At 40.3% G+C, this 487,587-nt stretch overlaps 1 protein-coding gene across 1 annotated transcript; it reads right to left on the bottom strand.

Moving 5' to 3' along the window:
* Positions 1-234,529: 234,529 nt before the first annotated feature.
* Positions 234,530-484,752, bottom strand: WDR72 (WD repeat domain 72). Its single transcript, XM_075531694.1, has 19 exons — positions 484,600-484,752; positions 481,173-481,279; positions 473,870-473,948; positions 472,560-472,734; positions 470,275-470,351; positions 468,943-469,062; positions 467,860-468,005; positions 467,355-467,451; positions 459,512-459,653; positions 457,001-457,246; positions 454,552-454,772; positions 451,480-451,675; positions 410,729-410,931; positions 354,058-354,875; positions 351,215-351,306; positions 344,088-344,167; positions 330,028-330,229; positions 240,474-240,578; positions 234,530-234,585 (listed from the first exon to the last, which is right to left on the bottom strand). Exons 1-19 carry the CDS (start codon positions 484,750-484,752, stop codon positions 234,530-234,532), a joined length of 3,315 nt encoding a protein of 1,104 aa, XP_075387809.1.
* Between the last annotated feature and the right edge of the window lie 2,835 nt (positions 484,753-487,587).

A 487,587-nucleotide genomic window follows, 5' to 3' on the forward strand; every position in this document is an offset into this window, starting at 1 on the left:
TTTGTTGTGAAATCAAGCAACATTAACTCATTAAGTCAATAATTCATGGACTCTTTTATCTAAAGTGGCAACATCACGCCATCAATTCACAAAACAGCCACTTCTCTGAAGTGTATGCGATGATAATAATGGATTTTCTAACAATACCCTCTCAAAGCAAGGTCACTGAGCCCAGATACTGTGGACACGCCGATCTGACCTAGGTCAGCAAAACAAGCTTTATTATTGAACCTAATTATGAACTATCAAGATAATGGTCTAGACTAAACTGTTTCCTAGGGGATTATTTAGAAACTAGTAAGCCATTGGAGTTTTACATCTACTGTACTTGGCAGTACCTGTGATTTGGTTGGAAATGTTTCTTGCTTAGTATTATGGACAGTAATGGGGCAATAATTTGGGATCGTGGCAAAACAATGACTCTATCAAATGCTCCACAGTTCTTATTTAAAGTTTTGGGCAGTTCTCTGTTTTATAAACATCATAGGTGAAAATAATGCACACGGAGACATCACTCAGATAAGCATATCTTGTGACAAAATATGGGTATTTTGAGTCAGTTCTGTAATGTGATAGATTCACGCATGTTTGCATCATCATTGCCCGACACTGGGTTTCCCTGTGTGTGAGAGTCAAGCTGGGGGATATGATTCTGAGAAACTGCATCCTCACGTTTACGGTAGCTTTTAGAGGAAAACCCTGGCTAAAAGTGTGCGTGGATTATAGGACAAAGCCCCAGCTCAGAAGTGTTCAAGTAAAGGAAAGAAACACACCATCTTGTTGTTTTGTTAGGTCCCAGTGAGTCCATTTGTGACTCACATTGACCCTATGTACCACAGAACAATACACCAAAGGTCGAGTGCCAGCTCACAATTCATCTTATGTTAGCGCCCCTTGGTGCACCCACTGTGTCAATCCATCTTATTGAAGGTCCTCTTTTTCTTTCTTTCTTTCACTTTTTCATACTTTACAAAACATGCTGTCCTTCTCCAGGGACTGGGTTCTCCTGCTAGCATGGTCAAAGTAAGTGAGACAAAGTTCCACCATCCTTACTTGTAAAGAGCATTCAGGTTGTGCTTCTCCCAAGACCGATTTGGTGGCTTTGGGGCAGTCCATGATACTTTCAGTAGTCTTCGCCAGTACCACAGCTCCACACGCATTGATGTTTCTTCCGTCTTCCTTTTACCACGTCCACTTTTCACATGCATGCGCGATAATTGCAAAATACCATCGGGGAATTGAGGAAATAAGATATATTTTATTTGACTGGTGACGACCTTGTAAAACCATTCACCTCTGAGGAATGAAGAAGTGCATTTTCAACTATACCTATTCTTTACTTATTGACTATATCATTTTCTATTTACTATAGTAAAAAAAAAATCTCTCAACTTGTTTTCCTCACTAATGGCATGTATCTGTCAGTAACAAAGGCCAAGATGCTGGGTGAGCGTCACCCCATGGTTAAGGTTATGGGTCCATTTGGCTGAGCCATGGTTTGGGAATTCTGTTGGGATGTAATTTGGCAGTTATGTCAGGGCGTAGGAGACTTCCTTTCATTTCGTAATCTGGTATGGTTATCCTCTATTTACAAATAGTGCTCATGTTCACACAATGACCTGGTCTTTGGAATCTGACTAAACTCAGTGAGGTATGAGTGCATAACAACGACACCGCAACCTAAGAGAGCAATGCTTGACGGCGTCAACTCCACCTCTTCACCAACTGCGTTAAGATATTTTGAGGTGATTTCATCATATTTGTAGGGACTTGCGATTGAGTAGCGGGTACAACTGCGTTAAGATATTTTGAGGTGATTTCATCATATTTGTAGGGACTTGCGATTGAGTAGCGGGTATATATCCTTCTTGAACACTGATCATTTTAAATGCCTACTTTAAAGGTAACCTGAGGAACAGGCTTTACAGATTCCTGCAATTTAAAGTAATATCAAACGATGGAGGCTCAACTTTGTAACATCGGCAGAGTTTTGCACGGATCTGCAATACGCTTTGTTGTTGTTGTGTCCAGCGAGTCAATTACAACCGACACAACCCCCTGTAGGACAGAGCAGAACTGCCTTCATAGGGTTTCCAAGGCCAACGAGGCTGTCAGGAGTGGGCACCGACTCAATGGCAGAGATTGTTTTGGAGGGATTGGGTGGTCATCTTTATGGAAATGTTGCTAAATATTTTATCTTTTGGAGCCTCTAGTGGGTTTGAAGCACTGCTGTAGCAGTGCTCTTTTTAATCTGTAAACCTCAGGAACCTCAGCTCTAAAATGGTGGGACTAATAGCCATATTTATAGTTTAGCTGGGAATAGAAAATAAGCCATATCCATGAGGCGTCCAGCCCATAGTAAGTGATCATTGTAAAGGATCATTCTTTAATGGTCCCGAATCACCAATTTACTGGGGTTTTCCTTGGACTGTCCTAAAAATGTTCTCTCTCGAAAATCGAGAAGTAGAATTCCCGGAGCATTTTCTCCCTTCACATGGAGCAGCTCACACTTTACGCAGCTGGGTTTCGATTAGCCTGCAGTGGTACTCTTCCCTGCTTTTGATCACTTCTCTTCCTGGCCAGCATGTTGTATAAGGAACGTGCTATTGAATAATTGGGGGTGGGATCAGAAAATAAAATTATCTATCCATGTGTACACACACATACACAGAGGCAATGCACATGCATGCAGTGGAAAAGGCTAACTTTTGCAATGATTCCAACACGGATGATTCTGCACAATTTGTTTGGAACTCTATCCAAGATAAGTAAGAAGACTAAGATATGAACAGGGCTCCATGTAGGAATTGTCTTTGTTCAACTATTAATTTGCAGGATGTATTTTTCCTATATTCTATCACTTGTTTCCTCATTGCTTATTATGTTAAACTTGACAGCAGTAAGTTGGATAAAGGAAATAAATGTTAATGGAACTTTTACAAGATTGAAATAATGACCCCAACTAATATATTCACCCCACTGAGATCATAATGAAATAGTTTTACATAATTAATGCATTTCTATACATGTTATCAACCACATAGGTTAGTTAAATTATACATTAACTGTACTAAGAAAGGAAAAGGATCACATTTAAGTAAAATAATTTCATTGATATTTTATTCCAATTTTAAAAGAATAAAATTAACCAGGGTCCAAAACTGTGAGCCAAGTTATTCCTCTTGATTTTAATCTAAAATAATGATGGGGTAGTCTTCATTTTATCTCATTATGTCTAACTTTTCAGTCCTAGTAATAAGAATGATAATTGCTTTTTAAAACGCCACTCTGCTTAATTGTTTGGAATTCTTCATTTAACTTAATGTAAGCTTCTTATGACCTAATTCATATAAAAGGTTCAGGAGATAATTCTTAAAATATGGGATTACCCCCAAAGAAACATATGTTTCTATTATAAGAACTAATCAACTTCCACCCTTAGGAGTTTATCAATTAATTTGAAAAGAGTTCCCGGGCCACGATTAACCTCTGGCTATGATGAGAGTGCGCCCTCATCGGTGGGTGTGTAGGGTTTGATTAGCCCCGCTTCACTGGGAAGATAGCTTCCAGGCTGCACTTTAACCACTAATCTGCAACATCTCTTGTGGCTTTGGTGGCGGCTGCACACATTTAAGGGCTTCGGGAGGGAAAAGATTAATTACTCAGACATGTAGTTCACTGGATTCTGGCCCCTGAAGCCTTGGTAACACGCCTGCATGAGATTGATTTGATACTGCTCTGGTAGTGAGGCGTGGACTTCCCTAGGGCCAGTGTCAGAGTGGAGTGATGAGATGAATCCAGAGAGGTGGAGAACCACATGGCTGCAGCTGACCACTGACCCACAGATGACCACTGACCCACAGATGACCACTGACCCACAGATGACCACTGACTCACAGATGACCACTGACCCACATATGACCACTGACCTACAGATGACCACTGACTCACAGATGACCACTGACTCACAGACAACCACTGACCCACATATGACCACTGACCTACAGACGGCCACTGACCCACAGACGACCACTGACCCACAGATGACCACTGACCTACAGATGACCACTGACCCACAGACGGCCGTGAGTCTTCAAGCACAGGGTCATTCACTGAATCTCCCTGTTCTTGCTTCTCATGCTTTGGGTGGAAACCCTGGCTTCTTTGTCTTCTGTGACTTGTGGGTCACTGCAGAAGGATTTCACATTTCACAGCCGCAAAAGGAGGAGGTGACCGGTTTAGAAAATCAATAATTAATAACCCCCTGTGGTTGGTGCCTAAGAGCACCAGGTAAAAACGAATTAATGGTTGAACGGATGGATTACATGTGTAGAGTGCTTTGCAGTTGGTACAGCGCTGTGACTTACACCTTGCTTGAGCCTTTTAGCTGATAAGTTTGGGATCAATGTCTTTACTTTGCAGGTGGGAAGACCGAGTGAGTTTCAGAGCAGTGAAATGACTTTTCAGACACTTGTCAATTGGATACAGCAGAAATCAAGGCCAGAACTCAGAAATCACAAATGCTTTCCTGGTGCATTTTCTATTCTGCCAGGGATGGGAAACTGGACAGAGAAGGTCAAGAATGAGGAAGAACAAAGAAGCTGAAGATCATGAGAAAGAAAATGGCAGGGGAAAACAAGATAAACACAATGAGTCAAGTATCTACTTGGCTCTGTACATAGTATGGACAATGACAATATAAGGAGACAGACTTGAGACCAGTCGCCGGAAGGCCCACATGCTAACATGTAGGCTTCTTTTTAGGGTAGTCATCGTCGGATGAAGGGTGGACCTGTGTTTCAGAGACATCGGCAGCTCCCATATCCCAAGGCATCTTGGCTGGGCTCACTCTGGAGCCTGCTCTGCAGCAGCTTCCAGCTTCCAGCTGACTGCTGAATTGCTGCCCCTGGACCATGGGCCGTCAAGGCATGTTGTCAGTTCTAGGACCCAACTTCAACCATTGAGTTAGTTGTCAGAATCTTCCTGACTAGGAAGAGTATTTCAACAAAACATTATTTCTTTCGTGTTCATGCCATCCTGCGCAGTATCTATTCTCTTTAATCCCATTTTATAGGACACACCATCAAGTTCAGAGCGCTTGAATGCACTGGCCTGAGATGACATGGCTAACAACAGGCAGAATGAGGGTCTCATTCAGTTAATGAAGATGTGTGGAGTCTCTGTTTTGGAAGATACAGTGGTGATGCAAACCAGTGAATGCCCTGTCCACGTGAAGTTCATATTTCAAATCTTTGATTAAAAATCTGGTGTTCCTTCCATGAACCATGCTGCCCAAGACTATGTGGACTGCAGTCTGGTACAGAAAACCCCTCTGTGTTCTGTCTTTATCTGGATATGTCTCAATTTTCAGTGAAGGGGAAGTCTTCTTCCACCTGAAGCTGTGGAGGATGAAGACTGCTTCCATTCTTTGTCTATCTAGTCCCTGACGGAAGTTGCTGCGTGAGGCACATCTCTGTGTGAAGATAACCACACAGAGCCCAGGTGTGACCCTCCCTGCTAACCAAGACCACCAACCACACCTGAAGTGCTCCTGGCTTCCTAGCACTGTGCTCAGCATGGGAATTGCCTCAACCCTGCCTCGCAGCCACTTCCTAAGGCAAGCACTTCATTTTCACCCCGAGACACCTACGTCCTCCACTATCGATCCCAAGTCAAATTTCCCTCCCAAGAGTGGGACTGGCACCCAGTGCTCTCTCTTCCTGGAGCTGGCCTTCGGTCATCATGCTATGCAATGTGGAGCTGACAGTCTCCTGCTAGCTCCACCGTCCAGCCGCTTTGCTAAGAGTGGCTTTCCAACTGGGAGGGTCCTCTGGGTCACCTCTTCAGGAGCTGTGGCACTCTTTACAAATTACTCTCAAGGGTTAATTGAAGTAGGTTTGGGAATATATGTCCTTTCTAGTTAATTGTCCATTTAAAAATTATATATATATGTATATATACAAGAATATATATGTATATATATACATATATATTCTTAAAAAATAAAACAATAAAGCATTTCCTCTACCTCTAGGTGTTGGGAGTCTTAAGAAAAAGCAGATTATATTATAAGGACTCACAAGATAATTGCATTTTCGGATGTACTTTATGTTGTCCTGACATGTAGAGGGGACCTAGAGCCCCTGATAGCATCATTTCCTTGGCATGCAAAGAGATCATAGGCTACAGAGGGCCAAAGAAAATTTCTGGAACATTTTGTTAAAAAGATGCTCATTTAATAGATGTAATGATACATTGGTCATCCAGTGGCCAATTGGAAAAATAGCTTTCAGAGGTACAGTATAGTGAGAGTTTTGGATATTCGGTGACAATATTTATTTCATCCCTATTCAAAGAAATGGAGTTGCAGGGCATAACAATATATTTATAGAATTTTGTATAGCTTTTTCTTGACTTTTTCTCTTAAGACCACACTGGAGTCCTATGACAAGTATTCTCTGGTTGAGGTTTATTAATGTGATTTTAGAAGCAAGGATGCTATGTAGAAGTTACTCTGAAGCAACATGGCTAAACTCTAAACAGATATTCCTACACTCTTATAGTGAGCGTTTCAGCTAATTATTATTACCCTTAGTTGCTGTCCAGCTATATTTCCCTTGTGGAAACTTTAGAAAGGAGTATATCATCAGGTCTCATTTCCTAGTCTGTCTTAGCCTGTAAACTCCATTGAAACCAATCTACCATGGGCATCCCTCCTGGTATTCGAAATACTAATGGTTTAGCTTCAGCACCATAACAACATAATTAGCCACAACACAACAAACTGGTGGTGGTTTAGCTAGTGACAGTATTTAATCTAAATTTCTTTCTGTGGTTCCTAATCTTTGGTACTGTAGCCACTGCTCACCCATCCCTCTCATTAAGAAGATTTCTTGATGCTTTCAGGTCCCCTGAATCAGTTCGACTCATAGTGAGTCCAATAAAACAAAACACTGACAGTTCTATGCCATCTTTACTTATTTCTATGTCAGAAATACATATGTATATATACAGAAACATGTATATATATATATATATATATTTTTTTTTTTCTGTAACATTCAGTCCATGGTATGGTCAATATCCTTGACCAACACTATGATTCGCCTGCAGACATTCTTCTGGACTTTCTCATTCATTGCCAAACTTTCACATGCATATGAGGCAATTGAAAAAAACCTAATTTGGTCCAGGGGCACTTTCCTCCTCCAAATGTCACCTTTGGCTTTTGACACATGGACCAGGTCTTTTGCAGCAGATTTTTCCAGTGCAATATACCATTTGATTCTTTGACTGCTGTCCCCGTGAGCATTGATTACGGATGCAGGGAACATGAAATCCTTGACAACTTCCATTTTTTTCTGTTTATCATGATATTGCTTGTTGGTCCAGTTGTGAGAATTTGTATTAGTTATGGTAATATTTTTCTAGTTCCAAGTGTGACTCTCTTTCTGGTCCTTGGCATTTATAGATAGGCAGCTTACTCTTTCTAGATAGATAGAGTGACTTACAGATTCTGTCTCATTTTTCCTAACATTTTTCATTATAGTGCAGGGCCTTTATTACTGCCCTGGTGATGCACTGGGTTCAGTGTTAGACTGCGAATTGAAAGGTCAGCAGTTCAAACCTAGGAACCTTTCTTCTAGAGAAAGATGAAGCAATTTGTTGACATAAAAATTTTTAGCCTTAAAAGTCTCTGAAACGACTCTACTCTGTTTGACGGGGTTGCTATGAATCAGAATCCAATCGACAACAGTCAGTCATAGGTGTTTGTTTTGTTTCGTTCTCGGTAGCTGTAAATCCCCCATGATATGTCTAACTACTGACGTTTACCCATTTTTCTTCTCTCTCCCCTTTTGTTCTTTGAATTCTTCCTCTCTGTGCACCATGTCAATCTATCAGGCAGACCTTTCTCTGTGGCTCTCTCTCAGGCTGAACTGTCGGCTTATCTGCTCATGGGGTTTCTCTTGTTCTGGCCACTTATTCTCTGTATCAATTAAGAAAAAGCAGACAACGATAATAGAACGCCTAACTAACAAAAGTTTAAAAAGGGAGAGGAGGATGTTGCCTTACATGCTTCGAACTCAGAGGTCACTGACACCTGTTGGTGTTGGCCCAGCACCTCACTGAGTTAGAGAAAGATGTTTCAGCAAATTTACTGGGCTTTTCTCCTAAGTTCAATTGGATGGCAGCAGCTCTATCCATCTTGTTTCCATTTCAGAAAATAATTGGGAAAGTGTCCATTCTATCTACTGTAGTAGAAAAGCAAACGTTTTATCCAAACCCATATGAGATTTCGTTCTGTTCTCATTGGTCAGAACTATGCACATGCTGTCTCCTAACATGTAAAGAAGACAAAAAAACATCTGCTACCTTCTCAAGCCAACTGCATCCCAAGCCATTGTAGACTCTACCTGACTATGGCAGCTGGCGACAGCCCAATAGGTACCTATGGTGTGGTACCATTTTAACCACACTCATTTGCTTATTAAAAATAAAAGCAGCAGTGTGAACCCACCAGCTACTGTGCTGGAATAAAATGGGGCAGTCTCTAGCATAAAGTTGTACATACAGTCTTGGAAACCCGATAGAGCAGTTCTATTCTGTCTTAGAGAGTTGTTATCAGTCAGATTCATTTCTCACGAGTTTGGTTTGGTTCCTACAGTGAAAGAAAACTGTCTTTTCTAGGTTTGGGGAGGGAAAAAGTAGTTAGTAGGAACCTTGTTAGCACTTCTCATCATTCAAGTCTAGGAATCAAAGAGCCAGTCCCTTGAAGAGTTTTCCTATTTCCCGATTTCAAACGCTCTCTAAGGAGAGAAAGAAAGGGGGACAAAGATGATGCTTGACAAGCTACTAACTCAAGTCCAAGGGTTGTCATCTTAAAGAAAACATGCTTTGGCATGTGTAATCTCCAAACTCCTACCTGCTGGTCATCTCCAGCTATTTTTACCATGATCCTAAAGTTCAGTGGCTCTCTCCTTCCAATTTGACCTCAGTTCCTTTGTTTCCCTTGAATCAAACCAGACAACATTTTAGGAGAAAAAATGATTTGTTATAGATTTATAAAATATAGTTTTCATTCATATATGAAAAAAATAAATGTGTCCATAACATATATATATGTATATATATATCATGGACACATATATATTTGTCATATATGAATGAAAACTATATTTTATAAATCGATAACAAATATATATATATATATATATATATCCATAACATTAGTTTATGGATAAGTTTGATCTTGTAAACCTGAGGAGTCAGTCAACTTTGCCTCCTGTCTTTCTTAGCCTTTCAAATTTCCCTCATCTCTCATTTTCCCTCAAGATTCTCAGCTTCCTTATGCTTTGCTGATCTACACTGCTTTAAAATACCATTGTCTTCAGGACAATTGCGGTCATTACAATTAAGGAAAGACTGAAACACTATCATAGAGCGGAGGAGGCTCAGGAGACATGACGACAACATATAAAATGGTATCCTCAATGAGATACAGGAGAAAACACTAGGGGAAAAGCCATTGAAGACCAAAGGAAGCATGAATTTCAATTAATAGTAATTTCACCCACCTTGGTGTTTTCGTGTGAGATGTTACATTACCTATCACAGTAATGTAAGATGGGAAGAAACTGGTTGGGGGCTATGAGAACTCTGAGTTTTCTCTTTGCAATTTTTATGTTACTCTCCAACTATTCTATAAGGAAACGTTTCCCCCCAAAAAATGTCTTTGGGAGCTGAAAGAGGGAAGGGGGGAAGCATTTAGCAGATTTCCTCCCACTCATGGTTCCCCAAGACTCTCTCAGTCTTTTTCTTAGCATTCAGCCCACTAAGTGCATCATGATAAAATGTTCATTGGCGAAATGTTTTAGACCTCCTTTTAAAAAAGCATAATCCATATGCATAATCTACACTGCAAAGCAGACCCACTTAAAAATCCTGAAATCAAGATTTCTTACGCCAACCCGATATTCTTTCTCCCACATATTTTGACCGCAAGAATGTTTTGTTTGCAGCAATACGTGTGACCTATGAAATGATGTTCTGTCCTGAGAAAGCTTGACCCCGAGAAAACCAACTTTAGCTCAAAAGCAATACTGGTGGCATTTTAAGGGCAACATTAAAACTCTGGGGGCAACACCTTCATGGTCATCCTGACCTGCCACTGTGACTCCCGAGGGACTGCTCACGCTACAGGAAAATCGCTAAGGTTTTATTATAGATACAAAGGACGCAAATTCTACTTAGAAACACACTATGGTCGGTCTCCTGACTCTGCTAATTGACTCCAACTTTAATGGTGCTAGGCTCAGCTCATTATTTCCCTTTTAGCAGTGTCCGACATCAGCATTTGGGAGCCTTTGAAACCATGTGCATCTTGAAGAGGCTGCAGTTTGATCATTTCAAGCAGCAGAGATCAATTGTCCAGCCTCGAGCTAGAAGGAGCCGGCAAACCAGAACACAGGCTGCCGGAGCCGCTTACTTCGGCTGCCTTCCAATTGATACCGATTGCTGCCCCCACATCAATCGGCCAGCGAGGCACATCAATTAAAGCCACTCAAAGACACGGGGAGAAGCTGTTTTCTCCAACTTCGCCTCAGAGATACAGGAGCAGCGAAGGGGAGGAGGGATGGGGTGGGCAACTCTAAGGGTTGACGGGATAACTCAAAAGGTGGAGGGTTCAAATGCACCAGCTGTTCCCTGGAAGAAAGAGAAGGCTGTGAGCTCCCGTAATGATTTACAGTCTCTGAAGCCCCTCAGAGCAGGTTTACCCTGCCGGTGTAGTGAGTCACACGTTGGGCTGCTATCTGCAGAGTCGGGAGTTTGAACCTAGCGGTTTCTCCGAGAGTGAGAGATGTGGTTGTCTCTTCCTGTAAAGATCTATAGCCTCAGAAACCCTGGTGAGCAGTTCTTCTCTGTCCCATAGAGTGACTATGAGGCAGAATTAAATTAGTAGTAGTTGTTTGGTTTGTATTTCTAAGGCGGCTATGAATCGGAATGACCTGGACCACGGTGGGATGTTGCAGGGGTTAAGTGCTCTGCTTCTAAGCCAGGAGGAGGATTTCTGATCCCCACCTCTGCTCCTTGGGGGGTAGCTGGGGACAGTGAGATTCCATCAAGAACGTTGGTGCCATGTTGAGTCGGTTTCAACTTCTAATAGCCCTAGGCACAACAGAAGCAAACACTGCCCGGTCCGGCCCCGCTCTCACCATTGTTTGAGCCCCAATATTTCAGGCACTGTGCCAGTGTCTCTCGGGGAGGGTCTTCTGCAGTCTCACTGACCCTCTACGTGAGCAAGAAGCATGTCCTTTCTAGAGACCGGTCTCTCCCAATGACCCGTCCAGAGCACATAAAGATTCCTGCTTTGGTGTCCCCAGGGGACAGTTCTATACACTGTCCTCTAAGGATGCTGTGTGTCGGAAGGGACGAGCCAGTAACAGTTGGGGCCTTTTCAGTAAAGGGGAAAGGCGGTCGTGTGACTTGCAATGAAATGCGACCATGCTGCTCCATCATCTGGTGGTACCATGACTAGGAAGAGGGTCCTAATGAGCCACTTAGCAGGCAAAGGCACGGATTTGGGTTGCTCAGTCCCCACCCCTTCATGCTTGCTTTCCTCGTAGCTCCTACCGTTGTCATTTGAAATGGAATTTGGAGTGATAAGCCAAGGGCTACTTCATGCTGTCAGGAGAGAACAGCCCCTGAAGCAGAACAGCATGCTTGACAAAGGAGTTGGACAGCAAAGAAGAGGACTGACCCAGTGGAGGGTGGCCCAGGACTGGGCGGTACTTTATTTTGTTGTACAGCGCCGCTACTCGTCAAACGGACTCCCTGGCACCTAACAACAACAATGATAATCATACCTCATGTGACCATGAGCTAATAAATAAAGCAATAACTGATTTAAAGACCTTCAGACTGAGTACCTTGTCTACTGAAGAGCCCTAGTGGTACGAGAGTACAGCACTCAGCTGCTAAGCACAAGGTTGATAGTTCAAAATCAACCAGTGACTATACAGGAGAAAAACTTGACCATCTGTTATACTGGTTTCCTACCTAAGGGGCAGTCTATTCTGCCCTACGGGGTTTCTACAAGTTCACATTGACTCCAAGCCACCCAACACCACCACCTTACTCTGTGTCTGACACTGTGCTATGGCCTAGCAATAAACAGAATGTGATCGTGGAAACTCCCAGGTTGGGAAGAATGACAGGCAAGAAGACTGAGCATTACCATGCAATATGAATCAAGCTTGGATGAGGGAAGTCTTGTGTTTTGGCCACGCCGAGAAGGAATTTGTTGCCTGCCCTGGAGCAGAGAAAGGGGAGAGGGAGCAATGGTCTGCCAGGGAACACTCGTTGAGAGACATGACATCAAATCTAACAAAATAGTATGTATTCTGTGTCAGGATATTCCTGATCCTCCAAATTTGGAGCTGTACTATACACCCAAAGCACATCTGGGGGGTGTGCACCTCCAAACTGAACAAAAGTTAGATGCCACGAGGAAACCCTAGTGTTTCTTTGATTAGCCATGAGATAGTCTTTCTTCTGGCCCGTATTTATCTCTGCTTCAGAGTTCGGATGCCACAAATATGAATAGCAAGTTCATTGGATTAGTACAACACCTGATGTCATCACAATACCAACATAGTTTTATTGTTTCTTCCTCCACTGCTCTATGGGAACATTATTCACTGTGAGTAACCTGCCCCTGGCCTCTAAAAACAGGACCTTACTTACCACTCCTTTTAGATGCCTTCCCCATTTGGTATGAGATAGTTAGAGTATTGTGCCACGCTGGCCAATAAACACATGTGGGGTTAATTGAAGGGCGGGGAGATAAATGGCTCTGTGAGCCTCGCCTTTCTAGTTCTCGGATCTCTTGCTTTGTGATGGTCGGACCAGGGTGCAGCTGCCTTAGCCAGTTCCCTGATTCAGCTGGCAAGGCCCACTTTCTGCAAGACATCCCTGAGAGAAGGTGCATGGACCTACCCCGATGCAGCCCTGGGTGCTAAGGCAGCTGTGTGGAGACCCCTACCAGCACTGAGATGTTTACATGTTCACTGACTCGGCTTTCCTCCTGCAGTCCACATCATAGTGTGTGTTTTGTGAGATGGAGGCGGATTTATGGATTGGTGTTGTGCATATGGGCTAACGTTGGACTTATGGGCTTGGGTAGCACTGGGTTGGGATATTTTCTTGATGTGCACTTAACCTTTATATAAAACTCTTATACATGAGTTTCTGTGGATTTGTTTCTTTACAGTACCCAGACTAACACAGGGATCTAGGTGACCCCCTATCAGCAACTCAGAGAGCTTCCAGAGTCTTTGCCCTGGTGAACAATGGGAGAGAAGCCCTATCCTAATGTTGTCACCCATCAGCCTTTCTCAAACCTTCTGTTTCTGGGGTGGGAGTCAGAGCCAGGTACATAGAGGCCTCCGCTTTTATTTGAGTCAGATGCCAGTTCCCTTCCCGTGAAGGATGCACTTTACACCTCTCCAAGTATTCCTGTGGAACCTTCTTTGGGGGGCAAAAGGTGAAGAGCTGGAAGTCCTAGGCTCCCAACACACATCCTTACAGTGGGGAGAGGGAAGCTAGGGCTTCCAGCCCAGTTTTCTCCAGAGACAACGTTTCCCCTAAATATCTTCTCTTCCTCCTCGTTCGTCTCTGCCCTGCCCCCCTCTCTCGCTACCTCGTGCCTTTTGCTTGTTTGTGCTTATAACCATTGATCTCTTGTGTAGTCGAAGAGTCTAGAAGCTTATGTCTGAAATTTCCTAGGAGAATCTGAATGTGAGATCTGGCTTCATATTTTGGTATCTGAAATTTATTGTATCAGTACCTCCATGGAACCATTTGGAAGAGTTCAATGGTGCCAGCCTGTCGTTCGGGTCAAGAAGATATGAGACACTTTTATCTCTATGATGTACAGTATATTGCAGAGAGAATTCCATATTGCCAGCTTCAGACATAAAACCAGTGGTTAATGCTGCAGCTAGTCTTAATAAAGGCTCTAGAACAAGAACACGAAAATAATGTTTTGAGATTTTTTTAAATCCTATGGCAGCAGAGAGGTGTTTAATTCAACTTTAGTAAATGACACAACCACTTTTATTAGTTGAAATTTTCTTTACCAAGGTCTTCAGGCTTTCAGTCAGTGGATTCCATGAATAAAACACTTCATGAGACCACTAAAATCATGCATAGAACAAGAAATATAATTCTCTTGAAGGGATCATTGTTTTTATCACTTAAGAATCCTTCAAAAAACTGCTCATTTGTACAGCCTTCATTTGGATTTACTGACTAAATCCACATAGATTTATTGAGTGCTTGTTACACGTGGGATACTCTGCCAGGTGCCAGAATTATAACAGTAAACAAAAGGAACCTGTATCCCACTGGAGTGGTGGTGGGTGGAGTGGAAAACCAGGCATTGCTCCACTCTCCAGGGTCCCTTAGTGGCTGGCTGACTGCAGCCCTGGAGGGAGTTAACAGTCCCTCAGTGAGGTGGCCTGTAGTGGGGTTGGCAAATTTTATCTGTGAAGGGTCAGATCATAAACACTGTAGGCGTTGTAGGTCCCATGGCCTTTCTTGTCACTCCTCAACTCTGCCCTTGTGGCAAAATCAGCCGAGCCATGTTCGAATAAAAATAAAAGTTTATTAACATATTTACAAAACAGGCAGAATATAACCCAACTTTGAAATAGGCCAGGGGTTTGACGAAACATTCCTCCAAAGATGGTATCGAAAGGATGGATGCACAAACGAAAAGCTGCCGGCCCTCATTAGTCACTGGGGAAATGCAGATCAAAACTACATGAGGCATCACTCCACAGTCTCAGAAAACCCACTGCTGTCAAGTCAAGTGAGAACTGCTTGCTACAGGGTTTTTAGAAGCTGATTTCCAGGAGTTTCTCCTAAGGAACTTCTGGGTAGGTTTGCACCACCAACCTTTCAGTTCATAGTCAAGTATTATTGTCGACACCATCCAATGTTGTCTACACCACATTGTGCTCATGCAAAACCTCTGCATGGACCGAGAGGTGGCTGGGAAAACGGAACAAGGAATAACTGCATGGATTAAAATCAGGCAAGCTGTGCATCAAGGTTGTATCCTCTCACCGTATTGATTCCATCTGTATGTTGAGCGAATCATCAGAGAAGCTGAATGCTGTGAAGAGGAATAGGCGTCATGGTTGGAGAAAGGCTTATGAACACCCTGAAACTGAGGAAGACTTGAAGTACTTGCTAATGAAGATCCAGGATTGCAGCCTTCCTTAAGGATTACAACTCAATGTAAAGAAACTCTAAAGCCTCACAACTGGACCAGTAAGTGATACTGTGGTGAATGGATCAATGATGGAAGTTGTTCAGAATTTTGTCTTGCTTGGATCCACAATAAATTCTCCAAAAGCAGCAGTCAAGAGATCAAAAGACATATTGCATTAGCTAAATCTACTGCACAGGACCTCTTTAGTGTTGAAAAGAAAGCAAGGACGTTACCTTGAGGGTTAAGGTGTTCTTGGCACAAGTCATGGTATTTTCAATTGCCTCATATGTATGTGAAAGTTGTACACTGAATAAGGAAGACTGAAGAAAATGGATACATTTGAATTATGGGGCTGATGAAGAATATTGACAATACCCTGGACTGCTAAAAGGATAAACAAGTCTGTCTTGGAAGAAGTACAGCCAGAGTGCTTTGTAGAGTCAAGGATGAAGAGAATTCATCTCTCCTACTTTGGACATGTTATCAGAAGAGACCAGTTTCTGTAAAAGGACATCATGCTTGATAAAGTAGCGGGAGAGCAAAAGAGAATGACCTTTGATCAGACGGATTGACACCATGGCTGCAACAATCGATCAAACATAAGAAACATTCTGAGACTGGCCCAGGTCCAGGTAGTGCTTTGTTCTGTTGTACATAAGGTAGCTGTGCATCAGAACCCAGTCAGACTTGCCACCACCATCCAAGGGCACCTTTCTACCCACTAGCACAACTATCATCCAAAAAGCCAGATAATTGGGTCTCTGCTCAAGTACTCCCTCAACACAAGAACACTTTGTTCCGATAACTTGGCATTTTGTGATGCTTACCTTCTCAGCATGATTGTTGAAGACAAAATGGGTGCATAAGCAAATGTGCCGAAGAACGCTGATGGTGCCCGGCTATTAAAAGATATAGTGTCTGGGGCTCTTAAAGGCTTGAAGTTAAACAAGTGGCCATCTAGCTCAGAAGCAACAGAGCCCACATGGAAGAAACACACCAGCCTGTGTGATGATGAGATGTTGAAGGGATCAGGTATCAGGCCTCAAAAGACTCAAAACAAACTGATTTAAGTGATAGGGGTCAGAGTGGAGACCCAAAGCCCATCTGTACACAATTGGACATTCCCTCACAGAAGGGTCACAGGAAAGAAGGAGACAGCCAGGGTGCAGCATACACCAATGGATCACACAACATTCCTCTGGTTCTTTAATGCTTCTTCTACCCAGTGACCCCAGTTCTACTCTACAAATCCGGCTCGACATGTGCACTGGTACAGATAAGAGCCCTCGTCACACCAAATTCAGGACAGATAAACCTCTCAGGAGTAGTAATGGGAGTAGTGATACAATGAGGGTAGGGGGAAAGGGGGGAAGAGAGGGGCAAAAATGAGGAACCTACTATAATGATTGACATATAAACATACCCCCAGGGGGGATGAACAGCAGGAATGTGGGCGAAGGATGGCAGTGATAGTGTAATACATGAAAATAATTATAATGATAATTTTCAGGGGTCCACGAGGGGGGCGGGATGTAAAAAAGAGGAGCTGATGCCAAGGGTTCAAGCAGAAAAAAAATGTTTTGAAAATGATGATGGCAACATATGCACAAATATGTTTGATACAATTGATGTATGGGTTGTTATAAGAGCTAAAAGAGTCCCCAATAAAATGATTTATTAATTAGAAACACACACATGCACAAAAGCCAGAGAACAGGAGAATGATGGCTTGGTGGTTTCATACATTGATGCTGGTAAGAATTAGCACAGTGCACCACTGTGGAAAATAATTTCGAGTTTCTTTACATATTAAACCTAGAGTTAACACACGAGCTGCCAATCACATTCCTAAGCACATACCCCAAAAGAACATATGCCTCGTAGTTTAAGAGGCTAGAAGTTCCAATGCCGGACACCAGCTCTAATTGTGAACGTCTCTCTCTCTCTCTCTCTCTCTCTCTCCCCCCTCTCAGGAAGACCTTTTCCTCTTTTCCGCAGCCATTTTGAGATTCCTTGGTCATTAAGTGGCATGCGTCTTCCTTTCCATTTGTGATTGCTTGCTTGTTTAATTTATCTCTTATATCTCCACTAATAATTCTTCATCAATATAACAAAGAAAACCTATTTCCCAGAGGGATTGTGACTCATAGCAACCTGTAGGATAGGATAGAATTGTCTGAGACTCTAAATGCTTACAGGAATTGACATCTCTTTTTCCTCCTGTGGAATAACTGGTGTTTTCAAACTGCTGGCCCTGGGGTTGGTAGCCCAAAGTGTAACTCAGTGAGTCCCCAGCTCTCCCAAACCACAGGGACCTAAAAAATATATATATATATATACAATTATATCAATAACAGTGACCTCCTATCCTACTCATTATCTTCAACAATTTTAGGAGAAACTATTTCTCCTGATTATTCCATTAATCTCTCTATTTCAATTAATTCCATTTACTCCTACCACATTCTGGGATTCTGCCATATTAAATTATATAGCAAGGGCCTCCTGGACTCCCAGCCTAGAGTCTTGTCCCTCTCCTCCATCCTCTTTACAGTTAGCCGAACAAAGAGTCCACACACAATGAAGATTTGTGTTGCCGGTGCAGTGCTCACCACATGTTGAATCCCACAGCTGTAGGATTCACGTCCACATTGATTTTAACAGGGGATTCTTCTGGGTTTTGCTCCTATTTATCCCTTTAACCCCACGTTCCCATCATCTCCTTTTATGCCCCCGCAGCATAAAATGAGGTCCAACTCTTCATACTGCCTCAGCCCTACTGCCTTCTCTGCCACAAACACCTTTCTTTTCAATCAATCATCGCTACAGCCAATCCTGCTAGTTCCTGGTCTCTATATTCCTATAAGTCACTGTACCATGAAAGCATCAATGCACAATCTGCATGGCAACAAAAATGGAGTTTAGGGCATGACATTCCACAACTTCTTAAGTGACACATTTGAAGGTAGGAACCAAATTAAGACAGTCACAGAGTTGTAGCCGTGTGAAATAGTTAAAGGACATAACGATAGCAATAAATCCACCCTTTTGTCCTGAAAAATACCTGCAAATTTCTTGTGGAAATGGACAGCAGAAGGCTGAAGCCTGTGCCTTATGGTGTAGTGGTGGTAAGAGGGTTATCTTTTTATGGAAAGCTCTCCCTCCGTTGTGGGTGTGCATAGCTCCTCACAGACACACACTAAGCTGAGGAAGTTGGCAGATGCGGGTAGTGTATTTCAATGTGTCCCTCCCTCTCCACCTCATTTGAGCAGGGCAAAGTTTTCTGTTCTCACCTCAGTGTTTTTCATGCATAAGAAAATCCTAAATTGGTATCATGAGCAATTAGTCCCTAATGTATCAGTCACGTTGACACAGATTTGTATTTCAACATGGCATTGTAGATGAACTGACTATACTTATCTTTCCAAAGATGGAAGTGGGGCAGGGAATTCCCCAACCTTTAGCGCTAGAAAATAAGCAAGTGTTCTCAAAGGGGAAAGAAAAAGAGGAAGGAAGGAGGAGTTGGAGGAAGGAAGGAAGGAAGAAAGAAAGGGAGAAAAAGAAGGAGGAGGATAAAATTAAAAGAAGGAAGAGAGAAAAGTAAAGCAGACTGATGAGGACATGCCGTAGCAATCGACTAAAAGAGTTCCTAATGGCCAAAGTGGGACCAATTTGAAAAATAAAATAATTAAAATTGCATTGGATTTTAACCCAATGGATAAAAGTCCATACTGACACACAAGTCTATACTTACACACACAACCCTCCCAGGAAGAAGAATTCAAATGCTGTATGCTTTTACTTTACCTTTAAAAAGGTGAAGATTAACTCCCCCCTCCTATGTGTAGGCTATGCATAATGTCTTGCTTCGAAAAGTAAAGCAAGAAAGGGGACTAAGGGGGAGATGAACTTCAGAGTAGAGAGATCTGGAAGCATGACCTCAGCCAGATTAACATCAATAGCGATACATTATATTGAAAGAATGTGCCTTAAATATGGTATGATGAAAACAGCACATTATCTCTGCGGTCTTTGTACCCATGTGTATAACTTTAATCTAATCCTGAGGAAAACATCAGACATCACAAGAGAGAGGCAGTCTACAAAACCTCTGAACAAGGACGTCAAAATCAAGGGAAGTCTAAGGAATCATGACAGCCAAGGAGGCATGGCAACTAGAAGTAATGTGAAATCCTGGATGTTATCTTGAAATAGAGAAATACATATTACATAAAACATAGGAAAATCTGAGTCAATTATGGTTAAAATAATGTGTCATTAATTGTAAAAATAATGTGTTAAAATAATGTGTCATTCATTTTAAACAAAGATGAGAGGGCTTGAAATATTTTTCTGGAAAACTTTATTTTCCTTTAATTCCATTTTGTCCACACCTTTTGTTTGTTTTTTTCTAGTGCTTTCATAGACCATACTAAGTTGTTGTTGTTTGATCTATATATAATCAAGTCTATACTGACTCAAAGTGATCAGATCCCGTGAGACAGAGTAGAGCTACCCCCTCACGGTTCCCAGGATGTAATCTGGATGGGGGCCAATCAGCAGGCTTTTCTTCTGTGGCACCGCTCTTTCGGTTAGCAGCTGCAAACCGGAAGTTTAGCCTCGGTGCCTCCGTAGCAATGCAAGAAGTTACTAACTGCAGAAACTAGCTTCAGAGAATAGGATGGCTGTCTTTTCTTTGAAATTCGCCCCCGCCCCCCGTACATGTAAGACTTTTGCGAAAAATAAAACTTACTTGAAAACAGAAAAATAAAATAAAACCCTTCCTGGGTTGCATCCAAGCGGAGTCAAGCAATGCTTTCCTGAGTTTAAAGAATGTTTATAATTCTACCACGTCTTCTCTTGTTCACCATCTCCTTAGGAGAAACGACAAGACTCTATGTATTTTTGTGTCCCCAGTATTTAGCACGGCTTGCATTTGTAACAATTACCCAGTATGTACACAGTATATGAAACTGAAACAAACTTAAGCATTTGTTGATTGTGTCTGCTTGGTGAGACTCCATTTCTCTCCTGTGGGAAATTAGGATGCCAAAGAGGCCCCTTTCTCTTTTTTTTTTGGCTTTTTCTTCTTTGACTCTTCCATCAGCTGAGACCTGAGAGGGAAATGAGCTCAAACAAGGGAGCAAAGTTTTCCCATCCTATGACCCCTCCGTCTTTTTGTGCCCACCGAGCAAATACATTTCTGATTTTAGCACTTCCACCTGCCGTTTCATCTGCATGCACTCCGTCTGCTGTAATAGAATGTCAATCTAAGAAATCAAAGTGGTTCTAAATAATCCATATGCCCAACATCTAAGCACTTCTGCCTTGAACTGATGGGCTTCATTTTCAAGTTCTCTTAGGCGAGCCTTCAGTCAGGGAGCTAGAGCAAATGATCGCTTTAGCTCCTTGATGGCCACAAGACACATCTCCTGGTTCATCTGTGTTGTTTATCCTTCATCCAAACTTCCCCCAGGACCTAGTGAGTTGACCAGTCCGTCTGACGGATGGGGGTCAGTGCTGGTGCAAACACCAGAGTCCACGTTCCCATCAAAAGCAGTTAATTTCAGGAAGAAAATATTGGCAGCAGGACACTTTTCATTTAAGAACTGCTGCCCCAAACAGGAAACCGTGTCAAGACAGGTAGATGGGAAGAAGATAGGGATTTTTCTCCTTTAAATGAAGAAATGGAAAACAGTCTGATGCGAACGTTTGGGCTTGGATGGCGGGCAGGGGATAAACAGCTAATCACGTGACAACATTGTGTTTGTATGAGATTTTGCGCTCTACAAAAAACATCAAATTATACTGGTGTCTATAAATGGGAGTAACCTCACGGGACAAGCAAATAAGGCACTTAATTACTCATGGGAACGTGGCAGGATGAGTCCACCCAGAGGTGCCCGGAAATAAAGGGCCGGCATTGTGCTCCTGAAGGCCAGCCATGGGAAGCACAAGTGGAGCAGTACTACTGAAGCCCCCCGCCTAGAGAGAGAGACCCCATCAGTTGCAGTGGTTTCGATGTGTTCTCCCCCCCCCCCCCCCCGCGCCCCCAACCATTTCAAGACTGGCTTATTTTCTCAGGAGGGTTTGTTAAAACCAGGTCTTTTCAATAACGGAAGGTATTTTAAGCAATAAAAGAAAACACCTGAAGGTGGAAATACAGTGTCCATGTAACTAAGGAGACACATAGACCTCAGGGATATCTCGCATTGAAGTTGCTGGCAACGTTTAGATTCTTACAGCTGGACAGGCCCCCAGAGAAGTGCTGGATTAATGGTTCAGCAAAACCACCAGCAGTTCAAAACCCCCGACCCCCTCCTCAGGAGAAAGTCAAGGCTTTCTACTCCTGTAAAGAGTTGTGGTCTCAGACACTCACAGGGGACATTCGACCTTCTCCGGTATGGTCACTACGAGTTGGAATTGACCCAGTAGCACTGAGTTTGTCTGCTTGTTTGTTTGTTTGTTTGTTTTTGCTTCTCCAGGTCCCCACCAGATAGTATCACAAAAGAGGGAGAGCTGCTTCTCATGTAGGGAGGGATTATATTTTGACGGGCTACGAAAGGGTTAAATAATTAACTAGATCATTTTAGCCTAACCTCAAAGACAGACACAGAGGTAATCCAAGCATCAGGAGAGAAATGGAATCCAATGATATTTCACAGAAATGTCTTTCAACTAGAGAAGACCTGATTGTAAGATTATATCATATTCTCCATAACATGCTGCAATCAGAATGTAATAACTGAGCCGATATTTGAGGCAAGGTCAGGAAAGTGTCATATTTTAATATGGAAACTGAGAAAGATAGAGCATATTGATAAGAATGGAAGAAAGGTTAGCTCCTGATAGGACCAATAACCAATACGTATCCTAGTTTATTTGAACCCACACCAAACCAACTTCCATTAAGTGGATTTTGACTTATAATTATCCTATAAAGGGTCTCTGAGAGTTTAAAACTTTATGGAAGCTGACAGTTTCATGTTTTTTCCCTCAGAGACTCTGGTAGGTTTGAACCACCAACCTTGGGGTTAGCAAGTCGGTGTCTAACCGACAGTGCCACTAGGGCTCTAAAATGTACAGAAGAGCATGATGTTAGGTGAACAATCCACCATCATGTCTCAGAGAGAAGTTTTTTGTCCTGCTTACTGGGCAGGTTTCTTTTTTCGTAGACTGTAGATGCATAAAATATGTACTTATTGTTATCAGGCCAGACACTATAGGGTTCCAATAATGTAGAATGCTTCAATGATGCTCAAATAGCCCTGGGGAAATTACCCAAGGATTCTGCTCGCTGGGAAGGTGGTCCAAATTGTAAGCAATTTGACATTTTGTAATGCGACCTTTTAAATCAGTCCCTTATGAGTTTGGTTAACATGACTCAGATCCATAGCATATGTTCACTTCTTGTGAATAGAGGACAACAAGTTTTTGAACTTGAAGAGCTGAGCTGGAACCTTGACTGCACGGCCACATTATAAAGAAGTCATTGTCACCTCTGTAGCTCAGCCTGGATTAGCAACCTGCCCACACAATTAGCTTCATTCTCAGGACTGTCATTTACTGAAATGGGATTTCTTTTAAACATGTCTGCATTTTCCTCAGGAATGGATTAGCATATTGGAGCACAGACCATTGGTTACAGTTTCAATTTATAGTGAAATGGCCTTCCATAATGCCTTTCATTATTCTTAAGAGAAAATGATATGATCCAGAGGACATTGGATTGAAATTTAAAAATGTACCCCTCTTAATACATAAATCTGTAACAGGAAAAGTCTTCCATCAGCCCACTTATGTATGCACATACATATGTGTGTATCTATCCACCAAGCATCTTCTCTATCTATTCATCGCTGTGTGTGTGTGTGTCTGTCTGCCTATCTGCCAAGCATCTCTTCTATCTATACATCGCTGTGTGTGTGAATACCTTCTTTACACATATTTCTTTTAGACTTCACAGACCTCAAATTATAGTTCAGAGGGTCTACTAGATCAATGACTAAGGCTAAGGATTCACCAGGCAGATATTATTTGGATAAAGGGATGTAGGTGTCTTGTCTTTCAGATCTGGGCCTATTACTCTGAATTCTTACACTTGCGACAGCATTGAACATTCTACAGAAGAAAAGAATAAATCCTAAACCCATGTGACATCACTCCTTGCCGACGTGCTCTTTATCTTTCTGTGTCTACATTATTCATCAAGGAAGAGGCTCTCTGAGGAGTCAATGCAGGGCTTTTGTGATGATCTGGACACTGTTCAGGAAAGAAAAATAATTTCCTTGTTGATTCCATCGAGGATGGATGAGTTGCTTTGATATATGCTTGTCTCGTACGACTAGTCATTTTCTTCAAAAATCCTTACCATCAATAAGAATTATAACCCCTGAAATGCTTTTCCCTAATGAAAAAGTATTTTCATTTTGATAATGTAGCCTGTGATTAAAAAGACTCTTTAATTGACTTACTTTCTGGTGTTTTTAAAATGGGTTTGAAATTTTCCTCAGAGAGAAGAGTTTCATTCCACAGAGTAAGCTTTCCTTTGACGATCTTCTGGCTGGAGTCCTACTATGTACCTTCTGCAGCTTGTGAGCAATTAGTATATTTCTTCCTAATTCCTGAGTATTCATTATGTCTAGGCATTGTGTAAAAACTCCATATGCATCACCTACCTCATTCTTCACAACCATAGGTGAGTGATGGCTCCATGTTCTAGGTGAGGAAATGAAATCTCAGCGAGGTCCAGTCGTTTTTGCACGGCCTTGCGCCTACCTAATGTTAGAACCAGAATTTTAATTGCAGTCAATCACAATCCAGAGTCTGTACTCTCTGCCAATGGGTTACACAACTTTCAGTCTGCCGCAGTGTAAGAGGAGGATTTGGGGGCATGGAAAACTTATTGTGCTTCCCTAAGAATTGGTATTTCTCCATCTCTGCCCATTTTCTCCCTCTAGGAAGAGGGCTTCGGTGTATCCAACTCAGCAGGACACTCTATTATTAAATTTGGCCTGTCCTAGGAAAAAGTGTATATCCTAGCCATGACATGTTCCTGAACAAACAAGAATTAATGTTTTGAATACTTTGAATATGATCATACTCATAAAAGATGCATTGGTGGTGAGATACACAGTTATTTTATGCCCCTCGGAAAGAGAAAAGACTGCCAATTAAAATGAATGGATATTTCCTTACCCCTTGGAACTTTTATTTTAAGCCTCTGAAAAATCTATTTGGACTCTACTAACCATCAGGTTTTAGAGTTTATTATCTATGCCTAGAGATGGGAATAAATATATATTTTTAAAGTTTATACTACTTCTAAAATATCCTCCCATTTTGAATCTTACTAATCTGAATTTCTATTTTTCCTCAGAGTCAGTTGGAGTCTTCTTTTCCACGCAGTGCCATCCTTTCTGCCCCTGAGAGCAATGTCGATACAGCATTTCTGAACGGGACACCTTCCGTGAACTCGAACTCAGTTGTTCGCGGCTTCAGCCTGGCTTTGGGATTTGGGACAGGTAGCCTCGCCTTGGGAATGTTGCTAGTCAAGTCCGATTCACCCCATTTCTGACTACTTTGCAGAACGATTTGTTTTTTAGTGGTTAACGGGGTGTTTCATTTCTCTCCCCTCTATTTCCTTTCGAGCCCCTAGTCCCCATTGTGGCGCGTTTGAAACTGACAGGTGTTTTAAGGATCCTTTGAGTACGTGGTCCAGTGGTTCTGAAACTCGAGTGTGAATCAGAATCACCTGCAGGCTTGTTAAAACACACCTTGTCCCATCTGCCTTTCTGATCCAGTAAGTGTGTGTGGGACCCACGACCGTGCACCTGTAACAAATGCCCGGATGTGGGAACTGTTGGGGTGGGGAAGTACACATGTAAAAAAATCATTTTATTAGGAGCTCATACAACTCTTGCCACAATCCATGCATACATCAATTGTGTCAAGCACATTTGTACATTTGTTGCCCTCATCATTCTCAAAGCATTTGCTTTCCATGTAAGACCCTGTCATCAGCTCCTCATTTTCCCCCTTCCTCCCTGCTCCCCCTCCCTCATGAACCCTTGATAATTTATAAATTATTATTATTTTTGTCATATCTTACACTGTCTGATGTCTCCCTTCACCCACTTTTCTGTTGTCCATTCCCCAAGGAGGAGGTTATATGTAGATCCTTGTAATCAGTTCCCCCTTTCCACCCCACCCTCCCTCCACCCTCCCGGTATCGCCACTCTCACCAGTGGTCCTGAGGGGATTATCCGTCCTGGATTCCCTGTTTAGAACCATCATGGATAGAAGCGATCTCTACCAAAGCAGTTCTGTTGCCCTGCTGAGAGCTAGTCTTCAGGCTTCGATGCTTTCTAAGAGGCATTCTGTTTCAGAGATATTAAAATGTTAAAAACAGAAGCAAACTTATCTTTGAATGATGAAATATGGTAAATCCCACTTTTTTCTCTAACTGCAGCTGCAATATCCCTTTCCTTTAATTGTCGGTTGACTTATATTGAGTCTATTTATTTATAGTAGTATGTTCTGCTTGTTCCGAAGAAACATTGAAATGGTGTCTGTGATTTTTGTGGATGCTTCTTCTTCCTGATGTTTTAGGTTAGAAATAGTCTATAAGTATCGGTCACTCTATCTTCATACCCGTGCCCATTAGAGGAACTGACCATCTGCCAAGCGTACAGCCTCTGGTGAATTCTCTCAGGGATTGCCTGCTTGGTGACCCCACCCTCTTCACCTCTGATTATTTTGAAGCGATACTTTATATAACCTGAAGGGGCAAGTAATCAGGCAACATTATGAGGTGATCTCACAAAAGACCCACGAGATACGTAAGCTCAATCGGATGTCACCGACTTCTCTCATTCTGAGAACATGGGGAGAAATCTTCCTATCCTGTGCTCATACTGGGCACAGGTAGGTTTCGCTTGAATCACTTTCTTGTATCCTCACGGGTAACTGTCCTTCTTTGTCTTCTTTGTAGCCCACCATATTTCCCTTTGTACTGTTGCTCTGTGGTAGCTCAGAGGTATTTTTGTCATCAGGTTGTATCAACTAGCTGCGTCAATCCATCAAATCGAGCGCATTCCCCTTTGACACTTCCATTTCACTTTACCAAGCACGATGCCCTCCAGTGACCGGACTCTCCTCATATCTCCAAAGTACGTGAGGTGAGGTCTCACCATCCTTGCTTGTAAGGAAAATCCTGAGTGTACTTCTTCCAAGACAGATCTGTTTGTCTTTTGACATCCCAAGGTACTTTCAGTATTCTTAGCCACCACCATGGCTCAAATACATCAAGTTGCCTGTGTTCTTCGCACTCAGTGTGAAGCTTTCTTATGCATATGAGGTGATGGAGAATGGCAGGGACTGAGTTAGGCATACCCTTCTTCTTAAAGTCAAATCCTTGATTTTCAGCACTTTATAAAGGTCTTGTGCCGCAGATTTCCCTAATTCCGTGTATCGTTTGATCTCTTGACTGATCGTTGATTGTGGATCAAATAAGATGCAATCCTTGACAATTTCAATCTTTTCTCTGCTTATTATGTTACCTAAATGTGAATGAAACTAAATAAATAATCCTACACATCTTCTGAAGAGACCAACGATAACAAGTGGTGACAATATGGAGTAATTGGTATGCGCTCTCATAACGGGGATCAATGCAAAATATGTACAGATACTTTACAAAAGCAGTTTTCAACGGAATAGACATTTAAGCACACTACATTATCCCAATCCCAGTATTCAAGAGAAATGAAGGTATACACTCACACAAACACATGTACATGGATGTCTGGTGTGGTCTTATTCCTAACATCTCCGAAAGTGCTGAATGGATTGTCATAGTGTGTGTGGCACGCTGATGCGATGGAATCCACAATAAAAAGAATAACTGAAGCACACCAAAGAAGCCAAGCACATAGTAGTTCATTTATTTGTGTGAAATTCTAGAAAAGACAATTCGTGACAGGAATCACATCAGTGGTTTCTATGGCTAGAGTTGAGGCAAAGTCACTGACAGTAGAGGGGCTTATCAACTTTCCAAACACCGTTGATATTAGAATTTCATTGTTACCAGTTACACAAGTGGGACATTTACTTTTAAGCGCTGACGATTATAACTGGTAGGAGCATTCGTTTTACTCAGAATAATTAATAGTAATGAAATGATAACAGCACATCTTTTCTGTAGACCAGCAGGCATTAGAATACAGTGAAACATGCATACCACATATATTTAATCTCCCAAGCATGCTTTTCTACATTTGGATCACATTAGTGTTCACATAGTAGTAACAGGTCAGGATGTACATTCTTTCATCTCCCAACTGAGCAATCATAGGTGATACCACAACAGAGATTGTGTTTTACATTTACAATGACCCAGATCTTAAATGGAAAGGGCCACGGTAGCCATCAGAGCCTGTCCTCCAGAAATCAGCACATGCGTCCATTTAAATGAATGGAGGAGAGGAGCCTTCTGGTGATGGATTGGCCGCTCAGATAAATGTGATGAGAGTGTAATGCAGCTCCAGGGACGCAGCCTCACACCTGAGGAAGACAAAGCTTCAGCCCTGGCCATCACAACAATGGTTAGAAGAAGCCATCGTGCCCCTCTTTGCCTCCTAGCAATCTTTGCATTCGTTTTTTGTTGACCGTTAGGAAAAGGGATGGGGGTAGGGGGTAGGGAATCAACTAAGACCATCTCCTTTGTTCACTTATTGGAGAGAAAAGTTGCTTAATTTAACAGAGCAATCGATACTGTTGAAAATGGAAACAATACTTATAACTGGCCAACACATTTCTTACAGAGGTAAAGAGATCCAATGAATGCATTCAGGGTTAGTTCAGGAGCCAAGGATGGCATTTATTTGTTCCTTTATTTGAGACCTCTGGGTTTGCTCTCACCACCAGGATGCAGATGAAGCTGAGGCAGGAGGACTATCTGTATTTAATTGAAGAACAAATAGGAACCTATAGCCTGATGTGCGAGAGGTGGCATTTGCCCTGTTCACTAGGGACCAACTCTTGAAAGGATCTGAAGAAATAGCTGCCAGCAGCCTTAATTTAATGTCTGTGCCAAACTACTTGGGAGCATTCAGATGCAGAGCCATCTGCGAGAAATAAAACCCAGCAAAGAAGGAGTCTAATGGCCACTCTGGCGAGCCCAGCCTTCCTGGGCTGTAGAGAAGGCAGTGTGCTCATCTTTCCTTTGTTTGTGGGGCCTATCAGCCTAATTACTCTGACACAGACCAGCAGATGCTTCCCCGATTTGAAAGTATCATCGGACATCATGTTCCCTCCTTCAAACTGTGGCTGTTTGTCAGATTATAGAAATGATTGGGGGGTGGGGTGGCGGTGAGAGAGTCTGTTTGTATATATAAATTCAAGAGGTACTGAAGTCTAATAATGAACTGAATTTTATCTTGATCACTTGTAATAATTGCACCTTTCTGTCTCCTCACTCTTTCACCCCAGGTCTCTCCCCAGCTATCGCTGTCAATGCTCCATTAGTCCCTGGATTCCAATTATGAACATACAAGGGACTTCCAAAAGTTGGTGGAAATTTTTCATTAGGTTTCCATCCTATATTTCCCCCCACAAGCTTTTAAAAGCCCCCTTGTGTATTTTTTGTTCTAAGATCAAGTCTAGCTATTCTCAAATCACTATTTTCTTTCTCACCATAGTTTCAACTTCAGGGCAAGTAAACAACAACTAAACAAAAATAGTGGAAATTAACTGCATACACATTGCAGGTATGCATACAATGTCAGAGGAGAGCTGAATTCCCAAACAGTGGACACCAAGATTTGAAAGGGCATCATGTTATTTACTCAGGGGCATCACAAATGCCTGCTCTATCAACTGTCTGCTCAAAGGCAACACTGTTTTCCTCAACAAACCAAGGCATACGGACAAAGGAATCACTCGGCAAATTGTCCTTTGCATCTTATGCATAATAGGAGATTATTTGAGGAGTTTTCTTTTGCACCCAAATAAAGTTAAATGTCTTCGGGCAGAAAGCATAATTTCAGAGTTTCTCTGTGAGTTGTCATCTTGGATTGGAAACGTTCAGGCTTTCCTAACAGACTCCAGAATACAAAACCATGATTTCTGTGGATTTGACTTCCCACAGGTAAGTTGTTAGGAGCAAGTATTGGCGGGAATGGGTGACGTTTGAACCAAAAAATAAACCAACCCCACTGTAACCATGATATTATAAGCAAACGCAGAGCCTGGGAGACCTGGAGAATTAAGTTCTAGTCCCGGCTCTGCTGCTGCTCCCTGCGACATTTCCAGCAGAGCTCTTCACTGCTCAGGGTTTCTGTATTTTCTTTTGCCAACGGGAAGGATTGGGGCCAGAGGAACAATCATGCCCTATCGGCTTTGACAGTCTACACTTCTGTGGAAGAGAAGCCATCCAATCAAAGCAGATAATGATCACACAAAGGCAGGAATCCCCCCTCATAGGATGAAACTGGAAATACAAGTAACTATAACCCCAGAGCAGTATCAGGGCCCTAGGGAAGTGCCCATCTCAACAGACAGACAGCTGGAATCTAGGGAGCCATCACTGTCTTTGGACAAGCAAATGAACTCAGAGAGGATATCTAATCCAACAGACGAGGCAGCTCAGTGTGTTCAGGCAGCTTGTGAGCATGTCAGGGTCAAAGAGGCAGCAGGTCTGTCCAAAGGAGCATATAAACACACGGATCAGGAAAGAAAAAGAGCAAGACCTAAGACAGGCTCTTCTTTAGAAGGCTCTGGTTTGAAAATAATTTTTGTTTTCTCAGCATCAGTGTAGTTTCCCCCTGCAATAATTAGAAAAGTTGTAGGATTTTTTTCTTCTTTCACCACCTGATCAGATCTAGGGACCTTATTTCAATTTTTTTTCTCTTTTGAAAAAGCAGCAACAGTTATAATACCTGTTTTGTTTTAATTCAACAGCTTTGAAAATGACCAAATGCTTGCTTCCCTTTTCTCAAAGACTCCATGGATGTCCCCCGCAACCCTGTAACCAGCATGAGTACCACCTTGCCCACTGATGGTGACAAATGGGATCACCCCACCCTTGATCTCCCACCATCTCCTGAGTCATCCTGGGATCAACATTTAGCAGAACGATGGACAAGTCCAACAGGTGAGCAACGACACCAGGAGGTACACACTCCTTAGTACAGTCAATCCCACCAGATTGTAAGGGCAGCACTTGCCCAGAGACAAAGTTCAGAAGGCAGGAAAGGGTGGGAAAGAAGGATGAATGGAAATGGGAAACGCCGCAGAAAGTAGGACCAGTGCTGTGACAGGAGGCGTATCAGTCACGAAACAAAATGTTGATGAATTGTTGAATGGAAAACAAATTAGTCATGTAAACTTTCACCAAAATCATAATAAAAGGTCAAAAAAATAAGTGTACACAAATACATCAAAAGCAACATCTGGGTGGTTAACAGGGATGAGGGGGGGATGATTTTCTAGATAGTAAATACTAATTAGTTTTGTTGAGGAGAAAGACAATATTTAACACGGTCAAATCTGTACGACTTGTTTAATGTAAACAAAATATTAAGAAGGACACAATAGGAAGGTATTGTTTTGGTAAATGCTATAGCATACGATTTTCCAACCACAATAAACGCCAAAACGATGTGTGTGGTTCTGGAGGTAGACATGTATGCTTGTAAAGTGATTTCAAAAAGTTTGTGGGAAATGGAATTAAAAGATAAGGAACAATTTACCCTGAATTGTTGAAGCCCTTTCATGTATATGTATAGTAAGGCTCCTTTGAGTATATGCATGTACATGTACAGGTAGGCATGTCTGTAGGCACAGACATACATACATATTATGGGTACATCACATAAGAGGCACAGTTATGGATACCAAATCCCACTGCCATCGAGTCAGTGCTGACTCAGCAACTTCCTATGGATTTCCGAGACTGTAACTTTATCGGAGTAGCAAGCCCAGTCTTTATCCCATGGGGATGCTGGTGGCTTTGAACTGTCAACTCTGAAGTTCGAAGTTCAACTCTTAGCCACTAGACCACTGCCTACATACAGCAAATATCTTTCAATATAGGTCTATTGGGTTTGAATATTTGGGCCCATTGACATAATATCAATGGTACTTGTAAATGGACACCAAAGACACAACTATTGATTGGTCTCTACTTACCTGGAACAAAAGAGAAGGAAGAAAACCAAAGACTCAAAGAGTGCACAAATCGGTAGGACTAAAATCCCATGTGAGCCACAGACTCATCTAGTCTGACACCAGAAAACACTAGATGGTGCCTGGGTACACAATGGAAGGTTCTGGATCAAAAGGGAGAAAAAAATATAGAGCAAAACTCAAATTTCTCCAAAAGGCTAGATTTATAAAACTGGAAGAGCCTTCTCAGATACATTTGAACCCAGAACTAAATCCACTCTTGGTTATCAACTTTAATCCAAATGATTAACTGGATTATAATATAAATACTACCATCCATGGATACTGCTCCTCTTGAAATAGTCACCTATGTAAGACCAGATAGTCAACAATTACCTTTCAACAAAGGAGTAGGAAAATGTGATTCATGGAAATAGACGTGCACGTGAAAAATACAGAGAATGTTGATGTTTTACAAAAAATATAAGCAATGTTGTGGAGCAAGTCGGGTAGTAGTTATTAAATGAGAATATAATTTGCAATGTAAACTTTCACCTTAACTATAATGAAATATTTTAACATTATACAGCAGTGAAAATTATTAACAATATCTATATACAATATGAATAAAACTCATATGATGTTGAAATTTTAAATGGTGAATGAAAAAAAGCAGGCATAAAAGAGCATGCTGTTAATTCATTTATACAAAGTTCAATAGGAGAACGACACTAATCTGTGGCGTGGATGTCAGAATAGTAATCATTTGGGGGAGAAGGGCTGGCTCTTGAGTGTGAGGGAACAAATTCACCCAAACCCATTGCTCTCAATTCGATTCTGACTCATAGTGATCCAGTAGGACCGAGCAGAACTGCTTCTTAGGGTTTCCAAGACAGCAAATCTTTGCAGATAATGAGTCTCATTTTTCTCCCTTGTGGTGTTTGGTGGGTTCAAACTGCTGACCCTGCGGTTAGTCCAAAGCATGACATGTTATGCCGCCAGAGTTCTTTGAGGTGGACACAATGAGAGTCCAAAATGTTTGAAATATTCTGCATCTTTATCTGAATGATGGTTATATAAAGGTGTTGATTAGTTAAAAATTCATTCAATTACACACGTTAGTGTTTATTGTGTTATGCTCAACCGCAATTTTTAGATATAGTTTTTAAATCATTGTTGTTGAGACTCTATACAGCTAAATCACAATTCCACCATTCCTACATGAACAATTTAGTGTCACTGATGATATTATTCAAATTCTGTGACCGTCACCCTCTTTTTCTAAGTCATTCCTTGTTCATTTGTATAAGCTTAATGCCCCTTAGGGTTCTTATCTAATCTTTTGAGTTTTTTTTTCATTTGCTCCCATACAGATAGATTTTAAAGGCAGACATTCTTTACTAGGTAAGCTAAACTTATTTTTTGGTAGTTCTTTTAATAGTTCTTTTCCCCCCAATCATTTTATTGAGGGCTTGTACAACTCTTATCACAATCCACTCATACATCCATTGTGTCAAGCACATTTGCACATTTGTTGCCATCGTCATTCTCAGAACATGTGCTTTCTGCTTGAGCCCTTGGTATCAGCGCCTCTTTTTCCCCCTCCTTCCCCACTTCCCCCTTCCCTCATGGGCCCTAGATAATTTATAAATTATTATTATTTTGTCATATCACACACAACTTATTTAGTTTTAAGAAGTCTTCAAGGCATATATTTGTTTAAGTGTTAAAGAATCTCTCAGAGCAATAGTTTCATGAGTACATTCAGTCTCCATGTTTCCATATATCGATTTCCTCCATAAATTCCTGGTGGTCCTTTTTCATGTTGCTCCAAGCACGTAGTGACTGTTATGCTTTGAATAGTCACTCGCAAGCTTTCAGGCAGTTGCAAACTTCTCAGACACTATGCAACCAACTAAGGCAGAATGGAAGCACTAAACACAATGTTAAGCTGATTGATTGGGATGCCCTCCACCACATTTTTTTAAATGGAGGAGCATGTACATTTTTCCCAGTCAGTGCATGCAAGCGAGCTTACCCTGTTACTTGTCAAGAGTTAGATAATAATAACGGGAATATTTTTAATGTGTGTTATCATATAATGCACGACTCTACTTCTAAATCCTTATAAATAACATTTAGAAGACCATACACATTGTACAGAAAATTTAGGGATGACTACAGTAGGACACATCAAAAACTGACTTACACACTACCTGGAATCTTCGCAAGTGACTGCACAGCATTGCATAATTATGAGCACATTTCTGTCACTTAACAAATGAAAGAAGAGTTATAGAACAGAAGAGCAACAGACACCATGTAATCAGATTAAGTATTTACTGTGACGGCAGCATTTCTTGGGGTTGGATTGATTGCCTCAAAGATGAGCGGGACAGGGTACAACCCTTATTTTCAAGGTACTTGATCTCTGTTGTTAGGAGGAAGTAGGCGTGCGTGGGCCAGAGGACAATTCCGGTAACTAGGATGAGAGCTAAGCGAGAAAGCTAAAATATTATAGAGCATAGCAAAGAAAATGAAGAAGGCTTCCATGAGGAAAAAGCCTTTCACCTGAGCCTCGAGGGGTCTGGGAAGGGATTTCACAGATAGAGTAGGAAATTGAAGGGGAGAAGGAGAACATGAAGACTATTTGATATGACCACCATATAGCTGTGCTCACTTTGAAAGAATTTCATTTCATGTTCTGGCTCTGACTGTACTGACTAGGGTTCTAGCCTGAACTTGAAGGTTCCCTCGCCCCGCCGCAGAAGCATCTGACATGTCTGCTTCTGCTCCAGATGTTGATATACGAGGAGTTTGAAACACAGGCAGACATGGGTGCCGTGGACTGTCACTTCAAGACCTACAACATATGAGGAAGAGGGAGGCCTTTAAACATGGGCCTCTGGCAACTCCGGGACACTTACGAGCTCTCCCTCTTCTGACTTGGAGATAACTTGCCCAAGGGCCACGCGTGGGATTAATTTATTGTCAAATTGGTTTAAAAGTGAGAACAAAATCAGGCTTTTACATGTGTTTTTCTAATTTACTATGAGGTTGGAGTCCATTTCTTGGCATAAGAAATCACTCTTGAAGACAACTGGGGTGAGAGGTTTACCTTCAGTGACATCTTAAGGGCTCAGAAGCCTAAGAATAAAATTAAGGTTTTCACCTTATCCTACTTGGGAAATATATATATTTAATCTTTTGTCAATCTCATCATGAAGTGGCTCTTAGTTTTTTATTCTCCTTTTTTTTTTTTTTGCCAAAAACATCATGAAACCTCCCCTGGGAAAAGGCTCTCCTATGAGTTATAGTTATGTCACCTACAGGGTAGGGTGCTAGAAACCCTTCTGATCGAATGTTCAAAGCTCTATTTAGATGAGATATCACATGCAGGCACAAAGTAGAACCCATGCTGGGCCAAGCAGGATGTATGAATGCCCTAAGTATATACAGAGATATCTTTTAGGAAACAATGGAAAATTTTAAACTGTGACAAAAAAAATGGTAGCCTTAGATTTAGAAATTACTCTTGGGACACTGCCATGTGGGAATGGGAACAGCCCAGTCTGATAGGTACCGTAGTTGTGTACAGTTATTGAAGAGGAGGAAGCAAGTTTCATATCTTATTATAGTCCACTGAAGACTTAGAATTTCATTTTCCATCCTGGGCAGTGTTTAGTATGTTCATGACTGTGAAATATGGGTGAGATGTTGGAGTTGTGATTTCTGGTGCTTTCCCTTTGATGCTAGGCAGAGATTTCATGTCCATCAGCACATTTCCCATCACCTTGAGGTCTAGTGGGGGAGGTGAACATGTGGAGCCACATCCACAATCGTTTTTTTCTAATACAAAATCTCACATTTAGATAAGTAAGCATGAGTGGTGACAGCATGTATATATGCGTATGTGCGTGTTTGTTTCTGAGCCCGTGGGTGCATGCATGAAGTCCATACAGTGAAATGGACTCCCAGACAGATTCCATGGATTCACTCACTGGTGGGCCATGGTAGAATCTGCATCTCCAAGAATTAGCGTCATTTCAGACTTCCCCTTCCTTTACGCATGGTCACTTTGGGAAATGGCCACAGAGAAGAATAAAGGAAATATACATAGCATAACTTGTTGGCAGTGCAATAGGCTACTTTTCTTCGTGTTAAGGCTTTGGGTCTTCATACTGTTCCAATTCTGGTAACTGGTCACTTTACTGTGGTAACTTGTCAGACTGCCTGTTAGGAGAACTAGAGCCTTGCCATTGATGCCAGGTTTTAGTTGTCTACTATCTATGTCAGTTCTAGGAACAATAGGATCAGCCAGCTAATGCTTGTTTTTTTTCTGTATAAAACTATTATGCTTATTGTTTGGGTTCTGTGGCTCAATGACTAAGGAAGATTGAAGAGGAATCGGCGTCTGACTGAGGGTGCCAGTGAAGAATGTTGTAGGTACCATAGAGTGCCCGGAGAACCCCACGATCTGTCCTGGAAGTACAGCCAGAAGGCTCCTTGGAACCAGTGTCGCAAAATTGTGCATGGAGAATAAGTTAAATTTGTTGTTTGTTTTGATATATATATATATATATATATATATATATTCTCAACAAAAACATAAATTATAAACAAAATTCCCAAGAGAGCCTATTGTTGCTGATATTATTGTCATCATGGCCATTTTCTATGTAGACATGTGGTAAAAGCAGAAAAGGTTTCTTGACGCACTTAAGAAGAAGTGAATTTTTCTTACTGAAAGGGAGAAGGATTTGAATCGCTTGCTGATGAAGAGCTAGAATTACATACAGCCTTCAGGATGCATTACAACTCAGTGTAAAACAGACAAAGCCTCCCTACTGGACCAATAGGTAACATCATGATAAATGGAGCCAAGATTGAAGTTGTCAAGGATTTCATCTTGTTTGCTCCACAGTCAATGCTCATGGAAGCAATGGTCAAGCTCTTAAATGGTACATCTGAAATGGTAACTCTGCTGCATAAGGATACTATACAATATTGAAAAGCAAGAAGGGAGAGGCAGAAAAAAAGAGGAAGGCCATTGATGAGATGGATTGACATGGTGGCTGCAACAATGGGTTCGAACATAGGAATAATTATGAGGGTGAGGCAGGACTGGGAGGTGTTTTTCTGTTGTTTATAGGGTTGATATGAGTTATAACCAATCTGGTGGCACCTAACTTCACTCCATAGACAATAACCCCCCCAAACCAAACCCACTGCCTGCTGGTCCCTTCTGATGCATACCTATTCCAACTTTAGGGTTTGTGAAGCTGTAAATTTTATAGACACAAACAGCCAGGATTTAGGATTGAGGATGGCGAGACTTTGCCTAATGTACTTTGGATAGGTTATCAAGAGAGACCAGTTCCGGGAAAAGGACATCATGCGTGGTAAAACAGAAGGGCAGTGAAAACGGAGACCCTCAGTGAGATGAAATGACATCGTGGCGGCAACATGAAGACAGTGGTGGAGATGACTTCGGACCAGTCAACGTTTCATTCTGTTGTACGTAGGGTCACTATGAGTTGGAACCAACGGCCCCTCACAACCACAATCACCTATGTTCTCCCATTTATCTTTGTTGCTCTCGAACATGCCAGACGTTTTCCTCAAATGTTTAGTAAATGTTGTGTGTATGCTCATACTTACAAGTCAGACGACAGAAATCTTATTGGGAATTTGTGTTTATTTTTTCTGGAGCTATTTAACTCTTGGGTTTCTTTTTAAGGATGATCAAATACGGAACTTGTCGCTCCAAGGGAGTCCTACCTGTGTATCTAAACCTCAGGGCTGCCTGGGGATTGTCTTAAGAATTTCTTAGGTAAGGAACCTTATTATTATCCACACTTAACAGATGAACAGATTGAGATACAGAGAGGTAAAGTTATATATTTGGGGCCTTTAGATTTGAAAACCTGTCATTCCAGCTCTCACCCATTGGTTGAAGGAGTACTTCCAGTTTCGGTTGCGAGGAAGTTTCTAATTGTCTGGGAGTATGCTGAAAGCAGGATTCTAGCTCATACGTGCATGGGCAGATTGCCAACAAAACATGTTTCAACATGTCTGTAATGGTGGATGGCAGCAGATATGTACTCTCAACAACACACTTGTCTTAAAAAGAAGTACAATCTAAACAGTGGGCATGAAGGTCAGTTACATTCAAGACAGATCAGCTCAGAAGGTTGTGTTGTTGGATATTGCAGAGGCAGTTCCAACCCATCATGACCCTATGTACATCTGTTTTGTTTGGCATAATTAATTTACTTATAATTTTTAAATGGTCTGAAGAAATATTAAGTGGGAGAGAGCCCCAGTTTCACTCCATCTTGTCAAAGGCCTTCTTCTTCTTCCCTGCCCCTCTCCTGGACTCAACACGATGCCCTTTGTATGGACTTCTCTTCTGATAACATGTCCAACGCATGTGAGACACAGTCTCACTACCCTTGCCCCTTAGGAGCATTCTGGTGGTACTTCTGCTAAGACAGATCCACTGGCTCTTTTAGGAGTCCACCGTACTTCTATCCTACACTAGCACCACAATTTTAATACACTGCTTCTTCTTCAGTCTTCCTGATTCAATAGCCAACTCTCACATACATAAAAGGCCACTGAAAAAAACCATCACTTGGGCCGGGAGCATCTTGATTTCAAAGTAACATCCTTGCTTTTCACTACTTCAATCCTCTAAAGCAGCGGTTCTCAACCTATGGGTCGTGACCCTGTTGGGAGGGGGTTGAACAACCCTAAGACCAGCGGAAAACACATTTTTCTGATGGTCTTAGGAACCAAGACACCACCCCTCTATACGTCTCCAGGTGGGACTTCCCACATGCAAATATACCCACATATGAGTACCTGGCATGAAGACTGTTACCCATACTACACCATGCTTTAAGACAAAATTTCATTTAGTTGTAATTAGAAATAAAATTTTCACAATGTATAATTACATATTGTTTTTGTGATGAATCACTATGCTTTAATTATGTTCAATTTATAACAATGAAAATACCTCCTGGCGATCAGATATTTACATGACAATTCATAATGGTAGCAAAATTACAGTTATGAAGTAGCAACGAAAATAATTTTATGGTTGGGGTTACCATAACATGAGGAACTGTATTAAAGAGTTGTGGAATTAGGAAGGTTGAGAACCACTGCTAAAGAGAGCTTGTGCAGCAGATTTATTTAATGTAATATGTTGGTTGATCTCTTGATTGCTACCTCCATGAGCATTGACTGTGGATCCAAGCAAGATGAAATCATTGACAAATTTGATCTTCTCTCCATTAATCATGGCGTTACCCACTGATCTGGTTGTGAGACGTCTTGTTTTCTTTACATTGAGACGTAATCCATACTGAAGCTTGCAATCCTTCATCAGGAAATCCTTCGTCTTCCTCACTTTTAGCAAGCACGATTGTGTCATTAAAAGGTTAATAGCCTTCTTCAATCCTGTTGCCTTGCTCTTCTTCAAATAATTCAACTTCTCTGATTGTTTGCTCAGAAACAGATTGAATAAGTATAGTTAGAGGTTATAACCCTGAAACACACATTTCCTGATTGTAGACCCTACAGCTTCCCCTAGTCTTTGTTAGTACATGGCTCTGGAGCCACGTACAGCTTCCCTGTGAGCACAAGGAAGTGTTCTGGAAGTCGCATTTCTCAAGGCTAGCCAACGTTTGTTGTGATCCTCACAGTTGAATGCCTTTGCATAGTCAATGAAACACAAGTGAACATCATTCCCGGATTCTCTGCTGTCAGCCCAAATCCATCTAACATCAGCATGCTGTCCCTTGTTCCACATCCTCTTCCGCACCCAGCATGAACTCCGGCAACTTCCTGTCAATGTACTGCTGCAAAGTTGTTGCAGGAACTTCAGCACTTTTTGTTTGTTTGTTTTCAGAAGGTCATGGCTACTATTTTTTCAAATTCCAAAGGGGCGATTGAGTGATTCTCTCAAGTGACAAAAGACAATCACAGGGGTTTGTAATAAAGAAGTTTTTAAGGAAATTGAAAACTGCATAGGTGAGAAAAAGGCCAGGGAATTATAATAAAGATTTTTTTTTCTCATCATGACTATCTACCTGCGTATTCTTTGTGAGTTGCAAGGGCTGGTCTATGAGAATTTCCTTGGGAAACTTGACTCCATCCACCCTACAGCCCTGATCTTGCCCTTCCAGCTTCATTTTGTTCCCCAAACTTAACAAGAAAGAGGAACATTGTTTGAGTCCTAGAGGGGGGTGAAATTACTGTAGTGTGGGGGTAGTTTTTAAAAATAATTTTATTGGGGGTTTGTGTAATTCTTATCATAATCAATGCATACATCCATTTTGTCAAGCACATTTGTACATTTGTTGCCATCATCATTCTAAAAACATTTGATTTCTACTTGAGCCCTTACTATAAGCTCCTTATTTTCCCCCATCCCTTCCTGCTCCCCGCTCCCTCGTTAAGCCTTGATAATTTATAAATTATTATTATTTTGTCATATCTTACACTGTCCGATGTCTCCCTTCAATCACTTTTATGTTGTCCATCGATGAAACATACAACTTTCCTCTAGTTCTTAAATGCTTCCTTCCCCCACCCCCACCACCACCACCACTAACATGATCCCAATTCTACCTTACAAATCTGGCTTGACCAGAGGATGTACACTGGTACGGATAGGAACTAGAAACACAGATTTGGGGTTAGTTTTAATGAAAGAGCACAGGATTATTCAGGCGAGTGACAGAGAGACACAAACATCACCTTCAGAAGTGTCCAGACCTAGATGGATCACACGCTGAGATGCAATGGCTTCCTATTTTTACATTGCTGTTTAATAAAAATTTCTATGACTTTGTAGTCATGTGTCCTGATGACTCAGACTCATCTTTCCTGTACTTTGGTTCCACAATGGTGAGCCACTTGCTGACCTCACAGAATGGATGGATTTGGATGGTAGATGTACACTGTATGCAAATCTCTAAGCGCCCAAATCATGATCAATAGAAGTTGTTCTAATATGTGAAATAGCTGTAAATGTATCTTTTTAAATTCAATTTGGGTTGGAGGATCTAACCTCAGAGGTTCTAAGTAACGAGGCATTAACTCCACTGCTATTTTTTCAAACTACCACAAAACATAAGTACACGTCAAAAAAATGAATCCGATAATGAAAGCTGTTTGATGAGTGGAATTTTTAATGTCATTATTGCATTGCTAACCCAAGCAAAATGAATTTGGTCATTTCAGCAAAATCCCCAGTGAGCAATAGTGTCGGTTAGAGGCAAGGTTCATCTTGACAGGTTTGTGAGGGACCCAAGGCTGTATGCCTTTTTCCACGCCCTGAGAGAGGCTCCTTTCTTTTTTTTTCCTCTTAACCCTAACCCTAACCCTAGAGAGGCTCCTTTCTTCTTGCTGTCCCGAGCAGTTAAAGGGTTGGGATGCTCACCAAAAGTTTGGAGGTTTGAACTCACCCAGAGACATCTTGAAATAAAATGTTGGTGATCCATTCCTGAAGTACAAGCCATCAATCCCGTGAAGCACAGGTCTGTTCTGATACTGCTGCTGGGACTTTGAATCCAGTTGATGATAGCTGGTTTGGTTTTTGTTTTGTTTTTCTTAAAGTGTCTGGCTTTACCCTTAGGTAAAGCTAAAGAGCCTGCCCTTGCTCCCCGGATGTTTCTCTCTTTTTTCTCTGGGAGAGCGGTGAGCCCTGTCAGCGTGAGAGTTAGCTCCTTGTAGCATCTGTTTTGATGTCATAGCTGGGCTCTCTCTTTCTTTATCCAGCCCTATGTATTATCGTTACCTGGTCTCCCACCCTGTGGCTGGTTCTGATCTTGCACTCCCTCGTGATCTAGCTCTCACTTAGTAACTGAGCTCCGTACCCTCTCACTAAAATTCCAGACAGCAGGCTGTCCAAGTTCAGCCTCAGCTCAGCAACCTTGCTTTGATGAGGTTCACGTGCACCCCCCACCCATACGCTTTTCATAAGAGGTTGGGGGTGGGGGTGTCAGACTGGAAGAACCCACTGCTTCTTTCTGGCCTGGCATTTAACCAGGACTTTCTTCCTTCCCCCTTATAAACCTGCTGCCTCCCGAACTACCATTTCCCATTAGGTCCACATGACAGTAAGGTGACCATTCTTAACCTTTTCATCACCAAGGAAACTATTGCTTCCCCCTCAATGGAGGCCATTAATATATATATATATATATATATATATATATATATATATATATATATATATATATATATATATATATATATATATATATAATTGTTTTGCCTACTGACCTTTATTATTAATTTACTCTCAGACTATTTTTTTTATTCATCAAATACATATTCAAATGCCAGTCAGATTACCAGGCTTACCCCACTGGCTTGAGATCATTTCAGTCCCTAAACAAAGACTCTTGGATGTTGGCTGTCTTTTGTAGCTTTATTGATATTTCTGCTGGGCTTCTTATGTTGGAATCTTTACATATAAGTTGCAGCTATTGATTATTGCTTCATCTTTCCAGGGAGTTCATCTGAACAGGAAAACAACAACAACAACAACAACTGCAGCTTTAGAGAGCAAAGCAAAGTCAAAGGGAGAACATCAGAAGGTAGCCAAGTAAAAACCTCTGGGGACATTTGGAACTTCCAAGGGTTCTGAAATGATTCCTACAGAGTTAGACCTCCAATGAGGCTGTGGGTTCAAAACAGTGCATCTAAGAAAAATCTACTAGGACAAGTTCAGGGAGATAACTGAATTTTTTTAATGTTAGCATTGGCCATAGTTGAGACAATGGAGCTATTAAAGCCAGTTGAACAAAACCTTGGTTAAAGAAAAGGGTGCCCATGAACTGAGATTCTGTTTGAATTGATCTGGGAGAGGGCCCTAATATATCCGTGGGTTCAGAAAACATCACATCTAATTGGTCTTTGAGATTTTAATGTACATCAGAATCGCCTGAGGGTTGTGCGCCTCCCACCCAGAGTTCCTAATTCAACAGATAATTCAACAGGTAAAGCTGAGATTTGCATTTCTAACAAGCTCCCAGGTAATTTAGATGCTGCTGATGTTAGGACCATGTGTTAAAACTTGAGAGTAGTTATTTACCTTTTCATTTCCCATGAGCCTTGGGAAAGACAGGAGGAGCCTATCTCGGTCAATTGGTAATACAATGTTGGGTATATATACAACATGTGCAAGACGCTATTTTGTGCTCTAGATTCATAAATGTAATTTCTAGTAGAAATCAATCATTTGTGAGCTCACTTATCCCACGATAGTATTAATCTGAAGTTTCCTGATCTGCAAGGCGATGGGGCCAGACCCTGAGCTGCCTGCCTGCTGTCCCACTCATGCACCATCTCTCAAGCGTCTGCGTCTGAAAACTCACCTGATTTCTTCACTTGTTCTCTCCTGATTTGGCACATGCACAATCTCTCCATTAGCGTTTTTTTTTGTAGCTACACACTTCAAGAAAATTATTAGCTTTATATGAATTTGTTGGAAAATGAGATTTTGCCAACATTTTTTATGTAGATGGAGAACAACTACCCAAGAGTTTTAAAAAGCAGAATCACAGCCTATAGGATGTCATAGAAACCTAGCTGCTTTCCTCCTCATCAAGTGTAATAGCACATTTTGGGGGAGTTGACGAAGTACCACGTGGGCTCCAGTTCGTACATGCGCAGTTTGTTCCCAACAAGACAGGGTGAAGCAAGCCTCAGCCATCAGGGGAGCGCTGCAGACACGTTCTCCCAGTAATACACCTGTCTGCATCTCTTTGGCAAACCTTCAAAGAAAAGGTTAGTCTCTGCTGGCCAGTTAAATTCAAGGCTGCGAGGTCAGCTCAGAGGGAGGTGGAGACTGGCCGTTGGGGTCTCAAAGAGATCATCTTGATAGAGTTTTTTTTTTTTAAGCAAAACACATGACAACCATGGTTTTTATTTTTCTTTAAAGTTTCTTTATTAATCATTTTACTGGAGGCTCTTACAAATCTGATAACAATCCATCATTCAATGGTATTAAGCACACTTGTACATATGTAGCCATCAACATTTCCAAAACATTCTCTTTCTACTTGAGCCCTCGGTATCAGCTCCTCATTTTTCCCCTCCCTCCCCTCGTGAATCCTCAATCGACTATATATTATGGTTGTTATTTCATGTCTTACACTGTCCGTTGTCTCCCTTCACCCACATTTCTGTTACTTGTGCCGCCATGGGGGGTTTTTTATGAAGAAGTTTTAAGAAAATTGAAAATTGTTGAGGTAAAGGTTTCAAATAGTGCCTTGAGAGGTTCCTCTCTTCTCCACCCCACCCCACCCCACCACCCCAACATGACAAGGAAGCTGCTTATTCTCTGAAAGTAGCCCAGGATGACCTATGAGCACTTCGTTGGACACCAATACCCCATGCACCCTACACCTTTGGCCTTGCCCTTTCAGACTTCTTTTGGGTCCCTGATCTCGGAGAATGTTTCAGAAGAACACATGTAGGTCCCCGAGGATGCCCAAACCACTGCTCTGCCAGGGCATACATGGAAGAGTGTGGAATTCTTCAGGGAAAGGCGAGAGAGATGGACATACCATGATCACAAGTTTCTGGAGGACATGCTGAGAGCACACAGCTTACCATTTTGATTATTTTTATTTAGCAGAGATTCCCATTTTTTTTGGTCGCACCCTTGTGACGGTAGCACATTCATGACTGAGCAAGAACCAGCTCTGGCCCTGGAATGCTCACAGGCTCTCCAGCCAGAGGTAGGCTGGCGGTGGCTGTTCAACAAGGTTGGTAATAAGGTAGGACAGTGGCCGAGTCAAGGTTCAAGATGGGGGAGGCGATGTACAATCCATTGAGAGAAGACATTGTAGGCCTTTTAGACCAAAGGCCCTTTGGACTTCTTTTTCAAAGTATCCCTTTCAATAAACTCACTTTATCTATTTAAACCTTTTAATTTATTTTTTAAAAGGCATTTTTACTCTTTAGGGCATGAATCCTTCTGAAGTTACTTCAACAAAGGAAAAAAATTATGATTTCATAGGACTGAGATGTTGACCAAATTCCATTGAAGAAACAGAGGGAACAAGCAGGCAGCTTGTGCATAAAAACTAAACTATTGCTCAGAGAGGACGAAGGAAAGGATACTGTGGAATCACCGCAACTGGGATTAGTCTGTCGGCGCCTGCATCCTGTTCCCCTGCCACGCCACCTCCCGCTCCATGCCCGCCCGCGGGTGCACGTGCACCGAATCTCCTCGTGCGATTTCTCAAGTGGGTCCTTTGTTTGCTCTGCTATATGTTCCAGCATCAACCTCTCTGCCTCCCCTGCAGACAGGATGGCTAAGGATGCAATCACACTCTTGGAAAAGCGCATTTGTGGACACTTTCCATGTCTATTCAAACCCTTTCCCCTAGCAAGTCTTGCCTTTGGCTGCCTTTAGATAGGACGGCCTGTTTAAAGCCACTGCGTGTGTGAGTCCGTGTGTGTGTGTGTGTGTGTGTGTGTGTACAGTTGTAGCTTCAGGAAGCAAGTTTGCATCGAAAACCCTTTCTTTGCCTTGTGTTAAAACAAATGAGTGTTATGAGAGTGGATCCTTAAGTGTGAGTTGCTATAAAATTTGTCAAACCTCCAAAATAGAACTGCGTAGATTTCCATAACTTACAAAGAACACACTCTCTTGTAAAACAGTTCTTCTGTTGCTTCACCTCATTGATTTTTAGATGGGTTTGTGGTTCGGGTGTGCGCATTGATTTCTATCCAGGGATACCTCGGGAGTTCTCTTTCGATGGGTCCGTTTGCCTTTCTTAATAACAGAGCTATGGGGAGATCATTTTAATCTAAACAGGATATTTTTACTTTCATATCGAACATGTTTTAGATGATATTGTTGTGAATTATTTGTAATCTCAAATAAAAAGAAGATGTTTGCTTCTATTCTTTTCTGGATCTCTAGACTCAACGTGATTTTTTTGTCACTTTTCTATCAGAAATGCCACTCAAGAGAAGCACATTATTTTTTCCTTTTTCTTCCTTCTTTGTGCTTGGGAAAATTTTTGACGGTTCTGTATGTATGTCTGATCTATCTAGATGCCTATTTTGCATTAGACTGTCAGTTTAAATGACCTATTCATTTCCTTTCATAACTAAACGACCTGGAAAATTAAAATGTTAATTCACCTCAGGAAGAAGGATTGGTGAGAAGAGAGCCGAGCAAAGAGGAACAGGGTGTCAGGAATTTTGTTTGGATGATGTAGAGGACTGTCTCTCTCCTTGTGGCTGGTTGTGGGCAGTAAATGAACACATGTCCGTGAAGCTGTGGTCAGAATGACCCCGACCTCTAAGTGCTCAGCCCCTCTTACCTGTCACTATCTCAAAACAAAACAGAACAGAACTAAGAACTCCTTTTCCACCTAGGATTTTGAGTGGAGGAATCCTGTCAAGGATTAGAAACACCCAATTTCAAGTTTATTCACAGTCACCCTCTCCCTTGCTTTTTAAGCCCCCACCATGCTAGATAGATTTTTCAATACATTTTTCCAGCTCTGTTGCTTGTCCACATGGGAAAGCATACAGCCTGCCCCCTCCCCAGGGTGGAGCCACTAAAAAATGGTGGCCCTGAGGACAACCCACGAAACGAATCAGAAAGAGTCCTTTGGCCAGTCTGCCTTGTTGTCACCTGACCAGAGCCTCAGCAGCCAGGAGGTCTGGGTTTGGGGCTAAGGCAGCAGTCCTGTCTCTGACAGAGCGGCTCAACACTAATTGGACCGAGAAGTTAATCTCTCTCAAACCGAACCCAGCTGAGTCTCAGAGAGCAAGGACGTCTTTCAAAGATCTCTGGCAGGCCAGGGTGGGTGGCACTAACCGGATTTAGCTCATTAGCAAATCCGCGAGACCCTGCTGGCACTGCACCCAGAAGAAAGCACCCGGGGCCAGCCAGGACCCTGTGTCCCTCTACAACAGGACCAGATCATCAAAAGGCATTTATGAATAATCTCATCGGTCACACGGTACAAAGGAGCGCAACAGAATGTCAAATGCTGCCATTTGTCTTGCCCAGAGAGGCGTACAGAACATGGGCGTAGCATGATTCGCCCTTGCAGAATGAATCCGGTGTCTGCGACTTATACATCGTATGCTTGTCTTGTTTCCGAATAGCGCCAAAACAGGACTCATGGGTGCTTAAAGCAAATTGAGCACAGTAGGCGGCTGGTGTGTGCACTTGGCTCAGATGGCCTATGTTGGTAAAATGGCAACGTCATCGACAGCAAAAAAGCAATTAGTGAATTTGGGAAGCCACGTGTCGATCATTAAAGAGAGGAGATGGAGAAGCAGAGTGGGAAAGAAGGCAGGATCGGGTTGTTATCCTCGCTCAGGGATTGAGTTCAGGTTAGTCCTTAAGCAAGTTTCCTAACCTTTCCGAAGCTCAGTTTGCACGTCTGTATCACTGGATACTGGAGATAGGAGTGCATCCCCTATGATACTTGGTGACAACACTCCTTACAGAGGTGAACACGTAAGAACTCAAAAAATCTTAACAATGACAAAAGCATTTGCCACCGTACATCCTTGATATGCAAAAGAAAAGGTATATTGGTGATGCATGCAAAACAGGAAATACACACTGTGACCTTTCGGCTTCCCGACTCCCGAAGGTTGTTTGCTTCTAGGCCTTTCAGGGCACCATCTCTTCTTGTGACTTAAGGACAGGACATAGAAGGAATACTGCAGCCGGAGGCAGAAAGGTTTGGGGAGGTTTATATAAGAACTGGAGCCACTGCCATGTGGTTCTAGACCCAGAAGGCTAACCCCACTGCCTACAGGGGCAGAGTGGGGGTGGGGGGCAAGGCAGGGGTGGGGGCGCGCTGCCCAGAAGTAACAGGGACTGTGGAGAACTGCGGGCCACTTATACCACTTCCACCCCACCCCCTTACATGAAGCTACTTTTAGCCATGGACAAACCCAAATTCAATATTCCCAATTATTCTATTTTCTTCAAGGGAGGCCAGACATACCCATGGTTATACAAAACATTCCGTTTAGAGAAGCATGTTAGGGTCACAACCTGCCCATAAGTCAGAGTTTGGACCAAGACAAGGCAAGGAAAGCTCGTATTTCAGTGCAAAATAGTAGAGGTGTCAAAGATTCCAGTAATCAAGAGAAATTTTTTTAATGAATTCCATAAACCCATGATGTGCAAAATACTGAAATCTTAAGCAATAGAGGATCCGGATGACTGATTTATTTTTTCTTCCCTTGGACCTCAAGCTTTATACGGCTCCCCACAACACTGCCTTTACTAGTAGTTTGCAGCCTTTGGTCTAGACTAGAACAAGATGCTGCTAGGCCCCTGGTCAGGCTGGAGGCAAGCATTGCATTAGGTCTGTCCAAGGGATAATCAGGGCATCTTCTAACACCATTAAATGGTTGGGTGAATTACCAATCAAGAGTTTAAAACCCAAAACCTACTGCCATCAAGCCAATTCTGACTCATAACAGTGCTGTCAAGAGTTAAGGATAGGGTAACTTCTATTTTTGGTGGCATGCTGGTTATGATTTGAAAGGTTTGTAGTTCAAAATCACCAGCCGCTCTGTGGGAGCATGATGGGATTTCTATTCCTGTAAAGAGTTATAGTCTCAGAAACCCACAAGACAGTTCTACTCTGTCCTATGGGGTCACCGTGAGTCAGAATCAACTCAACGGCAGTGAGTCTGGAGGTCAGAATTAATCTATTTGTAAATAAAAATGCTATATTGCTTTTTAAAACCAAAACTATCTTAAAAGAGAAAACCTGTTGCTAACAAATGGTTTCAGAAAAGTGATCTGCTTTTTGAAGGGGCAAAAATAACAAGATTAATACAGTGGCTGTGGGCAAGAGTTCATGCATGTAGATTACACTAGAATTCAAATGGAAATGTTGAGGATATGCCACACATGTCCATACATGTTATTAGATTTTTACAACCCAAGATTGTTCAGCGATCCAAAGGCCAGGAACTATTGCAAGGCAGAATGAAGAAGTAAAGTTTCATCAGATCTGGGTTTAAATATTAGCTGCTTCCTGCCATGAAACATGAGAGAGAGAGAGAGAGAGAGAGAGAGAGAGAGAGAGAGAGAGAGAGAGAGAGAGAGAGAGAGAGAGAGAGAGAGAGAGAAGAGCGCTAGCCAGCCATGGAATTGCTCTGGATTCATGCTGACTCTGTATCAGAGTAGAACTGTCTTCAGCGCTTTCAATGGCTAATTTTTCAGAGAGCTCGATGAGCAAGTTAATCATTTGATCTATCTGTTCAAAACCACCATCCACCCCATAAGAGACAGGTGAGGTGTTTCATTCTTATAAACAGGTACCCCCAGGGGCAGCCCTGGCCCATAGGGTTACTCTGAGTCAGAACAGACTTGCTGGCATGGGGTTTTGGATCACCCAGGTGGACTCAAACCTGGGTTGAGACAAACAATCACTTTCTACCTGCGTTGCCTTATTTGTACCATAGGATCATCCTGGAGGCTTATGGTGGGACCACAATAGACAGCACACTATGTCTAGGTATGAGCGCCACCCTGACTGGACAATAAGGTGCAGAGTGCATGCTGGTTCCTATTACCAGTGAGCAGCTTTCACAGCAAACCACCTGCTGGAGCTTAAAGATAGGCAGTTCCATGAAAGTCAGTTAAATATAAATTTATTTACACTATTAATTTTCTTTGTTCATATATTTTTCAAGAACAGTATAAAATTGAACTTCAGTTTTGACTGAGTTCTCTAATCCTGAATTTAATGGGCCCTGTATTAAGAGATCTGGTGGCGCAGTCTGTGGTACCACTGGGTGGTAGGGCCACTAAATGTCAAAATGACTCAAGGTTTTGTTTGTTTGCTTATTTAGGGGTTGCATGAAGAAGGTTTTAAACACTGAAAAAAGAAAGTTTAGCTATACTTGGATATAGTAACTTACACTTCCTCTTTAAGTTAAAAAAAACGAAGAAAAAGCTTTGAAGCAATCATCTCTATAAACAAGTATCTGCAGCCACATTGCTCGTTCTAATCTAAAGAGGAGAATGATCAGAGATGGTCACTCTAGACCAGTGGTGCTCGACCATCCTCAAGCCGTAACCCTTTCATACAGTTCCTCATGTGGTGGTGACTCCCCAGCCATAACATTTTCTTTTTTCCCCATAAAATTATTTTCATTACTATGTCATCACTGTGATTTTGCTACTGTTAAGAATCGGGCGACCACTGGGAAAGGGTCATTTAACCCCCAAAGGGGTCACGACCCACAGGTTGAGAACCACTGCTCAAAACCAGACTTTCACAGCCAGTTAGTCCATTCAGACTAAGAGAGACCCTGTAGCACAGAGTAACACTGCCCTCATAGAATTTTTAACACTCTAAATCTCTATGAATGCTAACTGCCTCCTTTTACTCCCGTGTAGCCAATAGTGGGTTCGAACCACTGGCTTTTCAGTGAGTAGCTGGGTTCTTAGCAACTATGCCACCAAGAACTATTGGTGACTCACCAATTCCACACACACCCTCGATGAGACTCCATAAAATTCAGTGTCGACAGCCAGATTTCCCTTTGTTTATTTGTGCAACAATGCTTCTTCATAATGTGGGTGCTCCATAACGAGCAACAGAATCATGCCCCAGCGGCTCTAATCCTTTCTCCACCACAAATTCGTGGAGTGACTCAGGGCAAGTTCAGGGAACCTCTCTGTGCCTTGGTTTCACCCATTGTGAATGATTTCACAGACAGCCTTCCCCTTAGCCCCGCCTTCTACACTTAAGAAAAACGTGAAGTTCACGGGGCCTGGCCACCCAGTGTAATACATCTTGGTTTTATGTTCCTTCTCCTCCCATCTGTCCTTCTGGAAATCAGTTGGAATTTCTCTTTTAATCAGAAGCCATTTTTTATCACCGGTGCAAGGGTAGAAATCCTATCAGTTAAAATTGGATCTTTATGTCAGGCTGGGCTGATTGGGACCTGACTCTATTTCCTTGATACAGAGAAATGTCATGCTTTTAACTAATGAACTGCATTCGTAATAGAGCTATATTTTCAGAGGGATATCATCAGAAGAAGCTGTATGCAAAATCCCCTGCGAGGGCATGCCACTTCTCACCAGCAATCTCTTGTCTCCCTGGGGATGCATCCTTGACTGGAGCGATCATTCTTATTTACTGGGGGAGCCAACGTTTCAATTCAGAAGAAAAGGAACAATTTCCACTGCTTCTCCATCTGGGGAGACTTTTCTTCTATGAGCTTCTCACTGGGGTGTATTGTAAGAAGGTCATAAACTTTTCATTTAAGATGCTTCATGGCGTGCATGACAATTTTGCATATGCCTGGGTAGGGGTGGGGGGGAGACATGGAGCAGAGGATTTATTAGAGCATTTGAAGTCAGTTCATTTTCAGGCCAGTCAGCCTTCAATAGCAGGTTCTCAGGTGCCTTTGCGTTGTTACCAAGCCCGCGGTGCAGAAATCCCGGAATGCAGGATTCAAGTCAGGTCAGGTAGACTCACCTATGCTTCTCAGCAACATCTTTAAGAAGACCGTGTAGAAGCAAATGGTAAGTAGGTCTAGTCTTCAAAAGGAGTCACTGAGCAGAACCTTAGTCTTGCAACACGGAGTGGGTTGGTTTATCAAAGGCACACCAAACACAGTGGCAAAGACTATGGAAGAAAGCCATGTCTCTAACTTTCCTTTTCACCCCCTCTTTCCTTTCTTCGCTCCCTCCTCTCCTCCTCTCTCCTTTACTGCCCCTTCTGCAAATTGTACTTTCACCCACCTATTCAAAATCAGTTATCCAGGATCCAGTATTGCCAAATGTAATATACACATACACACCACCACCACAACCACCACCACCACCAACAAAAATACAGCTACTGTCAAGTGAATTCTAACTCATGGAAACCCTGTGTGCCGAAGGCTGATCATTAAGAAGTAGATCACCACGCCTTGCTTCCCAGGCACCTCTGAGTGAACTCCAACTCTCAGCATTGTGGTTAGCAGTTGGGTGCTTTCGCCATTTGAATGACTCACTGACTACAAAAGTACAGTAGGAGGCTTGGGGGATATGAAAGGGAATGTGCTCAAGGATTTTCCAATTTCGTAAATCGTTGTCTACTCAATAACCATTAAAATGCCAGAGTCACTCTGCTGGGCCAGAGGTGGAAGGGGTTGCCTCTGACTTTGATGTGGATTGTGAAGGAGCAATCCTGATCTCACCAGTCCTCCAAGAGAGGGACAATAGTGCCACCATAGGAAGCGACAGGGGTAAAGGTATAGTGATGTGGCAGCATGAAGCAGGTAGCACTGTGCACTTGAACAACTTTCAGTGGGGGACATAGAGGTAACCTAACTTTCAGAGCTGGAGGAGTTCAAGTGAGGGAAATGAGTTAGTTCACGGTCAGATCAAGGGGGACCTACCTAGCAGATTCAGCTGATGCATTCGGAGGTCCCTGTTGACACAAAGTCATACATGCCCTTGGTTGCTAACCTAAAATGTGAAGGTTTACGTCCACCCAGGATATTTCAGAAGAAAGCTCGGTAACCTAATTCCAAAATCGTTGTCACTGAAAACTCTGGAGTCCAATTCTCCTCGGACACACGGGTTGCCACGAGTCAGCGTCAATTTGAGGATGATTGGTTAGGCTTTTTGGATTCATGTGATCAGACGTTACTCTGGGTACTTAGGAGATGCTCCCGTGAATTTCATATTATTTGGTGAAAATATAGGCAATTAAGAAGTAAACAAATACTGTCATCTGTCACATCTCTTAAAGCACTAAATGAAAGTTATAGGATAGAAAGCAATGGATGTATTCTTGGGGTAGAAAACACAAAAAAGTTCTCTGTAAGGAGGTAATAGGCAAATAAATATGTTCTCTTCAGATTTAAGGCTTTTGAGCTGAGGTCTAGACCTCTGCACTTTAAAAAGCATCCAAGATTCCAAAACGGAGCTGGATGGAGAAACCTTACTTAAGGCAGCAGGACCACGGGAACATTTTACTTAGGGAAGGGCAACTTGGATGTATAAGGAGCAGCACTAGAAACTATGTGGAATGCACTTTGGGGCTTTAGGATTGAGGCACGGGTACCTGTGAAGAGACTTGGAGGGCTGGGAGGAGGCAATCTATGCATAGTCATCTGACTGCAGGGGTAGAAAAGGCTTGAATAAACTGGCATCAAAAGAACTCAACAATCACGTATAAGAAAGATGGGGAGAAGGACCACCCATCCTTAGCTGTGATCATGTACTTTATGCCAGTTACCTGCCATGTTGGGCACTTTCCTGGAAAACCTTCAATCTAGCAGGAGGCAGGATCCATTTCAGTTTTGAATAAAGCTAAAATACTCTAATCCAGGGTTTAGCAAACTTTTCCTGTAAAAGCCAGGTGGTGAATATTTAAACTCTGAGAGTCCTCCATCTCCAAGACAACGTGGGAGTAGCCATAGACTTACGTAAACAAATGAGCATGTAAGTTCCAAAAAGGCTTATTTACAACAACATGGAACCTGCAGTACCGCTCCTCGCTGGCAATCTCCTCACCCCTGCTTTTATCTTTCCAGAGTTTTTTTTTTAAGGATTGTAATTCTGGAGTGGGATGGAAGGGTGATGAGGTAGATCAGCAGAGTAGAATGGATTTTACTGTGTTCAATTTATTAAGCAGCACATTTGTACTTTTTATTTCTAGGGCTGAACACTGATGATGAACATAATGTTTCCTGTGTTTAGTCTTTGTTTGGTTAACCACATCGTCATTGTATGCGTTTCATAGGACTGCCATAAAAAAATATCACAAAGCAAGTGACTTATAAAGGCACGTTTATGAACCCATAGCTCGAGAGGCTACACCTATGGGATCAAAGTGTCAGAATGTTGATTCCTTCTACGGCGTGTGGGAAATCTCTTCCATCGCTGCCTCTAGCTTCTAGTGATGGATGATGCTCCTTGGTTTAGAGGTCCAAATTCTAACTCCATCATCACTTGGTTGTCTCTATCCTTGGAGACTCCTCTTTTATTTATTTTTTAAATCATTTTATTGGGGGCTCATACAATTCTTATCACAATCCATCCCTCCATCCATCCATCGTGTCAAGCACATTTGTACATTCATTTCCCTCATCATCCTCAAAAGAAACTACTCTTTTATAATGAAATCTCTCATATCAGATTGGGTTCCATTCTACTCAGGTATGACTTCATCAAAGACTTCATTTCCAAACAAGATCATATTCACCAGAACCAGGGGAAAATGTGGCAAGAAAACGGTTCTCTCTATAGTAGTGATGCACAATAACCACATGGAACAAGCGACATAGCTCAGCATCTCCAAGGACATTGGAAAGCCCAGATTTAACTTCATCTAACTTCTTGCGTGGCTTTACCTATCAGAGCCTCAACTTCCTCTTTAATGGATTGAGTACAGGGGGCTAGATGATCTTTCAAGCCCCGTCTGTGTGCTTCTTACATTAGGTGGGATTTCAGCAACCTCTGATGAATATAGAGCCAAACAGAGGAAGCTGAAGTCATACCCATGAGAAATTATCCGGGGCAAGATGAGGGGTTGGCAACATGGATAGAGTTGATAGCACACCGGTGACAGATGTGCCCAGGATGATGCCAAGTACACTATTAAGGTTGAATGAGTGAGTGCGATTGTCAACGTGAATGGCAACTGGATGCATGTGGGTAGCACAGCCTTGAAGATGATCCTGAAGTCCTGAATCTGAAGGATGAAGGATTTTGCCATGCTCATGATGGATGCAGGCAGAGGGTAGATAGATGCAGACCATAAGATGGTGAGTTGGGAGTAAATATGAAAGATAGGCTGAAAGAGTCTGGCTGAAATCTCTTAAATGTGGCCAGATCCACTTCCTGAACTTGGCTTCTACGTATCCCTCCCATTTCTATCCAGTATGCCTTCTAGATAAACAGTCTCCTATAGCTTTTACCCTGCCATCGGCCAGTATTCTGTGGGAGCTATCTATGTCTTCTCTCCTTGTGCCATCATTTGAGATAATTAGAAACCAGTCTCAGCTGAACTTCTAAGTTCTATGTGTGCCTGAAACTTCTGCACTAACCCTATTCCCTGTACCCCTGGGCCTTAGTGACCCCTAAGCACATCTGAGCTTTTCCACCTCCGTGTCTACCTTGAGTCAGATGCACTCTTTCATTGGGTAATTTTTATGCTCTATACTTGAAACCCTCTGTATTTCAAGCGTCAGTGTTGTCCTAAAGCTTTCCTGGCACCAAGATTCAGTATCTTCATTATTTTCCCAAAGTCCCAGGGTTGTGGCAACCCATTTGGTATCTACCATGTCCTTCCCAGTGCACTTATCCCACACCTGCATCAAAATTCTAGACTGCTAACTGGAAAGGTTGGCAGCTTGAACCCATCCTATGGTTCAAAGGAAGAAAGACCTGGCACACTGCTTTGGAAATTAATAAAATTCAGAAAGTCCAATGTCACACAGGGTGACTTTGGTTTGGAATCCACCCAATGATACCTAAGAGCAAGAACATAGCCTAGGCAGATTCATGTAGCCTTTGGGCAATACTGAAAATTTCCATTCTAATGCTCATGTGGAATGGGAATTTCCATTTTAGATAGCCTAGGATTCATGAGTTTGGACATCCAATGACTGGAGAGAGTAGCTATCGACAGGCAAGACCTAGCCTTGATTCAGTGTCTGAAATCCTGATAGTACTTAATAGGACACATTAAGTACTATTTGAAAATCTTTGAAACATTATTTTATTTTTCACCAGCTCCATGAGGTAGGTTGTATAATCCCCACTTTTTAGGGGAAGCAACTAATTAAGTAAGATTAAATAACTTGTCCAGGATAGCAAAGTAACTGACAGACGGAGGTGGAGTAGGACTATGTAAGGCTGTTCTGACAACCAGGAATTTAACCAGGAAGAGAAAGAACAAAGCAAAGAACTTTGAATCGAGGCAGACCACATGTTATTCTGGAAATTAAAGCTGTATAACAGTGTCCAGCCCAGAGGACCCATAACCCATTGCCGATTCTAATTGATAGACGCACTACAGGACAGATTAGAACCTTGCTATAGGGCTTTCAAGGGTGTAAGTCATTATTGAAAAGGACACATCATTCTCCTGTGGAGAAGTTGGTGGGTTGAACTCCTGGCCTGTTGGCTAGCAGGCGAGTGCTTAACCACTGCACCACCAGGGCTCCTGACACCGAGTAGATGTTTAATAAATTGTGGTTATTATTATTGTTGAATCACAGTGAGAGGAATTAAGTTTTATTACTTCCTCTTGGAATATCTTATAGTACTTAGCAAATGCATTAAATTAATGCTTGTCATATAATTGACATAAGAGCTGTTTGGTCTACATTAGGTCAGTTCCTTGGTTTTACTACTTTTATCTTTTTATAAATTGAATGAACACTCTGTCTCCTGTTCATCCTCCCCTCAAGAAACCCCCAAAATAAAAAATCAGGGGTCCTAAAGTATGTGCCATCCCAAGTAATCTGTTTCTCAGTAAGTGCTGTGCCAATGTATCACTACCACTGCTAGCCCAATAAACATGTATTTATTGTGTTGGGTCATTGAATAAGTAAATGAATATTCATAGGAAGTGCCTTAGGAGCCCAACCATTACTTTGAATACAATTGTTCCTGTTCTGATTATTGTAGTTCATAAATCTAAATTTCATGCCAGTTGATGTTAAGCTGACTAATAATCAGAATGACTTGGAGAGCTTTTAACAATCAGAAATTGCTGTAACATACCCCAGAGAATCTGCCTTATTGACTGTAGGTGTTGAAAAAGCTCCCTTGAGAATTTTTCCCATGAGCCAAGTTGGGAGACACCACACATTTCGATGGTGAAGGTCAGCCTCAATCCTTATACTCTGACACACACACACACACACACACACACACACACTCATGCCATTTAGCTGGCAAGGCACTGAGTAACTGTACACCTCATTTCTGTGAGTCTGGCCAGCCACACATGATCAGATGCCTCTTGAAGATAATGCCCTTGAATAGGGTGTAATCATCATTGTCCACCTCTACTGTAGGTTAGAAGAACAAAGGAAAGGGAAGGCAGAGGGGAAAATGAAGAACCCAGGTGGATAGAGGCCATTCTCAACAAAACACAACAAAAACCCTTGGTATTGCTGAATGCTTGTCACAATTTGATCTAAGGCTGTAAAGACTGTTTTGGGGGATGGGGGTGGCCTAGGTAGGACTTACAGCATGCTGTGAAGATACTCTAAACCCCTCTTATGACAACTTGCTGTCTGCTACACTGTGACCTTATTCCTCTGTGTTGGAAGTTCTCTTAAATCTTCTTTCTACATCCCCGGCTCCAACTCCAAAGGAACCAGGTGTTTTTGTTTTTGTTTTTATCAAGCTAAAGATGGTGTACCTTGAAACAAAAGCAGGTCTGAGAGATGTCATAATTCCAAATGTTACCATTTATGAAACAATCGCATGTATTAGGATGGAAATAGAGAGGTCCATAGAATGGGGATTCCAGAGCCAGAGTTAGGACCCAGTCCAGGGCTCTAAGTCTGTAGTTCTGCTTTGCTTTATCCAAAGCCCAATAGCTGTAATTTCCAACATAAACTGCCCTAGCTCCTCATCAGGGCACACTCAAAGTCAACTTCTCTCACAGACCATAGGAAAAAAGAACCTCCATGAATTGAAAAGAAAGGAAGATAAAATATATGGTTTTAGAATATTTGAAATAAATAGCATTATAAAAATACATTCTTGGGACTACCAAGAAGATATGAAAGTCCTCTAAATATCTGTGAGAAAATTTAGACACACATTATCCTTATTTGACACACATACAAACATATTTTAATGAAAACATTTTAAATTATTGACATTTTCCCATTGTTAAGTTTTCCTATCCAGGAGCATGATGTGTGCGTGTGTGTGTTTTGTGTGTGTGGGGGGGGGTGTGTGTGTCCTTTAGTGGTCTCTTTTGATTTCTTGTAGTAGTGTTTTGTAGTTTTCTTTGTATTATTCTTTTGAATCTCCAGTTATATTTATTCTTAAGTATTTAATCTAATCTCTTGGGTGGCTAATGTAAATTGTTTTGTTTTCCTAATTATTGTTTCATTATTCTCTATGTTAATGTAGTAGATTTTTGAATGTTGATTTTTTATTTTTGTATGTTGATTTTCATTTATTGTATGCTGATTTTGATACTAAATGATTTTGGTGTGTTGATTTTTGTATTGTTGTATGTGAATTTTTATACCAAATGATTTTTGTATGTTGATCTTGTACCTGGGCACTTTAATGAACAGTTCTATGAGTTTCAGTAGTTTTTTAGTTGTATCTCTGAGGTTTTCTATGTATAGGACCACATTATTTGCAAATAGAGATCACTTTACTTCTTCTTTACCTATTTGGATACTTTTAAGTTCCCTTTCTTGTCTTATTGACTTGGCTAGGACTTCCTATATAATTTGAATGGGAGTGGTGATAAGGGGAACCTGAGTTTAGTTATTTGAAAGAGCAATGCTCTCAGTCCCCCTTCATTCAAAAAATGCCACTAGTTTTGTGTAAGTGCCTTAATTATGTTGAGAAATGTTTCTCCTATTTCTAGTCTGCTGAAGGTTTTTAATCAGGAAAGGATGTTGTTTTTCTCCAAGTGTGATTTTTTTCCTTTGTTTAATTTATGTGGAGGCAAAGGTATGAAAGCATTTTAGCCATAACCAAACACCATGTGGAAATGAGATGCTGAGTTTGGGGACTTAGGCTCAGAGTCTCTGGATACATTCAGGTTAGTTGGCAAACCCGGATCCACAGGGCAATGCTCTACATCCTACTTTGGTGAGTAATAATTGGTCAAATTTACTAAAAACTTGCAAGTTCCCATCTAAGATGCAACTATTGGTTTCTCTTTATCCAGAGCAAAGAAGAATGAATAAAATCAAAGGAATATGGAAAAGTGGGTGAGGGGCAATGGAGGATGACATAAGATATGAAAATAATGATCTATAACTCATGAAGGATTCGTGAAGGAGAGTGGATGGGGGGAGGAAGGGGAAGAAATGGGGAGTTGATATCAGGGGCTCAAGTGGGAAGAGAAAACTTTGAAAATGATGATGGAGGCATACGTGCAAATGTGCTTGACACACTGGATGAATGCATGGAATGTGATAAGAGATGTAAGAGCCCCCAAAGTGTGGGGAGGAAAAAGAAAGAAAATCAAAGGAATAAAATAATACAAAGAAGTGTTGGATCATGCAAAGCTCAGCTTCCAATCCGTTGGTTCCAGAAGAATGAGATGTTGACTGGCTACCCCTATCAGCCACTCTTATCAAGATAACAAATAGAAAGTTCTGGACAGAGTGGGAGAAAAACATGGAACTTAAATTCATACAAGATAAGATTTTCTGATCTGGTAAAGATTTGTGGAACCCCTGAAACTATAGCTCGTAGACTCCCATCAAATCTAGAATTGAACCCAGCTTGTAGATTAATTTTCAACAAAACAATGGACAGACCTAAAACATAAGCAATTGCATGGAAAGCATATTCTCCTTTAGCCATATGAAACCAGGAGGTCAGCATTTGCTCTGAAACAAAGCTCAGAGGGCAGGAAGAAGGACACGTTGAAGTTAGTAGGAAGTGGGAAGAGTTCTGGTACATTGAATGCATGAATTAATTTGTTCTTTAAAATTTCACACAAACCACAATAAAAATAACTATAGGAAGTAATAGAAATGATACATTTTTCTCTAAATCACTCACTCATTCACTGACATTGAGTCGATGCTGACTCATAGCGACCCTGGAGATAGACGAATACATTAACAAATGTCTTCTTCAGCAGCTGTTTTGTTTTGTTTTCATTACAACGTAATACTGAAGATTATGGACACATAGATACATTTACAAATTTTTAAATCATTTTCCTGGGGGCTCGTACAACTCATCACAATCCATATAGACATCCATGTGTCAAGCACATTTGTACCTTTGTTGCCCTCAACATTCTCAAAACATTTGCTTTCTACTTGAGCCCTTGGTACCAGCTCCTCATTTTTCCCCATCCCTCCCCATTCCCCCATCCCTCAGGAACCCTTGATAATTTATAAATTATTATTATTTTGTCATATCTTACACTGAAATTTTTATCTCTGAGTTTTACATATTCCTTTACTTACCTGACCCTTGTAATGCTCAAAGATATTCAGACATTTTAATGTCATGCAGATTTTTGACCATGTTGTGAGATCCTCAACATGGATCAGGGACTGTGCTCAGAGTTCAATGTTTTGTCTCTTCTTTTTGGAAGCAGTGACCTTCTTCTGAGGAAAGCACTACTTACTTTGCTGTACTTTCAAGATGAGGGACATAAGAGCTGCAGGAATTGGGTTACCTGTCCATCATCACACAGTGTGCAAAGTGCCCATCCTAAATTTTGGATTGCCTCACAGATTCTGACACTGAAAAAAAATGACTGAGTGAATAGAAGAAATGGAAATTAGCTGTATTTTATTATTTGCGTTCTATCTTCCCAAAGACCTTGCAGAACGGTTACAACCCAATATTCTAGGATAGGGTAGACTCGTCCTTACTTCCCTGTGTGTACGTGACTGAAGTCATGAAGTGCTATCCAGTGTGATGTGGTGTTACATCAAGAGCTCAGGCTATAATCCTGCTGCCTGAGTGAGAACTCTGGCTCACATCTGTCTAGCTACTGCTTCTCTGGTCTTCGGTTTTCGAATCTGTACAATGGGGATAAGGGCAGTACCTACCGCCTTGGCTTGCTGTGCTGATGAACTGAAGTGCATAAGACACTGTATTAAATTCTAAGTAGAGAATAGCTTTGATTCGTGTGCTGGTTAAATGATTAGTGAGCTCATTCTTCATACTAGGCTCAAGGCTAACCTGGTACACAGAAAGCAAGCATGCCCCCCAACCTGTCCTTCAAGAGCCAAATGAGCAACAAATTATTTTACAAAGAATATTGTAATGACGCCAGTGGAATCTTATGGGATGTCATGGAATCAGGAGGAAATGAGATTGATGAAGCAAGGACCACAGAAGGCCTCGTGGCCTTGATCCAAATAGACTTTACAGGGTGTATACTATTTGATCTATTCTAAAATAACTGTTTAATATAAAAATATTGGAAATACACATAAATTTTTAAACCTTCCCCTCCCACTGCCACTTCAGCTACCTTTATTCTCTTCAGCTAAGGTGTAAACAAGGAGCACTAACCTCTTCCCTTCCCCACAGAAAAGAGGAGGCAGAGCTTTGTGCTGATCAAGAAGAGCAACTAAGCACCCCCTCACACTCCCCATCATTCTTTGTCGTGTTCCTGTGCTAAAAAGAACTCATGCCAATCTTTGCATCCTGGAGAGAGGCTCCGTCTGAACTGCATCTGACATTCTGAGCGTTTCCTAAGTCAATATCACCATTGAATGGAAGCCATTGATCAACCAAGTGAAGCTGCTAAAAATGGATTCCAGCCTGGGAAAAATTCACCAGGGAAGCTGTAAATATGCCTGGTGTGTGCCTTGGCGTGACTGAGTTCTTTGTGATTCAACTACATGAAAATTGAAGGCTGCCTGACCAGACAAACCACCGGCCACGACAATCTGCCCATGTGGTACCTCCTGGTTCTAGGCACCCAGCACCTCCCTGGGGCAGAGGAGGAGGTAGGAGGAAGAAATGGGCCTGCCCACAGTCACCTGCACCAATCTGGGGTTTGCTGTGACTTGGTGACCACTCACACACCTACCCTAGCTAATTCCAGCCTCCCTAGAAGCGTGACTCGGTAGGGTAGCGTGACTGACTCTGTAATAAAGGGCTGGGCATGGCTTTGTAGCGTTTCTGCCCTCCTTTCTTGCTTAGTGGCTCCTCACACTTAGATGGAGCTGAACAATGGGGGGAGGGGCCAGGAGCCCACTGGGTTAGACAAAGAATAAGGCTGTGTCTTAGTCAGATCCACGCCAATTATGTTTGAATAAATGAACTCACGGTCCAAAATAAAGAACCATGCTTCCCACACCCCACCTCACCACATTGAAAAAAATGTTTTTCTTTTATCTTGGTCTGATAAGTTGGATCTATTCCCTGTACCCTACTGGTACCCAGATGGCCTGTTTGAGTAAGCAGTGGGGAAGAAGGTCAATAATACATCAGCATGCAGCGTCTCCGCTAAGGTCAGTCCTGCATAAAATATACCATGACAAGCCGAAGGCAAGTTGATGATCATACACCACAACAGGGATAGGCTATATGACTAGGCAGGCACAAAGGCCACCTTCCCACACATTGGTGTAAAAGTGACTCCTAGACCCCATGGATACCTTTGACATGAGTTTGGTATAGGTGATTTAGACAAAGTTTTCTTCAGAAAAATGAATGCTTACAATCCAAGTGGGGGAACTTCAAGAGAAGTAGTGGATTGCAAATTAGGTTACAAACCTCAAGGTCAACAGTTAGAAACCACTAGTCTCTCTCCATGGGAGAAAGATGAAGCTTTCTACTCCCATGAAGAGTTATAAACTCAGAAACCCACACGAACAGTTCGACTCTGTCCTATAGGATCACGCGAATTGACTAGATGGCAGTGAGGTTGGAGTTCTGGGATTTTCATTAAAATCTAAAGGAGGCTAAGCATCGGAGTAGTAGCCTAATAGCCTAGACATTGGACCGATAACCACAAGGTCGGCAGTTCAAACTATCAGCTGGTCTGCAGTAGAAAGTTGAGACGTTGTGAGTCTCTAAAGCTTTACAGCCTCAGAAACCCCACGGGGCAGTTCTATTTTGTGCTAGAGGCTCATGATGAGTCTGGATCAACTCAGTGGCAGTGAGTGAGTGAGTGAGTGAGTGAGTGAGTGAGTGTGTGTGTGTGTTTCAGTCATTTAAATACTCAGCTGCTGACCCAATGGTCAGTGGTTCAGAACCTCGCTCCGTGGGAGAAAAATGTGGCGGCCTGCTCTGTCCTATGGGATCTCTGGGAGTCAAAATGGCTTCAGTGGTAATGGGTTTCGGGGCATAAATGCCATTCCATAAATGCCTGTCATGTTGGGGCTTTATAAAAAAATTATCTGAGCCTAGTGTCCCTCACAGGAACACACAGCTAACAGTTATTTGTTGTTGTGAAATTGATTTTTGACTCCTGTTGACTAGAGGGTCACAAATTTTGAATCAACTCCATTTCCCCCCCCCCCAGATGTTTAAATAGGATTTGAGAATTGATCTAGGATGACGCACCTATGAGCTATTTCACGATGCATATTCTTGAGAGACACTTCTCACTTGTATTTAGATTTGACTATTTAATTAATTAAGATATAAAGATTCTATTTCTCACTTCCTTTTTTGGTTGTTGTTGTTGTTGTTTTTTTGTGTTTTATTTTTTAAGATCCGGGGAAACCAACAGCATCCTTCAATGTAGAAAATACAAAGAAATTCCTTTTCAATTTGGGAATGTATTCAAATTGAAGGCGAACACCGACACGCATATTCTTGAAGATTGATCCAGTTCGAAGCGTGTTGTGCATGGTTTTACTGCTCAACTTGCAAGTCATTTGTAAAGCTAGAGTCCGTCTTGACTATGAAACATTGTATCAGTGTGATTGGAATCAATAGTTCTTGCACTGTCATTTGTCACATATTTACAAGCTTGAAAAATAGTTCATTTTGTCCTCATCCCATAACTCAAAAGATTGAATCAGAACCCTGGAGGGATCTTCCAACAGAACCCATTCATTACTGCTCACCCGTCTTTGGTGAGACTAGAATCACAGTCGTGCTAAAAATAGAATATAAATAAAAATTAAAGCACTCCTCATTTGGTACACCCTTAAATAGCTGAGGCTACAAATATTTAAAAGTCTGCTGGGAGAATTCAATCACCTTGATGACCTATCTTTGTGACCCAAAAAGAAAATTTATTGATGCGGATTTTCTCTTCATGCACTCTCAATACATTCAAAGGCATCACATTTTTTTTATTATTAAATGAAGAAAAATCAAAATCTAGAATTAATGGTCCACAAACTTCATAAAGTATACTTCTTCCAGTCACCTCACATATAGTTCATAAATGATCTTTTATTCCCAGGAAAGATTTGTAGAACACATTAAAAGGTAATGCTTTCAATTTTAAGATAAAAGATTTATGGAGGGTACAACTTGTGTCTATGAAATCTCTAATCCCAACTCTCTAATATTTCAGCTAGAAAGCCCCATAAAGTGAAAAGACTGCCCATAAAGTTGTACAACACCTGCTGCCATCGTCAATCAGCGATGCAATTGCCAAGTGAATATTGAAGAAGCTGTGAGAGGTGTCGTTTTGGGTTACAATCATGCAGTAGATGTTCTCTCCACTCCACTGAAGTATCGATAGAGCATCCGTGGTAAAAGTATGGGGTGCCCAATTCGTGGTCTCTAAACTAGTCTCCAAATTATCAATAGAGGAGTACACAGTTCACTAAATTTAGTTGCTTTAGAATTTATAACTCTAGATGTTGACTGAATTTTCCAGACTGAATTCAGCAAAAGGAGATCAATCTATTTCTCAAGTCTTTGGCTTAAAACCTAAAAACTCCAAACTGACTCCCAAATGCTCAGTCGAGTGGGTCTGTGTGGATGGCCTGAAATTCCTTGAGCTGGAAAAAGGCCGAAAACTGATGTCTTGTATCAGTCATTTTCTCCCCAAAATCAGTTTTAGGAAGTGAACCCATTCTTTTTAGGAATTGAGCCCATCCCTTCCATCAATAGCTTCCCTGAGAATGATTCGATGTCATGCTGAGGTTGTTGTTGTGATCTGGTTTCCTGTTTGGGGAAATAGAGGGGAATGCAAGTCCTCTCTTAAATAGGGAGACCTGGTCTTGAATAGAAATGTACTAGATATAATGCATGGTTCCACCCATCCGGGCATCTTTGTGCCAAAGAAAGAGAATGAAAGATGGACCAGGAGAATGGGCTACTTCCCAAACAAGTGATGAGGAGTGGACCACTAATTCTGACACGTGCCTCCGTACACAAGTCAACGACCTAGAAGTGTGTGCCCTGGTCTTTAAACATAGTCTAGGAAATTAAATGCTCCCCTCAACAAGTTGAATAAAGGGATAGGGGGAGAGTTGCAATGGGGGGTTGTGCTGGAGGTAACAGGTTTAAGAGGGATATGGCTCAGGCAACCACTACTGGCGATGGACAAGAAGAGAAAGCTTATCCCAGAGATAAGCTGGAGGAACTATGGGGGAAGTGGGGGAAGAAACTGATTTTGAGAGCAGCCCAAGAGTTTATTTTTCTGGAGACACGGTTGTTCAGTTTGCCTGGATTTCGGTGACATCACTCTGGAAATGTGAGTCTCTTTCAAGCTGATTTCAGTGAACTATTTCTTGCAGCCTTAAAAAACAAAACAAGATGTCTCAAATTTTGCATCCAAATCTGCACTAACATATTGGGTAACAGGGCGCAGTTCACGCCACGTGGACTGATCTATTGGTCTGAGGATCAGAACCGAGGAAAAGTAAATGTTGGGACCTGTCTTTGTGACTCTTCCCTTCTGATAGGAGAGACAAGCTTTGGCACAAATAAGAGAAAAATGCTGGAAAAATAAATAATGATGAGATAGATTCGGAACTATGCTAAACATCCGGTAAATGAATTGGAAGCCTTAATCATCCTGTTGTTTAAAGTGCCTGACTTATTACTTGGGGGGCAGGTGAAAGGTGGGGAGGGATGACACAATCTAAAAGAACACATATGTTGGTAAGATTGAAGGGTGCTCAGCTTTAGCCCTTTAGGTAAAAGGCATAGTGTAGAGCCAACAAAATCTGAACTTGCATTTGGACTTTGCCATATGAAGTAAACTGTGTGATCTTGGAGAAGTTACTTGGTGTCAAGTGCATCCGTAAGACTGTGATAATTATAATTTTTCACATGGAATGCTGAGAAGTTTAAAGTATGGAAAAAGATAGTGAACTGTTATTTCTAATGTGCCCTTTTTATTGTTTGGGGACCGAAGGAGCAAGCTTCACGTCTTTATTATTAAAGATTATTTCCAAGTCAAAAGTCTATTACGAGGTTGAGTGTGCAAGCTATTTAAATGTTTTATGTTAGGAAACTAGATGAATTTAGTAAAAATCCTCTTTGGCTCACAAATCGCTTCTGAGAGCTGACTTTGTGGCAAATGTTAATACATCCATTTTACTGGTGAGGAAGGAGTTCTCCAGATAAATGAACTCCAAACCCAGATAGCGGTGACATGCTTGTCAATAAAACAATGGAGCATTTGGGGAGAACACGCTATACGTTCTGGAATTCATTGGGCTTGTTGAAAATGAGACTCACGGACAGAGCACTTCATTGTGCAGCTGGGGGATCGGTTACAGGAAATAGCTGCTGTTTGCATTTTGACAACGCATTCAAATGCTCAAACAATACACTTCCTACCGACTCCAAAGCAATCGTCATTATTGCTATTTTAAAGCTACACTCGTGTGTCTACTTAAAAAATCATTTATTTGTGATTATTCGTAATACCTCCAGCTTATCACAACCACCTCTGGCATTAATCTACATATGTACTGATTCCTCCTCTGCCACCCTTCGGAATTGAGTGCATCATTTAAATGTTCACCCACTTCATTTGTGAAGACAGGTGGAAAATTATTATTGGATAGGCATTGCTTTGTTCTCCGTATCCTAAATTTCTCCAGCATGCTTAAAGACCCTAGTTGCTCTTGGCATTTGTTTTCATGCACTTAAAATATTTCTACAAACAGTTACAAGAATGTATATGACAGGGTATTATTATTTATTATTCCTCTGCTCACTGTAGCTCACTGTAGCGTTCTTCTACAATCTGAGTCATTTTCCCTGTGCCCCAAAAGGAACAGAGCATTCACAAGAACAGAATCCCAAGAACATGAACTAAAGCAAGAACAAAAGAGGTTGTCCAGAGAGGACGCATTAATTTGTGCGAGGAGGGTTTTGATTTGCGGCAATCGTGAGGAAAAATGGAAAGACACTCCCTACAGCACCTCGGCCATGTGATGCAAAGCACCATCGACATATAATGGGCAGAGTCGGCTGTGTATGAAGGTGATCTATCCAAAGAAATAATTGGGAGATAAACGGATTAGAAAGCATCTTACTTAGTCCAGGGAACATTCATTAATCTCAGAAAGGTCAGACTAGAATGTGATTGAATAAGAAAACGATAGAACAATTGCAATTGACTGTTAACAGATCTTTAAAAAAGGGGGAGAAAAAAGAAGCTGTGGATCGGAGGGGAGTAGAAGTCTTGGAGGAGGATAGAAGTCTTAGGTACCCAAGACAGAAGAATCCAGTGATGAAGAAGGTCTCCCAGCATGTGATCAGCATGGCACCCTGGCCCCAAAGCGATCAGTTGGAAAACTTAACTTCATGAACTTCTTAAATGTATTCATCAAGTTTTATTGAAAACATACTCTGCCTGAAAAGAGTCCTGGTGGAACAGTGCTAAGTACTTGAGTCATGTCTCAAAAAAGAAACACTAAACTTGTTTCTGTAAATATCTATAAATGGCATATATATTCTGTAAATATGGAATATTCTGAAAATATTGTTTCCTAAAATTCCATGGGACGGTTTTACACTGTCATTCTGAGTTGAAAGTCGCCTAGTAGACACTCAACGATGTCTCTAGACGAGGCAATGTGCTAGCCCAATGCGCAGCACACAGATAGGAGAGTGTCCAGGTCTAGGCCTGTTCTTTGCTTTCTGTTTCTCTTTGGCACCTAGCATTCCACAGCCCAACAACGAAACCTTTGTTTCTTGGTGGCTTGATTTTTAGGCATGTTCCTGGGATCATTTGGGACAACTGATTCAGAAAATTGTATTGGAGAGATCGAATCTGCTGTGATTTCTTAGATATGGTATTCCCTTACAGTTGTAGCTATTATGTTATGCAGATTTATTTAAATATAAGAAAAATAGTTTTAAATATAAGAAAAATTTAGATCTGCAAATCACAGAATATGATAAGAAACATAGTTTTAGTTTGATATTGAAATTATGAAAAAGAATGTGATATTAATAATTGAAAAAGAATTTGATATTAAGGGACATCTTCGGGGGAAGCTAGCTGTATGTGGGAACATGGTGTCTTATTGGTTACACCACTGAGCTGCCAGGCATAAGGTCAAGGTCAGTGGTCTCCAGATTTTTCTCCTGCAGTCACTAGGTGGGTCTGAACCATCAAACTTTTGTTAGCAGCCAAATGCTTAACTGTGGCATGACTATGGGGCTTTTTAAATAAAGCTTATTTGCCCGTTTTTTGACCTTAGAATTAACTTCTAAGATGTGAATACAATGAATGAGAGCATGGGTGCCCTTATGGTTTGATACATCTTCAAATCACTGTAGAAATAGACAATTTATATTCTTAACACTCAAAAAGAATTCCCCATTTCTCCACATAACTAACACCTTTCATTTATTTTTTGAACGTCTGTTAATAAGAAGGAAAATATTTTATTTCATCTTTGTCTTGATTGATATATTTCATTGATTTTTCACAAAGTTAGGCTTATTTTATGACTATATGAGCCAATTATATGACTTGTTATAATTCTTTGCTCCTTTTTTCATTGTAGCAGAAAAACATTTTTAAGCACTTATTATTTATAATTGTTCTACAGTGGCCCATATTAGTAAGTGAAACATTAACCACAAACCAAGTCCTTTGCTGTGGAGCCTATCATAGTGGCAACTTTTTAGGGGTGAGTAGAACCATGCCAAAGGTTTTCCCACACTGCAATCTTTAAGAGAGCAAATTGCCACGTCTTTCTCAGATAGTGCGTTCGAACCATGAAACTTTCCCTGATCATCTGAACCACTACACCTCCAGAGTTCTGTAAATAAACTATAGAAGGTCTAAAAAGTATGGATTTTCTTTCAGAAAAAAATGGAAAGTATTAATATGTATTTATGTAAGAAAACAGTATTACGTTGGCCATTTAATTATTATAGTGTCTTTCTGAAGAATTATTGAATTACAATTTTAAATATCTTCTTAAATGAATCCAGTTGTGTTCATACAGTATCATAGTCACTTAATGGCAAGGTCATTGTCACCCTGAAGCAGGGTGGAGATGACTCTGGTCCTGTGCAGGATGGGACTGAGAGTCCATCATGGAAATGGAAATCATGGAAAGCACACAGGATACCATTCAGCCCCCACCCCCCTGAGGATTCTGATGTCAAGGACAGACTCATCACACTACCAAAAAAAATTGAAACATGCTGGGGAGTTGGCATGCTACCAGATAAGCCTACATTCTGGATGCCAGGGCAGACAAGGCCCCATCGCTCTGAAACTACTACTTACATCCAATCTGGCAGTAAACTCATTCATGCTGGTCCCATGTGGCTCTACATCTGGTATTGGTCGTCCCACCGGAAAACCCATAAGCCTGATGCTAAGTTGTCTCTCGTGTGTCACTTAGGGTCCTGTTGTTTGGCTTGGCCCGCCATCCTTCCTCTTCTGTCTTTAGAGGAACATATGGAGTGGCCCTCTGGAAGGGTATCACCAAACCCGAAGTATCCAAACAATATCAAAAGCTTGGTGTAAACCACACCAGCCTCTATCCACACACTTCTCTATAATGGAAGAGGAGAGACGGGCAGCAAACCCGTGCCGGAAGGACAGCAAGTTTCCATGCCATTAAAACTATCAATGAAGAAAACAGGGGAGATGGAACAATCCTCTTTTTGTCATGCCCCCTGCTCTATGTCTTCCCTCCCCTGTGTGCCTTAACCCTTCCCCCACCCCCAAAAAGGGCGCTCAGCCCTCACCTGGGACATGGCAGGGGAGGTCAGGTATTCATAACTTCTCCAAATGGTGCATTTTCAGACTTGACCACATGGATTCATGGACTTCTGAGGTGGAAACTGACTTGACCACACTGAAATTTTTTTAAAAAACTGCTCGTGGGAAGCTGACAGGATTTCTCTGATGCCTTCTATAGGCAGGGTGTGAAGTTTGGTGACTGTTTACGTGAAAGCCAAGAAATCACATCCCACCCAATTCCATCCCAGAATCTGGGAAACAGAAGCCTACTGGGTGAGAGAATTTCTTCACTTATGCATTTTCAGGTAGAAATGTATTTAGAAAAGGTTATAAATATGACCCTTTTCTCAAAATTATGTATATGACATGAAAAATATACTTAAAAGTTACATTTGGGGGTATAAAAGAGAGCACATTCCTGCTTACCTAGTACTTGTGTAATGAGTTAATAAAGCCAACTCAGAAGGCAGCTTCATTGTAGGCACTTAAGGTCCATTCGCTGTAGTTTTGATTCCACTTTCCTTGAGACAATAATGCTTTTTCGGCTTCCGTCTGTCATCATTTCAAGTCTGTCCAGGCATCTGTTCCAAAGCTATTATTAAAATTGCTGAAGATGTCCTCTCGCGTCCTCTTGCTTATTCAAAGAATCATTTCCCTTTCCGAAGACTCTGTTCCTTATTTGGAAGCACTCAATAATCAACAGAGCAGGAAGTGGTGAGCACAGGCCTCCTCTGAAATGGCTGAACAGTACTCAATCTAGTGGCATAAAAAAATAAATAAATAAAGTCGCAGAATGCTAGCTACGAGACATTATGTGTCCCCTCAGGACGTGGAGAAAGGCAGCGCTCTTAGGATAGCAAGGCACATGTTAATGTCTCTTTCCTTTCAAAAAGAAGGGATAGCTCTTCTGCGTCTCAAAGTGGGGGCATGTGGTCTGAAGATGTTACTTTTAATTTCACCTTTAGGATGGATTCTTTCTTTCTTTTCTAAATCATTTTATTGGGGGTCCCTACAACTCTTATACTCCATCCACCCATTGTGTAAAGCACATTTGTACATTCATTGCCCTCATCATTCTCAAAACATTTGCTCTCCATGTAAGCCCCTGGCATCAGCTCCTCATTTTCCCTCTTCCTCCCTGCTCCCCACTCCCTCATGAGCCCTTGATAATTTATAAATTATTATTTTGTCATGTCTTACATTGTCCAATGTCTCCTTTCACCCACTTTTCTGTTGTCTGTCCCCCAGGGAGGGGTTATATGTACATCCTTGTAATCGGTTCCCCTTTCCACCCCACCCTCCCTCCATCCTCCTGGTATGGCCACTCTCACCACTGGTCCTGAAGGGATCATTCCCCTTGGATTCCCTGTGTTTCTGGTTCCCATCTGTACCAGTGTACATAGGATGGATTCTTTCAGGATAAGTCATGCCCATCGAGTTGACTCCAACTCATAGCAAACCTCTAGGGCCAAACAGAACTGCCCTGTGAGTTTCTGAGATGGTAGCTCTTTACGGGAGTAGAAAAACCTCATCTTGCTCCTGTGGAGCGGCTGCTGGTTTCTAACTGCTGACCCTGAGGTTAGAAGCCCACAGAGTAACTCACCATGTCATCAGGGCTTCTCGGTAGGTGGTGGTAATCTGATAAATCTTTCAAACATCACTTCAGAAGATTGATTCTGGCCGAGACGGTGCTCAACACCTGTCCCCATCTTTGCCACACGTCTGGACTCACCCCTTCCTCTTTCTGGTTAAGCTCTACCTCTGACCAAACCCACCCTGGTGGTATCCAGATGTGGACAGAGTAAGTTTCAGAGCTAAAGAAAACCATGAGTCTCTCTATCGTGTGCTAGCGCTGTGGGCTCAGGAAATTAACATAAAGGTCCCAAATCTGTCAAATAGAAAGAAAAAAAAAAGAATAACCAATTCTCGGGGGTTTTAAGGGACTCAAATGATAACTATAAAAATGAAACAGAAAAAGCTGAATAATGAGTGCCTGTGAGTCTATTCATTCTATGAGTCTCTCATTGCATATTTTAGATGTTTCCATAATATTTTTAAAAGGATATATATGCTGAGTTTTTCAGCACATTTTAATGCAGTTTTTGCCATAAAATTAGGTGATATTTGGGTCGGCTGATACTCAAGTATATATGATATATACACAACATATATATGATATATACACAATTATATGATACATATACACACTATATATATTATTTGGTGCTAAGAGGCAGCTATAATCTGTAGCAACCCTGTGCACAATAGAAGGAAACACAGCTGGTTCAAAGCGAGGTATAACGTTTCAGCAGCTTCCTCCAAAGTGGGGGGCTTGGGCTGCTCTCAGTCTGGAAGCTCCGGTGAAACCTACTCACTTTGGATGGCCCTGCGGGCATTTGAAATACCAGTGACACAGCTTCCAGCATCACGGCCACACACATGCCGCCCCACTCGGGCCAACCCCATGTGTGCACAGTAGAAATGCCTGTAGGATTGTCAAGGCAGAGATTTTTTTTTTTAAAGCAGATTACCCAGGTTCCAAGGTGTTTCCCTGGGTGTGCTGAGTTTTAATTCCTCCTTTCCCTTACAATTCCAACCTTGACTGTCTTCCTCCTCTTTGGGAGGAGGTATCAATTCCTACTATGTATCTCATGTAAGGGATTGTTAAGGGATTTCTGAGAGTCTAGACCCACTGTATCCACCCCTGGACACTCCTTGAGGAGATGTAGCAGGAGAACAGGGTTAGACATCGAAGCCTCTACATTTAGAAGAGATTCTAAATCCAGGCCATAGCGCAGGTTCCTAATGAATAAGGACCCCAGTCCTTAAAGTGTCTGAAGAACTCCTTTCTCCAAGGCAAGACGCAGTCCTAGTAACCAGGGGAGTAACTTTCTAGATCTTTCTTTTGAGCCCATGTCTTAATTTTGTACCTTTAGATACTTTGACACTCGTAATGTGGAAAAAAGAAACTGCGCACAAGGAAGGAGGGACACGGGCACTTTCCCCCAAGGCCTAAAGCAAAATGAGTCAAAGCCTCTCATTCCCAGCTGTCACAGAGGCAGCGCCTCTGCAGTCAGGACAAGGCAGCCGTGGGAGCCACAGGGGCACAGAGAACTCTTCTGGAGATTTCTGAGATGCAGCCTCTCCCTGCCACCCTTTCTCTCTGGTTGCAACCCAGGAAATGTCCTTGTTTAGACACCCTCTTGTTTGACGGAGGCAGAACATGACGAGGTGGTGGTGAGAGGAGCTTTGAACACTTCCCAGAAAAAAAGGAAAAAAAGCAAGTTTAAAGGATACACCCACTTATTTGCTTTCTGGGAGAAGCCAGGAGAGGAAAGTGTCTGGGCGATACAATGAGAAGGAGCGGTGAGATGAGAAATGAGGTACAGTACATAATAAAGAGCCTGCTCCATTTCTCCTCCACAAGCAAACTGATGTTCCAAACCCAGCCATGCCCTCCTTTTTGGCTGGTGAAACATTCCAACCACCGGACCCCTGCCCATGTACCGAAACTCTCATCCCAGACCCACCTGCTCAGCATCATGAAAACCCAAGCCAGTTCTTTGCTTTCTTAAGACATTCTTGAACCAGTGTTGGAGGCCTGCCCTGCTCTTCCAAGACAGCCTCCTTCATCAAATAATATGAGTACAGCTTTCCAACCCTCTGGATGCATGCTTAGTATCATCAGCCTCAACAGCTGAATCCAGTTCTAGGTAAGGATCCGCCCTGTTTCTGCAGAAAGTCCACGGCTCATCTAAAAGGGAGGCACATCATCATTACCTCTTCTTAGGGGTGAGATACTAAGGGATTTGTACTTCTTTTTCTTTATCATTTATTTAGTCCAATGCAAGTGTGTTCGTCTGGGTACTTTAGAGAAGCAAATCCACAGAAACTCCTAGGTATAAGAGAGAGTTTTATATAAAGGGTAAGTGTGCATCAAAAAAACATCCCAACCCAGTGCTGCCCAAGCCCACAAGTCCAACATTAACCCATATGTCCGACACCAATCCACAAAGTCCTCCTCCATCTCACAAAACACATGCAATGATGCAGACTGCAGGACGAAAGCCGAATCAGTGAATGTGTAAGCATCTCAGCGCTGGCAGGGGTCTCCACATGGCTGCTCCAGTGCCCAGGGCTGCATTGGGGTAGGTCCATGCGGCTTCTCCTTGGGGATGTCTTGCAGGAGGCGAGCCTTGCCAGCAGAAGCAGGGAACTGCTGAGACGGCTGCACCCTTGTCCGACCATCAGAGAGCAAGAGACCCGACCACTAGAAAGGTGAGGCTCACGGAGTCATTTACCTGTCCACCCTTCAGTTAACCCCACATGTGTTTATCAACCAGGTTGGCACAATAAACTTAAACAATATCAGTCATAACTATTCAACCCTGCCTTTGTAGAGTGAAAGTAACCATACATAAACACACGAGTGTGGGTGTGCCACAATAAAATAATAGGTCCAGTGATGGGCTTGGTCCAGAAGTCAAAGTTTCCTAATCTCTGCTGTACTATGTCTATGCTGATTGTCTCTGGCATGCCTAATGAAGGGTATATGCATTTATAAAAGCAAGTTAAATTGGAATGCTCCAATAGTCTAGTTAGGACCTGTTGGTTGGCTTTTTCTGAGTGATAAGAGGAAAGAGAACTGTCCCTCTCCCCATCTGTAGCTGACTTATTTCTGGAGTGTGGAGGCTTAGTTGAGTTGGCTCCACAGTGGTCCCGACCTTGCCAAGATCAGTAATTGGCCAGCGTGACACCTTATCACCCAGAACTAGAATGCACACCGTAAAATAAACGGATGGTTCCCAGCCCCCCAGGAAGACCAGAATAGCTCTGAGTGAGGGGAAAAGTGTTCGATACATTCAACGTGGTGCCATTGAAAGACCCTCACTGGGTTCTCCTTCACGCTGCATGGGGGGCATCACTGCCTTGTTGCTGCTGCCAGGGCTGAGACCCCGTAGGGGCGTTCGACCGGTCAGGGCAGTCTGAGAGGATGCTGTGTTTGGCTCAGCAACTCTGGGATTCCTAGCAGAGCTTTCTGCTCACTGGGGGGACGATGGCAACCAGTCTTCCAAAATGCTGGCCCCATTCACAGGCCCTCGGTAGACTCGTCCAAAACGTACCACTGTCATCGGCAGGCTTGCTATGAAAGAAACAGCGAGGGCGGCCGGAATTGTCTGCCTGTCGGGAGAACAGTGGGAGAGCAGGTGCTTGAACGTGGGAATGCCAGCGCTCAGAGTGAAGGCAATTACTCTCCCCCACGTAGCGCAGCATGGAAGAGAAATTAGCAAGAGCAAGGCAGGCAGCTGCTGTCCCCGGGGCGTCTCGGGCAACTGCGATTAGAGGGGGCTGCACACCTGGGCACTTGCAGCCTGTGCCGGTCCCAGCAGGCCTTGTGGACCGGTGCCCAGAGTTCTGAGATATGCCGCAGAGTCTCATGCCAGGAAGGAACTCGAAGCAGATTGGTCAAGTCTCAGATTCCTGGCGGAAGCTGGAGGTGAGCCTGGGCGGACGGTGCTCAGGCATCGTCTGCAACCGGAACATTTTTCAAAATTAGAATTAACTTAGAGGAATCGCCTTCTCTCCCCTCCCCCTCTTGACATTCACCCATCCAGGTTCAATTTTCAGTCCAATCAAGTGACAGAACAAATACTGCCCCGTTCCACTTTCTGTTAGCCACGGTCAAAGGGTGGGTACCCCAAGCGGCCTCTCTAGGGAGAAGGGAAAGGATTTTAATAGAATGACCTTCATCCACACTCTCCTCCGTGAAGTGCAGGCTATTAATCCAGCAGCCCAGGAGCATACACCACAAACCCCAACTTCCCCTTGGTACCAGGAAGGGTCACATTGCTCTTGGAACATTTCTATGTGAGGATCCTTGTCTTGCTCTGCTCTTTTCAGTGAGTGGACAAGAGAAGGGTTAAAACAATCTCCCGGGGAACTGAGGAAAGAGGCACCCTACTGGCCTGTAGGAAATGGAGGTCACTTGTGTAGGCGCCTGCTACTTCTGTGGGACGACAGTGAGCAAACGTGCTGGATCTCAAGCACCCTGAGTGGCACATATAGCTAAGGACTAGGCAGCTCACCGAAAGATTGGCCACTGGAACGGGCCAGCTGTGCTGCAGAAGAAATACCTGGTGATCTGCCTCCTCCCGAAAATGATAGCCAACAATGTCCCATAGAGCTCAGTTTTACTTTGCAACATATGAGATCGCTAACACATGGGGTGATGAAAATTGCTTAATCTCAGATTTCCAGAACTCTAGTTTCAGAGGCAAAAATGAGAATGTCAGTGAGTTGCAGTTTATTGTGCCAACTTGGCCGATAAACACACGTGGGTTAATTGAAGGGCAGAGGGATAAATGGCTCGGTGAGCCTCGCCTTTCTAGTTCTCGGGTCTCTTGCTTTGTGATGGTCAGACCAGGGTGCAGCTGTCTTAGCCAGTTCCCTGCTTCAGCTGGCAAGGCTCACTTCCTGCAAGACATCCCTAAGAAGTCACATGGATCTACCCCGATGAAGTCCTGAGTGCTGGAGCAGCTGTGTGGAGACTCACTTTAGCCCTGAGATGCTTACACGTTTTACTGACTCGGCTTTCCTCCTGCAGTCGGCGTCATTGCGTGTGCTTTGTGAGATGGAGGAGGACTTTGTGGATTGGTGTCAGACATATGAGTTAATATTGGACTTATGGGCTTGGGCAGCACTGGGTTTGGATGTTCTCTTGATGTGCACCTACCCTTTATATAAAACTCTCTTATACCTATGAGTTTCTGTGGATTTCTTTCTCTAAAGTACCCAGACTAGCACAGTCAGTGAGCCTACAAAGGCTCTGTCCCTAATTATGTTAGTTACTGTATTTGTTATCTCAGCCCTGTCACAAGTGAGACTTCAAGTCTCAGCGGCTGATCACACACTGACCTCAAGTTGATTCTGATCCATAGCAACCTGAGACGACAGGAAAGAATGGCCCCTGTGGATTTCTGAGACTGTGAGTCTTCATGGGATTAGAGAGCCTCGTCTTTCTCCAGCAAAGTTGCTTCCCACTGCTGACTTGGTGGCTAGCAGCCCATAATATCATCACTATGACACCAGGGCTCCTCAGTGGCTGGTAGTAAAAGTTTTTTCAAACAGGGAAAGAGTCCAATGTGGATGTCCCTGACCAGTGAGTGGCTTTCTGCAGTCAGTCAGGGACCAGGCTCCCTTTACCTGTGACTCTTCTATCTCTCAGGATCTCATAGTCCATGCTAGTCATTGATAGAGGGGGACAGACTGGGAACAAAGCAAGAGGAAGGCATATCTGTGCTTCATGGCCACTTGGCCCCACAGTGGAGACTCATGCTTTCCAGTCGCATCCATGTCATGGAAATTAGTGGCCACGCATATATGTCAGGCAGCTGTGCCATGCAGCCCCCGACTGCCAGGTGCGAGACTGTGAAGAAGAAACACAAATCTAGGGTGGCTCTCTGACTATCTGCATACACACACCCCTTCAACTTCCTGCACACCTTCCTATCTTAATGAGGGTCAAGGCGCTGCTCTATTTGGCCCTAGCACATCCTAGAAGTACCTAATAATTTGTCCCTCAAATTGTATTTCTGTAAATAGTTAATTTTCAGCTAAAAACAAAAGAGAAGCTAGGCGAGAAACAGGGACTTTTAGGTTCAAAAGTCAAGCTGGTTATTTTGACGGACGTTGATGATGCCCAGAACCCTGGTGGCAGACTGGGTTGCACGTTGGGCTGATAACCACAAGGCCAGCAGTTGCAAACCACAAGCCACTCTGCCAGTGAAAGATGCGGCATTCTACTCCTGTGAAGAATGACAGTCTAGGGAACTCAACAGGCCGGTTGTGACCTGTCTGATAGACTTACTGTAAGTGGGGATTGACTCAATGGTAGTGAGTTTCTTGTTTGGTTTTGGAGAGAAGGTTTGGGTTGGTTCAAGGACTTGTGAAGTTGGAGGGAAAGAATCAGGGGTCGTCCCTGTCAGAGGTAGAATCTCAAAGTCAGAGGTAGTGCAAAGGGTCAACATTCTTGGCCACTAACCGGAGGGTTGGAGGCTCAAGCTCATCCAGAAGAGGTTAAGCAGAAAGGCCCAGCAATCTACTTCTGTCACACAAGGCCTTGGCAATCCTGTGGAGCCCAGGATTGCCAAGGCCTGTGACACACCTGGGGTCAAAGGCCACTGGAGATCCGTGGGAAGTGGGGCCTGAAAACATGAGGCATGGGACTGTCAACTGGGAGGAAGTTCTAATGGTCTGGTGCATAAAGTCTCTTCCAAGTTACTTCCAAGTCTCTTCCAAGTTACACTTGAGTAAGAAAGTAAACATTTAAAAAATAATTAAAACCTTGTGGAAATCTCATTCTAGATTTATGGGTGGGGGCAATTACTTTATAAAGCCCAGATAAGTCAAATCTCTACCCCCTTCTTTCTAATCCATTTTATTCCCAGCTTTTCTAAAAGCTTTGTATGTTAGGCTTTTTCATTTTAGAAAATTTGCATTTCTAGGGATTTTAAGATTGTTTCCAAGTGTTTTGTTTTATTGTTGTCGTTGTTTCCATGGATTCTCTTTTGTCCTCAGAAATCCTCCATGGGATAAGAAGCACACAGAGAGCTTGAAGGACATAGGACATCTGATCCCATGTAGTCAACTTCAAGCAAAACTAGGTCTAACACCCCAAAGTTCCTGACCCCCAGGATATGAATTTAACAAGTCAAGACTGCTTTTATCATTCTTCACTGTCTGTTCCATCCAGAGGAAAACTGTGCAAAGAACTTTTTAGATACCAAGCACTAGAACATTCATTCATCTCTAACCACATCCCCTCCTTACTCACCATTCACAGCAAAGGGTTGAAAAATCTTTCTTAAAAACAATTACATTAGAAAAACTCAGAACTGACCTAAGAATGCCTTTATTAATAGAGAGAGAGGAAGCATTTTTACATACCATCCTATCCAAAGTCTCCAACTCCAATTACTTCATAAATTAACTCAATGTCACACGGAGGATGGGAAGAGGTAGAACCTACTAAAGAGACCCAGACCCATTTGTGGAAAAGAATCACTGCTCATTACAAACCATACCCATCCAAAGACAAAGTTCTATCGCATACTTTCCTTAGGGAGTCAGGGGAGAATGTGTTCAACCATCTCAAACTCTGACCTTTGTTAGTTTCTTCCCTCTGGACTCTAGAGAGTTCAAGTCAGCATAGTTGAATAGATGGACCATGCAGCCCATCAGCCTGTCTTCAAACTCCTGTCTTGTACTCGCTGCATGATCTTGTAGAAAGTAGTTAACTTTCTGAGTCTCAATTTCTCATCTGTACAAAGGATATAAAAGCCTGTTTCATAGATTTGTTCTGAAGATGAAAGGTTGATGACACAAAGCACTTTGAACCATGATTGGCACATTATTAGTCTTGTGTAAGTGTTATGAATTGAACTGTGTTTCTGTAGTAGCTGTGAATTTGACCTTGTTTAGAAATGGAGTCCTTGAAGATGTTATCAGTCAATGTGAGCTCCTACTGCAGTAGGGTGAGTATTGATGGAATGAAACATGTCTTTGTAATAGACAAGATATCCCCAAGTAGACGGAAATGAAAGAAGATGGTCATGTGAAGACTGAAGCAGCTATTGGAATGATCTACCAGCCAAGGGACCAGAGCTGACCTCAGAAGCTAAAACAGAGGCATGGGACAAATTCTCCCTGAAAATTCTTAGAAAACATTAGCATGGCTGAGTCCCACATGTTTCAGAAAGATGCCAGGCTGGAAGGATTGTTGTTGTTAAATGTCCTACCGTCGGCTGGCGTTCCCACTTCCAGGACTGTGAGAAAATAAAATTGAGTTCTTAGTCATGGTACTTAGTTACAGCCTCCCGAGGAAGCTATTAGAATAAGCCTTTGTTATCTTGTAATGCATGCCATTTGCCAGACCTGTTCCCCTAATTGTGAGTGTTACATCAGCCATACTGTTAACGAATATTACTCCCCACCCTCTCACTCAGAACGCTCCTTAGAAGGGAGGATGGTAAGACTTCATCGCATGCACCTTGGACATGCTATCAGGAAGGACTAGTCCCTGGAGTAGTACATAATGCATAGCAAAGTAGAAGGTCAGAGGGAAAATGAATCCCCCCATGAATATGGACTGTGACTCTAATAACAAGATTAAACTAAATCAATTGCGAGAACGGTCCAGACTCGAGCAGTGTTTCCTTCTATTGTACCCAGGGTCATCTATGAATCAGAACCCACTAGAGGACTTCTAACAACGACAATCCTCCCGTCTTTCTGAGATGCATACCCCTTGTGGGGCTCACCTTAGTTTAATTTTCTTCAGGAGGAGCATTGCAACAAGAATAGAAACTGTGCTAGTACCGTGTTTCCCGAAAGTGAAACATCCCCTGAAAATAAAACCTACTTACAATTTTGCTTCTCATGGAAATATAAGGCACCCCCCAAAAATAAGACCTCCTCCAAAATAAGGGCTTCCCGAAGCTACCGTAACTCTGGACCATAGCGGCAGGTGCCTCTGCACAGCTCACTGTTGGCAGTAGCGCAGCCGGGGCAGACAGGAAGTGCACGGTCTCTTTTAATAAAACAATAAACAATAAATGTGCACCGTATTCTTCTTTATGGAAAAATAAGATAAATCCTGAAAATAAGACCTATTGCAGATTTGGGAGCAAATATTAATATGACACTGTCTTGCTTTCAGGGAAACAGGGTAGTTATTTCTGCCCCTGAAGAATGGTGGGCATGTTCTACTTCTGATTCCTTAGTTCCGGAATGGCCCCCCTTTTGACCAGAAAGGCCATATAATTTAATATTACTTTTGAGAATTCTAAAGCAGTAAGCCAAATAGGATACCAGGGCAGCTGTGAAAAATCAAGACTGCCTTAGGTAACCCTAGAGTTAAATGTGTGGTTACTCTAGTTCCTATTGATTTGATGCTCGATTATTTAGTCCTCTGCAGGTCAGGATAGTGACATCTTGTACAATACTTTATAGTATGCCCAGTATGCCAAGTGCTTGCAATGAGCTTGTGAGGTCAACAGTACTATTTTCCCCATTTACAGATGTTTAACTAAGGTTTATTGATGTGCTAAAATGACATCAATAATAAACATCAACACTAGAGTTTCCCACATTACTTCTGGCCCTTGTTCCTTCAGACCACCCCGTTTTCTTTAAAATGGAATACCTTTAACAATTTTGGGCAACAATTTGACCGGACTCTCTAGTTCTCATGCTTTTAAGATGCCTATTGCTCTTCTAGATTCTGCCTGGTGATATTGACATGACAAGGTATAAAGTGAAATTTTAAATCATTAAAATAAACAAGTCAAGTTATTTTTTGTGGCTTTCTGAGCCACAATATAGAAAAAATATGGGCTTGGGGAAGCAGCTAGCTTAAATTGTTGCTCTGCTGGTCACTATTTGTGAAACCTGGTGATAGGGCCTGTGGCAGTTACATAATTTCTTGTCAACTTAATAGATAGGTGCAGGGGTAGAGTCTAGCCTTTGAATAGAGTCACAGCCTGATGATGCCTCTTTGTAGGCATGGCCTTCTCAAGAGAACTCTGGGAACTCCCTCTCTCTGTCTTCCTCTTTCTGTTGGCAAGCTATGTGAAGACTTGCTGAGATCTGCGAGGAACCTCTCTCTCTGCTTCACCTTCCTGTTGAAGAGTCACACTCAGAGAGCTGGAGGAGCCATGTGGAGATCCGTGCTAGCACTGAAATGTTTCCACAGCTATTGGATCCACAAGACTTTGTACCCACCAGCCTGTGATCTTCCTGCATTTTGCATCACTGAGTAGCACTGCCTGAGTCTAAAGAAGGAATTTTGGACTCGGATTGGACTTATGGGCTAATATCGGACTTATGGACTTGATCTGGACTGGGCTGGGATGTTTTGTCAATATACAATTGCTCTTTGATACAATGCTCTCCCTTACACATATATAAGTGTCTCTCTCCTGATTTGTTTCTCTAGTCTACCTGGCCTAACATAGGGCCTTTCATTCTTTATGCCAGTTCTGTACTTGTGCTCCCGAAGTGATAAGCATTTCTTTCTTCTGTAAAATGGGACTAATAGCACCAATATAATTGTAAGGATTAATTAAGATACTGAAGGCAAAGAGCTTAGCAATTAATAAGTGCTAGAATCATCATTTTATCAGTATCATCATCATTTTCATCATTATACTAGACACAGCAGGATCATATTTGAGGCAGATGAATAAATAGATAAGCAAAAATCTTAGCAAGCAGGGAGCCCTAAAAAGTTACATGCATTCTAGTTCTCTTTATAATATATCTTATATGTGAGAAAGTACACAGTATGTAAATAGTTAATCATTTTGTGATTTATCAATGCTGAAAAAAGGATATTTTAACATTGGCTAATTTACCATGGCATCCCTACGTTATAAATTTTGTGTTGACTTGGCTGGTGCAGGGCCCTCAGGAGTTGGCAGTATGGTTTCCCCATAATATGACCTAACCTGACTTAAAACAACTTCAGGAAGGACTCTCTCCTATGTAACGTCAAGTCTGAGGTCTAATCCCTATTGAAAGTAATACGCTGTAAACCATTCATAGAGATGCTATTCATTCCATCAATCTCTGATGGATAGAGTGGATCACTTTGAATGGTATAACATAATTTCTATTTCCCCCCTCAATTTGGAATCTAGTAATTAGGGTTTTCATCGGGGGGCGGGGGGAGGGGACAAAAACAAAAGCTCACCAATAGCAATAACAACAGATTTTCATGCGTGTCCCGGGCTTCTCAAGTCCACAATTAGTTAGTGACCACTTGTTATGCCGACAAGGGAGCTTTCCAGTTCGCTATAGCCCCACTGGCCCTCTTCACTTATTGAAACGTTATGGCTAGCCCCCAACACTGTGGTTTATGACTCAGAACTGGAGTCATTCTTTAGAACTGATACAATGTTATTCACTGGGCATGCAGCTTTTATGATTTGCTGGGGGGAAACAGATCCAATAACTATAATTTCAGGGTGGCTAGGTTTCGTGCGACACACGTGCTCGTTATGACATTAAAATAATTGCCTACTTCTCATTAAAGTGACCGTTCCCTCGTGAGCAAGGATGGAGTCCAGCTCCTGTTTTCGATCAGTGGTGCAGCAGAAAGTGAATGTACAAGGAGAGCATTGTGAAGACAGAGTAGGGTTTTTCCCAGCGTTGGTGTTCAAAGAGATTTCAGAAAAACCTGACTTGAATGGTTTTCAAGCTTTGTTGTACCATCGTCGGGGCTTCCTTGAAGTATTTTGAGATCCTTGTAAGGCTTGGAGATAGAAATATGGGTCTCAGCAGATAAGGCTCCTCCACTGCGTTCAGGCAGAGAAACTTCATGATTATCAGCCTCACATTGGGTTTTACTTAACTTTCCTTTGAGGAAAGAGGTCAAGTGTTGTGTAAAGGGAACTTTGTCCATTCCTCTCATTGAAGAACTCAAAGCTCAAAAGTCCCACCATTATCACTAGTGACTGAAGGTCGTGCAATATGGTCTCAAGACTCTGGACTTGAATTCGAGGCCTCTATATTGGATGTGCTTAAGAAACCCCACTGAAGATGGAGACGATCCCAGCCAGGCCAGAGGAGCAAAACCAGGCTGCAGCTGGATCCCTCGTGATGGAGGGAAGACCTCAATCCCATCTTACTAGTCCTTCTAGGCTTCAGTACCAAAACCTGCAAGAAAAATAAATAGAAAAACATTCATAATTTATTCTTTTCCCTATTTAACCAAGGTGTTGTTTTCTCCCCCCACTTAAAGAAGGGCTCACTTGTTTCCTTTAAATCTACTTTGACAAAACCTAGATGTGATTGGCAGAAGACCTGTGATATGCAGCTCAGGTTTGATATGGGGATTTTCATTTGGTCACATCCAGTTTCAGCCACCAGCTTAATTTAATTACAATTAATGAATCACCATTTACCCGGAGGCAAAAGCAGGTTTGCTTGCTGAAGAGGTGTTTCAGGCCAAAGCATTCAAATTCATGACCTAGACCTCAAATTAACGGGCTGTCCATTAAGGATGGATGAGTGGCTTTGAAGACTGCATTTATTGGTTGTCAACAGTTGACAGTCTCTTGCAGTCCCTGGTGGTCCCTTTAGAAGATATGAACAGAATGGAATAGTATTGCTAAGTGAGTGTGCAGGGCTACTTTTTGCCCAATGGGGTTTTATTAAACAACAACGTTGCTCTCGTGGGGGTAGAGTTCATGAAGTTATATTTAGGGTTTTGTGCTTGTTTTTTTTTTTTTTTTCTTGTCTGGGTTCGTAGGCTCTGCCTAAGCATTAGGATTTTCTATATCCAGAATGAAGGAAGCCTGCTGAGAAACTGGATCTTTTTCACAATGGGGGATACTTCCATCCTGCATCTGTCCCCTAGGGTGCCATTGCTAGGAAAAAGCTAAAGGGGCACAAGAGACAAAGCACACCGGATCAGAAGGTCACCTTTTGTGAGCAATAAATCCCTAGAAAATTCAGAACCTCTGAGCTCTCAGACCCCTCTGATTTTTAAATCCAAACAGAAAGGATAAATCTCCGATAGCTGTCTCATTGAGTATTTGTTGAGCATCTAGTGGGTGCCTAGACTTTGAGACGTTTAGATAACTCTACGAGGGAGTGCAGTCTTAAGTATAAACATGAAGGGTATAGACACTCTTATATCGAGGTAGGAAGGCTTAGTTTATGGAATTGTCAGGCAACCCCTATCTGCAGAATTTGGTCTGTCTGATTAGCTAGCTGGGTTGGTGATTTTTTTTCCCCCTCCTTTTGCTCTCTAAGACCCAGAGGGCACCATGCCCTCACAGAAATGGGTCATTTTTAGGTAGAGGTTACGCAAGTGGTGACTAAGAGACTGGAGATGTGCATCAGGGATGGTTGCTCAGGAGGTGTAAACAGGACGCTGGAAGACAAGGACTGAGAGCCTCTCTAGCACTGATGTCAGCATGCACACCGGCTATTGCTCTTCCTGTGAGGACAACCTTTAGTTGGGAGATAGTAGCAATATTTGCTGGGAGACTCAGATTTTGAAGTATTGGTTGGGTCTATGGAAGGCTGTGTTTGTTTGTTTGTTTGTTTGTTTGTTTGTTTGTTCGTTTGTTTAGTGGGGCACGGTTCTTGACTCCCATTCAGTTGACATTTTAATCTCTGGTCACAATATTGGTAAGTCCTCACAAGTCTGACACCTTGTCAGGCTTGGCTCCCTAACCTATTCTGAATTTCCTTAAGAAGTGTCTACCACATCTTCCTCCAGAATTTTGTCTATCCGTCTAGCTGGATTGGGGTTCCAACATACCTTCTTTCAATTTCTACTTCTGTCTTTTACCTCTACTCCCTGTTTCAATCACTCCCTGATTGTCAAGCTACCCTGTTGCCTTTCTTTCCTTTGGAGAAATCCTAACTGGCCAATGATGCCTAAAGGTGACAAGGATGCCCTGTATAGCTAGGGGGAGATACACTAAGTTAAATTCATAATGGTTTGACTTAGCCCCTCCCCTCCTTCAAAGCATCCCTAATAACGCTAACCTACATCTTTCTTGTAATGGCTTATACTATTTTACAAGTTCAATCCCAATGTCACATTTTAAGATTTGATACATATGCATTCATTGTACAGGATAAGGCAAGGTCTAAGTGATCATGTTCAAGCACATGCCCTGGTTCTTACCCTCAGAGTTTATATGATCTTCTTGAAGAAACACACTTCTGAGATCTCTTAGAAGACAGAGTGAAAAAAGAAGTTGGTGTTCTTGACCTTAGGTAGGGCATAGGCTTGATGGAGTCAGATAGGCTGTGGGGTAGGTGGTTGGGAAAGGCTTTACATAAGGGAGGTAAGCTTCCTCTCAATAGAGGTGAAAATCAGATAAGCAAGATCTTATGGTTGTGTTATATGAAATATCATCTTCCCTATGTATTTCATGTGTTCCAGGGTTGTCTCTAATTGGATTGCAAGTTTTTAGTGTAGAGACCCTGCCTCATGTTCCTCCTGATCCTTCTTCCTGAGCCGCCCTCCCAGGGAAGAGCACACTGTTTCCAATGCGCTCGATACCACTGCTCGCGTGTCAACTGGCCAGACTCTGTTGGCATAAACGTTGCTGAGATGCTGAGAGCTATGCCACTGCTACTTCGAATACGACTTTCAGCAGAGCTTCCAGACGAAGGCAGACTGTGAAGATGGGCCTGGCAGTCTACTTCTCAACACATTCCCAGTGAACACTGTATGAATATCAGCAACACACTGTCTGAAGCAGAGCTGGGAGAGGAGCCTATCAGGTTGGAAGGCACCCAAAATATGACTGGGAAGAGCTGCCTCTTCAATGTAGACTTGACATTCCTGATGTCAATGGAGGGAAACTTTCAGGTCTTTTGATGGGATACAACTCAAAATGAGCAGTCTATTAATAATCAGAACATAGACTGTACTAAGTATGAATGAGAACATTTAGAAGTCATCAAACATAAAATGGAACAATAATGATTGATATCCCAAGCATTCGTGAGTTGAATTGAACAGGAATTGAGCATTTTCAATCAATCATATGGTCTATAATATGGGAAAGGCAAATTGAAGAGGAATGATGAAACATTCATGGCCAAAAATGTTTTCAAGAGTTATCCTGAAGTATAGTACTGTCAGTGATAAGATAATATTAATATCCATATGACTACAAGGCATGCTATTCAAATGTATGCACCAATTACTAACTGCAAAGATAAAGAAATGGAAGATTTCTATCCACTTCTACAGCCTGAAGCTGTTAAAGATGCATGGATAATTACCAGTGATTGGAATGTGAACAATGGAAATAAGAATCTGAAGTTGGAAAATATATTTTAATTATAGAAACAATACTAGAAAACAATCATGGTAGAATTTTGCAAGACTACTGACTTATCCTTTGCAGAAACAATGTATGGATCTCACTAGGTGGAAAGCTAATAGTAAAATTAAGTAAATTTATGGAAAGGGGTAATGGAGAAGCTCAATATCATCAGTCAGAAAAAGGCCAGGAACCAATGATAGAATAGGTCCTCACTTGTTCATGTTCAATTTGAAGCTGAAAATTAAAGCCCAATCTACAAGACCCCAAATATAACCTTGAGCTTACCCCACCTGAATGTAGAGACAATTTAAAGAAAAATTTTGACCCATTGAATACCAACAATTTAAGACTAGACAAGTTTGTGGATGATGTCAAGGACCACAGACAAAAAAAAAAGTAAAAGTTCATCAAAAAGCAAAGAAAGAAAAGACTCACATGGCTGCCAGTAGTGGCTCTGTCACTTGCTCTTGAGAGAGTGGCTAAAAGAATGGAGGACATGATGAAGTAATGGGGAAGAAAACTAAGCAGATTTCAAAGGGCAGCTCAAAAAGACAAAGGAAAGGTATTATAATGAAGTGGTGCATTGGAGTTAGTAAACTACAAGAGAGGGAACATCCGTTAGACATCTCTCAACCTAAAAGAACTGAAGAAACAGTCAAAGTCCAGCTGAATGATGAAGGGTTCTGTGGTCCATATAACAGATGAGAGAGGAGGCATCAAGGGAAGGAGAAAGGAATGTACAGTCATTGTACAAAAGAATGATTTCTTAATGTTTGACTGTTTCAGGAGGTAGCCTATGACTGAGAACTATGATAGTGTTAAAGGAACAAGTCCAAGTTATTCCATTGGTACTGATGCAAATCAAGGCTTGGGGGATTGAGAGAGTACCAATTTGGTGAACTGTTTCAACAAATTGATGAAATTCTGGAAGCATTCACTTGTGTATGGAAATTTGGAAGATAGCTATCTGGATAACAGACTAGAAAAGATATCCTATACAAAGAAAGGTAATCCAGTAGGTGGCAGGCATTATTAAACAATATCATTATAACACACAAGTAAAATTTTGCCGAAGATAATTTACAAATGATTGCAGCAGTACATTAACAGGTAACTACCAAAATTTCAGGGCAGGTTCAGAAGTAGTCATAGAATGAGAGAGACTATTGCTGATTCAGATGAATCTTGCCAGAAAACAGATAATGCCAGAATGATCATTACCTGTATTTTATTGACTATGTACAGACATTTTGATTGCATCATAATGAATTATGATTAACATTGGAGAGAATGGGAATTTCAAAACACTTGATTGTTCTCATGTGGAAGCACCAAATAGACCAAGAGGCCATGGTTTAAATCAAACAGGGGTTTAAAATGGCTTTAAATCGGGAGAGATGTGCACCAGAGCTGTATCCTTTCATGATGTTCATCAATCTCTATGCTAAGGAAACACTACAAGAAGCTGTACTGTATGGAGTACCTGGCGTCAGGAGTAGAGGATAGCTCATTAACGACCTGTGATGTGCACCTGACAAACCTTGCTCATTGAAAGTCAAGAACACTTGCAGCATTTACTGATGAAGGACAGACGATAGCTTTCACGATGGATCGCCCTTCAACCTAACCAAGCAAACAAAAAACGAAAATCCTTACCACGGAATCAATAACCATTATGGTGATAAATAAAGAAGATGTGGAAGTTTTCATGTGGATTTAACTTTATTTGGATATATAATCCACACCCATGGAACAGAAGTCCAGGAATCAAAGACTGTATGACATTGGGCAGATTTACCTCACAAGACCTCTTTCAGAGTGGTCAAAAGCAAAGATGTCACTTTGTGAATGAAAGTATGCCTGAGCCAAGCTATGATATTTTCAATCATCTCATATGTATGTGAAAGATGGAGAATAAGTAAGGAAAACTGAAGAAGAATGTATGTATTTGAGTCATGGTATTGGCAAGGAATGTTGGATGCGCCGTGGATTGCCAGAAGAACAAACAGTTTTGTTTTAGAAATAGTCAGAATGATTTGTAGAAGTGAGGGTGTGAGACTGTGTCATATACTTTGGACATGTTATCAGGAGGGACCAGACCCCCAAATAACCAAACTCACTGCCATTCAGTTGATTCCTCCTAATAATGACCCTACAGGACAGCTTAAAACTACTCCTGTGTGTTTCCAAGACTGTCACTATTCACAGGAGTAGAAAGCCCCAGTTTTCTTCCATGGAGTAGTTTCAAACTGCTGACCTTGCAGATCGCAACCCAGCATGAAACCGCCACCAGTGCTCCTCAGGAAGGACCGGTCCGTAGAAAAGTACATCATGCTTGGTAGAGGGCTGGTCAGAAAGAGGGAGACCCTCAACAAGATGTATAGACACAGAGGTTGCAACAGTGAGCTCAAAGGTAGCAATGGCTGTGAGGATGGGACAGAGCCAAGCGGGGTATCCTTTTGTTGTACTTGTGGTCACTAGGAGCTGGAACTGACAAGATTACATCTAACAACGCACACACACACACACATATCCTGTCACTGAGCTGCATTGAATTAAGTCACCCCTAGAAGCATGATGCTGGGCTTGTCCAAATATAAGACTGGAGATCTTGGGCAAACTTGAGCTGGAATCTTTAGATAGCACATGAGCCACCAAACACAGAAGATGCAAACCTACCTTTAACTGAAGCATGATCAGAAATGCTCCCCGAATGACCCACATGTTCCTAGTATAATTCTTAAAATATTATCATCTATTTACCTCTTTCCCTGGGGTAGAATTGCCATAAAGGTTAACACATCCTTGGTCTGCAGATACGTCTTTTAAGAGCCTATTTCTAGTCTATTAAAATTACTTCTCTTTTACGACCCCTTCAGATTGGTAGTTTCAGCTCCCCAAATATCTGACTCTGGCCCTGCAAGGCAACAGTCACTGATGAAATGTTTTTCCCATGGAAGCCACACAACAGTCTCACGAGGAAAAGTCTATATAATTTGGACTTTATCGAGAATCCCAGAGAGGTGAGCTGACTTGCTCAAGGTCACACAGCAAGTTCACCTAAGTTACAACTGCTGTAAATGAGCCTTAGAGGAGAGATGTTCTTATAAATTATCCAAGACCGAACACTGGAGACTTCATTTCCTCTTCCAGACAGTGAAAATGAGAACACGGCTCTGAGTAGCAGCATGTCTTTTCAAAGCTACCCTCGGATTGTAAGGTGAGAAGGCCTGGGATTGCCCATCCTAAGATAGCAGGGCCCACAGCAGCAGAAACCAAATGGAATTAGGTGGTTATTTATTACTGCTTAACGTCCACCACATCCTCCCAACTACAGCAGCAAAGGGCGAGGAAACAGCATTGGCAGAGCTCACTTAATTGAAAGACATGTCTGGGGCATCCAGTCTGTTTCTGGTTTCTCAGTCGCAGTTTGCTCTCTCTCTTTTGCTGCAGGAAGCCAATCACATGTCGTCGGCTGCTGCTCTCGCACCAGGGGAACATGTGCCGACATCCATTCACTCACGAATATAGTCACCCGCTCATACATTTCCTGAGCGTCTGCTGCAAACACGAGGATGAGGACTGTCCCCGACCTGGTGAGGAGTGCTACAGGGTCACAGTTATATGGGCAACTATATTTCACCTGCCAACTCCCTAGGTTCAGTCTGCTTAAACCAGACCCGTCAGAGGGCGAGGGATGGAAGGACTACCTGGAAGGACCGGTAGCCAAGGCCTCCAGGGTTCTCAAAGGTAGAGATGTCTGACTTCATCTTAAAATGAGTATTTAGAGATCTCATAATAGTAAGATAGAACAATGATACTCATAATATGAGGGTAACAAATGCACAAATGTGCTTTCCACAATGGATGTCGGTGTGGATTGTGATAAGAGTTGTATGAGCCCTCAATAAAATGATGAAAAAAAAATACATCCTTGATGGTGTGTCCCATTAGCAGGTGCCACAGCCTCCAGTGCACTATAAATTAATCCATTTTTTAAACACATCTTTCATTATCTTAGAAATCTCACAGCAATATATCAGGACAATGCAGGGTAGCATAAGGGTTCGTCTGTTACATTTAACTACTTGGCGTTTCCCTTGCTTTTGGTAACTCTATTCTTACATATCCTATTGTTAATGGCTCAGGAGTCCAGGTCTTTGAGAAGTCCTTAGGAGGCCCTGTAGCAGTCAGCCTACCTTGGTCCCCAAAGACTGCCCAACTCTCTTGTCCTTCTCCATACCACGCTCTTTCTCTCTCTCTCTGCCCACACCTTCATCGCTCTGATCCCTGCGTAATTCCTGTCACACAACACATTTCTTCTGGGCGCAGAGCCTGTGCCCAGGTGACTCCTACTGCCTTGCAGGCTGTCATGAAGCGGGTCCCATCTCTTCCTTTACATGATGGTTTAACACTCGTGTTATCTGAGGTTTTTCCAGATTAGATGTTCCACCAAGACCTGATGGCCTTCTGCTTGTTTTGCTTGTAACCCTAACCACAGTTATAATGGGATAGTTTCCTATGTAAAGCTCACTTATGTGGTGTGGATCTATGTTACCTCTGGAAGATGTGGTTAAACTTCTGTGTACATTCTAATTCCATACTTAATCCTGTTGTGTCTTTCCCTCCACATGGCTGCCCTGGGCAGACCAAAGTCCTTGTCCCCAGCATCTCCCCATATGTAAGAGAGTGCCTTTTCTCACCAAAGAAAATATTTCAAGACAAAACAAAAAATCGGTTGCTGTAGAGACCATTCTGATTCATGAAGACACACATGTCAGAGGAGAATGGGGCTCTATAGGACTTTCATGGCTGATTTTTTTTTGAGGTCGATTGGCAGATCTTTTCTCTTAGGTACCTCCAGATATTCAACACAAACTAGTGGCTGCTCAGTTACTAGCAGAGTGCTTAAGAGTTCACTACCCAGGGACTCCCACTACCCCTGAATAGCTCATAAATTTAGATCATATTAAATATTCTGAGAATCTTGGACAAGGAATTTTGAAGAGTCAGCAGACATGGTTCCTTATAATCTCTCTCTCTCTCTCTCTCTCTCTCTCTCTCTCTCTCTCTCTCTCTCTCTCTCTCTGTCACTTTAGTCTACAGTAGTCTACAATTTAAGCAATTTGGGATGGCAAGAGAATTCACCAATGCGTCTACAAAATTCAACCTCATTTAATTTACATACTCTATCTCCAGTGGGCATGTCAGTACATTTAGCTAAGGAAAACAAACGATCTCCAAGGGAGTCTGATCAATGCTGCCATCTCCATCATTATGTAGTTTGTTATTGCCTGTGTCCAGGAAAGCAAGGGCGACCACTATCTTGTTCACCACTAAAGCTCTAGTGCTCACCTAACATCAAGCATAAACACCCCTAACATTTTCATTGAATGAATGAAATCAAACCTCTAAGAGTTAACATAATAGAATATCAATAGCGATGTGCCTGGTGTTATGTTCGATGATTAACATAGATCATTGTATTTCTTAGGAATTTTATGGTTTGGGTGGTTAACTCTTACCCCCATTGTTCAATAGCATACATTCACGTGTGCAGAATCCACAGTGTTAATGGAACAGTTTCAACATATAGCAGTCTGATTCTAACAAAGGCTTTCACCTTCTGTTCTTTCGCCTCATCATCTTTTTACACAGAAAACAACAATGGCTGTGCTTATGATAAGAATACTGTATTTTTATAACTGTATTTTTATAACTGTATTTTTATAACAAAGGTCACCTTGTTTAATTAGGCTATGTTGCTGGGGAGGACAGTTACCCTCTTTTCCTTTCCATTTTACAGATGCGGTAGCTGAGGCGTAGAGGAACTCAGCTCCTGAGCTCTTTCAGTAATGGCGACTAGAAACCAACAGAGCTGTCAGATGGAGTTTGCCTGACTTAATTTTCCATGGCCAGATTTAAATTGTGAAGAATACCAAAAACCAAACTCACTGCCACTGACATATGACAGCCCTATAGGACAGGATAGAGTGGCCCCTGAGCGTTTCCGAGTCCGTGACTCTTTACAGGAGTAGAAAGACATTTCTAATAATATCCAAGGCAGCAGATTCACACCAGAAACCATCTCAGAGGGTGGTGCCCCCCCCCCACAAACCCCCCCCCTGCTTCTAGAGGCTTTGGGGTTCTTTCGCTAAATGATTGTTCAATTCTTTCAGCTGTGTAAACCAATCATTGGTGACTTCTCATGCAGTTGCTTCACTGGATGGTAAATCACCTCACTCTGCGTTCTCTGTCACTTGTAACTCTCCCAGGCTGGTGGTCAACACATGAAGCTGGGATCGTCTGTGCCCCAGCAGGACGAGTGGATGTCCTGGCATCACTGTAGTGAGGTACATGGTGAGTCATGAGTCCCACCAAACCTCTCCACCCAGCATTTCTGAGGGACAAGACCCATGAGTGCTGGAGGCCCCAGCACCCTAGAGTTATCAAAGACTCTGAGTTGACTGGGACAGACAGTGAAGGTGGACTGTATTTATTCCCCAGAACTTCCACAAGCAATAATCACACACCTAATGGCTTCAAACAACAACTGTATTCTCCAACAGTTCTGGAGGCCCAGTCTGAGGGGAAGGTGTCCACAGACCACTCTTCCTCTGAAGCATTAGGAGAGTGTCTTTCTGGTCTCGCCTATTGTCGAATGGCTCTGAACATTCCTCGTTGAGTGACAGGGCAACTTCAATCTCTGCCTGTATCTTCACATGCCTCCTTCTCATCTCTCGGTGTCTTTTCTTCGTCTCTCTCTTAAGGACACTTAGGTTGGATTTGGATATAATCCAGTTAATCCAAAAATCACATCTCAAACTCCTTAACTTAATGACATCTATCTTCAAAGACCTCTTTTCCAAATATAATTGCCTTCTCAGGTGCCAGGGGTTAAGACTTGGGCATACCTTTTGGGGACCTTCCAATTTATTACAAGAATCATGCAAATTTCTCTCTCTTGGCTAACGCCCGGTTTTAGCATGAGAGCGAGAAAAACTGAGAGATAAGTAACAAACAAACAAAACAAATCACTGTCATTTCTTGTGGATTCCAATTTATAGAGACCCAGTAAATGATCGAATGTCTCCATAGCAATTCTAAGGCTACAAATCTGCATAGAATAAGACTGCAACCTCTTTCTTTCACAGAGTGGTGGATGGTTGTCAATCATCTACTTTGGGGTTAGTAGCTCCATGCCTGACACACTGTGCCACCAAACCAAAACCAAACTCACTGCCATTAAGTCAGTGCTGACCGATTGCAACCCTACAAGACAGGGTAGAAATGCCCTGGTCTCCTTAACGTTGTACCAAACCAATCACAACAAAAGCCACTGCTATTGAGTTGATTCCAACCTATAGTGAACTAATGGTTGCACAACTGCCTCTAAATAGCGTGGCATGCATCAACACGAGGGGAGCTTTGGGACACTGGTCCAAGCAGAGCCTGGGCCAAGAGATCTTCAGTCTGTGAGGCTGGGGACAAAGCAGAGATGGGCTTGCAAACAGGGATGAGAAAAGGCACTGTTGAGGATAAAAGAACTGTATCCCTAAGGCCCCAAGCCTTTTTATCCTGGCGTACAACCTGTTAGCTTTCCTACTAAGACCCCACAATCATGTGTACTATCTGTGCATTCTGAGTGGCCATTGCAATGAATTGTCAAATCCAGCAGAGAAGTAGAGTGCTCTGGGAGGGAGGCTTTGTGTCAGAATGGGATGGAGGGCAATTGTGGGTAGAGGTGTGTCTGTCCTCTGGTTTGTAGCAGTCCGTCTTGGACTGGTGTGGAGATGGAGTGTCCTCCTTGCTTGAGGTCATCAGACTTCACCCCCATGACATCTTCAATTTATGTAGAGACCACGTGCGTTTGGCACCTGGAAGCAAGGAGGTTGTCCTATTCAAAGACAGACCCTCATGTTCTTAATGACTTTCCCTTGGAGTATATAAACTTTTATTACATCTATAGAGCAACTCTTGGGAAAGATTATATATTTATAGATTGGTGGACTCTCTTATGTTCTTGCCCTGTATATCCTTAGTCTTTCATTTTGTTTACCCTTGTCTTTCTTTTTCTTTTCTTTTATGAGTTGATGTCTTCTCCATATGGAAACCAAAGTTATTTTGATATTGTTAAACATCAATCGGATAGGAGAGAAAAAAGTATTACACTAAGAAATATTTTAAATTGCAAATTTATTGTAAACGCATAGCATATTGACCTCCTTCTAGACCCCTCTCTCTAGAAGAACCTCTAAGAGAGCTTTGACAGAAATCTTAAATTTGCTCTCTTTCCCCTCCCATCCAATTGACTACATTCCCTCACTCAGAGTGGTTATATGGCAAAGGGATAGAGAGGGAAGATGCACAATGAACCCCGTTGGCACATAGGGAGTCCTCGGGATTTAGCTCATGCATGATGATTGCATCAGTTCAATGGCCAATTCCTAAAGACAACCCCCCACACCCCCACCCCACACACACACGCACACGCACGCACGCACACGCACACGCGCACATGCGCGCACATCAGGAATTACACTAGACTCTGAGGATGCAAAGATAACTATCATCTAGGTAAATGGACTAACAAGGTAGACACTTGTGTGTCAGCAAAGGGAACAAATAAGTAGGAGAAACACTCGTTGCCTAGGTTACTACTGTAGATGCCACAAAACAATGGAACAATGGGTAATCTATAGAAGATGGGTGTCTGGAGACAGGTCCTATTTACACCGCAATCTAAGAGATGGAGAGAGAGCATTTCATATAGAGTACTGGTGTGTTAGTCTGGGTACTTTAAAGAAACAAATCCACAGAAACTCATGTATAAGAGAGAGTTTTATATAAAGGCTAAGTGCGCATCAAGAAAACATCCCAACCCAGTGCTGCCCAAGCCCACAAGTCCTACATTAGCCCATATGTCCAACATATGTCCTACATCAATCCACAAAGTCCTCCTCCATCTCACAAAATACACACAATGATGCTGACTGCAGGAGGAAAGTCATGTCAGTGAATGTGTAAGCATCTCAGCACTGGCAGGCGTCTCCATATGGCTGCTCCAGCACCCAGGGCTGCATCGGGGTAGGTCCATGTGTATTCTCCTCGGGGATGTCTTGCAGGAAGTGAGCCTTGCCAGCTAAAGCAAGGAACTGGCTAAGGCAGCAGTACCCTGCTCCGACCATCAGAAAGCAAGAGACCCTGAGAACTCGAAAGGTGAGGCTCACTGAGCCATTTATCCCTCCACCCTTCAATTACTCCCACATGTGTTTATCGGCCAGGTTGGCACAGTAAGTACCTCAACTGGTTAGATTGGTTAAGGTTAGAGGAGGGGGATAAACTCGGTGTTTGGTTTATGATTTCTTTGCCAATCCAGAAGCTATAGGTCATTGTTGCATCCTTGAAGAATTCTAACATTGGCTACAGTCAACCACACCTCCTTTACAGAAGTGTGTTACTAGAATTAAGGGTTATAATAGACCATGATTGCTTCCAATTAGCTGGCGTGTCCTCTAGTCAAGGCCTTGCTGCTGGGCTCTTTCCGCCTGAGAGAAATGCCACAGTAAATCTGTCATGCAGTGCCTCTGGCCACCACTCACCTCTTTCTTGGGGCATAACCTAGTATAAGTGTTTTTGGGAGTTTTGTTTTTCAAAAGGTATATTTGTTTAGCCCTTCCAATGGGGCTATTGCTGAAACCAGTTTATATACATTCTAAAAAGCTGTCCTTTTCCTTGTCAGAAGCTGCCGCAGCTATTTTTCAGACTCCACAGATCATGTCACAGATAGAAGAACATTTGTTCCATTACCAAAGGGAGCATTAAACATGGGAGAAGATATCGCAGAAGGCAGAAAGGATGGCTGCGACGTTCAAGGTGGCACCGACAGATAGTCATTGTCGAAAGGGCACCAAGAGGTAACAGGATTTCCGGACAGCACAGCTGACCTACAGTTGTAGGGTCCTGAGATAAATGTAGATTTCCTCTTTATATCCTGGGGTTCTCTTATCCCAATTTCTGGGGAGTCTAGAGTGGTTTTCTGAATAAATGGCCTTCTGACTGAGTGGGGGAGAGGGCTAAGTATTGGCATTTCAAGTGGCAGTCAGGGGAGGGTTCGCGTGTTGACAATAATTGCCTCTTATGTGCCACTTTAGGTCCCTCAGCACACCGCATGCCAGGCCCACATGTGCACAAATACCATCTGAGGGCATCATGCCTCTGCTCCGTGTGGTGCTCTTGCCTCTGCCCCAGGTCCCCTGCCTCGTGGATAAGCACTGTAACCCATTTCTGTGATTTTCATGTACAACCCAGAAAGGACAAACCTTTGCACTACATTTTTGGAATTCTTGCATCTTCACAAGTGTCAAATCACACTGTTAAAAACATTCTACTATAACTAGAACAAGGGTAACAATTGTGGATGGTATTGTGTCTCATATAGATATTGAAGTCCTAACTCCTTTTCCTGTAACATTATTAGAAAATATGTTTTTTTCTTTGATTGGGAAAGCTTTCTTCTATACTGTTTGGGTCTCAATTTTCTTCTATCCATCTACATCTTGCTCTATAGATGTTTTAAGTACCATCTATAGGCTTTGTGGCCCCACATTTATAGCTATAAACAACTTGCATATCCAAGATCCTAATTTATTATTCCACCCAAATCACCAATAAATACCTCTAGTTTTAAAATAGACAAACAGAATTCTTGACTTTTCCTCAAAACCTGTTTTGCTGTTCAGCCACGTCTCCCTCGCTTAATAAATGGCACTACTATAAAAACACCTTCTCTAGCTAAAAATATTTTTTGTACCCACTGCATCCCACTTACAAGCAAGTCTCTTTGGTTCTACTTCCCAAATACCTCTCAAATCCGTCTCACTTTTTCCTCATCCAAACATCACCTGCACTTACCTGACGGACTACATTATGTCTTATAAAAATCACAGAGGGATGACATCTGACCTCTTAAGCGGAAGGAGATCATTAAGATCATCGGCACCAGGAGGTGAAGCCACATTTCCGTTCTCCAACCTCTTCCCAAGTCAGTAGTCCCTCCCATGGAAGTCTCTACGGTTCTGCTGAATTCCAGTGGTTCCGTAGAACCCCCAGATCCTATGCACGTTGCTGGTGTTTATTAGGGAAGTAGCAGGCTACAATTCCATATCAGAAATGACTCCGACTATAGTTCTCCAATCAGAACAGCCTCTTTTCTGCCTACAAACTTGCCTCTCTCTGTCCCTCGGCCTCTCCTTGTAATTGCTGGCTTGTCTGGTCGAATGTTACGGAGCTCTTTTAACTTTGATGCTTCTGTGCCCGGAAGCATCCTACTCTGCCAATAAGCTTCTGACCTGTAGGGATCAGCTGTAACTCCAAGTCAGCAACTTGGCTCTACAATGTGCCTAGAAGTGCCTGTTACAAAGCTCGTTTAGCTTTGCTGAGTAAGTGCCCAGAGGCACTTTATTCTGCCACCAAGCCTCCTACACAAAGGCGTTCAGCTTTCTTGCTCTGTGGGCCCAGAAGTCCAGCACGCCCATAAGGACAAGATGCAAGGATACTATACACCTTATTTGAACTATTAGCGAGCGATCCAATCCCTTTGGTGGGACACAAGGAACTCACATTTGCATAGTCCTACCCAACCATCTGCTGGGAGTTTCAAAGACTGTAGCTAGAAGATCCATGTTTAATAATTCACTGCACGGCACCTCTGAAGAGCTTTGTGTCCCTAAATGCTTCTGCCATTCAACTACCAGAAGGATCTTTTAGAAGTGTAAATCAGATCATGTGATGCTTAAAATACCTTAATGATGTCCCATCGCACATTGTAAAACCTCCTAATTGTGTCCTTCCCCACCATGCCTCCTTCAATGGTTTTGTATTTTCCCACCTTCCCCCTTGCCTCAATGACCTTCGACATCTCACCAACACCATGCTGGTATCCCACTCAGAGTCTTGGCAATACTGTGCCCTCTACCTGGAACTTCTGCCTCTATACAGTTGCCTGGCTATTAAATTCTTATTTCTCAGGTCACAGTTTATGTCACATTTCCTTGGCCAACAAAACTAGCGTGCCCAATTATGCTGTCGTGCTACTTACAATTGCAACACCCTGTCTTGTTATTAGAGCTCATTAGTATTCAAAAGTATCTTATTTATTAATGGCTAACTCATTTCCAGCACAGATCTGTCATACCAAAAGTCTTTCATACACGCTCTTTGAACCTGTAGCACAGAAAATAAAACAGAATTTAGGATGGTAAGAATCACGCTATGTAATTATCCACAAACTGTGAAAGTAAATCTGATGTAAATATATACCTTCTTGTGTAATCAGACGATTCTGACTCAGCATTCCTGTGAGAGTACGATCCTATTAGTGTATCCAGGACACATCTCAGTATCCTACATTAAGCTTATAGCTCCGTATATATGCTCAATGGTTTTGTGATGAAAGAATCAATAAATAAAAATAAGCAAATTGGTAAATGCAAGAAAAAACAAGACATAATATCTATCCTCACTTGTGATCTCATAAAAGTCAGATTTTTGTGTAAAATGTCAAACAAAACTAAAAAAATTCACTGCCATGAAGTCAATCCTGACTTATAGCGACCCTATGGGACAACACAGAATGACCCCATGAGTTTCAGAGACTGTATATCTTTACAGGAATAGAAATCCTCATCTTTCTCCATTGTTTCTGGCTGGTAGTTTCCAAAACTGATCTTGTGGATAGCAGCCCAACATGTAATCTACCAATGTCAAACAAGGAAATATTACATTAATGTCTTTTCTATTTGTCAACATATGATTCTATCTCACAGAAGCAAACTCAGATATTTCACTATTCATAATTAAAATTGACCCTTTGTTCTCCATCACTGGGCTTTCAGTCTAAACGGTTACAAAGTCTGATAGAAATTCAAGCTGGGTATAGAAGAGGCTATGGAATTAGTGATATTACTGCAGGTGTCAAATTAGACTTAGTCTAAAGTGCATACTACCAAAAATATGTTTTCTTGGGTTTCATTGACTATGCAAAGATATTTCACTGCATGAGTCATAATAAATTACGGATAACGTTAAAAGATAGGAATTCCACAACATTTAATGGTACTCATTCAGAACTTGGACATAGACCAAGAACAGAAAAGGAACTATTGCATGGTCTAAACTCCGCAAAGGTGGGATATAGAGTTGTATCATTGTCCATAGGTTTTCATCTGTATGCCGAGAAAATAACTGGACAAGCTGGGATCTGTGAAGAAGAACATGGTATTGGTTTTAGAGAAAGGCTTATTAACCCCCTGTAATATGCAGATGGCCTAACCTGGCTTGCTGTAAGTGAGAGGGACTTGAAGCACTTGAAGATTAAAGCCTGCAGCTTTTTTTATGGCTTACAATTTAGTTTAAAAGAAAAAAAAATCCTCACAACTGAACCGATAAACAACATCCCTTATCGTGATACAGGAAGAAAGGACCAAAGCTATCCACAATTTCATTTGTATCAATAGTCAATGCTCATTGAAGTAGCAGTCAAAAGATCAAATGACAGATCGCAGTGGGTAAATCGACTTCAAAAGACCTCGTTAGAGTATGGAAAATCAAAGCTATCACCTTGAGGACTAAGGTGTGACTGACGTATGTCATGGTATTTTTAGTCTCTTCGTATACATGTAAAAGCTGGTCAACGAATAAGGAAGACTGGAGAAGAATTTGAATTTTGGCTTTGACCAAGAATATTGAATATACCATGGACTGCTTGAAGAACTAAAAAAACTTACGTGTTCCTTGAAAGTAAGAATGACAAGGCTTAGATTAATTTACTTTGGACATTCTACCAGGAGGGACCAGTCCCTGGAGAAGAACATTGCTCTTAGGTGCTACCCAGTTAGTTGCAAAAACAGAAGGAAACCTTGCATGCTCCTGGGCCATCCTCACAATTATTCTTAGGTTGGAGTCCAATGTGGCAATCACTGCACCAATCCATCTCATTGAGGGCTTTCCTCTTGTTCACTGCCCATCCACGTTACCAAGCTTGATGTCCTTCTCCATGGACTGCTCTCTCATGACAACATATTCAAAGGACATGAGACTAAGGCCATTCTTGCCGCTAAGGAGCACTCTGGCAGTACTTCTTCCAAGACAGATCTGTATATTCTTCCATGATACTTTCAATATTTTCCACCGACAACTAGTTCAAATGCATCAATTTTTCTTTTTGTCTTCCTTATTCTATGTCCAACTTTCACGTGCATATGAAGCAATTGAACATAATAGGGCTTGAGCTCAGGTGTACCTTAGGTCTCAAAGTAACCTCCTTGCTTTGGAACACTTTAAAGTGAGCGTGTGCATCAGAGTTTCCTAATGCAATTGTTTTTTTTGATTTCTAGTCTGCTGCTTCCATAAACGTTGATTGTGGATCCAAGCAAGATGAAATCCTTGACAACGGCAATCTTTAATCCATTTATTATGATCTTACACATCGGCCCAGTTTTGAGAATTTTGGTCTTTTTTACATTGTTTTAATCTATACTGGTGGCTGCAATCCTTGATCTTCATCAGCCAGTGTGTCAAGTCTTCCTTACGTTCATCAACCAAGATTGTATATTTCAGGTAGTTAATCAGCTTTCCTAAAATTCTAATGTCTCATGCGTTCTCATACTCAAGCTTCTCTGATGATTTGCTCAACATACAGACTGAATAAATATGGTGGGAGGCTATAATACTAACATAAACTTTTATTTCTGATTCTTATTTTTATTTATTAAACCATGCGATATTCCCTTTGTTCTGCCTCATGATCCATGTACAAGTTCTGCATGAGCACAATGAATTGTTCTGTAATTCCCATTCTTCTCAAGATTATTCATAATTTATTATTATGCACCCAGTTGAATAACTTGGCATAGTAAGAAAACACATATTCTCTGATATCCGCTAAGATTCATTTGATATCAGCAATAATATTCCTTGGTCCAGGTCATCTTCTAAATCCTGCCTGAACCTCTGGCAGCTCCCTGTCAATGTACTGCTGTAACCATTGTTGGATGATCTTCGACAAAATTTTAAATGCATGTCATATCAATGATATTCTTCTGTAATCTGAGCATTCTGTTGGGTCACCTTTCTTTGGAATGGGTATGAATTTGGATCTTTTCCAGTCAGCTGGTCAACTAGGTGTCTTCCAAATTTCTGGCAGAGATGAGTGCGTGTTACCAGGGATTCTTCAGCTTGTTGAAACATTTCAAATGTATTCCCATCAATTCCTGGATCCTTGTGTTTGACTACTACTTCCAATGCATCTTGGACTTCTTCCTTCAGTACCATTGGTTCTTACTCAATACTACCTCTTGGAAGGGTGGACTACTGGTTTGTTTGTTTGTTTGTTTGTTTGTTTAGCGATAGTGACTCTGTGATTTCTTTCCATCTTCTTTGGATGATTCCCGCATCATTCAATATTTTCCCCGTAGAATCTTTCACTAATGCAATTTGAATTTTTCTTCACTCCTTTCAGTTTAAGATGTGCTGAGCATGTTCTTCCTTTTTGGTTTTCTATCTCTAAGTCTTGGCTCAAGGGAAGAACCTCATGCTACATAAAATAGAGGATCCACCAAATAGAGGGAATCTCTCAATGAGCTCAGTTGACTCGGTGGTCTTAAACTTGGCAATAATTGTGAGGACCGTGCAGGACTCAGTAGCATTTCATTCTGTTGTACATGGAGTTAAACCAATGGGCTGACACCTAACACCAGAACAGTCGTTGACTTCAACTTTCTGTTAAGCCATTGATGTGGCTGTACTCTCTCCAGCTTCATGCAGGTTGACGTTTCCAAGGGCTTCATTCTCTTAGGTCAATCCTCTTGAGTTGTTCCACGGTAAAGATTTAAAGTTTGTCCACAAAGCCAAACCAAAAGGGCTCTTTTCCAGTTGACTTGGTTTTATCAGCTATAGGAACAGTCAGTCAATGTATGGACTCATGCATGGTTGATCCAGTTCAATTGCTAAGGTGCCTGAAATAACATCAATCCCATTGATTGCTTCACCACGAATGGTAATCAGCCCTGATGATGGAAAACAAAACCCAAACACAAATGTATATAATTGGGCAATTATCAATAGATTCATAATCATGCCATGTGACCCATGTTGATCCCAGGTGATCTATTCCTTCCTTAATTTACAAATATGAGTCTTCTAAATTGTGATTATAATGAGGAAATAGCTAGTGAGGGCCAGGGGGGGCATAAGAGTGGGCCACTGCAGAGCTGAATCCTTTAATCAGTGAGCACACATGCAATATCTTTTTTGATTAGGGTTCCTAATGAAAGACACTCTCTTTAATTTTGCCCTGTCACTGATCCTCCTAATTGCCATGAATGCAGTGATAGTCCCTTCACTCCTCACAGAGATCTACTAGCTCACAAAGTTGGCAATGACGTCTGGTCTAATCCATAAATTTAAAACTGGTATTGCATGAGCTAAGTTAAGGCAAAATAATGCCCACAATTAGACCCCTAACAAACAGAAACCACAAAACATATCTTTAGATAATATATTGTCCTTGCTTCTGCTTTTTTCCCCTCCATTTTGTTTCAAGTGGCAATTTTGAATCTATCATCCTGTCCATATATACATAAATATATACTCAAAATATCTTTTTCTCTGATTTGTGTTCATTTGCCTTCGCTTGACTAAAAATGAACCATTTTTGTCTACTAACCATTCATAAGAAGACAAAAATATTGCACACAAAATTTCCAAAATAGGCCTCATAGTATTTTTGGAAGCAGGTAGGAGATATATATATATTATAAAATGATTTGAAAATTTGTTATTACATTTAGACATTTCATTTCTGGCAAAATATTGTAAAATATCAAAATTGATATTTTACATGAAAAATATTTTCAAAACCATTTTATTGGGAGTTCATACAGAATTTTTAAATGGAAGAATATGTATATAAAAATGGAAATAAAAGCATGCAAAGTAGAACTAATTAAAAGCACTGGGATCAAAGCCATAAATCATTTCTCCACATGAAAACAGAAAATAATACATTATATCAGTAACATACACACTTAGGACAAAAATATGATTTTTTAATTTGGACTTTGGGACTATGGAAAGATTAATCCAATAAAACTGGGGTTTAGCAACATAAATAAAAAACTTTAAGTAATATATTGGATTGTGTGAGAGAGAGGAAAAGGGGTTCCTGGTGGGTAGAATGGGGGAGGGAGGAGATAAAGAGGAGCTGATATCAAGAAGTTCAAGAAGAAAGAATTGTTTTGAAGCTGATTGTGGTAGCAATGGTTCAAGACTAATTGATGTGATTGTGCTATGGAATGTTATGATATGTATAAGAACCCTCAATAAACCAATAGAGAGGTCTGAGGGTCTGGCCCCAATCCCAACTACGTGGACAGTCCCCCCACCCCAACTCCCACCTCCCAGCAGAAGAATTTGCTTCAGAGGACAGCACTGAAGCTATAGGTAAGGGAGAGGGACATGTCTGATCAGAGCACACAGGAGCAAATGAAGGAAGAAGAAGAGAGAGTGGAACACACCCTGGACCACACACCCTGGACCACCATATCCCTAATGATGATATGCCTGCTCAGAGCAGCCAAAGCAAGAGAGGATCATAGGGCCGGCCCCACCACGAGACACGGCGTCCCTCACTGACCCATAGCGCTATGAGGGACAACACTGGAGACACAATGCGGGAATTGTGCCCAATCTGACCCCACCACACTGAGGCGAAACACTAAGGGTGTGCAACAGAACAGTAAAAGGAACAAAGCAACAAAGTCCCCGGAGAATACCAAAAATAGACTTTGCGGACAGGGGTTGGCACCCCATCAAACTCAACTGGAAAACATTTGTAAAGGTCAACAAACAGACCTTGAACTATTTACAAGATATTTGGGGTTTTTTTTGTTGGTTTTTTGCTATTGGTGTTGTTTTCTTTTGTTGCTTTGCTTTCCTCTGTCTTGTTTTTTTGTGCATATTATTATCTCTGCAGGTCTATCCAGATAAGTTAGGTGGGATAAACAATCTGGAGAAGAAAACAGCAGGACTGATGGTTCTGGGGGGACATGGGAGAGGGGAAGGCAGGGGAAAGGAAGTGGGTGTTAACAAACCCAAGGGCAAGGGAACAACAAATAATCCAAAATCAATGGCAAGGAGAGTATAGGAAGCCTGGTAGGACTTGATCAAGGGCAATGTAACTGAAAGGAATTACTGAAACCCAAATGAAGGCTGAACATGATCATGGGACAAGGGGAAAATCAAAGGAAACAGAGGAAAGAGCTAGGAAGTAAAGAGCATTTATAGAGGTCTAAATACAGGCATGTACATATGTAAATGTATTTATACATGATGATAGGGAAATAGATCTATGTACATATATTTATAGGTTTAGTATTAAGGTAGCAGATGGACTTTGGGCCTCTACTCAAGTATTCCCTCAATACAAGAAGACTTTGTTCTAATAACCTGGCAATCCATTATGCTCACCTTCCCCACACAATCACTGAAGACAAAGCAAGTGCATAAGCAAATGCAGTGACAGAAGCTGATGGTGCTCAGCGATCAAAAGATATAGCATCTGGTGCCTTAAAGGCTTGAAGATAAACAAGCAGCCATCTAGCTGAGAAGCAACAAAGCCCACATAGAAGAAGCACACCGGCCTCTGTGATCAGGAGGTGTTGATAGGATCAGGTATCTGGCATCAAAGAACAAAAATCATATCATTGTTAATGAGGGGGAATGCAGAGTGGAGACCCAAAGTCCATCTGTAGACAACTGGACATCCCCTTACAGAAGGGTCACCAGGAGAAGATGAGTCAGTCAGGGTGTAGTGTAGCAATGATTAAACATAACTTTCCTCTACTTCTTTAATGTTTCCTCATAATTCTACCTTACAAATATGGCTAGCCAGAGGATGTACACTGGTACTGACAAGAACTGGAAACACAGGGAATCCAGGACAGATAAACCCCTCAGGACCAATAATGAGAGCAGTGATAGCAGGGTGGGAAGGGGACGGTGGAGTAGAAAGGGGAAAATGATCACAAGGATCTATATATAACCCCCTCCCTGGGAGACGAACAACACAAAAGTGGGTGAAGGGGGACGTTGCACAGTGTGAGACATGACAAAATAGTAATAATTTATCAATTATCAAGGGTTCATGAGGGAAGGGAGAGCGGGGAGGGTGGGGGAAAATGAGGAGCTGTTACCAAGGGCTCAAGTAGAAAGCAAATGTTTTGAGAATGATGATGGCAGCAAACGTACAAATGTGCTTGACACAATGGATGGATGGATGGATTGTGATGAGTTGGACGAGTCCCCGATAAAATGATTTGAAATAAATAAATAAACACAAAAAACAAAAAAGAACTCCCAATAAAATGATCAATTTATATATATGTGTATATATATATATATATATTTTTTAATCCTAGGTAATTTGTTGCTTTGGTCTTGACCCTTAAAGAACATGCCACTGATAAATCGAGGTGCAGGGCACCTCACTTCCCATCCTGGTGGGTTCTGTGCATGTCTTCCAATCCAGAGCAAGAGGAAATAAATTTCTTTTATCTCAGTGTTTGGATTATCTTTAATTGACAGAGGCACAAAAGTAGATACTATTAAGTTACTATTCAGGTCCCTTTTACCTTTTGAGTAGGATGAGAAGCTCTACTCTCTGCCCTGTTTTGTAGTCTAAAATCAGTTTGCTACACACTCTTCGGGACTAACTCCTATTGACGCCATGCACTACAGAACTAAACAGTTTGGTCCCACTCCATGCACACTATTGTTAGGCTGGAACCCTGTGCTGCAGCCTTTGTGTCCATCCATTTCATAGAGAGAGCCCTGTTTTTTGTTGGCCCTCTATTTGATTGAGCATGGTCAGGCCTCTCCTGATAACATGTCCACAATATATGAGAGGAAGACTCACAGCATTTACTTCCAAGAAGCAATTTGCTTTACTTCCTGCAAGAGAAACTTGTTGTTTCTGACAGTCCGTGGCACTTTCAAAATTGTTTGACAACAAAATAATTCAAAAGCATCCTTTTACTGTTTTCCTTATGTATTGTCCAGATTTCTCATTCATTGGAGGCGACGGAAAGCACCACAGCTTGAGTTAGGTGTACCTTTGTCCTCAGAGTGACGTCTTTGATTTTTAACACTTCAAATGCATTTCCTGAAGCAGATTTTCCCAATAAAATGTGTTGTTTGGTTTCTTGATTATTGCTTCCAGTAGCTAAGATAAACAAACAAGCAAACTCAATCAAATTCACACTGTCAAGTTAATTTTGTATTGAGCAATTCTGACTCATAATGACCCTATAAGACAGGGTAGAACTGCCCCGTGGATTTGTGAGACTGTCACTATATTTTATTTCATTACCATATTGAAGGACTTTTTATTTATTTTATTTTATTTTTTTGGAAGCTGGAACTCTCTATGGGAGTAGAAAGCCTCATACTTTCTCCTGTGGAGCAGCTGATGGTTTCAAACTTCTGGCCTTGCAGTTTTCAGCCCAATGTACAACCTCTTCACCAGCGGTTATGATGATCCAGTGCCAAATAAATTCAAGTAAATAGAACAGCACCAATGGTGCAAATCATACGGATGATCCAATAGACTTTATGATAAAAATTACGTGACATTACCTTTCACTTACACTTGACTCTGTTGAGTTAAACTTGACCACGGAAGTCAAACATAAACTTGAAGAGGTACCCTGGTGGAATAACAGCTTAGCTCTTTATTGGTAACCAAAAGCCTACTGATTTGACTCTACCCAGCTGCTTCCCAGGAGAAAGACCACATGCTCTTCTGTGAAAATTACAAACCTAGAAAACCCAGTCGACTTAATAGCACTCAATAATTTGAAGAAATGATAAGTATCATTTACAAGTGGTAACAAATGCTGGTACTTTCATCAAATTACATTTCTAGAAGGATAAAAAATAAATAAAGAAAAACCTTTATTTGACCAATTACCAAGTTTTCTTTTGAAAATGAAAACTAATATTTACAGTCTGTAGAATATAGACTGTTTATGTTTTTTAATTTAACTGTGACAAGTATTACAGTGTGCCCTGCAACTGTGAATAACGGACACTAGGACTCTTACGCTGTTGAAAGCATAGATTACAAGGAGTGGTCCTTCTGCAGAACAGTCAGTGGCTGAAGGAAGTTAGATCCATGTGGTTGTGTTTGTACCACTATTCCAGTAGCTATCCTTTTGACTCCAGCTAAAACCAACATCCCTTTCTTCTTTCCCTGTCTTGCCATTCAGCCTATACTGGCTATACGGTCTTGGGAAGAATAACTTACTTCCTCTTGAATTTCGTTTTCCCATCAAGAAAATGACAAGTGGAAGAAAGCCAGGATAACGAGGCTTTGACTCACATACATTGGATCCGTTATCAGGAGAGAGCGGTCCCCGCAGAAGGGTCTCCTGCTTGTTAAAGTGGAAGGTCACTGAACAAGAGGAAGACCTCAGGGAGATATAGCGACACAGTGGCTGGGACAACGGGCTCGAGCATAGCAACAATCATGAGAGTGACTCAAGTGCACGTTTTATTCTGTGACATGGGCTCTCTATCAGTGGAGCCAACTCTACGTCGCCTAACAGCGGCGGTTCAGTCCTTCATTCTGAGGTCATTTTCTTAATGGATGCCATTCACGCAAGCACTTTCCTTGGCGTGCCCAAATGAAACTCCAATTTAGAGAACTGTGCCAGTGCACCCATGGCTTTCCCTATGACGCTGAGTCTGTGACGGCTGTGGAGGAGGGAAAGTCCTAGCTAGAATCTACCTTCAGCGATCCAAGAACACTGTCACCATGCCGGTAGTGGAAAGCCAAGAGTTTGGGCCATGCTATCGGATGAGCTCTAATTTAAACATGTTCCCCAAGTAAAAAACCCACACCTCTGGTGCTTCGACAATTTCAGTTAGCCAATGCATACGTCCTGACGCAAAACTGTTTGGGAAGAAGACACGTTGTGTGGGACTCCAACAAGGATGGAGGGCCGCAGCAATGAGAATTAATAAATTATCACAGCATCAAATCAAGGTCTCACAGGCCCAGTATTGGCAAGAAGAAAGCAGATAGGAAAGAACAAATATGGTATGATGTTATTGACATAAGACTCAAAAACTAGGAAAAATTAATAGCCAATCGATTGATGGTTACTTTTCCTCTAAATGGGGTGGGTTTTGACTGGGAGAGCTTCTGACTGATAATGTTTTTTTGTTCCTTTGTTTTTCTTCGGGGTTGTAGAGACTTAGCAGTATTCGCCTTGTGGAACTTCACTAGACTGTGCACTCGTGATTTGAATAGTGTAGCTTCCTGTGAGGATGTGTGTGCATAAAAGGAATGCATAAATAAAAGATACACAGGGCCAGAGCTCTCGAAGACAGCCAGAATTACAACATCATCATCCCACAGTGCTTCCCACATGCCAGATCCCACTGAAAGATTCGTGCGTGTATCATCTCCCTTAATTCTCACAGCACTCAGGATGCTGTGCTTACCCCCAGCTCACACAGCAGGAAAACCACAGTCCAGAGAGATGCATTAACTTGCCCAAGGTCCATGGAAGTATCAAGTGAGGCGCTACTAAGACTGCATACACACAGCCTTTAAATGGCAGAGAGCAGGCACTGAACCTTGCAGGGAATAATGTTCCAGACCCCACCAAATCAGGCTATAACTCTGTTAATGTCCTGGAGCCTCCATAGTTTGCCCCTGTTAGCTCTCACATCCTAGTTCAATCTGGATCTTCGAACGGATGCACAACTCTTGCTGCCCTTCCTCTGAAAAGTCTCAGTGACAACCAATGGAGCTATTATCACACAGAAAGAACTTCAGCCTGGAGAAGCAGCCCAGAACCAGCTTTTGGGGACCCCTCTTCTTCCTTTTGGGTCAGTTGCTGCACATGCATAGACTGTCTGTTCTGCGGGAATGTTGCTGATGGTACTGTTTACAAGAATTCTGTAAACTTCACGTCACCATCTCTGCGCCCCAACAGGGATTGGTTTTCCTAAGTAGGACCGCACTAGGTTGCGGACGTGATTCGTTAAAATGGGGGCTTTCCCTGGGATAACACCTTGTGAGGATTGCATCCTCGCATTTGTGACAGCTCCTGGCAGAACAACCTGCTACGTGTGATGCCTCCTTCACGTGAAACGTTTTAGATTAATCAATAAGTAAATGGCAAAGAAATGGCATGCTCCCCCGGTCCAATAGAAATGAGCTCCAAGGAAGAAGCAGAAAGGGCAAGTTTGGCATTGTCCAACATGCCTGGAAAAGAGCGGTCTTCCACTGTGTCTACTGCGGTGAAAGAGCCACAGTAAACTATCTCATCTAGATATTTTGGAACATCTGGGTGTCTAGAGTCCCATGTCGGAGCACTTGGACTTCATTTTGAGCAAAGATATGATTGTTCTAAATCTCTCACCCAGAAGTGTGATCGTGGCTCTGGTGAGGTGTGCTCCTTTCCACGGCATACATGAAACAGGTCAGTCCCAGAGCATCTTGGGAAGAAACTGCCAAGGTCGGCCTGGCAAGAATTTTCCAAACACACCACAGACATGCTCCTCATATGGAATTCCATTTATTCCTCCCAATTCCTTCTGCTAATTTACTTCACTTATAGTTTTCTGATGAGTAATCTCCGAATGACTGAATTCTCTCTCTCTCAATCTCTCTTTTTAGGGAAAATTTTGTAGCCCAAAGACCTGATCTTTGTGCGTTTTCAAACTCTGCCCAAACGCCTGACAAATGAGGCCCCAAGGCCCTTCCATATTCTGTTTGGAGGTCTATTGGCTGAAGAATCCTTGGTCATCCCACCTGCCTGGCATCTAGGATCATGATGAATTGTCTCCAACTCTAGCCTCAGATTGTTTTTTAACATTTAATTTAGTTTCTTCCTGTGCTTGGATGAACATGGCCATGTTATAGATTTCTGCTCTAATGTACACCAGCAGGCTGGAAGAACAAGCCTCAGCAAGCTGTGGAAATTAGAGAGGCTGGATCAATAGGCAAGGTCATGACCCCCCGGCTCTGATTCTGTACACTGTCCTGAAACTCTCTCCCCTGAAAATCCTCCTGCTGCTTCTCATGTGAATCCGCGTGGGTGCCCAGAGAGAAATTCATGTAAACAAACCTACTGCAACCCCTCGCATCTAAGAAAGGGACCCCCGTCATCACAAACACTGAAAAATTTGTGTAAACAGCAGCCTAGGCAGATAAACGTCTAGGCGTTTGCTTTGTGTGCTGCTGGTTAACCCATTGTCCAAAGACCCTTTCAGAGCAGGGAAAAATAGATGACAAAGAGGTAGAGGAACTGCCCGTTCTGGAGCAAGCCTCTAAGAAATGATTCTGTGTCATACATACCTCACACAAGGCATATGATCTCCTGTACCTGTGCCTTGAAATGTTTATGAGACACAGAATTGTTAAAAACCAACCCCATTCAAATCCCCCCAAACAGCACTGTGTTCGGTGAGATAAGCTGAGCAGGAAATATTTGAAAATATTTTAAAAGAGAGATTCACGGGAAAATATCTTTGAAAGATAGCATAAGTTAGCATGTGCCAATCATCTACAAATCCAGATGTTGTCAATGTAAAGGATCTGCACTTCCCAACAACAAAGCAATATTCTTTCCAAACCCGTTTTCTGTCGGGAGATTTAAGACTGATTGTTGCTGTTCTGGCTTTTTTAAATGTGTGTGTGTGTGTGTGTGTGTGTGTGTGTGTGAGAGAGAGAGAGAGAGAGAGAGAGAGAGAGAGAGAGAGAGAGAGAGAGAGAGATTAGTTATAATTTTCCTGGGTGGAAATAACTAATACATCAAAAACTCCAAGTCCCTAAAGCAAACCTGAGACTGGTAATTTATCACATTCACTAATCACTAGCTCCAAAATGGCCTGGCTTCACTATGATCAATTCAGAAAAAAATATCTCAAAGATCTAAATGTCGTTTTTAGGGAGAAGGTTAAATTTGTGCAAAAAAGGGGGAGGGGAGTGGAGAAAAGGAAAAATGGCTAAGAAAGAAGAGAAGGCCCCAAGATCCCCCTTCATCTGAAATGTCGGCGCCATTTTTACTTTGTAAATCTGACCCCACATAGTCCTGAGATGTGGGCTTTGGGTTATTTGGAGAGTAAATCCTGAATATGATAAGACACAGCCTTATCTAAAGCCCTTATTAAGGAATGACAGGAACTTGCAGCAGAGCCCAGTAATTCTACAATGTTTGGTAACTGCACTTCATAATTTAGATAACTGGGTCATGTACATCCGAGTGACCTTCTGTTTCATTTTTGACAAGCCACTTAACCAACATCCTGCCTTTCTATTATATCAGGGATTCTGGCTAAACAACATCACACTTTCATTCGCCAGTTGGAAAATGAGCTTGCTAAGTCTATTGCTTTGTATCTGGAAATTTAGGTCTTCTCTAGAAAAAGATATTTGTAAGAACGCTAGCAAAATCTAGCCTGCTTTCTATGTGTTTCAGAACTCTGAGAAATATGTCAGAAGAAAACTGAGTGCAAAAAAGAAGAGGAAATCTTGTATTTTGAAGTATTGTGCTTTAGTAGAAAAATGCATAGGAGCTCCAAAAAGTGTGGAAAAATAGAATGAAAAAAATTGAAATTTCTCATGAACTTTCTGAAGCCCCCTTGTACACACAAAAACATGCTGTTTTCTTTGAAGATGCTGCAAAAATGTCCTTTTCTTTCATACCATAATCATCACCTGGGGTAAAATTTATATATGAGCATAGTATAGAATAAAGATTGCTTAGAAAGTAGTTTAAAGACACAAACACTGGGAAGGATGAGGAATTTTCTAGTACTCCAGGGAGAAGTCTTCCCGTTTGGAAATCATTTTCAACTTTGATCACAATGGCAGGTCACCACAGGATGAATAAGTGCCCATTTAGAATCATAAAAACTAGAGCAAGATTCAACCTAAGCTCAAGAGATTATCTGATAAAGTCTCCTTTCAGGTGAAGAAAACATCACCTCCATTTTTTCAGATGAGGAACCTAAATCCTGAAACATTTAGACATTTTACACCAGGTCCCCAGCAAACAGCACAAGAAGATTAGCTCTCTATGCTGCTGATACCGGGCTCTCCCCTCAGAGCATGCTAGACCAGGATTATGAAGCTCTGCCCATAATCATCCATCACTCTACTCAACCGTGAGCTGTCATTCTGCGGTAGTTTGCAAGTTGCTGTGAAACTGGAACTTAGGCCACTGGTATTTCAAATATCAGTAGGGCCACCCAGGGTGGACCACAACCAGCACGTGCAGATGATACAACCTTGCTTGCTGACAGCAAAGAGGACTTGAAGCACTTATTGATGAAGATCGATGACTACAGCCTTCAGTATAGTTTAAAGCTCAACATAAAGGAAACAAAAATCCTTACTAAAGGGCCAATAAACAACAGTATGATCAATGGAGAAAAGAGGGAGGTTGTCAAAGACTTCATTGTACTTCGGTTCATAATCAATGCCCCTGGAAGCAGCAATCAAGAAATCAAAGAATGTGCTGCATTAGGCAAATCTATTGCAAAGCGCTTCTTTTAAAGTGCCAAGCAAAAATGTCTCTTTGAGGGCTGAAGTGAGCTTACCCCAACCTATACATTTTAAACCACTTCCTATGCACCTGAAAGCTGAACAATGAAAGTGGATCTTACTTGAAGAAGACTGGAATGATGGTGTGGTGAAGAATATTAGTATATCATTCTCAGCCAGAAGAAAAAGGAAATCCGTCTTGAAAGAAGTACAGATGAAATGCTCCTTGGATGAGAGGATAACAAGGTGTTGTCTCACGTCCTTTGGACGTGTTATCAGGAAAAGTCCACATCTACAGGAGGACATCGTGCTTGGTACAGTCCAGGGTCAGTGAGAAAGAGGAGGCCTTTCAGTGAGATGGGTTGACACAGTGACAGAACTATGACAACGATTGTGAGGATGGCCCAAGACCAGACAGTGTGTCCTTGGGTGGTCTATGAGTTGTAACTATCTTCACCACACCTAACAATAGCAACCCCTAATCATGAAGACCTAATCTCACTCCCGGGTTTTTGAGTGGTGCCTATGGTTAATGCTGAGATTGGAGATTTGAGACCAGTCCAGAAGCACCTCAGGAAAAAAGGCCCCATAAATCAATCCTTGAGACCCCCCTGGAGCATGGGTCTCTGACACACGAGGGGTTACAGCGAGTTAGAGTCCATTTGGCTGTAACTGGTAATCTCTACCTTATTGTTTGCTCAGTCCCTTTCAACTCATTGGAACCGTGTGTATAATAGAAGGAAATACTTGCCTGGTCCAACAGCATCCTCACAATTGTTGCTGTTTTTGTGATCATTGTTGCAGCTACTGTGTCAATATTATCTCCTTGAAGGTCTTCTTTATGTATCTCAGGCTCTAGTTTACCAAGCATGGTGTTCTTTTCCCGAGATTGGTCTTTCCTGATAACATGTCCCAAGTACGTGAGACAAAAGTTGCCACACTTGCTTCTTTTATTTTTCCCCTAAGGAGCATCCTGGCTGTACTTCTTCTTAGGCAGGTTTATTTGTTTCATGGTACTTTCAATATTCGTCACCAACATCATAGTTCAAATGCGTTCATGCTTCTTCACTCTTTTTTATTCACTTATCCAACTTCCTCATGTTTTAATATTCCTATATACCTTAATATGTAGAGCTCTGGTCTTGGATCCCTCGCCTGCCCCCCACCCCCTCACCAACATACACACACAAATGAACAGGGAAAACACAGGGGATCCAGGACAGATAAACCCCTCAGGACCAATAATGAGAGTAGTGATGATAACAAGAGGGTAAGAGAAAGGTGGGCGAGAAAGGGGGAACCAATCACAATGATCTACATATAACCCCCTCCCTGGGGGACGGACAGCAGAAAAGTGGGTGAAGGGAGACATCAGACAGTGTAAGGCATGGAAAAAATAATAATAATTTATAAATTATCAAGGGTTTGTGGGGGAGGGAGGGTGGAAAATGAGGAGCTGATACCAAGGGCTCGAGTAGAAACCAAATGTGTTGGAATGATGAGGGCAGCAAATGCACAAATGTGCTGGACACGATGGATGGATGTATGGATTGTGATAAGAGCTGTACGAGCCCCCAATAAAATGATTTTTTTAAATAGAAGAAGAACAAGGCTTTACTTTTCTTTTGTTAATTTAATGATCCACGTTACTCTGAAAATTAGTGACTCAAAACAATCCAAAAACTAATTTCATCTAAAAATTGGCATTTGGGACAAAACTTGTAGTCAGTAGTTCATCTCTATTCCACTTGACATCAGTCTGGCATCTTGAATCACCCGGAGGCCCCGTTACTCACACACTTAGTGATGTCCGCTAATTACTAGTTAGAGCATCATTCTGTCTGTGGAGTCTCTCTGTGGGGGGTAATTTGGGATTCCTCACAGTATCATAACTAGTTTTCTTAGAGTGGATATCCCAGAGAGATCTAGACTTGGGTGTCAGGTTGTCCTGCTGTTTCACTCTGTTGGTTGAGACAGCTACAAACCTCTATTCATATTGAAGGGGAAGGAGCATTGACTTCATCTCTTGGCAAGTCAAAAAAAAAAATAGAGCCTTACAGTCCCACTGTAAGATGAATAAATTGAATGGGAGATATTTTTGCATTTTGAAACATACCATCTGCCATTGCTTGCCTTCTGGTGTCAACAAGTCACATCTCTCCCACGTGCAATAAAGCAGGAGGTACCCCTCATCAAAAACAAATGAACAAACAAACCAAAAATGGAAATTTTTTCTCCAAAGCTATATATTTAGACTTTTTTTTTTTTTTACAAACAACTATATCACCTTCAAAGTACTCTCCATTACACTTGAGACATTGTCAAATCAGAGATTCCTTTCTTGAAAACAGTTTGCAAGCTCATCTGTTTGGATGGCTGACAGCACCTCCCTTGTTTTCTTCTTCACCTCTTCTACAGTGTCAAATTGCTATCCTTTCATGTCCCTCTTCATTTGCTGAACAAAAAGAAGTCACATGGAGTGAGGTCAGGTGAGTAAGGTAGGTGGGGCAAGAGGCATGTTGGGTTTTTTTTTTTCTCCCCAAACTGGCACACTGAGATGACTGCGTGAGAGGTGCATTGTTGTAGTGGAAAAATCAGTCTCCGTCTACCACAAATTAGTCTATTTTGTCACACCCTCTTACCCAATCTTTTCAGAACCTCTAAATGGAAAGCTTAATTAACATTCTGACCTAGAGGAATGAACTCCAAATGCACTATCCCCATCACATCATGGGAACTTTTTTCCATTTTGTTGTGGTAGTGGTTGTTTGTTTGTTTGTTTGGGGGCGGAATCCCTTTGGATACTCAGCCCCTCCCTTCGAATCCTCAACTCAGCCCATTGAGGCATCATCTTGAAGTCAATGGTCTCAGGTGCAGTGGTGAATGAAGCTTCTCAGGTGCAGTTACTCATTTATGGATACGTGAACACTGTTCTTTAGATGAACACATGTGCACTGAAGGGGCAAGACTTCAGTAGTGAGATCACCCTTGCTTTCGTTGGGTAACAAATATGGTTGGTAGCTCTAAGACTGGGGGCTGGAACCATCTGAAGTGTCATTCACTCACCTGACTTCTAACTGACACTAGTACCTGGCTCGAAGCATCCTCTTCTATTCATGTGGGTCTTTACTTGGGATCTCTTTGTGTGGTTGGGCATCCTAGTAGCATGATAGCTAGTTTCCCCATAACGAGTACCCTAAAAAGAGTTAGTCAGAAGTTATAGCTTTTAAACATGGCTTATTTTATTTGGCGTTTGCAGGACATACAATTTAACAATTTCCACAGGTACAATTCAGTGACATCGGTTATAGTTTTTCAGTTGTGGAATCATTCTTATCCTCTAGTCTAGGTTGCTCATCCCCCATTAACACAAAATAGAACTTCAATCCAGTCCAATCCCTGATGAGAATTTGCATTTCCACCCCAAATGTACTGAAGGACAATCTACATTTTAACAATTCCCCATGTGATATTTATAGATTCTTATGTAGACATATTGTTCTTGACAGGATGAACCATCTGGAGATAAGAACCACCCGGAGACCTTATTAAAACATAGAATCGGATTCAGCACCTATATCCGAGGTGGAAATGCAAATCCCAGCAGGTTGTCTGGCCAGAAGGAATCAGTTCAGATTCCTGAAGTAAACTCTCTGCCCCTGAAATCACTTACAGTCTAATCTTGTGATCTGCTTCGTGTCCATTTAATCCCTCAACGCTAAAGGCAGACACTCTGTGCTAGTTAAACTAAACTATTGTTTGAATCTGAGAACTTCTCAAGAATATTTTTGGTTTCAGGCTCAAAGGTAATCTTCATGAAATAATTTTCAAAGTTCATCCAGCCCCCGTGGTTCTGGAAAATATAGACTCCATTAGGATTTCAAGCTCTGAATTTTTTCTTTGTTCAGGAACTTCTACATAACCTTCCATGAAAACATTCGGTAGCGATGGCTGGGTATCATCTAGTTCTGGACTTATCAGCTGTAGTCTTCTTATGAGCTGACCTGAGAAGTCACATAGCATCACCCTTCTGTTGACTGGAGCCGTAGAAAACTCCATCTCTGCGGGAGAAGCTTCACAGTCAGAATGAAAGGAAAACCTGTGAGATGGGAGAGAACATTGTGGTCATTCGGGAAGAGAAAATCTGGTGCAAGGCACTTCTTTGCAAAAATTCCTTTTCACTGGGGCCATTCACACTGAGACTTGATGACCAGCAGTCAGTGGACCTACACGGGGGAATTACTCCTATGGGTGGAGGGAGGTTGACTAAATGACCTCTGAAATCTCCTCTTAATCGCAGACTCTAGGAGGAAAGGAAAGGGGGGTGCAATCAAACTAAGGTGATCTAAAGATTTCAGGAAAGGTCAACTAAATTTCAGGCCCTAAAGATCTCAAGGAACTGAATTTGCATAGCCTTGTGGCAGAGAGAACAGATGGAAGGCACATGTGTCCTTGAACAAGAATGCCTTGTGGCTTAGTGATTATGCTTTGGGCTGCTAACCGCAAGGTCAGCAAGTCAAAGCCACCAGTCTGTTCCCGGGGGGGGGGGGGGGCGCTTTTCAATCCCGTGAAGAGTTACAGTCTGGGAAACTCACAGGGGCAGTTCTACCTTGTCCTATAAGGTCACTATGAATCCGAATGGACTCGTTGGCAGGGAGTTTGGTTTGGTGTCCTGGGGTACCGTCGCTGTGAGAGCCTGTACTCAAAGAGAGGACCCGATCTACTTAAAAACAAGAGCAGAGGCTCCTGCTCTTTGTCAGAGTCCACGTGCACACTGTCCAGGCTGCTGTGAAAGGTGGCAGTTTGTAGAGGAGTTGATATTAAAGACGAAAACCAGAGTAAACCCGCTGCACAAATAGAAAAGGTGGGAGATCCTCTCCTGGCTCAGAATATAGACACAAGACACGAGTGTCTGGAACAAAACAGGTTAAATGGGGTTGTGAGCTGTATCTGAAAGGGCTTTCTATACTGCAAAGAAATTTGCCAGTGTTGTTTTTCTGTTGGGATTTCCATTCAGGCAGCAGAGGCCTTTATAAACATAGCTGAATCCTCTCTTGCTCTCTGTCTGTCTCACATATGAATTGTTTACGTTTGGCCAGATCATCTGTGTTAGTCTGGGTACAGTAGAGAAAAAAATCCACAGAAATGCATGTATAAGAGAGAGTTTTATATAAAGGTTAAGTGCGCATCAAGAAAACATCCCAACCCGGTGTTGCCCAAGCCCACAAGTCCAACATGAATCCATTAACCCCTATGTCCGACACCAATCCACAAAGTCCTCCTCCATCTCACAAAACACAAACAATGATGCCGACTGCAGGAAGAAAGCCAAATCAGTGAGTGTGTAAGCATCTCAGCAGTGGCAGAGGTCTCCACACGGCTGCTCCAGCACCCAGGGCTACATCGGGGTAGGTCCATGTGGTTTCTCCTCAGGGATGTCTTGCAGGAAGTGAGCCTTGCCAGCTGAAGCAGGGAACTGGCTAAGGCAGCTGCTCTCTGGTCTGACCATCAGAAAGCAAGAAACCCAAGAACTCCAGCCATTTACGTCTCCATCCTTCAATTAACCCCACATGTGTTTATCGGTGAGGTTGGAACAATCAACTAACTCCCTCATGAACTGGGTTTGTCGGTGGGCATTTCCTGGGAGCCCCTTTCTGAGCATTCTTTGCCCATGAGTTTGGTTAAAATATTAGCCCATAACCAGTGGCAGGGGTTGTGTTAGTAGACACAGCCTTAAAGTGTCTCTCTCCGGGTCTGCTTGTTTTCTCCTATTAGATCCTCTTCTCCTCAGTTTTCAAAACCAGGCACTTTTTCTGCTGCCCTTCACTGGGCTGACTTCCAATTGTACCTTGCTCTGGGGCAAAATTGTACCAGCAAATGCATTATTCAGTGGTTTGTACTTTGCATCTATTAAACGTGGCACCAAATGCAGAAATGACACAATGGGGAGGCTTTTGCTTAGATAGTGTTTTTCCTGAGTGAAGCTTAACATTCAAACCAATTTATAGTTCCTTTGCATAGTAGATAAGTATCATAATAGTCTTTTAATAGATGACTCGGCGGAAACACATACATTATAAGGTCAATGTCATTGCAAATTATTACAAAAGGTACAATTAAAGGGTCCTAACTCTCCATACCTAACTTTTACTGCTAGATTATGCATAGTACATAGTAGGTATTTAAAAATATCCATTGAACTTTATTATTTTATCAATAGGCAATTAAATAAAATGCAACCTTAAAGCATTTCTTTTTTTATCCAGACCAACTTAAGACAGACTCATTCACCTGGTTTGGAAATCTGTCTTTAGGTAGTAACCATGTATGCTTTCATTGCATCAATGATGGCTCCCAGTTAAAGTCTCAACGAACTAAATATCTTATTTTCCTTGGATTTATGTCATTTTTACGGATCCGGTGGTGCTGGGGATCAGGTATAAGGCTGCTAATTCCAAAGTTGGTATTTAAAATCTGCCAGCTGCTCCATGGGAGAAAGATGAAGCTATCTGCTCCCATAAATATGCACAGTCCTGGAGACCACATGTAGGATTGCTCTGTGTTGGAATCACGCTATGCAGTAGATGGGATAGGTTATGCTAATTTGGGGCATAGAAAAATGTGGAACTGTGGCAAACCTTTATTTTCCATACCTCTTGACCTCTTCTTGCTAAATCCAGGGAATGACTTTTCCATACCAAACAAAGAATACTTCACAAATTGGAAATGTTTGTTATTTTACTCATTCATAGAAAAAAGGCTCCTACATCTATGTATATCTATGTATGTATATTTATATGTTAAGTATTAAGGTAGAAGATGGACATTGGGCCTCTACCCAAGTGCTCCATCAACGCAATAACACTTCATTCTAGAGTAAACCAGCATTCTGTGATGCCCGCTTTCCCAACACGATCAATAAAGACAAAATGGGTGCATAAGCAAATGTGGTAAAGAAAGCTGATGGCAGCCGGCTCGCAAAAGATATACTGTCTGGGGTCTTAGAGGCTTGAAGATAAACAAGCAGCCATCTAGCTGAGAAACAACAAAGCCCACATGGAAGAAGCACTCCAGCCTGTGTGATCATGAGATGTCGATGGGATCAGGTATCAGACATCAAAGACCCAGAGCAAAAAAAAATCATATGGATGTGAATGAGAAGAAGGGCGGAGTGGAGACCCAAAACCCATCTGTAGATAATTGGACATCCCTTCAAAGAAGCATCACAAGGAAGAGAAGAGCCAGTCAGGGTGGAATATAACACTGATAAAACATACAGCTCTTCTCTTGTTCTTTAATGCTTCCTCTCCCCCACTATCATGACTCTAATTCTACCTTACAAATCCTGCTAGTCCAGAGCATGTACACTGGTACAGACAAGAGCTCACAACACCAGGAATCCAGGACAGAAAACCCCCCTCAGGACCAATAATGAGAGTAGTGATACCAGGAGGATAGGGAATAGGTGGGGAGCGAAAGGGAGAACCGATTACAATGATGATATATAACACCCACCTCCAGGAGGGGACAGAAAACAGGGTTCAAGTGGAAAGAAAATGTTTTGAAAATGTTGATGGCAACATATGTACAAATGTGATTGACACATAGATGTCTGTATCGATTGATAAGTGCTGTAAGGGCCCCCGATAAAATGATTTAAAAAAAAGAAAAAGACTCCTAGCGGTTAGTATAAATATTATTTTTCCCAATTTAAAGATGAAGGCCAAATAGTTGTAAGCGGTTCATTTAAAATTCAAGCCTAGTCTAATTCTCTGTTATTTCTGTTTGATCCTACCTATACAATATGGATAATAACAATAACAGCAGCTATACATTAATCATTTGCTGTGTTCCTGGCCCTATAGGAAGTACTTTACTCACCTACCCTATCTCATTTCATCTTCACAACACCCCTTTCACCCTCTGATTACTGTCATTGAGTAGATGATTAAATTCAGACTCGGAGAGTTTTCGTAACTGTGGCAAAGTTATAGATTGTAAGAGATGGATTTTAAACCCAGGAAAAATTGCCGTGCCATTTCTCCTGTTACCTACCATAAAGAAAACTAGAACCAATTTTAAAAGGGGGTGTTGAATGGTAGGCATGTGTAGGCATTCACTTTTTGTTTTTCTAAAATAATATTATCAATTCTGACATTGAGATTCAACCATTATATGAAAGTAACTATTGTTCCTGTAACGTTAAAGCTGCCTCCCTTTATATATATATCCCCTTACATTGCTCAAAACCCCATAATGCTCAAAAAGGACGTGTGCTCTGGAGTAGATTCAACTTTGTGCTTGTTAGTTAACCACGCTTAGTGCTTCACCTTTCAATGAGCCCACCAGGGAGCCTCGAGTAGGCATTATTGATAGATACAAGGTGAGTACCTCAAACCAACCAACCGCTCCAAGGAAGAAAGTTGAGGCAGTAGGCTCTGGTCAATATTCACAGTCTCAGAAACTCCATATAATAGTTGCTATGAATTGGAATTAACTCCATGGCTGTGGATTTGATTTTATGAAATCGAGCCCAACTGTAGCCTTTAGACTCAACAAATACTTGTTAAAATAATAAATAAGTGTAACAGAAGCGTGGATCTCATGTTCACCCTTTCCTAAGTAGAGTGCTATAAGCTCCCAGTGGCTGCATGGTTCTCTCAATCCAGGTCTGTCATCATGGCTTCCAGGGACCATTGCTGTTTCCGTTTTGTGTTGGGAATCTGAAAAAAGCATGATTCTATCACTCGTCTGCTGGCCTATATCGGAGCTCTTTTGAAAGGATACTTAGTCTGGGTCTAAACGTCTTAGCCTCTTTAGATAGGTTCAACCTTCATTGGGGCATTATTGGCTCCTACAGTAAACAGAATAATGCCTCTCCAACTAAAGATGTCCACATCTCCATTTGGTAAACCATCCTGGAGTTTACATAAACTATCCAAAGAAATTGTTTCCATCTTTGGTTCTTGAGAATTAATCTTGACCATAGTATTTAAAGTATCTTTGATGAAATCACCATATCACACCTGATCAGAACAGACTATAGGGTGCCATGATAATAACTGAAGTAGGAGATGAATTGATTCAGTCTATCATGACTGGTTAATAAAAACCAATCAAGGCTCTGGACCTAGATGCTTCAAGGGCTTTCTGATTGGTGAAAGACATAATTGCACATGAGAAGATACATAGCATGTCCCTTTCTGTGATATGGAATATTTTCAGTGGGAGACTCAACACATCTCCTTCTTTGTATCCCTTTTCCTATAATAAAATTGTCATTGTTTTGTGGGGACTTTTGCTTTTATTTTTCTTGAGTAAATGCCTATGAATATGATGCCTGAATTATAGAATCAGTATATATTCAACATTTCAAGAAATGTCATTTTTCCCCTGAAGTATACTATTCTACATTTTTACCAGTATTGTAACATAGTTCTATTTCTCTATATCCTCCCCAAAAGTTAGTATGACAGTCTCCCCTTGTAGTTTTAATTTTTCTTTGCATTTTTATTTTTTTACTGATCGTTTTATTGGGAGCTCTTACACATATCAGAACATTGTATAATTCAAATGGATCAAGCATCATTGTACAATTGCTATTACAATCATTTTCAAAACATTTTCCTTCTTCTTGAACTCTTTGATATCAGCTCCCCTTTATCTCCTCCCTCCCCTCCCCTTCCCCCTAGGAACCCTTATTGTTGGGGTTATATTACTATTATATGTACATATACATATATACGTTACGCCATATCTTTCCCCATTCAATATATCCATTCACCTACAATTTTGTTATTTGCTCATCTTGAGTGGGATTATAAAGCCATCACTGTTATCAGTTTCCCCCACGCCCCTTCTTCCGGTATCCTCAGTGAATCCTTACTCCTTCGCTGTTTCTGAAGGGTCATCCATCCTGGAATTCCTGTGTCAAATGATCTTAATGATATAAATAAACACACATAAGTCTAACAATATTAATGTGGTAAAACATAAGCCTTAATTACAGAGGGAGGAAATATTACAGAACCAAGGGACAGTTATGTGTGTCATCAGTACTCTACCTTACCCTAGATTGGTTTGGGTCTTCACTAAATCCACACCCCTTCACATCAATATGGTTGCTTGTTTTTGATCTGCTATCTCTTCCCATCGACACTTCATGATCACACAGGCTGGTGTGCTTCTTCCATCTGGGCTTTGTTGCTTCCCTGCTAGATAGCCGTTTGTTTAACTACAAGTCTTTAAGACCCCAGATGCTCTACCATTTAATTGCCGGGGGCCATCAGCTTTCTTCACCACATTTGCTTATGCACCCATTTTGTGTTCGGCGCTCATGTTGGGAAGGTGAGTATCATATAGTGCCACATTATTAGAGCACACTGCTCTTGCACTAAGTAAGATTTCAGTAGAGGCCTAAAGTTCATCTGCTTCCTTGTTGTATTTGCATGTATGTACATGTATAGACAAATACACCTATGTTTATATATCTAATTTATACCTATATATATATATATATATATATATATATATCATTTTTACTAGTTTTCATTTTGCTTTCCTCCTGCCCCACTATGATGCCCACCCATCATTCACCTCTCAGATACCTTTCGATTGGTCAAACACAACCAGGTACTCTTCTCTCTCCTCATCATCAATTTTGTAGCCCTGCTGTTCCCCTGTTTCTTTAATTATTGATCACACTCACTTCCTCCTGCCTTATCCCCTCCCACCCACCCCCCACTCAACCATTGGTCTCATCGCTATCTCCATGGGATTGCTTATCCTGCCTTATATAGATAGACACCAATAAAAAGAAAAGAAAGAGAAAGACCATATAAACCAGTGGTTTTCAACCTTCCTAATGCGGTGACCCTTGAATACAGTTCCTCATGTTGTGGTGACCCCCCGAACCATGAAATTATTTTCATTGCTACTTCATCACTGTCATTTTGCAACTGTGATGAATTGTAGTGTAAATATCTGATACGCGGGATATATTTTCACTGTTACAAATTGAACATAATTAAAGCATAGTGACTCATCACAGAAACAATATGTAATTATATATTGTGAAATATTTATTTCTAGTTACAAATAAATGAAATTTTGTCTTGAAGCATGGTGCAACATGGGTAATAGTCTACGCGCCGGGTACTCGTATTTGGGCGTATCAACATGTGGGCGGACCCACCTGGAGACGGATAGAGGAGCAGGGTCTCAGTTCCTAAGAATATCGGAAATATTTGTTTTCCAGTGGTCTTAGGCAACCCCTGTGAAAGGGACGTTTAACCTCAAAGGGGTCGCGGCCCACAGATTGAGAACCGCTGATATAAATAGTTCTAAGTCTAGCTGGTATCCTGACCCAAAGTAGATGAATATCTCTTAAATAGGGAGCAATCCCCTTTTCATTCAGGGTTCTACATCCCAGGCCCCGCTTACTTAATGGCACTTATACCTTTTTAGTCTCAGCATTCATGTCTGACAGGCGTGTATCCTACATGTCTCCACTTCTCTTCCTGCAGTCGGGGATGGAGACGTCTAGTGCCCCCTCACACCCTGTTACACCTTTGGAATTTCAGTGTGGTCCCCTTGTGAGTAACTCCCAGCCAGTTCGGGTAAGGTGCCAAGTGCTGCCCGCAGAGTCAGAAGTGTGCACTCAGGATTCCTTAGGGACTTGGAGGCTTTGCTCCTAACGCTGGTCTGTTGCACTCTCTACTTGGTTTGTCCCCATGCATGTGGGTGGGACTGGCCTTCTTCCCTGAACTGCACCTTCAGGGAATTCCTCTCCAGGGCTGTCATCTAAGGAGGGGACTTCATGTGTCCAGGTGGGGCCAACCCTGCAGTCCTCTCTGGGAACAAGCTGCTCTGAGCAGGAACATTGCCCTCAAGGACTGGCACACTGGAATGAGGTCTGCTCTCTCTGTACTTTTCCTGCAGAGACATACACAATGTCCTCCCCTTAGATGAATTAGTGCACTGGTCCTCCATTGCAGTCTTTGTCTTCTCCCACCCCTGTGTGGGCCTTAAAGGCATATGAGAGGGGTGGGGGAGGGGTGCATTTTTCTAATGACTGATAAATTTGAGTATTTGTTCACCTAGTTTCTTGCCATTGCTTTACTTTCTTTGGTGAAGTATCCCAGTATTTTTCCTATTTTTTTTCATTGAGATACCTGTCTTCTTATGATTGAGACATAACATTTATATATTCTGAATACAAAGTATTTTATTGGATTTGGGGGGGTGTAATATTTTCTCCTAGTCTGTGACTTATCTTTTGAAAAGGGAAAATAGGAATAGAACTTGTCATTTACAGATGATCTTAATTAACTGTATTAGAAAATATTAGAAAATGTATGCTTCAGAAATGATTATTGAAAATGTAAGGGTGACCTTGTTAATTCCTAAGAAAAGGCAGGTTATGAGTAAAACAACAGCAGCAATGACAAAAGATGGAGCACCCATTAATATTTTAACACAATAAAAAATAACATGGAAATATTTAACACAAAAAATTGCCCAATTGTATTATCCAGGCCTCCTTACTGCCCACCCCACCCTAAAAGAGATACCTGCTCAGTAAATGACTGTACCAGCTACCCATGAGCCCAAGGATTAGATGTGGCATTATCTTTAACTGTGGTATGCCTCCTAATTAGCACACCTAGTCAATAATGTGCCCTGTTATGGTTACCTTCTATCTCTGAAGCTGTCCATTTCTTTCCATCCCTGCCACCACTACACTAACTAATCTATCATCTGGATGACTGTTAATCTCTACCTAGTTTTTCTATAAGTGGCCCTTCATTCATTCTCTCTCTCTCTCTTTGTCAGAGAGAGAGAGAGAGAGAGAGAGAGAGAGAGAGAGAGAGAGAGAGAGAGAGAGAGAGAGAAACAATTTCTTTCAGGTTCCAATAGATCTTTGTGAACTATGTTCATGTCAGGGATCATGCCACTTCTTCACTTAATTTCCTTTCAAACAGTTTCCAGTTGCCTGTGTCGCACAGTTCTGATTCATCATTGCATAGTGCACAGGGCCTTCACTTTACTTGGCATATCTGCCACCTGCCACCACTTCTCTCCCAGCGTCTCACACACACACACATCCTAAAGCTATACTGAACTACTTTCAGTTTTCCAAACTAATCTTGCTGCCATTGCCCCTCACCTCTAAGCTTTCTTACCTGCGGTTCTTTCAAGCAATAACTCTGTTTCGCACTTTCTTCCCTTATCTGATGACACAACATATCCTTCAGATCTTAGTAAACCTATGACTGCCTCTGTAGAGCTTTGCTTGATTTCCCATCCTGTCCACCTCCCCCACCTCATGATTGAGAACAGCTCCCCTTCTATGGACTGCCCTTTACTTACATCTATCCTTGTGCTTGTCATTGTAGTGTAAATGCTTCTTTAGTTATCCTTCCCCCATCAATTTATAAATTCTTTAGGTGCAAGAGCCACAGTTTGTTTTGTTGGTGCTATTTCAGTTTTGTAGCCCCTTGACATGGAATCCTTGGGCAGTGCAAATGGTTAGACTGCTCAGCTTTTAGACAAAAGGAAATAGGTTCAAGTCTAACCACAGGAATCTCAGAAGAATGTCTTCTTCATCAACTGAAATGCTTTGGGCAAAACAATTGGTATCTATTTGCCTGGAGCAAAGAGGAGGAAGGAGATTCAGGAATAGGAGGAGTAGATGGAATGTTTGACTAATTGGCTCCATGGATACCTGCCCTTTTGGCATGAGACCCAAAGAACTGGATGGCGCCTGTCTACAATCGCTAAACATTTTGATCAAAGACTCTGTACAAATACCCTAATCAAAAGGAAGGAAACGCAGAACAGAAATTTATGATCTCATGGACTCCAGATTTCCTGGTTAGAAGAACACGTGAAATGAATGATTTAAGATAATATTTAACACTTAAACTAAATATACCTTCTTTTTTTAATTTATTTTTTTTAATTTTAACAATTTATTAGGGGCTCATACAATTCTTATCACAGTTCATACATATACATACATCAATTGTATAAAGCACATCTGTACAGTCTTTGCCCTAATCATTTTTTCTCCTCTTTTCTTTTTTTACATTTTATTAGGGACTCATACAACTCTTATCACCATCCATACATATACATACATCAATTGTATAAAGCACATCCATACATTCCCTGCCCCAATCATTCTCAAGGCATTTGCTCTCCACTTAAGCCCCTTGCATCAGGTCCTCTTTTTTTTTCCCCTCCCTCCCTTTTCCCCCCTCCCTCATGTGCCCTTGGTAATTTATACCTCGTTATTTTGTCATATCTTGCCCTATCCGGAGTCTCCCTTCCCCCCTTCTCTGCTGTCCCTCTCCCAGGGAAGAGGTCACATGTGGATCCTTGTAATCAGTTCCCCCTTTCCAACCCACTCACCCTCCACTCTCCCAGCATCGTCCCTCACACCCTTGGTCCTGAATAAATATACCTTCTTAAAACTAAACAATTGTCTTAAAAAGGTGTGGGAAACAGAAAGATTTCCCAAGTTGTCTCCCCCAAATATTTGCCAAACTTAACTGCTGCTACACATAGCACATGACTATACACTTGGAAGTCAACAGAAGTAGGTTAGGGATTATTTTTCCTAAGGGTTATCGGCCATCCTGAACAAGCAGACACCACTGTTTATCCCACAATAAGGAGAGTCCACTCCCTTCTGATAACGATAGTAATAGATTGTTTCCTTGAAGGAGAGCCCAGGAGGGCAAGCCCACCCAATGGTGACCTGGGATCCGCCCTTCCTGTCACATGTAGTTCCTCCCCTTCCTATCATGTCTACACCCCTAGTTCATCCCCTTCCTGTTACGCCTATGCCAATTGTGTATAGCCCTACTATTGCTTATATTGCCTATTGTACAGCCCCTTCCTGTGACATGTGTGGTTACCTGTAATCATGCCCCATTAGTAGATATAAGCCTTGGTTAGCAATAAAGTTCGCTCCTGCCGGCTCTTTCTCCTGCCCTCCCCTGCCCTTTCAGCCCATGCTGTGTGCGGACCTGGCTGTTGAGTTCATGGCCTTCCAGGAGATGAACATGCTACTATGAAATGTATCTGACTTCTTTATTTTACTCTCTCTCCTATGCTCTATGACTTTATTGTAATCTTTATGTATCTCAGCCATACCATGGCACCTATCGAACCCACGATTAGTTGTGGGAGGCTGTCTTTCCCCCACACAATGGTCTGCTCTGAAAATGATGCTCTTTCCAGAACTATCTCTATGGAAACAAATTGACAAGAACAACTTGGCAATTTGAATAGAAACCTTAGGGGGGAAACGACTTATGTTAGTGGGGGAAGAACAACTCAGAAAAGGAGGGTAAGAATGGTTGCACAAACGGAAGCCTGTGATTGATTCCACTACATGGTACATGCAGAAACTGTTAGTGTACGTTGGTGTGCATTTCACTGTGTACATGCTTCACAACAACAAATTAAATAACATTAATAAAAAAGAAAATCCTATGGAGTACAGACCTCCGCTGATACACAATTCACTCAGTGGTAACTGGCAACCCAATCACTCAATGAGCAAAACAGACATTCAGTAATTTTGAATTAACGACTAGATTTATCATGGTTCATATGCTGTTGTTGTTTGCTATTGAGTTGGCATCATGACAGTAGAATTGAAACCATGTCATCCATAGAACTTGCAGAAGTAGCATGAGGCCCTTTGTCTTGTCGTAGTCTGGAAGCTCTTCTGAAACTGGTTCAGCATCATAGTAACATGAAAATCTCTACTGGCAGACAGGTGGTGATTGCCCTTGAAGTGCATTGGCCTGACATTAAACTCCAGCCTCTTGCAAGGAAAGCAGAGGTTCTACTGCTGAACCTCCACTGCCCCTCGTCCCTAAATGTGTCATCTCCTTTTTATTGCCCTTCCTAATTTGAAACTTCCTATAATCTATTTTTTTGGAGTCAAATTTTAACATTCAAATCAAATCATGCCCTGATTCAGATGAAAGAGAGGGCTTGTTTCTACTGCTCATATTAGTAGACATGCTTCTTTGCATGCCCTACAATGGGCCTGCACTGGTTTATGGGTAAGTTACCCTGATCCATTAACATGTGTATCTTAGCCCATCTTTAAGAAGCCCAAAGCTTTCTACTAACCCTGTGATGGCTTCAGCAACCCAAATGATACAGATGTGTTTTTGATTTCTAAAGAACCTTACTCCTACCATCACTAAGGACCCGACTTACTGGTGTGTTTCTTCTTCAGTTTGGAAGCCCAATCTGCCAGCAGAATGGCTGAAAATTATCTCTACAAGCCACTTCTTTAAGCTGTCAGCAAGGACTTGTTTTCCAACCACAAAGAGAAGGAGATTACCAAGAAGCTATGAGGGAACCATTCTGAGTTTATTCTAAGGAGAGAAATGTCAATTCCTCATACATAGAATAACCAATAGGACTTGATCAGTAGTCCCAAATATTTGTAAGTGAATCACTTTTTGCCTGCAAAAAAATGTCCCAGGCCCCCGCATGCTACATCTTCTTTGCTAAATGACAAGAAATCTCTGGTGGATTAATTGGTGATTGTTAAAATATATGCATTTTTCATCATAGAGGCAAGTAACATGTGCAACTTACATGCGATTTACATGCGTGCAGGTGCTCATGATCACTGCGGTGTCCCCTAGGATCCCTCTACCCACAATCTAAGAACAGCTTAGAAACACACTGAAGTCCCTCTGCCTCTAAAACTCTGCAAGCCTACGCATGCACGTACCTCCTCCTCATGTGTCAGATGAGAGATTCTCACCACCAATCCTTGTTGATTTCCCAAGGTTTTCATCCAGCCCCTACAATGCATATCACAGAATTCCAATTGTTGATGGAATAAAGTATTTCGGGTCCACTAGTTGCATTGAACATGATCCTCTTAGAGTTACTCAGCATATATAAACACACGAGAGGCTCTGAGAAGGACTGCAGCAAACCACATGTCACATATGTAACTCAGTGGCTCTATAATGTATTTGTCTGCAGAGCACTTTCTTGCCTCATTGAACACCTATGAACCTATTGGGGGGATAACAACAATGTGAACCAATCACTAATAGGCAAGCACTCTCATCTGGGTGTTGGGAGCCGATAGCCATTAAGACCCTGGCCTCAGACACGTAGCAGAAACTTGGCCGCTTTCTAACAGCAAGACTTTGTTTCCTGCCCAACTTCACCCCCACATTCCAAGCTATGTGCTCAGTAGCATGGGCAGTTGCGATAACTGACCTTATTGCCATTAGTCAAAGTACTGAGCACCCATTGAACTGCAGATATACCATATTAGGAACATAGTGATAAGTTCACCTGGTAAGCCTTGATTTGCATGCGGATGTCACCACGGACGTCTTTGAGCACTGTCGCGCACCCTTTGTACCTTATTGGGAACATGTGGCTGCTTGGTTGTTGTACAGTGTGCGGTAGTTACACAGTGTGCTTCATTGGAATATGTGCCTCCCACTTCCTTCTCTGTTGTGAATATATACCCAGAGTTTTGGCAAAAATAAAGGGGCTTGATCAGCACTTGTCTTGCCCCATATCTCTGTGTCTTTCTTCCATCCAGGTTCGTTGCCCCTCCGGGTCACTGCGTGAGGGTCTCGCTAGACGAGATCCTAACATCCAGGGAAACAGAAGACCTGAAAGGGCCGGTCCTTTGGGCGAGTACAGCATTAAGCATCCAGTCTTAGTGGAAGCTAAGGCTGAACAGATGAGCCTGACATAGTTTGGTTTCATCAGAAACTGTGGCTTCTCATACAAATCCCATACTCACTGGGGCAGTGCAAAGATCTTGACAAATTTGTCAACATCCCAAATTATAATTAACTTGATTCTACATCAGCAAAGAAGAGCCCAACTTCACAACTTTGCTGAGGAGGTGTGTTTTCGATGTGCTGTGATTTTCTAAATAAACGCCTGCAGTTCCCTTGCATTTCAGCGTGAATTAATCCACTGTGTGTGCTTGGATCCATGCCAAAAGGCTCGTTCAAGTTCCTGGTTGAGTACAGACATGCTCAGGATCCAAGGCAGGCTTATGCTGAGATGAGGAGTCTTCTGGGCGTAACCAGAAGGTCAACAAATTGGAAAAAGCCACAATTCACCCTTGGGAAGGATTAAATACGCTGACATCCTCCAAATTGATTTACCTATATCAGACCACATGTTAATGAGGCAGGCAAGTTACTCTAATTCATTGTTATTATTCGAAATGCAGGGACCTTTACACAAGAAAGAGGTGGGACCATGGATTCAAATGAGTGTCACTTCTTTATGGCTTGTCATTCATCTTGTTTGATTCTGGCTCCTCAGGGCCATTTATAATGGCTGTCCTCTAAAACACACCAAAAAGAGGTGGGCATGCTAAGAAGACAGCTCTCAAGAAATGCAGTGATTTTCCTTCCCTTATTACCAGAGGAATCTTGGTGGGGCAGTGGTTAAAACCTTCGCCACTAACAAATGGTCAGTAGTTGGACCCCATCGACTAAAACCCATCTGGAGAAAGATGTGGCAGTCCGTTTCTATAAAGATTATAGGTTTGGAAACTTTAAGGGCACGTCTACTCTGTCCTGTAGGGCTGCTATACATCAGAGTCGACTTGGGGGTTGCAGGTTTGGCTTGAGGGATGCTGTTTGGCTTCCCTGCCCTTGCTTTGGTAGGACTTGGACCTCTTGATCATCGAAACCAAACCCATTGCTGTCAAGTCAACTCTGACTCAGATTGATTCTATGTTTGGTTTTGGAGGCTTTATAGAGTGTTATGGCAGCAGACAGCCTCAATCTTTCTCATGTGGAGCTGTCAGTGGGTTTGAACAGGCAACCCTGCAGTAAGTATTCCAACACTTCTCCCTCAGCACCCCCAGGGCTCCTCAAAGAAACACACAGGCTCTTAGTGGGCAAAGTGTACACACTTAGATCTTCTTGGTGCAGACATTTTAAGTGCTGTGAGAGTTTCTATTTGAAGGGCCCCTTGAAAATATCTCACTCACTTTTCCAGTAACACTGACAAATGATTTATACCACAAATGCGAAGTTTCCGGGTCTAAAATTTGTCTAAATTTTGAGTTGGAAAGGGAAGATGTCTTGATGGCTTCCCACCTGTCCTTGGGCTTTATTCACCGCAAAGGTAACATTTATCGCTGCATACTAGAGATCTGGATGCATGTGGTGTATTTATCTGATAACTTCTACACAAAGTGCTTTGGGAGGATCATCTGACAATTTCCCCTACGGAGAAACTGACGAGTCCCTGGGTAGCGCAAAGGATTTGGTGCTCAACTACTAATGGAAAGGCTGCAGTTCTAACTCACCTAGCGGCATTTGGAAGATGAGCCAGGCGAGCTGCTTGCAGAAGATCACAGCCATGAAAACCCTGTGTAACATAGTTGGATTCGGGTGACATGAGTTAGAATCAACAGCAGCTGCTTGGAGGGACACGAATGCACAAAGTGGAGGGCTTAAACACAAATATAAAACCCACTGCCATCGAGTCAATTCGAACTCATAGAACCTATAGAACAGGGTAGAACTCTTTATGAGCATAGACAGCCTCATCTTTCTCCTGAGGAGAAGCTGGTGGCTTTCAACTGCTGACCCCGAGGGTAGCGACTCAATGCTGCTACCCACGATACCCCATCGTTATCTTCTTTGCCACCTGGGCTCTTGTAAGGAAGGAGAAATAGTAAGTATTATAGATTGCACTGATCATATAGTCACTGTTGTAACTACCTCAATCTGTGCTTGTGGTGTTAAAGCAACCAGGGGAAGAAGGTTCACGAATGGCCATGACTCTTCAAGGACATTTTATTCATGAATCCTGAAGGATGAATTTCATATCATTTTGATGGGCTATACGGTATTTTAGTCTTCTTTAATTTTTTCTCGCCAATTGCAAAAAAAAAAAAGGTTCTTAGCTCACAGGCCATGAGGTTGTACACTGGTACAGATAGGAACTGGAAACACAGGGAACCCAGGACAGATGATCCCTTCAGGACCAGTGGTGAGAGTGGCGATACCTGGAGGGTGGAGGGAAGGTGGGGTAGAGAGGGGGAACTGATTACAAGGATCTACGTATAACCTCCTCCCTGGGGGATGGACAACAGAAAAGGGGGTGAAGGGAGACTTTGGACAGTGTAAGATAGGCCAAAATAATAATCGTTTGTAAATTATCAAGGATTCATGAGGGAGGGGGGATCAGAGAGGGAGGGGCAAATGAGGAGCTGATATCAAGAACTCAAGGAGAAAGCAAATGTTTTGAGAATGATGATGGCAGCAAGTGTACAAATGTGCTTGACACAATGGATGTATGTGTGGATTGTGCTACAAGTTGTACAAACCCCCAATAAAATGATTTTTTTAAAAAAAGATAGCACGCTGCATTTGGCCCTTACCCAGGTGGTGCAATGGTTGAGCACTGAGCTGCTGAGAGGTTGGCGGGTCAAACCCACACAGTGCCATGCAGGAGGAGACCTGTCTATCTGTTTCTATAAGTTTACAGCCAAGGAAACCCTAATGGGCAGCTGTGCTCTGTCACAGACATTGAAAGCAGTTCAACAACACCCAACAATTACACTTTACCCAATAGCAACGGTTCTCAACCTGTAGGTTGTGAGCCCTTTGGGGGTCGAACGACCCTTTCACAGGGGTCACCCAATTCATAACAGTAGCAAAATGACAGCGATGAAGTAGCAATGAAAATAACTTTTTATGGTTGCGGGTCACCACATGAGGAACTGTATTAAAGGGTCAGGGCATTAGAAAAGTTGAGAACCACTGGCCAATAGTCTTGAGAATAAGACATATAGCCTTCTTGTTTTCATTTTATTTTCTAAGTCTTTATCAGCACGTGGAGCCCTGTAGTGATTGTGAGTTCGGCAGCAGGACGTGGAGAGTTGAAACCTACCAACCACTTGGCAGGAGGAAAATGTGGCTTTCTGCTTCCATACATTTATCAGCCTTGAAACCCCTATGAGGCAGTTCCACTCTGTCTGATAGAGTCATGATGAGTGGGAATTGGCTTTATGGCAATGTCTATCTGCATGAACTCACTTTATCTGATTTGATGAGAAAATGAGCTAGACCACCAAAGCAGATACAGAACCAACGGAACAAGCCTCTCATTGTACACACACCAGACATTTCAGGGTTTACCTGTGAAGACTTCAAAGGGCATTCTAGAAGGAAAAGAAGCAGACATCAAGACTGCTTTCTTCAAGGTACTGGACTTTTAAAAGATCACTGAAAGTATACTATTACTATTCTTGGAGTTAAATATTCCTCAGAGGAATGCATTCCCAGATACATATTAATTGTGAAGTTGGCTTTCTAACAAAAGAATATTCATCAGGCAAGGACGTTTTAACCATAAAATGCATTGTTTTTGCTGATGACCACAGTCGTGCTTGTTTATAGCAGACCACACGGAGAAATGCACCAGTGTACAGGTCACTGCGGGTCCAAGAGCGATTCCCACTTAACACGAGGGGACTGTTTTATCTCCTCTCCCGTGACCTCAGTCAATAGATACCACATTTTCCGGTGGTGAATCAAACACCAGATAAAACCCTTGGCTATTTGGTTGGAAAGTTTAGAGTTTAACCTGGGTGTAGATCTGGGGTGAAAGGTCTCTGATTCTAAATATTTGTTGGTAAATGTTGCCCCATCAGCTCCTTTGGAAGTCCATTTCAATCAGAGTGGGCAAAGCCTTTTTTTTTGGGGGGGGGGGGGGCGCAAAGCCTTTTAACCAAACAAATGCCGCAGTAGAGACTTCAGTCCAAAAACGGTTGCTGTTTTGTGTTGTTTTTCCCATACCCATGAGACTTTCATTTCTCTTTGGTCTTCCGCTTCTCCGCCAACCCTCATCCTCTTTAGCATAAAATGCCTCCGACTTTGGAAGTAACGTGGGCGGGTTATTCATATATTTCTTGACCAGCTCACTGTGAACTGGGTGCCCGCCCAGGTATTCCTTCTATGCGGAGGAGCCATCTGCCTGAGGGCAGCTCTTGTGAAGTCTCCTTGCTAGATGGCAGGTAGCTCAAGGCGACTTCCCTGTAGCTTCTGTCTATTGGAAATCCGAACACGTAGAGTGAATCCTTGGACTTACGGGGCATTCTTAAAGCAAATGCAGCGCTTTAAAGAAAAATAACCACACCGATTCTCTGCCCTGAAACCTCTCTCCTCCCTCCCTGCCCCCAGCCCGCACCCCCAAATCAGACAGGCCAGATGTTTATGAAAACGGCAGTTTCCGCAAGCAGAAGTACAACATTTACCATAGCTTTTATCAAAGATTTCAATTCCCCTCATCTTAAGGAAAATGACCCTTTTATTTTGTTGTGGACATCAAATTATGGCCCTGGGAAAATTGGAAGCATTTCTGTGGAGGGAAATCAATTTTCTCACTGCCATATATGATCAACATGTCACAGCCATCACCCAGATAATCACAGTAAAGTACAAGTAAAATGGTTGGTAATACTGACTTTAAAGGTAGAAAAAGATAGAAGCAAGATAACACCCTCCTCCTCCTCTTCCCTCCCCCCGCCCCCCATGAAGCGTGCTGGCCAAGGCAAAAGAAAAAGAAGAAAATCCTCTGAGGGTGGTTTTTGCTCTTTCATTTCCCTCCCACCCCACTTTCTTCTCTGGGCAAGTGCTTTCTCGAGTGTCCGTATTTTATTTGGTGCGCTAATCGGCCAAAGCATTAATGAAACTGTAGAAATATGTGTTCTTCCTGGAAAAGAGTAAGCACTTTATGTGTAAACCACTCGGGGTCCTTTTCAATCAGCCTGTTAATGGGTAGCTAATTGTCAAAAGATGCGACCCGGAGTGAGGTGACCCAAGGGTGTGTTTAGGGAGGAGGCAACTGGCGAAAGTACAGAAGCAGCTTCTTAATTTGCATCCTGCAAACAAAAGGAAACATCACGTCTGACCTCGCTGCTCCAGTGTTAATGGCTTTCCCCCCACGGCCCCCCCTGCCACTTAGCATCTTTTGTGCCCCACCCTGGGAAGCTTCCCGGCAGAAGTGCGCATTAGCAGAACTCTACAGTTACAAAATGCCGCTCTCTATGCACGAGGGGGGCAAACCTTCAGAGAGATTCAAGGGTCGTTGGACAAACCCATCCCTAGCCAGAAAATTGCCATTTTTATCTCAGGCAGACCCGCTCCGTGCTGACCCTGCTGTGGTCACCAGGACAGGGGCTTATTGCACACAGAAGGTCACACGAGTGCTCCCACTCTTTCCTTCCTGGGAACGTGGTCCCCACTCTGGATACGGTGCCGCGCGCTGCCTTCATCAGGCCAGGGAAATAGCAGACACGATTTTAGCCAAAGTTCAACTCTGTTTAATATTCAACCATTAGCAATAATAATAATAATGCTTGGAAATGAAAATGAGTGTGGGGATGACAAGAGAAATGAACCAAAGATACCAGACAGAGGTTTCCAGAAGATCCCGACTATAACAAACCTGCTATACACACAGATGATCCTGAAGAAGATAATTGCTAAATATTAGTTATTAGATTAAAAGCAGGTATTGCTTAAATACCGGGCAATACGGGGTGGAAAAGCATGAACTATAGCAAATAAAGCCGACAACATGTTATCGGGACGTGACTCCAGGTTACAAGCCTCTCCATGTCTTTCTTCTGGGACACCCTTCTGTGGATACACTCTTCCAAGCTACACAGCCGCGCCTGGTGGTCTTCTGCTGAAAAGCCAGCCACTGCCGGGAAGTAGATGCTGTGGGGGGAAGAGAAAAAGCCAATAATCCTAATAAGTCAAATGGAAAATGCATATGCCCAGGAAGACCCACCAAGAAGAAATACCCCGGAATACTAGCAATGGTTGTATTTGGATAATAGAGTTAAGAGTGAAACATGTTTTCCCTTCTATTCCAATTGTTAGTGATGTGGGTATTTTCAGGATTAAAATAAATAAATAGATAGATCGATTAATAGATAAATAAATTAAAAGGGTGGGCAGAACCAAGTCCCAGGAAGCCCTTTCTGGCAGATGAGACTGCCTGTCGAAAGGAGTTTGCCCTGACACCATCACCACCACCAGGTTTTATAAGGACTTTGTAAGACTTCGTTATGGTCACATTTCTCTGGTTCTTGCATGGCAAATTGGGATTCAAAGGACCCAGTGGGCTCATTCTATGCCAGCGGAGGTCATTTCATTTTGCTTCCCATAGCAGTAAGTCCAGGGTCCTCCCCACCCCCATTTTCCATAGAGAAAAAGCTAGAGACAAGGCCTAATTCTAAATGGTGTCTGAGTAGATAACCTTTGATCTCAGAGGGGGGAAAGAATGACTTTTAATTTCTCTTTCATTTGATACCCTTTGTTCCTCAAATATCTGCTTTTTTTGTACGCTGGGTAGATGCACCATTCACCTGCACATTTATTTCTAGTTAAATCTCTCTCCTTTTAAAGCCAAGAATGTACTCCAGTATTCCAACCCTACCTATTTCCTGTTCACACTTCCCCAAATAGATGGGTTATCTTTAGGTCAGGATGTAAGTCCCTCATGAGGAAAACTCCACATGTGGATGGAGGAGACGTGAGTCTCCATCCCCCCCAACCAGACCCCCTAATCTCTTCCACTTAGCACCGTGGCTGACGAGGCTTTCAGCTCGCCCCAGAGCAGGATGGGCCATGTGTTGGGAGCGATCAACCTCAGTGGCTCACTGGAGTGGAATGGTTAGGAGAGAGGTGGTCAAAGAACACTTCCTGTCAGTTAGTAAAAGCACATCAATAAAAATAGATCAATGCCCACTCGCTTTCTAGGAATCTGCTTCCTGTGCAGCGAAGGTTCATGTTGCGTTGCTGAGACCATCTAGAAAAGACGTCGTTTGAAGTGGGGTTAAAACGTCCCAAAGAAAGGCGTCATCGTGAGATCCTGAACCTCTCACTGAGGATCAAAATGTAAAGTGCGGATAAACTTGGTCATACACAGATGAGACTCTTCTGGGACATATTTGATGAGAAGTGGAGTGTGAAAAATTGCCTGGGGTCAAAGAATTGGGGTTCAATTCTTGACTTACTCACTCACTTTCTGTAGGCCTTTGGTTTTGATGAATTCACTTCCTCTGTTAGAGCCTGGGCCTGATCGTGGGAATCACGTACCTGTCGTATGCACCGCGACTCCCCTCTGCCCTACGTGCGACAGACATTTCAAATCAATTCCTGCCTGACACCGACCGAGAAACCTTCATTTGACAGTGTTCATAGCAGTCATTACTAATCAATAAGTTTAAACATAGAGATAGATTTCTCCTTATGGACCAAAAATTATTTTCTAGGTCTCTGACCCTCCATGACCCTGTAAGCTTTCCCCCACAGAATAGGGTTAAAGCTTTGATCAGATATGTGGACCCTAAAGTTCACTGACATTCTGTAGGTGCCAGATCAATTTCACTCCGAATTTACATCCTAGTAGTGCTACATTTCAAAATTCACTGTGCTAAAAGAACTAGGTAATCTGAACAGGATTTTCCTCTTCAGACACATGGTAGACAGTAAGTGTTTCTTTGTCTGGCGTGTGTCAGTAGGCAGTCACCAGAACTCTCCTGTATAGTAAAAGGACAGGCATTGGCAATTCCGTGGAATTGCAAGGTGTTTTTCATCCATTCATATTTTTTTAACATTGATGTACAATTATGTATGTCATTTGATTCTCTCCTCAAGCCCAAAATAAAATGGGGCAATATTGCCCTTTTCTGTAGAGCCAGCTGGCATGCTCAGAGTGATTAGTCCAAGGCTGCAGAAGCAGTGAATGGTCAAATGAGAGTGTGGCTGCTCCTGCTGCCAATCAAAAGTAACTCTTTCATTGCCCTAGCCTACTTTCCATTTTCACACGCAAAAATACATATAGGCATTTTATGAGCACTTTTACCTTAATCGAACTGACATTACTGAGGCTTATTTTAGTTCCTGTTTGCTTGAGTGATTTAAACTTCTTTCTTGGAATTAAAACCTAACCCAAAACATTATCAACTCTTCCCCTGTTGCTTCGTCATGAGTATTTTGGTGGCTCACACATGTAAAGGTGGGCCAGAAGGGTGTGCATCTTCATGCCCATTGTTTGCGGGGGGGGGGGGCTACCAAGGCTTGTGATAATCGAATGCCAATGGGTCTCCAGTGGTTTAAGAGGAGGGGGTTGTGAGGACAGTGAACTGCAGGGATAGAAAATAAGCAAATCACAAATATATTTCCCGTCGCTTTTCTAACCGGCTCTGCAGTGGCCTCACAGTCCATTCCACACAGAACTCTGGGCATCCACTGGCCATTGATCAAGGCTGGCTCTAGAGAGGACGCATATGTGACATCTTCAGGGCAGTGAGAAATGCATGGACTATAAAGTCAAAAAGACCTAGCTTCCAACCCTGACCATCCTACTGAGCATCTTTGGATTCTAAATTATGTAGCCTTCAGATCTTAAGTGGTATCTTCATTAAATGAAGATAATAATACTGTGAAACCAGGGAGAGCAAGAACTCAAAATGACTGCCTGATTCTTTTCCACTTTTGACACAACACAGTATAGCTTTTATTACTATTATTATTATTCTCTATTATTGGCGAAGATTTGAGTTTCCCTCTCTGACAGTTTCTGCCCTACAATGGAATGTTCTTATTTTTGCAACTTTTATTATAATACCTACTTCTGAGAGTTGTGAGAAATAAAATAAGGTGCTACATGGATAGCCCAGGACTTGAGTAGACATTAATTATCCTTGAAAATAAAACAAGAATCAGTGCCTCTTTTAACTCCCGTTTTTAATTGCGAAATCATCCAGTGAGTTAAAAGGGATGTAAAAAAGACCAATAGCCCTCCCCCTTTTTTGAGTTATGAGTTTAATCATGAAAAGTATTGAGTTAGCACAGATTTTTCTTCATTTTAAATGTGTGATCAATACATGGGGTTTGGAGTCAATCAGGCCCAGGATTGAATTACCATTCTGTTATTAGTTGGTAACCAAGAGTTAAACAGCTTAACTTCCTGGCGTACAGTCTTCTCGTCTATAAAATGGGAATTATAATACTGCAAGCACAATTGAGAGATTTAAAAAAAATGACAACAAAGTACATGGCATCACATAATTCATCAATCAGTCCATAAACATTGCTTGTCATCATCCCTGCGAGAGAGGGCTTCAAAAGAGCACCTTTGTCCATTTGATGAAAAGGAGGTGTCTGGTCATGACCTTGCACTTTGAGCTGGTGCTGTTTGGTTTAGCCATTGTGCCAGCCGCTATTTACCTAACGATGATGAAGTCACTTGGTTCTTGCCCTTGACTCCTTCCTTCCTGGAGCTTGTGCAATATCTCCTGCTTTAGGGCTAACTGGTCCCTGCAGATCTGTCACCTGGGAAAGCAAGAGTGGTTATGCTATAGCTCCCTCTGCACTCAGGGTTGCAAACTCCCAAGTAAAAAGAGACTGAGGGTCAGAGTTGACAGATATCAGGAATTCTGCTCTACCTGGTCTTTTGGATCCAATTCAATCCTTAAGGATGGCCTCCCATGTGCAGGCCCCTAGGATGTAACCATGACAGACCCCCTCCCTCAAAGAGCCCCAACCTGGTGCTGGGGTGGAAACTTATATAAAGTTACACAAAGACTAAGTTGGATAGAATCATAAATTTATTCAAGGAGTATACGTACGTGCACATGGGACCTTCAAGCAAAATAGAAGCATATTTACTCAAAAGAACATTTTGAAGGTGAAAGAAATAAAATATAACCCCCGTTAAAGAGGGCTAGAACTGAAAGCTACTAAGAACATAGACAGACATTTTAGATGTGTGTAATATAAATATTTATATTTTTTTCAAATGCATATATACCCAAAGTAAAAATGTTTATCAAATATATATCCAACCAGTTGCTGATTTCACTTCATGGAGACCGCATGTGCATCAGAGGAAAAGAGGGCTCCACGGGGTTTGTAAGAGACTTTTCTCTCAGGGCCCATCTGCGTGGACTCGAACTGTTGATTTTTAGTGAACAACCCAAACTTGTCAACCATTTACACATCTAGGAACTCCTTCAAGAAATATATGTGTATCTGTGCATATCATAACTGCATAGTGCAACTGACTTCTACAAATTGGAGGTACTTATGAAACCATTATGCTGATTTGGAAACAGACCTGTTTTCGCAGGAATGATTTACACTCAATATTTACCGAGTAATTTATGGATTAGGTGATGTCATGTGCCTTGTCTTCTATAATCTTACAACTGTGTAATGTTATTACGGCGGTTGAGGATTCCTATAGATGTTATTCCTAGGAATGTTACTCCTATAGATGACGATCTCAGCACAAAACCTCCATCATATCTCTTCTAAGCATTCTCTCCCAAGGTACCCAATCTCTTGTATTCTAATAGCATGGAATAATATAAGTTTCCTTGTATTTTGCATGGACAGAATCATACTTTATAGTAGGCAGATTTTTAAAACACTTTCCCATCCAATTTCACTTTATTATTCGATATTTTATTCGCTGGACAAAGCCCAATCCACTGCGAAACACAGGCTTGGAATGAAGCTTTCTAAGGCTTGTGTCAAACTTGCAAACTCTTTCTACACCGGACCACATCTTTGTGCCTGGATGTTGTGATCTCAGGGGTCGCACTTCAGAATGTGGATTCATTCATTGGAAAGTGCTTGTTTGATTAAGGGCCAGGTCCTCGCTTCCCGGCAACACAGCTTAAGTAAATGTCCGACTCAGACAGTCAACATCCCTGTCTCAAATATTATTCATTCTGACATATTATCACACATTTGTCATTAGGAAACCGCATACCCACATATGTCCATAAATATTTGGTCTTGGCAGACCTGTGTTGACCTGTTTGAGAATCAGAAGGAAAGAAAAAATCAAATCTTATCTCTGTCCTTGGAAAAAGTACAATTAAATGAATGGAAAGTTTGAATATAGCCTCTGAGAGACTTTGCTTCCCTAAACCAAGATCATTTTGCTTTAGTCAATCAATAACTTTACGTGGTGAATCTGAATCTTGGGCACAGAAAGAGGTTATCGGCCACAACATTTCTTAACACTTTCATAATGTTATCAGGAATTAAAAGGTAACATTTATCAAATATTTACAAGTTGCGTGGGACAGAGCGCAGTGTAAACATATGAAGCTGATAATATCCAAGCTGCAGTTTTAAAACAAATCCAAAAGAAATCTCAAAAATGTTTGCTCTTCAACGATGCATTCTCCATCGTGTAAAATTTTAACTATTGAGATTCGCCAGTGACGTGTGCTGTGGAATGGTTCACACAAGAAGGAATGTGTTTCAGGTGAAAGGTCAATATCCACACAGATAAAAGCGATTATCTCAGCCAGGTTATGCCAACCTGAAAGGACACACATTTTCTCAATGAACTTGGAAATATAGATATATACCGCATAATCGGAAAAGTGAGAAAATTGTTTATGTAGGTTGATGACATAGGAAAGGTAGGCATGGAAATATCTGATGACTCATTAATTTACCTTCCTGTGGGAGATTCCAATTTCCATGTTGGATACTCCTGGTGCTATTGCTTCAGATTCTGTGGAGGTGGATTTTATGTCATCAAGTCCATTCTGATTCATAGCAACACTAGAAGATGACAGAGTAGAACTGCCCCTGTGATTACCAGCCACAACATTTCTAACCACTGACTAGTGTGGATCTCTGTGGGGGTAGATGTCCAGGTGTCCAGGTCTTTCTGCCTCTGGACAGGTGGGTGGGTTCAAATTGCAGGCCTTTTACTTAGTGGTTAAGCGCTTAGTCGTTGCATAGGGTTCATCTTGTCAAAAGCGTTCATAGCCACTCCCTCATGGGGGTCCTTTGTTCTAGTAATTGGAGATGGGTCTGATTTAGAAGAAGAAGACAAAGCAAAGCATCATCTTGGAGGTAACAATCTTTAAGAAGAGAGAAGAAAGGTGTTGGGTGGAAAAGGGGAGTCACACATTCCCAACACCCTGGTCTTTACACTTCTCTCTTTTGGGTGAATTTGATGGCTAGGAAATGAGGGCTTAATCCTTATCTGCACCAAGAGCTGAGCTGTTTTGTCACCTGTTGCCTCTGGCCCCCTGTGAGATCCAGCCCTTGGGCAAATAGGTTTGACTGGAGGCTTAAGTGTGGCGGTACTGACTTGAGGAGCATGGGTGTGGCTCCAGGATAGAATTCTCACCTGCCCTGCGGACCCCTGGGTTGGATGACACCCCTTCCTCTCTCTGTGGAGGCTTGTGTGTTGCTGTAATGCTGGGCAGCTTTTAACAGAGCATCCAGGCAAAGCTGGACTAGGAAGAAAGGCCCGGCAACCTCCTTCCAAAACTCAGCCAGTGACCACTCTTGATTCCCAAGCCATCAGGGGGCTGATGTAAGGCCAGGGGTCTCATCCACTGTACGGGGACCTGGGGCTAACTCCGTGGTTGCTACTAAGAGTGCTTGGGATGGTTCAGACACAACAAAGTAGACCTCCCAAAGCTGACCATTTCTTAAACTCGATTTTGTTGGTCGCACACTTGTTTTGTTACTTTGAGGCCAAAGTGGCTGTAACACTAATTTTTTAGTTCTCAAATATGAGAAAGGGTTTAAGTCTGCAGTGATAGTGGATGACAGCTGGAAAGTGAAGTATTTAGGGGTAATTGTAATTATTAGTTACAAGCAGGCTTACAGAGATGGAGAAAAAGAGTTTTCTTCTTAAAATATATCTTGGGGAATATATATTGAAGGGTAAATAGAACAAAAACTTGCATAGGTGAGGCAATGCCCGTCCATATGTACATTTCTTACTTAAGCCCTTTGCTGCATGTCAAACCGTTCAAGTTGTAAAATATAATGGTTTTATTTTATTTACATGCATGGTAAGTTAATTAGACAAAGAATGTCATACGCTCTTAAAATTAGGTGCTACAGAGGCTATCAAATGTAAATCAGACATCAATTTGTTAAATTGGACTTTGACTAGATAGTCATGCTATATACATACAGGGGCCGGAAAGGAGATCCTTATAACTAATTGACTTCCTGCCCCAGGCACCCAAACATCTACTTGCAACTCTGGATTTGTTCCTCCAGTATACTACTGCCAAAATGATCAACGGAAGGTCCCCCAGTAACAATTTATTCTACCCACAGGACATTGTGCCCTCAGTCTCCTGGCCAGATGAATCGGCACAATTACATCCTTCTCTCTTGCTTCCTCCCTTCAGGATACCCTCGGTGTCAACGCTTTACATGTTGTGAAGCTTCCGAGCAAAATATCTGCTAAGAGGGAAGACAGGGCTACAAGCGTCTGCTTAGATTCTTAGGTCCAAACTGATGGAGCAAATCACAAATCCTCCATTGGTTTGTTTCTTTCAAAAGTTTGCTACCCCTCAGGCATGTCCACAGATCTAGAGCTAAATCTTACCCTGACTCCTGACAGAAATGTTTGACTTTAGGCAACCCCAGCCCCTGATTAGCCAATTTTAAATCCCCCTTCCTGCATGGCCGCCTTCCCCCCAAGAATTAGTGCCTTAGAAGCCATTGGGTAAATGCCAGTTTAATTTGCTGAGTTAAATTTCTCTCTCCGAGGCAACAGGTACAGAAGAAAAGATACATACATTTCCAGTAGGGAGCAAACCCCAAAATTCTAATCGATGTGGGTTCTTGATGATTACCTATTATTTGCTTCCTTGACTTAACTGTCTTCTCAATGCATTCCTTTTGATTGGGGTATTTTTAAAAATTATTCTCCCTATTTTTTTTTTCATGGAGCCAGATTCAGCAAACTCTGTGTGAACAAAATCGTTCATCAGGAAACTTCGTCATACTCCCCACGGATGCTTGGGTATAGGTGTGTGCCTATTGCTAACACCTTTCTCAAGGTGAATAACCTGGAGGTGAGCTCTTGCAAAGAGCTATGAAGGTCAAAGAAGCAGGTGACCCTTTCTGCAGACAAGGGTTCAATATCCTGTCTCCTGAGGCCCAGGGCTCTTGTGTTAGAATGAGGGACTCTAACTTGCTGCTAGCAAAAAATTACTCACCATCAGCCTTTAAGTATAGTTTTATAAAAGATAACGCCATTCCTTGAGGGGAAAGAGAGCACGCAGCAAACAAAATCACTCTCAGTGCAAAACCAGTATTTACATGAAGCGCTTCAGGAGCGCTTTAAGACCAAAGTCCTATTCCTAAAATTGTGCAGCAAAAACACAGACGCAGGCCCAATTTGTTCACGGCTTGTTTCATGCTCTGGCCACTTAGCAAGAAGGCTAGAGCTTCCTATTGAATTTTTTTTATGTAATAAGGAACAATTCATTTGAAGACATCACTTGCAATTCTCCATTTATTTCCATCCATATTCCTTGAAAGCGCCTATATGTTGTGTGTGGTGGCAGGTATTGAGTTGAGATACCACAGGGAGCCATAGTCAACACTTCTGTCTCTCCATGTAGATGAGAAAGCATACGTCAGTCAACAAATCACAAAATCATTATAAAGTTGCTAAGTCCACCAAGAAGGGGGCCAGGAGACAATTGTCCAAAAGGTCAGGAGATGTGTTCATGGAGCTTTCGTCTGAAGAAGGAGGGGTTCTTACTTAACCGAGGAGAATGAACAGTATCCGCACAGTAGGAAGCACACTGACACGGTCCTACAGGCAGACCTGAGGCACCAGGGAACTGAGAGCGTGGCTGGATTGGAGAGAGGAAGAGACTGACTCTGAGGTGAGATAAAATAGAAATAGACCTCGAAGGACAGGCGAGTGTGGCTCTCCTTAAAAGCTATCTTAAGGCATTAGCTTTGTCCCAAGATCCATAGAAAGGTATTGAAGAGTTTGACATAGAATGATGACTGATTGATATGATACCTGATATATGATATGACATACTATGGACATGAAATGCTCAGGTCAGATTTCCCTAGCTGTGTAATACCAGTCACAAGAACGGAAGTGCATGCAAGCTATCAAGAGACATGAGAGCTGATTTGAAGGTAGGATTTCATTCAGAAGTCACTACTTATGTTAGTCTGGGTGGACTAGAGAAACAAATCCAGGGACACACATATGTATATAAGAAAGAGGTTTATATACAAGAGCAATTGAACATTGAGAAAACATCCCAACCCAGTCCAGTCCAAGGCCATAAGTCTGATAGTAGCCCATATGTCCGATACCAATCTATAAAGTCCTCTTCAGACTCATGAAACACATGCAATAAAGCCAAATGCAGGATGATCACAAGCCAGTAGGTAGAAAGTCTTTGGGTCCAGTGGTGTTGTGAGCATCTCAGTGCTTGCAGGGGTCTCTTTGTGGCTTCTCCGGCTCACGAGATCTGGTTGCGCCTATGTGACTTGTCTTCTGCACTGTTTCCCAGGGAGTAGCAAAGAGAGAGAAGTGTCTTCCACCTCCAAGGAGGAAGTTCCAGATTTCCCAGAATTCTCAGGAGAAGCCCAAACCCACACAGAAGTGTCACTGGCAATCTCACCTGAACTCCACCCTTACACTCTTAATCCTTAAATTGATACCAGATTAGGTGACTGCCACACTACTTATTAATTAGAACCTAATATTTAAGAGATAAATTGGATCCTGTTTTTGTCTGACTCACCATAGAACTTGACCAAGGTAGCAGCATGGGGCTGCTCCACTTACTGTTTCAGACTCCCTGTGTAATATTGTGTTCCTTCCATCTATTCAACAATGTACAAGCCCAAATCACCTGGGCAATAAAGTCCCTGGATTTATCACCGTGAGAGGATCACTGCCACCTAGCTCTCTTTGGAGGAACAGTTTTTATAAGTATAACCTGAAATAATAGGTCTGAGAGTGCATTGCAAACTAGGTCATATATTCATATCATTTGGCAGTAATAAATTGACAGAAGGTTTGTTAGGCAGGGTTCTCTAGAGAAGCAAAACCATTGACACTTGAAGTATCTAGAAAGAGATTTATATCAAGAAATAGCTCACATCATTGTAGAGGTGGTTATAGGTGTAAGATGTTAGCAGAAGGCTTCTCCCTGCAAGGGCTGATGAACAGGGAGCAGGAAGACAAAGACAAAAGACTAGTGGATGCTTCACTGAATGCATCCAAGATCAGCCAAACGAATCCAAGGCCAGCAGTCCACGGATGGCTCCTGGGAGGGACAGGCAATACAACAGGAGGTCAGTGAACCAGATATAGGACGCAGATTCTGCATTATAAGTAAGCTAGCTTCCACACACTGCCACTTTGTACTAAGGAGAGTCCACTCCCTGAATGAAATCTCCCTCCATCGTATCAAGATTAAGAGATCTAGTATTCCCACAACTGCTAAGTTGCTTTGAAAAAGACCCCTGACACCACAGGAGAAGCCCACCCTACCCAAGTTGACATAAAATCTATCATACAAGGAAACACAGTCACTGAACCACAAAGGACTGGATGATGTTCAGCTATTTATTATCAAGGACTGGTGGCATTGATAGAAGATGTCCAAATTGCAGCGGAGGCACTATTGAAATTCCAGTAGTTTCAGGGATTGATGCAACAACAAACGGGTGGAACATGGAAGGGCTCACTTATCTATGCCAATAATTTTTAAAACACAGCTACCCAATGACTGGAAGATACATTAAAGATATTGTTTATTAATTTTGATGTCTCTTCAATAGTTTTTCTTTGAAATGGGCAAAAATAAGCATATCACACCCAAGCATAATTTTGCTGAAGATAATTCCAAAGGGTTGGAGTCAAAGAGTGACATGAAACTACTAGAATTTTATGCTAGATTCAGATGAGTACATAGAACAAGAAATATCATGTCTGAAGCCAGAGAAAGCTAGAAAAATGTTCACACGTCTTTTATTAACTATGCAAAGCCATTAGACCCTGTGGATTCTAACAAGTTATGGATATCATTGTGAAGAATGAGAATTCCATGAAAAATTAATTGTGCTCACGCACAATTACAAGTACATAGTAAATGGTTTAAAATCAGGAAGATGTGTGCCAGCATTGTATCTTTTCACATTACTTACTCAATCTGAATGCTGAGCAAATAATCCAAGAAACTGAACAACATGAAAAAGAATGTGGCATCAGGATCAATGGGAGATTCTTTAGTCACCTGAGATCTGCAACACCAAAGTCCTCATAACTGGACCAATAAGCAACATTATAATAAATTGGGAAAATTTTGAAATCATAGAAGATCACATTTTACTTGGATTTTCAATCAATGCCCGAAAACACATCAGTCAATAAATCAAAATGACATCATTGTATTGGATGGATGTGCAAATTTGCTGCAAAGGACATATTAAAGTTTTTTTTGTGATTTGGGTGAAGGTTTACAAAGCCTAGCCTCAATATCTGTTGAGCAATTCATACACATTTATTTTCATCTCATTCGTTGGAAACCCATGCAGCACCCATCCCTGTCCCCACTCCCAACCCCATGTTTCCCACCTGAACTGTGTCCTTGGGCAAAGGCTGCTCACCCTCCAAACTCAAATGTTTGCTTATTCTATGTTATGAATACTTCACTTGTATTATTGCTCCTCCTATAGACTTACCTGTTGTTTGACTGAAAATTGAACTGTGAGGTGTGTACAATTATAAACCTGAAGGGTACCAAAAGACTAGTCTCAGAGGTTCCACCAGTCTCCAGATGACCAGGAAGTTTGGTTTCTTTTATCATTTAGAGCTTTGTTACATCTTTTTCTTTCAATCTTCCCTGGACCTTCTAAAGTGGTCGCTCTTAGAGAAATTGGCAAAAGACTTTTCAAAAGTATTTAAAAGAACAGATATTATTTTGAGGACTAAGACGTGACTGACTCAAGCCATGGTGTTTCCAGTTGCCTCATATGCATGTGAAAGCTGGACAGTGCATAAGGAAGAACAAAGAGAATTGATGCGTTTGAATTATGACCTTGGCAAAAATTATTGCATGTATCAGGGACTGTCAGGCAAACAAAGGTCTATCTTGGAAGAAGCACAGCCAAAATCGTCCTTAGATGCAATAATGGCAACAATTCATCTCATGTACTTTGAACACTTTATCAGGAAGGACCAAGCCCTAGAGAAGAACATCATGTTTGGTAAATTTAGGGTCAATGGAAAAGGAGAACACACTGAACAAGATCCCGGAAACACCGCCTACAAGAATAGCCTCAAACAATGTGCTAAAGCAAGAGACTAGACAGGATTGCATTCTGCTGTACATAGGGTCACTATGAATATGGACTAACTTGATGCCACCTAGCAACCAAAAATTGGGTATTAAATCGCCCTGGTAGCTCAATAGTTAAATAGCTGACTACTAACTGCACAGCAGGGGATTTGAACACACCAACCACATCTTGCTAGAAAAGACCTGGCAAACTTCTTCCATACTGCAGCCCTGGTGGTAAAGTCGCGGCAAACTTCTTCCATACTGCAGCCCTGGTGGTAAAGTTGCTATGAGCTGGGCTGCTAACCATCACGTCAGCAGTTTGAAACCACCAGTTGCTCTGAAGGAGAAAGGTGAGGCTTCCTACTCTCAGAAAGACTTACCATCTCAGAAACCCACCTAGGGCAATGCTACCCTCTCTGCTAGGGTTACTCTGAATCAGAACTGACTTGATGGCAGTGAGAAGAATCCCTGGGGGGGGGGAGGGGCTGCTCATTATGAGCTGGAATCGACTTGCTGGCACACAACAACAACCACAACAATTTGGCATTGTTGAAATAATCCTAGTTCTATGGTGTTCAGCTTCTCTAGAAATTGACATAATTATTGGTATAGTGGCAGAGTAGTTGCAAGTTGGGTTACTAACTGAAAGATTGGCAATTTGAAATGATCAGCCACTCCATAGGAGAGTGATGAAGCTTTCTATTACCATAAAGAGTTGCCATCTCAGAAACCTGCAGGGGCAGCTTCACCCTGCCTTAGAGGGTCAGTATGAGTTAAAATCAACTCCATGGCAGTTCGTTTTACCTTTAAAAAAAATTTTGTATGAAAAATTCTTTAATTAGGATAATCATCTAATTAATATCCAAGACAATAACAGGAAAAAGACAGAGAACAAAAACAGAGGTTGAAAAGAAATTGTGCTTGCCTTCCACCTCCTACTTGTGGAAGTAGGTTCAGGATATGACCAAACAATCCTACTTTACTAGTTAAAGGGATGCTATAGGTAGCTGAAGGGACTTCATGCAAATTCTGGGTGAGAGGAGGTCATATTTTGCTGGGATCAGAATCACTCAGAGGTCTCTGGTTTTTGTCCTCTTACCTTCTCACTAAATGCTGATTTTTTTTCCTGATTGTAGTTTTATTTTCTTTTTCAAAAGTTTTATTGGCATATAATTCATATATCACACAAATTCAATAGTTTAACCACATCAAAAAGAGTTGTACAATCATCACCACAATCAGTCTTAAAATATGCTCATCATTCTTGTACTAATAATTATTGTAAAGTAGTCGAGAGGCACCAGAAACCCAATCAGCTGAATTTTTAGCACACAGACTTTATTAGGGAAAGAAAAAACCCACCTTAGCGGAGTCCCAGAGTCCGCAATGTCTGAGCAGGGGGAGTCCCGCCCCGGGCTACAGGAGTGACCCTTTTATTGCTGGGAGACACGTGGCTGGGCTGGCCGTGGGCCCATATCTAGTAAGGTGGTCAGGGATTGGAAGGCACCAGCACGTACGAGAAAGGCTGCTGGTGATTGGTGGATGCAAGTTCATCCACGCCCCTAGCCAGATGAGGGAGCGCTTCCTAATTCCTCGTAGAGCTCACATGTGGCTGAGTGCAAGGTCGGGAGAGAACTGCATCAGTCAACTCTGTACAGCTCCACCTAGGGTGGGGGTTTATTGATTTGGCCAGACATCCCCAACTCTTTGGTGATAGAGAAAAGGACTCTTGTAGCTACTTCCTGCAAATATGGGGCAAAGTGGGAAGGGCTTAAGGGCTGGGAATGTCTGGCTCCTGGGAGATGGGACTGTACGTGCGTAGAAGGAGTTCTAAGTGTGTAGAAGGAGCTGGTGAACAGTTAGGTTGGTAATGTCCCTTATCCGGCTTTGGAGGAATCTGTGCCAAGGAGGTAAGCTGTCGCTGTAAAGAGGTCAGAGACTCTGCAGTAGATTCTATAACCATCTGGAGCTTTTTGTTGAAGTTTTCTGTTTGGATGATGCTGTGCTCTAGAGCCCCGCTAGAAATTCCGACTGCTGCCAGGGAGGAGGCAAAACTGAGATCTATCAGAACAGGCAAAAATATGGCCCAGCGGTGTTCAGTAACGGAGCTGGTTTTTAGATTCCACTGCCATACAAATTCTGCTGGTCCATATACAGTAAGTTGTGGCACTATGGTGACTGGAAGACAGAGGTGTGGTGTAGAACTATTAATACACTTATTGAGGGTTTTGTTACACCAAAAGAACATACCTGAGGAGGCCTTGAGGGTCCTTGTGACATGGTGAGTAGAGCACATGCTGGGTCTCCTGGTACCTAGGGTGACTTATAGCATGCATAATAAGTGAAATTTTGTTCAGGGACGTACAAGGGGATGTTCAAAATGGGCGCTGGACAACCTACACTTTCATTAGAATGGGAGAAAGCATGCGAGGGCACGGCCGCCAACAATGGGTGTTGTAGGGAGACACAGAGGTAACAGGAAGAGCTGTTAATTGTTGATGCCTTAAGATGGGAAGCAGCCTCCTGGATTATTGTTATCCAGGTAAAGGGGTTGTCAGGGTACTTGGTTTGTACTGGGACCTCCATTACCGGTAGCTGGTTGATTAAGGATTGTTCACTGTTTAGGATTTTTTGTGTGACCTGGTTTAAGTTATCAAAGTTTTTTAGGAGGATTCTTATATACTGCCGGTAGATTCTAAGGGTGTCGGAGGGCTTATTAGTACACCGCTAAGGATATAGCTTTCCCGTAACTCCTGAGAGCCATCTGTCATCCCAGGGGTCTGCAATATTGAGGCGATATGTTCCACGTCCGTTTCCTACTAACATGCCTGTCCTGTCTAGGCTGACTTCTGCATTCCAGTCCAATTCTAGGTGCATGTTGCAGGAGGAGTATGGGCATCTGCCATAAGTGTCTGGCCACTGATAGCAGTATTTTTCTGTTTGATCAAAAAGAAAACACAAGACCGGCGTGGATGACCCGATAGATATTGATTTTAGGGTGCCCGGGGAAACATTTATAAAGACCTGTGACTGGCACCCCTTGATGGCACAGTATCTTTCCCCGCTACATGTGTTTTTTCCAATGCTGTCATCATAATAGGTTTCGTGGACTACAAATTCCCACACAAAAGAATTTACACGGGACTTTGAAGGGGGCTGTGAACCCACCTCTGTGGAAACCAACACCTGAATAGAAAGAAACAGGAACAAATGATGACATACCTGAGTCCCAAACAAACCTTTTCTCCCATGTTCCAGCTGGCTGGAGTGGTTGCCAGGAGACCGACCTCCAGAACATATAACAAAGTGGTGAAGGAAACTAAGAAGAGAAAACATGCTAAAGGCATTTAGGGGGAGATTCTTTTAGGCGCAGTGAGGTCGAACTGATGGGATTAGAAGTCCACGTGTCCTCAGTGGACTTGAGTTCCAAAGGCACTCGCTTGACACGGGTGAGATGATACCACCCTGTCAGTCCTCCCAGTTTAACTGCTGATGGGGTGGTGAATATTACGGTGTATGGTCCTTCCCACCGTGGCTGGGAAAAGTTCACCAGAACCTGATCCCCCAGAGACAGGTTAAGAGCTGGGCGTACTGAAGAGGTGTTTGAGGAGGTGTTTTCCATGTCCAGAAGGGGTTGGTCAGCATAGGAGCAAAGTAGGTTATGAAGCAAGGATAAAGTGGGTAAGTAGATGGAAAGTGGAGTTTCATTTTGGGGTAAGAAATAGTTTAGGATAAACAGGTGACTGTATAGTATTTCGAATGGACCGAGGCCCATGGGCTCTCTGGGGGAAGCTCAAAGATGGGTTAGGGCCACAGGAAGGAGGTATGGTCAGGAGAGGTGGACTTCCAAGGACAGTTTGGTTAGCTGGGACTTTATAAGTCTGTTAGCACACTCCACCTTTCCTGATGACTTTGGGTGGTAGGAAGTGTGTAGCTTCCAGTCCACTCCCAGGGTGGCTGAGACCTGTTGGGTTACCTGTGAAATGAAGACTGGACCATTGTTGGACTGGATAGACTGTGGAAGGCCAAACCTGGGAGTTACAGATTCCAGGAGAGTTCTAGAAACAACATCTGCTGTTTCACAACTGGCAGGGAATGCCTTGATCCACCCTGCCCTGAGAAGATGTCTACCAGAGTTAACAAATATTTAAGGTGTTTATGCCTAGACATGTGTGTAAAATCGATTGCCCAATCCTTCCCAGGGAGATGCCCACGAAATTGGTGGAGGTTTCTTGGGGGCTGAATATTGCTCTGAGAGTTAACGGCGGCAAAAACTGTGAAGGTTAACTGTACCTGTTCAATAGCCGTGTAGAGACCTACTGGGTCTATAAGAGGTTGCAAGAAATGGAACAAAGCTTTGGGACCTATATCAGGGTGTTATCAATTTCCCTGAGGACAGAATGTTTTGGGGCCTGTGGTAAGATAAGTCTGGTATTTAGATACATCCACCGGTCAGAAACTTTGATAGCCCCTTCCATAATGTGACTGCACTTCGACTCCAAATCCACCGGCTGTCATTTATTTAGTGGAGGAAGTGAGGGGCTGAGTGCCATAGCTTGGTGACAGGCTCCGTGTGAAATCCAGTGAGATGGGCTCTTTAGTGGTTTGATGACTTCTGCAGTGGATGATGGCCCCTTTAGATGGCAAGGGCAGAGCCTTTAGTAGCTGTTTAATGTGGGCACTATTTATTATCAGGGAACCATGAGTGGAAAGGAACCCACGCTCTTCCCAAATGGCTGAGTAGGAGTGAGCTATTAAGTATGTATATTTAGAATCCGTGTATGTATTAACGGTGTGCCCCTGGGCTAACTTTAGGGCTTGCATGAGCGCCACCAGCTCACCTTTTGGGATGTAGTTCTAGGGGGTAGAGGGGCGGCATCAACTACCCCAGTGGAGGAGACAACAGCATATGCTGCCCGTTTGACTCCCTGATCGTCCACTCTGGAACTGCCATCCATGAAAAGAGTTAACTGGGTATTGGGGAGAGGTTGAGACTGGAGGTCCTGGACTGGGTGGACGTAGGTGCCAATTATTTTGGAGCACCAATGCACAGTGAGTGCAGGATTATGAATAGGGAACAACGTGGCTGGGTTAAGGCGTGCACACATTTGAACAGCAATGTGAGGGTCGTTGAGAAATAGCGAATGGAACATTTGCATGCGAGAAGCTCCCAACAAAGACAAGGAACGGTGACCCAGAGGTCTGATAGCTGGTAGGGAGATGAAACAACCAGGGGCTGGGAATGGATGAGTTTGAGAGCTTGCTTGCTAAGCTCTGCTGCTGCCAGCACGCCCAGGCAGGGTTGCCAGCCTCTTACCGTAACATCCAGCTGTTTGGACAGGTAGGCTAGGACCCTAGGTGCTGTGCCATGCTGTTGACAGAGTACCCCCAGGGCTACACCCTGTCACTCATCAGTAAAGAGTTGAAGAGGAGTGTTTGCTGAGGGAAAGGCAAGAATGGGGCGGAAAGTAATAGGGTATGGAGTTTGGTGAACCCTTGACGGACAATTGCAGGGTTGGTTTGGGGCTCTTGTGGAATTTCTTTGGCTGCTTCATACAATGGTTTGGCGATGAGAGCGAAATTAGGAATCCAAAGATGGAAAAAAAAAAAAAACCTGAGAAACCTAAGAAAGACAGAATCTGTTCTGCATTTTCGGGAGGGAGTAAATCATTTTTGGCGTGAGTACGGCAGGTGGTTAAAGATCGGCCTTTGGGTGAGAGAGAAATTCCCAGGTAGATGACAGTTTGGGTACACAGCTGAGCCTTAGAGCAAGACACCTGATACCCATCAGCTCTCAGGAAGTTAACAGGGTGCTGGTGACTGCCTAGCAGTGAGACAGTGATGGGCTGCAAACTAACAGATCGTCTACATACTGCAGTATGGTTACTCAACTGAGGGTGATACTGGTATAGGTCAGCTGCTAATGCCTGCCCAAAGAAGGTAGGCGCATCTCTGAACCGCTGAGGGAGGACTCGCCAGGCCAGTTGCTGAGCGGGTCAGACCAAGTGAATGCAAAGAGAAAGTAGGAATCAGGGTGTAGTGGGATAGAGAAAAAAGCATCCTTCAGATCCAGGACAGTAAAGTATGTAGTCTTTGGTGCTATGTTGCTAAGTAAGGTGTAGGGGTTGGGGACCACTGGTTGGATAGGTACTACTGCAGCGCTACTAAAGGAGAAATCCTGAACGAGCCTGTATTGGCCATTGGGTTTCTGAACTGGGAGAATAGGAGTATTGCATGGGGAATTAATAGGGACCAAAATATTGTGTGCAAACAAGCAGTTGATGATAGGCTGGAGTCCAAACATGGCCTCTTTAGACAAGGGAAACTGTGGGTGTGATGGAAAATTGTCAGTTTTTTTCAGGCAGATTCTAATGGGTGAATGATGGAGGGATATTATGGGTGTGGATAAATCCCATACCTGAGGGTTTGCTTCGGATAGAAAAGTTGACAGAGAGGTAGGAGGACCGGCTGGCTCCAGGGTGGCTATATAAGCAAAAAGGAGCTGGGCAACGTGTGACTGCTGAGGTATTAAGGAGATGGAGGCTTTAAGGTGTTGTAAGATGTCACGCCCGAGCAACGGGAGTGGACATGAGGGGATTATTAGGAATGAATGGGAGTAAGGTATTGATTTAAAATACAAGGCAAGAGAGGGGTTATTCTGGGTGTTGAGGTGGTGTCATCAATTCCCACCACAGTGACTGTGGAAGGGAGACTACGCTGGGCATATGAAGGAAGGACTGAGTAGGTATCCCCTGTGTCCAATAAAAAAGAGGTGGACTCACCCGCTACCTGGATGGTGACCCTGGGTTTGACTAGAGTTGTTGGGGTATCAGAGTGCTGGCATTTTCAGTCTTCTTCAGCAAGCCCAAGCAGTTCACCAGCCGGGAAGGACTGTGTTTTGACCATGGCTGACCCCGGCTCTTGCGGAAGTCAGGGGAAGCCTGCAAGCAGACGGTCAGACTTCCAATGCCTGCCTTGGCAGCACAGTGGGCACGGCTTGGTGGGCGGTCAGGGGTTTGGGCATTGGCGAGCCCAATGTCCATCCTTACCGCACTTAAAACAAGCCCCCCCACCACGGCGGGGCTGCATCCTGTATTGTGCGAGGATCTTTAGCCCCACCCCCCTACCCCCCACTGCTGGCCTCAAGGCAGCTGCCAGAATCTGGGTCTGCAGCACCGCCTCTTGGTGTAACCTTGACTGGCGGGCTGAGTCAGCCACTTCCTCCCAGGCGTTAAAGACTTTAAAGGCCATTTTTACCTGATCTTGCAGTGGGATTTGTGGCCCATCCTTCACCTTCTTTAGTTTTTTTCCTTGTATCTGGGCCTGACTGAGAGATAAAATGAGAGACTGAAACCACTGCTCCGGCTGGGGTTTTGGGGTCTAGCTTGGTATATTGGGTGAGGGCTTCCTAGAAGTGATTTAGACAAATTGCAGGATTTTCATTCTTAGACTGCGTAACCTCTTTAAGCTTTTCAAAGTTGACTGCCCTACTAGATGCTGTTTACATCCCCTGCACTAGGCACCTTATTAAAAAATCCCTGCGGTTGTTACCCGTACTCCTGGCTGATGATTCCATCCCGGGTCCTCAGCAGGAACGGCGATTTGGCCTACCGGTCAGTATTATCCAACAGGTGGGTTTGATCTGCGTACTGTCTGGCCACAAGATAAACTCATTCCCTTTCATCAGGAATAAAGGTGGAAGCCAGGATAAAAGATATATAATGCCAGGAAAGATCATATGCCTGAGCCAAATAATGAAACTCCTTGATATAATTGCTAGAATTGGTGGAGAAGTAGCCCAGGTGCTTTTCAATTTGGGACAGAACCTAAAGGGAAAAAGGCACATGGACCCGAACCACCCCTTAGGCTTCCGCCACTTCCCTAGGGGCAAAAGGTGGGAGCGAGTGTGTGCCGATACCAGAGAAGAAATGGGAGAGTTGGAGGGTGGTGAAACGGGAGAGGCAGGATCAGAGGGTTGTGATGGCTGTGCAACCACATGGGGGTGATGGAGGCTGTAGAGGAAGCGGGGGGCGGGGGGCTTGGCATAAGGTGGCGGAGATTGGGAGGAAGGAGGATTAGGGTGTGAGAGAGGAAGGTGTCGAGGAGGAAGTCCAAGGGTGTCTGGTTCCTCAGTAAATGCCGAAGACAGGGGAGGGCAGAGTATAGAGAGTCTGGAGAGGGTTCAGATTTTTGCTTTGCTGCCCCACTTCTTTCAGTCGATATAGCTAAAAGAAGCTGCAAGAGAGAACACCAGGAACACAGGAATGGATGAGCGCGGAGGTCCCAAAAAGCCTGAACATACAAAACTTCAGACCATTTTTTGGAACGGTGCCCAAAGTTGTCTAAATCTGTTAGAACACCGAAATCAAAAGTACCCTCAGAGGGCCACCTGAATTGGTTATCCAAAGGATACTGAGGCCATTTGGTGGTACAAAAGAAAATGAGCTGCTTTTTGCGGAGGCTCTGTGAGAAATGCTATTTGGAAAAATTTTGGAGGAGGAAACCCAAAGGGGTTTTAGGATCAGTTTTGGACTTGGTATTGCCCATGGTGTCCCAATACTTCGGAGCGTTATTCCCCAAGACAAGGCATCCCCCGTATTAGAGAACTCTAGGATTAATGGAGGCAGTTTCCCGTAAGTGAGACGTAAGGGGTCCGTCAATGGGAGAAGAAAGCTGTCCCTGGTGCAGCCGCGACAAAGGACAGGAAGGGCTCGCACAGAGAAGCCACGGGGCAGGACTTACCAGAGTCCAGAACAGATCGCGCCTACTCAACTGCCAAGGCTCGGTAGTAGAAGAGTCCCTGGGGAGGGGTGGGGAGGGGGCGCTGGGCCCTGGCCACTGAGGAGGTCCTTTTCCTGGGGTTTTGGCACCAATATAAGGAAGTTGAGAGGCACCAGAAACCGAATCAGCCGAATTTTTAGCAAACAGATTTTACTAGGGGTTAGGGTTAGGGTTTTGGGGGGCATAGCAAAGGCATAGCAAAGGCAGTTATCAGAGGATGGCTGATAGCAATATATGCACACATGAAAAAGGAAGAGAGAGTTATGGTTGATATGCTGGAACAAAACTTACACCAATTAGAGCAGTGTCAACAGAACAATCCTACTAGTAGCAAAATGAAAGAAATATTAAAAATCAGAGCTGAGATACAGGAGAGGGAAAACTAGAAAATATGGGGGAAAGTGTGTAGCTAAATATTGGTTCTCTGAAAGGATTAACAGAATTGATAGAGTGCAGGCAAACCTAACCAAAGAAAGAAAGGAACAAACTTCAATAGCAAGGATGAAGAATGAAACACTAAAATGGACTCTAATGAAATCAAAGGATAATTACACAGAACTACAAAGGCCTGTACTCTAAAGAATTTAACAACTTGAAGGACATGGAAAATACTTGGAAAAACAATCCCTTCCTAGACTATCTCAGATGAACGTCAAGAACCTCAACAGACCCATATCAACAGAAGAAATACACAAGGGTACTAAGGGATTACCAATCCCCCCCCCCCCCCCCCGGCCAGATGGCTTCACAAGAGAATTCTACTTATCATTCAGGGAATAACTGACACCAATCCTACACAAACTCTTCCAGAACACAGAAAAAGACAGAAAACTCCCAAACTCTATGAAGCTAGTATAAGTCTGATACCTTAAACAGGCAAGGGTCCCACAAGAATTGAGAACAACAGACAAATATTCCTAATGAACATCAATGCAAAAATTCTTAACAAAATACTGACCAATGGAATACAAAAGCATACAAAAAATAATTCACCATGACCAAGTGGGATAAATACCGAGGATGCAGGAATGCTTCAACATAGTAAAGACCATTAATGTCATATGTCACATTGATATGAAAAATGATAAGACCCATATGAAAAAGCATTTGACAATATCCAACAACCATTCCTGTTTAAGACACTCAAGAAGATAGGGATAGGAATTGTATATTTACAAACTATATATGAAAAAACAGCAGCTAACATGGTAATCAACGTAGAAAAGTAAAAAAAAATCCTACTGAAAAAGGGAATCAGAAAAGGATGCCCCTTAGCTCCACTCTTACGTAACATCATCATACTGGAGGTTCTAGCTAACAAGAAAAGAAACGAAGACAAATCTAACAACAAAAGATAAAGTAGAGTGTTGGAAGTAATAGAGGAATATGCAAGTGTGGCAGGATACAAGATCAACAAATAGAAGTCTATCAGATTGCTATACACATTAGACAAGCTTATAGAAGAGGTAGTATAAAATATTGTATATATAAAAATATATACAATAGCCAAGCACAAATTGAAATATCTAAGGATATACCTGATTAAAAAACCCAAAATATTTATTTGTATGAGGAAAACTACAGAACATTATTATAAGAAACCAAGAGTGACCTCAACAAATGGAAGACTATCCCATGCTCAGGGATTGGAAGACTCAATATAGTAAAGGTGTCAGTTCTACCCAAGGTACTGTTTAAGTTTAATGCTATCCCAATATGAATACCATCATCCTGCTTGGCATGGGAAGAAGCCCAGAATTACCAGAGAACTCCTCAAGAAGAAGGACAAAGTAGAAGGGCTTGCTCTCAATGACTCTAGCACGTTTTATACAGTCACAGTGCTCAAAAAAGTGTGATACTGGTTTAATGACAGATATTCAGAACAATGGAAATGAGCTGAAGACCCAGAAATAAAAATGTCAGTGTACAGACAACTGATTTTTGATAAGGATCCAAAAAATATCAAATGGGAAATGGGTTCCCTCTTCAATAAGTGTTGCTGGAGAAAATATCTATTTACAGAAAAACAAATCAAGACCTTTGCCTCACTCCATGCACAAGAATAAACTCAAGGTAGATCACAGACCCTAAGGTAAAACCCTAAACTATTAGGGCTATTAATGGGGGAGTTGGGACCAACCTAAGAACCTTGGCACAGGGAATACTTAGGCTACCAGAAATAGGGAAGGATACGAATACAGAGGAGTCACAAACTGACAAGTGGGATATACTGAAGATAAATCACCCACGTACATTGAAATAATTCACCAAGAGAGTAATAAGAGAGTCCACAGACTGGGAAAACATCTTTAGCAATGACACATCAGACAAAGACCTTATTACTAAAATCTACAATACTTTGCAAGTTTACAATAAGAAAATAAAAACTAACTGCCCATTGAGGAGTTTGGCAAAGGACGTGAAGAGAAGTTTCACAGGGGCAGGAATCCGAATGGCCAATAAACAGATAAAAAAATGTTCCGAATCATTAGCCATAAGAGAAATGCAAATTAAAACAACTATGAGATGCCACCTAACAGCCTCAAATATAGTCCAATTCAAAAAATCATAACGTAACAAGTTTTGGAGGGACTGTGGGGATTGGAACTCTTGTCCACTGCTAGTGGACCTGTAGGAATGTACAGCCCTTATGGAAATTGATTTGGCAATATCTAAAACAGATGGAGATTGAGCTACTATATAACCCAGCAATCCCCCTACTGGGCATATACCCAGAAAAGGCAAGAAACAGACCACAGCCAGACATCTGTGCTCTAGTGTTTATTGCGGCACAGTTCACAATTGCAAGGAGTTGGAAACAACCCAAATTTCCATCAACAAACAAATGGATTAAAAAACTGTAGTACTCTACTGGGAGAGTAGAGGGTGAGTGGGTTGGAAAGGGGGAACCAATTACAAAGATCTACATGTGACCTCCTCCCTGGGAGACGGACAGCAGAGAAGGGGGTGAAGGGAGACTCCGGATGGGGCAAGATATGACCAAATAACAATCTATAAATTATCAAGAACTCATGAGGGAGGGGGGAGCGGGGAGGGAGGGGAAACAAAAGAGGACCTGATGCAAAGGGCTTAAGTGGAGAGCAAATGCTTTGAAAATGATTAGGGCAAAGAATGTCCAGATGTTCTTTATACAATTGATGTATGTATATGTATTGATTGTGTTAAGAGTTGTATGAGCCCCTAATACAATCTTAAAAAAACTGTGGTACATATATTCAATGGAGTACTATGCATCCCTAAAATGCAGTGTTGAATGCATGAAGCACATTGCCGCATGGGAATCACTGGAGGAAATCTTGTTAAGAGAAGTAAGTCAAGCACACAAGGACAAGTACAATATGAGAGCACTGAGGTACACGTTAAAAAAAACTACAACGGGGCTTAGGGGAAAAGCTGCTATATACATCCATTCCTGGAGAGATCCAGCAACTATAGCAGGGGCCAAACCCAATCCAGGGATACATATAGCAGTCAACCATATAAGAGGGGAAAAGAAAGGGAAAAAAAGAGATGAATAGGGGGATATCAGGGCACTAATCCACCCAAGGGGAGGGTATTGTTTATATCTCCACAGGAAAGGGAAAGAGAGACACTAGGCTTCACCCCAATGAGCCAAGATATGAATACAACATAACGGCATGTACCAGGGAAACAATAGAGAGGTTTGTGGGCCAGCCCCAATCCCAACTATGTGGACACCCCTCCATCCCCTCTGAAGAATTCACTTCAGAGGACAGCACTGGGCTACAGTTTGCGGAGAGGGACGTGTCAGATCAGAGCACAAAGGAGAAACGCTAAGGGATGGAGAGGGAGGAGACGACATCATGGCCAAGCAAGCCCAAAAGCTGATGGTCCAGCTCAGAGCAATGCCCAGTGTGTTAGAAAGGGTTCTCCAGAAAGACAAATCCAGATTGCTAATAATTTTATATATTTATTAATACAGATAGATTGATATATAACACAAGAAATAAACAGCTTATACAGATAGATATATAACACAAGAGTGGAGACCTTATGCTCGTTTGTAGCCAATTGGGCATCCCCTCACAGGGGTCATAGGGAGTAGATGAGCCAGTCAGGGTGCAATATAGCACTGATGAAACACACAAGTTTCCCCTAATTCGTTGGTACTTCCTTCACCCCACTATCATGACCTCAATTCTACCTTACAAATTTGATTAGACCTGACAGAGCATGCACGCTGCTACAGATAAGAATTTGAAACACAGGCAATCCAGGATTGATAAACCCCTCAGGACTAACAATGAGAGTAGAGATACCAGGAGGATTAAAGGAGGGTGGGGATAGAAAGAGGGAATTGATCACAAGGTTCAACCTAGAACCCCCTCCCTTGGGGATGAATAATGAAAAAGTGGATGAGGGGCCACAAAGGATGATGTAAAATATGGAATTAATAATCTATAACTTATCAAGTGTTCGTGAGCGGAGGCAGGTGGGAGAGGGAGGGGAAAGAAATGGGGAGCAGATATCAGGGGCTCAAGTGGGAAGAGAATGCTTTGAAAATGATGATGGCGGCCTATGTGCAAATATCCTTGACACACTGGATGAATATGTGGATTGTGATCAGATATGTAAGAGCCCCCAATAAAAATATTTAAAACAAAAAAATAGATGAAAGAAAGAGGGGCAGGAAGAAATAACAGTAGAAAAATTATTAACAAGGTGAAAGAAAAATAAACAGGGAAAGAGGGAGATGATGGAGGAAAGAATCTAAATCATGTATTAAAAGACAGTATCTTTTATTATGAGAGGTTTTGTTTTTTTATTTGAAGATAAACTTTTGTTTAAAGAAAAACCAGACAAACAAAAGACTACATAAAGAACTCATTTGTACTACAACCAGAAAAGATAAAGGTTCTAATGTTTCCATACCCCAGTGTTTGTTATTTCTCTGTTTTTCATTTGTTTGTTTTGGTTTGATTTTATCTTCACAGAAATCTCATTGGAATCTTAGTGTGGATTTGTGTGCCTTTCTTTGATGGCTAATGAGTGTACCTGGGGGAAGAGTGGTTTGCACTCGGCTGCTAGTTGAACGGTTGTCAGTTCAAAGCCACCAGCTGCTTCACAGAGGGAAGATGTGGCGGTTAGATTTGGTAATGATCCATAGCCTAGAAAATTCTGTTGGGCAATTCTACCCTGTGCTGAAAAGATCACTGTAAGCTGGAATCAACTCAGTGGCAGTAAGTTTGTTTTTTGTTTTGTTTTGAATGGCTAATGATGTTGACTATCTTTTCATGTGTTTGGTAATCATTTCAATGTCTTCTTTTGTCAAAAATAAGTTCAAGTCTTTGTCCATTTGAAAAAAAAGAATTAGGGAGTGTGATGAAAGCAAGAATGACAGCAGCAAATGCGGGCATTTATTTATTTACTTTTCAAATGCACTTCAATCACTTAAAATTATCCCTATTTTGCAAAAATGCCAGTTTGAATTCTGCAACATCTTGGCGATATTATGACATCTATATTCTGTTATGCAGACAAAAGTTATGTACTTCTGAGCCAGCTTCCTGAAGGTCAATAATAATAGTTCTTGGAGTCAGAGACAGGACAGAATCTATCTTTTGGAATCATCTGAGTAACTTTGATAGGGCCATTTTGATGGGATTTGAACTAGAAATGCATTTCTGAAGAATAGCATCATCCCCATACCAAACATTGGAATCCAGGTACTAGCAAGTCCATTTAAGAAGGGAGGGTAGCTGGAAAAGGGAACAACCATGTCCTCAGCCTCATGCCACTCAGCGGGAAGAACAAGTTTAGGTCATTTGATGCTAACCAGCTGTATGCCCTTTTTGTGTATTCTCTAAATCACTGTAAAAGAGATAAAAAGAGAGATAGGGAGAATAATGGATTTCATATTGCTCAAAATGATACCCACATCTGAAATCATCTTCCTCAGGCCCCATCTTAATATTTGATCAGAATATCTGCTTGCTTATCTAACTTCGTTTAACAAAAGATAATAACTAAAAGATTGATTTAATTGGAAAGAGGTAAAATGCTCCACTCCATAAAAATTAATTTGGCATTGGGTGCTGTGTGCCCTTTCCCTTCCTTTGAGTCCGCTCAATTCTTCCCTCTCCTTGCCTCCTTCACGTGATCAGGACACACAGCCTCATCTGAATGTGCCCCACTACCCACTTTCCAAAGAGAAATGGAAGGGTATTACTTGAGAGGGGAGCTTTTTACTTCTCTACAAGAACTTCCCTTTCTTAGTTTTAAAAAAAAATTATTGTTGTTGTTAAGATCCATGACTTGATTTTTTTTTTTTTTGGAAAGGGGACAGGGGAAGAGTGGCCATTGTAGTGGCCAAAAGAGTGGGGAGAGAAATAGTAACATGCTATTATTTTCAGTAGAAAAATACGTTTGGGATGTCAGCAACTGACGGGGGGAAACATACGGACGTCCGTGGCAAAAGACTTGATGGAAGCTTAGGGAACTCATCCTGATGCTTACTTTATTTTCTTTCTAATGGGATGTCAGTTCTGAAGAATAAACAGTTTTTCCTGAATCCACAGTTCTAAGCACTTATGTGTCTAGATAAAGTCCAGGAGAGAAAGACTGGGAGCTGCTGTCCATAAGTCATCATCAGGGCCCTTCAGGTAAACTACCGAGACTTTTTACTGTTCAACTCACTGGAACACAATTTGGTAAACTGAGAGTCAGCTGATCATGCCCATTGAAGCAGTCCAGAGCTGACACCCAAAAGGTTATCTTATTCTGAAATGACAACATCAGTTACTTACAAAAATGCCCTAACATTGATGCCCAAGAGAAGGGCAATGTGCCCCGAACTCTCCAAGAAAACCAACATTTTAGAGTGGATAAAATAGAAGTGTTCCTTTTTAAGTTGTACCTGCTAAAAAATGGAAAGCAGTGACTAAAGGTGGCGTCAAGTGCTAACTATGAATAACAATGTGCACCAAACACGATACCCCTTTTACCTGATCTCTTGTTCTAGCTTAATACCTAAAGCTCCCAATGTGCATTGCTTCCTTACAGCCCCTCATAAGTGTGTCTCTCCAACCCCCAATTGCCGGAAGAAAACCTCTTTGCTCCTCATTGTGATATCTGGACCTTTCTCAGACCTCATCAAGCGCTCCAACGGCCTGACCTGTCAATGGCATCTACAAAGCCACAGGTCACGTTCCCTACTTTCGTAGGAATTCCTTAACCTGGATCACAGCCATTCTCTCAAATACAATCATGTAATAATTGCTAGATATTTAGATGTCTGCCTAGGTCAGTGGCCCTTCTTGGTTTCTTGACCTCTTTTTAATAAGTTTGTCTTCATCCTATTTCAGGCAATGAGTCCCATGGGCACATCAGATGTGTCATTCCCAATAACCACATCCCCTGCATGATATAAATTTCCAGCAGACTTCATATTTTTTTAAAGCAAATTCCTCTAATATTCTAATTCCTACAACTTTTCAATGACATGACAGATTTCCATTTGATTTATTCTATCACCTTTACTTTATTCTGTCCTCTGCCCTCCCCCCCCAATCTCTTTTTACTTCATAACTTAAATTCTTGATCATTTTTTACAATAGCTTCTGCTTTCACCCTGAAAGTTCTTGTCCCACTCTCCCTTATTTTATTTCCTTAAAATCCCCAAGCCTGGTTACACCCAATGCACAGTTGGCTCTGTATACACGAAACTGGAACTTTTGATAAATAACAATCCTGGCTTCCTGATTTCACTTTAAATGCATGGCCTCCACCAACATTATGTAGGCTCTTCTAGAGCTTACCTGTGGGGTAATTAACATTGGGCTGTGATCTGCATGGTTGGCAGTTTGAAACCACCAGCTGCTGTGGGAGCAAGACAGGGTTTTCTACTCCAGCAAGGGGTTACAGTCTCAGAATGTCCCGGGGTGGGGTGTGTGTCACTGTGAGACCTCATCAACCTGATGGCAGTGTGTTTGGTTTTGGGGTTTGGTTTGGAGAGCTACCTCTGATCCTTCAGCAATTGCTCTTACTTTTCTACTTTTTCCTCTTCACTCAAAACTCCACAACCTTCTTTCTCTGACTTTCTCATGATAACCTGGCTTTCTATGCTACTGTAAGAGGAAAAGCAATCATAATAGAATGTCCATGTGTGCCCACCCCACATCTACCTTCTTTCCCATTAGTCTGCTTGAACTGCCCTTATTCCTAAGTCAAAACTCTCCATTCCTACACAGGATCTCATCCTCTCTGTCAACTCAGAGCTAAGGGTAACTAGCCCCTTGTTCTTCTGCATCATCAGTTTTTTTTCAAGATACTCACACTTATTGTCATCAATATATAAACACACTATTATGTCTTTTTTTCTGAAAAAAAAAAAAGAAAATAACAACAACAACAAAATGTCTTGGATTCTTGACACGCAACTTTCTCCATCTGTCACATAGTTTCTCTCTTCTGTTTTACTGGCTGCTTTTGAGTTTTTCCTCCATTCTATCTTGGATCCACTCCATTCAAATTTTGAGTTGAACGATTTGACTGAAAATAGGCTAGGCAGTGTCACATATGACCTCTATGTGGCTATATCTAATAGTCAAGTCTCAATCGTGTTACCTTGTTTCATCACTGACTTTCATAGATGTTCTTCAAAGATGGCTACTGATGCCCAAACCAAAATGCATATGCCATTTCCCCTCGATTTACATTAGTGAATCACTCTGATTTGCTTTGCCCAGTAGATTACATCAGAAGTTATGGTATGCCCGTTGAAAGCCTAACCCTGCATGATTTTCTCAATAACTATAGCTCTATTATTTTATAATTTATAAAATCCAGCACACTGCAGAATAGGCTCAGTAGTTAACCGATCATAAGTAAACAGAAGGTAAAATTTGAGGGGGATGTTGGAGAATGAATGCTAAACTAGGAGGAAAGAAGATGGGAAGGGGAAAGGTGACAGAGAAGTGTTAAAACTCATGCACTCCTGGGGAAATGCAAGCGGCCCCTTGTACCACAAAAGTTAGGCTGGGAAGAAGGTAGCGATGAAGTCTGGTGGGGCCACGTTTGAAACATGCATAAATTCCCTTGCTTTCTGTTTGAGCTTGAATTTTTTTCCTCAGTGGATTAAAGAACCTAGATGAGTTAATCTTCAAGATAGAACTTTGCAAGTCCATGCATAATGTCCTTCCACCGTGCCAAAATCTGCATTGGGCCTTCCTATTCCCTTTCTCCCCTTTAAGTACTTGTCCTTCCTTTCCAATTTTCTATCTTATTACAATGTAGTCTTCAACACTCAATTTGTTGGGATAGTTAAAGTTTAGTGTGCCAACCTGGCCTATAAGCACATGTAGGGCTAATTGAATTGCGGAGAGATAAATGGCTTGGTGAGCCTCGCCTTTCTAGTTTGGGGTCTCTTGCTTTCTGATGGTTAGACTGCCTTAGCCAGTTCCCTGCTTCAGCTGGCAAGGATCACTTCCTGCAAGACATCCCTTAGGAAAAACCATATGGATCTACCCCGATGCAGCCCTGGGTGCTGGAACAGCCATGTGGAGACTCCTGTAAGCCCTGAGATGCTTACACATTCATTGATTTGGCTTTCTTCCTGCAGTCGGCATCATTGTGTGTGCTTTGTGAGACAGAGGAGGACTTTGTAGATTGGTGTCAGACATCTGCACTAATGTTGGACTTGGGCCTTCGGCAGCATTGGGTTGGGATGTTTTCTTGATGTGCACTTACCTTTCATATAAAACTCTCACTTATACATATGCGTTTCTGTGGATTTGTTTCTCTAATGTACCTAGACTAACACATTTGTCATCTAGATAAACCAAACTGCTGATTAGACCATTAATGCTCTATGCTCATTCCAGACAGGTTTTGGTGATGCCACACTTCCACTTGTGATACTCTCACACCTTTGCTGCCCATGAAAATTCTATGTATTCTTCAAGATATTACTTTGTCCTCCAATAATTCAAGAGTCACTGCCCCCAAACCTCAGCTGTCATATTTCTCTCCATTCTCTGAAATCTTATTTAATGATAACTAATACAACATGATATGGCACTTGGTTATTCTCTGTGTATGCTATATATATATATATTCAGTTGTTGACCCTAACATGCCTGCGATTGAACGTTGGTGTGAGGATGAATGGCTGAGTGGAAGCCTAGTAATGTCAATGCTGCATGTGACTCATATGCAAGGAAGCTGCTCTTTTGTTATGAACCAAGAAAGAAAAGTTGCTGGAGAGGGTCCTTTAAGATCTTATCCTTCTTTGACCAATGGTCAAAGCTGAACATCAACTTAAACTCTGTACCAGGTACAATTGCTGAGGGGATGACGTAGACTTTTCTGCTCTTGGTATGAAAAGCCAATGATAAGTGTCAACTACCACAAAATATAATCAAAGAACTGAGAACAAGCAGATGATATAAAAATCATAATAACAAAAGAATAGTTAACATGGTTTGACAAACACCAGAACCCCACCACTGACTATGACATTATAATAAATATAATTCCAAAGGAAGTTCTTTTTTTGTGAAAAAGAGTTCACATAGTACCCAAGCTTGACTAAAACTAGAATAATAGAGAGACAATAACACTTGGACACCATTGCTGTTTGCTTGTTCATTAATATATTTGTAAAATTAACTCAACCTAAAGGTATAGGAAACTTATTTATGTGCTGGTTTGTATGTGAGCTTTAAAAAAGGCCTATACTTTCTAAACTCAGATCGTTGTTGTAGTTGAGTGCTATTGAGTTGATTTCAACTCATAGCAACCCCATGTTGCAGAGTAAAATTGCCCCATAAGGTTTTCTTGGCGGTAGTCTTGATAGAAGCAAATAGCCAGGTATTTATCCTGCGGAGCCGGCAGTAGATATGAAGTGCATAGCCATTGTGTTCCCAGGGCTAGTTAGAATGCAGATTACTCACATGTAACAATGGGACAGTGATTCTTATCCTGATGAAGCTGCCAGGTCTATAGAGAATCGGGTGAGAGTGTGTGAAAAGGAAGTGAACAAAATGTCTGACTTCTCTCTTTTATAGAAAGTGAATGTAAGTTAGAATCGCTTATCTAAATTGGGTCTAATGTGGTGATTTTCTTGGCACTGCTGCTGCAGAAACCATCTTTTGATTTTCTAAGCCAGTACTAAATGATGAAGAGCACTCAACCAACCATTCCAAGTGGTTCCAGGCCTCCATGTGTGGCTCATTTTTATTCAAAATCTGTCCAATATCCATTGGAATTACTTTGACTCCATTGATTCTCCTCACCCGGTTAAAAGAGAAAATATCAGATTCAGAATGAATCCCACGAGAAAAAGGGGAGATGTCGACAGGGTGAGAGTGAGGGGTGGTAGAAGCTTTGTTGTTCACAGCCTGGCTGAGATGGTGTAGGGAGAAGAGTAGTGAGCTGCAGCTTTGGGCAGGGACTATCTCTAGTCTTACAGAAAGCCCAGCCAATGAGTGTTCAGATAGTGTCAGAAGACACCTTTCACTGACGCCAGTGTCGAACATGTTTTACAAAGATTTTAGTTCCCTTCATGCAAAAGGGCTTGTTCCTAATATATATATATATAGTTATATATTGTTTTATGTATAATATATATACATATATATATATTGTTAGGTGGTTGTCAACTCAATCGCTAGAGTAGCCAGAATATTAGCGTAGCATCTTCATTTTTTTGACACCTCAGTGAAGGAGGAAGTTCTAGGGTGTTGCTCAAGGAATACATGGATTGAGGTGCACTTTTAGCATCCCTTTTTGTTTTTGGTTTTTCCAGCTCAGAATTTCAGGAGCCAACTCCTCTCTACACATAAATGGCCCATTCTGGAGATTAAAAAAAATGATATAGGGTAATATAAGCCGCCTATGTAAGGGTTTCCAGTGCCTTTAAGCCTGGTTCCTAGAGAGCCTATAAGATAGAGTGGAACAGTCTCATGGAACAGTCTCATCTTTAGAAGATGGCACCATCCCATTTCTCGTATGGCCCGGAGAGTTCAATCCACTGGTTCATAGCAGGTCACTTTAACCACTGGATCACCAGTGCACCTCCTATGAACACAATGCCAATTGGCTTGTTTTTAGTGTGAACTTAAGATTTGTAAACCTCTCAAAAGTCAGAGAAAACAAGCGTGTCTCAGTACCTGATGTGGGTGATAATCCATGATGTCACCAAACGAGATGTAGGTTCCTTCCTTGAAACAATGCCAGGAAAAGCTTCCCTGCATTTATCACTGTGTTCTTATTTTGTAGTCATAACTATGCCCCAATTTAGAGAAGAAGAACTATTTGTCCCACTTGAGCTTATGGAAATCCACCAAGAAATCCCAACTCATTACCACTTATTTATTGCTGGTATTTATCATCTCTTCACCGACCTGTACAGGGGAGCACTACATATCTAATATCTACATATCTAGATATGTCTATTAAGGTATATATACCATAAAATGTATCATCATATCCATTTTACAGTGTATGGCTAAGCAGAATAAATACATTCACAAGGTTCCCCAACTATCTTTTCTGTCTGCTTCCAGAACATTTTCATCATGGAAACCAGTACCCATTAAGCAGTTACTTCCTAATCCCCATGCCCCTGCTCTAGGATTAGCAATTGCTAATCTGTTTTCAGTCTCTCTGAATTCACCTATGAGATACTTAACGTTTATTGTGCCAACCTGGCCAATGAACACATGTGGGATTAATTAAAGGGCTGAGCGATAAATGGCTTGGCAAGCTCTGCCTCTCTTGTCTCTTGCTCTTTGATCATCGGACCAGTGTGCAGCTGCCTTAGCTTGCTCTCTGCCTCAATTTGCAAGCTACACTACCTGTGGGCCACCCAACCTGTGAACTGTGCCACTGTAATTTGAAGTTTCTTCAAGACCTGTTTCGCCACACTATTGGAACTTACATCTCTTGAGCTGGGGACTGTCGGACCCTGTCATCTGGCTGACTGTTGGTGACCTGCCTTGCTGTTTGCTGCCTGTGCCAGAATAACCTGAATTGCTCTACAGAGGACTACCCGGCGACCTTCAAGACTTGAAAAACAGCCAGTGTCTCACAGCTGTCTCATGGGAGTGAGTTTCACTTAGCCATTTGTACTGCTTTATAATTTAATTAACTGTTTATTTCTTATGTTATCTATCTATCTGTATAAATATATATAAAATTATTAGCATTCTGGTTTTGTTTCTCTAGAGAACCCTGCTTATCACAACCTATTCTGGATATTACACATAAATGGATCTTTTGATATCTGAGCTCTTGTTTCTGGCTCCTTTCATTTAACTTACAGGGGAGTACCTCCCTCCAAAACCAACGAACCAAACAAACAATAAACCAGAAAAAAAACTCCTCTGGGAGGAACTTTCATAGTATGCATTTTCTTTCTGGGTGAGCATCCACAACTCTTTCTGAGCTCGTGCACCCCGTGTCATCACCTGGGAAGGTTCTCTCTGAGCACAGTAATTTTTTGTAAAAGCAGTTTTTCTCAAATCTGTTTTTTTTTCTTTTCTTTTGTAATGGCCAATTTAAGAGAACAGTGTGCAGCTGTGAATTTTTGTTTCCTGTTGAGGAAAAAAAAAGCCACAGAAATGGTTGTGATGTTAAACGCAGCTTAAAAGAGTGGTTCTCAACCTTCCTAATGCTGTAACCCTTTAACACAGTTCCTCGTGTTGTATTGACCCCCCAACCATAAAATTACTTTTGTTCCTCCTTCATCACTGTGATGTTGCTACTGTTATGAAATGACCCTGTGAAAGGGTCGTTTACCCCCAAAAGGGGTCACGGCCCACAGATGGAGAACTGCTGGTTTAGAAGGATGGTGCTATAGGAAAAACTCAAGTGTGTGAGTGGTTTTCTTGTTTCAAAAAAAACGAAATGTCAGTTGATGACAAACCTCATTCTGGATGTTGTCAATGTCCCAAACAGTCGAAAACGTCAACAAAACTCATGCACTTGTGCTTGAAGACTGATGACAGACCATTGAAGAGATGGGGAAGTTATCTGGACTCTCTTGGAGTTAGGTTCAGGGAATTTTAATGGGAGATTTAGGAATGAGACAGGTCACTGCAAAATTTGTGCCTCCAATTCTGACTGACAAGGAAAAGGAGGGTCAAATGGAAACATACCCTTCTTTGAAAGAACAGCCCCAAAGTGACCCAGACTTTTTTCCTAGGTCATTATTGGTGACAAGACAGTGCTATTCTTATACCCTGAAAGCAAACATCAATCAAGACAGGGGAAGACACCTCATCACCTTGCCAAAAAAATATCACCAAGTGAAGTAAAAGATAAAGATGATGTTTATTTGTGTTTTTGAAATGAGAAGGATAGTGCATTTGGAGATTGTTCCACCAGGTCAGACTGTTAATCACGCTTTCTCTTTAGAAGTTCTACATCTCTAAAGATTGCATAACAGTGTGAGACAGAAAGGCCTGGTTTGCGAAAGATAGGGGACTGGTTTTGCCACCATGATAATCCGTCTGCTCATTCACCCATCTCAGTGCACCTGGTTTTGGCAAAACACAGTATGCTCCTCTTGCGCCATGCACCTTACCTCGCTCTGTGCTACTTCATTTTTGTTTCCGGGAATGAATAGGGACATGAAAGTGATTTGATGACACAGAAGAGATGAAGAGAAAAACGAAGGGAGTGTAGTCAGCCATTCAAACAGATAAATTTGAAAACTGTTTCCATGAATGGAATCACAACTTGACAAATGTATCAAGTATAGGTGAGAGTACTTTGAAAGTGAGAAGGTTGTTGTGATAGTTGGGTTTATTGTCCAACCTGGCCAATAGGAACATGTGGGATTAATCAGGTCACAGTTTGATTGAAAGGCAAAGAGACAAATGGCTTGGCAATCCCCCCTACCCCACTCCCCTCAGTACCTCTCTGGTGATTGGACCAGTGTGCTATTGCTTTCACAAGTTATCTGCCTCAACCTGGGAACTACACTACCTGTGAGCCAAGCCAACCTGTGGATAGTATAGCTAGAGCTTGAGGCTCCTTCAAAATCTGCTTCAACATGCTGTGCATGTATCACTTGACCTTGAGACTGGTGAATTCTATCGCCTTGCATTTTTTGAGTTTGATATTCCATCTGGGTCTGCTTCACTAAGCTCCTGAGCTACTGAACATTGCTGACCCACTCTGCTTTTTACTGCCCGTGAGCAGACTCTGCCTCTTGTCTTGCCTAAGGGAAAACTCTGCTGTCTGCTTCCTTGGTCTTGGACCCAGCAGCCCACATGAGTTAAAGGATTTCCAGTTTATTACCTGCAGTTTGGACTTATTTGCTGTCTGTAGTAGTCACCTAATCTGGTGTCAATTTAATGATTAGGAGTATGGGGGTGGAGTCTGAGCTGTCTATCTGGAGATAGAGAGACTTCTGTGTGGGCGTGGCCTCCTGAGAATTTTGGGAAATTTGGTACTTCCTCCTTAGAGGTGGAAGACACTTCTTTCTCTCTGCTACTCCCTAAGAGACCTTGCAGAAAACAAGCCACATGGATGCAACCAGACCTCTGAAGCTGGAGAAGCCACAGGGAGTACCCTGCCAGTGCTGAGATGCTTACAAAGCTACTGCAGCCAAAGACTTTCTACCCACTTGCCTGTGATTGTCCTTCATTTGGTTTCATGGCATGTGTTTCATGAATCTGAAGAGGACTTTATAGATTGGTATCAGACTTATGGGCTAATATCAAACTTATGACCTTGGACTGGACTGGGTTGGGATGTTTTCTCAATGTTCAATTCTTCTTGTATATAAACCTCTCCCTTATATACATATGCATGCTTTTGAATTTTTTTCTGTAGTCTACCCAAACTAAACACACTGTTATAATCCTTCTCTCATATAGATATAGAGATAGAGATAGAGATAGAGATAGATATAGATATAGATATAGAGATAGAGATAGAGATAGAGATAGATATAGAGATAGATATAGATAGATATAGATATATTAACTGCTGAATAATATTCCATTGAACATGTATACCATATTAATACATTCCTTTATTGATGCACATTTGAGTTGTTTCTACCTTTTTTCATTATTCTGAATAGAGCTGCTATGAATATTTGTATCCATGTTTTTGTCTGAACACCTGTTTGCAATGATTGGTGCTGGAGTTGCTAGGTCATATGGCAACTTTGAGGAGACCTGGTAGCACAATGGTTAAGCTCTCAAATGCTAACCAAAGCAGTTTCTGGTTTAAACAACCCAGTAGCTTCATAGGGAAAAAGACTTAGTAATTTGTTTCTGAAAAAATTACAGTTAGGGAAACCTTATGAGAGAGTGTTATTCTATCATTTGAGGTTGTTGTGAGTTGGAATTGACTTGCTGGCACCCAGCAATAATGACAACATGAGAATTTTATTTTTAACTTCTGGAAGGAATACTGGCCTGTTTTCCAAAATAGTTGCATCATCTGAGATATATTGTTAAATATTGTAACCCAACATGAAAAAAACAATGCCTTCTCACCTCTGGGCATTCCCATGTTGTGGGGCTATTGTGATGTGCTTAGAGGTAGTGTTGATACGAGGGGGCTCCAAAGAGTTCATGAGAAAAACATCATTACCTTTTGATTCCACTTTTCGGTGTATGTTTTGGCGTCCTCTCATATAATAATAGTACAGAGCTTGTAATGTGGAAGGGGTAGCATCCTTCTGCGCTCCTCAGTTCACACCTAAACACAACATTCAATGCCGAACTTGATAAAATAAAATACCTTCTGTGTCCAGAGGATAATTCCTCCCACAGGAGGAAAGAGGGATTTCATTTTAGGGATGAAAAAACAATCGAGAAAGAACATAGTTGCTGTCTTCACATTCTGAAAGGCTGTCAGGGCGAAGACAGATTAGATTTGCACCGCGCTGCCCTTGAGGGCTGAACCAGGGTCAGTGGGTGGGAGCTACAGGGAGGCAGATTGAGGTTCCATAGACCAAAGAGCTTTCTAAATGATTAGATCTGTCCAAATGCGAGTGAGTGCGTTAGGAGAGGGTGAACGCCTAAGTCTCAGAAATGTACAAGCACAGGCTGAGACATCCTTTGGCAAAATGATCACTTCAGGCACCAAGCAGTGGAAATGGGGCACCAAGCAGTGGAAATAATGTTTCAGATCCCCTTTAACTCCAAATAGCCCCAGATCCTAGGAGTCACGGCTCTTCCCATTGTAGAGTGTAGAAACTCATTTCCTTAAATGCCTATACTCTTCAGTATGCATAACGTTATAGTCTTTGGTTATGCGTTTGCTTTTATTTTCTGTTTTTCCTTAACCTCCACCATGTATACAGAAAGAATTTATTCCACAATGGAATCGTAGACATCCTTGAACTTCTTAGAACACCCTGCATTTTAAGACAAGTTGCTAATTTTTCTTTTCATTGGACATGTATTGCTGTCAGCTACAGTTGAGTCTGCTGCTGACTCATGCTAAGCCCACGCACGAGGAATGAAGTGCTTCCTTGTCGTCTATCACATGATCAATTTCAAGCCAGATCCTTGTGATCCACTCTGTTTAGATTGATTGATTTAGAGAAGTGGATCCCCAGGTTTTTCACCGTCTGGAAGCTCCACTGATATAGGCTCAACCCCTTACCAACCTACAAACCTTCACAGACACACCTACACGCATATTTTGTGCAAAAGATCCTTGTTCTGAGGAAAAGCTGTGTGATCTTTTCCTTAACCCCTCTGTTCTCTTATCAATATGTAAGAAACGACACCCTCCAACTCCATCATTGAGTACACTTTAATATAGAACTTGCTTACAAAGGTATAGAGCAAATTGAGTTAAACAAGTTGTACAGAATCTGGGATCTAATTGCAATGGGTACAATTATCACCCTGTTCCTTAAGAAAGACTAGGAGAGAATAGTCTAAGGGGTACACTGGGGGCTGCTGGACAGAACAGAGAGAATTGATGACAGGAACTGGACCCTTGGAAGATAGGCTCTGTCAACCCGCCATGACCTGGCCGTGAGGACGCCGAGGGATCAGGGTCTAATTCTCCTTCTCCTTCGGCCACCTACTGATGCCCCAGATGGAGGAACAAGCTGCAAACCAGAGGTCAAGAGCATGCACATGGATGAGCTTCACAAAGCACAAGTTACAGTGGAGATGACCAGAGAGTAGATCTGGAGAGGCAGATAAAAATGGCCCAGCACCTCCTCTCCTATAGGGCATACCTAGATAACGATTTACTCTTTGTTGTACAGGAGAACCCCAGACATCGACGCTAATCCATTCTAGAAGGAGCGTTGAGATACAATGCTGCCGAGTTCAGAATCAATTTTTCCCATAAGAAATAACTAAAAACAGATTCATCCATTTTCTTTTTTTTTCTTTAATAAATCTTTTTATTGGGGCTCATACAACTTTCATCACAATCCATACATATATCAATTGAGTAAAGCACTCTTATACATTCGTTGCCTTCGTCATTCTCAAAATTTGCCTTCCACTTGGGTTCCTGGAATCAGCTTGTTTTCCTTTTTTTCCCTCCCCCTCCCTCCCTGCTCCCCCCTCTCCTCTGAACCCTTAATAGTTTATAAATTATTATTTTATTTTATCTTACACTGCTCGGCGTCTCCCCTCACCCATCTTTGCATTGCCCACCCCCCAGAGAGGAGGTTACATGTAGATCCCCAAGATCGGTTCTCCCTTTCTACCCACCCTTCCCTCCCAGTGTCGCCACTCTCACTGCTTGTCCTGAGGGGTTCATCCATCCTAGATTCCCTTTCAACCATTGTTTTTACCCTAGCCTTGCCCTTTTATACAAAACATTACACATAAATTTCAAAGTAAATAAGTTCAGTGTTAAATGATATAATTTAAATAAAAAACACAACATTAAAACAGTTTTTAACAACTACAGTATGACCCATACCTAGAGACTGATGTGGATCTGGATCTGTGGACACAGATGTAGAGAGGGGGGATGGAGAGAGAGCCATTGTTTGCAAGGGGAAGCCCTTTCCGTAAAACCAACTGGTAGCTGATTTTCAGTCTTTTTTTTCCTTCTTTGCCTTTTTTCACTAGGACCTGGCTGACGTTCTTAAAAAAAAAAATTGTCTAATGTGGTCCGCGGTTGGCGTTTCCTTAACTGTACTAAATTATCATCAACAATATCGACAACACGGTTAACCAGTTCCTTATCATGATATTTCTTTTCAGAAAATTCTTTCTTAGGACCTATGCTTTTTAACTAAAAACAGTACAAAAAGCCACAAGAACTAAGAAAAGTATAGCAAAAGGCTTGGAACACAGCCACAAAAGATTTAAACAACATGTACTAACAACACCAACCAATACTGAGTGACTGAAATGCAAACTGATTTTGTTTAAAAAAATCACACGCTTTGGGTCAAATTCTGATGTTTCGTTCAAGCTCCGATGCAAAATTTTCTTGACATTTCCCTTCGAAATTCTATTATGTCGAGTACTGATTCTGTCAAGGACCAGGGTTCTACTTGTGCTTGTAGCTTCCAGGAGCCCTGGCGGTGTAGTGGTTATGGCTGTGCTGCTCTCCACAGGTCAGCAGTTCAAAACCCCGAGCCACTTCACAGGATAAAAAATGAGGCCTTCTACTCATGTAAAGAGTTACAGTCTCTGAAACCTACAGGGCCACTTTTGAACTGTCCTGTAGGGTCACTATGCATCAGAGTCAACTCAATAGCAGTGAGTTTGAGTCTTTGAGTTTGATCAGAACAAAGCAGCCTTATTAGTGTTCTCAGCAGCATTTCAAACCCACCAACGGCTCCAGGGGAGAAAGGTGAGCCTATCTGCTCTTGTAATGATGTACAGGTTCAGAAACCATAACTACATTCTATGGGCGTCAAGATTTACTCAATGGTAGTGAGTTGTTCACTTGCTCTTTGTTTATTGGTTACATGCATTATTTTTCTACCTGAGTCAGAATATATTCCATAGTGATGGATTTGATTTTCTGGTTTGGGTATCCTTGTAGCTAAGGAGCCCTGGTGGTATGATGGGGGAAGCTTTGGACTGCTAATGGTAAGTCAGAGTTCAAATACATCAGATGGTGCACAGGAGAAAGATGAAGTTGTATGTAAAGGTTTACCGCCTGGGAAATCCTATATAGGGGTTGCTATGAGTTGGAATTGAATCAGTTACAGTGGAATGATTCCAATCGCTTGGGAGGTACCTCTTAGCGAAGTCTATTTAATTGACTAAAAATTATAAGGGTCCCTAAATTAAAATCAAATGCAGTCACTATTTGAAAAGAAGTTCTGTTTTCCGATTATGAAAACCAACGGTTTTGTCAATAATAAAAATGAATCATTTCACTTGTTCTCAAATCTTTGAGCCCATTTTTAAAAACTTGGCTTTTTATAGCCAGTTTTCTGGTGCCTTTCCCTTCCAAAGAATACTGAATAATTTTATGAATATTGAATAACTCCTCCTCTCAGGGCAGCCATTCACAGGCTTCTTATTTTCCCCTTCTCCCTGGCCATGCTGAAATGCCTTTGATGTGAAATCTATGATAATCCTTCTAATTGTATTCCACATATGCACATTCAATAAAACAATGAGTCTCTTTTTCTTTTTAGAAAATTATAATGTTCTATTTTATTAGATAGGTCAAATGGAAGGGAGATTGTTTGATATTAATACTTGTCATCCAGTTTACAACCAGTTCTCAGAGAGGACTCTGTTCACAGAATATGACATGCCATGATATTGGAAAAATCAGCAAGGTTATGACAGGAGCAGGAGGTGGACTAAACAACCACCTTAGATTCTGGGCACACACTCATCCCCCTCACCCATAGAAATAATAGACAACTCATGAGTCTGGTATTTAAACAAATTCTCCTGTAATTTGCTGCTTTTCAATGGAGGTGTTCAAAGCTCAATTTCAGTTTCATCTCAAAGTGGAATTTCAGAGTTACTTGACAATAACAGGCTTGCTCTTGAAAAATGAAAGTGGAAAGCGAAGTCTGGATTCCCTCTCCTCCCCCCTTCCCCTCTTCCCCTGCTGTAGCCATTCGGCCACTTCCAGAGTGAAGAGCACACTCCGTGTTGATGGAAACGCACAGAGAGCTAGCTTGTGAGAACTGCTTTAGGGCTGCTAAATGTTTGCTGTATTCGACACATTGCTGCGAAATACATGGCACTAGAAGTAAAGGCTTTCCATAGTCCAGTGCATTCATGTAGTCAACTTCCTGTAAGGAGTAACATGCATGTGGACTCAAATAAAATATATACAAATTAGTACTGATCAAGTGCCATAACTTGAGTTTCTCTAGTTTTGTAAAAAGGATGATTGTCTGGCAGGAGGACATAGGTAAGACAATCGTGAGCAAAAATGTGTCATTAGGTCTTAAAGAAAAGAGCCAGATGGACTCTGGTTAAACATAGTCCTACCCCCATACCAAACAGTCATCACATGTCCTCAGGTGTGGAAGCTAGGCAGGCAGAAGGAAGCAGACTTTGTGTGTGGACTCTCTAAAGGACTATTCAGATTCCAATAGGGAGAGCAAAGATATTGTTAGCTATAAAAGATATATTTAGCAAGTAAAATCAATCTAAAAATCAAATCCTCTGCCTGGTACTTCGGAATTCAACTCTACTTAAATTTGATAGGAAATGGAGTTATTGGGAGAATTCCTTTTGAAAATGGCATGAAATATAGAGAGGGAATACTAAAATAATTAATAAGAATTAAACATAGGAGTAAGAAAATATTTTCTACATTTAGTCATTCATACGGTGCTATCTTAAAGAAATCATGTATCTTGGTTTAAACAATCAGGTTTTTAGATAGTGCTTCTCAATTCCACTATAGCAATTACATTTCAAAGAGCTTTACCCAGTTCAGGTCATTAATATATGACTCTCTTGTGATATAGTTTGTGATAAATATAGCCTAGTGAAAATGCTTTTTCAGACTCAATATATTACTTTCCCCAGAAAATTCTCGAAGCAGATGCCTTTCGTAAATAAAACTAAAACTTCTACAAATTAATCAAAGAGACATTTTCAGCTCAAATAGTGAGAAAAGTTACCCATTGGTCAAATAACGGGGAGTTGGACAGAGGGAGACTCCAGAATATATTGAATGTTATCCCAATCCTTGTACAAATATATCTTGGCAGATGGCCTGCTGGGTTCTTTTGCAATAGAGTCAGTTTGAAAATTGACATAAAACCTTCACTATATCATGTGCATTTTGTACTCTTTACAGTGTTTTGGTAATAAAAATATGGAAAAGATTTGTCAGAGTGTGAAAATGACAAATGTTTACATATAAATTTTTCTTATGTTTCAGGTGGGAATGGAAGGCAGAAAACAATGTACTGCAATCACACTGCCTCTTAAATTCTTGTCACCATTTATAAATAAGCTCAGAAATTTGCCCTGCTTACCCCTTTTCCCAAAGTTGTCCCTTGGTAGAAGAAAAAAAATAGCACTAATATAATTTGCTACTGGCGAGAATCAGGAAGGAGTCCTTGTGCTTAGACCAATGAGAGAAATAAGCATTTCCTTTGAAGATCCTGTGGTCCAAAAAGGATCAGGTTTGCATAATTGCTGAGGGTTCTCTCCTCCTAAGGTTGCATTTATCACACAGTTGACCTTGAACAAACCCCAAGAACCTCAATATGTATAAAATATTCACAGCTATCGCCAAGCGAGAAAGACTGAAAACATTCTCTGATCATGAAAACGACTCCTTTTCAAGAGTGCAGTGGAATTTCTAGCTAGAACAGAGTTGGCCTCTGGGGAAGTAAAAGGCATCCTAAATGGTATTCTTTATTCACAGAAGATATGATACTGTACATAGAAAATTCCACTGAATCCATTGAAATTAATAGAAGGATTCAACAAAGTGGCCAGGTATAAGATCAACATGCAAACATCAGTTGGATTCCTTTATACTAGGAAAGAGTCCTCCCCAAAAGAAATCAGGCAAGCAATATCATTTTCAACACCCTATATAAAGAGAAAATGCTTCTAAAATAAATCTAACTAGGGAAACAAAATGTAATCAAAGAAAACTACAGAACTCGTCTCCAAGAAACCAAGACATCTATACAAATGGGAGGAAAACAAATGAACAAACAAGCAAAACCCCATACTATCCCCATGGGTAGGAAGACTTAACATTGAGAAAAAGTTAGTACTACTGAAAATTATTTATAAATAGAATGCAATAACAATAGAAACTCAAATATCTTTTCAATGAGATAGAAAGATGAATCATCACCTTAAGATGTAAAGGAAAGGAAGAGGTTGTGGATAAGTACCGCATGGTTGAAAAGGAAGCATAAAGCAAGAGACCTCACACTTTCTGATCTCAGAATTAAATAGGTAGCTATATAGTTAAAAAAATTGGTATAATACAATGACGGACACTTAGCTTAATGGAACAGAATTGAGAACCCATAAGCTGTTTGTCTTATGGACACTCATGACATCCTTCAGTCTAGATTACAACTCAGCATAAGGAAAACAAAGTCCTCACAACTGGACACCAATAAGCAGCATCATGATAAATGGGAAAATGATGATGTGGTCAAGGATTTCATTTTATTTGCATCCACAATCAACAGTTATAGAAGCAACTGTCAAAAAATCTAAGATATATTGCATTGGGCAAATCTCTGCAAAAGACCTTTCAGATGTGTTAAAAAGTAAAGCTATCCAATAGAACCAAAGGAAAGCTATAAAGCCCATGAAGACTCCCCAAAATAGACTTCAAGCTAGAAGGGGGAGCTCTTGGAATCCCCCCAGGACAAAGGGGAAGACAGTCATAAAGGTTAACAGATAGACCTGGAGTTATGTATGCTCTTGTTTTGTTTATCATTTAAATTTTTTTCTTTCAATCTTTTGTTATCTTTTTGTTTGATCTCTGTTATTGTTTGGTTACCTACTTATGTAAGACAGGCAAGGGAAGCAAGCTTGAGGAGAAAGGAACAGGATTGATGACCCCAAAGGGACTTCTGGTAGAAGGAGGCAGGGAACGGCCATAGACAGGGAACAACTAGGAAATTAAAATCAACAAAAAGGAGGACATAAAGATCCTGGGTGTGTGGGAGCAACAGCAATCTAGCTGAAAGGAATTACCAAGAGGCAGAAGTAGGGCAAGTGTGATGGTGGGGTAGAAAGAAGGTAAAAGGAAACAGAGGAATGATCTAGGAAGCAAAGATATGAATAGAGGTATAAGCATAGCTGTGTACATAATTAAAACATTTATTACTAAAAATAGAGATATAGGCCCACGTACATATATTTATATGGCAATTCACTGAGGTTGTGGTTGGACGTCAGGCCTCTGCTCATGCCCTCCCTCAATGCAAGAACTCTTTGTTCTAACAACCTGGCATTCTGTGATGCTCACATCCCCAGCACAATCACTGAAGACAAAATGGGTGCATAAGCAAATGTGGTGAAGAAAGCAGATGGTGCCCAGCTATCAAATGAGATAGCATCTGGGGTCTTAAAGGCTTAAAGTTAAACAAGCAGAGAAGCAACAAGCCCACATGGAAGAAGCACACCAGTCTGTGTGACCATGATGTGTCCCTGAGACCAGGTAACAGGCATCAGGATACCCCAAACAAACAAACAAGCAAACAAAAACCATATTATTGAGAATGAGGGGTGTTGGAACAAAGGCACAAAGCCCATCTGTAGACAATGGGATATCCCCTCACAGAGGGGTCACACAGAGGGATGTGTTAATCAGGGTGCAGTAAAGCATGATAACACATACAATACTCATTTGGTTCCTCCAGGCTTCCTCACTCCCATTACCATGACCCCTCTACTACCTTTCACTGTGGGCTAAACAGAGCATGTGCACAGGTACAGATAAGACATAAGAGCTTACAACCCATGGAATCCAGGAACAGGAATGGGAGTAGTGATACCAGGAGGCAAGGAGGGGAGGAAGGGGGAACCAATTGTGATGATGACACATAACTATAGCCCCCCCTTCCCCAGGGGAATGAATAACAGAAACTGTGGGGAAAGGGTGATAGCGGTCAGTGTAAGATATGAAAATAATACTAATTTATGATTTATTAAGGGGCCATGAGGGTGTGGGCAGGGAGGAGCTGACACCAAGGGCTCAATACAAAGTAAATGTCTAGGAAATGATGATCGCAACATATGTACAAATATGCTGGTTACGATTGATGTATAGATTGTTATAAGAACTGTAAGAGCCCTCAATAAAATGTTCAAGAAAATAAAGTAAAGCTATCACTGTGGGTACTATGGTATGTCAGACACAAGACATGCTCAAATGCCTCATATATGTGAGAAAGCTGGACAGTGAATAAAGAAGAATGAAAAGGGATTTGATCTATTTCAATTACAGCATTTCTGATGGATATAGATTACGTCATTGGCTTCCAGAAGAATGAACAACCCAGGCTTAGAAGTACGGCTGGAATGCACCTTAGAAGGCAAGATGACACCATCGGATCCTATGCACTTTGGACAAGTTATCAGGAATGGCCAATCCCTAGAAACGGGCATCATGTTCGGGAAAGCTGAAGGTTCATGGGAGGTGGGGGGAAGAAAGCCCCTCGAGAGCTAGATGACACAGTGTTGCAAAGCTGACCTCCAACAGCGCTGATTGTAAGAATGGCACAGATTCAGGCAATGTTTCCTTCTGTTGTACACAGGTTGCTCTGCATTAGGAATGAGCAGACAGCACCCAACGATAGCTCATCTTCAACAAAGGGTTAGAGCCCTTTAAATAGGTAAGAGGCTGTTTCTTTAATAAATGGTGTTGGCAAAACGGTAAATCCATTTGCAGGACAATGAAACAGGATCTAGAGATCGTATCTATATACAAAACCAAAATTTAAAAAATGGGTCAAAGACCTAAATGTAAAACCTAACACCATAAACTTCATGGACAAGACCAGTCTCAACACGTAACAAACTTTTAGGGCAAATTAGAGAGGCTCCCTAGGGTTTCTGAGGCTGTAACTCTTTCTGGGATTGAAAATTTCATCTGGTAGGTTTGAACTGCTGACCTTACATTTAGGGGACCTACATAATTTATGGCATAAATAGACTATCAAACATAACTAAAAATGCACAAAAGAAAATATAAACTAAAGCTATGTGACTTCCTAAAAAGTAAGTACCTTATGCTCATCAAAATACTCCACCAACAGAGAAAAGCAAACCTACAAACTTGGGGGAAACTTGGCAAGACACATCTAACAAGTGGCTCACTTCAAATTTAGAGAATCGCTCAATACCTCAACAACAACACGACAAACGATTCAATTTAAAAATGGGCAAAAGATATGAACAACAGACACTTTACTAAAGAAAATGTTCAGCCTGCGAACAAACAAATGGAAAAATGCTGGTGCTCATTCACTATTAAAAAGATGCCAATCAAAATTACAATGAGATATAATCTCACCTTGGTAGTAATGACACTGCTCATAAATTCAGAGAACAACAAATGGTGGAGAAGCTGTAGGGGATTGGAATGCTTTCACACTGCTGGCGGGACTGCAAAATGATACAATCACCATGAAAACCATTATGCTACATCCTTGAAAAGCTAGAAGTAGAAATAACAAATGATTCAGCAGTCCCATTTCTTGGTATATGTCATTGAGAAAATATAGATTTATTATTTGAATAGACACATGTGTATCCATGTTTATCATAGCATTAGGCACAATAGTAAAATTATGGAAACAGCCTGAACGTCCATCATGGGATGAATGGATAAGCAAACTATGATTCTTACATACAATAGAATCCAACACGATAATAAAGAACAACGGTGACTGCGTGAAATATCTCACAACAAAATCTGGAGGGAATGATGCAGAGTGAAAGAAATCAATCACAGAACAGACAGTGTATGAGACCACTATTATAAAATGTCAAGGATAGGTTTACACAGAGAAAGAAGCATACTTTGATTGTTACCAGGGATGAGATGGGGAGGAATTGGAAATGACTAAGGAGATAGTACACAGATGTTAATTGGTCAGGGGAAGGAAAATTCACAATATGGGGAAATTCAGAGCAAGATGACCAAGGCAAAGGAAGATACAGAAAGGTATACACGAATAAAGGAAGACTGTAGTAAATGCTATAATGTATATAATCCTGCAACGGCAAGTATTTGTGAGTAAATACATAGGTGAGCATGTATACTAAATCAGTGGAGACATTGTTGTCAATACATCTACATACTAATATTTAAATGGTACATGTGTACTTATATATAACAGAACACACAGAGGCACAGTTGTAGACATTACTTAGATATTGGGACTGAACTATTGGACTTGAAGTCTAAGGACCGTGTGGTATCAAGGATCTCTAGCTCCTATATCCTATAACAGTGTGTGGTATCTGGGAGCTGAAGAGCTTGCATGTAGCCCTACAAGAAGCAATTATAGGTCTCTTTCCACCTGGAACTAAGGAGACTGAAAAAAACTGAACATGCAAGGAAGTCCAAAGAAAGAATGTCCCACATGGACATTCTAACCCACTCTAACCTGAGACCAGAATTAGATGGCACCCAGCTACTACTAACAACTACCCTGACCATGCCAGTTGTTATTGTTAAAATCCATTGAGTCAATTCCAACCCATAGCAACCATATGCAGAACAGAACAAAACACTGCCTGCTCCTGTGCCATCTCATAATTATTGCTATGCTTAAGCTCATTATGGCAGCCACTGTGTCAATCTCTCTTGTTGACGACCTTCTTTTTTTCATTGTCCCTGCACTTTACCAAGCATGAGGTCCTTCTCTAAGGATGAGCTCTCCTGATAAGACCCAACTATGTAAGAGGAAGACTGCCATCCTTGCCTTGAAGGAACATTCTTATTTTTTCCAAGACAGATTGGTTTGTCCTTTTAGTAGACCATGGTACTTTTCAATATTCTGTGCCAGCACCACAATGCAAATGCATCAACACTTCTTTGGTCTTCCTTACTCAATGTCAAACTTCAAGTACACATGAGGCAACTGGAAATACTATGGCTTGGGTCAGGCATCTCTTCATCCTCAAAGTAACACTATAAAGATATCTTGTGCAGCTGATTTACCCAATTTAGCTTGTCTTTTGATCTCTTGACTGCTGCATCCACGAGCAGTGATTGTGGATCCAAGTAAGAGAAAATCCTTGAAAATTCTATTTCTTCACCATTTGCCATAGTGTTACCTATTGGTCCATTTGTGAGGATTTTGGTCTTCTTTCCACTAAGTTGTAATCCATACTGAAAGCTGCAGTCCCTGCTCCTCATCAAGAAGTGCATGATGTCCTCCTCAATTTGAGCAAGCAAGGTGTGGTCTTCTGCATATCCCAAGTTGTTAATAAGCCTCCAATCCTGATGTTACTTCTTCATAAAATCTAACTCCTCTGATTATTTGTTCAGCATACAGATGAACAAATATGGTGAGAGCATAAACCCTGACACACACAGCTCCTGATTTTAAACCATGCAGCCTTCTCTTGTTCTGTTCACACAATTTCCTCTAGATCCATGTACAAGTTCCACAGAAGCATAATCAAATGTTCTGCAATTCCCATTCCACTCAAGGTTATCCACAGTTTGTTATGATCTGCATAGTCAAATGCCTTGGCATAGTCAGTTAAACTTATGTATATATCTTTCTGATATTTTCTGTTTTAGGCCAAGATCCATCTGACATTTGAAATGATATTCCTTGTTCCACATCCTCTTCTGAATCCTGCCTAGACCTTTGACAGCTCCTGGGCAAGGTACTGCTACAATTGTTGTTGGATGAGCTTCAGGAAAAAAAATTACATGTGATATCAATTATATTGTTCTACAGCTTGAGCAATCTGTTAGATCGCCTTTATTTGGAATGGGTACAACTATGGGGCTCTTCCAGTGAGCTGGCCAAGTTGCTATCTTCCAAATTTCCTAGCACAGGCAAGTGAGAGCGCCCAGTGCTTCATTAGCTTGTTAAAATATTTTGCACTGGAATTCTATCAATTCCCAGAGCCTTATTCTTGGCTAAGGCTTTCAGTGCAGCTTGAACATCTTCCTGCACCACCATTGATACTTGCTCATTGATAACTTCTGAAATGGTAGAATATCAACTAGTTATTTTGATACAGTGATTGTGTATTCTTTCTATCCTCTTTTGATGCTTCCTGCATCATTCAATATTTTGCTCATAGGCTCTTTTAATCTTACAACTTAAGGATAGAATTTTTTCTTGAGTACTTTGAGTTTATGATATGCTGAATGTGTTCATCTTTGGGGGGGTTCTATCTGTAGATCTTTGCACATTTCACTATAATATTTTACTTTGTCATCTCGAATTGTCCTTTGAAATTTTTTGTTCACCTTTGTCATTTATTCCACTTGCTTTAGCTACTCTACAATTAAGAGCAAGTTTCAGAGTCTCTTCTGATGTACACCAGGATCTTTTTTTTCTATCTTATATTTTTAATGACCTTTTGCTTTCTTCATGAATTATGTTTTTAATGTCCTTCCACAGCTCACTGGGTCTTCTGGCATTAGTATTCAATGCTTCAAATCTGCTCTTGTTATCAAAAGTTGGGTGACACACACTCATAAGTCATATTTTGGCTCTTGTGAACTGTTTTAATTTTCTTCAACTTCAATCTGAACTTACATACGAGCAACTGGTGATCTGTTACAGAGTCAGCCCCTGACCTAGTTTTATCTGCTAATATTGAACATCTCCATTATTTTTCCCACAGATGTAGTCAATTTGATTCTGTGATTCCATCTGGAGAAGTCCATGGATATAATCACCTTTTGTGTTGTTGAAAAAAGGCATTTGCTCTGAATAAGTTGTTGGTATTACAATGTTCTTTCATCTGATCTCCAGGTTTATTTCCATCACCAACTCTATATTTTCCAACCACTGTTCCTTCTTTGTTTCCAACTTGTGCATTCTAATAATCAATAATTATCAATGCATCTTGACTGCATGTTTGATCAATTTTTGGTTGATGTCATTGATAGAATTTTTCAATTTTTTTCATCACTAGCTTTTGTGGTTGGTACATAAATTTGAATAATAATTGTATTGCTTGGATTTCTTGAAGGCACATAAATATAATCTATCAGAGATAGCATTGCACTTCAACATTGATTTTGCAATGTTCTCTTTGACAATGAATGCAACATCTTCCTCTTGATTGTGCTTTTCCTGGAATAGCAAACCATATGATTTTGTGATTCAAAATGGCAAATACCAGTCCACTTTAGCTCACTAATGCCTAGGATATTAATATTTATTTATTCCATTTCATATATGAAAACGTCCATTTCCCCCAGCTGTTTCTTCTCATTTTGAGTCATGCTCCATCAGCAAATGAAGAACTCAAAGGCTCATTCCCACAGGCTTTTTACCAATCATGTCACCATGATTCAGTCCATTCTGAGAAATCACCACCTACTCAGTCATCTTTTGAATGCCCTCTGACCCAAGGGACCTATACTGTGGCATAATTTCAATGTTCCACTTCCATTTGTTAGGTCTTCAGTATCTAATGATGTTTTAAAGCTATACATAAAGTTTTCAGGGCTACTTCCTCTGAAGTGGCCAGCCAATTCCTTCTTTGTTGTTTGTTCTTAGTCTGAAAGCTCTGTTGAAACGCGTTCACTTTGAGTGACCCTGATGGCCTTAGAAATACCAATAACATACCTTCCAGCATCACATCAACACACAAGCCACCACCGTAGGACAGATTGAAAGACAAGTGGTGGGATACCACAAATTGAGTGGGTATCAAAATTTGTAGAACAAAATTCAAATCCTCCCTGCACCCCCCCCCAAAAAAAGGTCAAGCTTAATGGTCAGAGACTAAAGGAATCTGAGACAATTGTCTTGAGACAATCTTCTGTCTTGAAATTGAAGACACTCTTGGAGGGTACCTTTTAGTCATTCAGTATAAAGGTCTATCAGTAAACAATAACACCAAGGAAGAAGAAGAAGAAGAAGTGGAAAGGAGAGGAAACCTGGGCATGTAAGTGGAAATGGGGAAAATAGGGAGCAGATGGGGACACATTGTGGGGATTATAATCAATGTCATGGAACAATTTATGATCAATTGGGAAACTAATTTTCCATTTTCCTCTTCACCTAAATCACAGCAAATGTTAAAAATTAAAAAAGATACTCATGACTTTAAAATCCCTCTCTAGTTTTCCCTCCTTTGAGGATGGCATCAGAAGCACTCATGCAAGATACTTCCCAATGTGGCCCTTGCCCACCTTATCATTCTTATATCCTGACTCTCACAGATCCACACTGTCCCACATTTGGATGACAATTAATGACTCCCCCCAAAACAGACGATATTCTCAACCCCTCTTGCCTTTGTTTAAGTTATTCAACAGATATTTCTATATGCCAAGAATTGTGCCAAGGGCTGAGTTAATATGAACAAGCAAGCACGATCCAAGGACTCGTGATTTATGGTGAATGACAATAACAAAGAAAATAGTACAACTCTTGTAAACCCCACTTCAAAAAAAACCCTAAGAAAAATTTCAAAAATAAAATAATTTTTAATTATGATAGGTGATATGTAGGAGAAAAACAAGACAGCAATAAATAGGATATCGAGAAAGAGATTAAAGTGAACAGGTAGCATTAGGTATCAGAACAAACTTCTCAAAGGAAGTGGCATTTCATCTGAGATAGAAAAGTTTAGTCTTTCAGGCTAATACTGGACTCAAGGAGCAGGCAGATAGAGGAAATGTGTGCAAATTCTAAAGTAAGAAAGACTTGAGTTTCAAGGAATTAAATAAAGGTCAGTATAACTAAGATATGGTCAGGCAGACACAGTATGAGGTGAAGTTAAACAAATAGTTAATGTGAGATCTAGCAGGGCCTTGTCATTTATAGCATGGAAGTTCATTCCAAGTGCAATTACAAGCTGATGGCTATATGTATGCAAAGGGGTACCATGCTTCAACTTGAATTTTTAAAAGCTTGTTCTGAAAAACAAAAGGGATGAATTTAAGAAAATAGGAGGTAGAATTAACAATGAAATAATGATCCTCTGCCCTTGCTTTTCTAGTAAATTCCTTCTTCCCTATAGGCTCCACCCCAATACCACCCTCCCTTCAGACCTAGGGACACTGACAGTGTCATGGTTATGCATTGGGATACTAGATGCAAAATGAGCACTTCAAAATCAACAGCCGCTCCTTGGGAGAATGCCAGGACTTTCTACATCAATGCTGGATATACTATTTTAAAATAGGTATTATGTCAATAAACATGCAATGAACATTCTCAGTGATTATTCCCATAAATTTCCCTGACAATTAACCCCCATTGTTTGTGTAAATAGCATCCAGTCACAAAAAGATTGATTCTGTAAAAGTGAATAATTCAGATACCATAAAATGGAATAAGCCTATATTGGCCCAATATCCATCTCTCAAAAGGGCTTTAAAAAATTAGTGCCAGGGGCTAATCAAAGACAATATTAACAGAAGGTTGTTATGTCCCAGGGGGATGATCAATAAGACTCTCTACCATAAATTAATGCTGGGTGGGGGAAAGGGTTTTGAAGGGAAGCCAAAGGCAGATAACAAATAAACCAAAAACAGATCCAGGAATGGGTTTTGGGCTTGCACTAAATCCTATCTCCAACTTAAGAATATTTAGTTCTTGCATCATGACTCCACCCACCCCCTGCTCAATACTCGCCTTCAGGAAGGGAAAACAGAAGATATGGGCGCTATAGCAAAATGAATGATATGGTCCCTAGCTATCAGATAAAATAACATCTGAGATGTTTAAGGCTCATGTCCAAATAAGCAGCCATCTATGTGAGATGTCAACTAAGTCCACATGGAAGAAGTACACTGAAAGAGTGTAAATCATATAATCCGGTTGGTGGAGGGATTAGAACAGAGCCTACATTGTGAGAATCCGGTGTGCAGAAAGCTCTGGATGATAGTGGAAACCCAAGATACACTTGTGGGAACTACATAGGAAAGAAGCCGGCAGTGATCACCTGCAATCTATATTTGAGGAATGGGAGGAAAGTGGTCACTAAACAGAGTGTCTTGGCCAGATGAGGACAGAAGATCAAAGGAAAAAATCTGACTTGAACAGTTAAAACTTTGCCAGTTGATTCCCCACTCTGATGCACGCTGGAATGCATGCTGAAATGTTTCAACATTTTCTGTATTTTTGTTTTGTTTGTTCATATTATGGTTTAACTCAGAGCTGTTATGTCATTGGCGTCACCTTCTTGAAGCTGTGTTATATGTTGTTCTCTTGGTCGGTATATGAAACCCAAGATTGCTGAACCCATAGGGGCAGCAAGTAGAATAAGGGTTTGGGGTGGGGCGGTGGTGGAGGGAAGTGCTACAGTAGTGGTGGGGTGCTCAGGTAAAAGGGAGACAATGTCAAGGGAAAAAAATAATGTTTGGAAACTCTGGTAGCAATTGTATAATTCTGCCTGACATAGTTGAACTATGGAATTATATGTTATAATAATAAATTAAAATAAATATATATTTTAAAGAATCATAACTATTATGCTAGATAATTGCTTTCACTTTACAAATAAACAGAAATTCAGAGAAATAAAAAACATCAAGAAACAAACAAACAAGAATTATAGTCTTAGAAATTCACAGGGTCAGTTCTATCCTGTCCTACGGGGTCACAATTAGTTGGCATCAACTCAATGCCAGTGAGTCTTCAAAGGTATCTTAAACAGCCCTTCAGTCCCAACAGAGTTTGAGACCCGCCTGCTGTGTCCTCAGCAGCCTATAATACACCCCTACAGTGTGACATGTCATAATATTTACATGACTGTCTTCCTTGACCATCTTCGTCAACTGTTGATTTTTTAATGGGAGATACTGTGTCCTGCCCATTTTTCTATCCTTACCCTACTCACAAAACCTAGTGCATATAAGGTGTTCCATAGACGTCAAATGTGAGGTCAATCATGCCCTCTGGGCTGTTGGAGAGCTCTTCACATGCCAAGAAATGCTGACGTGTAGCAAAACCTAGGGACCCGCATCGATTCTCATCTTGAAAGGTCTGTGGAAGAGCTAGTGCATACCAAAGACCTCTATGTCTATTAGAAGGGACCAAGTAAGCTCTGAGAGGAAGGCAAATTGATTTTCTCAAGTCATTTCAGGGAAGGAGATCTTGACTAAGGTGGGCTCTCTCTAAGTATTTGGAGTTCCATTTAAAAACCCTGCTGTGGCCATCACAGTTCAGAAACATTTCCTGCAACATATTGCTTTGCAGACAGTGTCATTTTTCACAAGGGGTAGGTATTGTTCAGATGTGTGTCCGGGAGCTGCTGGACTGAAATCACAGCCAAGCTGTGATGACAATGTTATAAGACTGCCTTCAAGCAGATTCATCTTAATTCACCTCCAGGAAGATCTCAGTGCCTAACATGCACTGGGAGCATCCTAGGCTGCTAGGGTAGGGATTGTCATGGTCTATGCTTTTGAGTATTTCACAGTCTTATAAAGGATACAACTAAATAAGCAATTATTTGGGTGTTAAGTGATGTAATATCTATGTATATATAACTTTATATGAACGTATATGATGAGAGAAAATACATAATGGGTGCATTCTTTTGGTTGAAGGAAGAATGTTTTGGCTTAGAAAGCAGTTTAATTTTAGCTGGATCAGTGGGAACTTATTATCAACCTCTCTCTGTCAATGTTCTAGCGGCCAAGGAGACTAAAGTTTAAGAGCTTTGGATTTAGACAGAGCTCAATTGCCTGGGTTCCAATCCCTACTCCATGACATTTAACAACTCTTTATTTCAGTTTATTCAAGTATACAATGGGATGAGAACAAGATATACTGATGGGTGTTGCTGTGAAGATTGAATGAGTTAGTGTGTGTGAATCAGTAAAAGTCATTCTGGGCAAAAAGAAAGTATGATCAAAGAGTAGTATGTCTATATGATGTCAAGAACACACTTTGTTGATTAGTTTGATAGTTGAGTTTTGTGTCAATTTGAGTGGGACAGGATTCTCAATAGTTTGACATTTGAGGCTGAGAAATCTCCCACGATTGGATCTAACCTAACATAATCAACTCCATGATGAGGTCTGCTGTAAGAAGCCACGCAGTTGTAAGACTAGGGTGGAGCACAACCCCCTTACTAAGGCCACAGCCTTGATGCCACTGAAGGGAGGTGTCCTCAGGGGTGTGTCCTACTTGCTATACAAATAATTGCTGTTGGAAACATTCTTGCTTTTTACTAGGTCTTGATCCTACATCTGTCCTATCAACATCTATTTTTTAGATTCAAGTCAACCCCCTGCCAGAGAGTACCGATTCTGGGAATTGCCAACGGCGTGCTGTCTGACCTACCATCTGATCTAAAGACCTTGGATTCATTCACCTCTCCAGTCATTAACCTGATTTTTGACCTTTAATCCAGCTGCATCTGAAGTTTACAGATTACAGGGGGTGTGGAGGGGGAGATAGAAGAGGAAACTAGAACTACAATTTGCGGCCCTTAAAGAGTTATTTAAGCCATGCTAAGAATTTGGGATCTCACATAACATGCAATGAAGACCTCTCATCAATTTAAAACAAGACAGTAGTGTGGGAGAGCTGGGGGAAGACGGCCACCAGATAGGTAGCTGACGCCCAGAGCTACAAGAAGATTGTTGAGTGGGGAGAGTTAGAGCAGAGTAGGTGTATGAATTCTGTCTGTCCATTCCCAAGACCACTCAGAGCATTTCTCAGACCCAGAGGTGGACTCCCACCCGATCGCCAGTGATCCATCTGGATGCCCATGGTCTCTTGTGTGGTGCTCCAGGGGCCGCTCTTCCTGGACCGGCACCATAGCGCAGCCAGGTTCATGGTGGAGGTTGTGCCCACCTGGGCACTTCGTGCAGAATTGCCAGTTAGTAACCCCCACCCTGCATCAGGGTGCCCGGGGTCCGTGTGGGTGCTCCAACCAGCATACCCCCCACGCCCCTCAGATTCAGGGCCCACCCAGGCACTCCTCACGGTCCAGCAGGCCAGACCCTCCCCCCTTCTCCTGGGAGGTGCGTGCCTGGCACCATAGCACAACCAAGCAGAACCGCCAATCAGACCTGCTCGCACACTCAGAGGTCTCAGCTCAGACATGCCGCCCCTTTTCTGTGCTCCTTGTAGATTCACCAGCCAGTCTCTCTTTGGGCCTCCTCGCCCCACCCCATACAAGCGCATACAGAGGTTCCCATCCTGCCACAGTGCTTCAGGCCTGCCAGGCAGCTGACACAAGTCAGGCAGAAGTTTCTGCAGCTGCGGCATAGGGACCCAAGCATGTGGGGATTTCTCACTGCATTCTCCCTTCTCCGTGCTCACTCTGTCCCATCCTTTGTGCTCCAAGCAGTGGATGTGAACACCAGTCGTGGTCCTCCTCCCACCTGTCTACCTGAGGGAAGTGCTCCTAGCCAGAAACAGATCACCCAATCCCCAACCCATCCTCTAAATTCACGCCCCTGTACTGGGGCCAATACTTCCTATCAGACCTCAGCGTGCACAGCTGCAAACAGCCCTTAAGGAGACCAAGGTGACTGGAGTCAAACCATGTGCCAAGGAGAGATGGAATCCCCAGCAGGACAAAGGTGAAACACAACACTGCAAGGCAGTTGGCTAAAGGAAGCCAGATGAAACACCAACACCAACCTCCCAAAGAGAGAGCCCAGGGCTCTGAGACACCCAGGAAAATGGTGCCTAGTTCCAATAAATCGATCAAAAATCAGCAAGCTGCTTCCATAGTTTCAACAAGAAAAGAGAAACAAAATCCAATGCCAGAGGACCACCTGGACCTAACAGCAGTGATATAAAAGGCAGAGGTTGAACTCCCACAGAAAGAAATCTTTAGAATGCTGCTTGGAGTCATACAGGTCATGAGGGAAGGATTACAGAAAAAAAGGATGAAATGATAGAGAAAATGTAGGCCATGCACCAAAGGGAAATACAGGAGTTAAGGGACGAGATAACAAAAACTAATAGCAAACTCACGGACTTTGCCCAGAGAATGAAGGAGGCAGAGAACCGCACCAGTGACCTAGAGGATTCATAACAGAAATTAATAAACATGAGAAAAAATCTAAGAAGTCCATCAGAGAAGCCGAAGAAAACCTCAGAGCTATGAGAAGGTACAACATCAGAATTATCAGCCTGCCAGAGGAATGTACATTAAGGAAATCAACATCCAAAATAATGATGGAATGCTTGGAGGAAAACTTCCTTAACATAATGAATGAATACCAAGCAACTATCCAGAAGGCCAAAAGAATGCCATCTAGACTGAATCTCAAGAAGTCACCAAGACATATAGTTGTCAAACTATCCAACTATGAGGAAAAGGAGAAAATTATGAGAGGAGTTAGGGGAAAATTGACAACCACATATAAAGACAAGCAGATAATAATTTGCTCAGACCTGTCAGCAGATACTATGAAAAAGAGGAGACAGTGGAGCAGCATATTCCAAAATTTGCAGGAAAATAACGCAAACCCAATAATACTCTATCCAGCTAAATTATCTATCACAATCGATGGAGATGTGAGAACCTTCCCAGACAAGGAAAGTCTCAAAGAATATGCTAAAAGGAACCCACCTCTGCAAAAGATCCTAACTGACCCAGTATGGGCAGAAGAACAACATTCACCAAGCACATACAAGAGACCGCCACACAGAATAACTCCACCCAGAGACCATCAAAAGGAATACAGCCTCCAAGATAAAACAATGATGGAAAGAAGGCAAGAATGAACCACGGACACACATATGGACAACCCACGGAAAAAGAATAGAGGTAGGAAAACACCAACACAAGAGGGATAAAATGACATCTCAGGGTCCACAGATAGATGCAATAACCCTGAATATTAATGGTTTGAACTCAGGCATTAAGAGACAGAGGCTAACAGACTGGCTTGGAAAACACACCTTTAGATCTGCTGCCTCCAGGAGACACATCTCAACATTACAGACAAAAGTAGGTTGAGAATCAAGGCTGGAGAAAAACATACCAGGCAAACAGCAATTCATAAAAAGCAGGGGTTGCAATCCTAATCTCAGATAAAATTGACCTCAAATTGCAAACCATAAAAAGAGATGGACACTGTATAATGCCCAAGAGAACATTACATAAAGGAACACTAAGCATTCTAAACATTTATTCGCCAAACAAGCAACCAGCAGAATATGTCAAGCAAAGACTACAAAGGATGAAAAAGATATCACAGCCTCAACAATTATAGTAGGTGACTTCAATACACCTCTCGCTGAGAAAGATAGATCACTCGGATTAGAAACTCAACAGGGAGATAAAGAACTAAACACTACAATTGGACAATTTGACCTGATAGATATCTACAAAAAAGAATTCACATTCTATTCAATCCCACATGGTACATTTATGAAAATAGACCACATACTAGGGCATAAATTGAACCTACATAAAGTCAAGCACATTGATATCATACAGACCTCTCTGACCACTGTGCCATAAGATTTGAAATAAACAAAAGGAAGATAAAGAAATCAAGGGCAAACCATTGGAGAATGAATAACACTCTTGAAAAAGGAGAGCATGCTGGCTCAGATCAGAGATGAAATTAGGAAATTTCTAGAAACCAACGAGAATGAAAACACTACATACCAAAACTATGGGACACAGCAAAGGCAGTCATCAGAGGAAGTCTCATAGCATTACATGCACACATGAAGAAGGAGGAGAGACTTATGATTGATACACTGGCACAAAATTTAGAGCAACTAGAGTGGAGTCAGCAAGAAAATCCAACTAACAGAAAAAGAAAAGAAATAATAAGAATTAGATCTGAGATTCAGGAGAGAGAAAATAAGAGAACTATGGGAAAAAAATCAATGCTGCTAAAAGTTGGTTCTTTGAACGGATAAATCAAACTGATAAACCTCTCGTGAATTTGACCAAAGAAAGGAAGGACAACATTTCAATATCACGGATGAGGGATGAAGGATGGAATATTACAACGGACCATAGTGAAATCAAAAGGATAATTACACAATACTATGAAGGACTGTAATCCAATGAGTTAAAAAGCTTGGAAGACATAGATGAATTCTTGGAAAAACAATCCCTCCCTAGATTATCCCCAATGGCCATCAAGAACCTCAACAGACCCATATCAATAGAAGAAATAGGCAAGGCTATCAAAGAATTACCAACCCAAAAGTCACCGATGCCAGATGGATATACGGGTGAATTCTATCAAGCATTCAGGGAAGAACTGACATCAATCCTACACAAACTCTTCCAGAATATAGAAAAAGATGGCAAACTTCCAAATTCCTTCTATGAAGCTAGTATAACTCTGATACCTAAACCAGGAAAGCATCCCACAAGAATTGAGAACTACAGAACAATTTTCCTAATGAATATTGATGCAAAATCCTTAACGAAATACTAGCCAACAGAATATAAAAGTATATAAAACAAATAATTCACCATGACCAAGTGGGATTCATACCAGGGATGCAGGGATGGTTCAACATACGAAAAACCATTAGTACTATGTGTCACATTGAAATGAAAAATATAAGAACCGCACGATAATATCAATAGATGCAGAAAAAGCATTCAACAATATCCAACACCAATTCATGTTTAAGACACTCAAGAAGATAGGAATGGAAGGAAAATTCCTCAATATAATACAAGCTATATATGAAAAACCAACAGCCAATGTGGTAGTCAATGGAGAAAAGATGATATCAGATCTTCTGAAAAAGGGAACTAGACAAGAATGTCCCTTGTCCCCACTCCTATTTAACATCGTGCTGGAGGTGCTAGCTAACAATGTAAGGCAAAGAAAGAACATCAAATGTATTCATCTGAGGAAGGAAGAAGTAAAACAATCGTTATTCGCAGACGATATGATTTTATATATGGAAAATCCTAAAAGTTCCATGAGAGATATACTGGAAGCAATAGAGGATTATCATAGCATTGTGAATGAGGGGGAGTGCGGAGTGGGGACTCAGGGCACATTTGTGGAAAATTGGACATCCCCTTGCAGAAGGACTGCAGGGAGGTGCAGTGTAGCAATGATGAAATATACTATTTTTGTCTAGTTCTTGAATGCTTCCCCCCCCACTATTATGATCTCAATTCTACCTTACATATCTGGCTGGACTGGAGGATGTACACTGGCACAGATAGGAAATGGAAATACAGGGAATCCTGGACAGATGAGCCCCTCAGGACCAGTGGTGGGAGTGGCGATATTTGGAGGGTGGAGGGAAGGTGAGGGAGAAAGGGGGAACAGATTACATGGTCTACAGATAACCTCCTCCCTGGGGGGCGGACCGTGGAGAAGTGGGTGAGGGAGACATCGGATGGTGTAAGATATGACAAAATAATAATACTTTATAAATTATCAAGGGTTCATGAGCGACGGGGGAGCGGGGAGGGCTCAAGTAGAAAGCAGGTGTTTTGAGAATGATGATGGCAACATATGTACGAATGTGCTTGACACAATTGATGTATGTATGGATTGTGATAAGAGTTGTATGAGCCCCTAATAAAATGATTTAAAAGACAAGATCAGATCCTTCTGGCAAGAGTAGAAAGGTTGGACAGCAAGGAAAATAAAATGAAAGGCAGAGCAATGTGCTTATATTGGTAATCATAAGAGATTGTGACAAACTTAAATGAGAATGTAGTAAAGAGGACTACTAGTCTGCTTAATTTAAAGTTTTTGAATCATTTGGCCATCATAGTAACAGGTACAAGAATTCTGTTGTTCAGTTTGGGGATCACCAGCTCATCCTCAAATTTATTTGTATATTTTAATTTTGTCTCTTGACACATTTTCCACCTTAAATTACCCATTCCTATAACACAGCAGGGAATCATGGTCACAGGCAGAAGTACTTGAAATTGATCTGATGATTATTTAGCGGATCAATGAGTGAGCAGGTGATCCATGGAAACTGAGTTTATGTTGAACACTGGATTTTCCCATCACTGGGTCCTGGCCATAATTCTCTCCCATCGTGGCTGCCCCAGAAACTTTGCAAGGAGAGCAGCATGGTGGATGTTGTATTAGGGGGATACTAGTCTTCTGGCATACAATTTAGATCAGAGAGTATTTAGAATCTCCTTTCCAATGTGCTTGGCTCAGTTCTCTATGAAGTAAACAACAACAATCAAAACAAATTATTAGAGTGTGCCAGGTATTATTGACACACACTATTTAATTTTCCCAGTAATGCAGGGACTGTTTTTAACCTTATTTATAAGGTTTAAAATTGAGTCCCAGAGAAGGTTCATAAAAAAGTACAACCGGGAGGATCGATGGCAGAAGCAGATGTTTAATAAACATCGAATGGATGTGTGCGTCAGTGAGTAAAAAGCAGAGGGAGTGAAGAAAATTAATTCATAAAAGAATTCGACAATTAAAAGGAAATCCTGGATTCAGGTAAAAGGTAACATCATAAAGTCCAAGTCAGAAAGAGGTTTCCGGTTCACCCCAGACAGGCCAGTGAACAAATAACTCTCCAAATCAGAGAGCTTACAGCAGAGGTAGTAAAAAGGAAGGGGGAAAGAGGGGAATTTACTGAAGATTACAGAAAAGATGGCACATTGGGAAAGTTAACACATCTCTCTGCTGTCAGGACCAAGTCCTTCTTGTGTTACTGGCTCTTATAGGTGACCTTTGAAACCAATACCATTTCAATTGTGAAGAGTTTACTGAGTGAGGCTGAAGAAATGTTTTCAATTTGCTGGATTCTAGGGAATCACAAAGGTCCCTGTGAATACAGAAAGAGATGCAGAATTTGCCCTATAGGACGCTTGTTCTGAATAAAACACAGCTCCTGTTCAAACTCATCAATAAGTTTTACTTAGCTTCGAAGTACCTAACCCTGTGTTAGCAATTAGCAGGAGGAAAAAATATAAATACCATCAATCAGTAAACATCCCAAGAATATACACCGACCTAGAATTATGCAACTAATGGCCAAATAAATAGAATGCTATATACAAATTATTAAATTTTTGAGAAAGCAATGTCTATTTTTAGATGCTCCTGTTTAATTCCCTAAATCATTCTGCTTTGGCGTTCTGAGTCCCAGGAACTTGTTAAACTTCCAGTTGTTTATCCAGGTTGGTATCATGGATATTCAGGCCACAGTAAAACTCTGCCTCCAGACTAGGTTAGAATTCTGTCCTTCTCAGACCCTCTCCTGACCCTAGGTGAAGCACAGCTGAGCATCCAATTAGGGTTATCCTAAGGACAATGGTGAATGCAAGATTTACAGACTTAGAAACTCCAAGGGCCAGTTCTATTCTGTCTTATAGGTTAGATATGTGTCAGAATCAACTCAATGTTTGGTTTCAACGTTTTAGCTAAAGAGCTAGGTGTGGGTAAGCATTATCTCGTGTATCATTTATATCAGTTATAGCTCATGTGTAACAGCAGGAGACCTGGTAAAACCCTGACTGCCATCAGTCGGCTTCCAGGAACATTTACCCAACTTTTACAAGGTGTCATTTTGGAACTGATGCCTTCTGGGACAAAGTCCCAGCCAAGAGATACAGGGATGGCAGTCTGATCAAAATGCATGATGGAGAGGATCTGACCATTATCTCATTACTCAAACACCTGGAGCAAACCTTGTCACCATAGGAGTGTCAGGTATGGGGAAGGTAATTTCTGATAGGTGATCAATGCCAAGGAACCAGCTATCTAGTGTTTTTGAGAGAAAGGGGTCTTTCTTTTTCTTTCTTTCTTTCTTTCTTTCTTTCTTTCTTTCTTTCTTTCTTTCTTTCTTTCTTTCTTTCTTTCTTTCTTTCCTCTGCACTTCCCAAATCCAGATTTCTGGTCTTAGTCTATGTTACAGAAAAGCCTCACTGAGGTAATACACACACATACACACACACACCCACACACACACCATATATATATATATATATATATATATCCTTTTCCAAGGTCTAAATATTTATTTCCCTCAAAATTCAAAGCATATATAGATGTAATAAACAGCAATCAAATTCATTTATTCTAAGAAGTCCTGGTGGTGTCATGGTTATGCATTGGACTGTGATCACATGGTTGGCAGTTTGAAACCACCAGCAGCTCCTCAGAAGAAAGACTGGACTTTCTACTCCCACAAAGAGTTACAGTCTCGGAAACCCACAGGGTTTCACCAGGAGTAAGCATTGACTCAATGACAGTGAGTTTGGATGAGTTTGGAAGACACAGTAACCTCATCATCTTTTGAAAGGGAACTGCAATGTTTGACTGTGAATGTGACCATGGGTTATTAGAGGGGCCATAGGTCAGTCAACTAGGGTTATATCTGGCTATCATCAGTTTCTAGCTATGTGGTCTCCATTACTGGTACTACTTCCTTTGGTCTTGGTTTCCTTATTTATAAAATAAAATGGTCTCCTGCCAGTGTTGTCTATGAGAAATTCTTACTCAGTGTCCTAGCCTCTCACATAGCAGGGTATATAACAGGGTGCATGGGGACCTGAGAGGCAATAGTCTAGTAACTGGGACATAGGCTAGTGTATCCATTTATCCACCCAATGAACTCTAATTTTGTTGTTTTCTGCCACGTACTTTGGACATGTTATCAGGGGAGGCCAGTACCTGGAGAAAGACATCATATTTGGTGAAGTAGAAGGGGTGCAAAAGAGAGAAAGGCCCTTGATGGATTGACCCAGTGGCTGTGGCACTTAGCTCAAAGGTAGGAACAGTTGCGCACAGGTTGGGGAGGTATTTTGTTCTGTGGGACGTAGGGTCACGATGAGTCAGAACCAACTTGGCGCCATGGAACAACAAGGCTAAATTAATTTAAGTGCTGAATAATTCAAAGCCTTGAAAATTTTAGCAATATGAAGGCATGGAATAAAAAGTATATTTTTCTCCTATCTCTATAGATAACTATTTATATTTGGCCATTTTCATGCTTATTTAAATACAAATATGAATGTTTTATATTTATTTATTTATGCACATACATTCCAAAATCTATTGTCATTGAATCAAGTCTGATTCATAGGGACCCTATGGGATAGAATATAGCTGCCCCTGTAGGCTACAGAGATTGTAAATTTTTATGAGAATAGAGAGCTTTGTTTTGCTCCCAGGAGTGGCTGGTGAATTTGAACTGCTGGCTGTGTGGTTAACAGCCCAACTCGTTACCACTAGGTCACCAAGCCTCCTATGCTGTTGCTGTTAGATGCCATAGAGTCAGTTCCAATCAATAGCCACCCTGTGAACAACAGAACAAAGCATCCTCACAATTGTCAACATGTCCGAGCCCCTCCTTGCAGCCACTGTGTCAAGTCATCTTGTTGAGTCTTCCTCGCTAGGAGATAACCCTCTCCTTTACTCAGCATGATATCCTTTTCCAGGGACTGGTTTATCTCTCTTTATAATGTTCAGAGTATGAGAGATGAAGCCTCGCTACCCTTGCCTCTGAGGAGGATTTGCTTGTACTCCTTCCAATACAGATTTGTTGGGTTTTTGTTTTTCTTTGGCAGTTCATGGTATTTTCAATATTCTTCACCAGCACCACAATTCAAATACATCAGTACTGTGGTCTTCCTTATTCAATACCCAACTTTCACATGCACATGAGGCAATTGAAAATACTGCGGCGTGGGTGTGGCAAACCCTAGTCCTCAAAGTAACACCCTTGTTTTTCGACACTTCAAAGAGGTTTGTTGTAGAAGTTACCCAAAGTAATGCGTCCTTTGATCTCTAGACTGCTGTTTCCATGCGCATTGGTTATGGATCCAAGCAAGACAAAATATCATGATATTGGTCCAATTGTGATGATTTTTGTTTGCTTTGCTTTGGGTTTTAATCCATAGTGAAGGCTGTTATCCTTGATCTTCACCAGCAAGAGCTACCTTCAGCAAGCAAGTTTTTGTCATTTGTATATTACAGATTTTTAATAAGCCCTCCTCACATTCTGAATGCATAATTCTTCATAGAATCCAGATTCTCTGATTCTTTGGTCAGCATATAGATCAATCAAGTAGAATGACAGGATACAACCCTGATGCACGCCTTTCTTGATTCTAAACCATCTTATTTCTTGTATAAATGCCTCTTGATCCATGTACAGGTCCCACATGAGCACGATGACGTGTTCTGGGATTCCCGTTCTTCTTCTCCTCTGAACTCAGAGCATCTCCCTTGTATTTGAAAGGTTTATTTTATTAGCTATTATAGTTTAATATGTGATTTATATGTCTGCCCCCTTATGTTCAACTTTATGCCATTGTCAACACTGAACCTCCATCCCACTGCATTTTCAACCCCAATATTCCTAGATACTGGGACCTGTATCAGCTCTCAGCAGAGGCTTGATCATTTTTGCTTATAAAGATCCTTATGAAATGTAAGAATCCATATTAAAGAATGAATCTACTATTCATATAAGAATCTACTATCTAAGAATCTACTGTAAACTATTCTTCTGGGTTGAATGGAGATAAAACCAGATTTCTGATTATATATATATTATATATATCATTATAAAGATATATGATATATTATAAAGATAGATAGCTATATAACACAAGAAATAAACTGTTAAATTATATACAGATAGATATATAATACAAGAAATGAACAGTTAAATTATAAAGCAGTACAAATGGCTCAGTGCAACTCATTCCCGAGAGAGTCATGAGACACTGGCAGTCCTTCAAGTCTTGAGGGCCACCAGGTAGTCCTCTGTAGAGAGAGCTAGGCTGTATAAACACAGGCAGCAAACAGCAAGGCAGGTCACCAACCGTCAGCCGGGTCACCAACCGTCAGTCCCCAGCTCCAGAGATGTACATTCCAATTCTCTGGTGAGGCAATTCTTAAAGGAACCTCAAATTACAGTGACACAGTTCACAGGTTAGGTGTCCCACAGGTAGTGCAGCTTGCAAATTGAGGTACAGAACAAGCAAGGCAGCCGCACACTGGTCTAATGATCAAAGAGCGAGAGACAAGAAAGGCCAGGCTCGCCAAGCCATTTATCTCTCCTCCCTTCAATTAATCCCAGGCTGGCACAATAAACTATGTCAAATATTAATTCCAATCAAATCAGCTAAGTCTGACTACCACTTCGTCCAAAGAACATTGAGTTGGTAAGTAGTCTCTAGAATGGAATATTTCGGAATAGCTCAGTCTTGCTGACTCACATGTTAGCACAAGGCTTCATTTTCTGTGTGTTTTGTAGCTGCTTTTAGGAACTCTCCCAGCATTTACTCCATCTCCACTTAGTATATTACTAGGGCTCTGTATCCTGGACGTAAAGCTTTATAAGAAAGGTGGACTTCTCTCAACACCTCTTATCCTAATTAGATTCTTTTTCTCATCAGTATCTTTCTCTGTTGTTACAAAAACGACATTCTTCCTGCATTCCCTTCTCGTCAGCTTATCTTCACCTCCTGGTTCTCAGGGTATGCCCCTGGACTGCTTCTCCTTCTCCCCACCCTCCCCGCCAGAAGACCACACCGTCTGCCAGTTGTCTCATAGTCTCTCTACCTCTATTGGCCCCTTGGGAGACTGATCGCATAGTTACATCTTTCTTATTCCCATTTACTGTATCATGAGGGTTATTTAATTGAATAGGAGGTCTCTTCCCCCAGGAACCAGACCAGAAGTCTGTGCTTTGACCTTCAGGTTTTCTCATTGGGCCAGCAGCATACTGCTTCTCTCCATCAGTCTCCTGCCTTAGTGGCCTCTGTTTTAACTGGAACACGCTTCCCTCCCCCCCCACCACCAATTTTTAAATCTTTTCTCACTAATCAAATAACAATTGTCCTGAATAGGATTGTACTTTCCCATATCTTTTCTACATTTAATTCCTTAAAAATAATATCTTTTCCCTCTTTTAAAAACTGACTGTGGTAGCAGTTCTATACTGCTGCTTGATGTGATTGAACTATAGAAGGTTCTGATATCTGTAAGAGCTCCCAATAAAATGAGAAATTAAGAAATTATTTTTTTTTTCATTCTGCTCTTTGGTTTTGTTTTTTAAACCTCATGGCATGGTTTGGGTGATTGTGTACAAAACATATCATCCATTCTACATCCAACAATGTACATAAAATTGGCTTCAATTCATCCATTTCAATCCCGTCAATGTCCCATCACGGAGCCCACATCTTTCTAAGGTCTTCGTTTCCCATCCTTGCTTCTTTCTTTACCCTCTGTCCTTGAGTGGGGGAGGGGGTGTTCAGGTCCAGTCCCGAAGGGTGTGCTTAAAGGCCCTAGTCTCAGGGGTCCAACAATCTCTACCTTAAAATCAGCTGGATCTCTTTCGTAATTCAGAGTTATGTCCCACACTTTCTTCCACTTTTACTGTCATCCTTTCCAGACCAGCTGAGAGTGGAAACTCAGCATCATCAAGCTCTCAGGGTGATGGAGACTGAATGATCCTTTAGTCCATTGGACTTGTTGTTTCCATATGTCTTTCATTTTTCATCCTTCTTCCATCCTTTGAATAGGAAGAGTCCCATATTTACACCTTAGATGGCCTAGGTGGGGTCTAAGCTTTTAAGAACCCAATCACTGCTGACCAAAGTAAGATGTAGAACAGTGTCTTTGTAAACGACGTTATGCCAATTGACCTGAGTACTCTCCAAGATTGGTCCTAAGCCCCCAAGCCTTAGTCCTTTATGGTGGGTGGTTATGTGTAAGACGTTTTTGAAACTTCAGTTTTTGATCATCAGCAGTCCAAAGAGTTTTTCTGGGGCCTGTTCACATCTGCTCTGAAATCAAAGCTAAGTGGCTTTACAGATGGAGTTTGCTTTTTATTCTCAGTCCACCTAACAACCACCTAAAAGCACTTAAGTAAGTTCCGTTGCTTCAAAACCAATTTTGATGGTATGTAACAACTAATAGATAGATAAAAAGATAACCTTCTTCTAAACCAAGCTTTCTCCATCTCAGCGCTATTGACACTCTGTGTTGAATAGTTCTTAGTTATGCAAAGCTCTCCTGTACATTGTAAGGAGATCTTTGCAACATCCCAGACCCGCATCCCTTCCATACCAGTAACACAACTCCACCTTAGTCCCTTGGTTGTGACAACCAAACAGTTTTTTGTCAGTATCATTCAGTGTTCGCTGGTGGGGTGGTGGGGAGGGGGGGGAGAGATGCCACCAATTGAGAATCATTGCTCTAACACACCGTGTTCCCAATTATTAGTAGATAATAATAAGAAAATTATTGATATTCTTAAAACCAATATCTACTGATTGATTGCTGTAAATTTGGAGCAAGTTTCACAGTAAATGAAGCTGCTTTTTAAACAATTAGCTGATTCCAAAGCTCATGCTTTATAAATTCAATCACCCATCTTACATTTACATTACATTATTATTTTGTTCATTGTACATGTCAAGGAATGTTCACCAGACTGAAATGCTGTTGGTTTGAGAGCATACATGCCTACTGCCATATTTTCACACATGATGGTCTTTATGAATATTTGCTAAGGAAATATTTGATCGTTCAGGAAAAACAGGTGGCTGACTCTCTGATGCTTTTCCATTTCCCTCTGAGCCTTTGTAACAAACAGAGGGACATTTTAAGGAGAGACCTTGTGCTCCTCTTCATCTGTTGACTATGACAAGTTGTTCTCAATTTCCTCTTCTTTTCATTATTCTTATTATTTTTCTAATCTAGTCTTGGTCAACAAGCACAACCAGAGTCAGGTTGCGTTATCTTTAGATGGCACCATTTTCTTCCAAGGAAGTGAACTGTATCGGAAAACCTACTTAATACAGTGTCTATATCCTTCTTGGGATAACAGGGGATATTATTTTTTCCTTTTAGAAATCAGGGTTAATTGGAGGTATCAAATAAGTAACAAAAAATACCAAAGATTATTAAACCCAACCCCTGACCCCTAATCCATAATATTACTATTACTACTGTAAACATCTTTAAGAAATAATAGAACCCTGTTCTGCATGCTCTCCCCCATCTCCTGATTTAACCCATGGACATAGGCTTTTTTTATTTCCTATACTTACTAATGTAAATGTAAAATGCATGATATAATCTGTATATACATTGTTATAGGGAACCCTAATTTTCAGTGTAAACTTTCAATTAAAACACATTTAAAAAAGTATAATATATCCATGTAATTGAAAATATATATGCTCATCTTCTTCTTGTCTGTTTTTTAATGAGGAAAATGAGGCTAAAATAAATTAATAGTATTGTACCCAATTCACAGGTAGGAAGTAGCTGAACCAAGTCTCTCGAAAGCAGCCGTTCTCAACTTGTGGGTTGTGACCCCTTTTGGGGTCAGACGACCTTTTCACAGGGGTTTCCCGATTCATAACATTAGAAAAATTACAGTGATGAAGTAGCAACAAAAATAATTTTATGGTTGGGAGGGGGATCACCACAACAAACACGAGGAACTGTATGAAAGGGCTGCAGTGTTGAGGACCACTGCTCTAAATGATTTAGCTTTCAAAGACATTTTGCCATTGACGTGTGTTTTATTTTATCCCCACGTACTCTTCTCCATAGAAAGAGTAGTCAGAACAGGCCAGCAGTCAGCTAAGGTTTCTTCAAATTCCCACTTCTTCTACTGAGGCAGAGAGCAATGAAATAGAATAGTTTGGGTCCACAGATTCTAAGTATGGAATTAGAGCGCTAAGCAAATGGCTTATCTCCGTTAGATGTGTGTAACTTTCTTTCTCTTGACCTTCTCCCTAAGTATACCGAGAGCTATGGAATACTATTGGTATTATGGGGTTGACCCTGCACTACAGAGAATTATATTCCTTTGGCAGATTAAACGATCCCAGGGAACTCTACATGGCACTTGGGATTCCTACAGATGAAAAGTGTCAGATATTGTTATAAGTACATATTATAAGTACATGTCAGATTTTGTTATAAGACACTAGGAGGTGTTCCCACTTAATGGCAGGGACTCACGTTTGAACAATGTAGAGATTATTATTATTGCTTAAAAAAGCAGAAGAAATAGCAATGTAAATGGCCCTTGATGCTTGGCTGCATTTTATTGTTTTGTCTGATGATCCAGGGTAACCTTGAACATCAGAGAAACGTATTTTCTAACAAAGCTCAAAAATAGAAAAGTGATCACTTTTCCCATTTGGTCAAGTTCAACAACAAGGAAGCAATTTATATGAGCATAACATAGATGAAGACAAGAAAGATAATTTTTTAAGAAAGGTTGGAGTATGAAATGTCAGCTTTTAAGACTTTATGATACTATCAATGTTTTGGTCCTCTCTCAATGCCACTACTGTAGTTGGGAATGTGCATATTTTGTTAGTCGAAAATGCTATCCATTGCAATATCTTTATGTTTTTTTATTTAACTTTGAGATCTCTGGTGACATAGTGGTTACGCATCAGACTGCTAAATCCAAGGACAGCAGTTTGAAACTAGCAGCTCGTTCTGCAGGAGAAAGCTGAGGCTTTCTATTCCTATTAAGAGTTAACAGTCTCAGAAAACCCATACTGGCAGTCCTGTCCTGTCCTGTAAGGTCACCGTGAGTCAGAATTGACTTGATGGCTATGAGTCTGTTCTGGTGTTTATTGTTTTCTGGGTCCCGACATATTTGGAGCCATTTGGGCCACCCATGTGCTGTCCCATGATTTCCCTAGCTTTTCCTTCCAGCTTCTGCTAGAGACCACTTGTGAGACTTGTTCATTTGGCTCCAGTGTCACTGAACTCTTCACAATTAACGTTAGTATAATTAGTTAGTATAATGCTCAGGATACAGCATTACCTTGGTGAACCAAATATTCTTTCTCTTTTTTTTTTCTAGTTTGGCTGCAACTTAAACTCTGTTACCATCTTGGGAGAACTCCATTATAGTACAAAATTGGATTTTTCTTTTTCTTCTCTTAGACTTTACAAAAATTATCCTTCCTGTTACAAGTATTGGATATTCATTTTATATCACAATCCACTATCCTATATATTAGCTTATATAGCATTCAAAATTCCTGGAAATGAGCATTATCTCTACTTTGTATAGAAAACAAAGCAAAACAAATAGAATTCAGAGACATTAAAGGAAACACCACAGAGTATACAACCATTAAATCAAGTCTCTTGATTTCAAATTCCAAGTGCTTTGCTTTGTACCAGGGGTTGGGACATGTTTTCTTATTTCTATTTTTGCTGTTGCTTTTGTTGGGAACATATATATATGTATATATATATATATACATACACACATATATATATACATAAAATATATATGCCAATTCAACAGTTTTTACATGCACCATATAGTGACACTGATTACATTCTTTGAGTTGTGCAACAATTTCAGCCTTATTTCTGAGTTGCTCCTCCCCTCTTATCATAAATCAACTGCCCTGTAATCTACTCTTTCCATTTGCTGTTGTCAATTTGTCCCATATCAATAGTTTATTACAAGAGCAAAATACTCGAGGCAGACATCTTTTTCTAACGAAGCTAAAACTACTGTTCACTTTTCAGAAAACTTAGATGGATATTTTTGGTTTCGGGTTTAAAAATGATCTCAGAGCAGTAGTTTCAGGTGTTAGTCCAAACTACAGGGTGGGACACTTCTCATATCAAGGACTCGATATTCAGTCATTTCAACTTTGCAGGCCACCTGTTTCTGCTGCAGTGAATCCACCCCTCCCTCGTAGAGAGTAAGCAGCCATCGACAACCTGTCAACAAATGATCACATTTCAATACCATTGTATTTACCAACATTATTGTGGGAGGACCCTGTTATATTTCTTAGGTAATTCTAGAGCATTTGAGATTTATCAATGAGGTCTACCTGGTTAGATTTTCACAAAGTATACTCACCAAATTAGGAAAGAAGAGAGAATAAATTCAGGACTACTTTTCAATCTAAGTTATTAGGCTGACACCATTTTTTGGCATAAGAGTCAATGAGTAGAGTAAAAATAGTGATAGATATTGAGTCCAAAATTTGAATTTGAAATTGGGTTGCATATGTATTTCTCAGAGTTCTATGACTTCCAAGAAATCACTAAGTTCTGTGAGACCCCAGCTAATACGGAAATGATTTTCAGTCACTTCACAGGGTGGTCATAGACTAAATGAGTATGATGGAGAGGGAAATCGTGAAACCAGCACTTGCTGAATAGTACACAATTAATAAAAAGTGTTGATATATATTTTTTTAACAAATTAGGAACATTCTGTCCCATAGTATGAGGTTCAGATCTAGAAACATGACTATGACTGAACTATTGATTGTATCATGGCTGGATTATGTCCTAATAAAACAATTTTAAAAAACTATAGTATATTATAAGAAATCTTTTAAAATATTAATGAGTAAATATTAAATAATATCTGACAAAATAATAAAACAGTTATTTAAGACTAAAATAAGAAAAAAATATGAGTATAGTATCAACCAAGTCATTTCATTTGTGCTTACTGAGCTATTAATCCATTATATGCCAATTGGAGTTAAAGGCTAATAATAGGGAACTGTTTATAAAATCCTGAACATGACAATATTTACACTGCAGGTGGCTTTTTAGCTATTAATTTCCAGCAGCGGCATGGTAGCTTTAATGCTTGGTTACCCCAACATCCATTTTATTGTCAGATGATTCATCGAAGAGCATTCTGGTAATTGTATCTGTCTTGGCAGTAGTTTGGTTAGGGAATAAGTATGCCTCCCAGTCCTAGCCTTTGATGTGGGAACATAATTCTGCTATTTTAGGGCTTTGGAGAAAATGTTCTCCTTTCTAAGAAGTCACAAGGAGAGATTACTTCTTTTGTCTTCTGAACATCCTTCTCAATTGTCTAGAATTAGACAATCCACGGACACACCTTGTATGACCGAGGACAAAGAAAGAAAGCACTGGGACTCTTGACAGCAACCCTGGGCCTCAAAAAGAACCAACTCTCTGAGCTTTAACTTTTAGATAATGCTGTTCTTGTTATTTCAACGGTTTTATTGAGCGGGTGGCTCCACACAGCCCTGACTGGTACTGTGCCGTTGCTCTGGTTAGATGCTGTTTGAGTCGCTTCCAACTCTTCACAGTCCTACAAAGAGAGCAAAACAGTGTTTGGTCCTGCACCATCCAAACAATGACTATGTCTGAGCCCACTGTTGCCACCCCTGGGTCAGTTTGTCTCCTTCACGATCTTCCGCTTTCACTGCTCTTCTCCGTATCACGCACGATGTCCTTTCCAGCGACTGATCACTCGTGGCAAAATGTCCACAACACGTGAGATGGTGAGATCGCCCCACCCATTCTGGCTGCACTTCTTCCATAATAGATCTGTTCATTCCTCTGGCAGTGCATGGGGGCTTCCAGCAGTCTGCGTCAAATCTTCATCTTTGGTCTTTGTCATTCATTGTCCAACTTTCACAAGCATATGAGGTGTTTGAAAGTATTGTGGCTTGTGCCAGACACAGCTTAGTTCCTCGGGTGATCTCTTTGCTCTTCAACACTGTAAAGCGGTATTATGCAGCAGATTTTCCTAATGCAGTCTGTCATTTGCTTTCTTAGCTGCTGATTCCATGAGCTTTGATTGTCAATACTATACCTTCCCCTAAATGTTTGTTCTTTATCGTTTCCATGTGCTTTTATTTAAAGTTTGAGGCAGAGAATGATAAACATTGGATTGTTACCTTGATTCTGGTATTCTGGCTCACTGAATGATTTCTGAAAAATCATCACACTTACCTCAGTTTTAGTTATTCTACTTGTGCAATGAAGGAGTCTATCAAGTATATTCCTGGCTTTAATAATCTGCAAGTTTGTAGTAATGCACCATGAGTATTTCTCACAACACAACTCTGCCTAAATATTTACTGTCCAATATGGTAGCCACAAGCCACTTGGGGCGTTTCTAATTGAAATTTACTGTTAAGAGTCACTATTGAAAAATGTAAAAAATGTCATTTATTATTTGTGATAATATTTATCTGTTGAAATGACAATTCATTAGATACATTGGGTTAAACAAAAATGTATTATTGAAATTAATATCACATAGTTCTATTTATTGTCTAAATGGCTCCTAGAAAATTTATAACTACATGTGTGGTTTGTGTTGCATTTCAATTAGACAGCACTTGTCTGGATTGCATTATGTGCACCCCGGCTCAGCAAAAGCACTCTCACAGAGGTCAAGCTGGGATAAATCCCAACAAAGAATTTATTAATATGAAGACTTATAGAATTTGTTTCTGTACCTTTCTCCAAGGACAAGTACTATCCTCTACTGCAATTTATTTTCTCATTCTCACAAAAGAAATTTCGGAAAACTCAGGTTAAATATGGCATCTGACATGAGAAGTACAAAATCCTGAAAGAGAAAGATCTTAAATTTCTAAATATTGAGAATAGAACAGGTAGGGAGAAATTTATTTTTTCTTCCTTGCAGTGGAAAATACTCAAGTTTTAGTGATTAGGAAGTTTTCTCAATACAAGGAAGCCAATGGGGGGAGAGGACAGTTTTCATGCCATGTGCTCCTATATTAAGTTCTGCATAGGTCGGGCACCTTCAGCCTTGTTTCCAGGCATCCCTCATGCTCATACTAAAAACATGATATCACAGTCTTTATAGTGCCTTTATTGGACTCTATTTATTCTTCAATACAATATGAGGCTATTGGCTTTCTATTTGGCTGCTAGAATTATACTTATTGTACTTTTACTCTAGATTGTGATTTGACAAACTATAGCCTACTGACCAAATCTGCCCTACCATGTAAGTCTGAAAGGTAAGAATGGATTTTACATTTCTAGATGATTGCCCTTTAAATGATTATAATTAGTACCTATATGACATATAATTTTATGATTATTCACTTACCTGAGATTTTATTTCTTACCTCTTTAAGCAAGTGCTGTTTGGTAGAACTAACTACTAACTGCAAGGGGGGTGAATCTAGCCCACTAGCCGCTCTGGAGGAAGATGAGAATATCAGTTCCCCTTAAGATTTTCAGTCTCTTAAACTCTATACCGCAGTGGTCCTTAACCTGCAGGTCACGACCCCTTTGGGGGTCGAATGACCCTTTCAAAGGGGTTGCCAAATTCATAACAGTAGCAAAATGACTGTTATGAAGTAGCAAGGAAAATAATTTTATGGTTGGGGGGTCACCACAATATGAGGAACTTTATTAAAAGGCCGTGGCATATAGGGTCACTAAGCTAGCCATAAGGTTTTCAGTGGCTAATTTATCATAAGTGGACAGACTACTTCTTTTTCATTGTCTGTTATTAGTGTGAAAACTTTGCTGAAACATGTTTGTTTTGGAAAATCCTGCTGGTATTTGAAATACAGGTGACATATCCTCCAGTATCGCAGCAACACACAGGCTATCACGGAAGGACACATTGACAGACAAATGGTGGTCAGCTACTGTGACAAGATGAGCCCCTTCCATTGGAGGACACTCAAAATATGACTGAGGAAGAGCTTCCTTATCAAAGTAAAGTCAACCATAATGATGTGGATGGAGTAACCCCTTTGGGATTGTCATTAGCTAAGGGGGCACAACTCAAAAGTAGAAGAATCCACTGTAGACATCAATTACTATTCAGAACTTGGAATGTATCAAGTATGAGTTGAGGAAAATGGCAAGTTGCCACAATGAAGTAGGAAGCATAGAGATCATGACTCTTGGTGTTAGTGAATGGAAATGGACTGGTATTGACCATTTCAAATTAGAATATCATATAGTTTGTTATGACAGAAATTATAGCTTCAAGAGGAATGGCATTGAGTTCATCATCAAAAAGGAAATTTCAAGATTGGTCATGAAAGACAGAATAATATTTATCTGCAGACAAAGAAATATAATACAACTATTATAAAATGTATGCACCACACACTAAAACTAGTGATGATGAAATGGAAGAATTCAACCAAATCATCATTCTGAAATTGATCAAACATACAATCAGGATGCATTGATAATTATTGGTAACTGGAATACAAAAGTTGGAAACAAAGAGAAAGGAATAGTAGTTGAAAAACATGGTCTGGATGATAGAAATGAACCTGGAGGTCACGGTAAGAATTTTGTATGAACAATAACTTCTTCATAGAAAATGCTTTTTTCTACAACACAAAAGGGACACCAAAATGACTACATCTGCAGCAAGAGACTATGGAGAAGTTAAATGTCAGGAGCTAAAACCAGGACAGGGACTGAGTGTGGACAGACCATCAGGCGGTAGCTCATACTTAAGTTCAGGTTAAAGGTGAAGACAATTAAAACAAGCCCATGAGAGCCAAAATACAACCTTGAATCAGATTTTTGAGACTATCTCAATAACAGGTTTGATGCATTGAACACTAATGACAGGAGTCCTAAGGAGCCATGGAGGACATCAAGACGATCATTCATGAAGAAAGCAAAAGAACACTAAACCGACAGGAAAGAAAGAAAAGATCACCATGGATGTTAGCAAAGACTCTGAAACATACTCTTAGTCATAGGGTAGCTAAAGCAAATGGAAGAAACGATGGAGTCAAAGAACTGAACACAACAGGGCCGCGTGAGAAAACAAAGCCAAATATTATAATGACATGTGACCTAGCGTTAGAAACCCAAAAGGAAGAACACACTGAGCATATCTTAAATTGAAAGAACTCAAGAAAATGTTTACTCGAGTCACAAGATTATAAGATTCTGTAGGCAAAAATGTGAGTGGATACAGGAAGCATCAATAGAAGATGAAAAAGTCACTGACACCCGAAAATACATCCCACCAATTCGGGAGGTACCATAGGAGCAAGAACCAATGAAGGAGGAAGTTCAAGCTGCACTGACAACATCAGCTAAAAACAAGGCTCCAGGAACTGATGGAATACCAACTGAAATATTTCAACAGAGCTGATGGAGCGTTGGAAACACTTACTCATCTATTCTAGGACATTTGAAAGACAGGTACTTGGCTAACTGACTGGGACAGATCTATATTTATACTCGTGCCAAAGAAAAATGACCCAATAGAAAACTCAAATTATAAAATAATATCAATAATATCTCATACAAATGAAATTTTGCTTAAGATCATTCAACAGCAGTTGCAGCAGTGCATTACCTGCCGGAGGTGCGGGCCAGATTCAGAAAAGAACTAGGAACAAGGGACATCGTGACGGATGTCAGACAGATCTTGACTGAAAGTAGAGAATACCAGAAGGCTATTTTGTGGACTAAGCAAAAGCATGTCACTGTGAGAACCATAACAAACGATGGAGACCCTTGAGAAGAATGAGAACCTCAGATTGAGGAAGGTAGTCATATAGCAGAATGCTTAGGAACCTGGGTTGCTGCCTACTACTATCTGAGCTCGATTCTTGGTTTCATAAGTCATTAGTTCAGTGACCTTAAGCAGAAACCTTATCTTCCATGTCCTGCACTTCTCTCATCTATAAAATAGGATTACAAATAAGAACCCGCTTCAAAGAATTGTGGTTGAAGTCAACCACATAACACATGAAGAGCTAGCACAATGACTGTGACTCAGCAGACTTCCAGCGAGTATTATCTACATAATTTTTTGGAGACTACTGGTTCAGTTTGTCCCCAATGGAATCAAATAAGACCTGTACTGAGTCTACCACCTCCAATGTGATGCTGCACTAAAGGGCTTCTAGGTTATTGATAAAACAATATTTCCAGTATTAATGTTGGAACTAGGACAATAGTTATTGTTTTTTAGACATTCATAAAAATTTACTTATCAATATTAACAGCGGTGTCATTCTTGCTCTTAATTCCAGTAATTTCTGCCACAAGGAATGACTGAAGATGAAATAGATTCTTGGAGGTGTCATGGTTATATATATATATATATATATATATATATATATATATATATATGTTGGGCTGCTCATGGCAATGTCTGAAGTTGAGAACTACCAGTCACTCTGCTGGAAAGAGACAGGGATTTCTACTCCCATAAACAGCGACCATCTTGGAAACCCACAAGGGCAGTTCTAACCTGTCCTTTAGGATTGCGAAAACTAGGCATTGACTCAATGTCAGTGAGTTTGTTTATTTTTTATATGGTAGACAAATAAATAAATAACCATGCAGAATATATTTACATGAAATCACTGGAAACTGTGAATGTCATTTGGGAAAAACAGCTCTTTGCTGGTGTGATTAAAATAAAGATTTTATGATCAGGAGATAATCCTGCGTCCCCCAGTGGTCTCTAAATGTGATCCCAAATATCCTTGTGAGGCAGACGACAGACACAAAGGGAAGGTAATGTAAAGACAAAGACTGAGCATAGAGCAATGTGATCACAGGTCAAGGGAGCCAGAAGAAACTAAAAGCAAATAGAATCACAGCCTCTGCTTGGAATGCAGCCCTATTTTTTGAATGTGTACTTCTGGCTTCCTAAGTGATGAGATAACACATTTATGTTGTCTTGAACCACCAAGTCTGTAGTTGCTTGTTACAGCAGGCTAAAATAGTAAGGCACTCAGCTTTACCCACCCTGGGGGCTGGGAAGCCTACCTTTGTCTTGTGATCCGGCTCTTGTCTCTGCTACTCCCACTGTTTTTCGGCTCTTCTGAAACCCCTCTGCCACTTCTCTGGTGTCACAGCTCTCTCTCACTGAATTGAGGGGGTTCCATGAACAGGGATCTTGGGGTCCAGAGAATGTACTCTACTCCTGGTTCCTGGGATTTCTTGACAGTAGCAAGAGCATCCCTTCCTATTTTGAGAGGACTTATTTAAAACCAAGCAGGCTGGCCAATCTTCACATTAAAGTCCAAAATTGAAACAACCACAATGTACCCTGTTAACAACCACCCACAAATGAATTCACATAGATCCATCAGCATCTCCCTTGACCTTCTTTTTCTCTGGATGAGGGTAAATATGACCAATCGGCATCGTCTCCCCTGGTCATTCTGTGAGAGTTACAAAAGAAAGACTCTGGCTAGAAGAGTCATATCAGGTACACCACACACCAGAATCTGCCCAGTCTGTTTCAGCTGATGGTGACCTCTGGTGTGCAGAGGAGAACTGTCCCATGTGGATTGTCAAGGCTGTGATGCTTGGGACACAAATATCCAGGCCTGTTTTCCTAAGTGCCACAGGTTAGTTTCTAACTGCCCACCTTCTAGCTAACAGTCACGTGCTTAACGATTTGCACCACCTAGGGATGTGATGTTTGCAACAACATACTCATTCTAGCAAGATGCCAGGTTCAGAAGAAAAACCTACTGCTTATTATTTTATTACAAAGAAAGAGTAAACATACTTCAACCTGGGCAGAGGAGTCAGTAGATTTCTCTAGACAATGACCCATATTGGTGCAATGACTCTCCCATGGAGACCCTCAATTTTAGATGCCATGTCCCCTGCTTAGATTTTCTGGGAGATGCATCATTTGATTTACACACAGAACTAACTTGAAAACAGCATTCTCTAGGTTTCGAGATCAGAAAATTGGCCTCATTTTAAGGACTAAAGGAAAATCTCTCCCCCATTTACTAAATACTCCAGATTTCCTTGAAGCCACAAAGACTAAAGGATCTATCTTTTACCGTCTCTGAGAAAAGCTTAGGTGGTAGTGGAATAAAGCAGACTTTTCTTCCTTTTTCTTCAGAGAAAGATTTTAGCCCAAGCAAAGATAAAGAAGAAAGAGCCGAGTAAATAAAGAAACAGAAACCTAATACTCCCCACATGTACGAGAGCCGAATATGGCTTCTGTGTTAAGGGAAATGATGAATGTTTTCACATTATGGGAGCCGTTTTAAGCACGACCTTAAAATAGTGCTTTAGAGATATGTGAGGACACAGAGAAATTTGTCTGAACGCTTTAAACATTTTCTCTTCCGCAAGGAGTCTTGCTGCGAGCGTGCTGTGGAGTAAAGCACAGGGCAGGCAAGAGCGCATTTCTAGCCTTGAGTGCTGCTGCCACCTACATGGCAGGGAAACCACAACCAAAGCCCAACACCTCTGCACAGCCATCAGCTCACTGTACGTCTGACTCTATAAAACCCTCACAGCTTATATTTTTTAGTTGCTCATTCCACTAACATTTGACATAGTATTTGCAATCTTCAGCCCACTTGCACTTGGGAATCTTGCAGAAACTGGACTAAACACTTCTGCTTAGATTTGAAAAAAATATACTGTTCATTAAATTAGGACCAATCCATGGATATCTTCCTGATAAGCTAAAAAATGCTAAGTCTAACTTGATAGATTTAGGAAAGGGACAACAGGATCAGGGAGAAGAAGAAGTTTCTTAATCCGACTGTGCTACAGTGTTTGTTGTTGTTTGTTTTTTATTTTTTCTTTATGGAAAGCTCTAAAATAAATTTTTAAAAAGCCGATGCTTCCTCAGTCGATTTTAAGTATAAACCAACACAAAGGAAGATAACTTCTATGTCATCGTCTTGATACAGAAGTTATTTCTGTGAATAAAAGCATTTGCTACCTCAGAAGTCTAAAGGAAGCTTGGGATATGTCAAGGTCATGGCATATACCTATAGCTCAGTTGGCATCATCTCAGGCCATGATACTCTGATTGCTAAAGCTGTGTGAAAATAAATGCCCTCTCCTTAGGAAATGCACCTATAAGGTCAAAAAAGCCGATTGATGACTTTTCAGATAAGTGCAATTAAAATGATTGCTAAATGAGTAAGTAGTTGGCTTTGTAAGCATGTGTCAACTAGTTATGGCCATTGTATCATGTGATGAATATCAGCATTCTGCTGGTACTTGATACTTGGCAGACTTAGACAAAGTGGTGTGCTAAGCATAGACTAATCACTATATACCACCTAAAAGTCTCTGTACCCTTGCAGAAAAATCAGCACCACATGGCCAATTACCTGAGTATAGAATGTAAGAAAACATCCCTAAAGTTGATGGTAGGATAAAATACTCTGTATAATGAAAAACGGAAAAAGCATTTAAAGAAAAATATTGAAAAGAAAGTGTGTGCTTAAACATTTTTCTGTATTCAACACCACAGAAAGTACCCACCTACCAGGCCACGGCCATTCAGTACACTCTGACTCAGAGCAATTGTATCCAGGGTTTCCCAGGTTGTTTATGGGAACAGAGAATCCCAGGTTTGAACAGCCAAGCTTAACCACAAGAAAAAGTAAGCCATTGCAAATATTTTCAGTAGTCTTCAGTTCATATAGTATCAAAGCATCAATCTCTTGCCATTTCTACCACTATAAACATGCTCACACTGACAGAATTGCCACAAGCTATTGATCTAAACTCTGGTGGCACAGTAGGTTCCACCTTGAGCTGCCAATGGCACGGTCAGCAGTTAAAACCCGCCAGGTCCTCTATGGGAGAACTCTGCTCCTAAACCGATTTATAGCCTTAAGAAAGCCTCCAGAGCAATTCTACTGTTCTCGGGGGACATGGGGCTTTCAAATTATCTCCACGGTAGTGAGTTTTTATGCCTTGTGAGACAAGATGAAATAGACTTAAGGAGCGGGGTCCTGGTTAGGGGTAGCCAAACCCTCAGCCGTCAAGATTAATAATATATTAATGCAATATTTATCAAAGAATATTGAAAAAACCCATAATGCATAAAACATCACTATTTTAAATGAAGCTCTAGAGGATCAGTTTGAAGGTGAGGGGAACTGAGGTAATCATATTAAGTTAGCTTCCCCTTTGTCCTGGCCCTGGGAATGAGATGATGAAATGATGCATGCTGCTTTACAAGAGTATGTTGGATGGAATTCTCAGTGACATATTCAGTGAAGGTCTATTAATCAATTATTTAAATTTTTCTGCAACAAGTCATTCGTGATCCTTGATCAAATAATACAAAATACTCTGAGGACAATATATGAAAAGCCAAAGAGCTGTGTAATTTCATCAAAAAGACTTGAATTAAATAAAATTTTGAATTTCCACCCCTATTGTTCACGCCTAATATTGAGAATTGTTTTTAAATGCTAATGATGTACGTGCTGATTAAAATCAAGGACTTCAGCCTTTGGTATGGATCACAATCAAATTTAAAGAAAACCAAAATATTTACAACTGGATGATAAGAAAAATAGCATGATAAATAGAGGAATAGATTGAAATGGTTAATGATTTCAATTTGCTTAGATCCACAGCCAATGCTCATGGAGTCAAGAATCAAATGACTTTGTTCTGGGTCTTTGATGCCTGATACCTGGTTCCATAGACACCTCATGATCACACAGGCTGGTGTGCTTCTTCCATGTGGACTTTGTTGCTTCTCATCCAGATGGCCGCTTGTTTATCTTCAAGCCTTTAAGACCCCAGGTGCTGTATCTTTTGATAGCCGGACACCATCAGCTTTCTTCACCACATTTTTTTGTGCACCCATTTTGTCTTCAACGGTCATGTTGGGAAGGTGAGAATCACGGAATTCCAGATTGTTAGAACAAAGTGTTCTTGCGTTGAGTGAGTACTTGAATAGAGGCCCAATGTTCATCTGATACCTTATTATTAAACCTATAAATATATGTACATAGATCTATTTCCCTATTGAAAAATATAACTATAGTAACATGTGAACATTCTGTATTTAGACCTCTATAAATGCTCTTTGCCATCTAGTTCTTTCCTATATTTCCTTTTTCATTCCTCTTGTACCACTATCATGTTCGGTATTCATTTGGGTTTTGGTAATTCCTCTAGGTTACATTGGCCTTGATCAAGCCTTACCAGGCCTTCTACACCCTCCTTGCAATCAATTTTAGATCACTTGTTGTTCTCTTGTCCATGGGTTTGTTAAACCCACTTCCTTTCCCCTGCCTCTCCCTCTTTCATGCCACTTCAGAATTGTCAGTCCCATTGTTTTCTCCTCTGCATTGTTTATCCTTCCTATCTTATCTAGAATAGACATGCAGAGACGATAATAAGCACAAAAACAAGACAGAGCAAATCAAATCAAGAAAAGAAATCAAAACAACAACAAAAAAAGCAAGCCTATAATTAGTTCAAGGTCTGTTTGTTGACCTTTAGGGGTGTTTTCTGATCGAGTCTGATGGTATGTCATGCCCTGGTCCCACATCCAATTTTTGGTCTTCACCAGGGACTTCATTGCTTTGCTCCCCTTGCTGTTCTGTTGTGAATGAGTGGTGGGGGTGGGGTGTGGAATGGAAACCAAAAGCCCATCTGTAGACAACTGGACATCCCCTTTCAGAATGGTCACAAGGAAGAAATGAGTCAGTCAGCGTGCAGTCTAGCACCATAGAAACATACACATTTCCTCTAGTCCTTTAATGCTTCCTTTCCCCCAATATCATGACCCCACTCCTACTTTACAAACCTAACTAGACCAAAGAATGTACACGGATACAGAGAAGAGCTGGAAACACAAAAAACCCAGGACAGGTACACCCCTCAGGATCGATATTGAGAGTAGTGACACCAGGAGGGGAAAGGAAGGTGGGGAGAGAAAGGGAAAACCAATCACAAAGATCTACATATAACCGCCTCCCAGGGGGACAGACAACAGAAAAGTGGGTGAAGGGAGACATTGGTTGGTGTAACATATGAAAAAAAAAAATTTAATCAATTATCAAGGGTTCACGAGAGAGGGTACAGGAGGGAGGGGTAAAAATGAGGAGTTGATACCAAAGCCTCAAGTAGAAGGAAATGTTTCCAAAATGATGGCAAAAATGTACAAATGTACTTGACACAATGGATGTATGTATGGATTATGATAAGGGTTGTTTAGGCCCTCAATAAAATGATTTAAAAAGAAAAGAATCAACTGATGTATGGCATTGAGCAAGTCTGCTATACAAGACCTCTTTAAAGGGTTGAAGAGCAAGGATGTCACTTTGAAGAATAAAGTGAGTCTGACCCAAGCCATGGTATTTTCAATTGTCTCATATGCACATGGAAGTTAGACAATGAATAAAGAAGACGGGAGAAGAATTTATTTAGTCAAAATGTAGTGTTGGCAAAGAATAGTGAAAGTACTATAGACTGTTAGAAGAATAAGTAAATCTGTCTTGGCAGAAGTACAGCTAGAAGGCTCCTTAGAAGCCAGGATGGGACATGTTCATCTCACTTACTTTGGACATATTTTCAAGAGAGAAGAATCATTGGAAAATTATATAATGCTTGGTGATGTAGATCAGTGAATAAGAAGGAAGACTGCCAATGAGATGGATGGATACCGTGGCTGCAACAATGGACTCAAACATAACAGTTATTGTGAGAACGGTGGGAAATGGGCAGTGTTCTTTTCTGTTGAGCACTGGGCAACTATAGATCAGAATCCATGTGTGATGGCTCCTAACAACTACGCAAAAATTTACAAATTAGACATTTTCTTATGAAACTAGATCCAAATTTGAATGCTTTAAATTTAAAACAATGTTTTCTAGAGAATTAAGTGGTAGGTGGAACTGTATTATAATGATTGCAATTAAACATTGATACAATGTAAAATATAATTACATTAATAAACCCACCTTATGAAAATAGAACTTTAAAATAAATTGGAAATATGTATTCTAAGTCTTCATTTTAAATGCAAAGATTGAGGAATAACTAAAATAACATAATTTTCTTAATGCAAACCATGAGTGGTAAGTATATAAGGAAATAAATAAAAATCAACCAGATTACTACCATCTGGAGACTAAAATATCACTATTTACCAAAACATTTCATTTTCTATCAGGGACATGTTCAAAAAATCTTAATTTAAATAACTATTCATAGTTGTTCTCTATTCCAATTCATGATGAATTTACAGGAGAAAGAAACTGCCCTCATATGGTTTACTAGCCTGTAAATCTTTAGGGGAGCAAACATTCTTTCTCCCAAAGAGCAGATGGTAGATTCAAACAGCTGGCCCTGTGGTTACCATCCCAAGGCTTAACTAACTTGCTTTAGTCTCTAAAGTAATAATAGCTTCACATCTGAAGCCCTCTCTAATTGTATTTCAATAATATTACCCTGCCACCCCTCACCTCCCGGCCCCCAAAACAAAACAAAACAAAACACTGCCATCGAATCAGTTTTGATTCATAGTGACCCTGTAGGACAGAGTAGAACTACTCCTAGGGGTTCCCAAGATTGTTGCTTTTTACGGGAGTAGGAAGCCTTATCTTTCTCCTGTGGAGTGGCTGGTGGTTTGTAACGATGACCTGGCAGTTAGCAGCCCATCTCATAACCACTACACCACCAGGGATCCCTTAATATTGTAACGTTTACCTTATATTTGAACTAGAGTTCTCGGATTGTGTTCTATAACCCATGTCGTGGAGCTCCATAAGAAAAGTACTTTAAGGTAGATTTCACATGGGTGAGTAAACAAGATCCATAGCAAAAAAAATGTCTGGTTTTAAGTTTAGATTATTTACACGTTGCTTCTTATTTGATGTAGCAAATGTGCATCTCTACATTAAATAAAGTAATCTCAAATTTCAAAATGTAATGTTCCTTTAGGGATCTATCTATCATCTATCTATCTATCTATCTTTAAATCTTATTGGGCATTACTATGATGCTGGAAGCTGTGCTAACTGCATTTCAAGTACCAGCAGGGTCACTCAAAGCCAACAGGTTTAAACATAACTTCTGGACTAAGACTAGACTACAGTGGAAGAATAGGCTTTCCCTTTTGGGAGGATAAGCCATTGAATCCTTATGAATAGTAGTAAAACATTGTCAGGTGTAGTGCTGGAAGGTGAGCATCTCCGGTTAGAGGGCACTCAAAACACAATTGAGAAACGGCTACTTCTTCAAAGTAAAATTGACTATAATGATATGGACGGAGTGAAGCTTTAGAAACATCCATTTGCTGATGGGGCATAACTATAGATGAAAATAAAGAAGTGCAAATATTCATTAACAATCAGAATATAGACTTATGAATCTGGGAAAATTGGAAGTCATTAAAAAAAATGAAACTGACACTCACAACAGTACTCCGCATAACTGGGGGAATGTCTGCCTGCCCTCCATGGCATGCCATGCCAACTAAGACAGCCCCGCCAGCCCTCTTCTGAGTGCCACGTGGCAGTGGAAAACTCCATCTGCACTCTGCCGTCACTCCACACAGCTGAGGAATTCCTGACCGCCCTGCGTGGTGTTCCATGCTCTCTAAGACAAACCCAAAAACACACGGAGGCACTCCATGTCACTGTGGGAAACTCTGCATGCCCTCCCCAGCAGTCCAGCTGGGGCTGCGGGAACCTCCACCCATCCTCCGTTGAGTTACATGCTGCCTAGGACAACCCCTCTCAACCTCTTAGTCACTCCACACCACCGTGGGTTACACAGTTGTGGCTTTCCAAGTGATGTACCAGTGCAGTGCCACCCTTGCATCCTGCATTCATTCAATGAGCACCCCCTGAGAGAGCCATCCAACTTGCCCTCCAAATAACAGAATACTGGATGGCTAGGGAGAGAGTGAAACCTTGATGGGATAAAACCATAGCCTGATCCCACAGTGCAATTAGCTGCAGACAGTCTGTAGAATCATTTTTATTAGCCTCCTATAGAAAGAGCTCAGAGCTCTTTGACTCTCTGGAAAATGGTACAGAGCTCCTCTAAACTGACATTCAGACAGCAACCAGAACCAATAGCTAAATGTAGAAACGGGAGAAACAAGATGCAATGTCAGAGGACGTTCTGAACCTAAAGTGTGCTTAGAAAAATCAGACATTGATCTACCACAGAAAGAAATCTCCAGAAGGCTTCTTGGAGTCATACAGGATATGAGGGAAGCAATACAGAAAAGGGATGAAGTGATAGAGGAGATAAAGGCCACATACCAAAAGGAAATACAAGCATTAAGGGGAGAGCACCAATGGGAAATAAAAGAGTTAAGGGATAAGGTAACAAGATCAAATAACAAGTTAACAGATGCCATGAACAGACTAGGAGAAGCAGAAACCATATCAGTGAACTTGAGGACAACCAGGAAGAAAGACTTCAAATAATGGGAATGACAATGAAACATTATATACAAAGAAGCTAAAGAAAACCTAAGAATAATGACTGGTGCTATGAAAAGGAACAATATCAAATAATTGAACTACCAGAACAAGACACAACCAAGAAGTCAACTGTAAAAACAGCAAGGGAATTCCTGGAGGAAAACATTCCCAGCTTAATGAATGAGAATCGGGCAACCATACAGGAAGAAGAGAGGATACCAGCTAAACTGACTCCCAGGAAAAAGTCACAAAGGCTCAATAGTTAAACAATCCAACTTTGAGGAAAAGGAGAAAACCATAGGAACTGCTAGAGAAAAAAGGCAGTCACCTATAAAGGTACTCAGATAAGGATATGCTCAGATCTATTAGCAGACACTATGAAGAAGAGGAGAGAGTGGATTAACATCTTCAAAATGTTGAAAGAAAACAATGCCAACCCATCTGTTCTCTACCACACCAAACTATCTATCAAGATAGATAGAGAAGTAAGAGTCATTCAGGCCAAGGAAAATCTCAAAGAATACATTAAAAGAAACCCAGCACTGCAAAATATTCTTACTGCCCCACTGTTAAGCTTGGTCAGAACAACAATATGCACCGAGCACAAATAGGAACCATCCTATAGAGCAACTCCACACCCAGGCCAACACATGGGAAACAGCCTCCAAGATAACACTTGCTCAATGGTGAAAATAAGGCAAAAAATTGCTCCCACCACCACGCACCCACTCCCACACACCTACACTATGCATTGACAAGAAGGGAAGTAAGTAAGTACACAACACAAAAGGTCTGAGCTAACATCACAGAGTCTAGAGAAGGATCTAATAACTTTGAATGTCAATGGACTGAATTCACGTATTAAAAGATAGAGAACAGCAGACTGGCTTAGAAAACATAACCCATCAATCTGCTGTCTACTAGAGATACATCTGAAGCTCACAGACAAAAATAGGGTGAGAATTGAAGGTTGGTGAAAAATGTACCAAGCAAGCAGAAATTCAAAGAAAGCAGGGCTTGCAATCCTAATCTCTGACAAAACTGATCACCAGCTCCAAGCCATAACAAGAGATGAGGGGCATTATATAATGATCAAGGGACCAATAGACCATGAACCCGTGAGCATAATAAATATATATGCACCCAAGGAGAGGTCCAAAAAACTTCTCAATCAAATACTCCAAAAGATTTTTAAAAATCACAGGTTCAACAATCATACTAGGTGACTTTAATACATCACTCTCTGCGAATGATAGATCACAGAGAAAGAAACGTAACAAGGAAACTACAGAGCTAACCTCTACATTTAGGTGACTTGTACCTAATAAACATTTTTAGAACTCTTCACCCAAATGCAAAAACAAAATTTACATTCTTTTCCAGCACACATGACACATACTTGAAGATAAACCACATGCTAGGACACAAGTTGAGTCTGAGCAAATTCAAGCACATAGAAATCACTCAGACTTCCATCTTGGACAACTACTCAATAAGGCTGGAAATCAACAAAAGGACGGTTAAAGAAACAAGGGCAAATAATTGGAGGGTGAAAAAGTCTCTACTGCAAAATGAGAGGGTACTGGTCCAGATCAGAGATCAAATTAGAAAGGTTTTAGAAACCAACGAGAATGAGAATTCAATGAACTAAAATCTTTGGGAAACAGCAAAAGTAGCTATCAGATGACACTTGACAGCAATAAATGCACTCATGAAAAAGAAGAGATATTTATGATTGATACACTGTCAGTCAACAGAATAATCCTACTAATAGAAAAGGAAAAGAAATAATAAAAATCAAGGCAGAGGTAAGTGAGTGGGAAAACAAGAAAACAATCCAAAATATCAATGTAGCAAAAAGTTTGTTCTTTCAAAGGATTAACAGAATAGATAGACATCTGGCAAACCTATTCAAAGAACAAATATCTATAGCCAGGATGAGGGATGAAATGGGGGAAGTTACAACGTACCCTAATGAAATTAAGAGGTTAATTGTATAGTACTATGAAACCTGTACTCCAATGAATTTGACAACTTGGAAGACATGGACAAATAATTTTAAAAACAATCTTCCCCTAGGTTATCACAGATAGAGGCCAAGAACATCAACAAACCTATAGCAATAGAAGAAATAGATAAGGTTATCAAGGGACTACCAACTAAAAAATCTCCCAGGCCAGAGAACTTCACAGGAGAATTCTACCAAACCTTCAGGGAAGAACTGACACCAAACTTATACACAAAGTGGGCAAAGATGCTATAAGAATTAAGAACTACAGACTGATATATGCAATGAACATCAGTGCAAAAATTCTTAACAAAATATTGGTCAATAGAATACAAATGTATATAAAACAGCTAATTATTCAGAAACATGTGGGATTATTCCAAGTACATAGATTTGGTTCAACATCTGAAAGTCAAGCAACATAATTTTCCACATTGACAAGAAGGATAAGAACTACATGATGATGTTAATAGATGCAGAAAAAGCATTCGGCAACATCCAACACCCATTCCTGTTTAAGACATGCAAGAATATTGGAATGGAAGGAAAATTCCTCAATACAATATAAACCATATATGAAAACCCAACAGCCAACCTAATAGTCAATGGAGAAAAAAAATGAAACATTCCCACTGAAAAAAGAGACTTGCAAAGGACGTCTCTTGCCCCCTCTTTTAGTCAACATAATATTGGAAGTCCTAGCTAAAAACATAAAGCAAAGGAAAGACAATAATGGAATTCGTCTGGGGAAAAGAGAGGTGAAAGTATCATTATTTGCAGATGATATGATTTTATATAGTGAAAACCCCAAAAGTTCCACAAGAGGAGTGCTGGATATGACAGAGGATTAGGGCCAAGTGGCAGGATACAAGATCTACAAACAGAAGTCTATTGGATTGCTATATACATTGGATGAGGTCACAGAAGAGGAGATAAAAAGGTAGTACTCTTCACAATAGCCAAGTACAAATTGAAATATCTAGGGATATAACTTACTAAATAAACAAAAAGATGAGGAAAACTATAGAACACTATTACAAGACACCAAAAGTGATCTCTACAAATGGAAGAATATCCCATGATCATGGATCAGAGGAGATAAAAACATCAGCACACGGACAACTGATCTTTGATAAGGGTTCAAAAATATCAAATGGGAAGTGAACACCTCTTCAACAAGTGGTACTGGAAAAAATGGATATTTACTTGCATAAAAATAAAGCAAGACCCTCACCTCACTCCATGCACAAGAATATAAAGTCAAGGTGAGGCACAGACCTTGAGGTAAAGCCCCAAACTCTTAGGGCCATCAATGAGGTAATTGGGAAAAACCTAAGAACTTGGCTCAGGGAATACATAAGCTATCGGAAATAGAGAACACAAACACACAGGCAGCACAAATTGACAAGTGGGATAGACTAAAGCTAAAACGCCTGTGCACATTGACAGACTTCCCCAAGAAAGTAATAAGAGAGCCCATCTTAGCAATGACACATCAGAGACAGGGCTGATTACTAAAATCTACAATACTCTGCTAGCCTACAACAAGAAAATAAACAAAGAACCCATTGAAGAGGTGAGCAAGAAAGCTGAAGGGAAGTTTCACAAGGGCGAAAATCTGAATGGTCATTAAACATATGAGAAAATGGTCCTGCTCATTAGTCATGAGGGAAATTACAATGAAAACAAAAACAACTAGAAGATACCACCTATCACCGTCAAACATAGCCTAATGCAGAAAAATCAGAAAGCAACAAGTGTTAGAGGGGGTGTGGTGAGTTAGGAACTCCCATCCACTGCTCGTGGTCCTGTAGGTATGTGCAAGCAATATGGAAATTGATCTGGCAATACATAAACAAGTGGAAATGGAGCTACCATATGACCCAGCAATCCCCCTCCTGGGCATATACCCAGAAGAAGTAAGAAACAGACTAAGAGCAGACATTGGTGCTCCAGTGGTCACCATGGTGCAGTTCACAATCATGAAGAATGGGAAGCAATCTAAATTTCCATCAGCCAAAAAATGGATTAAAAACTCTGGCATATACATACAATGGAGCACTATGCAGCCCTGAAAAACAGTGACAAATGCATGAAGCACATCATTTCATGGGAAGAGTTGGAGGAAATTATGTTAAGTGAACTTAGCCAAGCACAAAGAGACAAGCGCCACATGAGTCCACTGAGGTAAGATCAAAAAGTACAATTGACATATAGTATATGCTACTTAATGCATATAGGTCAGGTTGAGATCCAGGCACTTGGCAGGGGTCAGCCCCAACCCAGGGACACATATGGCTGCCAAATAAAAAGGAGGGAGGGAGGGAGGGAGAGAGAAAAAGAGAGAGAGCGCTCAACATGGCCCACCAAGCCCCAATGACGTGGAGCAGTCCAGCCAATGCACAGAAAGGACCGTATAGCTGGCCCTACTATGAGACAGGGCATCCCCTCACTGACTTGTAGTGCTATGGGGGACAGCACTGGAGACACTTTGTGGAAAGTGCCCTGTCTGCCCCATGTACAGCAGGGCGAAGTGTGAAGGGAGTGCAACAGGGCAGCAAGGAGAGCAAAACCACCAAGTCCTCGAGGAATCCTGACCATAGATTTCTGACTCAGGAGGTGGGGCTTGGCCGTCATCAGACTCGATTGGAAAACATTCATAAGTGTCCGCAGACAGACCTTGAACTATCGGCTCTTTTTTTCCTGCTTTCACACGATGTCTATCTATCTATATAAGACGGGCAGGGCAAACAATCCCAAGGAGAAAACAATGGGATTGGTGGTTCCAGGGGACCATGGGAGAGGAGGGGGCGGGAAGGGTGTGGGAGCCAACAAAGTCAGGGACAAGGGAACAGCAAGTGTGCTGAAATTGATGACAAGGAGGGCTTAGATTGCCTGCTGGGGCTTGATCAAGTGCAATGTATTTGAGAGGAGTTACTGAGACCCTAATGAAGGATGGGGCAGGATAGTGGGACAGGAGGGAAGTGAAAACAAATAGAGGAGAGAACTAGGCGGCAAAGGCTATTTATAGAGGTGTAGATATAGGCATGTCTATATAGAAACATATTCATAGGGTTAGAGTTCAATGTACATATATTTATATGTTAAATTTATGACTGTAGACAGACTTTGGGCCTCTACTCAAGACCTCCCTAAACAAAAGAACAGACAACTCGTGTGAAGTATTATAATGTGCAAAGACCCAAAGGAAGAATACACTCAACATATATCATGTTGAAAGAGCTGAAGAAAAATTTCAATCCTCAGGCTGCAATACTGAAGGATATCATGCACACAGTATTGAATGATGCAGGCATAAGAAAAATACATACAGCGAAGGTACCAGAAACAACGAATCAAAATCCAGCCAGTTTAAGAGGTAGCATCTAATCAAGAATCAATGGTATTAAAGAAGTAAGGTCAAGCTACACTGAAGGCATTAGCCAAAAACCAAGCTCCAGGAATCAGTAGACTATGAATTTAAGTATTTCATTGAGCTGATGAAGCACTGGATGCACTCACTTGTCTATTCTAAAAAATTTGGAAGACAGCTGGCCAATGAGCTACAGGAGATCCACATTTGTGCTCATTACAGAGAACAGTAGCCCAATGGGATGTGGGTATTAAATAACAATATTATTTGTAACACATGTAAGTAAAATTTTGCTGAGGGTAATTTTTAAATGTTTACAGTGAATACCAAAAGATGTTTACTTGTGTTCCATTGACTATGCAGACGTTTGACTGTGCATCACAACAAACTATGGATAACGCTGAGCAGGATAAGAATTCCAGAATTCTCTTGAGAATGTGTGGAAGTTGTACATGGAACGAGGAAGTTATACACATATAAAAGGGAATATTGCATGGTTTAAAATCAGGAATTGTGTACCTTAAAGTTGTATCCTTTCTCTGTACTTATTCAATCTGTATGCTGAGCAAATAATCTGAGAAACTGGATTGATGAAGAAGAATTTATTAAGGAAGGATCGAAGGAAGGCTTATTAGCCTGAAATATGTAGGTGCTACAATTTTGTTTGCTGAAAGTGAGAAGGACTTGAAAGAGTTGCTAAAGAAGGTTAAGTACAACAACCTTCAGTCTGAATTACAACTCACAGTAAAGAAAGCCCATATCCTCACAACTGGACCAATAGAAAAGATCCTGATAAGTAGAGGAAACACAGAAGTTGTCATGAACTTCATTTTGCTTGAATCCACAGTCCATGTTCATGGAAGCAGCAGTCAAGAAATCAAATGATGTATTATATTGATCGAGTCTGCTACAAAAGACGTTTTTGAGTGTGAATGAGCAAGGATGTCACGTTGAAGACTAAGGTACCCCTGACCAAAGCCATGATATTGACTCATACACAGGTAACTATTGGACAATAAATAAGGAAGATGGAAGAATTGAATTATTTAAATTATGGTATTGACACAAAAGATAGGAAGGACCATGGATTGACAGAAGAACAAACAAATCTGTCTCAGAAGAAATGCAACCAGACTGCTCCTTAGAAGGAAGGATGAGGAAACGCCATCTCAGCTATTTCGACATGTGTTCAGGAAAGAACAGCACCTGGAAGAGGACATGTTTGGTAAAGTAGAAGGTCAGTGAAAAAGGCGAACACTGACAAGGAGATGGATTAACACAGTGGCCAAAACAATGTTTTAAAATATAACAATTATTGTGAGGATGTCACAGTACTGGGCAGTGATTTGTTCTGCTATATATAGGACTGCTGAGACAGAATCAATGGTGCTTAATAACAACATGTATCCATCCATCCATCCGTCCGTCCATCCATCCATCCATCCATCCATTTTTCTATTCACCTCTCTCTATCATAAATATCACCAAGATAATTACTACAGAAAAGAAACAAAAGATCAATTTTCTTTTTTTTTACATTTTATTAGGGGCTCATACAACTCTTATCACAATCCATACATATACATACATCAATTGTATAAAGCACATCCTCACATTCCCTGCCCCAATCATTCTCAAAGCATTTGCTCTCGACTTAATTTTTCAACAAATTATTTATTATGATTACCACGAAGCCTCTGGATACAAACACTTTCACTAATAAAAGAACTTTTTCTCATACTTGCAACATAAGTTACTGAAATATGTTGAAAACAGATCAGTATAAACAAGAGAAATAATTTTTAAACAAACTAGCAGATTTGTGTCATTAACACACTAGCACAAGGAAATTAGGGAATCTTTAATTAAACATTTCTAAAAATCTCAGTTTTATCAATTAGATGTTTTGATAGTAGTCAGTCTAAATAACTTGTGTTGACAAAAGATGTTTTCATCAAAATAATTTTAAAATACTTTCAAACTTCCAATGAAATAAAACGATTGCCAAAAACTTTTAAACTTTATTTATTATTTTTTAAAAATCACTTTAATGGGGCTCTTACAACTCTATCACAATCCACACATCCGTCCATAAACTTCAATTTATTAATGACAGAGATATTCCAGTCTAATTTACCATTAGCTAGTTGCATAAGATAAAATCTATTAAGGCTATAATATTGCTTTTACTGGACCTAAATAAAAGTACTAATTATGGAGACTTTTCAATCTTAATTCTATTTTTTATTTGAATGGACAACAGTAAGAAATAGATTTAAAACAGTGGCGCTTCATCTATCTGTTAAATCCATTTACCACAACTTGCATTTAAAAATAAATTTCAAGTATTATAATTGTTCTTTTCATGAGGAATATATACTCACTTCACACTGTCATCATTCAAAATAATGTTGGTAGTCTTTTACATAGAGCCCCGGTGCTGTGCGATACGTGTTGGTCCGCTAACTGAAGTCAGCATTTTGAAACCAGCAGCTGCTCCGTGGGAGAGAGACAGGTCTTCCTACTCCTGGAAACTCACGGGAACTGTTCTACCCTGTCCTATGGAGTTGCTATGACTCTGAACCAACTGGGTGGCAGTGAGACTGTGGTGCTTGTTTATTTACCTGTTAGCATCCAGAACTAATACTCAGCATGCACGGAAAGATATTCCATTGCCGAACCTGTTTACCTTCCCTTATTTTGAAACTTGCTCCAAGTGGTTTTGGTAGTTTCTAAAACAACAATGACGCATATGAGTCTATTTTCCAAGAATCCCAATTTACCTAGTTTTTCATAGAAAAAGTGTCTTAGAATTTCTGAAATTCAACTCTTAAAAGGAATTTCTGGCAATGACATCACATTTTAGAAAGAATATTCATTTAACCCACTTTAAGAGACACACTCATTTGACGTCTTTGTTCTTATACATTATGCTCCAGTCATGAATTATAAACTTCCTAAAGGTGGAGACAATGTTATTTCCATCAAATAGTTCGTACCTCCTCTAGCCCTAACTACTCTGCCTACTCGATGCCAGCAAAGTGATGGATGGTGCTTTAAAAACGTTTGCTAAGTTGAAGTAATTTGAGACACACACACAAACCCACGTACACCTACATATATATGTATACATGCACACATACATTCATGAACCCTATAATGTGTATTTTGGCAATATTTGTCCACACATACATCTGGCCCCAATCCCCATAAGGTCTATTACATTAAAAATTCAATATGCATACAGTGGTTAAAAATACTAAGTGGGTGCTACTATGCAATGCGCATGAAAACGGTAATATTATTAGCATTTTATTTTTATTTAATTTTCCTTATATACAGAAAGGCTCACTATGTATTAAGACCAAAATGGGACTGTTAGGATTTAAATCCAAACTCAACATAAAGACAGATTTAGGAATGGAATAAGATTTTAAATCAAGGAATGTTTATATAATATGGTTTTCAAATCACGTGACAACTTATTTCACAGAGCATATCATAGATGTTAAACAACATATAACTAAATATATACATATATGTACTATATGTATATATAGATAATAAATATGCTTTTCCATTTTTCTATGGACTGGACAATTATGTAGATATAATATATGCACATTAATAATCTTTCTGATAATTTTCTATAAATTCAGGACTCATGCAATATAAATCTTGGCAAATGAATCAAGTTACTTGATAGATGAGCACTTTATGTCTGTTTCTATTTATACTGTTTTGCATATTTTAATTTTAGAATTACTGCTAGTCATGTTTCTGGGAAGAGAGCTACAAGAGTTTATACTTTATAAGGATCAATTGTGATGTACCATTTGTAGATTCCTCTTCCCTAGCTCATATGTACATGGGCAAAAAATATAAATCAACATTTAGCTAAATACATTAGCCTGTATATCATTTGAAGTTCAAATTAACTAGACTGTATAAAGCTGGTCTCTTATACTAGGCATTGTTATTTGGGTTAATTGGTGACTAAATAGATTTGACACTTTGTTGACAACATTTAATACTTAGAGATGAGATTTGCTGTAGAGTGATTGATTCAAATGAAAGTATCTATTATAACCAAACATCTTTCTCTTATCAGATCAAGCAAAATTTGAAGAGATTTTGAGTTAAATACATTGAAGCAACATGAGATTTAAAATATGGAGAGTTACAAGCAGTGCTAGTGCTATTTGATTTACATAGCTCAATAATTGAAAACATGGAAGAAAATCTTTATAAAGTTTTAAATATGTGTCTGAAGGATGTTATTGCTCTTGGAAATATTAACCCAGTGGAAAAACAGGAGGATAGAATTATTTAGACAGTGATACTCTAAAGATGGATGCATCTGGATTTTTCTCAATTCATCCTCTGCAGTCTGTTTCTTTAACCACTGACAACATAACCCCTGTCCGATGAACAACTGGCAACTTTTGAATATCTCCACGAATCCCGTCCTGTAGATACGATTCCATTTAGCACACTTTGCAGGAGCACACCTTCACGATCCAGGCACGATGCTTTGTTTTACCTGGGCAGAACATAGATATCTTGAGTTATATGTTGACATTTTAAAAAGAACATAAGCAAGAAGAGTGAGTTGGAGCTATGGAGGGAGAAGGGAGGAAGGGAAGACTGGGGGAAGGTAGGTTGTTGCTGTTGTGTGGTGCCTTCTAGTCAGTTCAGATTCATAACCACCCTATGCCAGCAGCACAAAACACCACCTGGACTCCCCTCACAATGGTTCTCATGGTTGAGTCCAGGGTGGCAGTCGCAGTGCTCATTCATCTCGTCCAAGGCTGCCCTCTTGTTCACTGCCCTTCCACGTTACTAAGCTTGATGTCCTTCTCCAAAGACCCGACTGTGAGAAGGCAGCTCTTCCTCAGTCATATTGTGAGGGCCTCCCATTCTGAGGGGCTCATTTTTTGGCACGGTCTCTGAGAATGTTGTGCAGCTCATTTCCACACGGGGTTTTCAGTAGTTGACAAGGTTTCAGGACTATCCACCGGGTTTTCAACGGCTAATGCCCGTGCAGTGAACAGCCTATTCCTTCGCTGTGTTTTGTCCGTCAGCTCTGCCGGAACCCGTTCAGTTTGGGTGACCCTGTGATGTCTGAAACACCAGGGACACAGCTTTCAGCGTCACAGCGACATACCAGCCACTGGCAGAAAATTGGTGGGAAGGAAAGTAAATATTGCCAATAATGTTGATAGAGCTCTGGGATGCATATAGCCCCGAATGAAGTATGGTAAGATAATATAATTAAAATACCCTGATCACCAATATCCCAGATAAATACATTTTAATTGTGCACATTACTAATATAGATAGATCCTTTTTAAAATTGCCATCGCAGGTGAAAATTTCAACACTGCATATTCAATTTCAAGCATGCAGTTCATTTGAAATTAGTAAAATTATACGTTTCAAACAGTGGATTTTTTCTTAGAGTGACCCAAAGTGGCAGATAAATTTGTGGGTCAAATTTTATAAATGTTAGAAAAATGGTTTGAGTTCTGGATCAGACAAGCATTTATTTCTCAGGTTACTTGAAATGCTATAATTGTAGGTTAACAATAATTAACTATCTCAAACCACAACTATGTTGATAATGAGACCATGTGTGGTAGCTCCTTTTTCCTACTGATAGCATTTTAAAAGCTTGTTCCTTGATTTAATCTTGCCAGCGTTTATGCCACATATATAAAAACTGTCATGTAAGTGTTTAAGTCTAAGAACTGTCAGTTTGTTGCTTAAACTCTTCCCTTTGGGAAACATTGAAAAATGATATTGTTGAACATAATGGGAAGAAAGATAGGATGTGTTTTTACTACTAACGTTGTTCCTACTTCTTCTCGAACATTAAAACAAAAAAACAAACAAACCCAAAAACACACTAACCCTAAGAAGTGTATTTTTGATGGTTATGGTTGATAGGATGCTCACACATCCCACGTTTTTTTCTGCTCCATGCATCATCGTCAGCCACCTCCAACACTCCAGTCCTGAATCTGTCCTACCTTCTGTTACCTGGTGTTGCTGGTGATTCATGAGCCAGAATAGTCAAAGGAAAAACAAAACATCTTGACTTTTCACAATGCAGTGGCTCCTGGAAACAGTGAGAAAGCCAGTTTTGCTCATCTGCTTCATGCAAATGTGGTATTGATTGACAATGATGTATATAGATCTATACGCATACTGTGCTATATAAAAACCACTGAAATGTTCTATCAATGGCACAATGTATACTGATTTTTAACTACCTCAGAATAATGCAAAACTCTTAGCTGAATGCATTGTTTTCTGAATTTTCGAGCTCTGTCATGTTATTGCTCTTTTCAGCTCTCCTCAACACACTAGGGAGTAAAATTATTAATTTTCCAAGCCACCATGGTAATACAATCTCAAGGTATTTCATTAATACTGGAATAAAAAATGAAAACCTTACTAAATTTAGTTTCTATATTAGTGTAAAGGCGAGGAGCATGGAACACCTTTTTCTTTTTCTTCTGAAAAATGGAGATAGAGCTTTTTAAACATGGCATGGACAATGATTAAGACAATATCAGTCCAAAGACAAAATAGAATTATTTTTGCAATGGCCTCTTTCAGATTCAAAAAAATGACCAGGTTAAAGAGTCAAAAACATCCACAACAAAAGCTTAATGTCCCTAAAAATCCCATAAAAGGGGAGGGGACCTTGGAGTTCACGCCGTGTCTCAGTGCCGCTATTATTAGCTGCCAGAGGGGTCCCCAGAGGTGGCAGTTAAGTATGAATGCCAGTAAAGAGGCCAGAAGCCTTCACAGACTCTAAGGCAGAAACTTTGATCTGGGATTCACCTGTGAGTCAAAACTCTTTGCTAATGAATTATTCCAAAGACAAGACCCTGCTAAGGGAGAACTTCCTCTCTCAGACAAGAGCTCAAGGTTCACTAGCGGGGTCAAAGTAACAGGAATGCTTTGGTCTGAAGTTGCTTTGCCCACCTTAATGGATTGTAAGCACCCACCTGGGTGTACGGTTTGCCCCTTCAGTACAGAGCGCACAGTGGCATGATGAATAAGGCAGAGTGCTCTAGAGATCAGGTGAGCCACCCCTCCACAAGGCATCTCAGCTATGACCTATCTGCAGACTCTGGCCCATTTACAAACAGGTCACCTTAGTCCATTCAGTGATGAAGAAACAGCAATGTCTTTGTAGAAATAAGCAATCGACATACTGAGTACCAAAGTCATTATATTTAAAGACAATCAATTTACACACTCGATCTCAGCCCTTTATAGACTTTCAAAAAATGTGATTTATTAATGGCATTTAAAAACTAATTATCTGTCAACATTTAAAAAATATCCCTCAGAAACACATTTTAGCTTTCCTGGGCATTGTTCTCCATTTTGCTCTCTACATATGCAAAGGAGTGTGAAGGTATAAAAGTGGGGGGGGGGAGAAACTATTTAGAGGATTTGCAAAGAAAAGGCTTTATTTTGAAAGAACAGTATATGAGGTGATATTTTTGAGCTGTGCTTAGATGTGAAAAAGATTTTGCTTTGTTTCCATTTTCTGTGAACTGTGTAAACAAGTGCCCATCATTCAAAATGATGCAATAAATATATTAATCACTTAGCATTGCATATATAAAACCATGTAAGGTCAATATCCACTTAAGCTAGAAGACTGACCACATTCGACTCTATCACTGAGAGATTTTGCACGTAGATGAGAATGTGAAAAGGAATTTTAAAAAGATGAGTGGTCAATCATCTTCTGCTTTCAGCTTTCAATACATTTCTTTCTATGTAAGGAATGTATTCATGGCATTAATTATAGAATTAGCAGGTAAAATAATTCTCCTGCTTTGAAGAAAATGTCCCAAAGCTCGTTATTTAAATACTCAATTTTTGTTTTTCCCCTTTAACTCAGGTGGTTAGTAATTTCCAGAAATACACCACTCACACATAGAAAATTCAAAGTAATATTTTCAATCTCTGAGACCCCCATGTGTGAATGCCTTGCTATTTTGGAGCTTACGTTTAGCCCAAATGAAGTTCATTTTGAAAAGTGGTCAGTCATATTTTCACACCTCATGCCACCAAATTCATGCAAGAAATGCAGAACTGGTTGATCACTTTGCCCGGGTATAGTTTTACGGATTTTGCCTGCTCATAGTTCCAGGCAAAGCCCATTCTCATAGAAATCGTTCTTCCTAAGCAAACACCTCGGTCAGAAGTGTCTTAATTTCTTATCACAGAATTTTATCCACACAAGGAGCAATAAATAATTCATGCTGCCGCCTCTTTGTTGTGTGTCCCTACCCTGCACAGAGCTGGAAGGCTGACAGCTGTGTCAGGTCCAAGCGCCAAAGATTTGACATGACAAGTGACTAACAAGTTTCTTTCAGTTCCTCGTGAAAGAAGACAATGCCCAAAGTGCAGAAAGAAATCCTGAAACAAAATAAAACTGCTTCTTTCTTTTTACCTAAGTGTTTGCTATGAGCTTATTTCAACCCACAAGCCCTGGTCATTTTCGAGTACAGCCCAGCCCCCTTTATTCCTCACACTCGCCTGGCCATTTACGCCTGGCCACGGATCAATATGAGCAATTCTTGGAGAAATACGATGTCTCCATGACAACCAAGCCACAAATTCTCAGTGGAAGGCAGTGAGACCAGTAGTGAACTCTCCAGAGGTTTCCAGGCCTATAAGGCAAGATGTCTAAAAATGCAGGAACGGACAGAGGAAAAAGCCAGAGTAATGCATCCTTTATTACCAGTTTAATGATGTCCGAGGTACCCAACAGTAGTCATCTCCTAAGTTAGGATTCTTTATTAGCATCTATATTTTCTAACCATTCGTTAGCTTTCAGTAGATCTTCTTGTTTATACCAACCAGAGGGAGCAGACCATATGAGAATCTCACTGAAGTTCTACTCACGTGAGAGCATTCCTGAATTTTCTTTCTACTGATACAAGAGCATACGCTGGGTCTATTCTGACCACAAACAACGAACCTCTCCTTGTCTAAAAAGTCACCTGATTTAACTGCTAGATAAAATTTGCAAGAGAAAATTCTAGTGAAACCTGGACCCCTCTAGGCAAAACTAAAGATAAGAGTTAAATCTTGTTTTCAGAGAGATATTTGCCGGGAACAATATCTTCTTTCTAAAAAGAGTGAGGCTGACCTATGTTTTCTTTTGATAGGCTGGTGGGACGTGGTGAATTTGCTGGTGAAAAATGCCTGCCCTTGCTAAAGATACCACTTTTCAGTTCTATGGGGTGTTCAAGCAGGCAGGCGGGAGGCTGAAATGGGGCACACAGTAGCAGTCAGTCATTTGAGGAATCTTGGTGGAGCAGAGGGGACTGAAATACAATGCCACTTCCACTGGGCCTATTGGGGTTCCAAGATGACTTCGGGGACCTGACATAGATTGCGAGCTGCACCTTTTCCTGAAAATTAAATCTCAGTAGCTCTCCTCCGGGAAGGACCAGGGGACTGTTTGCAGCTGCCCCCTGTCAGTGAAGGCGACAAGATTTGGAAATCTCTTCACTAAGCTGACAGGTCACCGAGAGGATGAATAAAAAATATGAAACATGGATCAGCACACAAAGATGCAGGAGGCTAGAGGGGACCCAGCAGCCAGAGAAAGCAGGAAAGAAAAATATTAAGGGAATGAGAGGGGTGGAAGTCAGATGGCTCTGTCAATCCTGTGGCTTTTGCAACGCGCCAAGGATGCCATTCAACTCTGACAGCTTTTAAAAAAGAAACAGAATTAGTACAAAACCAGAGAAACACAGACACGCAAACCCACACTTGAATGTTTCTGTCATCCAATGTATTTCTTTGATTTTTTTCTGTAAAGAAAATACAAACAAGCAATATTGACATCGGTTAGGTTTTACTGTGAGTGCAAGGTTGTCTTTTGTTTGGTTCTAAACCGCTGACAACACCCATGTCTGTCATGCTGACGGCCCCATCACAGTGTCCATGAGTCCTGCTTGTTTTTAGAAAGGTAAAGAGAATCGCGGTGATAACACGGACTGCCTTCTGTTTGCTCCCACGCTTCGCCTTCCCTTGATGCTCCTGACGATCCCATCGTGTGAAATATTTAACACGTTGCCATTTCTCCAAGTTTGAATCTCTGTCCCTCTTAACCAGTTTAGTCCGAAATGGATGATAATGAACTAATAGTGTCAGCTTCCCTTCTCAGTCCTAAAGCCTTTGTACTTCCTTGGACTGAATTCTTGATGAAAGAGGAAAAGATAACAGCTCCACACGGTGACCCCTAGAGGTGACCATTAATTTGACAGTGCAGCTGCCAAGAGAAAACAGCATTACAATGTTCTCTTCCCCCACCCCCCTTCCAAGGACCCCAAAGCCGTGTCAGATTTATCATTTTATACTTGACTATTTTTAAATGGCTTTCACCTGGACTCTCAGACTCTTCCAAGACACATCTGTCAGGCATGTCCTCTGCATCTTGGAAGCTTGCCGAGTTTGGGTTGCTGTCATGCTTGACCAGACTGACTGGAGCTATTAAAAGAGAAAGAGTGGGAAAGAAAAGAGAAAGGGACAATGAGAAGGTAGAAATAAGCACCATTAAAACCTTCCCCTCTCGGCCCACAGATCTTTCTAGGCACACACTCCGTAAACACAAATAATAAATTGAAATAAAATGTATCCTCTAAGTATTTATTGGCAGACATGTAATTAGTTGAAAAATCTATAGATGCGACTTTATCTTAGAAGAAAAATAAGTTTGTGGCATCAGCTTAAAAGCTACAAAGTAACAAAGTGATCCTTCTGAAGGAGCAATCGTATTTTTAATGCATAAATCTAAAACAATATAGTCAATTAACGGCAACAGGACACAGAGACAAGAACATCAGGCTAGTCAATTAGAAAGAAAGACCAGCTCAACGCTGGTGCAATGGTTCCTTTATCGCACAAATCACCGCTGGTGAACACTTTGCTAGCACGTTGGCTCTTAAAAAGTAGGGTACCAAGCGCAAACAAGTAAAAGCAAGACCCACAGCAAAGTCCATTTAGAAACATGGAACGGATGCATTGAAAAGGATAAGGCGGGCTAATGTTTTGACTGTTGAGTTCCCAGACTTTTTCTACGGAAATCAGAATTATGGACAGCAACTGAAGCTTAGTAGAGGAGCAAATTCCCATAAACATGTTAGACACAGAAATTCTGTTAGGGACACGTAGACTCGGGTGTCGTCCTTTCACACAAGTTATCGCACGCGGTGCAAATTGCATCTCCGCATTTCTATATTGCATTTGTGGCCATTGTCTTCATGAGTGTTCAGTGAAAAAGCAAAATAAACCTAAACAAAACTCCGCCAGTAAAAATTGAAGCCACATGCTTGTCTGAAACCAAACACTGCAAATATAAAGGGTCTTCAAAGAGTTGGTAGAAAAAATTAGCTTTTCATTCCATGTGTCCATAAATTTTTTGAAGCCCGATGTATATAGGAGGGGTACTCCTCTCCCCAAACCGGAATCTCCCCTCTTCAAAACTATGTCTTTAAATGACAAAACAAAGTGACAACCTTATCATCTTCAAAGTACTCTTCATTATACTTAATACGTCTGTCAAATTTGCGATTCCATTCTTGGAAACATTTTTCGAACTCATCTGTGTGGATGACTGACAGCACCTCCCTCGTTTTTTTTCTTCCCCTCTTCTATGTCGTCAAATCTCTTTCCTTTCATGTCGGGCTCCATCCGAGGAAACAAAAATAAGTCCAAAGGAGTGAGGTCAGGTGAGTCAGGTGCCCAGAGCAAGGGGGGCATGCTGTTTTTTGCCCCAAACTGGTGCACTGAGATGACTGGGAGCAGGTGCATTGTCGTGGTGGCAAAACCAGTCTCCCGTCTGCCACAAATCAGGCCTTTTATGTTGCAAACTGTTATGCAATCTTTTCCAAACCTCTAACTAGAAAGCTTGGTTAACAATCTGAGTTGACATTTTTCGTCTTTTCAGAAGTTGACGGACGTCCAGAACAAGAACAGGTTTGTCATCGATCAACATCTCACCTGTTTGAAAGGAGAAAGCCACTCGCACACTTGAGTTTTTCCCTATAGCGCTGTCCTTGTAAGCTGTGTTCAACATCACAACAGCTTCTGCGGTATTTTCCCCGGGTAGGAAACAAAATTTCAACGCCCCATGCTGTTCTCTTTAGAAGACCATCACAAAAAAACGAGGTTTGAGCAAAACCGCTTTTATGAAAAAATTCACTGTGACCAGAGAGAACTTTTCCAGGAGACGCCACTGGGAGCACTAACTCAGAGCGAGTTGCGGGATGTTCACTAGAGGGGAAAATGCGTGCCATGGAAGCTCCACCCAGCAGAGCTTTTTTCCAATTTGAGGGCGGGGCGGTACCCCCTCATATACTAGGGAGTATAAGGAAGTCTATCTGTTAGAATTTGGTGTGGTAATTCTACTCTTGACGCTTCCTACCTTAACAACATACACATATTATTATAAAAAGCTATGTTTATAAATCAGACGTGAAATAATAAGTGTGTTAGTACAGGGGAATGGGCTGGGTCATTGACACTCAATATTCATTAGGAAACAAGAGAGCAAAGTTAGGCGCTTGGAGACCGTGAGACTTCATACCGTTCCGTGGAACAAAGAAAACCAAGCTCCAACGCCTTGGGTCATCAAAACCTGAGAACATTTACACCCTTTTAAGGAGACCAGTAAAAAGAATTCTGGTTCCAAACAATCGCTTCGGAGAATTTCACCCACCCTGGCTGTGCTATGAAGATGTGATCACACAGAATAGTTAGATTCCGTTGCTTATTTACAATATTATTTTGTTTGGGAACAAGCTCTTCTACAAGTCTGCACAAAGTTCCTACTCTCAATGGAAGAATCTAACTTTTAATTTTCACATTGGGATTTTCTAGAAAACAATGTGGAGATTGGGAACATTTCATTCAACTCAGTGAGTTTTGCAGGTAACCAGTGTCCGGGCCTAGAAGGTAAATTCTAAAGATATGCAGAATTAAAGAAGGAAAACCAAATGTCGGGTATGTGGTTTACGCTATCGGTTTGATTGCTTGTTTAGACCCCAGTCAGACCAAGGAAGCATAGTTTTAAAATAACGTGTGGATGAGTTTGTGATTTAGAAGGCAGAAAACTGTACAGACACAAAATGCAGACCCTTTTGAATTGTACAGTCTAAGGAGTTATTGATGTAGCTGGCTGTAATTGAATTTGCTCAGTTTAGAGCGTACATAAGATTATTTTGAGTCCATAGATTTTTGTGAAATGTTTAAGTAGGTTAGTTAAATGCATTAAAATTGCGTAAAATATTGGTCAAGATTTCCTGACCTCGTTTAATACTTCTTATCTCTATATGCCTTATTAATTTCTTGTAATGTTTACATGGCTTTTAAAAATAGGTAATTAGACAGCTGAATTTCAATTTAACAGCGTTTGGGCAAATGCACTCATTACCTGTACCATCCAGGTTTTAATTAAACTTTTTCATCCATTTATTCATTTCTCCTACAAATATTTATCAAGCAGCAACATCTATAAGAATTTAATCCAGATTCAGGGGCCTGAAGGATTAGGACATAGAATTAGAACTACCTGCAACCATTTTTCCTGGCAATAAGCCCCAAATGAACCGCTATCCCAATCTTCTTCAGAAAGTTGTATATCATTTTAGGCACATAATCTTTCAACTGAAGGTAGTAGGGAAGACGAAGATTTTCTTTTATTATCTCCATTTTGAGGAGACAATGATTTGTGTGTGTTTGGAGGGGAGTCATTCTTTAGGTATTTTGCTCAGTTAATTTAGATATTTAGTTTAGTTATATTTTAACTTTCTAATTGTATAGGATCTGTCACTTTTACTGGGTAGTCTATAGAACACCCAATTAAACTGACTGTAGAAGAAACCCTTACATTCAGCCAATTGGGAACAAGACAGTGGAAAGGTTAATTACTGCCATTCCACGTTTTTTTTTCTTCCTCTCCCTGTCTGATAAACTAATCCTGGCAATTGTTCTTCTGGGTGTTTCCTGTGATGTTTCATCATTAAACTCTGACATGATGTGTGACCAAGGCTTCGTTAATGAATCATTTCAAAAATGATGAAATCAACAAATCTCGATCGAGGGCTTATTAGGGCTGGAACTCTGAGCTACACTGGGTAAGAGATGAAAAAGAAGAAGAAGACGCTTTTAATGTGCCCTCATACAACTTGTGATCTAGTTGAGGTCCAGGGAAAGGACCTCACAGCAGTGTGAGCTATACCCCTTCCAGAGTGAGATGACTTTTGGGAGTGCAGAGTGGTCTTCTGCTGAGTGATCGAATCAAGGTGACAATTGAATCAGACCTATTTGCGTGGGAATGTGGGCAGCCCAAAGAACCCTCACTGAAAATAGAAGAACAAGGTGCAAGCTGAGGAACACCAAAGAAACACATTGCCCCAATGCCACAAATATATTTGTTAACATCATGTCCCTGACTACCCTGGTGGGTCTTTTGATCAAATTCTTCTTACTTGTCTCTTTGAGCTTTTCCTCAGTTGCTGCTGTGACTAATTCTTCTCACCTGTAGAAACTAGCTATAGGCAGTTTTTCCGCCTCTTGCCTTAGATAGTCAATACTTTGATCTTTACTGATGGTGGGCCCATTTATCACCGTAAGCTGTCCTTTCACCATACGTATTGACTTTTATTTATCAATACCAAACTCCATTTGTAGCTCATCACTAAGTTCTTGGATATTTTCAGTTGTTTTTGAAGGTGCATTTTAGAACTTGGCAGAGAGATACTTTTGACATCAATATACTGCAAATGGTTGCTAGGCTCAGCCTTATGACTTTAAGTCAACTGTTTATTTCCTCTTTAATGGATTCTGAAATAGTCCACATTTGGGGGTGGGGGTGGGGCAAAAAAGACAAATTCTTCTTGACAGTTCTTCCATGAAAAGATGTAAGGCAATTCCATTTACTCATCATGCACCTAAAAATATTGACAACGGAAAAGCTAATGTTCTAAATATCTTTGACCGTCTTAGGCAGCTATGGCGGTGGGGAGAGCACAAGTTTTGGACTGCTATGCTGGACTTTGCCATTTTTAATTCGAACATAATTCTTCTAGATCCTAAATAAAGCAATGGTTCGGCGGAAGGCTATATGAAATTAGAACTTCTTAAACTAAATACAATCAGATATTCACAGGAAACCTAAAATATTGAATGAGATAAAAGAAGTGATGCCAGGGGCTTGGGTGGAGAGCAAATGTTTTGAGAATGCTGAGGGCAACGAATGTACACATGTGCTTTACACAATTGATGTATGTATGGATTGTGAGGGGAGTTGTATGAGCCCCTAATAAAATGATTTAAAAAAACGAGGAGCTGATACCAAGGTCTCAAGTAGAAAGCAAATGTTTTGAGAATGATGATGACAACAAATGTACAAATGTGCATGATACATGGATGGATATATAGATGGTGATAAGAGTTGTACGAACCATCAATAAAATGATTGGGGGAAGAAAGAGTCATCGCTGTTTCCGTAGCAATGCTTTTTCACACTCAATTTTCTATTTTGGACAGTTCCCCGCTAAATATCCCTTCCATTCTTTGCTCGCCATTTCGATACAGATGCCATCAGATGTTAAAGGTGGCTACGCTGAGGCAGCAAAATACTCCACGATATTTTACCCCACCTCCTCCGCAGAAAGCGATCACCACTGGAACAAAGGCTCTCAGTCCCTCCCCAAGAGCGGTTCTCCCGCTGTTCTAGGACAGAAAGCCCCCATGTCAAAAATCTATGCCATTTACAGGATCAGTAAAATCTGTGGATCCAAGTAAAAGTTTCAATACAACTTATGAATGGTTTAAAAATAGATCTTACTCATCAAATGCTTGAGCTTTTTTGAAGTTCTAGAGAGATTAATAGAGAAATCACTAATACAAAGGTTCTGCTATTTGTGATGTTGGTCAACTGAAGTAGAAGAAATCACTGTAGCACCAGATAAAGACTCAGCTATAAACAATCCTAAGCCCATTTAATGGTATAAAAAATAATAGGAAGGTTGCTGATGTCAGTAATGACCACTCAGATAGATGAAACAAGCAATGCAAAGAAGTACAAAAGTCCAAGTTTCAAATCTTTTAGCACAGCGTGATGACATATATATATATATATATGAAAGAAAGTAAACCATTACATTCAAGTCAAAGTAAATGCTATTGTAATGCTGGCAGCACCAATTGTGCTCCAGTTTAAATCAAAGGGCAGCAGAGTCCATGAAAATAAACTTGATGTGATGAAACTAAATGCATAAGCAAAGAGACTGTCATCTGCAGAGATCCCAAATTCAGTTTACAAAGCGGCTCCTTTCCACACACATGCCTTATCAGGAAAGCCTAGCTGGCGAAAGAACTCTGTAATGTTACTCTTGCCTCTAGAGCATCTCCTGAGATAACCAAGTGAGAGGTATTCCGCTTATATTTGATGGGCAATGGCTTCATCCTGCTTCAGACTTCCAGCTTATTTAGTTTTCAATAGGGCCTGGACACTTAGGAAAAACAAAAACATATAAAGATGTCTAGAATTAAATAAGATATTTAATATTTCTGTATTACTCATAATCCCCCCCAACCATTTTATTGGGGTCTAATGCAGATATCGTATCATTTCATAATTCAACCACATCAAGCAGTATTGTACAATTGCTATCACAATCAGTTTTGAAACACTCTCTTCCTTCTTGAACTCCTTGACGTCAGCTCCTTTTTGACACCCCCACCCCACTGTAGCTCACAGAATTCCCTTTTATGCATACAGTCAGCAAAATGAGCTAACGTTGGACTTCCATGTGTCTTTTATCTTCCTGCAATTGTAATGTGATGCGGAATATAATTTCCTAGGTGGTATTTTCTAATATGAACTAGTTTAAGGATGACATACTTTTTAACTGGTAATGAAATGAATCTTCCAAAGTGTGAAAAGCAACTGATATTTTGCTATCCTTACCTAGATGTGTAAATGTGATTGTGTTATTTAAATTTTGTTTCGGGCTTCATACACAGAGAGAAATATTGAGTAGGCTACCCAACTTATATGGAGTAGATAAATGTGAATACGAAATTGGTATTGATCAAAACATTCCTTTATTACTCTCAACTATAAAAATACCTGCATTATCCAGGATTTTTGAGCAATGACCTGCATTGCTCAACGCAGGTAAGGCTGATAAGCAAGTAACCTTTGGACTACTATGAGGTCCAAGAATTTATCAATAGCATGCATCAAATTACTGATTGAAATTCGTAACAAGGAATCTTAACATCAAAAATAATAATAACAAAATATATTAATTTTACATTGTGTCTTTAAAGGAGAAATGTAAGGTCAGACCTCACACTTACAGCTCAAATGTACCCAAACATACCTAAAATATGTCATTAATACCACAGGGTGGTCTTTATAAAGAATTCCCTGCATGCTTCATTTCTGAATGGAAAATAAAAATTCTTATTATTTAGAACCAAAATATATGTTCAACTCAAAGGCAAAAAAACAAAAAACAAAGAATTTCACCAAAGAAGAAAATATCTGACTTCACAGAGAGAAAATGCATTGTACTAGTAACAAAAAACCTCAAATGATAAGACTCGGGAGATTTTATTTCCAATGCTTCTTCTGCTCACAGTGTGACCTTGAACATGCCTTTTCACTTTCCAACCGGGGGTTCTCTCATTGATAGAGGAAAGAGTTAGATGAAGCAAGTTTCTAGAGCATCCCCAGCTCTAATACTCAATGTGGTGCAATTTAAGACTCCAAGAGGAAGTACCCACTCTGTCTACTGCTGAGCAGGACACCAAGAGAGTTAAGTGTGGATCAGACATATCTTGGCAAAAATGAGCACTGAGGTCCTTCTTGAAGTAATAATGGCTGTTTTCCTACAAGTGATGATGTTTTGTCTGGTTGAAGAATAGTGGTCATCAGGGCATCTGCAGGTGGCTGGGATACCAAAGTGAGAAAGCTTTATGCAAAGACTCAAAAAATAGTGCCTGGTCCATTAGACTACTGCTAGGAACACATGCTATGAGTCAGCTTTGAGACGGTGCCTTTTTGAGAAGAACAAACAAGGTGGCTTCTTGACAAAGAAAAGCTTGCCAATGGTATATAAAAATCTCTATAAAAAAGAGGAAGTTTATTTAAAGGTGTTATTCTGTATCCTTCTTGGGATCATATTCATTTTCATAGCAACCCTATTATTTATAAATCAATGGGAAGAGCAGGAACTTTAGCACAAGACAAACCCTTCACTAAATCAGTTAGGTCACAGAATAATTGCAAGAGGACAATGGTTTGGAAACATCATTGACCTAGAAGTTACATGGTTTGGATGAGAGTTAGGCTGCATGAACACTACATTACTCTCATGATTGGCTCTTCTCCGTCTATAGTTCTCCAGGCATGAAGAGGTGCTCAATTATGATTATTTATAAAGGATAAATGGTGTTAAAGAGCATTATCATTTTCTTGTGAAGTTAAACAAGAGGCCTCAAAAAGTTTATAGAAAGTGACATCGTTTCATTTCATTGCTCATTCATTAAAAAAATAATTTTATTGAGCTATAATTAATACAACTTACAATTTAATAGTGCAATCACAGTAAGAAGGATTGCGCAACCATCACTACCATCAGCCTTGGGCATTTTCTTCCTTCTTGTCCCCATTGCTGTTGACTTCCCATTTCCCCTACCCTCCCCTTTCCTGCCCCCGAGGAAATATTATTTCAGTTACTGTCTTCAAACATCCTGGCTTCCCTATAAAAATACACATAGAAAACAAGGATAAAGCCCAGAAAAGAAGACCCAGCAACCATGATCATATAAAACTGGGAAAGACCTCAATGTAAGAAAAAGCAAACAATATGAAAACTTTAGGATAATTTGAAAGTGGAACCAAACTTGCTCATATTTTCCTCTATTTAAATCCCTAACTGGAAGAAGTTGTTTCTAATGCTTTTGCATGGAAGGTTAGGTCAAAGAAACTATTGTGTCTTAGGCCTGGCATGGAAGCCATGTCTAATCAAGATATTTCAACTCTAATGTGGAAAGAGATTATAGAGATGCATTGGGTTGTAGGATGAATCAGGTATGTGCATGTGTAAGCTGGGAAGCGGAGAATACTGATGATGTAGCTATTTCCCTTCATTATACTGCATTGCTTCATTCCAAGCTGATAATTTTCATAAGTATGGATGAGGGGTCTGGTGGTCCTTTAGAGTACTTTTTTTGGGGGGTGGGGGTGGGGGGGACACACAAAGTTCCAAGGAGAGAAGTGGTAAGCCAATGAGTACACACTTTTTGAAAAAAAGAAACACAACAAAACACCTCAACTCAAATCCAATTCTATAAATTTGGTCTTTGGACAAAACACCTCAACTCAAATCCAATTCCATAAATTTGGTCTTTGGACAGAGTCAGTAATTTAGAGTGTGATTGAAACAGCTAGGGTAATTTTACTTAATACTTTAAGATATATATATCTTTATTATTAATTTGGTAACGAAGAGAATTTCTAGAAGAAATAACTAAGCTAGTGAAATTAGTAAGCCCCAAACCCAGAAGTATAGGTAATGAATGAATTCTACGATTGTATCTGAAATTAACTCTTGTAATCTTCATGCAATTCAGTTTCTGCAACAGACAGCTGACTTTCCTCAAAGGACTCCAAATCTCATGACAGATACAAAAAATGTATTCATTTTACTGTTCTGAGGTTCAAGGGAATACTAACTTAAAAGTAGTATTAATTTCTAAAGAAGAAAACAAATAGATTCAAATGTTTTGATGAGTGAAGAACAATTAGTAAAGAGAGAATTTTATAGTAACATTTCAGCTTACATTAAAAATGTAGGCCAAGAAAGCAAGAGACCTTTCAATAAAAAGAAAATCAAGTTAACATTTGAGGCTAAAGATAAACATGATTTCTATGTGAATTTAAGATAGTCAATGAAATCGTGCAATCACAACAGAGTCCACAGCTATCCATAAGGGGAAGTAGTAAATCATTTATTTCTTAAATCAGTGGTAGACAAAAAAAGTCAAATGTCACTAGCATTGGAATTCGTAAAAGTAGCAACCATTCCAGAAGCTAAATCTAAGACAACACCATCAGTACAGGGGGACTGGCTGCCAGATGGCCCCACGTTTGCAGTTGATATGTGTCTCCTCTCAAGGGAAAATGCTCGCCTTAGATGGGTAGTCAATTGTCCGAACCCTTTCATCTCCTAGATAGGAAATGCAAAATAAGGAAATCAAATGAGCTAGGCTACATCTTTGTTTTCAAGTTCTTTATCAAGCATCAGAATGGCCCATGGAACAAGAAGTCTATGCTACCATATTTTGTTTCTATCAGTAGGTTTAGCTACTCTGAATGCATTTATTTTTTATTTGAATTTGGGTGCAGGGTAGCAACAATGAAACAGAACTTTCCTCTAGTTCTGAAATGCGTCCTCCCTCCACTATCATGATCCCAATTCTACCTTACAAATCTAGCTAGATCAGAGGATGCACACTGGCACAGATAGGAACTGGAAACACAGGGAATCCAGTGCAGATGATCCCTTCAGGACCAGTGGTGTGAGGGGTGATACTGGGAGGGTGGAGGGAAGCTGGGGTAGAAAGGGGGAACCAATTACAAGGATCTACACATAACCTTCTCCATGGGGAATGGAAAACAGAAAAGTGGATCAAGGGAGATGTACAGTGTAAGATATGGCAAAATAATAATAATTTATAAATTATCAAGGGTTCATGAGGGAAGGGGGAGCAGAGAGGGAGGAGGAAATGAAGAGCTGATATCAAGGGCTCAAGTAGAAAGCAAATGTTTTGAGAATGATGATGGCAACAAATGTACAAATGTACTTGACACATGGATGTATGTATGGATTGTGATAAGAATTGTACAAGCCCCCAATAAAAATAATTAAATATATATATATAGATAGATATAGATATGTATCAATGTACTTTAGGACTTACTGAAACTGAATGGAAGATATTTCTTTTTTTTTCTAAATCATTTTACTGGGGGCTTATACAGCTCTTATCACAATACATACATAATATATACATTGTGTCAAGCACATTTGTACATTTGTTGGCATCATTATTTTAGAAACATTTTCTTTCTACTTGAGCCCTGGGTATCAGCTCATTTCTTCCCTCCCCCATAACCATCCTCCCTCCCTCCCTCAGGAACCCTTGACAATTTATAAATTGTTATTATTTTTTTCATGTCTTATACTGACTGATGTCTCCCTTCACCCACTTTTCTATTGTCTGTCCTCCAGGTAAGGTGTTATATATAGAGCATTGTGATTCGTTCCCCCTTCCCCTCCTGGTATTGCTACTCTCAATATTGGTCCTGAGGGGTTCATCTGTCCTGGATTCCCTGTATTTCCAGCTCTTATCTGTACCTGTGTACATGCTCTAGTCTAGGCAGATTTGTAAGGTAGAATTGGGATCATGATAGTGGGGGGGGCATTAAAAAACTAGAGGAAACTTTCCAGAAGACATGTTTCAAAGCTAAAACTATACATTCTCACGGCAAGCGAGTCACTGCTGACTCCTAGTGACCTCCTGAGGTTTTTGAGACATTAGTTTACAGGAGTGGAAACCCCATTCTTTATCCCAGGGAGCAACTGGAGGTGTTGAACTGACCATGCAGATCACTGCCAAACACACAGCCACGATCCCACTACTGCTTTTAATACAACCAGCAGCAACAATATTTTCTTATACCCCACACCCAACTTTAATATTCACCCCAGGTATGGAAGGCTAGATGGTCTGCCACCACTGGTGACTCGTATACTTCCACTGGTTATTCTTAAACTTAAACATATGAAATGAATGCACTCATTTAGAAACATCTCTTTTGCTAGAAGACAAATAGTAGAAATGTGGTGTCTCAAATTCTCACCTTGTTTCATTGCACCCCACTCAATATATTGTGTAATTTATCTAAAGATGACTTTGAAAAGTGGAACAATTCTATGAGCAAAATATTTAACGATGCCAGAACCATCAAAAGAAGATAGAAGGGATGCACAGAGTCACTGTACCAAAAAGACCTAATTGACATGCCACCATGTCAGGAGGTAGTGTATAAGCAAGAGCCAATGGTGCTGAAGGAAGAAGTTCAAGCTGCACTGAAAGCATTAGTCAAAAGCAAGGCTCCAGGATTTGATGAAATACCAATTCAGATCTTTCAACAAGCTGACAAAGCACTGGAAGCATTCATCCCCTTAAGCCAGGACATTTAGAAGACAGCTATTTGACCAACTGACTGGAAAACAGCCATAGTTGCACCTATTCCAATAGAAGGTGACCCAAGAGAATGCTCAAACTCTTGGAGAATATCACTGATACCACACGTCAGTAAAATTTTACTGAAGATCATTAAACAATGATCGCAGTAGTACGTTTACAGAAGCTTCCAGAAGTTCAGATAGGATTCAGAAGAGGATGTGAAATGTGGTATTATTAATGTCAGATGGATGCTGGCTGAAAGCAGAGAATAACAGAAACATAGAAACATGTTTACTTGTGTTTTATTGGATGGATCATCATAAACTATGGGTAACCTTGAGAAGAATGGCAATTCCAGAGCACTTGATGATATTCATGCAGCACCTGTACATAAAGCAAGAGGTAGTTGTGTGGTTGGAACAAGGGGGTACTCTATGGTTTCAAATCAGGAAAGGTGTGAGGCAGGCTTGTAACCTCTTACCATACTTATTCAATCTGTATGGTAAGAAAGACCAGAGAAGGTGGCTTACGTGAAGACAAATGAGGCATCAGTACTGCAGGAGAAACACTTATGCACAACCTGTGACACACAGATTATACGAACTTGCTTGCTGAAAGTAAGGAGGACCTGAAGCAATTGCCAATGAAGATCAAGGATTGCATCCTTCAGTATGGATTACAATTCAGTGTAAAGAAGAAAAAAATCTTCATAACTCGACCAATTGGTAATGAATGGACCAACAGGCAACATCATGATCAATAGAGAAAAGATTGAAGTTGTCAAGAATTTTGTCTTGTTTGAATCCACAATCAAGGCTCATTAAAGTAGCAGATACGAGATTATAAAATGAGTTGTGTTGGGTAAATCTGTTGCATAAGACTTCTTTATGGCAGGATGTTACAGTGAGTACTAAGGTTGACCTGACCCAACCCATGGTATTTTCAATTGCTTCATACACGTGTGAAAGTTGGACACAGAATAAGGAAGACCCAACAAGAATTGATCCATTCGAATTGCGATGCTGGCAAAGAATATTGAAAGTACCATGGATGGCTAAAAGGATAAATAGATCTTTGTTGGAAGAAGTAAGGCCAGAGTGCTCTTCAGAGGCAAGGATAACAAGACTTCATTTTACATACTTTGGATATATTGTCAGGGGAAATCAGTGCACGTAGAAGAGCACCAGTCTCGGAAAAATGGAGGAGCATCAATCAAAAAAGAGGAAGGCTCATCAAGGAGATGGATTGACACAATGGCTTCAACAATGGGCTCAGGCACAGGAACAATGGCAAGGGGCCAGAGGATTGTTGAGTATTTCGTTCTGTCATCCATAGGACCCCAATGGGTTATAACTAACGGGATGGCACCTAACAAAAACTACAGCAGCAACAACAAAGGAAAACCAGTCACATAAATCTACTGAGACTTTCAGAAAGGGATGCTCAACACAAAGGAAATGTCACACTTATGGAACCAGGAAATAGGAAACAAAGGTAAAAGGCATATTTAGATGAGAGAGTATAAGACCATTTTTGAGAGCAGTGCAAACCACTACCCTTACTGGATTTTTACAAATTATTTGGAAGAATACACGGCAAAATCTTCATGGTTGTAAATAACATTCAGGGTTTCGGAGTAAAGAAATGAAGGACTGATCATATAAATTGTATAATGAAAAGTAATTGTAAGGCAGAATCAATAGGAATAACTGTTGCATACATATTGCAGTATAGTTCAGTTCTGGGAAACATTTTTCAAGGAAATATGATCCATAGTGTATGTAGCAAGAATATAGTTCAGTGATATCATTTTAATGACATATCAGGCCAATGTATCTCTGTAGATCTATGGTTAACAGTTGTTTGGCACTTTAGGTAGTGGGAAATCAAAACAATATAAAGCCCTATACAATTGCCTTCATGAAGAGATCACTGAAGATAAGATTGCTATAGCAAACTGTGGCAATGAATCAGATGGTGCCCAGCTGTCAGAAAGAATAACATCTGGAATCTTAAACGTTTGTCTTAAAACAAGCAGCCATCTAAGTGAGGTGTCAGCTAAGCCCACATGGAAGAAGCACCTGATCTTCCGTGATCCAAGGCGTGTAAATAACAAATACCAAGATCAGAGGAGGGAAATGTATTACAGCTCACATAAACTCTGAGCACCCAGTTTGCAGAAGGTTATGGATGCCAAAGAAAACTCAAAATCCATATGTGGAACCTCCCCAGGAAATGCGCCTCCATTGAGTATCCTCGGCCTATTGACCAAGGATGGGCAAAGCCTTGTCCAAAGACAGAATATATCAGAAAGGGACTCGGTGCAGATATAGTTAACTTAAGATTTAACATCTTATCATTTGTTTTCCCTTTAAACTCTCTCTTAATTTGTTCTATTAAAACATTTTCTGCTTTCTTTTGGATCGGAAAATATGTAACCAATGTCATTGAACAAGTTGTATAGAAATTATTAAATGAAAACATAATTTTCTGTGTAAACTTTCACAGGAATTGAAAACAAAATACATTTCTATTTGGAAAAATAAGCTCCATAGGAGGGTAAGAAAATCAACCAATAAACCCATGACAATTTTGCATGTGAACCAGGGCACTGGACCTTACCCAAGAGAGATGGAATTCAGGAGGCTAGTCAGCACTCTTGAAGGATGTGGGGGCTGGGGGATAATCCAAAGGAGGGGCTTCAAAAGTTCTTGGGAAATTTTCCATCTTTTAATTCCATTTTCCATGAACTATTTGAAGCCTTTTCATCTGTGGAGTTTTAAAATTATATCAAAGTTTCCAAAAGTAAAGTGGGAAGACGAAGACTCCATTGGTCTGTATGTAAATCTAAAGAAGGGCAGAAGTAATGGTGTCAAATTGCTTAAGTTTATACATGCTCACAGCTGCCACGTTGTCATTTACTCTTCCTCGAAAATCTCAGGAGGATACTACGTCCTTTCCCACAGTCACTCTGCTATCGGAATAGCCCGACAACAGGTGTCTCTTTAAACTGGAACATCATATCCCTAAAACTGATCACTTAGCTTCTGTGTAGGAAACCACAAAAGAACCCTTTATTCAACTCGCACTGGAGGCTTCTAGAACTCTCCGTTTTATTCCAGACCTTTCATGATGCAGTCTACACTCACATTTAGAGGAGTTTCACTTTGTACTCCCTCCTCAGACACCCCTCATCTCAGAGCCTGATATCATACAGTGGATCTCGGCTGGCTCATTCACTGGTCTTTGGATACGCCATTTATGTTTGGCATCAGTGCCTCTGTTTTCCAGAGTCCATGGCTTGAAATAGTCTCTTTCACCGCAATCTCTAATTCTTCACTTGCAAAGATAAAGGTAAATCAGGGGACGTGGAGGTGAATTTGATTCATGACAGGCATAGGTGTGTCAGAGGAGAATTGTCTCCATGGGACTTAACGTAGCTGAGTTGTTCGCAACTGGATCACCATCCTTTTCTTCCGCGGTACCTTTGGGAGGACACAAGCTTCCATTGTTTTGGCTAGCAGGTGAGCATGTCAACTGTTTGCACTCTTCATGTTGTTTTTGTTCTTGTGTGCTGTTCTCTTGGTTTTGACTCATGGTGATCCTATAGGACAGAACCGAACCGAACTGCCCCATAGGGCTTCCTGTCACCTCGAACAAGCTGCATAGACATGGGAGCAGATCTCCAAGTCTTTTCATCCCATAGAGATACTGATGAGTTCCGGTTACAAACCTTTCAGTTGGCAGCTGAGCACTTAACCACTGTGCCACCAGGGTCCTTGTACGACCCTCATTGAAAACTCAGCTCCGATGTCAATGTTACAGTGGAATCTTCATGAACTCATCAATTAACATTAATACTTTCTTTCCTCTTCTATCTTTCTTTGAACTCCATTTGGATTGTGTTAAAGTTTGTATCCCCTTCTCTGCAGTTGATAAGCAGTCCCGGTAACATCTTGGTTGGGCTACGATCTGCCGTTTGAAACCACCAGCCGCTCCTCAGGAGAACAACAGGACTTTCTACTCCCTTAAAGAGCTACAGTCTTGAAAACTCACAGGGGCATTTCTCCGCTGTCCTAAGGGGTCACTATGAGTTGGCATCAAATTGATGCCAGTGAGTTGTTGTTGTTGTTTGGTTTTGGACTTGTTATCTGACAGCCCTAATGGTTGATATCAACAAGGAAGAGAAAACTATAGAACATCCCAAATTTTGAGACTGTGTCAGTAAGTACACTCTTGTTTTTCTTTCTGCCATGGGACTATAGGTTTCTCAGGCAGACGATTGGGCTACAAGAATGGCAGGCCTTGCCCAGTGTGCCATTTTCTGTCGTTGTAGCATCGGACAATTGGAGATTCATAGATGGCACACTTGCTTCACAAATATAACGAGCCTAATGTTCACAGAGACATTTACTGATGGGCAATTATGGACCAGAAAGTATATACTCTATGTCATGCTTTGTATCAGATGAGCAAGATCTCTAGGCTAAAGTATCATTTATATGATATTCTCTTGCTTTACTTCCATATAAGAAATTTACAGAAAACTCAGGCATTGAAAAAAACTGACATATCCCCTACAGCAGAGGGACATTCACTGATTTCTACTCTCTTTTCCCTGCCTTCATAAATCATAAAGTTAAATTTACCTTTGGGATTTCATTTCCCAGAACCCAATGTAAAGCCATAAAACAAATTTTGTTCTCAAAGGACATGCCATTTTTGTTTCATTAGTTCAAGGAGAGGGTCACTCACATTTTAGAGCATTTGGTTTGATCTTTGCTATGATTCATACTATCTAACATCCATGGACACATTCTCTATTTTGAAATGTATCTTATAATGTAAAATGTGTCTCCATGGGCCCCATATAGCGGTACCTTTCATAAAATACTCAAAAGCTACATTATGGACAAGTGAATTTATGCAAGTTGGCCATAAATAGAAAAATAGACTTATTTGTTGAATTTTAAACAACTGTTGTGTTTCCATGCACTACTTCCCAAAGAGATTTTCTCTACTTCCTACAAAGTCAAAATGATTCCTTGTGTGTGTGTACATGCTCTTAAAAAATTCCCCAAATGTAAGGTCTAAATACATTTTCATTCTATTTTATCTATTTTATTCTGTATTTCACCATCACATTGATATTTCATTCTATAGCAAAGAGAGTGATAAAAATTTTATTAAAGTAATAAATGGAAAAAAATTTAAATGATTTATCAGAATTTAATTAGGTAAAATGATTTTTTGTGATCATAATGTAAGAGCATGTTAAAGACTGATCTTTTAAGGAACACTGAGTTATGGAAACATGGTTCTTACATAATAGATCCATTTACTTATATAAAACAGTAATTTTATGGTTATGTTGTTTCATGTGCTCTTTTATTTTGGCCCCACGTGCTTTTTGCCTGTCCATTCTTTTCATGGAACAGTTCAATCATTTTAGGTCTTCTCTTCTATTAATATTAATTACCTTTCGCCCTTTCTCGATTGCCAACATTTGAATTCCCACCACAGGTAACTGTAGGGAAACACAACCACTAGACGTTGCATAAAATTTCCTTGTCATCATGAATTAATAAGCACACAGATTTATATTCTACAAAAAACAAACAAGGAGAGGAGATTTGGATTAGACGACCCCCACCTCCCCATATCTTTTAGCATATTATGGTTATTTTCCTGTAAACGTTAAGAATCTCAGACAGGAAGGTCAAACCAAACAGCTCAGCCGAAGTCTGACAAAGCGGTTGTCTGAATGAAGAGTAAGCAGCTATGTATAGGGCAATTCCTTCCTTCATATTTCCTGCCGTAAAGAAGTTGTCCGACTTAGAGGCATTCAGTACAGTTGGAAGGGTGAGTTAAACACAAATGCTTTAGAAGTCTATTTCATTGACAAATCTAAAACACAGGTCAAATTGACCTTATTCCAAGAATTAACAGCTCTAACCTCTCTCCTGGCCATCCTGTGGGACAGAATCTCAGCGATTCCAACCCGCATATGGCAAGAGACCCTGGCCTAAGTCAGTCAGCTAGTTATCCATGGCAGTGGCTCAAGGCTGACACTAGATTGACTGGTTCACACTAATTTACTTCACACAGATTCCATTTATCTCCTAGAAGATCCCCTGGCAGCAGCTTATAATGGCGTATCCTAGGATGCCTGCCTGCATGCGTTTTTTAAAGCAGCAGCGCTTGATGAATCTGAGTGCAGAAAACAGTTCACAGATTGAGGACTAGGTGCAATCAGAAAACATCAAGAGGCACAGCTGGGACTTGGTGGCTTGCTTGGCTGGTCTGAGCAGCTGAGCATGAATGGTGCCTGCTTTTCTGCTGGCTGCCTCCTGTCACCGGGACAACTCAGAGCACCACTCCCGTTTCCCTCCCCACACACACCCTACAAAAGCTAAGAGAAAAGAGAGTCTCAACCAGGTTGCAGAGAAAGAGAATCTGACACTTTATTGTGGACTCTTTAAATACTCGCATATTTCAGATCTAGGTCAAACCACAGCTGATGGTTCTCAGAGGATGGAAATTTAGGCCAGGTAAAAGGTAGTCAGAAAAAAAAAGGCAGGAAAGAGAATTCCAAATGATCATCTCAATTGTCAACAAAGAAGGCCGAAGAATTGGATGAGTTCAATTGGGATTGTGTAGGTGATTTCCTAAAGCCCTGCTTCCCAAAGTGGGCGATACTGCCCCCTGGGGGCACTGAAATGAGGTGGGAAGGGGAGCTGCAAAAGCAGATACCTATGCTTTATCCTGGGTTATGGGTTATATTATACAAGTTTGTAAATGCCATGGGGCACTGACTGATTTTTTCTTTTCTGAACAGGGAGCAGCAGGACAAATAAATTTGAGAACAAATGGTCTAAATAAAGGAGCCCTAGTGGCATGGTCATGGGTTGGACTGCAAACCCCAATGTCTGCAGGTCAAAACCCCCAGCCACTCCACAGTAGAAAGATGGGGCTTTCTACCCCCATAAAGAATTACACTCTCAGAAACCCACAGGGTCAATTCCATTCTGTCCTATGGGGTTGCTATGATACTGAATCAACTAGAATATACGTGTATGTATACAATACATATGAATACAAAAAATATATATACAATCATATATTTATGTTATGTTTTAAAATATTTTATATGTTTAGTATATAATGTATATATTATACATTTTTTCTCTGTAAGTATACCTATATATCTTTTTTCATCCACGGTTTAAAGAAAGATACTTTTTCCTGATTGTTGTGCTCCCAGTGTCCCCCATAGATGTTAAGGAAAGACATATAACCCCATGCTGACATTTCTGGCTCATTGAGACCCTGTAGGACAGAGCACAACTGCCCCTAGCATTGGGAAGGTGGAAATCCTTATGGCAGCAGGCTCCACATCTTCTTTCCAAGGACTGGCTGGTGAGTTGAAACTTTCGACCTTTTGATTAGCAGCTTAGTGCTCTAGTTATTGTGCAAACAGGGCTCTTAAAGACCCACAGAGCGTTGGTGTTTGTCAAAGGTTTAAGTTGAGGAGCATATGAAGAAATGCATCACTATTCAGTATTTGGCATTTTAGCCGAGTTGGGGAACCCGGAACTATTTTTTTTTAATTGAAGGCATACAATATTGAGATTCCCAACTTATCAGTATCCAAAGACAGAGGGACTTGAAAGCATTCTTTACCGGCACTTGAGCAAGCAGCATTCAATAATGGTCCAACGGGAAATCTCACAAAGTTGCATTTCCAAGGTTAGATGCTGGGCAGTGGTGGCTGGTGGATGGGGGAAAACGTCGGATTAAGGTTTTTGCATGAGTTTGACATGGTCAGAGTTGTCTGCCTATTGTTTTAAGCTTTTGAAAAACAGCTGGGATCATCTTCTTATAAGCTTCAACTCAAAGATGTTTAAGCCGTCTCCAATCCAATTAAATAGGTAAATAGAAGGAAAAATCCCGCGGAGCACCATCGACATAGTTTTTCTTAATGAAGAACAATGTAATTGTAGGCTACACGGCTCCTTAATCTCACATTAAATCCAACAGATTGCTGATTTACACAGAGCCTGCCAGTCCCAGCTCTCTATATTGGTGTGCTTAATTTTAGGTCATTATGCTTTATTATGCAACTTGTAATCCTTAAAGCTCATGATTTATTTTGCCTGGATAGTTGGCGTGGATTGTACTTGGCAATACAGGGATTCTGTTTCTAAGAGTGATGGCTTTATTAAATAATATAGTCTGATTAGATGTTCAAAGAATTACGTACACTGCTCTCTTTCCTTCCCTTGCTTGGCTAGTTTCTGAGAAGTGTTTCCTTTGAAAAATTGTTTAGTGCAATTTCAGGTTTGGGGACCCTGTTGAAAAGATAGTTTTCAGAAATAAAAGATAAGTAACTTATTAATAGGGACAATTTCCAATATGTTCTTAAAACACCTAATTTAAATCATTTGCTATCTCCACCTCATACAGGGTAACCCCAAATTACTTGTTCTCTTTTGTAGCTCAGATTCCTAAAAACTCCTAAAAATGTTAATAATGATAGTGCCTATTGGATACATAGAATTAGTCTTAGAAAAGTGCTTGGACTAGTACTAAAAAGTAGTAAGCTTTAAATAAACCTGATTTATTCCTTTTCTTATATAAGAGAAAGCTTCAAAAAAGTTCATAGGCAATTCCATTATATTTTAATTCCATTTTCTCACAAACTTTTTGAGGCTCCTTCCAATGCCCTGGCTTAGCAATATGTGTGAAGGCAATATGATGTCCAACCTTCAGACCAAGTCCCTTTGGTTTATTAACTACATAGACATATTTTTAAATTCTCTGACCTCATATAGGAATAAATTTTTTAAAATGGTGTAGACCCTTGGAATTCATCTACGATTGTAGCAATAGAGAGGATAAAAGTGTAGTCTGTCCATCTTGAGATTGTTATAACTAAATAAAAGTCAACCCAAAGTAAACTTTAATTTCTCTCGGTTGCCCTATCCAGAGTAATAAATACAGATGGGAGAAAACAACAACACACTGGCTCTGACCCTGCTGACTAGATTGAACAGCATATCAGAGGGGAAGTTACTCTAATAGATGCTTTTAACTAATGAGTTATTTTGAATGGGAATGATGTCATGCTGTTACCCTTTACAGACAATATTCTTATTGTTCCTCATAGGTAAGTTGATTTGGCTTTGGAAATTTAAACTATTTCTAAGCACAACCGAATTTCCCATTAGGGTACATAACTTTCCATTGAACAGCTATGTCACGTGTATTTGAAAGCACGATGAATGCTAAGCACAGACCTTGCTGTATGTAAGTTGTATGTTGATTACCAGTTTGTTTACTGTTTTCTGTTCGAACATTAGGTTCTGAGAATGTACTAGTATTAAAATGGAAAGTCTACTCCAGCTCAGCCTTCCTAAAGCAAAAACACAACTGAATTTTGATGGTATAAAGAACTAAAACAAAAAGAGGGATCCCTCTCTGAGGTAGAAAGCACCATTAAAATTCAGATCAAATACTAGCAACCAAAAATGCTCTTTTCCTTGTGAATGAGCTAAACTTTGGGAAAATTGCCCCAAATATGGTTACATCCATCTTAATAGGTCACAAAGTTGAGAAAATATACAGATTTATTTTTGATACATTATGAAAACATGTATGTATACATGCATGCGCATGTGTTCAAAGGAAAGATGGCTAAGTCACAACTAGGAGTATTTTATACTCAACTCTGGCCATAGATAACAAACTTATCTAGTTTGTTTCAGATATTTTTACTGTCGCGTCTCCCACCTCAACACACAGAGTTGGTCACAAAAATTTAAAAAATCACTTCAGTGTTCTAATTGCTCTGCAAAAATAGCTGAAATAATTGGATCTGAGACTCAGAAATCTGTAAAAACTTAGCAAGTAAATTTGAGCCCCTGTGATATACCATATATACTTGTGTATAAGCCGAGTTTTTCAGCACACAAAATGTGTTGAAATACTGGGGTTCAGCTTATACACGGGTCAGTGGTACCCCAGTGAGGTGTAACATCTCATGGGTGATTGCCTTTCCTCCACTGTTCATTCGAAACCCCGCTGACACTGCAGGGCTTTGAATGTTTGTTTACTCTCATCTAACCAATCAGAGCTGTCCTATGACATGGACGGCTCCAATTCGCAGAAGCACCTGTAGTGATTCACTTACACCGTCAGCTGAACTGGTAAGGATGTGTATGTGGCTGCGCTCCGTCTCTCCCCGCTGGTCTCTGTGTTAATTCACATTCTGCATTTCCCACCCTAGGTTTATACTCGAGTCAATCCGTTTTTCTGACTTCCCAGGTAATAATTAGGTACCTCAGCTTATACTCGGTCGGCGTATATTCGAGTATATACGGTAGTTAAACATTGAGCTTCTAAACCCAAGCTTGGAGGTTAAAAGCCATCATCTGCTGTGGAGGAGAAATAAGGGGCTCCCTGCTCCTTTTGAGATTTACAGTCTCGGGAACTCAGAGGAGCCGTTCTAGTCTGTATTGTAGGAATCAGAATGAAGTGGAGAGCAGTGGTGGGTAGCAAGTAATTTAGAAATTCAGTAATGTCCTACTTTTGGTTTTTATAATGCAGTCTATGTAGTCATATTAATAGAAAATTTACTGGAAATAACAATAGGATCATTTAGACTACATTAAAAATAAAAGTAGGATAAGAGAAGTGGATCAAGTTTGATAATAACTCCTTATAGAAAACAAAGGAATGAGAGGTTTTAAAAATCCAAGGTCTGTTAACCACAGCCACCAGTAGTCTGTCAGTTTGCCGTACTGTGGTGGCGTTTGTGTTGCTGAGATGCTGGAAGCCATGTGATTGTTATTTCAAATGCCACCAGGGTCACCCAGAAGGAACAGGTTTCAGCAGAGCTTGCAGACAAAGAACAGGCAACAAAGGAGGGTTTGGCTCTTCTCACGTTAAGGGAAAGACCCTCTGAAAATCTTATGTAAAACTTTGAAACATTGTCAGATACTAAAGGCCTGAGTAATGACAGCAGAACACGGCTGGAATTAGTGCTGGAGGATGGGTTCCTCAGGTCCAAGGGCACACACATTGTGACCGAGGAGGAGCTAACTTCTGAGTCGAGTTGATCATGGTGACATGGGTTGGGTAAAGTCTGTGGGAGCGGCGGCTTTGGGATCTTCATTTGTTGATGGGGCATGACTCGAGGTAAGAAGAAACAGCTGAAAAAATACGCTGATGATTGTAACTCAGAACATGCAAAATATGAATACAGGAAAATTGGAAGTCATCAAAAATGAAGTGGAACACATAAAGAGTAATATCCTAGGCATGAGTGAACCGAAATGGACTGGTATTGGCTCTTTCGAAGCAGAAAAGCATATGATTTACTATGATGGGAATAATAAAATCAAGAGCAATGACATGACAATCATTGTCATAAAAGGATATTGTAAAATCCATCATAAAGTACAATGTTCTGTTATAGGAGAATATATACTAAGCTTCAAGTAAATCAATCTATACAACTATTATTCAAATTTATGAGCCAATGACAAAAACTAGTGATGAAAATATTAAAGAATTCTACCAATGTATTCCGTCTGAAATTGATCAAGCATGCCATCAAGATGCATTGATAATTATTAGAGATTGCAATACAAAAATTGGAAGCAAAAAGGAAGGAAAAGTAGTTGGAATATATAATCTTGGTGATACAAATAAAGCTTGAGATCCTATGATAGAATTTCACAAGAACAATAACTTGTTCACAGCAAAAACCTTTGCAACAAACACAAAATGCAACTATACACCTGGACGTCCCCAGAAGGTACACAAAAATCAAATTGATCACATCTGTGGGAAGACAATAGAGAAGCTCAATGTCTAGTTAAAACTAGACCATGAACTGACTGTAGAACAGACCAATATTTTTCATATGTAAGTTCAAGATAAAGTGAAGCAAATTAAAACTATTTCACGAGAACCAAAATACAACCTCGAGTTTATCCCACCTGAATTTTGCAAACATCTCTGTAACAGATTTCATGGTACAGAACATTAATGGTGCAGAACATTCTGGTACAGATGTTCTGGTACAGAACATTAATGAAACAAAACCTCATGAGTTGTGGGATAACATTAAGACCATCAGTCAAGAAGAAAGCAAAAGGTCATTTAAAAGACAGGAAAGAAAAAAAAGGATCAAAGTGAATGTGAGAAAAGACTCCGGAACTTGCTCTTAATCACAGAGCAGCGAACACAAATGGAAGAAAAGATGAAGTTAAAGAGTTGAATCGAAAATTTCAAAGGGCAGCTTGAGAAGAAAAAGTCTAATATTAGAATGAAAGGTATACAGACCTAGAGTTAGAAATCCAACAGGGAAAAATATGCTCAGCATATCTTAAATGGAAAGAACTCAAGAAAAAATTCACCCCTCCAATTGCAATTTTTAAAGATTCTATGGACAAAATATTGAATGACGCAGTAAGCATGAAAGCAGATGGAAAGGAAACAAGAGTCACTGCATCAAGATAACTGTTGACATTCTACCATTTCACCAGGTAGCATATGAGCAAGAACCAATGGTACTGAAAGAAGTTCAAGCAGCCCTGAATGTATTACTCAAAAATAAGGTTCCAGGAATTGACACAACACCAACTGAAATGTTTCAGCAAGCTGATGAAGCACTGGAAGCACTCACTTGTCTATGCCAAGAAATTTGGAAGATGGCTACTTTGCTAACTGATAGGAAGAGAGCCCTATTTGTATTCTAAAAGAAAAAGTGACTCAATAGAATGCTTAAAATGTAGAACAGTATCATTGATATCACAGGCAAAAAAGTTTTTCCTGAAGGTCATCCAACTATGACTGCAGTAGAACATTGACAGGGAACTGTCAGAAGTTTAGCTGGGATTCAGAAGTGGACTTGGAACAAGGGATATAATTGCTAATATCAAATAGATCTTGGCTCAGTGAATACAGGAAAGATGGCCACTTGCGTTTTATTGACTGTGTGGACCATAATACACTTTGTATAACCTTGAGAAGAATGGGAATTCCAGAACACTTTATTGTGCTCATGAGAAACTTCTACATGGCTCACGAGGTAATTGCGCAAACAAGACAATGGGATACTTCATGGTTTGCAATCAGGAGAGTATGCTTTAAATAAAGAAGGTTGTGCAATGAACAGGGTTGAATCCTCTCACTTGTTCAATCTGTATGCTGAGCAGCGAAGCAGAGAAGCTGGATCATATGAAGAATGTAGCCTCACCATCAGAGACAAGCTTGTTAGCAACCTTCGAAACGTAGATGGCACAACCTTGCTTGCTTAAAGTGAGGACAACTTGAAGCACTTGCTGATGAAGAAGAGCAAGAATTTCAGCCTTCAGAATGAATTGAGACTCACTGATTACAAGGATCCACATTAACCTCCTCCCCAGCGGACGGACAACAGAAAAGTGGGTGAAGGGAGACATTAGATAGTGTAAGATATGAAAAAGTGATAATTTATAAATTATCAAGGGTTCATGAGGAAGAGGGAAGTGGAGATGGAGAGGGAAAAATGAGGAGCTGATATTAAGGGCTCAAATAACAGCAAATGTTTTCAGAATGATGATGGCAACAAATGTACAGATGTGCTTGACATATTAGATGGTTAGATAGATGGACTGTGATAAGAATTGTATGAGCCCCCAATAAAATGATTTAAAAAAAGAAGACCAAAATCTCCACAAGTGAACCAGTAGGTAAATCAAGATAAATGTATAAAAGGTAGAAGTTTTCAAGGATATCTTGCTTGGATCCACAATCCATGCTCATGAAAGCAGCAATCTGGAGATCAAAAGATATATGTTAGATAAATCTGCAGCACAAGGACTTTCTAGAGTATTGAAAAGTAAGCATGTTACTTTTAGGATTAAGTTCAGCCTGACTCAAGCCATCGTATTTTCCATTGCCTCATATGCATGAGAAAGTTCGACATTGACTAAAAAAGAAAGACGAATAGATGCATTTTAATTGCGGTGCTGGAAAAGAATATTAGTGGTACCATGGACAGCTAAAAGAACAAACCATTATGTCATGGAAGAAGTATGGTCTGAGTGCTCCTTGGAGGCAAGGATCGCAAGACTTAATCTACCTATTTTAGACCTATTGTCAGGAGAGACTAGTCCCTGGAGACAAAACATTCTGCTTGTTGAAGCAGAGGGCCAGTAAGGAGGGAAAGGCCCTCAGTGAAGTGCTCTGACACCGTGGCTATTAAAATGGGCTCAAGCAAAGGAACAGTTGTTCAGATGGGGCAGTGCTGTGCAGGTTTTCCTTCCGTTGTGCATCCAGTCTCCTTGGAGAGTAGCTGGCGCAACACAGCGGCACCTAACATCATTGACCACTGATCATGAGTTCACATCTAGGTCATGTTCTTCCTTAAAAGGTGCTCTCCATGAAAATACCCGTGAATTTATTTAGTTTCATTTTATAAATGTGTGTGATGCTAAAAGACTAGGTTCAGAAAGTTCAATAATTTCATAAAATGTCCTGTCTTCTGCACAAGAATAAGGTGTATCTAGCCACCAGCTCAGAACTATTTTATGTTTCCTAAATTATTTTCCTGATTAGATTTTTTTCATTTTCTTGCTTTTTAAAAATTGTAAATGGAAACTTGTCCCATTATAACTCATTTCTAACAGAAATATTTTCTAAATTTTAAAATTAAAATACCCCTTTACTTGCTTAAATTTTATTTTGCAAAATGATAGTTTGAAAATATTTTAAGTTTTTCTGTCATGCCATAATTGCATGAGTTACATGAATATATCATGCTCCAATTCGATAGAATACTGGAAGCATTTTTATTGTAAGTAATACTTGTAATATTAACCTAACATCAACAAATGTTGTTTGAGCGGGTGTCAGACCCATAGCAGTGATCAATAATCTCTGCAAGCATTAGGTTTCACTGGTTCTAAAGACGAAATATTGACCATTTACAAAATGGTCATTTACAAGAAATACTCACTCCAAAAAAAATGACTCAACAGAATTCTCAAGTTATAGAACAATATTATTTATATCACATGCAAATAAGTTTGCTGAAGATTATCCAACAGCAGTTATATCAGTACAGAGACAGGGAACTGCCAGCAGTTTAGGCAGGATTCAGAAGAGGATGTGGAACAGGGGGTGCCATTGCTGATGTCAAATGAATCTTGCCTGAAAGTAGAGAATAAAAGATGTTGACTTGTGTGTATTATGGGCTATGCAAAGCAGAGAATACCAGAAAGATGTTTACTTGTGTTTTATTGACTATGCTAAGGTATTTGACTGTGTGGATCATGACAAACTATGAATAACCTTGGGAATTCCAAAATACATCATTGTGCTCATGAGGACCTTGTACATCAATCAAGACACAGTTGTATGTACTGAACAAGGGGGTGTCACCTGGTTTCAGATGAGGAAAGTTGTGTGTCAGGGCTGTATTCTCTCACCATGCTTATTTAATCATGATCAGATAAATTGGCTTACATGAAGAAGAAGGTGGCATCGGAATTGAGTGAAGGCTTATAAACTTGTGAAATGCAGATTAAACAAGTTGACTGCTTACTGACAACAAGGAGGACTCGAAGCACTTTCTGAAAAAGATCAGAGATTGCAGTCTTCCATATCACTTAAAACTCAATGTCAAGGAAACCAAATGCCTCACAAGTGAACTAATAGGTAGCATCATTTTGGAGCAAAGATTGAAGTTGTCAAGAATTTTGTCTTACTTGGATCCACAATCAGTGCTCATGGAAGTAGCAGTCAAGAGATCCAAAGATGTATTGGACTGGATCAATCTGCTTCACAAAACCTCTTTCCAATAATGAAAAGCAAAGGGATATTGCTGACCGTAGGTGTGCCTGACATGAGTCATGGCATTTTTCATTGTCTCAGATGCCTGTGGACGTTGGACACTGACTAAGGAAGACTGAAGAACGGATGCATCTGAATGGTGGTGCTGGCGAAGAATATTGACAGGGGTACGGATCGCTAAAAGAACAAACACGTCTGCCCTGGAAGTACTACCAGAGTGCTCGTAGACGCCAGGACGGCAAGATTTCATCTTGCATACATTGGACTTGTTGTCAGGGGGGACCACTCCCTGGAGAAGGACATCCTGCTTGGTTGAGTGGCAGTGAAAGAGGTAGCTCTTCAATGAGGTGCATTGTCCGCATGGCTGCAACAAGGGGCTCAAGCATAGGGACAATTGTGAGGATGGCGCAGGTCCTAGCAGTATTTAATTCTGTTTTGCATAGGGTTGCTATGGGTTAGAGCCGACTTGATGGCATTTAACAACAATCTAAGTCCAGACCAAAGGTGAGGCTACCCTGTCCTGTTAAAAATACTGAGTAATAATTGATCATAGCACATTCCTCAACTCAGCTCAATCTCTATGGTAATTGGGGTCATCTCCCACCTCAATCTTCTTTTCTGTAGATAAAAAATGGCACTATATTCTTGACCCTTCTTTGAAGGTGTCTGTGACTAGGTATCTTTTCTAGATAAGAATTCCCAAAAAGAAAAGAAAGAAGAAGAGAAATGTCCTTGCTGCCTTCCTGCTGATTACTGTATTTTCCTTTTTCACAAATAGCATGCCTATGTAAATGACACACATACATTTAGTGGCAGATGTGACCAATTTATATGAAAGGTTCTAGCTCAGTATGCTCATGCATACATTGTACATGTCTTCTTATATTTCCAAGTTAATTTCAGCAGCCTGAACTAAAACTGGTTGTCTTGGCCAGAGCTGTTTCCAGGGTTAGAAAAAGTGGTATCTTCATGCTTTCGAGAAGCCAGTTTGTAGAGCAGGGAAGGGATCTTGCCGGCCCAGCGACTGCTTTAGAAATGCCAGGATAGGCTGGTGAGGGTCTGCCTCCCAAACAGACATAAGGAAGAAGAGTTAAAATTAAAGCCATTGGACAGGAAAAAAAGAAATTAAAATAAGCAGAGCATAAAATGAAAAGTTGTTATAATACACCTATAAAGTAATACACTAGGTTGTGCCATATGAAAAAAATGTATAGTGTACATCAGTTGCTTAAAAATATGATAGTTACCCAAAGTAGAAAGCACGGCATTAATCTTTGATATGCTCCATTTACTAATTTATAAAGGAAATGGAATTTGGGGTGCGGTTAAAAAGTAAAAGCTGCAGGAACTATCAATAGTAAATGCTAATGGTTTACTGACACTCACAGGGACCGTGCTTTTTAGGAAAGAAAGTATAACTTTATTATAAACCATTACATAGCTTTGATAGTTTATAAATGATAACAGGATTTTTAAAAACAAAACTAACCACTTAAAAAACAGAAGAAAACAGACTAGTACTTATACATCAGTGGATCCTTAGACCAAAGGAACATAATGGAGAACCCCAAAATAAATCCGTGCACCCCCAAATGACTGAATTTTGACAAAGAGCCAAAATACATCAAATTGGGAATAGATAGTCTCTTCAACAATTGATGTTGGCAAAGTTGGATTTCCATTAGTAGAAGAACGAAACAGGACTCATATATCACTCAATCTATAAAAATGAACTTAAAATTAATTAAATACCTAAATGCAAACCCTAGAACTAAGATGATTATCAATAACAACTAGGGAAAATTTATAGTCCTAATACATGGCATAAGCACACTATCAGACACACAGAAGACAAAATAGATGACTAGGACCATGTACAAATAACAAACTTGTGTGCATCAGAAGACTTGATCAAAAGAGTGAAAAAAAGAACCTACATGTTGGGAAATTCTGTTTTCCAATGCTATATCTGATCAAAGACAAATCTCTAAAGTCTCTAGAAAATTGCAAAACCTCAACAAGATGGGCAGAAGAGTGTGGGGCTGGGCACGTGCCACCTCTCCTGGCTTGCTTCTCTTGCTCTGCTCCCATGAAGCCCCCTCGGCCGCCACTGCCTTTGCTCGATCTGTGGGCTGCACTACCAGCTCTAGCACAGCAGGGGCAGTGGTGGAAGAGAGGATGGCTGAAATGGGCCTCCTGAAAGTTTATTATATGGAGATCCACAGTGTATTATGCGATTTCACAGAACTTATCATAACATTAAATGGTGCATATGTGTGTGCTTTATATACATTGTGTCCGTTAGGTCTACAGCAACCCTGCTTTAGAGGTAACAGTTTTCCAGTTTATTTCTGAAAAAATATCAACTCAGCATTGTTAAGGGAACATATCCCATTCACAAGCATATTTAATACCAAGACCACTTCCCCTCATAAAAAATTCAACTTCAAAAGGAAGATGATTGGAAGAATTTCTTTGAAAAGAAAGAGGGCAGGGACTGACAAAAAATGGATACTTAAAAAAAAATACAACATGCCTTTGACTGCCCAGTTCAAAATTACCTCAAAATCTTAGCAGTGGTAAAACCCAAGTGCTTCCAATTAGCAGCCAGCATTGAGAACTATTGACCTTGGCCTTTGCATTAGGTCATCTATTTGAAGTATCTGCTGTGGTACCCGACACATAGTGTTGTCAGGTGCAGTTCGGTCGATGCATGCTCCGAGTGATGGGATATGACTGAGCAGAATTCCCCCAGAGAGTTCTCAATGTTGTCATCAGTACAGGTCTTTCTCCCATGGGGCCCCCGATGAGTTCAAACCAAGCATCTTTCCGTTCGTAGCTGCGTGCTCAATGTTGCACAACCAGGGTTGCTTTGGGGGCACAGCCTCAACTCAAACCAAACTCACTGCCACCAAGTCTATTCCGATCAGTATTGGACACCCCTGCCTGCTTCAAGTATTCATGGTCATTGGGTTCCCTCTCCCCTGTCTTCCAAAGTCAACATCAAAAACCACAGAGCTCCTGGTCTGAGGATCCATTCAAGTTGCTTCAGCATTGATTCATGATTCATTACTCAGATTTCTGCCGTATTTATTATGCTCAATTCCCTAATATGTTAGGACAAGTAAATAAGTATTGCTCCTAGCATACAAGTTCATACATTCACTGGTTTATTCCAAGCAAATTACGCTTCAGTAGGTCTCTGTAATCGGTGACGACAACAGAAAACTTCTCTCAGTAACATACTTATCTTAGTCTTTTAAGACTGCTGTGAAAAAATAATAAAGTCCAACGAGAGCAGTGTTTTTTCAGAGGAGGTGCCGAGTCAGTTAAGTTCAAAGCAAGATAGGTCAGTGATGGTTTTTTGAGATTGCCAACAGGTTGCCTTGGTAAACTTTCTTGAACAGTACAGGATGATCATGTGGGCTTATTATGAAGGCATTTTACGAAAAAATAAATGCTCTGGTGAGAAAAATTAAAGAAAACTGCACAGATTTTACTTAACCTTGAGATGACAATACATGTGCTCATTCAATGGTAGCAAGACTTTCCTACTAACATTTCATTGAGACCTCTCACGCCACCTAGCCTTGACCTTGAGACTTTTTGGATTTCTCAAACTCAAAGAACATTTAAACGGAACAGGATTTGAGTCCTTCAAGGATCCCAAACTGCTGTTTTTGTATGGCATATGTTGAAGAGCCCTGGTAGCGAAGTGGTTTTGTATTGCGCTGCTAACTACAAAGGCAGCAGTTCAAAACCACCAGCCGATCCTGTGAGAAAGATGAGGTTTTCTGCTTCCTTAAAGAGTGACACCCACAGGGGCAGTTCTATCCTGTCTGACTGGGTCACTCTGAGTTGGAATCAACTTGATGGCAGTGAGTTTGGTTTGTTGGGGTTTGGGAAGTTGAAGAGCACAAATAGAAAGATGGAAAAACTGCTCTCAAAAGTGGATAGATGTAGGTAGAGGATTTGTGGGGAGATAACAAGTTTCCCCTTTTGTTTAATGAAAATTGCTACTTTTTTTGGTGGGTGTCTTTGACTTACTCTTGCATTGACCCAATTGGAAGTATATAATTCCAGGCCCTAGATTTAAGTCCCATTGTTTCCAGGAGGCGTCTTACCTACCTAGGGCTGCTATTCGTTTTCCATTTCAGTCATGCAGAAGCCTTCCTTGATGAACTCTTCATGTCTTCTTAAGTCATGTAAATGTCAAAATTCAGAAGTTCTGAGAGCACTGGACAAATCCAAGCATAACTGAACCCCCCTGCTAGGTAAGAGGTTCGGTGATGAGTGATGAGTGCAGAGAGAACAGGCACGATGCCTTAGAGTCGCTTTATCGTCCAAGGGCCTTGACCAGGACTTGGAAATTTTCAAGCCAGATGGACTTGTGAACTATAGAGATACTGTGACTACGCCGGTCAGCAGCTGCAGCGTGAAAGTGGACATGGGCCACCTCAACGTAAATGGTTATAGTTGCGTTCTAAGTAAAGTTAATTTATCCAGATAGACAGGACACTGATTGGGGCCCACAGCGGCAGGCCCAGTCTTGGGATTCGAATAAGGCCAGTGTGAGAAGAGTACAAAAAATGGGGAGGTGACTAACAAGGGCTTAGGCGAAGAGGGAGAGGAATCAAATCATAAGCCTAAGTGGAATGATTAAGAATTTCATATTTTATTATAAATGCAACAAGAAGACATCAAAATAACGTATACAGGGCGTAGCATGATTACAACTACATTTAGATACATCACTGTATTGAAATCTGTAAAACATGACTTAGAAAGGGGATTTCACCAAACTCATTCCCACTTTCCTCCTGCCAGCAAAATGCCTCTAATTAACGATGCGCAGGATTTCTTTCCCTTCACGGCCTATACTGGTGATCACATGTCTGCTTTTCTGTGCAAACGCACAATTCTAATGCTTCTTGTCAATAAAATATTCTGTGCAGAGTCCCACTGAGAAATCAGACTCCCTATAAAAATTAACTTATTTAGAGATTCCAATTTGATAGAATCTAGACCACACACAAAAAAAATAGCACACCATCAGTGGAACTTCTTTGGAGAGGACTCTTCATGGAGTGGAAGGCAGGGATAAAATGTATGGCAAAAATAAATGAAGGATGATGATTCAGATATAGAAGAATAAATAGAACACACATACATACACACTGCTGGGTAAAAAGTCTCTGGTCCTGCCTGGCAGTTGGTCTCCATTTCGTATTCTGGCCCCCAAAGGTCAAGGAGGGGAAGGAAGTGAAGTGACCATTCAGCCATCTGCTGCTGGATGTATTCAAAGAAAGAAGAGAAGTTTGCTTGTTTGGAATGTCCTGCCAAGTGCCACCTGGTATTTTTCAATGATCACCTAGGCAGTTGTTCTCCGTCTAGCTTGTGTTATTGTGTACGCATATGTACGATTCTGGGTGAATGTACAAAAGCATGGCGTCAGTAGCAGATCATTTAACATTGGTGACAAAGCCACCGGGATGTCTACAAGCTAATGCTTGTAACTTTAGCTGTTTTATTTCATAGTGCATCTATTAGGGCTTCCCTGGGCTCACGCGTGCCACATAGTCTCTCTGCTATTTGTTGACTTGCTTGTCAAAGTTATTCATTAGATGCAGTGTCACAAAGCACCAGGCCACATCTCATATGACTGCTTCATGGGGCAAGGCCGATGTGACCTCTGACTTTTCTTTTACAAAGGACAAAACCATTCTTTAGGAGCATTGTCTATTTGTACAGCTCCCCAATCTGCTATGATAGAGTCCAGGTTTTTTTTTTTTTTTTGCGATATTGCTTGTTAAAGGTTTGTAACTCAGTCTGGAACATCTGAACATTTTCAAATCTATTTTAAATTTCAAGTCTGTTGTAGGTTTGAAACAGCTTCTCTTTCTATATGTTTTATAATTTGAGGATTTTAACAGTGGTTATCTGTTGTCCATAAAAATATAATAAAAGCATTTGGAAAATTATTTTCCTTGATTCATGGGAGTACCCGTATAATACCAAACGTACTTCCACATTTCCTTCAAGTTGGAAAATGTGTTACACAGTTGTCTGTCCCTAATTTTTCTATCTAAAGCAAATATTAATCGGTAGAAATGTAACGCCATTTTCTTTCACTTCCTTTTGCTTTGGGCACTTCTGACTACCCACAGCGAGGAGGTCAGCCGAGTGGATGCCAGTTTCCGTGTCCTGCAGAAGCTGTTCAGGAAGTGGTGGAATCCCAGCTGTAAGCTGAAAGGTTCAAATTACCACAAAGAAAACGACTACAGCCGCTGTCACCAGTCAATATCATTTGCATCACTAGACATTTATGAAGACTAATAAAGTCAAAATTAAAACAAGTCACTTTCCTGAAGAACGCTCCCACACCAATTGTTTGGAATATTACATCTTGGGGGAAGGGAGGAGAAATCATGTTATCTAGTAGCACGGAGAGGTAATTTTATTATCTGGTATGATAGCGGCTTCATCATTAAAAAATTCAACCAACTCGAATACAACGTCCTTTGACCTCACGGATAAAAGGTCACAAAGCAATTTTGAATAATAAATGAGACCTGTTGACCTCATGACCCAAATCTGGCAGGGTCAGCGTCCCCCATTTCACCAGCTGCTGATGGCAAACTCACATACACGGACAGCTCAGCTAATGAGCTGCCTCAACTCAAGCTGTAGGGGCGGCTGCATTTTAGTGGGATGCAGCACAGGAGAGAATCTATTTTTAAAACTGGTCTGTCATGTATATGTATTGAAATACTTCTTGCTTTTAGAACATTTCCTTACCCCTTCTTCCTAAGGTTCTTGTTTGTCTGTTAAATTTAGCAGAACTCTAACCATTCTTAAGGCCTTTCTTCCATCTCTGATTTCCCTTATGACTTAGCACTTTCCAAATTAATAAAAACAATACCTTTTGTTATATTTGTTTTATCAACTAGGCGGCTTAATATCCGTTTTCTGAATGGAGGAATGAGCCCACCTATCGATACAGATATGACTCTTGCTTTTCATTTGATAGCAAACACTCCTTGTATTTAGACAAGGGGTTTGAGGTACCATGGTATGAAGCTGTGGGGATATCTCTGACCTAGTAATTAGCTTAAATGTTTAAGTTAACTTAAGCAATTCCATAATCTAATATCCAGAATTTTAGAATTTTTCAACAAAAATGGACATACAAATGTGGATTTAAAGCAAACCACCCATAATTATCATTTTAATCTCTTGAATTTTTATTGTTGATTTTGGAAAATATCAGCTGTTATAAAGTCAACTTGGTAAATCTTTATGTTGTTTTAATAGATATCCTATAATACATCTCATTTTGACATCTTTGATTAAGCACATGTACAGTGCAATTAATTTGTGTTTACTCGGTGTTCTTTTAAAAGAAAAATGTCAGAGACCTGGCCGAATTCCAGCTTAGCTAATTACATATATATCTGGCTAGTTTGCTTTTCAGCTTTCAGCTGAATATATGAGGGCCTTTTTCACTCTTCATACTATGTAAACTCTTGCTAATTCTGAGTTACAGAAATAAGTATCCAGTAAAATAACATCACCTCTGATTGAAATAGTAAAACATGCGTGATTGGAGGTGCTTTGGTTTATCATTGTGGTGTAGTGAAGGGCTTCGTGCGATCCATCCCACCTTTGTACCTCCTAGCAAATGAGTGGGTGGTCCTGTGCAAATGAGATGGCTGTGGCCCATCAAAGGGATTAGATAGCTTGCTAGCAATCTAATAAAATGTAATGCACCTTTGTGGGGCTGGGGTTATGCAAATAAGGGTTTGGGCCCAGGCCAGTGTATTGGTCAATTTTGCTATCCAACTATGCTTCAATTGAACCTTTCAAAAGCTGAAAGGGGAGAACTTGATACCACCAAGAAGAACATTGGAACAAATGACATCCTTTGGATGTAGGATGCTTACACTGATGAACTCCATCGACCTGAGACAGAGGGGTGTAATACCGGAAATGGCAAAGGGGCCAGTGAGAAGCGGCAGAAGAGAAAGGGTGGGAGCAGAAGGAGCAGAGCTGGGAGTGGGAGGGGAGCTGGCGATTTGGGATTTCCAAACCATTGGGTGAGAGGGCTGAATAACTTTGGGCAGGAGGCTTCCTGACAACACGGGTTCCTCCAGGCCCTTGGTGGGGATGGACTGGCTGACCCATAAGCAAGAAAGCCTAGCACCGTAGAGCCTGATGGAGGGAGGGATGGAGCACGTAGTAACAGAGTTAATGAGCTTTGTAATGCTTGCTCCAGCAGAGAAGAGGCCAAGCTGGCATCAGAGGCCCAGGTGGACAGAGGATCAGAGAGTTCTGTCTCTTGAACATGGGTAATAAGAGGCTAGACTATTTGGAAAACTGGATCTTGAGTCTTTCCCGGTCCTGTGTTTTAACCTGCTATTTCCTTAACCGATGTTTCATCTGTCAGTTTGGCACATGCGGGTTTGTTGTCTGTTTCTGTGATGCTGGATGCTAAGCCCCCAGTGTTTCTAATAACAGCCAGGTCACTGATAATGGAGGCATGCCAGTAGAACTTCCAGACGCAGACTGAAAAAGTGCGGTGGAACATTGTGTGATTTACTGCCAGATGGGTCCTTCAGGTTGGAAGGCATTTAAAGTACGACCGGGAAAAAGCTGTCTTCTCAAAGTAGAGTAGAACTCAGTGACATGGATGGAAGAAACTTTACTTACTGATATGGCATGTTTCAGGATGAGAAGATAAAGCTGCAAACATCCATGAACAGTCAGCATGTGAAATGTATTAGGCATGAATGTGGGAACATTGAAAGTCAGCAGACAAGAAAAGGAATAAAGGCAACAGGCTAAGAGTAGTGAGCGGACTTGAACTAGTGGATCACCATTATGCATCAGTCAGTCATCTACGGTGTACTTTAGCAGAAATGACAAACTGACGGGGAATGGGATTCCTTCCATTGTCAAAAAGAACATTTCAAGACCTATCTAATTCAACACTCTCAGTGAAAGATGACACCCATACTCACAGAACAGGAAGAGCCACATAGCAGCCGGCAGTTGGGAGGATGGTGCAGGACCAGGTAGGGTTCTGTGCGACTGTAAATGGGATCTCTGTGATTTGAGACTGATCCCATGGCTTCTAACTACAACAAGGAAGATCCCTTAATATGTTATGCAAATTACATACCAACTACCAAATCCCAGGATGAAGGTATTAAAGATTTTTGCCAAATTCTGTAGTCAGAAATTGATCGAACGTGCAATAAAGATGCACCGATAGTTACTGGTGACTGCAAGAGTTGTAAACAAAGAATATCAGTAGTTGGAAACTATAGCCTCCATGATCAAATAATGCTAAAGATCAAATGATGGATTCTTTTAGACCCATTACTTATTTATGGCAAATATTTGATTTCAACAACATAAATGATGACTACAAAGGTAGACTCATAGGAGAGAACACACATGAGTAAATAGAATACAACTGAGAAAGCAGATGATGGAGCTCAACATCATCCATTAAAATATTAAAATAAGGGCAGGGTAGGGCTGTGGCATGCTGGGAAATGTTAACAATTCACTCTCAAGCAACCATACAGCCTGATTTGTTCTATTTGTCAATTTACATGGTGTAAATACGGTCGGCATAACTGCTATCAAGTCACCAACGTGAGGTCACAAAATACAAGGTTGGGAAGAGATGCTCCAACTAGTATTAGGGAGTTGGTACAGGCTGAGGATAGCACCCCTCTACTTACAGGGCACATAAAAAGAATTTCATTTTGGAGGTGAGGAAATTGATGTGGAAATTGATGTGTACGGATTCTTCTACGATGGAAAAAATAAAGAGTTGCAGGCATGATACTAAACAATTTTAATTAAACATATTCTGGGATTTTTTTCTGCTTTTTACATTGACATGACAAGACAAAAGGGAAGAAAGAGTAACATCAGAAGAGTTGGGAAACCATTTCTAGCTAGACTCGGGAACCTCAAGTACCTACATAAAGGAGAGAAATGTAGGGCAGACCCATGGAAGCCTCAAGGCAGAGACAGACACAAAGGAAAGAAACAGATGGAGACAAACTATAGACACACAGAGAGAGCCAGCTAACTGGATAGTGGGAGCCAGTCTTAGAGCACCATCCAAGGAGCCAGCGAGGCCCACAAGAACCAAACAAGCTGTCTCAGACTTTCCATGTCCCCAAGCCCTTTGACTAGCATCGCCTCCTTTTATACAGGAAAGGTCGTTCCTTCCTGTAGACCTAAGTAGGTATTCATCACAAAGAACCTTCTGAATATCTGCATTTGTTAACAACTCAGACATCCCTGGCTACTCAGTGACCTAAGGCAGCCAGTCTCACAGGCATCCTGGAATAAAGTCACTTCTTTTCTATAGCTCTATAGTTTCCTATAGTGGACATTGAAGTTAAACATCAAATGTGCGCTGTTTTGTTTCCTTGAGGGGGACTCTAATGCACTTCCTCAAAAGCAGCTGAACAAGATGGTAATTAAATTATTTTCATGGGATGGAATTTTGAGAAAGCCATTCATAAGATGGCAGGCAGCACAGCACAGCATCCTTTAATGTGGTTTGAAGCCCAGTGAAAAGAATGTTCTACTAAACATCTAGAGAAGGAGGGAGGAAACGCTGTCCTTTGACTTAATTTCACTAGGCAACAGAGAAGATTAAAGATAATATCCTGATCGGTTCCTATAATCAGTAAAATGCAATGTGGAGCTGAAAGTCTTCAAAATATTCCAATATGTCACAAGTCTGTTGCACGATTTGGAAAAATGTGATCAGTGTCACTGAATTGTCTCTGTAGAAACTGTTGGCTTGATGTATGTTTTTTCATGTGCATTTTCAAGAACAAAAACAAAATATAATTTTTTTAACATGTCATAAGTTGGAACTATAATTCTGTCACATTTTCATGTTTCTCTTTTTTGGGATATGTTTCTCCCCCTTGTACGATTCACAGTTTATTTGTCTTTAAATCCCTGCTAGAATGATCATATTTACTTGTGATATTTATTATTTTTATCCCTGTCAACAAAACAATGAACCAGCTGGTGTTTCATATTCATCTCAATTTCCTACTCTTCTAGCCCATTATTCACTATCCAATTAACTGAAAACTAGATTTAGTTTATTTGTATCATATTCAGATCACTCATTGGATTAGTTTGCTAGGTCATTGGCTTGCAAATTCCCAGACCGCCTTTATAATTTTGTTTTGCATTTTAAAAAGTTTGAATACTCTATCATTTCTCTAAGGAGTAATCCCATACTAATGGTCCCTTTTAAGAAGCCCTGGTGGCATGTGGTTTATAAGCTAGGTTGCTAACCACAAGGTCAGCAGTTCAAAGTCACCAGCCACTCTATGGTGGAGTGAGAAAATGGAGTGGAAGAATGAGGCTTTCTGTTCCCTTTAAAATTTAGTCCCATTAAAGTTTAGTGTCAGAAACACTTAGGGCAGTTCTAATCTGTCCTATAGGGTTGCTATGAGTCAGAAATAGACTCAGTGGCAGTGAGCTCACTGTGAAGCATAAAATCACTTAAATAATAAAACTGAGTCACTGATATTAGTGTGAGCATATTTTGATGATAATCACGTATACTTTTTAGCATGAACAACCCCCCCAAAAAACTATAAAGGGAAATATTGTTTTTAGAATGAAGGACTCATGTTTCCTTCTCATTTTAGTTTTTACTTTGTCAGAAATCACTTTTTTCCCTAATCTGTTACTGCAGGAAATTCCCATAGTTCTTCAGGGTGACATTCAGCAGAACGTGTGTACATGGATGGATGGAACGGACTTAGCAACTGTCACCTGTATCACCCAAATCAGTCATGTGAGGAAGGCTGACTTGGCACTGAACTGGTAATTATCTGGGGAACCCAGCCTAGCAAATGGCCTAACCTTATAAAAGTTAAAAGAATAAAAATTAATTGCTTTGGGAAGTCAGAGAATCCTTTTGGATTATTCAGAATATTTTATATATTTTGGGGATCCAATCCATCATACCAGGTCACTCAAGTCACCTGACATTAAGATGCCAAAACAGACTCTGCTAGTACTGGTATTCGATAACCTAGCTCAAGCTCCCAAACATATAAACCGGGTCTTTATGGAGATATTGATGTCTTAACATACCACATGAGTACACTGTTTACATGTACGTGAGACACTTGTTTAAAACATGCTGAGCGCATGAAGAAAGGTTATACTCTCAGTGCCACACGGTACACATTAGCTAAATGAAGAATCCAGGTCACTAGATCAACAATGAAAAGGAATTTTGCTCCAAGTAGATTAGAAAAAATGAAAAATAAAAGATTTACTGGCAAAAGGAATTTGACTGCAAATATGAAACAGTGGATACTGCCGAGGCTGATTTGGCCAGGGTAGGAAACTGCACTTGAGAAGGCAATTTACTTTATTAGCCTGTGTTTTATCGGTGGTTCAGAGCGCTTCCACACCCAGGGCAGTGCCGCAGCAGTTGAACAGACGTGAACAATGAGGGCGAGGAAGTTACTTTCCTGAGGTGAGCAAGAGCTCTTCTGTTTGCACAGGGAGGCAGCAAGGTTGGTTCACATGCATGCAGATTTTTGAAGCTGTCAGATAATCTTGGAAAACAAATTGACTGAAGGCTTTAAGATGACAATAAAAACAAGTAAAGGAGGGGGCGCTACCCGTGAATGTGTTGTACGTGCATGTAAGGGTCTTTGAAAATGTCAGGTGGCAGGAAATCCACCTTGCAAACGAATGACTGTGACTGTCTGCAAGGGTATGCTCAGAAGGCTCCTACGGCACTATCTGAATGCAGCAAGAAATAATGCCCTGATCCATGGGCCACGGCTTCCAAGGGTCAGGGCTGGAGAAGACCGTGGCAGCTTCTGTCGTCCTGTGCCGTGAGGTTTTAGGTTCAAGTCAATGATGCCGTGAACCTGGAAAGGTAACTTAGCTGGGCGGAGGCTCGGTTGATCTTGAAATTAAGAGGCCTGCGCTTGATTATCTCCCTCATATTAGCTAATAACATGAATCATTTAAACACAACAAGGGGGAAAGGTATGCATCAAGGTTGACCTTTCACCACGTGTATTTAATGTGTAGCCTGAGCAGATAATCCTAGGACATGGACTGGATGAAGAACTCGCATCAGGACCGGAGGAAGCACATTAAACAATGTGATGAGCAGATGAGGCATCCGGGTTTGCTGAAAGAGAAGAGAACTTGAAACACTTGCTGATGGAGGTCAAGGACTAGCCCCTCAACATAGAGAAAATAGAAATCCTCGCATCTGGACCAGTAAGTAACATCATGAAAAACAAAGAAACGACTGCAGTTGTAAAATATATCATTTTCCTTGGATGTACAGTCAATTATGGAAACAACAGTCAAGCAATCCAATTACATATCACAATGGGAAAATCTGTTGCAAAAGACCTCTTCTAGGTGTTAATAAATAAATATGTCACCTTTGAGAGCTAAGGTGTACCTGACTTAAGTTATGATATTTTCAATTACCTCATATACATACGAAAGCTAGACAGAGAAGGATTATCTAAGAAGAGCCGATACATTTGAATTACAGTGTTGCAGAAGAATACGGAATATGCTCCGGGTTGCCTGAAGAGTAAACTTATCGATCTTGGAAGTGGTGTAACAGAATGGGCTTATAAGTGAGGATGGTAAGTCGTTGTCTCACATACTTAGTACATCTCATCAGGAGGGATCAGTCCCTGGAAAAGAATATCATGTCTGAGAAAGGAGAAGTTTAGAAAAAAAAAAGAAGCAGCAGACACTCAATGGGCGGATTAAGACGACCGCAACAATTGGCTACGATGTATGTACTATTGTGAGGACGGCACAGCACTGGGCAGTGTTTCCTTCTGTTCACTATAAGGTTACCATGAGTTGGAGATGACTTAGTGGTACACAGAAACGACGACATTTGTATCAGCTGACATACTTTTAAAAATCAGCCAAAGAAACACCGGGGATCACAACGGTGCAAGCCAAACCCACCGCTGAGGAGAGTGCAGAATTGGGGAGGATCCCATTCCATTGCATAGGGAGTTGTCATCAGCCAAGGTTAACTTGATGCTGTCTAATAATAATCACATTCATAAAGTAATACGGGTGATGGTGGTTACAGTTATATGTTAATTCATCTGGGCCATGAGTCTCAGTGGTCTGGCAGTCGCACAATGATGTAATTTGAATTATGCACTGATGTAACCAGGCTTCATTTTGTGAGCTGAAGTGGCCATCCATTTTTGTATTATGCCAAGTTTTCACGCAGTGATCCGGTCTTTGGAACCTAACCATGATGATAAGTGGGGAGTGGGTGTATATACATACTTATATATCTGAAGACATGTTGAGTTGTTGGGTGCCATTGAGTCAGTGCCTACCCAGGAAAGAGCTTATTTCCATGACTGGACTGGATATAGACCCCGGTGTAAAGACCTGCTTTCAGTAAGGCCTGACCTCCCTCTGGTGACCTCCCACAGCTGGATTACAGTGAATGATGGGTAGAAAGGACCCCCTTTCCTTTGTGATTGCAGCAATGGTAGAACCAAGCAGGACTGGAGCTCAGAGCAAGACCTAGCATCTCTGTCTTTCTACAATCACTTAGAGACATAGTTCCACTTCTACCATAAGTTTGTCCTGGAATCTAGTAGTGTTTGTATAAAAGGAATTGAAGAAGTCAATGTTAATTTAATCTTTATAATCCAATATTAGTGGCAAACAATTATCCTGCAGTAACATAGCCTTAGTTTTTAATATTATGCATGATATATTTCGTTCTAGATTGCCTATTACCTAGCACTTTTTGTCTTGTTCTTTTGAGATTGCTCCACCAGACATCAATTGTGCCCACAAAACTAAATTAAAAAATAATGACATAAGCTACCACTGCTATTAAAAAATAAAAAAAGTAAAATTTGCAAAGTTAGCTGAAAGGAAACTCTGGGTATGGCATTTGGTTGAACAAATGAAAGTTCATTAAGCATTATTCTGTAGACACTAACCTCTATCTTTGATCTTTAGGGAAGTGGCTTCGGGGTGAAGTGAAGGAGGAGCTCGCTGATTACCTCTCAAAATGATGATTTAGCAATTCAGCATTCCATTAGAGTATGTTAAATGCAACGTTGAATTGATTTCTTAATTTATAAATTCAAAAAACCAAGCGTACACCCACTAGGTTGCCGTGTAAGAGAGGAGACCGTAATGCATTCTAAAACCGTATGCAGATGATTTTATATCTTATGTGCAACACTTTCCCTCCCATCGAGATAGTACCTTAAACGGAGTTATTCGGAGTCACCGTAGTTTCATTGGTGTGACGGAATTTTTTTTCCCCAATGATGCAAGAAAATTACTGCAGAGTAAAAGTTTCATCAGGAAACTTTTGTCTTGGGCCTTTCCAAAAAGGGGACATCTTTTAGTTCTTAATTGATCCTATGTGCCTACTTAGATGTATGTGGTTTTTATTAAAATCCACTTCCTTGGAGTGTTGTCACTTCAAGCGCACAGATTCCTCACTGATCTGTTTATCCAGATCAAACCCAAGCCATTTGTTCAATGGCCGCCTAACTGGAAAGCATGAGCGGTTACGTCACTAGTCACCTATCACGCTAATGGGTTTTCATGCTACAGTGCTACCACGTACTCTTTTGAGACTCAGACACCGACTGCTGTCGCCATCAGATTTCTCATAGCTACGGGCTTGCACGAAGACAGATTCATCCTTCCCACCGTTGTGAGCAGTCTTGAATCTGTGCTTTTTTCCCCCTCTCCAAAGTACAATGTAAGTTCAAAAAGAAGCATGCAGGCTTGCTTTTCTTTTCAAAATATGGTTTACAGCTTCAAGGGAAGACCAGCCTCCTCACTAGATCTGATTTTTTCCTTCCAGGAGCTGTGGGAAGAGCTCATTTGCAGACAGCTGCAAGATGAGCTTCCTTCCCTTGCCCTGTCATTGACCTCCAACCTGATCTGAAAGAAGCACCCTCTTTCAAAGTGCGAAGTTAATTCATTTGCCATAATAGCTCAGATTCCGGGCCTCCTGAGCAGAGTCTGTCCGTTGTACCCAAAGAAGAGGGTTTTGTGATCCTGGGTGCTGTGCTGAGACTAGAACACTGAAGCACCAGGCCATTTCCGTTGGTACAGCAGGCAGCCGTCAAGTCGGTGCTTAAAACGATGGCTGATGCATGGAGATCACAGAAAGAGAAAGGGAAATCATTCGGCGTGTGCGCTCGCTCTGGTTCCATCACTAGGCCTTGCCAATTACATTCTCTTCACCTGACAGCTTATTCGTTGAGCAAGAGTTGCTGCTACCTTAGAAGTTGGTTGGCAGCCTGCTGTGTGCAACTTTCAAATAAAACCACTTCACACATAGCAGTGAGAAATAGAAAGGAGAAGCCTATTGGATAATCATGCCGAATAAATAAAAAAAGCCTTTGATATCAGCAATTAGTCACAAGCAGGGCAAGTTGAAGTGTACACCGGTGTTAAAGAGATCGTTCCGAAGCACGTGGCACATTTATCACAGCTCCACCGACAAGTTATTGAGCTGTCTGTGGCCAAAAACAAAACAAAACAAAAAAAACCAGAGCCAAACAGGAAAGCTTTCAGCAGGGAGCAGCAGTGGAGAGCCTTGATTGATAGAGGGAGATGGTACAAAGCTGTCCGATGGCTTTTCTGCGAGAGAAACTGAAGGAACTCAAGGTCTTTTGTGGTGCTCTCTGACCACAGATGAACAGCTATTTTATTACGGCCCAGACTGAGGTTGCACCGTCCTTACTTCATTATCTGCCACTTTCTGATACACTCGGTTGACTTGATCAACCAGCCATTGTGCGTCCCGTGTCTGCCATCTTCACACTGGGGGGCTTGAGGGAGAGTTTACTTTAAAGGCCAGAAGATGCCCCTGGTTAACAGCCTGAGCTCACTGTGTACTGTGTGGTGACATACAGGAAGACTAACCACTTCCTCTGCACGTGTTGGAATTCCAAATGGTCATGCGCTAGACTGTTCAGCATCACGAGGAGCCGAACTTTTGATCTTGTTTGGTGGTATTTTGCTCCCCCGTCCCCACCCAGCCTTCGAAAAATCGATAGAATGTACTTATTTTCATTTTGTGCTTTCAAAAGGGAATGAGTTTCACATACAAGGCCAGGTTACCTTGGGGAGTCTGGTTTTAAAAAAAGGCAATCGACTTTTTGATTGCTTTTAACAAGTTTTAAAGACCAAAATTTGGTTGGCTCACAGACTACCACAGAGTCCTGGTGGCAGAGAGGTGAAGCATTTGGCTGCAGTTCAAAGGCCTTAGCTGAGCTGAAAGAGTTCTGTTTCCATGAGGATTTACAGTCACAGAAACACTGTGGGCTCTTCGCCCCTGACCCCTGGGGTCCATCGATGTCAGAATTGACTCGATGGCAATTGGTTTGAGTTTGAGTTGAAGGGTTTAACAGGAAATAACAAAATGCTTCGACCTTTGCCTCCCACTTGATCGTGTTAATTCTATTAATCTCGAAATCATAACTGCCTTTTTTTAATAGATTGATTCCTAGTTGAAAAAACACATAGAAACCAAATTCACTCCCATCTCATCGATTCCCACACCTACAGGTCCTAACTTAGGCATCCTCACAGCCCAAAAGGTGCCTGAAGAGGAAGCGAAGCACTTGCATGTGAAAAGACTGTATATTTCTCACTCTCTTTTAATGTGTTCTTCCGAAGTTTAGCTTCTGAAAGATAATATTAGAGTGTCTTCTCTTTCCACGATGTTTCACATTAGAAAATCATAAGCTCACACATTTCAACAAAGGTGCGGAGGACACAAGACTTGGCAGTGATTCTTTCTGTGACACACAGACAGGGTCGCTGTGAACCAGAATGGACTTGAGATGACAACAGCAGTCCTGAAAGTTCTATTCCTTGGTTGACACTTGAGAGGCATCCCAGCCTCTCCTATGCGATTTTTAGAATCATCAAAGGCATAACTTGGAACACTTGGGACTTGGCCTTTAATGAATGGGGAACCTGGCCCAATATATTCAACAACAAAAATAACTTATCTGAAATGAATTCTAAGGATGTATTTATTATCTCTAAAGGTCATTATGAAACCAAGGTCTAATCTTAAACTTCCTGCAATCCCACCTCCTACCCATACTAGGAAGTGAACTCTATTTTACGAGTCATAGAAAGCAAGGGGTGAGTGGGAGAAGGGAGAGATCCTGCAAGGTTTTTATCTGTTCAGAACCAAAGTATAAAACAATCTACAGCAAAATCATTATTTTTTTTAAAATGTATCCAGGCTGTAAGATAGTTTGACTCCAGCTACGCCTCTCAGTGTTGGGACTATTAGTCCACACAAACCCCGTGCATGCTCTGCTAGATTAAGGCCCTAGTTCCTCTCACAGGTAAAGGTTAAACTAGAGTGTGTGTCCAGGTAGCTCGCATACCTGTAATCCCTTGCTTATTCAAGGTACTCATCATTCTGAGTCTAGGAATATCCCCATAAAGATTTACAAAAGCCTGAGGTCACAATGAGTCAGAATCAATTTGATGGCAGAAGGTTTGGTTTGATTTGGGGTGGGGGTGGAGTGGGGTTTCCAACTAGCTGCACTGGGTAAATAAGTGTCGAAAACAAGGGTGTTACTGTGAGAAGTCAGGTGTACTTGACCCGAGACATCGGATTTTTCAATCATTTCATATGCATGTGAAAGTTGGCCATTGAATAAGAAAGATCAAAGAAAAATCAATGACTTTGAATGGTGCTGGTGAAGAATATTAAAAGTACCATGGTTGTCAAAAGAAAAAAAACAAGTCTGTCTTGGAGAGAGAGCTCAACCAGAATGCTTCTTAGAGGCAAGGATGGCAAGATTCCGTCTTAGGTACTTTGGACATGTTGTCAGGAGAGACCAGTCCCTGGAGGACGGCATTGTGTATGGTAAAGTAGTGGAGCAGTGAAACAGAGGAAACCAGCCTGTGTGGTCACGTGGTCCCGAAGGGATCAGTTATCAGGCATCAGAGAACAAAAAATCATATCATTGGCTGCACACCTCCATGATACGATCACCAAGGACAAATGGGAGCATAAGCAAATGTGGCGAAGAAAGCTGATGGTGCCCGGCTATCAAAAGAGATAGTGTCTGGGGACTTAAAGACTTGAAGGTGAACAAGCGGCCATCTAGCTCAGAACTAACAAAGCCCACATGGAAGAAGCACACCAGCCTGTGCGATCACGAGGTGCCAAAGGGATCAAGTATAAGGCATCATCATCAAAAAAAAAAATCTTACCATAGTGAATGAAGGGGGAAGTGCAGAGTGGAGACCCAAAGCCCATTTGTCGGCCACTGGAGATCCCCTTGCAGAGGGGTCTAGGGGAGGAGATGAGTCAGTCAGGGTGCGATGTAGCACCGATGAAGACTACAGCTTTCCCCCAGATCCTGATGCTTCTCCCCACCCCCCAACTACCATGATCCGAATTCTACCTTGCAAGTCTGGATAGAGCAGAGGTTGTACACTGGTGCATATAGGAGCTGGAGGCACAGGGAATCCAGGGTGGATGATACCTTCAGGACCAGAGGTGTGAGGGGCAATACTTGGAGAGAAGAGGGTGAGTGGGTTGGCAAGGGGGAACCGATTACAAGGATCCACATGTGATCTCCTCCATGGGGGATGGACAACAGAGAAGGGGGTGAAGGGAGACGCCAGATAGGGCAAGATATGACAAAATAATAATCTATAAATTATCAAGGGCTCATGAGGGAGGGGGAACGGGGAGGGAGGGGGAAAAAAGAGGACCTGATGCAAAGGGCTTAAGTGGAGAGCAAATACTTTGAAAGTTATTAGGACAAAGAATGTCCAGATGTGCTTTATACAATTGATGTATGTATATGTATGGATTGTGATAAGCGTTATATGAGCCCCTAATAAAAAAAACTGGGAAAAAAAGAATAGCAAATATAGAGATAAAAGTTAATCACTATCAGTAACACTGTTTGAGAAGCAGTGTATTTCTGCTCCTGGTGATAGGAAATTTGGCGTTGATTAAGGTACATGTACATGATTCATGTAATTAATTTCACTAAATTGCAAACTGAAAAACATTGAATTGGCAAATATAGTATTGCATGTATTTTTCAACAATTAAATAAAGTAAAGCAAACTCTCCTGAGAGGGGGAAAAAAAGATAGCCTGGCGACATCAATGGACTCCGACATAAGAATAATTGTGCAGATGGCACAGGATTGGGCAGGTTTGTTGGTTTGTACTTAGGTTGCTATGAAGCAGAAGCGACTCTCTGGCGCCCCCAACGGCAACTAATTGCAACACCACCGGTCGCTCTGCAGCAGGAAGAAGCAGCTTTCTGCGTCTACAGGGATTTCCAGTTTCAGAAACCCACAGCGGACGTTCCACTCTGTCCTCTTGCGTCGGACTTGACCTCCTTGGCAGGGAGTTTGGTTTGAAACACCTACTCACATGCACACAACCCACGTTTTCCTTATTTCCCGGCTTTGGTTTAGACGTTAGATGGTATGTGGATTTCAAACTGTAGCGTGAATCAGAGTCAGCTGGAAGTTTGTTAAAGCTCACATTGCTGATTCAGTAGGTCCGGTGGGATGCCAACATTTGCATTTCTAACAAGATTCTAATTGATGCTACTAATCCAGGGATGACTTTAATAATCACTGAGCCAGATGCATTGCAATGGATCATATTACATCACTTTTCTTCATTATGTGTGTCCAAAATTATTAGTGCGAAAATATATATGTATCCATGTGTACAAACACCCACATAGATGGATACACACATATATGAATATAAAGAGGAAAGAAGAGGGATGTGATGGTGGGGTATAAACTACATTAATTAAAATTGATAATCAAATAAAATTTCAAGGGAAAGGTAATTTGCTAACCTCCATTACAAATCCTTCTCAAGAGATAAACGGACTTCAAAATCCTTTTCTCAAGAAAGCTGAAATTTGACTAGAAGTGTGAAGGCAAGCTATGCAATATGGTCTCCAAGTCAAAGAAACATCCATTTCAACATTGTTTAGGAAAAATAAATCAGCAATTATATATATATATAAATAAAACTTTAAGGTCTTCCCTTCTTCTGTCCTCCTTGAGTTACTTAAATCACATCAAGATATATTTAATTATTCCATAAAACATCTTGCTTGAAGTTATAAATTACATTGTCTAAAACAATAAAAGCTAGGGGGCTTTGTTGAATTTATCTCAGTGATTTATGCCCTGGGTCCAAATTGACAACTCAGGGTACACCCTTGGATTTTTCTTCATCACTTTTGGAAAGGGATGTTCACACAGTTGCTTAGTGGTTTGAAAGAGGCCCCTAATTGTTTCGATTGGAGTTGCGTCGGATGAAGCTTCTGAGAATAGCATTCACAGGATTCGGCTTCGGCACAAACCCGTCTTTCCAACTTCGTGGTTTTATTAGGTTGAAAAGTAGTCAGGGGAAATGTGACCTTTCTTTAACCTCCTCTGGCCTGGACAAAGTTATAGAGAATTAAGGTTTCTTCATTTTATTTTTTCCCCCTTTCGCCTATATAGCAGGTGGCACAGGTACGTGATTTGAAGGGTTAGAATCAAAGCGCAGCAAACTCTGCCAGCGATCGCAAAGGCACGTGTAAACCAGCAATCGACATTCGCTCCCATCCCCCCTCGCTGCAAGTTTGAGGCGAAGTTGCTTACTCAATGATTAATCTAGTAATAGGTATGTCAGCCGGAACACAATTCTTAAGCTTTTCTTTTTAACGTGAATACTGTTGCTGGAGAAAAGTTGGTGGGATGACATAAAGAGCCAGGGCTTGCCTATCACCCTGATTACTTGATGTAATCGTAAGCAAGCTTAAGTGACCTGCACGTCTTCAATCTTTCCAATCACTTAGGGATGGGCACCAGAGCTCACCATCCATCATCTCTGGCCTGAAACATACGGTGCATCAGCAATCCTGGGCTGGCCAAAATAACAGTAGATGCTGCGAGGTTCTTCACATTAAGGAATTGTTGCTCCCTGAGTTACAGGGCTCGGATTAGATTGCTAACATGGCCAACTTGATGTATATGCGAAGTGTCCAGGGAAAAATATTCCTTAGGAGCGTCTGAAGATTAATTTATACCCTTGGAATGTAGACTAATCATGAGTCAAAGGATACGTCAAGGTATTTTTCTTGCAACCAAGAAAGCCCAGCTGTTATCACAGCAACTAATTTATTTCTGACACCTCTATCTGCAACTGAATTTAATAAACAAGGTGTCCAATGGCTTTCATCTTATGACTGACTAGGATTTCCCACCAAGATGATGATTTTTTTTTGCAGCCACTGACATATAGGGACTATTAGAAATAGAAGCTCAAATGCCAAGAGTTCTACACTATTTAAAATTTTACCTTTAAACCATTTTTAAACTTTAAATCTTTATAGAGGCCAACTGCCACATCTTTAAAGCTGAAATCTTTACAGAAGTCGACCAGGGAATCTTTTGGCCTTCGAGCCACTAATGGGTTTGAGAAGCCTACCTTTTGGCAGGCAGCCGAGTATTTTAACCAGTGCACCACCAAACAGGTCAAACATACAGGGGGAAAAAAAACCAACCAGATTGCCACAGTCACAAGGAAACCTGGCTCTCACTCCAGGTCCTGAATCTCTATGTGCTGCTTGGACTTTTGGCTGCTCTGACCATCAGTATCCACATTTGGTCTTTTAAGAATGAAGAAAATGTTCTCAAGCTGATTGTGGTGATATGCCCGGACTATTGAATTCTATGATATGTGAATGATATGCCAATCAAACTGTTGAAAAAAAAGGAATGGTAATATCAGCTCCGTACTCAGGAGGATTATACTCAACCTATGAATATTCAGTGGATGTCCCGAGTCATCATCACACAGCTAAGGGCAGGTAATGATGAAGACACCAGCCTTGCGGGCAGCTTAGTGAAAGGATACAGACAGGCAGGGCGGCTGTTCTGATTGTCAACTTCATTGGGCAGAGCCACCCACGTGCTAATGAAACATGATGTGTTGGGGAGGGGAGAGGAGGGGAGGGAGGGAGGGAAGCACTCTGAAAAAGAAGCAAACAAACAAAAAGAAACATGGAGGTCCTGGGGGACCACACCTCCATATTCTGAACCTTCAGACACAGTGTTGGACTCAATATGCACTAGATCTCATTTCAGTGCACACCATCCTGATCTACAACAGATTTCCCTAAGTGCACGAAGCTTAGTGCTGGGTGCTTTATAGGATGAATGAAAAACATATGGCTCAATCCTAAATGCCAAGAAAAGACACACAGGCAGAGACTATGCATAGTGGAGGGAAACTGGAGGGAGGTGGGAGGTGGGGAGCGGTGGTGCTAGCAATGGAACTGCAAGACGCAGAGAGCTGTGGGGTAATATCGGCCCTAGGAAGATCAAGAGGGCAAAACAAGAAGCACATTCATTGATCTACAAGGAGAAATATCTTACCCCTGCCAGGAGTCCTAGTGGCAGAGAGGTTATCCAATGGGCTGCTAAAATGTAGGTCAGTTCAAAACCACCAGCCTGCTTCATGAGAGAACGGTAGGGTTCTCTAATTCAGTAAAAAATTACAGTCTCGCCTTTTTACGAAGATGGCGCCGAAGGCAAAGAAGGAAGCTCCTGCCCCTCCCAAAACGGAAGCCAAAGCAAAGGCTTTAAAAGCCAAGAAGGCCGTGCTGAAAGGCGTCCACAGCCACAAAAAAAGAAGATCCGCACGTCACCCACCTTCCGGCGGCCCAAGACCTTGAGACTAAGAAGGCAGCCCAAATACCCTCGGAAGAGCGCCCCCAGGAGAAATAAGCTGGACCATTATGCCATCATCAAGTTCCCCTTGACCACAGAGTCTGCAATGAAGAAGATCGAAGATAACAACACACTTGTGTTCATTGTGGATGTCAAAGCCAACAAACACCAGATCAAACAGGCTGTGAAGAAGCTCTATGACATTGACGTAGCCAAGGTCAACACCTTGATCAGGCCTGATGGGGAGAAGAAGGCATATGTTCGACTGGCTCCTGACTATGACGCTTTAGATGTTGCCAACAAAATTGGAATCATCTAAAGTGAGCCCAGCTGGCTAATGCTAAATATAAACTTTTTCAATATAAAAAAAAAAAAAAGAAGTACAGTCTCAGAAACTCACAGGGGCAGTTCTACCCTGTCCTGTATGATCACTAGGAGTCAGCATGGACTGCATGGCTGTGAATTTGGTTTTATTAATTCTTTACATACATTGTAAGTATTGTGAATCTAGTTTAAAAAGAGCAAAATAAAATTGCATTCTATCTAGGTAAACATCTAACATTAATCATATCTAGTTGTATATATATATAAAATATGTGTGTATACATACATACCTCTCCCCTTCCATATATATATTTCATAGTGGAGAGACAGACAGAGAAAGAGAGAGAGAGAGAGAGAGAGAGAGAGAGAGAGAGAGAGAGAGAGAGAGAGAGAGAAGAGGCATTTGAGGACGTAGTCCATCAGTAAGAACTTCAGGTTCTCTTTATAATAAATGACATATGCTTTCTTAGGTATCAACAAGATCCACTCCAACTGTGTCTTTATGAATTTCTAAACCAGACCAGTTGTTTGAAGCTCTTATTTAGCTTTATTTTAGTGCCCCCCCAAATGAAACTCTTGTGGTGCTGTGGGCTGGTTGGACTGCTAATCTCAAGGTCAGTATCAGCTGGTCTTTGTGAGAAAGATGAGGCTATCTCTCAGAAACCCTATTGCAGGATCACTTTGAGTCAAATCCGCTTGAGTTATGGCAGTGAGTGTTGTTGTTTTTCTCATTTTTTAGTGCAAGAAAATCTTGAAGACTTTTCAATGGCTTAAGTGGAGAGCAATGTTTTGAGAATGATGAGGGCAATGAATGTACAAATGTGCTTGACACAATGGATGGATGGATGGATTGTGATGGATTATGAGCCCCCAATAAAATGACTTTTTTAAAAAGTTGCAAGGCAACAAGTTAAGGTGATGGTGAGGAAGAGTTTGTTGCATGTCGTGGTTGGTGTAATCATTTCAAAGTGAGGGCAACTTTACATAACATTAAAGAGTCAGTGGGATTTGTCCTATAATTCAGACTTTCTTAACTTACAGACTGCCTAAATTTTATTTCAAACACAAGTTCCTGGAACAATTGTGAAGTGTAGTCAATTATTATCACCCTTCTAGCTAAACTTCCTATGGGCTGTATTCTAATTCTGAACTTTAAATCTGTGACTATAATCCCATTTTGGAAGAAGTTCACTTTACTCTTGGGCAGGATTAAGGTGGAGCTAAGTCATCAGTAGAGGTTTGAACCAAGCCACACCCTTTGTTTCTTTGGAAGTGTCTTTAAGACTACAAGAGGGTGACTTATGACACCATTGTCCATTTACTTTGGGGTTTTGTCAGCTAAAAGACACAAAAGCCATTTTTCAATGTAAAACAGTCACCAGGGATTCAGAGGAAAAATCCAGGACCATAGGAAGACACATTCCAGGTATCTGTCTGACACAGACGAGGTCAAGACCAGGGGCACCAGAATACGTGATACGGAGACTATGGGGGAGATCAAAAAGAGCAATCCCTAAAATGTGACAGAGAGTGTGACATGGAGTGACAGGCTGGCTTCCCGGGCTTTAGATTTATAGGGTAATGGACCACTTGCCTGAGAGGCTAAAGATGGGACACTTGACTGTTGGCTGAGGAGCAGTATTGCTGTGGACCTTTAGGTGTATCCTTACCATTTGCTGCTCCTGACTCATGGAAACCTATTCACTTCTCTGAGACACTTCCTTAATGGTGAGTACTGTCTGTGAGTTCCGTGCGGTCATTCCAATGAATTATCAAACCCACGTGGGGTGACAGTCTCGTGGAGGAAAGGTTGGTTGGTGTCAGAGCAGGTAAAAAAGGATGTCTGACCTGTGTCTCATGGTAGCAGCGAATTATCTAAAAATTTCATACAATGCAATGTTCCTGTCTTCCCCTCCCTAAGCATGCTTTACTCTTTCTGGAAGGGAACCACTATTAAGTGTTTCTTATGTCTTTTTCAAAAAAGGTTAAATGTATGTACTAATATATATTCTGAATACTACTTCTCTTAATAAATAAATGGATAAAATAAACTATCCACATTCCTCAACCTGCCTTTTCCCTATTAGTTTATGTTGCCATGTGAACCACTGCTTATCCTTTGTGAATAATACATGGTATACCATTGCATATAGATACAATAATTTGTTTTACCAGTTACCCATTAGTGGATAATTAGTTTATTTTCAATTTTTTATTTCTTGTAAACAAAATTATAAAAAATAAGTGAGGACCTGAGTCATAATGAACACACATGTTAAAATTCAAGAATAGAATTTAGGAGTCAAAATGTACTAACATTTGACAGGTTGGTTTGTGTTACCTGCAATCAAGTTGGCTGTCCCACACATGGCAACCCCATGCACGATGTTGTCCTGAACAAAACATTGGCTGGTTCTCTGTCATCCCATGATGGGTTGTGGATTGGGGGATTGGGGTTATGCTGGGCTAATTTTTGAGAGTAGATCCTCAGGCCTTCCTTCCTAGTCTACCTTAGTCTGGAAGACCTGCCGAATCTGTTCAGCAGCACAGGGGCAAGAAAGGCCACTCAGAGAGGCAATGGGGGGCTGTGCATGCAGTAGCGATGCATTTGTCAAATGACTCTCCACCAAAGCTGTATCAATTTGCAAACCTACTTGAAAAGCCTGATGGTGAATGTTTCCTTATTCTCCATTTAGCGGTTTCATTTTTATCTTGACAACATTGCAAGTCACTATTACCTGATTAGGATCATTTCAAAAGATAGGCAATCGGAGAAGGGATGGATTGGAGTAGGGTGAACTATGACAAAGGAAGGGTGGTTAGACAGCTGAGCAGCAGCACAAATAATACAATTCATTTCCATGCTCAGCACAACATCTGGCAGGAAATACTTGTCCAGGAAAAATAACCTGATGTGGATGGATTATGTGGAAAGGCAAGGATCTCTATTGAGTATATATTACATGCCAGACTATGGCGAGCACTAAAACTGTATTAGCTCAGGGATTGCTTTATTAATTATATTTATGGCTATCAATTGTCATCTCTGAATTCACAGAATACAAGCAAACAAACGAACTAAAGCTCCTGTGTTAACTGCCCAAAGTTTCATCGAGAGGACGCAGAAAAATCAGGACTCAAATCCTGAGAAGTACTACTGCAGAGCAAGTATTTTTAACTGTGTAAGGAACTACTTGAGATAGAGATAAAATGATGCATTTGGAACTTAGGGAAGAAGTAGAACTGATGGAATTCAGTGACTCAGTGGATGGGAAAGACGAGGTTCACAACAGTTTACATGTCAGTTTATCTGCTGAAAGTGGAACACCACAAAAGACTTACAATCAAAAGCAAAAGGCACAGTGGGTGTCTGAGTTGGTAAAGCTTTCTCTCTCCAGGATGGGTCAAGGGAGAAGTCTCATGTGAAGATGTAGGCGGGGCACCCTCAGCATTGGGATGTCACAGGAGAGGGTGAGCTTACTGGAGAGCCACATTTAAGAAATAGGCCAGCATCCAGGCACGGTAATTGGTCTCTCTTTACTGACAGCAATAGAGGAAGCAGGAGAGTGAGAAACAAGAAGAGGGTAGGGAATGTGTAGTTAATGCCACGAGATCAGAAGAACTGCATGGTGCCTGCCTACCATTACTGAACGTGGTAATAAAAGATTCTATAAAGTGATCTTGATCACGAGGAGGAAAATGTAAAACTGAATTTCAAAATCTTAGGACTCCAGACATTCTTGAGCCACAGGGGCTAAACGGAGTCCTGGGATCATCTTTAAATGAAGCCCTGGGATCATCTTTAAAATGTGAACCAAAAAAAATATATACTTTTAACTTCATTGTAATACTAAGCCATAGCTTAACTTAGTCTTTCTTTTTTTTTTTTTTTAAACTTCTGCCTTGAGCATGATGCTCCTTTGAGAACTACCTATCTGGGAGCAAAATGACAAGAGCCACCTGAAAGATTAACACCTTGAAAGCTAGGGGTCTTAGAGGGCAGTGAACTGGGGAGGAACAACTCGGAAACAAACGGTGAGAAGATGCAACTCATAAGAATGTAGTCAACGTCAATGAAATGAAAGCTTGTTTTGCTGTACACATTCCCCACAACACCAAGTCATTTAAAAAAAATAAAAGGAACGAATGAAAAAGAAATGCAATAGGTTAAGAACGAGGAAATCACAAAAGAGACTACAGATTAGCTAAGAGATAAACCGAAAGTCAGAAGGAAAGCTATCCCCGAAAGGAAATAAAAATGAAAGCAAAAACACTATGTACAAATTTACACGTTAAATTAATATGCTGTCTTTTTGTTTCTAAGAATTCAAGTAGAATGTTAAATAGGCGTAAGACTAAGCTAGTAAAATATCCCCACCATCATAGTCCAAGGGAAAATCACTTTTCCTCAGCTGGTTGGGAGTCCTGATACATTTCTTTAAAGCTCTAATAACCATGCAGAAAAGTGTCAAATTCAGGATTTAAAGGCCACCGCTGTGGTCCCAGGAGAGGGTCTGGGAGTGATTCCTATGTTCCTGACATAACTCAGACACAGGAGCGCCGCACTCAATGGCAAGGAGAATTCTCCCGCACCACCTCATATAAATCTGCAGGAGGCTACCTGGAGGTTTATGTGAGCCGTGTGTCCAACACGTGTTAGAAAATCAGTCTCATTATATTTTCCCTGTAAATCCTTCTAGGAGCCGGCTAGGTTTAAGGGGGACCTTCACATTTGGAATCGAGAAATGAGTATAGATTTTCTGAGGCTGCCTAGCCCGTGTAATATTCAGTTCACACGATATATTTTGGGGGAAGAATATGTAGGTACTGTCAGCCAGTTGATAGATTCAGTTTCAAGAAGTTTCAACCTTCTCACTCTCCCCAAATGCCTTTAAAAAAAAGAGGTTTTCAATTTTTTTTAAAGAGGGAGTAAATTCTCTAAAAGGACTGAACAATTTTCTCCGCTCGCCCAGCATGTGGTGTAAGGAGAGATAGGACGTTCTTGTTTACATCACAGAGTCAATTTTGTAACTCATAAATAATATCTTCTATGCTAGGTTACCATGTATCCCATCTCACTACACCAAAACTGAAGATTTATGATTAGAACAAATTATCAAATATACGTACTTGCCTATTGATCTTTAAAATATAACAAACCCTATTGCCCTTTGAATAGGTTCAACTCAAAGCAACTCAGTAGGATAGAACAGAGCTCCCCTGTTTGGCTTCCCAACGCAGTATCTGTGGATGTGAGCAGAAAGCCTCATCTGTCTCGCTCAGAGCAGCTGGTGGGTGCAAACTGCTGACCTTGCAGTCAGCAGCTCACATGTGCCTGACTATGCCACCAGGCTCCTTCACAATAAGAACAGAAGCCTTGAATTTTTACAAACTGTCATATTATTATATAATCCAAAAATTAAAAAGAAAAAAACAACGGACATGCGGTAGATACTTAAGTCCAATAAAAAGCTAAAATTTTAATAAATACTGCTATCGGTTCAAACTTAATATTTCATAAACCAAAAATAGAAAATAGTGCTTCTAAGCTTTATTCCATCATGTTTCATCTTCAACATCAACTGATCATCATCCTGAACAAAAAACGTGGCTGTCTTAAAAGAGCAAGCTAACAAAATAATTGATGATTTTGTGTATTTTAACTCAAGGTTTGTTTTTAGCCATTGATTATTGTCTTATTTTGATTTTTGACTAAGTGTCTTTTAAAAATTTTATCTAATTTCTAAGTGTTTATCAGTGGGTATCTGATTTTTTTCAAAATGTGATATTTATTTACATCAAATACAAGAGAATTCTTTACCATTTAATATATGAGTTCTGACAGTGTGGAGTAGGCACAGGTGTATGTGTGTGTGGAAGCAGAGGCTTTAAAGTTCAGATCCTCTTAAGCATGGAAGCCTATGTTTTCACAGACCCTTGGGAGGTTCAGAATAGAGGAATCAATTTCTACAGAGTGGAATATAAGCATTTTCTAACCAATATCACACCCCAGCCAGTGTCTCTACCTTCTGACTAGCCACTATTTGAACGATGAAACCTCTGACTGGTACAAGCGTGCCCATGTACACACAAAGGCCTGAACATAAACGTTCCTGACCTTATGCACAACAGCCTCATGCTGAAAACAACCTTAATGACTACCAGCTAGTGAAAGTCAAACAAAGAGTAGCAAATACAAACAATGAAATATTACTGGGCAGTAGACAACGTGCAACAATTGATACAACGTGCAACAACTTGGATAAGCCTCAGCTGTCTTACGCTAAGTGAGAGAAGACAAACGCAAAAGGCAATATACAGTAGAACTGCGCTGCTATGAAACTCTAGAAATAGCAAAATAATATGGAGAGATAACAGATCAGTAGATGCCAGAGACTAGGATTCAGATAAAACAATGGTGCAAAGGTATAGTACTGTTTCTGGTGGACACAGGTCTTTAGCCAATGACACTATACATAGGGCTTCATTATTAATTGTAATAAATATACTACACTAATTGTAAGATTTTAGTAATGGGGGAAATTGGCTTGGGTGAACAGAAAGGGTATATGGAAACACTAACTTTCTGCATGATTTTTCTGGATACATATGCCTTTTCTTTAAACCTAAGTCTATTAGAGAAAAATCGTGACAGGGCTTTTAAAAGCTGCAATACCAGGAATCAAGAATAGGCTAATTGCAATGAAAAAATGAGCACCTGAGGCACCATCCAAGCATAAAACATTCCCCAGAAATCATCTGTAGAAAGTAAAGAGACAAAAAGCAGGAGAATGAGGGCAAATGGAGAAAACACAAACTATGCAAAATATAAATTTTAGTAATGACACAGCAGAAAAATTCCTGATATGACAGGAAAGAGATAGAAAGGGGAGGGGGGAGTATCTAAATCTATTCATTGAAAGAGCTTACTCTGTACAGTACTAGGAAAAATTACATCAATGAGTATGATATGTGATATTGGAATTTTTGAAGTTTCATAATAAAGAACCAACTACAAGCATCCACCTCAGAAGATAAACACAATTATTTGTAATGAAAGATTTTTCTTGGCCAACAGCTACAGAGTTTTTCAGGAAAACGGTTGTGACATAAAAATTCTATTACCAACCAAGCTGTCATTTGGGGGCAACAGCCATCGACATTTCATCTCAGAATGAGAGACCTCAGAAAGTGAACATATGGGTTCTTTTGAAAGAAGCGAGTCAAATATGAAAAGGCACATCTCCGGGGGTGAGGCAAAAACTAAACCAGAAAATCCACAGGCTTTTTTGAATGACAACATATTAAGGGCATCTAAAAAATTGGCGAATAAAAGAACATACATGAAAATTAGAAGTGACCAAATACTACCAAAAGAGAATAATCCGAACATAAATTCAGATCGTGTCAATAAAACCTAGAAGTTGCATCAATTTTTTATAAATGCCCCTTAGAAGAGAGGATGATGAAACTTCATCTCAGTACTTTGGACATGCTGTCAGGAGCCCAGTCCCTGGAGAACCTCATGCTTGGTAAGTAGAGGGTCACTGAAACAGGAAGACCCTACTGGGGTGGATTAACACAGGGGTGACAATGGCCACAAATACCAGAACACCTGTGAGAATGGCTCTGGACTGGTCAGCGTTACAATCTGTTTTGCACAGGGACACCATGGGTTGGATACCAGTGGAATATGCCTAAGAACAACCACATGAAGCAAAAACTATAAGCAACAAAGTTGAACTATACAACCCCGTTACTGGTAGATTCTTATACTATAGACCTAATTTTTGATACATAAAGAACCAATGACAAGGATCTACATATAACCTCATTCCTGGGGGGTGGACAACAGAGAAGTGGGTGAAGGGAGACACAGGACAGTGTAAGGTAGGACAAAATAATAATGATTTATACATTATCAAGGGTTCCTGAGGGAGTTATGGGGAGGGAGGGAAGATATGAGGAGCTGACACCAAGGGTTCAAGTAGAAAGCAAAAGTTTTGAGAATGATAATAGCAACAAGTGTACAAATATGCTTGACACAATGGATGGATGTATGGATTGTGACAAGAGTTGTAAGAGTCCCCAGTAAAATTATTTTTAAAAAAGAAGATTAATAATTATTCACACCTCCTTATTGCCTAGAATCATCTTCACCCAAGAAAACAAGCTGAGATGGAGATGGCTTTTCAGCTATTAGATGGGGTTCAGACTTTCAGATAAATATTTTCCCAACCCATCTAATCTAGCCACTTGTGTCGCCTTGCTTCCTTTTTGTCCTGTGAAAATGGTGGGTGAATCTACTCTTTTCAACTTCATAGATGCCTCTTAGTTGTGAAAATCTTGGAATCTCACAGGGCAGTTCTACACTGCTCTGCTGAATCCCTATGAGTTAGCATTGACTTGTGGGGTGAGTTTGGTTTTGGGGGAGTTTTCTTTATAACTGAAGTTTCTGGGTGGTGTAGACAGTTAATGAGCTTGGCTCTTATCGAGAGGCTGAATGTTCAAATTCACTCAAAGAGGCCTCCTTAGGAAGACCGTACAGGCTCCTGAACAAAACAGTCAATCACTGGAAACCCTGTGAAGAAAAGACAAAGAGAGAAACCTTGGGAGAGTACAGATCTGTACTGGTACACCCCTGGGAAATAGCGTCAACAACAACTTGTTTCTTTATTACTGATTAAAAAGCTTTATCAGCCAGTTGGAAATTGACTGAGGGAAGAAACTGAGTAGATCATCAAAATGCACAGTGACTACGTACATTAAATGATGCACACCATCACAAGTCATTAGGGAAATTCACCTTGTAGGTACCAGAACACACTACGCATATACTGGAAACACTAAAATTGGTTTTTAAAGAACTGGCAATACTAAGTGTGGACAAGGATCGAGAGAAGCAGAAATGTCTGTGCAGGATCCGCGATGATGGCACCAGAGGGTAAAAGCCCTGCTACTGGCCTCCACAGGAATAGCACCGAGGTACCATTTACCATGTGTAACCCTATGCCACCAGGCTGACGCTGAACTTCAGCCATAACCATCTCTCCACTGAGCTGCTTATCCCTCTCTTCCTTCCTCCAGATCTCTTTCAAGTCTCCCGATAGCACTCCCTTAAAAAATCACTTACCCTGTCACACGAGGTCATTGAGTGAAAAGGGGACACAACGGCACCAGCCAACGACAACACCTAGGCACGTGCACGTGTGTCCCCTGGCTGATGAGTCTGTCCTCCTGCTTGGAAACCTTATACAACAGAGTAGAGCTGCCCTCGAGCATCCCCAAGGTTGGAATCTCTCTTCCAGGAGCCCTGCCAGTGCGCTGGTGAAGTGCTAACCAAAAGTGGCACTTTGACACCCCCCCCCCCCAAGTGCTCACTGGGAGACAGAGGTGGCAGTCAGCTTCTCCACAGATTAATCCTGGACACCCTGTGGGATAGCTCTACTCTGTCTCCAAGGGTCACTCTGAGTCAGAATCAAGTGGGTGGCAGAGTTTGTTTCTTTTTGTTTTAATTTCACAGAAACAGCTTGGCGACATCTTTGTCTCATGGGGCCTCTTGTGGTTTGAACCACCAACCTTTCAGTTAGCTAGTTGGCAGCCGAGTGTACAATCGTTATACCACCAGGGTTCTTGATACATATCTGTTTGTTACACACACAAACACCCACACCCATATACTTCATCTACCATATGTAGCAATTTCATTCAGGAGCCTATGAATTCTAAGATCATATACATTTTATAATACTCATTAATAATTAATACTCATTAATAATACTCATTAATTCTCTACACTAATAACAACTCACAATGGTATGCACTTATTTTTTACAACATGACCATTTCTTTTTCAATATCCAAATAAGGTTTGAGTCCATTCCTACACATTTTCATAGGCTCTGATTTTTTCTCACTTATTTTTGGTCAATGTCTTTATGTACAATTGAATTTAAGTGTCGCTTTACCTGTTTCCTGCATTCTGGACATGGCTAAGTTCATGCACAGGAAATGACAATGACACTTGGTCTTTGGGTGAGCTGGCAACTTTTTTTTTGTTTGCTTAAACTCAGATTAATTCAACAAATTCTTATTTGAACTTGCTATTGAGTAAGCATTGACCCAGGTACTGAGGAAATGGCAGGAATGAGGCCGATAACATTTTCCTTCTCACTGAGCTTATGTTCTGCCGTTTGAAACACCCCCAGCCTTGGAAACACTAAAATGTAGAGAACTCAATAAAAGATGTATCTCAGAATGAAGACAAAATGATGCAGTGTCGGAGTCCCTTGAGATTTTCTAAATCACCTATTTCTAATGTATTTCATTGATGAAAACCTCTCCTGGAGAGACAAGCTTAGTATTCACATACAATTTTTTTGTAAAGGTATTTCTTTCATGATATACTTTTTAATACAAAGAAACACTGCAGTTTTAGAAAACTAATGATACAGCGCCCAGATTCCTCCCCTTTCTTTATCTTCTTTTAGAAGACTAACAAAGAATTTTCATGGGATATTGGAAGTACCCTGGGCAGTAACAAGAACAAACCTCTGACTTGGAAGAAGTACAAGCAGCCTGCTCCTTAGCAGCAAAGATGCTTCACCTTGCATACTCAGAGACTTCACCTTGCATACTCAGGACACTTTCTCAGGAAAGACCAGTCCCTGGAAAGGGACCCATGCTTAGTAAAGTAGAGGGACAGCAAAACAGAGGAAGACCCTCGACAAGATGAATTGACACAGTGGCTGCAACAATGGGGTCAAACATAAGGACAATTGTGAGGATGAGCAAGGTGGGGCAGGGTTTGGTTTCATTGTATGTAAGCTCCCTATGAGTTGGAATTGATTGACAACACCTAACAACACCAACGCATTCCATTTATTTCTCTACATTCTCTATACTCAACCATGAAGAAGTGTATAAATGGAGACATAGTTATGAAGAGAAAAATAGAGGAGTACTAGGTACCTCGTGATGATGGTGCTGGGTACAGTGAAACTGATTTACAGAACAAGTCCTCCATTCAAATGAAGAAATCTTCCAGTGGACGCGGTCCTAGAATGCCTTTTTAATAACCTCCTAAAACTTAACAGAATCTACACAGACACACAGATAAATGAAATATATATATATGAAACATACTAATGTACGTTTGTTTGATACATACATATTTCAGCAAGCAATGGAGGGAATTAAAAGTCGATATTTTACCCACTAGTACCAACATCTCATGTAATTTAAATTCAACAGGAAAATACCTAGTATGTGTGATTTGCAAACAGCCTATAGGTGTGTACTTTCATGCATAAACGTGGACTTAATCTTTGGTGTTTTTGTGAAGTGATTCATGGTCAGCCTACAATATGCCAACTAGAAGTTTCATATCTGGGTGCTGATACTTTATGTATTAGGCTATATGCAATACTCTTTACTACATGTTCTGTCACTGTAATAAAAGCAAAAACTAATAGCAAATAAAGTTTAACTGCTAACACTAACATCCCTATATTGAAATGTAATGGCCCTGTATATCCTAGGTACACTTGCATTGCCTAGGATGAAATCAACCTAGAGTTTAAACTTTAAAGCATTCCTAGTTGAGGCTGCGTACATCATCTTATGCAAAGCTGCTTGCACTTATTAACAAAGAACCTGACTCGGTTTCCTTATCTGTAACATGGAGATAATTATCCACAGATCACTAGGTTTTTGTGAAAATAAAATTAGGGAATGCCAGTAGTGCACACATGATTTTAGAGCTGCTTCTAAAATTAGGAAAATAACGAATTTGAACTTAAATTGTATTCGCATATATTCTGATACCTTCTGTAAATGTCAATAATACACAAGGCAATTCAGGAGATATTTAATCACTAATCTTAAACCGATATAATCATTGAACTCATTGAGCTATCTTAAAAACGTCGGTGCAACAATCAATAACTTCTGCGGAATTAGAAGATGACACTGCTGGTGTCTGATTCATAAAATTACGGCCTTCGTTTTAATCAGCAAGGAAAGATTTTTGCACTGTAGGACTTTATTAAGGGAATATGATTGCAAATTGAATGCTGTCCGGCACCTCTCCAAAGCTCATTTAAGATATTTGATAGTTGACAGAAAAAGCTTCAATAGCCATGTTAACTGCCCATTTACTTTTTTAATTCCAAACTCTACACCTGCACTCTCAGACCATCGGAACATAATAACCTGCATGACATTATCTCAGTCAATCAAAGGCATGGCTTCTGAATGGTGACTCAGTATCATAGTCTTTGGTTTTATAGACTGTGGATAGAGGGAAGGATCATAGGCAGGATCATTTTTATATCAGTTAGCAAACTAGCTGGGGTCCTTTCTATTGTGTGACTCAATTTTGTCTTACATGGGAACTCCAGTGATCGTTTCCAGGAAAGGATACTTATCCTCATCGATATTTTGGTATCTGATGTATTAATGGGGGTTGGGCTAATGCCACAGTACCCAAAATGTTCCCTTCTTTTCTTCTTCCCAGGCTAAATATCAAAACTTATATTAAGTAATAATAAGGACTCCAGGTTCACTTCTGGCTGTACAAAGGTTTTATTGGCTTTTGGTCTTAGATTGAAAGAATATATTCTCCACTACTAATATTCAAATATTTTTAAAATTACTAGTGAATGTTCATTTTATTGAATGGTCAGTGAATTATAAAACCCTTCTATATTGTGTATGATATTACTTTGGGCAGATGCAGGGCCATATATTTTGGATGAAATAGGCTTCTCATTAACAGGCCAACTCCTTTTTGACTATTTTGTGACACTAAGTAAATTTTTCTAAAGTATCTATATTTTTTCAGAAGTTCTTAATCTAATGAAGAGTGAAAAAGATATGGGACAGAACTCAGTTTTAAAAGATATAAAATACATACTCCTTACTTATCATCATGGTTAGGTTCCAAAGTCCAGATTGTTAATATGAAAATTAGTGTTATTAGAAAATGGCTGATGATCATAGAAGATCACATCATCACACAACAGCCAAATTGCATCACTCTATAACAGCCAAATCACTGAAAGTCCTGGCAAACCAAGTTGGTACATAACTTTAACCATTGCAGCCAGGATTACTCTCACATCATACTCCCTCCTATGGACAGATGGGTGTCATTAATGCACAAAATAGTTAATAGATATGTAAGGAATCAGTGTATTTGCAAATTACATTGCATTCCTAGAAAACATAAAGGAATCATTAAAAAGAACACAAAGCCAAATATGAGGATGTAGAAAACTATCTAGTTAAAAACAAATGGCATCTTCAAGAACATTCTTGTATATAGGTAATAACCAACCAGAAGATGCATTTTCAGCTTGTCAGATTTCTCAGGAAACTGCTATCCCCATTTAAAGATGTGCTACTGCTGGTGGGAATGGATTTAACTAAGTGAGTTTGAAGAAGTGGATCTACCTTACAAATGCTACCATCCGAGTATACTTGGGACATATGTGTACCACAAAATGGTCTCAAAATTTGTATAACCTCAAAAACCGTTTTTCCCCTGAAATTCATCAATTCTAGTGGCATTATTTAATGCACTGGGCTGCTAACTAGAAGGTCAGCAGTTCAAACTCACCAGCCACTCCTTGGGAGAAAGATGAGGCTATCTCACTGCCATCAAGTCAATTCTGATGTTCTCAAAGATTTATCAACTCAGAAGCACTAAGGACCAGTTCTACTCTGTCTGATAAGGTTGATAAAAGTTTAAATTTAACAGATTGCAGTGGGCATGGGTTTCTGTGTAAGACCAATTGACTAGAGAAATAAATTTAGAGTCACTCATATGTATGTGTGTGAGAAAGAGAGCTTTCTATAAAATAGCAATTGTATATTAAGAAACCATCCCTGCCCAGTCCAGATCAAGTCCATAAGCCTGATATTAGCCCACATGTCCAATACTAGTCCATAAATTCCTCTTCAGATTAACTCAGCACATGCAATGATGCCGAATGCAGGAAGATCACAGGTTGGTGGGAGAAAATTCTTGTGGATCCAGTGGCTGTGGAAGCATCACTAGGCTGGCTCCACAGGCCTCTGCTGCATGGTTTGATCAAGTGTTAGCACAGCTCCGTAGGAAATGGCTTGTCCACAGGAAAACCAAGGCAGAGAGCGAGAGTGTGGCCCACCTCCAAGGGGAAAGAAATGAGGTTCCCGGATTCTTCACGAGAAGGTCACACCCAACAGGAGGCATCAATAGGCTGTGACCTTATTGATAGGCTAAACTCTGCCCCTTCACTCTATTTATCAAGTTGCCATGAAATTATGTAATCACAGTTTCTGTTACTGAAAGAATATGTATCAACAAAAAATTCAAAGCAGAAAAAACTCAGTCATGAAAAAGTTCACACACACATAAACATCTGGACTATGAAATAACAATGGAGTAACAGGGAGAAGAGGTAAAAACTAAATGGGGGCCACCAGAATTTTTTTTAAGTCATCAAATAATGTAAAGGACCAAGTTTAGCTACTGTCTCCTTCCTTAACTAAATGTGTGACCTTAAACAGGTGCTTGAGCCTTGCTGGGCTTCAGAGGTTAGGCAGAAAAATCAAAGTCGTATGGACTTTGACTGAAATAAAGGTCTTAGACTCCATGATGTACGAATGACCCAACTCAAGTGTCCTAGGGTTCTTGTTGCCTGAATATGACTGTACATGCAGTGTATGGTAATATATAGCACTCACCACCACCACCACCAGGAGCCAGCTTCTAACTGAAAGGGTAGAACTTCGAATCCACCAACCTCCCTGGGAGACAGATGGGGCCATGTGCTTCCATAAAGTCTTCTAACCTTGGGAACGCAATGAGAGAAATTCTTCACAGTCCAGTGGGGTCAGCATGAGTTCAAATCTATTTGATTGTAATGGCTTTATTGTTGTTCTTTTCTACCGCCACCAAATAAAGACATTCAAAAATCAAATAGATATTAAATGACTATGCAGAACAGATATATCCAGGAGGAGGGCAAATAGTTGTAGTCTGTCGATAGCCAACACAGAACGGAGGATTCCACCATTCCTGGACACCCAGATGTCCTTCTGTGTAATACAGGGTCACGGTTATTCCTGCAGAACTCCACAGTGGCTGATGCGATGGTAGATGCTGGCAGGCCTCTCTGATCAGAAATCATTGAAGACAGCTGCCCAGATGTCTAGAGTACTTACTGTAACATTTGCCCCTACCTAAACACTCAGGAACTCCTCATGATGGACAGAATTAATAGACATAATCAATAATGCATCACTCCTACTCAGCCATCTCTAAGTACGAAGTAAGACATTTCAAAACCCATCTTCATTTCCCTTGAAATTGGAACAAAATTAAGTAAAAAATCATCGTCATGATTCATTTTTTTTAAAAAAGGGTGTTGCCAGGAGACCTTAGCACTTTCATACCTTAAAAAAAGAGATAGTAAAATGCAGCAACACCTGGTTAGATGACATTGAAAATGCAGCGGAAAACCTCTGTTTTCACAAAAAGTTTTGAATGAGGGAGTTTTAGTGAAAGGAATTGCGTGGACTTCTAGGAAATCTCATCATGATCTCAGCGCAAGAGCTATTTGCAAAAGAGCCCATGCCAAGGAGCATTACTGAAAAATGGCCTGCTCCACTGGCTTCCTGGAATCCCTCTCTGCAAGTCAGCGGCTTGCTTGCACAGCCCGGCACTAGCCTGGCCACAGAGACTTACTGCAGCGCAGGGGCAATATAAGGGCTTGTTCTCCAGGGGCGCAGTTTGCCGTTTATGACCTGGGCCTTGTTATTTACAACTATACCTAGATCTTACAAAAGAAAAAAGCAGGGCAACTAGTCAAGTATTTGTTGCACTGCTAAAATATTGCTGTGGGCGCTGCGGGGTGTCAACGGGAAAATGATACAGTCTCTGTCCTCAGGATCTTGTTCAGCAGTTCCTAAACCACATCCTGTGGAATCGCAGCATTTCTCCTGGAAAATTACAGGCATACTTGTCTGGCTCAACTTCTCCTTTTGGAAAATATAATCATATAGTGTCAGGTTTTAAGAAAATAAATACAAACTAGAACATTTGTATTCTGACTTTTCATAACCCGAGAATTCCTACATGCATCGAAGTATGTTGCTTAACAAATTTGTGCGTGGTTGCTTATTTAAGATTCTCTGTTGACATTTACCTCTGTGAATATATCGTCAATTAGAAAGGGTTTTGTCTTAGTTTTTAATGTTCATGCTAGGCATTTTTACTCAGGTAAAAATGTACAAGCCTGTGTGACTGAGGTGGGATGCCGATTACCAGGATAAATCAAAATGTTCCTCCTACAATGTGTCAAAGCCAGATACCAAAATAAATTGGGTACCGAAACCAAAAGTTGGCCTGATTGTCATCCATCATCCATACATCTTCATCAAATTTTATCATTCATCAAAATATCCTTGTTCTCGGTGTTTAACTTTTGTCCTATGAGAATTGTTTTAAGTGCATTATTATAAATATGAACTAATCAAACAGTTTTGTCTACTTTGTTGATTTTAACTTTACAACTGTTTCAGATGCTTACCAAAATATTAACAACACCAACATAAACTATCTCTAAAATAACCAAAGGAAACTGTTTACTGGCACATGTTTTAGAAAATTCTATGGTTTATACAGTAAACCAAAGCTCTTGATGAATCTTGGCTTTAATTTTCTAATAGTTGGCTGATTTTCAACTGTGGCGGTGCGATAATCCCACAGAGAGCTGAAAACAACCCTGTCCACTTTCTAGTGTAGAAATTATTTTTGCAGTAATTTTCTGATATTTAAGCAATTACAGATTTGGAGACAGTTTTTGCCGCTAGGAATTTGAAATGAAAAGTTTTACAAAGTCTGATGTTAAGTAACCTTCGCCACTAGAAAAAAGACTTTAGATATTTAATTGGCTTTTTCATTTCTGGAATTTATCAAAGGGATCAATACCGTTGGATTACTGCTACGCATAAACAATATATTAAACATACTAACATGTCTAAGCATGCTTGTGAATTTGGGGAGACAGGAGTTGAATGAGGGGAGGACAGGGAAGGCGGGATGACATTTCGTACAAGTACAAAGGGAACCCTGCCAGTCGCTATATATAACATGACTTATGATGCCTTCACCCTCTTCATATACTTGCGATAACTGGAGCATCTAAGTGCTTTATACCATTAGTCACCGCTATATTGTAGTTTCATTTCTCCTCCTTTTTAAAAAGTCCCCTTTATACTAGTGATTTATGCCCACAGAATAGCTAGAGAAACTCTATCTCTGCCTTCCATACCCTTTTCAGGAGGAGGCAGAACCCAGCAAAGTAAACTTATTTTTAAAACCCAGTTCCATAATGGTGTTACAGGACATGAGGCTTTCCAGTAAGACCTACTCTTATAACTGCACTTTCCACGTATGGACTTCTGACCGGTGGGGCTGCTTTCTTAAGCGTTACTATGGTGGAATCTTATCCTTGATAATGTTTTGGAGCAAGCTGAGGGTGGCGCCCACACAATTTGATTTGGTGTAAAAATACACACCAAATCTGATTTCTGTTACATTAAGGAGTTCTCGGACAAAATATACAGAACAAGAAATGAAGTGAATTGTGTTTTAGGAATATCTTGCAAGCTTGTTTCCCCGAATACCTGACCACTAATTTTAAAAAAAAAGGATCAAAACCCACTTTAATTGAATATTTAATAGATGATTTAATGGTCAAGTTAGATACATTTTAAATGCTAAATATAAAAATGATTTGTGTTTGCTTACTGGAAATATTTGTAATACAAGCCAACATATATAATAAACTAATATTTAAAGCAAATTTACTCTGGAAGAAATAAAATGACTGTCTTCCATTTATAAACATGTACCATTCATCAAACTGTATTTTTGACTAATAGTTGGCTTTTACCACATGGATATCATAGCAGTGGATTGCCATTAGCAGTAGAATTATTTTAGCTCAATTTTTAATGTGTAATACATTTTTTCTTTAAAATACGCTCCTGGACATATAAAAATCCCAGAGAAAGGTTCAAATCTAGGTAGAAAGAAATATATCAATATCCATAAATAAGTGATATTACTCTTACTCTTTTGTAAGCCCCACCTTCTACATGATGCTAAGGAATAAAATAGTATAATTCACAGAAAAGAAATTGGGATCAGCAAATAGGAGCACACAGACTACTCCAGCACTATTGTCCAGTTCGTCTTGTCACCGTAGCAAAGTTCATTGAAATGTGTATTATGCTGGTGTTTCCTTTCAATGAAATGCACAAAAGCTCACTCCATTCCAAATCTAGAAGGAGAAATAGAAGAACCAACTAAAACCCTTGGAAAAGTATGGCATCGTATAGGTAACGAGACTGTTAACCTCAAGGTCAGCCGTTCAAACAATGAGTCACTCAGAGGAAGAAAGATAAGATTTTCTAGTGTCATACATGCACAGTGAAGTTCTCAGAAACCCACAAGGGCAGTTCTATTCTGTGCTATTGGGTCTTTATGACCGGAATTGATTGAATGGATGGCAGGCAGGGAGTTTTGTGTTTGTGTAGACGGAATCATTTTTAGGTTCTGGAATGGCTCTTTCTTGACCAAACATTTTTTGTTGTGGTGGTTGTTGAGGGCCAAGAGGCTTAATTTTTTATTGTTGTTGAAAATTTACCCAGAGAAATAGACATCAATTGATCAAGTCAATCGACGTTGGCTAATTTAGACAATTTTAGCTAATTTAGACAATTCAACGTATGAGATCTCTAAAAAGCTCCTTTGAGTTTCTTGATATTAAACAAAGGTACATTAGGGTGACTGAATATTGCCTAGAGGTCCCCCTCCCCCCAACCTTCATTGTCATTACTACAAAAGGAATCCCTCTCACCTCTCATTATGTCTTATGAGAACTACAGCTGACAGCACCAGAAATGCTCCTGAGCTAGGTGAGTATGAAGTTCTGGACTGTGATCATTGGTGTACTGCCATTGCCCATTGAAACATTGTTTCAAAGTGCATGTTATGTCATATAAAAATAAATTTTAAAGAAGTTTGAAATTAATATAAATCAATGCTATCAATAAAGCAGATGATGTAATGACTCTGGAAGTCAGCAGTTGGCTTGAAGATCAAGTTTAACCTTGCAATTTTTTTCAAAGGATAAACACAGGGAACAGCACAATTCAGAGTTACCTTGCATTTGCAAGATTCTATTCATTAAATGATTAAAGTTCAAGTGATAAAGAGAAATAATATTTTATTTCTTGGAAGTACATAATATCAAAAACTTAATAAGCCTAACCTAAATAAATGTTTTAGCTTAATATGTATTTAGCAAAAAAAAAAAAAAGATCAGTAATGCCTATGAAAAATACAGGAAAAAATGAAAACTAAACTATGGGTAATAAGTGCCAAATTTGTGAACAAGCAATACATGATACAAATACATCCAAAGAAGGTAAGATATCAGAGATAGTAGTATTATATACAAGTTGGGGGAAAATTAAGAGCTGATAAAGGAGGTTAAGACATTGAGACAATAACCAAACATACAGGAAGAGAAATAACCTGAAATGGACAAGAAGCACAGAAAATTAAGAGGTGTGATGGAGTGACCTAAACTCTGATGCCCTTAAAGGACATTCCCTGTGATTCCCCTTCTCTCTGCAATGAGAGAAAAATCACAGTCTTCTCATGGGACATGGAGTATCCCATGTAAGTTACTTAGATTCCCGAATCTGCAGGCACAATGTTGGGACAATCCTCCATTTAGTAACTCAGAAGGGAAAAGATCATAAGGCAATACAGAGAGGAAGAAAAATAGAACTGATTTAAAAACAAAATATCAGTGGGAGCGAAGCTTTGTGGATGTGAAGGAGTCAAGAAATTCTTGCTACCCCTGGGGAGTGGGGGAGTCGAACAACCCTTTCACAGGGGTCGCCTAAGACCATCAGCGGTGTCTCAGTTCTTCAGACCATTGGAAAGATGTGTTTTCTGATGGTCTCCAGGAGGGTCTGCCCACATGCAGTTATGCCCACCTACGAGTACCCGGCATTAAGACTGTTACCAATGCTACCCCATGCTTCAAGACAAAATTTCATTTATTTGTCATTAGAAATGAATATTTCACAATATAGAATTACATATTATTTTGAGATTAATCACTATGCTTTCATTATGTTCCCTTTGTAACAATGAAAATACATCCTGCATATCAGATATTGACATGGCCACTCATAACAGTAGCAAAATGATGGTGCTGAAGTAGCAATGAACATAATTTTATGGTTGGGGTCACCACCACATGAGGAGTTGTATTAAAGGGTGGAAAGCCACAGCTGTAAGTGGTTCTCAGTGGGGTTGGCACTGCCCCTAAGAGGTGGACTTTGGGAACTACTGGGGGATGTTTGGTTTACCCAAGGATGTAGAGGTATTTGTTGGCATGTAGTGGGTTAGCCTTGGGGGTGGAGTAGTCACACATTGGGCTATGATCCATATGGTTGACAGTTTGAAACCAGCAGCAGCTCAGCAGTGGAAGCACTGGGCTTTCTACTCCGGTAAACAGTTAACAGTCTTGGAAACCCACAGGGGATTGTTCTGAGTCAGCAGTGACTTGAAGGCAATGACTTTGGTTTGGGTTCAGATTGTATTGTTACTTCACACAGTTTATGAATAGTCTGCTGGATGTGTATGAATGTGAAAACCCCATTTATAAGGTCCCAGACCCTGAACCGAACATTGCTTTACATAGGAGCACCTAAGAAGCTTTTCAGCTTTAACAGACTACATTTCCCAAGATCCCAAGGAATGACATTTCCTATAATTTTACCAGGAAAATCCATGTTGAGAAGCAAGTCACTGATATCCCCATCACACATTTATCTGTTCTGATAGCTGTTGTCTCTAGTGATAGATATGCATCAGCCTTAGATTATACCTTTAATATATTTTTTACAGTTATGCTCAGGAGTTTTTCCTATTGAAACACTATTTTATGATGCGCCACTTAAACCCCACCCTCTTTCAACTGTATGAAAATTATGTGTATCAAACCAGAACCAAACTCACTGCCCTTTAATCAATTCTGATTCACTGTGACCTTACAAGACAATGAAGAAGGGCCCTTGTACATTCCCAAGACTGTAAATCTTTATGGGAGTAGAAAGCCTCATCATTCTCCCCTGGCACAGCTACTGATTTCAAACTGCTGACCTTGTGGTTAGCAGCCCAACACATCATTATTAGGCCACCAGAACTCCTAATTATGTGTAGAGATAGTTAATATTATTCATAGAGTTCACTTTAGAATTATAAAGAGATATTAAAATACTGGGCATAAAGGAAGTTCTAGAATCGAAATAGGCTAGAACCACTGCACTAATGTTTTTTTTATTTTGGGGGGGCGAGTGTCCATATAAATCATCCGGTCCATTCTAGTTCCTGGTGACTCTGTGTGTTACAGAGGAGAAGCATTCCACAGGGTTTTCATGACTGCTATCCAGGCCAGGTCTTTCTTCTGTGGTGATTTCAAACAACCAACCTTTAGGTTAGCACTCAAGTGCAAACGAGTGCCTTGGAAATAGTAAATGCTTCCCCAAAGATATCTTGAGGTTCTTTTAATTATGAAAAGACTGGGGCATGTGAAAATACAAGGGTAAGTGTAAAAGTATTGCTACTGGGGCTTTCTAGTTCATACAGGTACTGATGTATCCCAAACAAAAGGTGTTTGGGTACTCTGTGTTCAGTGAATAGCTGCAGATAAGTTCTCTTGCTAATGTACTTTGTCTCACCAAGTCGAACCAAATTCATTCTTCAAGGGTAGCAAGGACATTCCCCTGAGAATTTTGTCTGGAAACTTTACAGTTTCCACCCTCCAAACCAAAACCAAACTCATTTCCATCAAGTTGATTCCAATTTATAACAGCCTTATAAGACAACAAAGAGCTGCCCCTCTGGGTTTTGAGGCTGTAAATATTTTTGGGGGGGCTGTAAATAGTTATGGAAGCAGAAAGCCTTATCTTTCTCTCACAGAAGGGCTGCTGTGGTAGTTATATAATTGTTAATTTAAGGATTAAGCATGTAGGGGTGGAGTCTAGCCTGTCAATCAGGTCCTAGCCAATGAGGCTTCTGTGTGGGCATAGCCTTCCCCCTAAGGATTCTGGGAATTCCAGTATTTCCTCCTTGGAGGTGGGAGACTCTCTGCTCATCCCGTGGGAGACATTGCAGCTGACAAGACACATGGACCCACCCTGATGCAGCCTTGGGTTCTGGAGAAGCCATTCAGAGACCCCTGCCAGTACTGAGATGTTTCCAATGCCACTGGACCCAAAGATTTTCTACTCACTAGACTGTGATCTTCTACATTTGGTGTCATTGCATGTGTTTCGTGAGTCTGAAGAGGACTTTATAGATTGGCATCAGACATATGGGCTAATATCAGAGTTATGGACTTATTCTGAACTGGGCTGGGATGTTTTCTCAATGTTCAATTGCTCTTGTATATAAATTTCTTTCTTATACACAGATGTGTCTCCATGGGTCAGTTTCTATAGTCCACCCAGACTAACACAGCTGGTGAGCTACAACTACTGACCTTGCGCTTAGCAGCCCGTCTCATGACCCACTATGCCACTTGACAGAGAGCTAACGTATGATTGTCATCAAAGTGCTCAAACCCGGTTAGTTTTCAGGAAGCAGTGTGCCATCTATATATATTGTACTTTGTTAATGAGTCTCCCTTCCATCCTGGCTTGGCTCTCTTCTTCATGGAGTCCAGTTCTTGGATTATTTGCTCAGATGGAGCAAGTGTGGTCTAAGTGTACACTCTGACGCACACTTAACTAAAAACCACGTGTTGTCCCTTTTCTCTCTTGCAATGACTGCTCATGTACAGGTTCTGAAGGAACATAATGAACTGTTGAGGAATTCCCATGGTTTGCAATGTTATCCACAATCGGTTATGATCAACACAATTGAGCGCCTTTACATAATGAAACCTGCTTTGGCATACAGAGCAGCTGAAGTAAACGGAAGAAATAATGACGTAACAGAGCTCAACAGAAGATGTAAAGGGGACAGACAACAGAATAGTGGGTGAAGGGAGACATCGGACAGTGTAAGGTATGACAAAATAATAATAATTTATAAATTATCAAGGGTTCATGTGGGAGGGGGGAAATGAGGAATGGATATTAAGGGCTCAAGTAGAAAGCAAATGTTTTGAGAATGATGAGGGCAACAAATGTACAAATGTGCTTGACACAATGGAGGGATGGATGGATTGTGATAAGAGTTGTATGAGCCCCCAATAAATTGATTATAAAAAGAGAGAGAGAGAGGCCCAAAAAGACAAAGAAGAGTATTATAAGAAAGTGGGGAGAGACCTGGAGTTAGAAACCCCAAATGGGAGAATATACTCAGCATTTCACAAGCTAAAACGGCTGAAGGAAAACAGATTCAATGGGTAAAATATTGAACAATGGAGGATTCAATGGGTAAAATATTGAACAATGGAGGAAACATCAAAAGAAGATGCAAGGATTACACAGAGTCCCTGTACCAACAATGATGGCTTGATGTTGCCACGGGTATTATATTTTCAAGAACTGATAGTGTTGAAGGAAGAAGTCCAAGCCGTACCGAAGGCACTGATGAAAAACCACTCCCCAGGAATGGACTGAACACCAACTGAAATGTTTCAACAAAAGAATACAATGCTAGAAGCACGCACTCATCTATGCCAATGAATTTGGAAGATAGTTATCTGGCCAACCAAGTAGAAGAGATCCATATTTGAGCCCACTTAACAGATTTTGCAAATTATTGAGCAATCTCCTTGAAAACAACATCTTTTAACTCACATGCAAATAAAATGCAGTTGAAAGGCAATTCAGAAACAGTTGCTGCAGCTCATTCACAGTGAACTGCCAATGAAATTCATGCTGGATTCCATAGCAGACTTGGAATGAGGTTTGTTAATATTGATATCAGAAGACGGAACTAGTATCACGCAGATTCCCCAGGTAAAGAGTAGGGATGGCGTTACTAGGGAGAAAGCTGCTCCAGGTGAGCCAGGTTGTCGAGATTATTTCAAGACCAGCAATGAACTTGATGTTCATTGAGAAGCAGATAAGTCACAGAGCACAGATGTAAATTCAAATACAGAGAAAATTGTGCTGGAGAAAGAAGGTACTTAAACAATTACTGCTAAGACTTTGAGGTGAAAGAGTGAAATATGACAAAGCTACAGCTGAAAGTAGAAAAATAAGACCATCTCAGGCAATGCCCAGGGACCTCTAAGGGTAACAGTTCATCATAGATGCTTAGTGATGCACCAAACAATTAACCGTCAGAAAATTGCTGAAGGGTTACCAAGTAGAGTCACTTATATACCCATTTTCATTGTTTGTGTCCCTACTGTGTGTGGACCATGGGGGTCACAGGGTGATGGTGCTTCTAGAGCATAGATTTCAGTATGTGTTCAGGATTGCATCTGGTTACTAATGAGCAAATAAACCATCAATTGACTTGTCTCATCTTTCTCTGAGTAGGGGTAGCTAAATCTTTAATACAAACCTCTCTGTCCATCCACCCATCCATCCATTCAGTTAACACTTATTACTAGCTAAGGGAAGAAGGGGAGGGGAAGAAAAGATAAATAAATATACCTGGTTCTTGTCTTGAGGGGCTAGTGTAGGAGGCCAGCCTCAGCTTAGCAGAATGGTGAAAAGCCCATTGATATCAGTTGCACAATCTAGCTCACCTTTTCTTTGCCAATAAATTTAAATGGGTTTGCAGACAATAGTGAACAAAGGAAATATTTAATTCGATGTCTTCGTAAGCTACCATCTGTCCCGTTGGGCCAGCTTAGCATTCTGACTGTGCAGGAATAAGAAATGATGATGAAATACTCCAGTTCTTCATATGTCAAGATGAAAATCATTCATCTCAATCCCTGTGAAAGATGAAACTCCATTTGGAAAAAGAACAGTGAACTCTATCAGTCTCTCTACAGCAATGTAATCTTTCAGGTTAAACAGAGAGGGCAGAAGCAGTGGAGATCAGAAGAATATATATGAAAATCATGACATTTCTCCATCATTTTTAAGAAGGAGCTAAACATAAGACAAGGCATACATCAAATCCAATTTATTACAAAGATATTTTAGAGTGCAGGTGATGTAATCTAAGTGGTAGTTTTAAATCATTTATTTGCCTTTTTAAAATAAATCTGTTTTCATAAAACATAAGTATATCCTGATATTTGAATAGGACCATATACTAGGTGCCATAGAGGCATGGAGGACCGCTACATAAAAATTTAATCCAGTGTCTTAGAGAAATAGTAGTGAATGCAATAGAAGATTGAAACATCAGCCTTGCATAAGCAAAAATCTATCTACTCTTGTTTATCCTGCCTATCCAAGCCAGATAGACAACAATATGCACGAGCACAATGAAGCAACAATAGAAAATGAAAAAATAGCCACAACAACAACAACAGCAAAAGACAACAACAACAAAGCCTATAAATAGTTCAAGGTCTACTTGTCCTTTATTAGTGTTTTCAGTGGAGTCTGATGGGGCGACATGCCCTGGCCCCAGCCTATTTTTGGTATTCCCTGAGGACTTCATTGCTCTGCTCCTATTGCTGCTCTGTTGCATGCCCCCAGTGTCTCACTTCGTTGTGGTGGGCTCAGGGCTGGCAGAATTTCCACTGTGGGTTCCAGTGTTGTCGCCCGTGGTGCTCTGGGTCAGTGAGGAACATGGTAGCTGGGAAACTGGGCACTAACCCACCCAAGGGGAGGGTATTGTTCATCTCTCCTCAGGAAAAGAGGCACTCGACTTCAACTCGGTGCTCCATGACAAGAACCCAACACACTGGCCTGAAGCAGAGAACCAACAGAAAGGCCTGAGGAGCCAGCCCCAATTACCACTAAGTGGACAGCCTCCCCTTCCCCCCAGGGGAATCCACTTCAGAGGACAGCACTGAAGATACAGCTCAAGGAGAAGGACTTGTCTGATCAGAGCACACAGGAGCCAACAAAGGTGGAGATAAAAAGAGTGAGGCACATCCTGGCCCACCAAGCCCTGAGAACAATATTTCTGCTCAAAGCAGCCTATGCGCAGAGGGGACCATAGGGCCGCCACACCAGGAGACACACGTTCCTCACCGCGGGGGACAACACTGGAGACACACGGGTAGACCAGAAGATGTACACTGGTACAGATAGGAACTGGAAACACAGGGAATCCAGGACAGATGATCCCTTCAGGACCAGTGCTGAGAGTGGCAATACTGGGAGCGTGGAGCGAAGGTGGGCTAGAAAGGAGGAACTGATTACAAGAATCTGCATATAACCTCCTCCCTGGGGGATGGACAGCAGAAAAGTGGGTGAAGGCAGACATCGGACAGGGTAAGATATGACAAAATAATAATGATTTGGAAATTATCAATGGTTCATGGGGTGGGGGGAGTAGGGATGGAGGGGGGAAATGAGGAGATAATATCAAGGGCTCAAGTAGAAAGCAAATGTTTTGAGAATGATGAGGGCAATGAATGTACAAATGTGCTTGACACAATGGATGTATGTGTGGATTGTGATAAGAGTTGTATGAGCTCTTGCTAAAATGATTAAAACAAACAAACAAAAACCTACCCCATCACTCTTCCTAACTAAATCTACCAAAGACTGTGGCTGGGACATTTTCCTGAGAAAAGTAGCAAGAATGAGATCTAAGGCATGCACCCCTAATATGTTATTATTTAATATGAATGCAGCAAGAGCTATTAGTGTATTAACACCAGATCATTCAAAAATATACCCAAAATTTTTAAAAAGAGGAAAATACATGTGCATGCATGCATACATACATACACACACACACACAATTCCTTCATGAGTTTAAGAATGCCAATGCTATTTTGATCATACTGGCATATGTTTGGATTATTTATTAGGGTTTTCAGCATGATTACTTGGCAAGGGGTTTATCTTAAGTCGCTTGTCCTTTTTCCGAGTTAGTTTAGTTCAAAGTACAACATAAAATCTGTAGACCATGTAACCAGCAAATCATGAAAGCGAACATATCAGTCTGTCCTTGGTGGAGTAGACCTCTGTTTTCCTCAATGCATTTGGACCACTACGGGAGACACTGCGAACGCCAACAAAGCTTTTATCAGGACACAAGTGCCAATCCAACCATGAACAGATTCTTTATTTTAAAAATTTGTTAGGTGTCACCAAAACCACTCTGACTCATAGTAGCTCTGTGTACAACAGAATGAAAATTTGCCCAGTGCTGCATGATTTCCGAAATCATGACTAAGCTTGAACTCATTTGCAAAGCTATGGTGTCAGTCCATCTCCTTGGGGGTCTCACTGGTTTTGCTGACCGATTTTCTCCTTTATCAAGCATGGTCTCCTCCAGGGAGGGGTTCTCCTAATAATGCATCCAAAGCATTGGAGATGAATCTCGCCATCCTTGCTTCTAAGGAGCATTCGGGTTGCACTTCCTCCAAGACAGATTTGTTTGTGCTCCTGAATATCCCTGGCCCTTCCAATACTCTTCACCGGCATTGTAGTTCAAAGGCATCAATCCTGGCCCAGTATTCCTCATTTATTGTCAAGCGTTCACATGCCTATGAGATGATCGAAAAAGAGTCTATCTTGAGGAAAGTGCACCTTGATTTCCAGAATGACCACCTTGCTCTGAAGCACTTTCAGCAGGTCTTGTGCAGCAGAGTTGCCCAATAAAATGCACTGTTTGATTTTTGATTGCTGTTTCCATGAGCATTGATTGTGGATCAAGAAAAACTGAAATCCTTCAAACTTCAATATTTCTCCACTTACCATGGTGTTAGCTATTGATCTGGTTGTGAGGAATTTTTGACATTTTTATAATGAGTTTTAATTTATATCAAGGACTGTATTTTTTATTTTAATCAATAATTGCTTCAAGTCTCCATGGCTTCCAGCAAGAAAATTTGTGTTATCTGCATTTGACAAGTTATTAATGAGATTTCCTCTAATTTCAATGCCTTGTTATTCTTCATATAATTTCTTAGATTATTTGTTCAATATACAGATTTAATAATAAGATGAAAGTATATTACCCCAATACACACCTTTCCTTATATTTAGCCATGCAGTGTTTCCTTTTAGGCTTTGAATGACTGCCTCTTGGACTATTTAGAGCATCCACATGAGCATAATGAAGTGTTTTGGAATTCACATTTTTCAAAAGGTTATCCATAGTTTGTTATTAGCCATGCAGTTGAATGCCTTTCCAACATCAATACAACACAGTAAAGATTGAATTTCTCTGCTTTCAATCAAGATCCCTCTGATGTCAGAAATGAGATCCCTCATTCAATATCCCTGTGTCTATCATTATTATTTTACCTCTGAATATGAAATCCACCAGCAAAATGATCCCTGGTGACACTAGGTGAGGTATCAGACTGCTAAGTCCAGGGACCTTTCACACATCTCAGCTACTCCACAAGAGAAAGCTGAGGTTGCAGCTCCAGGGAGAATGTGCAGTCTCAAAAACCAAAGATAGGATCACTATGAGTCAGAAAAGACCTGAGTCCAATGGCAATGGCTATCCCTTCTAAAGAGAATAACATTTGGAACCCTTTTCCCACAACCTCCAGCTAGGCCAAAACAATAGAGCTCCAAGGTGCCATCATCTATGTTACCATAGCGACCTCCCAAATTATCTTTTCTTTTTCTGAGCTTAGCTTGCACCCAGGAAGTAGGAGATCTCGCTCAAATATGTGCCAATATTTGTCTACTCAAATGCTCCTCCATCTAAATCAGCATGCACTGTGAAATACCGGTCTTCCACCATGTTTCTCTCCTGACTCCTCTGGTCCTTGTTCATTTGTAGCACATAGATCTTCCCTGCCCATGGGACTTCTGTGGTCAGGGAGAAGAGCTCACTGGCATTCTCAGTCTCACTGTGGTAGAAGGATATGCATTGTCTAGAAATGAATGTAGTTACCGAAGGTCTTTTCTGTGAACTGCTATATCATGCATCACATACTTCACAACTGCACTGATTTCCTTCAGATGAGCTCGCATGCAGAAGAAGCCTTCCTTGGGCTGGTCTTTCTACTGATGGCTGCCACAGTTATACAAATTTCCTATTGAATATGTTTATTTAATTGATTGATGACAATTGTACAGCTTCCTTTAAACAAATGACACATTTGCATTATTTAATTATGGAGATAATCTTTGGAAAGGATACATGTATGAAAGATTATTTTCTTTCTTTTTTAATTGTTTTATTAGAGACTCTTACAACTCTTATCACAATCCATACATACATCAATTGTGTAAAGCACATTTGTACATTCATTGCCCACATCGTTCTCAAACCATTTGCTCTCCACTTAAGCCCTTGGCATCAGGTTCTCCCCCACTCATTCACTATGGTAAGATTTTTTTTGTTCTGATGATGCCTTATACCTGATCGCTTCCACACCTCGTGATCACATAGGCTGGTGTGCTTCTTCCATGTGGGCTTTGTTGCTTCTGAGATAGATGGACGCTTGTTTGCCTTCAAGCCTTTAAGACCCCAGATGCTATACCTTTTGATAGCCGGGCACCATCAGTTTTCTTCACCACATTTGCTTATTCAACCCCTTTGTCTTCAGCGATTGTGTCAGGAAGGTGAGCATCATAAGATGCCAATTTAGTAGAAGAAGTATTCTTGCATTGAGGGAATACTTGAGTGGAGGCTCAATGTCCTTCTTCTACCTTAATACTAAACCTATAAATATAGGCACATAGATCTATGTCCCCATCCTCATATATAAATGGTGAAAGATTATTTTCAATACACACATTTGATGCATTATCTTCACAACCACACACTTTACTGTGAAATTCAAAATTCAGCCAATAAAATTATAGTTTTATCTATGAAATTTACATTACTATTTCAACCAATTTATTTAATGGAGCATTTTAGAGCACTGTTGCAAACAACATGCAAAAAAAAATTAAAAGAAAAGAAAATACCAAAGGGAAATAATTTTAAAATACATTTGAACAATAGAAGCAATTGCTGTTTTTAAAGCAATAAATCATTTTAAATATTGAGTATAAATTTTACAAGCTCTTATTGAAAAGATTCAAGGAAGATCGCAGTGTAATCATTATTAAAATGAAATCTCGATAAAATTTACCATTCTCCCATAAAACACTAGCACATAAACGTTGAGTTAACAAATAAAATATAAGCTGTGAAATGTATCGCATAAAAACAATAAAATATAAATAAGATACAAAATGATAGAGTTGAAAGCCACTATGCTTCAACTCTCATTTCACTTAATTTCCAAATCTATTCTAGATTCATCTCATGAACAAATAATTCAAGGAATCTGGTGATTTTGTTTGTTATGAATTATGAGATGGACCTGATTGAATGCTCTGCATTTCCTTTGGTAATTGAAAGTATGATTTATGAGAAAGGAATAAAAATGCAAAACCACTCAATAAATTGCTCAATTTTTAGTTCAAACTGATTTAGGACAAATTTCCTTCTTAGAAAATGTAGCTTACTGAATTAAGAGCACAGTGTCTGGATTTACTTGCCTGTTTTCAGTAAGCTTGTACCTGTAGACCAGGCACCAAACTTCTCTTACGTCTCCGTTCTTCATTCAAAAATGGGACAATAGTGGACAGTGGGTCTCAAAGTACAAGATACATACCACTGGAGGAGTTCAAGTTATTTTAGAAATATATATTAGAAAACGTAGCCAGTATGCCAAACTTAAAAATTACTTTCACATTAGTATATATGAATAGTCTTTCAATTTAAAATATTACTCATGGTAAATCTGGGCAGCGTCATGGGGATTCTTCTTTCGCAGAGGGTTCAATATATCTGTCCTTTGAAATTTCATTTCCAGTGAACACAGACATGAAAAAAACAACTGTGAATAGTTTACCCCCAAAAAATACATTTAGGAGATGGAGTCATATAATTTGCATGAACTATATGGGGATTAAAAGAAAAAGTGAGGCAGGATAAGTATGTTGTTGGTGGTATTAGTTGCTATAGAGTCAGTTGGAACTCTTAGCAACCCCAAGTTCAGCAGAATGAAACGCCGCTCCATCGTGCAGCATCCTCACCACCGACCCTCTTTGAGTACACGTGCGCCATGCAGTCACTCAGTCTAGTTGAAGGTCAGCCTCTTTTCTTGATCCTCTACTCTGCCAAGCATGACTTTCTCCTCCAGGGACTGTTCTCGCCCGATAACAAGTCTAGTATACATATGAGGGGGTCCCCCAGAAAAATGGAATTTTTTTTCAAAATTTATGTATTTAATTGTTATTTTTTCTTCAAAACAATCCTATCATCTCTAAAGTGCACTCCACTCCACTCCACTTAATACATCTGTCAAATCCAGGATTCCATTCTTGGAAATATTTTTCAAACTCATCTGTTTGGATGGCTGATAGCACCTCCCTTATTTCTTTCTTTGCCCAGTCTACATCCTCAAATCACTGTCCTTTCATGTCTCTCTCCATTTGCAGAAACAAAGAGAAGTTTCACTGAGTGTGGTCAGGTGAGTAAGTTATGTGGGGCAAAAGAAACATGCTGTTTTTGCCAAAATCTAGCCCACTGAGATGGCTGCATGAGCAGGTGTATTGTTGTGGTGGCAAAACCAGCTACTGTCTGCCACAAATCAGGCATTTTTTGTCACACACCATTACACAGTGTTATTCACTGTGACCAGAAAGAACCTTCCCAGGTCATGCCACTGGGTGCATTAACCCAGAGTGTGTTGCTAGATGCTCACCTAGTGGGAAAAATGCATACTATGAAGGCTCTGCCCAGCGGAGCTTTCCCCTGGCTTTCTTTGGGCACTCCCTCAAAAGATGAAGTTTCTGCACCCTCTTTACTGAGAAGCATTTCACTATACCTCTCCCAATACAGAAGTTCTTCTGGCAACCCATGGACATTTCATATTCTTTACCAATATCATAACTCAGAGATATCGGTTATTCTTTGCACTTACATACTCATTGTCCAGCTTTTACATGCATAAGATATGATTGAAAACTCCATGGCTTGAGTCAGGTTCATGCAAGTCTTTACAGTGACATATTTTATTTTGAATGCTTTACAGAGATCTTTGATGAAGTCGATGCTTAATGATTGTTATTTATTGTCCTGTTTTGAGGATTTTTATTTAGTTTATGTTAAGATGTAATCCCTATTGCAAGCTGGAGACTTCAGCAAGCAAAGTTGTGTCGTTTGTATCTCACAAGTAGTTAGTAAGTCTCAGGGAGTCCTTCAGTCCTGATTCTTCATACTACTTCATTCAGTCCAATTTCTCAAATTTAGTGAGCATACAGACCATAAATATGATGAAATTATACAAGCCTGACACATGTTAGTACCGGAGTATATGTAGTCAATGATCAGTTATCATGATTGTTATCATTGTTACTATTTCCTTGGGAACCATGACTGTTGTAACATCATAATGCTAGTAAATCATACATACTCAACCCTGTTGTTACTAGGTGCCATCAAGTAGGTAGGTTCCAACCCATAACAATGACACAATGTCATGCCTCCACCATCCTCATCCTCATCCAATGGTTGCCATGCCTGAGTCCATTGTTACAATCACGGAGTCAATTCATCTCATGTAGGGCCTTCCTTTTTCACAGCCCCTTCACCTTACCGAGCATGGTGTCCTTCTACAGGGGCTGCTGTCTCCTAACAACATGTCCAAAGTAGGTAAGACAAAGTCTTGCCATCCTTGCCTCCAAGGAGCACTCTGGCCGTACTTCTTCCAAGACAGATTTGTTTGTCCTTTCAGCAGTCCACAGCACTTCCAGTCTTCAACGTTAGCAACACCATTCAAATGGATCTATTGTTTTGATTACTTATTCATCCTATATCCTTATTCAACGTTCAACTTTCACATGCATAAGAGGCGATGGAACATCCTCTTTGTAGCACTTGCTTTTTGATACTCAGAGGAGATCTTGTGTAGCAGATTTACCCAAGGCAACATGCCTTTTGACCTCTTGACTGCTGTCTCCGTGAGCATTGATTGTGGATCCAAGCAAGGCAAATCCTTGAAAACGCAAAGACTTTATCCATTGAACATGATGTTAACTATTGGTTCAGCTGTGAGGATTTGGGTCTTCAGTACATTAGGTCATAATCCACACTGAAGGCTGTAATGCTTGATCTTCATCAGCAAGTGCTTCAAGTTTGCCTCACGTTCAGCAAGCAAGATTATATCATCTGCATATCACAGGCTAATAGGCTTTCTGTCAATTCTGATGCCACAGTCTTCTTCATATAAACCAGCTCCTCTGAGTATTTGCTCAGCAGATAGTTTTAACTAATATGGTCCGAGGATACAATCCTTAAACATACCCTTCCTGCTTTTAACTGCAGTTTTCTCTTATTCTCTTCATACCATTGCCTCTTGATCCATGTACAAGTTCCTCATGAGCACACGGAATTGTTCTGTAATTCCCGTTCCTCTCAAAATTATGCACAGTTTATTATGGTCCATACAGCCAAGTGCCTTGCGTGGTCTATCCCTTGTATGAAAGAAGTTTTGTTTTTTTTAGGAAATAATTCAGTTGTAACTTTTAATTTTAAAAAATCATTTTAGTGGGGCACATACAACTCATCACAATCCATACATCCATCCATTGTGTCAAGCACCTTTGTACATTCACTTCTCTCATCATTCTCAAAATATTTGCTTTCCATGTAAGCCAATGGTATCAGCTCATCATTTTCCCCCTCCTCCCAGCTCCCACCTCCTTCATGAACCCTTAATAATTTATAAATTATTATTATTTTGTCATGTCTTATACTGTCTGATGTCTCCCGTCACTCACTTTTCTATTGTCTGTCCCCCAGAGAGGAGGTCACATGCAGATCCTTATAATTGGTTCCCCCTTTTTACCCCACCTTCCCTCCACCTTCTGGTATCACCATTCTCACCACAGAGCTCACATACCTTTGCAAATGATTTACAAGTGAGACACATAATCAAGAAGACAAGGGAGTAGGGGGGAGAGAAATTAGGGAGTCGGGGAAGCAGTTCACAGAAGACAAATGAGTAAGGACTTGATTATTATATACCTCCATTTTATCATAAAATGATAAAATCATAGAAATGGTAATGTCACTGAGGCTAAGTATAGCTGAATCACTGAAACGTATTTCTACTATTATCTGATTCCTTCATCTCTGAACATTTGAAATAAATTAAAAAGCTTTTTTTCCAAATCAATTACCACATACAAAAGGATTTGCTGTAATTTTATGAAGTTCCTCTGAATAGTTTGAAACTAAATACTTTCTCAGGAGGCAAAATAGATAATATTTATACTCAATATAACATGTTTGGATATTTTCCTTTTCAATGTGTGTTTTGTGCTTCCTACTTAAATCCCACTTAATTTACCTACATTTAATACTTTTTCAAGCGGTACTTCTGAAGAAATCATATACTCTGCATTTCATAAATATGCTCCTATTCTTTCAAATAAAATATTCACAATTAAATTTGTCAACTTCAACATAAGGTTCAATGGTTTGATATTTAAGTTTTTAATAAAAAAATTAACCATCAAATTTCTAGCACTATTGGCAGAGGATAGATTCAACAATTTATCAGAAAATAGGACCAATGTGAAAACATGCATTTGCTTAGTGAAAATAAAGGCTAGATTTCATAGTATGAACAGTTTTTACACCCAAAAATGACCTAGTGACAGAACTACATGGAAACAATCTAGTAAAATTTCAAATACTGGTAAGTGGTGCAATAGCCAAACTGCTATAAAATTTTATCATGGTATCCCACCAAGAATTCATTACCAACAAATTAGAGCTAATTAAGGTAGACTCAAGATTATAAATGAGGCTCACTAAAGCCATCTGATGAGACCTGATACATGATGAATGGGAAGAAGTACCATCAATGATAATGGATAGGAGAATGTAATCATTTGAAAATTAACTCTAAAATTTTTCTTCCATTTCTTGCTTGAAAAGTATGAAATATCTCCAATAGTGTGATATAATTTAAAAATTTTTAATAGCAGTCATCACAAAAATGAATCTCCCAGTAATTAAAGCAAACCTATGTACAAAACAACAATAAACCAAAAGGCCTAAAATGAACACTTAGCTTCTTCAACTTATTTATTAGATTTATTATTACTACAGGCTTTCCTTGTATTAGAAAATATTCTACCTGTTTGTATCATTGGCTTTTATTGAATAGGCCAAATGCTAGTTTTTTCCCCATTCAGTTGTCTTGTAAAACTACGAAAATATTATATCATATTTCCAAGAATGGCACTTGTTCTGAGATTTAACAATTTACCTATAGTAACATTTCTCTGAGATACCAAAACTTAAACAAAAAATTTTGGGAGTTGCAATATCATGTCACTTTTCAGCCACATTATGTAAGTGTATAACACCTCTGATGAAAATGCTCCTTCACTCATATGATAAAAGTGGTTTATTCCTAAAAAACTCACTGAGATTGAAAATTAATTATTGCTTCACCTTTTCAGAAATCACAACTAAGTAGGCTTTAAAATGAATATAATTAAGGCAAAAACATATATTTACTTGCTATCTATAAACTACAAACATTATAATTATGAAATTCCAGTGATAAAATTTGTTATAAAGTTATGTGGCCTAAATATAAAATCAGTTCTTTTTTGTCTTACTATTCTTATTCTACTACAGAAAATTTGACTCGTAGTTATTATTAAAGTAGAAAATGACAAAAAAAATTAGGACCCATCATCTCCAAGGCCATGGTGATGGTCGTGGGATTATCAGTAATATACATCGCAGTGAACTATTATTGTTAATCATTTACATTAGTAAGCAGTTGTCTTTTTCTAATCATTTTATTGGGGGCTCATACAATTCTTATGACAATCCATACATGAATTAGCTCAGGCATGTTTGTACATGTGTTGCCATCATTCTTCTCTAGACACTTACTTTCTATTGAGCCCTTGGTATCACCTCTTCTTCCCCTCTCCTCCTCTCCAACCCTCCTAACTCCCTGATAGATTGTACATTGTTATTATTTCATCTCTCACACCAGCTGTTGTCTCCCTTCCCCCCATGTTTTCAGTTGTTCTTCCCCCTGTAGAGGGGTGTATGGTTATGTGTTGATCATTTGGACCAGTTCCCCCTTTCTCCCTTCCTGTCCCCCTTTGCCCCCTACCCCTCTGGTATCACTATTCCCACGCCTGTTCCTGGATTCTGGGTGTCATGAGCTCCCATCTGTTCTAGACCAGTACACATGTGCCAGTCTAGTCTGACTTGGGAAGCAGCACTGGGGTCATGGTAGTGGGGGGTGAGGAAGCCTCAGGGAACCAGAGGAGTATAGTGTGTCTCATCGATGCTTTACTGCACCCTGGTGACTCATCCCTTCCCTGTGGCCCCTCTGTGGGGGAATTGTTCCACTGTCTACAGGTGAGCTTTAGATCTCTGCTCCAGTCCTCCTAATTCTCAACAATATGTTTTTGTTTGTTATGTGTCTACTGATGCCTATTATCTGTTCCCTATGACTCCTCATGATCACACCAGTGGTGTGCTTCTTCCATGTGGACTTGTTGCTTCACTGCTGAATGGTGGCTTGGGTAACTTCAAGCCTTTAAGACCATAGACACTACATCATTTAATAGCTAGGCATCATCTGCCTTCTTCACCACATTTGCTTATGCACCTGTTTTGTCAGGGATTGTGTCATGAGGGTGAACATCTCAGACTGCCAATTAGTTAGAATAAAGAGTTCTTGTATTGGGTGAGGGTATGAGCAGAGGCCCAAAGTCCATCCCCTACTTCAGTGTACTGCCATATAAATATATGTACATGGGCCAATACCTCTATTCTGTGGAATAATGTATTTACATATGTACACCACTATGTTTATACTTCTATCCATTGCTTTGCTTCCTTGGTCCTTCCTCTGTTTCCTTTTACCTTCCTTCTGCTCCACTGCCACTTTACCCTTATTTCTGCCTCTTGGTACCACCTCTTAGTTAGTTTGCTATTGCTCTGACACCTCCAACCCCCTACCCACCTCGGATCCCTATCTCCTCTTTGTTATTGACTCCAACACCCCAGTTGTTCCCCTGTCCATGACAGAGCCAGCTCACTGCCCCTTCCCCCACCACCCTCAACTCCCAGTACTCCTCAAGACTGTTGGTCCCTCTGCTCTCTCCTCGGGCATGCCTCCTGTGCCTTCCTATATAGGTAGGTGTACTGACTATGACATAGCCCAAACTGATTTAAAAAAATGAAAATAGGAAAATAGTAAATGATAAGAAAAATAAACATTTTACAAAGAGAGAAGAAATACAGTTGTCTTTTTTATAAAGGGTTTCAATAAGTTTTTCTTCTAGAAAATGCTTATTGATTTTAAAAACATTTGTTGTTCCTTAAGAACTTGACAATAATAATATATAATTGAGAGAGTTTGTTAGACAAGAACCATGACGTGGTGTCTTTTAAAATGAATGCATTGTGAACTCACATACTCAATCTGTTCTAAAGAGTAGAAGGAGTTCTGCAGGAAGAGCATACTGATACATTTTGCACTTACTCTGCAGAGGTTTGCTTGCAAGGCTTGTAATGCGCTGTAAATCTAGCGGCTCAGGCCGGTCCTTCGTTGGCGAGGCCGGCATCATCTCACACGTTTCTTTCTCTGCTGTGGACATTGGCTGCAGGATGACAGGTACCTTTCTCAAGGCCTTCAGGTGCTGTTGAACTTCTGCCAAGAGAACAGCTTGGATTGCTTCCATTACCTGTGACATTTGAAAATGATTTTTAAAATATTATTACCAATATGTGGGGGGTCTTGACCGAAATTCAAAGTCTATAATTTTATAAGAACATATTTAAAGATACTATATTATTCTGCTTCCTTAGAATTCTCTAAAACAATAGAAACACAGAGATTCTAAAAAAGTAGAAAGCTCTCATTCTTTTCTCTCAACTAAGCCATTTTATTTATCGTACCAGTTTTATTGACATATAAGTTTTATCGACTTACATTGACTTTATATAAGTCACATACCACACAAATCAATGATCTATCTGAATATAGTGAAAGGAAATGTGAACCGCCATCGCAATCAATGTGAGAACATTTTCTTCATTTTTGTACTCATTATGATTCACTTTTCATTTTCCTCCAACCTCCCCTGCCATAACCCCAAGGAACTATTAAAGTCATTACTGTATCTATAGATTTTTCTATCTGGAATTTCATACAAAGAAAATCATTAAAAAACCAATGATAAAAAAATAAAACAAAGAGAAACTTCATTCCAAAAGAAAGCAGAAAATAATAAAAATGAACAAACTAAAAATGGGTCAAAACAGAAAAAAAGTGTTATAAGATCAGCTTGGTTGCTTAGTGGTTACAAGACAGACTGCTACACCCAAAGTCAGCAGTTCAAAACCACCAGTTTTTCCATATGGATACAGATGACACTTTTTATTCCTGTAAAAATGTAAGTCTCAGGGACTCACAAGGACAGTCCTACCCTGACTTTAGGGTCTCTGTGCGTCCACACTGACTGGATGACCGTGAGTTTAGTATAAATACAAAGTATTTATATCCCTGGTGAATGGTCCTAGGGAACTCAATGGAGACTTAATTGCCTAGGGGAACACTGTAAATGGATTTTGGGTTTTTGCTGTTATCTTTAACTTTCTGCAAACAGGATGTCCAGAATTTGAACTCTAATACAATCCTCTCCTCTGAACTTAGATTTTATTATTTACCATTCTTGGATCACGCAGGCTGGTATGTACTTCGCTTAGAGGGCTACTTGCTTTAAGATCTTCAGACACATTCTTTCTGATACCCAGGCATCATCTGGTTTATTCACTACACTTTACTATAGCACCCATATCTTCTGTGATTCCTTCATGAGGGTAAATATTAAACAGGATCACATCATAAGAACTGAGTGTGATTAGTTGTGATTAAGTGAAAGCGCAAAATCCACGCATATATGTAAGGTTTATATATATCCACATTCCATTTTGGTTATATCATTATCAGTAAACTAAGCTATTTTGAATTTCACAAGAAGATAAAGAAAACTATTTAAAATATAATCATTTAGCTTTTAAAGATTGGTTTAGCTCTCTAAGCCCTGTCTAGATCAAATGTACTAGTGGGTCAAAAACAAACCAAAGAACCAACACAACACACACAAAATGAATTTAAACTAAATTTTATAATTTAAAAGATTGAGGAATGGATTCATATTGCTTATATATTGAAAATAATGCCTCCTAGTTGTAAATACCCAACCGAGGGTCTTTGGTTGGGTTGAGGAAAGGGGAGATGCTTGCCACAAAGGACCTAATCCAATATTTTCATTTTGAAAATGAGGAATCTGGGACATGACATCCCAAGGCTTTGATTGGCAGGCCTTCTAACCCCTGTACCTTGTCTTGTACTTGATATTTTCCCCTCACCCTTCAGTGAAAACTAGTAGCTCTTTTCCCAGGCTTCCTCCTGACATAAAGGTAAGGCAAGGTACAGGAGGAAGACAGGATCTAAGAAAGTCTAGAACTGAATCCGTGAGACCATGAAGGGTAGCTCTGATCGAGGCAAACATGGGACATATTTCCATCACCTCTCTCTGGGTAACAGGTCTCATATGCCACACTCCATGTCTATTGCTTTCTCTATCTGACACCTTCCAATTGTCAAGTGATTCCATATTCACGATTTGCTACTGCTCTTCCTATGATGCCCAGTCTGCTCCCAAAATGTCTAGAGATCTCAAGATGCTGTGGTCAAAAGCAGAGCAGTTAAGCATCTAAATGGCTAATAAATCTCTTTCTTTATGCCACGGTTTCACATGTGGCCTTTAGGACCCAGTGACACCAAGACAGGTGTCAGTAAACACCTGTACTGACAGGAGTTCTGTAAACGATTGGAGCCAAAGGAATGATGCCTCAATATTGAAACCCGGGAAGATATCCGAGAGTATCAGAGCAGCCTCCTGGTGACTGATTATCACCAGTCTTATGGAGTTCACACTGAAATGTCTTGCTAGATGGTGGAAAGAGGTGATGAAGGATGGGATTTTACAGTTGCATAAACGTAAGCCTACAAAAAGTACCGGGTGCTGTTGCTGGGTACCACCGAGTCCGTTCCAACCCACAGCAACCCTGTGTACCACTGCATGAGCCGCTGCCTGGTCCTGAGCCATCCTGCCACTTGTTCCTATGGTGGAACCCGTTGATGCCCACTGTGTCAATCCGTCTCATGAGGGACCTTTCTTTGCTATGCTACCTCTCTCCTAGGTCAAACATGATGTCCTTCTCCGGGGACTGGCCTTTCCTGACCACATGTCCCAAGTCTGTAAGATGAAGCTCCGCCATTCTCCACTCCACATGGCACTCTGGCCATAGGTCTTCCAAGATGGAGAGGTCTGTCCTGTTGGCAGGTCATTGTACATTCAATATCCTTCTACAGCACCCACATTGAAGTGCATCCATTCTTTTTCAGTTTTCCTTATTCAATGTCTGAATTTCACATGCATATAAGGCAAGGGATATAACCATGATTTGGGTCAGGTGCACTTTAGTTCTCAAAGTAAATTCCTTGCTTTTTGATTCTCTAAAGAGTTCTTGTGCAGCAGACTTACCTAAAGCAGCATGCCCTGTGAGCTCTTGACCTCTGCTTCCCTGAGCATTGATTATGGATGCAAGCAAGACAAAATTCTTGACAACTTCAAGCTTTTCTCCATTGATCATGATGTTATCTATTAGTCCACCCGTGAAGATTCTGGTCCTCTTTACATTGAGTCATAATCCATAATGAAGGCTGTAATCCTTGATCTTTATCAGCAAGTGCTTCAAGTCTTCCTCTCTTTCATCAAGCAAGATTCTGTCATCTGCATATTGCAGCTTGTCAGTAAGCCTCCCTCCAAACCTGATGCCCCATTCAACTTCATATAAGCCAGTTTCTCTTATTATTTGTTCAGCATATAGATTGAATAAGTATGGTGAAAAGACAGAACGTTGCTGCACATTTCCTGATTTTAAACCATACAGTGTTTCCTTCTTTTGTTTGAATAACCGTCTCTTGATCCATGTACAAATTCTGCAAGAGCACAATGGAATGTTCTAGAATCCAATTACATTCTCTGCTTTGATCCAGCTGACATCAGCAATGACATCTCTTGTTCCACTTCCTCTTCTGAATCTGGCCTGAACCTCTGGCAGCTGATTGCGGTCAATACACTACTGTAAACTTTGCTGAATGAACTTACACTAAATTTTACTTGAATGTGATAACAGTAATATTGAGCATTCTGCTTGACCACCTTTCTTTGGAATGGATACAATATGGATTTATTCCAGTCAGTTAGCCAAATAGTTGTCTTCCAAATTTCCTGGCACAGAAGAGTAAGCGCTTCCAGTGCTTCATCAGCTTGTTGAGATATCTCAGTTGGCATTCCATCACTTCCTGTAGCCTTGACTTTGGCTAGTGTTTTTCAGTGCAGCTTAAACGTCCACCTTCAGCACCATCGGTTCTTGTTCATATGCTACTTCCTGAAATGGTGAATGCCGCAAACTTCTTTTCAATACAATGACTTGGTATATTCTTTCCAGCTTCTTTTAATGGTCACTGCATCATTTAATATTTCTCCCACAGAATCTTTCAATAGTGCAACCATGCTTTAATTTTTTAGTTCTTTCCATTTAACATATGCGGTTTTAATTATTCATGAGAGCTTACTTTGTATAACCAGAATTTATCTCATTGTAACTTTGTCACATATTATATTCAATGGATGTGTTTTCAAAATGTGGACAAATATGTTAGAAAGACAATCTTGTAGAAAAAGTCCAGAAGAGAAATGAGAAGGCCTGAGTAAAGCCTTTGAGAAGCCGTGCTGATTCTCCAGGATGCCCTGTCTTCTTCACTAACTAATCTTTGATCCTGAGGAATTAAATAAAAAAACCCAGAGGGTTACTTTCATCTATTTATATCTATAAATGACAAGAGTAACAAGAGTACTGGGTATACTTGGAACCCATCATATGTCCACAATCTTGAGAATGAATTCTTGATTATCTTTCACTGGTAAGATTATCACTGCTGAGGATTGCCCACAATTCTAACTTATACTGTCTGCTATCTCACTAGCTATAATACTCTATGACAACTTGGATCATAATTCTTTCATAAAGATATATAAGGAGTGATACCATTCCACTTAACATTTCTAATCATTAGATTTGCATTCTACAAGTTCACATTTTTAAATGTTAAATTTTTAATTTTTGATATCTTTGTTACTACAAAAATATGACATGAATAATAAGAAACCGTATCATTGAAACAAGAGGAACAAAAACAATGTAAAAAATATTGAAAATAATGAACAAGGCACTCTCTGAGCCCCCAATAATAAGTCCACAAAGTTAATACAAATTGCTCATATCCAGTTTGGAAACAAACTCCAACTGCAAGTTAGACTCAGTTTAAAATGCAGATAAATGGTGCTTCTTATAAGCATGTGATAATGTCACCATAGCATCTGGCACACAGTGGGCACAAATACAAGCAAATGGGACTAAAGTAGATTCTGCACACTTTTAAAATGTAAGCTGTGGAACTATACCATTTATTGGTAACTTGTACTCATAAATATTTGATTCACCCTGTATGTAAATATAGTACATACACTTTGCAAGTAGTTAGTAGAGAGAATTTTCTCCAATAAAGTATAAAGAAATTTTAGTCAGTATTTTATATAACTGAGATTTTAATAATGAGCTAGAATTAAAAGTCTTATGTCTATAAATTGTCTTCCAATCGCATATGAATAAATTTTTCTGAAGATATAGGTGCACAAATCATGACATCCTTTAATGAGGGAGTGTTCAATAATTCAGAACAGTGCTTATAAATCCAGCGGCTGAAAAGAACGAGACAGAATTCTGGATCACGGGCAAGCTAATATTGTTGAAGCTTTCCACCCTCACTTGAGAAGAGTTAAGCACGATAAAAAAAGAGAGTGCATCATGAAGCCACAAAGAAAACCCCATGAACTGTCCTTTCCTTATCCAGTGCTCTGGTATCAAAGCACTTCCCCAAGAGTCTACAGCATTCAGGCTTTCACCTCTTTGCAGTATCGCCCCAGCATTTCTCCACCCCCCCCCCCCTAACCAGGATACTAGGATTTACATTCACGGCTGTTAACATTGCTAAGTCCACAGGATTCTCAAAGTGCAGTTGCTTCCAAATCTTTCTTGCTTGCTTTCTCCCTTTCTCCTTTTCTCTCTTTCTTTGGTTTCATTTGTCTATGGTGTCTGATTCATAGGTGGGAGGTAAAAGAGAGATCTATACAAACTTCCCTAAACTCCCCCGAAGCTAACTCACCTACTCTGATGTTTCTGAAGTTGGATGTGGATATGTTTTGTAAGAGCATTATATGAGCCCCGTGTTGTGAGTTACCACTGAGTGGATTTTTACCGTGTGTGCTGAGAGGAGCTAGAGCTGCTTCACAGAGATGTTAAGCTTGTGATCTTTCCGAAGCACATCATCTGGGCCTGTCTTCCAAGGAGTCTGTTGGGGGTGGGGGAATGGAGTGGCAGTTTAACCTGCCAAGCTTAGCCATATACTCCACCTGGGTTCCATTATTATCTAAACGCCAAACCTCAAGTCTGAGTCTGACTCATAGAAACCCTAAAGGAAAGAGTTAAACTACCCAGGGGGTTTCCAAGATTGTCGATCTTTACCAAAACAGAACCCCGCACCGTTCTCCCCTAGTAGGACTGGTGGGTTTGACCCACCCACCTTCGGGTTAGCAGTCCAGTTCTAACCTGCACCGACAGGGATCTTCACCTGACAAGCGAAACCCATTGCAATCAAATGGACTCTGAATTATCAGGACCCTACAGGGTCCATCTGAATCAGCATCAACCGGATGGAAGTGGTTTTCTAAGTTATAGGACAGAGTAGAGCTTTCTTACAGGATTTACAAGGCTGGAACCTTTCTGGTAACAGGCAACCTCATATTTTACCGGTGGAGCAACTGGTGAATTTGAATTCCAGACCTTATGAGAAGCTTAAGGTTTCTGGGTGTCTCTGGAGCGTAAAGGTCTAGTGCAGCCTGGCACTGTGTCTATTGCTCTGTCAGGACTCCTTTGCTATCATCTAAACCCACTACCACAGAGCTGATTGCAACTCACAGTGAGACGACGGGGCAGAGTAGCACTGCTTCATAGGGTTTCTGAGACCGGGAATCTTCACAACAATAAACAATTTCATCTTTCTCCTGTAGAGTAGTCTGCTCCATTAGCAGCTCAGTGCTTACTTAACCCATTATACCACCCGGTCTTCTTCATGACCACCTCCCTGGTGATCCTCAAATGCATACAAAGGAGATGCAAATCATCTTACCAAGCGTTTCATGACAATAATGTAGAGCTAATGAAATAGCTAAATGGATTCTTGCACGAGTCTCTCTTGTCCTTCAGGCCCAAAGAACCTGTCCAGTTTACCCGTTAAAGTCAGTACTCAACAAGTTAAATCTCCCTTCCCGTCCCAGTCAGTGATCAAATTAGTGGCTGAGATTAGAGGACTTTGCAGCTCCGACTTCCTGAAGAGCGAGTAATAAGCACTCTGGGCATAATGCGCTCTGTTGCCAGCATTTCACACAAGGTCATAGACTCAGAGAGCCTTCAAGGTCCATTAGTCCAAAAATGCCCAAGCTACATTAAAATGTATTTGAGGGTCAAAGGAACAAGAAAGGATATTTAGATTAGAGCAATTCAGCATAACTGTTCTACTATATATATCCTTTTCCTTTTTCTCACTGAGAAATTTCTTTATTACTATTTGTTTTCCGTCAATAGCCAGCCTTCTTGAAGGTAACTCCTGATACACTGGTAAATTCAACACCTGTTAAGGTTTAGTTTAATCACTATGGAGAATCTGCACAACTATTTATTCATTAAATATTTATTTAATGGCTATGATCACTACTGCTTTTCTGGGTGAAGTTGAAGCGGACAAGTCAGATAAGGTCTTGTTGCTCATGAAGCTTGTCTATGAGTCAGAAGACAGAAAATAAGCAGCCAAAAATACTAATAATAGAATGTTGATTAAAAGAAAGTGCAACAAATAAAACAGAACCAGGTGCACCGTGATGATGAATGGAACAATGGTGTGGGGCAGATTTGGTGGTAGTAGATGGAGTGGTCAGGGAATTCTCTGAGGAGGTACTGTTTAAGGAAAGACTTGATCCATGGGATAAAGGCAGCTCTACAAGGAGGATGTATTACGGTTCTGAGGTGAAAAATCAATTCTCTGTGTTCTAGAAATAGAAGGAAAGCCACCCTGGTTCTATTGGGGTGGGAATTGGTGAGGGTGATGGAGATGAGTTCAAACAGAGGGAAAGTTCTCCAGGGACTTGTGTTGACCTCCCTCACTGACTTGCGGCAATCTCATGTGCGTCCAAACAGAACGGTGCTCAACTGGGTTGTCAGTGGTCGATTTTTTTTCTAAGTAAGTAGCCAGACTTTTCTTCTGAGACACCTGTTGGTGGATTGAAACTTCCAACCGTTCAGTGAGCAGGGAGGTAGGAGCTCAGTAGGAACATGGTTTTGGATCCATTCTAACTGTATATATGTAATCCATTGCTACTTGGTTCTGATATATGTTGAAGATCTTGCTTTGAATGAACAGCTGATGTCTTTATGGTACAAATGCGGAATATGATCTTGAGGAGTCACTGGTGGGTTTGAACTGCTGACTCTGTGGTTAGCAGCCCAGTGCTTATAGACCTGTTATACCATGATGGAAGGAAGCTGGAGTTGTGACAGCTGCTGAGCCTGTACACAGTTCAATTGTGGTATGTCCCTGGAGTTGATTACTCTCTAACTTTCTATTAATTACAACCCCCAGCCTTGACGCCAACTTCATTGCAGACCAAGTCTTTTACTTACACAGCAGTGTTCTGAACATTAAATCTGAACATCCTCAAGGGAAAATTAAAAAATGACAATATCAGCAAACTATGCACTACGATTTGATGTAACACATAACACAATAAGATGTACATTAAAAAAATAGAAAACAGGCCAGTCATGAGTGCGGTTTACCTTTCACGGGGTTTACCTTTGTAGTTTACTTTATGATGTCCACCTCTGCAGAATGTTTATTATGATTTACCTTTTTTTTTCATTTTGTCAAGCAAATAGGCTACTAACTGCACAGTTGCCAGTTCAAACCCACCTCCTGCTGCTTGTCAGCAGAAAGTTGAGGCTATCAGCTCCCATAGAGAGTTACAGCCTCAGAAGTCCTATGGAGAGTCGCCCTAAGTCAGAATCACCACTGGTCTGTCAGTGTGTCACACTGGGGTGGTTGGTGTGTTGGTGGTTGGTGTGTTGCTGAGATAGTGGAAACGCTGTCACTGGTATATCAAATACAGCAAGGTTGCCCAAAGTGAACAGGTTTCTGCAGAGCCTTCCCTATGAAGAACAGACTATAAAGAAGGAATATGCAGTCTGCCTCTCAAGAATTAGCCACTGCTAACCTTACAGAAAGCATCAAAAAATTGCCAGCTATGGAAAACTTCATGAATCGAAGTAGAATGTTGTTCTGGTGATCGTGCCAGAAGATAAGCCTCCTGGGTTGGAAAGGATATGGCTGAAGAAGGGCTGCCTTCTCAAAGTAATGATGTGGATGGAGGAAGGCCTGAGGAAGTTAAAGCCTTTGGGAGGTTCGTTTGCTGATGGAACATGAGTCAAAAGGAGAAGAAACAGCTGCAAGCATTAATAGTTGGAATTTGGAATTCATGAAGAAGGACTCCAGGAAAACTGGAAGTTGTCGAGAATGAAATGGAAGGAATAAAGGCCAATATTCTAGGTCTTAGTGAGATGAAATAGATTGACATTGGCCATTTTGAATTAGAAAATCATATAGTTCAATATGTCTGGAATGACACATTCAAGAGGAATGAAGTCACATTCATCTTCAAAAGGAACATTTCAAGATCAATGTTGAAGTACAAAGCTACCTGTAACAGAATAATATCTACCTGCATACAAGGAAATCAGATCAATATAAGTTTACACACCAAACACTAAAGGTAGTGATGTAGAACTGGAATAATTCTATCTGCTTCTTCAGTCTGCAATTGACCAAACATACAATCAATGGGCATTGATACATGGTAATCAAAATAGCTTGGAATTAGTATAATGATGGACACGAAGACTAGTGGATTAAAATTGAGAACCCAGAAATACAACTAAGTAGCTGTAGACTATTTTGTTAAAGGACAAAAGCACATTAATTAGAGAAGAGATTAGGGAAGATATCACTTTTTCAATAAATGGTACTGGAAAAATGTATCTCTACCTGTAAAAGAATGAAACCCAACTCATACCTAACACCATGAGCAAAACAAACTCAGGGTGGAATAGAGAGCTAACATAAACCCTCGAACCATAAAGACAATCAGTGAAGAAATAGAAACAAACTTTAGGGCCTAATGCAAGGCATAAATATACTACCAAACACAGTGAAAAATACCCAAATTATAGAAAACAAAATAGAGGGGTGGGACCTTCTGAAAATATGATATCTATGTACATAAAAAGACTTCTTCAAAAGAACTTTAAAGGAGTCCATAAATTGTGGGGGAAATAGCAATACTACATCACCTAAAGGGCTAGTGTAAAAAAATCTGTAGAAAATTACAACACTTTAATAAAAAAATTACATTAACCCAATAAAAAATGGGTACTGTACATGAACAGAGAATTGACTAAAGATGACATCCAAGTGGCCAATAATCATATGAAGAAATGTTTGTATTTATTCTGCATAACTAATTATGCATTATTCAGTACAAATTAAAACAACAAAGAGATATCACATCATACTGACATTCTTAGTGAAATTTTTTAAATCAGAAAGTAATAAGTGGTAGGGCAGACGGGGAAGGATTTGAGCACTCAGACATTGCCAGTGGAATTGGAGGGTCATACAATCACTGTGGGAGGCTTTATGACACTTCCATAAACAAATGCCAATACAAATACCTTGCAATCTCTCTACCTGGTATGTACCCTAAAGAAATAAAGAGCAAAACATGAACTGGCCTATGTGTTTTGATGTTTATTGCAGTAATATTTATAATAGCAAAAAGATGGAAACAAACAGAAACTTTGACCATAGAGGAAATGTTAAAGAAATCATGGTACTTTCATGCAATGAAATATTATACAACTTTATAAAACAATATTGAGTCTGTTAACACATTATGGCATGAAAAAACTTATAGACCATTACACTAAAGAAAGTTAGTCAATCTCATAAAGATAAATATTTCATGACATCGCGATTATAAAGGAAAATAAAGAAAAAAATAGTTCTCACACCAAAGAATCAAAATTTAAATACTATGAAGAGGCCAGGTTGGGGGAGGTAAGGGGATAGAAAGAGATGGAAGGAACAGGAAACAATGGAGGGAAGAAACAGGTGGGAAAGGGAAAAACAATCCCCACATATAGGGGATATGTATTGGGATGCTGTTACTGATTTTATTGTATTTGATCGGCAGTAATTACATAGAGTATGCTTTTCTTTGTAAGTATTATATTCTGCAAACAAAAGGGAAATTTTAGATTACATATAAATAAATATAAATTAAAAATTAAAGTTTTTTTGAGAGATAAGTATCACAGTTTTAAAAACTCTCCACATTCCTAACCTATTAGATGTAAAAAATGGTCTGAATAGCAAGAAAGGGAGAAAAGGTAAAACTGAAATGGAATTGGATTCTTTTGTGACATACGTGTTTATTTAAAAACATTGAACTTATTGGTGATTAGAATATAAAACTTAGAAACAAAGAAGAAGGAACAGTAATTGGAAATTATGATCTTGGTGATAGAAATGAAGATTTTTTCAACCACAAAAGGTAGCTGTACACATGGACTTCTGCAGATAGAATACACAGAAATCAAAAGGACTACATCCGAGAGAAGAGAAAGCGAAGAAGTTAAAGCCCGGGCTGGCTGTGAATCAGACCATCAATTGCTCATAATTTAGTTGAGAGTAAAGCTGGAGAATATTAAAACGAGTCCCTGAGAGTCCAAACACAGCCTGGAGTCTATCACACCTGGATTTTGAGACCATGTCAAGAACAGGTGCGCTGCTTGGAACACCAAGGACAGAAAACTTGATAACCTGTGGGGAGGGTATTAAGAACATCATCCAGGAAGAAAGCAAAAGGTCATTAAAAAGACAGAGAAGGAAGGAAAGGTCAAAATAGATGTCAGATGAGACTGAGAACTTTGTTCTTAATTGTAGAATAGCTGAGGCAAACGGAAGAAATGGTCAAAGTAACAAGATGAATAGAAAATTTCAAAGGGTAGCTACAGAAGACAAAGTCAATTATGATAATGAGAGATGCAAAGATGTAGAATTAGAAAACCAAAAAGGAAGCATATGGTCAGTGTATCGTAGACAGAACTCAAGAAAGATTCCAGCCTTGAGATGCAGTCTTGAAAGATTCTATGGACAAAATATTGAATGGTGCAGGAAACATCAAAAGAAGATGGGGACAATGCCTTGCGTCACTGTACCAAGAATAACTCGTCGGCATCCCATTAGTTGGGGAAAGTCACATTATCAAGAACCAATGGTGCCGAAGGAAGAAGTTCAAGCTGCACTGACACCTCAGCCAAATTAAAGGCTCTAGGAACTTATGGAATTGCCACTGAAATGTTTCCGCGAGCTGATGGAGTGATGAGAGCAATTACTCATCTATGCCAGCTAATTCAGAAGGCAGCAACTTGGCCAACTGACTGGAAGAGATCCATATTTGTTCTCATTCCAGTGAAAGGTGATTCAACAAAATGCTCAAATTATAGAACGATATCATTGATTCCACATGCCAGTAAAATTTTGCTGAAGATCATCCAACAAAGTTTAGGGCAGCCTACTGACAGGGAGCTGACAGAGATTCAGGACAGGTACAGAAGAGGACATGGAACAAAGCATACCATTGCTAATGTCAGGTGCACGGTGGCTGAAAACCCAGCATATTAGAAAGATGGTCACTTGTGTTTTGTTGCCTTTGCAAAGACATTTGACTGTGTGCGTCATAACAAACTGTGCATAGCCTTAAGAAGGAGAATTCCAAAGTTCTTCATGGTGTCTATGCAAACTTATTACGTATAAACAGAACAAGAGAAACTGTATGGTTTAAAATCAGGAATGCTGTTGTTCAAGGTTGCATCCTTTCACCATACTTGGTCACTCTGTATGCTGAGCGAAGAACCAGAGAAACTGGATTATAGGGAGAAGCCAGGATCAAGACTGGAGGCAGGTTTCTTAACGACCCGGGCTAAGCAGATAACACAGCTTTGCTGGCTAACGTTAGGAGGACTTACAGCACTTGCTTATAAAGATCAAGGATTATAGCTATGGATTGCACCTCAATGTAAAGGGAACCAAACTCCTCACGACTGGACCAATAGGTGACGTCATGATACATAGAGAGAAGATTGAAGTTGTCGGCCGATGCGCTCGAATTCCAATGCTGGTGAAGAACATGGAAAGTGTCACAGACGGCCAAAAGTCCACACAGTGAACGCAGTCCAGTGAGAATGGCCCTTAGTGATAAGCATGTGAGACTTCACTTTACATACTTTGGAGATGTTGTCAGGAGCGATTTGTCTCTGGAGAAAGGACGTCATGACTGGTAACGTGAAGGGGCAGCGAACAAGAGGAAGGCTCTCAACAAGGTGGATCAACACAGAGGCTACACCAATGGACTCACACATCAAGCCATTGGGAGGCTGGCACAGGGTCAGGCAATGCTCCATTCTGATGTGCCTGGGGTCCCTGTAAGTCAGAAATGTCTTGACGACCCCTCACAGCAACCTGATTCAGAATTCACTCCACAGCAGTGGGTCTGTTTAGACGGAACAATTTGTTACCGGAAGTGTTGCTATTCTCATCTCCCCCACTACCGTTGAGTCAATTCCAACTCACAGCAACCTGACAGAGCTGAGCCTAGCTGCTCCGTAAAGTTTCTAAGACTGGAAATCTTCCAAAAGCAGATCACCTTGCTGATGGAGTAGCTGGTTGATTTGAACAGCTGACCTTTTGATTAGCAGACAAGCTGCCAACCCACTGCACCACGAGGGCTCCTTATTCCCTTCTTGAACATGGATATTTGTCAAATTCATAAGCTTGACTCATGTTCTAATAAATGCCCAACTATTTATTGCTCGGTGTGCAAGGCTATCTAGTAAGATTTTAGAATGCAAAGAATGAAAAGAAAATTGGTCGTTGAGGAAACTGGTTCTCTAAATCAATGCCCAGGTGAGGTAATCTCGGAATAGGATTACACGCAACCAAATTCACAAACCTAGTTACCAATATGTCATGGCGACAGTGTATTTTTTTCTCCTCCATTCCCTTAGAGCACCTTTGCATATCATATTTTCCATTTTTTTCATCTCTGGCCCAGCTTTAGGATTTTTCCACAACATGTGAGTAAGGGTAAGCACTCATCCTGAGGTATAGAAGTGTACGAATGTACCGGAGCAGCCCGGAACACTCCCAACGCTTCAAGAATGTGAACTACATCATACCTGTACAGACTGGTCTCTCCAACAGGAAATTAGCTTCAAAAGCGAGAGGTCAGCCTCTGTTATATGGGGTTCATTCACACCTGAAAAAAGGCAGCACATATCAAAAACAGATACAATCACTCCATGGTTTCCAACCCTTGTGTTGCATTAGAATCATATCAAGAGGTAGACGTTGTGTGTGTGTGTGGTGTGTGTGTGTGTTACAATCACCAAGAATCAAGTTCTCTTGTTTAAAGGGTAAAGAGTGAGGTGCCCTGGTGGCACACTGGGTTAAGTGTTGGGCTGCTAACTACAAGGTCAGCAGTTGAGGTCCACCAGCAGCTCCATGGGAGAAATACAGGGCGTTTCTGCTCCAGTAAAGATCTACAACCTTCGAAACCCACAAGGGAAGTTCTAGTCAGTCCGATAGGGTCTCTGGAGGTTGGAATTGACTCAATGGCAGTGAGTTTAATTTTGAGGAGACGGGGTGGGGCAAGCATCACTACTTTATAAAAGCTCCTTGCATAACGTTCAAGAGCATCAGAATTTCCTCTGGCATTTATACCAATACGCATTCATGCCAAACCTAAATCTTTACACTTTGAATTTATCTTTAGGTCTTACGTCAATTGAATAGTATGGCTAATATTCTCTACCATCAAATTGACATTTTTCTCCACATGAAAAAGACTCCTGAAACTCTACCTTGCCATGAATCAATCTATCTTTCACAGGGAAAATAAAATAACAGAATTCCTTTTATTTGTCCTCACTTATAGAAATCTGATCAATATATAGGCTAATCCATGGGCATCAAGTTGATCCCCTCTTATGTCAACCCTATAGGACCGAGTGGAACTGCCCCATTGAGTTTCTGAGGCTGTAAGTCTTTACAGAAGCAGAAAACCTTATCTTTCTCCATTAGAGTGGCAGGTGGATTTGAACTCACTACCTTGCAGTTGGAAGTCCATCATGTACCCTACAGAGCCACCAGGGCTTCTTATGAATAGTCATAGCACTACTGTGTTCATTGGCCTCATTTTGATATGGAGTGTTTCTTTTAAGTTTACCCTCTTAATTGTCCTCTCTAGGTGCCTTAATGCTCAGTGTGAAATTTCAAGTACAAACTAGAGCTTGCTCAATTTAAATTGATCCATAATGTGTCTAGTGGTCCGCTGTACCAAAAAGCACTCAATAGATGACTTTTTGTTCATTGGAAATGTACGTATTATCATCCAAATGAAAAATCAATGCATGAGATAAGGACAAATGGTGAGGATTTGTGCTGGTTTGAAAATTATTACAATAATTAGGTATTTAAATTGATATATTAACACCTGCTTGAAGACCTATTTAACTATTTAAGTGAGCATTAGTCAATATTTTTTCATTGAATTTCATATAGGTACACACATTTATATGATGAATACTTGATGAAACTGAAGAGAAGTTGAAGCCCTTACAGATGCAGATCAAAAACTTAAGTATACATTGTACCTTAATATCAAGAAAGTGAAAAATACAAAGGGAGTTCATCATGACAAGCAGAGGAAATATTGAAACTATTGAAGTGGGCAAGAATTTCATTTCACTTGACTATATCATCAACTCTCATGGAAGCAGCAGTCAAGAAATCAAATGATACATTGCATTGGGTAAATCTGTCACAAAATTCCTCTTTAACATGGTAAGAAAAATGTGCGTGTCCCAAGACATGGTATTTTAAATCTCCTTACATGCATGTGAAAGCTGGACAATGATCAAGGAAGATCACAAAGGAGCTGATGGCTTTGCTTTATGGGGTTGGTGAGGAATATTGAATATAGCATGGACTCCAGGAGGAACAAACAAAACTGTCTTAGAAGGATAGGCAGATCATTTTCAAAGGAGAAATGGTAAGACTTAGAACTTTGGACATGCTAGTAGGAGGTACCTTTCCCTGGAGAAGGGCATCCTGTTTTGGAGGGTCCGTAAAAAAGACCTTCAACAAGATGAATTGACAACCATCAGCTCAAGATCAGCAACAATTATGAATGGCACAAAACTGGGTACTGTTTGGTCTGGTATATATAGGACTTATATGCAGGAAATGACTTCATGGCACCTAACAACAACAACATATGCGAATATATAAACATATATTGTCCTCGTGGTTAGGTGCCATCAAGGTGGTTCCGATTCATAGCGAACTCTACAACAAAACGAAAACACCACCCAAGTCCTGTCTCATCCTCATGTTTTTTTAATCTGGGTCCATTGTTGTAGGCACTGTGTCGATCCATTTTGTTGCTGACCCTCCACTTGATTAAACATGACATCCTTCGACAGGGAATGGTCTCTCCTGATAATGTGTCCAAAGGATATGAGATGTCGTCTAGTCATCCTTGACTCTAAGGAGCATTCTGGCATGCGTGCGTGCGCACACACACACTCAGGCCTTCTAGCTTGTAGATTAGGCTGCTAATCATAAGATCATCAGTTAGAATTCACCAGCTTCTCTGCAGGAGAAAGATGAAGTTGTCTAGACTCATGAAGATTTACAGCCGAAGAAACCCGACAGAGAGCTGTTCTGGTCTGTGCTACAGGATCATTATGAATCAGAGCCAATTTGATGTCAGTGGGTTTGGTTTGGGGACCTCACAAAACTTGTGAGAAAATGGAATGAAAACTTAAGAACATTTTCCATAAATTTCTTGAAGCTCCTTGGTAGATGTATCTCAGTAGTCAAGGGAAAGTTGATAGAAATGATCAAATACAATCAAATTAGGAATATGGAAAACAGTCGATACTTCTGACTCATTTTTCATAGCATTACTTTTACCTCGATGGAACATACAACAATGCAAATTTGGATTTTGGGGAAAAGTGCCTAAAGTTGTGAAGAGTATAAAATACTCTTTTTTTTAAGTCATTTCCCCCCATTTCTTCAAGAGTATAGTAAGTTGGAGACCGTTTCTTTTGGCCTCTTTTTGTTCTTCGTCTTGTGTTCTGTTGACTTTGTGACTGAAGCATCCAAGGGAAGTCTTGGTCTCAACTGTAACTACTTACTGGCATCATGGGGTATGGAACAGAAATTTGAGAGAGCAATGAGAGCCAACTTTTCTTGGCCATGTCCGGGAGTCAAAGAATTCATTGCACTGCAGCGAGAGAGTGAAACAGAAAACATCTCAGGCCTTTCTCTAGGTCACGGCTCCCTGTCTGCCCTGTCAACCCCCCAAACACTAAAACAACCACCAAATTACTAAAATCACAGAGCATTATTTGATTCCTCAGGCTTTGGCTTTGTGAAATAGATCGCCCCTTCGGTTTCACCCCCTATCATTATTGACCTTCCTATTATTAAAAACAAACACAACCAAATTTTCTTGCTAACTGAATTTTAAAATTCTACAAATGGCACCTCAAGCAGCCAGGAGATTTTCCAGTCACAAGAGTTTCTCAAGAAGGCTTTGGTTGGGGAAGTGAGAGGGAAAGCTGGGCCTCCTTGAACCTGGTTAGAAATCCTCTCTGTCTCTGCATTATACAAGGGGGACCCACAAAAAAAACGGATTTTTTTTCAAAGCTATATATTTAATTTTTTTTTACCAAAAATTACTCTCAAGAACTTCAAAGGACTCCCCTTTATCCTTAATATGTGTGTCCAATCTGCAATTGCAGTCTCAGAAACATTTTTCAAACTCATCTGTTTGGACGGCTGACAGCGCCTCCCTCACTTTTTTCTTCACGTCTTCTAATGTGGTCAAATTGCTGTCTTTCCATGTGCCTCTTCCTTTGTAGAAACGCCAAGAAGTTAGTCAGTGCATGGGACAAGAGAGATATGCTGTCTTTAGCCAAAAACTGGTCCGCTGAGATGGCGGCATTGTCGTGGTGGCAAAACCAGTCCCCCGTCTGTCACAAATCAGGCCTATTTTTGTTGCGCACGGTTACTCAATCTTTTCAGAACCTCTAAATTTGCAGTTTGACCTGGTGGAACGAACTCCAAATGCACTACCTGTCGACATTTTCAACCAGAATGAGATTTGTCATCAATTGACATTTCACCTTTTTTTGAAACAAAAAATCCACTCATACACTTGAATTTTTCCCATAGCGCTGTCCTTGTCAGCTGTGTTCAACATCACAACAGTTTCTGCAGCATTTTTCCTGAGCAGGAAACAAAATTTGACAGCCACATGCTGTTCTCTTAAATCTTCTATCACAAAAAATGAGGTTAGAGTGAAACTGCTTTTACAAAAAACCCACAAAATGATCACTGTGATCACAGAGAACTTTCCAAACCGCCCCCTTTTCAGGAAAAACAAAAGCACAACACAAGGGACAAAACAAAAACTCAGTACTCCCCTGGTAATTAAAGGTTTTATTCTGTAGTTCACACCACTACTAAAGTGGAGATTTCTGCTGTTATAAGCCTCTTGGATCATCCCAGCACCCCCAGGGGCTGGTCTCACCCACTTGCGCAAACACTGGGTTAGCAGCTGACCTTTGTATTAGGAGCTGAGTGCTTTCACCACTGGGTTACCAGAACCCCTGAAAATAAAGGTAGACAGCCCAAATAAAGGCTATCAGGCTGCCCTGGTGGCACACATGTTTAGCACTTGGTCGCTAACTGGAAAGTTGGCAGTGGGAACTCACGTAGGCAGCTTTGCAGGGAAAAGACCTTGTGAGCTGCCCCTATACAAAGGACCGCCTGGGCACAGTCCCATTCTGTGATAAGAAGTCACTGTTAGCTAAGAACAGCTTGATGGCACCCCACAACATCAGTAATGTGGAGGAGGCAGGTAACCCAGTCAAGGGACATAGAAAAGGAATATTACTTATAATCATAAATACGAATACTGGCCTGATGTACTGGAAAGAGGAAGGGGTTCGAACTATAATCCTGACTCCTCTCTGTAATAACCGTTTGTCTGTGAATGAGTTAACTAATTTCTCTATGGGTAAAACAGACGTGGCTCCTCTAACTGTGCCCAGCCAAAACCAAATTCACTGTCCCCCAGACCACGCAGACTCATGGAGACCCCATAGGACAGGGTAGAACTGCCCCTGAGTTTCCAAGATTGTAACTGTCTATGGGAGTAGAAAGCCCCATCTTTCTTCCAAGGAGCAACTGGTGGTTTCAAGCTGCTGACCTTTCAGTTCGCAGCCCAATGTCACTACTGTGCCACTTGGTCTCCTTGTCTACTTGTGCAGGGTTATTTATATAGAAAGACAGACAATAGATGTAAACCAGTAGTATAATCCTTGGAGCATAGTAAGCACACAGCAATTGGAAGCTATCCATAAACCCTTACTTTATATTGCCTCAAAATTTAATGGTCCTGAGGTGGGTACTGTCATAGGTGACCGTGAACCACTGTTCAGTCATCCCACTGTTGAGATAGATCAAAGGCTCTCCTCACACTTGCTTGGGTTTCCTTCCCATTTTCAGAAAAAAAGGAACTTGCTCAGCACACTCCCTGGCAATGAAAACCATGTGTACTACCACTTACAATCCAGAAGAAGTCTGCTTGAGCAGCCCCTGTCCTGGTCATTCCAGCTCCTCCAAGCGGTGCTGTCCACCCGCCATGGGAAACGCTGATAGAGAGCACATGCTATTCAACTTAGGACAACAGTCACATCAAGTCCAGGAGCTCATTTCCATTTGCAAGTGTAATAAACGTGAGGTTGAAAGACTGAAACCTTGCTCAAGGTTTCCTAAATGGTGAGAGCAGAGCTGGACCTTCACCCCCAGATCTCTCTCTCATCCACCGCCAAGCCAACTGCTCTAGTTGCAGGTAGAAGAGTTTATTTGGAGTGACTTATTTTGTATTTATACAAAACCCACAATTAAGCGTCATTACTATAGTTTTATCCACACCAATGAGACAATCCCATTAGATACGCAGATAGAATAAGAGGGATGATTTAAATCACCCTTTGAGCCAATTTATTTATTCACTTGTCCTTTAATTCAGAAAAAAATATTAACTAATGTTCTTACAGGCACTGCTCTACTAACTGAGGAAAAACATGGATAAAATTGTCCTAAAACAAAACAAACAATCCATCATGGAACTAAAAAGACCGTATGTTAGACAGGGATAAGAGTATCAACACACAGAAAACCCATGAAAGAGACAAGAGTCCGAGAAAGGTGGACAGGCATGGACATCTGAATGTTATGTTGGGGGCAGGTCTGAAGGGTCTAGGAATAGGTTGAGCAATATGAATAATTGGGCAAAGAGCATGTCAGGTCACGGGAATGGTCCAAGCAAAGACTTTAAAACTGGCCAGCCGTGTTTGGGTAAGCGATGATGTAGAATGAGCAACCATTGAAGGCTGTGGCTTTAATCCTGAATACAACAAACACGCTGGACGGGAAGCGTGAAGTACAAGAGCGGAGTTCTGACACAGTTTTGCCTCCATCACTCTGGTTGCTGGGAAGGGAACAGTGTAGGAGCCAAGACAGGTGATTAGGAGGCTCCTGTGGACCCCTAGGCAAGCCCAGCGGCTCACAACAGGGGGTGGTCCTGCTAGTGTGAGAATCGGCCAGATTCTGGGAGCTCTTCTGAAGGACCAACAGGGCCAGTAAAAGACTGGAAGTGAGACTTGAGAGCAAGGGAACAATGAAAAATAATACCAAAGTCCTTGGTCTGAGTAACTTAAAGAAACAATTGAGAACTAGTGAAATGTTGACTATTGGGAGAAACAGCTTTGAGAAGTGGATAGGCCATTTGGTATAAAAGCGTTACTCAGAACAACTCATAAAACATTCGGAAACAGCTCTAAAATTCCCTCATCATCTATTACTTGATATAAAGATCTTGATGCTGTAAACTTCCCAATAAATCACAGATGACCTTAATTTAACACCCAAACATTTCCTCTGCTGGAAAGTTTCCGAAGTTAAGGTGTTTCAAAGATCATTTAACAAATCCATCACACTACTTGTCTTACACGTTATTTATTTTAATAAAAATGACTCATAAATATCTAAACAGAGGCAGGATTAAAAAAAACCTATAACTCTATGAATACAAACTAAATCAATTAGTAAACACATTCATCATTCTAAACTCTGGAGTGAGATCCAGTACTAGCAAGACTCATTATATTATATTCTACAAAAATGGTCAGATTTTATCTGTGCCTTTAATGCTCTTCCTTACCATTTCGTAAGTAACTGCAGATGCTTGAAATATTCAAAATATCATTACCAGGATTTTTCGCCTTATTATGAGAAGACTCCATTTTGAAGGAACTGCTGGGGGGGAGGGAAAGAATATTATTAAAGAAGCATAAAAATACACTGAGAAAAGCAGTATTTGAGCACATGACCACCTTAACAAATTTAAGAACTGAACAGATGTGTTTTGTTTTTTTTTTAGCAATGTCTTCCACACAAATGCCTTCTTTGGATATAACTTCCTCATTTTGCTTCCACCTAAACCGTAAGTCAAATCAAACTGGAAACCTTTGTTCCTCAGCCTTGTTTGATGACCTACCATACCATTGCTACTTCAACTGACTTCCAATGAATGAACAATACCTATGAATTCAAATATGCTGGCAGCTGCAAATCCATTCCCTCCGGGCACCATCAAGAGTAGTCTAGTGATTCCATCACATGAACATACTGATGCGATGGTCTCACAGCCAATCAGATCTTGCTTGAAATGCAGTTAAATTGGGCACCCATTGTTAAGCACAGGAGGACCATTCAAATCACGGTGGAATGGTAGTAAATGCTTAATTTGCTGGGAGGCTTTGGCATGAAAATTATAATATACATTATTTTGTTTTCCAGAAAAATGATAGTTAGCTTTAGCAGCAGATTAAATCTAGGGTAATAGAGTTCAGAAGGCAGCCTCTACGCCTAATCCTATTTTGCTAGGAATTTTGTTCATGTGGCAGATTAGTGGAAGGAATGCCAGTACACTGCAAGTGTTTGAGTGGTAGTAGGCATATTCTGGACTTCTGTATAAGGAGCAGCAAACTCGGAATAATAACAGTAGCCAAGTCTCTCAGCTGCTCTGTGGGATCACAGTGAGGGGGACAAATATCAATTCTTAGCAGATCAAACGTTCAAGAAGTTGAAGAAATCTAAGTGATCACCTATTCCAGCAACAAAATGAGTCACGTGATCTTGTGGTTCCCCAGTGCATGTGAAACTTATATTTACACTATATGGTAGTCTATTAAGTAAGCAATAGCGTCCTTGAAAAAGTGGGCAATACCACGGCGATGATCAAAATGTGACACAGAGACATGGAGTGAGGACATGCTGTGGAATTGAGAAACGTTCAACGTACTGTTGAAAAAATGACGCTAACAGATTTACTTAAAACGCTTAGATAAAAATTACTTTCAAATCTGAATTAAAACTCTTTCATTTGAAAAACAACGCAGTACCACTGAAGTACAATAAAGCACAATATGATGCGGGTAGGCCTGCAGTCCATTTGGACTTACTACCAGGTTTGCTGACGGTGGGAACTCTATTACCCAAGCCCTGACACAGATATGCATTGAACTGTGCTCTTACACAAGAACAGAAATGTCGATAGCTGTCTGTAATGGGGGCAGTTCACATAGTCTCTCTTCGACAATTTCTTCTCACATTGATTATACTCTTCACTTTGACCTTCTGGGCTACACATTTTCTAGGCTACAAATATAGTTCTTGTTCCCTTATTTTCAGTGTTTTCTACTGTTTCATGGGCATGATCATGTGCATGATCTTTATAATTTGAATGAATTCCTACCCAAATCGAAACCATATCATTTCCTCGGTAGGTTACTGCAAAGGACTAGGAGGCATTCAGTTCTGAATTGGACTCAATTCTGTAGCATCAAATTATGAAAAACTATCAAATGTTTTAGCAATAGCTTAAGGAAAACAGTAAGAGAGAAGATGTCAGTAACTAGCAAGGAACTGGAACTAGACTGTGGTTAAGGCTGCGCCAACCTGTTTGGAGCTGAATAACCTTGGATTTGATATTTTCCACAAGTTCCCTTATATTCTTTGACACAACAAGCAAAATAACACTATCCTAGCTTTACTGTGCATATTAAATGAATGCTATATGTAAGAGACTTATGTACTGACTACTTGGTATAAGCATGCAAAAAAACCTTATATATCAGTTTAAAATTTATATAAATTATATAATTTATTGTGTAAATTATAGTCTCCCTATTATGATTACTAAACTAGACTTTCTGTGAATATATTACTGGATGGCCTCTTCTATGTTAGCCTTTCAAAGTACAAAATAAATTGCTACTATTTGCATTGTAAATTGCATCAAATGTTTCCTTTCTCCAAAGATGTAAAATTTGCTATCATCGATATTTACTTCCCATTCTGAGTTCCTATCTGATTTATCGTGAATATGACGGATTTCAATAAGGTGTGTGTGTGTGTGTGTGTGTGTGTGTGCCTGTGCCTGTGTGTGTGTGCCTGTGTGTGTGCCTGTGCGTGTATGTGTGTATGTGTGTGTGCGTGTGCGTGTATGTGTGTGTGCGTGTGTGTGTGCGTGTGTGTGCGCCTGTGTATGTGTGTGTGCTTGTGTGTGTGTGTATGGTGTGTGTGTATGTGTGTGTGTGCATGTGTGTGTGCGTGTGCGTGTGCATGCGTGTGCGTGTGTGTGTGTGTGTGTAGGGCTAGGCAATAACCAAGAGCGATTCGTTCACTCCATTCACATTCTGCACTCTCACTCTGGCTCTCGCACACATCCTGAGAGTAATGACTATTCGCTGAATGACTACATTTTAGATAATTTATTGCCCAATTATCCTCCAATTCTTAAGAATTAAAAGGAAGGTTTTCTTAAATGCATTTTAAGACTTTTGCATATTTATTCACCATGGGAAGAAGGGAGAAAGGCGAGCAGGCAGGAAGGAAAGCAGCCCAGACCACAGGCTGACTGGAGTGCTGAAGAGAGCAAAGCATGATGTTTTCATTTAACGTTCCAACTAAGAACAGTCAGAATTTCTACATATGTCTTACCTGTCAGTTCCACGAGCCCATTCTAAAGGCATGTTAACCAACTTATTAACTAAAAATAATTTGTTCAGTAAATAAGCAATCATGCTTGACTCTTGCAAAGAATCACAATGATTCTCCACTCCTCTGGACATCCCAGCATGGATGGGAAGGGTGGCTGTGTATTTATTTGACAAATCCAAAACTTTTCTGGAAAATAAGTTTACTCGGGTGTAATCCTTCAGCAGATCGGCATGACGTGAGTCCCAACCTGGCAGCATCAAGCAGAAGTGGTCTTCGTTTGACGCAAGTCCTAAAGAAACAGGACCTTGAAGCTTTAAAATATTGAGATGCTTCATGCAGAAGTGATCTAATTCTTTATCTAATCCCCATGGCAACAGGCAAGACAGAAGCAATTTCGCGGTGTCCATCGTGAGGGTGGCGTCCACTTTTCTTGATGGCTTAGGGTGCATCTTTTTGGAACTCTTCATCTTCTTATGCCTCTTGATGCCATCCTTTTCCTCAAGTAGCCTAGTGGTGTTATCTTCTCGGACTGGGCTTTCAATTGCAGGTTTCGCTTGTGTCTCCCCTGAGAGAGGACCACAAGCAGTCTTAGTTTTCTTTAGCGTTAATGTCTTCTTCTCAACCGTGCTCTTGGCCCTTCTCAGGATCTCACTGCCATAGAACGAATTGCAGGAGTCAGAATCACTGAGTGGAGTTGGCAACAAAAGTTCAACAAGGTTTTCAAGGTCAAATAAGAGCATGTGAAAGCCCAGGTTACTCCGTGTTGTCTTCACAGGTAAGACATTAAAAGGTCCTGAGAAACACTTAGCATCAGTAACCTAGGGGGAATTAAAAACATATACATGTGTCAATAATTTTAAAAGTTATTTTCCTAGAATATGCATTCCATTAACATATCATAAGGAAAAAAAGTATTAAAAACCAGTATAATTTAAAGCAAATCATTTTATTTTTTGGCCTCAGTTTAAATGTCTTCTAAATGAAACCGTCTGTGTTCTAAAATTCTCTGAAAATGTTTTTCTTCCTAAAATTCCATTTCTCTTTTTTTCCCCAAAATAACGGAGGTGGACTCAATGACAGCAGATGCCCATGCTTTCGCGTAGATCCCAATGTCTCTGTAGTCTGAACACTCTTGAGACAAAGAGAAAGATGATAACAGGTTTGAAACTGAGACGAGACCAAAGCAGCGATAAGAACTTAGAAAGTATTTGAAGGAATAAAAATGTCTCAAATCTGTGTACGTTTTAAATAATTGAAAGTAACCTAAATGCTATTCAACATCAGATTGCTTAAGCAAAACCAGTGCATGTAGTGGACTTGGATTTGTTCCGTGTGCATAAAAGCCTTTTCCCTAAATAGTTGGAATGATGGCCTCCCACACACTAATTATGTATGTTCTTGCTCATTCCTGAAGAGCACGTATCCCTTTACCTCAACCCATCACTATCTTATTCCTTGCTTTTCCCCCCTCTTCCTTATATGGCTACATTAAAGAATCACTTGTATTTACTATGTTTCCATTACTAAATCATTAAAGGAGCACATGGCTCATTTATCTTCCATAGACCACCTGGTGAGATAGAACTGCTAACCTTCTGGTTACCAGCCAAACAAACCCCTAGCCCACGGTGCCTTAAGGCCTCCTTTTTCCATACATGTATGTATACATTTGTTTATGTAGAAGGCTACAGAAGCCATGAACAGAACTGTAACAACTATAGCTGGAAAAGGGGAATTACATTAACTTCTTTTATACCTTATTAGTTATTTTTGAGGGACCCAGTAGAAAATGTTTTTCAGTGGTATTTTTTTTTAAATCTTGAAAAAAGAAAGCTTGAAAACCAAACTTAAAGATGCTTAAAGGAGACAAGACAAAGAATAAATTGTAGGAAATACTCCTTTCCACTAATTAGCTAGAAGGATTAATTTATTATACAAGTAATTTTTAAACAGAAATATCATTAAGATTGAAAAATGGACAAAGAATAATGCAAATCCAAAGCTAATTATATTCAAAGATGAAAAATGTTTCTCACCACTAGCAATTAAAGTGAAATAACAGATTAATGTGGCAAAGAAACGGGTTTATATTATTTTGTGTTTAATACATATAAAAAGACATATAAGCCACATATATGAATCCTGGAATTATCTATGGACAACATGGACATAAGTTTACATATGTACCAAGAAACTTGGAAAAAAACTACACAGCAACATTATTTATAATTATACCAAACTAGAAGCAACATCAACAAAGGAATGGAAAAAGAAATTACAATACCTCTATACAATGGAATAATATATAACATTTAGACTGAACAACTGCTCCAGCATGCAATATGTGTGATCATATAACAAACATGACCTTGATAAAAGAAGGTAGACCAAAATAATCAATTCTGTTTGGTTTAGTTTGTCAATTTTAAAAACATCAGACACACTGAAGCTAGGCATGCCTGCGCAGATACGATGAACATTGCTGTACATGGTGAATAGACTCAGCCCCATAACTAGCACTGTGAGAGGAGAACTGCCCCGTAGGGTTTCCTAGGCTGTAACTTTTACGAGGGTAGATTTGCCAGATCTTTTCTCCTCTTTTTGAACCACCAACCTATAGATTCTCAACCAAGCATTTCTTTACTTTGCCACTAAGGTCCCTGAAAAAAAACCATAAGGATAGTCATTACCTTCAGAGATCAGAAAGGATGTTAGCATATTTTACATCTTTATCTGTGTCATCGCAAGGATATTTATCCTAATAATTCAGTGAGCTGTGCATTTTTGGTATACTCTTTGGTTACATATTCCATAATAAATATATAAAGATTATTAGCAAAGTCCCCCATACAGGTTAAAGAGTGGAATGCATCCTCATTCCATACACCTACCGACCGTCAGAAGCAACCGTTACTCAATGTCATGTTTATGATTTATTGGCTTCTATTGAATTTAATTACCTTGAATGTAATTTCTTTGAATATTTGTATTTATTGAATGTAAGTAGCTTGAATACCATGTATTCTCAATTAGCCTATTTATTTTGTATGTTTTTTATTTGATGTATTTGTCAGTTTCCTCATTTGGTCCATATTTGGAAGCCCTCATGGCACTGTGGGAAAAGTAATTGCTTCTAATTACCGGGTTGGCAGTTCAAACCCATAAGCCACTCCTTGGGAGAAAGATAAGGCTGTCAATTTCATAGCAATTTAAAGTCTGGGACATCCAATATGGTGTTGCTCTGAATTGGAATTGACTGGATGCCAGTGGGTTTGATTTTGTTAATATTTTTTCTTAATTCTTTATTAATGCCGAATATTACACCTAATGAGATTCATACTATTAAGCTTATTACTGTGGTTTTTTTCATGTTTTTTTCACTACTCTAAAATATTAAATTATATAAAAACCACAGTTTATTTATTTATTGGTGGTAAATAGAGAGTTCCATTATTTTCAGGATTTTTGAGCACAAGAAGAAAATAAAAGGTTGCAGCGATCATTTTCTATAAAAATGTATGGCATACATGTGCACATGTTTAGAGTGAAATTGACAATTAAAAGAACATCTTCAATTCTACTTTATAATTTGAATTGCTATCTGATGTGGTTTTACTAATTTGGAAATCCACTAGCATTATAGAGTTCCCATTCCTCAATATCTTCTTAAATAGGTATTTCTTATTTTTGTCCATGTGGAGGATATAAATTGGCATCATTTTAGTTTTAATTTTCATTTTCTTAATTATTAATGGGATTTAAACGTTTTATTGGCCTTTCTTGTTTGACAATAAAATGCCCACCAATGGTTTTTATAAACTGTCTATTAGATTGTCTGTTCTTATTGATTTTAGGAGTTATATGTTTATTGGAGAAGTAATGTGTTTGTTGGCTAAATGTTCTAGATACTCTCTATTTGGAGCTTGTATTCTCACTATTTTTAATAGTGCTTTTTTGATAAACACTGAGTTTTAATATTAAAAAATTTTTATATTAGGTCACATCTTGAAAACATTTAAAGTACTTTCTTAAAAAATGTTCTCTACCCTCAGGAAATAACAAATGTTAAACTATAATTTTTTAATTAAAAAGTTTGTACATTTCTTTTAAATGATGCAATACATATTTTCCATTTTTGTGCAAAATTTAGGCTAGAATTAGAAACTCTTTCATGGTTTTCTATTTTGATAATCCAGTTGTTCCAATGTATCATTTGTGAACTTACCCTTTCCACAGTGATCTCAATTACCTAGGGCATTGATCACATATGCCTAGTAAGGAACAATACTACAGTACGTAACAGCTTCACAAAACAATTTAGCATCTTATTGGGCAAGTTCTCCCACTTTGATCTCATGACTTTCATGATTCTATAAACGAAAACAATGTTTGCCAATTCTAGATTGATTTTCCACTTCTTTAGGTCATCTTTAATCATATCTTTTGCTATTGTTGTGGATTAACTCATGTCCCTAAAAAATATATGTAGTGAATCATAACCCTATACCTGTGCCTATAATCCCACATAGGGATGGGTTCTCTTTGTAATGTCAATAAGACAATGTAAGTATAGGGTGTGTCTTAAATGAACTATTTTTGAAATATCGAAGAACTGTGATAAAAATCTCCAAGGACCAGGTCCTCTTTTTTTCCCCTCCCACCCTGCTCCCCCCTCCCTCATGTGCCCTTGGTAATTTATACATTGTTATTTTGTCACATCTTGCCCTATCTGGAGTCTCCCTTCCCCACCTTCTCTGCCGTCTATCTCCCATCGAGGAGGTCACATGTGGATCCTTTTAATCAGTTGACCTGATGTAAAGGGCTTAAGTGGAGAGCAAATGCTTTGAGAATGGTTGGGGCAGGGAATGTGCAGATGTGCTTTATACAATTGATGTATGTATATGTATGGATTGTGATAAGAGTTGTATGAGCCCCTAATAAAATGTTAAAAAAACAAACAAGCAAAAAAAGAGCTGTAAGAGCCCCAAATAAAATGATTTATTAAAATTAAAAAAAAATCTCCAAGGAATATAAGACAACCACAGACAGAGGGAGAGAGACTTGCCTAGAGGAGGCACCTTGAATCTGATGTCTAGCCTCCTCCAAAGTGAGGAGAAAAATGCCTGGTCATTGAAGCCACTCACTTGTGGCATATCTCTTATTACAACCCTAGATAATTAAAACAGATGGTTTCATAATTTAAAAAATTCAAAAGTTAAAAAATAACATTAAAATATAACACTTTAAAAATTCTCTGTAGGTCACCTGTCAGAAGCCCTAATGCCCAAGGGTCAGGCGGCTGCCCACATGGTCGGCCAAGCTGCCAATATCTCTGAGAACGAAGCGTGATGCTGTGTGGTCCCTTACAGATTTACAGTCTGGGAAACCCAATGAGCAGTTCTCCTCTTTGCTATGCATCAGAAGTAACTCAACAGCAGTGAGCACACCGATGAGTCCTTTTCATTCCTAATATTGACTGCCTTTTTTGTGTGTGCAAGAATTTGTCCATTTTGATAGTCTTTTCAAAGAATCAACTTTTGACTTTATTGATGCTCTCAACGGAATAATCTTTTTTAATAGTTTTGCTGCGTCTACAGTTTTAACTTGATTTATTTTCTCACAGCAATTTGGAGGTTATTATTTTAGGTTTTTCTGGTTTCCTTGAGGCAGCTGAGAAGTCAGTCAGCATTCTGTCACTCCATCTGTCTTTCTGCTGTTGCTTATTAGAATTTTTTGATCTTTAATATTCTGTAGATTCACTCTGATTTTCTTAGGTGAGGATGTTGATCCTCAATCCAACTTTGGATGTAGATATTTCTATATTTAATATTTATGGGGAATATTATCTCCCCTCCATTCAATTTTTCCCTTATGGAATTGGATTAACTATTTGTCAGACCCTTTGTCCCCTTTCCAGGATGTCTTGGTGGTGTAGGGGGTTAAGAGTTAGATTATTCACCACAAGGTCAAGAGTTCAAAAGCACTAGCTGCTCCACAAGAGAAATATGAGGCTTTACTCCCGTAAGGATGTACAGTCTCAGAAACACACCAGGACAGTTCTACTCTGTCTTGCAGGGTTGCTGAGTTTAATCAACTTGACAGCACTGAGTTTGAGTTAATTAGATAGTTTGTTTCTCTGTCCCCTTTTCATCTCTTTGTGCTACATGCTAAACAATCTCTTTGGTGTTTTTGTTTTACTTTTATTTTCTCCTAACTTTAATATGTAAAATGCCATACTCGTTTGGTTTCAAAGTTTTATATAAGCTATATTTTAAAAAAATGAAACTTCTCCTTTAAAAAGAATAAAGCTAACTAATTGTTTTTATATGTCTTTATTTCTTACTCATATTTTTATGAGTAAGACTACCTGAGCCAAGCCATGGTATTTTCAATGGTCTCATATGCATGTGAAAGCTGGGCATAGAATAAGGAAGACCAAAGAAGAACCAGTGCATTTTCTTTGTGATACTGGAGAGTATCTTGAAAGTATTGTGGGATGCTAAAAGGGCAAACTGATCTGTGTTGGAAGAAGTACGGTCAGAGGGATCCTTAGAGACAAGGATGGGAGGGTTCGTTTTACGTACTATAGAGATGTTTTCAGGAGAGAAGTCGCTGGGAGGACATCGTGTTCAGTAAAGCAAAGGACCAGCCGAAAAGAGAAAGACACTCAATAATATGAATTGACACGGTTGGTGCAGCAATGGGCTTGAGCATCAACATCCTTGGACGATGGTGAAGGACAAGACAGGGTTTCAGTCTGTCGTGCATGATAAAGTCATTAGGGGTTGCAACTGAATCTATTGTATCTAACAACAAGAACAACATATTTTAAAATTGCTCCATTTGAATCCTATTTATTATCGATTCTATAATTCCAGTATCTGAAGATCATTGTATCTTTGATTCTGCTGTTTGTTGTTTTTGATGATGCATGCTTGTTTCTTTAAAGGTTTTGCTACTGAGTGCCTTTAGGGAAAGCTGGGGTGTGGGCACGGGTTTGAGTGTGTGTGACAAACTTCTCAACTGAGAATGCTTTGAGGCAAGGTGGAAGATGCATAGGGCACCCTGAGTAGACGAAGCCAAATGTTCTAATGAAATGTACAAAGACCTAGAATTAGGAAGCCAACAGGGAAGAACACACTCAGCATATCAGAAACTGAAAAAAAACGCAAACAAGTTTCAAGCCTCAAGATGCACTCTTGAAAAATTCTATGATCTTCAATCTTGAAAAATATCAAATGATACATGAAGCATCAAGAGAATACACAGAGTCTCTTTACCAAAAATAACTGGTCAATATTCCACTATTTCAGGAGGTAACTTATGAGAAAGAACCAATATTATTGAAGGAAGAAATTTAAGTTACATTGAATGTATTAGCCCAAAACAAGGCTAATTGATGAAATACCAATTGACACGTTTTAACAAGCTGATGAGGCTCTGGAAGCATTCACCCCTCAATGCCAGGATTTTGGCAAGACCCCTACTTGGCCAACTGGCTGGAAGAGGCCATATTTGTACCCATTCCAAAGAAAGTTCACTCAACCGAACGCTTAAACTATAGAACAATATCACTGATATCACATGCAAGTACAATTTTGCTGATGATCATCCAACAACAGTTGCAGAAGTACATTGACAGGGAACTGCCAGAAGTTCAGGCAGGATTCAGAAGAGGATGTGGAAAAAGGGATATCATTACTGATGTCCGAAGGATCTTGGGACTAAGTAAAGAATGCCCGAAATATGTTTGCTTTTATTTTATTGACTATACGTAGGCATTTGACTGTGTGTATGATACTAAACTATAGATAACCATGAGAATAATGGGAATTCCAAGTTGTACAACAGGGTGGTAACCTCTCACCACACTTATTTAATCTGTATCCAAGCAGAGAAGCTGGCTCAGATGAACAGGAAGGTGGCAACAGAATTGGAGGAAGGCTTATATAACAGCCTGCAATTTGCAGTTGAAAGACTTTATTTGCTGAAACTGGTGTCTTACATTGTCATGGATTCAGTCTTACTTGGATCCACAATCAGTGGTCATGGAAATAGCAGTCAAGAGATCAAAAGATGTGTTGCATTGGGTAAATCTGCTTCATAAAATCTCATTAGAGTAGATAAGCAAGATGTTGCTTTTCATGTCTGACCCAAGTCATGGCATTTTCCATTGCATGCAAAATTTGGATATTAACCCAGGAAGACCCAATAAGATCAGTGTGTTTGCATCGTGGGGCTGGCAGAGAAGAGTGAAAATACCATGGATTGCTAAAAGGAGAAATAAATCTGTCTTGGAAGAAGTACAGTCAGAGAGTTCCTTAGAGGCAAGGATGGCAAGAGTGTTTTACATACTTTGGACATGTTGCCAGGCGAGACCAGTCCCTGGAGAAGGACATCATGTTTGATGAGGTAGAGGGGCAGCGAAAAAGAGGATGGCTTTCACTAAAATGGATTGACAGAGTAGATGCAACAACGGGCTCAGGTATAAGAACAACTGTGTGGATGGCCCAGGTTCGTGCAGCATTTTGTTCTGTTGTGCATAAGGTTGCTATGGGTCAGAACTGACTCAATGACACCTCATACCCAACACACAGACAGTGCATTCTTCTGGAACATATTTGTGCTGTGGGTGCTAGGTCAATGTTTTCAACACAATACAACCTTCAGCCTAAAAGTTCTGAAAATTTGAGGGAAAGTTGTCAGATCCAATCCATTTTTGATTTAATAATATATGTACATTTTGATTTGTGACATTGGTTAAAATCCTCACACTATGATCACAGTCTTCCCATTTTACCCCTGCATTTATTATTTCTGTGTTAGCTACCCTGCCTGCCTCCTGAACTTTATCTTGGGGGTAAAGTTCTTGCTGCCTCCTTGATCGCCTATGTTGACTGGTTCTAAGGATCATGGACCTCCTTGGTTTAATTGTTCACCTTTCAAATGTATTGTTTGATTAAAAGTGAATTCGGAGCTAAGCTTCACAGGTGCCAAAGGGCCATCGTTTTGAGGGTTTCATCTGTTTCAATCAGACCACTCAACTTGGTCTTCTTGATGACCTGGGGTTTCATTCCAAATTTCCCCCGACTCTATCCAGGTTCTCCTATTGAAATCCTGTTTAGAGGAGTCATCAACAGGGAGTTGGCACCCTTAATTTCTGGTCTCAGGACCATGGAGCTTGGTGTCTGTGTGGTCTATTAGTCCTTTCTGTGTGTCTTCAATTTTCTTTACCCTCCTTGGTTCTAGTAGCAAGAGAGTAATAATTTAAAAATGTTTTATTCCTAAATTTGGCAATATTTTGTGGAGTTATAATTAATTAATATGATTGATATCACTTAATTGCATGGTGGAAAATGTTGATCTGGAAAATATATCTTTTTTTTTTTAAGATTTTCATTACTTGCAGGCAATAGGAATTCTGACACTCAAACTGTGTGAAGTTTAGCTTCTGGCTATCAATTCTCAAGTAAACTACCCCTATCCTTGGGCTAAGGCCAATAAAGAAAGATATCATTATCTCCTTTCTTAGAACTTCTCCCTCACCTTGGTTCACCTTCTCACTGAACATACCACTCCAAGGGGATAACTGATACACACAGTGGTCTCTCACTCACCTTCCCATAGTGCATTGTACTAGACATTGCAGTGGTTAAATGAAGCTTAAAAATACCCAGCGATCAGCAATGCTCTTTCAGTTTTCTATGTTCCTGTAAAGATTTATGTCCCCATGATTTTTTTAAACATCTAAGAATTACAGTAAACTTTGTTAGAAATCGAGTTTCAGAGGTCATTAAAAATGAAACTATTCCATTCTGATATTGAAGGTGAAAAGGGAGGATACTTTAGTACACAGAGGAAGTTATGCATTGAAACCTCACTTAGGTGGAACCCTGATGGTATAGAAGGTTATTTGCTAGGCTGCTAACTACCAGGTGAGCAGTTCAAAACCACCAGCCACTCTATAGTAGAAAAATCAGGCTTTACATTCTTACACAGATTTAAAGTCTCCAAATCCACAGGGTCACTTCTTTGTCCTAGGGGGTCAGTGCTATGATTGTGACTGGACTCAATGGAAATGACCTCTGAAATGTAATTTGGCAGTTTGTATTAAACCCACTGCCATTGAGTCGATTCCAGCCCTACCCAACACTACCCTACAGGGGCTTCAGGAGTGATAAATCTGTTTACAGGAGCAGCCAAATTCATTCTTTTCCCTTGGAACCACTGGTAGATGTGGATTTGAACTGTCGACCTTGCAGTTAGCAGTCCAAAGCTTACCAGACAACAGCAGCAATATGTATTTTAAAAGTCTTCAAATATTTCATACTAGTGGCACAGAAAGTCTTAAAGTTAATTGACTTTAAGAATATAAATATAAGGATTTTTATATTTAAAACTGTACATAAAAAATTCAGGCAGAAAACAATTTTCCTTGTAATATTCCTTAAAATATTCAAAAGCAACAAAATAATTTAAAATATTTCATCTATAAATTTAGCTGAACACATTATAGTGTATGCTCACAATGCAGTGCTATTTAGTTATTAAAAAGGTTTTGTAAAATACATCATGCCGCTATAAGAAATTTATATATAGTTTGGGTTTTATAGACTTAGATTAACAATAGTATTACTTCCTTTGATTATGCATACACTCTTCTCTGAATGATATGGTTAGGTTCCAAAGACCTGATCCTTATGTGAAAATGGGCATTGCATAAATATAGAGCACCTCCTTATGCATACCATGAATATCTGGTCAGGGCTCTGCTGAAGTCGCCGGCCACCACTGCTTCCCCCTCTGAAAAGCCACCTCAGGAGAGCTTGGCCCCCCTGTTGCCTGCAAGGGAGGACCACCCACTTTTAGGGAGGCTCTCTTCTGGGGTCACCTCATTCCCTGGATACCCTCCTTCTCTAGCCCTCCCTGCATTTTCAGGAGGTGTGGACCATGTTCTTTCCTCTTATGACCCCGAATGCTCTTGGTGGCTTTATGAGGGGCATGAGAATCCCTGTCTCCTGGAAGGGTCTGAGTGCTGCTGAGACGATGCACATAAAAGGAAAGTAAGGGGGGAAATGCATATCTTAGACTTGGTTTTGATGCCCTAAACTAGCTAAATGTTAATAACTAACCAAAAAAAGGTAGATTACCTCATGATGTTGAGTGTTCATTTTAAAAAGACTCGCAGAATGGATTGAAATGGTCATAGCCTTTTAAGAGTTAATAGAACATAGTATCAGGATAATCTTATCATATAATCAATGGAGAAGGATAGAATGGTAGATAAAGTAGAGGGTCAGAGAAAAAAGAAAATTCTCAGTGTGGTGAATTGAAGCTGTGGCTCAAACGATGGGTTCAACACAGCAATGACTGTGATGATGGTGTAGGACTGAGCCATATTTCATTCTGTTGATTTAGGGTCCTTCTGCATTAGAACTGATTCGCTACATTTAACAACAATGCCAAGGTGAAATATAAGAAACACCGAAGCAGTAGACATAACACCGTCAGTCAAGAACGCATTAAGGAGTGCTCTAAAATGCATAATGAGATTAAGGAGATTAAGGAGAAGTGGAGTAAACAATAGAGGGATGAAGAACATTCCATGTCAAGGGAAGAGTAGGCGAAACTCCATGAAGTGAAAGATGAGAACATACAGGGCATGGGAGTGTGAGATAGGAGCTAGTCCAGAGACACAGGAATCTGATTACATGCTCTTATGAGCCATCGAGTCAGCTTTAACTAATAGAAATCCCACATACTAGCGAATGGAACCCTAAATTCTTCATAACTACTGCTTTGCTTGAACCCATTATTTCAGGCACTCTCTCTATTTCATTGTTTTCCTCCTTTGTTGGTGGTGCTCTACTGGATGAAGCATGATGTCCTTTTCCAGGGACCAGTTTCTCTTTATAGCATGTCCACAGTACGAAAAACAAAGTCTCATCATTCAACATGAGGGGCTCATCTTCTGACATGACATCAGTCAATGTTCTGCGTAAACAAAGTCTCATCATTCAACATGAGGGGCTCGTCTTCTGACATGACATCAGTCAATGTTCTGCGGCTATACATAACGTATTTGTAAGCTAACCGCCAAAAGCGGTTTGCCTATTCCTTCTTCCTAGTGTGTTCTTAGCCTTCAAGCTTCATTGAAACCTCTTTACAATCAGTGACCTTCCTGATATTTAAAATACTGAATTTGTTTATTGTGTCATCCTGGCCAATAAACACATGTGGGGTTAATTGAAGAGCAGAGGGATAAATGGCTAGGTGACCCTTGCTTTGCTCGTTCTCGGGTCTCTTGCTTTCTGATGGTCAGAGGAGGGTGCAGCTGCCTTAGCCAGTTCCTTGCTTCAGCTGGCAAGGCTCACTTTCTGCAATATATCCCTGAGGAGAAGCCACATGGACCTACCCTGATGCAGCCCTGAGTGCTGGAGCAGTTGTGTGGAGACCCCTGCCAGAACTGAGATGCTTACACATTCACTAACTTGGCTTTCCTCCTGCAGTCGGCATCATTGTGTTTGTTTTGTGAGATGGAGGAGGACTTTGCGGATTGGTGTTGGACATATGGGTTAATGGGTTACTGTTGGACTTGTGGGCTTGGGCAGCACTGGATTGGGATGTCTACTTGATACGCACTTAACCTTTTTATAAAACTCTCTCTTATAATGATTTTCTATGGATTTGTTCTCTAAAGTACCCAGATTAATTGCAATACCAATGGCATAGCTTCCAGCATCATATCAACACCGAAGCCACTACACAACAAACTGACTGTGTTAGTCTGGGTACATTAGAGAAACAAATCCACGGAAACTCATATGAAGAAGAGAGAGTGTTGTATAAATGGTAAGTGCACATCAAAAAAAAATCCCAACCCAGTGCTGCCCAAGCCCACAAGTCCAAAATTAGCCCATATATCCAACACCAATCCACAAAGTCCCCCTCCATCTCACAAACTACACACAATGATGCAGACTGCAGGAGGAAAGCTGAAATAGTGAATGTGTAAGCATTTCAGTGCTTGCAGGGGTCTCCACACAGCTTCTCCAGCACCCTGCATCAGGGTATGCCCAATGCAGCTTCTCCTTCAGAATGTCTTGCAGGAAGTGAGCCTTGCCAGCGAAGTAGGGAACTGCCTAAGGCAGTTGCACCCTGGTCCGACCATCAGAAAGCAAGAGAACTGAGAACTAGACAGGCTAGGCTCACTGAGCCATTTATCTCTCCATCCTTGAATTAACTGCACATGTGTTCATCGACCAGGTTGTCACAATAAACTTTAACTAACTCATTATATAATTTGTACATTCTGTTGATTCCCTTTTCTTTGGAATGGGTAAGAATATGAATCTCTTCCAGTCAGTTTACCAAGTATCTGTCTTCCAAATTTTCTGGCATAAATGAGTGCTTTCAGTGTCTCATCAGCTTGTTGAAACATTCCAATTGGTATTCTACCAATTCCTTAAAACTTATTTTTTGCTTAGTGCTCTCTGTGTAATTTAAGTGGGTTCCTTCAACAATATTGGTTCTTGCTTATTTGCTACCTCCTGAAAATGGTGCAATGTTGATTATTTTTTTGGTAATATGACTTTGTGTATTGTTTCCAAGTTCTTTTGCTACTTTAGGCATCAGGAAATATTTTGCCCATAGACTCTTTCAAGACTGCAACTCAGGTCCTGAATTGTTTCTTGAGTTCTTTCTGTCAAAGATATGCTGAGCATGTTCTTTCTTTTTTGTCTTTCTAATTCTAGGTCTATGCACATTTCATTATAGTAATTGACTTTGTCTTCTCTAATGCCCTTGGGGATTTTCCATTCAGCTCTTTGACTTCATCATTTCTTCCTTTTGTTGTAGTTACTCTACAATTAAGATCAAGTTTCAGTCTCTCCTGACATCTGTGATGATCTTTTCTTTCTTGCCTGATTTTTAATTACCTTTTATTGTATTCATGTACAATGTTCTTGATGTCCTCCCACAGCTTATTAGGTCTTTTGTCATTAGTGTATAGCAAATGTATAGCAAATCTCTTCTTGAAAAGTTCTCAAAATGAAGGTGGGATAGACCCAATATGATATTTTGGCTCTCTTGGACTTATTTTGATTCTCTTCAGCTTCAACCTGAATTTACATATGAGCAATTGATTATCTGTTCCCCAGTCAGTCCCTGGCCTGGTTAAATTGAGCTGCTCCATTGTCTCATCCCATAGATGTAGTCAATTTGATGTCTGCGTATTCCATCCAGTGAAGTCCATGTGTGTAATCACTGTTTGTCTTGTTGAAAAAAAGGTTTGCCTGATGAACAAGTCAATAATCCTGAAATATTCTATCATTTGATTTCAGCTTAGTTTCTGTCACTGAAACTATATTTTCCAACTACTGTCCTTTCCTCTTGATTCCAACTTTGGCATTTGAATTGCCAATAATTATCAATGCAGCTTGACTTGATTTTTGATCAAATTCAGATGGAAGATATTGGTAGAATTCTTCAATCTCTTCATCGTTAGCTTTTTTGGTGGATGCATAAATTTGAAAATTTGTTGTATTGATTGAATTTCATAGAAGGCAAATAGATAAAATCCTATCACAGACCACATTGTACTTCAATATCGATTTTACAATGTGCATTTTGACAATGAATGCAATGGCATTCCTCTTGATTAAGTCAGTCCTGGCATAATAAACTATGTGATTTTTTTAATACAAAATGGTCACTATCAGTCCATTTCAGCTTACTAATGTCTAGGATATAAATCTTTATATGTTTCATTTCATTTTTTCTTACTTCCAATTTTCCTAGGTTCATGCTTTGTACATTCCAAGTTCTGATTATTAGTGGATTTTTGCAGCTTTTTCTTCTTAATATTGAGTTGTGCCCCATCATAAAATGAAGACTCAGAAGTCTGCACTCACAGATGCTTTACTCCATTCATGTCACCATGGTTCATTTTATGTTGAGAGATGAACTTCCCGTCAGTCACTTTTTGAGTCCCATCTGACAAGCGGGACTCATCCTCTGGCCATGTCTCTATTATGTCTGCTCCCGTTCATTAGGCCGTCTGTATCTGACAATCTTTAGATGCTTTGCTTACATTTTCAGTGGATGCATCCTCTGAAGTAGGCAACTGATTCCTTCTTTGAAGTCTGTGCTTAGTCTGGAAGTTCTGCTGAAACCTGTTCACTTTGGATGACCCTGCTGGCACTGGGAATACCAGTGATATGCCTTATAGCATCCCAGCAACACACAGTCAACACTGTATGACAAACTGACAGACAAGATGGCACAGATCTTTTGAATTCTGTTGAGTTTCAAATTCATTTCAAATGAAATTATGACCCTCCAGGGGATATTTTTATGCAAACATATCACCTACTCACAATCCATATCTGTGCTTTCTTCCTCTAGATCAAAGGTTCCCAAACTTATTTGGTTCGCCTGGATCATTTCAGTGGCCACCCCTCACCCCCACCCCAGCCCAGGGTAGTGTTACCACTTTGAGAAACTGCTCTAGATAAGTTGTTGATGAAGAAGGCTATTAGCAGGGTTTGACCCTCCAACACACCTCCAATTCTCCAAATCGATCATCTTCTATTCTTCTAGAGTCCAGACATCCATATTAGTTTAACAAGCAAAATCTGAACTGATTTTCATCAATATGACAAATTCTCTAGTTTCTTTATTACAAGATTCACACAACTAGAAGGCAACCAACAAACAACAACCTAAGTTTCTGTCCTTAATAAGCTCACTTTTAGCTTCAGCAGAAACTAGACCTTGTAAGGAATTTTTAAACAATATGTATTATTCCAAATATATTTCTAATATAATACAGCTGGCTTCCATTTGGAAACATGTCAATTCAATTATAAGCATAAATTGTTCTTTATTATTAATGTAGTAAATTATTTTATTTTATTGTGTCATAATTGATGGATATTTTTTGAAACCGCATTTGCCATCATTTTAGATATGTTACAGGATAAATAAGGAGAAATGCCTGTATAATAATTTCTGAGCCTTTTAGTGTTATACACATGGTATACACAATATTAAGAAGTATGTAACACAGGTTATGTTGTCCAGGATTTTATTTTACTTGGACCTACAATCAATGTTCATGGAAGAAGCACTCAAGAACTCAAACATGCATTGCACTGAGCAAATCTGCTGTAAAATACTGTTTAAAAAAGAAAGATATCACTTTCATGACTAAGGTGTGCCTGACCCAAGCCATGATATTTTCAATCACTTCTTGTGCATGTGAAATTGGACAATGAGCAAGGACGATGAAAGAAGATTGGAGGCTTTTGAATTGTGAGACAAATGAAAAATAAATATTAAATGTACATAGCCTTCCAGAAGAAAAACATACGTTGCAAGAAGTACATTAATGATATCATTATTATAAAGAAAAAGAAAAGTGTGTTTCACACTATGAGGAGGGGGGAGGGGCATTAGAATGGATTGGTATGACTCTTTAAAAAAATCAATTTAACTATGACAGTGTGTGATATGTGATTATTTTATCAATAAAACTACTAAAAGAGAAAGAAAGCAAAACAAACAAACTTGACCAATGGTTACCATGAGTGAAGGAGGAAGAGTTATTGCTTAAGGGGCATTAGGTTTATGCTAATGGTGGTGGAATAATTTGGAAAAGTATAGCAATAATGATTGTACAAGAAGGGTATAGCAAATGGCGCTGAATGATACATGTAGAAGTTTGTTGAATAGGAGGATGTTTTCCTGTGCATATTTTTGCCACAATTAAAAAAAATAATTTCATGAATAACAACGAGTACCAGGAAGAAAATGTTCTAGAACTGATTGTGCTGATGAGTGCACCGATCTTCTTGATATTGAATTTTTGAATTGCATGGCATGGATGAAGTGCCAATAAAACTGCTATAAAAAAGTATTGATGGCTTGGAGGAAGCCAGGGACAGGGGTGGGGTAAGTAGAGAGGAGGAACAGGAAATGATGGAGGGGTGCAAAGGAAACACATTTATGGGAGTTTGGCAGGAGACTGTTGTCAATTTAACGTGATGAGATGGGCAGGGCAACTACACAGAATATTAACGAATTAACTAACTAATTAGCTAACTGAATATGCAAATACACAGACAGAAGAACATAGACTCTCACAACCTTAATAGCCCTGCAGATTCCTTCCCTCAAATCTAAAAATTGGTCCAAGTGGCTACAAAAAGGATGAAAGGTAAAATTGATGTGGATGTGGATTCTTTACTGACATATAAATTCATCTCAAAAAAACAAAAAAAAGAGAGAGCCAGATTGCTCCTTAGAAGCAAGGACAGTGAAACTTGGTCACACACACTGTGGGACATATTAGCAGGAGGGATCAGTCCCTGGAGAATGACATTGGACCTGCTAGGGAGTCAAAGGAAAACAGAAAGACCAACTAGACAAAATGACATGATGGCTACAATCATGAGCTGAAGCATAATAATTTTGAGGCTGGTGTAGGACTGAGCAGATTTCCCTTCTGTTATGCCTAAGGTCATGATCAGCAGGAACAGACTCAAAAGGCCCCTAACAACAAAAACAAGTAAAGGCTTTAGGAAGTATTATTTATTTATATATTGCATATGTGCAATGCATCTATTAGATAAAAATTTATTAAAAAGTTGAATACCAAATCATAAGTTATGATATGCCAAAATATAGATCTTTTGGATGATCTTCAGAATAATAAAATATATCCAAAATGTCTTTATAATAAATATATTTTAGAAACATAATTAATAAAACCACAATTTTTTTACAGTCTAAAACAGGTCATGTAACACCAAAATATTTTTACTCAGTCTTGCAACTCTCAAAAATCATGGACTGAGAAAACATTTTAAGTCATTAGGCCAGGTCTTGTTCATACAATTCTGTCTGATTGCCTCAAACAGTCTGAAATCTCTAAATGACATCTGAATTAACAACCTACCAATTTATGTTGGGCCCACACAATTCTGCAATTACAAAGCTGAATAAAATACATGCAATTCAGTTTTCCCTGGCCTGCTTCCTACACAAGAGGAAGATGAGACAATCAGCCTATAGCCTCTGAAAACCAAGGGGACAGTCTTACTCCACCTTATAGGGTGGCCGTGTGTCTGAATCAACTGGATAAAAATGATCTTTCACTTTTACTCCTATTTGGAGATTTGATGGCTCAGTGGTTCAGCACTCTGCTGCTACCAGCCAAAAGGTTGGTAGTTCAAAATTTTTCTTTCAGCACAGTGGGGCAAAGATGGGAATATACCCACTGCTATTGTGTGGATTTTGACTGATCAGTGACCCATATTAGGTTTCTGAGACGGGAAATGTTACTGGAGGCAATGCTTTATCTACAACCTTGAAATCCCTGTAGGATAGACTTACTCTGTCCTGTTGGGTCACTGTGAGTCAGAATTGGCTCAAAGGCAGTGGAGTTAGCTTGGGGGTTAGGTCCAGCACTGGTGGCATACATGTTAGATTGCTAACCACAAGGTTGAATTCCACAAGCTCTTCAGTGAGAGACACGTGAGATTTTCTGCTCCTGTAAAGATTTACAGCAATTCAGACCCACGGGGTCCATTCTACTCTGTCCTATCAAGATACTATGAGTCTGAACCAACCCCAAGGCAGTGAATTTGGAGTTAGGTTCTATGCTATGAAGTTTTTGACTGACACCATAGAAGTGTGGTTCATTTGCAATCCACTCTATAAGGGGATAGTGATAAAGGATAATTATCCATTATCCAGAACTCTGGTTGGGCCCAAGAGCAAAAGGGTACTGGCGTGCCTTTATGTGAATTCTCTACACAGCAGAAAAGGAAGGGGAGGTAGAAGAAGGCGGCAGAACAGAGGTCTGTGTCTGAGGACACACATTTTGGGAAAAGCAACTGACTCAGAAAGTCTGCAAGGGAAATCTCAGCAGCCCAGCGGACAGAAAGTATTGCTGTACTGCATATGACATGTCAAATGATACATAGTTTTCCCAAATTAAGCAATGAATACAAATAAAATGAATAACATACACTCCAAGGTCTCAACAACCTAATATGCATAAGAAAAGAAAGAAATTCAAGAAAAGAAAGTAATATGTATGAAAGCCTACGACTTTCATTCCATCAAAAATTCTATTTATTCGTTTTCTATGTCCTTCATCCTACTGTGTCGCTCCCTTTTCTGTCTGAGGCAGAAAGACAAAATACTCAAAGAAAACTGGTTTTACCCCTGCCTTTGAAGGTAGAAATGAACTTTCTAACAACGTGCTCTCAAAAACCCTCAGTGAAAATATTGGACCGCCCGCTGAGTTGGTTATAAAAGGATTTGACCTGCTCAAACGACCACAGTCACCATTTGGTAAAACTAATGCTTGAAACTTTCTTCATGTAAAATAATTAAATATGAAAGGCACGATAAAATGGCCAACTTTGTGCTCTGTATATTTGATGAAAATAAACACACAAAAGCTCTCATCATCTTTGCTATTTGGTGACTTTTAAAAATAATAATACAAGTATTCTGATCATAGCAACTAAGTCATTTGCAAAATTTAACCTTTTTGTCCTAAAATTTTTGTCATTGTAATTGCATATTTTAACAATAGACTTAAAAATGGATGCAATCTGTATTTAAAAATTAGTTCCTAAGTAAACAAAGTTCAGTGATTTGTAAAGATCCTCTAATGATCAATAACTGTAAACATTGCTGTCAAATGAGATACAGATAAGGGAAGTGTAATGCATTTGTGGGGAAAAGCAGAATTACATCAAAATTGTAGACTCTGGTTAGTCTGAAAATTTCTAAATCCTTTCTTTAAATAAATGAAAAGCGAAAATCACAGATAATATATTTGTGGTCTAATAAAGTGGGTTTGGAGATAAAGATATCCAGGGAGTGTACCTCCACTCAAGGGAAAAGCTACAGTAATCTCTTGAAGTTTACCACGTGTTTTAGAGTAAGAATGTACAATGAGGGTGAATTTCTAACCTAATTTATAATAAGTGATCTTCAAAATGTAAGTCATAACACAAATAAGCAAAAAAAGAAACCCAGAAAATATGGGATTCAGATATTTTTAATTAATAAATTTCATTATATGCCTATAACTTTGCAGCTAAAAATCTAATTACTTTTGTGATATGGCAGATTAATAATTCCTCGAGGTTTTTAAAATAGAAGTTGATTTCTAGATAGAAAAGGAAAATTTAAACTTGGTAGCCACCTATTTTATAGAAAACATTCCAACAAGTGATAAACATATTCCACAAAGAAACTAAAAAAGGCTTACCCAAGCTCAAGAACAAAATAAACATCCCTGCTGACGAAAATGAAACAAAAACACAAAACGCAAGGGAGGGCTGACATCAAGTCCTCTTTATGAACTGGTCTAGAAGCAGGCAGCGTGGCTTGGGACTGCCTATGAGGTAGGGGGACTAGGAAATATATCTAATTTCACTTGCAATTGCATCAAGCCACAGTTATCCCACTGACCATACAGCTGCCCATCAATTGTCAATATAATGCCAGCTTCCTTTTGGATAGAGAGACTTAAAAACAGGAGATGGAGCCAACAATAAGGACAAATAAGTGATCACAGACAAAGAGAACAATGTATGATAACTAAAAAATGTGAGACAGTTCTCTTTCTAGAAATGAGCCGGCAGCAGCAATGATATAGAACAATGAGTTCTGCTTCCCAGTCTACTTACTAGCATCATTAAAGTGACAGGCATAGCATTGACTGCACACCTCCATGACATGATTGCCGAAGACAAACGGGTGCATAAACAAATGTGGCGAAGAAAACTGATGGTGCCCGGCTATCAAAAGAGATAGTGTCTGGGGTCTTAAAGGCTTGAAGGTGAACAAGAAGCCATCTAGCTCAGAAGCAACAAAGCCCACATGGAAGAAGCACACCAGCCTGTGTGATCACGAGGTGCCAAAGGGACCAGGTATAAGGCATCATGCGATATATATATATATAATATAATATATGTATATATATATCGCATGATGCCTTATACCTGGTATATATATATATATACCACAGTGAATGAAGGGGAAGTGCAGAGTGGAGACCCAAAGCCTATTTGTCGGCCACTGGAGATCCCCTCATAGAGGGATTTAGGAGAGGAGATGGGTCAGTCAGGGTGCAAGGTAGTACCGATGAAGAATACAGCTTTCTCCCAGATCCTGGATGCTTCCTCTCCCCAGCTACCATAATCCGAATTCTACCTTGCAGGACTGGATAGGGCAGAGGTTGTACACTGGTGCATATGAGGGTTGGAGGCACAGGGAATCCAGGGTGGATGATACCTTCAGGACCAAGGGTGTGAGAGGCAATGCTGGGAGAGTGGAGGGTGAGTGGGTTGGAAAGGGGGAACTGATTACAAGGATCCACATGTGACCTCCTCCCTGGGAGACAGCTGGCAGAGAAGGGGGGAAGGGAGACTCTGGATAGGGCAAGATATGACAAAATAACAATCTATAAATTTTCAAGGGCTCATGAGGGAGGGGGGAGAGGGGAGGGATAGGGCAAAAAAAGAGGACCTGATGCAAAGGGCTTAAGTGGAGAGCAAATGTTTGAAAATGATTAGGGAAAAGAATGTACGGATATGCTATATACAATTGATGTATGTATATGTATGGATTGTGATAAGAGTTGTATGAGCCCCTAATAAAATGTTTAAAAAAAAAAGCCATGGCATCATTTTCCATGGAATTTGTTTAAAATAAACATTGAACCCTGAAAAAAAGATAAATAAAGTGACAGGGAAAACTGCTGAAGGTGGTAATGTTTCAGGGTTAAAGTCTGCTTTAACTTCTGCCCTCCCCCATTCTCCCTGAGCTAGAGGGGGTTTTATTCTATATCAAACTTTTATTAAAGTCTCAAATATAGCAGTGACTTTCAATTTTTAATAGTCTTTTCAATGAAGTTTATGGTGCCAAATTGCAGGCAAGTCTACTTCTTTACCAACATGTAGTTAGTTCTACACTGGGGGTTAAAAATGTTAATATAATGGTAATCAACTTGACCAATTACACGAAAGCATTATTAATTAGAATATAAATGACTACATAGTAAAGGTAATGTGATCTTTTAAATTAAGTGCAGGGAAATAAACCAAACTGCAGGGAAATAAACTAGAAAGCCAGGGCATTTTTCTAACTTCAAAATATACTTTAAAATTACTTATATTCAAATATACCTATTACACCATGATTACTGCAGCATTGAACTATTCACTACCAAGGACCACTCCACCATATGGACATCCCTGTTCCCTGGGATGGAATCTTGAAGTCCCACCCACCTCCACAGCCATCCAGCCGATTCTGACTCAAAGTGGCCCTGTAGGACAGAGAGAACAGCCCCTTTGAGTTTATGAACTGCAAGTCTTTAAGGAGCAGAACACCTCTCTCTTCCACGGGGTGACAGGTGAAGTTGAAATGCTGGTGTCATGTCTCGCAAGCCAACATGTATCCTCGACATCGCCAGAGCTCCTTATTTCAGACAAGCAGGCTTAAAATGATCATTCTTTTCTTCTCCTCTTTCAAGAATGCGTTCTTCATTGCTTCTCACACTGTGTCCCCTTGCGACACACCTACTATGTGCTGGAAGCTGTGTCAGCTATGGAGGGCTTAATGGAGAGCAGAGCAGACACACCTATCTGATGCATGCCGTTTTTAGCTTAGCTCATCGCACATTCATCCCTTGTCACCTTCCTCTCCCGAACAGCCCTCTTCTGCTACGTTTGTCTCGGTCTTAAGAGGCTCTGAGGTCTCTACCTCTCGATCTCTTCATGCTGAGAATGCCCTAACACCTCAAAACACGTCACCATTCCCCAGGACACCACTCTCTATAAACTGTTCCTGATTGCCTCTTTCAGTTAGAAACTTGCTCTTTTTTGGTGGGAAGGGGGGATTTCTGTGGCAATTAAATTCTTTTTTGTCAACATGTATGTTTCGCCATCATCATTATGTATAACTATTATTATTCTCCACTCACAGCTCCAAAAACTAAGCGTGCTTTACTTTTGTCGTATCATATCATCAGTAATTTGTTCTGTGAAGGGTTCATCATTTTATATTAGGCTTTTTAAAGAAGACTGCATTGATTCCCAAAGTGCTGGATGAGCTTGAGTTAAATGATGAGACCAAACGAGTACTAACTTCATGACAGTTTCCCAGTTTCCCATTCATAACTACTTGACACTGGAACAGTTGCTGAAATTATTACCCATTTTCTTTTTTAAAACAAAGCAAAAAGGCTGGTTCATATTTCTTTATGGAGTCTTCTTTTGTTTATGCTAATTTAGGATTCAGTCCTTGGACCTTAGTTTTGTACCTTTTAGTATGACCAGAGAAATTCATTTAAGAACTGCTGCCCAAGGGAAAAACAAATGTCTCATAACACCAGCCCATTGAAGCACCCAATTTCATCAAGGGCTAACCTCTCATATAACAGACTGCTTCCTAGAGAACTGGGGCTTCAGTTGAGATGCCTCTGCCTGGGTCCTGCACGACGCTGAGGCCACTGCTCTGGCTGTGGGCTATGTCCGCTTAAAATCTTTTGATGCAAAATTTGGGGTAATATGCAAAAAGAGAGAAGATTTTCTTATAATTTTTAAACCATTTTCCCAAAAAATATACATGAAAACCACTGCCTTCCTGATCTATTTCTGAATGCTACTGCCTTCTGATTAAAAATCTAAATTATAGTTGCTTTTCATATGTATAAGCAAGTTTAAGATGTCTGGAAAAAACTGCACCTAAAATGGATATATTTTTCTGATATCATTGCAAATACACTAAAGCAATATAGATAAAGTAAATGGTGACAGTAACTGCCAAATGATAGCCTATGAAGTCACTTACCTTGGGTACCAAAGACAGTCACTATTGGTAATGCTCTTTAGAACTTTCATGACCTCTCATGGTCACTTAGCTGTTTTCATACACATATGTACATTAATATTTATATATACATAAATATGTCATTTTAATTTTGTTATGTAAACTATCATTTGCATTTAAAATAAATATTCCCACAGCAATTACATGTCAGCAACCAAGAATTTCATTTTAGAACTGAAACAATGCATGCACTCAATAGCAAAAAGAGGAGCACAAGTGTTTTTCCAGTTTTCATAATTACAAATAATATATCAAATAAGACACCTTTGCATGAAATCATTGAACACTTTTCTGATTCTTTTAAAAATGCTTGGAAATAGGATTTTAAGGTTAAAGAATAGTCATCTTCAAAACAATGATTAAATTATTAAGTTATAATTTCATTAATTACAGTAAAGTTATAACTTAACTTATTAAGTTCAACAAAGCTAACAGCAATATCAACTACAACCAATAGAAATGTATTTAAGTTGATATTTATCATACTTTTTTCGTTTAGGTTAAAACACCAGGCATTGATTCTCCAGATATGTAGAAGGTCAAGAGGAAATCCTGCTCCATGCCCTTCCCCTTCTATGGCTGTAGAGGTTCCGTTTCTTGGCTCAGAGCTATTTACTCCAGTCTGTGCCTGTACCTTCACCTGGCCCTATCCTCTCTGTCCCTATCTTCTTCCACCTCTTAAAAGGCATGTCATCGGATTTAAGACCCTTCTGGATAATTCAAAGAGCCTTGGTGACATAGTGATTATGTGTTGCCGTGCTAACCGCAAGGTTGGCAGTTCAAATCCACCAGCTGAGTTGTGGGAGAAAGACAAAAAGCTTTCTTCTCTTGAAAAGAGTTGCCTTCTCAGACACTCACAGGGGCAGTTCTAGGCTGTCCTACAGAGCATCATAAGGTCGTTTGGTTTTTGGAAGGTTAGGGTAATCCCGGAGGCTCTCATTTCAACATCCTTAATTATATCTGAAAAGTCCCTATTTAGAAAAAAGGTCACATTCGTGGGTTCTGGAGATTAGCAAGAGTCCCTGGTGTCACAGTGGTTAAGTCCTGGGAAGCTGAGAGGTTAAGTGGTTTTAGCAGTCTGCTTGTTTTAGTTTCTTAATAGCTATGTCACCAGACACAGCAAAGGAAAAAAATAACCCTGAAAAAACATGGAAAGACAGTACCTGCAGTGGTCTATCCAAAATATAATTTTAAAACTTCTTCAGGCAAAATGTTATGAATAGTATGTAAAATGCTACTGGCAAAGCAAAGGACTATTAGAGTGGGTAGTAGGCCCGCCAAAATATATGATCACATCCTAATCCCCCAACGAAATCAAATCCAATGTTTTGGAATCAATTTTATTCATATCAACTCTTTTGGACAGAATAGAACGACTCATGGATTTTCAACACTGTATTATAATCATACACTTACATATCTTTGTATTTCTTTCTATATGTATTCATCTAAGGACAGGAAATTTGCATTGGTGAGACAAACTATTTCTCTTTCTGTGATTTTAGTGTTAGTAAACAGCCTTGTTTGCATCTCTTTTTAACTGCTTGCATTTTCTTATTAATTTGCTAGTGTCACATATATAACAATATTAAAATTACATGGTATATATTGCATTTTCTTATAGGTCTCTGGGATTTTTTTAAACAATTTTTTTGCCACTTTTAAAGTTATCAAATTCTAGAAAACATTTTATGAATCTCTTAGGAATTATGCCACAGTTAGTAGAGTCCTCACAATTCAATTATTTAAAATAGCATCATAAACTCAAATATGATCCTACCCAGTTATCTTTCTATGTTAAAATTTGTATTCATCTCTGAAGTTAATTTTTTGTGAAAAGTAGGAAATAAAAGGTAGTCTTATTCAGTATCCAAAGTAATCATTAATTATATAAGCCCTACTTGTTAACTTTCATCAAAGATTTTGTGCTATCTTTTCCAAAGAGAAAATTATGATTTATATACCTGCTCATCCCTTAATTTCCATTTATTTTACATTGATCTACTTGTTTGTTCATGAGCAAGTGCCAAACTCTACTGTTCTATGAATATGTATGCATCTAAAAATACACAGAATATATATATATATATATATTTGGACACAGACATATATATGATATATACTCTTATATGATATCTGAGAAGAAAGTATTTTATTGGTTCTACTTTTCTAATTATTCTTGTCCTTTTAATATTTTCAGAAGAATTTTATAATCAACCCAAGTTCCCAGAAATACATCAGTAAGTTTTGAAGGTATTATTAAGTTATGTTTAATACTATTAATATATTTAATAATATTTACATAGATACATTTTGGATGCATGTACATCTTTAAAATGTGCTTTTTACTTTTCCACCAATTATATCACTAAATCAAGATTTTTTATAAAAAATCTTGATTTAGTTCTTGTGGCTTAGTGGGCTGCAGTTGTGCTGCGAACCCCAAAGCCAGAGGTTTGAGATGAGTAAGATGGGGTTTTCTGTTCTTGTAAAGATTTCCAGTGTTGGAAATCACCAGAGACTCCACTGGAAAAAGACAGGGCTTTCTACCACTGTCCAGAATCACTGTCTCCAAAATCCAGAGTCACCGTCTCCAGAATCCACAGAGGCAGTAGTTCCCTATGCTGTATGGTCACGACGAGTCAGAATCGACTCAATGGAGATGAGTTTGGGATTTGGGGGCGAGGGTTTACCTAGATCCATATATTTGAATAAGCAACCATACCTCTTTATCCCTGTCAGGTAAATTTGATTTATGCAGTAATATCATATAAACAACCGAACATTGGGTTCATTTTAATAACACAAACTAGTAATGATTGCATGTTAACATATTATCCCAAAGAGCTTATCCATCAACAATTTTCCAGAAATGGCAAGTAAAATACTATTTATAAGAGATGTAGGTAAAAAAATAAATACAAAAACCTAATTAGGGTAGATCTGTGTACTGATGTGGAAGAATATTTGTAAACTATGTTTTTGAAAAATGTAGGACAGAATAGATAATATTTAATGTGTTATTGATTTACAAATAATTTTATTTGGACACATGGATTTGGGGGACACAAGCACAGTTTGTTCTGTAGCCTAAAGTGCAGCATCTTAACAGCGTCACAATAGGAGACACTAAGACAGGGCTGTGGTCGGAGGAGCACATGCGCTTTCTGTACTGTCCATCAATGTCAGGGCCTCCCTGCGCGGTCAGGTACTTACTTCCTAAAATTCAGCCTTGATCCATTAGTGGGGCATGAAAACCAATACTGCTACCCTGTAGTTTGAAAAGTCTTAAATTGCGGCAGAAACTATACCTGAAAAGTCAAGTTACTGTATATATTACCGACATATCCAGGAAAAGAAAATGCTTTTCTACATTCCCCCTTCAAATGCATCAAGACATGTCATCTACGTTAACTGATTTAATACATAGAACCACATAAAAATTTCATGGACAGAACAACTTAAATGCTATTTTACCTCTCTGCTTTCTGTCTCGGAAGGCTGTTGACTACTGGGATTCAACTTACTCTGGGAACGCTGCTACCACCGTCAAAATACATATTTCCATTAGCTGATGGAGTGGCCCATATCGGGTTATAACTTCTTTACGTTTTTTCCTAAGACACCAGCCTTTTCCCTAACAAGGGGCTCCCAAATGAAGGACACGCTCTTTATTTGTCTGCCGTGTTACACCTTGTGCTGATTTTTAAGGTAGAAAACGCCAGTTCCAAAAGAAAGGGAGAGAGTTTCTTAATAAATTTAAGCATAAATTCACATTTATCCCTTGCTAATATGCACTCCCACGTGCTAATATGATCCTCACAATAGAATTATTTGGTCTAAAATTCAAACTGCAGAGCTGAGCCAGTTATTGACTTAAAGATTCGTGGGTTTATGAAGATTTATGACATGGGGAATAATAAGTGCCTGGTCTCCATCCCAGTTGCAAATTAATTAATTCTTGCAATAATAATGAAATGTTTATTGAGTAGAAGACTTTTATTCAGCAGGTCAAATAATCACTCTGACTGCAGAAAGAGGTTATCAGAATTCTTTTTAGAAAAATTTTCCCCTTGAAATCTTTCCTCTTGAATGTGTTGAAAAGCAAGGACGTTACTATGAGGACTACACAGCAGTCAAGAAAGAGCTCCAACGAGAGTGAACTGGGCCAATCTGCTTTACCAAACTTCCTCATGCCATTGACAAGCAAGGAGGTTGCTTTGACGACTCAGGTGTGCCTGACCCAAGCCATGGCATTTCCAATTGCCTCATATGCAAGTCATCGAAGAACAAAGATCAGAGAAAACTTGATGCATTTGAACTAGGATGTTGGCCAAGAATACTGAAAGTATCATGGGCTTCCAAAAGAACAAATAGATCTATCTTGGAAGAAGTACGGCCAGCATGCTCCTGAGAGACAAGGATGGTGAGACTTCGTTTCACATAGTTTGGACCTGTTGTCAGGAGACACCAGTCCTTGGGGAGCAGGACATCATGCTTGGTGACATAAAGGGAAAGCCAGAAAGAGGGAGGCCTATGAGCAGACGAATTGGCACAGCGTTGCCCCAACAAGCTCAAATAGAACAATTGTGAGGACGGCACAGGATCAGGCAGTACTTTGTTCTATTGTACCTGAGTCACTGTCAGTTGGAATTGATGTGATGGCAGTCAACAGCAATGACAATGTCATTTGTAACAAAAAAAATTGAAGTCTGCAAAGTACAGTCCCTAGCTCTTTTGAAATTCAAAGCAACCGGGGTTGCTACAGCAAATGGAAACTGGCCTGGGTTATGCCTAAGGGCGTACCTACCTTCCGAGCAAACAAACACGATGTTGAAAAAACATGAGGCTGGAAAGAGAGAAGATGAATCTGGTGTGAAGATGTCCTAGCTCCTCATGGGTCTCTTAGTAGTCTCAAAATAATTCTAGTATACTGAGACTAACAAGAAAGCGATCATTCACTAAGTGAAAGCAATGGTGTGTGTGTAAAAACAGGAAGACAGGGAGAGGAAGAGAAGAGGTAAGGACACCATCCTTTTCAACAGTTAACTGTCATGAGCTAAATTAAAATGTCCAAACCTTTCATTGAAACCACATGTCCAAGAATAACTACACCACGTCGCTTAATTTCATACATGTAACTTAAACTACATCAAAAAGTACTTTATCCAATAAAAATGTACATGCGGTTTTTATAACACAAGTTCTGTACCCATTATGCAGAACTTGTGTTATAAAAACAAAATCAAGTTTAAGTTGTCTGTTCTATAAATGCTAACATTGCTTTCTATATGATTATTTCCAAACTAGTTTTCTATCATGGCTTGAAGAAAACAGTCATTAAATAAATCAATCCTTGATGCAAATTCAAGTTTTTAAAGGACTGATACAGTATCCACATGCATTCTGATTTTCACTCATTATCTGAGTACATTATCTATAAGGCAGACACAGAAACACACCCAAAACTCAGACGGTACCTTCCAAATTGAAAATATGAATAAGATTAATATCACCTTTTCCGTGCCTGCAGTTATGAAACGTTCAGCTTTATCCTACCTTTCCTCAGAGCTATTTAACTTATCTAAAGATTTTTTATATGAAAAAAATCTAAATGCAGAAAAGAACTCCTTCGAATTTCTCTATGGGAATTTTGTCCTCACTGACAAAAATGAGTAACCATTTTAAAAGATGTTTTTGATTGGCTAACTGAAAACAATCTACCAAAGGCTTTGCTTATATTGCACTGAATATACATCAACATTTACAATAAATGACCTGATATGATAGAAAACCATAAACAGGTAGGGGTATACCAGCGACAAAAGTCATGCCTCTCAGAGAGGTAGGAGAAATATAAAAACGACTGGTGGAATGATAGCGATCCAATACAAGAGTGCATCAATCAAACAACAAGGTGTAAAAGGAAGGGCCAGCCATTCATTTTTAGGCCCTTTGTGGCCTGGTGGCTGAAAATAGTTGTTGGTAGTAAAAACTGTCTCCTTTCAACGGTGGGGTAGGGAGCAGCAGGATGACTGACAGCACAAATAGAAGACAAAGGAGAAAGCCTTCAATCTGCAGCCGATGCACAGGAAGGAGATGGGGAGCTGAGTTTACAATAGAGGCAACATTACCAAGCTAATGGCACAGGCAATCATGGGCCACCACGCATCCTGGTATCAGCAGGGCATCCATTTTCAGCTAAGTGTTAGAGTACCTTTTTGCTTTCTCTCACCACGGCAGGGGTAAAACAACCCAGTGCGTGAAACCCACTGACTGGTAATAAATTACTATATTGGATACTTTTTGTTTTCTTTCAGCAATGACTTTACTGTGTCTTCTTGCTATCATTACCAATTAAAGTGGAGCCTGCTTTAGCGAACTGTATCTAACTGTATATCAGCCCCTATTCTGCAATTGCTTCGGCAAGCATCACAGGGTCAAGAGCCTCCTTTGACCTTTATCATCTAAGTCTTTCTGACCACTCACTATTTGAAGCAATCTCGGCCGAACAGATGGACATTTCAGTAACACTATAAAGCTTAGAATATAAAGATAGATGAAATTGTGTTTCAAGCTTCAAACTGGTTTATGAGTTCAAAATAGTGTCAGTGGATACTACAAAAAAAAATCTCAAGTTTTAAGGGACATAATTAAGCCCCAGCCAATGGACAGAATAACTTGCTCCTGTTTCATTTAGAAGTTTTGCTTTTATAGTCTGAAGAAAAGCGAATTTTGTATGGTAGGCCTATGGGTTAATTGGCTACCTTTTAAATTAAAATAACAATAATTTGCTTTAAAATGTTAGGTGTCATTTACTGGACAATGATTTCACTGCATTCTTTCCAAAAATAATGATGCACTAAGAAAGTTATGGCATACACAGAAACCCAAAAAGGATTATAAATGTTTTGGAAGAAATAAAATTAGAGATATTAATTTGACCTAAATATAATTTACCTCTTAAACTGTTTCATTCACTTGCTGGCAGGAGATACTAGTATTTTGATGTCCAATCTGTGTTTGTATAGTATCATCATAGTTATTTGACTATATGGAAATTTTGTTTAGAAATATATATATTTATATATATTCACTTGAGCTAAATGGTGGTCTCCTTTAAGGAAATTTCCTGTAATTTATTGTTCAAACCAGAACATTTTTGAAAATGAAATAGTGCACTATTAATAATTATCTAGGAACAATAGGCATAAATCAGGGCTGTCACAGGAAACCTGAATATATGGTCACCCGATCTTAAAATGGTCTTGAAATGAGACTATTGTTCTGTAAATCATATTAATAACTTCCTAAACTTCTTTTTAAATTACTAAAAAAGCGTGCTTTTTAAACTTTAAGATGCAATGTAATTAATATGATCAATTCTCAAAAATTGATTTGTTAAAAATAATAAAATAACCAGTCTTGATAATAAAATATTGCTAAATACATATTTTTAATTATCTATGGATTGAATACTTAAGCATTCTATGCAACTAGTATTCTAAAATGAAACCCCCAGTAATCAACTAAATTTCTGTAACTAACAGAGTTCCAGGGGAATTAGGAAGAAAAGATGTAATTGATTTACAGTGAAATAAACCACTAACTACTTTGGAAGAATTCCCAAGTTCAGAGGAAAAGGTAGGAAGAAGAAGAAGGAGGGAGAGGGAAAGACATACACAATATCAAAGGGTGAAAAGGATCATTCCAGGGCATTGTGGATTGGGAGCTGGCTAGCACAGGAGAGCCAAACATTGAGGATAAAGGCATCCTCCCTACAAAAAAATAATAATAATAACCACAGCCACGGGTGTGCCTCTGCTTTCTCCAAAGGGACTGAACCCAAGGGCCAACTGTAAAGTTTGGGGATTATTTATAACACCTGTTTCTAGACAGTGCAAGGAGTCATCCTAAAGGAAGGGCTCTGAGGGAGTTCAAAGGAAAGAATGCAGAGATGATCAGCAGGCTGAAGGGTAGAAGAATGAGAATGAGGTAAAGCAATGAGAGGGAGAGACAAGAGAGAAATCATTAAACTTCTTGGCTGGTGAAAGTTATTTAAGATTCTGCTGAAAACAAACCAAAAAAAACTGCACAAAATTATAAAACTTCACCAGTACAGGGAACAAAATGCTTGTGGTTGTCTACCACCAAGTGGACTGAGACACATAGTGACACTCACTATACACCAGAGTAGAACCTCCTCTGTGGGTTTTCTGGATTGTGGTGTAGTGGTTACAAGCAGCGGTTCAAATCCAGGAGCCACACCAGGGGAGAAAGAGAAGGCTTTCTATTGCCCGAGAGCCGTACAGTTAGGAAACCCACAGGGGCAGCTCCACCCTGTCCTCAACGGTCACTGAGTCATAATCGTCTGGATGGCCAGGAGTTTTGCTTGATCTTTATCAGAGAGGGTCCCTGGGTGTTTGCCACGCAGAGCCACGGCGTGGGTTCAAAACACCGATTTTTTGGTTAGGAATCACACGAGCAAGAATCGAGTTACCAGGGCTCCTTAGAAACCACATAGAAAAGATTAATTTATCCTCACACCAAGCTGTAGTGAGGACTCTCTCAGAAGACTTGATGCACTGAGATCCCAGGAACAAACTGTAAAAGGATGAGCTATTTCTGCACACTGAGACCAACAAAGAATCTGACTCAACCTGGGAATGATAACATTCAAATGATACAATCACATAGTATGGCATACAAATATTAACTCACAACATTTTTAGAAGAGATTAAAGATGTTCACATATATTCATCAATGCCCTTCTGTACTAAGCGTGATGTCCTCCAGGATCTAGTCTCTCCTGACAACATGTCCAAGACCTGTAAGATGAAGGTTCGCTATTCTCCCCTCCAAGAAGAATCCTGGCTGTCCTTCTTGCAAGACCGAGTTGTGTTTCCTTTTAGCACTCCGTGGTCCTTTCAATATTCTTCTCCAGCACTGCAATTCAAATGCACCAATTCCTCTCTGGTCTCCTAAGTCAAGGACTAACTTCCACACGCATATGTGGCAACTGAAAATACCATGACTTGGGGCAGGTCCCCAAGTCACATCTTTATTTTTTAACACTGTAAAGGGATCTTGGGCCACAAATTTACCTAAAGGAATGCATCTTTGATCGCTTTACTTCTGAGAAAAGTCCCCGAGATTATTATTAGTATATGTCACTGAGCTGTGTTCAAATATCTCCAGTCCTCCACGCTTCCCAGCGCGTGGTTTCTGCTTTATCAATCTGATCTCTGAGTAAGATCGACTCTATGGAGAAAACAAGCCATCCTTGTTGTTGTTGTTGTTGTTGTTGTTGTTGTTGTTTTCAGCCATTGAGACTTGAGCATGGGCAGTAGAGTATTACCTAGCTTTATCCAAGTGTTGACATGATCCAACTTGGCATTGAGCAGTAAATGAGCAGAGAGGCAACAGATGGCGACGAGGCAGATTCAAAGTCAGACAGCACATTCGTTTCATCCACCAGACACAGGGAGCGCCAAAATTTAAACGATGACAATGGATATTTACTCCTAGAACAGTGGTGTTCCTTCTACCTAGATTATAGTCTCTCATGTTTATATGCTTCAAGTTTCTCTTAGAAATTTTAATATACAAAACTATATATTTTTTTCTATTTCTGATAGGCCATCAACACTGAACTGATATGATTTCAACTTTGGTCTCCTCATTAATATCATTGTAAAAAATCCAATGATATTAATAGAAAAAAAACACTCAGTGTCAGCAGAAAAGAGATTTAATGATGAGGCCAAATGATATGTGATAGGAAAATAAGTGTCCCCATATACTTGCTTTAAATAGCATATGATCCCTTCAGTTTCATTCTATATCTTATTGTCTCTTTTAGTACATAATTGTCAATTAGGAACACAAGTATGTGTTGCTACATTCATCTGAATGTAGATTTGTCTGAATGCACTAGAGATGAAAACTTATTCTGAGATGTGCTATACATAATGATCTGATAATTTGACTTTTTCCAAACACCTTTGCTTCCCGATTATGGCATGTATGTCAGTAGTACCATGTTGATATTTTCTAGATTCCTACTAATGAGTTTATCATTAGTCAAAAGGTCAGAAAGGGTAGGGTCTGAAGAAAAATTAACTTAGAATTGGTTTCTGTTAAGTAGACCAAAGGACCCCACTTTTTAAAAGGCGGGGGGAGAGAAAAATTAGGGAAAAGAGTGTTTTTTTACTTTATTTTAGAATGATTCTTTATGAATTTTACATAAAGAATAACCAGCCAAATATTCATTTGGGGGTATATGTTGATGGAAGGGTCAGCAGATAGTTTAGCCAATTTAATTTAACACATACTCATTAAATTAAAATAAATATCATCAGATTTCCCTTCACTAAAGACAAGCACATAATTTACCCTAAAAATTATAAAATGTATAACTTAGGGCATGAGTGCTTGCAAACAACTACACAATAACTTTTGACATATATAGTTAGTAATTGATTAACAAGATTGAGTTTGTAGACAATCTTCTTTTTTTAAAGATAATCTTAAAGAACAGAAAGGAGAAATAAAACAAAATCCTTGAAAAAAACAAAAGACAAAATGGATCTCACAAACACCTTAAAGAATGATATTTAAGGTAATAAGTCCCATCCCTCAAGTAAATTGTATTTTAATAAATGACTATTTTCAGGTTGATCTGTTGTCATTCATATGATTTCCCAATACAAACATAAGTTGCTCTCAAAAAGCTACGTTGACTTTTTTTCCTCACTCTTCAGTGTATGTAAAGGTACTTCCAAAAATTCAGGGAAGCATTCTTATCTTTAAATTTCCTTTTCCCACAATCTTTTGAAATCTTCTCTTATTCTATCTTGAGTCTTATCTATTTGTCATTAGCTTCTTACTCACCACGTTGTTGCTTGGCTTTTGGACGTGTTTCTTCCAGGAAAATCTCATTCATTCATCAAGATTTAGATTCACAGGAATCCCTGTATTCTGTAGGCAGAGTGGGCCTCCCCTACTATTTGGCTTCTAATAGCATTTTGTCAGCTCCTATAGCATTGTCCATAGCTCCTATCAACTTGATTTTCAAAAACTCAGAATCAACATGTAATTTATTCTCCTCACGTCAACCATGCAACAACCATTTCTTATCGTTTAGACCTAATTTCTCATCTGCTTTTGCATCTAACAGTCATCTTTTCACAACATAATTAGATCGCTTCCCTTTTTTAATGCAAAACCAGGATAAATCTCCCTTTAAACTTAGAATTACACTCAAACTCTCTCCTCTCAATTATCTACTTATTGTCAAACTCTCCACAAGCCACTTCTATCGATCTTCCCTATTGATTTCTATGTGAGAGCTGAATTGCTGAGCATCCTGTTTGCAGAGGCTATAGATGACAGTGAGCATGCAAACCCCACTTTTGGAGTCCTCGCATGAATTAAGTCTCCACTGAATTCTTTCTGACCATTAACCAGGATGCGAAAGGTCTTGTGTCCAGCAGAGTATCGTAAAAGGTGGATTACATCCACTCCCTAGCCAGCCAGCCCTGGAAGGGGCAGTTTCTCTTCAAGCCATCCCTGGGGTAGATATGTTCTTGATGAAATACTTGGGCTTCCACAGACATGCGTCATATCCTCACTTCCCTTCTGTCTACACAACATACATGTTCCAATCATGGTTCCATTTACACTTTTTAAAATCTGTAAATGGTGCCTGTAATTTTAACTATAATTTATCTGCGACCAGTCATGCTTTTGTGAATTTTGTTTGCCCTCCCCCTAGGCTTTTAAAAATTATTATATTTTTATTATGATCAAATATTTTATTTTAAAAACGAATGCAGAAATCTCTTTGTTTAATATTCAGAACCATCTAAAGTAGAAACTGAGAGAATACTTTCAATTTCTCCATCTCTACTGCAGAGAAAAACCCCTATATTCTCTTTGACATGAATATGTATAAACACATATAAATGTACATGTATACACACACATACACGATACAACTTCACAAAGTTCACGGGACATTTGAATGAAAAGAATTTTGTACACAAACTTTTTGACACATGGATGTGTGTTCTATCCATTTGTATTTTATGACAATATATTTATTTATTTATTTATTTATTCATTCATTTATTTATTTATTTATTTATTTTGTTTTGGCAATTTAAAAAATTTTTTTAAACTCATTTTATTGGAGGCTCATACAAAGCACCACACCAAACCCTCTGATTCCATCATGACCTTGTGCTAATGGTCTCCTTCATTTGGATGATGCCTTTGTCTTTTTCCTGTTTAAGAATTAATAAATGTTCTCCTTAACTTATATTTGAGATTCGGGTCTCTTTTGTGGCCCTAAATACTTACTGCTAATGACACTAAGATTTTTTTTCTTTTCTCCATAAACCACCTCAAGCTCATCTCTACTTTAGGTCCCCGCCTAGAACATTCTCCCCGCTGACTCGTACACAGGGGCCCCTGTGACAGAGTTTTGCATTTTAGGCCAACCCCAAGGTCAGCCGTTGGAAACCACTCGTCTCTGTCGGAGAAATTGGAGGCTTTCTACTCCCATAAAGAGTGCCGTGGTTACACATTCCGCTGTGATCTGCACGGTCACCATCAGCTCAGTGGGAAAAAGCCTGGACTTTCTACTCCCATAAACAGTTATGGTCTCGGAACACACCAGGGGGTCGCCATGAGTCAGCATTGACTCCAAGGCAGTGAGTTTGGTTTGGTCGCCTTGGAAACTCCCAGGGTCAATTCTCCCCTGTTCTTATCAATTCACTGAGAGCCCAAATCCACTGAATGACAATGAACTTGGCTTGGCCTTTGACCAGCACATGAGTGTCTCCTTTGTCATTTAGATTGAGTTTAATGCTCTTTGTTCAAGAAGCCTTCCCTGGCCACTCAGAGTAAACACCCAGGAATGGTCTACACCAGTGGTTCTCAACTTTCCTAGTGCTGCGACCCTTTACTACGGTTCCTCATGTTGTGGTGACCCCCCAACCATAAAATTACTTTCATTGCTACTTTATAACTATAATTTTGCTACTGCTATGAATCGGGTGATCCCCGTGAAAGAGTCGCTCAACCCCCACAGGGGCCACAACCCACAGATTGAGAACCGTTGGTTGATACCGTGCCTGGCTTGTTCCCTGCCAATCCCATATCACTCACAACCTGATATTCTAATTAATTAATTTATTTATTATATTCTTAAAATTATGACCTGTCTCATCTCACTTGAAATGTAATTCCACACGTGCCAGGACCTAGTCCAAATTTCTAGAACCGAGAAGAGTAGTTAGTACATAGAAAGTATTCAATAAATATTCTATACGACTTCACATGAAGAGAGCTACAAAACACATACTCACAGCAGCCCTTTGTTTACAAGTATCTTAAGGCATAAACACGAGAGAGAGCAAATAAATACTTGTGAGGTCACTAACAATGCACAGGGGTTTGCTTTTGTGTTGCAGGTACTTAACTCCCCCAAACCAAACTTACTGCCATCTACTAGATTCTGACTCATAGTGACCCGACGAGGCAGAGTCCAGTGATGCCTCAGGCTTTCTGAGAGTGGAAGGCTTTACTGGAGTGGAAAGCTTTATCTTTCTCCCACAGGGCAACTGATGGATTGAGAGTAGCCTCCCACTATAGCACCCACCAGGGATTCCCCCAAGAATGGAAGTACCACATGCATGCTAAGAAGTGGGGTGTGGATACTGAAGGACAGATAGGAATAGACAAGATGGAGAAAGGACCATCTGCATACAAGATTAGGGAGAAAGAGCATAGTCAACAGGGCAGGCTCAGCAGAGGACCAGGGGACCAGGGACCGACCCACAGGGATCTGCTCATCGCAGGGGTCTAAAGGGCGTGATGAAAGAGCAGACTGGAAACAAATTCTACAAGGCTTGAACCCTCCTGGGGCTAAAGTCAGCGTGCGGTTCTGTGTTCCCAGAGTTCGAACTTATCTGAATTCATCCATGTCCTACAACATTGGATGCCATCAGCCTGCTTCTCACAGTCCTCTGATGAGAGGACTCAACACACTGGCAAATGATCTGCAAAAGCAAGAAGCTTCTACGCTGCCTGCCTCTCTCTTGAGGGAGGCAGAACTACGCCAGAGACTTTGCATCTGGGAACTGAAGCATCCAGCAGGCCTCTTCCTATGTATTACACCTGCATTTCTAAAAGAAATGATAAACCTGTTGACTAGATTGCTGCCCGCTTGGAGGGGAGGACTTAAGTTAAGCGATTATTCGAGAGAAGCAGGGAGCTCATAATATACAATAAAACCCCCGGGCTGCTTTTGAGTGCTTATTTTAGATAACTTCGTTACTAGGGGGAAAAATCCAAGCTTCAAGGGCAAGCAAATGGGGCAATAATGTAAACCTTGCTGGCAAAAAAAATGCCCTTTTAACCACATTCCCTTCCAATCTTCCTTTCTGAACATCTTAACAACTACTGCTGTGTACAATATGACCTACAGTGAATCATGCCTCCCTAATGCACAGAACATCCCACATTCCTTCATCGGAGTTTAATAAAGTTTTTCTTGTAAACTTCTGAATTGATTTGGATTGGTCTAAATATCAATATGCCTTAGAAACTTGTGAATTGATTGAGACTGGTTTCTAAATATCAGTGGGGTAGCTATTGTGTTTCAACAGCATCTTTGCTATTATTGACTTCTTTTTTTTTTTTTTTGTCTTTTGCTAGGCTGGTCTCTGCGAGATCAAGTCACATGTAAACCCAATTTGGACGTAAAGTAATTGACTGGCAAAATAAATACACATCCCCTCAGCCCCTGCAGTCATTTCCCCTCTTCACAGTTATACAAAGAAACCATCTCTCACTTTCCTACCGCTTTTCATGTTCAGACGTCAGTAGATTTTAGTTCTTTCTTTCTTTTAACCCAGCAAATGCGACTGCCTGCCATGTTTCTGACATGTGTCAGGTGTCGGGGACCGTACACTGGAATAGAAGGGCAGGTCACTGCTCACTTTGAACTTCTACTTTCATGGCATGTAGGCAAGACACAATGCACGTATGCTGAGAAAGAGAATACTGGGAGGTGGGTAACTGCCTACATAACAGAAAGGTGACACGGAAGCAAAGGCTTGAAGGTGAGGGAGCAGAGGAAGAACCTTCTTGTAAAAGACTGGCAGTATCGGACTATGAGCTTCTTTCCTAAAGCCAAGTGTCTACGGACTGAATATCAAGGTGCTGGTCTCAGATCAATGGTTGACCTTGGTCTAGAATTGGAAACCAGTTCATTGCAGTTTTACCTCTTGCTGAAAATCTGCATTTGCCTTTTCACCCCAGATATACTGAATGAGAACAAGGTTTCCCCATGCGATTCTTATACACGGCTATAAGAACCTATAAAATCTACCTAGAGCTTTTGTCAAAGATGGAAATTATGATTCAACATATCAGGGGTAGAAATGCAAACTTTAAATGGGAGACAAAACAACACGAACTGATTTAAAACTATTACTAGTACTAGGTCTCTTGTCTTGCCAAGAGAAAGATTTTTGTTTGGAAGATATGCAGCATCACCAGAGAACTTTCTCTCGAAGCGCCTCAAACCAAACCAAACTCACTGCTTTGGAGTTGATTCTGCCCCATAGCAGGGCTATAATAAAGGGTAGACTGGTGTCGGTGGGTTTCTGAGACCACAACTCACGCCAGAGTAGCCAGCCTCATCCATCTTTCTCCCTAGAAGCTCCAAGGAACAAGAAATGGGGCACCAGGGTAGGATTCAGTATGCCTTGTCCCATCACATGCATTTTGAGCTTTTTTTTTTAAATAAAAGTTTTATTAGCTCTTATTCCACATATCATACAATTCAAAAGTTCACTCCTATCAAGAAGAGCTGTACAATCATTATTACCACAGTCAAGTTTAGAGCATTTCCTTCTTCCTTGTACTCGGTGTTATTAGTGTACTTGTAATTTTTTTAATGGTGGCAAAAATAAACACAACAAAGTATTCTCCCATCCAACAACTTCTACAGGTATAATTCAGTGCCATTGATTATATTCTTCATGTTGTGCAGCCTTTTCCAAATTAGTCCACTACCATTAACATACACTCAATATCCCTCAAAATCTCTTCTTCCATCACCCATGGTAACCATTGGGCAACTTCGGTTTCTTTCTTTCTTTCTTTTATTTTCTCTTTCTCTTTTATATGTCATTGAAACAGATTGAGCATTTGGAAACTATATTATTGTCATCTATTTTAGATCACTTTTTTTTAATAAGAAGGATTTTATTTTACTTGGATCGACTATCAGTGCCCTTGGGAACAGTGCCAAGACATTGAAGGACACGTGGTGTGAGGCAAATCTGCTGCCGAAGGCCTCTTAAATTTTTTTTTTAATGTAAGCATTCCGCTTTTTATTTAGGCCCCTCAGTGTCGTGTGCTATATCTCAAACAACTATATTTCCGAACCATGAAAACTTAAATAAAATGTACTCAGAAATTAAGCATGAACGCCATTAACTATCACCATTTGGTTTTGCTATAATAACATTTCAATTGCCTGCGTGGCCATTTACATAGCATTTTGAGCTTTTAAAAAGATTCTCAGGAACTTTCGTCACAAGGGATCACAAAGGGTCACAAGGGGTCTCAAGGGGTCCTGGGATGTAGTCATGAAATGTTGTCATGAATTCCTTGCATGCTCTCTCCAAATCTCTATGTTCCCTCCTTGCCCGTGTCTCAAAATCCCTCCATTTCTGCATGTCCTTTTCATGTACACTGTATGATCGTGGCTTTTTCCTACAATGGTTGTAGTCACCTGTGTAGATGAACAATGGTTAAAGGTCCATTTCCTCTCATCTTTTCTTACCATCTAGATTATGATAATGTAGGATGAAAAGGGTTTTTTTATTGAAAGTCATTGATAAAAGTCACATGAGTTCAATACATTGGGAACTCATATTGCTGAGGTATATGCCTAATCTTTACAGGATGCATTCTCCATTGCCATGACAGGTGACAAAATCAAATTTATGTGAAAATAGGAAATCCACCTCCCAACTCAGGAGATACAATATAAACTACACCAGAATAACACTGGCTAGCAAGCCATGTACATTTTATAGAAATTCTGAACTGTGAAAGGGGACACTTTCTGGGTTTTTCTGATGCTTCATGGTGTCCAGAATTGCAAAGCAAACAAAAAGTCACCAGCGAATAGTGGCTAGCAAAAATAATCTGGAATTCTTTCCCAATGAACTACTGGCAATCTGCTCAAGTTCTCAGGTTAGGAAACTTTTCACTAGAATATGTATTCCATGTTTAGACTGAACAAGATCCCGAATATCCTGAAATTAGCAATTAAGAGCAACCGTAGTCAGTGATTTGTTAAGAAAACATCAGGTAATGATAAGGGGTTGCCAAAGAGACTAAGGGAATGATAAAGTCCAAAAGGAGACATTCAAGATGAACAAGCCACCACAAACATGCTTGGCTGATATTTCTATAAACATATTTGCATGTGCTATAAATATATACATCCATGTACCTAGTACAGCAAACTGATATAAAAAACATTATCAAAATTCTCAGTCATAACCAACCACTTGAGAGAATGAATGACAGACCTGAAAGCAATTATGTCGGATGGCATAGCATAGTTCACAGAGACAATGTCCTATCACCCAACTACGATGGGTCTCTCCCTGTCCAGAGGAAAGAAGAGTAAGAAAAATCCAAGCTTCAAGGAAACATTTAGTCCTAAGGACTAATGGACTTCCCTCAACTAGATGGTGCTGGGCTACCGCTACTGAGTGCTCTGAGCAGGATCACAGAAGACCCTGGATGGAATGGGAGAAAAATGTAGAACAAATGTCAAAGTCCCCAAAATAACCAGACTAACTAGTGGGGTAGAGACTAGTGGAACTCCTGAGTCTGAGATCCGTAGACCCCCTTTAACCTGGAAGTAAACCCATGTCAGGGGCTACCTTGTGGACAAACATGAGACAGGCCGGAAAAGTGATCCTTAACACTTGTGAGGTGAGGAAAATATTCTTCTGCATAATCTACCATGTGAGGCCAAACGGGTAATATTTACCCTAATACAAAGCTCAGAAAGCAGGGAGGGGCAAGAGAGAAGGAAGCACGGATGGAGAAACCCAAGGAGGAAAAGGAAGATGGCTGTTACATGGAAGACATAGCACTTGGTACAGAAGCCAGTGGGCACAGATTGTTGAATGGAAAACTTGCTTTGAAACGTTCACCGGAACCACAGTTAAGGAGAAAGTTCTTCCAGGGAAGGTATTGCTATCCTACACACAAAAGGCAGTGCTGAGGCGGTTGTAGGCCACCCCATTTAGCTCAATGATGCCTTACGAGGGAGGCCTGGTGGCACAGTAAATGACCCATTGGGCTGCTAACTGCAAAATTAAAAGTTTGAATCCACCAGCCACTCCATGGGAGAAAGATGAGGCGTTCTGCTGCCCTACATATTTACAGTCTTGGAAACGCACAAGGGCTGGTCTAGTGTCAGACTTCAGGGCAGGGAACTTGGTTTTCTTATTGTATTTTATGATTTTCTTTTGAATTGTCTTTTGGTGGATGAAATATGGGCATACATATTTTTAAACAGTTTTATTGATACGTCATCCATGCATTATATAATTCAAAAATTAAATCGTATCAATAAAAGTTGTGCAATCTTTACTACGCTCAATTTCAGAATAGTTTCTTTCTCCTCATACTCATTCATGTAATTTTTTTTCAATTTTGGGAAGAATACACACACACAAAATCATCAATTCAGTAACTTCTACATGTATGATTCAGTACCATTGATTATACTCGTGTTATATAGTTATCCCTCTCCCAATTGTTCCAGCACCATTAAAAGGAACTCATTGGGAAAAATATTTTATATTTATATCTATTAGTGAAGAAGAGACAAAATTCAAGGATGATTTTTTATTGTGAAACATGATTCTGACAAAGAGTAGCTATACAACATTTTATGAAACAGACCTTACTTCTAGACTCAATGACCATTAAAAAACAGGGGAGGTCAAAAAAAGTCAAGCAGGGACCTCCCAGTGGCATGCTGTGTCATGGAGCAGTAACAGCGGGGCACACCGATATCTCAGTGCTACATATTATCCAGGTATCTACTCATGGCACAACTTAGTGAAAGTTTCTCTATCCCAAACCTAGTCTTATCTTGATAAACATGGTTGAATAGCTCATTTATGTCAAATGCATATTTCAGAGCATAATCTTCTATGATTAATGGAATTATCCTTAGAAAGTTAATATGATTGTTACAAAATGCACTCTAAACTTCTTGGTCTCTTTTTACTATATCTTAATTATTACAGACATTCTTAATATGCCATGCTTACTGTGAAAGGTCATGAGCATAACTTAACAGCACTAACAATAAGGGCACAAAATGAAAACATACTTAAGACACCTGAAAGACCAAAAATGATTTGCTAACAACTAGAAACTGAGCTTTCACTACAATCATCAGAGTTAGCTATCTTGGCCCTTTCCCACAATTTATTAACCACTTGCTAAACAAAAATGTTGGATTGTGGATTACCTGGTAATGTCTTAGGTTTGGAGCACCCTTTCTATTGTCAAATAATGGACTCGTGTAAGCCTCAGAAAAACTACATAGCTGGAAAGAGAATTCATAGTATTCTTTTCATGTGTTGTCAGCTAATCACTTGAACAGTACCACACTGTGGATCTGCCATAACACAGACCAGTTTTCTGGCAGGAGCAGACCGAATGTACCAAGAAGACACAGATTCCAGAAGCCATTAGCACCAAGACAGCTGTTCAAGGGATTTAGCTAGAGCTTACATGTTCTATGGACGAGGCAATAGAATAACAACTCTAAAACAACCATCACACTGAGTTGGAATGATTTTCCATCTGCGGTAGGCAGAACTCTAAGATGACTCAAGAATCTTGGTACCTATTGGGAACAAGTGAGGGACAATTTCCTGCCAGTGATTCAATCAAACACTAATTTGAGGATCAATATGAAAAGATAGGTTGAAATGTTGTAATTGAGGGCTCCATCTAAGTGGACTTTAAGATAGGGAACTTATCCAAGAAGCCCGACCTAATCACATGAGACTCTAGGAAGGAGAATTTTCATTGGCGAGTGGCAGAGGGAAAAGTCAGATATCTAAAGCAGAAAGGAGGCTGGGTGGGCACATATGGAGATCTCCATTGCTGGCTTCAAGATGAAGGGTAAGGTATGAGGGGCCCTCACTTAACCATCAGTAAGAAAATGGGGACCTAAATCCCTAGCAAATTGCATTCTACCAACATGAGACAGCAGCAAGCCCAGTAGGATATTTGATTTCTACCACATGAAATCTTAAACAGAGAACACAGCCATGTCATCGTGTGCTATGTTTTAAGCCACTAAGTGTGTAGCTTTGTTACATGGCACGAGAAAACTTAAAACACCACCGTTATTTTAGTGCAGGAGAAACCAGAATAGTTAATAAGAAAGAGAGAGGGAACTGAGAATGGGGATCCTAGTCTGGAATGAACACTTGGAGAAAGAGGTACGTAATAAGAGGGACTCAAAGGTGAGATCCAAGCGAAAGTTAAATCCTGTCAACAAATCACCAGAAAATAAAGGGTTCTGAAGTTCTGGGACTGTAGCAGCATCCATAAGGAATATTTTACATATTCGATCCCACACCTAGTTGGTAATGAACATTCAAGAAAATGGATTGAGAAAAGTGAAGCTAGGACAACATGGAGACCAGCAGGGAGAGGCTATCTGGCAGACTACCCATCTTTTCAATAGAGTCTTGAGTGTCTATTCAAGGGAGCTTCTAGATGAATCCGGACAAGTTTAATCAAGACTCATGAAGTAAGGTTAAAGGAAAGAAGAAAACAGATGCCTAGATCATTATCCAATCTCAAGTTTCATGACATTAAATTAGGCATGCAGGGCTGCAGGCGCACCTGTAGTCCTCGATTGCTCCCTCTCGTACATTACGATGACTAATTCTGTTGCTAGCCTAAAAGGAAGAAAATCAAAACCAGGAGGTCAATGAAGAAGGCTAAGCTGAATTTTATGGAATGACCGGAGACCTCTAGTGGGTGACAGAAAAAAGGAAGGAAGAAAGGTGAGCGTGACTTTGTATTCCATCAGATTTTGAGCTGGCTTTCGCCAAACCATCAGGTCACGATGTGAAGACAGAAAGGAAAAGAAAGGAAGTTTAGTTTTATTTGGAAGTGCAGGGGTTAACGTGTTCCTTACCACAGCCCCGTGGGTGCATTTTGTACCTAGCAGGAATAATAATATTGGGCCAAAAGGATATCTGCAGCATGTTTTCATTTACAATTAAAATAGAGCAACGTGAGTGATACAAAAGATGGCAGAGGACTAGAGCTGACCTTGAGATGTCCCTTTGAAATCCCAAACCAGACGAGCAGATGGGCTTATTAGCAGTATGTGCTTTTGAGTCAGCTCATGATCTTAATTTCAAGGAATAAAGCATAAAATCTTAACAGAGTCATTGTGTTTAAGGCGACAGGGATAATATCCAATACGGCTACATGTTCTCTTGTCTGAGAATTGCTTCCTGTTACTTTCTTGCCTTTGCGACTCTCTCGGGGCCCCTTTCGACCTGTCACTGGCACAGACACAGTACTCCTGGTGGGATTCTTTTAAATGGGTCCGGCTGGTACTCTCCGTCAATAAGAGATATCGCCAGCTTTCAAGAAGAGAGATTTTATTCTCCTCCTTTGCTTTCCTATTATCAGCAACTGACCCTCTCAGTTACTCAGCCTATGAAGTTCTACAAGCTTCACTCTGCTTTATTTCTAAGAAACAGAGCACACAGTTGAGATGGTCCTGGTCTAAAACAATGGACGTGATTGCCAAGGAAGCTCCAAATGTCTTTACCGGGGTAACATTTTCTACTACCTCCTAATTAAAAGGAGTAAGTTGCTCAATAACATCACATTCAAGTCCATTTGAGATCCTTTGTAGCTCAGCAGATAAAAACATAGACTTCCTTCAGTAGGTTGAGCAGACCTATATTTTCAGTTCGGCAAAGCTGTGGAAAATCAACGCATGTTGAAAAGCCACCAACTTTTAGTAAAGCAAAAAAAAAATATGTTGTGAAGAAAACACCTCAAAAAGAATTATGGATAGGTGGGTAATACATGTATGATAGGATTATGATCATATAACTCGTAGTTTCTAAGCTAGCTACATAAAATTACAACTGTAAATGGAGGTCTACTTTAATACATTACACGAACACTTCCCCCGGTTAAACTAAATACAAAATAAAAATATCTGATACATTTAACCTTTATACATTTCTCTATTCTTGAACTCCTTATCCCACCAACTAGAGTGATGAGTGCAAACTAAATGTTTAACAAATGAATGAAGTTACAATCTCAGGTCTCTTGAAATACTAGAGGCAGAGGGTGGGGAATGAGATCAACATTGGCTCTGCTGGTGAATTTCTGCCCGCACTGCTGACCCTCTGGATTCCAAGCAAAATCTACTACTAGAAAAATGATATAAACATTTATTTAATGAAAAAGCTTACTTTAGAATTAACAGTAGAGATAACATTTTTTTAAAATAGGAAACCAGCACAAAGCAAATCACGAGTTTTCTCTGGTAGAAATCACAACTGACTATCAATAATGATCAAAACAATCAGAGTGATCTTGAATCAGCCTTAAAGGTCTTTGTACCCAATTATATTGTCAGCATTATGAAGTTCCAGCTGCTATCTTGGCCACAAATTCAATAATGCAGAGTTGGTCAGAAAAGAGAAAATAGTGATTTGAACAACCTCCACTTTTAAAAAAAAGGCACTTGAGAAAGCACATGTAATACATGCATTTTCCACATGTTAAAATCCACAGCTCTTTCAAATCCTGCTCAGCAAAGTTGCGAAGTAGATGTATGACATCTCAGGTAGATAGAGAACAATAAAATAAATCAAATTTAAGTCTAAACAACAAATGATTTTATTAAATTTGTTTGCAGTTGGGAGAATTGGACAGGTAGCTAATAGGTTTTTATAATCAGGGGATGAGGGGTGTTTTATCTTGACTATCAGAATCCAAGTAACTCTTGGAATATTTTGTCTCATTTTGAATATATCATTTCACTCTCTTGCTGTGTTTTAAACATTGCAGCTATCAACAGAAGATAAACTCCATGGAGAGAGAGAGAGAGAGAGAGAGAGAGAGAGAGAGAGAGAGAGAGAACAGAACATGGCATGGAGTTACTGTAATTAAGAGATTCAATATCTATTATCATTAGGCAGGTATCACAGCCACCTTGCATTGCTGTAAGCTTCGAGGAAAACGTCCAAACCAGCAAGACTCTGCTTAAGGAAAGCAGGCAACAACAGCGCAGACATTACTGGCTGTCAGCATCTGTGGGTGTTGCTATGGGCACAATCACAAAGAACCCTGCCATCCGCACACAAAAAAGGCATACACACAGAGAAGATGGGCGGGACGCTGAAGGTAAATTGATAAGAAAATCAAAAAGGAGACATAAGGGTGCGCGTGATATACAATAGGCCCCCAATTTTGCGTCCCTGTTCTGCTCTGTACTAATTCCTCTCTATTCAGGCTGGCGAGTCCAAATTCAACTTAACTATCGCTGTGCCTAAACATGAACCAGGGGGAGTGGAAATAATGTCTTAAAACTCTGCCCTTGTATCATCTATCACAAATCTTCATCTGAAACGCAAAGCGAATCGCATTTAAAATAATATTTAAACTTCCACTTATCCAGCCTGGATAGTCATTTATAAATCTGCAGAAGAGAAAAGAACAGGTTACCATGCACAAGAACCCAATATTGATTTTTCGGCGGTGCAGTAAAGCATCTCCATTCTATTTGGCTGCTGTCAAAGGCACTCTTTAACAGCTGGAGTCAAATTGCACTATTTACAGCAAAGAGCCCTTGTCAAGTGGACCATAAGTATCCTAACAATACACTATTCAAATGGCACTTTGCCACACAAATTGCTGACTTGCTGAATAACCAATGTCAATGACTAAGGCCAATATGAAAGTTTCGTTTTTTTATGAGAGGTTTTACATTCACACATTAAGTAAGCTTTCTTTGAAGAACTATTAAGCTATATATTTCAGGCCTTTGGGATGCTGAAAATAATTAAAATCTGCTTAAATACATCAAGGGAACTGACAACATTAATACGGATCTGGTGTTAACTACATTTGTCACACGGTCAGAGCAGCGCCCTTCTGTTCCTGGCGCTCCCCACTGGCACGTGCAGCACAATGCAGGGCTTAAACCAGCCTCGCACCATGAAATAGGAGCATTCTTCTTTTGTGCTTCTGATTTACATGACCAACGACTGTTGAGCTACAAGGGAGGCTTTGAAGTCCTGTGAGGAAATTCTGGGTTGCCTCGGTGTGCAAGGCAGCCAGCTGGAGGCATTTAATGGTGCATTTCCTACTTTTCCTAGTGACGCTGAGCCCGCCCTCCATTCTCTCAGAAACAAAGCTGTGGTGGGTTTTCAGTCTCCCTCCCCACAGAGGTAACTTTCTCCTAAAAGCAGTTTAGACACACGCTTGCTACCATCTGAGAAAAGAGCTACTGTTGAACAAAGCAGGTTTTGTTTTGTTTTTCTTTAAGTTTTAAAAATTCAAAGGAAACTATTTCTACTCAACTTTACAAAGTGATACTGGGATAGAAAATAAGTAGGGGAAACGGCTATATGATGTTGAAAACTTGCCTTGTGCCCATAAAGTTAATTGTATACCAAGCCCATTGTCTCCTGTGTTTTACTATGATGAGCTTTCATTGGTTAGGCGTCAGAGTTTTAAATTGTGATTCCTAAATTCAAAATATCTTAACCCAGTGTTCACTGGCGTGAGAGTGAGACTATATCACAAACAACTATATGCTGAATAATAAAACTATTCTTCTTTAAAGTTACTAAAATGTTTATAAAATATTTCCCATGTGAGAGCACTCATATATATAATATAGTACAGGCTGTGTATTGTATTACATTAAATCAAATATACCAAATATTAACTACTGATCAAAACAGTAAAAAAAAAGCCTCTTTTTGCAGAGACTACACCCCTAAATAGAAAAATGAAGTGTCCTCAGACAAATATAATTTGTTCTTTCCTACAGTGGTGCAATTTTGATAATAAAAACAGATAAATAAAAAACATTGCCACAATGAATTATTATATAATATTTGTCCATGTGGATTTAGAGGTGAGATTTCAAAACCTCCTAATTTGGAAGCAACTGCTAAGTTCTCTTGGAGTTAATGGTTTTGCATCACGGCCAACATTGTTTTCCAATCTGGTAATGGGTCATAGTGGGACCCAATTTTCGACCCACGCAACCATCTGTGGTTTACAGGAGGTAGCGAGATCAAGCTCTCAAAAGATTTGTAAGCAAAGGCACCACTGTTAGCTAACAGTTTAAAATCCTACAACCATCCTCCCCAAAAGTTCAAATGAAATGTCAGAGTATCTGATTCATAAGCAGGTTTGCATTTCAATCTTACATTTTTGAATACAAAGGCATATAAAATGCTTTAAGAAAATTCCAATTTCAGAAACCACATGTGAATCGGGAATTATACTTGTACACGTTTTCCTTAAACAAGGCAGGTTCCAAACACATACACGTGCTGCTATTTCCATCTCAGAGCAGACTAGACACAGGGTCTTTGGATTACACTCCAGCCAGAACAGAGAAGATAGAATAATTAGCATTACTGACAATAAAAGGAGGTTCTAGCTATTTTGTCATTCCCTCCTTCTACCTAGTGGCTTCCAAGTCCAGAGAAGAACAGACCAGATCAGAAATTGACAACCGAGAACCAGAAGACGAAATTCTGGGGTTCATTTTCAACATACACACTTATTTAAGTGTTGTTTATGGGTGTTTCCACATTCTGAAAGAAGGGTTGTGTAGTTTCAACAGAGAAGACCACCCCAGAAGGACTAATATATTTATCTTTTGACAGAAAAAGTGGCTGAACCTTATTCAAATTCATCATCATCTAATGCAAATACAATACAAACCATATGTGTAATTTGAATGACCTAGTAGCCACCTTTTTTTGAATAGAAAAATCTATTTTAATACCATTTTAGTTGATTCTATGTATCTCCAAATTATCATTTTAATATGTGGTGCTAGCTAATTTCAAGTGCTCACTAGCTACTTGCAGCCAGTGCTATCTTATGAGACAGTACAACTCTAGAAAATCAACCAGACACAGTTGTGTTTAAAAAAAAAAAAAAAGGAGAAAAAGGAAAGAAATTGCCAGATATTTCAAATGGGTGTAAAACATGGCAGTTAAAATAATCACGTTTACTTTTTTGATCATTTTACAGATATGAAATTCTCAAAAAGAAATGTAAAACCAACCAGCAACAAAACATAAGCCTTTTCTCCTGAAGATAGGATAAAATTGCAAAGATTTCTGCTACATACAGGGGACTGTAGTCAGGGCTTTGTTGCCTACTTTGAAACTAACTTTCTGCCACTGCAATTTCAAGTTTCTATTTTTTTTACCTTTAGTGGAACCTGAGAAAACAGTTCCCTGTTACTAATATAATATTGTATTCCTTAAAAATCCTTCAAAATCCTACTGCTCTCATTTTCAGAATTTCAGGATGTGTTTTGTATGTGTTCTCTTTAAAACATTCCCCAAAATTGATACACGTTCTTCAGAAACAATATGAATAAGTGACTAATAAAGCTTTATTCTAATAAAGCTCAAATATACAAAATACGAAGAGCTCAATGAATTTATCTTACATGCTATTCTTGTTGTTCACTCCACTGCTAGGACCTAGTCACTTGTGCCACATTATAAGCCACCCAAAGAAGTTCAGAAGATGAGATGAAGTCAGCTACTGTGGCCATTCTAGCCCTACATCCTTATGTGATATATTATAACTCTGGATTCTAGGCTTGTAGCTAGACTCCCATTTTGGAAGGTGTTCTCTGCTTTTCTAATGAACAGGATTCAATGTGTCAAAAGAAAAACATAGCCTCGGGTTGGTCTGATCCGTAGCATCGCTAGAGAACAGAGCAGACCTGCCCCTGTCCATGAGGGTTTCTGAAACAGTAATGCTTTATTTATGGGAGGAGAAACCTCATCTTTCTCCCACCAGCTGGTAGTTTTGAACTGCCTACTTTGCCTACCAGGCCGGAGACCACTGTCTGTGGGCAGCCCAGCATTAACCACTACACCACCAGCAGTCCTCCCCAGGACTCCTAGAGGCAGGGTGAAATTCTGACCTTAGTAGCAAAATGGTAGGGGGGTGGGGAGGAACAAAGTCACACCCTTTGTTTCCTTCTCAAAACTCTCTGCTAACTCATGCTGAGCCAATAGAAAAAGGTATCATTACCCCTGTAGGTTTCCCAGACTGAAACTAGTTATATGAGTAGAAAACCTCATCTGTCTCCCATGGAGTGGCTGGTGGTTTTGAACTACCAACCTGGAGGTCGCAGCCCAAGACATAACCCTACACCACTAGGGCATCTTTAGATTTTACCAGAGGGCATGACTTAAGGCACAACCTTTGTTTTCCTTGGGGCAAGAGACAAAAAGTACACCTCCATCAAAGCCATTCCTTGGTGTCTAAGAGCCATGTTAGGCAGAAGGGGAGACCCAGGATTATCTACGGAGCACATTCCAGGTCTCTGCCTCAAGTGGTGGAGGTTGAATAATTGCGATCAGAATAGGTCAAGAAGGATCAAATATGCAAGCATGGCTTGCCCCGGTCTCATAGTAATAGAGGCATTGGAGACTGCGGCCCTGGGGCTACTGGACAGAACAAGAGGAGACTCTGAGACGATGGGAACACTTAATAGAGCGACGGGCGGCCTTCCCGGTCCTAGTCAAGGAACCCAGAGCTGAGGGGTGAGGAGCAGAAAGCTAGATTTGTTTGCTGGCTGAGGTGAGGTACCACTGTGGACCAATAATGGTGTCCTTATGGTTTACTGATCCTGACTTTCAGTAATCTACTAACTTCTTTAATAAACCAAATTCAGAGCCATTGAGTCAAATGAGGCTCATACCAAATCTGTAGGACAGCATATACCCCTGAAAGCTTTCTAGGAGTAGAAAGCCTCATCTTTCTCCCAAGGTGCAGCTGGTGGTTTTGAATGGCCAACCTTGAAGTTAACAGCCTAATGTGTAGCCAACTGGACTATCAGGCCTGTGACTACTGTCTGTGAGTTCCGTGGCTCTTGCCCAGTATCCATGCAGAGTGGCTTGGGAGGAATAGTTGCTATCAGAGGAGCTGGAGAAGGATAGCGTCTGCAAGCATGGTTGACATCTGTCTCATAGCAACAGAGAAAGAAGAGGCGGTCACCCACGGTCCCCATGGAGAAGTACAGATTATAATTAGAAGACGTTTCACACACACACCATTGAAGTGGCGTCAGTACCATTTTATAAGGTAAAGGTGATCTAATAAGATTACATGTTTGGTGTTCAGTGAAGAAATTCAATAACAGACTCCAGTAGGTATAATTTAGATGCCACACAGATAAAAATAGTTGTAGGTAACACCAAGTTCACCATTAACAGGAGTATGATGTGTAGAACTAAGGAGGTGACAGTCCTGTCTACTTCAGTTCTTCTCCAGCTGTGCAGGGAGTAAAGAATTGGAAATTTCATCAAAGGTAGAGGACAGCAGTTTAAAAATAAAGTTTAGATCAGTCTAAGACTAGGAAACCAAGACCCTGGTACTTTATTGCTTTCTTGGAATCAAGAAAACAAAATGTTATAAAGAAAATGAAATCTGGACATACTATTATCAGGACCTAACGGGTAGCTCTGAGATCCTCTCAGAAGCTGGAGGAAATGGTCTTTTGTTCACCTTCTGGAACTGAGACGATCAAAACTAGTACCTGAAAAATGAGAGATTTGCTCTTGGAGACCCTATCCATGGTTGTCAACTTGATTCCAATTCATCATGATCCTATAATCTTACTCATTGCCATCAAGTTAATTTCAGCTCATAGGCATCCTGGTGGTGTCGTGGTTCCATGGTGGGCAGCTAACCTCAAGGTCAACAGTTCAAAGCCACCAGCCACTTCATGGGAGAAAGAAAAGATTTTCTACTCCCATACAGACCTACTGTCTCAGAAACCCACAGGGGCAGTTCTACCCTTTTCTGTCGGGTTACTGTGAATGAGCCTATGGGATAGAGTCAAATTGCCACATAGATTTTCCAAAGCTGTCATCTTTATGGAAGTGGACTACGACATCTTTCTAATACAGAGCGGCAGGTAGATTCCCATGGACATTTTTGTGGTTAGTAGCTAAGTGTTTAACCCTTGTGCCGCCAAGACTCCTTCACGCGCAAGTCAAGGCCCATCCTCACATTTTTCTCTCTGATTCTAACATATCATATCCACTATACAATTCATCCACTATGCCACGTGCCTGTCAGTGTGTCCTATTGTTGTGGCTTGCACAGTGCTGACATGTTGCAAGCTATGTCACAGTATTTCAAATATCAGCAGGGCCACCTACAGTGAACAGGCTTCCGTCGAGATTCCAGAGTAAGAATAGGCTGCGGAGAAGGACTACCTCATCCACTTCTGAGCAATTAGCCTCTACAAACTTCTCAGTAGCAGCAGCGCACTATCAGCTATGCCAGAAGATGAGCCCCTCAGATTGAAGGACGGAGAGGAAGTAGAAGGTTTGGCTCCAGGAAAGTCAGCAGAAGAGAGGAAGCCCTTCAAGCACGTAGATTGAGCCAGTGGCTGTAACAATGGGCTCAACCAAAGCAATAATCGTGAGGATGGCACAAAACAAGAAGACAATGCCTAGTGCTGTTGGATATAGGGTCACTACGAGTCAGAATCCACTCAACAGCATCTAAATGCAACAACATAAGATGCATACTTTAAGTAGAGGGCAATGAGGTCACATGAAGATGTACATGCTAAGCAGTCAGCTGGGTTCACAGATTGGCCTTTATCACAATTTAGGATATCCATAAGTGTGCTTAAATTCCCTTCTTTAGGGAAAAGCCAGGATCATGAATTTTCCTGAAGCCACATTGTAATTGTCTATTGCATATGCAATTGTCTATAAAACACATAGCTTTTTTTCAAAGTAAATATATGAAGAGTTGGTTTTGAATATCTGAAAACATTTAGACTGAATGAGAAGAAAACAAGAAGCTGTAGTCTCATTACTGGCTTTAACATCTTACGGTCCATGAAGAAACAAAGGTGGGCAGGCTCGGTGAAGTCTTACACTGACAAATGGAAAAGCTGAGAAAGTTTACAGTGCCTGACAGCTGACCACGGAAAACCATACTCAGAGAATCTGAAACGCAAGGCTATCTCAGAACTCAGGGACATTTTATCTTTTGTCATAGAAATGTTCACCCACGTATAACACATAGAAAAGTTCACGTGGAAGGGGCTATGTGACCGGAAAAAATTATGACTTATTGGCATAAAAATATGGCAACCCTTTAATTTCACCTGGTGAATTCCACTTGGCAGACTCCGTGCCCATCAAGAAAGCATGGTCCATCCAATGCCCATCTGTAGACAACAGGACATCCCTTTCAGAGGGGTAGTGGGGAGGAGATGAGTCACTCAGGGTTCAGTGTAGCAACAATGAAACTCACAACCTTCCGCTGTTTGTTAAACGCTTCCTCCCCACCAATTATCATGATCCCAATTCTGCCTTGCAAACCTGGTTAAACCAGAGGATGCACAGTGGTAGAGTTGGGATCTGGAAACACAGGGAATCTAGAATGGATGAACTCCTCAGGACCAGCGGTGAGAGTGGCGACACCAGGAGGGAAGTGGGGGTAGAAAGGGGGAACCGATCTCGGGGATCTACATGTAACCTCCTCTCTGGGGGATGTGCAACAGGAAAGTGGATGAAGGGATACACCGGGCTGTGTAAGATAAGATAAAATAATAATTTATAAATTATTAAGGGTTCATGAGGGAGGGGGAGGGAGGAGGGAGGGAGAGGTACAAAAAGGAAATGAGCTGATTCCAAGAACCCTAGCGGAAGGCGACTTTTGAGAATGATGAGGGCAACGAATGTATAAGGGTGCTTTACTCAATTGATGTATGTATGGATTGTGATAAGAGTTGTATGAGCCCCAATAAAATGATTCAAAAAAAAAAGAAAGAAAGCATGGTCCTCCATGGTAACATTGCTGCAGTAACACATGGGCTACGCATGGAGCAGGCTTCTCATGATGTGCATGTCGATACATTCAAAAATTGTCCTTTGGGCTTATATACTCATTTATTGGGAATTTGGTTGGTGTGACAAAGTTCTGAAAAGAATGGGTCAACCCTGGCCTCACTGATAAAATCTACTCAGATCTCAAAACCTAAAAAGTTGAAGATCACACCCTGGCAACCCAACTTTGAGTCCTGCCACAGGGAGGCGTGGCCTGTGCAGCCATCTGGCCTTCCCAGGGGATGGCACATCTGGCTTCTTCCAAAGTCTATGATGCAGACATGTGATGAAGCAAGGCCTTACCTAAAGTCCTTATTTTAACTCTCCATACATAATTTAAATAAGGGAAAATGTTAATCACATGTAACAAAAATCAGCTAAACTTTGACTGACAAATATGAGTTTGGGATGTATAGCCTAATAAATCATTCTGCATAGGGGGGAGAAACAACAAAATTAGGGTTCATGGATGTGTTAATCATAAAAATGAAACATAAAAAAATCCATATATTGAACCACAAAGAAGTAATTTATATAAGCAATATTATACAATAGCCATTAAAGTAACATTTGCACATATTAAGCAATATTATGAAACTGTGTTCACAAAGGTACAACACTGCATATATGCATATATAATGAAATAAATACAACATGATGAACTATCTTGGAGGGGTTAAAGATAAAACATATAGAGAAAAGTCACTTAAATAAATCATATTTAATTACTGTAACAGTAAAAAAATAATGAAGTGAAAAACAGTCACGCTGATCCAGATTTCTTCCTTGGTTTGAGTTATTAAGATAAATGCAAATTCCATCATTGTGAATGAACGTTTGACTAGAAATACTAAGAGCTACTGATCTGATAGACATAATATTTCTGAAAGATAAAAACTATCCATACAGTAGTTCAGATTTTCATCCATACAGTGGTTCAGATTTTCTAATAACTTGCTGTTTATTTACAGGAACCATTTCTTAACTAAAAAGCAGGTGTGTGTGTGTGTGTGTGTGTGTGTTGGGGGGGTGGGGAGGACAGCAAACTACAATACAGTTTTTATTCCTCCCTATTGAAAAGAGTATAGAATTAAAGATTTCATGTAAAATAGTCTCAATTTTGACCAGCCAGAAATAGCTGTCTTGTCAAAAATAATTCTTTAGCCAATAGAGGCGGCTTCAAAAAGTTTGTGGCAAAGTGGAATTAAAAGACAATGGAATTTTTTGATAAGCTCTTTGAACCTCCCTTACGTTTGCCATAGCATTCTTGTGGACAAGACTGTTATTTCCAGCTTGTTGAAACTGAGCCCGTCTCACCCAAAGAACTCTCCTAATCCACCAAGATCACTGGGATGTTAAGTCTGCCAAAGGCAGTCAACTCCGACTTCTTGTTTTTCTGCTGATATTAAAATACTATTTTATTATGAAGGCAGATTAAGTCCAGCTGGTGTTGACCACGTTGTTGCTGTGCAGTAGCTTGATTTGAACGTACCTGATGTGCAGACTCCACCTGCAGTCCAGGAGAAGACACCGACCCATGCTGGTGGGAGCTGGAAGATCGCTGCTCCACAATCCTGTGCTTATGTATTTCTGAGGCAACTAGAAGAGCCGACTCGGGCTTTGGAAGCTGGGAATCCTGGCAGCAATTAAGAATAATTCTTGCTCTCTCTCCCGTTTCATGTCTTTCCAACGTGCCTGGAAAACGAGGTGAGAAATTTTAAGATATGCAAAATATCCATAACAGTCTAGTGCAAAGGTAAACAGTCTTAACCGCTGAGTGACCATCCGCGTTATGATGCCTTACTGTCTTCTTTGCCTCTGGGAGCGCCCCCTTACTGATTGAAAGCAGCCTCTTCCAAAGGCCTGGACTTGAAAAGCTCTGTGCTTTTCATCTATTGAAATCAACAAGACCATCAAGAGTGTTTTTTTAATCTTTTTATTTGGGCTCATAAGGCTCTTCTCACAATCTGTACATACGTCAATTGAGCAAAGCACCCTTATACATTCGTTGCACCGTCAAGAGTTTTTAACAGTAAAATCTTTTCCTTATTATACAGTATGGTGAGTGATCAATAACAAAAAACTATGGAATATTTTAGTGCTGTCCTCTAGTGTTCAATGCGCCAACAACAGAGAATGCAGCTGTGCTTGTACTCCCAGGGCTAAATGTCACCATTGGAAAGATATCATTTCATTGTGCAGAATAAGAGGGAACCGGTACCTCTGATTAGCTCCACCCTCACTCGACTGCACTCACACCTTCACAGATTCAGACAGCTCTAGAGTTAGGTTGTTGTTGGGGTTGTAACCACTACTATTGTTTTCCTTGGGCTTTGATATTTTCACACTATGATTAGAAACAAAAAGTATCCGCCCTCTTCATTGCCAATTCTTCCATAGTTTCAGAAATTAGGGCTGTCACAAGTTCAATTTCATATTAGAAGGACCAAGTAACAAATGGTGTAAAAATATCAGAAAGCAATTTACACGGAATTGTGTTCTTATGAAATAGACTGCCATACACAGATTGAAATCTGAATAGTTATGAATTAATCATGACCACTGTCTCTTATGCCAGTGAGGAATTCATTTACATTATTCATACTATATTAAACATATCACATATCTTCTTGAGTAAAGACACAACAGACAATTGACTTGACATACTGTCACTCAATACAAATTTCACTTGGGTCACTTTCTTTCCTACCAATGAGAAAGCATGTGAGCTATTTGTGAAGAAGGAAAAAGATGATCAATTATTATTGATTATAAAATATTATTAACTATAAAATAGAAAGGAGAAGAAGCACTTTAAAGTAATTCTTATTCATACAAATACAGAAATAACAATTGCATAATAAAATGTCTTTTCAAGAGAACCAAGGTAAGTAGATAGGTAATAGATGACAACAAATAGATACATAGATATGGTGCTTCTATGAATCCATCCTTTTCTCGTTTTTACTGTTGTCTATCATCAACTTTTACAGCAGCCGATGGCACAGTGACTAAGCACTCCACTGTTGACTGAGGGATAAGCAGTTCAAACCCACTAGCTGTTCCATAGAAGGAAGATGTGGGCGTCTATGTTCATAAGGATTTACACCCTCCAAATCTCTAGGGCAATCCTACCCCCCACCCACTCCTTTTTAAAAAATCATTTTGTTGGGGCTCTTACAGCTCTCCTAACAATCCATACATCCATTGTATCAACACACTTGTACATATGTTGCCATCATCATTTTCAAAACATTTTCTTTCTACTTGAGCCCTTCTTATCAGTTCTTTTCTCCCCTCCCCCCACCCTCTCCTTCCACCCCCAGGAACCCTTGATAAATTATATTTTATTATTATTTTCATATCTGACACCATCCACTGTCTCCCTTCAACCATGTTTCTTTAATTTGTGCCCCTCAGGATGGGGTACATATCTATCATTGTGATTGGTTCTCCCTTTCTCCATCCACCTTCCCCCACTCTCATGGTTATTGATACTCCCATTACTGTTCCTAAGGGGTTTATCAATCCTGGGTTCCCTATGTTGAGAGCCCTTATCTGTACCAATGTATGTATTTCAGACTAGCTGGATTTGTAAGGTAGAACTGGGGTCAGGATAGTGGGGAGTCAGGAGGAAGCATTAATGAACTAGAGGAATGTTGTGTTTCATCGATGCTATACTGCATTATGGCTGACTCATCCCTTCCTTATAAGCCTTCTGTGAGGGGATGTCCAATTGTCTACAGATGGGCTTTGGGTCTCCACTCTCACCCCCCCATGACTGCATCAATATAATTGTTTGTTTGGGATTTTCTGATGCCTGATACCTGTTCCTATGGACACCTTGTGATCACACAGGCTGGTGTGCTTCTTCCATGTGGGCTTTGTTCCTTCCCTGCTATAGGGCCGCTTGTTTAACTACAAGCATTTAAGACCCCAGACACTATATCTTTTAATGGCTGGGCACCATCAGGTCTCTTGACAACATTTGTTTATGCACACATTTTGTCTTCAGTGATTTTTGTGAGAAGGTAGGTATCACAGAATGTCAGGTTATTAGAATCACGTGTACTTGTGTTGAGGGAGAGCTTGTGTAGAGGCCCCAAATCCATCTGCTACCTAAATATTTAATATGAAAATATATGTACATAGACCTATGTCCCTATCATTACATATTATATATTAATATATTTGCATATATATGCCTATATTTCTACTTCTAATAAATGGCTTTTGCCTCCTAGTTCTTTCCTTTGTTTCCTTTTACTTTTGTCGTGTCCCACTGTCATGTTTGACCTTCATTCAGCTCTCAGTAATTCCTCTCAGCTATATTGCAGTTGATCAAATCCCACCAGTCATTCTACACCTTCTGTGCCACTGATTTTAGATCCCTTGTTGTTCCTTGGCCTTGTGTTTGTTGGCACTCCCTCCTCTTCTCCCATGTCTCCCCAGAACCATTGGTCCCACTCTTTTCTCCTCAGGATTGTTAATCCTATTTTATCTTGATAGACATAAAAATTTAAAAAGCTTATAAATAGTTCCAGATAGGTCTGCTAACCCTTATGAATGTTTTCCAATCAGGTCTGATGAGGTGCCAGACCCTGCCCCCTGAGACAGAAATGTATTTGGGGGATTCTTCAGGGACATTGTTGCTTTGCTCCCCTTGCTGCTCTGTTGTACTCCCTTCGTGCTTTACTCTGCTTAGTGGGGGTTGGACAGGGCACAGTTTAGGGCAATTCTACTTTGTTCTATAGGATCACTATGGGTTAGAATCAACTTGAGGGCAACGGGTAAATGTACCATCACAGGGTAATTTGGATTCCAAAACAGTAACCGGTACTATGTTAGAATAGTAAGCAGAATTTAACTTCCCAGTTTATAACTATGTTAGTTTTCACTAAAAATCCTTTCATAAACCTTTTAACCTATAAAGCTTCCAAGCATGGTTTTATTCTACGAGTTTCCCTTCTAGCACATTTGGTATGTCTTCAATAAATGGAGCTGTACACGATAACAAGAAAACCATCCCTGTAAGAACACTACCAAACATAATGAAAGGCACCCACACTGCAGAGGACAAAGCACCGGACCTTCTAAAAATATGACACGTCAGTATACTAAACCAAGTGAAAAACAAATTCACCACCATCAAATCAATGCTGACCCATGGCAACTTGCTGTGGGTTTCCAAGGCTACTATTTACAGGAGTAGAAAGCCAGTCTTTCTCCCAGGAGTAGTTGGCAATTTCGAACTGCCCACCATGCGGATTGAACTCCAACTCATAATCACTACACCACCAGAGCTCCTCTATGTACGTCAAAAGACTTCATCAAAAGAGTAAAATGTAACCCATTTATTGGGGAAAATATTTCACAATGATTTATCAGATAGAAAGACCTAAAATATATCTACAGAAAATTACAACACTTTAATAAGAAAAATACAATCAACTCATTCAAGCAAGGAGCACAAGAAATGAATAGACAATTTACTAAAGATAACATTCAGACAACCAGTAATTATATGAAGAAATGTGCAAGTTAATAAGCCATAAGAGAAATACAAATTAAAATAACAAGGAGACACCACCTTACACCAACATTCTTAGTAAACTTCAAAAATACATGAAAATGTAAATGCTGGAAGGATGTGGAGAAATTGGAACACTCATACATTGATGGTGGGATTGCGGTATTGTCTAACCACTATGGAAAATAGTATGGGGCTTCCCTAAACAAATACAAATACCTAATGAACCTGCAACCTCTCTATTACCCTAAAGAAAGAAAGAGCAAAATGTGAATAGACATATGCACACCCATGCTTGTTGCAGCAATTCCTGTAATAACAAAACGTTAGGAAACCATCAAAAGCCCCATCTGTAGAGGAATGAATAAACAAATGGTGATACATGCACTCAATGAAATATTATGCCTCTTTAAAAATAATGATGAGGCTTCCAAACTCCTCATAACATGGACAAAATCGGAGAGCCCGATGCTCAGCAAACTCAATCAACACCCTAGAGATAAATACTGCATGGCATGATTATTTTAAGAAAGGAAGTTAACACCAAAGGAAACGACTTTGAAGACTAACAGAGGCCAGGGATAGGGGGATTTTGGCAGAAAAGAAAGAGGAAGGGAGGTAGGGAGGGATGATGGGTGGGGAAAAGTAGAAAGAACCACGTGCACAGGGGTTTACTGGGGCAAGGCAGCCATTTTGATAAGCATATCTGTGTAACTATATGTAGTATGTTTTATTTGTGCTGTGTTCCACAAATTAAAGGGAGATGGAGGAATGAATAAATTGTTGTTTAAAGAGAGAAGGTTCACAGCCTTACAAACCCTCCAGATCCTTTACCCATCGGACCTAAACAAAGAACAACAGCAAGCATGGCTAACCATAGAATCGTTACTGCTGCTTCCTGAACATGTGAGTGTCTCTGTAATAATTTGTAAACTGTGGCACCTGATCCAATCCACTGTCTTCCTGAGCAAGCTCTCTTTAAATGTGAAATCATCCCTGATATTTTCGTCTCACAGATTTTCTGTGGCTCCTGAAACCATGATATTACAATAATATTTGGAGGATTCTTGGGAAAGAGTCTATGACAGATTAACATACCTGTATGAGTTGGCAACAGTGAAACTGGCAGTTCAAGCCTCCCAGGAACACCTCAGAAAGGACTGCCTTTGAAAGGACAGTGTTGACAGCATTATGGGACAGGTTCTCCCTTGCACCCATGGAGTGGCCAAGAGTCAGCATCAACTTGGCAGCCACCAACAACACTATCCATACTGAACTCCACACTTAATATCTTATATAAACACAACTATTTAGTGGATACTGCCATTATTCTTGTTTTTTCCAGTGGTAAAAATAGTTTTCCCACCAATATCAGTAGTTCTAATTCATTTCATGCACTGAAAACCCAATTATAGGTGTTACCAATCTTAAATAAATAAGATCAGTTCCAGTTCTCCTGCAGTTTTACTCAAAATCTAATGGTAGTATAAAGATTAGGAACAGTTGAAAACTCACTTGTCATAGTATTTAAAGTAAACTTAAGCTATTTTTACCCAAATGAAAAACTTCATATTCTAACAAAATGCTTGAGTCTAAGTTTTGGGGACCCATACACATAAACTTCTTAAGATGGAATACAGAGAAATCAAATGGATTGCATCTGTGGGAAGAGAAGATAGAGAAGTTCATTATCAGCAACTAAAACCAGGTCAGGGGGTGACTAGGAAACAGCCTATCATTGCTCATATGCAAGGTCAGGTTGAATCTGAAGAAAATTGAAAGAAGTCTGTGAGAGCCAAAATATGATCTTGAGTCAATCCCACCTGCATTTCGGGAACACCTCAAGAACAGATGTGATTAATTTAGTATTAAGGACCAAATAAAGACCTCACTCGCTGTGGGGCAACATCAAGAACATCATACCTGAAGAGAGCAAAGAAGCATTAAAAAGACAAGAAAGAGTCCAATAGGATGTCGGGAGAGACCCTGAAACTTGCTCTTGATCATAGACTAGCTAAGGTAAATGGAAGAAACAATGGAATAAAAGAACTCAACTGGAATTTTCAAAGAGCAGCTCAAGAAGACAAAGTAAATTAATATAATGAAATGTGGAAAGATCTAAAGTTAGAAAACCAAAAAGGAATACCTTAAATGGAAAGAATTGCCCAGAATACCTTAAATTGCCCAGAATACCTTAAATTGCCCAGAATACCTTACATTGAAAGAACTGAAGGAAAAATCCAGTCCTTGAGTTGAAATATTACTAGTTGAAATATTAAAAGACTCTATAGCAAAATAGTGAAGGACACATCAAGAGAAGATAGAAACAATGCATTGAGTCACTGTCCCAAAAAAAGCTAGTCGATATTCAGCTTTCCATAATGGATGACCAAGAACCAATGGTACTTGGAAGGAAGTACAATGGAACAGTAAATTAAAATGGCAGAATGGAAGGAAGAATTTCGAGCTACACTAAAATAAGGCCATGATGGAATATCAATGTTTTAACAAGTTGACAAAACTGGAAACGCTAACTATGCTAAGAAATTTGGAAGACAGTTACTTGGCCAACTGACTAGAAGAGATCCATAGTTGTGCCCATTCCAATGAAAGGTGGCCCAACAGAATGTGCAAATTATAGAAAGATATCATTAATATAAGATGGAAGTAAAATTCTGCTGAAGATAATCCAAAAATAGTTGCAGCAGTGCATTGACAGGGAGCTTCCAGCAGTCCAAGGCTGATTCAGAAGAGAATGTGAAACACGTGGTATCATTGCTAATGCCACATAAATCTTGGCTGAAAGCAGAGAATACTAGAAAAATATTGACCTGTGTTTTATTGACTATACAAAAGCATTAGATTGTGTGGCCTATAGGAAACTATGGCTAGCCTTGAGAAGAATGAACATTCCAGAATATTTTATCATGTGCATGTCCAACCTATACATGGATAAGAGGCAGTCATTCAAAGAGAAGAAGGAAATATTGATTAATATAGAAGGAAGTTCGCTCAGCAAGAGGGACTGACCACTGGCTACAATAGCCTCATACATAAGCCCCACTGTGAGGGTAGTACACGGCTGAGCAGTGTTGCATTCTGCCCTGCATATGCAATAGAACCAAGTGAATCAGAACCAAGTCTGCGGCACCTAACAACAGAAAAAGTTTATTGTTACAGCTTTACCATGTGCAATTTCAAAATCTTTGCAAAATAGTTGGTTATGGTTTTATCTTTAAGGAACTGGATGCAAGACAAACATGACTAAAGCAGTAGAAAATTCACCCTGAGTTCTTCAAAGGTTACTGCAGACAGGGAAGTAAACTAGATGTTGTAAAAATGGCTCGATTTTGCAACAGCTTCAGGGCAGCGGCCTTTGAAAGCTTTGGTAGTTGGTAAGGATTCTCGCAGCAGTCAGTTATCAAGTTGTTGCCTCGAAGCTCCAAATTCACCCCTTTCTGCCTTCTCTGCAAAAATACATCTACTGTATATACTCGAATATAAGCCAACTCGAGTATAAGCCGAGGTACCTATTACCTGGGAAACCAGAAAAACTAATTGACTCGAGTATAAGCCTAGGATGGGACATGCAGGATGTGAATTATTACAGAGACCAGAGGGGAGAGATGGAGTGCAGCCACAGACACATCCTCACCAGTTCAGCTGCCGGCGTAAGTGAATCACTACTGGTGCTTCTGTGAATTGGAGCCGTCCACATCATAGGATGGCTCTGATTGGTTAGATGTGAGTAAACAAACATTCAAATCCCTGCAGTGTCAGCGTGGCTTTGAATGAACAGTGGAGGAAGGGCAATCACCTGAGAGATGTTACAGCTTGACCTAAGAATAAGCTGAACCCCATTTTCTCAGCACACGAGTATATATGGTAGATTCTTTGACTACATTTTCCTTTGCCACAATAGTAGCCTTTGAGGTAATAGTAACCTTGGTGGGCAAAGAGTGGGAGAAAAGACATAGTGTAAAGGTGCATCCTCTGTGTGAACGTAGAGCAGAGTACCTTCCAGGAGAGATCTCCCTGTGAATGTTTTTCCTGGCATTCTACAGCATATTCCTGGCAATGTCAACCACTGCCACCACCACGACTTCACAGCACCTTCTCTGACATCCCATGAGCCACACACACACTCTTTCCAAAAAGGTCAAGATCTCAGTTCTCATGGAGCATCTCCCTTTGGAATACTGTCTCAGACCTACAGTAGTGTCTTTTCCTCCTATATTCCTTAGCATTCTCTTTACTGTCTACTAGCGAATCTCTCACATTCAAATGCTTTGGTAACATGATTCATCTTCATATTAAATTTTTCGATTCAAATTATGGTGACATTTCTGCTGATTTAACTTTGACTGATACACCATGATTAGTCACTTCCCGTGTAGAATGATCCTGCAAACGTACTCCTGAAATTATGGAATTTACATAACATTGCAAGCATTTTAAATTTCTAGAGTCTATAGCCAAAACAGAAACCAAGGAGAGTGATATGACCACGCAGAGGGGTTCCAAAAGAGTTGCCTTTGTAACGTAATATGAGAATAACTAGTGAACTGAGAGGTTAAAGATTTTCATTAAACTTCAACTTCAAGAAAACTTTTGTTTTTCAAAGTGAACTCAATTTATAACTAGGGGGATTTGTTGTGCTCTGAGACACCTCGAGAGTAAGAGTTAGCTCACACTTTCTAATGTTTACTTGAATCAGTCTATTACATGACAGGAAAAATAGACACTTAAATGAAATATAATTGAATAGTTAAAGAATAACTATTAATATCCCAAGTAAAAATCCTCATTGTATAAAATACATCAAACATTGCAGAAAATACTATAAAGTGTAAACGTTATGTTATAAGGGGGGAAAAGTATGCAACAATGCATATCCCATTAGAAAGAAAACAACTGCAAGCATTTGAGGCAGTTATTACTGATTCCGCCTAGTCAGTGGGCAGCGTGCCCATTCTTCAAAGTCAGTGCACAGAAACCTAGGGAGTGGCCAAACCCCAGGCCATATGGGCAATAATTCCCTTAGCTGTCCTGCTGTGACCATCAACTCAACATGCCCCAATGCTGTTGTTGGGCATTGTCCACCCAAGTCCACCTCACAGCAGCTCCATGTGATGAAAATCACTGGGTTGGTTCAAGCCACTCCCTTTTCATTTAGCAGCAGGTTGATTAAACATGGGCCTCCAGGTGTCCTTCACCTCAGAGCACATCGAACCAACTTTATTAAAACCATAACTTGCTCCACAGCCCCATCTGAAAACTTGTTTCTATGAGAGACATCTCCACCTGGCAAGGCGGCAGTGAGAAGCACCACATGAGGGTTAAAAACAAAGACCCATTTTGCCCTACTCTAAAATTCTTGTGTTATATGTAGACGTTGTGTGGTGCTGGTCAAGTTCTTTCACCTTTCTGTGCCTCGTTTCCCCAAATGTACAATGGGGGTGATAATGGGTATTACCTCAAATGGTTGCTCTAAGTATTAAATTGAGCAGACAGATGCTGAAGAGCTTTTTAACAAATCATTTTATTGGGAGCACTTAAAGCTTTTATAGCATTCCATAATTCAATTAGATCGAGCACAATTGCTGCCACCATCAGTTTCGAAATAATTTTCTTTCTTCTTGAACTCTTAGACATCAGGTCCCCTTTATCTTCACCCTCTTCACGCTATCCACTAGGAACCCTTATTTTATATATATTTATGTGTGTGTGTGTGTGTGTGTGTGTGTATAATCTCATTGTGGTGGTGGTGGTTGTATCTTACACCATTCAGTGTATCCATTCACCTACAATTCAATGCTTCACTCCCCTTGAGTGGGGTCATACAGTCAACATTGCTATCAACTCCCTCTTTCCTCCCCACTTCCGCGTGCCCCTCTGTCCCTCTTTCTCCGGGAATCATTACTCCCATTACTGTAGGGTTTACCTCTCTTGGAGTTCCTGCATCAAAAATATTAATTATACAAATAAATAGACACATATATAACAAGATTAATGAGGTATAACTAAGACCATAATAGTAAGGGGAGGCAATCTTAAGGAACTAGAGGATAGTTCTGTGTTTCATCAGTGTTATGCTGTACCCTGGATATCTCATCCCTTCCATGTGGCCCTTCTGTGAGAGACTGACCAATTATCTTACAGGTGGGTTTTGGGTCTCCACTTTGTCTACCTTCCTTCATGTCAATATGATTGTTTGTTAATTTCTGGTACCTGTTCTCATCAATACCTCATGATCACACAGGCTGATGTTCTCCTTCCATGTGGGCTTTGTTGCTTCCATGCTAGATGGCCACTGGTTTAACTACAAGCCTTTAAGACTTCAGATGCTATATCTTTTAATAGGCAGGCACCATCAACTTTCTTCACCACATTTGATTATGCACCCATTTTGTCTCCAATGAGCATGTAGGGAAGGTGAGTATCATCTATTGCCACATTATTAGAACCAAACATTCTTTTACTGAGTTAAGATTGAAGTAGAGGCCTATTGTCCATCTGCTTCCTTGTTGTAGAGATATAGATCGATAGAAAAGTATACCTATCTTTATATATTTACATATATACATATCTATCTATCTATCTCTCTATATAATTTCTGCTTTCTTTTTCTTACCCTTTTTTCCAGATGAACTTTTTAGAAGATTCTGGGACACAGGGAGTTTTGAGCTATATAAGTATGTTATAAATAAAGGGAAAGAAAATCTTTTTCACCAGGACATCATGACCAACTAACCTTTCATAAACTGCTATCTTATAACAAAGCTTCTGAGAAGCTTTCCTTGACTTCCTGCTGACAATCGTACAAAAGAAGTTCTCATTCAATCTGCCCTCCAGATTTGCCGATCTGTAGTTCTGGAAGATTCCTGACACTAGGGTCAGAGCTTATTGAGTATATGCTCAGCTTGGGGATCCCACTGCGTTCTCTCTAACATTTGTCTTTCTTCAATCAGCTTTGCATCCAAAGCTAGGTTATGACCAAAATAAGAGTAGAATTATATTTTTTACTTATTTTTAAGCCGATTATGTAAACTAGGATGGGAACTGGCATAAATTAAATGCTAGATAAATTCTTTGAAAAATTACATGACACCAGCCACCTAATGACTTTTAACTGTGACTACCAAAAACCAAACTCACTGCCATCAAGTAAATTCTAATGCATGGTGACTCTATAGGACAGGGTAGAACTGCCTATGTGGACTTCTGAGACTGTAACTCTTTACAGGAGTAGAAATCTCCATCTTTCTTCTGAGAAGTTAGTAATTTTTAACTGCTGATGTTGTAGTTATCAGATCAATGAATAACCAGTACAAGACCAGGGCTCCCTACTGGCTCACACTTGGGGATAAATCCCAACTCCTTGACCTACAAGCCATATTCTTTCCCTGCTAATCATGTCTCCAAGTTTTCCTCATGACATTATTCCTTGCTATTTCCTCTTGTTTACAAATTGGATTTTTTTAAGTTGATTACAAGGATCTACATGTGACGTCCTCCCTGGGGGACAGACAAGAGAAAAGGGGGTGAAGGGAGATGCCAGATAGGGCAAGTTATGACAAAATAAGAATTTATAAATTATCAAGGGCTCGTGAAGGAGGGGGCAGCGGGGGAGGGAGGGGAAAAAAGAGGACTTGATGTAAAGGGCTTAAGTGGAGAGCAAATGCTTTGAAAACGATTAGGGCAAAGCATGTACAGATGTGCTTTATACAACTGATGTATGTATATGTATGGATTTTGATAAGAGTTGTATGAGCCCCTAATAAAATGTTTAAAAAAATTTCCTATTACCTCCATCTCAGATATTTCCTTCAGATATATTTTTAAATCTTACTACTTCAGAGATGTCTTTATTGAAAGAAAATTCCTCTCCTATCTCCCTATCTTGTATGGGCTTCTTAGTTATGTCCTTTTCTTTTCAGTATTTAATACGTATTTAATTGGTGTATTTTATTTGCTTGCTTAAATTCAGTGGTCTCTCTCTTTATCATATATAAATATATACACTTTGGTCCAGAGAAAGAGTCAAAAACTGTTCACCCGTTAAATAAAACAGATGTTACTATTTTCTTGTAGTCAGTGGGAGAGATTGCTATTAAAACCTTAGAGAAGACTAAGGTCTCTGTGTTCAGATAAACAGGAAGCATGAAGGTGGTGGTGGATGGCCACAGGATGATTTATGAACGAATCTGAATGCACCAGCGGTAGTCCACTAAAGGATCAACAGGAAATTGATGAACCAGATTCAGGAACCAGTTCCAGCATCAGTTAAAGGGCCAAAGAAATATTGGCTCTCGTTCTCTCTGCTCCAAAGGGCCACACGTCAATGATGCGTCATCATGCTGTGACCTAATTGATAGGTTGGGCTCCACTCCTAACCTGAACCAGAAGTGTCTAGCTGACATAATCCCTAAATATCACAGCAACTAAGCATATTAATTATTTGCACTTCTGGCGACTCTAGGCTATATAAAACAAACAAATGAAAACAACTTAAGTTCATTGTTGAGTTGATTTCAACTTAGAACTCATGATGGCAGTGTAGAACTACAGCATGGGATTTTCTAGCTTTCCTCTGTGAATCTTGAGAGACTGCTTTGCTTTTCAAATGCTGGACAGATGTCTTGCAGAGCAAAATAGCCAATGTTTTGATTAGCAGTCAAGGACTTTTCCCACTGCACCACTATAGCTTCTAAGCTCACGAAAGGTATGCATTTTAAAAGTCCATGGTCACCGCACCTTGGACCCCAGCCCTATCACAGTTTGATACTCAGGGAAACACTAGACTTTATCCGCTTGGCCCCTCCTACCCCTAATATATAATTCTGACCACCGACCTCCGGTAAAACAGAACAGAGAATTTCAAGGTGGAGATGAAAGAAGACACAGGAAGGGAGACATTATTTAAACAGATAGGGGCTTATTCTCATGGAGTCATATGCAAAATAGAAAAAATAAATTTTAAACTGATTTTAAACAGCACTTTTGTGATAAGGTATTTGACTTATTAAGTTATATGTCTTCATAAACATATAATAACAATGGAAAATTAACTATAATAAAAGTTTAATGATTAATCTCAGTTTAAAACCAAATACAATTTATAATTAAGTTTTGTCAGTAAATATTATAGAGTTGACTCCAACTCATAGTTAAAACAAAAGTACACCTGTTCTTTTGAGAAAATAATATGCTCGCATAAATAACACAGCTACACGTGCATCATGCATAGTGGGCCTAGGAACTTAATGTGCAGGGACTGGTGGTGGTTGCTGCACAAATGGTTAAATTGAATAATATACATTGCATTTGTGGTAAAACATGATAGGTATGTTAATAAACCAGTTAATGAAAACATTCCATGAAACCATGACCCTAAACCTCTGAAGGAAGGAACCAAATCCTACGAGGGCTTGGTTTTACATAAGCACTACCTCTATTTTGTTATTGTTGCATAAACATATCTCTCATATAAATTTTTTCAATTTAAAATTGCACACTTCGGCAACTAATTGATCGGAATTATAGTAATCAATTGTGTAATCATACCCTTAATTGATGTGATTTTTACAACGCCATTAAACATATCTATTGCCTTCCTTCTGAAACCAGATTTGCACTAAGACATTTTAATTTCTGTACTGTTTTCTTTTTTATACATGTTCCATTGTTGTTGTTATTATGTTTAGGTGCTGTTGTGTCAGGTCAGAACAAAGCACTGGTCAGTCCTGCTCCATCCTCACAATTATTACTGTGTTTGAGCTCAATATTATAACCATTAGATTATCGGTCCATCTCTTTGAAGTGCTTCCTCTGTTTCTCTGCTTCTCTGTTTTATCAAGCATGATGTCCTTTTCCAGGGACTGGTCTTTCCTACTAACATGAGCCAAGTACATTTTCATCGTCATTCTAGCTGTGTTTCTTCCGAGAGAGATTTGATTTTCTTCTGGAAGTCCACAGTGCTTTCATTATATTTCACTAACATCATAATTCGAATACACTAATTACTCTGTGATCTTTCTTATTCATTGTTCAAGTCTCACATGCATACAAGGTAATTGGAAATATCATGGCTTGGGTCGGGCACACCTTAATCCTAATGCTGACATCTTTATTTTTTAACTCTTTAAAGCAGGGCTACTCAAGCTTTTTTTAACAGGGGGCCAGTTCACTGTCCCTCAGACCCGTTGGAGGGCCAGAGTATAGTTAAAAAACAACAACAACAATATGAACAAATTCCTAAACACACTGCACATATCTCATTTTGAAGTAAAAAACAAATGGGGCAAAAACACCTGGTGGGCTGGATAAATGTCCTAGGCAGGCTGCATGTAGCCCACGGGCTGTACTTTGAGGACCCCGGCTTTAAAGAGATCTTATGCAGCAGATTTCCCTAATGTAATATAGCATTTGATATCTTGACTATTGCGTCTATTAACCTTGATTGTGGATCCAAGTGAAAGAAAATCCTTGACAACTTCAACATTTTCTCCGTTTATCATAGTGTTGTAAATTGGTACAGTTGAAGGAATTTCAATTTGTTTTCTTTACAGTGAGTTGAAATCTATAGTAAAGACTGCAGACTTTAATTTTCATCAGTAAGGTCGTATCATCTATAGAGGGCAAGTTGTTAATAAAGCCTTACTCCAATCTTGATGCCAAGTTCTTCATAAAGTCCAATTTCTCACATTTTTGCTCAGCATACAGATTAAATAAGTATCAGGAAAGGATACAACCCTAGCATACCCCTTTTCTGATTTTAAGCCATACAGTATTTCCTTGTTCTGTTCTAACAATTTGCTCTTGCTCCATTTACACTTTCAACATGAGCACAATGTTTGGGAGTCCCTATTCTTCTCAATGTTGCCCATAGGTTGTTATGATCAACCCAGTAGAATGCCTTTGCATAGACAATAAAACACAAACATGCTTCTAGCATTCTCGGTTTTCAGGTGACATTCATCTGCTATCAACTGTGCTGTCTCTAGCTCTATGTCCCTTTGACATCTGGCTTAAATTTCTGATAGCTGTTTGTTGATTGTGTACTGCTTTACCTATTTTAAATCATCTTCTGCGATATTTCACTTGTGTGTGGTATTAATGTAATTGATCAATAATTTCTACATTCTTTTGAGTGACTTTTCTTTGAAACAGGCACTAATATGGATCTCTTGTAATCAATTGATCAGGTAGCTGTCTTCCACATTTCTAAGTATAGACTGAGTGCTTTCAGTGCTTTGTCAGCTTGTTCTGTCCATTCCTGAAGGCTTCTTTGTCTTTAATGCCTTTCTTTAATGTTCTCCTCCAAGTGCAGCTTGAACATCTTCCTTAGTACCATTGGCTCTTTATCATGTGCTGCCTCTTGAAATGGTACAACTTTGGCCAATTCTTTTTGTTAAAGTAACTCTGCGTATTCTATTTTATTTTGATGCATCCTGCTTCATCTAATATTTCAACCAAATAATCTTTCAATATTGTAACTCAAGTCTTCAAATTTTTCTATAGCTCTTTCAGCTTGAGATACACTGTGTTTTACCTTTTGAGTTTTCTAGCTCCTGGTCTTTCTTTTCATATTTCATTACAATGCTTTACTTTGTCCTTTTAAGTTCCCCGTTGGTACTTTCTGTGCAGGTCTTCATTTTCCCCATTCACTTAATTTTTTTCTTAAATGAAGATGTATTATATTTAACTTTATCTTGTTCCTGGTAATATCATATGTCCAATGAAAATTAAAAAGTTGGAAAAGAAGTTACACTCTCTCCTTGAGTGGATAACAAGAGCACTCACTCAGCTTCTGAAATGACCATTAGTTTTCAATTTATCATGAGATACTTTAACATTATTATGAGATGGAGTCAAAGTCCAGATAGAAAACATAAATAGGGAGGCTTAGCCAAGATGGAGACCAGAGAGTTAGCTCACACCCAGAGCTCCGTGCAGATTGGTGAGTGGGGAGAATTGGAGGCCGAGTAGGGGTCTCAAGTCTGTTGGTCAATTCCCAAGACAGCTCAGAGCACTTCTCTGAAACCAGAAGCTGACTTTGACCCCAACGCCTGCACTTCCAATGGATGCCCTTGGTCTCAGGCCTACTAGCTGCCTCTTTTGTGGTGCTCAGGGCACCTGCTCCTCCTCTACCCAGAGCCACAGGTCAGTCAGGTGTACGGAGGCTTCAGACCTGCCTCAGTGCTCCATGCAGACCTGCCAGCCAGTACCCTGTCCACAGGGGTGCTCACCATGTCTGGGCACTCCTCACAGACCCGTCAGCCATTGTCCCCAAAGAGGTTCATGCCCAGCCTGGCTGCTCCTCACAGACCTGCTAGAAAGTCCCCACTCAAGAGGTTTGCCCCCTGGTGCCATAGGGAAGACATGCATAGGCAGAAACTTCTGCCATGCTTTGGTGCTCTTTGCAGACCTACCAGCCAGTACCCACCCACACACAGAGGTCTCAATCCAGAGGCCCCCATCCCATCTTGGTGTTCCTAACAGACCCGCTAACCAGTTCCCTTCACCACACACACACACACACACACACACACACACACACAGAGAGAGAGAGAGAGAGAGAGAGAGAGAGAGAGAGAGAGAGAGAGAGAGAGATGTTCCCATCCTGCCAGGTGTTGAACACAAATCAGAAGCTTGTGCAGCTGCAGCATAGGGACCCAAACCTTTGGGGCTTTCCTAATGCATTCTCCCATCTCCCTACTCAGCCCCTCCCCACCCTATGCTCCAAGCAGTGGATCTGCATGCTAACAGAAGTAACGTGCCCTCTCTCCCACCTGCCTGCCTATGGGAAGTGCCCCTAAGTCAGGAACAGATCACCCAACCCATCCCTAAACTACACTCCCCTGCACTTGGGGCAACACTTCCAGGGAACCCGAGTGTGAAAAACTACAAACACCCCCAAAGGAGACCTGAGGATCCCTGGAGCACAAAGCAGAGGCCAAGGTGTGAGGGAAACCCCAGCAGGACAAAGGTGAAACACAACCCCTCAAGGCAGTTGGCTAAAGGCAGTCTACAGAAACACCAACACCAACCTCCCAAAGAGGGAGCCCAGGGCTCTGAGACACCCAGGAAAATGGCACCTACTTGCAATAAATCAACCAAAAAAACAGGAAGCTGCTTCCACAGCTTCAACAAGGAAGAGAAACAAAATCCAATGCCAGAGGACCATCTGGACCTAACAGTAGTCATAGAAAAGGCAGACGTTGACCTCCCACCCAAAGAAATTTTCAGAAGGCTGCTTAGAGTCATACAGGACTTTAGGGAAGAATTACAGGAAAAGGATAAAAATTATAGAGCCGATAAAGTCCATGCACCAAAAGAAAATACCAGAGCTAAGGGGCGAGATAACAAAAACTAATAGCAAACTCACAGACTTCGCCCAGCGAATATAGGAGGCAGAGAACCATACCACGATCTAGAGGACTCACAAGCAGAAATTAATAAATGTGGAAAAAAAAGTCTAACAAGTCCATCAGAGAACCTGAAGAAACCCGCAGTCTGACGCTATGAGAAGGAACAACATCAGAATAATTGGATTACCAGAGGAATGCATATCAAGGAAATCAATGGCCAAAATAGTGATGGAATTCTTGAGGCAAACTTCCCTAGCTTAGTGAATGAAAAGCAGGCTGAAAGAACACCAGCTCGACTGATTCCAAAGAAGTCACCAAGGCATACAGTTGTTAAACTATCCAACATTGAGGAAAAGGAGAAAATTGTGAGAGCAGCTAGGGAAAAACAGGCAGTCACATATAATGGCAAGCAGATAAGATTATGCTCATACCTATCAGCAGACACTATGAAGAAGAGGAGAGAATTAATCAACATATTCTGAAAATTTCAGTCAAATAACATAAACCCAAGAATACTCTATCCAGGAAAATTTTCTATCAAAATTGATCAAGAAGTGAGAGTCTTCCTGGACAAGGAAATTCTCAAACAATATGCAAAAAGGAGCCAAGCACTAAAAAAGATCCCTGCTGACGCAGTATGGTCAGAAGAACATCAGAAGAATAACACTCAACAAACACATGTAAGAGACCTCCACCCAGAGATCATCACAGGGAAAGCAGCCCCCAAGATAACATTGATTTAATGATGGAAAGAAGGCAAGAATGAACCACAAACACACATATGCACAAACCACAGAAAAGAAATGGTGGGAAGGAAACAGAAGAGTGATAAAATGACATCACACAGTCCACAGAGAGATATAATAACCCTGAATATAACTGAATGAACTCAGAACTAGAGACAGAGACTAACCGATTGGCTTAGAAAACACAATCCCTCGATCTGCTGCCTACAGGAGACACATCGTAAGATTACAGACAAAAATGGGCTGAGAATCAAAGACTAAAGAAAAACATACCAAGCAAACAACAATTCAAAAAAGGAGTTGTAGCCCTAATCTCGGATAAAACTGATCTCAAAGTGAAAACCATGAAAAGAGATAAGGAGGGACACTATATAATTCTCAAGGCAACCACAGACCAAAACCACTAAGCAATCTAAATATTTACTCACCGAACAAGCCATCAGCAAAATATGTCAATCAAATACTCCACAAGATGAAAAAAGAAATCACAGCCTCAACAATTATAGTAGGTGACTTCAATGCACCACTCGCTGAAAAAGATAGATCACTGTGGAAAAAAAAATTCAACAAGAAGGCTACAGATCTAAACACTAAATTTAGACAATTTTACCTGAAAGATATCTACAGAGCTCTCTACCCCAAATATATATAAATTCACATTCTTTTCAAGCCCACATGGCACATATTTGAAGACAGACCACATGCTGGAAAATAAGTAGAATCTGCATAAATTAAAGCATATTGATATCATACAGACGTCTCTCTCTGATCACTGTGCCATAGGCTCAAAATCAACAAAAGGAGATGGGAAAACAAGGGAAAACATTTGGAGGATGAATAACTCTGTATTGGAAAAGGAGTGTGTACTGGTCCAGAGCAGAGAGGAAATTTGGAAATTTCTAGAAACCAACGAGAATGAGAACACAACCCAAACTTATGGGACACAGCAAAGGCAGTCCTCAGAGAAAGTTTCATAGCAATACATGCACACACACACAAAAAAGAAGAAAGACTTATGATTGAAACACTGGCAAAAATTTTATAGCAACTAGAGCACAGTCAATAAGACAATCCAACTAGCAGCAAAAGAAAAGAAATGATAAAAATTAGGGCTGAGATTCAGGAGAGGGAAAACAAGAAAACTATGGAAAAATTAATGCTGCTAAAAGTTAGTTCTTTGAAAGGATAAACAGAATCAGCAGACTGCTGGTGAACTTAACCAAAGAAAGGAAGGAACAAATTTCAATAGTAAGGATGAAGGATAAAAGAGGGGACATTACAACAGATCCTATTGAAATCAAAAGGATAATTACGCAGTATTATGAAGGACTGTATTCCAAAGAATTAAAAAACTTGGAAGACATGGAAAAATTCTTGGAAAACAATCCCTCCCTGGACTATCCCCAATGGACAACACAAATCTCAACAGACCCATATTAATAGGTGAAATAGACAAGGTTATCAAACGATTTCCAACAAAAATCCCTGGGACCATATGGCTTTACAGGAGAATGCTACCAAGCATTCAGGCAAGAACTGACACCAATCCTACACAAACTCTTCCAGAACATAGAAAAAGATGGCAAACTCCCAAATTCTTTCAATGAAGTTAGTATAACTCTGATACCAAAACCAGGCAAGCATCCCACAAGAATCAAGAACTACAGACCAATTTCCCTAGTGAACATAAGTGCAAAAATCCTTAACAAAATATTGGCCGACAGAATATGAAAGTATATAAAACAAATAATTCACCATGACCAACAGGATCCATACTAGGGATGCAGGGATGATTCAATATACAAAAGACCAGTAGTATTATTTACCACATAGAAATGAAAAATTATAAGAATTGGGTGATAGTATCAATAGATGTGGAAAACCCATTTGATAACATCCAACACCCATTCCTGTTTAACACACTCAAGAAGATAGGAACAGAAGGAAAATTCCTCAATATAATACAGGCTATATATGAAAAACCAACAGTCAATGTGGTAGTCAATGGAGAAAGACAAGATCAATCCTTATGAAAAAGGGGACTAGACAAGGATGCCCCTTGTCCCCACTCCTATTTAACATTGTACTGGAGGTCCTACCTAACAGTATAAGGCAAAGAAAAGACATTAAAGGTATTCATCTGGAGAAGGAAGAAGTGAAACTATAATTATTCGCAGATGATATGATTTTATATGTGAAATATCCCAAAAGTTCCACAAGGGGAGTACTGGAAGCAATAGAGGAGCTTGACAGAGTGGCAGGATACAAGATCAACAAACAGAAGTCCATCGGACTGTTACACACATCAGACAAGGCCAGAGAAGAGGGGATCAAAAGCATGGTACCCTTACAATAGGCAAGCACAAATTGAAATATCTGGGGATATACCTGACTAAAATAACAAAATATCTGTATAAGGAAATTCACAAAACACTATTAAAAGGCACGGGACATGGGAGAGATGGAAGCAGGGGAAAGGAAGTGGGTGTTAACAAACCCAGGGACAAAGGAATAATGAGTGACCAAAAATTGATGGTGATGAGGGTGTAGGAGTTCTGGTAGGGCTTGATCAAGGGCAATGTAACCAAGAAGAATTACTGAAACACAAATGAAGGCTGAACATGATAGTGGGCCAAGAAGATAGTAAAAGGAAATAGGGGAAAGAACTAGAAGGCAAAGGGCAGTTATAGACATCTAAATACAGGATGTACATATATAACTATACTTATATATGACAATGGGGAAATATAGATAGATAGATAGATAGATAGATAGATAGATAGATAGCATTAAGAAAGCAGATGGACACTGGGATTCTACTTAAGTACTCTCTCAACACAAGAACACTTTGTTCTATTAACCTGGCGCTCCATGATGCTCACCTTCCTGACACTATCACTGAAGACAAAGTGGGTGGCTAAGCAAATGTGGTGAAGAAAGCTGATGGTGCCTGGCTATCAAAGGATATAGCATCTGGGGTCTTAAAGGCTTGAAGATAAACTAGCGGCCATCTAGCTGAGAAGCAACAGAGTCCACATGGAAGAAGCACACCAGCCTGTGTGATCATGAGGTGTTGATGGGTTCAAGTATGAGGCATCAGAAGGCCCAGAGCAAAAAACCACAATGTGAATAAGGTGGGAGTGCGGAGTGGAAGCCCAAAGCCAATCTACAGGCAATTGAACATCCCCTTACAGAAGGGTCATGGGAGAAGACAGGCCAATCAGGGTGTAGTATAGCACCGATGAAACATACAGCTTTCCTTTTCTTTAACGCTTCCTTCCTACCACTATCATGATCCTAATTCTACCTCATAAATCTGGCTTTCACAGAGCATGTACATGGGTACAGATAAGAGCTGGAAACACAGGGAATACAGGACAGATAAACTGCTTGGGACCAATATTGAGAATACCCATCCCAGAAGGGTCAGGGTAAGGTGGGGGGAGAAAGAGGGAACTGACCACAGTGACCCTCCTATAACCTCCTGCCAGGGGGATGAACAACAGACAAGGGGGTAAAGGGAGAGGTCGGACAGTGCAGACATGACAAAATAATAATAATTTATATTTATCAAAGGTTCCTGGGGTGGGGGATGAGATGATACCAAGGGCTCAAGTAGATAGAAAATGCTTTAAAAATGCTGATGGCAACATATGTACAAACGTGCCTGAGACAAGGGATAGATGGACGGATTGTGATAAGAATTGTATGAGCCCCCAAGAAAAGGTTTTATATTTATATATAAGAAAATTTCTCTTTAAGAAAGGGTTAACCATACTAATTTTCATGATAAATAAACATATCCTGTTGATGAATTCTAGGTGGAAAAACAATATAGTCAATTTCAATTCATGCTAATCTGATTTCATTTCGTTCATTCACATTTAGCTTTTCCCATTTTCTTTCCAGAGCCAAGTCATGAAAGAACTTATACTTATCCCCTTTAGTACACAATCCTTGCTCAGAGAATATAAATAATACAGATTTGGGATCTGCACCTTCATTTAGTTTTTGAGCAACAACAATAGGTTTTAAAAGTACATTTAACTCCTGCAATTATTTCCACATGTGAGCTTTCTTTCATTTCTCTCCAGCTTCACTTTGTACCAATAGACATAGCTTTGGTTAACCAAATTTAACTTGATGACAGCTTTGATAAAATACTGCTGTTTTGTTCCGTTCCTATTCTTTAGACCAAAAGCTTTATATTTAATGACTGTCGCCTTCTGCTGCGGCTCCACTCTTTTGCTGTCCTCAGGCTGAGCCTGTGTCTTGGGGTCATTGCAGAGATAGGTGGCACTGGCCAGACTGAAGCACAGCTGGACACTGACCAGGGCTCTGGCACTGAGCCAGGAGGAAGAAGAACATATGACTTTTCCCACTCATTTTACTCCTTTACTCTTAAGATCAAGTTTCAGTGGAGGTGAGTGTATATAAAATGTTTCTGAATTATACTTTACAATATGATGTGAAGATATCCTTGCCTTATAGAATATTACAAGTATTGCTAAAGGTCAACCCTCCTGTTTTTGTTTTTTTCACACTGGACATACTCATTTTCTAATTTATAAAAAAATTTTAAAATAATTTTCTTCCCAACGATGGAAAACCACATTTTCCCTCTCCCTTGCACGGCTCCTAAAACAGGATTCCTTACAAATATGTTAACTTTGCTATAACATGTTTATAGATAAATGACAAAATAAAAAACCTTTCAAGGAAATATATTTATTTTCCCACTTTCAGAAAACAATATCATCAGTAAAATTGAGTCTCATATTTAGCATCAAGTAATTCTGTTAGGTCAAAATCTTGATGAGTTTATCTGGAATTTTGTTGGGTGATGAGAAAATATTGAGAAACAAATAAACAGGTAGGGTCTCCAGAAAAGGATGCTAGATTGGAGTAAAGTCACATCTAATATTTCTTTTTTACAGATGGGGATGAGGAGAAATAGAGATTGAAGGACAAAAACAGTATTGAAACAAATGTTTCCCTCTGGACAGATCAGCAGCTTGCCTTAAGCAGATATTTGGAGCTAAGGTACCCACAGGTATGGCAGAGCTTAGTTAGAAAGCATCAAGACTCAACTTACATTCAATGTACTCCTAGCTCCCCAGTGCCACCGTGCAATTCACACCATGTTTCTGCATCCAACACTCCCCCTAAAGGTTTTCCTATTTCTTTACTCATTTCCAGACCATGAACTCAATGACTCATTCTACTGGAACACTACAGTGATAGAACTCTACGAATGCCCCCTTCCTATAAACACAATAGAATATCTCTCCAGTGGTTTGAGAATATTCTATGATGGAAGAGAGTTTGTAAACCTAATTTAGTTGACTATTCAGTTGACTGATAAGTTGACCGAGGGGAGCCCTGCTGTTTGAAACCACCAGCTTCTATGAAAGAAAGATCAGGCATTCTACTCCCGTGGAGATTTACAGTCTCAGAAAACCACAAAGGTACTTCCATTCCATCCTGTAGGGTTGCTATGAGTCAGAATAAACTCAATTGGCAGTGTGCTGTTTGCTTCTTTTTTAATGAGTTGGTTATTAATGAGTTGACCAGTTTAATTAGTATGGCACTTTGATACATATCCCAGCTATCATTTGAAGGGGGGGGGGTCCCTGATTAGCTTATTTAACCCAATTTATCTGAGCATCCTTCCTCAAAGACCACTGACACCTTATAGGAGGGGTTGGGGATGGAGAGTGGGGGTAGAGGAGAGGCATTTTTCCTTGACTACAAGTCTATGGGGGGCCTCAGAGCAGACACAGAATGACATCTCTATGTGCCCAAAATATGAAAGACCCAGACTGAGGAAGCTGGACAAGAGGAGGAAGACATTTCTGCTGATGAGTCCTTGCTACCAACATCTATTCATTTTGATATTTGGAGGGTTGTAATTTAGCGATTGCCTCTGGGCACACATATTGAGGGGGGGATTTAGAGATTTTCCTTTGAACCCCTTCCACTTGCTATGACCCCCAGGGACATAATTTCAGTGATTTCCATGGGTGCTATTTTCTCTAGAGAGCCCTTCACAGTTCACCTCCAAATAAGGAGTTTATAAATTGAGAAACAATTTTGCACGACCAATGACATATTCATTATAAATATTTTATTTCCATAACTTGAATGGCAACTTTATATGAAGACTTCGCCAGGTGAATACGCAAAATCTAATTAACTGTGATAACAGCCCATGGAGATGTTCAATATCATCACTCAGAATCAGGCCAAGGGCCGATTATGAAACAGACCATCAATTACTCACATGCGAGTTCAAGTTGAAGCTGAAGAAAATGAAAATAAATACATTGGAGCCAAATTACAACCTTGAGGATATTCCATATGAAGTTAAAGATTATTTCGATAATAGATGCGATACATTGAACAGTAATGATGAAATAATTTTCAGATAACATCAAGGACATTATACATGAAAAAAAAGCCAAAGGTCATTATAAAGGTAAGAAAGAAAGGCAAGACCAAAATCCATATCAGGAGAGACCCTGAAGCTTCCCCTTGGACATAGAGTTGCTAATATGAATAGAAGATATAATGGATTAACAAGCAAAACAGATGCTTTCAAAAGCCGGCTCAAAAAGACAGTGTGGCTCAACAAGACATTCTAATGAAGTGTATCATGATGTGGAGTTAGAAAACCAGAATGGAAGAAGAAACACTCAGCATTTGTCAAGTTAAAACAACTGAAGAAAATAAAAATTCAGCTTTGGATCTAATATGGAAGGATTCTAGGGGCAAAAATTGAACGACACAGAAAGTATCAAAAGAAGATAGTAGGAATGCACAGTCTCTATACCAAAAACAATCAGTCAATGTTCAACATTTTCAGATGGCACTACATGATCAAGAACTATTGGTATTGAAGGAAGAAGTGCAAATTATATTGAAAAAAAAATAGTGAAAAAAAGAAGTCTCCAGTAATTGAGAGACGACCACTTGAGTTGTCTCAACAAATCAATGTAGTGCTCGAGATGTTGACTCATCTAAGTCAAACAATTGTGAGCCAGCTAGCTGGCCTATGACTTAAAAAGAACCACGTGTTCAAACACCAAAGAAAGGCGATCCAACAGAATGCAAAGGTAATCAACAAGAATCATGCACTGGACAACACACAGCTTGGTGCCTTAAATGCTCGACTTGTTTCTGGGTATCCTTGGCTTGCTCAACCCAAAATTGACAACTGTTTCCCTTTAACCTCTGGTTTTTTTCAATACAGAATATATGTCATACATCACTCCTACTCAGCTTGCCTATAACAACCAGGATATTTTAATGTATTGTTAGTGAACCTGAGACAGAGGAAGGGCACGCTAGTTTTATGTAAAGCAGTTTGTATTGTACTAAATATTTAGATCAAGTTATACTTCACTTTGGGTCCCTTAATCCAAAGATATATTTGGACAGTGAAAATTACATGAACATGAAATATTTAACAAGTATCTCTTTATCTTTATTAGAAACTGAACTAATTAGAAATTGGGCTGTTCTGATTGATCTCTCAGAGGGTTGCTGTACAATAAGTTAGGAGCCCTGATGGCGTGTGGGCTATGGGTTTGACTGCTAACCACACTCAGCTATTTGAGCCACCAGCCCCTCTGCAAGAGGAAGATGAGATGTTCTGCTCCCATAACTATGGAGCAGGAGAAGTTCCACTCTGTCCTACAGGGTCACTATGAGTTGTAATCAACTGACTGGTAGTGAGTTTGATATAATAAATAATGATTCCAACATTCTGAAACTCAAAATTGGTCTGTCAGGGTTCAAGTTCTGGTTTTCTTATAAGATGGCACAACTTATCCAACTCTACACAGAAAGTCTTAAAAGTTCAAATGTTCCAATAACTCCCCCTGCCACAGGGGGACAGACAACAGGAAAGTAGGTGAAAGGAGACATTGATCAGTGTAAGACATGAAGAAATAATAATAATTTATAAATTAACTCACGAGGGAGGGAAGTGGGGAGGGAGGGAAAAATAAGGAGCTGATACCAAGGGCTGAAGTAGAAGGAAAATGATTTCGGAATGATGATGGCAACATATGTACAAATGTGCTCAACACAATGGATATATCTATGGATTGTGATAAAAGCTGTATGAGCCCCCAATAAAATTACTTTAAAAACTGAATGTTTCTTATAAAGAAGCTGGGAGGCAACCTCACCTCTAAAATATTTAATATGGATTATCCATTGATCTCAATATATTAAAATGTGTTCTGAAATGTTTATTGCTTTGAATAATTAAAAGAAGAAACGTTTAGATCTTCAAAATATTTATGAAGATTGATACCAAGTAAGATCCTTGCCTTTCAATGCTCTAAAGAGGTCTTGTGCAGTAGATTTCCTCAGTGCAGCACACCTTTTGATCTCTTAACTGCTGATCTGTGTGAATCCAAGCAAGACAAAAATCCTTGACAACTTCAAATTTTTCTCCATTTATCATGATGCTACCTATTGATCCAGTGGTAAGGATCTGGGTCCCCTTTACAGTGAGTTGTACCCCATGTTGAAGGTTGCAATCCTTGATCACTGTTAGCAAGAGCTTCAAACCCTTCTCACGGTCAGCAAGCAAAGGTGTGTCATTTGAATACTGCAGAGTGTTTATAAGCCTTCCTCCAATCCTGATGCCACATTCATCTTCATATGAGTGAGCATCCCTGATTATGTGCTCAGGAGACAGACTGAACAAGTATGCTGAGGATACAACTCTGAAACACCCCATTCTTGAGTTAAAATCATACGGTAGTTCCTTGTTCTGTTCACATAACTGCTTCTTGGCCCATATACAAGTTCCAAATGAGCACAATTAAGTATTCTGGAATTCCCATTATTCTCAAGATAATCCATTGTTTCTTATGGTTAATAGAGTCAAATGCCTTGGCATAGTCCATAAAACACAGGTAAGCATCTTTCTAATATGCTTGGCTTTCAGCTAAAATCCACACAACATAAGCAATGTTAACCTTTGTTCCAATCCTCTTCTGAATCCAGTGTGAACTTTGGCAGCTCCTTGTCAATGTACTTTTGCAATAATTGTTGGAAGGTCTTCAGGAAAATTTTGCTTATATACAGTATCAATAATATAGTTCTATAGCTTGAGTATTCTACTTGGGCACAATACAGATCTCCAATCAGTTGGCCAAGTATCTGTCTTCCAAATTTCTTGTCATAGAGGAGTGAATGCTTCCAGTGCTTCATCAGCATAATAAAATCTATAAATTGGTATTCCAACAATTCCTGGAGCTTTGCTTTTGGCTAATGATTTCAGTGAAGCTTGAATTTATTCCTTCCTTTATAAACCAGTGGTTTGTGCTCACACACTACCTCCTAAAATGGAGGAATGTTGACTAGTTCTTTGTGGTACAGTGACTCTGTGTATTATTTCCATCTGCATCCTGCATTGTTCAATATATTTCTCATAGAGTATTTCAAGATTGCAAAAGCAGGCATGGGTTTTTTCTTTAGCTCTCTCAATTTCAGATATACTGAGCATGTTATTCCCTTTTGTTTTTCTAATTCTAGGTCTTATTACATTTCATTATAATATTTAACTATGTCTTCTCAAGCTGACTTTTGAAATTTTCCATTCAGCTCTTTGACTTTATTCTTTTTTTTAGCTATGGGAATGTACAGGTGTGGGTTATAAAGCACTTGGGCTTATATGTTATTCCAAATATAGTGCATTGAATGAACAAGTGAAGTCCACTAAGAATAAGCACAAGGAAGGATATTCAGAGAGCATGCAGAAGTGGAACAATCTGAAAAAGAAAGGCCAATGATTGTCAAAGTGCCCTGGTGGCATAGTGGGCTATGAATATAGTTACTGACCACAAGATTAGTGGTTCAAACCCACCAGTGAAGCTATGGGAAAAATCTGAGACTTTCTCTTGAAAACCCAAAGGGAAAATTCTATTCTGTCCAATAGGGATGCTATGAGTAGAAATTGACTTGATAGGGATGAGTTGTTGTCATTATTTGTTTTAAGAGTCAGGAGGAAATAGGTATGTCATGTAAGGCTTGGCATATAGAGAGAAACAGAGAGGAAGGACATGGATGACAGAGCGATTGCAGACAAGTAATATAACTAAAATCCAGACAATGACTACTGAGCTTGACAGTGAGGTAACCCCAGAAAGAATAGTTCCATTGAAAAGGTTTGGATGGAAAGCAGATTGAAATAAGTTAACAAATAGGAGGCAAGAATAGAGCATATAGATCACATTTCAAAAACTATCAAAAGTGTGTGATCCATTATCCAAAACGTTTGGGGCCATAGGGTTTGTTAAGTGTTAAGGATCTTTCCAATTCCAGGAGGATAAGATAAGGTGTACTAGTAGATGCATATTTCATCACAAACAGTAGTCAAGCATGTTAATATTTGCAGGCAAAATATCATATTTAAATGAATAAATAATTTGTGCATGCTATTTATTGTTTTTTTTTTGCCTTACCACACATTAATGGGGAGAGAAATAAAACACAGTTTTGAGAGCCCTTTGCACCTCTGAATTTCTGCTAAGGTGGGGGATCTATATTCAAACATAAAAAAATGTATCTGGGACACTGCCATCAAGTCAGTTCTGATTCATAGGAACCTCCAGGACTGGAAAGAACTGGCCCTGGGGGGTTGTGACTATAAATCTCTATGGGCGCAGCAAGCCTCATCTTTGTGAGCAGCTGACAGTTTCGAAGTGCTTGCTTTCAGGTTAGCAGCCTAAAGAGTAACCACTACGCCAACAGGGCTCCGAGAGACCAAACAGTGCTCGAGGTAGCATGAGCTAGTAGGAGGCTCAGTTGCCTACAGTATAGGTCGCCTACATTATAGGTCAAATCTTGCATTTAACTCCCTCTCCTTCTCTATCTATCAAACAGTCTATCTATCTATCTATCTATCTATCTATCTATCTATCCAAAATTGGATCTAATTCATAGTGATCTTATAGGGCAGAGTAGAACAGCCCACAGCACTTCTAAGGTTGTCAATCTTATGGACTCAGACTGCCCATTATTTCTCTTGATTAGTGGCTGCTGTGTTAGAACTGCCCATCTTTCAGTTAGCACCCCCAGTACTTAACAGGAAGTGCCAGCAGGGTTCCATATTTATGAGGGTGGGTGGGCACGTGTGCTTACACTTGAATATAGCCTTCCAGCTCTACAGTCCAAATATGGCATAGTATTTATCATTTATAATTTAATTGATTATGTACTAAAGCTTCTTTTGGACTCATTGCTTTACAGGGAGTAAAGTTTCCTTTACTTCTTCCTTCCGGTCTCATGAAAACCATCATGACTATAAGAAATGCATATTAATACTATTTCTTAAATGACGGGGAAGAACATACAAGTGGGTTTCAAAAAGTCTGTGGGAAATTGGATGAAACGAGAATGGCAGTTTCCCACAAACTTTGTGAAGTCCTTCTGTATAGCAAATAGGTTACAAGTGATGATTTTTCAAACTAGAGTTACATTGGATGCTCTGGAAATAAAAAATAAAACAAATGTGCCAATCAAATAATGCTCCTCTCCAGTGCCCATCATGAGTTAAAAAGTAAAATAGAATGTTAGCATGATCTTGTTATTCCAATTCTCTCCCTGAAACCCAAAACCACACATTTTCTCAATTTTAATGTATCGGTGAATTTCATTTACAAAATTTATATTAACAGCTTGCTATGTGTTCAAGCAGTGGACTGTAGCATCCTCTGTTCCAGTGGAGTTTCTGAAATGCTGATATGTCTAAACACCTGCAACAGTCCTCCTATCTTCCCAACACATGTGAGAAAGTCTGGGCCGGAAATGGTAGTCTAATCTACATCCAGGCCTTATTGACAAAACTGAGATTAGATTAGGAGCAACATTTTTGTGACATGCAGACCAAGCCTGACAACATTCCCACAGTTAAATATTATACGCACTACTCTGAAGCCAAGGACATGACCTCTGGATTTATGTTCACCTGTTTCATTCCTAGGAACACAACAGAACGTTCCCATGAAATCCTTACAAGTAACTTAATGGTAGACGTTGGATATTATTGACACACTCCGATGAATCAAGTGCATCCAATGTCCTTTATCCCTCAACCAAGTCAGAGAACCTACTTTCCTAGAGAATAACAATCATTACAGTCCAGCGGGTCTGGCTTTTCCAATCGTGTCCGTGGCAGCTGGCTCCTGGGAAGTTGCTAGGGAATTGAAAGGCAGCAGCATGGGGAAGGACAGATGGCTCCTTTGGGTTGATTTGCCCTGAACACTGCAGCTGTGAAACCCACTGACGTCCCAAGTGTCCATAAAATGCCTGCAGAAGGGGTGTAACCGAAAGGAAGGCACAAAGCACCCATCCCGATATGTTCCTTTCGGCTTCTGTGGACTTGACCCATGAATATTAAATGCCGATACCTAGTAGACCTCCAGCCATCCCAGCTCGCAATGCAAATGCCTAATCAAACCAGATGAATCATATTTTCTTCACTAAATGAAAAAAAAACAGCAAGATGGTAACAGCCATAGGAAGCAATCAAGGGAGTGAAGGGTGGCATTCCATTGGTGAAAATAATTTTAACAGCAGAACATGTTTATTTTGATTAGGATAGGATTTATTGATTTTCATATTTGATTCTGAAATTAAAAAGTGGTTCAAAGACATCCTGAAAATACCACAATAAGATGTTTAATGTATTTCCAGATTAATGTGGAGTTAAACAATACTTCCTTTGAAATGGGCTGGCATGTTTTACAAGATACAATTCAGTTTTAGTACAGAGTTTAAAAAGACAACTGATGAGTCCTGAACAACAGTATAGAAGCATGTTCACATATAGTGTAAGTACCCTCTTATGTATAAATACATACTTTGTAAATATAAAATAACGATGTCAAAAAATTATCAAATATTTATAACGAACAAAGAAGCATCCACATTTAGGAAACAAAAATGGTCTCTGTTTTATGAATCAATAACCTTTCAATGTGGTCCCTGCATTTTAAAAGATCAACCCAAACTATCCCAATCGATTTAAAATTTTTCTACTTCATCTTTGGAACTTCAACTCTTGAAAAGATTTATAAAGGCATATGATCAAAGAAGGGGTTCTATGTTCATCAGAAAGAGTTACAGATTAAAAAACAAAACAAAAGCCCCCTGTGTGTTTGTGTACAGGTGTGGACCTGTACCTGTATACATAACCAAACGAGGAGGTGTGAACACACATGCACATGCTATGTGGGTGTACACATGTGCAAGTGTGTATCGATAGCTGTAGGGGGATGCCAAGATTTGATATGGAAAGAAACAAAGAGTTGAATTGTCTGATGAGATTCATATGTCTCCATATATAGATACAAAGCTGACTGCTGGATTTGGTAGAAAAAGTCGAACTATCAGTACATTCGTTCTTACTTTGAAAATTTTTAAAAAGGATAGAGGCAGGTAAATGCAAACAGCATTATAAGTGAAATTCAGGTATCGACATACTCCAGTGCCTTCAATGTACCTCGGGTTTAAAAATTCTTGAGATGAAGAGGAGCGCTCAGTATTTCCTATGACTTGACTCCCTCTGTGGTCTGGTGAAGCAGATGGACTTCTCACCATAGTGAAAACTTGCTTACTGAGTGGGTTGCCTCTGGGTGCTTGATTCGGGAAGCTGAGCTTGCTGACCCATGAAAGTGGAGCTGAGTACCTTAGGGCTGAGGCTTCCTGGGTGTGTGTCGGGAGTGGGGGGCATCCCTCTCTGTGCACCTAACTCAGGGAACTGTCATGCTGACCCATGGAGCTTGTGCTGAAGGGCTTCCAGCTGAGACTGACAGCAGTGTGGTATACTCTTTGGGCGTTTACTAGCAGACGGAAAATGCTGTAACTTGTCCTGGTAAACAACTACCCTGAGCATTCCTCTCTGGCATTACAACTTGTTTGAGGTGCTATTTAAAGATGGCAAATAGTTCCGGAGTTAAAACTTGAGGACGGTCATAGAGAGGACACAGAAGAGGAGCCGAATTCATTTCTCCTGTGGGAACTTGCACTTCTTCAAGATATTAAGCTTTCACAATTGTACAAGTCATTAAGAGCTAAACTGCAGACAACAAGAATCCTATAGACAGACAAGCATAGGCTTGCACATATACACACACTATATGAATCAAAATCACAAATTGTCGTGTGGCTACAATAACCAGACGAAGACAGGAAGAAATAAAGAGTTTTAAAAATAGGCAGCAAAGGCTGCAATAAACTAAAAATCACATGTTGAGTAATGACATCAGTAATTATTGTAATAAAGAAGAATAAAGCTTGGGGAAGGTGATACAGGAAAATCCCAACCTGCACTTTAATGTATCCTATTTGGCTTTGCTGAAAACAATCATCTCAAGAGGGTTCCAGCTGTAATCTGCCACAACAAAATAGCGTGGCTTTGGGAAAATGACATGCTGGCGAGACTGTTACCTGCCAGACGCTGCATACCCAAAACCAACCTTTAGCACACATGATAAATGCCGTTGCATGCCATTTGCGCTGACAAGGCAGTCAATGCAACATAACTTTACCCCTGCATCTACAAAGCGGGGACCCTAAGGAGAAAACCAGGGAAAATTGTCCCGCAGAGTGACACAGTTGATAGCTAGTGTAATTTTTTAAGTTTCATTCTGTGTCTTTAGCAATCCTAAACACCATACACCAGACAAGAAGGTGACCTCGTAAAAAGTGTGGACTGGAAAAGTACTTCTCCCTGTAGTGACTTTGTGATATTTTAGTACGGCAAAATTTTAAAAAGTTAACCATGTGTTATAGCTGGGCAAATATTATCATGTATTTCTGGAAAACTGTGTCCAGAATATTGTCCATATATCCCCTATCCTAAATAATTAAAGGAATCTCATATCTACAATCAAAGATTAAACCGTGCATTCTTTTTTTTTAATGTGACATTAGTTGACAATCATCCTCAGTGTCTCTTTTTGGAAACTGTACCTCATTCACAGAGCATCATAGATTTAATCTTTTTTAATTATTACTTTTTTTAGCTAACCACAGATCATTTCAGTAAGAAAAAGAAATTAGCAGAAAATTTAACCTCTGGCATGAAAATAACTCTGAAATAGATACTCTTCTTTCTAACTCCTTTAACTTCCTGTGAATGGGCTCCCCGCAAACATAACAACAATCACAAAGATGTGGCAGGACCTGTTAGTGTTTCTTTGTGTCGTATGTGGGTTTCTATGAGTTGGAACCTGACTTGCCAGCTCCTAACAATAGCAAGGAAGTCCTAGTCCTAAGTTAGAGGTGCGAAACTTTAGAATGTGTCTTCCTTCCTAAGAGATACTATCCCCTGAGGCCGGGGTCTCCAGGGCTTCTTCTTCAAGGTCACCTGGCTCAGATGACTTGAGCTGCGCCCGGAGGGATGCAGCAAAAACAGACGCATATGGACCCTCCATTCGACCCACTTACTGGTTCAAGAATCAGTGCCCTTGAACTCCCGGCCCCCCTCAGCTTCTGGATTTCCTTACTTCTGAGACTCTCTGTGACCTTGACACCCGCAAATACTCCTCCCGGAGCCACGCACTACCTGGAAAGAAAAGTGCAGGTCTCCATGATGGACCACGGTAAGTGGGCCACTTGCTGCTCATAGCCTGTGCGGGCACAAAGCCAGCCCTGCCGGGCCCTGGGAAATGGTTTCGGCATTTGTTGGCGATGGTTTTCTTAACACAGAAAAGACCCCACTGAGCAATGGTGCACAGCCCCTGCCTCTCCTCCTTTCCTGTTTGCTGTCACTTTGGCTATCAGAGCAATGGCCACTAACCACCTCTCCACTTGTCATCTGCTGCTTCTAATCTGTGCGGAAATTAAGAGCCGACTACTGAGTTATCGCCAGACCCTCTCATTCAATAGAGCATGGAGCAGGCTTTGTGGAAGCCATTTTCTTATTCTTGAACCTATCCTTATTGAATCCCCTGCCTAATACTCTAAAAAAAAATGGACTCTATTTGCAAGGGGTGCACCTATTGTGCCACTGGGGAAGACACTAGAATGAAAGTGATCCTATCGGACAGTGTCCTGGAGAAAACACTAGAATCCAAGATGTTCAAAACCAGGTGCCGTTACTCAGTCTAGGGCCCTGCAGATTCATACAACCTTTCTGCGTTCCATCTCCTCACTAGGAAAATGGGCATCTCCCTGCCCATGCTTCACACAGAGTGACTGAGGTATAATGGATTGAAAACAGAATTATTCAGGACCAGGGATGTGAGGGGCGATACTGGGAGGGTAGAGGGAGGTTGGGTTGGAAAGGGGATACTGATTACAAGGATCTACATGTGACCTCCTCTGTGGGGGACAGACAAGAGAAAAGGGGGTGAGGGGAGACGCCAGAAAGGGCAAGATAGACAAAATAATAATTTATAAATTATCTAGGGCTCATGAGAGAGGGGGGAGCGGGGAGGGAGGGGAAAAAAGAGGACTTGATGCAAAGGGCTTAAGTGGAGAGCAAATGCTTTGAAAATGATGAGGGCAAAAAATATACAGATGTGCTTTATACAATTGATGTATGTATACGTATGGATTGTGATAAGAGCTGTATGAGTCCCTAATAAAATTTTTTTAAAAAAAGAAGAAAACAGAATTAGTCTATAGGGTCTGCAGACCATAGCCCCAAGACTAACTTTAGCCTGCTCCCGGCTTTTGTAAATCAAGTTTTATTGGACCCAACTTCACTTACTCCATCATGGGTTGCCCATGACGTCTTTGGTGCTACATCGACAGAGTTCAGTGTTTACCACATGGGCCGTACAGTTCTCGGAGCTGAAAAGGATTTACTATCCTGCCCGTTAGAAGAAAAAAAATCTCAGGATGATCTTATCAGGAAATGTTTTATGTTAAAGCAAACAAGATTTCGCTTTCTCCCTCAAAGTCCAGCTCCTTAATACGGTCTCTTTCACCACACAGTCCAGAGGCTAAACAGAAGACATTCAATAGCAATAACAGTAGTTATTGCGACAGCACATGAGAAGTCATTACACATTTCTGCTATGCAAATCATTTCCCAGAACACGAGAAATTCCTAAGAATGATTTGATTATTAAACGAATAATTTTTCTCAGATCGAGGATCTATTTTTGGTATGTTTTTAGGAGCAAAAAAAATCAGTATTGAATTATTCCTATTGTGTCTCACAGCAATGGGGGGGACAAAGCTGCCCAGAATTGTCAGTGCCGAACACATTGTGGAAGCTCAAATATTAATCAAACTGACATCTCCAATTTTTCCCCTTTCTAATCAGACTGAAACATCACGGGACATCCGGCAGATCAATACGCAAAACTGCATGGTCTCATCACTCCCAACCTGGCAGGGATGTGTATTCACCCAGAAGACGAAGGCTCCCGTGTTATAAAAAAAAAAAAAAAGACTTCCACTTTAATGGCTTGCCTCTGTAATGAGGTGTGTGTGCCCACGTAGGACCCCTGACATTCCCCTATCATGCATCTAAATGGCCAATGCCACAGAAAAAAAAGCAAACAAACCAAAAGTCACTTGGTTTTCAAGATAAAATGGCCATGGAAATGGGCATTAAAATATATTTGTGCAAGCTACTGAAGAGACTCATGAAAATAGCCACCACCCCGCAAAATAAAACCCATGGCCTTCAGCGAGTCTGACGAATGGTGACCCGAAATGACAAAGTAGAACTGCCCATCAGGTTTCCAAAGTTGTAACCTTCTTTATGGAACCAGACATTCTCATCCGTCTCCTGCAGGGTAGCTGGTGGATTCGAATGGCTGACCTCTTTTTTAGCAGCTGAGCACTTAACCACTGTACCACCAAGGCTCCTAAGTGAGAATCAGTTGTAATCAAGCACTGTGAATAACTGAGGCAGCCTGACAACCTGTCTTCTACACCTGGGGGAGCGTGGTTCAAGGACTGACCCTGCCCAGCATGTATTTCACGTCACACAAAGGAAGACGCTGGGTACCCTTGAGAATTCCTACCTTTAGTTTTAGGGGTCTTCTTCTGTCTCTTATTTCTTGATCCTGTTGCTCAAGCCCCTAGCCCACTGTAAACTCCTATTTTTCTCTAATGGCTCCTAAATTGCTATAGTGTAGAAAGATTGGATAACGTAAATGTATTCAGTCTCTGTGTCTTTATATGAGGCAGAATGCTGGGAGGAAAATAAGATATTTTCCCAATGAAACAGAGTTTGAAGCCTCTGAGGAGAATAGTCCTAAGAAAAGAGAAAGAGCAGAAGTCTGTGAAAACTGAATGAAGTAAACAGTGTAAATACCTGGAGATATGTGACATGGCCATGAGCTGCAGACACTGTAAGTGACACTTTAAAAGCCTACAGTCAGGAAACCCAACTAAGAGCCGCTACAATTGACTATTAAGGTAAAGTCATGCATACTCAATCTGCTAAGGCCCACGGACATTTGGGTTGGTCCATTCATTCACATTGTCACTCATTCATGGACCAGGTATATCAGTGGACTGATTCTATACACTCATCCAGCCTATTTGCTCTGTTCTTAGTCATTATTTTTCCACTCGTTCATAAACATGGATGTCTGATTTCAGATATTTTTATCTTTATAGGAAAAGGATGAAATCAAAATCTGTTATAATATACACGATGGAAGCATCTTAGCTAGCTGAAATGGCTTGAAAAGAAACAAGTTCACTGGTTCATTAAACCGTAAGCAAAATTGTAATCGCAGAGTTAAATGAAACTTCACAGCTAAGCCAATACCAGACACAAGACTACGAAGGAATGGCAATAGGAGTGAATGGCAAACGTATCCATTAGAATGTTTCTGGAGCTCCAAGAAGATAGCCAGTTGCCTGGTCCTTGCAAAACACATGTAAAATGATTGATAAAATTATTAGCAATATTACAACCAAGAGTAATCTCTGTCATTGAACTGATTCTGACTCACAGCAACCTTCAAGTTTGAGAGACTATAAATCCTGATGGAAGCAGCTAGCGTCATCTTTCTCCGTCAGAGTGTTTGCTAAGTTTGAACCAACAATCTTGTGGTCAGCAGCTCAATGCTTAACCCCCAGTGCAAACATTCATTCTTCCTCTTATCCCTTTAGTCTTAAAATGAAAAGAGCTTCCTGATACTTGCCTGGGTGGTGGCCGCCTCACCAGCAATTCCTTGTGTGCACCCTAATCCCTACCACAACTTTCTAAGTAATCATTTCATTAAAGTACTTCATTTGACTCACCTGGGTTGAATTTGGTTTGCTGCCAAGACCAATAAAAGCATTTATTTATTACTATAGAAAGATGTCTGGCAGAAAGTAGGACAAATTATTAATAGCAGTTCTTTTGAGGTGGTGGGATAAGATTAGGTTCTGTTTTTGTTTTATGTATCTCTGTATTTTTAAATGTTCTACATTTCTTTATGCAATTGGGTAGTAAAATAATTTTAAACTGAAGTTGAGAATACAGTCTGAAGAAGTACTAGTAATCTTTCGTCACTGCTTTCCTTCCCATCTACCAAAATGTACTTAAGTAAAATAATTGCATAGTCTGAGAAATGACACAAGATGAGGCAAGGGAATCATGAACACTGAGGTCCAAATATTACTTTATTCTTCTTATATCCTATTTTCTAAGAAAATATGCTAGATTACTACATATTCACAAATGGAAGCATTACAACTGTATACATTTATATGTAAGTATATTAGAAGGCTTCAGAATATTCATGGAAAAATGGAATTAAACGGCAGTGTAATTTTTCCATGAATTTTTTGGTAGCTCTCATATATTTTACAGATTCAGATTTCATAAGCAGAAGACAAGATGTTGGAGGAAGGCCAGAGTAAAAAGCAAGAGAGGTAGCGACTGTTTTGTGGACATATTTGCAATTAGAGTGGTTCATGAGTTGATATATGGGTAGACATACAGCCTATATAAGTGTGAGAGGATAACTGTACATGGGTATTTACCTTTGCTGCAAATATATCCATAAACCCGAAGAGCCACACTGAAAGAAAATGTGTGAAGAATACCTTAGATATAATCAGTGAGTTGCTGAAGCTGAGGACTCAGGACCCCAGTTTCAGAAACACCAAAGTCCGTTGGCATAACATAGCCTGCAAAGAGAACACTCCACATTCTGCTTTAATGGTGCCTGCTTAGAAGATAATGAGCAGCCAGCTAGGGTGCAACTATTGGTCTCTCTCCATCTGGAGGAAAGATGAGATTAAAACTACAAATAGAAGCAATTAGATCAATGGACTAATGGACCACAAGAACCATGACTACTCTGACACAAGAAGAACTAGATGGTGCCCGGCCACTACTTCCAACTTCTGAAAGGGATACCAATAGAAGGTCTTGAATAGAGTGGGGCAAAAAAAGTGGAACAAAGCTCAATATTTATTTTTTTTAAAAAAGACCAAGCTTACTGGTCAGATAGAGACTGGTGAAATTCCCAAGACTAGGTCTTGAGTCACCTTTCAGGTTTGGAAATGAACTCACTCCGTGATTCAATTTTCAGCCATGCAATAGAGAGACATGTAACGGGAACAATAGCACTACTGGGGCACACATCTTAGGATATTCAGCCATTAGAATAAAAAAGAGTAGCTTCTATCCAAGGTCAAAGTTGAAGAGCTTAGGAAAGAAGGAAGAATGGAAACTGGAAGGAACCATAGGAAAAAGTGGGATAAGTGATGCTACATTGTAGGAATTGCAATTAATGACAATTTTTTTTAAAAGTATATGGAAAATGGATTTGCTCTGAAAACCTTCATCCAGTTCACAATCAAAAGTTAACTTTTAAAAAGTCAAGAGGTTGATGTGTTCCTTGCTAATAACATGGGCAGCAACAATAATATGATATTTCACTATTGCGGAAGCACTGCTTACAAGCATTGTAGGTATTTGCTCATTTTAGTCGTGACAGGAGTGCAGAATCACTGTTTCCATTTTAAAGAAGAGAAATGCAGGTAGGGCAAGTACTTTACTCAAGATCACAGTCACTGGCAGATCCTGGAGGCAAGCTCGGGCTTTAGAGCCTACATCTCTAACCAGTACATTTACCCACCTTTTTGAGTGATGGCTTAAGAATATGAAAACTCTAATTTATCTGAATTGTTCAAAGAGTAACAGCACCCGTCATACTAGATATTTAAGTTATTAGTTCTGAAATCTTTTAACATTGACCTGATTTCTCATAGGAAAGAATGGGTATGGTTGTGTCCAACCAAAATTTAATAACAAAAATAAGCAGGAGGCTAGATGTGGCTGAAGAGTTGCAGTTTGTAGACCCACCTAAGACTGATGTTAGTTCTTTTGAAAGTGCATTACCTGTAATAACACATCATTCTTAAATCTCAAAGAACAGAAGATTCCTCATCAATTAAATGGAGAATGAATACCTCTTCTACCTCTCAACCCCAGAAACTATGAGGATCTGATGACAAAACAAGCAAAACTGTGTGTCAAAGTCACAAGGAAAGGTACAAACATAGGGCAGGAGTGGGTTGCCTTCTGTGATTGGGTGCCATCCTATGGACTTCAACTTCAGTCCTCTGGTGTTTCAAGCATCAACAACAATGCACAGAAGATGTAAAGAAAATAGCAATTATTTTGGTGAAAGGTGACTCTAAACTATAATATCATAAACTATCCAACCTATTAATAAAACTCACCACAAAACCACCAGTGATTAATCAATAAAGATTCATGGAACAGTTCCACTGAAATGTACTCTCAAGCAAACTCCCGACTTACATGAATTCATTACTTTGCATTTTTTGAGATGTTCCCAGATTTTGACCCAGAGCCCTGCGACTCTAGTGGGTATGTGTTGGGTTGCTAACTGAAAGGCCAGCAGTTCAAAACCACCAGACATTCTGTGGAAGAGAGAGGAGGCTGTCTACTCCTATAAAGAGTTACAGTCTCAGAAACACACAGGGGCAGCTCTGCCCTGTCCTACGAGTCAGAATCAACTAGGAGACAATGAGTGTTTATTGTGTTTTTTCCCCAGCATTTACCTGATATGGGTTAGTCTCATACCTTCAGTTACGTAGTGCAACTTTTTGAAAAGTTTTAAAATTCAAACTGCACACTCTTTACCCTATGACAGCAAAAGTTCAACCGAGCCACTCAGTTTTCAGTTTCGCTGACTCAACCTTTTAGAGTTTTGTAATTAATTATATTCCATTATTACAGATCATCAATTAGCCCACAACACTGCTGAGATGGTGAGTATGCTGAAGAAGGCAGAATTTAATGATCATTTGAGACTGGTAGGACACTAAATTTCACTCTTGTTAATAATTAAAGTAGATAACTTATGTTTTTATTTATAGCTTCCAGAAATATCTGGCTCATTCCTGTGCACTGCCCTGTCAGCTAGTCATCAGTTGGTCGGGATCTGACTTATGCCATTGTGTTTTATTTTCCACACACGCCTTCCACGGAAGCTAGGAAATGCAGTCCAACCAAAGATTAAGGCAAAGTGAAATGGACACCGTGTCCATCCTGGAACTCCGCCGTGACAAACGCGTTGATGTCATAAATGGACAAAGCATGGAAGGAAGCAAAATTTCAATTTACCTGTTTCAATTTCCCAGATATACACAGAGTCATCTGCACATCCAACGATTAAAAAATTCTCGACAGGGTGCCATTTTATCGCCCTCACGGGGAACAGGTGCTTCCGGGCAAGGAGGAGACAACTCCTCTCCTCCAGGTGCAGAAGAGCCACTGAATGGTCACTGCAAACACAGCAAATGATCTGCTCACCTCTTAACTGTGGACCAAGAAGAAAAAAAATCAAAATAAAAAAACCAACAACAGCGGTCTTATGTAAGTATTCAAATGCTTTCTTCGTGATTAAATCAGACATTTCTGCCCAGTAGCATCTAACATTTCTGTTCAAACTCTCATGTACCCCCTCTGCTTTCTACAGCACAGCTCCAGTTGACCCTCTACTGGGATCCTAGAAGCAACCTCTCGGGAAGGTCAAGAGATATGAGTCAATGGAGAATTCCAGGCTAGATCTACTTATCAGATAAATGAAAGCCTCGACCATCAGCAAATTCAGACAAGGAGGCAGACATTGGAAACAATGCAGAATAAAATAAACCCCAGAACTAATTTGTTGCCACAAAAAGAAGCTATTTGTAGACTCAAGCTTAGGCCCCAGAGTATCATGAGCTGATGTTTTCCACTTAGAGCCTCAAAATGTGATTTGGTGTTATTCCCAGAACCATACCGATCCTATTCAAACAGGAAACACAGGGTAGACACAATCTAAAAGAGGTAAGCATTAGGTAGTTCCAACAGAAAGTACAGCTTCAAAGACACAAGGACCAAAAATAGGCTCACAGGAGGGTGGATTCTTAAGATACATTTAAAGTAGTGAGCACCCTGAGCACAGTTTAGGCCAATGACCACTTTTGCTGGGGAATCTTTGATAAGACGAACGTGAGGAAGGTTGCCAGGGCAGCACTGTGTCCCACCCTAAGTGATATCTAGGAGGGGGCTTCACAAGTTTGGAATTTTTTCCATGAACTTTTTGACATCTCCAGGTCTTCATCAGTAAATGACTTGAAGAGGAGGATGTGCAACGATCTCTTCTACTCCCTGCTTCTCCTCTAAACACCCTACTGAGCTCCTGTCCTCCCTGAGGTTCCGAGCCAGGGCTTCCAGGGCTTGCGCATGCATCTGTTGAGGTTCTTTGAGATTCTTGCTGTACAAATCATTAAGCAATCTCTCTGGGAGGCAGTAGAGAGCAGGCTATCTTTCCTAATGCTTTTCCAGAAGACTAGAGGAAAAAAAATTAAAATTCACAAAATGACATATGTGATAGATGGGGATGCTAGACGTGTACAAGAGACCAAAGACCAATGGCTTCCCAACATTATGCCTTTAGAAAATTCATTCAGCCCACAGATTCTACAACGAGCAGTTCAATATGTGGCAGAAGTCACACACACACACACACACACACACACACAGAAAAGACAAAAAAACAAACTCATTGTCACTGAGTCTATTCCTCCTCAGAGTGTCCCATTAAGGACACAGGAGAACTGTCCCTGTGGGTTTCCAAGACTCTACCATTTTTATGGGAGTAGAAATCTCATGTTTCTCCCACAGAGCATCTAGTTGTTTTGAACTGCTCACCTTGCACTTAGCAGCCCAATGCATAATCCACCCTGTCATCACAGCTCCTACAAGCACACCACACACACACACACACACACACACACACACACACACACACACACACCACCAGTCTATGGCCAAGAGTGGGCATGTACTAATGACCCATACAGAGCCAATAAGATTCCTTTTTCTAGGAATTTGAAATTGTGAAACTAAAAGAGGTCATAAAAAGAAGGAATAACACAAAACGAACCTAGCACAGATATTTTGGGAGGAGGCGTGGGGCGTGGGGACTCAGAGATTAACCTAGGCTTCTGAATCAATAGTCCATGGTAGGGCCTCATAATAGGGCGTTGACCTGGATGTATGAAATGAAAAATTACTTCTTACACACTTTCAATCACTTTCCTTTTTATCTGACTTAGTTTAAATGGCTTTGAACTTTATATTTAAATAACTGAGGAAGTAGGAGAAGGCAGGTGAAGGAAAGTAGTGTCTAGGACTCCTAGTCCAGGGCGGTAGGGGGAATGGCCTTGACTGGAGTGCTGAAACTTGGGGACAAACATGATTTTAAAAAGAAGGGTGGTAGAGGGGGAATCAATTTCAGGAATAAGGGGCATATATCAATGCATCCCAAATAATCTCACTCAAGTTTTGTTTTGTTTATCACTTAACCTTGTTTCACTGTTGTTTTTTTAAACCATTTATGTTGAAGAAATAGTGTTTTTTTCTGACATCCTACAAAAGTATGGTTTAAAACTTAAAGCAAATGCTGAGAGGCCTTTGGAGCTGACCATTTATAATATTAGTATGAAGAAATAATTTTTTCCAAAAAAAGAAATAACTTACAAAACTATGTATGTTAGCAATGGAAAGTCAACAGTGGTTCATTCATATCTTAACAAAGGTATCAACTCAACTGAGAGCTAAATTTGATGCTTCAGGAGGAAATAAAACCAATTAATTTTTCCCAGGACAAAGAAGAATCTCTTTGAATGTATTAAAGTTCATTATATGCTAACTAAATTAATGAGCAAACTGAAATTCATTTAAGAACATTAATTATAAAAATGTATCCTTATTATTAGAATGGCAAACGGTGAAGGCACAAATTAATTCCTAATCTGTGGATATAGTATTATTTGAATTGTTTTATGTTGAGTGTCATTTACTATTAAAATAAAAAAAGCCAATTTCATTAAAATTTAAGACACAGAAACAGAAAAAATGTAAGTACTTAAGAGAAATACATACTTAGAGAGAAATCATTAATATAAAATCAAGTATTTATCAAATTTCTGCTTTGCTATTAAATTATTTGTATAATACAAATTGTTACAGTAAATTGCGTGTAGAGACTAGAGAAGAATATATGAAAATCTTCCAGTGAGCGTGTGAACATAAAACATTTTCCTTTTATGGGAATATGGTTTCTTTCTTCCATTTTTAAAATGCTCTGCAATGCTATAGTAATTCAAGTTTCTCTGTTATGTTTTGCTTTTTGTTTTAACTTACTCTGAAATTCTCTGGTGACATCAAAAGACTTGTTATTGGGCCAGCTTCCAAACAGAATTTATGCAAAATTTGTTCAGTAAAGATATCCCACAAGATGACGCATGAGTCCCAGTCCCCAGACACCATCCAACTTTGGTCCAATTTTGAGGAGAGACCATGTGGGTAGAGTAATGAAGTAACACTTTGGTGATGGCCTTTAAGAACTTTGTGATAAAGGGAATCTGGAAAACAAGAAACATCAAATTTTAAAAAAAAGGAAAATTCTTTTTTTTTCCAAAAATCATTTTGTGACTTCTTTTTACAAGAATTCAATGTTAAGAAAAATCTTCCATATAAGTGATACTACAGACTTGACTATTAAAACTAAGGACCAACTCTTGGATCATTGCAAAAGCCAAGTGCTTCCTGGTAAACCAGATCATGGTTTTGATGGAGTTCTAGAATTGGAGATTCAAAGTCGATGAGTCGTGTAAGGACACTAGCAAGGTTATAATTCCAATGCTCTGAAACAGCAAACAGGACTTCAAAAGAGTAAAGAATTAATATAGTTCACTCCCACAAATACAAGCTCCGGATATTACTGCTATCCTTTAAAATAGCATGACCAGGTCTAGTATAAAAGAAAAGAAAGACCTTCACAAGGTTTGCTTTGAAAATGGTTCATCATTACCTATTTCCAGATAAATGTCAGAGGCCTCAGAGAGGTTAAGTGACTTGCATCCCCGTGTGAAAAACCAACAGCATTATGTTTAAGAGCATAGATCTACTGTTAGAGAAATGTTGCTTTTGCTTTCTTCCTTTCTTTTACTGTCGTTCCCTCATTTACTAAATGTATCACTATAGGCAAGGGGTACTTTTTCTCCCTCCAAAATCACAGGTACCGAATCTGAGAAACTGAGATCGTAGTAGTACTTATGTCACAAAGGATATTGAAAAAATAAGAGACTACCATGATTTCCTGACCACCGTGCCAGCCATTTAGTAGGCCCATGGGTATTTTTATGCCATTCCTGTGCCAGGTGTACCAAAAGCTGATTCGCTCCTCTCTAACCAACTACACGGCAACGGCCTTCACCATTAGCTTAACCTAAAGGAACTACAGGGGACTATAGGCCACTCTACGGTCTGGTGGCATAGTCAGTGAAGCATTGGGCTGCTAACCACAAATTCACCAGGGAAGAGAGATGAGGTTTACAGCTTCTGAAACTTCACATAGGCCTACTCAGAGTCAGGGTCAACTTGATGGCAGAGGATTGTTTGAGGGTTCTAGCTCACAAATTCTCCTTTCCCACACTAAAAATTACTCTCAAAGCATCATTAGTCTACTTTGGTTCCATCCGGTACATCCTCACTTTAAACCCCCGGGAGACCGTGATGAATGCAAACTCTTATGCTAGAAATCAAATGCGGGTTTCTTCTTCTCGGGATATAAAGGCTACAGTAATAGACACTTCGGTTTAACCTTTTTCAATAACTTTTAACACTAACATTTAGCTCAATACCACTTATTCCTACTTCAAATAGTAGACAAAGTGAGCTGAACTTTATTTTAAATTGAGATTTTGTATTTTAACCTTTAGGGCTCTTATGCTGCAATGCAGCAACACAAGATTTTCTACACATCCTCAAATCTCAACCAGTTCCTCTATTTCCTTCCCCTTTACAAAATATAATGATCTATATGTAACAAATATTAACTCTTACAATTTACACAGACGTTTAAAACCACATATACATTTTACTAACAAAGAAAAATATATTCAAACAGGAAGATACTCTTTGTCATGTGAGAATACACAGTTTGCAAATGTTTGATAAAAAATGGTTTGTGGAAAATAAATGTTTATAAAATGTCCTTCAACTGAATATTTTCAAAACTAAAAATAATGTACATTTTCTATGTTTCCAGTAGTCAATAACTGGGAAAAGCTAAAATAATCATTAATAGAAGAGTTATAAAATCCAATTTTGATTAATTTGAACACTTAAAATTAGTGTGTAGAAAATGTGCTCCATGTTATTCTTTTAACAAGATGTTTAGATGAAGTGTTTAGAATATGCTCCCATGTTGTAACATAGTTAAAAGCATACATGCTACTGATATGTGTTCCTATGCACGCAAGAAATTTCAAAAAGGGTACAGAGAAATTGCTTATAGCAGTGACTTTCAGAGGACTGGATGATCCACGAGGAGCAGAACATAGTTTTAATTGCGTAGCTTGCTTGAGATTATGAAAAAGAACAACAGGTTAAGCACTGGGCTGCTACTCACACATCCATCAGCTGCTTCGTGGAAGAAACCACATGGGTACATGTGCACCACTTTAAAATGAAGATGAGAACAAATTTAGCAGCAAATGTTTAAGCCTCTGCAATTGTCTTTAGTACAACCTGTTATCGCTGAAGATTATATGAATCAAAAAATTAGGGTACAATAAAACCCAATGACCTTTTAATAAGGCACCGCCTTCCAGGAGCCCCGCTTTGGCGGCATGCACACCCTGTGTAATGAAAATGCTCCCGTCTTCACAGCCACATATTAGTTTGTCGAGACTTGGAACGTACACCGATGAGGTGACTACTGCAGTTCCAATGCCCTCTTTAAAGCCACAAAGATGGTCAATAATATTCTGTGACATGGTCTGATGCTTATCAAAATTATCTTGAAGAGTCCAGGTAGTACTTATTGGTATTTCTAAAAAGAGAGAAAAAATTAATAATTAACATTTTTGTAAAAAAAAAGCATTTAATTTGATTCAACACAGGGATGGAAAATAGTAACAAGGTGCACCATCTCTCTGGGTGATAGAAACTCTTCTGCTCTATAAGCATATGGTCTGCTTGCCATCTATGTCTTCTCTTAAAACTCAATTGTACTGGTCTACTGTCCAGAAACTCAGAAGAATGGCTTTGTACAAAAATTAGTTCTTTCATCTTAGACATAGATCCACCAAAAATGGAGAAACTTTGCAGTGACGTGAAATGTTAGACTCATCTATATTTACTTTAGTATGCCAGCATAAACTGAATATATCTTAGTTGCAAGAGAGAAATAGAAAAACAGAGCACCAGGATTGAAGGAAAGGTATTAACAGCCTGGAAAGGATACAACCTTGCTTGCTAAAAGTGAAGAGGTATTGAAGCACTTGCTAATGAGGAAAAACACCCATCAGTATGGGTTGCAACTCAATGTAAATAAAATCAAATTTCTCACAGCTATACAAATAGATGGCATTATGATAAACAGGAAAAAAAAAGACTTAAGTCAAGGATATTATTTCCTTGGATCCACAATCAATGTTCTTGGAAGCAGTAGTCAAGAGATCAAACGACACACTGCATTGGGCAAATCTCCTGCACAAGATTTCTTTTAAAGTGTGGAAGAGGATCTATACCACCTTGAGAACTAAGATATGCCTGACTCAAGCCATGGCATTTTCAGTCACCTCACATGCTTGTAAAGGTAGGTGATGAATAAGGAAGCCTGCAGAACAATTGGTGAACTTGAATCACTGTGTTGGTGTAGAAAACTGAAAACAGCATGGACTGCAAGAAGAGAAACTCGATCTTGGTAGAAGTACAGCCAGAGGGCTCTTTCGAAGCAAAGATGTTAAGACTTCATGTCACATATTTGGGCCTGTTTTCCAGAGGGACCTGTCCCTGGAAAAAAAGACCATGGATGGTGCAAGAGAGTCATCAAAAAAGATTGTCTCCGTGAAAAGGAGGGAGCTCCTTGATGTAATGGCTACAACAATAGGCTCAAACAAGCTAACAACAGTGCAGATGGCACAGGACAATGCAGTGTTTCTTTCTGTGAGGCTTAGCGTCAGTAGAAGCCAGAACCAATTGGATGGCACCTAGCAAGACAGGTGGTAACCATGTGATTATCTTTTAAAAAAATCACACAACGCTCACAGGAGTACTGAGTGCCCTTTTATAATGCTGACTACTCATGCTTTTGAACTTGACCTCAGCAGGGTTCAGAAAGTGAGACTTAGCATCTGTAGATGAAGAAAATGTGTTACTCAATCTTCTATGTGAAAGGGACTTGTTGATGTGAACACAAATTTCCACAACTGTTACAACCCCAGTCCCATACCTTGGACTAGCACAAGCATGGGCAGAGACTCCTATGATTCTATTAACAAACAAACACTTAGTTCTGCTGCTGGGAGACGGAACGGGCATGAAAAACCTTAGACATACCAACAAGCAGTTTAAGGCATGAGTATGGCCTAAGTTTTTAACTTCGAAATCCAAGTAAGAAGAAGCTTTTTCCAGCTATCATAATAAGTTCTAATTATTTTCTGAAACTATTTTTTATTAATATCACTCACTGCTATTGAGTCAATTCTGAGGCAGGGGTCAGGGGAGAACTGCCCCCTCTGGATTTCCAAGACTGTAAGTGTTTACAGGAATAGAGAGCCTTTGGAGCAGCTGTTAGTTTTCAACTGCTGGCCTTTGGTTGGCAGCTCAGTGCATAACCACTACACTACCAGAGATCCCCTTAGTTAAGCATTGGGTTGCTAGCCACAGTGTGGGTGGTTCAAATCTACCAGCCACTCTGACTGAGAAATATGAGGCTCTCTGCTCCAATAGATTAACTTCATGCATGTGTGACCTAGAACCTTATTAGCCATTCTTTTTAACTTACTCTTTAATATGCATAAGATTTAACTCACAAATATCCCATATTTATATCACCAGCATCCAATTATTTAAACCAAACGTCATTTGTTATGTTAAACTGATGTCAATTTGAATTATATTGGTTATATAATTATGTAAGATCTATTAGAATCATATTTATACTTTTAAATTTTCACATTTTAGGTAACATACTAAAATATTTTAATGTACAATGACACAGATCTTGTGCATAGCTACTTTATGGAACGTAGGAAAACTCTCCATTCATTGTCCACTAACTCTCAGTAGACACATGATTAGAAATGATTACCTCGAGGAGAACCATCAAACTTTGAAACAGGAACATCAGGGATGTGCCACAAAGTAATCCTTCCAGAGACTTCTCCGGAGAAAAGTACCTTGTAAAAAGGCTCTTTTCTTTCATTCATGTAGCCCATAACAAAGGGCAGGCCCTGGTTGGAAATAAAGAGTTAACTCTTACGCAGCAAAAATATCTCACTACACAGACAGTCACAGTTTTACATGGAAACATGAGATTTCAGCATAGAAACTGTTCCATTTATTTCCCACCATTTCTGACTAAATTAAATTGAATAATCTCCGACATAAGACCAAAATGGTCTTTAGAAAAAAAGAAGCAAAATTATCAGCTGATTCCAAATAAGTATGCAGAGTATCTAACTATGTATGTATTGTACATTCTAATTAGGCACTCGGCATATGTTTGGTTCAATAATCCTGTGAAGTTGGTATTATCATTGCCTTCATTTTATACATGCGTAAAACTCAGTGAGAATTGGTTGATTTGTTCAAGGTGCTAGAAATGGGAAAAGTGGAGCTTGGATCAAGTGCAGTATTTCTGATCTGTCCCCCTATCTTAGAAACAACACTCTTGGTAAAATCGGGGCTTGAATTCGGCAGTCACACCCAGAGTGTTCGTTCTTCACTAATGCATTCATTACCTCTTGGAGAACGCGTACTCCCTGATATTCTAAGGGAAAAGCTCGTGATTCCCATAAGTAAGGGCTATGAAGGTACTTTCAGAGAAATGCAGGATTAGAGAGGGAACTACTGGGAAGGAGGTGTATACAGGTGTCAAGGAGTGGGTGAGCATCGGAGAAATGAACTGTGGGAGGAAATACCGGAAGGGGGTAACAGCAATCCAGGGAGCATGCCCGTGAAGTGAATGGGAAGCCATCATTTGAATCAATGTACCCTAGTCTTCAAAGGAACATCCTTGCTCTTCCTTACTTTTCAGAGATCTCGTGCAGGAGAGTTGGCCGAGATAGCATGCGGTTTGATAGCTTGATGGCTGCCTCCATGAGTATCGATTGTGGATGCAAGCCAAAGGAAAACCTTAACAGCTTCAATCCTTTGTCCCTCTGTCTTGATGCTATTGGTCCAGTTGCGAGAATTTTGTTTTCCTTTCCATTGAGTTGTAATCAATACTGAAGGCTGCAGTCTTTGATTTTCATCAGCAAGTGTTTCAAGTCCTTCTGGCTTGTATCAAACAAGATTGTGTCCGCCGATGCCGAAGTCATGTCGTGCTTCATATGGCAAAACAGAAAAACCAAACCTTCACGGCCCTGAGGTCAATTCCAATTCACAGTGACCCTGCAGGACAGGGCAGACCTGCCACTGTGAGTTTCCAAGATCAAAACTGTGTGTAGGAGTAGAAAGCCTCTCCTTTGTACCATGGAGTGGCTGTTGGTTTGGAGCCAATGGCCTTGTATTTAGCATACCAACATGTATCCACTCCAACACCAGGACTCCCTTCCTGTGAGCCGTTCAGCTTCTCTCATTATTTTCTAGGCATGCGGATGATTGAGTGTGAGGCAATCAATCAGAATAATGAAAGGAAGAGAGGATACAACCCTGACGCACACCTTTCCTGATTTGAAACAACACAGCATTCTCTTGTTCTGCTCCCATGGCTTCTTGTTAGTCCACATCCAGGAGCCACGTGGGCCCACTGAAGTGTTGTGGAAGTCCCACTCTGCTCAATGTGATCCACAGTTTGTTATGAGCCAAACTGTTGAAGGGATTTACTTAGTCAACAAAGCACAGGCAAGCGTCTTTCCAGGATTCTCTGTTTACGCAGAGGCCCATCTTACTGCAGCAATGATATCCCTTATTCCAAGTACTCTTCCGAATCCAGTATAAATGTCTGGCTGCTCCATGTGGATGTACTGCTACAACCACGATTGAATGCTTGTCATCAAAATGTCATGTGATATCAATGGTATTACTTGATGATTTCTGCACCCTGTTGGATCAACTATATTTGGAATGGGTAAAATGATAGCTCTTTTTCAACCAGTTGGCCAGTTATCGGTCTTCCAAATTTGTTAGCAGAGGTGAGTGAGTGCATGAAGAATGTCCTCAGCTTGTTGAAGCATCTCAATGGGTCTTCCATCCGTTCCCGGCACCTGGTTTTTGTTCTTGATCTCAGTGCAGTGTGGACTTCTTACTTCAATACCCTCCGTTCTTGATCATCTGCTACCATTTGAAATGGTTGAATGTTGATCATTTTGCTTGTTTTTCCATACAGTTACACTTTTGCACTCCTTCCATTTTCTTTCAATCCTTCCTGCATAATGCACTGTGTTGGCAGTTTTTGTTATTGTTGTTGTTGTTGCTAGATGCCATCAGATTGGTCCCAACACACAGAAAACAACAGACTGCCTAGACATGCACCATCCTGACAATTGTTCTTATGTGTGAGCCCAGTGTTGCAATCACATTTTCCCCAAAGAATCCTTCAATAGCACCACATATTATCTCTATGAAAAGAGCAAGTTATTTAACGTAAGCATCTGACTTAACATTTTGCGGTGAAGGGATTAATAAAAATGCCATACGCTGGAATTGACTCTTTGGCAACTAGTTGTGTGTTTTCATATGGGATTGCTGTGAGAGTTACTGAATTAATACATGTAAAGTGCTTAAAATAGTGTACATGTACAATAAATATTAAACACTCTTGTTGTCTTTTTTCTAGACTGAGAAACCCACTCTAATAATCCCAACTCTGGGATCAACATGGTTGGATTTCAATGCTTGGGAATTCTTTTTTTTTAATTTCCTTTGTAGTATTAAAATTAAGTTGTGCAACACCATCAATCAGCTGTTTTTAAAAGAGGGGACACAGGAGTAGATCTGCACATGCCAATGCCTTTGTAGTGACAATGAGACAGCTCCATGAGTGGTCCTTATAACTCTGATGAATATTTACATCACTTATTTTAAGCCCGAAGCCTTAGCCGTATTGCAACATTGTTCAGAAAGAACCCTAGATGAGGCTAAAAACCTGTGATTCAAAAGGATTGTGATAGGATTTGTATGACCCCCCCCCCCAATAAAATGATTGTTGTTTTTTTAAAAAAAGTCTAGTTTATCCTATACCAGAAAGAATAGCATCTGGGGTCTTAAAGGTTTGTCTTAAAAGAAGCAGCCATCCAAATGAGGCATCAACTAAGTCCACATGGAAGAAGCACACCAGCAGATGTGATCCACAAACCGTATATAATAAAATTCAAATCTTAAGGAGGGAACGATATCAGAGCTTAAGTTGTGAACACCCAGTTGGCAGAAGGCTGTGGATGTCAGTGGAAACCCAAAGTCCATTTGCAGGGTCTGCACATGGATTGAGCCTCTGGGGAATCCCCGCTGCTCATCGTTCAGGGAGGTGAATCGCCTTGCTACCAAACAGAGAGCGTTGGAAAGTCAATTGTGGATGCCTAACTACATCATCCACAATTGACTTCACGATGCTTGGGAATTCTTTCTGAACATGCTTCAAATTGAGGCCATTGTGGGAACTGAAGTGGGTGAGGTGTCTGTATGTCTGACAAGAAGAAGGGCTCAGTAAAATTTCTCAGTCATCTTTGTCATTACCATTAGTGTTAGCTGATGGATTGACAGTTTTCATTGTCGGGTCTCAAGGTTTTTCTACTTCAACCACTCTCAATTCAGCAGTGTAGTTTAACTTCTCACCCGAGACCCTTGACGCATCCAGTTCCTCCTCTCAACTACTGTCACCCCTGGCATAAAGACACAAACAAAAGCAACCACCCTGCCTCCTAGTCAATGTGATCTTCCAGCACTGCCTCTGTTTCCAAAACTGTACATCTTAAAGAGAGTAGAAAGCCCCAACTTCCTCCCATGGAGTGGCTGGTGGTTTCAAACTACTGACCTTGAGGATCACAGCAAGTGTGTAACCACTATGCCACCAGGGCTCCCCTGGCATGAGCCCAAAATAGTCACCAGCCATGATGCAATGCTAAAGAGTCCCTCAGAATGATGACAAAGGAAGAGGGAACCGTCATTGCTGCTGATAGAACTCCATCAGCGGATACGTTCAAGAAACGGAGATTTTGCTCTACGTAGTTCTTCCTCTGGGAACCGTGCTGGTGATATAGATTGAAGTGTCTGGGCCGCTAACAGAGAGGCTGGCAGTTAAAATCCTCTGACCACGCTGGGATCAAAAAATAAGGCTCTGTGCTTCCATGAAGGTTTATAGTCTCAGAAAACTTAGAGCGTTGTTCTACTCTGTCCATGGGCTATTCCTATGAATGGGAATCGTTTCAGTAATAAGAGTGGGTTGACTTGTGTAGTTTGTCTGTTTTGTCATTTTTTTCTATTTATCTGTGAACACCCTCAATAAGCCTTACTTATATAAATTCTTACTTTCCTGAACAAAGCAAGTTATTGTTAGATGCCATCAAGTCAGTTCCAACTCAGTGCCACCCTGTGCACGACAAACAGAATGAAACAGTGCCAGTCTCACCACTGTTTTCATAGTTGGGCCCATTGTTGCAGCTGCTGTGGCCAATTCATCTCCTCGAGAGTCTTCCTCTCTCTCACTGTCCCTCAACGTTACCACACATGATCGTCCGCCATCAGGGACTGGGCTCATGACATGTCCAAAGCACAGGAGGTGAAATCTTGCCATCTTTCCCTCTAAGGAGAACTCTGACCCTAATTCTTAAAAGACAGACTTGCTTATCCTTTTGACCATCTGTGGTACTTTTACACGCTTCTCTGGCACAAAAAATTCATAGGTCATCAATTCTTCCATCTTCCTTATTCAGTGGACAGCTTCCGCCTGCATGTGAGATGACTGACGTATACGTATTGAGTACGTATCATGACAGCATACGACCCTGGCGCACCCCCTTTTCTCATTTTAAACCATATAGTGCTCCCTGGTTTTGTTTGTACAACTGCCTCTTGATCCGGGCACAAGCTCCAGAGAAGCACAATGAAGGGTTTGGAGCCACCTTTCTTCCCAAGTGCATCCATAGTTTCATTATGATCCATGCAGCTGAATGTCTTGGCATTGTCAATAAAATACCAGTAAACATCTTTCTGGCACCCCATATGTCCAGCCAAGATCCATCTGAAATTAGTAATGGTATCCCTTGCTCCATATCCTCTTCAAAATCCAGCTGGAACCTCTGGCATCTGCCTGTCTACGTACTGCTGCAATAACAATTGGGTGATTTTTTGGAAAAACTGTATTTGTATGTACTATCAATGACAATGTCCTATAGTCTGAGCATTCTCCTGGGCCATGGTTCTTTGGATTGAGTATATACATGGAGCTTTCCAATCAGTTGGCCAATTAGCTGTTTTCCAAATGTCCTGGCTTAGAAGACGGGGTGCTTCCCGTGCTTCATCAGCTCGATGGACCATTTCAGCTGGTGCTCCATCCATTCCTGGAGCCTGGTTTGTGGACAATCATTTCAGTGCAGCTCAAACGTCTTCCTGCAGCCCTTGCTTATACGGTACCTCCTGAGGTGGTGGAGTGCCTTGTGCATTCTTCCCTTTTTTAAAAATGCTTCCTGCAGCATTCAATATGTTGCCCGTAGGATCCTTGAATCTTGTAACTTGCGGCTTGAATTTTTTCAGTTAAAGATATGTTGAGCAGTTCTTCCTTTTTGGTATTCTAACTCTAAGAATGTGCACATTTCTTTTTTTAATTATCTTTTAAAAATCCTTTTATTAGGGGCTCATACAACTCTGATCACAATCCATACATACATCAATTGGGTAAAGCACATTTGTACATTCATTGCCCTCATCGTTCTCAAAACATTTGCTCTTCACCTAAGCCCCTGGCATCAGCTCCTCATTTTCCCCCTCCCTTACTGCTCCCCTCTCCCTCATGAACACTTGATAGTGTATAAATTATTATTTTGTCATATCTTGCACTGTCCTACGTCTCCCTGTAATGTGCGACTTTCATTATATTTTACTTTAAAGTATAATATTTTACTTATCGAGCTACCCTTTGAAATTTCATGTTCAGTTCTTTGACTTCATCATTTCTTCCTTTTGCCTTCGCTACTCTGTGATTAAGGGCAAATTTCAGAGTCTTCTGGCATCCACTTGCGGCAAATCTGTAGTACCAATGTGATATAGAAAGTTATAATATAACCTGACATATCAGGTTAGTACTACAGGTTTCCAGAGCACGTTTTATGCTCAATCCATCTGTGGAATTCATCTCCCAACAGTCCACAATGCTTTTATACACCCTCCCAATTACAAAAGAGATTAAGAAAAGTTATAGTGACAATTTATGTTAAAATATAATAATAATGCCTGACTTTTCTTTCTTAAATAAATAAAAAGCAAGCATCTTTAAAGATGAATAAATCAACTTCTTTCGATATCGCATTATCAGCGCCCAGGCACTTCCCATATTTGCAATATAGAAATAGCTGTGGTTCTCTAAAATGTAATTATTGGTAGAAGAACCATAAATTATGAATTGACAATTATTTAAACAAAGCAAGATGAGTATTTTTGATTTTTTTAATTGATGCATTTCTCCTAGGGAAAAATAAGGATATAAAGGAGGAAAGGATGGGCCTTTAAAAAAATAACTAAAAATACCTTTCTGAGTAACCCATCAGAATACTTCTTTTGTGATCAAGAGCAAAGCAAGGCTCTATTGCTTCCACAAATTATTTTAGAAGAAACCCCTAACGTGACGATTCTGAAGTGGACGCCAGTGACACTTGGTGTTCTAACTGTAGGCTGACCGTTCTTGCTCAAACTTCTGTAACCGAATCTCACAGATATGTTTAAGGGACAATGGCTGAATTATAGGATTCCCAATGGCTCTGCTTCTTAATAATAAAGGACACTATCATTCTATAATGTATCATGTTTCTTTAATTAACAGATCAATAATTCTAACCTCCTCCTCTCTCCTAAGGCCTCTTTTTGGGGTAATTATCTGATGATAAAAAATAAAACAACATTGACATAATTACTTTGTGGAACAATGCTGAAATAAAGTAAGAAAGTGTTTCCATTTTCAAGCTTTAAAAAGTGTCAGAGATATACTGTAGTCACATAACAAGTTTGCATTTGTCCAATTCTCTGTCAGAAAACATAATTACATTTTAACAAGAAAGTTTTAGATGTGAAAATGACCTCAAACATGGCTAAGGTGAAAAATTACCCCAAAAATGGGCAGGACAAAATTTCATTTCATAGAACTTGAAAATGAGAATAGATACATCAAAATATTAACAATTATTCTGTCAAACCACCTATCAAAAGGGTCAGTAAAAAGAATCAGTGGTGCATATGTGTGTGTGTGTGTGTTTTAAAATTTATGGGAATATTTTTTTACCTTTGAGTTCATTTTTGCACAAACTTTTTGAAGCCTTCCTATTTGTTCATATAGGTTTATATTTAGAGAGCTTAACGATGGAAAAACCTTAGCAATTGGTGTATCTGGGTGAGTGTATGAAAGTGGTCACCATCCTATTTTTGTAAGTTTTCTACGTATTTGACATTTTCAGTTACAATAGTAATTTTGGTTAACCGTTCACAATAAGGATATAATGGTAGCGCGATTTGGATTTTTAATCCCCTCTTTGTCCTTTTCAAAGTGGACAGTGTTCCTGAAAGAAAATACATTGTCTATTTCATCCGATGTAAAAACAAGCGATTTTTCAAAGACCCCGTTTTCTCTTCAGCAGCCATTAACAATTAGATTTGATTTTCTCGTTAACAACTTGATGGGATGCTTCCATTTTTTGTCAGGGCCGATTCGGTTACAGACAAAGGCACACTTATGTCGGAAACCGAGCGAAGCCGCTGTGAGGAAAGCCACTCTGTTCTTGCATTACCTTATCTTCTTGTACAGAAGTAGAGCAGAGTAAATGAGGATAAATGGTCTCTTTAAGGACTCTTCCATCAGCAGGGTATATGCTTTTTGAAAGCCCACTACACGGCAGAAATAAAAAAGCAAAGTTTAGAACTTTGGGGTCCTTTATTCGTTTGTGTGTTTTTTGTTTGGGTTTTTTTTTTATCCCCCCTCTGACTTTCAAGGGCCGGATGGGATCATTCAAGTTTTGAAACCGTAGTTAGAAATTGTTGGGTAATAATTACAAGTGACTTTTTGAAAACCCAGCACCAGCTGTACAAGCTATACACGGTTAATCTCATTCCTTCATCCCCTGCTGTTTTATACAAAGGCCGAAGCCTACCAAGCCCAGGGTAAATCTCCCAGTGCCAAAGTTGTTTTGTTCTGGTTTTTGATCATGAGTAGCATGCGGGGATTTTTTCATAATAAACCTCCCAAAGTTCATTTTCTACCTGAATGTTTTGTACGTCGCGCCCATCTGAGCCCACCTGTTCAGCAGCTGATAGATATAACAGTGACCATCTTCTGTCCACACGATAATTCTGTGAGCAGCAAGCACCTCCCCGCCGGCAAAGAACTGCCCACTTGTACTAACTTCAGTCCACAGGAGAGAAAAGTCGCAATAATCGTAAACCTACAACAAACAATTAACGGTGCACCTTCACAAACGCTTGCAACAGAATCTTCCAATGAAATTAGAAATCCTTACAGACTATTTATTTAAATGACCGTATTAAAGCAACAACACATTAACTATAACAGATCACAATGCACTCCGGGATCAAGATGGAATTTTGATAGTATTAATTGTTCTACATTGATCTATGGCAGGTGTCAGGGTAGAAACCACATTTGGCGGGATCATTTTAGAATGCATCTGTTAAGTACATAGGACAAAAAATTCCTAAATTTCTGCATATTTCTATTTGTTTTCATACTGCCAGTCCAAGGTTAACATCTGATCATGTATTATGCAAAACATGTCTACCACAGAAATCCTTAGTGATCATGAGATACTTTAACTGGTGCTTCAAAAAGTCCTTATTAACACACACGTGAGACAATGTTGCTTTCTTATGTGATTAAGCTCTATAAAACACCAAGGAAAAAGAAAGTTTCAGTTTATGATATTTTGACTTTTCTTTTTTCTTGGAGAAATCTGTCGATGTATTCATAATGAAATAATATATATTCACTAGAAACAACTGTTAATTCAGAAAAAAAAGTTTCCAAAAATAACATCAATCTGTGTTTAATTCTGAAGTAAAGGTAGCATTTCTTGAAAACAATTTAGCGACGTGTTCATTATCATCATAACGATTTGATAGCAAACATATTCGTACATACTACTAAACATTTATGATCCATGGAAGCAAAAGACTGAATGAGTGAGTGGAAATCTGACAAAAATCAGTTACAAGACCGTAGTCATTCGTGTTCTGATCAAAGTATTAGAAAGGATTTGGATCATATTTAAATCATATTATCTCAACAGTTTTACCAAAGAAGAAAAATAAAACAAAATAACATTTCTATTCATTGCCATTATTTATCATACTGTTCTGTAATACCTTCCAACATTTTGAAAAAACCACCAACAGAAGCCTCTCTGTATATGGGCAAAATTGTATTGCCCGGCAGTTCAAGGAGTCAAGAGATTTGGATTCTTTTTCATAGACGTCTTCCTTTTCCTTCAAATAGAATAAAAACATTTACTACTAGATCCTACTGACTTTTCTACAACCATGGGAAGACCTGCTATGCCCGTTTATCCCTGAGTTCAATCCCACCATTATTATCAAATGAAAAGTACTCTTGTATCCATATTTTTTAAAATGACAAGTTCTTTTGAAAAAGAAGTTGTGTGCAGGAAATTCATGTGGACCCCAAGCATTGTTACAGCCCTTCATTCCACTCCATTCTGTGGGAAGGCTAGGTGAGGTATGGAGCATGTAAATAAAAATAGGTTCCCGATCTTTGAAAAGAGTAGAAAGATAAAACAAAAATGTAAATGAAAAAAGACCCTTATTTAAAAAGCAACCCTTCTAATATCTGATTTGCAAAAACATTGCTTTGGGAAAACCCAAGCGCGACCCTCACACATAGAAGGCTGTACGCTTGCTGCTTCAGATAATACTGGGTTAATTCTGGTTTTAGTATCCCAACACAACACCAATATCCTATGCCTCTCCAAGCAAAAAAAAAATCATGACATCTGAACCATATATCCATTGGGTCATCTAAATAATCTTGTCATCAGCACAAGCAGAATGGCTGGCTGTTTGCCTTCAGGTCAGCTTGCAGACTGATGGACGGAAGCGAATATGTACACTGCCTCCCACTGGATGACACTCAGTGCTGCTAGTGTTAGTCATCATCCGGTCAAGTACAACGCGGGCAGCCCCAGGGCTGCAGGTTTGAACTGCTCCATGGGGTTTTCAAGGGGTGACCTTTTAGAAACAAATCTCCAGGTCTATATTCGGTGGCATCCCTGCCTGGATTCAAACCGCCAACCTTTCAGCAACTAAAAAGTGATGTTCGACAATTAACCCTTTGGGCTAGCCATCTTGTCACTGCTTCCACATATCTCAAAGGAAGTGGATCTTGTATCATGAGGATACAGAGATGTGTTCTACCCGAGTTTTTTTTTTAATTAAAATTTTGTTCAAATTTTTCAGTCTGTCTTGATAAAATCATTTGTATGGGAACAGAGGAAAGGTTGGAAGAATGCAATCCAATTGTTCCCAATGCCTTCCTCTGGGAGGAGGTGAAAGGAACAAATATGGAAGTAAATGGATTGGACTGAATGTTATTTGAATTTTAACAGCAAGCATGTAATAGCTTCCTAATTTTAAGATTTCACTTCAAAGAGTAAAAACAAAAGTAGAGTCGGACAAGCTTACCTGAATGCTATTGATAGACGAAGACAGATCCCAGACCTTGAGATCCCCAGCTAGAGATACCACCAAGAGAGAATCTTCTGTAAAAAGAATAGAAGTCCCACATGAATGGCTCGCAGTGATAACTGGTTCCTTGCATAGCCTCAGTCATAGAAGGATTATGCAGGGCTGTGTGGGTGGGACATAGCCAGCTCTGTTGTATTGGAAAAAGTAGCAAATATTTTAGACCGTGCTCTACATTTGCTTCAAAATTTCCAAGTGATTCCTATGCAAACAGAGAGTGTCGCTAAAAGCACAACCATATGGCAAGACACCATCCTACAAATAGTAACCTTCCTCTTCCAGCACTCAAGCAGGAATAAGCCTTCTCTTTCCTTTACAGTCACTCATTGCCAAAATGGAATTATATTCATTACTATGAAAAAATATATATATATATACATATATTTTAGGGGACACCCCGCCCCAAATGGAAAAAGTTAAAAGGCTCCATGGGGCAGAGCTTTTGCAGTACACATATTGTCCCCTTGGTAGGTGAGCATTAAGTGTTGCTTGGGAAGGTTCTCTCTGGTCAGAGTGAATTTTTTCATAAAAGCAGTTTCGCTCAAACCGTGTTTTTGTGTGTGATGGCCAATTTAGGAGAACAGCATGTGGCTGTGAAATTTTGTTTCCTGCTCGGGAAAAATGCCACAGAAACTGTTGTAACATTGAACACAGCTTACAAGGACAGCACTATGGGGAGGAAAAATCAAGTGTTTGAGTGGTTTTCAGGTTTCCAAAAAGGGGAAATGTTGAGTGATGACAAACTTCATCCTGGATGTCAGTCAACTTCCCAAATAGAAGAAAATGTTGACAAAATTCAGACACTTTGCTCAAAGACTGACGATGGACCACTGAAGAGATTGGGAAGTTATCTGAACTATCTCGGGGCTCAGTTGGGCCAATTTTAATGGAAGATTTGGGAATAAGAAGGGTCACTGAAATTTGAGTCTCAGGTTCTGACTAAGCAGGGAAAAGAGTACTGACTGAAAATTTGCTGTGCTTTGAGAGAACAGGTCAGAAGCCACCCAGACTTTCTTTTCCAAGGTCATTACTCGTGATGGGACACGGTGCTATTCTCATGACCCCCAAAACAAGCACTAATCGAGGATTGGAAGACACCATCATCCCCTCGCCCCCAAAAGAGCTCATCAGTGAAATCAAAGATCAAGATGATGCTTATGTGCTTTTGTGTTTTTGGTTTTGGTTCTTTTGATGTGAGAGGGATAGAGCATTTGGAGTTCATTACACCAGTTCAGACTGTTAATCAAGCATTCTATTTAGAGGTTTGGAAAGGATTATATAATTCTGTGCAACATAAAAGGCCTGATTTGTGGCAGATGGGAACTGGTTTTGCCACCACGACAATGCACCTGCTCACACAGCCATCTCAGTGCTTCCGTTTGGCAAGAGACTAGCATGCCTTTCTTGCCCCATGCACCTGACTCACCTGACTTCACTCCATGTAACTTCTTTTTGTGTCTGTGAATGAAGAGGGACATGAAAGTACAGCAATTTGACAACAATAGATGAGGTGCAGAAAAAAATGAGGAAGGTGCTGTCAGTCATCCAAACTGATGAGTTTGAGAAATGTTTCCAAGAATGGAATCACCTATTTGACAAATGTATTAACTGAAGGGAGAGGACTTTGAAGGTAATAAGGTTGTTTTGCAAATACATACATACATACATACATAATTTGGGGAAAAATCCAGAGTTTGGGGGGATACATCTCTCTATCTAGAGTTATTTATGTATATATATATATATACATACATACATAATATAAACAAAATTCATAGTCATCAAGGCATTGCAGACTCACAGCAACTCCTGTGGGTTTCCAAGACTGTAACTGTTTATTTACAGCAGTAGAAAGCCCATTTTTTTTCTCCCTTGGTGCGTCTGGTGGTTTCAAACTGCCAACCATGCAGTTCCCAGACCAATGCATAACCGCTAAGGCTCCAGGGCTCTGGCAGAAAAGACAGCACCATGAAAGTTTCTAGAGTCCTGCAAATCTACAAAAAACAGTTCCTCGCTGGTGTTAAAACATAATAAGCAGGAATGGGGCATAGAAACCCCAATTCTCTCCTTTTCATTTCAGTTGCCCGGCTCACTGACAATTTAATGCATAGGATCCCTGGTATCAGTGACCTCCGTTTTTCTGTCTGACACACTTTTCCCTACTACTGGGTTAGCTCTTGACCACATCAGTGCATCCAAAGTGGTTTACAATGCCTAATGATTACCTTGAACTCTCATGGAATGAACAATGCACATGCAGTTGATCCAATCGGGAGACTGTGATGATGCAAACGTATGAACAACAGCCAAAGTTTTGGCATCAATTATGAGGATGTCTTGGTATTCTCCACAACACAGAAGCCAGCCTTCTCCGGTCATCCGGAACGAGCAGTGGTAATACTGTACACATGGGGTGCAAAAGCAAAAACATAATTGTGTCACGAACAATGAACTTGATGTGGGTATAGAGTAGAATTCCCTGTATTTCAGTTTGATGGTCCATCCAAGTAAGACGTAGGGTGGAATAAAAACTAAAATAGACTCTAGTTCAACTCTCCTACTCCCAAAGGGTTGACGTTACATTTTACTTTGCATTCTCATTTGTCTGCCAGCTTTTTTGGCTGAAGAAGGGAAGATCATGTGTGTGTGTGTGCATGTGTGTGTGTGTGTGTGTGTGTGTGTGTGTGTGTGTGTGTGTGTGTAGGTGGAGGGCGGGGGTGGAGGGTCTTATTCCAAATCATGGAGAGCTTAGAATTATATCATTTCTGTTGTATAATGTAACTAAGAAACAACAGCAAAGCCCAGGTTCCTTCTCCTGGAAACACGGCTACACTTGAAGGAGCAGTTAAGGAACAACTGTACCAAATAATTGTTCAGAATGGCTTTTATCAAAGATAAAAGTAAAATAGTCTCCCTTTAAGGAGCTCTCTCCATGTGAAAAGCTTTCCTCCAAGAAAAATGTTTTTTTTAAATGAGTGTGGATATACAATATAAAAGTCATCAATTCTAAAACTCATGACAGTAAATAAGAAATTAAAAAAAAAAGATGTCAGTGCTAGGAATCACGCCACTGAAATTCAAAATTTGCTTTGCATATGGGGACATTATCACAAGGATTATGGCTAAGCCTTTCTGCTCTCTTCATAAAAAAATAAATAAATACAGAAATGAAGAGCCTATCACCAAAAAGTAGATTAAGGATGGACAAATGAGAACAAATGTTTTGCTTTATAAAGTAGCGCATCATTAAGACGAAGTCTTTCTCTGTGCTTCATGAAAGTCACTTCTCAAATATATCTGTTAGAAATAGGTACTCACAGAAGAAAATTATTTTAAAAATCAGCTTAGATAATAACTCTTGGGGAAATACCAAGTTAAAACAGAAGGTGAAAGCTGAGGATATTCTATGCTCCTGACAAAAAGAAAGTACGAAGGAAAGAATAGTTTCTGAGCACGTGAATTAGGCGTGCGCACAGTGAATTCTCTACGGCAGTTATGGCTTACAGAGACGTGTGAAGGGGGTTGGGGCGCTTACACAGATTGCAGTGTGCCGGTAGGGAAGTGTGGTCTTCTCCACGCACTGTCCGTTGGTGACATTCCAAATACACATCTCCCTGGCAGAGAAAACTTAGTATTATCCTCTGTCATTTCCACTCAATTGGCTACAATCATTTTTGTGCCACCAAGTTTTACTTTCGTGCGGCACTTAAGTGCAGCCCGATCGTTTGTGTGGCTTTTTGCGACAGATTACTGAGCGAGAAAGCATCGTGGTCATTAGCAGAGGCTGACACAGTGTACCTGTGCCATTTTGGGGTAGGTAATGACACCCTGCCACCAGCCTGCGAGCCTTCCTTTAGGGCTACGCTGGCCTGGAACAATTTGTGGGGATGCAGCCACCGTGGCCCCTGAGACGGACAGGACAACAAGCCTGCTATCAAAAGTGCATCCTCCTGAAAATGGTGTCTCTCACTGGACTTAAACTACAGACTCTGAAAAAGCAGATTGGATCCAGTTGCTGCCTTATCCAGAAGTGAGACACCAATTTTGTTAAAAATAAACAGTGCCACCAAGAGGCCACTTTGGGACTCGCAGGTGACTTCTTTGCTGCTCATGTAAAAGCACCCAGACAGACCAACGCATCTTGAGATCAGCTTTGTCACTAATATTGAGAAAACGCTAGTTCAGAAAATTGACTTCTATGCCCATATATTAGCAAGGATAAAGAGTTTGGAATAATTCACGAATAATCACGAACACCAGTATAGCTGTTTCAGAGTTGTTTGGCTACTTCCTCAATTTTTACAGTTTCAACACATGAACAAAAACTTCCATAATGAAAAAGGTAAGCTGGATTAGTTTGTGGGAAAAACTAATATAAACAGTAAAATACGAAAGGGCTTCAAACATTCATGGGAAAACCCCATTCTCTTTCAGTTTCATTTTTCCACGAATCTTTCAAAGCCCTCTCATGTTAGGTCTAATATTGTTAAATACTACAGAAATCTGGTGTTTTGCTGACTTAAAAAAAATCACTAGAATTCACTGTTGTAGGTCAACTATGCTTAAACGTGGGCAATTTTGGCCCACAATGGCTAATTACCGAAAACGAGGCTTTCCACTCCAGCTACACTCTCAGAAACACACAAAGGGGATTCTATCCTGTTCCCTGGGGTCACAATGAGTCAGGATCAAGTTGATGGCAGTGAATTTTGTTTAGTTCAAGTTTGGGAATATCCGTGGCACTCTGGTCAGACTGCAAACCACAGGTCAAACCCACCAGCTGCTTGGCGAGAGAAAGAGGAAGCTTACTGCTCCCATAAGGGTGTCCAGTCATGGAAACCCTGGCTAGGGTCTTTATGTGTTAGAATTCATTAAAGGGCAGTGTTTTGTTGTTTGTTTGTTTCTGTTTTGAGGATATCTGCAGTTGTTGCAACCGGGGAAATATTACTGGCATCTAGTGAGCAGAGACCAAGGATGCTGCTAAGCATCCTACGATGCATAGAACCGCCTCCTGACCAATAATGACCACGAACAAGAATGCCAATAATGGCAAGTGTGAGAAATAGGTTTTTCTTTTTTCCTTCTCCACTGTGTACACCTAGCCTTGTACCCCAAGGTCCTTTAGGAAGCTGAAAGGAGAGTGTGGTGGGTATTCTGGTTGCTTTCAGGGCTTGTCAACTCAGTTACAACTCATAGCAACCCTAAGTACATCAGAACGACACACTGCCTGGTACTCAACCATCCCCATAATTATTCCATTTGAGCACAGTGTTATAGCCACTGTGCCAATTCATCTTGTTGAAAGTCCTCCACTTTTCAACTCACCCTCTACCAAGCACGATGCCCTTTTCCAGGGACTAGCCCCGCTCTAATAACAAAGTACTAGGAGGCAAAAGCAAAGCTTCGCTATCATCGATTCCAAGAAGACTCAGACTGCATTACCACCCTGACACATTGTTTGCTCTGGGAATCCAAGGTACTTGCAAGTTTTCACTAGCACCATAATTTAAATGTATCAATTTGTCTGTGGGCTTCCTTACGCCTTGCCTAGCTGTAACGAGCATAGGGGGCCATTGAAAATGCCGTATCTTGGGGCAGTCAGACCTCAATCCTCAAGCTGACATATAGGCTCTCTAATACTTCAAAGAACCTTTTTTTTTGCAGCAGATTTCCCCGATGCACTACATGGCTCCATTTCTTTTTTTTTTTTTCCAGCACATTTTTTTTTATTTTAACAATTTATTGGGGCTCATACAATTCTTTTCACAGTTCATACATATACATACATCAATTGTATAAAGCACATCTGTACAGTCTTTGCCCTAATCATTTTTTTCTCTTTTCTTCTTTTACATTTTATTAGGGACTCAAACAACTCTTACCACAATCCATACATATTCATACATCAATTGTATAAAGCACATCCATACATTCCCTGCCCCAATCATTCTCAAGGCATTTGCTCTCCACTTAAGCCCCTTGCATCAGGTCCTCTTTTCCCCCCCCTCCCTCCCCATTCCCCCCTCCCTCATATGCCCTTGGTAATTTATACATTGTTATTTTGTCATATCTTGCCCTATCCGGAGTCTCCCTTCCCCCCTTCTCTGCTGTCCCTTTCCCAGGGAAGAGGTCACATGTGGATCCTTGTAATCAGTTCCCCCTTTCCAACCCACTCACCCTCCACTCTCCCAGCATCGTCCCTCACACCCTTGGTCCTGAAGGTATCATCCACCCTGGATTCCCTGTACCTCCAACCCTCATATGCACCAGTGTACAGCCTCTGTCCTATCCAGCCCTGCAAGGTAGAATTCGGATCATGGTAGTTGGGGGGAGGAAGCATCCAGGATCTGGGGGAAAGCTGTGTTCTTCATCGAAACTACCTCACACCCTAATTAACCCATCTCCTCTCCTAAACCCCTCTATGAGGGGATCTCCATTGGTCGACATTTGGGCCTTGGGTCTCCACTCTGCACTTCCCCCTTCATTTAATATGATATATATATACATATATACACATACATATACACATATATACACATACATACATGGCTCCATTTCTTGACTGCTACTTCCATGAGTGTTATTTACCACTGTGGATCCAAGTGAAAGGAAATCCTTGACAATGTCGACATTTCTCCACTTATCATCAGGATTGTGTCCCCTGGCCCAGTCGTGAAGATGTTCATTTTCTTTATACTGCTTTTTAATCCAAATGGAAGGCTGCATTTTGGCTTCCTAGTTCCGTGTATTCCGTGCACGGTTTGACTTGGCCTTCTGCTGTCTTCCCATGGGCTTCAGCTCCTCTGGGCTCAAGAGCAAACCCCAGAGTGTGTCCTCTGATATTGATTTTGATCTTTTCCTTATTTCCTGTCTCACTAATGGTGTTCTGCTATCTTCATTGGTGATGGTGTTGATGCCATCCCATGTCAAAGGACAGGGAAGTCTACAGAATAGCATATTCTATAGAATATGCATATGTTTCTAAAAATAAGACTGGGAGAAAAGGCTACATGAAAGTATTTCAAAGGTATAGAAATTGTTGGATTTAGTTCAACCTTAAATAACAACACTGAGAAATATTAGCTCATCTGCTGGGAAGGAGAGGTTGGTATTTGAAGGTCTCCAACTCCACTGTCACATCAACAATCACCTGTGAATACTACAAAAGTTACTATCATCTGGGTCCCCCCTTCAGTGATTCTAATTCCATAGCTCCAGGTTGAACTCTTGGAATGTGTTGTTTTCAAATCCCTTGTTTCTCTGTCTTTAAGTAAGTGTGTTAGACTGGGTAGACTAGAGAAACAAATTCATAAACATGCAAATTTGCATAAGAGAGAGTTTTATATAAAGGGTAATTTTACATTAAGAAAGCATCCCAACCCAGTCTGGTCCAAGCCCATATGTCTGCTACCAATCTATAGAGTCCTCTTCAGACTCATGAGACACATGCAATGATGCCAAGTACAGGACGATCACAGGCCAGTGGGGAGAAAGTCTTTGGATCCAGTGGAGGTATAAGCATCTTAACGCTGGCAGGGGTCTCCATGTGGCTTCCCCCAGCACCCAGAGCTGCATCAAGGTAGGTCCATGCCATGCGGCTTCTCCTCAGGGATGTCTCACAGAGAGTCAGTCTTGTCAGTGGAGAGTACCCAAGGGAGTGCGTAGAGGAGAGTGTGTCCCCTACCTCCCAGCAGTTCCCAGAATTCTCAGGAGAAGGCCATTCCCACACAGAAGGCTCATTGACTATCTCCTTGACAGACTAGACTCCACCCCTACACTCTTAATCCTCAAATTGACCGGAGTATGTACCTACCACAGTAAATTTCTCTCCAGATAGTGGATCAAAACTCTGTCGGACTATTATCAGTGGACAGCTTTACATATATTTTGAACTCTGGGATGTAACCTTAACTGCCTATTAGGCTCATTATATCACATTTTTACATCTGTGATCCATGCTTCTGAAAACGCTCCCCCAGTGATAGATGTAGAGCAATCACAAGGGCTTGCTTGGAAGATTTTTTTTTAACCTAAAACTGAATTGGTAAGAAAAAGGCCAAGAAATATTCATTGAGAACTTTCCCCCCAATGTGACAATGTGCCTGTTCATTCTTTGAGAGGTACAAGGACAGTCCTAAAATAATTTTGTCGAGAACCTTTACCACATCTGCCAACAGTCCTGATCCTGCCCTTTCAGAATTCTGCTTATTCCTCAAACTCAATGTAGACTGAAAAGGAGCACACTTTGAGCCTCTCAAAGAGTGACAGCTATGTGTTAGCACGCTGGCCTAACCCGAGAAACATAGAATCCTTCAGGAGAGGGGTAGACAGATGCCAATAACACCTTCAGACATGTATGGATCTTGAGAGTGGAGATATTAAAAATTAATAGCTTCCCATTTTTATAGTTTTGGTTAATGAAGTTTTCTAAGATCCTGTAGCAATACTTTTTTTCCTTACCTTCATATTATAATCCTATAAATTCAGTTACTGTAGAAATGTCAACATGTATATGTAACTTAAAGTAGAAATTTCATCAAGCTCTTTATCCACTGTGAGAAAACTACAAAATATGGAATCTGATCACTGCCCTCTTATATGCAATTGTGGACCAAGAGTGATGGTATGTGTTTATCTATATGCCATTACATTTTATGGCCTGTGCTTATGTATATTTTCTAACAATGTGCTGATGTTTTGTTCAGACAAAATCAGACTTATAAGCCTTCTTACCATCATATTTACATTTGCATTAATATGCATGACGAAGAATGATCATCTTTTTCTGGAGCTGGAGTTTTTAAGTGTATATGTACTGGGCTACTGGGTCAAAACGTATAGCTGGGACCCAGTTCCTTCCCAGATTTACTTCTCATTTAACTAAGGAGCATTAGTGGTGTAGTGTTCAGGTGGTGGGCTGCTAACCACAAGGTCAGCAGTTCAAAACCACCAGCTGCTGCTCAAGAAAAATACAAGGCGTTTTACTTCCATAAAGAGTTAGAGTCTCAGAAACCCACAAGGACAGTTGTACCTTGTCTTAGAGGGTCACTATGATTCAGAATCAGCTCTATAGCAGTCAGTTCAAGTTGTATTTTTATCACTTAGCTATTAAGCTTTTCTGAGGTCTTTGAGTAGCCCCAGAAAGAAATCATAATTGTGGATTGAATTGTAACCCCTCCTGGCCCCCAAATGTGTCATAAATTCTAATCGCAATGTCTATGACTAAGGTGCCCTGACGGAGCAGTGTTTAAAGGCTTAACTGTTAACTCAAAATTTGGTGGTCTCAACCCACAAGCAGCTCCGGTCTAGTGATATGTTTCTATAAAGATTACAGACTCCAAAGATGACAGAGAATGCCTTCTAGAACGGGGACATTGAACTCACACTTCTAACCTCCTAGACTATGAGAAAATATGTGCATGTCCATTAAACCCCCGTTCGTGGTATTTCTGCTATAGCAGCATTGGGTAACTAGGACATTCCCCAAATCCTCATATCTCAGGCATAAACATGTAAGCATGTGTAGCGGGTTTTGTGGCGGCAGCCTCGGTGCATGAAAGCTACTGGAACAAAGGGAAAACGAATGTTCTGTGACATATCACTTTGGAACCACCCAAAGCTCAATCTCTCTGAGTATAATACTTCTTGCTTTACTCTAATGTATGAGAATAAATATACCTGATATCTCTTCCACTTGACAGTTTGTTGAGCTAGTCTTTCTGCAAATCAGACACTTGACGCCTCCTTATTCTTTTGTGTCTCATAACTCAGTCATATTATTCATCCTTGGAGTAAAATAAATAAAGGAGGGATTCTCGTCTTTCAACTAGCAACCCAACCCTGCCTACATGAATGCATGCTGAATTGATTCCACATTCCTTGTTATAATCTGGCCTACAGCTCATCAAAAGAGTCCAAGTTCCTATAAGCTCTCCCATTAGTGGGGCCTACAATTAAGTCCTATTTAGGTGGAACAAGCCTCCGTGCCATGAAACCGCATCCAAATCACTGCCCCTTTCCTGTCCCTCTCCTGCCCTGTCACTTACAACCAAGTCCTCCTCTTTGAGTTTTATAATGGCATCACACAGGAGGTACAGCATGACGAGGGGAACTACGGAATTGTTTTGTGAAAGGAAAACCGCTTAGATGAATTTTCTTAAGGATTCCAAGTAAGCTACTACTTACAGGTCTTCCCTAATTTATGAGCGATTCATGTTACCATAAACTGAACTATCACGTGCTCTTGTGATATTGTTTGGATTCGTGTTTTTTAAGTGTATATGTACTAATATATATATATATGATATATCATATATATATTCCTGTTACATGCATTGTTTCCAACCCTCAAAAAACACAGTTTCTATATAGACACTGACAATAAAAGACACGAATAGTGTAAACTGAAAGAAAAAATTGAGGTATTCAATTTACTTCAGAACCAACTGACCACGGATTCATCGGAACAGAACCCCATCCCATAAACTGGGGATTGTCTGTGTATGAAGAAAAAACGAGAACCCAGATGGTTCCATTTCCAGTTCTTAAACAATTAAGCGAGTGGTATTTGCCAGTAGCCTTCGGACATACGGCATGATACATCAGCTGTGCTGTCGCTGTCACCCTCCCGTATACTGATCTCTGGAGACAGTGTCACCATGTTGATGGCTTTCCTTGGGGCCTCCATTCAAGGTATACAAGCAAGATCTAAATGCTCTTAGACATACCATGAACAAAGATTTCCTGCAGTCCTGAAGTCCTGTACAAAATCGTGGTTCAAATAAATAAGTAAATGAAGATAGAGATATGGTGAGGACCGCTCCACATATCATCCTTACCCATTTTCAGCGGCGCTAACAACATAAGGCTGTTTGGAGAAGTCCCTTGCTCTCGCCAAGCATGTTATTGAAGCTGAATGACCAAAGAGGAGTTCCTTTGCTGAAATCTAAAAATGGTGACAGTGAGCAATTAAACAACTGGGAAACTCTAACATATACATATCATATCAAATAATTTTCCTATGTATAATTAAGAAACATGTTCTAGTGATAGGTGGCATATCAAATCCATGGAAAAATAAACCTCTAGGTCAAAGAATGGGGTTGTACACATTTTTATGTCTTTTTTGTTTTATGTCAAACATAATATCTAGATGATTGCCAGACATGTTTTACCACATGACTGTTTTGAATACAAATAAGTCAATGTTGATGCTTACTCCGCAGAAAATATCCCCCATTTGATAGTAGCATACTGATGACCAAATTTCAGAATTCAGCATAGGTTTACAAAATAAGATTAGAAACTATTATATTTTTTTGTAACCATTATAATACCTTATTTGGCTTTTGGTTCGAGATATGGCAATGTTGATTTTTAACCATAAAGAAAAAACTAATTAACCTGTGACTTAAATTATCAGCATTTTCCTCTTATATGTGAATTTAAAATATATATATGATAGCCTGAGAAGCAGAGAGAGATTTGGTGGCTGGCTGAGGAGACCAATGACAATACGCTTATTATTTGCTGATCCTGACTTGTGGTAACCTATTAACTTCTCTAATAAATCCCCTTAGTTGTGGAAAAATAAATAATGAATATCCCAGGTTTTGTGTGTGTATATATATATATATATATATATATATATATATATATATATATATATATATATCCAGAAAACAAACACAAAACAGGGTAAAATACCCTCAAATGGAGAAGAGGTTATCATCGCTGGAGTAAATTTAAGCATCTAGAAAAAGCTTTTCCCAGTCCTCCTTTTGACAATGTTTTTTTTTTCCTTTTGACAATGTTTGATTAGGTTTTTAAAAAAATATTTCAGTACTAAAGGAGTATATCTAAAAGGATATTCATTTGACTTTTCTCAACACTTAAGGTGTATGATAAGCAGCAGCTATCAAAATTAGAACTAACAATACTCCCAAATGAAAAAGTTCTTTTCAGGAGAATTGAAGAGGCTGTGCATCTGAACTTGGAAGTGCTTCAGATCGTCTAAGCCTGTGATGGGCAGCCCTGGACAGGAAGACTCATTCTCTAGCTCTGTGAACCAGATCAACCCACCATCCATGAACAGCAAAAGACTGATAGGTATACTCAGTCCGCACTAAATACATGAACATGCCAATATGTCCAGAAGTTAAGTCAGCTCTGTTGTCACTCCCTATCCCTAAGAAAAGTGGCACCTGGTGGTGTGGTAGGCTAGCCATTGGGCTGTTAACTACAGGGTCAGAGGCTCAAATCTACTTTCCTCTCCTGGGTATAAAGATGAGGCTATCGATTCCCATAAAGACCTGCAGACTCACAAACCACATGGCACAGTTCTACTCTGTCCTATAGGGACTCAAAGGTCAGAATGGACTGGACAGCAGTGGGTTGATTCCTAAAAAGCCCTGGTAACAGTGCTTAAAGCACTCATCTTTTATCTGAAAGGTGGGTGGTTTGAAAGAAGCAGGTGCTTCTGAGGAGGAAGATGTGTCCATCTGCACTCATAAAGATTCCATTTGGAAACCCTATGGAAAGGTCTTACAGGGTCCCAAGGGCTCAGAATCAACTTGAGGGCAGCGGGTTTATGGTCCTCTTATCCCTTCTACTACCTAGGCAAATACATGATACCATCACCTCACCTGCACTACTCAACACTCACGACTCAAGTCTGAACGTACCCTGGAGTGTTTCTTCTCCTCTCTCCTGCATCTCTTCAAGTGGCTAACATCCAACCAGTATCTTTTCTTAACATCGCTCCCATGGTCTGTAAAGAGGTTCCCACTTAATTTTTTTCTGGACTTAATACTGTAGAAGTTCCTAACCTACAAGGAGGAAAACTAAAACTGCCCAGAAAAGTTTTCTTGCGAGAAAACTGGTCCCTCATTGAGAATTGCTACTCTTATCCCAAGCAAAAGACTTTCTTCAAGGAGAAGTAGGGCACAGTATCTTTCCCCACTTAAGATGCAATGCAGATAAGATCCGACTCTGTGGTATGCTGCACGGTGCATCGTGGCGGTACTGAACCTTACCCACCCTTCCTCTACTACACTCATCTCCTAGGCAGCCAGTGCCAGGTCCTGCTAAAGGATGAACTTAGGTACCTAACACACTGTCTAACTTATTATATGCATTCAATAAAGGACTGTGGAATAATGCTGAGAAAACATGGATTTATACAAAAAGATAGAGGAGAGGATTCCAAATTTCTCAGGCTTCTAGCAACCCATATATTATAAAACAATGGAGCCACCCAGAAAACACCCTGCTTCTCTATTAAAACTAGTAGCTAGGTGGTTTAAGCCATTCAGGAGTGTGAGTTTAAAGGGTAATATAAACTATATGTGAGGGTCACCGTTCTCAAAGTGCAGCTGTGGCATTGACCCAGTTCCTTCTTTCAGGAATGTCTATAAACATTGAGCTGAGCTACTGAGCTTTTCAGTGCTTGGCAGTCCTGTAGCAGAACTGCTCGGCGATGGGAGATGTTAATTAATTACACAATAAAATAGAATTACAATTAATTGTTAATTTAGGTTTCAAAGTGACAAACTTTAAAGGCTAAAAATCGTCTTTGATCTTTAAAAGGCTTCTTAATGAGGGCAGTATACTTTAAGCACATCATTAGTTTAAGTGTTCAAATTGGGTCTAGAGCCTGCTAGTGTTAAGCAAATATCTATTCCGATATGTTAAATGTTTATGACTTGGGACAGGGACAATTAATTGCTAATCAATGGGCCAAATCCTAGGTGAGGTCAGGTTCTGAAATAAAGAAACGACAACAGTAAATTGGATTTAGGGCTTTTTGATGTGCTCTGTAAAATCACAGGCAAGCACAGGCTAGAAGAATAGCAAGAAGGCCAAACAGACAGAAGCACCCAGATAATTAAGATATTACTCATTTAGCTAATTGTGGTTTTCAAGGGTACCCTTTGTTTAGATTAATGAGCCATAATTTTCAGAATTATACTTCCATGTCTGTAGTTCAGTTACTTAAACATTTAATTCAGGATATAAAATAGTAAAACTCAGCATAACTTAAAAGGCGATGGCATTTAATTGGTAGCTAAGATGAGCAATATTCCTAATAGAATTTTTAAGTGTGACTTTCACACAGCATACAATATTTTCCCCTAAATGTGGAATTGAAATAATTTCATTACTTGAGTTGACCCTCTTGTAAGCTTTCTACTGGGTGGGTTGGGAGAAGCAACTCTGTTTATGCTCTGAGTGTTGACTATTTCAGTAGAAAAAGCTTACACTGACATTTAGTTCCGGTGAGAGATCCCAGAGACAGAGCTGACCCTCTTGACTTCCCGTGACAATTGTCTGTTGGTCATCGGTAATAATGATGGAGGTAATACTGTGCGGCGGTGCCTTTACTCCCCAGAGTGCCACCGCCTGCAGGGAAGATCTCATGTCGACGGAATCCTGGACGCACAGAAAAGAGAAATGCAAATGGTCACCATTCTTGAATTTGGGGAATTGATCGTATCACAACATCAATTTAAGGAGAGGCGAACTTTAATGACTTCGTTCCCGCTTTCCTCGTCAACTAGAGGAGTTAGTAATCAGTGGATTTCCATCAAGGAAATAAGACTTTACTTCAAATTATTGATAGTTAAAACTGATGAAGAGAAGAATCAGAACCATCTACTACTCTACACCCAGATCCTACTGTTTCCCTGACCTCAGCATATTCTGACATCTCTCAAGAAAAAGACAGCTATCTGCACCACAATTTGAAAATAATTTTGCAACCTAGCCTAGAAAAAAACACCAACTCATCTAGGTGACTAATGCCTGAAATTTGCTTTTAAAAACATGATTCATTTTCCTCTTAAATAAATCATTATAGAGATGGAAATCATCACGAAGATGAACTATCATTTTACCCAAGTGTTAATGGCAAAGCTAAAGAATATAACAACACTGATAGAAAACAACAAATCCTGGAAAGTGTGGAGAAAAAGGGACCCTCGAACACAGCTAGTGAGATTCTAAATGGGGCAATCACTGTGGGAAAAAAGAGAAAAATGTTACATATTTAATATTATCTCTTCATATACAAATGCACATGGTACATACATATAGAGTACACGATATACACACATAAGAGAGCTTCAAAAAGTTTGTGAGAAAATGCCATGTTTTAATTCCATTTTTCCTTGAGATTTGTGAAGCCCTTTGTCCGTGTACATGTCGTTGTTTCATGACCAAGCTTGCAAATAAATTTAGGAAATCGCCCAAAATGAAAAACTAAGAGGAAACTGGAAACCACTTAGTATAGTGGACTGGTACTGATTCAGTCTATGGCAGGAAACAAAACTCTCTAGAGGTGACCTTGGTCAAAGTAAAAGGAACTAGATCACTCCAACGCAGCTGAAGAGAGATAAAGAAATTATTCCTAACCAGGACTCTCTCTGAAAAACAAATCTCAAGACCAATATGCCAAGCCTGAAAAATACAATTAGATTTGAAGTAAAAATATCATTATATGTAATGCCAGAATTCCCATGCGAATAAAACCCTACACAAAATTGTTTCAGCCCAATGATACTCCTGAGAGACCACATCAACTCCCACTTAAAAAATTAGACTTATCATAACAAATGTTATCTGGAATGTGGAATAACTGGAACTCATACATTACTTATGGCAATGTATAATGGAAACAGTTTGGCAACTTCTTAAAAAGTTAAACATTAATGTGACCCACTCAAAACACTTCTTGGTTTTTACCCAAAAGAGACAACATACTTATGCAAATATTTCAACCTGTGCAGCTTTGTTTGAAGTAGCCCCAGATTGTAAAACCCCAAAATGATCATCAATAAGTGACTGGATAAAAAAAAATTGTACCATCCGCATACAGTAGAATGTTCACTCATTTAAACATGAACTATTCGTTCATATAAGAACATGAATTACTCTCAAAATTATTATGTTGCGTGAAAAAGGCAACTCAAAAGAAAACACACATATATCACACACAGTTTCAGAAAGCTTGTGGAAAAGGGAATAATAAGACAATGACCGTTTCCACGAGTGTCTACAGGAAGATGAGCCCCTCAGATTGGGGGCATTCAAAATACAACTGCGAAAGAGCTCCCTTCTCAAAGTCAAGTCGACCTCCATAGGCTTGGATGGAGCAGAGCTTTCAGAACCTCTAAGTGATGTAGCACAACTCAAAATAAAAATAAACATCTGTAAACATCCATATAATCAGAATGTAAAACGTACCTAGGAAAATAGGAAGTTGTCAAAATGAAATACAAAATGAAAAAATGGATAACCTGATCATTAGTGAATTGAAATAGACTGCTGTTGGCCACTTTGAATCAGATTCTCACAGGGTATGCTATGCTGGAAATAACACATTGAAAAAGAAGGGCATCAGAGTAAATATCAAAAAGAAAATTTCAAGATATAGCTTGCAGATGATTATCTCAAATACAGGATAGTATCTATATGACTTAAGAAAGCCCAGTTGGAGCTAACGAGGAGAGAGAAAGAGAAGCTCATCATGCCCCACCAAGCCCCAGGGATGACATGCTTGCTCAGAGTAGCCAATGCACAGAGAGGACCGTAGGGCCAGCCCCACAAGACTCAGTGTTCCCTCATTGACTTGTAGCACTACAGGGGACAGCCCTGAAGACACTATGTGGAGAGTGTGTCCGATCTGCCCCATACACAGCAGAATGCAACAGGACAGCAAGGGGAGCAAAGTAACCAAGCCCCTGGGGAATCCTGAACATAGACTTCAGACTTTGGCGACAAGGCTTGGCACCTCATCAGGCTTGATCTGAAAACATACACAAGGGTCAGCAGACAGCCCTGGAAATATCAGGGCTTTGTTTTGTTTTCTGTTTGTATGTTTTTCTTTTTCTTTCACCCTATCTATATAAGATAGGCAGGAAGAATAATCCTGAGGAGAAAACAACGGGACCAGTGGTCCTGGGGTTATATAGAGGGGCGGGGGGGGGGGGGGGCAGGAAGGGGGAGTAGGGAGTCAACAAACTCAGGGATAAGGGAACAACAAGAGATCTAAAATTGATGGTGAAGATGGCGTAGAATGCCTGGTGGAATTTGATCAAGCCCAACGTATCTGAGAGGAACTACTGAGAGCCAAGTGGAGGGTGAGCATGATAGTGGGACAGGAAGAAGGTGAAGGGGAAGAGAGGAGAGAAGTGGGAGGCAAACCTATTTATAGAGGTACAGCAATAGGTATGTATATGTGTAAATACATTAATT

The sequence above is a fragment of the Tenrec ecaudatus genome, chromosome 14 (genome assembly GCF_050624435.1).
Source record: "Tenrec ecaudatus isolate mTenEca1 chromosome 14, mTenEca1.hap1, whole genome shotgun sequence".
Taxonomy (NCBI): Eukaryota; Metazoa; Chordata; class Mammalia; order Afrosoricida; family Tenrecidae; genus Tenrec; species Tenrec ecaudatus.

Bases quoted from the DNA above. Each gene is read 5' to 3' on its own strand.
- WDR72 (XM_075531694.1), bottom strand. From the start codon at position 484,752: ATGAGATCTTCCCTGCAGGCGGTGGCACTCTGGGGAGTAAAGGCACCG. The intron at 457,247-459,511 runs GTAATCATTTCT...CTCTCTTTTTAG, and splicing joins GTTTGATGGTTCTCCTCGAG to AAATACCAATAAGTACTACC. The intron at 330,230-344,087 runs GTATGATGTAGT...CAAATGTCACAG, and splicing joins GGAGAGACCAGTCTGTACAG to GTAATGGAAGCAATCCAAGC.